The following is a 576,716-nucleotide window of genomic DNA, read 5'->3' as shown; positions in this document are numbered from 1 at the left end:
TTTGTCTTCTAAGTCTGATATTCTCTCTTCTACCTCACTGATTCTTTTTTTAAGGCTCTCAATGGCATTTTTTATTTAATCTATTGAATTCTTAATTTCATTTTGATTCCTCCTTAACGTTTCCATTTCATCAGAGAGATTTCCTTTCATGTCCTGCATGGATTTCAGTAGTTTGTGCATTTGCCTTTGATTACTTCTATGTAATCTTATGATCAGTTTTTTGAGTTCCATTTCTTGCATTTCTTCTATCTCATCATCTTCATAATCTAGTATTGAAGGGTCGTGTTTTTTGGGGAGCGTCATGTTGTCTTCTTTATTCTTGTTTCTTGGATTGTTGCGTTTGTTGTTCAGCATTTGTGGAGATACTCGTTGGTCCCCCCACCCCCCACCCCACCCCCGCCGCTGTGGCAGCTTTTATGGGACCGTCTGCTTTCAGTGACTCTCTAGAGGCTTGTAGTGGGTGTGGCCAGAGAGCTTTCTTAAGTTCTCCAGGGTTAAGGGTGTATCAGGTTTGCCATGGTAAATCTTTTCTCTCTCTTTTTTTAATCAAAAGGGAAGTATATTCTGCTCTGCTGAGCTCTTCTCCTCGATGGAGATCAGAGCCTAAATGCTAGCCCCAGTGGGTATAGTGTTCATCTGCTGTGTCACAAGCACCACCCAAAGGATCTGTGTAGTCCTCAGTGTAAGTGCAGATTCCCCAGCAATGTCTCTCACCAGGTAACCAGGAACCCCTGAGCTTGTGGCGTCTCACACTGAGATTACTCAAAGTCCCAGCCACACCATGAGTTCTCCCACACACCCTCAGTTTTTTTCACAGTCCTGGTTCAGAAGCTACACACAGTCACAGGCTCCAAGTCCCCAGTTATGTCTCCCCACTAGAGTCAAGAACCTCTGCTCGGCTGATTGCTGGATGCAGCATGAGCTGGCGCAGTTGTTGTGTATGTCCAAAATGGTGCCTGCTCTATTGGCTTGTTACAGGACACCATTGTAAAGTGATCGGAGAGAGAGAAGTGCGTCCATCCTGTCTTTTTTATTTTCCTCCTCTAGTTTGGGTGGTGCACTTTCTCCCACGGGCCTTCAAGTCTTTTTCCTTCTAGGCTCTTCCTGCCACTATTTGCCAGTGGCTTGGGCTACTGCGGTCTCATCTCACCTCACTTTCCAGGGCTGGTGTGTAGGCTGTTTCCCAAGACTCACACAGAACACTTGAACAAGGGGTGAACTTGAGCTTGATGGTGCCTTAGAAGCATACATGAAGTATAGTTCTTCTGTGAAGAACTACAGTCGTAGTTCTTCAAATTCATCTGCAGCTCTGCAGTTTCTGTGAACTTTTGGCTCATGGTGCTACTCTGCAACAGCTGGAAGAGTGTATGGACCTAAATTAATACTTTGTTTGCTCTTGTCATTCTCTTAAAGAGACATTTAATTTTTCTTAGTAGAATTAATTCATTTGCTGAATGAATACATAAATATTGAGGAGTATTGTTTTACTCTTAGCACTTCACATATGATTTTTTTTCTATTTGCTTGATTCTATTTTAGAAATTTCAATTCTGTGTCAGGAGGTCATTATATCTGCCTTAACTTTCTATCAAATGGCTTTATAATTATTATATTGTTATATGGTCTGAAATTTTAAAATGTGGTAGAGTTGAACCCCCATCTTATAGACATATATCTGCTTTTCTTTCTGTTTTTTTTTCTCTCCTCCCTCTCTCCCTTTTTCTCTCTCTCTGTATAATTTTTCTCAATTTCCTACCTTTTAGCATTCCTACCTCCTTAATCTTCTAGATGAATTTCTTCGGTAGACACTTTCTGCCTGTTCAGCAACCTTTTTAGTGAGCAAATCCTCCTTTGCCGTGCACATGCCACTCAGCTTGGGTGGCACTGCTTCCTACTGCCCTGGGGTTCGGAAGGGTGGGCATATGGCCCCAGCATGGCCAATTGCAGTATCTAGACTCCCGGGCCAAATTTGCTGGTTCAGGAATGGACACATGATCCCACTTGGGCCAGTCGGGGATATGTGTCCCTGACCACCCACTGTCAACTGGTTCCTAGTTGGGACAGACTCTTTTTGCTGTATTTGCTCAATTGCAGGCTGGGTTCAAGACCACCAGAAGTCATCTCACACACCTTCCCCACCCCCACATGGAGAGAGCTTGAGAAAAAAGAGATAGCAAATCCATAGATTTGAGAGCCAATGCCATGAGACCCTGGATCTAGCTTGGCTGAGGCTTTACTTTATATATAAATTCCCTTTTCTTTCTTTTCTTTTCTTTTTTTTTTTTTTTTTTGACAGGCAGAGTGGACAGTGAGAGAGACAGAGAGAAAGGTCTTCCTTTTGCTGTTGGTTCACCCTCCAATGGCCGCCGCGGCCGGCGCACCGCGCTGATCCGATGGCAGGAGCCAGGAGCCAGGTGCTTTTCCTGGTCTCCCATGGGGTGCAGGGCCCAAGCACCTGGGCCATCCTCCACTGCACTCCCTGGCCACAGCAGAGAGCTGGCCTGGAAGAGGGGCAACCGGGACAGAATCCGGCGCCCCGACCGGGACTAGAACCCGGTGTGCCGGCGCCGCAAGGTGGAGGATTAGTCTAGTGAGCCGCGGCACCGGCCCCCTTTTCTTCTTAAAATACATTCGAGTTCTGTTTCTGTCATTCACTACCAAAAGCAGCCTCAACTAATACAATTTCACTGTCTGTCAAGCTCTACATGTATTTCTTGGGGCCTTGAAATCTGGTCAAGCTGAAAACCACCCTGGAGGGATAGAAAGACTTTACAATGTAAGCTCAGTCAACCCACAGGAGCATGTTTGCTTCCATTTTGTTCTTGTAGCGTTTCATTCCTGTTCATGTTTTAATAGTTTTCTATGATTAAATCCTTTGTCCAGGGTAGGAATTCTAGAGACGTTTGTGCCCTTGGCCTCTAACACTGCTGTGGACTGTGCTGCAGTAAGAAAGCCCCCCCCCCGCCCCCCGCCACAGCAGGTGTATTTGTGCCTCATCTGTGTCCACTGCTGGCATGACAAGCATCCAGGACAGCTGTCCTCCCCGTGGGGACTTGCTGGCCAGGCTGCACTGATTTGGGGGCTCCTTTATGTTAACCCTGCACCTCTATGCTTGCTGCCAAGGGGAAAGGAGGGCCTTGAGGGCCCCTCAGCAGCTTCTCTGTGCTTCAGCCCAGAAGGGACTCTCATCACACCTGTGCTCCCATTGCAGGGAACCTGTCAAGGACCCTGCCCGAGGGCAAAGGGGTTTATAGTGGAGACTTCTCTCTGCCCAGGGAGAAGAGGACTGGGAGAAGGGAGGGCAAGGCAGCCTGAGGTGGGCCAGCCATGGGGCAGGGATGAATGCCAGATAATCTCAGGGCTGAGAGAAGTCAGTGAGTGGAAGAGGGCTTGGCAGGGCAGTCAATGAGAGCTGTGAGGGAAAGGGAAGGTGAGGGTCACTAACTTTCATGGGGTGCTTGCCAAACACTTTGTATCGGTTAACTCAGGTTGATCTCAGTGAGTGGGCCAGGTACTGTTGAACCCCACATTTGACAGAGGAGAGACTCAAGGTTGTTTAGTAACTCGCTCAGGGTCACCCAGCTTGGGGGCAGAGCTGGATCCTCCCACATCACCCTGGAATCTGCCATTCACCTGGCTCCGGAGCAGTGGACTCTTACTAGCCCTGCGGTGCCACCTGACAGGATGTCCTTAAAGAAGAGAGTGAGGGAGGGGGAATCTGCACCCTTGGAAACATGCCAGACCCTGGGCCAGGCGCTTTGTGACTGCTCTCTGAGGTCCTGGGACCTGCCAGGCACAAAGCAGGCGCTCAACACAATCCCCCTCCCCTGCTCCTTCCTGGGCCGAGGGCAGTGTGTGCATCTCTGTGTCCCGTTTGGTCACTGTCTTTTCTAAAAGCTGTGAGTAGGATGGGACTGGAATTCTGCTGCCGGGGGCCTGCTCTTGTCAGATTGCTGTGGGCTGGGGCCACCTGCTGACAGGGAAGAGGGAAGGAGGAAGGCCATGGGGCCTCTGGCGACAGATGGGAACGCTTGCATGTGGGTGCTTTGCAAAACAGCCTCCTGCGTCCCCCACCACGCAGTACTGCCAGGGCGAGCGAGTCAGATGGACTGTGGGTTCCGATAAAATGCGGGTAATGTCAGTGCTGGGTGGATTAAATAAGATAATTCAGATAAAGTGCTGAGCACAGGCCCTGGCAGGGATGCCAGATGTTCAATGACTGTGGCTGTCATTACTATTGTCACAGAGGTGGGAAATGGAGAAGGAAGTCCAGCAAGCTGCACGGGCTTGTGGCAAATAATAGGAGGCAGGGCCAGAGTCTGAGTCCAGGTTCAGAAGTCAGCCCTTGACCCCCCCATGCCCTGCAGGACCCCAGTGGAGCAGTTCCCCTGGGAGTCTAGCAACACAGGCTTACAAGAGAACGCTCCTGCCTTTTCCCTAAAAAAAGGCTGTTTTGAAAATTGCACGTTATGCAATTAATGTCTCCTCTTGGGTGCATCTGGGCTCCAGTTCCCCCTGGCATCTTGTATTGAAATGAAGTTTCTCTCTTCCGGAGAACTGGCATGATTGCTAATAACAGTGTAGGGAAGAAAATACTTTTTCTTCTTCCTCAGTCATCACCAGTTCTTCGCTAGGACAGAGCCCTGTAACAGCAGACAGATGAACAAGAGAGAAGCAGCTCATGTCACACGGGAGAAGCCTCAGTGGACAGTAATTCAGGGCAGTGGCTTAGAGCTCTGGCTTTTGTGGCATCGTCCAGGGACTGAGAACTGTGGGAGGAAGGTGTGGAGTGAGGTTAGTGTGCAGAGCTGCCTGGTGCTGCCTGGGACCCATAGGAGACTTGAGAGGTCTCCGCTAAAGGAGGCAGAACAGGGAGAGGAGGCAGACAGCACTTTTCCTCTCTGTGCTGTTTCTTTCTTTCTTTTGTTATTTGAAAGGCAGAGTTAGGGTTAGAGTTAGAGAGAGAGATTGGTCTTCCATTTGCTGGTTCATTCCCCATATGGCCACAGTAACAGAGATGGGCCAGGCCAAAGCCAGGAGCCAGGAACTTCCTCTAGGTCTCCCACATGGGTACAAGGGCCCAAGGACTTAGGTAATCCTCCACCGCTTTCCCAGGTACATTAACAGGGAGTGGGATTGGAAGTGGAGAAACCAGGACTTAAACCAGTGCCCATACAGGATGGCATTGCAGGACATGGCTTTAACCTACTGTACCATAGCACCAGCCCCTCCGTGCTGTTTATTAATCACCTTCAGCTCAAAAAAATTTTTATGTCAAAGAGGCATATTGTGAGGTGCCTGATTGTTTAACAGTTACTAGAACTTGAGTTTTTACTGTATGCCTATTTCAAACTGCTTTATAAACAAAATCTTGTTTACGACCCAGAACAGCCTCAGGAAGTAAGTGCTGTTTTGCAGACTGGGAAACAGAGGCACAGTTTTCCCTAAAATTATAGGTAGTAGGTGGTGCACCCAGGATTTCAAGTCAGGTTTTGGAAATTTCTTGATTTTTTTCCCCCCATGGGACCCTTGTTTAAATAGAAACGGACATAGAAACCAACAGGGAACTCTAATTAGAAATTCTAGGGAACTCTAATTAGAACAGAAAGGGAGTGATGGAGCCAGGAGATCATAAACATTACTGTTCCCCTCTCCTCCAGTCTCCTATGAAGCACAGTTAGATGAAGTGGTTAGATGCTGCCTGGGTCTCCTGCATCCCATGCTGGTGTGTTTAGATTTAAGTCCCACCTCTGCTCCCAATTTCAGCTTCCTGCTAATGCTTACCCTAGGAGGAGGCAGGCGATGACTCAAGTGCTCAGTCCCTGCCACCCACATGGGAGGTCAGGATTGAGTTCTAGGTTTCTGGCTTCAGCCTGGCCCAGCCCTGGCCACTGGGGGCATTTAAGGAGTGAATCAGTGAATGGAAGATTTCTCTGTCACTGCCTTTCACATACAATGCAGTACAATAAAATAGATATTGGAAATATAAAATATCTATAGTAAAATAGATATAGGAAAATGGAAAAAAGGAGTCACTGGATTGTCCCATTCTGCTTTCTGTGACTCTTTATATGTTTTAAGGTGAGGATTAAATCCTCTTTCAGCCTTGCCTTCAGGGTAGCTCAGAGCTTCCTTGTTATACTTAGTTGAGAAACTAGCTCAGGTTCTGGAATAATTGTGTCTTCCTCATCTCTCCATAACAAAGTCCTCCTTCAAAAATGAGAGAGAGAGGCTGACGCTGTGGCTCACTAGGCTAATCCTCCACCTGCGGTGCCGGCACCCTGGGTTTTAGTCTTGGTCGGTCGGGGCACAGGATTCTGTCCTGGTTGCTCCTCTTCCAATCCAGCTCTCTGCTGTGGCCCGGGAAGGCAGTGGAGGATGGCCCAAGTGCTTGTGCCCTGCACCCGCATAGGAGATCAGGAGAGGCACCTGGCTCCTGGCTTCGGATTGGTGCAGCGCGCTGGCTGCAACACACCAGCCTGTCAAAAAAAAAAAAAAATGATGGTCCTTTATTGTTGGCAGTGGAGAGTGGGCTCATGCCCTAAAGAACTCTTGACCCTGAAGCCCAAAGCAACAGGTTTATAAAGGCAAAAACCACAAAACTGGGAGGGGGATACATGGTTACCAGGGTCAAGCTAACCTAAAACCTATGCAAAACTAATATCTATTATAATGCTGACAACCAGCTACAATCTTAACAATTTCAATTATAATCTTGACAGCAATCCAGGTATTAGCTTAAATCATACGTAGGACATAGACAAATTACATTTTTATCATGAACCCAAGTGCAGCCTATCCGCTTCCAAGCTTGAGCAGTCATGCTAGGGCGTTTCTATGCTCTGCCAAGTGTGACACAGGTTGCCAAGTGTGATGTAGTGGACTGCTGTTGTCCGTGTGTTTTAGATCATAGTTTCAGACCAGAGTCTCATGGTGGAGGTGTGTTGGGGGGGTGCTTTCTCAAGATGGAGTCTCAGGTGCTCTAAAATGGAGTCCCTACTGTCAAGGTGTTACTTCAAGTGTAAAAGAGTAAAAGGGTGTGGTCCTTACATGGGATTAGCAGCAGAGGGAGCTTGCTCTTCCCATTCCTTCCTCTCTCTGAGGACACAGGAAGAAGGCTGCGAGGCGGAAAGAGAGCCCTTGCCAGAAGTCGACCATCCTGGCATGTTGATCTGGGAACTCCAGCCTCCACAGGTGTGAGAAAACAAATGTCCACTGTTTAAGCCGTCTCGTCTATGGTAATTTTTAATGGTAGCCTGAGCTGCTACCCACCCCCCCCCAAGCTACTGGGTTCTGAGGACTCTGCTGCTGCCTGCCCCCTCTCCTGGGTTTCATGCTGGTCTGCCATGGAAGAGGACATTCTCCAACCCCAAGCCAGGACCTGTGGTCTGGCGTGTGAGAGGGAATGCAGCCTCCGTGGGAACAGGGCTCGCTGGCCTGGCTCCCTGTTTAGGGTAAGCTCTGATGTCACAGCTACTGTGTAGCTCTGTCTTCCCCCAAGGTCTCCAGGACTGGGTGGTGGCCTGACTTTCAGCTGTTGGGGAGAGTCTGACTCTCTGGAAGCCTCTCCTGCAGGGGTCCTACAGGCGTGATGCCATCTGCAGGTGCAAAGCCATTCGGGCCCAGGTGTATTGATTGATGAAAGCCCAAGACAAGGGCTCCTGGGCCCTTCCTGGCTGAACCCTAGGGGGAGGCTGGGTGTGTTGTGGTGGGAGAAAGGGGAGGGGGTTTCTCATTCCTCTCTCCTTTTGACGTTTTATGGAGCACATTCTATGTGCGTTTTTATACTGCGGCTTCTGATTCCTGACTTTGGATTGGCCCGGCTCCAGCTGTTGCAGCCATTTGGGGAGTAAACCAGTGGATGGAAGACCTCTCTCTCCCTTTTCTATTTGTAACTCTACCTCTCAAATAAGTAAATAAAATCTTAAAAAAATTTTTCTCATCTTGGCTGGCTTATTTACATAAATGCAGCAAAAATAGTGAATGCCCCTACAGGCTCTTTTTTTTTTTTTTTTTTTTTTTTTTTTTTTTTTTGGACAGAGTTAGAGACAGAGAGAAAGGTCTTCCTTCCGTTGGTTCACCCCCCAAATGGCCACAACGGCCAGCGCACTGTGCCGATCTGAAGCCAGGAGCCAGGTGCTTCTTCCTGGTCTCCCAAGCGGGTTCAGGGCCCAAACACTTGGGCCATCCTCCACTGCCTTCCCGGGCCACAGCAGAGAGCTACACTAAAAGAGGAGCAACCAGGACAGAACCGGCGTCCCAACCAGGACTAGAACCCGGAGTACTGGTGCCGCAGGTGGAGGGTTAGCCTAGTGAGCCATGGCACTGGCCCCTACAGGCTCTTTTAAAGTTTTCTTTGCTGGAATCTTTGATAAGGAACCTCAGAACCTCAGATTACTCTCTCTAGCCGCCTCCTCTCGTCTCTCTTCTCTCTGTCTCTCTCTCTTACAGTCTCCTTCTCTCTTCTTCCCTCTTCACCCCTTCCCTCCGGTCTACTTAGTTTTCCCCCAATAAACCCTTTACCTTACTCAAAAAAAAAAAAAAAAAAAAAAAGAACCTCAGATTAGATCTTTCAAAGTGAGATAAGGATTTACCACTCGACTGCACCTGCAGACCTGGGTGAATTCCTCTCTTCTTGAGGTCCCCCAAATGTTTTGAAGTTCATGGACCTATCAGAAAGTGACATTATTGGGGCTGGCATTGTGGCACAGCAGGTTTTAAAGCTGCCGTCTGCGATGCTGGCTTCCCATATCAGAGCTCTGGTTCCAATCCTGGCTACTCTACTTCTGAGCTGGCTCCCTGCTACTGTGCCTGGGAAGCAGCAGATAATGACCGAAGGGCTTGAGCCCCTGCTACCCATGTGGGAGACACAGATGGAGTTCCAGGCTCCTGGCTTCAGCCTGGCTCAGACCTTGCTGTTGTAGCCATTTGGTGAGTGAATGGAAGCAGATGGAAGATTCTCTCTCTTCCTCCATCTCTCTGTCACTCTGCCTTTCAAAAATAAAATTAATCTTTTAAAAAATAATAAAATTACATTCTTTTACCTACCTTGTGACCAGGAACCCTGTAAGGAAATTGTGCAGTGTACCAGGCTATTTTTTTTTTTTTGGTGGGGGCAGTTATTGTCTTATTGTTATTTATTTCCATTTTATTTGAAAGGCAGAGTCAGAGATCTTTAATACGTTAGTTCACTACCCAAATGCCCACAATTGCTGGAGCTGGGCCAGGCTGAAAGCCAGGGGCTGGAAACTCATATGGGTCTCTTATTTGAGTGGCAGGGACCTAACTGATTGAGCCATTGCCACAGCCTCCCAGGTTGTGCAATAGCAGGAGGCTGGAACCAGAAGCCGAGCTGGGATTTAGATCTAGGTACCCTAATAGGATCATATGGGCATTCCAACCGGTGGCTTACCTGCTAGGCCAAAGGCCCCGTGGCTCAGGTCTAATAATTAAACACAAAGAGAAATTGTGTCAGGGTGTAACGGAATGGAAAACAAATCGGAGCAGAGGTCAGTTGTGGTAGACAAGGCTGTGCCAGCAGGAGCTGAGGTACAGGTGGCAGTTGGATTAGAGCCTAAAGGGGCGTTGCTGAAGCAGGTGCAGGTGCCGTGACAGCCATGACCCAAAGCTGGCCCTCAGACACAGACTTGCAAAGCCAAAGGCCTTTGTTGCCATGGCTGGTGAAGGCTGACGTTTGTGCACATGCTGCCTCGTCCAGTCACACGCCCACTGAGCCGAGGCAGTGTGATGGGCATTTCCTGGCACCGGTGAGCAAGCCAAGAGTAGGAGGACAGAAGTCCCCTATGCACAGGAGCCTCTTCTTAAGACAAACTTTGCTGAGGACTTGGCAGATTGGAGCTTCAGATCACACCTAACTCGAATCCCCAGCCCCTCGGTGACTGCCAGACAGAGTGCCACCAATGCCTGTCGCATGGCAGAGACCGCGAGGTCAGCTCCAGCTGCCCCCTTTACCCAGTTTCCCCTGGTACCCAAAACTCAAAACCTGTTGTTAGGGTTCCTCATTCTTTTCTTGAAAGCTCCCTCATCTTCAGCAACTGTTCTGATCCACCCTCCTTTTTTTTTTTTTTCTTTTTTTAAAGTTCCTGCTTTCTTAGGAGAGCTGCTTAGGACACAGTTGCCGTGGGATGGCCTGGTTCCAAGCCCCTCCAATGGGAACTTGCCTGCCACACTTATGCTCTCTCCCACCTAACCCATGAAGCTTTTCCCAGCCCCATGTGGGTGTAGGGGCAGATTTGAGTCTCATCTCCTGCCCCCTACTGCCAGTAAACACCGACGGCTACCATGAGCAGTGGGCAATGCACCTGCCTTCTCCTGCGGCAGCCAGAGTGGGTGGGCTAATGGGTTACCAAGCCAAACTCTCAGGACACAAAACAGGATGAGAAGGGAGCCCCATCTTGTTGTTTGTGTCAGGGGGCCATGGCCAAGTTTGTCTCAATAGACGCCAGTCTGTGGGACCCGCACACTCTGTAGGACAGGCTGTAAGGTCAGCGCCCTGAGCGCTTTCCTTAGGGTGGTTCCCCTTTGTCACAAATGGCACAGTGAGACAGGACAAAGGAATCAAAGGCTGTCTCCCTGAGGAGAAGGATCACCAAAGGCATCTACAGACAGGCAAGAACAAGAGCCTCATACGGTCACCTCCACGAGGTTGCATAGCAGGGAGCCTGGGCCCAACTGGCACAAACCCCACCTTCTCCAGCATTTGTTGGAGGTCTGGGCAGTGGGGGGTGGGATGGCTGCAGCAGCCTGGGGCCCCAGAGTCTGCAGGGGAGGGAGGGAGAGATCCCCTCCCACCCTCCCTCTAGTTCTTATGTGGGCTCTCAGTCTGGACCTAGGAACCGGTTTCATACCAGGCTGACCCACAAGGGACAAGCACGTGGGTTTTATGAGTTACACCTACCTGGGAAAGTCCCAAGACATGACCCAAGCATGGTGCTCTTATGCTTTTGAGATCAAGGACAACACACTGGCGAGGGGACCCCAGGGCAGCATGATCTCTGGGCTAGGGTGGCAGAGTCTAGGGATGGCACTAAGAGGGGTGTGGGGGCGGGCAAGCAGGGCAGGGCCAGGGCGACTGCCTTGGATTTGTTCCTGCAGGTGTATTGGAGCCCCGGAGAGCAGTGTCTGGGGAGGGAGGCGCTTCTTTGGCCCAGGCAGGGGAGGACACCCCTCCCCAGGGCAGGGAAGCTCAGGCCAAATGGCCCTTCCTGCTCCAGTGACTCCAGCTGCACACATTCAGCACACCTGATGGGCATCGTTCTGAGATGGCGTGTCTGTAACTCCCTCACCAGGAACTGTAGGTGAGATTTTAAGTGCGGGTGCCCATGGGGGCCTGAGTTAGAAGGAGCATGAAGAAAATATCGGGCCAGCATTGTGGCACAGTGGGTTATGCTGCTGGCTGTTACATTGGAATCCCATATGAGAGCCCCTGGCTTGAGTCCCAGCTACTCTGCTTCTGATCCATCTTCCTGCTGATGCACCTGGGAAAGCAGTGGTAGATGGCCCAAGTGCTTGAGTTCCTGCTACCATTATGGGAGACCCAAATGGAGTTCCAGACTCCTGGCTTCAGCCTGGACAGCCGTGTGGCTATATGGGGATTGAAACCAGTGGATGGAAGACCTTTCTCTTTCTGTCTCTACTCCTTTTTCGGTCACTCTACCTTTCAAATAAGTAAAATAAAAATTTTTTTATTATAAAGATGTATTTATTTAATTTAGAGGCAGAGTTACAGACAGAAAGGGAGAGACAGAGGGAGAGGTCTTCCATCCACTGGTTCAGTCCCCAAATGGCCAAAACTGCCAGAGCTGGGCCAATCTGAAGCCAGGAGCCAGGAGCTTCTTCTGGGTCTTCCATACAGATGCAGGGGCCCATGTACTTGGGACATCTTCCACTGCCTTCCCAGGCCATAAGCAGAAAGCTGGATCAGAAGAGGAGCAGCCGGGACACGAACCAGTGAGCATATGGGGTGCCTGTGGTGGCCCTTAAAGTAAATCTAAAAAAGATCTGAAGAGTGAGGGAATGGGCCATGTGGTTCTCTGGAGGAAATAGGCTCTTGGCTGAGGGGCTGACAGGTGCAAGGCACTGAAGTGGGGCGAGGAGGAGGCCAGACTAGCTGCAGCTGTGTGAGTAAGGGGCGGGCTGGGGGAGGAGGTCAGAAGTTAGGGAGCTGGGAACGTAGGACCTTCTAGATGCTGGAAGGGCTGCGCTGGGAGCCAGTGGAGGGCCCTGTGCAGAGCGGCAGGATCTGCAGCACCACCTTGGCTGCCACACTGGGTATGGGCTCTGGGGCAAGGGCAGCACAGGGAGACCAGCTGGGGGTGACCGACGCAGGGTCCAGGTGGTGGGCAGGCTCTGTTCTAAGTGACGCCCTGGGATGTAGCGGGCTTCCTTCTCAGAGCAAACACTCTCCAAGTGCTTGTTGAATGATGTGTGCATTAGTCAGGCCCAAGTGCCTGTGTCAGGCCAGAAGGAGAAGGTGTAGAAAGACAGACCTCTGTCCTACAGCCGGGCAATTCCAACCCAATAGGTTTCTGATGAGAACGAGATATCGGAATTTGTAGTGTGATCTTCCAGGTAATTCTGGGCAGACACGTCTGGCCTTCTGTGTCCATAGGGATGCTTTTGGTTACAGTTAACAGAGACTGACCAACGATGGCTTACAACAAAGAGTGATTTATTTTTATTTACAAGACCTCTGGAGGATAGCTGCTGGCACTGGCTTGGTCCAAGGACGATAGGGTTGATGTCTGCGATTCTCTTGGCTTTTTTTCCTCATGTGGTAAAATGTCTGCTGTGGCTCCAGGCGTCACTTCCTCAGTCAAGGCAGGAGGAAGGGAAAGGGAGGGAGGTGTTAGCCATGGCTCTTTCATCCGAAAAGCCTGAGTTTTCCCAGAAGCCCCTGTGGACTTCCTCTCCAGTTTCATTGGCCATACATGGTCACATGGTCACCTTCAGTGTCAAAAGAGGTGGAATAGTGAGAGTCTGGATTTACAGCGTCTAGCAGGCAGTAGCTAGGGAGATGGAGTTGGACTGCCCACTGGGGAGTGAACTGGGTGTCTGCCATGGCTCCCCTGGGGCTTGAGGTCCCTTCCACCTCTGGGACTTTCTCTCCATGACATGCTGCCTCCAAGGAGCACCCTGGTGGCCATCCATTGGAATTCCACGAGTTCCCTGGGAATGGCCTGCTTCCTCCCGGACGCCCAGTCTGGCTTCTCTCCACACGTCCGAACAACACACAGACCCCCAAGGGGGACTTCTGGGGCACAGGTGGCCTTTATTTAGGGATCGTGCATCTTCGGCATAAACCTCATCCGGCTGATGTTTACACAGCGGCACCGCACCCTCAGCGCGTCAGGTTCAGGAGCTTTTTGAGCTCGGTTGAACGTGAATATGAGCATGCACACACAGAGACAGAATGGCTACATCTACACCTCTGCGGGCACCGCTCACAGGAAGGAGACGCCACCCTTGGTCCCTGGCTGGTCACCCAGATAGGAGTGAGAAAGGGCATCTGGGTGGTGGGTGGCAGCTCTCTCTGGAGGTGCTGGGTGGGGGTGGGAGCACACGCTCTCCAAAGGCGAGAGGAAAAGGTGAAGTCTTCGCTGCTTTTGGCTGGAGTCGCATATTGGTGCAGTTGCACAGGTGAGAAACACAGATTGGCAATTACGTCTGTCCCTGGGGAAAACACTCATTACATCTGCGACACAGACGCTGGGCCAGAGAGCCACAGTCTTCCGTGGAGTGGGGTGGGGAAGCCCCAAGGCAGGGTCCACCCCGGGTGCTCCAGCTTCGGCCTTTCCTGGGAGCCCCCGGCCCACGTCCGCCAGATCAGGCGCCGTAACTGAACATGAGCCCCTGTGGCTCCTACGCACAAGCAGGTGTGTGAAACGCATCGTTAGGTGTGTTCACAAGGTCCGGACTGGGCGGGGGAGAGGAGGAGAGCAAAGCTTGGGTGTGGTGGGGGTGGGGGGCGTTGGCAAACCCTCAGTGCCCTTCGTGAGTGTCTACCTTGCTTGCTGCCACCATGGGCGCTGCACCCTGCCTCAGTGCCTTCCCTCACTGCCCTTGGTGGCTTTCAAAGCGGGTGTCCTGGAAGCTGAGCTCTGCTTAGCTGCTCTCACCTGGCCACAGGTGAAACCACAGGTGGGTGAGTTCTCTGAGACCAGGGAGCCGGGCTGCTTCCGGGCCTGACAGCCAGAGGGGCTCCGATACCCACTGTGCAGTTGTGCAGGGAGGGGCACCTTGGTGAGGGTTCACCTGGCAATGGCTTCCCTTTGGGGCAGGGGGGGAGTGTGCTCAGAAGGAAACGGCTGGGCGTTCAGGGGGCGCCAGCTTCCCAGGGCCAGGCTGTTCTACAGGAGCAGGTGTGCGTGGCACGGGGTGGGGGGCCCGGGCTGCCGGGCGCTGCAGCCGCTCTACAGGGCTCGCTCTTCGCTGGGCAGCGTGGCGATCCTCCGCAGGTTTTCCCTGACTTTCATAAACTCCGGCGCGTGCTCTTCCTCCTGCTCCGGGGGTTTTTCCAGCTGAAGGAGAGAGACACAGCGGTGTGAAGCGGATGGGGCTGCGAGAATTCATTCCTGGTCTCAGAACCGAGGGGTCTGGGTGTCCTCGGGAGGGAGACGGAACGGGCCTGGGTGGACAGAGCACCGCTGACTGCACCTGGGCCTCAGTCCCCCCCCCCCCAAGGTGGCAGTGCCACCTGGCTCACAGGGCAATGTGAGAGTGAAATCAGAACTGGCTTGTGGCACACTGGGGCAAGGACGAAGCTCAGGTCCAGAGAGGTGAAGCCATTCCTCCAAGTCACACAGCGCCGTGAGTGGCAGAGCGAGGGCTCAGGCTGCTGGCGGACTCCGGGTCCAGTGCTCCTCCTGCTGACGAGCTGCGGCCACACGAAGAGGCCCTCTCTGGGCCCAGAGGCGGCCCTGGAAGAGGCTGGGGCCGGCGCTGGGTTCTCCACCCACCTGGTTCAGCCTCTGCTGCCGTCTCAGCAGCTCCTGCTCGAAGGGGCACTGCAGCCGCTTGGCCTCCTGTTCCTCCTTCTTCTTCTTGATGAGCTGGTTCCGCCGCCGGTGCTCCAGCACGCGCTGCAGCTCGGGCTTGCTGTCCACGCCCAGGCCCCTGCGGGGGTGGGGTGGGGGCCGTCAGGAGACCCCTGCCCTCCCACCTCCCCCAGGCTCAGGGCTTCACCTTGGAGTGACGCCATGCCATCCTCCTGGCAGCCCCCGGAGTGGAAGCTTTACTGTCCCATTTTACAGAGAAGGGAACAGGGGCTGGTCAGCTGAGGACACTCCTCCGAGCCACAGCCATAAGGGGCCTGGGTGAGGATCTGAACCCGGGCCTGTCTGACTGCAGAGACCAGGTTTTATGTGATAGGCACAGAGAGTGAGTTTCCCTCTGCCGATTCACTCCCCACTTGTCTGCCATGCCAGGACTGGGTCTCGGCTGGCTGCAACTTGGACCCTGCCTCTTAGGTGGGTGGCAGGGACTCAAGTGCTTAAGCCATCAGTGGCCATCTCCCAGGGTTTTCGTTAGCAGGAAGCTGGAGTCAAGAGCCAGAGTTGTGGGCATCCCAACTTCTGAGCCGAACGCACGCTCCTGCTTAGGTTCTCTGGATGAGTTTCTAAAGGTGGTGTTCTTGCATCAGGTTCTTAGGGAAGATCTTGGATTCCTATTTCTGTCTGTCCCTTAGAAGCCTGTCCGCTCTGTCAACAGCGCACAAGAGCTTCTGCTTCTCCCCTCTGCCACCAGCCAATCTCTTTTACCTTTGCAAATCTGGTAGCTAAGAAATAATACCTGGGGTCCTGCATCGTGGCACAATGGGGTAGGCTGCCACTTGGAACAATGGTACCTCATATAGGCTGCTGGAGCGAGTCTTGGCTGCTCCACTTCTGGTGCAGCTTCCTGCTAATGTGCCTGAGAGAGCAGTGGAAGATGATCCAAGTTCTTGGATCCCTGCCACCCACCCTCCCCACTGGGAGATCCGGATGAAGTCTAGTCTCCTGGCTTTAGCCTGGCCCAGACCTGTTGCAGGCATTTGAGGAATAAACCAGCAGATGGAAGATCTTTTCTCCCTCTGTCTGCCTTTCAAATAGGTAAATGTCTGGTTTTCATTTGTGTCTTTACATAGAACAGGCTTTGATAAGTTTAGTAACTCCTTGCATTTCCTTTTGTGTGAATTAGTTGTATCTGCTTTCTGCTCATCTATCTTTGTTTTTTATTTTTTTAAAATTATTATTTGAGAGGTAGAGTTGGAGGGGGAGAGACAGAGGTATTCCATCCACTGAATCACTCCCCAAATGGCTGCAACAGCTGGAGTTGAGTCTATCTTAATCCAGGAGTCAGGGGGCTCTTCCAGGTCTCCAATGTGGCTGCAGGGGCCCAAGCCTTTGGGTCATCTTGTACTGCTTTCCCAGGCCATAAGCAGAGAGCTGGACCAGCAATGGAGCAGCCAGGACACGAACCGGCACCCGTATGTGATGCTGGTGCTGTAGGTGGAGGCTTAGCCTACTATGTCACAGCGCTGTGCCCCTTGCTCACTTATCTTTTCCTTGTGGATTTTTAAGAGATCAGAATTTATTAATTTTTTCTGCATATAAATTTTTTCCAATAAAATCTATTGCAAATATTGTAAAATATTGCACATATTTCCCCTGGTTCATCTTTAAGCTTCTGCTTTTCATTGTGGTGACATTTTTGATATTAAATGCGATGCCTCTGAAAGCCAATCAGAGAAAATGCTATTGTAATAACACCGAGTGAATAGAAAACCCCAAACTACCCAGGCACAAAAGGATGTTGGTCACTCCTGAAAACTGGAAGGGAAATCGCAACCGGCTCCAATACCAGAACCGGCCAGCAGAGGGAGCGACAAAGGCGGCGATGCCGCCTTCCTCCCGGTTCTGCTGCGCCCTGTCCACCCTCGCCTATCGGTTGTGGAGTTCCAGCCCAGCCACAGCCTGTTTGTCCCTGGAGCCCCTCTTCATCATACTGGGTTTTTGTGCTTCCTGCTTGCCGCCTCCAGTGTGGCGGGTCCGTTCCCCTACCTCAGCCAAAGCTGACCAGATGGTGTGCCTCCACTGCTTATGCCTTCGTCACTCTGCAGCTCTACTCCTGGCTGCCCCTCTCAGTCTCTGCCCCAGCCACACCCAGCTGCTTGTGTGGCTTCATTTGCACATGCTTCCCGCTCTGCCATGCAACGCCCACGTCCTAGCCTGGCTCACCCCGTCCCCACTTGAGCCTTAGCCGAGGCATCCACTCTTGCAGGCAGTCACCTTGGACCCCTCCCAGGTTCCTCCACTGGGCTTCCAGACCCACTTTGCGTGCAGTGATGAAGTCACTATTGAGGTTGCAGGCACCCCGTATGGGAGTGGCTGGGTTTTGAGTCCTGGCTCCCCTCCTGCTAATGTGCAGCCTGGAAGCTAGCCGGTGATAGCTTAAGTACTTGAGTCCATCACCCACGTGGGAGACCTGGATTGAATTCCTGGTTCCTGGTTTTGGCCTGGCTCAGCCCTGGATGTTGAGGGCATTTGGAGAGTGAATCAGTAGACAGACGATCCCCCTCTTTCTGCCTCTGGAATAAAATTTATGAAACACCATCCCTGCCTGCTTGTGCCTGCATCTGCTCTGCAAGTGTGGGAACTGGGTTCATTTCTGGTTGTGCTCCTGGTGGACGCCCCTGGGGTGCTGGCGTGAAGTGGATGGCTGGGTGTACAGGGCTTTGGGGACCCTCTGCAGACTGGATCTTGGCAGTGTCCGTGCTGACCACGGAGGGCACCCCCAGCCCTCCTCGGCCTCCAGGAGCCCAGGATGAGACCAGGGCTGCCTTCCCCGAGGGGCACCTGTTCCAGCCGGGCCAGGGCAGCCCAACTCCACCCGCACCTCCTGTGGTTCATGAGCAGCTCTCGGTGCAGCTCCTGGTGGCTCCGCGAGGCCTTCACTGGGTTCAACAGCTTCTTGGGCTTGATGAGCTCCGGGTTCCACTCTCTGTAATCTGGCCGGGCCATCAGGCCCCCAATGTCCGCCCGCTCCCGCTGGATCTCGGAGTACATGGAGGCTGTGGAGATGGGCACAGGGGTTAGAGCTGAGCCCCCAATCCCGCCTGTGCCCAGCAGGCACCGTTGAAGGGTGGGGGTTTCATGTCAGGGGGTCCTCGCTATCCTGATCTTGGCAGTGATTGGACCGATGCATGGGCTTGTAAGGATCGGTGATAGTGTTTGTGAGATACCTGGGGAAGGGAAGCAAGTGAGCCTGGGTTACAGCAAATGGGTTGGGACCTGCATATGTTTTCTGGCTTGATTGCAAAAAAAACAAAAAAAGTGTCTTCGACTAGAAAGGGAATTAGGTGTGAGTTTGTGTGTTTCAATGAACTTGAAAAACAGAAAAAGGAAAGATAGATAAAAAGTGATAGGTACTTGTTAAAGATGATTGGATACATGCAGGGGTGAAAATACTAACCCTAATTTCTCCATCTGTAGTTCCAAATGCTGTGGTGGGAATGTCTAGCTTTTCACTTTGTGTGGACCAAAGAGGAGGCTGTGCGAGGCAGGGGCTGTGCCACTCGTTACAAAGGGATGGCTGGCATCTTTGATGCAACCGGCTGGCTACTTGATGGCCTCACTTCTACCATGGCAGTTTGAAAGTGGTGAGTGTAGTTGAAATTCAGACCTAAGGGTTCCCTCTTCTACAAGCTGGTTCCTTAACCTTGGAATGTCCAAAAGCAAGAGAGAAGGTGGGAAGGAGAGGAAATGTTTTTGTAGAAATTAAAAAAAAAGTTGCCAACTCCCTCCCCAAGTGTCTGCAATATCTGGGGGGTGGGCGTTGTACAAAGCTGGGATCCAGGGACTCAGTCCAGCCCCCCACCGCCACCCCGGCCCGCCGCTGGTGGCAGGAATCCAGCTACTTGAGCATCACTGCCACCTCCCAGGGTCTGCTTTAGCAGGAAGCTGGAGTCAGGAGCCAAGGCTGGGGCTTGAACCCAGGCGCTCTGACGTGGGACGTGGGTATCCTGACCATTCAGTCAAACACCCACCCCAAGACTTCCTTCAAAGAGAAGTTTCAAGGGGCTGGACACTGCCTGAGCATGACCTGCTTCTAGCATTTGCAGAGAAAATTGAGACTTCAGCTCTGCCCCCTTCAGGAGCCCAGCTTTTCTGAGGTTGAGTGCCTGCTGTATGCCAGGCACTGACAGAGTCTGGTTGGACTTGAAAGCCTGTAGTCTTCACACAGCCTCCGAGGGAGCGGGTCCCCACCTTACTGGGTGCTGGGCTGTGGTGCCCTCCCCAGGCGCTCGCTACCTCCCAGCACGGGGAACAGGATGAAAGCTGCTCCCCGACTGGATGGGGCCCACTGGGCGAACAGGTGTTCTCCAGGTGAACTAGATGAGCGGAAACTTGGAAGCGGTTGCTGAGGACAGTGGATGCGGAGGCAGGGTCTGGTGGGGTGTAGGCTGAATGAGGCCAAGGTGAGTGTCGGCGAGCGGAGGCATCCGCAGCGAGGCTGTTTCCCATGCCACCTGCCAGGGGAGCCCGCAGAGAGACCGCATATGTACACTGGAAAAGGTGCTAATCGTTGTACAATATTTTGGATACAGCCAGACTGTGTCACAGCATAGAAACATAGCTGCTAGTATTTTTCTTGAACTCATATTGAATTCTAATTAACGTCCTGTCTTCTCACCTTTTCCATAAGGCTATCTGTTTTCAGTTTCTAGCTGTCCTAATTCTTTGGTCCTTAAAAATTGGCCATGATAGTGTTTGGTAGTTAATTTAAAATGGGCACTTGACAAAATAGACAGCTGGCTATATTCATGCGTCCTCCTTGTAAAAAAATAGTTAATCATTTAATTCGAGAGGCAGAGAGACAAATAGAGCTCCCATCTCTGGTTCATTGCTCAAATGCCTGCTTGAAGCCCTGAGCCAGGAACTCCATTCAGGTGTCCCATGTGGGTGGCAGGTGCGCCACCATTGAGCACCTGCTGCCCTCTAGGGCGTGCACTAGCAGGAAGCTGGAATGAGAAGCAGAGCAGGGACTTGAACCAAGGCACTGTGATAGGGAATGTGGGCATTTCACGTGGCATCTTAACCACTGCCCCAAACACAGCCCGTTTTTTTTTTTTCTTAAAAATGGACATTTTCTTGTCCTGGGGGAGCAAGCTACCTGGGAGCTAATGCATCAGACAACCCTGAATGACACTGGAATGGACCCCACCCCCCACTTGCTGCCTATTCCTGTTACCAAGTTCCACCAGCCCTTTAACTAAGGAATTCTTTGCTTCTGTGTCCTCAGTTCTCATTCTGTGCAGGTCATTGTCACCCCACACTGAGCTGCTCAGGCTGCCTGGCAATAAGGCCGGAAACAGAAATGATTTGTGCACATTTAGGAAAGGAGATGGCAGAATGAATGTTTTTAGCAGACTAACTATGTAGTCTGGATTCCCAAATGGGTTAGCAGAAATGCATTGGAACAAATGAGGGAATTCATTGTTAATGTGGCCAGATCCACAGTAGTTACAGAGGCTGGTGCCTGCCCTTGGTTTGAGTCCTGGCTGCTCAACTTCTGATCCAGTCCCCTGCTAATGCTCCTGGGAAAGCAGCAGAAGATGACCCGGCCCCTGCACCCATGTGGAAGACATAAATGAAGCTCATGTCTCCTGGATTTGCCTTGGCTCAGCCCTGACTGTTGTGGCCATCTGGGGAGTGAACCAGCAGCTGGAAGATTTCTCTCTCTCACTCTCTCTCTCCTTTTCTCTGTTACTCTGTCTTCCAAATAAATGAATAAATCTTTAGGAAAAAATTTAAAAGGCCAATTCAAAAGGGTCCCATGGAGGGTGTCTTTCTCTATCTCTCCTTCTCTGTGTGTCACATAAATACATCTTTAAAAAATTGAAGTCCATGAAACCAAGAGCTCCTGCCTGCCCGCAGTGACCACAATGAAGGCACAACTCAGGAAAAGCCGTGCATTCCCCAAATGTTCAAGTTCATTTGCAGGTACTGTGGTAGACCCGGGCCACATGGCGGTGACCCTGGCAGGCGAGGTCTGTGCTATTACAGCTCCTACACCTTATCAGGCTTTTCTGACCTTAGCCAACAGGCTGCTAAACCCAAGCACAAAGCAGTAAAAATGCACGATGAGAAATGGCGAGGGATATCACGAGTGGGACAGGCGGCTCTGATAGCGCTGAGGACCTACCTCCAGCTGGATCTGGGGGGAAGGGCCTTGCCATGATCTGACCATGGGGAGGGGACGGGGGCGCCACCAGGGCCTAAGGAATAGCCAGCGTGACTCATGCACCTTGAACAAGCAGCGTCTGTTCGGGGCACACAGAAGCACAGTGTGCTGCCCAGGCGTGAGCCAGCCGCTACGAGGGTGTCGGCAGCGCGGGTGGCCGGTGGGTTCCAGGCGGGGCAGAGAGTGCGTCCCTTTCAATGCAGGAAAGGTCACTCCTGCTGCTATGTAGGGTAAACGGTCAGCAAGTTTGGGGAATTTTTATGACTTTGGTTTCCTTCCCTTCCATCGGGCAGTCTCTGTCTCTCTCTGCCATTAAATTCCAGAAAAAAGACCCACTGGCCCTGGCTGACCTTCCTTCTGTGGGTCACCAGGCACAGCCACAGGGTTGCACACCCCAGGGTCAGGCCCCACCCTGGCCAGAGGACCCGGCCTGCCAGGCTCAGTAGAGGGGCCTGGTGTCGTTTGGACTTTCTGTTGCCATTGCCTTCAAATTCCTCACACATTGCAAACAAGGGACCCCACACTTTGATTTTGCTGTGGGTCCCTGCGTATTACGTAGCCAGTCCTGCACCACAGGGCCAGGCAGTGGCCAGCCCCGGGTGACGGTGTGGCTGCAGCAGGGATCCTGAAGGATCTGGGTTGATCTTCAGCACAGAAGCGTAGCTGGGAAAATTGCTGGACTCCAGCAAGCAACATGGGAGGTTGTGCACATGCCTGCGTTGGGGCAGTGCTGCTGGGAGCCCCTGGGGCATAGAGGACTGTGGAGCCAGCCTTCCTGTCCTTTAGCTACATTAATTCACTTTTATTTATTTGAGAGGTAGAGAGTGAGAGTGAGGGAGCTTTCAACTGCTAGTTGATTCTCCAAATGCCCACAAACGGTTGGGTCTGGGTCAGGCTGCAGCCAGGAGCCCTGAGCTCCATCCAGGTCTCCCTGTAGATGGCAGGGACCCAGATAGTTGAGCCGTCGCCTGCTGCCTCCAAGAGTGCCCACGGACAGGGAAGCGCGAATCAGGAGCCAGATCCAGGACTTGACCGCAGGCCCTCTGATATGGCGTTTGGGTGTCTTCACCACTGGGACAAATGCTCACCACCCTTTAATTTCATTAAATGACGCCTCCATGTGGGAAAGAGGGTCACACGGGTCCTGTCACCACAAAGTCTGCTCAGCAAAGCCCAGGCGCTGGGCCAGGGGAGTTGAGGCTGTCTGGGGACCTTCCCAGGACTGCTGGGGGTCCTGAGGGAACAGGCCCCCGGAGGGGAGGGAGTTAAGTGGCCGGCTAGTCCTTCAGAGCTATACGCAGCGCCACGGGAGGAAGTGGACGTGGAACCATTCCGACCTGGGCTTGCGTTTGGCTCTGTCCCTTCTCAGCCTAGCAAGTTAGCAGCTACCTTCTGGAGCTGGAGTCTGACAACTTGAGCCTTTGGACCCAATTCCACTGCCTCGCTGCCTTGGATCACAGCCACTCCCACTCGTCACTCTCAGTCTGTGGCTGCCTTCCCGCTCGGAGAGCAGGCTTGAGTAGGAGGCACAGCTGCTTTCGGTCTGCTGTTTGCTCTTCTGTAAAGCTGGCCTTTGAGTGGAGCCCCTTCTTCCTGAGGTGTTTTTCTAACAAATGAGGGGAGACTTGCAGGGCGTTTGGCAAATGCCTAGTACAGAGCTAGCAGGGCTGCCCCAGACAGCCAGGCACGTTGTGCACTGTGCAACTGTAAGCCTTCAATTCCTGTGGATTAAGCTGTGAATGGGATCCCTAATGTTGGTTTTAACAGTTGCTGTTAAGGAAGTCCCTTTCCTAGTCCTGGACTAAGCTTTCTTATCCTCCTCAAAAGCTACATTGGTTAAATCAGTGGATTTTTTTTTTTTTTTTTTGGACAGGTAGATTTAGAGAGACAGAGAGAAAGGTCTTCCTTTTTCCATTGGTTCACCCCCCAAATGGCCGGCGTGCTGCACCGATCCGAAGCCAGGAGCCAGGTGCCTCCTTCTGGTCTCCCATGCGGGTGCAGGGCCCAAGCACTTGGGCCATCTTCCACTGCACTCCAGGGCCACAGCAGAGAGCTGGACTAGAAGAGGAGCAACTGGGACAGAATCCGGCGCCCCAACTGGGACTAGAACCCAGTGCTGCAGGCAGAGGATTAGCCTGGTGAGCTGCGGTGCTGGCCAAGTCAGTGGATCTTAACCTTGATTTCCATTTTGTCATTGCTGTGGAAGCATCCTGACATCAGGGATTTTGATTTAGTTGTCTTGGGAGCAGCTTGGCCTCAGGAGGTAAAGTTCTCCAGGCAATTCCATTTCTCAGCCAACTCTGCAAACCATGGAGTGAAAAAACACTCAGCTTCTTGGCACTGGCCTAACCGGTTTCAGCTCACTGGGGTTGACTTGGCTATTGTGGGTAGGTGTGCCCAAGGTCACAGTTGGTAGCAGGTGTATGTCCTTGGGCAGGTCTTTGACCTCTGGGATCCTCTTGGCTGTAAAGACTGGACCAGCTAACGTTCTGGGAGGAGGGTAGAGGCGGTTTGTGTCTGACAGCTAAAGTGAGTGTCTCGTGTGACTACAGGATGGGCTCGTAATTCTCATTAATGTGCAGAGGAAGGGCAGAGCTCACCTCCTATGGGGTGGGGGTGGGGGGTCAGATGAGAGATTGGGAGCCCCTCACTTGGTTCCTTTCTGGTTCTGTTAGTGACCTAAGAGGTACCAGAGCTCCTCCCTGGAGGCCCCACAGGACACAGGCCCATGCCAGGCAGGGCTGAGCTCCCCAGGCTGTGGGAATGTGTGGCTGTTAGTGGGCAACTTCGAAACTACACACTGGTGCTGCCTGGCTGCAGGAGGCCACCAAGGACAGATGGGAGAGGAAGTCCCAGGTCCTAGTTTATCCTGAGAATGGCCATGTCAACCCCAGCTGACCAAGGCCTTAATGCCCCTGCATTGGCTTCTTCCTTGCCCTGGTGCTTCTGGATCTGCCTTTGATGGAGTCAATGACAACAGATGACAGGTGAGCCAGTAAGGCAAAGTGCTGAAAGCACTTTAGACAAGATGCTGGGTTTGTATCACGGTGGTGCCCCTTCCCAGCTCAGTGACCTTGGGCAAATAGCTTGACCTCTCTGAGCATCGTACAGTGGGGATAGGGACTCATGGGACCATGTGGAGGGTGAATGATAGGATGTGCATGGTGCACTCGGTCCAGGGCCTGGCACGGCGGTGCTCACTGAAGGCAAACCCTGTCTTCCTGGCCGGAAGGGACATTTGATCTGGATGTCAGAATCGCCCTGGGAGGCAGCCTGTGGTATCCCATCTGGTAGATGAGAAAACCAAGACTGAGCGAGGCCAAGCTCCTTGCCCCAAGATGCACAGACAGGAAATGACAGCCAGACTCCAAATTCAGTGCCCTTGGCCTTCCAGGTACAAAATGTCTTTCAGCTGGCCCAGCAGGCTCACATTCATTTTCTCTCTGGATGCTCAAGAAACCCCAGTAATGGGGCAGTGTGAGCCCATTTTAGAGATGAAAAAATTGAGGCCCAGTAACTGGAAGACTAAAATACAAACTGTCATTGGCAAGCCGCAGCCTGGCCTCAGCAGCTTTGGACTTAGACCAGAATCCACCAGTCTGGCTGCCAGCTGGAACTGTGGGGTCCCTTTCTCACTCCCTGTTGCTGTTCAAGCTGCAGGAAGCACCCTCTCGATTCACATTTATTTAATGGGTGGGCACAGAGGAAGAGAGGCTTTTGAATAACGACTGGCAAAGGAAAAAGCAGCATTGAGTAGAAGTGACAAGCGTGGCCGCTGGATTCCCCCACGCTTCTTGCCGACTTCCTCCCGCTGGGGAAAGTGCCTGTTTGTATCTCACGGGCCAGCCACCCAAGAGCTGTGTGTTTGGGGAGGGGGCCACTGCAGATCTCCCCTCAGCCCCCATCAGAGCTGCGTGCCCATCCGATGCAATGGCTCCAGACAAACTTCCCGAACCTCTGTCCCTAACAGCTTCCTTTGTGAGCAGCACGTTCAGGCGGCTGTGCTTTTGGGGTTGTGAATGCTTTCCGCAGGGCAGAGTCTGGGGCTAGCCACAGGGGTCCCTCAGCGAGGCTGCTGAAGTGTGTCCCGTGGTTGATCAGGGAAGAAGCATCGGCAGGCCAGATGTTCCTGCTGGCCCACCCCTGCCACCATGCTAGTCACTCCATCTGCAGACAACTGCAGGAGGGAGATTCCAGCAGGTGCACGCCACCAGCAGAGCTAAGAGAGCCACTCAGATTTAAGCAGTGCACAGACAGCTAGTACTGGGGCTGCCCTATAGCCAGAATCCACTTGGGGTTCCTAGCAGTTCCAGAAAGTGACACACCCTATCCTAGAGCCCCTGACTTCTGGCCCAATCCCAGACTTGCTGCATGTACCACAGGGAGCCAGAATCAAAGTTTACCTGAAAGACAGGTAACATGTAACCTGCGCTCGCTGTGGGTCATGCACCTGGCAGCCTGCGGGGGGTGAGGGGGGCATGGTCATTGCCCTCTTTCTACAGAAGAAGCAGGAAGGCTCAGAGGGTCCATCTGGTCCCCCCAGATCACACAGCCGTGGGAGGAAGGGGTAGCATCTGAGTTGAGCTCTATCTGAATGCAGAACCCGTGTTCTCCCAGTTGTGCCACCTGCTGCACTTTGGCCTTTTGTCTACCAGTTAGGAAGAGAACTCCCCGTTCTGTGGGACAACGGATTTAGGAGAGGCCATATCACGCATTAATTCCCATTCATGGGAAGACTTAAGAGAAAAAGATGAGCCACAATTCAGGGCTGATTTGTGGGGCTCATTTTGTCTCTCCTCCATTTCTCGAGCCCAGGGAGCCAGGAGGCATCCCTTGGGCGATGTCACAGATGCAGAGACCTAGCTCCGGCCCCTAAACTCAAAGAGCTCAGGGCCTGCCCGAGAGCCCGCTGCGGTGTCCAGCGGCTGCCCTCCTGCCTTTCCACCTCCTCCCAGGGCAGCACCCAGCTCAGCAGCAGGTGAAACAGAATAGAGAGATTCTTACTTGTTGGGCCGGGTCCTCCGTGAGGGAAGTCGGGAGCCGTGTTGCTGCGCTCCTCGCTCCACCGGGAAGTCCCAGGCGAGTGAGGAGGGCCGCCTCCAGGGGGCGGTGCTTAAACCCCTGGGGAACGGGAGGCCACTGAAATGTGCCAACAAGTGAGGCAGCTTTGCATTCCTGTTTATTCTGGTATCAATAAAAAGGAACTGTTGCTATAGTAACGGGTATTTCACTTGGTACACGGCCACTTCTGCGACGCAGAACACCGTGTCCAGGCCACCCGCTTATGAGGCACAAATAAATACTGATTTTGTCAGATGGCTGAGGACGCAAGCATGCCAAGCTTTGTCCCGAGCAAGGCGGTTTCACAGGAATTTCCCTTGTTTCAAATGGGAGGGTCAGGCGAGAATTCCGGCACTCCCCGAAGGGAGGGGAAGCCACACTTCCTGCTGCAGCCACGGAATCTTGGGGAGCAAATGGCTTTTGGGGTGCAAAGGGTGGGTAGTACAGGGAAGAGGAAGACTGCTCAGCCCTGAGCCATTCTGGGTCACCCTTGAATTGGTTGAAAACTGTATGCACGGTGTCTACCCAATAATCTGAACTTCTTCCGAACTTCACGGAGGAGTCAACGGAACACGGCCCAGGGAGAGTGTGGGAGACTGGGAGATGACCATGGCCGGCCCCAGACAGGTTCATGTGTCAGCCCTGGCTCTGGCCCCACCGCTGAGCCCTGGTTTCTGCGAATGTGGAAGAGTTTGGGAGAGAACATAGGTGAGGTGATGTAAGTGAAAACACACATGTTAGCAAACACAACCTCTCGTGCAGGGAGAAGTGGCTCCACGTGACCTCAGGGCACAGCCCCGGCATGCAGCCCATTCTAGAAATACTGGCTCAGTGAATGAACATGTGAGGGTCAAACCCAAGAATGTAGATCCTTAAGGCCAAAATGGCTGCTTGCATTCTCCTGATGTCAGAATCAGCTCTCACGTGAAGATGAGGAGACTTTTCCTGGCTTGTAGCAGGAGGCTTAGTGCCTCAGTTAGGAAGCTGGCCTCTTCCAGGGACACCAGCCCCAACCTTCATTTCTCATAGAGTCTCAGTTAGTGGGAAGGTGGTGATGAGGCCCAGGAGCACGCATCAAACATGACAGCAGCCGTTCTAAGCTGCAGCGTGTGGCCTCTTGGACCATTGATTAACATAATATGCATTCTTGAGTACCCACTCTGTTCCCAGCACTGCCCCAAGTGCTGAGGCCATGGTGTGAAAGTGACAAGACAAGGTGCTTGTCCTGGGGGAAACTGCATGTCCAGGGAGGTCTCTGACAGTAAACAAGGAGGCATCAGCCTGTGACGAGCCCGTGATGCCAGCAAGACAGGGCCAGGTCAAAGAGGGTGGTGGGGGCTTGGGAAGGGTGGCCCTGGAGAAGGTGATGTTTGAGGGAGGCCAAATCACATGGAGTCGGCCGTAAGGAGCGGTCATGTTGGGGGACGTCCCGGAGAGAGGCCCTGAGCTTGGGCACAAAGGCCAGCAGGGCTGCAGTGTTGGGAGGGATGGAGGGGCAGCGGCAGCCGGTGAAGTTCTAGGGAACCCTGGCCGAGGCCATCATGGGAGAGCTCCTTAGACTCGGGGTGGGGGGTCGCACCTTCTCGGCCATGAGACAATGTTCTAGAAATAAAGGGTGGTCCGTTTTATTTCTTCTTCCTGAATTCCGCTTCTCTGGAGATACTTCCAAGGCCTCTGCTGGCTTCCCGCCTTGCTGTGCCTTAACCTCGCTTAAACTCTTGGGGTAGGAGAGGATGCCAGATTCTTGTGCAACCCCTCTCCACTGCCCCTGGTTCCCTCCCACGTGCCGTCCTGCTCTGACATGAGTAATCTGGGCATTTCCCTGGCTGGGCTGAACCAAACTCAGTGCCTCCTGACAGCTGGGGGAGTAAGAGGGGTCCTGGGGGAGGGGGCTTGCAGCAGCCTTTACTGCGGCCTGCAGGTGTTTGGTGCAATGGCAAGGTGCCGCTGGGGACGCCTGCATTCCATATTGGATGCCTGGGTTTGGAGTCCTGGCTCCGCCCCATCCGGCTTCTGGTTGATGTGCACCCTGAGAGGCAGCAGGTGAGGGCTCGAGTAGTTGGGTCCCTGCCACCCACATGGGACACTTGGATTGAGCACCAGGAGTCTGGCTTCAGCCTGGCCCAACCCTGGTAGCTGCAGCATCTGGGGAGTGAACCAGTGAATGGAAGACCTCTGTCTGTCTGCCTTTCAAATAAAAACAAACAGAACACATATTCCCCTAATCTGTTCACTGCAAGCGAGGAGTCTGTGTGAAGCCCTGTGGCAGCAGCGGCCTCCAACCCTGCCACATGTCGGCTTCATTGTGATGAGTGCTATGAGGCCAGTAAGACAGGGTGAGTGAAAGGGGGTGATCAGGAGCTTGGGAAGACTGAGGCAAGCCCAGGGCAGCCAAGAGTTGAGGAGAGCTGGAAATTTTCCCTAGGCAGTTGGGGCTCACTGCAGTTCTTCCACTAAAGCTCTTCTCTGCCAAATCCGACTTGTGACAAACCCATCAGACTCTCCCCAGACTGCCGGCCCGAGGGCAGAGGCCTCACCTCAGCCCTCTTAGTACCCTTGTCCCAGGAATCAGGTGCTTAGTAACTAGTGTTGACCTACACGGTAACAGTCAACAGCTGCCATGTCCCAAGCCACATCCTATCAGTAAGGGATCGTGCTACTCCCTGTGATGGGAGGCGGGCAGGGAACATGTCTGCTTAGTGAGCCAAGAAAGACACCTCCTACACAGTAAGTGAAAAAAAAAAAAACTGCAAAATCATATGTAGTATAACCTGTATAACCCCTCCTTTGATTTTAAGATAAACAAGTCAGTGTAAGTGGTTCCTGATACACAGTGTTTGATTTAGGATTTCTGACTTTCCAGGGGTATGCAAGCGGCACACATACAGTGGAAACCCTACTTGTAATTTCCAAGTTGGCTGCTCCTGGGTTGGCGCTTTGTGTTCCCATCCTCTCCCCTGATGTTCCCAGTCATCCCTGTGGTCACAAGGGGAATGGCTGAACTCTACAGCGGCCTGTGTTGCTAAGCCTGGATGTGCAGTAGGTTGCGTGGATTGAAAGCATTCATGCCTTAAGATAGTTTCGATGTGTGACGGGTTCATTGGGATGGAATCCCACTGTAAGTCAGGCAGTGTCTGTATACACAGAGAACCAATTGGGGGGCAATACACTGTTTCGTTAGTAGAGCTCAGTTCTAGAGCCACCTAGCTCAAATGCATTTCAGCAGATGGGAGATCTCTCCAAGTCTCTTTCTCTGTTGCTTTGCCTTTCAAATAAATAAAAGTAAATAAACTTTTTTAGTTTTTAAAGAAAGGAGTGTTCAGGATGGAATTACTGGGGCACACTCTTGGACTGCTGTTTCAGAACTTGGGGGAGGGGCCTGGGAATCTGGATTTTAAGTATATGGATCCCTGGAGATTTGTTTACATTAAGAAGTTTAAGAGCCAGTGTTCTGCAGGATAACATTACAGGCACTTCTGTCATTACCCCTCTGGAATGTCTGTGGCTTAGAAAAACCACCCACACATATATGGCTATTGTTACTAGAAGAAATGCAACAAAGATTAACAATATGAGAAAGAGCAACCTCCTATAGCTAGCCATGTGTGGTTCACTTTTGTCCAGGTTTATTTTACACTAGTTATTTGAAAGGGACACACACACACAGACACACGTGAGAAAAAGAGAGATGCAGAGAGAGAGTCAGAGAGTTCTCATCTGCTGGTTCACTCTCCAAATGGTCACAACAGCCAGGGTTGGGCCAGGCTGGAGCTGGGACTTGGAAACTCAACCCAGATCTCCCTGTGAGTGGCAGGAACTCAACTGCTTGGGCCATCACCACTGCCTCCCAGGGTGGATTGGAAGCCAAAGAGCCGGGACTTGAACCCGGCACTCCGATCAGGGATGTGGGGGTCCCAAGTGGTGTTTAAACCACTTCACGAAATGCCTGCCTTGCACCCCATTTGACTGTGGGGAAACAGAGGCCTCTGAACAAGTGAGACCCCCAGGCGTTTGCTCCAGGTACCGGCTGAATTCTGGCACCACTTGCTGTGCTGCCTCCTTCTCTGAGTGCCTTCCCGTTTTCCCAAAAGGAAGGATTCTGGAATACAGGAGCCTGGGAATCAGAATTCTTGCCCACGGGTCTGATGCTGTGGCATGGCAGGTGGAGCTGCTGCCTGCAGTGCTGGCGTCCCAAAGGAGTACCAGTTTGAGTTCCAACTGTTCCACTTTCTATCCAGCTCTCTGATATAGCTTTGGAAGGCAGTGGAAGGTGGCCCAAATCCTTGGGCCCCTGTGCTAGCATGGGGGGCCCAGAGGAAGCTCTTGGCTTAGAATCGGCCCGGCTCTAGCCATTATGGTCATTTAGGGAGTGAACCCGTGGATGGAGGACATCGCTCTCACTCTTGCTCTCTCTGCCTCTGCCTCTCTGTAACTGCCTTTCAGATAAAAAAAAAAATTCTTGCCTAGCCCCATGGCAGGCAGAGAGGTTGAAGGGGACCCTAGAGGCTGAGCACACCCCTCCCTTACATCTCCCCTACTTCGCTTCCCCCACCACCCTGTACTTTTTAGGTCTGATATTTTGGAAACAAGAGGGGCCAAAGGGCAGGGGAATAGTGAAGACCCTGGGGAGGCAGTCAGGCATTGGAGATGGAGGCGGAGACATTTCCTGCATCTATGGTGGGCTGTGCTGTAGCTTGCAGGAAAAAAAAAAAAAAAAAAAGAACAAACCCAAACAGCTTTCTTTTTATTGTTGCCTCCTTTTCTCCAAGGCCATAGGCACCTGGGACGGATCATATGGGCCCCCCTCACACAGCAGACCAGAGGTTTCCATGGAAACCCAAAACTTCTCTGGGGCTTTGTTATTCAGTTCCAGTCTCCAAGGTCTCATTGAGAAACCAGAAACCGCCGGCCTAACAGCCCTGGGATGAAACGGTGGCTCCTGCCCCTTTGCCCTCCTGAAAGGTCTTGGAGTGGGGAGGGACAAGAAGCTGTATTGGCAGAGAAACATGTCTCTTGCTGCGTGGGGAGGTTATGAAAGGGACAAGAGTTACCTTTACCACAAGTGGGAGCGGGGGAGAATTGACTCAGCAGAGGGCTATCAAGCATGAAGGCAGCAGAGTGCCAGGGGGTGGCCAAGGACTGCAAGTTCCAGAAAGCTGGTCGTGAGCTCCCCGTGCAGCTGCAGTTAGGCCCGGCTCACTAGGCCTCTCAGTGGCAGGCAGACCCTGGGGTGCTCTCCACCCAGCGCGTTTCAGTTCCCTTGTAGCCAGCAAAAGGCCCATGGAGGTGTGAATGTGAGTGTGTGTGTGCGTGTGCATGTGCGTGTGTGTGTGCGTGTAAGGTCACAGACGAGAACCTGGGCACACTGTCACATCATAGCCTGTCAAGCACACTGCCACATCATAGCCTGTCAAGCACACTGTCACATCATAGCCTGTCAAGCCAAGCAAACTTCCAGCACTCCTGGTAGTGAGGTTTCCAGATGCAGCAAATGAAACTGTGGCATGTCCACTTTTCAATCTCAGTGAAGCAATGAATCCTCACGTAGCATTAAGTACTCATGCAGTGTTTGGGACACACAGAGAACTGTGGTTCGTTGTTCCTCTGAGATTCAAATGTAACTGGATACCCTGTGTTTCACCTGGCAACCCGAGCTGGCAGAGGCCGGGATGGAGGCCGTGCCTGGTCCTTGGGCTGCAGGGAGAAGCAGTAGCCAAGCTTGCATGAGAGATGCTGCAGAAAGATGCTCTCCTCCCTGCGGGAACCTGGCCTGAGCAACAGGTGGGGAGGCGGGTAGTGGACTGCGCAGCTCTTCAGCTGTGGCCAAGCAAGAGTTACTCCACAGAGCTGACGCTTCCAGCCCAGTGGGTCAGTCCTGGCTCCAGTGCTGGGCAAGGAGGTGACCCTTGATCCCGTGTCCTCTCTCAAATGGGGCAGGCATTGTTTTTGAGGATCAAAGGTATAGAAAGCCCTTTGCAGGGTGGGTACTACAGAGTCAGGGCCCCACAAAGGACAGCTAGGATCTTGATAAGCCATTAAGGGCTTTGGAGATTTTCATTCAAGTGAAAACAGTGGGATTGAAGAACAGAGTCAGTACCAGCTTGGCATACCACACACACATACACACACTGAGTACCTAGAAGGAGTCTCCCCCAGTGTTACAGCGGCGGCCTGTGGTTAGTAGGATTATGAATTAGGCTTCCCCCTCTGCATCCTATTCCCCCAAATAGCCATGGTAGGCATGTATTACTTAAACCTTAAGACATTATTTTGAATTAGTTTGGGGTGAACACTTTTCCAAAAATGTCCTATTACTTGGTGCCTCCGACTGCCAGCTTGGATTGGGTTCTGCCACCTCCTGCTCGGGGCTTCTGAAGGGAGGCAGTGCTTGCCCCTTCTCCAAATGAGGGCGTTGGCTTCCCACTCCCGCTCTCACTTCTTGCTGCCCCCCATGGGAGACAGCCAGCGTCGTGGTCCCAGAGGCCTCAGCACTACTCCTGCCTGGCCCTGTGGCCTTAGACAAGTCCTAGTGCCTTCCGCGCCCCGACTGCCTTATGTTGCCAGTGTGCGTCAGCATCACCTCCACCAGGAGAGGTGCCTGCTCTATTCATCAATACATCCCTATGCCTTGCACAGGGCCCAGTGCATAACACCGGTCTGTCAGTAGTAGTTGAGTGAACCGGTGACGACAGGGATACGGCATTTGGCAGGTGACTGACGGTCATTTGCCACTATCATTGCTGTTTTCAGAAGTGTGCAGACGCTGGCATAGAGGAGCCCTTTGTGGGGTAGAAAAGGTCCCCTAGCGGAGGCAGGCGCCTGCTCTGAGTCACTGTGCCCTGGTCTGTTGGAAGGAGGTGGTAATTGTCAGTGTATGGCAGAATTGTGAGGCTGAACAAGCCGGTGCTGTGCCTCAGGTGGGTAGCGCCCCCTCGGCGCAGCACTCCATCCCTCGGGCAGCCCCTGCCCCTGCTGGGCCTGCAGCAGTGCGAGGTGCTGCTGCGGGACTAGCATGTGGGCCCCCGAAACGGCTGTGATGCCTCTGCCACTCTGCATGGGTTGGGAAGGTACCAAGTGAAGCCCGCAGCTCCTGGTTAGAGGGAACCCACGGTGTTCAGGTCAGGGACCGCCCCTCTGCAACTCAACCAGCTTCCCGAAAAGGTAACCTCTGGCTGAGGACCCTTAGAGTGCTTTGTGGGGAAATGGACCCCGCGGCCCTTTGAAATGGGATTCCTGGGGTTGTAGAGCTCCACCCTGCTGCCTGCCCACCCCCCCTCCCCCAGCCTCCCCCAGGACGGCGCCACCAGTCCTGCAGTCTTGGCCAGTTCTTGCTTTGAGACTTAGAGATCTGTTGTTCCAATGTTCCGATCCAGGAACTGGGGGCGGGATCTCCCGGTGGGGGGAGCTGGGCGCGCTCGGGAGTCGGGGTGGCATCTGAATAAGAAAGGCGATCAGTGTCCGAGGGGAGCGAGTGGGAACCAGACCCCGGACCAGACCCGGAGCTACAATGGCACCGGAGCAGCGGCGTGCGCTCGCAGTGCGCTCTCTGCTCCAGGGTATGGTGGCGTGGATGGGTCCCTTGCCAGTTTCTGATTAGTGCCCCCTGACTAGCGGGGACCCGAATCTCACCTTCCTAAAAGGACCCTCTCCAAGCTCAGAATCCAGAGGGAAATGTCCCAAACACGACGGGGGAGGGGGGTCCCGCGTTTTTGCTCTTTTGTTCCGCACATCTCTGTGTTTTCCTATTTTCACTCTGACCCTGTACGATGTTTCTTCCATTTCTCTTCATTGAAAAGCCTCTTACTGCCCCGAATAGAAAAGCCATAGGTGCAGACTGTAAGCCAGCAAACAGAAAGACTGAAAAAACACCTGCCAGACAACTGCCAGCCGAAATTAAAGCCAGCAGTGTGTGCTCCCCCAGCCTGCGACACGCGCACCTGAAGGAAGGCGGTCCCTCGCCCGCCTGGCACTTGCTCGCTGCCGCCCCCTGGCCCAGCCGCTGCCGTCTAGGGCTCCTCGCGCCGTGCCCATTTTCCACTCTCCTGCCCCAAAACTTCCCCTGGCTGCGCATGCCCTCGCGCACCTGAGCGTCTCTGTCTAGGGGACCCGCCAGGAGGTGGACCTCGCAGGACTTCCGAAGGCCAGAAGAGAGAGCGAGAGCGAGAAAATGAATACAAGTGCGCGAGTGTGAGTGAATGAGTGTGAGTGCGTGTGTGCTCCAACACGGGAACAAAGCCATATATCCAAGTGTGGGTGCCCCAAAGGACGAATGTGGGACGCAAAGAGGGGCGAGAAGAAAAAGAGGGAAAAAAAGGAAAGAAGATGGGGAGAAAAAAAGTGGCTGAAAAGAATTTCGGAAGGGAAGGAGAGAAAGGAAAGGAAAGGAGGAAAACTCAGCCCTGAAAGACCCAGGCGTCCGCCGCCTGCGGGCCGACCCGGGACTGCGCGCTTTGCCTCCACCGTGCCCTCCTCGTGTTCTCCCCACGGTAGGGGTGGCGCCCCACTTACCCGACCTGAGCAGCACGGCCCGGTAGAGCCCGGTGGCCTCGTTAGGCCCCCGTGTCCACTCACCCAGCCTCTGAGCCATGCCTTGCTCGCCGCCGACTGCGGAGCGCACCGTGGGAGCCCGGTCCCGGACAAGCACCTCCGCCACAGTGACGCGACCCAGCCGCCCAAAGCCCGCCACGGATCTGGTTACCTCGGCGGCTGCCTGAGGGGCGGGCGCAGAGCCGATGCCGGGGAAGGAAGGGGGGCAGGAGCAAGGCCCTGAGTCTGCACCTGGGGGGCAGGCAAGGAGCCAGGAACGTCTGGAGTGAAGACGCCTAGCCCCAGGGTACCAGGGCCAAGGGGAGAACGCGGAGTCCTGACGCCCACAGTCTGTCTCCCGCCTACACTTTTCCATCCTTTGAAAGCTGCAGGTCGGCATGGCCACACCTGGGGTCAGATCCCAGCGCCACCAATGCATAGTCCGGTGACCCCATGCTTTTGGTTACCGCAGGACCTCAGTTTCCCCATCTGTAAAATGGGGGTGGCCACAGTATTTCTCTCACAGGAGTGTGAGGTTAAGTGGCTCAGTACATGCGTGTGTGAAGTACTTAGAACAGTGACAAGTGGAGCACAAATACCACAGACTCATCCTTAGAGTAGGAATGGCCCACCTAGACCATCTTGGTTGGCCTAGCAGTTAAGACACCCAGAGCCAGGCACCTGGGTCTCACTTCTGACTCTAGCTTCTTGGCACCCTAGGAAGCAGACGGGATGGTTCATTCAAATAATTGGCCCCTGCCATCCACCTGCAAGACCTGAATGGAGTTCCTGGCTCCAGCCTCTGCCTGGCCCCAGCTGTTGCAGACATCTGGGGGAGTGAGTCAGTGGATGGAAAATGTCTCCTTCTCAAAAAAAAAAAAAAAAAAAAAAAAAAAAAAAGGCTTCCCAGGGCAGAAGATGGCTGAGGGTCCAGGCCTGTGGGCCCATAAGACTGACTTTGACCGTCAGAGTTGGGAGGACCAATTGGAAGAGTCTAACAGTGGGTGGGGCAAAGTCAGCCCAGGTGGGTTGGGAGATGAGAGATTGACAGTTCTGGTTATGTTCTCTGTGTCTGATGCTGTGTGCGAGGTTTCTTCTGAAAAATCCTGATGTTTATTGAGTGCTTCAAATCTTGTTTAATCTTCATAACCCTGTGAAGTGGGGTCTACTGTCATTCGGTTGCACAAGTGAGAGTAAACTGAGGCCCAGAGAGGTTAAGCATCTGCTCTGAAGTCACACAGCGTAGAGCTGGGGTATGAATTCAGGTGGTCTGGCTCTAGACACTGACCACTGCACTCTACTGCCTCTCTGGTTTCTCACTTACTGGCCATATTGGCTCTGAAGGGTAGCGACCACCTCCAGTTTAAAGATGAGGTCACTGAGACTCAGGGAAGTGAGGTGGCTCCCCCATGGCTGCAGAGCTGACACCCACCCAGAGTGCACCCACAGAACTTGAGCCAACGCAAGAGACCCCTGAGCTGTGCAGTACCCTGGACAGCTATTTAAGCCTTTGCCTGGGTGGGCCAGAGAATCGGCTTGGCCATGTGGTACCACCTTCCTCTGCTTCTGCCTCCTGCCCAGCCTTGGTGCTTCCTAGGCCACCTGCTGGCCAAGCTCTCTCTGGTTGGCCTCTGGCCACTGCCCAGGCCCAGCTTTTGTTCTCACTCAGAGGTCTCTGTGTCCTGAGGATCCATCTTCTACAACTCCAACAGTTAGGGTGCCAGGTAACACTCTTTGAGGGCTTTGCTGGTTGGCCAGACTGACTGTGTCTCCCATCAACACCCAGCCGTCAGGAGTACCGGGCGTGATGCCAAGTGTCGGGCGCTCACTCTCTCAGATCTTTCTTCAGAGGATGACATCCTAACCAATGCATAGTTCATCTTATTTAATCCTCCCGGTAGATCTGTGATCAAGGTGTGGCTGTGCCCCTTTCAGGGATGAAGAAAATGAGGCTCAAGTGGCTTGCTCAAGCTCATGTAACTGGAATTTGAACCCAGAGGGTAGCAAATCTGGGTTCCAGGAGGGGCAGGGGCAAGCCAGCCAGCTGCAGAGCCCCATGAGAGGAAGGTTGTGGCGCAGGGCACTGTGCCTCTGTGGAACTGGCAGAAAGGATTAACTCGGGTTGCACCGACGCGGAAGTCTAGGTAGGCCTGACTTACCAGAGCCGAGTCGTCTCTGCTTCTCATTTTCTCTCTGGAGTCTGGCCTGCGGAGAGTATTCTCTCTGCCGACAGAAAGAAAGCAGGTGGTGGTGAGGACTGAGGGCTGTGCTGGGGGGTTGGGCTGATAGAATAGTCAGAATACCCCTGAGCCCATTGGCTGTGCAGGGGACTGGCGAGGGTCAAGTCCGCTCCAGGGAAACAAATCGTCATAGTCATTGGAGTCTGTGTGTGTGTGAGTGAGTGAGAGAGAGAGAGAGAGAGAGAGAGAATGTGTGATATGAGATCATATTCTTTTTAAAAATTTTTACAACAGTTTCAGGGGAGTTCCCTCATATTCCACACCCCATTTGCCCATGGCTGTGTCTCACAGGTGGCAAGATGTGCACCTACACAGCATGGCTTATTTGTTACAATCAGTGAACCAAGATTGATACATTTTTACTAACTGAAGTCCGTATTTTATTCAGGCTTCCTTCATTTTTTACCTAATGTCCCTTTTCTGTTGTTCTTGGCGTTCCAGGGTCCTGTGTGACATTGAGCTGTCCTGTCCCCTAAGGCCCTGCCCTCCCCCGCCGTTGGCTGTGTCAGTCACAGACTGCCTTTGTCTTAGATGACCCTCATCTGGGGAGACCCTTGTTCTTTCACGCTGAGCTCAAGCTCATGCTTTGCCTTGGATGCCCACTGCCTTCTTCCCATCTTCCTGGCGAACTGCTCATTCTTCAAGGGCCAGTGCTTAGTCTTCGGGGCTTGGTCCTCGGGGCCAGTTCTTGGATATCGTCTGTTCCCCTTGTACGCCCTGAGACCTTGGAAGCCAGCTCTAAGCCAGCATCACCAGTCCAGACTTTGCTTTTGAGAACTTTGACCTTGTCCAATCAAGCACCTGACACGTCCACATGAAAATCTAGCAGGCACTTGAAGCACACCATGGCCCAAACAGAATTCTTGTCCACCCCAGGCTCCAGCCCGTTTTTCTATGTCCCTCATCTAGGAGAGTGTCTCTTCTCTGAGCCCGGGAGTCTGCCTTGCCCCGTCTTCCTGCAACCCCACAGTCCTGACACCACCAAGGCATGGTAAGCCGATTGCTTAGCCGGCTCCTTCTCCCCATGCCACATGCCAAGGTGCCCCCATTAGGTCCCTGGATACCCACAGCAGCTACTCTCCTTCTAGCCATTCCGCACATAGACTCCTCACTTAAAAATGTGGTTCTGACCCTAACTCTGCCTTACGCGCCACCCTCACACCAGCAGTCCATTCCACTTGGGCTCCTTACAAGCTGAGCTTTCTTCTGCACGGGCTCTTTCCTTTGCCCCAGGACACCCCCTGGATTCCGCCTGGCTAACTCCTTCTCATCCTTGGGGTCTTGGCTGAAACCCCACCTCCTCAGGGAGGACCCCGCCATCCTGGGCTGCCACAGCACTGCAGACCGTCCGTGTGTTACCACTCCCTGTGAATGGTGATGGTTTCAGCTCGTGTCCTCTACTATGTTGTCCTCACCCTCATGGGGGGCTGGGTCCCGTTCACAGAGGTCTCCCCAGGGCCTTGTGCAGAGCGGGGCTTGGTGTGGATGCCCAGTAAGAGTTCACTGAAGGAATGAATAAAATGAATGATGAACAAACACATTCACACAAGGAGCTCTGGCTGCACAAGGAAAGTGGGTCATTCCAAAGAGTAGAGCCGGGGCCAGACTCAAGGGAAGCCCTGCCTGCTGCCTGCCCAGGGATTATCTGCGTGGACTGAGGGGCCTTGGGGGCTCCTGATGTTTCCCTGGGGGCTCCCCTTTTGAGCTCTGCCAGGGAAGAGGGCCTGGAAGAGGGAGGGCTTTTGGAGTTGTGCCAAGGCTCTTTTTTTTTTTTTTTTTTAACAAAAGGATTAAAGGGACAAGTAACCTCATCTGCGGAAGAAAATTCTAGGACGTAGGGAAAGGACCTACCCCAGGGGGCTCACAGGGCATCTGAGCTGCTTGTTTCTCCTGGCAGGGACTGGGCGGGTAGGGCTGGCTCTTAGGGCACCGTTAGCATTACAAAGCCAGAATGTGATCAGGTGAGGCTCCCAGACCTGGGGTTCAAAGAAACATCCCCTGTGCATCTGCCAAGCCCCTTTGCATGAAAGAGTTGTTGGAAAATCAGGCCACTGTGTGTCCAATGACACCTCAGTGACCAAGGCTGAGGCTTGTTCACTTTCAGGGACTGGGGTTTGGGGTGTGAAAAAAAAAAATGCCACTTGGACACCACCACTGGTTTGTAAAGCCACCTGGATCTTTGCTGGTTATTCCAGGGAGCTGATGGTCTTTTCCAAGGACTGTGCTGATACTCAGAGCCAGCTCTTGCTCATCACACCAATTAGGGTTGGAAAATGCTGCCTTAGTTACAATCTTAGTCAAAGTTAGCAAACGTCTTAGGCAGAGGAAATACAAGTTTACTTCAGAAAGTTCATGGAGAAATGAAATTAAAGTTTATTTCGGTGCAAAAAAAAAGTTGAAATCCATGCATAGTTTTTCGTACTTCACATTGTCATGAATGCTTTGAAGACCCCTTGTACTATCGTATGTCGTACGATAGACTCAAGGACAGTGGCGGAAACTCAACCTCGACTGGACTCAGAGATGCTCACATTCCTCTTGGCCTTCTGCCGCCCCCATCTGCTTCCTATTCGTGTCCTGATTGTTGAGAAAAACCTCTTGGGATCAGTCACTGGCTGCTGATAGACCAGAAGTCTCATCGTCCCTTGGGGCTGATGCCTCAGTCTGAAAGTGCCTGGGACACCAGACCCGACACATCCACCATCATCAGCCCCACACTCTGCGTCACACTCAGGGGACCTTGCTTTGCTTGTTTTTCAACATCTGCAAAGTTGAGATCTATCCTCAGACACACCAGTCTCAAATGTGCAGCTGAATGAAGTCCTACTCATGGGTCCACTCTCCGTGAGAGCAAGAAATAAGGTACTCCCTGCTTCCCAGCCCTTTCCCCACTCCCCCCAGGTCGGGCAGTAGTCCGGCTGCTGTCCCCACAGATCCGGGTCTCTGGTTCTGTAAGTTCACAGGAGTGGAATCCTGAAATTTGCTCTCTGGGGACTGGGATCCTTCACTCAGCAGCGTGTTTCAGATCCACCAACGTTACTACCCATAATCCACCCTTCTTTCTGCTGAGTACTTGGCCCCATTGTGGCTGTATCACTCTATCACTCTTGTGGTCTCCACTGTGAGTGGACGTTCCGGTGGTTTCCAGTTTGAGGCTGTTACTACTAAGCTGCTGGGAATGTCCTGTGAATTTGTGGGTAAACACGAGTACTGGCTTTGGTTGGGCTGGTACCCAGTGGTGGGGCTGAGGTAGGTGAGTATGTAGTTATAGTAGACACTGCCAACAGTGATTGTATTAATTTAGATGTTGTGCTTTTGATGTTTTCACAACCCAGAGTGTTTTTTTTTAAAGGTTTATTTCTTGGAAAGGCAAAGTTACAGAGAGGCACAGGCAGAGAGAGAGGTCTTCCATGTGCTGGTTCACTCTCCAGATGGCTGCAACGGCCAGAACTGGGCTGATCCAAAGCCAGGAGCCAGGAGCTTCTTCTGGGTCTCCCACGTAGGTGCCAGGGCCCAGGACTTGGGCCATCTGCTTTCCCGGGGCCGTAGCAGAGAGCTGGATCAGAGCTGGAGCAGCTGAGACCTGAACTGGCTCCCGTATGGATGCTGCAGTGCACGTGAGACTTTTACCCACTAGGACGTGGCACTGGCCCCTCAGAGTGTTTTTAACAAGTTGAGGCACGATGCTTTAGATTGTAAAATTGCATCTTATTTTTTTAATGTTTATTTTCTTCTACTTAAAAAGTAGAGTCACAACAAACAGAGGGTGAGGTGGGAGGTAGGGAGGGAGTGAGAGAGAGGGAGAGAGAGAGAGAGAGAAATATCTTCCATCCACTGGCTCACTCCTCAAATGCTCATAGCAGCCAGGGTTGGATCAGGCCAAAAGCCAGGATCCAGGACCTCCATCTGGGTCCCCCATGTGGGTCGCAGTTGAGTCACCATCTACTGTCTTCGCAGGTACATTAGCATGCAGCTGGATCAGAAACAGAGCAGCTGGGACTCGAATCTGGTGTTGTGATATGAGATGTGGGTGTCCTTCACTGCTAAACCACACGCCTGCCCTGAACTAATTCTTAGAGCTTGAATAGACATGTTTTCTATTGATCTGTTCTTTAACCAGAGAGTACATTGTCTTGATTCTGGCAGTGTTTATAGTAAGTCTTCTGTTGTCCAATTTTGTTTCCTTCAAGACGGTGTTTCTTTCGCCTCTCCACATAAACTTCAGAATCAGTTTGCCAATATCCACAGAATAAGTTGAGTTTTGATTGGGATTGCATTGAATCTAGAGATCAAGTTGGGTTGAACTGACATCTTGACAGTACCAACTCAAGATCCATTTGTTTAGATCTTTGATTTCTTTCATCACATTTTGTAGTTTTCCTCATTGAGACCTTGTACTAATTCTTTTTTAAGTTTAGGAATGAAAAGTTTATTGTTTTGAAATTAAAAAAAAATAAACCGACATATAAGAATCTTACATATTAATAAGGTACTACATGGTATTTTTAAAAGGATTTATTTATTTATTTGAAAGTCAGAGTTACACTGAGAGAGGAGAGGCAGAGAGAGAGAAAGAAGTCTTCCATCTGTTGGTTCACTCCCCAGATGGCCATAATGGCCAGAGCTATGCCAATACGAAGTCAGGAGCCAGGAGCTTCTTCCAGGTCTCCCACATGGGTGCAGGGGCCCAAGGACTTGGGCCATCTTCTACTGCTTTCCCAGGCCACAGCAGAGAGCTGGATCATAAGTGGAGTGGCCAGGTCTGGAACCAGTGCCCATATGGGATGCCAGCGCTTCAGGCCAGGACTTTAACTTGCTAAGCCACAGCACCAGTCCCTACATGGTGTTTTGATGTGTGCATACATTGCATGATGTTCCATTAGGGTAAACATATCCATCTCCTTCAAGGTTTGGGAGTTCTTAGGGTGAATATTTTTAAGGCAGACACCATTGTCCCTTCCCTTGAGCTCAGAGCCGCTTGTTGTCACAATGGCCACCCTGAGTCTGAGTCTGACTCTGTGGAAGCCACCCTGTTGTGTGAGGCGACACCTGCCACCTCTCTCCTCCCCAGGGATGGAGAGAATCTGACCGGGAAATCCTTCCTTTAACGTGCAGGCCACTGTCTGCAGTAGGTGCCGAACCCTGGGATTTGTTCCTTTCTAGGGGCCCACTTATATCACTCCGGTGTTGAGTTCTCAAAGAGCTGCCCACCAGGGTCTTCTCACCCCACCATTCATTCAGCCCCTCAGGCCTCAGAGGCCCAGAAAGCTGCTTCCTGGAACCCAAGCCGAGGCCTTGGGTGAGAAACCCCTACCCCAGGTGGGAGGCAGAGGGCAGTCTTCCTCTCCACATCTGGGCTTGGTGGGTTGGGGATTTGATTCACCTTCAAACCTTGCAAAGTGGTTCATACAGGAATAGATAAGTCCAGTTATGCTTTAAGCACTGAGAACCCCTGCTTGCACAGAGAATTTAAAAACTAACAACGCTGTACTTACTGTCCCAGCTGAGCCCTGATCCTATCCTCTATCCAGAGTCGTTGCTGTTTTTAATGCCGTATGTATGTTATGGTCATTTTTCTGCAGCCTTTTTTTTTTTTTTAAGATTTATTTATGTATTTAAAAGTCAGAATTAGGGAGGGAGGGAGAGAGCAAGCGAGTGAGCAAGAGAGCACGCGCTTCTGTCTGCTGGTTCACTCCCCAGATGGCTGCCAAGGCCAGGACTAATCCAGGCTGAAGCCAGAGGCCAGGAGCGTCACCCAGGTCTCCCATGTGGGTGGCAGGGGCCCAAACGGTTGGACCACCTTCTGTGCTTTCCCCAGGTTGGGGTGCTGGTATTGCAGGTGGCAGCTTGACCTGCTGCACCACAGCACTGGCCTGGCAGCTTGTTGTTTAAACTCTACAATATGTCTTAGAGATACTTCTGTGTCGGGACACATAGATCTACCTCACTGCCTGGATCTACTTAAAGTAGATAACAATATGATGCCTCATCGTGTTGCTTTTCTGAAACCAGTCTCCTTTAGCTGGACATTGAAGTTCCTTCCAGTTTTTCACCATTAAAATGATTCTGCTCTGAACATCCTTGTGCATCCAGGCAGACACGGTGAAGTGAAATCCACACTGAGAAGTACGTGTGTTTCATTCATTCACTTTTTCTAGCCTTTTTTTAAAAAAGTGTTATTTATTTGCTTGAAAGGCAGAGTGACAGGAGAGACAGAAATAGGGAGAGAGAGAGAGAGAGAGAACTTCCATCCACTGGTTTACTCCCCAAATGCCTATAACTGCTAGGGCTGGGCCAGACCAAAGCCTGGAGCCCAGAACTCAATCCATGTTTCCATGTGGGCAGCACAGATCGGAGTACTTGAGCCATGTGCTTGCTGCCTCCCAGGCTTGCAGTAGCAGAGACAGGACTCAAGCCCAGGTGTTCTGCTATGGAATGCGGGCATTCTAAGCAGTGTCTTAACAGTTGTGCCAAATGCCTGCCCCTGTGAGTTTTAAATGATAGCAAAATGCTGCCAGATTACCCTTATCTCCACTTCACATACTGGCCATCAGAGTCTGAGCTGCTTGGATTGTCTGCACCCTCACTGACGCTGGGTGCTCCAAGGCTAAGTTGGTCTACCGCAGACTGATGGAAGGCGTCAGCGGAGAAGAGTAGCTGCTGCTGGGGGCGGTGTTGGGTGGAAGCGCCAGGAGGCGGCCTCTGGGTGCTGTTGGTGCCCCGTTTCTGGAGCTGAGTGGTGGTCACACCGGGGTCTGCAGTTTCTCAAGATCTCTTCCGTGGTACGGTCATGACAGGGGTGTGCTTCCGTGTGTGCATGGGACTTCCTCAGTTTCAGAAAGTTCATGGAAAACATGGACCATGAAGGAACCATGCATACATTTCGAAAGGTATTTTTTTTTTTTTGGCACCAAAATAGGCTTGTGTTTTGATTGCATTTTCCATGCGCTTCCTGAGCTACCTGAGTGGCGTGTTCTTTAGGAAGGTGCTGGACTCTCCCTCCCCTGCAGTCCAGTGGGGGCCACAGCCCCGTGATGATCGTGTGTTGCAGGCCGAGCCCTCTTTTGCTGACCACCGGCCTTCTGGCTTTCTTTCCTCTCCCGAGTTTCCTCCAAGGCTTGTGAGAGCGCTGTGCCTGACACAGGAGACCGTTTCACAAAGCGGAGAGGGGCTCGGTCCCTAGGCTAAAGAACTGCTCCAACTGCGTTCCCGTAAGAGAACAGAAAGAGACGTGGGATTTTTAGATTGATTTCCGCAGGATTCTCCACTCCTCTCTGCACTCTTCCCTGGGGGATACCTCATGGATCTCAGCCCCCGAACCCATCAGAAGCAGAAGTTCTGTCGGGTGAGCCCCTGGCCGTCAGTGTCCTTGCTACGGAGGGAGGGCTGGATTCAGGCCTCGGCACCCAGCATGGCCTGGGAACCCTGTGGTAGGCCCTGGCCATGTGCTTGGGACCCGATTCTTTTCATCTTACCAAGGACAGGGTCTCACCTGGCTTGGAACTGAGGCTGCCGCACCTTGGCAGGCACTGGACACGAACTCCCAGGTCCCAGGTTGGCCCCAGTGGGGCTCTTGTGCCACAGGAGGGGGCCAACCCGGATTTCACCCCCGAACTCTGTGGGACAGAGGTGGGCCTGTCCTCAGACGTTTTGTGGGTGTGCACAGGTGTCAGTGCACACCTTAACCACGTCTTCTGTACAACCACTCCCTCCCAGGGCGTAAGTCCTAGTCAGAGGGAAGTCCTGGGTCAGTGGCTGGGGGGTTTTCAAGTGGCACAGGCTTTGGCATTTGTGCAATCTCATTTTAAACCTCTCAAGGGCACTGGGCTTTTCAGAGAATGTTCTGGTAAATCCTTCTGAAAAGATCCCTCAAGTCATGCTAATAATCACTCCTGGAATGTCCTTGCTGGGTGGGTTTGGAATTTTGGAGAAAACAGATTTTGTTTTTCTTTAAGCAGATCTGGTTTCTAAAGTTTCCGCAGTGTGGGGTGCAGAGGGGCCAAGGCTTGGCTGGGGGCCCCTGGAGTGCAAGGAACCAGATCCTCTCTAGTCCCGCTCAGGAGGGCGAAAACCCCGCCTTCCCGGGGAGCCGATTTTGCAGGAAGCAGAGATTGGAGAGCCTATGAAATAACACACCCAGAGCTCCTGGGCCTGGAGCTGGGGGCAGGGAAGGGGGACGAGGGGAGCCATCCCGAAGGGCTGGCCAACAACGGGACAAAGGCAGTTCTCAGTAGTCGAAATTCAAGCGGCCCACAAACGTAAGGCAATGCCTGGCCTCGCCCAAAACCAGAGAAAACGCTCACCCCAGCAACAATGGAGCACTGTGTTACCTTTCGCCTATCAGATCGGCAAAACTGAAAACACACTGAGAACCAGTGTTGGCGAGGGTGTGGGGAAACGGACTCTGTGGCGCGTTCCTGGGGTGGCCGAGCTGAGAGTACAGCCATGCTGCCACGAGACGTGGTCGGAAGCCCAAAGGCTGAGGCCCCCCTCGTCTGTGCTGTGCTGGGTGTGTATTCCGGAGTTTGAAGGAAGTGTTGGAATGTGCACACAGAGATGTGTAGTCAGGGATGTGCATTCGCCAGCACTGTCCTTATTAATAAAAATAGGAGTGATAGGTAGCTGTCCAGTAATGGGGGATTGGTAAAATACTGTGTTGTCTCCACACAGTGTAACAATGCGTGGCTAAAACAGAAGCTGTAGACCTAGGCTTATGGACATGGAAGATGTACGTTATCAACACTGTGAAAAACAAGTGGGAAAAAAGGTTACAGAATTATGTGTATATGGTATGACTCATGTAGTGTTATATATTTAGTGTCACATTTACATATAGTTATGTGTGGATATGTTTATAGTATTACATAAATCATATGTAGGAATGTTTATGTGTGTAGACAGGTGTATGTATGTGTATTTTTGTGTGTATTGTGTGAATTTATGTGAAAAATTTCTGGCAGGATAGTCAAAATGTCCTCAGTGGTTATACTCAAGTGGAAGGGAATTTCATTCATTCATTCATATTTGTAGTTCTCAGTATTTCTTGAATTTTTAAAATTTATTTTCATTTTATTTGAAAGGTAGGGAGAATGAGAGAGAGATTTCGAGATTGAGAGAGAGTTAGAATCTTTGACTAATTCATTCCCCAGCTGGTTGCCACCGTGGGCCAGGCTGAAGCCAGGAGTGAGAACACAGTCCATGTACGCGCAGGGACTGGAGGACTGAGCCATTGTCTGCTGCCTCCTGCGGTGCCCATCAGCAGGCAGTGACTCAGTAGCAGAGCAGCGGGGCCTCGGAACTGGGCGCTCTGAGGAGACGTGGGCGCTCCAGCTGCAACTTCATTGTTGTGCCAGCGTACCCACCCCTTCGTTAGGTTTTTAGTGTTTTTTTTTTTTTTTTCCCTGTGCACTTTATAATCAGAAAAATAACAAGAGTTCCAGGGAAAAGGAATCTGAGAACTCTGCCCCAGCTGCATTAGCCAGGCCGTTTGCAATGCTTCCCTCCTACCCACATCGTTCCTGGCTCCTGTGCACATTAGAAGCCCCCTTTTCCCCAGGTTTATCTTTAATGACCGTAACGAGAAGGAGACAGTGATGTCCAGTTAGTGAGTACCTACCGGGTCCAGGCCTTCGCTGAGTACCTGTGCGTTTTTTTTTTTTTTTTTTTTAAGATTCATTCATTCATTTGAGAGTTACAGAAAGAGAGAGACAGAAGGAGACGTTCCTTCTGATTCCCTATCCAAATGGCCCCCAAAGCGGGCATGAGGCCAGGCCAAATTCCAGCCTGTAATTTCATCCAGGTCTCCCATGTGGGTGACAGGGACCATCTTCCTCTGCCTTCCCTGGTACATTAGCAAGGAGTTGGATTGGAAGTGGAGCACCCAGGACTTGAACCAGTGCTCACAGAGGATGCTGGTGTCACAGGCAGAGGCTTAACCCATTGTGCTGCAGCGCCAGCCCTGTGCCACGGCCTGAGTGAGGTGTGGTCCTTGCCTTTGGATTTCTTAGAAGCAGAGTCTGAGCTGAGGACTTTGTGCAAGGGACCAACTGAGGGAGGGCTCTCAGGTGAATCTGAAAGGTGGGAGCCAGGGAGCAGGATATGGCAGGAGAGGAAGGCCAGGGCAGGCGCCCTCTGGCCTCAGCTGGGTCCCATGGGGAGTCTGGAGTTGACCTGGTGCCACAGCATCACCCCAGGTGGAGGCAAGGGGCTGGGCTTCGATTCCTCCCTGTCAGTTGGTCATTGGCTGTAGCACAATGGGAAGTGGGTAACCAGTCCCATGCTATTGTCCCGAAAAGGGTGCCGCTGGAAGAGCCGACATTCCTAGCAACCGGGGACTAGAGGTACCAGATCAGAAGGGTGTGGGTGGAGCACCAGCCTCCTGCCACTGACAGCTCCCTCTTACAGACGGGGGACTGCGCCAGAGAGGTTACGTAAGCTGCCCAAGCTCGTCCCACTAAATGAGACACGAGTTCTGAGCTCAGGTCTGAACCCCCTGAGCCCTGATGCTGGACCACCTGACAATTCACAGAAGGGAACGAGGGTGGGGCTGTGAGAAGAGGGCCTCCCAACGCCCCCTCCCCCCACCCAGAGCTCCACCTGCTCTCTGGCCGCACATTAGCACCTCTGCTAAAAAGCACTTTCTGCTTTTTTTTTTTTTTTAATTTTATTTATTTGAAAGAAAGACAGAGAGAGAGAGATGCAGAAACAAAGAGATCTTTCATCTGCTGGTTTACTCCTCAAATGGCCTCAACATGCAGCCAGAAGCCAGGAGCCAAGAACTCTACCTAGGTCTCCCCTGCAGGTGGCAGGGGCTCAGCCCTTGGACCATCGTCCACTGCCTTCACAGGTGCATTATCAGGGAGCTGGATTGGAAGTGGAGAAGCTGGGACTCGAAGCAGCCACAGCGCCGGCCCCATCAGCTTGGGGTTCTGAAGGAAGGAGGGAGCCACAAAAGGCCTTTGTCTTTGTGTAGAGGTCTCTGAAGGGTGTGATGTTGGTAGAGCTGGTTGCTAGGAGACATCACTCAAGAAAGGGTTCTTTGGAAAATGAGCTTAGACCCTGCTCACTTCCAACGTTATTGTACCCAAGAGAGTAATAAATGAAAATAGGGAATTATGAAAATAAATAGAAATTATGAAAATAAAAGGGTGCAGACGCAGGAGAATCAGTTAACGGACGGAAAGCACCTGGCATGGGCCTGGCACAGTGCGGGTGCCTGGTAAATCATCACAGCTGGAAGCCACCATGATTTTTAATTTTCTGCACTCTTTTTTCTTAAAGGTCAAGGATTGTGGGTTACTTTGGTGAACAGGAAATGAACTTGCTTAAATAATTAAGGGAGGAATTGACTTATCCAGGGCCGCACAGCGAAGCAGCCTCCGAGCCCCTTCCTTATCCTGGCATATCTCAGACTGGGTCCCCGCAAGTGTTTACAGCAGATCCTGTTCCTGCTCCAACGGCTTCTGCCAGGCCCCAGCTCAGAGAGTCTCCTGGGCTGAAGCAGTTCCTGTGCTGGGCAGCCAAACCCTGGGGAGGAAGGGCTCTTGGAGAAGAACTGCTGGCCTACCCATCATGTAAATAGGGAAACTGAGGCACAGAGAGTGGAGGGACTCACACGGTGAGGTAGAGGCAGAGTCGTGATCCATTTCTCTCGCTGCCGCACGTGCACACCTTCCTGACTTTCTGGGCTCAATGGTCACTCAGCAGGGACTCAGTATGGGAGGGCTCGGTGCACTTTGCTTTGTGAACCCTGGTGTCGCAAAGCCCTGGGCGATGCTCAGCCCGGAGGTAGGCAGGCAGCCGGCGTTCACTGGGCCTCTGTTATGCGCCAGATACAGGCTGGTCTGCCCACTCTGGCTTCTGTGCCCTCTCGGAGTCAGTTTACACTTCTTGACTGAGGGTCACGTTTTCCTGTTTGCTTTGTGAGAGTCTAGTAGGTTTTATTGCATACTGGATTGTGTGTGTGTGTGTGTGTGTGTGTGTGTGTGTGATATAGAGACTCTAGATGCTGTTATCTTCTAAAGAGTGTTAGTTTGTTAAAAAAAAATAGAATTACTTGCTGTTACCTTTGAAATCCCACAAGCTTGCTTTTATATTTTATCAGTCCAAGCTATTTCCAAGGTCTTTCTAACTTGGGAAGATCACCCCCCCTCCCCACCCCCACTGCACCCCAAGCTCTGTCTTCTTGGCGATCTGGAGGGGTTTGGTCTTTGGCTTTGTTAGGGCAGGTCTGCAGTAGCCCTGGCCGTAGTGTGTGCTCCTGACTCCTCAGGCGCCACCAGCAGTTGTCCAGGATACAGGCTCTCCAGTGTCTCCCAGCCTGGCCTGAGGTTGCTGTCTCAGTTCACACTCAACCCCACAACAGTGGCTCCCTAGCAAGTCTAAGATGGCCTCGCCCAATGCACACACACTCCTGCCTTGGGCAAGGACTTAGGGATCATGGGAGACTCCCATCCAGTGTTTGGGGGCCACCGGTCTTTGCAGCTCCCCTCTCTTCGGTACCCTGTCCCATAGACTGCCTCTCCTTCAGTTGTTCCAAACTCTGAGCTTGCCTCGGGCACTCAGCGGGACTCCTGTACTCTGTTTGGCCTCTGTCATCCTGTGCCCTGCTTGGGAAGTTGTCTCAGGGTGAGAGCCGGTGACCAGGGCTTACCTGGTGCATCTCCCTTCCCTCGGAGGTCACAGCATGCCGTCCACTGCCTGCTGGCCACTGTGCAACAGCAGGTGTCTCTTAGTTTGTCACATGTCATGCTGTTTTTGATGGATGGTAGGAGCAGTCTGGTACCACATTCTCTGACACAGCAGGAAGTGGGAGTCCAGCTCAAAGCTAGCCATCCCTTCTTTTTATTTCTAATCTTGCCGTGCTCACAAGAATCCCGAGGGAGCGGGCTTAATGTCCACGTTCACCAAGCACACCGGGGCTCAGCGGGGCCCGGGAGCTTGACTGAATGGCCCGCGCTAGAGCCAGCAGCCGAGTTCCCTGGGCTTCATGGCCCAAGCTTTGTCTTTGTGTTGCCGGGATTTTAGTAGAGAAGCTGAAGTCCAAACTAACAACACTGTCACCATCACCGACAGAGCTGTGTTTTCTGATCCCTTCCGTGACCACCTGCCACGGGCCCCTGGTCTGGGTGCTATTACGCGGTTGATCTCGTAGTTACCTCCTCTGCGACTTCCATTGTATTCTTCTCTGAACACGTTTTCTGTCTTACTCCCTTGCTGCACGGCCTTGGGTGCCCAGGACCCTGGCGACACTCCCCATGGCACAGCTTTGAGGGCAAGACCTTAGGGGATGCCCTGGCCCTGAGCCCACCCCCTGGAGAGTCACAGCTGGAAGTGGGAGCGCGTGGAGGTTCTGCAGGAAAGAAACTTGCCCAGCAGAGCTGAACGCAGGCTCTCGGACCTGCCGCTCTTGGCTCCGCTAACGCTTATTCAAGTCCCGAGGGGGCACGCTAGACGATGTCGGACCTCAGAGTCAAGGTCAAACTTCTCCATCTGCGTTCTGGTTCTTCTGTGTTTTGGGCCGTTCTTTCAAATTCTGTTTCCCACAACTCGTTGTCCATAAGCCAAGGCCACCCCCTGTGCACCCATTTGGCTGTCCAGCGTTCACTCTCCTGGCTGTCAAAAAGGTGTAACTTCGCAACTGTTGAGGGTTTCCACGATGGTGACTGGGGTAGGAATGGAAAGTGAAGCCACGAGGACGAGAGGGAGTAGGTCGCCCAGCCTTCATTTAACACCCTGGATCCAGCCTTGCCTGCAGACGTCATTTCTAATCACCGAGACACTAGAGTCAGAGAATGTTTGTTTCATTCCCCTTAGTCCAGGGCTGCTGCAACCCAAAGGGTGCACGTGGCTGGTGCGTTTCCCCCAACCTCCTGCTACGTCTTCTGTGACTGAGTGCTGTGTCCACTTCTCGCTCTGTTCTTGGCACAACGTATACTAATGGTTGGACGCCAGACTGACCCTTGACTGTCATGAGCCACTGTCTCACAGAGGCCACTTTCCTTGGCCCAGGTTGTGACTGGGTGCTTCTTATACAGAATGAACTTTGAGTTGGCAGCGGTGTTTCTCCCTGAGGGTGAGGTGAGGAGAGGGTCGGGCTGTGATAGGAGGAGCAGGGTGTGGTGGACAGGCACTGGCAGAACCTTTCCTGGCCCCTCCTGCTGTGGCTCACACCTTGGTGTGGTCCCTCCCCTCTGAGTGTGGGCAGGCCGTCTTCTGACAACACAGTGCGGCCGAGGTGGCGGCGTGGCATCCTTTGTACATTTGCACTCTCACCTGTGTAGGTCCATTTACATGCGTGTGTGTAACACACACTAGCCAGAGGGTCTCCTGGCAGGGTCGCTGAGCTAAGCAGCTATGCGGAGGGAGCCCCCAAGGCAAGGAACTTTGTGCAGCCCTGAAGGTCTTAGCACAGACTTCGGTGAACAGCCAGCAAACATCCGGGACCCTCAGTACTCTACCCACAAGGCAGTAAATTCTGCCAACAAGGGGACTGAGCTTGGAAGAGGAGCTTTCCACTGTCGAGCCTCCAGATGAGAATGCAGCCTGTCCTGGGTGTTGACTGCAGTCTTGGGAGACTGGGCAGCTTAGCCGGGCCTGGACTCCGACCCACGGAAGCAGTGCTAATTAGTGTTGCATTAAGCCCTTGACGTTGTGGGAGTGTGTTATGCAGCAATAACAAAGCAGCAAGGTGGGCTTGGGAAAGTGAAAGACCTTGGCTTTATTTCTGCCCCTCCCCCAGCCTCGAGACCGCACGTGGATCACAGCCCTCTGAGCCTCCTCTTCTCACCTGTAAATGGGTGCAGGGATGAGTGGCCCAGTGGTCAAGTCGATGCATTCTATAGCAGGGTGCCTGCTTCCAGTCCCTGCTACTCTGTTTCTGACCTAGCTCTCTGCTAACACACACCCTGGCACGCGGCCGGTGATGCCTCAAGTACTTGGGTCTCTGGCACTCTTGTGGGAGGCCTGGATGGAGTTCCTGTCTCCTACCTTCAGCCTGGCCCAGCCCTGGCTATTGTGAGCATTTTGGGGAGTGAACCAGCAAATGGAAGATCTGTCTCCATCTGCCTCTCTGCGCTTGCACGCGCGCTCGCTTGCTCTCTCTCTCTTTCTCTCTTTCTCTCTCTGCCTTCACAGTGAAATGAAAATAAAAGGGTGCACACTCAGGAGTGTGGGGAGCAACTTGGACTAGACTAAGTTACTGGAATTAAGACTTATTCTATGCAGCTGCTCTCCCACAATATGGCGCTGGGAGAGGAATAAACAACTTTTACACAGCTGCCTCCTGTTCGACCAGTAACCTGCAGGAGCTGATCCTGCTCCTGATTGGAGGAGAGCAGCGTACTCGGTGTGTGGGTAGCAGAGTTGGGATTGGTGGAAGAGGACTAGAAAGGAGGAGAGAGACAACATGCCCCAGGAACATCTAAGGGGAACATCCGGGTAACATCTGAGCAGCCCCCGAGAGAGCCGGCTCCCCCGCGGAAGTGGGGAAGTGGCAGGGGGCCCGCTCCTCCACAGAGGTGGAGGGACGGCAGCCAACCCGGGAAGGACCAGCAGCAAACCTGGGAAGGGCCGAGCAGATGAAAGAACAGCGCAGGGTCTAGTGTCATTCCTCCGCGAAGAGGGGGAGCGACAAGGAGAATCAGCGTTAACAGGCAGAAAGCACCTGGCATGGGGGCCTGGCACAGCACAGGTGCCCAGTAAATCATCGTAGCTGGAAGACACCATGATTTTTAATTTTCTGCATTCATTTTTCTAAGTTTTTAAGAATTGCGGCTTCCTTTGGTCAACAGGAAATGAATGAAGTGAAATAATGAAGGGAGGAATTGACGTATCCAGGGCCACATGGCGAGGCAGCCGAGGGCTGGAGCCGCCAAGTCCCTTCTTCATCCTTGCCCCGGCAGTGGCATCAGCATCAGCTGTTCATCTGCTGGCCAGGTGCCTCCTCCGTACCAAACTGCCCCATTTTACAGATGCAGAAACTGAGGCTCAGAGACCTTGAGTCACTTGCCCGTTGTCCACAGCTGGGATTTGCTTCATGCGGGTGGAGGGAACCACCTAGCTAACAACAGTCTTCATGCCTGGTCTTTGTTTCTGCCCCAGACCCCCTCAGAGGAGGCATGGGGGATCCTGGGGCTTTCTGGAGCGGGACAAAGGCAAGGAAATCGGCCGTGGAGCCTAACCCAGATCCCGTTACTCCGGATGCGATCACCTTTCCCTGTTCTGGCGCCATGAGCAGGGCAGAGGAGTGGGCAGGCGGCCACTTCCCTGGTTATTCAAGTAGAAAATTACAGGTGCCCAGAATAGCCTGGGCATTCTTTTATTAATGAATAAGCAGCGAGTCGGCGGAGCTGGAAAAGGAGGGCTTGGGCGTGACGGCGTCTCTTTCCACTGGTCACGTTCCCGGGATCGGCAGGACTGGATCAGGAGCTGGGGGTGGGCTAGGGGGTGCTGGCGGTGTTGAGGCGGGGGCATTTTCAGGGCTTGGTCATGGGAAGAGGGGAGAAGACAGCCCCATCGGGCAAGAGCTGGAAATGGCCCCTTGGCTGAGGGCCTGGCTGCCCAGCAGGTGCAGGTGGTGGGCGGCAGACGTGACCCCAGCTCAGCCTTTGTCTTCTCGCTCTGTGACGCTGGCCACCTGGCCGAACCCCTCTGGGCCTTCATTTCTTCTTCCATGAAACAGGGGCACGTCTTAAACTCACACAGAGAGGATTATTTTCCCCTGACTATAAAAATCACACTCTGTGGAGGCAATGCAGAAAATGCAAGGGTGTGTGTTGGGGGGGAAGGAGTACAGAAGTGGCCATTATATCTTGGCCCAGTTGCCCCTAATACCTGGGCCACTGCGCTCTAAAAATGCCACCATTACTTACAGTCAGCAAATATTAGTCACCACACAATTACCAAGCAGTGCCCTGGGCCCTTGGGTCTCCCCCAGTGCCTGCCGCAGGTGCCCTCTTCCTGTTTCTCCGGCTGAGAGTCTGTATCCAGCGCCCCCTAGGGGCCTGGAGAAGAAGGAAAGTCACTTAGAGGGTCCCAGACTGGGGAGTGGAGACCAAAGTCAGGGCCTCCTGTGACTCCTCGCTCCTGCAGGCCTAGGACAAGTGCGCTGGCAAGGCCATGGTGAGTGGACCCCTGTCTCCATCCCCTGCAGTGGGCAGGCAACACACACCTGCTGCCCAGTGACCGGCACGCCATTACTGTTGCCAGCTGAGGGCTCGACATGCCTTCCAGTGCTTGGGTTTGTAATGAACCTGAGCCGCTGGCAGGATTAAGGACCAGCAGCCCCGATGACAATGGCTTCCAGGCCTGCCTGTGCGGAATCCTTTGCCGCTTATGACCACCAAGCTAAATGGGTGTTTGGGGGTCGCCTTTTACAGGCAAGGAAACGGAGGCTCAGAGATGTTGAGTAACTCCCCCAAGACCACACAGCTGCCAAGTGGCAAGCCAGGTCTTGATCCGAGGTTTGTCTGCGGCAGGGTCCTTGTGCCCTTCGTGAAGCTCAGCCTGCTGGGGTGAGGAAGTCCTGCTCCCCGCCCGGGAGGGCTCCCTGCCTGGGTGGCAGAGCGCACGTGTTCTTTGTTGATCTGAGTCCCCTGTGCTTGCTGAGGGATAGAGGGAGACGCCTGTGGGCTCCAGGCTAAGGCTGGCTCGGAGCAGATCCCCTCCCTCTCTGACACCCCCTGGCTCTGTGAGCCCCTTAACTTCTCCAAGCCTCGGTTCCCCCATCTGTCAAATGGGGATAACGAGAGTGTTGCCAAGAAAATGAAGTGAGGTAACTGCGGCTGCTGGCACAGGAAGTGCTCGGTAAACCCAGCTGTGAACAGCTGTGGCATCAGTGACGTTATCTGCATGGGGCTGCTCCCCAAAACCCTGGCATTTGAAGCCGGCCACTTCCCGCTGGGTGCTGCTGCCCTGGTCTGGGCTGGTGCAGCTCCAGCCTCATCGCTTAGAGCTGATGTGCAGTGGGGAGATTGTCCACAGCTGCCCCACATTGGCTCCACCTCCTCTACTCTGTGCTGCCAGTCTGGAAGGAGCGGATTTTGGACAGTTGGCCTTGTCCCACCGGGGAGGGGTCCTTTTGCGTGAGTGGGGTGCAGCGAGCCCAGCGTCAGCCTGGCCTGGTCCCTGAACCGCCCCTGGCAGCACGCTGATTCTCAGGTTAGTCGGCAGCATCTGCTGGCGGGCAGGCCTCACTCGGAAACTCAGCCCCGGAGCCCTGGCTGAGGGCAGCTGGCCAACGTGGCTACAGCACTTGCTGCTTGGGCTGTAGGAGCCCCACCTGCCGGGCAGTGAAGCCTGGGCAAGTGGGTGGCTCAGGTCCGAGCTGCTGTGTGACCTTCACAAGGCGCCTAACCTCTCTGTGCTCAGTGTCCCATCCACACAGTGGGGACAGCAGCAGTACTGACTGCGAGCCTTGCTGGTTGTGTGCTGGGACAGGTGGTGCACTCAGAGGGAGGCCTGCACATCGTGACTGAATTCGGAGGGGAATCGGGATTTCCTGGAGGTGCACTTGACTCTCAGAAACCAAGGGTCTGCTAAGGCCACGTTCCCGCTCCTTGGAGAGTCTGCACATCGGCACATAGACACAGCAGTTCACCACCAAGCTCACAGAAACCCCGCCATGAACCTGCAAGGAGAATTTACTCCCAGGAAAGAATAAAGTATGTGACCAAAACATACCCACGAGAACGTCAAGGATTAGGATGCAACCTAAATACCCCCCACACCAGGGACTGCTCAAACAAATCGTGGCACGGCCACGTTAGTCGGATACTATGCACCTGTGAAAAATGCCTTGTTAGGGGAGGATGCCCAGGGTGTATGGCGAAGTGCAGACAGGAAGCCGCATCGCGGGACTAGCTCATGACGCAGCGAGCCAGGGGGAGGGGCAGAAGTCTGGAAACAGTCACAGTGGTGACACCTCCTTATTTTTTCTACAATACAAATGTATTATTTCTGTGCATAAGAGTAAGAATAAGAAATGATAGGAGCTACGTTCATGCTTTAGGATAATAAAATTGAAACATTGAGAACATGTTGGGAAATACCCATCAGGAGGAAAACACAAAATCACCTAGAATCTCCCTCTCCTGTGCCCATGACCTTGCCCTGTCACCACGGAGCCTTCCCCAGGCAGGGGGCAGAGAAAGCAAGCGTCAGCCCACAAAGCTGGCCCAAGCCCCACTGGCCACACCTGCCTCCTGCAGCCTCTGGCCCCTCTCCGTCTCCATCAGTCCTCAGGCCCTGCTGCCTGAGACGCGTGGGCAGGCAGGCGGGGGGCAGAGGTGCACCTGCGGGCTGGACTGGACCTGTGTGAAGTCAGCCTGGGGCATCTCCCTCTGTGCAGCGGTCACCTGGCCGAGGCTGGGCAGAGCAGCCCTGGAAAACCGGTCACTGGAATTTTCCGCTGACTCCAGCCAGCCTTTGGATGCAGAGGGGGGACAGCTCATAGCCATTTCAGTGCTGAGCAGGTCAGCTGCGCTGCCCAGACTGGACGCAGAGAGCAGGGAGCAGCCTCGTAGCACTCAGGCTAACCTCCAGGTCTCGGCTGTGAGATCTTGAAGCCTCGTCTAGGGGACTTGTTGGCGTCTATGTTCATGAGTTGTAATATATTTTCCTTCTGCTGTTCTTGTTCAGTATGGATATGAGATGTCAAAAGTGCTTTATCAGAATTAGCAAACCGAGATGGAAGGTGTTCCCTCATTTCCTATTGTCTACAAGACTTCATGTAAGCCAAGTTGATGGGTTCCTTCAAAGTTTAATAGAACTCACCTATAGAATTGATGGGCTGATGGTTCCTTATGGGCGAAGTATGTTAGAATTTGCTTTCTTTAAATGTAAACTAAGCTGATTTTCCTTAAGCTGATTTTGTTCAACAATACAAAGGGGCTTCAGAAAGTTCACAGAAAAATGGAATTAAAAGACAGGTTTATTTTGGTGTAAACCACTTTAATTTTTTCCAAGTATAGTTTTCTTACAATGTGAATTTTTCATGAAAATCTGAAGCATCCTTGTATGTTCTAGATGTTTCTAGGTTTAAACTATTATTGGCATAAAATTGGCCACATCGTTCTACTCTGTCTATATTAGAAAGGCAGAGTGACGGAATTTCCATAGGCTGCTTTACCTCCCAGACGTCCACAACAGCGTGGCTGGGCCGGGCTGAGGCCAGGAGTCTGGGACTCCATCTGGGTCTCCCATGTCAGTGGCAGGGGCTCAGGCACTTGAGCCAGCATTGGCTGCTTCCCAGGATGCATTAGCAGGAAGCTGCATAGGAAGTGGAATAGCTGGGATCGAACCCACGTTCTGATGTGGGATGTGCGCATCCCAGGCGGTGGCTTGCCCCTCTGTCACAACACCCACCCCCTCTGCTGTCAGCTTAAGGGAAGCAGCCTGTGGTCGCAGTGCTCCGCATGGTTGTGTTTGCACTTCCATGTCTTTAGTTTCTGTTCTTTTTATTTTCTCATTACTTCTGTTGCTTCTGTTCTTGTACCAACTTGTTTCTCAGTAACTCCCAGCCTTCTTTTGTGGATGCACATAAGGCTATAAACTCCCAAAGTGCTGCTTTAGGTGTAAGCCATCTAGTATTTCCATTATCACGTGGGTCTAAATGTTTTCTTGATTTTCTTTTGGTCAAGTAAGAAGTGTTTTATAGGGTGGGCGCTGTGGCACAGTGGTGCCTGCAGCACCGGCATCCCAAATGGGCACTGGTTCATGTCCTGGCTGCTCAGCTTCTGATCCAGCTGCCAGCTAATGGCCTGGGAAAGCAACGGAGGATGGCCCAAGTGAGAGACCTGGAAGAGGTTCCTGGTTTCAGCCTGGCCCAGACCTGGCCACTATGGCCATCTGGGGAGTGAACAAGCAGATGGAAGATAACTCTTTCTCCCTCTCTCCCTCCCTCCCTCCCTCCCTCTCCCTCCCTCCTTTTTTCTCCCTCTTTATCACTGTAACTCTGAATTTCAAATAAATAAATGAATAAACAAATCTTAAGAAGTGTTTTAGATTCCCCAAACATACTTTAGTTGTTTGTTATTGTCCTTTGTGCTGTATACACACCCTGTGGTCTCTATCATAGTTGGATTTGTTTTATTAGCTATAGTGTGGCCAACATTTGTAAATGTCCCATGGATACTTGAAAAATTCATAATTTCTAAATATATCTTTTAAAGTGAGCCCCTTGTAAAAATGTTGAAAAACTCATAGTGAGACATGAGTATAAATCCATCAGATTTGCAGAAATGAAAAAGCATGGAGTAGGTTTTTGGCCTAATGGTTAGGTCACTGGTTGGGATGCGTGCATCCTATAGCGGAGTGCCTGGTTTTGAATCCTGGCTCCACTCCTGGCTCCAGCTTCCTGCTGATGCACACCCAGGGAGGCAGCAGGAATGGCTCGGGTTCTTGGGTCCTTGCCACCCACACGGGAGACCTGGATTAACATCCTGGTTTCTGGCTTTGGTCTGGCCGTCACAGGCATTTGGGGAGTGAACCAACAGATGGGAGCTCTCTGTCTCTGTGCCTTACAACATTTTTTTTGAAGCTTGAAAGTTAAACATGGGTAAGGCTGTGGGGTTCGGGGGCAGTTAGATGCTGCCAGTGGTGCGGTGGTGGCTTTGCCCTCAGCAGTTTGGCATCATGGGGTGAAGGTGGCAGTGTGTGTGCCCTCAGCCTTGGAGGGACAACCCTGAGACGCCTCCTGGAAAGCCCGGAGCCACGTTTCTGAAATGGCACACGTTGTTCCGGGAACAGCTGACATGCCCATCAGGGGGTGTGGACGGATACACTGTGTGAGGTACAGGGGAAAAGGGAATTAAAAGATAAGTTTATCTTGATGCAAGAACATTGAAATGGGTGCAGTTCTGCCATAATGCACATTCCTCAGGCTCCGGTCAGGCGCTGTGTTCTAAGCAGCTGGGTGGGTAGACCCAGGGCTCTGTGCAGCTACTGCAGGATTAGAAAGCAAGATGGTGGTCCTTGAGCCAAAGGCACCACGCTGGCCTGTCTCTGAGCCGATGCTGGGGGAGTCGGGAAGACCCAGAGAGGAGTGCAGGTGGACGGGTAGCAGAGGCGAGGCTCTGAGTGGGGGAAGAGCGTGGCGTGGCAGGAGCAGTTGGTGAGAGGGCGGTGGAGCGAGATCCCGGAGGGTCTGTGGCTGTGGTTTCTTTGTGGCTGCTCTGCCAGAACAGAGCACCGGATCCCAAGGCAAAGCAGCTGGCTTGGCTGATTCCCCGGGAATGTGGGGCACAGGAGCTGAGGTCAGGAGGACAGGCCTGGGGAGCTCACTCCGCTCTGCTGGGTGGGAGTCTACTGCAGCTGCCTAGGAGCAGACTGGAGAGCAGCTGGCCAACGGGGGACGCGTCTCTGCGTGCAGAGGTGCAGGGGGTTGCGTGGCACACCTAGGGTTGAAGCGTCTCCCTCCCCAGCGGTACACGGAAGTGGATGGAACCTTATTTGGAGATAGGCCTCTTGTGGATGGGATCCCGTGAAGCTGAGCACACTGGGCAGGATCTGATCTCACTGGAGCCTTCATAAAGAACGAAGAGGCAGACACTGGGGCAAGTGCTTGGTGCAGCGGTTAGGATGCTGCTTGGGGCGCCCGTATCGCACGCCAGAGTGCCTCGTTTGCAGTCCGGCTCCGTTCTTGACTTCAGCTTCCTGTTAACGTGCATCCCTGGGAGGCAGCAGGTGATGGCTCAAGTGCTTGGGTCCCTGCCACCCATGTGGCAGATGCAGATTGAGTTCCTGGCTCCTGGCTTCAGTCTGGCCCAGCCCTGGCCATTGCAGGCATCTGGGGAGTGAACCAGCAGCCGGGAGAGCTCGCTCTGTGTCTTTCTGTCTCTGTCCTTTTAAAAAGGAAAGAGACTGACCTAGAGGGCGAAGGCTCTGTGATGATGGGGACAGGAATGCCAGGGATTGTGTTCAGGAGGGCACAGCCCCGTCGGCACTTGGATGTCAGCGTCTGGCTCCAGAACGCTGGGAGGACTTGTGCTGTTCCGAGGGCTGCCCCACGACATGAAGGTGCCCGTTTTCCCAGGCAGGCTGTGTTCCCAGAGTCACTGAGAGGCTCTCCAGGAGCACCTGTCCCCTCAGCCACCACCAAATGAAGCCACAGCATCCCCCAGGGCTCCGGAGGGTAGAGCAACACCACGGCAGAGTCCCTCCAGGGGTGAGCACAGCGCCCTCTAGGGGAGGCCTCAGGCCCCGCCACGGGGTTTCCTGGAGCAAGGATGTCAGTCACCAGAGCCAGCCCCGCTTCCCCGGGCAGCCTCCAGGGCTGGGCTCCGGCAAGCATCTTAGATTTTTCCATGACAAAAGCAAGCCCTGGCACCGGTTCCCCTGCACCCCAGGCCCTGAGATCTGATCTCCCTCTTAAACAAGCCCCTTGTTCAAGGCCCTCCAGGAGACACAGTGTTCCGAAAGCTGATCCCTCCTGGTGCAGGGAGCCGGCTGGGTTTTTGGGCTTCTGCCTGCTCTGAAGCCGAAAGCCGGCTTTTCATTTGCCCCCTCCTGCCCCACCTCCCAGCCTTTCAAGGCAGGAATTCTTCTGAACTCAAGGCAGCTCCCCAAGGGGGACCGGAGCCGTCAGCAGCCATTAGCTCTGCCCAGCAAGGCAAAGGTTCATTCTGGCCCGAGCCAAACAGCGTCAACCCCCTCTGCTTGAGAAGCGAGCCAATGAGAACACGGGCTGAGGAGCCCCCCGGGGATCTGGGTTCAGTTCCCGGCTCTGGTACTTGCCGGCTGTGTGATCCTGAGCAGCAAACTCAACCTCTGAGTCTCTCCGTGAAAAGGGGACGTGGCAACCTTTATGGCTGGGTCTGTGGTGACGATTCCATGGTAGTCCCATGACTCAAAGGCATTCTTGGTTTTATCATCAGCAGCTGCCCATTATACAGATGAGACCAATGGAGGCCCAGAATGGCGACTCCTTAGGCTTCTGAACCGCTATGCGGTGTTTTTAGTCCAGCTCAAGCAGGTAGGCAAGGCTGCGCTGTGCTGTGCAAGGTCTTGCAGAGGCCTTGGACTTGGGTACAGTGGGTGGAGCTTGGACAACTTGACCTCATCTGACCCCTTCATGGCCATGAAATGGGGAAAGTGTGCGTCCCTGGCTGCAGAGAGTGGCTAAGGACATCGTTGTCCTGAGCTCCTGACTTTGCACCTGGCGCTCTGTGGTCCTCAGGAGTGACATCCAATTCTCCCTCCCTCGCCCCGCCTCATTGCCCCCAGCTTGTGGGGAACACAGTGGCCACGCCTGCCTTGGAGCCCAGCAAAGGGAACCACACAGCCAGGGTGCTGCGTGCTCCATGTGCACGGGGAAGGCTGGATCGTGACGGGGCGGACGGACCTAGCAGGGGCCAGGGATTAAAGCCCGCTCCTTCCCTCTGCCGTCCCAGACACGAGGTGTGGCCCCGTGGCCCGCGTCCACGTTGGCCCCTTCTGCCTTTTCCCCTCGGTGTGTTAGGGCATCTGCCGTGAAAGGGGCCGGGGGCGCCCAGGAATGTGGGGCGCAGGAGCTGAGGTCAGGAGGACAGGCTTGGGGAGCTCACTCCGCTCTTGGGGGAATTTCTCTGTACCCCCTGTCTCTCTGAGAGAGACACTTGGTTCTTTTGGGGGAAGGGAGTGGTTGGTGGGGGTTGGGAGCTGAGGGGGTGCTCAGGCAGCCTCTGGCTGCCCCCAGAGCCCAGAGCCAGGAGCTGGGAGGCCTCCTTGACGTGCTGGGGCCTCTGCGCCCCCAGGCCTGGGCAGATGCTGCCTGTACCTGATGCATGCTTCTCCACCCTTCACTCTCTGCTTGGGTGTCTGGGGAGCCCACCCTGACTGCCCCCCATACCTCTGTCACTGCCGGGGGGCAGGTTTCTCCCCCTTCAGGGTGTGCACCCTGCAGGCAGGACCTGAGTCCTGTTTACTGCTGTGTCTCTTGTGCCTGGGACCCCCGGGCCCAAGGGGTGCCCAGTCAATGTTTGTTGAATGAATACTGAACAGGCAATGAGCGATTTTTGTGTTTGGCCAGGAAGCTGTGCAGGTGGATGTGTGTGTGTGTGTGTGTGTGTGTGTGGCAGGCAGGTGGAAGTGCAGTAGGGGGTGTGGGCATTAGGGGCAGAGCCTTGGGGCTATTGGACGGAGAGGAGGGGACCCAGGGGAGAAGTCCAGGGCCCTTCTCTACCCCACCCCAGCCCGAGGTTCCGCAGGGCTCCCCTCCGTGCGCTGCACCCCACCTCAGGGGAAATCAGCCTCCTCTCGCTTCCTTCCCCCACTCAGTTTCTTGAGCACCTGCTCTGTGCCAGGCGTCGGAGCCACACTGGAAAGTCAAAACTCAGACACAGTCTCCCTGAGCCCTGGATTAATCGCAGACCTGCAGTCAGCGTGTCGCATGGGCAGCGTGGCATTGGATGGTGTTCGTCTTGCCCTGGGCGGGGCCAGGGCTTATGGGGCCCTAGGGTCTCTCAGGAGCTGTCCCCTTCTACTCTCTCTGGCCCTTTGCCAGTAGCTACTGATAATCTACAAGTTCTGCAAAACCTGGGGGCCTTGTTAGGCAGAGGCACCTCTGAGACAGGCTTGCTCTCCCACTGCCCTTGGCTAAGTCTCTCCTTGGTGGACAGCTGGGATCCACTCAGGGAAGGCTTCCTGGAAGAGAGCTCAGCTGAGTTTGGGTCTTTCTTCCTTCCTCTCTCCTTGAATTTCTCCTGCCTCCCAGGCTGGGTTTGCACACTCCGGGTGGAGAGGAAGAGTGAGTCTTGCCATCGTGGACTCACAAAGCAGCAGTCCTTGCCCTGGGCAGAGGAGCGGGCACCTGGGCACAAGGCTGCCCTGCAGGGGACTGGCTGGATTTCTACCCCTACTCGCTCCACCCCTGGCTGCCTTTGTGCAGTCCCCAACCTGAACATCTGTTCAAGGCAGTCCTGGGCATTCAGTCCCTGAACCCAGCTTGAGGAAAGCCAAGGACACAGGAGGCCACGCTGGGAGGCCTCAGAGGACAGGAAAGCTGTGCACTCTCCCTGCCTCCCAGCATCGCTCGTGCTGCTCTGCCCATCCCCCCCCCGCCCCCCAGCCCCCAGCCCCAGCCTCTGTTACAGGGCTTTTTCCCAGGAAAGAAACTTCAATCCTAACTTCATCGAGGGCTTCAGTCCAGGCCATTCTGTGGGTGGGGGTGAGTGGGTGGGGACAGTTCTCAATGAGGGGCAGCAGCGAGTTTCCCAGTTCACTCTGGCCTGGGAGGACAACAGAGGGACATTCAAACCCAGAGGCTGAACAGATGGAGGCTCCGGACAGGGCCTGGAACAGATGGACCGGGACCAAGGTCTGGAAAATCCTGCTCCCGGCTCCGGCCTGTGTGCTTGTGCCTAACCCCAGCGCCCTCAGGACGCGGTCTGGCCCGCGTGGATGTGTCCTTGCTGGCACTGCGGCCGGCGGCCGGCTGTCTGGCGGTGGGGGAGGCCTGTGCACTTGCTGGGGGCTCTCGGCTCCGTTTAATGCGCTGCCCTTGCTGTGCTGAGGTTCTTAGCAATTTCTGAACACGGGGCCCCACATTTTCATTTTGCACTGGGTCCTGCGGAGGACGGAGTGGTGAGGTCAGCAGCTTGAACCCCGTCTCCAGAAGGCCCAGGAATCATGGAATCCGACGCTCTTGGTTCCCAGAGTGGGAAACTGAAGCCTAGAGGGGAGGGACAGGTCCAGGGCCCTCAGACCCTTTGTCGCCCTGGCCTCGTGCCACAGACGTCACAGTAGGCACTGGCATAGGGTCTGGCATGGTGGCTAAGCCGGCAGTGGGGACACGGCCTCCCATCTCGGAGTGCCTGCGTTTGAATTCCAGCTCTGCTTCTGATCCAGCTTCCTGCTGTGGTGCACCCTGGGAGGCAGCAGGTGTTAGCCTCAGTACCTGGGTCCCTGCCACCCAGATACTGAGATCCTGATGGAAATTTCCAGCTCCTGGCTTCAGCCTAGCCCAGTCCAGGGTGTGTGGGCATTTGGGGAGTGAACCAGCAGATGGAAGATCTTTTCTTCTCTCTGTGTGTGTCTCTGCAGTTCAAATACATAGGGAAATGAAAACTTCCCAAGAGGCAGGTACTGCTGTTATCCCCATTGGAAAGATGAGGAGACTGAGGCTTGGATATCACCCACTGAGTTGGTGCCAGAGCCTCTACTTTACCCCAGACCCCTCTCCCCCACCCAGGTACTTCTCAAATGTCTTGGACCCTAAAGCTTGAGCCTCGGTCTCATCTTCTGGGGTGGCAGGTGGTGGGGAGCACCTGAGATAAGGATGCGGTGGGCCTGGCCCGCCTGTGTGGGTGCCGCCTGGCCGGGCAGATCCCCCTGCTGCTATGGAGTGGGGACTCGACCAGGAGTCTGCGCATGGGGCCTAGGTGAGGGGCAACAGAGAGGCAGCAGACGGAGCCCCAGCTGGGTGTCAGGTGTGGCCAAAGCCTCAGCAGCTGCACTGAGGCCCAGACAAGCGAAGCCCGGAGCAGGCAGGAAGGGCAGCAGTGCTGAGCGGGTGCTGCTCACCCATGAGATGGGTCCAGCAGCCTGTCCCTCGCCGGCTGGGGGCGCTGGAGGGAAGGCAGGCCAAGGTGGAGCCACTGCGCCGTGACTGATCTCTCCCCCCTCCCCCTCTGCTTCTCTTTCATCACCCCCCCACCCCCAGTCCCCTGTGATCTCCTAGTGGGAACTCAGTGCACACGTGGTTGGAGACCTACAAGAGTGGGCGTGTGTATGTGGGGCCCTGGGCCCAGAGGGCAGTGGGTGTGGGAGAGTGGTCGTGAGCGCAGGGGCATTCTCTGCAGGCCACTGGACGAGCCATGCAGGTGGAGAAGTGGACTGATCCCACGTACCCAGGCTGGGTGAGGGGCTGCAGGCACAAGAGGGGCTCGGCTCTGCTGGGGGCCGGGGCCACTCTCTGTTCCCTCCCCTGGGCTCCTGCTGGAGGCCAGGACTCCCCACGGCACTGTGGAGTGGGGTGCAGACAGGAGATGCTGTGGGGGTCCTGGGGTTCTTGGTGAGGCGATCCTACGCTGCTAAGCTGGGCAGCCAGGAGCCGGAACCTTCCCTGTGTCCGGCTGGGCCCATCCATCATGAGTGGGGATAACTGGGCAGCCAGCAGGGCCCAGCCAGGTGCGTGCATCTGGGGGCTCCATCAGAAGCAAACCTCCCTTCAGGCTGCTCAGCAAATGCAGCCGTTTTACCCATGTCCCCCTCACCCCCCCGCCCCCCACGCTCTGTGTGTTTCAGTGGCCACAAATGCACAGCGATGAGTGTCTCGGTAAACCTGGCCGGGGTTGGCAGCTGGCACCCTTTGGGGATGTGAAGAACGGGATGGCGTGAGCCTCGGGAGATGTTGCAGAGAATGTACGTGACCCAGCCTTCGGAGGCTGACCCCGAGGGCTTGGAGACGGGGCCACCCCCGGCCCTGCGGCTGCTGCCCCTGAAGCCCCTACAGCAGCCATTGGCACCCACTGCCCCGAGCACCTGCTGTGAGCCAGGCACCTTGCTCGTCCTGCTGTGGGAGGCTCCGGGAGGCCAGGTGAGCTGCTGCAGGGGGTCCTGCGTGGCTTGGACCCTTGCTCACCTCAGGCTCCCAGCCGGTGCCCAGAGAACAGGGTCCTGTGGGTGGGTGGGGTGGAGGCGAGTGTAGATGCAGTGGACAGTTACGGACCAGGAGGGAGGGGATGAGCTGGGCACCTGGAAGTTTGGGGTTGGGGAGACTGGGGTCAAAAATCCCGCCCTCTGCGTACGTGGGCTCCGTGACCCTGGGTGAGAAATCGTTCTCAGGGTGGGAATTTGGAACGGGGTGAAGCTACCACTTGGGACATAGGCCGCCCCTGTCTGTCTTCTTAGTCTCTCTGCTGCCCAAATAAATAAATAAATAATAAAATTCACTTCTTTCCTCTGAGCCTGAGTTCCCTCATCCTTTTTAAAAATTATTTATTTGAGAGAGAGAGACTGAGAAAGAAAGGAGGGGGGGAGAGAAAGATTGATTGATTGAGAGTTCTCCCATCTGCTGGCCCAAATACCTACAATATAGCTGGGACTGGGCCAGGCAGAAGCCAGGAGCCTGGAGCTCCCTCCAGGTCTCCCACCTGTGACCTACCAGGGTGCGCATGAGCAGGAAGCTGCAATGGAGTGGAGCTGGGACTCGAACCCAGGCACTCTGATGTGGGATGCAGCTGTCCCGGGTGGTGATGTCATCACCACACTGACCGCCCGTCCCTGTGTCACCACATCCTTACTGCAGTAGGTCGTCTCGGGTGTGTGAGGGTCAGAGCCCCCTGTCCAGAAGGGTCCGCTGTGTGTCAGGCAGTGGGCTCAGCACTTCACAGGCACCTGCCAGCCCATTGTACAGACAGGGGCCCAGGGGCCAGAGCAGGTGCAGGTCCTGCCATGGTGGGTGGGCCCTGGCAGCCTGACCACCGGGCTGACCTGCAGGCCTGGGACCCTGTGGGCCGTGAGAGGGTGAATAAACACAGAGCCTCTCCCCAAGAGCCTTGGGTGCAAAAGGTGTGGGGGAGGACCTGGAGGAGGACTGATGAACTCCCACCGTGCTACACCCCGTAAATCAGCCGCACGGGCCACAAGGACAGCCCCCACACCCCCCATCAGAGAGCCTGTGAATCACAGCACCAGTAGCAGCCTGACGATCACAGAACGCATGCGTGCCCAGAGCCGCCACGCCCAGGTGCTGTCCTACACCCTCTGGTACTTGTTCGCGAGGAGCCTCCGGGGGCAGTGGCTGTGCACCGTGTGTATTTTACAGATGAGGAACTGAGGGACAAAAACTGAAGTCACCTGCCCATCCCCCACCGCCGACAGCAGCCGGTTGGCCGGCTTTATCATCGTCATGAATATTTTTTAATCTTTTTCCCTGTATCACCTGTGCTGGCCACTGCCCCTGGGCCATGGGGAGAGGGTGGCCAGGGATCTGTGTTCAGGGACATGGGATCTCAGGCTACCCCTAGGATGCCGGCTTTGCCCTGAGCCCCAACCAGCTTTCCAGATGCAAATCCTGGCTGGGAGCTGAGAGGCAGAGCTGGCTCCAAGGTGGGTGGGGGTCCCGTGTCTCTCCCTCCGCCCCCATCCCCCCTGCCATGTCCAGGTCCCTAGTAGGAGGGGAGGGGGCTCTTACCTTCTTCCCCTGGACCGCTCCCATGGCACGAAGCAGGCACCAGGCTTGGGTGGGCCGCAGGGGCCTGGCTGGGGTCTTCCCTGCTGGCGCTGATCTCAGGAGCCAGGGCCCGAGGGGCCCCGGGGGCCAGGGGCCCCCTTCCTCTTGAGCTTCATTCTCCCAGGCACAAGGACGGCTTTCACAGCGGCTCCTAAGCCTGCAGCGCCTCAGACAGGCTTAGGGAGATTGATCCTGACAGAGGGGCCAGTGTCCCCAGGCTGCCCCCATGCCCTCCACGTCCCCTTTGCAGCTCCTTCCCTCCCAGACCCCTGCGTCTCTCAGGAAGGGAAACTGAGGCCCCGAGAGCCCCGGGCGAGCAGCTGGCAGTGCTCTCGCTGTGGGTGGAGGGTGACCTCTGGCTGGCCCAGCGGGCAGGACTTGGCCTGCTTGCCTGGCTGGACAGGGCTCAGCAGACAGGGCCAGACGGTGGAGGCTGCTGGGGGCGGCCAGGGTGCAGGGCTCGGGGCGGGCTTGTGTGGCGCCATCCACCTCGGGCTGGGCAGCATCACTCATTACAGATCCTGGAGTCTGGGCTGACTCGTTCATTCAGCGGGAGGCGGGAGGCGGGTGGCGTGTCCCGCCTGCTCCGGCCAGGACGATGCCTGGAGCCCAGATTCCAGGCTCCAAACCACAGCGCCCAGGTGCACCCTCCTTTCCCTTGCCACCCCCCTCCCTCGCCTTGCCACACCCGTGTGGGGCAGAGATGAAGCTGCTGTCACTGTCACTGGGGCTTGGATCCTAGCTCCGTCCCCCACAGCTGTGTGCCCTGGGGATGGGATGGGATCTCCCTGAGCCTCTGTCTCTTGTTCCGAGTGGGGTAGGTCAGAGAGCCAGTCCTGCCGCCAGCGGCGGAAAGGGGGGTGGGGAGGGCGTGTGTGTGCTGCTGCAGCCGGCGGTTTGGTGTGTCCTGAACCAGATCATGTTGCTGCCCGTTTTACAATGTCATGCTTAACCAGAGGGGATGGCATCGACCCTGCCCCTCGGGGTGAGGGGTGCATCCAGGCAGTCACGGAGTGGTGTGTCTGCAGGGCTGTGAGCCTCCACTGAGTCAGGAGAGGTGTTGCCATGCTATTCCGCGTCACCCTGGGGAGTCCTGGACGACCAGTTTGATCCACACAGACACTGTCCCCAGAGGTGCATGGTCAGCCTCCCTCTTCTAACAGTAGGTACCCACAGTACAGCCATAGATGGTGTATGGACTGGCAGTGGGTGGGGGAGGGTCAAGGATCCGGCTGTGCTGATGGGCCACATGGTCTGGTCTGACAGGGCTTGCTGGCCTGGGCTAGAACCTCATTGCCACTCCCCGCTCTCCCCGAAACTCATTCCCTGCTACCCCAGGACCTTTGCACCTGCTCTTCTCTGCCTGAATGTTTCCTTCTGCTCCCTACTCCTCATTTCTGATCTTTGCCTGAAGTTTTCCTCCTTTTTGCCTTCAGGCTCAACTATCACCTCCTCTAGGCGGCTTCTCTGACCTTGTGTGGAAAGAGCCCCATAAGCTGTTTTTATTATCACTAATATTATTGGTGCCTGTTCAGCAGCTGAACTGGTACTATTTCTGTGTTCACCATCTGAGTCCCCTGCCTGGGTGGCAGCCCCGAGAAGGCTGGGCCTCAGCAGTCTCGTTCCTCCCTTGATCCCCTGAGTGTAGAACAGCATTCGCCTGTGTTAGTTGTTAAACTGGTAGCAGCAGAGGAATGAGCATTAGCGGAGTGAATGACGTCACGGCCGACTGCAGGGCGCTCAGCACAGCCCTGGCTTACCGCACGGCAGCTGCTAACCCCGGGGGCGTCGTTACTGCGTTCTCTGCAGGACCCATGACCGTGACCGCTTCATCCAGGAGCATGCCTGGCGTCTTCCTCATCCCGGGCCCACCCCCACTTCTCCCTTCCCGCGGCAAGGAGAGAGTGAACCTGCTGCACCCCAAGCTCCCTTAGCAGCCAGCGGGGGTCGGCCCCTGCCATGGTGCTCGGCGGGGTGGGAGCAGAGCCGGGGATTTCACACACTGAGTGACGTCCCTTCTGCTCCGAGTCCTGCCGAGGGAGGACCCACGAGCCCGGGAAGCCCAGCGCCAGGCTGCGTAAGTGTCCACAAGGCCACTTTCAGAGCACACGGCCAGGGTGGCGGGGGTCCCCAGGGCCCAGTGTCAGATGATTTACAGAATGACAGGCCGGGGTGCAGGCCAAGTGCTGGGTGCCCTGCATCCCTCTTTGCCCTATCTCACCCTGCAGTGCGGGTCCAGCTCTTAGCAGTCAGGTGCTACCCTCAGGCCCCTGGTGGTCCCGGGGTCCACCCACTGCCCACCGGGCAGCACCGGAGCCCTTGGCTTCCTTGCGGTCCGCCCCCTGCCCTTGCCTGTCTGGGGCGGGCACGGGGAACTTGGCTGCCGTCCCTCTCTGTGCTGGGCTGCCACCTGCTGGCCAGGACCGGGATTACAGCACTGGAAAGCCGGGCTGCGGGAGCAGAACCCTGCCCCTCCCGTGGGCTCCTGGCTGCTGTCGTGGCGTCTGAGGCACGCTGGCAGGGAGCGGGGAGAGTTAAGTGCAAACCCCAAATTCAGAGGCCCGGATGAGCTTGCAGAGGTTCAGCGAGAAAACTGGTTCCGCATCTTTGTCATTGTGCTTCCTGAAAACCCCTGGGATGGGCCCCCTTTTTACCGTGTCCCCGGGGCCCCCACCCTCTCCGTGGAGGACCAAGAAGTCCCCTCGATGGCATCGTGCCTCTACCACCTCCACACGGTGGACGTAGCCCCACCCCCCAAAGTGCAGATCAGATCGTGTCACTGCCCAGCTTAAATCCTTCCGTGTGGCCCGGTGTCCTTCTGCACTGAGTGGCAAGGCCCCCAGGGCCGCCCCTGCCCCTCTGCCCTGTTGCCCACCTTGGACCCCTCTCAGGTCTCTGTAGCTTCCAGGTCTGTTCATGCTGTCCCCCCCCCCCCCCCCCTTCATGCCTGGCCAACTCCCATGCCGTCCCAGGGCTTCAGTGTGGATGCTGCCTGCTCCCGAGCCCCCAGGCCAGGGCAGGGCGCCTGCAGGCTTCCCCAGGGTGGCCCTCAGCAAGCCCCGCTGCCTGTGGATGCGCTGCGCTCACTCGCTGCAGTCGGGAGCGTGCCTGGCTTACTGTGCACTGCACCGGCCAGCCCCCGACGGGCAGCGGGCGAGGAAGCACTGGTGCGTGTGGACGCTCGCTCCATCAGTCTACAGACCCCACCCTCAGGGGTCCCTACAGGGCCACAGCGCCCGGAGGATCACGTTGAGAGTCTGCAGGTCTTCAGCACCCCTGGGCCCAGCTCCAGCCAGCACCCTCCTCAGTGGCTTATCTCCCAAAGGGGTGCAGCTGAGGGTCCTCGCGCGCGGGGGGGGCGGGCAGCAGGAGGCTGGCGGCTGGGGGCTGTGGGCTCCACTTCCTTCCCCAGCGAGGAGCCGCACCTGCGCCCTGCCAGACTCCAGTGCTAGCAACGCGTGCAGCTCCTGCCCCTGCCCCTGGAGCTTTTCCTCTTGCAGAACTCGCTGCTTTCCTGACAAGAGCTGTGGACCAGGAGGCCGCGTCTCTCGGGCCAGCCCTGCCTCCCGCGTGGATCTTACTGGCCCTCTTCCCATGGAGGCCCAGCTGCCAACTTTGGACGAGGAGTTGCGGGCAGGCGATTTGGTAAGGATTGGGCCCTAAGGGGCCACTGGTGATGGGTGGAGGAGCAGGGTGGGGAAGGGGCATGCAGGCAGGGGCTCAGCCGGGCCCCTTGGTGTAACCACACCTGGTGCTTGTGCAGCCCCGGGACAATGAGCTGGGCTGTAAATGCAGTTTTTGAAAAATGTTAATTTTCTTAGAAAGGCAGGGAGAGGGAGACACATCTTCCACAGCTTGGTTTACTTTGCGAAGGCGCACAACCCCATCTGGGTCTGCCATGTGGGCTGCAGGGACCCAACTACTTGACCATCACCTGCTCCCTCCCGGGGCGCGCAGCAGCAGGAAGCTGGAGTTGGGAGTGGAGCCCGGACTCCAGCCACGCATGCCAGTGTGGGATGAGGGCATTCCGAGGAGCATGCTCACCACGGCCTGGCCTTCACGTTCTCACACAGGTCATTAGCTAAGGACTGCCCTGGAGTGACGCGACCTCCAGGTCTCCTGCTTTTGCACTTGGGGCAAAGGTTCAGACGGGTGGTCAGAAGTCAGAGCTGGGCAGCCTGCTCTGCGGGGCAGCGTTTCCCGGCTCTCTGAGCCAGCTGGTGCATGCTCAATCTTCCTTAAAATGTTCAGTGCGGCCTGTGGGTAAGCCCGTGTCTTCACTGGGGCTGGCGGGGTGGTGCCACCGGCATCCCTTGTGAGCTCTGGTGCAAGTCCCACTTTTGACCCAGCTCCCTGCTCATGTTCCTGGGAAAGCAGCAGAACATGGCCCAAGTGTTGGGGCCCCTGACACCCATGTAAGAGACCCAGATGGAGCTCCTGGTTTGGGCCTGGCACAGTCTCAGCTGTTGGAGTCGTCTAGGGAGTGAGGCAGTGGATGGAAGATCTCTGTCACTCTCTCCATCAAGTCAATTAATCAGTCTTCAAAAAGAGCAGTCTTTATTGGTTCTTTCTAAACTGTAGGTGGTGTTCCTGCCTGCAGTAGAGAACAACTTCTGAGCGTACAGAGGTGTCTGTGGGAATAATGGAACATTCGGCCAGCGTCATTCCCAGAGTGGGGTCCTGGCCATGTTTGCCCCAGCAGTGTATCAGTGTGGGTGCCTGGATCAGTGCTGTGTTGTCTGCAAACCCCCCTTTAGTCTGAGGGTGATCCTGTGTGCAGGGATGGGTGGGGTGGCTGCCTTCCTCTCACCGCCTGTGTCCCAGCCCACTGTGCCCCTGGCTGAGGGGTCCCACGCTCTGACCTCCTCTCGACCCCAGCCTCTTGGCACGTTTGGAGCTCTCCCTGTCTCCCTGATCTTGGGGAATTGGGAGCCTCCTGGCGCTGGTGGGCATTTGCACTCTGCTGGCTGCAGGAAGCCGGGCCCTGTGCTCCCTCCTCGAGGCCTCCCCGGGGGCAGCTGGGCCCCACTGGAGGTGCTTGGAACTTGTCATCACCAGCAGGCCTCCACAGGTGGCTGACGGGAGTTGGTGAGTGAATACCCCAGCTTCCTGGTCCCTGAGAGGAGGCTGGCACGGGCTCCTAGTGGTTCCTGCTGGAACTTCGCCTCAGCACCCACCGGGGCGGGGGGCAGGGTGACGATGCACCCTTCATTGCTCTCCCTGCCTCACTACTCCCTTCCTCTGCTGGTGATGCCTGGAGTCACCTCCCAATGAAGCACCTGCCCCAGGCTGTGGGTGGAAGCGGCCCTTGTCCGGCTACTCCATCCTGTGACGACCCTGGCCTGGGGCCTGGCCACCCTGGGAAAGAAGGGTTCTTTGACACCTTCACGAAATCCCCCGTGCTGCCAAGAGTGGGCCCTGACCTGAGTCTAGGCCACTTCCACCCCAGGGAGGCACCTCTGGAGTGCGGGGAAGGCGCATTCCGAATCAGTAACAACACCTTTAATTCTGCTCAGGTGTGGGCGGTCAGTCCTTCTCCAGGGTGGGCCGGCAGCAGGCCCTGGAGGCAGCACGCCGGTGCGCGCCCTTGCATGGCGGCTGCCAGAAGCCGAAGCCCTGCCGTTCCCAGGCAGGAGTTCTCAGGGTGCTGGGTGGGTTTGGTTTCCGACGAAGGGCAGCGAGGCACGTTGTGTGCGGCCCCTCGGCGCTCCCCGTACCTGTGCTGCCGCCGCCTCGGCCCTGCTGGGCCTCTGCCCCCCGAGTCTGGCAGGAGCTTCCCAGAGCCCCGGGCCTGGACGAGCCGCAGCCGTCCTAGAACACCTTCTTGGGCACACAGCCTTCCAGCTCCAGCAGCTCCGGCCAGCCCTCATATTTGTTTGTGTCTGGGTTGTTCTTCAGGTACTGGAGAGTGAAGATAGAGTTACTGTCAACAGGGAAGCTGTGTAGGAACCCTATGTGCATTTGCCACTTGTGGCACAGCGGGTTAAGCCACCTGCCTCCCTTATGAGCACTGGTTCAAGTCCCAGCCGCTCCGCTTCCAATCCAGCTTGCTGCTCATGTGCCTGGGGAGGCATTGGAGCATGGCTGAAGTCCTTGGGCCCCTGCACCCACGTAGAAGACCTGGAGGAAGTTCTGGGCTTCAGCTAGGTCCAGCCTTGGCCGTTAAAGCCATTTGGGGAGTGAACTGGAAGATGGAAGACTTCCCTGTCTCTCTGCAACCCTGCTTTTCATAGAGCAATACTCAAGAATTCTTTTTATTGAACCTGTTATGATTGTTACTAGGGGTGTCTAGAGCAGCTGATACAGAATGGAGGGGAGGGGCTAAGGCTCTCTAAGCTCTGCCCCCCTGGCATGATAGAAGCAAAAAGACTCAGTTACCGCCTATTTGAAAGGCAGAGTTACAGAGACAGAGAAGCACAGAGAAACAGAAGTCCTCCCTGTGCTGGTTCACTCCCCAGACGGCTCCAATGGCCAGGGCTGGGGCAGGCTGAAGCCAGGAGCTTCTTTCAGGTCTGCCATGGGAGCAGCAGGGGCCCAAGCACTCAGGCCATCATCTGATGTCTCCCAGGTGCAGTAGCAGGGGGCTGGGCTGGAAGCAGAGGTGAGATGCAGGCCTAGGCCCCCTGATACAGCGTGAGGATTTTCCAAGGGGTGGCTTCGCCTGCCTTGCTGCATTGCTACTCTCAAAAACCCTGACCCTGTGCAAGACAAGGCAGACACCAAATTCCACGTGGGGTGGGGCCCCCCGTGAGGAAATGTCCAGAACAGGCCCATCCCCAGAGACAGGAAGTAGGGGAGGGGGACTGGGGCGGTCTTCCACTGCTTTCCCGCTCACATTAACAGAAAGCTGAATCAGAAGTGGAGCAGCCAGGACTTGAACGGGCACCCATAGGGAATGCTGGCACTTTACCGGTTATGCCACAGTGCCGGCCTGTGGATGTTATAAATTAGTCACATAGCCCTGAGCAGCAAAAAATGTCCAGTGCATTCTCCTGCACACACTTAGAAAAACACCAATGTCTCTGGCCAAGCCCACTGTGGCCCTTCCCTGCCCCCACAGCCCCTTTCCCACCAGCTGCTGGCCTTCTGCCTCCTATGGCACTCTCCAGGCCCAGCCCGGGAAGCCCCCAGGCAAGCGCTGTGGCAGCAGGCACCTCCTCACTGAGACCTAGGTCAGTAGGCGTGAGCCTCACCAAGGACCCAGCTTTGCTTCTGTGAGACAGACAGCTGCACCTGCTTTGTTCCAAGTGCTAAGGAAGATCCCGCAGCTGGCTGCACGCATTTCTCTCACTGTGACCCCGGGCACAGCCTCCAGGGCTCCCCAGTGCCATCAGGTCAGTCTGTGCCAGCAGCATTGACCTGTAGCTCTTGGGATCTGGCCAGAGCTGGATGCTCTCACCACAGGGGCTGGGAAAAGCCTTGTAGTTCTCCCAGTAGATGGGGAGAAGGCCCAACCCTTCCTCTGCCCTCTGGCGGCTCCCGGGAGCACCCCTCACACTCCACACTCGCTGGCTCAGGGCGCACCTAGGCCGTGACTGTTGAGCCCTGTGTGAGGATGCGCCTGCTGGCCTCCATGTGCCAGGGGCTCTCGCTGGGCCAAGTTGGCTCTCACACAGGGCCAAAGCAGCTTCTCCCTGGGTGTTGGCCAATAGGGCCAGCCTGACCTTGGGGTGAGTGACAACCTGCTAGCCCCACGTGGAGACCTCTCCCTCACACCGTCCCGCAGCACCCGCGACCAGGACCTACCTCCTCAAACGGGCTTTTGCTCTTGAGTTCTCGGGCCCCCAGGAACACCCAGCTGTCGCGGAAGCCCAGCTCCTTGGCGTAGGAGCTGCCGAGGTCGGAGAGGAGCTTCCTGATGTCGTCATTCATCCTGCAGAGGGCCAGAGAGGACAGCTGACACAGGGGATGGGCGGAGGGGCACCTGGTGGCAGGAAGGGTGCACTGTGGGGCTCTCAGACCCACCCCACCCTCTGCCCCTTACTCAGCGGGACAGGAGAAGGGGCCATGACTGCCGCAGGGGTGGGGAACTTCCGGCCCGTGGGCCAGACAAGGCGTGCAGATCGGGCCCTTCATTTCCAGGCTGACTTTTTAGTGGACAATTTTGTATGGCCCAGGAATGATGTTAGAGAAATCCACACGGCCCTTGGCAGAAAAAGGATTGCCCCCCCCCGATGGGGGTGCCAGAATTAAGTAACTGAAAAATCATCCCCCTTCCCCGAGACTAAACGTTTTGGCAGAATCGTGCATCTCATAACCGCAGAGATTCCGAGCAGCGCGGGCAACATGAGGAGGTTTCCTTATTGACCTATGTTCCAGGTGCACTTAGCAGAATAAGGGTGCTATGGTAACATTAGGGTATACAAGGTGACGGGAGCCCACGGTGTCATGGGATTGGACACAGACCACAGTGTCACCCCGTGTCCTTTTCTTTTTTAAACAATTAATTATAAGGCAGGAGAGAAATATCAGAGAGAGATGCCCCTCTGCTGGTTCACTCTCCCACTGGCCACGCTTGGGCCAGGTCAACGCTGGGTGTCCCACAGGGGTGGCAGGGACTCGCCTCCCACACTGTGTGTCAGCAGGAGGAACCTGCACTTGATCCAGGGCACCTGATGTGCGACTTGGGTGTCCCAAGTGCGGTCCTGACCGCTGTGCCAAATGCCAGCCCCTTTTACACATTGTCCACGCCATCATCTTGGATGCAGGATACTGTTCTTTAAGTGCATGTAATAACAATTGGGGGGGCGGTCTTCAAAAAGGTCACAGAAAATGCTTACTGTGGAGAACAAGAAAACTATGCAGGGATTTCTAATGGTTCTGCACCACAGTAGTATTATCTTGGAATTCCACTTTCCAAGAACTTTCGGGAATGCCCTCCCCTGTCACCAAACATCACCATTTCTGTGACCAGTCGGTAATGACTGGACAGGGAGGGTTTCCGCTTGGTCACAGGTCAAGGAGCCTGTGGGAAACCTCCAGGGACATCTCTCTCTGCGTTTCCCCAGTGACCTCCTGAGAGGAGCTGCCTGAAGCTGGCGCTGGCATGCAAGGCACAGAAGGATCCGATGTGTGTCACCACGTGGTGCTGTGGCCCAGCAGGCAGAGTTTCCCACTTACTTGGTCCCTGGGTCATCGTAAGAGGCCACCAGCACCAACGTGCCCATTGGAACTTCTTTAAGGAATTGCAACACACTCTTGGGGTCTGAGGGAGGAAGGGATAACGAGGCGCTGATTACATAGGGAAGTGACCACTGTCACTCTCACTCGCTTCTGCTGCCTTGGGGCAGGCTCCCCCTGAGCTGGGATGCCCCCCAGGAGGCCTCTGTTCCAGGGAAGGGTAGAGGGAGCAGAGGGAGGGGGATCGGGGGTTAGCTTTGGTCGCTGGAACTTCAAAGTTCCCCAGCTGACCGGGAGGGGCACTGGGTGGCAACCACCAGTCAGGCAGCCCCTGTGGGTCTACCCTCGAGGTCCCTGAGCACCATCGGCTCCAGGAGCTCTGGGCTCTGTGCACACCTCACCCCCTCTGCACTGGCTCACACCCTGATGACCTCTGCTGATTTCAGTGGTACTCCACACGGCCTCAGACAGCTTTGATCTGACAGAGAACGCGGGTCTCCTACCTTGCTCCTGCTTCGTCGAGGGGCAGGGCTCTGCTTATGTCTTTAACCCTTCCCTAAACTTGCGAACCTTTTCATTGCACAGAGAGCAGGCACGAGCTTGCTGGAAGGATGCTGATTTGTTTCCTTTGGATTTTTACATTCCCTGTCCCAGCAGAATAAGCAAGAATGGCATCTACTTAAGACAGTGATGTCCCTTTAAAATCTATTTTCATAAAAAATGAGCTGATTAATAGGAAAATGTGAATACTGCAGATTTTACTCCCGTATTCTCTCTGCAAGTTGCAGAATAATTGCAATGTGAGAAGAGGGCTCTGGAATGCTGAGGCTTAGGAAGGAGTCCCCTAGTGGTTAAAGCGGGGACTGCACCTGTCAAATGAGGGTGAGTAATAGCCCTGCTGAGAGCAAGTGCACTCCGATGGAACTACAACCTATGAGCGCAATCAGCTACATAACCTGTGGGGTCCAGTGCCAGATGAGAATGTGGGGCTGATTACTGGAACATGCAGGCCAAGACTGGGATAGCGGGGTTGTACACGAGGCACGAGGTTTGCCTAAGCATCGCCCTGTTTGCTTTGTTCACAGGCTGCACTTCCACAAAGCTGGCCACCCTCGGGTAGAATCGACTGCCCCATGCCAGCCCGCAGAAGGCCCTGTTGGTCATCCCAGTGCCTGTTCTAATGAAAGGATCCTGGAACTTCAAAGATAAAAATTTGCTTGTGGCATGAGCAGGTGCTGGGATCTAGCGCCTGTTTGCGATGGACATGGCTGTCGGAGAAGGTGAGGGGGCCCTGGGTTCCCATTGCCTCACTTTAAAACTCTGCTTTCTTTTGTCTCTTGGGGGAAAAGGCTGCGTGCTCTCAAAATGCCTCTATTCCTGTACCCCGTCAGCCCACGTTGTACTTAAGTCCGCAGTAACGAGGTAAAAGGTTAGCTTCATCTGCTTAATTTTTTTGCCTGTTTATTTCTGACCTCCTTGCTTCTGAGTCACTGGGCTGGACTGAGGGAGCAGGGGAGAGAGGACACCAAGGTCACCTCCCTGGATCCCCTCTGCCACCCAAGCCAGGCAGCCCCTCCCCACTTATTTCACCCACTCTTACAGCGTGGGTGCTATGGAACACATGCGGAAACTGAGGGTCAGGGGTGCCACCTGCCTCTGGTCATGCGGCCCGAAGTCTCCGACCCAGAGGCTGTGCCATCCTCAGGACCCTGCAGGGTGCTGGCCAGAGAACAAGCGGAGGCCTCTCTTCTTGCTCTCGCCCCCAGCTCTGTCGGGAAGCAGCAGGGGCCTTGCATGCCTACATGTGGACAGGGACGGTGCAGACAGCACGTCCAAGCTCTGCCCACCTCTCAGTCCTAGAAGCAAGTCTGCCAGCTTGGTTGAGGCCTGTGTGGGCCTCGATGCTGACTGCAAGGTGCATCTCCCCTGGCCCTGTGGACTCCTCACCCACGAGCTGGGACCAAGAAAGCCAGGTGGGGCCGCCTGCAGCCCTGGGCTCAGGGCCATCCCGCTTGTCCATAAGGCAGGCACCACACCCCTCCTTGCAAAGGCCTCCACATCCCAGGGCAGCCCCTTCCTCCAGCAATTATAGGAGGCCTCCCAGTCCAGACTCCACTTGCAGCCCAGGGCCAGGGGCTCCCGCACCCCTCTGGGCTGTCTCTCTGTATTAGCAATACTTCTGTACACACTCAGGATGGGCCTCCCTCCTTGTGCTGTCTCGTGTCCCCAGTCCCCCTGAGCCTGCCTCCCCAGTAAACCCTCACACTTGTCTCATGATCTGCACCTGGGCTAGGCCTACCGAGAGAGCTGGCATGCCAAAGGCAGCAGGTGGCCCTGAGCCCAGCTCTGTCATCTCCCATGAAAACCATCGCCTGCCAGGGTGGGGTGTGTGTGTGTGCGTGTGTGTGTGCGTGCGCACATCCGCCTGCGCCCAGACGGGCCTACCTCCAGAGTACATGTCGAAGGAGTTGTGTCTCAGCACCAGTCCTGTGGTTCCTGGGGGTTGAGAGAGCACAGTGATTACTTCCCGCATCAGGGGTCATTCCGCTCACCATTTTGCCACAGTGGCAACAGAATAATCTGAGGTCCAAGAAATGGAACAAGGATGGAATGAAATCAGATCTGGCCCAAACCGTGCAGGATAGCTGCAGGAGCCCAGTACCCATTAGGCTCATCCGAGGGCACGGGCTGGACGGCTCTGGACTCAGCGAATGGGACCCATCCGAGTTTGTGTTCTATGCTGCCCCTCCCTAGCGCCCGAGCCAGCATTCGGATCTGCCTTAGCACCCGGACCGTGGGTTGTGGGAGCTGAACAGGATGTGTTTCAAACACGTAGTAAGAACACAGGACAAGTGTTCGCCGCACAGTAGCAACCAGAGGAGTAGCAGATTCCAAGATGGTGAATGCGGACAGGCACACTGCTCTAGGCTAAGGGCCGATAGTAAACAACACAACAACAAATGTGCATTCTCAGGGGAGAGTTGGAGGGAAAACTGCAGTGGAGACTGCGTGGAAGGCAAAGTCACGCCGCAGATGTGTGTGCAAGGGGCAGACGTGCAGCACCGAGCACAGACACCACAAACGACCCCGCGGCCCTGAGTGGAGAAAGCGCCAACTTTGACAAGGTGAGACGAGACTGCAGGAGCCTGTGCCGCTGGTCCTACAGCTGGAGGGAGAGCCTAGCAGACCACACTGTCTGAGTCCGGCCCAGAGCCCTGAGTGGAATGGGGCGCCTGCTCACCCAGAGGAAAAAAAGGGGGGCATGTTCCTCTCCCCGCATGCCCCCCAGCAATGGTGCCTGGCAGCGGGCTGAGAGGGTGGGCGCCGTTTTGGACATAGTAGGTAGCAGCTGCGGCAGCTCTTGTGCACACACAGCAACTGGCGGGGATGCACACCATCTTGTCAGCAGAGGCAGCCGCAGCAGCTCCGGCGGGAGGAGAGGCCACTCCGACATTACTACTGGCTGCCGAGACTGGTCTGTGCACGGCAACCGGCAGGCAGAAGGCACGATTGGGAAGCAGGTAGGGCGCCGGCCAGCGGGCATTGTGCACCTGTGTGATCCAGGGATTTTACTAGAGAGAAAAATCCACATTCCCCACTTGGAGTCTGGCTGGGAAGACTGACAGTGGGCTGGGCACCCACATGCGACGGTGGGGCACCCCTAACCTCTCAACCTATCACAGGCTTTGTGTCTCAAACCGCCTAGGAGGAGCACCCACAGGCAGTTGGCTCGGGGAACGTCTCAGCCTCTCTGTGGATGGGACAGGCTGGTGGGGTGCAGTGGATCCCCTGCACCCTGTGACTGTGGGAGCTTTGTGGGCTGAGACTGCGGGAACTCTGACTGCGTGAGAGCACACAGGGTGTAGCTGAGTGTCTGGGCAGTCCCTGGGTGGGGCTCCACACGCTCAGCGCTCCCTGACTGCTGGGGGTGGGTCCCTGCAGTGGGATGCAGGCCCACACTAAGGACTGCACAGGTCCTTTTGTGAGTTCATGTGGGAGCAAGGGTGACTACTACACACACTCAGGGCTAATGCCGGGCAAAGAGGAGGGAAGGGTGTGACTACACTTGCAGAGTCATCTTGTGCTAACGAGAGGCGATCTACTGCACCCAACTCGGGTGTCGCCCTGACCAGAGCTCTGTGGCCACACCCAACACACACCTCTGGCTATTCACCCAGAGAGCAGACATTCCACTGAGTCACAGAGGCATAGTTCAAAGATGAAGGCCACCAAAAGAAAAAAAAATCAAAAAGTACCTCCACAAATGCCTAAAAATAAACGCAGAAATTCAAGAAACAATAGGGAAGACAATGTGATCAACACACCCTTCCCCAAAGGAACATAGCAACACTTCAACAATAGAATGCACAGAGGATGAACTGATGCAACGCTGGACATGGAATTCAAAAGAAAATCATGGGCTAACTCAGAAGCAAAGAGAAGCAAATCCATCAATTAAAGAAATCCAAACATGACATGAATGAAAAATTTTCCGATGAAATGGAGATTTTAAAGAGAAATAATAAAGTATTAGAAATGAGGAATTCAATAGGCCAAATACAACAATAGATTAGTGAGGCAGAAGAAAGAATATCTGACCTATAAGACAAATCTTTGGAAATTTTTCAGTCAGAACAACAAAAAGAATAAAGGAAAAAGAAGGAATTTGAAATATTAAAACCAGTGTTGGAGATTTATGGGATACTGTCAAAGGATCCAACATATGGTTTTCAGGAGTTCCTGAAGGCATGCAAACAGAGAATACATTAGAAGGCTTTTTTAGTGAAATAATTACAGATAACTTCCCCAATTTCGAGGAACAAAGAGATGTCCAAGTATGGGAAGCACACAGAACTCCTAATAGACATGATCAGAAAAGATCCTCGCCACGGCACGTTGTAATCAAACTCTCCACAGTAAAACAAAGAAAAGAGTCTAAAATGCACATGACAGAAATGCCAGATTATTTTCAGAGAATTCCAATTAGATTCACAGCTCAGTTCTCATCAGAGACCCTACAGGCTAGGAGAGAATGGCAAGATATAGTCCAAGTCTTATGAGAAAAAAACTGTCAACTTCACCTTCATTCACAAATGAAAGCTTTGCAGTATTGTGGGTTAAGAGCTTCCATAATAATTTGTCACCACTTGTCCAGCCTGATAAAAGACGCTTAAGGATGTGCTACACACAGAAACACAGAAGGATAGCCATCATTATGAAAGAATGTGAAGGCAGAAAATCTCCCAGTTAGGGGCTGGCACTGTGGTGCAGCGGGTTAAAGCCCTGGCCTGAGTGCTGGCATCCCATATGGATACCAGTTCTAGTCCCGGCTGCTCTTCAGATCCAGCTCTCTGCTAAGGCCTGGGATAGCAGTAGAAGACAGCCCAACTCCTTGGGCCCCTGCACCCACATGGGAGAGCCGGAAGAAGTGCCTGGCTCCTGGCTTCGGATTGGCACAGCTCCAGCCATTGTGGCCATTTGTGGAGTGAACCAGAGGATGGAAGACCTCTCTCTGTCTCTACCTCTCTCTGTAACTCTGTCTTTCAAATAAATAAAATAAACCTTTAAAAAAAAAAAAAAGAAAAAATCTGTCAGTTAAAGTACAAAGGAAATCCAAAGTAAACAACAGGAACATTTATGGAAAAAATGGCAGGGCCAAGTAGTTACTTAAAAATAGCAAACATGAATGTAAATGGCCTCAGTTCTCCAGTTAAAAGATACAGACTGGCTGAATGGATAAAAAACAAGACCTGTCTATTTTCTGCCTACAACGAACACATTTCACCAACAAAGATACATGCAGACTGAAAATGAAAGGATGGAAAAAGATATTCCATGCTAATGGAAAGCAAAAAAGGGAATGTGTAGCTATTCCAATACCAGACAAAAAAGACTTAACACAAAAACTGTTGAAAGAGACAAAGAAGGGCACTATGTAATGGTGAAGGAATCAATTCAACAGGAAGATGTGACTATAACAAATATATATGCACTCAATCTCAGGGCAACTGGCAATTTAAAAGAAGTGTTAACAAATCTAACTGGAGACTTGGACGATGGTAATGGGGAACTTCAACACCCTACTTTCATCAATGGACAGATCAACTAGACAGAAAACAAAAAAACAACAGAGCTAAACAACACTATGGATCAAATGGACCTAACATATCTACAGAATTTTTCATACTACAGTGGCAGATTACACATTCTTTTCACAGTGCATGGAACTTTCTCTAGTATGGACAATATGCTAGGGCATAAAGCAAGTCTCAGAAAATTCCAAAAAACTGAAATCATACCACGCATCTTCTCTGATCACAGTGGGATGAAGCTGGAAATGAACAATTTAAGAATCTCTAGAACATATGTAAACATATGGAGACTGAACAACATGCTCCTGAAAGAACAGATAGAACAAACCAAAAGGGATATAAAAACGTATCTGGGGCCAGCGCCGCGGCTCAATAGGCTAATCCTCCACCTAGTGGCGCTGGCACACAGGGTTCTAGTCCCAGTCGGGGCGCCGGATTCTGTCCCGGTTGCCCCTCTTCCAGGCCAGCTCTCTGCTGTAGCCCGGGAAGGCAGTGGAGGATGGCCCAAGTGCTTGGGCCCTGCACCCCATGGGAGACCAGGAGAAGCACCTGGCTCCTGCCTTCGGATCAGCGCGGTGCGCCGGCCACAGCGCGCCAGCTGTGGCGGCCATTGGAGGGTGAACCAACGGCAAAAGGAAGACCTTTCTCTCTGTCTCTCTCACTATCCACTCTGCCTGTCAAAAACAAAACAAAACAAAACAAAAAAACAAAAAACAAAAACAAACAAAAAAAACAAAAAAACAAAACTTGTATCTGGAAACGAATGAACATGACAATACAACATATCCAAACTTACAGGCAGAATGGCACCATAGCTTAGTAGACTTAGCCTCCACCTCTGGCACCACCATCCCACATGTGTGCTAGCTCAAGTATCGGCTGCCTCGTTTCTGATCCAGCTCTCTGCTAATGGCCTAGGAAACTAGTGGACGATGGCCCAAGTGCTTGGGCCCCTGTACCTGCATGGGAGACCCAGAAGAAGCTTCTGGTTCCTGGCTTCAGACTGGCCCAGCTCTAGCCACTGTGGCCATTTGGAGAGTCAAACAGCAGATGAGATGATCTTTCTTTCTCTCCCTTCCCCTGTCTGTAACCTTAACTCTCAAATAAGTAAAAATCTTTAAAAAAAAAAAAAAAAAACAACCTTATGGGAAAAGCAAAAGCAGTGTTAAGAGGGAAGTTTATGGCAATTTGTGCCTACATCAAGAAATTGGAAATGTACCAAATAAATTATTTATAAATTCATCTCAAGGATCTAGAAAAACAACAAACCAAATCCAAAATAAGTAGGAGGAAAGAAACAATTAAAATTAGAGAAAAAATAAACAAATCGAAACTACAAAAGATTAGTGATATGAAGAGCTAATTTTTTGAAAAAAGAAAATTGACAACATTAGCCCAACTTACCAAAAAAAAGGGGGGGTTGAAAAGACCCAAATTAATAAAATCAGAGATGAAAAGGGATATCTAACAGACACCACAGAAAACAATCATCAGGAATTACTACAAAGAGTTGTATGCCAACAAATTGGGAAATCTAGAAGACATGGATAGATCCTGGACACATACAATCTACCAAAATTGAGCCATGATGACATAGAAAACCTAAACAGACAAATAACACAGATGGAAATTGAATCACTAATAAAGACCCTCCCAACAAAGAAAATCCCAGGACCAGATGCCTTCACTGCTGAATTCCACCAGACATTTAAAGAACTAATTTCAATTCTTTTCAAGCTATTCAAAACAATCAAAAGGAAGGAAATCCTTTCAAACTCCTTCTATGAGGCCAGCATCACCTTAATTCCTAAACCAGAAAAAAATACTTCAGAGAAAGGGAACTATATAGACCAATATCCCTGATGAACACAGATGCAAAAATCCTCAACAAAATATTGGCTAATTGAATCTAACAACATATCAGAAAGATCATTCATGTGGGCCAAGTGGAATTTATCCCTGGTATGCTGGGGTGCTTCAACATTCATAAGTCAATAAAAGTAATACACTACATTAATCATCTGAAGAACAAAAAACCATATTATTATCTTAATAGATTCAGAGAAAGCATTTGATGAAATACAACATCCTTTCATGATCAAAGCCTTAGGCAAATTGAGTACAGAAGGAATATTCCTCAACACAATCAAGGCAATATATGACAAATCCATGGCCTGCATCCTACTGAATGGGCAATAGCTGGAAGCATTCCCCCTAAGATCTGGAACCAGACAAGGATGCCCACTCTCACCATAGCTACTCAGTGTAAATAATAGTCCTGAAAGTTTTAGCAAAAGCAATTAAGCAAGAAAAAAAAATCAAAGGGATACAAATTGGAAAGGAGGAATTCAAACTATCCCTATTTGAAAATGACATGATCCTGCATATAAGGGATCCAAAGACTCCACTGACAGACTATTAGAACTCATTAAAGAGTTTGGAAAAGTGGCAGGATATAAAATCAACACAGAAAAACCAATAGCTTTTGTATACATAGACAATGCCTTGGCTGAAAAGGAAGAACTCAGTCCCATTCACAATAGCTACAAAAATAATAAAATACCTTGTAATAAATTTTACCAAGGATATCAAAATTTGATATGATGAAAATTACAAAACATTAAATAAAGAAATAGGAGACACACAAAAGTGGAAAAATCTTTCACGGTGATGGATTAGAACAATCAATATCATCAAAATGTCCATACTACAAAAAGCAATTTATAGATTAAATGCTGTTCCAATCAAAACACCAAGGACATTCTTCTCAGATCTAAAAAAAATACTAAAATTCATATAGAAACACAAGAGAACTCTGAATATAGCTAAATCAATCTTGGACAACAAAAACAAAGCTAAAGACATTAGAATACCAGATCTCAAGACATACTATAGGACAATTATAATCAAAACATCCTGGTAATGGCACAAAATTAAATATGTAGACCAATGGAACAGAATATAAACTCCAGAAATCAATCCATACAGTCACAACTAATTTATCTTTAACAAAGAAGCTAAAAAAAGTATCTGGAGCAAGGACAGTCTCTTCAACAATGGTGCTGGGAAAACTGCATCTTTGCATGTAGAAATATGAACTAGAAGACACATCTTTGGAAATCTGACAGAAAAAGAAGAAAATAGGGAACATAAAAACTGTTAGAGATCTATGGGATACTATCAAATGACCCAACATATGGGTCTTAGGAGTGCCTGAAGGTGTGGAAAGACAGAATGGATTAATTACCGAAAACTTCCCCAATTTCTAGAAAGAAAAGGGACATCCAAGTGGTGGAAGTATATATAACTCCTAACGGACATGACCAGAAAAGATCTTTGCCATGACTCGATGTAGCCACTTTCCACAGTAAAACCTAAGAAAATATTCTAAAATGTGCATGAGAGAAAAGAAAGATTACTTTCAGAGGATCTCCAATTAGACTCACAGGTGACTTCTCATCAGAATCCCTACAGGCGAGATATAGACCAAATCTTAAAAGAAAAATCTGTCAACCCAGAATACTGTACCCTGCAAATCTCTCATTTATGAATGAAGGTGAAATAAAGACTTTCCATAACAGAAATTGAAAGAATTTTCCAACACTTATCCAGCCTTACAAAAGATGCTTAAAGATGCGCTACACACAGAAACACAGAAAGATAGCCATCATTATGAAAGAATGAGAAGACAGAAACTATCCCCCATGACTGTAAAAGTACAAAAGAAATCCAAAGTAAACAACAGGGATATTTATATAAAAATGGCAGGGCCAAGTTGTTATTTATCAATAGTAAAAATGAACGTAAATGGCCTCAGTTCTCCAGTTAAAAGATACAGACTGGCAGAATGGATTTAAAAACAAGACCCGTCTATTTGCTGCTTACAAGAAACACATCTCACTAACAAAGATATATGCACACCGAATGTGAAAAGACAGAAAAAGATATTCCATGCTATATATATAGCCATTCTAGTATCAGACAAAATAGACTTCAACACAAAAACTGTTAATAGACAAAGAAGGGCACTACTATGTAATGATGAAGGGGTCAATTCAACAGGAAGATTTGACTATAATAAACATATGCACCCAACTACAGGGCACCTGGCTATTTAAAACAAATGTTAATGGGCCTAAAGGGAGACATAGACTCCAATACAATAGTAATTGGAGACTTCAGTACCCTATTCTAAACAATGGATAGATCAATCAGACAGAAAATCAGCAAGGAAACAACAGAGTTAATTGACACTATAGACCAAATGGACCTAACGGGTATGTACAGAAGCTTTCACCCCACATGGCAGAATACACATTTTTTTCCATCAGTGCATGGAACATTCTCTAGGATAGTTCATATACTAGGCCACAAAGCAAGTCTCAGCAAATTCAAAACAATTGAATTCATACCCTGCATCTTCTCTCACCACAATGGAATAAAGCTGGAAATCAACAACTCAAAAACATCTTGAGAGAACATATGTAAACACATGGAGACTGAACAACATGTTCCTAAATGAACAGTGGGTAATAGAAGAAATCAAAAGAGAAATAAAAACATTTTTGGAAACAAATGAAGACAATAATACATCATATCAAAACTTAAGGGATACAGCAAAAGCAGTGTTAAGAGAGAAGTTTACAGCAATCAGTGCCTACATGAAGAAACTGGAAAGGTACCAAAAAATGAGTTATCAATGCATCTCAAGGACCCAGAAAAGCAACAGCAAACCAAACCCAAAACTAAAAGGAGTAAAGAAATAATTAAAATTAGAGAATAAACAAAATTCAAACAAAAATATAAAAAATTAGTGAAATGAAGAGCTGTTTTTTTGAAAAAAAGAAACAAAATTGATACACCATTGGTGTGACTAACCAAAAAAAGGAAGGAAAAAAACTCAAATCACTAAAATCATAGATGGAAAAGGAACTGTAACAACAGACACCACAGAAATAAAAAGAATCATCAGAAACAATTACAAAGAGCTGTATGCCAACAAATTAGGAAACCTAAAAGAAATGGATAGATTCCTAGAAACATACAAACTACCAAAATTGAGTCACAAAGAAATAGAAAGCCCGAACAGACCAATAACAAAGACAGAAACTAAATCAGTAATAAAGGCCCTCTTAATAAAGAAAAGCCCGGGACCAGACAGCTTCACTGTTGAATTCTACCAGACATTTAAAGAAGAACTAATTCCAATTCTTCTCAATCTATTCAAAACAACTGAAAAGAGGGAATCCTCGCAACTGTTTCTATGAAGCCTGCATCACCTTAATTTCTAAACTTGGAAAAGATGCAACAGAGAAAGAGAACTATAGACTAAAATCCTGATGAACACAGATTCAAAAACCCTCAACAAAATACTAGCTGATCAAATCCAACAGCACATCAGAAAGATCATTCACCCAGACCAAGTGGGATTTATCCCTGGTATGTAGGGATGATTCAACATTCACAAATCAATTAGAATGATACATCACATGAACAACTTAAGAACAAAAACCATATGATTATCTCAATAGGTACAGGGAATGCATTTGACAAAATACAACTTCCCTTCATGATGAAAACCCTAAACAAAATGGGTATAGAAGGAACATTTGTCAACACAATCAAGGCAGCGTATGACAAATCCACAGCCAGCACCCTGTTGAATGAGGAAAAGCTGGAAGCATTCTCCCTATGATCTGGAACCAGACAAGGATGCCCACTATCACCATTACTACTCAATATAGTCCTGCAAGTTTTAGCGAGAGCCATTAGGCAAGAAAAAGAAATCAAAGGGATATAAATTGGACAGGAGGAAATCAAACTACCCCTATTTGCAGATGACATGGTCCTACATATAGGAGATCCAAAAGACTCCAGTGAGCTCAAAAAAGAGTTTGGAAAAGTGGCAAGACATGAAATCAACACAGATAAACCAATAGCATTTGTATACACAGAAAATGTCATGGCTGAGAAAGAACTTCTAAGTCAGGTCCCATTCACAATAGATAGAAAAATAAAAAAATACTTTGAATAAATTTAACCAAGGATGTCAAAGATCTCTATGATGACAATTACAAAACATTAAAAGAAACAAATATTAGAAGATACAAAAAAGTGGAACTATCTTCTAAGTTTATGGACTGGAAGAATCAATATCAAAATGTCCATACTATCAAAAGCAATTGATAGTTTCAATGCGATACCAATCTAAATACCAAGGACATTCTTCTCAGATGTAGAAAAAACGATGCTTTTCCAAGATGGCAGAGTAGGGAGGGAGCTTATTGCTCTAGCCCAGGAGAAGACAGTTTTCAAAAAGTGGAGACAGTGTAGTCTCAGAGAAGAGTTGGGGAGAAAATGGCATAAGAAACTACTGAAATTAGAGGGACATGGTGGACCTAGGTAGAGGGCGAGGGCACCCGTGGCTCATGACTCCAGCAGCTGAGAGCCTACAAACTAGCATTGGAAACTGAGGTGAGACCAGACTGCAGCAGCCTAAATCACTGGCGAAAAAGCTGCAGGAAGAGACTAGAGAGAACATGGCTTGGAGCCCTATGGGCAGGACAGACACGTTTCTTTCTCCCTGACCACCTGGCAATGTGTCCTATAACAAGCTGATAAAGTGGGTGCCATTTTGGACATATGAAACAGCTGTGGCAGCTCGTGTCTGTGTCCAACGAACAGCCAAGCAGAGACTCCTGAATCTGGAGGGGAGAACTAAAAGGGGGCTTGGAGCTTGTGACTGTGTGATGCTTCTGTACCAGGGCCCTGAATAAAACTGAGGGTGTGTGGGAGGACTCATGGTGTGGCAGGGACTTTGAACAGTCAGAGGGAGACTCAATATGCTGAGTTACCTGGTTACCTGGTAAGAGACACTGCTTGGGAAACTGAACTACACTGAGGATTGCACAGATCAAATGTGTTGTCCTTGGGACACAGCAGATGAATATTATACCCACTGGGCTAGCGCTCAGGCACTGGCCCCCTTTGAGGATAGGATCTCAGCTGAGCAGAATAAATTTCCCTTCTGATTAAAAAAAAAAAAAAAGAAAAGAAAAGATTTACCACACCAACCCTGGGTCTGTCAACATAGGCACACCCTTAAACCTGGAGAACTGAACAGAGCTCTGTGGCCACATCCACTACAAGCCTCTAGATACTCATGGAAATTAGACACTCCACTTATCTACAGATTAATAGTACAAAGATAAAGTCACCACAACAAAAAGAAAAAAAAAGAAGAAAACAATGAGTATCTCCACAAATGCCGAAGAACACACCAATTCAAGAAACAAGAATAAGGAAAACTTGACACCTACAAAAGAACACAACACTTTAATAGTAGATTGTGAAGATGATGAAGTGGAAGAAATGCCAGAAACGGAATTCAAATAATTGCACATAAGATTACATAGACGGGCTGGTGCAGCGGCTCAATAGGCTAATCCTCGGCCTGTGGTGCCGGCACACTGGGTTCCAGTCCTGGTCGGGGCGCTGGATTCTGTCCCAGTTGCTCCTCTTCCAGTCCAGCTCTCTGCTATAGCCTGAGTGTGCAGTGGAGGATGGCCCAAGTGCTTGGGCCCTGCACCTATGTGGGAGACCAGGAGGAAGCACCTGGCTCCTGGCTTCAGATTGGCGCAGCGCCAGCCGTGGCAGCCATTTGGGGGTGAACCAATGGAAGGAGGACCTTTGTCTCTGTCTCTCTCTCACTGTCTAACTCTGCCTGTCAAATAAAAAAGAAAGATTACATAGATGTAATCAGAAGCACATGTACAAATTACTAAAATCCATACAGGACACAAAAGAAAATTTCTCCCATAAAATTGAGATCTTAAAGAGAAATCAAAATGAAATAAAGTATTCAAAAAACAAATAAAAAATGCAATGGACAGCCTTAACAACAGAATTGGTGAAGCAGAAGAAAGAATACATGACTTAGAAGACAAAGCACAGCAAAGTATACAGTCAAACCAAAGACAAGAAGAAATTAGAAAACTGCAAAAACACTGTTGTAAATCTACAAGATAATATAAAAAGACCCAATATACACGTTCTAGGAGTTCATGAAGGCAGGGAGAGAGATAAAGGATTAGAAGGCCTTTTTAGTGAAATAGAAACAGAAAACTTCTGTAGTTTGGAGAAAGAAAGACTTCCAAATACAGGAAGCATGTAGAATTCCTAACAGACACTACCATAAAAGATCCTTGCCACGATACACTATAATCAAATTCACCACAGTAAAACATAAAGATTCTAAAATGTGCATGAGAGAAACACCAGATGACTTTCAGAGGAACTCCAATTAGACTCAAAGCAGACCTCTCATCAGAAACCCTATAGGCCAGGAGAGAACAATGAGATACAGTCTAAGTCTTAAGAGAAAAAAACTGTCATGCCAGAATATTATACTCTGAAAAGCTCTTTTATGAATGAAGGTAAAATAAAGACTTTTCATAACAAACAGAAATTCAAAGAATTTTTCACCACTGTCCAGCCCTACAAAAAATGCTTAGGGATGTATTGTATACAGAAATAGAAACAGAAATGTGGTCATTACTATAAAAGAAAGTAAAGGAAGAAAATCTCTCGGTAAAAGTTCAAAGAAAATTCAAAGTAAAAAATAGGAACATTTTTGGAAAATTGGCAGGGCAAAGTCATTACTTACCAATAGTCACCTTGAATGTAAGTGGCCTCAACTCCCCAGTTAAAAGATTCAGACTGGCTGAATGGATTAAAAAAAACCATCTATTTTCTACCTACAAGAAACAAATCTCTTTAGCAAAGATGCATGCAGACTAAAAGTGAAAGGATGGAAAAAGATATTTCATGCCAACAGAAACCAAGAAAGAATTGGTGTAGCCATCTTAATATCAAAAATAGACTTTAACACAAAAACTGTTAAAAGAGGCAAAGAAGGGCAGTATATAATGATTAAGGGATCAATTCAACAGGATGATGTAACTATTATAAAAGCATATACACCGAATTATATGGCACTGGGTTATTTAAAAGATATGTTAAGGAACTTAAAGGGGAGAGTTAGACTCAAATACAACAGTATTGGGAGACTTCAATACTCCACTTTCAACAATGGACAGATCAACCAGACAGAAAATCAACAAGGAAACAGCAGATTTAATCGACACTTTAGACTAAATAGATTTAACAGATACCTATAGAACTTTTCATCCTACAGGGGCAGAATACACATTCTTCTCAGCAGTGCATGGAACTTTCTCTAGGACTGACCACATACTAGGCCATAAAACAAGTCTCAACAAATTCAAAAAAATAGAAATCATACCATGCATCTTCTCAGACCACAATGGAATGAAGCTGGAAATTAGCAACTCAGGAATCTCTAGAGTATATGCAAACACATGGAGATTGAACAACATGCTCATGAATGAACAGTGGGTCATAGAAGAACTCAAAAGAGAAATAAAAAAAGGTCTGGAAACAAATGAAGATGACAATATACTATATCAAAACTTAAGGGATACAGCACAAAAAGTGTTAAGAGGAAAGTTTACAGCAATAGGTGCCTACATCAAGAAATTGGAAAAGCACAAAATAAATGGGCTATCACTACATCTCAAGGATCTACAAAAACAGCAGCAAACTAAACCCAAAACTAATAGGGGAAAAGAAATAATTAAAATTAGAGAAGAAATCAACAAAACTGAAACCAATACAAAAGATCAGCAAAATGAAGAGCTGATATATTTATTTTTATTTTTATTTTTGGACAGGCAAAGTGGACAGTGAGAGAGAGAGACAGAGATAAAGGTCTTCCTTTTGCCGTTGGTTCACCCTCCAATGGCTGAAGCAGCAGGATCACCGCGCTGATCCGAAGCCAGGAGCCAGGTGCTTCTGGTCTCCCATGCAGGTGCAGGGCCCAAGGACTTGGGCCATCTTCCACTGCACTCCCAGCCATAGCAGAGAGCTGGCCTGGAAGAGGGGCAACTGGGACAGAATCTGGCACCCCTACTGGGACTAGAACTCGGTGTGCCGGTGCTGCAGGCGGAGGATTAGCCTATTAAGCTGCAGCGCTGGCCGAAGAGTTGATATTTTGAAAAAAAAAAAAAAAAATAAACAAAATTGACACACCACTGGCCCTACTAACCAAATGAAGGATAGATAAGATCCAAATCAATAAAATTAGAGATGAAAAAGGCAATGTAACAACAGACACCACAGAAATAAAAGACTTATCAGCTATTACTACAATGAGCTATATGGCAACAAACTGGGAAATCTTGAAGACATGGATAGACTCCTGGACACATACAACCTACCTACATTGAGCCATGAAGACATAGAAAAGTCTCTTCAACAAATGGTGCTGGGAAAACTGGATCACCACATGCAGTAGCATGAAGACCCCTAACTTGTACCTTTCACTAAAATCTACCCAAAAATAGACTAAAGACCTAAATCTATGACCTGACACCATGAGATTATTAGAGAACATTAGGGAAGCCCTAGAAGACATCTTTACAGACAAAGATTTCTTGGAAAAGACCCCAGAGGCTTAGGCAATCAAAGCCAAAATTGACAAATGGGATTATATCAAATCGAGAAGCTTCTGCACTGCAAAAGAAACCACCAGCAAATTAAAGAGGCAACCAACAGAATGGGAGAAAATAATAGCAAACTGTACAACTGATAAAGGATTAATAATCAGAAAATACATCAAGAAATTCAACAACAAAACAAACAACCTGGTTAAGAAGTGGGCAAAGGACTTAAACAGACATTTGTCAAAAGAGGAAATCCAAATGGCCAACAGACACAGGAAAAATTCTCAGGATCCCTAGCCATCAGAGAAATGCAAATCAAAACCACGGTGAGGTTTCACTTCATCCCCCTTTCAATGGCTTTCATACAGAAATCAACAAACAACAAATGCTGGCAAGGATGGGGAGGAAAAGTTACCCTAATTCACTGTTGGTGGCAAACAAAGTATGCAGATACCTCAGAAGTCTAAATATAGACCTACCATATGACCCAGGCATCCCACTCCTGGGAATCTACCCAAGGGAAAAGAAATCAGCATATGAAAGAGTTATCTATACCTCCATGCTTATCACAGTTCAATTCACAATAGCAAAGACATGGAATCAACCCAAATTACGGGATATGCACACCATGGAATACAACACAGCAGTTAAAAAAATGTAATCTGGTCATTTGCAACAAAATGGATTAAACTGGAAAACATCATCATACTTAGTGAAATAAGCCAGTCCCAAAGGGACAATTCTATATGTTCTCCCTGACTTGAGATGACTAATACAGCACCTAAAAGACAACATACAGAAATGAAAACAACAATTTGAGAAGCAACAATTTGGGACAGCCCTTCTCTTGATTATTGAGGAATAACTTTTTATTCTATATTTTTGTTTATCTTTTCCCTTATAATATTTTCCTTACCTTTCTTTCATAAGATTCATTGAACACTATACTTAACATAGAGTTGATCATATAATCATGGATTGGATAATCACCATAATCAATTTCCGCACTACCAAAAGCAATTTAGATTCAATAAAGCCCTAATCAAAATATCAAAAACATTCTTTTCAGATCTAGAGAAAACTATGCTGAAATTCGTATGGAAACACAAGAGACCCCAAATGGGTTAAACAATCTTATATGACAAAAACAAAGCAGGAAGCATCACAATATCTGATTTCAAGACATATTAAGGGAAGTCATAATCCAAACAGCCTGGTACTGGGACAAAAACAGACTTTTAGACCAATGGAACAGCACAGAAATGTCCGAAATCAAACAATGCATCTACAGCCAACTTACCTTTGGTAAAAGAGCTAAAATCAACCCATGGAGCAAGGACAGTCTCTTCAACAGTGCTGGGGAACCTGGATCTCCATGTGCAGAAGAGTGAAGCAAGACCCCTACCTTACACCTTACACAAAAACCCACTCAACATGGATCAAAGACCTAAATCTACAACCCAATACTATCAAATCATTACAGAACATGTGAGAAACTACAAGACATTGGCATAGGCAAGGACTTCTTGGAAGAGACCCCAGAAGCCCAGGCAAAGCCAATATTAACAAATGGGACTACATCACGCTGAGGAGTTTCTGTACTGCAAAAGAAATACTCAGCAAGTGAAGAGCAACCGACAGAATGGGAGGAAATATTTGCTAGCTATGCAACTGTTAAAAGGTTAACATCCAGAATATATAAAGAGCTCCAGAAACTCAACAACAACAAACAATCCAGTGAAGAAGTGGGCACAGGACTTAAACAGGCACTTTTTCAAGAAAGGTCAACACACACTGTGAAAATGCTCAGGATCACTAGCCATCAGGGAAATGCGAATCAAAATCACAATGACCTTTCACCTCACTCCAGTTAGAAAGGCTCACATACAGAAATCAACAAATGACAAATGCTGGCGAGAACATGGGGAATCCACCGCAGGATCCACTGCTGTTGGGAAGTAAACAGGTGCACCCACTGAGGAAGACAGTAAGGAGGTGCTTCAGCAATCTGAATATAGACCTACCGTGTGATCCGGCCATCCCACTCCTGGGAAGTCAGCATATGAAAGAATTATCTGTACCCCCATGTTCATAGCAGCATAATTTACAGTAGCTAAGATATGGACTCAACCCAGATGCCCATCAATTGCTGAGTGGATTACGAAACTACAGTACATATACACACCATGGAGTACTACTCAGCTGTAATAAAAAATGATATCCTCTCTTGCAACCAGGTGGATGCAACTGGAAACCATTATACTTAGTGAAATAAGCCAGTCCCCAAAGGACAGATATCCTATGTTTTCCCTGATCCGACATAATAGAATACCCGAGAAGTAATGTATTACAGTGAGATAGACATTTTGAGAACAGATGATTGTTTATAGCCCTGGTCGCCTCCACTGAGGAACAGGTTCTGTTTTGTTTTGTTCTCTTTCTCTTCATACTATTCATTGAACTCCTTTATTGCAAGTAGGGTTAACTATATGATCACTAAATATCCTGAAAATACATCATTGCAAAAATAAAGAATGGTAATCTGAGAGGGAGGAAGAGTCAGACTGTGGGTGGGAGGAAAGGTGGGGGGAAGTCCCACTATGCTCCTAAATCTATATATATGAAATAAATTAAACTTGGATAACTTAAAAATAAAAAAGAAACAGTAGCAAAGAAAAACACACACACACACACACACACACTAAAAAAAAGGAGCAACCCAAAAATCATTCTGACTTCAAAGCTCTTGAATTCTGCAATATAGTATTTGGTTTTGAAAAACATAGCAACAAGAATGATGACCATCATTATTCACACTTAAGTGGAAAATTTGCAGCTCCTGAAGGCAAAGGGACCTGCAGTGAGCTGAGTGGCGCTCAGATGCCATGAGGACAGGAGCCCGAATTTGCCTTGGTGGGTTGTGTGGCACAAGGAGGCAGGAGTCCTGGTGCCCCACTCTCCCCACGCACCTCAGACCTGGTGTTTTGGAGGTAAGTTGCAGTTCTCACCGTCTGCCACTAGATGGAGATGTTGCAGAAGGGATGCCAGCTCTGTATGTGACTTGACTCAAGTTGAGTAAGGACAGGGGCCGGGGGGCAGGACAACACAGCGACTTCCCCTGGGCGCTAGGGAGGGAATCTACAAAACCTAAAACTGCTTTTGTGATTGTGTGGGCTTAAGTTTTTCCGGAATTGGAGAGCAAGGGTGGGGGTGTAGAAGGCCAGCGTTTGAACAGTTGCTCAAAGGAACATATGCCTCATCGAGGACTAAGAGTTGCCTGACAGCTACCTGTCCCTTCTGACATGTGGCTCTGAGGCCCAGATGTCACTTGTAGCATTTTCCCTGGCTGGCATGCAGTAGGCATTGCATATATGCTTGGAGACATTTCTAGTCAAGGTAGGTGGTTCAGTGCAAAGATGACAACCTGGAATCAGCCAGATCTGGTTTCAGATCTATTTGATTCCATTGGCTGTGTGACCCTGGGAAAGTTGCTTAACCTCTCAGCCCTTCTATTTCTCACCTAGAAAATGGGGGTACTGGGCAAAGTTACATCCTGGCCTGAGACTGAACGAGACAACCAGCACACAGGGCATGCTCTCTGAACACTAGCCCTACTGTCACTGGTGCCCATGTTGTGAGAGGCAGCAAGGGAGGCCCCTGGACTTGGAGTTCGTGGCTGACCCGAGAGCCAAGTGTAGGGCCTGGCCCACGGGAGCTGCTGCCGTGATTGCTGAATGAATGAATGAACGTGTGCACCCAGATCGTGACCTCACACTGGTCGTCTCCTACGGCTTCCTGTGTGTGGGTTCAGTTGCGGTGGTTTGAGGACGGCTCACATTCCCACGGAGAAGTGGGAGGAGTGGAGAGCGCCAGGCCAGGAGTGCAGGTAGAAGCAGGTCCTTGAGACCTTGGGCGCCCCCCTCCGCCCACCACCAGCCACTCCTCCCCTCCTGAGCGCCACGAGGTGACGCCAGTGCATGCTGGGAGCGCCCCTGACCACTCACCGTTCACCAGGGCGATGTTCAGGCCTCTGCCCACGTTGTTTTTCACTGGACTCATGATACTAAAAGGACGAGGAAGGAAAACAAAACACAACTGTGGGTCCCATGAGAGGAACCACCCCCTTGCTTCTGTGGCTGGGGACCCCTGAGGAGAGCCGTCTGCCTCTGCTCTCAGGCCCAGTGGTTCCTGGGACTGGCCCCTTGTGCTCTCTGGCCTGGACAAGAAGAGCATGCTGGGCCCCTGGCCACAGCGACTGGGCCAGGCATAGCCCTGGACGCAGCCCACTCACTGAGACCCATCCTGGGACGGGGGCAGCGGGGAGCTAGGCTAGGTTGATGTGTCAGACCAGCTGGGGTCCTCTCTTCCTGACTGCACAGAAAAGTCCATTTTCCACAGAGAAAACTGAAGCTAATGGACAGGTGACAGCAGAGGTGAAGTCGGTGGGACAGGGAGCCCTGGCGATGTGGGGGTGAGCCCCTGGATCCAGCTGGTCCTGACGTCCACCACCTCTGGCCTTTTAAGTGAATGAACCAATCAGCCATGGTTTTGCCTAAGCAAACAGGGGTTAGGTTCTGAGTCCTGACCTGGTCTCCCATCTCTGTCTTCTGTCAGAGGGTGGACCTGGCGTCCCGGGGCCTTTACTGTCTAGCTTGGATAACAGGCACAGACTTTCTCTCGCACCCAGGTGGAAGCCCTGCTGCCTGCTACCTGTGGGCTTCAATGCCTTGGCCTGGGTCGTGAACCCTCCCCACAGCACAGGCATCCCCTTAGTAGGAAGCCCAGCAGCTCAGCTGTCAGTCCGAAGTTCAGACCCTGGCTCCGCTGCAGGCTTGGCAGGCGACCCTGACAGCCCCCCTTCCCCAATCTCTTCCAGGGTAGAGGTGGGGGTGGGGACAAGATGGGGGTGCAGCAGGTGCGGCAGACATGGCCCACACACCTGCAGCAGGACACCTGAGCCCATCTCCCAAGCCCACCCCTTGCAGCCTCAGAATCTTCCCGTGAGTGAAAATTAATGAATGAGTGAACGAATGCATGACAGGAGAGGGACGCGGTGCCCCTCAGGCACTTACATGTGGTTCTCAAAGCACATGGAGGGGCCCACGACGTTGGCAGCCCCGCTGGAGATCTTAAACGCAAAGAAGTTGGCCGGGCAGGGCTTGCTGAGGCCACACTTGGTCTTCGCCACCTCTGGGGAGGAAGCGGGGAGAGATCAGCCCCTGGTGAGCAGCAGCCTGAGAAACAGCAGTGGAGCAGGGAGGGGCAGGGCCGGGGAGTGGGCTCAGGGCCCAGCCACACACACGACACCGCCCCACCCCAGGACCCCACCAAGCCCTTCGGGCGCAGGCAGGACTGTATGCCCGCCCAGCACAGAAGTAGCTTGGGGGCTTCCCTGCAGGCCCATGCCCTAGTGAGCAAGTGGAGGAATAAGTGGACCACCAGTGTCGCCACAAGGAAGGGACTCTCTGGAGGGCCTCCTGGGACCCTCGCCTGTTGGGTGAGAGCACCTCTCTCTAGCTAGGTTCTCCCGGCAAGTCAGCAACCTCCTCATGCCTCGGCTTCCTCATCTGTCAAATGGGTTAACAGCGGTGCCTTCCCCACTGGGTTAGACGAGGACTCCGTGAGCAGAGCTCAATGCCAAGTACGTTCATTTACCTGCGGCTCATTTGCTGAGCACCTGCTAAGAGCCAGACCCTGGGATGCCACAGGGAACAGGCAGGCGGCTCTGGCTGTCCCACTCAATTCTCAGGGCAGAGTCTGGGGCCCACTGGGCAGCCACTGTGTGCATCTCCGATGACCGTGGGTTTGCTAAGATCCTCACAGGGCAGATCCAGGAAGTCAAGACTGATGGGAGACGTGCATGAGACCCTGAGATGCAGCAAGGCCCTTTGTGGGCTGGGACGACACCCGTGCCCTCAGCCTGGCAGTTCTGAATTCACGCACATACATATTTTTCAGCACCTGGCGGTTGGGCAGGCCGTGCTGGGCCAGAACTGGTCCATGTGGAATTAGAAAAGGGGACGGCGAGGTTGAGCCGCTTTCTGTCCCCAGCCCCTGTGCCAGGGGTCAGGCACAGCCCGGCCAGGGCGCGCTCTGCTGCTGCCCTCAGGTTTCCTAAGAGAAGCCGCCCAGCCGCGGGCTTGCTGCATGCCAGACACCCAGCAGGTGCTTTGTATGTAGTATCTCATCCAACTGCCCCAGGACCTCCCACACCAGCACTTAGTAGGCACTCAAGGAATCTTGCTGAGATGGACACACACTGGGATAGCACTGGGCCAGGCTGAGCCTGAGACGGAGCGGGGAGGGGGGCGGGGCACACCACGTACTGCTGCAGGTATGGCGAGCGTGGGGCACCCTTGAGCGGGTAGAGGCGCCCCGGTTAGGAGCGAATGCAGCCCCCATGGAGCATGCTGCTGGATTCGGCTTCCCTGGGCAGAGCCCTGGGAAGATACCCAGCCTGGCCCCCCTCTGTGGCCTCAGTACACCTGCCTCCTGGCTGTCCCCCAGCAAGGGAGGCCCTGGCAGCGCAGGCAGACAGCGGGGTGCAGACCCCAGGAAGAGCTGTTCAGGAGAGAGCGAGCTGGCCACGGACTGGACCTGCCGCTTTCACTCCCTGTGGCATCTCCAGGAGGGACCCAGGCTTGATGTGGAGTGGGCCGCCCAGCGGTCCTCAGCCAGTGCCTGGCTCCTCCGCTGTCCTGAGCCCTGGGCACCCATCACCCTCCCCTTCCAGGAGAGGCCATGTTACTCCTGTGAGCAGAGGGGCTGGCCCGAGCTGGCCGGGGCCCACCCCGCAATCTGCCCAGGGCCTCACGGGCTGCAGCTAAGCCCGGTCCCGCTGCCGTCAGCAGCGCGGCTTAAACAGGCTTTTCCGGAATTGATTTTCTGACCACGGGTTCTTCACGCTCAAGCTCTGGCTGAAGGCAGAGGGCACCTGGGCGGGCGGGGTGGGCGGAGCGTCTCGGCCCCTGGGAGGCAGCTGCTCTGCTGCCTGGGTTCTGGCTTTGGGTTGCTCCTCTCCAGCTGCCTGAAACCTTGAGGTCCAAAGCCACCAGGGACCCCGGCACTGCTGCTCACAGCAGGACACCACGTGCTGTCAAGGACATGAAGGGGAGGGGGTGGCCAGGAGGCTAATCTGCGGTGCCACCTGCCAGACATCTCTCCCGTTATCTTTGCTGGCTGGGAAAGCAGGGAGGCGGTGGAGATCAGAGTTGTCAACTTGGTAGGTTTCAGCTTAAATGCCAATTTAAGACTTGCTGTTAGAGGCTTAATACAAAAGCTCTTGAGGCTGACTATGGACAAAGAGTGCTGGGATCGACTGGCGATGTCTGCCCCGGGCGACAGGTGGCACTGGGGCTTGAATCTGCCACCCCACCAGCGGGTGCTGTCCATGTGTTTCTTCAGCACCAGGCTGCTGGGCCAGGCTGCGTCTGCTTCAGAACGGGACAGCAGAGGCTTCAGGGAGAGGGGGTTGAGGGTGTGGGGGGTTCCTCTGCTCTTTGTAACAGCACCGCGCACTGGGCTCCCACGGGTAGAATCCTCCTACTCCTGGAGCAGCAGCCCTCTGTGGAGTCCCCACTGCGTCTAAGTCAGAGATGGAGGGGCCTGGAGGGGCTGCCTCCTGCGGAGAGCTGTTGAGGGGGGAGGGCCCTGGGTTAGCTGGTGGGGGGTGTCGACTCCCGCCACCACTTAGAGCAGCGTGCCCTCGGGCAGGAGACCCAGCCTCTCCTATGCTCTGCACTGTCCCAGCCCGGGGGCTGTGTGGACGACCACACGAGATGTCTCTGAGGTCTGAATACAGTGTCTGGCACAGGGTACACACTCCATCATGGTTCCCATCGTCAGCATCGGGCTCTCCCTCCCTTCACCTCCTCTGCCCCTCGGGAACGGGTCCTTGCTCAAGCCCTGACAACCACCACAGCGGCTGGCATCGGAGGCCTCAGCACCCCCGCCCCCCAGGCACTGCCCCTGCTGCCCCTGTCCCTGACTCTCTAGCCGAGGTCTGCACAGGAGCCCCACGTGTGCCTGCCTCTACACCTTTGCCTAGGCTGTTCCTTCCTCCCAGAGGTATCATTGAAAGGCCACCTCCTCCTGGAAACCTCCCCTGATGCCTCCCATTGGAAGAGGGGTATTCTTCCTCAAACCCAGAACACTGGCTCCGCCTTTCTTGGCTCATCTTGCATTTCTACCCCGACAAGCAGTAACCCCTTTCTGTTTGTCTCTTGGAGCTCCTAAAGTGCCCAACATGGCACACCCCTCCCCCCACCCCCCTGAAGCTGGCACCTGGAGCAGGAGCCCTGAGCCGGCCTGGGGTCCCTGTTATGTCACTAAGGAGAACAGCCCCTGGCTCGGGCTCCTAGCTGGTTAGGGTGTCAGAGGGGGAGGCAGTGGCTGGGCGTGGTCGAGGCTGCAGGGGTGGCCCTGGGACAGGAGGACGGCTGAGTCTTGTTCCCTCCACCCTGCATGGGTCAAAGACCACCCCCCTACAGGGCTTAGGCACTTCAGAAGGCACCACTGGCGTGGGTGCTGGCAGCTGGGCAGCTGCTGGGACTCGCAGGGCTGGGTTAGAGGCCCTGGGACATCAGGACAACTGGCCCTGGGGCATGGGTGGGGGCTGGGGGATACTCACGGTTCTCCTTGGTGACCAAGCCTGTTGGAGAGAAGACAGTTCATTAGAGAGAGTTATGGAGAGTTAGAGAGAGAGAGAGAGAGAGAGAGAACGAACCCTGGCCTCTTCAGAATGGAAGTGGGAAGAAGGGACTTAAAATGGCACCTCTGAAACAAAGCCAAAGCTGCACTGCACCCTGAGTCCTCTCTCACTTTCCCTAGTCACCCCTTCACACATGTGCACACACACAACGCACACATCCACACAGTACAGTGTACACACATGCACATACCCATCCACACCTACAAGTTCACACACATGTATGCTCCCCATGCATGTGCACACACACCTTCACACACACGACTCTGTGTGGTGACGAAGAAGCCGGGCTCTGTTAGGAGACCCACTGGAGTCCGAGCCCTCACCCCACTTTGTGACTGTGTGCAGTTTGAGACTGCCTGTGACACTGGCCCTCTCTCAGCCTTGGTTTCCTGGCTGCACACAGATACCAGCATAGCCCTCACTGGTCTGTGGGGAAGATCTGGTGACATCCCTTTGTCAGGGGCTTAACCCTGGGGCTGGCCCTGGGCCCCAAGAAGGGGCCGTCATGTGTGGTGCTGGTTGGGCTGTGTTGGGGGGGATCCTCCTGATCGCCCACAGCACAGACTGCCTGTTCTGGCCTTTAGGGTGCCAGACACTTCCCGCCGTCTTGTCTTAGGCTGTGTCCTACTTGGTACCTACGTGGTTCTACTTCGGGTCTCCCCTCATACTGGCACCAAGTCCTGGAGGACAAGACTCTCCCCGCTCCTCCCGCATACAACTCACGACACAGAAATGCAGAGAAAGGAGCTCGTTTTTGGAGAGACCCACACACTCTGGCACATCTTCCATTTGGCCCTGGGGGCACTGTCCGTCCTGGAGTACCCCCCTACCCCTGCCTCCAAGGCCCCAGCTGGGCCCATCATAGTATGACAGCTGAGACACAGTCCTGCCCTGGCTTGGGATGTGTCTCTTGGGGAGAGAGAGAAGTGCTGTTTTAACTAAGCTAGAAGCTGTGGCCTTGGAAGAGCTGGCAGCGGCCGCGCCTGCCCTGGAGAGAAAGCTGCCCATTGAAGTAGGTTTGGGCCTGTTGGGCTAGGCAGCCTCAAGCAGAGCCCAAGGATGTGGAGAGACAGGCTCTGCAGGCTTTGTGGGAGCCCCTGGATCCAGCCACACCTGCAGGCAGATCCCCATGGACATCCCCATTAGGTGACTCAAGAACCCTGTACTGTCGAAACCACATAGAGTTTCTCTCTCCCACCTGAACAAGTGCTGCCCGATTTGCCAGGTAAGCCAGGAGTTCGTTGCCACACTATTTCTATGCCATGGATCCCTAGGTTGCTTTGGAAAACCCCCTCAGGACAAATTAATTCTCCCTTCCTTTCAGACACTTGGCACTCCCTACTCTGGCAGAATTTAAGTTATTAAATACATCATAAATAAAATGGGTTGAGTTGCAAAGGAAACCAATTATTTCTCAATACAATAATACAAAATAAAAAAGCGTGCTGCAGTAATATATGTGCTTCAATATGAATGCCTGGAATAAAAAGGGGGTGTGCAGCCAGGATAGGAAACTGAAGGGAATCGGAGTAGGATAGGAAAGTGGACGTGAGCTGTCACGTCAGGCCGTCGTGCCCGCGCTGTGCTTTTCCTAGCACTGGCAGTGTTTCTGTAGACTCTGAGGCTGTTAACCCACTTTCACGTTTGTATGCATTGGAATCCAATCAGACGTCCATCTGTCCATCCACCCACCCACCCACTTTCCGATCCTCCCACCCGTCCGCTGATGCAGCCATAGAACTCATCAACTGTTCCCTACGCATCTGCTCTGTGCCGGGTGCGAGAGAGACGGATGTACACAAGATAAAGGCTTCACTTTCAGGAAGGGTGCCCACTCCAGAGGGTGCCCACAGGCCACAGCCACGGAACAACGTACTGCTGAGTGATGACAGTGCTCTGGAGAAAACAGGCTGAGCTGAGAGGAGTAGGGGGCACACTGGCAGCTGGGGGCACCAGGAAGGCCCAGGAGGTGACATAGGAGTGGAGACCTGAAGGCTCAGAAGGGGCTGGGCAGGGTGGGCTCTGCACGGAGGGGCTGCAGACAGAGGGCACAGGAAGCACAGGTGAAGTCATGCGACACACAGCTCTTTCCTTCTCTCTACTCTTCCTGCTTGGCTGCTTCCCTCAGTCCTCCCCTCCTGGGAGTCCTTCTCCAAAGCAGCCCTTGGCACAGACAGAGGTGTGGCCCAGAGTCTCTGGAGCCTTCCTGACAGCCCATGGGTGCCTCTGTCCCATCCTGCCCTCCTCGTCGACGGCAGGCGCACACCTCGCCGCGACCGGCTGTCTCCGAGGTCTCCCGGGGACGGAGGGAGGACTATGTCCGCAGCCCCCAGCAGGAGGCCCCGCACTCACCCATCCAGCGCGGCAGACGGACTGTCTGCATGTTGAAGCTGATGTAGCTGCGCACGAAGAACAGCGTGGTGACCAGGACAAAAGTGAACACCAGGAGGCGGAGCAGACCTAGGGAGAAAGGGGAGGCTGCCAGAAGACCACAGCACCCGACTGCGTTGCCAGAGCTGGTGTCTTGAGACCCCACGTCGGCGGCACAGGCTGCACGCACGCTGTGGAGCAGGCCGTGGCGCTGTGCGGCGGGACCACATACCAATCCATGCCATATCAAATGCTAAGATCCTGCTGCCTGGTTACGCAGCAATGTTCCTGAAAGCCAGTGCCCTGGGAGACCAAGGCAAGGGCGCACCTGCTGGGACTCAGTCCCCTGGAGATCTCCAGGCATGAGGCCTGGAAACCTGCCCTTTGTACCCCGAGGTGAGCCCTGGGCATCAGGGCAGGGGAGCTGGCGACTGACGCCGGGGTTGAGCCTGGGAAGGAGCTCAGCCTCTCCGTGCTGGAGTCTTTCAGCCACAGAGCAGACACAGCAAGGCCCTTGAGACTGAGCAGCGGCAGCAGCCACCAGGGCAGCCTGACAGCAGGCACGGCTGGCCCTCCACATGTCCAATGAGCTCCCAGCAAAGCCACCACCACCAACTACTGCCTCAAGTTGCTGTGCCCACCCCAGACTGCTCCCTGCCCCCGACATGGCCCAGGGGCCAACCCTGAAGGCAGACTGCACCCCCAGAGCTCCCTGCCCCCCTCGCTTGCCTTCTGAGGACCAGAAACTGAGGTCCCTTTCACCTGCCCCCTGCGTCCTGGGCCAAAGCAGGCTGCTTTCCTGTGACCTCCAGGGCTCAGGCCCAGCCCTGGGGGCTCCCTCTCGCTCCTTGCCCCGGAGCTCAGCTCCGTGGCTCTGCGCTGGACTCAGGCTTCTTTGGGTAGAGGTTGGGGGAGAAGGACCCATGGCTGCGGGCTGGGGAATGCATGGCCCTGGGCGCCAGCTGACATCTGGGCCAGAGCCGACTGATCGCCCCATTTTACAGATGAGGAAACTGAGGCTTGCCATCCTCTCCCTGTGCTTACAGAGGCAGGGTTTGAACCCAGAGATGCAAGCTGACTCCAAAACGAGTGCTCCTGGCTCCTCATAACTGGAAATGAAACTGAAGCATAGGGCCGGCGCTGTGGCGCAGTGGGTTAATGCCCTGGCCTGAAGTGCCGGCATCCCATATGAGTGCTGGTTTGAGACCCGGCTAATCCACTTCCTATCCAGCTCTCTGCTATGGCCTAGGAAAGCAGTAGAAGATGGCCCAAGTCCTTGGCCCTCGCACCCGCGTGCGAGACCCGGGAGGAGCTCCTGGCTTCGGATCGTCACAGCTCTAGCCATTGCGGCTAACTGGGGAATGAACCACCGGATAGAAGACCTCTCTCTCTCTCTCTCTGCCTCTCCTCTGTGTAACTCTGACTTTCAAATAAATAAAAAGGAAACTGAGGCATGTGCCTTTCAGTTGGGGTGCAACTGAGAAGGCTTTTGTCTTCCTTGTGCCGTTTGTTTTGAAGATTCTAGACTAGCCTCCCTCCCACATTGAGGTCAATATTTTGTCCCTAATTTCCAACCAGAGCCAGGTGTTTCCAGGATGAGGCCAACCCCTAGGACCCTAGCCAGGAGGAGCTGCTGTGCCCAAGTCTTTCTACCCCTCAGCCGTGAGGCAGGCAGTCCCCCAGGGCTCCCCTGGATTGGCTTCTCCGGGGCCCCGGTCCAACTCTGAGGATGGGTACACCAAACCCCCGACTGTGCATGCAGTAGACATTGCCAACAGGAGAGTGACTCCCCCTTCAGCCCCAACCTTGAACGCCCCCAGAACCCGGTCCTACCTGAGACTCTCATCCTGTGCAAGTGAGGAGCAGCTTCGGGTCAGCAGTGACCTATGGAGAGGAGAGAAGCAAGTTGGAAATGATGGAGACTGAAGAGGACCGGCAGGTGCCCCACTGAGGAGCTCCCGCCTCGCCGTGGTTCCTTCCTCACCACCTGGGGGCTGAACCGGCTGCTTTCCTCCTGCCCTCCCTGCCTCTGCTTCTCACTCACTCTCACCCCTGGAGGTCGATGTCCCATTTACCATGTCTTCTTTTAGGCGCAGAGGTTTCTCATCTAAGCAAAGGCAGGTGCCGTCTCATGGCCCCTGTTGCTTGGAGGACTGGGTTTACTCACTCACCTGTTCATCTACCCTGCTTAAGCTCGAGTGATCCTTGCTGATGGATCATAAGGAAGAGTAATCAGGCTCACAGGTTACAGGTGCGCTGGGTACTGCATTTTTGGGGATGAGTAAGCAGGACTCACCATGGTTCAGCCCAAGATTACTAAGCTTGCAAAGGTAAGAGCCAAGGGCGCCGGTTCAAGTCCCGGCTGCTCCTCTTGCGATCCAGCTCTCTGCTATGGCCTGGGAAGGCAGTGGAAGATGGCCCAAGCACGTGGGCTCCTGCACCCGCAGGGGAGACCAGGAAGAAGCTCCTGGCTCCTGGCTTCGGATCACCTCAGCTCTGGCTGTTGCGGCCATTTGGGAAGTGAGCCAGCAGATGGAAGACCTTTCTCTCTGTCTCTCTCTCTGTTTGTAACTCTACCTCTCAAATAAATAACAAAATATTAAAAGAAAAAAAAAGACGAGAGCCAAAATTTGGCTGTGAATCTCTAGGGGCGGAATCCCTAACCCAACCCTCCTCCTCCCATGCCAAGTCCATGGCCAACACTTTTGGTGCCAGAGGAAAGTTTTGAAATCAATGTTTGTTTCCTTCTGGAGTTCCGGGCAGGGGGAGGGGCACTTTCTTCCCTCCTCTCCCTGCGGCTGGGCCGCCCACAGATGCTGGACAGTTAGGGTGATTCAGCAGCTTCGAAAGCCCCCAGGAGGTCCGTGGAGAGGGGAGGCAAGGCCAGGGGAGAACAGGTGATTGCCTGGGCCCCCTGTCACCAGCCTGAGGGCTTTCTCTGTCCCCCTCCCCTCCCACCACTCCTGCCACTCTTCCTGCCCCTCCCAGCCCAGAATCTCCTTTGTTCTAGAATGCATGTTCAAAGCCCAGCTGCGAGGACTGAGGCCTGATAGGGGAGACCGGGCCTTAACCCCTGGCCTTTGTTGATGCCCTCTTTGACCCTGGCTGCATCATGGGCCTCCCCATCGCTCCACTGAGGCACCTGGGCCCATCCGCCCTTCCTAGGTAATCACGGGCAGCAGCAGCTACTCCGGCTAATTATGCAAATCCTCCCACCTGCCCTGACCCTGCTCCTCCAGAGCCTTCCCGGTCAGAAATTTGAGCCCTCGACTGGCGCTGCCCCTGCAGATTTTTAGGACTTTAACTTCCTGAAATTCAAATCACCAACTTTTCTTTCAGATGCGAAAGTACATTAACATTATGACTGTGCCGGGTGGGGCCCACCCCTCTGGATGAGACCCCGACATTCAGTGTATGGAGGAGCCAGGAGAGCTTGAGGCCAGACAGAACGGAAGCACAGAGAGATATAGGGCCAGGGGCCAGAGCTACGGCGTAGCAGCTAAAAGCTGCAGCCTGCGATTTCGGCATTCCTTATGGGCTCTGGTTTGTGCCCCGGCTGCCCCACTTCTGATGCAGCTCCCTGCGCACCCGTAACCTGGGAGCCTGGGAAAAGTAGTAGAAGATGGCCCAAGTGCTTGGGCCCCTGCACCCATGCGGGAGAGTCAGATTAAGCTCCTGGGTTCCACCTGGCCCAACCCCCGTCATTGTGGACATCTGGGGAATAAACCAGCTGATGGGAAGATCTGTCTGTCCCTGTCTCTGTAACTCTGCCTTTCAAATAAATAAGTGTTTTTTATTTTTTTATTTTTTGACAGAGTGGACAGTGAGAGAGAGAGACAGAGAGAAAGGTCTTCCTTTGCCGTTGGTTCACCCTCCAATGGCTGCCGGGCTGGCGCACCGCGCTGATCCGATGGCAGGAGCCAGGTGCTTCTCTTGGTCTCCCATGGGGTGCAGGGCCCAAGGACCTGGGCCATCCTCCACTGCACTCCCTGGCCACAGCAGAGAGCTGGACTGGAAGAGGGGCAACCGGGGCAGAATCCGGCGCCCTGACCTGGACTAGAACCCGGTGTGCCGGCGCCGCAGGCAGAGTATTAGCCTAGTGAGCCGCGGCACCGGCCAATAAAGTTTTTTTTTTTTTTTTTTTTTTTTAATAAAAAGGAGAAACATAGGGCCAAGGCCAGGCAGATGGGGATACTCATGGAGGGCAGAGACAGAGCCCATCCAGGGACAGTGCTGGGGGGGACTGGGGAGGGAGGGACGGAAGAGACGGAGGCAGACAGACATAGGGTACAAGCACTCTTGCCATGCCTCGCCACAGACAGAAGAGAGAGCTGGAGACAGAGTGGAAGTGGGGGTGGGGGGACACATACCTGGCAGGAGGCTAGCCTTGGGCTGTCATGTCCATGCTCAGCAGGGGTTCTGGAGGGGCAGGGGTTGGTCCCGGCTGAGCTGGGTGGACCCTGCCAGCTTGATGTCCCTCCTGGCAGAGGCCTTGCCTGCCCACCCTGCACCTGCAGGGCTCCGTGGTCTCCCGAGTCCCCAGCCTGCTCTCCTGGCAGTCCGTGGGTGCTCTGGAGCTGGAGGCCAGGACTGGCCTGCTGGGGCAGGGAGGGGAAGACACCTGGGGCAGGGACGCAGGGTGGGGCAAGAATTCCCTCCCGAAGTCACTTAGACCCAAAACAGTCTCTTTCCTCCTTGTTCCTGCCAGAGATGATCACAACCTGTTATTCAGGTTGTGGAGCTGCGGGGGAAAGGCCCTACTGCCCTTGATGCTGGCTGGGGTGGCTGATAAGGGGGCCCCAGGGTGTGTGTGTGTGTTCACATGCCTAGGTGGGATGGGGTGAGGGGTGGAAGGGTAGGTGGGACCGGGTGAGGGGTGGGAGGATAGGTGGGATGGGATGAGGGGTGGGAGGGTGCCTGGAGCTTTGGCTGCCCCACTCTTCCCTGACCTGTCCTGCCCCTCCCCATGGTAGGGACTGCATCTGGCTGCAAGTCAGCCATGGGCATACATCCGGTGTGCTTTTACTGAGCATTGAGGAAGTGTTTGACGGATACTTGGAGGCTCAATGAACTGCATTCATGCATAGTCCTGGGGGGAGGGTTAGGATGATTCAACGCCCAGCTAGATAAAGAAGCAGAAGTTCAGCGAGAGCAAGCAGCTTGTCTAAGGTCACACAGCCAGTCTTGAATTTTATTCCGCAAGCGTTCTCCCAGCACCTGTGGGAAGCAGGCTGTGCTCCAGGCCTGGGGGACACGGCTGTAAGAGGCGTGCTCTGCAGCCTCCCTGGGCGGTTGCACTTGCCAGTCCCTTGTCTGGACACTGTCCCGCTGCCTCCCTCTTTCCTGCGCCCCTCATCCTCATCCTTCAGGTCCATCTGGGAAGCTTTCCCTGACCCTGCAAGACAAGATCGCACGCCTACCCATGGTGCCGGGTGGGGGCACATCATCCCGGCGCCCCGCCCCTTCACAAGGGCCGGGCCAATTGGAGCTTTGTGATTTCCTTGTGGTTGGGTTGGGAGTGGGCTTGTGACCCAAGCATGGTCAATCAGAGTTGGTTTTTTTTTTTTTTTTTTTTTTTTTTTTCTGGGCTGGATCTATGGCAACTGAGAAGAGAGAAGCTGTCTTCTCCCTGGAGAAGCTAAGTGGGGTGTGTGTAGGTCCCTTTCTCGGCCCCTCTGCTATGCCGCCTCCTCTGGAGACGAGCCTGCTGGAGAAGTGGCTGGGCAGCTGGGGCAGAGCTTGTGGTCTTGGCCTTTAAGATCAGGCAGAGAAAAGCCTGTGATGTTGGGAAAGAGCATGCATTTGGGGATCAGAACTTTTACAAACCTGTGCAATGAGGGTGGTGCTAACCACGCTCTGCCCCCGGCCCAGGAAGGGGTGTCGGGCAGTGAGCCTGCTGTCTGGAAGGGGCTTGCTGGCCCCCAGCATCTGCCCCAGCTCCTGCCAGTCGGCTGGTGCCATCCGCCCCTGCGGCCTCCTGCCAGTGTAGCTCCACGGCAGGATCCCTACACGGATGTTTGTCCTTTCCTCCTCAGAGCCATCATGGCATCTCCCAGGCTGTTTGTGACATTTTTAATGGGCTAGCAGGAGCCAGCACGTCAGCTTCTTCCTGTTTCCTGAGCCCTCTGTACACACGTGCCTTTCAGCTCGGCTGGGACCTGTCCCGACGCCAAGATGACAAAGGGCTGTTGACGCTCCAGGCTCGAGCAGCGCATTCTGGTGCAGAAATGTGTGGATGCCTTCCCGGCTTACTCCTGCCTCCAGGCCCTTCTCTGACATTGCAAGAATCCCTCCAGGAGGCACTTTTTCCTGCAGCGCAGCGTGGTCAGCCCTGAATCCCCTTCCAGGCCGCAGCTCCCCGTGGCTGTCCTCACCTGGGCCCTAGTGCCGGTGCCAGGAAACTGGGCAGGTGTGCAGTCAGTGATGCTCCAAGGAAGGAGGTGGCTTTCTGTTTGGGAAAGCAAGTCAGGTGCCTCCATTGGAACGGCTCTTCCTTTTCACCCCGTGCCTCACATTTTCCTGTGTGCTTGAACTCTGCCCAGAGGTAACACCCAGATTTCAGAAGCGAACTGGTGTCTTCTGGGACTCTTGCTGCCGTCATGTTCCCCATCTCCGGAAGCCCAGCAGCTGTGCGCAGCCGCCGAGGCCTGGGCGGGCTGTGTTCTGCCGTTCTGCATGGCTTCTTTCCGGTCCCTCCAGGTCTGCTGGCCACCCTGCCTGGGGGAGGGATTCAAGGTCTGCCAGGAATGCGTGGAATTCCGCAGGGGTATGATGGAGAAGGACTCGGGAGAGAGACAGGACCCACACTGGAGACTCCAGGCTCCCGGCTTTAGCTGTCATGGGCTTCTGGGGAGTGAAGCAAGGGATGGAAGATCTGTCTCTGTCTTTTAAGTAATAATAATAAAAAGGCCTGCAGTGGGTAGGAGCACACACACGCCAGCTCCAGCATTGTTAAGGGTCCTGCCTTGACCCCGTAGTGTGTGTGCGCACCCCTGCTGAGGCCAGATTGCCCCCTGCCCTGAGCGTCCAGTTATCCCTGGAAGCCATCCCAATCACCCATGATGGTGGCCCAGGCCTCTGTGGAGCAATTAGAGTAACCAGCGGCCACCTTTCGTCACTAGATGGTCCTTCTTGTAAACCCCCGGTTTTTATAGGCAATTATTGATCATATCATCAATACACCGAGAGATAAACAGTAAATAAATCTATTAGCAATAAGGCTGGTGGCTCGGACAACCTGTTCCTGTGGCATTGACTTGGGAAGGAAGCAAGTCCATTATTTCCATTATGCACTGGTTTTCCCCAGCTCTGGCTGCTGGTAGGATTCCTGGGCCTTGCAAAGCTTCGTTGGAGGAAATGTGAGAGGCTCGGAACAGGGGCAGGGTTCTGTAGGGGTCCTGCTCATTCCCGGCAGGAGATGTACCAGGGCCTGCTCAGAGACCCCTGCCCTCCTTTAAACCAATTTAGTCCTCCAGTAGCTCCACAAGGAAGCCGGGGCAACTGAGGCACGGAGAGATCAGGCCGCACAGCTGGCAGGAGTCTCCACTGCTTTTGAGCAAGGAGTGGCGTTTTCTGTAAAGGATCGTGTAGTTAGGGTTGTGGGCTTTGTGGGCCATTGTTCTCAGTCGTGACTTCTGGACTCTGTTCTTTCAGTGGGAAGGCAGCCGTGGAGACTGTGTGAATGAATGAATGAATGAATGAGCGTGGCCACGTTCCAATCAAACTTTATCTATGAAAGCAGGTGACCGACTGGCTGCCTCGGGCCTGCGGGCTGTTTGCCAGCGTCTGCTCCAGCGCAGCCCCTTGTGGTTCAGGTGCACACGGGCCCCAGGGCTGCCTGGGCTGGGCTCTGCCAAGGTGACAGAGAAGAGACTCTAGTGGGATAGCAGAGTCTGTGATTCCATTCTCCCATCCCCAGCCAGTCCCAGGTGTCCCCAAGGGGGCGACTCCAGGCCTCCTGCTCATTTCGCCTCCTCTCACAAGCTGTCAGGGGGACTTTGCCGGGAGTGTGCTGGCTGAGGTCATCTCCCAAAGATGCCTTGCTCAGGGCCAGCCCCCAGGGTCCCTCTGTCAATGTCACAGCCTTTAGCTTCCAGAGGAAGCGGGAGTCTACAAAGAGGAGAGGGTTGAGAGTGAGGCTTTGGAGCCCAGTCTGCCTTCTGTCATGGGACTGTGCACATGGTCCTTGCTCGGCCTCAGTTTCCCTGTCTGGATGTGGCCATCCCAATTCCCTATTTAGTGGAGATGAAGTGCCAGGAAGCACCCAAACCGTAGTGCCAGGCACAGAGCAAATGCTCTGGAAGCAACTGGTTGTTGCTCTACAGCCCCTAGGCCCTCTAAGCTTCAAGAGGCAAATCAGCTCTGGTGCTCTGAGTAGGTAACGGGCTCCTCCGAGTCGCAACGGAGCGTGGGGACAGGTGGAAGCCGGGTGGCCACATGTGCAGTGCTTTCCCGTCCCCCACAGCATCTGATGGGATGGGCGACCTCTCTGGTGCTGGGCATCTTCAGCTCCAGCAGCCCCGGAGGCCGGTTTGCGCTGCCAAGATCTCTCTTTGCTGGGCGCCTGGCTGGGCGTCATCGGGCAGGACTCAGCGGATGGAGGTGGGGCCGTCAGGGTTCATTCCCTGGGCGCGGCCAGCCCGTTGGAATCTTTCCAGCAGGTTAGGCATGAAGTTCACCTTGGCCTCATGAGTAACTCTATTCCTGCTCATCAGAGGCCACTGGGTCTCAGGCCCTTTGATTAACCAAGGTGGCGGCCTCCCTATGCAGTCAGCGGGGTCTTGTGAAAGCCTTGGGAGTTAAGTCTCATTCAGGAAGACATGGATCCAGGGATCTCTTTGCAGAAACAGTAACCATCACGATCATGATCCTCCTAAGTAGCATGCTGCCGATTTTGAGGGTATGTCCTTTCCTTTCCTTTTCCCAACAATCTGGCCAGGTAGATTCTTTTAGTAACTCCATTCCACAGGCGAGGAAGCAGATACTTAGAGAAATCTAGCAACTTGCCCAGGGTCATATCAGTAGAATGCCTTATGCCGTACCGCCATCCATTCCTTCAGTAACTGTAGCCAAATCAAGTAGCGTGGTAGGAGCAAGGGGGTGGTAGATGTCCCCTGGTCCTCAGCCTGGCACCTGTTCCTCCTCTGGTGACTCCGCCTTCCACCACAGATAGTCCTCTGGGAATCCATGCCCCCCCCCCCCAAGCGGTGGGTAGAGTTGAGCCCATTCTCTGGTTCCAGAGGTGGCCTCTCCATTGAGTGTGCTCCATCCCTTGGTTATAGAGACGGGATCAGACATGGGCAGGCAAGGCCAGCCAAGAGGAGCAGAGCCCCTCCAGGGCGTTCGATGACCTCACCAGGTTGCTGCTGGGTTGCTGAGTCGAGACTCAGAACTGCAGATGCGATGGCCGTCTCCGCCACCTGTGAGGTCAGCCTGCCCGAGAACGAACAAACTGGGAAAAGGCTCCCCGAGCTAGAGACGAGGGTCCTGGGGGTGTCCTTTCAGCCCTCAGCCTCAGTCTTGTTTGAGGGCAGATTTCCCCGGGCTTCTCTGTCCTGTGTGCCAGGACAGGTGCCTTACCTGTTGGGCTGGTTTGAGTTGGCTGCTGTCATTTTCATCTAGAAGAGTCCCAGTCCCAACCCCCAACACACCAGGATGTTCATGTTTCAAGTCACAGTGACATCAGTAAGAAATCTCAACTCGCAGTCCACCCCTTACTCACGAGGTCTCAGTACTCCAGTCCCTGTGAGGCCCACGGCTCAGGCCAGCTCGTGGCCTCATCTCGGTCTTTAGCCACAGTTACTCCCGACATTCTCGCCAGCAGAGGATTCTCCAGCCACGGAACCAGTGGTGCCTGCAGAGGGGTCCAGGTCCTTGGCGCTGAGCCTGGGTTTCCGCCTGTTGCTCTCCCTGCTGCCTGACTCCAGCCTCTCACCCCCACACTCATGCAACCTGGGCTTTCCGCAGGAATTCCCGACCGTGGAGAGTACGGCCTCCTTTTGAAGGTCTTCCTGGAGCTACCCCAGCCAGCCACATGGCCTCTCTCTGCCACGCATAGTCCTGTGCTGTGGATTGGACCCAGAGATCCAGGGGTTAAGGGCTTGGTCCCTTGAGTGGCACTGGAGGGAGGTGATGGAAACTTCAGGAGGTGGGAGCCAGTGGGAGGCCCTTAGGTGTTTGGGGGCGTGCCCTGGGAAGGTAGTTCATGCAAGGGGAGTGGCTATCAAAGCCTGGATTGGGCTTCCAGGCTTCCCACATGGCCCTCCCTCTGTATGTGCGGCGCCACTGCCACCCACCACCTTCCCCAGACACCAAGCCAGTACACCACCTGATCTCAGACCGGACCTCCCAGAACCGTGAGCTATGCCAGCCTTTTCCCTCTATATAGTTAGCTCCCTCAGGTATTTGGTGGTAACACAAAGCTGCTAATACACCCTGCTGCCGTGGGCAAGTTACTTCACTTCCTTAGGCCTCAGTCGTTCATCTGTAAAGTGGGGATAAGGAGATCTACCTCTCAAAATTGTGGTGATATTGAAGCAAACTAATCCAGGGACAGTACTCAGCCCCACTGCAGATGGTCAGCTCTCCATGTGCACCGCCCATGACGGTGGCTGCTCTGTGTACTGAGCACACAGAACTTGGACAGTATCTCCCATACACCATCTGCCTGACTCCCTTTACCCTCGGTCGGTGATCTGACTCCTTCATCCAACAAACTGTGAGCTTCCTGATAAAGCGCCTCATCACTTCTAAATGTTTAGTGTCTACCTGCCCTGCCGAGTGCCCGGTGCAGGGCAGGTGCTCAGCTGTGACAACAGCACCATCCCATAGTCTACACCTACTGTGTACCAGGCATCATGGGAGGTGTTTTGCACATGTCTGTCTCTTTCAAAATTCACATCAGGCAAAACTCTCAAGAATCTATTAGTACCCCCATCCTTTTGAGACCAGGAGGCTCAGATGAACCCACTGATAAGGGTTTGCTGCAGCTGATGTTGCCAGGACGAAAGGCAGAGCTGGGATCCAAGTGCCAAAGACAGGAGCTGCTCTCCCCACAACGTCTGCATCTTTTTCTCTGTAGGCTGCCCCTCCTGGGAAGCCAACCTCGGAGCTCCCACCCAGCTCTGCAGAGCCTCCCAAAGCCAGCGATTGGTACCCATCTTAGCAAGTGTCCGCCCCCTCTTCCGGGAACTCCAGACTGGGCAAAGGCTGCCAGCCCTCCATACAGACTGTCCGCTGCCATCCAGGCCTGCCAGGGTTAGGCTGGTCTCAACCAGGGAGGATCAGCTGCCCCAGCCTGAGGAATGCTGCCACACCCCACCTCCCAGCCCAGGGAGGTGCCACTGAGCAGTCAGGCCTCCCAGCTCTGAAGGCTTCAAAATTCCTACTGGAACAGAGGCCCTGGGGGTGGCTGTGGAATTGAGCTCAGAAGGAGCTGATACGGAGGCTGTGCACAGCCCCTGAACCTCCAGATGCCTCACAGCAGACAGACTGTCTGGTGGAGCCGGCTTCTCCCCACAGCCAGCCTTGACCTTGGCTGCCTAGCCTTGACCTTGGCTGCCTAATAGGCCTCTTTTTAACTTCTGCTCCCACTGGCCCTTCCCTCAGCTGCCCCGGCGCTCCTCCCTTGTCCTCTCCCCCTCCCCCACCAAGAGTCCCAGCAGTTCTTGACAAAGCCCATCTCCTTGGAGGAGTCTGCCCCGCTTCCAAAGCTATCTGCATGGCAAATGTCAACACTGTTTCCAAAATGACTCTATGCACGCTGTCTCTCACTGTCTGGTTAGCAGTGAGGGTGCAGTTTGTGTTTGCTACCCTGCCTTGCTAATCACAGTGTCTCTTTATGCCTGGCACACAGGAAGTGCTCAGTTAATGCTCACCGACTGAAGCCTCTGGAAGGGCCACTTGCTTCCAGCCCTGGGTTTAGAATCAGCTGAGTCATGGAGCCAGGGTCGCTTAGCAATCAGGGGCACAAACTTTGCTGTGGGAACGTCTTGTGACCCATTGTGCAGCGGGAACGAAAAAGGACGTTCCTCATGGCAGTGAGGTGAACGCTGAATGTGGAAGCACACAGGGAGCGCTTGGCACGGCAGCTGCTATTTTATGTGGCTCAATGGTTACCACAGGTACCTCCCCAATGAGAACTTCGAGAAAGGAGAGGGGATGGATATTCACATGATCACTCCCTCTTTACAGATGAGAACATTGAGTCACAGTGGCAGGAAGGGAGTAGCCCAACATCACACAGCAAGAAAAATCTCTCAAGACCTGGCACCTTTGTCTTAACTTCTCAGGCCATTATTTTCAGAGCAGAATGAGATCTGGGGCCAGGGAACGACATCTTTCTTTCTTTATTCATTCTTCAGATCTGTGGGGCTCACAGGGCATGCTCAGATGTGTTTTATTTACTTTTTGTTGAACAGATGAGAGAAAGACGACTAAATGTCAAGGGTCCCTGTGGTTAAGGAAAAAACCTTGCAGCACAGCTTAGCCAATCCCCGGCTTGCCTACTCCACGTTTCCTTCTCGTGCCCAGGACAGACATAACTAATTCATCACAGCATGCCTTTGCACTAAGCCTGACCCCAGCCTCAGAATCCTTCTCACTGTCAGCTATCAGCCCCTGGGAGAATCTCTGTGCCTTTCCTCCCTCTGGTCTGGGAAGTCGACTTGATGAGGCATTTTTGTTCCTTATGCCCCTGCTCGCTCCCTAGCACCATTTTCCTTCCCCTCCATAAAGCAGAGGGGAGGCTCAGCCCGTCCCCTCCTGCTGGAGACTTACCTGAGGGCTCAGGGCTCCCGGCCCTGCTTCGGCGGAGACGGCCAGATGGTCCAGCTGGGGCCCACGTCCTGGCCCCGCCAACGGTCACCTTGACCAGCTGCTAAGAGTCCCGACTCCTGCGCAGGGGCCCTGGAGGGAGCGTCAGGGTGGCCCATGGGCCCCTGCAGCAGGCCAGCTGCTCCAGGCCCTGCCCAGGCTCTGCCTCCCTTCAAGGAGGTTTGCCATAAACGCTCCCTGCCCTGTTAAACAATCTCACCAGGAAGGAGGAAGTTTAATTTGCATGCTCACTCGGGAGAAAATGAGGCTAAAGTCTTACCTGCAGCCTGCTCAGGGCACAGGAAGAAGTGCTGTGGTTCTCCTCCCCACAGCTCTCCCGGCCTGACAAGGGACTTAAGCCACTTCACCAGGAGCGAAATCTCAGAATCTGCCTAAAATAACCTTAATTACCCCCTCGCCCCACCCCCACACTGCCAACACCCATCCCCAAGCTGCCAGTGGCCCCAGTGGGGGCAGCAAGGGAGGAGGGTCAAGGGCTACTTAGAGAGACCGGATCCTGGAGGGTGGAGGATGGAGTATGGAGCATGGAGCACTGCCAGTCCATGAGAGTGGGGATGATGAGGAGAGAAACTGGCTTGCGGGGAGGTTCTGGGTTTGGGTTGGGGAATGTTGAATTAGAGGGTAAACCTGGAGAGGGGGAAGGGGCCAGTCAGAGCTTTAGTGGAAGAGTGGGCTTCAGTGGCAGAATAAGCCCAGTGTTTCTCTCCCCAGCTTCAATCCAGGACCACCACACACCGGGGGAGGGGTAGCTTGGTCCCCCACCCCCATGCCAGCACCCCCAGATCACGGTTCTCAACCCACAGCCCTTTCTCTCAGGACAAGTTCTCACCCAGGAACCACGTGGTCCTCGCTACACAGGTGCCTGAGACAGACCTTCCTCCCTTGTTTGCTGACCCTGCCTGCTTCCCAGAAGGATGTGTGTGGGGGTGCAGCCCTGGGACAGGCAGTGCTGTGCTGGTCCTGAAAGGTTTTAGGCCTGGCTTTGCTGTTCCCTTCTCTGCCCAGACAGTTCTGCCCTTGCCTCTGCCTTCTAAGCCTTCGAGAGTGCCCTTCTGCTGGCCCTTACAGATGCGAACAAGGAAACAAGCCAATGACTTCAAATGACGCTGAGCTCTAGGAAGAGGCCTGCAGAAAGCAAGAGGAGAACTTCCCCTTGCAGGTGGTCAGGGAGGGTCTCTCCGTGGAGGGGCTCTTTGAGCTGCTGGGCTAGTGAGGGCTGCTCTCATTAAACACGGCCAGCTGGCGGCTGAGAACAACTGCATGTGCTGTCTCGCAGTGCTGGAGGCCAGAAGTCTAGCACGGGTCTCAGAGGCTAAGACCACGGCATCGGTAGCGCTGGGTCCCCTTTCTGGACACTCCTGGGGAAAAGCCACTCCTTGCTAATCACAGGTGTGATCCCGTTGTAGTTCACTGCTAGCACTTACAACAGCCTGAAATGATATTCTCCCACTCATGTAGGGTAGAAGAAGGGGTGTTCTCTTCCCTACCCGTCATAAAGGGTCATGGCCAATTCCCCTATAACAAGAGACAGGCTAATAAGAGAAAAGCGAATGTATTAAAATGTCCACCTACACTGGAGCCATACAAAATATGGGAAGACAAAGAAGGGGCCAGATAGTTGAAGCTTAAATCTTCTCTTCCTACGGAGAGGGAGGTAAGAGGGTAGAGAGAGGTTATGGAAAGGGGAGAGGCAGAAGTGCACTGAGGACCAAGGGCGCCCTGCTGTGAGGGTCCAGTCTCCCAGGAGATCTTTGGGAGCAGCTCTCAGAGAAGCACAGGAAAAGCCTGTCTGGGAGCTGTGATAACGTGGAGTCCCCTCTCTCTTCCGGGGTTAATCTCACCTGGTTGTTTGATGAGATTCCAGTTTGAGACAATTGCATTTCTTTAGGAAGAAGTTTTCTCAGTCACATAAGGGAAGTTGGGAGAGAGAGAGAGAGAGAGAGAGAGAGAGAGAGAGGCCCTCCCCACACTTGGAGAGAAACAGGGTGAGGTCAGAGAAACCTGGATTCCGCTGAGACTTTTCTTCAGCTCAGTAGGTCAAAGCGCTACGGCGCTCGGGGATGTTGCTTTCTGAGTCACCACACTCCTGTTTGCCTGGGGCCGCCGCGCTCCACTGGAAGGTGGATCCCATGAGAGCAGAGTCCTCCCCAGTGCTGTTCACTGGGCCAGTGTCTGGGTCGCAGCAGGTGCTCGATAAAGGTTTGCTGAAGGAATGGACGAGCACTGGCTGCTTTCTGCATCCAAGTCGACACAGACGGCACTGGCCCGGGAGCCAGCAGCTGTGGCCCCTACCCTACCCTGTGGAGTTTGGTAACCTGGGGCCTCCTTCCCCCTCTTGGGGTCAAAGGTATTCTCACAAGAGCCCTGAACACCATCCCCTGGGGATTTCTGTGAGGGTCCTGGCCTCCCTCCTGGGTGCATCTGGTTCCCATCCTTCTCCTTCCCTTTCCCCACATCATGGGAAAGCTTGGAGATGAAGCACACCTGGTTTCTTCATGACTGCACACGATAGCATGTCAGCAGCACCATCTTCAGTTACCTCCCACAGCTACCATGCGTTCAGTTTCCGTGTGCGTGTGCGTGTGTGTGTTTACGGACAGGCTGCAGTGAATCTTTGCAGGCGTATCTTTGACCTTTGTGCTTCTTTATTTACTCCTGTTTTTTAATAGCCCAATGACTCCAGCCTTCCCAGCCCATAAGGTTTTATGAGGCTCAAAGGAGGAAATAGGTCTCAAGAGAAAGCCAAACGGAAGGACAGATTTTGAGCACCACCTCTTCAAGGTGTGTGTGTGTGTGTGTGTGTGTGCATGTGCGTGCAGGTGTGTGTTCCTCACCATTTGGGAGACTAAGGGATGTGGAGGTAGGCATAGCAGCCATGGCAGTATTCAGCATTTATGGAACACTGGATATCTGCTGCATGCTCGATTGAAAGGCAGAGAGAGCGAGCGAGAGAGTGAGTGAGCATCCGTCTGTGCTGGTTCACTCTCCAAATGTTGCAACAGCCAGGACTAGGCCAGACTGAAGCCCAGAGCTTGGAACTCAATCCTGGCCAGGATCCAGGTAGTTGAGCCATCATTTGCTGCCTCCCAGGGTGCACGTTAGTAGGAAGCTTAATGGGAAGCAAAGGTGGGATTCAAACCCAGGGATTGCAGGTATGGGTGTGGGCATCCCAAACAAGGTCTTACTACTGCATCAAACGTCCAGCCCTGCTGCATGCTGTATGAATTTATCCTGACAACATCCCTCCAAGGAAAGTATTATCATTACCTACAACTTCCATACAGAGACACTGAGGCATGGAATGATAACGTAATTTGTCCAGGGTGACACAGCTCTCGGCGGGGAAGCTGAAGAGGAGCACACACACACACACACACACACACACTCCTCTGAGGGCTCCAGGTACATGGCACCCGCAGCTCTCCCTGGCCTTCAGAGCACCTAATATCTGCAGTGTATCCTGAACTGAGCTGCTTCTGTATTTATGGATCACAGTCTGGTGTTTCTGGCGGGCAGACACATGGTCTAAAGATGATTTCCCCAGAAAGCGTCAATCAGACGGAAAAGCCCAGAGGAGTAAAACTCACCCCCCAAATGTCTGACACCAAAGGGCAGAGCACAGCCACCTCGGTGAGTGTGATGTTCACAGCACATGCACGTGTGTGTGTACATGGGTGTATGTGGGGGCATGCACAGGCATGCATGTGCACACACAGGGGTACACAATGTTATGTTTCTCTGGGCTCTATTTGACCTTCTGAGTTCCCAAAGACTGAGGGTTGGCCCATCAATGAAATAAATGTCCACTGCACTGATTTTTCTATTTTTCCTTTTAAAGAAAGTTATATCTTTATTCTTATTTGTTTGAAAGGCAGAGAGAAACAGAGCGACAGAAAGATCTCCCATATGCTGGTTCATTCCCCAAAAGCCCACAGTGGCCAGGGTTGGACCAGGTCAAAGCTGGGGACCAGCAACTCAGTCCCACACGGGTGTCAGGGACTCAACTCCTGTGCCACTGCCAACTGCCTCCCAGAGTGTGCATTAGCAGGAAGCTGGAGTTGGAGTAGAACCTGGACTGGAATCCAGGTACTCGCTTGTGGGATGTAAATACCCCAGTGGTATCTTGACCACTAGGCCAAATGCTTCCCTCTCTAGTTCAGATCTTTGAGAAGAAACTGGACCAGGCCCTGGACAGGGATTTCTTTGTGTTCCCTTCAGCATTACATCAGTGGCATTTTTCAAAGCAACCCTGGGCCTTGATAACGAAAGGAAGCCAGGTGGGCTCTGAGGCCAAGGCAGAAAGGCACAAAACATGACCATGCCAAGTGGTGCCATCAATAAGCTATCACGATTTACACTTTTCCTCATCATCACTAATTGGCCAAATCCAATGTGGCCACGTGTGCCTTGTGCCCTGATCTGTTTATAATAAAATCAGGGCTTGGCATGAGAGACAGAATTAACAACAGAATTCTAATGGAGTTAGAATTGCAAGCATTAATAATTCATTCCTTCATTTCTTTGAGAGCAACTGCCGGTTGTTTGAACAACATCAAGAGCAAACAGTGGGGATGGGAGCCTTTCGACCAATGCCATGCATGGAGTAGGCAGTGGGGGCAGACCCTCCTGGTTGTGGTCTACAGTGTGATTTTCGTTTTCAGGGCGGAATCAGATCTCAAGTCCGACTCACTGAGCTGAAATTACTGGGGAGCATGGCTGCGTTCTCTCTTTAGAGGCTTCAGGGAAAACCTATGTCTCACCTTTTCTGGTTTCTAGGGGCTCCCACTCTCCTTGGCTAGCAGTCTATGCCTTCATCATCATTGCTAGTGATATGCCTCCCTGTGGTCCTTCTCCCATCATTGTGTCTCTCTGTTTTTCCCTTCTGCTTCCCTCCCTACCACTTTTTTTTTAAAGAGTTATTTATTTATTTGAGAGACAGAGTTACAGAGACAGAAGGAGAGAGAATCTTCCATCTGTTGGTTCACTCCCCAAATGGCAGCAGTGGACGAAACTGGGCTGAACCAAAGTTAGGAGCTGGGAGCTTCTGCCAGGTTTTCCATGTGGGTGCAGGGGCCCAAGGACTGGACTGTGTTCTATTGCTTTCTCAGGCCATAGCAGAGAGCTGGATTGGAAGTAGAGTGGCCGGGACTCAAACCGGTGTCCACATGGGATGTTGGTACTGCAGGAGAAGACTTAACCTATTACACCACAGTGTTGCCCCTACCCTCTTCCCCTTTTAAGGGCCCTGGTGACAACATTAGGCCCATCTGGGTAAGCCTGTATCTTCTCCCTATTTTGAGTTCAGTTGATTTAGCAACCTTAACTCCACCTGCATTCTTAACTCTAACCGCAACCTTTAATTACCCATGTACCATATAACCTAACATATTCATAATATTTGAAGTGGACAAATCACTCCAAGGATTTTAGAAATAAAACATTAGTTCATATAGTAATAATAAAACATGTTTTGATATCAAATATTAAAATAATGCTTATTCATGATAAAATATAGAGAACAGGGCAGAACTATATGAAATAACTATTTAAATGCCAATCTTTACTCACTCTCCAAGATGGAACCATTGTTCACAATTTCTAAGTATCTGTCTGGAATTTTTGATGCACATGCAAGCATATATGAGAGTACTTCAAAAAGTCTGTGGAAACTGGAATTTAAAGATGTTTATTTTGGTGCAAAAATTTTGAAATCTAGAAACACAAGGAATCTTCAAAAAGTTCTTGGAAAATGAGAAAGCTTCATGGTTCTCAACATTTTTTTGTCTGCCAAAATAAACTTACTTGAAAATTCTGTTTTCCACAAACGCTTTGGAGTCACGTCATGTGTGTGTGTGTCAGGTGCTGCTGTGTTTTCTTTTCCTTTTTCCATTCCTCTCTGTTTCTTTGCCATCCGTTCATCACCCATTCATCCAGTTGGCAATAACCTTCCTCTATAGCACAGGAAAAGTCGTATTTCTTTATTCTTTATTTTTTTAAAAAAAGTTTTGCTTATTTGAAAGGAAGAGTTACAGATAAGCCGGGGGTGGGGGGAGGGTAGAGAGGGAGAGAGAGAGAATCTTCCACCTGCTGGTTCACTCCCCAAAAGGCCACATTAGCAGGGTCTGGGCCAGGCCAAAGCCAGGAGCCTGGAGCTCCATCTAGGTCTCCAATGTGAGTAGCAGGGGCCTAAATACTTGGGCCATCATCTGTTCCTTTCCCAGGTGCATTAGAAAGGAGCTGGATAGGAAGTGGAGCAGACTGGATTCAAGCAAACATTCATTTGGGACGTTGGCGTCTCAGGCAGTGGCTTAACCCATTGTATCACAATGTTGGCCCCAAATAGACAGGTTTTCTAAATCTAGCTCTGTTTCATCTACCCTAATTTAACTTCAGTGCAACTGTAAATCCTGGAACTCTCATCATCCTTTCTGAGATTGCCAAAAAAATGAGGACGGGAAGGGGCCTGGTGATCTTGGGGAAACAGGACTTGGCTTCTTCCTTTCTTCCCACATAGTCACAGATTGCTAAATGGGATCTGTGAATGGTTCTGATTAAAACTATATGGAGAAACCAAATACAGAGCCAAGACTGCAAGCAGTTGAGCCAAGTGCCAATAATGGCTGTGCCTTGTTCTATAGATTTGGACAATGGTGATTTAAATTTTCTTCGTGACACTTAGCTCTCTCATTTGCTACAGCTGACAGATAGACTTTATAGTCACCATAATAAAGTTTATTATGGGGCTGGCGCTGTGGCTCAATAGGCTAATCCTCCGCCTTGCGGCACCGGCACACTGGGTTCTAGTCCCGGTTGGGGCGCCGGATTCTGTCCCGGTTGCCCCTCTTCCAGGCCAGCTCTCTGCTGTGGCCAGGGAGTGCAGTGGAGGATGGCCCAAGTGCTTGTGCCCTGCACCCCATGGGAGACCAGGAAAAGTACCTGGCTCCTGCCATCGGATCAGCGCGGTGCACCGGCCGCAGCGCGCCAGCCGCAGGCTGGCCGTGGCGGCCATTGGAGGGTGAACCAATGGCAAAGGAAGACCTTTCTCTCTGTCTCTCTCTCTCACTGTCCACTCTGCCTGTCAAAAAAAAATAATAAAGTTTATTATGAATGCTTCAGGTGGCTTCTGAACCTGCCATCCTTTCCAGCTGAGTGTTTGCCCAGTGCTCTGTGGCCAAACCCTCCTGGGCGTGGGCCCAGGTTTGGCACCATAGAGAAATTCCTGGAATGTGAACCGGCTTTGTCACCAGGCTTTCCTAGGCTTTGGGGAGGATGTGGGTGGAGCAGGAGTAGAGCTCTGACGGCCTGGGGGAGAAGCAGCCAGCCCTTATGGCTTGGTCATTTTTTTTTTTTTTTTTTCAACTGGGGTTTACACTTATGGTCCTTTCACTCCTCCCAGCTTCTACAGCTGGGATGGCTCTGCATCTGCCCTCCTACACTGAGGTCTGGCTTCGCCACGGACTTTAGCTGGTGACCTGGAACTTCCCATCCAGACACTGGGCTCTGAGTGGATGGGTCAGTCAGGGCTGTGGACTGCTGGGTCCTCTTCCAGGAGCGGCCCAGAGAAAGCAGGTGCTGAGCACATTTGGGAGTTGCCTCCTCCTGGTTGTCCTTAGCCACCTTCAGAGTAAGGACGGGGAGGCCAGTATTCGGGTCTGAGCAGCCTTTTCAGCATTCATCTGTCCAATTGTTCATCAGCAAATATTTAATGAACCCTTCTCTGGGTCGGGAACCAGTCATGGGCCTCTGAAAGCAAACAAAGAACCACAAAGACCACTTCCTGATACCTCCCGGGGCAGGTGCAATCCGAGGGGCCCTGCCGGATGCTTTCTCCTGCTTGTCTTGTTTGTGCTGTGCCTTCCGTGCCTAGAATATACAGTAGTTCTCCCTTATCCGCAGTCTCACTTCCCAAAGTTTCAGTTACCTGTAGTCAACTACAGTCCAAAGAAAAGAATGGAAGCAGATACTTACATAGAGAGAGCATTCACAGAATGTCCTGCAGTACATGGGGACACTTCACGGGCTTATGGAGAACAGATTTAACAGATGGGTTGATTTTGGCACAAACATTTTGAAATCTATGAATCTGAGAGATCTTCAAAAGCTCAGGAGCACAGCGATTAAGATGCTGCTTGGAACGTTTGCATCTCAAGGATGAGTGCCAGGGTTCGAGTCCTGGTCCTCCCAATTCCAGATTTCCAGCTAACGCACACCCTGGGAGGTAGCAGGTGATAGCTCAGGTATTTGGGTCCCATGTAGGAGACGTGGATTGAATTCTAGGCTCTTGGCTTTAGCCTGGCCTGGCTTGGGCTGTTGTGGGAAGTTGGAGAGTGAACCAATGGAAGACTTCTCTCTTTCTGTCTGTTTCTGTCTCTCTGACTTTCAAGTATTAAAAATAAACAGGGGCCTGGCATTGTTTCACAGTGTGTTAAGCTGCTTCCTAGAATGCCAGCATGCCAGAGTGCTGGTTCACGTTCTGGTTGCTCTGTGTCTGATCTAGCTCCCTGCTCATGCATCTGAGAAGAAAGTGGATGATGGTTCAAGTGCTTGGGCCCCTGCCACCCATGTGGGAGACCCAGATGGAGTTCTGGTCTTCTCTCTGTCTTTCCCTCTCTCTCTGTAACTATGCCTTTCAAATGGAGTAAAATCAGTCTTAAACACATTTAAAAAACACATGGGAAACGTGTATTATGAAAAACTATGTATGGATTTAAAGATACTTTTTTAAAAAAGACTTATTTATTTATTTGAAAGTCACAGTTACACAGAGAGAGGAGAGGCAGACAGAGAGAGAGAGAGAGAGAGAGAGAGAGTTAAAGATACTTTGCACTGAAATTTATCTTTTTTTTTTTTTTTTGACAGGCAGAGTGGACAGTGAGAGAGAGAGACAGAGAGAAAGGTCTGCCTTTTGCTGTTGGTTCACCCTCCAATGGCCGCTGAGCCGGCGCGCTGCGGCCAGCACATTGCGTTGATCCGAAGCCAGAAGCCAGGTGCTTCTCCTGGTCTCCTATGGGGTGCAGGGCCCAAGCACTTGGGCCATCCTCCACTGCACTCCCGGGCCACAGCAGAGAGCTGGTCTGGAAGAGGGGCAACCGGGACAGAATCCAGCTCCCCGACCGGGACTAGAACCCGGTGTGCCAACTCCGCAGGCGGATGATTAGCCTATTGAGCCATGGTGCCGGCCAGAAATTTATCTTTTCATTTCATTTTCCAAAAACTCTTTGAAATACCCATTTATTATTATAGTTGCTCCATTTTATTCTTTATTATTGTTGTTAATCATTTATTGTACCTAAATAACCAATTAAACTTTCTCCAGGTATGAATGTATGGGAAAAAACAGGCCACATAGGTTGAGTACTGTCTAGAGTTTCAGACATCTACTCGGGATCTTAGAACACATTCCCTGAAAATGGGGGGAATGCTGTAATAGGAACACAATAAACATTTGTTAAAAGAACGAGAACTGCACCCTATAGAAATCTCCAAGTCGAATGAAATGGAAGGATCTCGTTTCTGATTCTCATAGATGCATCATTGTCATTGTCATCGGCACTGTCACATCATCAACCTTTACAGGTTCGGACGAAACTTTACATGTTCTCTATGCAGAGTCTCTCTCTCTCTCTCTCTCTCTCTCTCTCTCTCTCTCTCTCTCTCTTTCTCACACACACACACACACACACACACACATAGAATTTTCATCTGTTGGTTCCCCAAATGGCCACAATGGCTCATCCATGGATCAGGCCAAAGCCAGGAGCCAGGAACTTTATCTGGGTTCCCCCATGGGTGCAGGAGCCAAGTGCTTGACCCAGCATCCACTGCCTTCCCAGGAGCATCAGCAGAGAGCTGGGTCAGAAGTGGAACAATTGGGACTTGAAAGGTGCTGATACGGGATGCCGGCATCGCAGTCAGTGGCCTACCCCTCCGCACCACAGTGCCCGCCCTGATGTCCACGTGTCATTTACATTAAGATGCCCCAGAAAAACTCAGACTCACCCATCGCCGTGGTGTTCACCTGGCCCTGCTACCTGGCTTCAAATCCTGGCTCCAGCACTGAGCAGCAGCGTGAGCTCCTTTGGCCAAGTCTTCTGAGCTCGTTTCTTCTGGACAATGCGGGTGATGTGAGCGATGCCCCCTTAGGGTTGCCCTGAGGACCCAATGTGACAAGGCAAGTAGTCGTGAGTACTCCATGCAATGACACAGGGAAAGCAGGTGCCCAGAGGCTTCCCTTTCTCTGTGAGCCCCTGGAGTCCACTTTACAATAGACCTACCCATGCTGAGGGCCTGCTGCCTCAGGGGTGCAGCCCCATCTCCAAGGCACTGGGGGATGCTGCAAGCAGGGCTCACGGAGCAGAGAACTCGGGGGACTAGTGCTGCTCCCTGGGTGCCTCTTTGCTTAGCTGGCTGGCAGGAGGCCCAGCGTCGGGCCAGCTGGGGACCCGGCTGGGGAGAGGGTGAAATGGCAGAACTGGCATCTTACCACCCTCTCCCAATCTCGCTGACAGAAGCATCCTGGCACTTTTTCCTCTCTCCCTGTCACAATCCAGGTCAGACATCACCCTCAGCCCCCTCCGTGAGAGGGAAAGAAACTGTGTCCCCTTCTCCCTTCGGTTGTTGGATGCACCCTGAGGCTTGTCTTACACATGAGCGTTTTTCTGTGGCTGCCCCCACTGGTGATGCACAGAACACGTCCCACACATCACACTCTCCAGAAAAATATGTGCCCCTCTGTGCACCCACCCATGTGTTTTGTTATACTGGGTTAAAGGGTATCTATTTAAATAATAACAATGAAATATACAGCCAACTTGATTGTACATTACATATAGCCAATTGACTCTCACAGCATGCCTTCCCGCATTTGTGGCAACTTCTTGCATTAACCAATCCGTGCTTGCAGTTCAACTGCGATTTGATAATATTAGACTGTGAATACCAACAAGAGTACTTCAAACAGTTCACAGACAATGCAGGCTGTGGAAAACTACACGTGGATTTCAAAGTCTTTTGCAGCAAAGTAAACTTCCCTTTTAATTCCAATTTCTATGATCTTTTTGAAGTACCTTGTACTTGATGAGTTTCTGATTCAGCAAAGAAGTCTGCAGGTGATCGAATGAATGTTCTTCTGTCATGAATGCTGGCTGATACTTTCCTATATGTTAATGAGAAAGAGGAAAGTGAAACAAGCGAGACATATGTCACAACCTCACTTTGTTGTTGGTGACAGGTGTGACTTCTGTGCTGAATGAGAGCAGTGTGGAATCCTGGAGGACTATTTGCTCAATTTCTTTGTTCTATTTACAAAGTAGTGGCTGCAGACACACCACACTTTTAAAATATTTTTTCATTTATTTGAAAGGCAGAGAGAGAAAGAGAGAGAGAGAGAGAGAGAGAGAGACAGTGAGAGTGAGAGCAAGAGAGAGAGAGAGAGAAAGAGAGAATCTTCCATCTGCTGGTTCACTCTCTAAATGGCTACAATGGCTGGGGTTGGGCCAGGCCAAAGCCAGGAGCCTGGAACTCCATCCAGGTCCCCCATGTGGGTGGCAGGGGCCCAAGTACTTGGGCCATCTTCCACTGCTTCACCAAGTGTATTAGCAGGGAGCCGGATCAGAAATGGAGCAGTTGAGACTTGAATAAGTGCCCTCATATGGGATGCCAGTGTCACAAGGTGGTGGCTTAGCCTGCTGCACCATGGCACTTGCCCCCATGCCAGATTTTTTGGGTTCATCTGTATTGTAAACATTTTCTCCATCACTTTCTTTTCTTTTCTTTTTTTTTTTTAGCTTCATTTTCTTTATTTGATAGAGAAAGAGAGACAGAGAGACAGAGACAGAGAAAAATCTTCCATTCATTCCCTAAATGGCCACAATGACCACGGCTGGGCCATACTGAAGCCAGGAGCCTGGAGCTTCCTCCAGGTCTCCTACATGGGTGCAGAGTCCCCAGGGGTTCGGCCATCCTCTGCTGCTTTCCCAGGCACATTAGCAGAGATCTGGATTGGAAGTAGAGCAGCCAGGACTTGAGTAAATGCTCATATGGTATGCCGGCGTTGCAGGCAGAGGCCTTACCCACTGTGCCATAATGCCGGCCCCTGTGTTACTTTCTTAAGTGTAAGATGCAGGCAACCAACAAAGCAACAAATCAAGCTAAGATTGTAGTGCTTGCCCATTTCGATTTCTGGGGTGTAAATGCACACGAGGGCTGATTTCAAGCTCCCTTTGCAAAATCACTAGAAGTTCAGTTGGGAAGACAGGCAAGGTGGTATGGATGCACTGCACAGAGGTAGGTTCAGGAGCCTGGGTAATGGTACAGTCATTGGGAACTGGTAGGTTTTGAGTATTTATTATGCTTGCTTTTAATGTAATTTGTTTACATGTAAGTCTGAATAATTTAACTTTTAGTTATGGCTATATTTGACAACTATATCACAAAAATTCCTGAAAATAGGGCTTTTATGAGCCAGTATGAGCTGGCTCCAGCACTGACTGATGCCACAAGTGGAGCAGATCTCCATCCTGCTTTGGTCACAGTGCCTAGCACAATGCCTGCCTCATGGCAGCCTTCTGCAATCACATGCTACTGAGTGACTTGCATTGTCTGGGTGCTTCTGTCCCCCCAAGTCTGTAAGTTCCTTGGAAGAAAAACCATCTCAGAGCGATGTTGGAGTCCATAGTAATCATCACTGCCTGGCATATATGAATGATTAAGTTTACATGCTAGGAAGTGTACCCCACAAGTGCTACAAGTAGGACATTAAAATACATGGGTGTTCTATTTTACTAACTTTTTTGATTTAAGGAATTTCGATGCTATTCCAACTAAGAAGGCTACAAAGTTAAGACATTTTCCCAAAGTCTAATAGTAATTTTTGATTCCTCAAAGCAATGGGCACAGCCTTTTGAAGTCTGGATAGTTTTCCAGCTGAGCACAGCAGCCTTATGGGGTGGAGGGTGGACCAGTCTCCTTGATGAGGCCCTGTGCTCCAACTCCACAGAGGAGACATGTTCTGTTACAGGACAGACTGAAAGTTCAGATGCACATCTGTGTCCTGTGGCTCAGGGCTCCTGGCCTGAAGGAATGAGCAGGGGAAACACACAAATAATCTGAAAGCAGGAGAAAAACCCAGAGCAAGCCCAATTCTCACCAAAAAATATGGAAACTTGACTCATGGGTAGCAGAAAGCAAGGATGGACGTTTTCTCTGGGCATCAATCGGATGTCGAGAGCCGTGTCATCAGCCACATGGGGTGCAGATGAATCTCTTGTCTACTATTTCTTTCCCACTGCTTCCCTGCGGTCAGCTCATGTCGCTGGCTGCATAATGAATTACCACACTCGCTATGGTTTCAGACAGCACACGTTCACTGCAGCACAGTTTGCATGGGCCAGGGGTCTGCGTCCAGCTTCATGGGGTCCTCTGCTTGGTGTCAGGCATTTGTTAGGTTGCGTTCTCATCTGGAGGCTCAACTGGGGAAAAGTTTTTCTCCAAGTTCATTCTTGTCATGCTGTGACTGTCATTGTCACACATTTCCTTGCGGAGGTGTGGCAGCCCCCGTGGGAGGCGTGGATAACAGAGTAGGAAAGCTTGCCCTCAGAGCGTTCCCTAGCGGTAGGAAGCCCGTAAAGGAAGTAATAAAGAATCAAAACAACACGTTAACTACAAGGTGTGACATGTGCTTTGAAGAAGAAGGGGGAAAATAACACAGGGGTGCAACTCAACTTTCGATGGCACAGAGTGGGGAGGCCTTCAGAAAGCAGTGATGTTGAGGCCTGAAACGTGAGAAGACCCACCAATCTCCATGCAGGAGCTAGAAAGAATATTCTTTTTTTTTTCTCCCAGAAACCTTTTATTTAAGGTATACAAACTTCATGCATTTCACAAATACAAATTTAGGAACATTGTGATCCTTCCCACTGTACCCATCCTCCCACCTGCATTCCCACCCTTCTTCCTCCTCCCTCTCCTATTCCCATTCTTATTTTCCTACTAAGATCTATTTTCTATTAACTTTATATACATAAGATTAACCCTATACTAAGTAAAGAGCTCAAAAAATCGTATAAAAATCCCCTTTCTTTAATGGTCAAGACAAGGGCTGTTCAAAGTTATCGCATCTCAAAGTGTCAATTTCACTTCTACAGATTGCCTTTTAGGTGCTCTATTAGTTATCACAGATCAGGGAGAACATATGGTACTTTTCCTTTTGGGACTGGTTTATTTCACTAAGTATAATGTTTTCCAGTTGCATCCATTTTGTTGCAAATGACAGGATTTAATTTTTTTTACTGCTGTGTAGTATTCCATGGTGTACATATCTCATAATTTCTTTATCCAGTCTTCAATTGGCAGACATTTGGGTTAATTCTATCTTAGCTATTGTAAATTGAGCTGTGATAAACATGGAGTACAGATAACTCTTTCATATGCTGGTTTCATTTCCCTTGTATACATTTCTAGGAGTGGGATGGCTGGGTCATGTGGTAGGTCTATATTCAGATTTCTGAGGTATCTCCACACTGTCTTCCATAGTGGCTTTACCAGTTTACATTCCCACCAGCAGTGGATTAGGGTGCCTTTTTCCCCACATCCTCTCCAGCATGTTGTTTGTTGATTTCTGTATGAGAGCCATAGGAAGAATATTCTAAGAGGAGGGACCAGGTATGCAAGGTCTCAGCCTGGCAAAGTGCTTAGTGGGGGTTAGGGCACAGCGGGTGACAAGGACAGGGTGCTGGTGAGAGGCGAGACGCCACTGTGAACTGGAACTGGAGGATGAGGCCAAGGAGGGTGTCACAGATGACTCAGGGACTCAGGAACCAGGATGGTGTGAACCCCAGGTGAGCTGGCAAACAGGTTCCCCTCCTCCCACAGAGGGCCTGGCTTCGTAGCAAGTGTTCCTTTCTGTGCTGTACATACTCTTGCTCTGGGCAACATCCAGCTGTCCACTAGCTTGCAAGGGATCTTGAATGGCTCAGTCTGATCTTGCTCCAGCAGGCAGAACCACCACGGCTCTCAACACAGGTCTCTCGGGAACAGCACACCACTTGGTGGCTTTGAGGTCTGAGCAGGGGACAGGCTTGGTGAGCGCCAGTGTTTGGTGCCACGTGGTTCTCACCTTCTGACCTGTTCTTCAGGTCTCCACGAGAAGTCTCTTCCTCTGGGAAGCCATTCCTGATTGCTCAGGACGGGGTTCCAGTTTCCACCTCAGTGTGCCCTTTCCACAGCACCCCCCTGAGGGTTTGGCTGGCTGCCGACGCTCTGCTCGGCTGAGCTCTGGGAAGGCAGGGGACAAAGTCTGGGCCCTCCTCGAGGCTGCTTTTCCTCAGAGCCATGCACGGTGCCTGCCTCGCAGCAGGGCTTGGTTCACCTTCCTGGAGTGGGGGCGCCACTCCTCACTTGGCACTCAGGGCTCTCTGAGCTGGACCGACTCCAGCACCTCTTCCTGTCCCTCTTCCCCCAGCCGCTCCAGATCAGAAGTGTTGGGGGTTTAGTGTGATGGACGTGACCTTGCAGGTTTCTTGGGCAGCTCTGAATCCGAGCGCCAGCTTCGGTGTTTAGTTGCCTTTACTCTGCAAATTACTTCATAGTTTTGACTCAGTTTCACTATCTGTCAAACAGATTTCATGAAGCCTTTTATAGAACAGGGTAAATGCCGTACTTTGTGGATTCACAGGTGCACATTTTCCCCCTCATCTCCTAACATCTGAAATTGGGACGTGTGTTATAGTTGCTGTTAAGAAAGCAGTGTGTCGTTGTTCACCTGGTAGCTTTTGCTTTTATTGGTGGTTCATTTACTAATGTGTGTCTTAGACTTTATTTTTTTTAACTTTTATTTAATGAATATAAATTTCCAAAGTACAGCTTATGGATTACAGTGGCTTCCCCCCCCATAACGTCCCTCCCACCCGCAACCCTCCCCTCTCCCACTCCCTCTCCCCTTCCATTCACATCAAGATTCATTTTCGATTCTCTTTATCTACAGAAGATCAGTTTAGCATACATTAAGTAAAGATTTCAACAGTTTGCTCCCACACAGAAACATAAAGTGAAAAATACTGTTTGAGTACTAGTTATAGCATTAAATCTCAATGTACAGCACACTAAGGACAAAGATCCTACATAAGGAGTAAGTGCACAGTGACTCCTGTTGTTGACTTAACAAATTGACACTCCTGTTTATGGCATCAGTAATCACCCTAGGCTCTTGTCATGAGCTGCCAAGGCTATGGAAGCTCTCTGAGTTCACTGACTCTGATCATATTTAGACAAGGCCATGGTCAAAGTGGAAGTTCTCTCCTCCCTTCAGAGAAAGGTACCTCCTTCTTTGATGACCCATTCTTTCCACTGGGATCTCACTCGTGGAGATCTTTCATTTAGGCTTTTTTTTTCCCCCCAGAGTGTCTTGGCTTTCCATGCCTGAAATACTCTCATGGGCATTTCAGCCAGATCCGCATGCCTTAAGGGCTGATTCTGAGGCCAGAGTGCTGTTAGGACATTTGCCATTCTATGGGTCTGCTGTGTATCTCACTTCCCATGTTGGATCATTCTCTCCCTTTTTATTCTATCAGCTAGTATTTGCAGACACTATTCTTGTTTATGTGATCCCTTTGGTTCTTAGTCCTATCATTACGATCAATTGTGAACAGAAATTGATCACTGGGACTAGTGAGATGGCATTGGTACATGCCACCTCGATGGGATTGAATTCGAATCCCCTGGTATGTTTCTAACTCCACCGTTTGAGGCAAGTCAGCTTGAGCATGTCCCGAATTGCACATCTCTTCCCTCTCTTATTCCCACTCTTATGTTTAACAGCGATCACTTTTCAGTTAAGTTTCAGCACTTAAGAAGAATTGTGTATTGATTACAGTATTCAACCAAAAGTATTAAGTAGAACAAACCAAAAAATACTAAGAGGGATAACATATTAAGCTGCTCATCAACAGTCAGGGTGAGGGCTGATCAAGTCACCGTTTCTCATAGTGTTCATTTCACTTTAACAGGTTTCCTTTTTGGAGCTCAGTTAGTTGTCACCTATCAAGGAGAACAAGTGCTATTTGTCCCTTTGGGATTGGCTTTTTTCACTCAACATAATGTTTTCCAAATTCCTAACAGGGATCACTTTTCAGTTAAAATTTAAACACCTAAGAACAATTGTGTGTCAATTACAGAGCTCAACCAATGGTACTAGAACAAAAAAAATTACTAAAATGGATAAAGTATTACATTGTACATGAACCGTCAGGACAAGAGCTGATCAAGTCACTGTTTCTTACAGTGTCCATTTCACTTCAACAAGTTTCCCCTTTGGTGCTCAGTTAGTTGTCTCCAATCAGGGAGAACATATATTTGTCACTTGGGACTGGCTTAATTCACTCAGCATGATGTTTTCCAAATTCCTCCATCTTGTTGCAAATGACTGGGTTTCGTTGTTTTTGACTGCTGTATAGTATTCTATAGAGTACATGTCCCATAATTTCTTAATCCAGTCTACTGTTGATGGGCATGTGGGTTGGTTCCAGGTCTTAGCTATTGTGAATTGTGCTGCAATAAACATTAGGGTGCAGACTGCTTTTTTGTTTGCCAATTTAATTTCCTTTGGGTAAATTCCAAGGAGTGGGATGGCTGGGTCGAACGGTAGGGTTATATTCAGGTTTCTGAGGAATCTCCAGACTGACTTCCATAGTGGCTTAACCAGTTTGCATTCCCACCAACAGTGGGTTAGTGTCCCTTTTTCCCCACATCCTCTCCAGCATCTATTGTTGGTAGATTTCTGAATGTGAGCCATTCTAACTGGGGTGAGGTGAAACCTCATTGTGGTTTTGATTTGCATTTCCCTGATTGCTAGTGATCTTGAACATTTTTTCATGTGTCTGTTGGCCATTTGGATTTCCTCTTTTGAAAAATGTCTATTGAGGTCCTTGGCCCATCTCTCTTTTTTTTTTTTTTTAACTTTTATTTAATGAATATAAATTTCCAAAGTACAGCTTATGGATTACAATGGCTTCCCCCCCATAACGTCCCTCCCACCCGCAACCCTCCCCTCTCCCACTCCCTCTCCCCTTCCATTCACGTCAAGATTCATTTTCGATTCTCTTTATCTACAGAAGATCAGTTTAGCATACATTAAGTAAAGATTTCAACAGTTTGCTCCCACACAGAAACATAAAGTGAAAAATAATAAAAATAATAGATGATTTTTCAAATGATGATGAAATCAGATCAGACCTATTGTCATGTTTAATCCCAGTGAGAGTCGAGAGTCAAGTTGGGAATTGATAATTTCTTCTTCTTTTTTTTTTTTTTTTTTTTTTTTTTACAGAAGATCAGTTTAGTATACATTAAGTAAAGCTTTCAACAGTTTGCACCCCCATAGAAACACAAAGTGAAATATACTGTTTGAGTACTCATTATAGCATTAAGTCTCAATGTACAGCACGCTAAGGACAGAGATCCTACATGAGGAGCGAGTGCACAGTGACTCCTGTTGTTGACTTTACAAATTGACACTCTTGTTTATGGCCTCAGTAATCTCCCCATGCTCCAGTCATGAGTTTCCAAGGCTATGGAAGCCCCTTGAGTTCTCCGACTCTTATCTTGTTTAGACAAGGTCATAGTCAAAGTGGAGGTTCTCTCCTCCCTTCAGAGAAAGGTACCTCCTTCTTTGAAGACCTGTTCTTTCCACTGGGATCTCACTCACAGAGATCTTTCATTTAGGTGTTTTTTTTTTTTTTTTTTTTTTTTTTTTTTTTTTTTGTCAGAGTGTCTTGGCTTTCCATGCCTGAAATACTCTCATGGGCTTTTCAGCCAGATCGGAATGCCTTTAGGGCTGATTCTGAGGCCAGAGTGCTGTTTAGGACATCTGCCATTATGAGTCTGCTGAGTATCTCGCTTCCCATGTTGGATCACTCTCCCCTTTATTTATTATATCGGTTAGTATTAGGAGGTACTAGACTTGTTTATGTGGTCCCTTTGACTCTTAGTCCTTTCATTATGATCAATTGTGAACTGAAAATTGATCACTTGGACTAGTGAGATGGCATTGGTACATGCCACCTTGATGGGATTGAATTGGAGTCCCCTGGTATGTTTCTAACTCTACCATTTGGGGCAAGTCAGCCCGAGCATGTCCCAAATTGTACATCTCTTCCCTCTCTTATTCCCACTCTTATGTTTAACAGGGATCACATTTCAGTTAAATTTTAACACTTAAGAATAACTGTGTACTAATTACAGAATTAAACCAGTCATATTAAGTAGAGCAGACAAAAAAACTACTAAGAGGAATAATCTATTAAGTTGTTCATTAACAGTCAGGGCTATGCTGATCAAGTCACCATTTCTCATAGTGTCCATTTCACTTCAACAGGTTTCCTTTTTGGTGTTCAGTCAGTTGTCACCAATCAGGGAGGACATATGGTATTTGTCCTTTGGGACTGGCTTATTTCACTCAGCAGGATGTGTTCCAGATTCCTCCATTTTGTTGCAAATGACTGGATTTCATTGTTTCTTACTGCGGTATAGTATTCTAAAGAGTACATATCCCATAATTTCTTTATCCAGTCTACCGTTGATGGGCATTTAGGTTGGTTCCAGGTCTTGGCTATTGTGAATTGTGCTGCAATAAACATTAGGGTGCAGACTGCTTTTTTGTTTGCCAATTTAAATTCCTTTGGGTAAATCCCAAGGAGTGGGATGGCTGGGTCGAACGGTAGGGTTATATTCAGGTTTCTGAGGAATCTCCAGACTGACTTCCATAGTGGCTTGACCAGTTTGCATTCCCACCAACAGTGGGTTAGTGTCCCTTTTTCCCCACATCCTCGCCAGCATCTGTTGTTGGTAGATTTCTGTATGTGAGCCATTCTAACTGGGGTGAGGTGAAACCTCATTGTGGTTTTGATTTGCATTTCCCTGATTGCTAGTGATCTTGAACATTTTTTCATGTGTCTGTTGGCCATTGGATTTCCTCTTTTGAAAAATGTCTATTGAGGTCCTTGGCCCATCTCTTAAGTGGGTTGTTGGTTTTGTTTTGGTGGAGTTTCTTGATCTCTTTGTAGATTCTGGTTATTAACCCTTTATCTGTTGCATAGTTTGCAAATATTTTTTCCCATTCTGTCGGTTGTCTCTTCACTCTCCTGACTGTTTCTTTTGCAGTACAGAAACTTCTCAATTTGATGCAATCCCAATAGTTGATTTTGGCTTTGATTGCCTGCGCCTCCAGCGTCTTTTCCAGAAATTCTTTGCAGGTGCCAATATCTTGAAGGGTTTCTCCAATGTTCTCTAATAACTTGATGGTGTCAGGTCGTAGATTTAGGTCTTTAATCCACGTTGAGTGGATTTTTGTGTAAGTTGTAAGGTAGGGGTCTTGCTTCATGCTTCTGCACATGGGAATCCAATTTTCCCAGCACCATTTATTGAATAGACTGTCCTTACTCAAGGGATTGGTTTTGGATCCTTGATCAAATATGAGTTGGCTGTAGATGTTTGAATTGATTTCTGGTGTTTCAATTCTGTTCCATTGGTCTATCCATCTGTTTCTGTACCAGTACCATGCTGTTTTGATTACAACTGCCCTGTAGTATGTCCTGAAATCTGGTATTGTGATGCCTCCAGCTTTTTGTTGTACAAGATTGCTTTAGCTATTCGAGGTCTCCTGTGTCTCCATATAAATTTCAGCACCATTTTTTCCAGATCTGAGAAGAAGGTCTTTGGTATCTTGATTGGTATTGCATTGAATCTATAAATTGCTTTTGGGAGAATGGACATTTTGATGATATTGATTCTTCTAATCCATGAGCATGGAAGATTTTTCCATTTCTTGGTATCCTCTTCTATTTCTTTCTTTAAGGTTTTGTAATTTTCATCGTAGAGATCTTTAACATCCTTGGTTAAGTTTATTCCAAGGTATTTGATTGTTTTTGTAGCCATTGTGAATGGGATTGATCTTAGCAGTTCTTTCTCAGCCATGGCATTGTCTGTGTATACAAAGGCTGTTGATTTTTGTGCATTGATTTTATACCCTGCTACTTTGCCAAACTCCTCTATGAGTTCCAATAGTCTCTTAGTAGAGTTCTTTGGGTCCCCTAAATAAAGAATCATGTCATCTGCAAAGAAGGATAGTTTGAGTTCTTCCTTCCCAATTTGTATCCCTTTAATTTCTTTTTCTTGCCTAATAGCTCTGGCTAGAACTTCCAGAACTATATTGAATAGCAGTGGTGAGAGTGGGCATCCCTGTCTGGTACCAGATCTCAGTGGAAATGCTTCCAACTTTTCCCCATTCAATAGGATGTTGACCGTGGGTTTTTCATAGATTGCTTTGATTGTATTGAGGAATGTTCCTTGCAAACCCAGTTTGCTTAGAGTTTTCATCATGAACGGGTGTTGTATTTTATCAAATGCTTTCTCGGTGTCTATTGAGATAATCATATGGTTTTTCTTCTGCAGTCTGTTAATGTGGTGTATCACATTGATTGTTTTGCGCACATTAAACCATCCCTGCATACCAGGGATAAATCCCACTTGGTCTGGGTGGATGATCTTTCTGATGTGCGAGAATTTTATTGAGGATTTTTGCATCTATGTTCATCAGGGATATTGGTCTGTAATTCTCTTTCAATGCTGCATCTTTTTCTGGCTTAGGAATTAAGGTGATGCTGGCTTCATAGAAAGAATTTGGGAGGACTCCCTCTTTTTCGATTGCTCTGAATAGTTTGAGAAGAATTGGAGTCAGTTCTTCTTTAAATGTCTGCTAGAATTCAGCAGTGAATCCATCTGGTCCTGGGCTTTTCTTTGTTGGGAGGGCCTTTATGACTGTTTTAATTTCTGTCTCAGTTATGGGTCTGTTTAGGTTTTCGATGTCTTCCTGGTTCAATTTAGGTAGGTTGCATGTGTCCAGGAATCTATCCATTTCTGATAGGTTTCCCTGTTTGCTGGCATACAAGTCCTTGTAGTAATTTCTGTGGTGTCTGTTGTTACGTTTCCTTTTTCATCTCTGATTTTATTGATTTGGGTCTTTTCTCTTCTTTTTTTAGTTAGTTGGGCCAATGGGGTGTCAATTTTGTTTATTTTTTCAAAAAACCAGCTCCTGGTTTGGCTGATTTTTTGTAATGTTTTTTTTTTTTTGGATTCAATCCTGTTGATTTCTTCTCTGATTTTAATTATTTCTCTTCTCCTACTAGATTTGGGTTTGGTTTGCTGTAGGTTTTCTAGATCCTTGAGATGCGTTGAAAGCTCATCTATTTGGTACCTTTACAGTTTCTTGATGTAGGCACCTATTGATATAAACTTTCCTCTTAACACTGCTTTTGCTGTGTCCCATAAGTTTTGGTATGTTGTGCTGTTATCCTCATTTACTTCCAGAAAATTTTTGATTTCTCTTTTAATTTCTTCTATGACCCATTGTTCATTCAGGAGCATGTTGTTCAATCTCCATGTGTTTGCGTATGCTCTAGGGATTCCTGAGTTGCTAATTTCCAACTTCATTCCTTTATGGTCTGAGAAGCCGCATGGTATGATTCTAATTCTTTTGAATTTGCTGAGACTTGCTTTATGGCCTAGTATGTGATCAATCCTAGAGAAGGTTCTATGTACTGCTGAGAAGAATGTAAAATCTTTAGCTGTAGGATTGAAAGTTCTGTATATATCTGTTAGATCCATTTGGGCTATAGTGTCATTTAAATCTACTGTATTCTTGTTGATCTTCTGTCCTGTTGATCTATTTCTGAGAGTGGAGTATTGAAGTCCCCCAGTACTATTGTATTGGGGTCTAAGTCTCCCTTTAAGTCCCTTAACAAATCTTTTAGATAAACCGGTGCCCTGTAGTTAGGTGCATATACATTGACAATTGTTATATCTTCTTGTTGTATTGATCCCTTAATCATTATATAGTGTCCCTCTTTGTCTCTCTTAACAGTTTTTGTGGTAAAGTTTATGTTGTCCGATATTAAGATGGCTACGCCCGCTCTTTTTTCATTTCTGTTGGCATGGTATATCTTTTTCCAGCCTTTCACTTTCAGTCTGTATGGATCTTTGTTGGAAAGATGTGTTTCTTCTAAGCAGCAAATAGATGGGTTTTGTTCCTTAACCCAATCAGCCAATCTGTGTCTTTTAACTGGACAGTTCAGGCCATTAACGTTCAATGTGACTAATGATAAGTGGTAACTTTGCCCTGCCATTTGCCAAAGATAAGTTCTAATATATGCTTTGAATTCCCTGTGATCTTTTGCTGTGAGGTTTCCTTCCTTTACCTTCTTTCATATTGATGACCGTGTTTCTGTGTTTCTGTGTGTAACACATCTTTAAGCATCTTTTGCAGGGCTGGACGAGTGGCAACAAATTCTTTCAATTTCTGTTTGCTATGAAAAGTCTTTATTTCACCTTCATTCACAAATGATAGCTTTGCAGGATATAATATTCTGGGCTGGCAGTTTTTCTCCCTTAGTACCTGGGCTATATCTCTCCATTCCCTCCTAGCTTGTAGGGTTTCTGATGAGAAATCAGCTGTGAGTCTGATTGGAGATCCTCTGAGAGTAATCTGACGTTTCTCTCTTGCACATTTTAGGATCTTTTCTTTATGTTTCACTGTGGAGAGTTTAATTACAATGTGTCGTGGTGAGGATCTCTTTTGGTCGTGTTTATTAGGGGTTCTGTGAGCTTCCTGTACTAGGATTTCTCTTTCTCCAAACCTGGGAAATTTTCTGCTAATATCTCACTAAAAAGGCCTTCTAATCCTTTCTCCCTCTCCATGCCTTCAAGAACTCCTAGAACCCGAATGTTGGGTTTTTTTAATAGTATCCTGAAGATTCCGGACAATATGTTTTAGATTTCTAATTTCCTCTTCTTTTCTTTGGTCTGACTGTATCCTTTCCTGTTCTCTGTCTCCTAAGTCCGATATTCTCTCTTCTGCTTCACCCATTCTGTTTGTAAGGCTCTCTATTGTGTTTTTTCATTTGATCTATTGAATTCTTCACTTCATTATGATTTGTCATCACTATCACAGTTTCCTGTTGTACTAGTTGTTTCGTTTCATTTTGATTCCTCCTTAATATTTCATTTTCACGAGAGAGATTTTCTATCTTGTCCATTAAGGATTTCTGTAGTTCAAGAATTTGTTTTTGAGAACTTCTTAATGTTCTTATCAATTTTTTGAGATCTGCTTCTTGCATTTCTTCTATGTCATCATCTTCATAATCTTGAATTGGGGTGTCTTTTTCATTTTGGGGCGTCATGGTGACTTCCTTGTTTTTATTACCTCGGTTTTTGCGTTTGTTATTTGGCATATTGGAGATATTTGGTTTCTTCACTGTGGTGCTTTTTCTTATTATACTATGACTCTAGATTAAGTGGACTGTCTGTTTTTGATGGAGCCTTAGAGGCTTGAGATGGGTGTGGCCTGAGAGCTCTGTTTGGTGTGCCAAAGGTGACACTCTCTCTTTCTTTCCTTTTTTTATTCAAAAGGGAAGTAATTCCGCACAGCTGAATGAAGTTGGAGGTAGTTAGCAGGCAAATGATATACCCACAGGAGCCAGAGATCGGAAGCTCTTTCCCAAGGACCCCACAGGGAATCTGTTCTGCCCTCAGAGTGGGCTCAAATTCTCCTTCAGTCTCCTACTGGGTTGCCAAAGTTACGGAACTGTAGTGTCTCTGGAGAGTACTCACGTGAATTCCGTGAGTTCTCTCCCCCACCGTCTCTTTTTTCACAGTCTCAGTTCAGTAGCACCACAATTTTACTAGGTCCTAATCTCCTGTTAATTCACCCCGCCCAGAGTCAGGTTTTTCTGCTAGGCTCAGGGCCGGTGCAGACCTGAGGTCGCTCTGCTTATGACGTATGTCCAAGATGGTGCCTGCTCTTTGTCTTGCTCGCCCTTGAGAGGTGAGCGGAGAGAGAGAAACCCATGTCCGTACCAGTCACTTTTTTTTTTTTTTTCTCTCTCTCTCTTCAAGTTAGCCTGGTGAACTTTTCCCCCCCGGGGTTCATTCCCTCTAGTCTCCTCTTTCCGCTTGCCTGCCGGTGTCTCTGGCTATTGAGGTTCAGCTCACCTCGCGTTCCAGTGCTGGTGTGTTGAGTCTGCTGCTGGTGTCCCGAACTGTGGGCTCCCACGCTCTCCACGCAGGTCCACTGTGAATCACGCGTTCCGGAAGAGTTTCTTCCCCTACTCTTCCTTGAACCTGCAGTATCTCCACTTTTATTAAACTGTCTCTCCCCGGACTATCAATGTGCTCCCTTCCTATTCCGCCATCTTGCCTCCTTAGACTTTATTTTTTTGAGATTTATTTTTATTTATTTGAATGGCAGAGTGATAGAGAGGCAGAGATAGAGAGAAAAAAGAGGTTTTTTTCATAAGCTGGTTTATTCCCCAAATGGCCATGATGGCCAAGGCTGGGCCATGCCGAAGCCAGCAGCCAGGAACTGTATCCAGGTCTCCCATGTGGGTAGCAGGGGCCCAAGTATTTGGGGAGATCATCTATCTTCCCAGGTGCATTAGCAGAGAGATGGATGGAAGTGGAGCAGCGGGACTCGAACTGGTGCTCCGAGCAGATATGGGATGCTGGTGTTACAAGTGGTGGCTTAACCCTCTGCACCACAACGCCAGCCCCGGCTTGGCTAATTTTTGAGTGCTGCCATGTGCTAGGCGCTATGCTATGCCCTCCATGTGTCCTGTCTTACTGACTTCCCACAATCTATGAGAACGGCACTATTTCTGAGAGGTTTGCTAATGAACAAAAGACAAGCCAGTGAACGGAGGAGCTAGGACTTCACTGAGTTCCCTCTGGTGGGAGACTGCACGGAACAGCCTGACGCCTGTGGGCTGGTTGTAGAACAGAAGTCGAGGACCTGTCCCCGCAGCTGCTGAAATCACCTTGCTTGCTGGTGAGTGGGAGAGGTGCTGTGGGCAGGTGCTTGGTTACTGCCAGTGACACTAGTGCTAAGGACCTGGTGAGATTCCTCTGACCTTGGGCCACAGAGAAGAGTCCTCACACTTTGTTTACAGCCTTGCCCTCTGCAGAGCTGTGCTGCTCCAGCGTCCCCATTGTTAGCCTCTGAAAAAGTCCTACCTGCAGATCCTACAGGATCACCTTAGATCTCGGCCGCTCCCGTTCTGCGAAGCCCATTCATCCGCCTCCGAGGCCTCTCCTTGACAGCAGCTGGCACCTCTGGATGGCTGCCCACAGTGCAATAAAAGGCAGCATACACTTAAGAGTTTCCGAAAACGCCGGAATGCTCCATTCATTTCCCGCCCCAGCATATGCCAGCGCTGCAGCTGCAAGTCGGATGATGCGGCCCCCGGTGCTGCTGCGAAGCGCGTAGTGGAATCTGTGACTTCTTGACAGGTGCCTGTGAGTGTGGAGAAGGAGCCCGTGGCTGTGAGGAAGAGAGGGTGCTCACAGGGCTGGGATGATGCTGCCAGATTCTTTCCTTAGGTGGCAAAGGGGCTGGGTAGCAGCCTTGGTGCCCTTCTTCAAATACAGCCTCCAATGCCAAGGGTCATGGCTTTGGCTATGCCCAGATGAGGTCTTGGGGGAAGAAGGCCAAGAGCGAGTGAGCATGCAAACATCCCTTTTTCTGTACTGCATGGCTCAGGAGTGGGAGGCTGTCGTGCTCGGGGGCGGGTCATACCGAGCGGGAGCCCTGGGTGGCCTCGTGCTCAAGCACATGGGAACTGGGCTCTGGGCTCAGGCAGAGGCAGCTGCAGCCACCGTCTGTCTCACTTCTCTTCCTTCCTTCCTTCTTGGTCTTGCCTCACTGTTTCTTCATGAGCTGTGTATAGAGCACAGGCAGCTATGGCGGTCCTGTCTTTTTGGAGCGGATTGTGGGTCTGGCTTTAGGCATGGCCCCCAGTGCACACGGAGCCTCATGCACCATTAGCAGTTTAGGATGCAAGAGGGAATGTGCCTTTCTAGGTCCCTTTACTCTGGGTGTCCTGAGCCCCAGAGGCATTCCTGTGGAAGCTGGGTAAGCTCTGGGTGAGATAGCACTTGTGCTGCTGGTGGGGGATGGGGAGGCAGTGCAGTGAGCCCTGGGTCCCTGCAAACTTGACCCTGTGTGTCTCCACCTGCCATGCATCTAGTCATGGATGGTTTTTCATCAACCTGCAGTGTAGATGAGCGTTCAAGAGCTGCGATTCTGAGAGTGATGTTTCCTTTCCCTGGCTTGCTGACATTCTCAACCCCATTGATTGAGCTGGGAGGAAGTCTTTGTCTCCTCTTCATCCCCTCTCAGGAAGTTGGGACTCTGGGCCAGTCCTAGGAACCAGTTGCAGCTTTGTTCTCTCTCTAGGAGGGGCCCTGTTCACCAGCTGAGTGGATGTTCTTTCCTCAAACACAAAGCTCATGGGACAGTTCCATCCTTCTGGGTTCATTTCTGGTCTGTGTCCAGCTCCGTCCTCACCCGTGGCTCCTCTCTTTACATACTTGATCACAAGAAAAGATGCTTGACATCTGTGGCAAAGGCTGACATGGGCCCAAATCCACAATGGGAGCTAGGTTACATTTCTTGCCTAGGGTCAATGTTGACAGTCTCTGTTAAAGGATAAAAGTGTGTTAGCTTAACTAAGCCCCTGGACCTTGAGAAATGTCCAAAGGAATGTCCTGTCCCTTTGAGAAGGCTTATGCATATGCAATTTGTTCACACTCATAAATCTTTCTTTTAGGGCAGCAAGAACGGCTGAGTCCTCATCAGGACCTAACTGAGTGGATGTGCGAATGAGCTCTTGCTCCACAGTCATCTCTGTCGTTTCCCTGTGGCTTCTGCTCATCTGTCACTTCTGGCTTACCTTTTATTCTTCTTGCATATCATAAACATGTGTGTTTTTACTAGTCTTCTTTGGGCTGTAATCTGTTAGAAGCTATGACCTTATTCCCTAAAATTCTCTTGACTATTAATAGTAATAGTAATGATAATAATAACAGCCACGAAGTGGGCATTTAGCCCAGTGGTTATGGCACCTGGGTTTGATTAAAGTGGTTAAAGTACCTGGGTTTGATTCCTGCCTCCAAATCCTGACTCCAACTTCCTGCTAATGCAGACTGTGGGAGGCAGCAGGTGATGGCTCAAATAATTTGGTTCCTGCCACGTACATGGGAGACCTGAATTATGTTCCTAGCCCAGCTCTGGCTCTGGCCCAGCCTTGGCTGTTGAGGTATATTTTAGGAGTGAATGAAGGGAGCTCTATATGTCTCTCAAATAACCTTGGTATATGATGATTGGTATATGGTTGACATAATCCTTTTATTTGCATTACTCAACTTGATCCCTATGAGGCAGCAGGAGGAAATAAAGTCTGGTGGTTAGGAGAACAAGTTTCAGGGTCAGAGACCTTGGACCAAATTCTGGCTTGAATATTGGTTACCCATGGGATCCAGGGTAAGCTATTTAACTATCTCATCAGCTCTTACAGTTGTGGGGATTAAGTAAAATGTTTAGTCTACTATGTGATTGATGATCAGTATACAAAAATTGGTTATCTAAGTTGTATATCAATAACCATTATTCGCACATAAGGTACAGAGAAGTTAAAGGAGTTGCCCAAAGGGAAGCACTCCAACTCTTGGGTTCTTTCCTCTGGGAAAGGCAGCCTGGCGTGTTTCCATGAGGATGGCACCAGGGTGTTCCCAAGGCCGGAAGTCTCACTTCCAGGGAAGAGGGCAGCACTCATCAGAGATTGGGGGACTAACCTTTTCCAGTTTCCCAAAGGGATGAAGTTCACTGCTGTGAGCTGTGTAGCGTTTGCCTCGTGTAATCTCTGGTAGTGCTTCCAGCATGTCCCCCATGTCCTGCCCAGCTGACCATGGTCAGCCAGGGTATGGTGGCAACCCTTCTATCTCAACCAGACCAAGTTCTCCTGTTCTGCTTCACACCCATAAAACGTAAATATTGAAAACAAGTGTTTTTGAGGATTCTTGTGCATAGAACTGGATGGTTTTAGGTTCTAGGGATCCATCTTTGCCAAGTACACTTCTGTCCTATTTCCTTATACCATACATGAGCTTTATTGCTGGGTGTACTTTCTTCACACACAATCTGCTTTTATAAGGATTAGACGTTATCCACATTTTCACAAGGGTTTAGCTTTCCGCCTTGGAGTGCCTATGTGTGCCTTTGTGCAGGGACTTGAAACAGAAGTAAGCAGGAGGGAACTGGAGGTGTCTGGACAAGGGCAGAGTTTCACAGAGACTTTTTAAAAAGGCTAGACTTCCTGAGGGATGGGAGGACTTGAAGGCCAGGCATTCTGACTGAAGGCAATGGGGGAAACTTGGAGGTCTTTATGCTGCCTGGTGAGGACAGCGCTAATGCACTTGGCTGGGCCTGTCTGCTTCCTTTCTCCCTCTACCCCTCACCATTTTGGAAACCCCACACTGGGTCCAAGATGCCTGAAATAAACTGATTTTATTGTGCGTTTTGGGACCTGACCACTAAAGATGCAAGGTGCAGGTTTGTGGCACAGTGAGTGTGGCCTCTGCTTGGGACGCCAGCATTCTATACTGGAGGCTGGTTTGAATCCTGGCTGCTCTGCTTCTGAACCAGCTCTCTGCTGATGCACCTTGGCAGCAGCAATGAATGTCTCAAATACTTGAGTCCCTGCCACCCACAGAGGAGAACACGACGGAGTTTCTGGCTCCTGGTTTTGATCCGGCATAGCCACGCTGTTACAGGAATTTGGGGAGAGAACCAAAGGATAGGAAATCTCTTTCTCTCTCTCACCATTCCGCTTTTCAAATAAATATATAAATAAAATTTTAAAATTTAAAGATGATGAAAAGCAGGTACCCAAAGTTGATAATACGCTGAGATCCCATCCTAGCATTTTCTGCACTTAGCTCAGCCCTTCTGGCAGGGTGTGTCTCGGGCTTGCTTCCCCCTTTCTCCTCAGTCTTGATGCATTAGTTATCGACTGACTGCTGTGTAATAAATTGCCCTAAAATGTAGCTTCAAAACATGATAAATATCCATTATCCCTCACAGTGTCTGTGGATCAGGAATTTAGCAACAGTTTAGCTGTATGATTTTAGCTTAGAGCCAAAAGCTCTCAAATGAAGTTGTAGTCAGAGTGTTGGGAGGGGCTATGGTCATCTGAAGATTTAGTTAGGGTTGGATGATGCTCTCCCAAAAGGCCTACTCACGTGCCTGGCTGCCCGGGGCTGGCTGCTGGCTGGTGGCCTCGGCTCCTCACTTTCCAGTTCTTTGGAGGGCTGCCTGGGTGTCTCTGTGAATTGGTACTTGGCTCCTGCAGAAACAATGACCCATACAAGACCAATGCAGAGGCCACAATGTCTCTCACGGCCCACCCTTGGAGGCCACACTCTACCTTGTCTGCACCACCCTGATGCAGATCAGGCTTCTTTAGTTTGTGAAGGGACCACACAGGCGTGTGAGTGCCAGAAGGTGAAAACCATGGAGGGCTGCCTGGCGGGCTTGCTACGGCACTGGCTCACCCTGCATAACAATAATTCTCTTCTGCAGCTTCTCACCGTTCTACTCAGGAGTCTTCCTGCATGAGCCTCCCCAGGGGAGAAGCCGTGGGAGGCGGGGGACTGTTGTGCCTGCTTGGAACACACATGCCTGTTATCTTCTGTCTGTCTGCGCTTCTCAGGAAAGGAATGTTGAAGTTAATGGAAATGAGCATCAAACACCAGACTTAGAAAAATTCAAAGGAGAACTTCTTAGGTGCTAGGCATTGTGGTAAAAAAGTTAGATGATTGTGTTAGTATGTACAGATGAGGCAGTGCTGTCATTAAGCGCTCTCTCTCTCTTTCTCTCTCTCTTTTTTTAATATAAAGGGAAAGAGGCAGAGAGAGAGGAAGCTCCACAGCTCAGGAGTGGTAGGGCCAGCCCTGAATACAGCCCGTCCAACCTGAAGGCCCAGTCGGGGCTGAGAGCTCTTGCTCAGCCCTGTCAGTTGGGTGTCCCATCTTAGCAAAAACACAGCAAACCTGGGGTCTTTGTGAGTGACCAATAGTATGTTTTATACTTTACAAATGGATTTCTGGAAACTATTTCCTTTAAGCCAGAATGCTTTAAAAATTATTATTATTTTTTTTTTCATTTTATTTGAAAGGCAGAGGTGGGAAGAGAGGGAAGGAAGCTGGAGGGAGGGGAGAGAGAGAGAGATAGAGATAGAGAGAGAGAGAGAGATATCTTCCACCTACTGGTTCACTCCCCAAATGCCAAGGTAGGGACAGGCTGAAGCAGGAAGCTAGGAACTCAGTCTGGGTCTCGCATGTGGGTGTCGGGGACCTAAGTACTTGAGTCATCACCTTCTTCCTCCCATGATGCACATTTCCAGAAAGCTGGAGTTGGGACTTGAACCAGGTACTCTGATATGTCATGTAGGCTTTAACTGCTTAAACCAATGAAAAACCTTAAATGCCTGCCCCTGTTTTAAAAGAAAATTATTTATTTATTTGGAAGGTGGGGGGAGAGTGCAAGAACGAGCAAGTGAGCTCTCGTCTACTGATTCACTCTCCAAATGCCTTCAATAGCTGGAGCTGGTCTGGGCTAACGCCTGTAGCTGGGAACTCAAAGCAGGGCTCCTGTGTGGGCTGCAGGAGCCAACATGGTTGCCTGCCTGCTCAGTGACACTTGGACATGTAAGATGTGAAACTCTCAGACTCACAGAAGAATATTTTGTGACCTAGGCTGAGGCAAAGTGATTTTAGGTGTGAAACCAAAAGCACAATCCATAAAAAAAAAAGCATTTGATAAATTGGACTTCATGAAAATAAACACTTTTGCTTTGTGAAAGACCCTGTTAAGGGATGAAACGACAGGCAAAGACTGGGAAAACATATGTGCAAGACAGACGACTTGCGTCTAAAATGTACAGAGCACTTTCTCAACTCAGGACTAAGAAAACAATCCTACTGGTATATGAACAAAAGACCTAGACATTTAACCAAAGGGGATGTAGATGGAATTGAACTCAAATGGAAGTTCGACATCATTAGCCATTGGTAAACTACAACTTAAAACCATCATGACACTGTTATTAGGACGGCTAAAATACAAAACACCAACAGTTTTCAAGTGCTTTCAAGGACACAGAGAAACAGGATCACTCGTCTATTCCTGGTGGGAATGGGAAGTGGCCACTATGGAGAAGTTTGGCAGTTTCTCATAAAGTTAAGGCTACATCTATCACACAGCCCAGTACATGCCCTTGGAGGTTTTTATCCCAGGGAAATACAAATGTTTGTTTACACAAAACCCAACCCGACTGCTCATATCAGTTTTCTTTTTAAGCACCGCAAATCAGAAAGAGCTCACATATCCTTCAACAGGAGGACGGTTAAACTGTGTAAAATCTATACAACTGTATACTTCTCAGCTGTATAAGGAAAGAAACTGTAAAACATGAAGCAATTTGGATGGACTTCAAGAACATTATGCTGGGTGAAAAAAAAGCAGTCTAAGAGATGACACTCACTCATATAAGAGTCCAGTGATGGAGAGCTGACATGTGACTGGCAGGCGTTAGTTGCCTGGGGCCATGTGACTGTGGAGGAGCAGGACGAAGGAGGTTGTTTGTGGTGATGGAATCTTTCTGGATCTAGATTATGGTGATCATTGCACAGATCTAGACTTGTGATAAGATTTCATAAAGCTGTATACAAAAAATCCACATAAAGGCTGGTGGAATCTGAAGAATGGCAGAAGAGTGCTGTGCCATTGTCAAATTTTTGATACTGTGCGGTGGTTGTGCCAGATGTTATCACTGGAGAAAGCTATGTGGAGGCTACGTGGGGACTCTTCACTGTATTCACAATTTCTTGTGAGTACTAAAATTTTTTTCAAAATAAAAATAACCAACAAACAGAACTTCCAGATAAGACCAGACAGAAGCCCTTGTGTCTTCTCATTTCATACTTGGAGCTCTGACTACTTGGCAGTGACAGCCCTCACATGGTCCTTCATTGCTTGCCTTTGTTGTAAAAGCAGAACTAAGATGGAGAGGAATGCAACGTCTTTGCTAAAACAGTGTTTCCCAAAGTGTGTCTGCTGGACACGCATTCAGCAAGATTTAAGAATAAATGTTCTGTGTCCAAGTACCATTAGAAAATCTGGCTTAAGCACACTTCCTTACTGACAGACGTCATGATAGGATGTGAACGTTATGCTGTGGGCCTCCAAGAAAAGGCGAATGAATATGACAGTTCCTTAACTTCTGTAAGTATCCCGAGGGACTAAGGATCTATGTGTTTGGAACACTGAGCTAAAACTTTCACTGGAGAAGGGAAGCATGAGAAGCCATTGAATTCCTTTCATTTTGGGACTTTATGTTTGGCTTGAGCCCAGAGTCTGTCCGGGTTTTTGTAATGTACTTAGTACTGTGAATTAGAGGAGACATGCTGGGGAAAAAGTAATTCAACAGTCATTGTGCAAGTTCATGGGAGAATGGAATGAAAAGTATGGGCTTGTTTTGGTGCAGAAATTTTTTGGGGTGCAACATTTTTTCATGGTTTGTAGAAAATTTATATATTAAAATTCAATACTTGTTTTGCACTAAAATAAACTCACCTTTAATTCCATTTTCTGAAGACTCCTTGCACGAGAAGTCTTATTTGTTCTCTCTGGATGCTCTCCATTGAACAGAGGATTTAAGAATCCTTCCTCCTCCTCTCATTCATTCTGGCTTCTCCCAGAGCAAGTGATCCAAGAGACAGCAAGGTGGAAGGGGCAGTGTCTTCTACGATGTAGAAGCCTCACTTCATGATTTCGGCAATGTCCTATTGGTTACTGAGACCAGCCCTATTTATCCCAATTCAGTGCAGGAGAGACTATGCAATGACACAGATTCCAAGATGAAAGAATCACTGGGGACCATCCTGAAAGTTGGCTTCTAAAACTACCGTATAAAAGGAAGATTTGATTGAATGATCCTCCTTAAATGAGCAGGTGTGTATTCTCAAGAGGCTAAAAGCACAAGCATTTTCTAAAGACTGTGTTGCCATCCTTTTCACAAGAAGGAATACAATACTAGGATCACAATTTGCTCATTCTTTATTTAAAAAAATATTTATTTATATTTGTTTTTATGCAAGATGGGGTGCATGGAGACAGACAAAGAGACACCCCCCCCATCTACTTATTTACTCCCCAAATGCCACAAAGAGGCCCAGGTCAAGGCCAAAGCTGTGAGCCAAGAACCCAATCCACATCTCCCATGTGGGTGGCAGGGACTGAACTGCTTGAATCACCACCTGCTGCCTCTCAGGGTGTGCATGAGCAGGAAGCTGGGATCGAGAGCAGAGCTGGACTCAAACCCAGGCACTCAGTGTGGGATGTGGGCATCCTAACTGCCTGCTCCTGTCCTTTCAATATTCATTGAGCACCTACAATGTCCCATCAGGTTGCTTAGGACCTTTGCAGCAAGTGCCCTGTGAGAGACCCAAATTCCAGGATGCAGTAGGAAATCAGACAGATAAAGACCAGGAAAAACTGTCTTGATTTATACCCAGACCCGAACACTTGTCACTCATCCTAATAATCCTCTTCAGTAGGGACCGTAAGTAATCACCCTGGCCCAAACAGCACTTGTGCCCTTTGTTTGGTGGGTAATGACTTCATTTCATGTGCTCTGCTACATGGACAGACTGCCCTGTCTTGCCCCTCTCTCTGGTCATAATTCTTTCTGTTCCCATTTCAGCTGAGACAGGTGCCCTCCAAACCACACTCCTTATATTTATCAAAGCTAAATAGCTTCCTGTTGTCTTCCTCCATTTTTCTAAGAGCCAGCTCCTCTTATCTTACTCAGAGAGCCTAACTGGAATGGGAAACTTGATTAATACACAATTGATCTCCTCCTTCAGGTTATTTATATCTCAGTCAAAATTCTTGGTTGCTTGCAAGAAATGGATACTGGCCATCCCAAGTGAAAGGATGCTTAAGCTTGAGGAATTCATTGAAGTGGAGTGGGGATTCTCAGGAAGGCTTGAGGAGTGGGTGAGAACCCAGGGCTCTCTCTTTACAGGGATCAGCGTGCTGTTGCTTCTTCAGTCCCTGACTAACACCTTTCAGATTCAAAGGCCTGGGGCCGGCACCATGGCTCATTTGGTTAATCACCCACCTGTGGCGCCGGCATCCCATATGGACGCCAGTTCTAGTCCTGGTTGAGCTCTCTGCTGTGACCTGGGAGGGCAGTGGAGGATGGCCCAATGGCTTGGGTCCCTGCACCTGCATGGGAGACCTGGAGGAAGCACATGGCTCCTGGCTTTGGATTGGTGTAGCTCCACTGTAGCGACCATTTGGGGGTTGAGCCAATGGAAGGAAGACCTTTCTCTCTGTCTCTCTCTCACACTGTCTAACTCTATCTGTCAAATAAAATAAAATAAAGATTCAAAGTCCTGGGAAATGACATCCAATAGTCTTGTCCAAAGTCAAGTTCAGACTGCACGGGTCAAGTCCGCAAGAGACTCCTTTTGTAAAAAAAAAAAAAAAAAAAAAAAGGCAAATATTTCTACATGTACCCTAATTCCCTAAATGGCTCTTGTTGATTTGTCACCATGTCATTTAAACAGAATCTTTTCATTACTCAGCGAGGAGTCAATTACTCTACAGTTTTTAGGACCCACCTGTGCCTCGTATTTTCCATAAACAACCCCCTAAGTTGGCAAACCCATGCCAGAAGTGTTTCAATTGGATATTCTGTTAATTTACCAATAATCAACTTGGAATGCCATTTACTAGAGAAAATTAGATGAATTTGGCATGAGCAGAAAAGTATTGATTTCTGCCCTATACATTTTTATTATGAATATTTGATTTCTAAATTAACCCATATCATTAATTAGAGCAGTGAGACAGACACTCAAAGCAAGCTGTGGTGCTGCGGATTTCTGGGTCTTTCTCATTAACAATTTTAGGTAACAATGGTTCATTATCTGAATTTCTTTTCTGGACCAGACTTAGTGTCTTACTGCAGCAAGCAGCCTCCTGCTTGCTGGGTTATGGTCACCTTTTAATTGTCCTTCCCTCTGTCCTTCGTTATCAATAAATCACTTGGCTGGCTCATATTTTACCATTTTCTTTGGAATGGAAGCCTGATTGACCTGGATGCTGTGCCCAGGATCTTATAATCTTTCTCAGAAGAACACTGGATTCTAGTTGTCTCTAAGAATCTCTATAGTCCCTAAAACAGAACCTCAGCTTGGTAAGCAGCATGAGCTTAATTAATTACTTTTTGAATGATTAAAAGGATGAGAGAGTGAGTTGTGGTGTTTTAGTCTGTTTGGGCTGCTGTAATAATATACAATGGCAGAGTAGGTACTAGGCAACAGAATAGCATTGTTCACAGTTGGAAGCCTGGGAAGTCCAAGATGAAGACATTGGCAGATTTGGTCTGGTGCATGCGTGCTTTCTGGTTCAGGGATGGAGACTTCTCACTGTGTCCTCACATGGTGGAGGGATGAGGGGTCTCTCTTGGACCTCTCTGAATCCCATTCAATCTTCTTGCTATACTTTCAATCATTAGTTTGAATGTCCCTCAGAGTTCCATGTGTTAGGAGCCTGATCCCCAAAGTCTTTCACTGATGATCAACTGTTAATGGACTAAGGGCAGAGACTTGATCGTATACTTGCTGTTAGCCAGAAGGTGGAGAAGCAAGGAGACTTAATCCAGTTGGGAGGTGGGCCTAGTGGGAGGTCCTTAAGTCATTTGGGTTATGTCCTTGAAGGCAGTCCTCACAAGAGGGATGGTTATAAAGGTTGAGTTAGGCCTAGGCTCTGTTTCTGCTTCCTCTCCATGCATTCAGCAATCAGCTAACGGGGCTGTCTGATCATGGACTATGAGTCTCTAAAACTGTGAGCCAAAATAAGCCTTCTTCCTTCCTAAGCAGCTTATCTCACGCATGTTTGCTAGTGAGACAATGAGAGATTTAATGTGAAATCCATCAGTGGCAATCCTCAACACATGGTGGCTTTGGGATTGCTATCACAATTCCCATCACCATCAGCAGCTTGATCATTGTTACCATCACCAATGCCATCATTACCTTGATCCCTACCACCACCACTGCCAACGCCATTGGCTTTGTCATCACCAGCAGGACCACCATAATCATTACTACCACCACTACTGCCACAAACACCATCAGCAGCATCACTGATACCATAGTGCCCTATCATTATTGTTATTGTCATCATCACTACTATCATCCTCGTTGCCATCATCAGCATCTTTTATCCACTTTCTTAGGTTGGAGAACTATAAATGTTTTTTTTTTTTCCTTGCATTGTTGCAGACCAAATGACATTAGCTTTTAGCAACAAAGACATAGGCTTATATGGCTTAAAAATAAGGAATTTGTTTTCTCAGACAGCAAAAGTTCAGGCAGGGTTGTTCTCAAGGGCTCAGACATCCTAAAAGACTCTGATTCTTTTCTTCTTTCTGATCTGACATGCTCTTGAACCTAGTGTTGGCCAGGTTCACATGATGAAGCAGCAGTACCAACATCCACATACAGAAAAAAGGGGACAGTTTCTTGAGGTTTTTTGATAAATATAATTAAAATGTTTTACATGAATGTTGCCCCTTGCCCCACACCTTAGCAGCTCCTCCTGATGTCTGATTGGCCAGAATGCTGTCATGTGATCATGCCTAGAGTGGCAAAAGGCATGGTTTAGTCCAATCAGATTTACCCCCTAGGAATGCGGATTGAGTCTAATTCTTTTGAAGTTCACAGGTTGTGCAGGAAAGTGCATGTCTTCCAGTTGGGAAGAAGGGAGGGATTTGTGGCCCTTGGATAGAATTAGGTAGACAGTCAATCGAATCTGCTGTAGGAATTGTTGACTGAGCTCCTGTATCAGTGAGTTAGAACATGGTGGCTTCCTTTCGGATGACTGAGGTAGGTGGTGCTCACAGAGCAACACAGCCTGCGGGGAAAGTAACCTCACTGGAAGAATACTGGGATATGCTACAGAATCGCAGGGAGTTTAGGGACCAGGACAGATGTGGAGTTTCCCATCACTGTGTCTCAGCTCTCAGATATTTGGACCTTAAGGCACTGCATCTTCTCAACTTCTCTCTGTGTTTGTTTCAGTCTCCTCTTTGTGCTGACCCTCTCCGGTGTTTTCTGTTGCAACCTGCTCAAGCTGCACCAGCCCTGGCTTTCCATCCATGAATCCAGCAGAGCTGATTGTAGGCCCAGAGCAGAGATAATTTGATTGATCCACTTTGAACCACTGCAGCCCATTAGTGCCTATCCTGGCACCAGTTAACTGAAATTTGGAGGCTGGCTCATATTACTGCCTGGCCACCTTGCTCATTGCTCATGGGGAGAGTAAGAACTTGAAATGAGAAGGAGGTGGGGGAATTTCTCTGGGGATGTTCAGGCAGGAAGGAAATCTCTGTTGGAGGAAATGATGGGCCATTGTTAACAGTTAAACAAATACAATGGAGTCTGCTCACTCACACAGTAGCTGTTGGCACAGTGGAGACTCCGACATAGGTGAGATGCCTAAAAAGCCCAGAAAGGTGTTACAATTGAAAAAGCACAGCCCACACAATCAAAAGTGCTTTTGTAAATGACTCAGGCCCTTTACTTGTATTACTTTGACAGAGTCCCCACTGATAGCCTTGATGTCTTGTTTTCTAAATCTTCGCCTCCTGCTCTCAGGCCACATTGCTCTCCACACCTGCTTGCTCCCTATGCACACAAAACCAAAGCCTCCTTCAGATCTTGCTCTTGCTGCCTCAGATTACCCTGCTTCACCTACTTTTCCTCTCAATTATCCCATAACAAAATCCAAAAATCCAAAGAACCCACCTAGCTGAGCCAAGCCCTCTTTGGAGCAGAGTCAGGAAGTGGAGTCATGTCAATTGTGTGTATCCATTTCGCTGAGCCATGGTGCCTGAATGTTTCTGTAAATATTATTCTGTATGCTTCTAGGAAGGCATTTTTTGGATAAATTTTCATTAAAGTAGGCGGACTATTTTTTAAAAGATTTACTTATTTATTTGAAAGGCAGAGTTATAGAGAGAGGGGTAGACAGAGAGAGAGAGCTTCCATCTGCTGGTTCACTTTCCAGATGGCTGCAATGGCCCCAGGTGGGCCAGGCTGAAGGAGCCAGGAGCTTCTTCCACGTCTCCCATGTGAGTGCAGGGGCCCAAGCATTTGGGCCATCTTCTGCTAATTTTCCAGGCACATTTGAAGGGAGCTGGATAGGAAGTGGAGGAGCAGGGACAGGAACCAGTGCCCCTATGGGATGCTGGTTTTTGCAGGCTGTGGCTTAACCTGCTATGCCACAAGGCCGGCCCCAGATGGATGAACTTTTGAGTAAAGCAACTGTCCTCCATAATGTGGGTGGGCCTCATGCAACCATGTGAAGGCTTTAATAAACCAAATATTGGCCTCCATTGAGCCTGAAGGAACTCTGTCAGCAACAACTTGAACTGTAGCTCCTCCCTGGGTCTCCAGCCTGCCGCCCTGTCCTGCAACTTTTGGACTCACCAAGCTTCCAATTCCTTAAATTATTATCCCCCTATATATCCCAATCCCGTTGCTTGATTTTCTCTGGAGAACCCTTGCAAATGCATGGCCCAACTGTGAATCCTCTTCTGTGGGTAGAGGGTGAGGGAAGTCTGGGAATCCATTGACAGTGGATTTTAATGCATGACAAGTACAAAGATCCAGAAGCTGCCATTTTGTTTTCTGCAGCTACAGGTCAGACTTTCTGTCCTAGGCAGATTCTATCCCAGGCAGACACTGAGCACACTGTGAGCTGCATGGGATCCCAGAGACATCTTGTCCTTTCTAAGCCTCATTTTGATCCCAATGATAACCCCCAAAGGCCTGATCTGGGCCTTAGATCAGTGGTTCTTAATGGCAGTGACTTTGCCCCCTGGGAACATTTGGCAACATCTGGAGATGTGTTCGATGATCACTACTGGGAGGGGGTGGCATTAGTGGTATCAGCAGACACAGGCAGAAATGCAGTTATATATCCTATAATGCACAGCACAGTGCCCCTGCCACTGCTACGGAAGGATTAAATGGCTCCCAATGGCAATAGTGTCAAGGCTGAGAAACCCTAATCTAAGCAATTACAGTAACTGATAAGTAGAATAGGCCTTCCTTTCACTCTTAGCTTCCAAAAGATGCACATATTCGTCCTCTATCTCGCTCTCTCTTTTTCCCGAGAGAGAGAGGTATGGCAGAGACTGAAGAGAGAACATTTTATTTTACTATATCTGTTCTCTAACACTCAGTGCTCACAGTCTCGGGTCTCTTTTGCTCCAGCATAAAATTGGTGTGACTTGAAGACAAGCTATGAGATGCCTTATAAAATATATAGGATGTGACTTGTCAAGGTCCTTTCCCATTGCTGCCTTCTGCACAAGACATTCAGGCAGTAATTCAGTTTTGGGGCTTTTTCTCCTATTAAAATAAGCACAGGGGAGCCACTCTTCAGCCTAGCAGTTTAGACGGGTGCATCCCACATTGGAGTATCTGAGTGTGAGTCCTGGTTCCAACTTCCTGCTCTAATGCAGACCCTGGGAGGCAACAATGAGGACCCAAGTACTCAAGTTTCTGCTACACATGTGGGAGACCTGGGTGGAGTTCCTGGCGCCTAGCTTTAGCCTAGTCCAACCCCGGCTGCTGTAGGCGTTTGATGTGTGAACCAGCAAATGCCTCCATGTCTTTGTGTTGCTTTCTTCTGCCTCAAATAAAAAATAAAAACATGTAGGTGTTTGATTCTACCCAGGCCAGGGACTAAAGCACTTGGCATGTCCTTCTGGGGGATAACAGACTTTATTTTACCCAAAATGAGCATTTTGAGCTTCTGAAGAGAACCACCATATGAAATAATGATTTTGTTTGCTTCACAAAAAGTGAGATGTGGCTGCATAATGATAATAGTCATTAACTCTGGGTTTATTCTGGGGTTAATGGGTTGTTATACTGCTGGGAAATTGTTTCCCAGAAAGGGAAAGGAGATTGTCAGTCCATACGTTCCCAGGACTTATTCTGGGCCAGGTGCTGGGCTGAGTGTTTTGTGCCTGGGACTCCACGAATAGTCCCCTGCACTTCTTTAAGGTGGGCCCATTGTTATTTCCATTTTGCAGATGAGAAAAGTGAGGTCCAGCGAGGTTAAGTGAATTACTCAAGGTCACATGTCCTAGGTGCTTGCCGAAAGAATCATAAGAGCAAGACACTCTTTCCTGGTACATTTCTTTCTTTCTTTTTTTTTTTTTTTACATTTATTTATTTATCTTTAATTTGGCAGATAGAGTTAGACAGTGAGAGAGAGAGAGACAGAGAGAAAGGTCTTCCTTCCATTGGTTCACCCCCAAAATGGCCACTATGGCCGGCACGCTGCGCCCATCCGAAGCCAGGAGCCAGGTGCTTCCTCCTGGTCTCCCACGTGGGTGCAGAGGCCCAAGCACGTGGGCCATCCTCCACTGCCTTCCTGGGCCATAGCAGAGAGCTGGACTGGAAGAGGAGCAACTGGGACTAGAACCCGACGCCCACATGGGATGCTGGCGCCGCAGGCGGAGGATTAACCAAGTGAGCCACGGCGCCAGCCCCTTTCCTGGTGCATTTCAATCATGCACTTAGTTTAATCAGAGGGGCTGGCCTTTAAAAAGTGGCTTCATCAAAGCTGCCAGCCATCAGTGCCAGCCCCTCCCTCCTTGCATTAAGCAGGATGAGTCTTTCAGTGGCTGCTGCTGCTCACTTGCTGTCCTGTGAATGCTGACCACTGTTCTAAGGATAAAAGCAAGGTCTTCCTAACAAATTAAAGGGAAAGAAATTAAAGGTGAAAGGAAGGAGTTGAGAATGGAGCTTCCTTGTCAGGGCTCTGTGTGGAAGCAACATGGACACTGTGGGCAAAGATCCATGTTTGCAGATGGTGGCAGAAATGCACGGTGCCCTCCTTAGTGAGATCACGGAGCAGTGCAAGTATAGGGCCTACACCGATCAAGCCTTGCCCTCCTAGCTGTCAGGACACCTGTGACCTTGGGCCAGTACCTTTCGCTGTCCCTGTTCCTCTCCCTAGGCTCTTCTTTCTCTACTGTTGGACAAGATGGTCTGCAACCAGGGCAACTCAGTCTGGCCCTCTCTGGCCTGTTCCGTGGCTGACCATTTCTTCTACTGTTCATCTGACACAATCTGAGAGCACCTGGTGGAACACACGGTCTCCCAAGCATTTTAGGAAGCACTTATGTTTGTTTTTTGAAATTTTTGAGGCCATTGAGAATCTAATGAAAACTACAGATCCTCATCCCAGCGAAATCCATATAGGTCCAATATATTGGGCCCATGACTTTCAGAGATGCCTAGAATCTTTCCCCAGTGCCCATGCATCTTAGTTAAGACCTCTGGTGCTGACAGCAATATATACTGGTCCCTCGGTGTCTGCATGGGGTTGCTTTCAGGAGCCCACTTCCCCACACCAGAATCTGTGGGACACTCGAGTCTCATGAAACAGTGCAGTGCTTGAACATAACCTTTGCACACGCTTCAGCATACTTTCAATCATCCTTAAATTACTTCTAATACTGAATACAATGTAAATAGTTGTGATGCTGTATTTTTTACTTTTTTTTATTTTTATTTTTTGACAGGAAGAGTGGACAGTGAGAGAGAGAGAGACAGAGAGAAAGGTATTCCTTTGCCGTTGGTTCACCCTCCAATGGCCACCGCGGCCAGTGCGCTGCGGTGGGCGCACCGTGCTGATCCGATGGCAGGAGCCAGGTGCTTCTCCTGGTCTCCCATGGGGTGCAGGGCCCAAGTACTTGGGCCATCCTCCACTGCACTCCCTGGCCACAGCAGAGAGCTGGCCTGGAAGAGGGGCAACCGGGACAGAATCCGGTTCTCCAACCGGGACTAGAACCCGGTGTGCCGGTGCCGCAAAGCGGAGGATTAGCCTAGTGAGCCGCGGCGCTGGCCGATGCTGTATTGTTTAAAGAATGATGATTAGAAAAGAAATCTCTATGTTTTCAGTACAGACACATTTTTTTAAAAAAGATATTTTTGATCCATGACTGGTTGATTACATGGATGCAGAACCCATAGGTATGGAGAGATGAAATACTGGAAATTATAGATACAAACACAAGAAACTGGAAATGCAATGCACACATAAAGTTTGAGCAGTTTCACAGAACTACCTATTCGGGTGGACAGTTTCCGGGAAGGCCCCCAGGAAAGCTTACCTCTTTGTACCCATTCCCTTGTATAAACCCCTCCTCTGGACTGGAGCCAGTGGCTCGTCTCTATTGCATAGACTATGACAAACATGGAAGGAAGTCATTTTCAAGACTGGGTCCTGAAAAGACTCTGGCTTCCAGCCTCCAAGCCCCCTTTTTCCCTCTCACTTGCGCCCTGTAAACCAGCTGCCCTGTGGGGAGACCCACACAGTCACAAACCGAGAGAGGTCGCTGGCCAGTGGCGAGTGAGGCACTGAGGCCCTCTGTTCAGTGACCCATAAGGGACTAAATCCTGCTGACATTCACAACTAGGCTTGGAAGCAGATCCTCCCTTAGTTGTACATTCAGCTGAGAACACAGTTCCTGCTGACACCTTGACTGCAGCCCAGGAGAGATCTTAGGGTGGAAGGCCTTCTCCATGTGCCTTGAGAGCCAACCACACAGTGTTTATTGTTTTAAGTTACCAACTTTTGGGGCAACTGGTTCCATAGCAATACAAAATGGATACAGTCATAGTCTAACAGCTCCAGGTGCAAATACTGCACAAAAGCCCAGGGAGCAGCACCACCAGACCCCTGAAAGGATTACTTGGTGGATCCAATACTCAAGAGACATGAGCCGGCGCCACGGCTCACTAGGCTAATCCTCCACCTTGCGGCACCGGCACACCAGGTTCTAATCCTGGTCGGGGCGCCGGATTCTGTCCCGGTTACCCCTCTTCCAGGCCAGCTCTCTGCTGTGGCCAGGGAGTGCAGTGGAGGATGGCCCAAGTGCTTGGGCCCTGCACCCCATGGGAGACCAGGAGAAGTACTGGCTCCTGTCATCGGATCAGCGTGGTGCGCCGGCCACAGCGCACTGGCTGCGGCGGTCATTGGAGGGTGAACCAACGGCAAAGGAAGATCTTTCTCTCTGTCTCTCTCTCTCTCACTGTCCACTCTGCCTGTCAAAAAATAAAAAAAAAAAAAAAAAGAGAGAGAGAGACATGAAAGCTGTGTGCATTTCAGGACCCCAGGCTGGGGGTGGCACACTCCACAGGGGTCTCCTGCCACTCAGTTACTGCCAGGTGAGGCCTGTGGGGTGGGGGGTTCTGAGATCTTCTAGCTTCTCCACCTCAAGCTCTGACCCTCTTTATGGCCAAACATAATAGGAAAAGAAGGTGAATTGCTTCCACCACTACAGAGGACGATGTGATCAACACTTCGATCAACACTTCTCTCCTCAGGGCAGATGTTCTGGGACCACAGCGGAAGGGCGGTGCCTCTGCTCACCCCGTGGATGTAGCATATTATTTCTTTTGGCTCCTTGGTGAGCCTGTGGCAGTCATGTCACAAGGACCTGTAGCCTGGACAAATGGCTCTGGCATGCTGGCAGCTGTGATGAAGGGCAGGTCACACAGGCTGGGTACGCCAAGCTGGACAATCACCAGAGTGCAAATCATCCCAGTGGGAGGACATAGCACCAGCCATCAGCAAGCACCCAGCCTGGAAACTGCCAGTGTGGTCCCAGCTAGGGAGCCCTGCGTGGGCACGACAGCACAGGTGCAATAAAGGCGACTGTAGTTTTCAAATCTTTCAGGCCCCAGAGGACCACACACTCACAAGGAGGGAGCCATTTTCCACCTCATCCGCTGGATGTTGTCCTGTGAGTGGTCAGGGGGCCTGGGTGAAGGGGGGAATGAGAGGGAGGCAATGACCATGGGGACTTCTTCCTAATGTCTTCTGAGGATTTCTGTATCACAACACAGGACCCCTAGAGTTAGGGACAAAGAGTTGAGTCTTCCACCTGCAAATGTTGGCTGGGGGGTTCACTGCTCTGCAGAGAGAGGAGGTTCAGGCCTGAGCATTCTCAGCAAGGTGACAGCACTGGAAGTTGGGATCTTTTGACTCCTTCTTTGCTGCAAGGTTATTTGCTTCATCCCGCATTACAGAGACAAGATTGTGTTCCCAGGGAGCTGAGTTCTAGTTAAGTGAGGTCTTTCTGTGCTGTCAGCTCGAGGCACCAGCTTCCCTGTCACCTACGACCTGGCAAGTAGCAGATGCTTTCTAATATGAGCTCAATGAGTCAATGAATGGCACATGCAATGACTCTTGTTAGCCAACCGTTATTTTATGGGCTGCAGGCATTGAAAGGACTCTGGGAGAGAAATGTAAGGGACCCAACCTACCCTTGGAGTCTGGGGAGGTTTTCTTGGGGAGAGGAGATGTCTACCAAGTACCTCTCCCCACCCACCACCCACCACCCACCGCAAGTGCTCCATCCCAGCCAAGCATGTGGCATGCTGGTCTCAATGTCTTCCTTTCTTTTAGGAGCACATAACTGCTCCTTGGTGATTTACACATCTGCGAGTTGCAGGATAAATCAGTGTAAGCCAAGGAGAGAAAAATACAAGTGTAGTTCTTGTATCGTGTGCTCTGCTGAGTTTTGAGTGGTTTGTGAAGCGGCTCTCTCACCTTGCTGGGGCTGGGCTTGGAGAACCCGTTTCCACAGAACCACCGAAATGTCCTTATTGCCTTCCTGATTTGATATTTGATAGCCTGGGTCTCCCAAGAAGCTGGAGAGCACCTGCTTGGCTTTTCTCTTCTCGAAGAACCAGCTCTGCTTTCCCTGGGTTATTTCTTTTGGGTATGGGGTTGTGAAGCACAACTGTTAAGACCATGGAATCTGGAGCCAGAGAGAACCGGCAGGAATTTCAGTTTCTTTCTTTCCTTTTTTTTTTTTTTTGCACCACAAAACCTGTATCTTTGAATTCCATTTTCTGTACACTTTTTGAAGTGCCCTTGTACTTGCTGAATGAATGCAAGAAGGAATACAGTGCTGAAGCTCTTTGCTCCTCTGTTTCCTCATCTATCGAATGGCTACAAAAATACCTTTGAGGCTGTCATGGGGATTAACTGAGCTTGTGTGGGGGAACGATGGCCTTGATATAAGTTCTTGACACAAGATGATGATTTTAAAGACTTCTTTGGCCACCGACTGCTCCCTGGGCTCCAGGGGTCAGCAAAATAATTCTAGAATCCTAATAACTGCTCTGACTTTTAGCTGTGCTGGGTGGAAAGGCAGAAGAAATATCTGTGCAAACAAATGGCTGAAAGGACAGCACTGCCACTCGCCCATTCTTGTTGTTTCAAAGTAACCATCTACTCAGAGGCATGCCTCTGCGAGGCACTGCAGCTTGGACTATAATTTCACTATAAAAATGTCTTTCCTCTTTAAGCAGAGGGTCATTAAGTTTAACAGTGTCAAAGTGCTCTCTGTGTTACACACAACTTAATTAGCACACATGGTAATATTATACAGCCCATTCACACTGAGAACTACACTTGTATTTTTCTCTCCTTGGCTTACACTGATTTATCCTGCAACACACAGACGTGTAAATCACCAAGGAGCAGTTATGTGCTCCTAAAAGAAAGGAAGTCATTGAGACCAGCATGCCACATGCTTGGCTGGGATGGAGCACTTGGGGTGGGTGGTGGGTGGGGAGAGGTACTTGGTAGACATCTCCTCTCCCCAAGAAAACCTCCCCAGACTCCAAGGGTAGGTTGGGTCCCTTACATTTCTCTCCCAGAGTCCTTCTTTCATTGCCTGCAGCCCATAGGCTTATCTGTCCCCCATCTAGATGTGAGTTCTAAGATGGCGGAAGTAGGATTGCATCAGTCGCTGCTGTCTTCTCACACCTAACACAGAGGCCAGTGGATATGAGCTGCTCAGTAACCATTTAATGTAGTTAAATTCCTTCTCTGGACCAGAGATTCTGTAACTGTGGGTGCATGTGTGGGGAGGTTATAAAAAGCAATCAAAATCAAAATTATCAACCACATTACAGTGTCTTTTAAAAATCTTAACCATGATAAGGCACTTAGTGCTATAAATGTCTGAGACTTGACCTAATCAAGGAGATCAGGAAAGTTTACTACAAAGAAGTGATGTTTAGGCTGACATCTGACGGATACCAGGGCATTCACAAGCTGCAGTGGGGGAGCGAGAAGGCCAGCACAAAGGCCCTGGGGCAGAGGAGCCCAGGGGAAAGAGAACCCTAAAGATCAGTGTGGTGAGAGAGAGAGGGGTCATGTGGCCTGGATGAGTCTGGGAAGAGGGGAGAGGATTATATCACCTGGGAATTGAGTGGCTGGGACACCTGGCATCTAATTTATTGATTGGAAGAAAGAATGTTTTCAAAGATTTCTCCCCCTGACAGATCTATTCCTTTGTTGGCATTTCCCATTCAGAGAACCAGAGCAAGCATCCCAAGTGGAGACTACGATGCTCTGGTCATGTTGCAGCTGATGGCATTTTCCTAGGATTGCAGCAATAATAGCTCCCATCCCTCATGCTTCCTGGCCATGTGACCTTGCCACAAGGCCCCTTGAATCCGGGCTGGGCTGGACTAGAGCCGATGTGAAGCACCTCAAGGGAAGTGTGGCAGGGTGGCAGCAATAGGGATGCAGGAACAGGTGTTTGGAGGAGGCCTGAGAGAGCCAGCTGCAATCCCAGGGGGTCTCAGAGGCTCTGCTCCAGGGTCCCAAAGTCTCCCTCAAGAAGAGGTGGGAGACCTGAAACACGCCCTCTTCAACTCAACAGCTCGCCCAGTGCCATCTGAGTGAGAGGGACGGAGGGGACAGGCTCTCTTTCATGGAGAGTTTGGCCTTTACCTTGCCCCAGGTGTGAAAGTCACACTTGGGCTGTGATTTTCTGCCTAACTCTTATTTAATTGTTATTTGGGGATCAGTTGTTTTGGAAAGAGCCCCCAGCTGATATACACCGCTGGTATTTTGCCAAGAGAGATAAACAGACTCAGCTTGCACTGCAATTGAATTCAGTGTTAGCAAAACATAGCAGCTGCCTCCCAACAGAGCCGTCTGCCCTGGCAACACTTGGACGGTCTCATTCAAATTCACCTGTCTAATCTTTAGCTTGTCAATCTCGGGACCATGCGGCTGCCACTTTGGTGACCACGTAATCAGGTTTCTAAAGCCTCAGTTGAAATCCTTGAAATACACGTGGGTGAGAAAGCCTTTTGTTCACCTCTAATACCAATGAGCTGTCTTTTCCATCAAAATATGGAAACAAAACCTGATGCTAAGCAAATGTTCACTTTTGTGGTCTTTAATAAAAATGTTACGAACTGAATCAAAAATTGAAATTACTCAGCACAGTAATAAATGCTTACCAAGTGTTGTTATTTTGCACATCAGGTGGTAAACCCGTAACTGTGAATAAATTGCTTATAGTAGGATTTTTTTCTCCCTTTATGCTATGGCAGCAGATGGGCTAATAAATATGCAACACTTTGTAACGACATTTGCAATTTCAGAGGGGATAAGGCCTCCCCCGCCTCTTTCACAAAAACCAAAATGCACAATCATCCAATATTATACTTTTTTTAATGGAAAAACTTCAGTCATGACATGTAAATAGTGCTCTACTTTCAACAATTTTACTCATTTAGCAACAGTTAAAAAGCAAAAGACACAGAAGCTGGTATTTATGCTTTCTGTTTGCCACAACGTTTTCTTTCTTTCTTGAAAACTTCTCTGACTTTGAAAGTAAGGCGCATTCTTGCATCTTTAGTGAGGGTGAACAGCTTGTTGATAGGGAGCGCTTTACTACACAGTCCTGCTCCTCTAGCCACTTACAAGGCTGTGCGAGCGCGGTCAGGAGCAGGGTGTGGTGACAGGCAGGTCCCTTCACCAAGCTGCTGCCTTTGGGTAGGTCCATTCTCTCTCTGGACCCACCTCCCTTCAAGCATTTGCAAGGTGGAGTGTAAGCAGCACGCTGTGGTTTGGATATCAGTTTGGGTGTCCCCCAAGGCTGTGGTCTCTGAGGTCTTATGTTAATGACACCAACAGGGCAAAAAAATACTCTCATTAAACTTGTGTGCTCAAGGAGCCTTTTTTTGTTAGAAGTCACTAGCATATTTTTTAACTAGTTTTTTTTTTTTTTAAATGGTTCTTATTAAATCCTATCCCACTCATCCACCTTAATTATAATGAAAGAAAAAGGTCATGAGCACTACTGGGTGTCGGCTACCACCTGCATTATTCAATCCTTCCACCAGCTTTAGAGGGGGAAAGTCCCATGTGTTTATTCAGCTTTTGATATTACAGCAAATATGGGAGGCAAGCCGCTGTAGAAGGAAAGAGGTTTATTGTAACTCCCTGCTTGGAGGCTCACACTCTGAGACTGAGTGTCCACTGGTTCAGCCTCTGGTGATGGCTTTCTTGCTGGCAGGGTCCCAAGGTGGCACAGAGAATCATGCAGCCTCAGAGGGAGGGTCGCATAGTGAGGCAGGAAGCAGAGAGAGCAGCAGGGCCCAACTCAGTGGTCCTCACCAGTCCTCTCAGAACTCACTTCCGAGGGCTCCCCCCAGTGACAAGGATCTCCCGCCAGGCCCACCTCCTAAACTTGATGGTTGGGGAAAGTTTCACTTAGGTAGATTAATCACACTGATGGCAATAGTAGCTTCGTAGGCATCAGTACTTTCTAGAGTCCAAGGAATTGCTTTTGAGACTCTTCACTTTAAGATGAAAACACAGTTCTCTCTCTTCCTGTCATAGACACGCAGTGTCCTTTGTTCATAAGGAGGGCAGATCAGCATAAGATCCTGATCTGTTCTTAGTGTCACTGACATCCTTGCCTCCTTCTTCCCTGGGCCTTCACTGGACTGTTGCTAGTGGAGAGGTCTGGCTCTTGGGACTGAGATGTGGCGGGGTGATGTGAAGTGGTGCTTCCATGTTACAGGCTGTTGTGTCTGGCTTTGTCCAGCATCACTTCCTCCTGCATCTTCTGACAACAGATCATGTCCCTTCTCTCCATGTCCAAGGTGGACATGTGACAAGGCTGGGCCAATCAGAGCAGCATATCCCCCTTGGCCAAAACAAATGGGCTGTTTTGTGACTCCAGCTGAGTTGGGAAAGAGAAGCTTTCTTTCCTCCTGGCCACCATCTGGGAATGGTGGAACCTAGTGGTGCCTGTTAGAGGACACCTAATCCATTTCATCTAAGGCCTTGGGACTGGATCTGAGGATTTCAACACTGATTTTAGCACCAGGAAGCACTGAATTGGGCATGTGATAGAGAAGTATGATTGTGTGGAGTAAATAATTGAGGCTTCTCCAGAGCTGAGAATTTTAGTTCTCACAGTGAATTGGTGAGAGCTGGGCATGCTGTGGAGACACACATCTCTCAGATTTAAGCTGGATAGGAGGAGGGCTTATTTCTCACCCACACTGTGTCCACATCACAACTTAGGCAGCAGCGCTCTGCTTGCCATAGTTCCTTAAGGACCCAGGCTGGCAGAATAGTGCAGGCCTTGAAGCCTCGGAGACCCTGTTGCTGGAAAGTGAGAAAAATGCTCAGGAGGAAGGTAAGCATCACCACTCACTTCATCAGAAGAGGGGGCTTGGCACCACCTAGCTGCAGAGGGCCAGGAAGGGCAAGCCTGCCATGTTCTGGGAGGCAGAGGGCTAGAAATGTTGGTGAGTCACACTGATGACAACCATAGTCCACCTTCTGTTCACCCAAACCTGTCCCCTCCTTAAACAGGCAAAATACACTCATCCTCAAGTACCTGAGCAATTGCTTGCTGCCTCCAGGGTGCACAGCAGCAGGAAACTGCACTTGAACTCAGGCTGATATAACATGTAGGATCCCAAATGGGGTCTCAACTGCTCTGGCAAACTCTCTCCCTACTGCTTCTCTCTTGACTTGAACCTCCTGGACTCAGCAGAAAAGTTATGTTCTCAGTCTCTTTCCCAGGGTCTTTTTGTTCTCCTCACTCCAGGCCCTGGGCCGATGGGGAGGCCAGTAACTCACATTGAAATTGCCATACAGAGCAGAAAAAAACAAAAAACAAAAAACAAAAAACAAGTGCAAAGTGTGCCAGCTCTTAAATTCCCCAAGTGGGCACACATTACTTCCCTTCATTTTGCTGTCTACAGCAAAGCCTGTGACCGTTAGTGCATTTCCGGGGACAGAAGACTGCAGGTAGCACACTGCAGCAGAGTGTGGGGAGAACGAGAACATTTGTGAAAGGCACTAGCGACCACAACAAATGACTGTGCTATGAAGAGGACTGGGCCAGCGCTGTAGCACAGTAGGTTAATCTTCCGTCTGTGGCACCAGCATCCCATATGGGCGCTAGTTCTAGTCCCAGATGCTCCTATTCCTATCCAGCTCTCTGCTATGGCCTGGGAAAGCAATCGAAGATAGCCCTAGGGCTTCAACTCCTGCACCTGCATGGGAGACCAGGAAGAAGCACCTGGCTCCTGGCTTTGGATCAGCACAGCTCCAACCGTTTCAGCCATTTGGGGAGTGAATCAATGGGAGGAAGATCTTTCTCTGTCTCTCCCTTCTCACTGTCTGTAACTCTACCTCTCAAATAAATAAATAAAATCTTTAAAAAAAACCAAATTGATGGGACATGTACTCTATAGAATACTATACAGCAGAAATGAAACAATGAAATCCGGTCATTTGCAACAAGGTGGAGGAGTCTGGAAAACATTATGCTGAATGAATTAAGCCAGTCCCAAAGGGACGAATATCATATGTTCTCCCTGATTGGCGACAACTAACTGAGCACCAAAGGGGAAACCTGTTGAAGTGAAATGGACACTATGAGAAACAGTGAGGCCGGCGCCACGGCTCACTAGGCTAATCCTCCGCCTTGCGGCACTGGCACACGGGGTTCTAGTCCCGGTTGGGGTGCCGGATTCTGTCCCGGTTGCCCCTCTTCCAGGCCAGCTCTCTGCTGTGGCCAGGGAGTGCAGTGGAGGATGCCCCAAGTCCCTGGGCCCTGCACCCCATGGGAGACCAGGAGAAGTACCTGGCTCCTGTCATTGGATCAGCACGGTACGCTGGCCACAGCGTGCTGGCCGCGGCGGCCATTAGAGGGTGAACCAACGGCAAAGGAAGACCTTTCTCTCTGTCTCTCTCTCACTGTCCACTCTGCCTGTCCAAAATAAATAAATAAATAAATAAATAAAAGAGAAACAGTGACTTGATCAGCCCTTGTCCTGACTATTGATGTACGATGTAATACTTTATCCCTTTTAGTATTTTTTTTGTTGTTCTAGTACTATTGGTTGAACTCTGTGATTAACACACAATTATTCTTAGGTGTTTAAATTTAACTGAAAAGTGATCCTTGTTAAATATAAGAGTGGGAATAAGAGAGGGAGAAAATGTACAATTTGGGACATGCTCAATCGGACTTGCCCCACATGGTGGAGTTAGAAACGTGCCAGGGGATTCCAATTCAATCCCATCAAGATTGCATGTACCAATGCCATCTCACTAGTCCAAGTGATCAATTTCAGTTCACAATTGATCACACTGATAGGTCTAAGAGTCAAAGGGATCACACAAACAAAACTAGTGTCTGCTAATACTAACTGATAGAATCAAAAAGGGAGAGAATGATCCAACATGGGAAGCGGATACACAGCAGACTCATAGAATGGCAGATGTCCTAAATAGCACTCTGGCCTCAGAATCAGCCCTTAAGGCACACGGATCTGGCTGAAGACCCCATGAGAGTATTTTAGGCATGGAAAGCCAAGGCACCCTGGCAAAAACAAACAAACAAAAAACAAACAAACAAACCTAAATGAAAGATCGCTGTGAGTGAGATCCCAGTGGAAAGAATAGGGCCTTCAAAGAAGGAGGTACCTTTCTCTGAAGGGAGGAGAGAACTTCCACTTTGACTATGACCCTGTCGGAATAAGATCGAAGTCAGCGAACTCAAAAGGCTTCCATAGCCTTGGCAACTCATGACTAGAGCCTAGGGAGATTACTGATGCCATAAACAAGAGTGTCAATTTGTTAAGTCACAACAGGAGTCACTGTGCACTTACTCCCCATATAGGATTTCTTTCCTTAATGTGTTGTCCAATGTGAAGTAATGCTATAACTAGTACTGAAACAGTATTTTACACTTTGTGTTTCTGTGTGGGTGCAAACTGATGAAATCTTTACTTAATATATACTAAATCGATCTTCTGCATATAAAGATTATTGAAAATGAATCTTGATGTGAATGGAATGGGAGAGGGAGCGGGAGATGGGAGGGAGGCGAATGGGAGGGACGTTATGGGGGAGGGAAGCCATTGTAATTCATAAACTGTACTTTGGAAATTTATATTTACTAAATAAAAGTAAAAAAAAAAAAACAAATTGGAGAGGACTGATACATTTCTATAATATTGAGTTTCTCCATCCATGAGCTTGCATCCCTGTGTGGTCTCCATTCATAACACAACTGAGCATTAATTCAGGGCTCGGCTGTGTCACCAGTAGTGTATGGAAGATGATGCTGTATGACTTCTGAGGCTAGGTATTTTGGGTTATACCTTGGCTTCTTGGTTGATTTCTCTGGGTGAAGCCAACCACAGTGTTTCAAGAAAGTCTATCTTCCAGTCCAAGTAAAGCCTTTGGATGACTGTAGCCTGAGTCAAGAATCTCAAGTGGGAACTGCTCAGTTCAGTCACTCCTATATTTTTAACCTGTTTATTCTTTTAAGGAGTTAGGTTTAAGGGTAATTTGTTTTACAGCAATGAATAGGATAGGCTTTTAATTAATATCAGTAAAACTTTTTATGTTTTTTATGTAGAGCACTTGGACGTTTTTATGGATATTAGATTTTAAATTTAGAGTTATTCCTAAGTGTTTGATTTTTTCTTGGTGCTCCTATAAATGATAGTACAGACAGTTGCTGACTTAGAAGGGGTTTGATGTATGAGTTTCTACTTTATGAAGATGGGAAAGTGTACCTATCCACTTGTTCTATTTTTCACTCTCACAACAGTATTCAATACATTGTACAAGATAACTTATTTTAGCACCTTATTTAGATTATAAAGTAGGTTTTGTATTAGATGATTTTGTCCAACTATAGCCTCACATAAGTGTTCTGAGCACATTTAGGTAGGTTAGGCTATGATGTTTGGTTGTTTAGCTGTCAGTGTACCTATCAGACCTCTGGCACGTGCTTTCTCACGCCATTAGAAGCTGAAAACCAATCTGCTATCATTCATGCCATTTATTCATTCCTTAAAAAAACAAAACACTAATCTAGCTCTGTTAACTCAGCAATAGCCATATCTGAAAAGGTCTCTCCTTTCTTTCATTTCATACCAAGGTCATGTCCAATTTCCTCACTAACCCAAATAATATCTGATAGGACATCTTCTCTCCCATTCGCTTGAAGTTTTTTTAATCCACCAGGAAAGTCTGGCTACTACAAAGAAACATCATAATTCCTTCATGTTTGGCATAAATCTCAGAGAACAACAAATTTTCAAGAGTATTTCCATCTAGCCACCTGTTTCTTTGTCAAATACCCTTTTAACTACCTCCTCTATGGGAAAACCAAAGGTATTTCCTAATGCAAAACCTTCCAGGCAGGCGCCTGGCATACTGCACATTGTTTCATAAACATATTTCTTTGGTTTTCAGTGGCTTTTGTAGTCTGATCTTAATCTCTACTTTCAGGTCGTGCAGCTGCATACTCTTCATAGCACAGTCATGTGTTGTGGTCGCTAGTGCCTTTCACAAATGTTCTCGTTCTCTCCACACTCTGCTGCAGTGTGCTACCTGCAGTCTTCTGTCCCTGGAAATGCACTAATGGTCACGGGCTTTGCTGTAGACAGCAAAATGAAGGGAAGTAATGTGTGCCCACTTGGGGAATTTAAGAGCTGGCACACTTTGCACTGCTAATATTTCAATATTTCAACAGTAAGTGTGAGGCTTGGTTCAGGTCCTATTTTTTTTTTTTTTTAAGATTCCATCTATCAGATTATGGAAGTTCTTCTTTTCCTTGTTTCTAAGAATATTTATCCTGAAAAGATGTTGATCTTATAAAATTCTTTTTCTTTTGTGTCTATATGATCCTATGATTTTTCTCCTGTTAATTTATGAATTAAATCGGTTGATTTTTGAATGCTAAACCAAACTTGCATTCCTGAAGTAAACCTGACTTCATGGTGACGCTGGCTTTACTCCTTCCTATTTACAGATCACTGGATTTGGTTTCCTGCTTTGGTTAGACTTTCTCTACCTATGTCACGAGAAAGAACGCCATGCTGTTTTTATTTTAGTGCTCTCCTGAAGGCTTGGTATCAAGATGGTAGCAGCTATGAAAGTGTTCCCACTTTTTATTTCCCTAAAGAGAACGTATAAATTGTATTTTCCTATATATTTATCCATTTAATCTAATTTTTCACATATATTGTCATGAAGTTATATATAATCTATTTTTATTTTGGATTTCTCTGTAGCAATATACCCCTTTTTTCATTCTTTTTTAAAATTTTAATTAATTTATTTATTTTTGACAGTAAGCAATTTTTGCCCCCTCTATTGTTTTGTGTTATGATGATTTTTTTTTTTGACAGGCAGAGTAGACAGTGAGAGAGAGAGACAGAGAGAAAGGTCTTCCTTTGCCATTGGTTCACCCTCCAATGGCCGCCGCGGCCGGCGTGCTGCGGCCGGCGCACCGCACGGATCAGATGGCAGGAGCCAGGTACTTATCCTGGTCTCCCATGCAGGTGCAGGGCCCAAGCACTTGGGCCATCCTCCACTGCACTCCCTGGCCACAGCAGAGAGCTGGCCTGGAAGAGGGGCAACCGGGACAGAATCTGGCTCCCCGACCGGGACTAGAACTCGGTGTGCTGGCGCCGCAAGGTGGAGGATTAGCCTAGTGAGCCGCGGCACCTGCCATGATGATCTTTTAATGATCTGCATGAATTTCACAAATTTTGTTTTTATAATGAACTATAGTTTTTATTCTTCTTATTATATATTAATTTATGTTAACTTCTTTTTCTAGAGTGTACTTCTCATTAAACTTCTTATGTCATATAGTGTTTTGGATAAATTGAGTCACTGCTAAGAGAGCAGATTTTAAAAAAGATTTATTTGTTTGAAAGTCAGAGTTACAGAGAGAGAGAGAGAGAGAGGGAGGGAGAGAGAGAATCTTCCCCTTGCTGGTTCACTTCCTAGATGGCTACAGCGGCCAGCACTGGGCCAGGTATGAGACAGGAGCCAGGAGCTTCAACTGTGCCTCCCATGTGGGTGGCAGGGGCCCAAGCACTTGGGCCATTCTCTGCTGCCTTTCCTAGGCCATTAGAAGGGAGCTGGATCTGAACTGGAGCAGCCAGGACGTGAAACAATGCCCATATGGGATGCCAGGATTGCAGGTGGTGGCTTTACCCCCTACGTCACAACACCAGCACCCAGAGAGCAGATTTTAAATGTTTTTACTAGAAAAAAAAAATGGATAAGTATGTGAGGTGATGGAATAGCAGCTTCCTTTAATCACCCCATAACATATACATATGAGGATACTTAAAAAATTCATGGACAATGAAAATGAAAGTTCACTTGATGCAAAAATATTTTGAAATTGCATACATAAGGGGTTTTCAAAATGATCATGGGAAATGTATATTATGAAAAAATTATGCATGGATTTCAAAATTTTTTGTACCAACATAAAGTTACCTTTAAATTCCTTTTTCTATGAACTTTTTGAAGTATCTTTGTATTTCAAAACATCACATTGTATGCCATAAAGAGATACAACTATTATTTGCTGATTGGAAGTTGAAAAGAACAAAATAGGCCAGGGTTAGTGGTAGAAGCAGGTAGTTCAGTCTGTAGGCTCTGTAACGAGACAATGAGAGATGACAGTGGTCATGGTCCCGGATGAGAAAGGGGAAAGGTGGGGAGAAGCAGTGGGATTCTGGATATGTTGGGAGAAAAGCCAGCTGAGCCCCTGGTGGTCTGAAAGTGGGTTGTATAGGGTGGGATTAGTGCTTCCAAGTTCACTAATCTCAGCAGCCAGAGAATGGATTTGTCATCACAAGAGGGAGGGGTGGCTGAGGTGGGAGATTCTGAATGGAGCAGGTTTGGTGAATTTTGAATGTTTACTTTTTAATTTCCCCCAAATGACAAGTGCAGTGTAATGCAGGGTTGTTCTAATGATTACAGAATTAATTTTTTAAATAATGTAATTGATCATGCATGGCAGGCCATGGGGTTCAGCAGTAAGACTCAAGGTTGAAGGGGACAATGACCATTTCTTCACCGGGAGCTGCTGGGCTGCCTTGCAGGTGTGTATCTAACCCTATGAGGAGACAGCAGGAACAGCTGTGTGGTCAGGAGGCCCAGCTCCATGGGCCCCTTTGCCTCTGCCATGATAGGCCCTGAGGACTGGGTTTGATCATCTGCAGCCACGAAGAGAAGCCTTGTCATATTCCATTCAGCACGGGCCAGAGCTGCAGGCTTTTCAGGAGAAGAAAATAACGCTGACTTGAGGAGAGAGACATCTCCGAAACTTGCCTTTCTTCGTTGTGGCTGTCTCCTTGGCCAGCGGCAGCCGTGGCGCTGGGTGTGGTGGGAGAGGGCCGAGAGCATGGAGGGGCCTGGGTTGCCTCCCGAGACCCCAGAAACCAGCTCGGGTCTTCTCATTAGTGGTGAAAACTGAATGCTGCACCAGCACAGTTCTTGATATTTTCACTCTTCTGAGCACGTGAGTCTAACTCAAGAAACGCTTCGGGTCCTGTTAAGCTTGCATACTGTCTGTTGTGTTAGGAATCAGAGGGCGCATTTTAGAACAACATGGGCTTCAACACATGATCCCTGAGCACCAGCGCACAGGTGGCGGTGGGTTGCTATAGAAACGCCAGGGGCACAGGAAGGGGAGGAAAGCTGCCGTATGGAGAAGACGTAGATTTCTGAAATGACACCTGTGTGTCATGTTGAACGTTTTGCTTTTCATGAAATGTGTAGATAATAGGAAGGATTTATCTCACATGCACAGAACATCAAGACTTGAAATGAACAAATGCCTCCGGGGTGTCTGAAAATGCACCAAATCTATCTGAAGTTTCAGGTGCTGCAGTTAAGCAGGGAAACTTTTTTCAAGCTCCAGCGAGGGAGCTAACACTGAAGCAGGAAGCCAGCGGCTGTGAGGAGCATGTGCTGTATCCCCAAGCAGCGAGGGTTTGCGTGGTCCACAGCCCTGCCCGACAGCAAGCCGTGAGGGTGTGATGTTAGCCAGGTAAAGGTGCTTCATCACTCTGGGTGGATGAAATTGCAACTCTCCAAAAGCATTAGGTGGAATTTATAGTACACACTATTTTAGAGGCTGATGTGAACTTTTTTTTTTTTTTTTTTTAACAGCCTGGTACTGGAAATGGAAATGAAACCTGATGGTGCTGGCATTAGTAGGAGAGCAGAGATAGTTAGGTGAAAAGCCATTTCTCACCCTGATGAGCTTGTAACACCTAACATGGCATGAAAGCCGTGACAAAACAGCTCCCCTGGGTCAGCGTGGGGGTTTTGAGTCTCCCATCGCTCCCCAGTCGTCAAAGGCAGCAAACATCTCTGACGGGGATGTATGGGAAACCGCCGGCTTGAAGAAGGTGGCACCTCTGTGGTGATGTGTCCTGTGTCTGTCACTGGGGACTAAGTTCTGGATAGGAGTTTGGGAAGAAACTTGGGTAGGGGTTGGTTGACTGAATAACAGCAAATAAAGGCAAAGTTGCAAAGGAATATCTAAAACTTCTCAATATAATCTCACCCAATCACTAGAAAAAGCTCATTAATGTTATCCAAAGGGAAGGAGAGCTGGGCTGAAACTACAAAATTTGGTTTATAGACTAGATTTTAACAAACACCTTTTAATTATTTAAAATACTCCTCATATGTCTTAGGTAAAAGATGTAGTAACAGAAAAAAAATGAGATGATTCAAAACAACACTACACCATACCATGAAGCATAAAAATAAGAAAATGTTCATTTACATGAGTTGGTTGGTCTGGAATATGTCATTTCTGAAATCTTTGTTTTGAACAGCAGTTATTGATTTGGTCTTAGTCTTTTATTTTACTCAAGAGTAACACTCTAAAAATTCTATTTAGAGTCAATTATTTCAACTATACAGATCAAACTTGAATTATTAAAAATACTGTATAAAACACCTTCAAAGAATTTCTAGAGTATCTTTCTTTTGACCTCATGGCCCCAGGTGTTAAATATGTAATCATGATTGGCCTAATTACCCCCAGTTCCTAGGAAATTGTTAGTTTCCCTTAGGACTTTTTTCCTTGAACTTATGTCTCAATTTTGCAGAGTACTGACAAAACACTTTTTTAGCTTAGTCTTATAAGAAAACAAAAATGTAAAACTCTTATACACATAGTCGTGTGTCTGTGCTCATCCATGCTTCTAGGAATAAAGCTATAGCCATTGTACATCGCTGGAGGTTCAGAAGCCCACAAGGCCCAGGCAGAGATCAGAGGCACCATCATAACAGCAAACACTTATTGAGCACTCACTATGTGCTAAGTACTTCTTCATGGATAGTTCATTGATTGGCATCTTGTCCAACTTGCTAGTATCAAATTATGCTTTAAAATTTTAGAGAAACTGAAAATTCCACCCCCAAAATGGATATCACCTCATTTGCACTCTGCACAGATCCTGGGGCAGGCACCTATGGTCTTTCAAGTCTCTTTGGATTGGCTTTCCTGGTTTCTTGACCTTCACTCTTAATTTCCCCTTCTTGTTCTTGCTTTCTTTTCTGCACTGTCACCCCACTGCATATCAACTGTTTTGTTTCTTTTAAAAAAAACTTAAATTTTATTTGACAGGCAGACAGAGAGATAGAGAGAGAGAGAGAGAGAGACAATCTTCCATCTAGTGGTTCACTGTCCAAATGCTCACACCAGCCAGCGCTGTGCCAGGCTGCTGAAACCAAGAAACCTGGAACTCCATGAGTCTCCCACATGAGCGGCAGGAACCCAAGTACTTGAGCCATCACCTTCTTCCTTCCTGGGTGTGCAACAGCAGGAAGCTGGAGCCACAGTGGAGCAGGGAGTTTAACCTAGGCACTCTGACATGGGATGTGGGCATCGTAACCACTTTGCTACAACACCCACCTCTCTCTTAATTCTTTCACAGTTTAAAGAACTTCTCATTTAAAGCTGTGTACAAAATAGACTTCAGACTTTAAATGGTGACTTAAGCAACACATTTAATTCCTAGCGCCTCTCCCATGACCTCATATTCAGAAGAAACCTGTAAATATCGGGCCATTGAAGCCACAGGTTGACACTTGTGCTTGGATTGGAGTCAATGGAATTTTTGTGTGGAAGAAAAGTAGATATGACTCAAAGAGATACTATAAACAACCTCCTAATGGGATTTAACTTAATGATATTATGTCATGAATGTTCTTGTGAGCTGAAACATCCTAGGCATAAAATCCATACTCACACATACACTCTCTTATCTGTAGTAGGTTCCATTCTGTGGTTTCAGTTACATGTGGTCAAGTAAGGTCTGAGAAGATGTGAAAGACAGAGAGAGAGAGAGAGAGAGAGAGAGAGAGAGAGAGAGAGAAGCTAGAGGGCCTCAGGCTTGGCTGCACATTAGGATCACATGATTAGGGTCTTTATATGTGATGCTGCCCAGGTCACAACCCAAGCTAGAAGGGGTGCAAATATCCAGGGGTAAGATCCAGACAGCAAGGATTCCCAGATGATACAATATGCAGTCATGGTGGAAAACAACTGTATATTAGATTTAAAACAACAATTGGCAAAACAGGCAAAGGGATCTCAAAACTTAGCTCAAAAATTAGATGAGAAATGCAAACAGTAATGTTCTTTGTATTTAAAGGCTACAGGCATTATCAGTGATAACGTATTTGCTGATCAGAGCAGATTAAAACAGAAATCTCTGCACGTATTCTTTTTCTGTCAGTCTGGGCTTTGGAGCATCCATTGATTCTTATGCTTAGCTAAAGTCATTTTTTCCCTTGAGTTTCTTTTGATAATGGTGGATGTTCCTGAGAAGTACCTGACCTAAATAGATTAAAACCTTTTGAAATAAGTGAATTGAAAAGATATTATAGGTAGATTGTACAGACCTAGACACTTAGATGAATTTTAGAACTTTCTAGAAAGCCAAAGGAAAGACAAGTATTGGAGGAAAAAGAGATTCTGCTTACTAAGATTAATTCACAAAAAGATGCTATCAATTTCTTTGGCCAGCACAAAGGGTTTTAGGAGGAAAAAGGATGCTCTCTCTCTCCAAAAGAGTTGGCTTAAAGGTTTGTAAGTTTTGAGGGTTTAAAATGTCTGAACCTACTTTTGCAGGTGGTAGGAAAAACAAATGGTGAAATTTTGATGGATTTTCTTTAGCTAAGATACTCTGTGGTTTAGAAAGTCGTAAGGCAAAACTGGAGATGATGTTAATCCCATATGATTTACGTAAAGATTACTGAAACTACATCATCAATAGGAATTATATTTTAGGATGGCATATTATCAGAAATAAGTTAAGTGTAAGTTCACAATTTGAATCTCTTAAACAAAATATTCCCAAATAATTTTGCTTATCTCAGTTACTAAGGCCCCACGAGCTCCCCTCCCTTCCTGCCTTGGGAAGTATCCCCTAGAGCAAATTAGAGATAATTTTCCCTGTTCCACAGGTTAAAATATTGACAATACTTATTACTATTAGGAGCAAATTTATATGCTTAAATCTTGCCAGGTTCAGCATAAACATTGACAATGATAAGTTGGGCTGATGAAAACCAATCAATACCATTTCCCACACTTCACTTCTGTAATGCTTCATGGAATTACAGGTGATTAACTACAGAAGTGTATGTCAGCAGTAAAAATTAGTGTTATCTGTGGCCTATCTTTATTGGTAATTTAATTCTTATAAGTCAAATTATTTTGACTTAATGTGATGATAAATTATATTAAAACCATGCAAACCAGAACCAAAATATTCATTAAGATGTAAAGCTCCAATATTCATGATGAATGAACTTTCATTTAGATTTATCCTTTGTTATAAATTAACTGTATTACCTATTTATAATTTAAAATGTGAGAAAGAAAATTTCTGTGTCCTAGGTGGCCAAAGCCTCAGACATAGGGAGTGTTCAGGCTTCTGCATTCCTTATTTTAGATGAAAAGTGAATCTGAAGAATAGTTTCATCACAGCCTGGCCAAGGATCTGAAATATGCAGGCAAAGCCAAAAACAAAAAGCAAAACAATAAAAAAGGAAATAAACAAACCCAATTACCTCTCTCTGATCTCAAATAATATATATACACACACACACTCACACAACTCACCAACAAATCAACTAAGCAATCGATCAATCAATCAATCAGCTGAACAACCAACCAACCAAACTGGGGAAATGTGTTTCAATGGAGTCAGAGTGCTCAGGGCCTGGGGAAGTGACTTGCAGTAGCATTTCTCAAAGGAGGTACACGGGTGGCTAAGACTCTCGAAATGGGTTCTACAGACAAATACATTTGTGAAGTGTTGCATATTCTACTCCTCTCTTGGAAATTCTGTGTATGTTAGTCTGTTAAAGCCACTGAGGACTTTTTCAGTAAATACAATTCCAAGTCTCCAGTACTTTCCAATTTTCCTTGATCAGAGATCACTTCCCTATTCCCACTGCATTTATTAATATGTAATCAAAGTTCTGTTTCTTCAAACACACATGGGAAAACACTGATCCTTGAAGTATAAAGGCTGATTCCTGAGAAGAGGCAGACTATGCAGAGTAAAACAGAGAAAACACTGAGTGAGAACCAAATCCCAAACTCCTGGTAGGGTGCCATTTTCCGCTGGTGACTTCTGGGCAGGGATTGTGATGTCAGTCTAAATCTGTCTATTGATCCTTGTATTTATTCCTTCATGGTGGTGAAAGAACTAGCTCACACATGGGGAATCATGAATTCCATTCTCCCCTCCATACCCAAATGCCTTTGGACAACTAACTTTCCAATGTACATCTCATTATTCTCAATTGTAAAATCAGAAATGATCATGGTTTCCAGGCCTAGTTAGATGATTTTATTTCAACAATAATTGAGGGAAAAAAAGAGAAAATGGGATTTTTTGGGTGAGAATTCTTACAATTAACTTCTCTGGAATCCAAAATGAATGATATAGGAATAGAAATCCTACTACACAACCATATATGGATAGGTGCTTCTTAATTTTTATTATTCTGGGAATTTTGAAGATTGAGAGTCACAGGATATAACCTGGAAAAAACCAACTTTTGGCACTGTACTTGCTGCCGTTACACAGTTTTTTTTTTTTTTTTTTTTTTTTTTTTTTTTTTTTTTTTTTAAGGAACAGTTCAGAAACTTTGAGCAGCTAGATCTTTAATTAAAGCCAAAGGGCAATTTTAAATTAGGTTCCTTTAATTAATTGTCCTTTAGGTTGTACATTTTGTGATTGTACTATTCTCAGTTATTAAACACAGTTTGCAGTTCAAAAATCAAGATGGGTTGAAAGGACTGATTTAAGTGAAGTTAATCTAAAAATATAGAGAAATGCAATAGGGCAAAGTGTTTTGCAAAAGTGTCTACCTATTTTGCATATGTCAATATTTGCCTTTAATAGAAAATAAAATTAACTGGAGGGAGAAATAACTTATAATTGCCAGGGAACTAAATCACTGATGTGATCCAATGTATTGCTAAAGTTTATTTTTCCATAATTCTCACTAACCAGTCCTTGTAATTAAGTAACAATTCAGAGCTAGGTTAACTTAAAGTCACTTGTAAGTTGCACCCAGATTATATGAAGCAGGAAACTGAATAAGTGACCATACTGATATCAAATTATCTGAAGATTAATTTCCGCACTGAATCATTCAACCTATCCATCCACCCATCTATTTTAGGTGATTGTTGATAGTCAGTTCAGATATAAATGTTGGGTACACATCTGATTAGAAAAGTGGAAAACAAAGGACTTGAATATGGAAACTGGTAACACAGTCCCTTCCCCCCAGGTACACGTGCCATTAGGCAAAACTACTGCTCTCTCATGTCAGATCCAGACTACAGAAGTTCTCAACTTTGCATGTTAGAATTTCACATAAAAATTTCCAGTGCTCAGGCTGCACCTAAGATCTATCAAATCAGACTCCTTTGAATGCAGAAATAGGTGATGGTATTTTTACAACTTTCCAGGAGTTTCTAAAATGGAGCAAAATTTAACTAGTGATCAAGTTAATGATCACTGAATTTCCAAGCAAACTGGACACCTTATTTTGGTTTAAAATTGGCAGAATTCAGCACATATATTCCTATTTCCAACTCTTTTGTAGAAACATCCTCAAAAGAAATGAAGCTACTCCTTTAAAAAAGGCAAATAAAATGTAAAACATGGATAATAAGATTTGTGGTAGATACCTTTGGAGTTTTTGCTCAATTCACAAAGAACTCTCTACATCTTTCTTCTTCATCCACATTAGAGTTCTAGTGAGCCCTGGATCAAACTGGGCCAACTGGAATCCCCACTCTGGGATTTCTGGATTGAATCTGACGGTTAATACTTCTGTGAAGCTGGATGCATGGGCTATGGAGTGGCTGAGTTTCTGTCAGCAGGACTGAGAGTAGCTGACAGAGCTATGGGGTGAGGAGAGTGAGAGAGTGAGAGAGTGAGAGAGCAAGAGAGCAAGAGCTAGAGAGAGAGAGAGAGAAAGACAGAGACAGAGACAGACAGACAGACAGAGAGAGAATTTGACAAAATGAATCGGCAATAGCAGCAGAGAAAATGTTTCTGGACTGCCAGGATAGACACCTGCCTTCTCCACCTGCTTGACAGCCCTCCCTGTTTTGTAAAGAGTGCCCCTTTCTCCTTCATGGACTATCCCCTAAAGCTGCCTTGATCCCTGGGCCTCCTGGAGCCTGACTTTGAGCAAGTCTTTGGATTTTTGGATTAAGGGTGTCAGTTGCTTGCAATTCAGGAATCCCCTTCTCCCCCATTCTTTTTCCTCGGTCAGGTGCCAGCTCCATTCCACCTGGAGGTCTCGGTAGCATTCTTTTGAGGTTCACGAGGCATTCTCGTAATCCTTACTTTTTTTGTTCTTAATACAAGAAGGCTTTAAAAACTCCACAGAGGGGCTGGCATTGGTGGTGCAATGGGTCAAGCCACTGCTTGTGATGCCAGCATCCTGTATCAGAGCACTGGTTTGAGTCCCAGCTACTCTGCTTCTGATCCAGTTTCCTGCTGATGCACCTGGCATTAGATGGACTCTGTAATTCACATGGGATCTCCAGATGGAGCTCCCGGCTCCCAGCTTCAGCTTGGCCCAGACCTGGCCATTGTGGTCATTTGGGGAGTGAACCAGTGGATGAGACATCTCTTTGCCTCTGTCTCACCCTCTCTTTCTTGTCACTCTGCCTTTAAAATAAATAAAAATAAATCTAAAGGAAAAAGTCCATGGAAAAATTAAAAGCTATTTCCCATGAATGTCCTGAATTCCCCTTGGGTAGTTCATGATGTATTTTTGACATCTACAATTACAAGTCTTAGATAAACTTTTAATTGACTCCTTGTTTATGTGGATGGCTCTGAGGCAGGAACTAGGCTTTCCAAGCCCTACTCCAATCCTCAAGGTCGTAATCAAGATAATCCCACTCTTTCATCATTCCACATGCATTGTAAAGCCTCATTTGTTCATTTTAATTGTATAAATATGGAGATTTTGGGGAGAAATTCATAAGGAAAGCATACTTTGTGAACAACAGGATTAAAAGCTGATCAAACACAAACACAGTTCTAAATAATGCATGATCCTTTGAACAGGAGTCCAAACCTACTCTTGAAAAAAACACTTATTTCCTTTATCAAGCAACATTAAATGAAATTATAGTACTGCTATTAAATCCAACTGTACACACCAATAATTTTTCATTTCGAATGGTACTCTCCTTTATTAAAAATCTTTATTAAATAACAAAAATATGGTGGCTAATATAATAAGTACTTTCCTGAGCTCAATATTAATATACTTGGCATACAATCCAAGGCAGTCAGGAAGCACACGCTATTTTCCCTTGTGATGCAACAAGCAGAGCTGCACTGACAAAAAGACCAAGAAAACTTCCCAGATGTCTCCGGGTCCAAGTCACAGAAACGGTGAAATGTGTGGGGTGTTCAAGTGGGTGACTTCTCATTATACTTGGTTCCATGAAGCTAGATTTGGACCATATTATTAGAATGCAAAGATAATTAGTACAAGATTTTTGAAAGAGGAAAGTACAATGCTAAGCAGCTTAAGTGATTACAGTGTTGTGATCTTTGGCAAATTCCGGATGAGCTATAATGAAATGGAAATAGTGGGGCTGGTGCTAATAAATGTGATCATAAAGTCTGACCAGTTTATGTTTCCTTTTCTCAGAGTCTAAGGAAAATGAAATATTATCTAGGAATATTCTGGTAAAGAAAGTGAGGTGAATTTTAAAAAGCAGTGTAAAAGGTATTCTCCTGGAGCAGGCCTCTGGCACAGCAGTTCAGATGCCACTTGGGACGCACACATCCCATACCAGAGAGGTCCCAGCTCCAATTCTGATTCTGGCTTCCTGCCAGTGTGCATCCTGGGAGCAGCAGTGATAGCTTGAGTTGCTGGATCCCTGTCACCCATGTGGGAGACCTGGATTGAGTAACTGGCTCCCTGCTTTTGCTTGGCCCAGCCCTGGCTGTTGTGGACATTTGGGGAGTGAACCCAGGGGATGGGAGATCTGCCTGTCTATGTCTTTCAAATAACTCAAAATTAAAACAACAAAAGGTACTCTTCTGAAAATCATACTTTATTTTTAAGGCAACTATGCCATAAAATAAAAGGTGCCCAGACATCTTTTAAACAAGAATACATTTTCCATATATCAAACCATCATTTACAAAGTAACACTGTAAAAATCTGAATGAATAACTCTTAATTCATTTACATACAAATTTATGAAATAAACAAAATGAAATGTAAGCTGAGAATGAACAAATAAGAACCAATTCAAAGTTCTAAAATCTTGTGTCTGTATGAATTCCTCCACAGTTTCAAAATCCCCAAAATCTACAAAAAGGAAGGTAGGTATTCTTAACATTGAACATTATTTACAAAATGCATTCATTTCTCTCAGGCCCTTTTGATTCCATAGGCCTGCCCAACATCCCCAACATGGAGCCTCTTGAGACTGCATGGCCAATCCTGCTCTGACTGGGATGCTCATTTTCTCCCCCAGAAGAGGAGATTACACCAGCTCGTAGTACTTCCCAGTCTGAGGGTCAAAGTAACAGTTCAGACACGGGTCATACAGCAGCGTCAGCACTTCCTCGTCCTCTTCCACACTCAGGTCTTCTTCACCTGCAGGGGTGGGGAGCCACAGACATGTTAGCTGCCCAGCCTGGCCCATTGATCCTCAACAGCAGTGCAAGAAGGGCAACGAAGCAGGAATAATCACCTCTCTGGAGGTGGGGGTGGAGGTAGTGTTATTTTCTTCTCAGTATTTACTTATTTTCTTTTCATCCATAGGAAGGAAGAGTGCACAGACAGAAACAAAGAAGGGGAGGGTGGAAAGAGAGAGAGAGAGAGAGAGAGAGAGAGAGAGAGAGAATTTCCTCCACCCACTGGTTCACTCTCCAAATCCCTACAACAGGCATGCTGGGGCAGGCCAAAGCCAGGAGCAAGGAATTCAATCTGGGTCTCCCACCTAGGTGGTGGCAAAGACCCAAGCACATGGGCCATCATCTGCTGCCCTCCAGGAAGTATTAGCAGGAAGCTGGATCAGAAGTGGAGCAGCTGGCACTAGAACTTGCAGTCCAATACAGGATGCCGACTTTCCAAGCAGCAGTTTAATCAACAATGCTGGCCTTGAGAGATTTTCTTTATGCAGGTAGAACGTTTAGGCAGGCAGGAAGGAGTGCTGTGGAAGTGACGAGACACTACACATGCAGGGTAGGAGAGAAGGAACACCAGGGTTCCTAGGAGTCAGCTGTATGATAAAGGATAAAAAAACTGAGTGTGCAGAATTGGTAGAGAGGGGAAAGAAGAGAAGGAGGAGGTGAAGATTAGAGGGTTATGCTCTCTAGGATCAGGGAAACTTGGGCAGGACTCAGCATGTAACTGTCACACTTCTAAACTTCTGCATTGGCCAGAACTGTACAAAAGGCAAAAAGTGCAAATTAAACAACAAAACAGAGAACTCAGTCCGCATGTACACATCCTAAAAGGCTACAAAAGAGATATGAATTAAAAGAGCAGAACTTTACGGCACTTGAAGCAGAGAACACATAAAAAAAAAAAAAAAAACAACATATCCGGTGACCTGTGGTTTTGTTAGTGGTCAAGTTTGCAGGGGGATGAACAGAGCTTGATGTTTTCTCTTGTGACAGCCATTTGGACGATCTGGATATAGAGAACTTCCACTACCTAAGTTGGAATGGTTTCCAACAGTGGCATGAAATGGTAAACCAAAAAAAACTGTTTTGCAATGATGCTCTCTGAGCACTTTCTCAGTGTTGTAAGCACTTCGTTAGTGCTAGTAAGCACTTTCAGTGATAGTAAGCACTTAGATGAGATTGAGTCCTTGTGAGTGTTTCTTGAAGTCTGCAGTCATAGGAGTTCAGAGGCCAAAAGGTCAAGACCTCCCGAATCTGCAGAGGATCAGAGCAGGCTTAGAAAAAAGGAAGTGATTAGGATGACACGCCTCTTCCTTCATTAGCACAGGCTATAATTAAGTGCCAAAGTAAACTGGGCTTTGGGCGCTGAGCTCATCAGGGTCAGCTTGATGAAGGCTTGGATGGTGGGCATGGAACAGGGCTTGATATGTAACAGAGGCTCAAAGCACACTGCTTTTTTTTTTTTTTAAGAAATCTTTTTTTTTTTTTTTTTTTTGACAGGCAGAATGGACAGTGAGAGAGAGAGAGAGAGAGAGAGAGAGAAAGGTCTTCCTTTGCCGTTGGTTCACCTTCCAATGGCCGCCGCGGCCGGCGCACTGTGGCTGGCGCACCGCGCTGATCCGAAGGCAGGAGCCAGGAGCTTCTCCTGGTCTCCCATGGGGTGCAGGGCCCAAGCACTTGGGCCATCCTCCACTGTACTCCCTGGCCACAGCAGAGAGCTGGCCTGGAAGAGGGGCAACCGGGACAGAATCCAGCGCCCCGACCAGGACTAGAACCTGGTGTGCCGGCGCCGCTAGGCGGAGGATTAGCCTGTTGAGCCACAGCGCTGGCCTCACACTGGTTTTTGAAGGTGTGAATAAACGCCCATGATCCTAAATGTTACTGCCCAAGGTAAGGAACATGGTGATGGCAAAATCAGACCAAGCTGGCACATGGCCACAGCCAGGACACTGACAAACTACAGTGAAGTCTGAGGCAGTGATGGGCGGGGGTGGCTTGAAACCATACTATTGCCATTCCTCTGCTACCCTCCTCCAAATATTTAACCTGATCCTTTCCTGAGTCAGCCACTGAGCTAGGTGTTGGGGACTTAACAATTGTGAATAACGTGTCCTGTTATCCAGGAGGGCACAGGGAAGTGAGTGAAACGCACTATCAGCTGACCTGGGAGCTGAACGCAGCCGTTACAGAGGAGTCCAACAGAGGAGCAATAATTCTGCCCCGATTACTAACATCTCAGCTGGTAATGCCTCCATGGCTTCTCATGCAGTGCTCCTGGACTCATATGGTTCTGTGATCTGTGCAGGTATCATCACACCCATTCTACAGATAAGGAGCCAGAGTCTGCAGAGTTAAACAGTTCATCTGTTGCCTGCTGAGTTAGAGGCAGAGCAATACACAAATCCAGGTTTCAGGACTCTCGCTGATAAAATTAATTGGGAGGCCATTAGTCTGAGATGACTCCAGTGCCTTGGGATCTTATATAAGCAAACTGAAGCCCAACACAATGGAAACAAGAAAATGAAACTTGAGTTCAACCAATGAGAAGCTGCCAAGCTAACCTCCAAGAAGAGACTTTCCACTTTGGCCAATCACATGCTCCTAAAAGTTTCTGCCTCATTCCCCTTTCACTGAGCTGAAGGCCTGGCAGTCTGTCGCTGATGGATTCATGAATCATCATTTGCTCAAACAAGCTCTAAAATTTTAATGTGCCCGAGTTTGTCTCTTAACACTGTACTTGGTGTTTTTGTTAAGAGAGTGGTGTAACACATTTAATTGGGAGCTACTGCATTAAAGGAATTTAAACATGGGAAAGAGTAAAAAATGTATTCGACATTTTAAAATATCAGGTTTAGTAACAAAAGAAGTTTAATTTATTATTTTCCAAAAATATTTGGCAAATATAAGAGAGCCCATGTGAGAGGGCAGAGGTGAACAGTGGCAAATGGAGGCAAAATATGCCCTAATGAAATGGGCATACTAACCCTGAGAAAGAGAAAGGGTGATGAAGCTGACCACAGTCCTTCTAGCTTCCAGGAGATGAGGGGTGGCTTCTGAGAGAGGGGTTAGGAAGATTCTGTGGGGGTCCCAAGAGGAAGTCATATGAAGCCATATTTTGGCTCAGCACTAGGAAGAATTTTCTAGGCATTAGAACTGATGAGCAAATAGAACATTACTCTATGGAAGATGAAAAGGGGACCGGACAAACTGTTGGCGCTGGATTTTGTAGATGAACCTGTGCAGGATGGGCCCAGAGGCAGTGGTTCTTCCAGTGCCTTTGATGAGCTCCTGTGACTCTTGGTTACAGTGGCTTCACACACTTGAAAGATGACAGGACTGTGCTACCAACTATGTTAGATTCATATTGGCATGAAGGTACCTCAGCACCCTGTACAACTTCTAATTAAAAATAGGAAATAGGGAAGGAAGGCTGCCTTTTCTTTATTTTCTTCTGTTACTGTAAGAGCAGTCCCCAAGGCTCTGCCTCCACCCTTCTTCCCGTTAAGTAGGAGAAGCTGAGAATGCTTTTCACGTGGCCATTCCATATGGAAGATGACCCCTTTCAGGTCACTTCAACACATCAGAAGAGACTGTGCTCACTGTTTATTTTCAAATACTCAATCCATCATCCCTTTAACATTTGGGGAACTTCAGAGAACTGAATGAAATCAGTTTGTTATAAGTATGGTGTGCCGGGTATGTGACTGAGCTGGGCAGAGTCCAGTTGTGAAACGACACACATACACAAGAAACAAAGATTCCATTAAAGATGAACCAAGAGTTAAACTGGGTGTCACTACTGCAGAGGGGCTGACAGCACCCCTGTGCTCTAGCATCCAACACACCTAGCCATGGATGGTAGCCCTTGTTGCTTACTGTTCAAATAAAAGTCAGCAGCAGATTCTTTCACTTCCCTGACAATGGTTCCTTTGTTTCTAAAATGGGAATAATAATGCCCATTTCACAGAGTTTTGTGAAAGATTAAATTAGGCACTGGTAATATGCATAGTACTGTACATATAATAGTTGTTCCATAAATAGTAATTACTATTAAGGTTAATAATAATAAATTATGAACTAAAGGCCATAACATTCTTTTTAGAACTGAGCACAGAAATATAGATGCAGTCGTAGCATAAAGAAAAATCTTCATAGCGTCAGGTAGAATGACATTTACACAATGGAGTCAGATAGACCTGGGTCCAAATCCCATTTCTACCACAACGTAGTTGTGGGAAATACACAGTTGGGAAAATTCACTGCCTTGAGCCACAGTTCCCACCAATGTAAAGCAAGGATGGTAATTCCCATCCCAGTTCCTAGGAGGACACACATACACACACAGTGAGTACTCAATAAATGTTGTCATTATAAACATGGAAAATATACGATATCTGAGTTACACACAACAGGGGTGTGCTCTTATATTTTATTTCCTACACCAAAACTGTATCTGATTTTTTTTACTACCAAAAGGAAACAACAGTGAATTTGTATGAAACAAAAATCCCCCAATTAGTTTTATGTAGGTCATACTATTACGAGTTCATCTTTGAATAAGCATAGTTCTTATACCAAAAATCATGGATCTTTTAAAAGTAAAAGTGATATTCTCCACACGGTAGAATGTTAAGGTCACTTACAACTAAGGTAAAGGAGTATGAGTCCAACTCTGAGGGATCTGCCCTCTGATTTCTGTCTTCCTTCCATCATCACACATCAACAACAACAAGACTGTGACCTTGAGCACTTTAGAGCTTTAGGCTATACAATGGTTCTTCAAACAGTTCATGGAAAATGGGATTAAAAGATAAGTTTATTTGGGTGCAGAAATTTTAAAATCATACATACCAGAGATCTTCAAAAAGGTTATGAACATTTTTTCATGTGTCTGTTGGCCATTTGGATTTCCTCTTTTAAAAAAGTCTGTTTAAGTCATTTGCCCATTTCTTAACTGGGTTGTTTGTTTTGTTGTTCTGGAGTTTCTTGATCTCTTTGTATATTCTGGTTATTAACCCTTTATCAGTTGCATGGTTTGCAAATAATTTCTCCCATTCTGTTCATTGCCTCTTCACCTTCCTTAGTGTTTCTTTTGCAGTACAGAAACTTCTCAACTTGATGTAATCTCATTTGTTAATTTTGGCTTTGATTGCCTGTGCTTCTGGGGTCTTTTCCAAGAACGCTTTGCCTGTGCCAATGTCTTGCAGGGTTTCCCCAATGTTCTCTAATAATGTGATGGTGTCAGGTCATAGATTTAGATATTTAATCCATGTTGAGTAGATTTTTGTGTAAGGGGTCTTGCTTCATACTTATGCATGTGGAAACCCAGTTTTAACAGCACCACTTGTTGAAGAGACTGAGATAGTATGGCAATACCTCAGAAATCTGAATATAGACCTACCATATGACCCACCCATCCGACTCCTGGAAATTTACCCAGGGGAAATGAAATCAGTAAATAAAAGAGTTATCTGCAACCCCATGTTTTTTGCAGCTCAATTCACAATAGCTAAGACATGGAATCAACCTAAATGCCTGTCAAAAAAGACTGGATGAAGAAATTATGGGATAATTACATTATGGAATACTACACAGCAGTAAAAAAATGAAATCCAGTCATTTGTAACAAAATGGATAAATTGGCAAAAATGTCATGCTTAGTGAAATAAATCAGTCCCAAAGGGTCAAATACCATATGTTCTCCCTTATTTGTGAGAATGAATAGAGCACCTAAAAGGAAATCTGTAGAAGTGAAATTGACACTTCAAGAAGGGATGACTTGAGCCAGTCCTTGTCTTGACTGTTGAGGAACAGTTTTTTTCTTCATATTATTTGTTGAACTCTTTACTTAACACAAAGTTAATCATATATATATATATATATATATATATATATATATATATATATATAAAAAGTCAATAGAGGGTGGGTCTCATTAAAAAATAAGAGTGGGATTAAGAGAGGAAGGAGGAAGTTTATAACTGTAAAGCTGTACAGTTCTGTATAAATTCCTATAGACTTACTTTGAAGGGTACAGTTTAAATACTTGCCATGGTACCCCAAATCCCATTAAGCTAGGTGGTAAAAATGCCACCCATCGTAAGTGTTAAAGTGATCATATTAAGTGTTAAAGTGAACATATAGATAGGATTAAGTGTTAAAGTGATCATATAAGTAGGATCAAGTAATAATTATCAATTATCAAAATTATCAATTATCAAAAAATTATCAATAATAAAAGATAGAATTAAAAAGGAGAGAATGGCCAACATGGGAGGCAGGCCACACAGCAGACTCATAGAATGATAATCACTTTAAGTAGCACTCTGACCTCAGAATCAGCCCTTAAGGCATTATGGTCTGGCTGAAAAGCCCACGAGAACATTTCAGGCATGGAAAGCCAAGACACTGTGGCAAAAAAAAAAGTTGCCATTAAAGAAGGATGTACTTTTCTTTGAAGGGAGGAGAGAACTTCCACTTTGCTTATGGCCTTGTCTAAATACTGAAGGAGATTGTGGATTCAAAAGGCTTCCATAGCCTAGGCAGCTCATGTCAAGAGCCTCAGGTAGTCACTGATGTCATACATAAGAGTGTTGTTAAATTAACAACAGGAGTCACTGTGCACTAACTTCTCATGCAGGACCTCTGTCCTCAATGAGTTGTATTATGAGAGCTAACTGTAAAACTTGTTCTGTGTGTGTGTGTGTGTGTGTGTGTGTGCAAACTGTTGAAATCTCTACTTAGTATAGAGTTGGTCTTTTGTGTACAAATTTTATTGAAAATGAAATGTTAATGGAGAATGGGACTGGGAGGGGGAGAGGGAGAAGGAGGGGTGGGAGTGTAGGTGGGGGCAGCAGGTATGGTGGGAAGAGTAACTATATTCCTAAAGTTGTACTTATGAAATTTGTATTCATTAAATAAAAGGTTTCTTTGGAGAAAAAATAAATAAAAAGCAAAAAAATATTTTGAGATCTGCAAAAAAGGTTATGAAAATGTGTAGTATGAAAAAACTATGCATGGATTTCTGCACCAAATTAAACATCTTTTAACTGCATTTTCCATGAACTTTCTAAAGTATCCTCAGATAATTGTTTAGTGTATTCTGTTCCTGTACTTTCCAAACAGATAAAATTTTAAGCTGGTGCTATTAAATTAGAAAACCCAGCACGTTTTACAGCTGCCCAGGAATCTTTTAAGATGAAAACAACCATTGTAATGGGCTATGGGTCTTTATCCCCCTACTGCAAAGGAACTAGTGTGGATCCAATTCATTAGTACAGGTTTTGCTACATAATGCATACAAACTGGAGCAGTAACTGCTGTGTAAATGCATTTGTTCCAACACATATCACTACAGAAATGGAACCATATGCATCATAACCATGAGGACTAAGGTTTTGTGGTTTTTAGTACCAAAGCTTTAAATGGGTGAATTTTAAAACTACTGACAATGACATTTGTACAAAAATTGGGTGAGATTATGTGCAATTTTACATTGAAATAAGTGCCTTAAACTTACATAAAAGGTTTTGTTTTCATTGTAACTTAATTTTCAAAGCCTCCAACTTACATCATTTTCCCACTGTAATCTTTACGTAATGAAATTATAATATCATTAAGCAATTACTACTATGATGTCAAGCATTGGGAAATGTTTTGAAAGCTAATTATCCTGCATGGGTATGGGGTAATTTTCAATTATACTCTTGGATACTGCAGAGGTTGTTTTTCCTCAAAACGCTAAATTGCTCTATTTAAAGACTGGCTACAGAAACTCTAAAAGGACACATTAACAAATAAAACCATTTTCTGCTACCAGACTAAGAGTAGCTGGACAGGGGTCCAAATTACATTTTTAGTCTTCTTCACATAATAAAGCCATTTCTAGGGAAATAAAATTACCTTTCAGAGAATAATCTATTTACGAGCTTTCAACCCCACCCACGTTGAAACTGGCAAACAGCGATAGCAGATGAAAACCCCACGGAGCCCCACCAGAGCAGCATATTGACTACCCTCCCTCCGGTTACAGCAGCTGGGGTCCATAATTCTTCCAAGTTCACCTTTTGAAAGTCGATTAATATAAATATTTAATTATCTACATTTAATGCATTTTAGCTGGAGATAATAGAAAACCTGTATGCACAAGCTATGTCTTCAAGCTTGAAAATAAATGATGTGGCACCAGTTTATCAGATTTAAAATCTCTGAATTGAGACATTGGGCTTGGTTTTCGATTTTCTGATGCTGCCATCTAGGATTTTTTTTTAAAGTTAATGCACAGTTCTCCCCTATAGATCCTAGGAACTGATTAACTGTATTTTTATGTGCATACTAATACCCTATTGTTTAAACACAACAGTGAGGGATCACCATTTGGAGCAGTCAGCCTGCATATCAATGAAGATGACATTTGAGATAAGATTCTGCTGAGTACTAGGTTGCAAATTCTTCTACCAACATACCAAGCATCTTCAAAAAGTTCATGGAAAAATATGTATTATAAAAAACCTATGTAGGGATTTAAAAATCTTTTTGCAACAAAATAAAACACCTCTTAGTTCCATTTTCCCATGAACTTATTGAAGTACCCTTGAAACTCCTAACAGGGTAAAATTAACTTGTACAGCTATATGAGAACAAATGGCTCTCAGTCCCAAGGTTAAACAAAGAACACAAGACAACTAGTTGCCTGACAAGGGAAGGGGCAGGGCCTCTGGGTTCAAGACTGTCATAGATATTATGAAACATTCTGTAAGCTAAAAATTGAGGTGGGGGTGCTATGGGTCTAAGGAGAGTACTGGTTTGTCCAGACAGTTTCAAGGAAAGAGAATGTCCTAAATTTTAAATAACAGTGGTGCACATTTCAATGATGCAGTTCTTGGACTTAAATGGGAATTCTGTGGTCATTTTGCTGTGTGGGAGCTAAGGGAGCCACTGTGGTAAGGCAGGCCTAGGTCAGTGTCCTGCTCCACTGTCAGGAGGTCCATGAGCCATGCTGGCTTTGTCACCTGCCCTGTAAACTGAGGACGTATCATTACCTGATGTGGAACAGTATTGGTAAGAATCAGCATAAGGGAAGGCACAGAAAGAAACCACACACTGCCAGGCACACAGTGGTGCTTCATTAATGCTAACTCCCATTATTGTTATTACATCATCAACACTGATCCTTTGGAGGAGGGTCTGTTTTGCATTTTAAGTACATCTTCTAGGTATAAGGAAGACCCAAAGAATAGATCAAAACACCTTCATGTGCCCATAGTCTGAAGATTGAGTCATTCACGCATCAAATCGTGATTGAGTATTTCCTGTGACCTAAGCTTCACATTAGGCACCAGGGAAACCATAGTTGTTTGATGAAGTACAACTTTCAGACTCAGAGTATTAGGTGAACATCCAATCTTGTGAAAGAATTCCTCTGCTAGGGTAAAACAGGCAGCCAGACATCCCTCTCTTGGGTTATCTGGGGGAGCCAGGAGATTTCTGTAAATTCTTCACTTGTAGTTTTGGTGTTACATCTGTAAAATAAACATCTGCTACCTAATCATATTTCAGGAGAGATGAATCAATCTTTATAAAGAAAGAAGCCTTGTGGCTTTACCATAAAAAAGGTGTAAGAATGCTACCTTGATGAAACTCTGGCTACTCTGAAAACCCTTCTGAATGCCTTTCTTACTCAAAATCTATGCAAGATTTTGAGGAGAGGTCTATAGCCTGAACAGTAAGGTCACTATTACTGCATTTTGAAGCTGGTTAGCATGAATAATTGAAGGGTAATATCTGTAAAGGTACAAATATCAAAAACAAATTGACAACTATTCTTTAAGCAAAGCATGGTTCATTTTGAAAAGGTCAATTTGGTAGTTTCCTTGAATAAGTTCTGAAATCTTAACTCACACTTTTACATTTCACACCAGCTCCAGGAAAACACATTTTTTAGTAAGTGTTAAGGGCACCTGTGCTCTTAGTCCCAAGGTTAAACAAAGAACACAAGACAACTAATTGCCTGACAAGGGAAGGGGCAGGGCCTCTGGGTTCAAGACTGTCATAGATATTATGAATCATTTCTTAAGCTAAAAATTGAGGTGGGGGTGCTAAGGGTCTAAGGAAAGTACTGGTTTGTCCAGACAGTTTCAAGAAGAGAGAACGTGCCCGTGGCACTCGATAATCGGTGAGTACATGATAGCCCAGGAGGCTCTGAGAGGAGCTGACTGTTTCCCCATCCGGTCAGACGGCAGGGATCAGAGAGCACCGCTGTTCCTTGCCAGCTGGCTGAATTGCTGGAACCTGAGCTGTTCACTTGAAGGTGGCCTTTATCAACTTGAGGCATTCTGGCTGAGCAGAAACAGCAGCCATGACACAAATGCCTACTGAATAAAGCAGGCACAGGAACCTCTGACAGATATAACGCATGCACTTACTTTTGTATGGCCTGGAGCAAATTTTCTAGAATGATGTACTGGTCAGGCCATACAGTTATTCCTCCAGGCATCTTGGCCTTTCCCTGTCTGATGGAGGAGCTGCTTCACTGCTCTAAGTCCCAGTGTATCATGCATAAGTAGTAATAGTATCTGCACCTCAGTAGGCTACCATGAAAATTAAAACAGCACATGTGGGACCAGAATACAGGAAGATGAAATAAATACTATCTGTTATTTGACCTCAGACATCTAAAGATGAGCGATCCCTTTTCCCTGTGAACCAGTTGGCAGTGAAACGGTTCTGCAGAAAGGGCACTGATGTGCGGGAAGCCAGGCTCTAGGAGCCAGGAGCTCTGGGGTTGGCTCCGAGTGTGTATTTGACTTTGGACAAGTCATTTACTTGTAGGCAAATTTTGGGGGTCAGACCACACCAGTGACTTTACTAGTTCATCAGAACCCCAGGGAAGGATTCTGAGACCCTAACTGTCCCTGTAGCCAGAGCAGTTCTACCTTTATCTCTTCTTTTATTGAGATTTCACATAATTATGAGATTTACTTTGGAGGAAAAGTTTTCATTGCCACTGCAATAAGGCAATCTATAAATTTTTCTTTTCCTTTCTTTTTTTAAAGATTTACTTACTTATTTGAAAGAAAGAGGTAGAGAGAGAGAGAGCGAGCGAGCGAGCTCTCCCATTCACTGGTTCACTCCCCAAGTGGGCACAACAGCTGGAGCTGAGCCAATTCAAAGTCAGGAGCCATGAGCTTCTTCCATGTATCCCACATGAATGCAGGGCCCAAGAACTTGGGCCATCCTCTGCTGCTTTCCCAGGCACATTATCAGGGAGTTAGATCATAAGTGAAGCAGCTGGGACTCGACCCAGTGTCCATATGGGATACTGGTGCTGCAGGTTGGGACTTTAAACTGCTGTGCCACAGTGCCTGCCCCAATCTATAACTTTTTAATTGCTAAAATATATGGGTCTAAGTCCATTACTCTCATAGTTGAATTTTAGAAAAATAATACATATGCCAAAAATAAATAAAGGAGTTAGAGGAAAGAAAAACTGTGAAAGATTTCAATGAATTGCCCTATTTCCTCCTGCTTCCCCACCCCATCCCAAGGTTGTTTGAAGAAATGACCAGTTGAAGAACACTGCCCATCCTCCTTCCCCTCCTTCCTCCTTCCTCCCTTCTTGTCTTCTTTCTAATAAGAATTTAGAGAGTTTAATTTTATAGGTTTTTAGTGTCCAGGAAGGAGCAAACTGACAAAAGTCTGTTCTTGAAAACTCACAGGGTACTTGGAAGACAAACAATAAATAAGTAAACAAATCAAGATATGCAAAATGTGAAAAGATCCTGAAGACCATGTTAGGCAGTGATGTGGGAGAACATAGGGCTGGGAGACTAACCCACTTGGGTAAACCTGACTAGGAAGGCCTTCAGGAGGTAGGCCACATGCAAATACCCAGGCCTGGCAGGTCTAGGACTCAGTAATTCTGTCCTTCACTCATCTACTCTTTGGCTTGCCCTGGGTCTGGTCAACGATGGCTTCCTGTCATTTCTGACAAGCATGAGAGGGGAGGGGGGCTGATCCAGGTCACACAGGTGACCACAGTCTCCTTTTTTCCCAAAGAACTTAGGCACTTAGCCTTTGGAATGTTTTATTTTTCCTGTAGATACAGAACTCTCAACAAAAAAATAAATTTTCAGCTCTTAGTTTTATATGCACATATAAATTTTTTGAATGGCTACTTTATTTACATGATACAAAACTCAGAAAGTTTAAAAATATAGTAGTTGGGGTCTGGAGCCTGATTGCTTGGGTTCAAATACCGCTCTGCCAGTTAGGAGTTGTGTGACCTTGATAAGTTATTTAAGAACTTAGTGTCACAGTTCCCTCAGTTATAACACATGTACACACACATATAACTTCCTCATGGTGGTGATCTGAGGGTGAAATCTAATGACTTAGCACACTATCTGGCAAACAGCAAGGGCTATATGAGTGGTACTGTGTGACAGAAATCCGGGAAGAGCCCAATTGGTCATTCTTCCCCTTCTGATGACACAAACTGGAAACCTGAGCCCATTATTTTTCTTTGACAAACACTCTACGAGAATAGATGGAAACACTATCTCAGTATATTAGTAAGTATTGATTGTGCTGTGCTATTTCAATCTATGCCATTAATGCATAAAGATTAAGCAAACAGGAAACACTACTTTTTGATGGTATTAATTAACTGCAAACCACCCAAGCATATCAGTAAATGGGAAGGTAAGCAAACAGGAAATACAAGTTTGTGATGATATTTATGGACTGCAAACCACCCATGCACATGAGAAAAGGGGTAGGGTATAGTTGATAAAAAGCCAGGTGATAGGCCGAAGGGGTGCCCAAAGTGGTTAACACTGGCCAGCCTACTCCTCCAAATTTAATTTGTTATTTTGCCCTCAATGGAAGTTCTGTTTACCTTCAACATAATGGAGCTCCTGCTCTCAGAAAGGAGCTTGATGGGGCCAACACTGTGGTTTAGTGGGTTGGCACCCTGGCCTGAAGTGCCGGCATCCCATGTGGGCCAATGGTTCAAGACCGATCTTCTTCCGATCCAGCTCTGCTATGGCCTGGGATACCAGTGGAGGATGGTCCAAGTTCTTGGGCCCCTGCACCCATTTGGGAGATCCAGAAGAAGCTCCTGGCTCCTGGCTTCAGATTGGCGCAGCTCTGACCATTGCGGCCATCTGGGGAGTGGGCCAGTGGATGGAAGACCTCTCTCTCTCTATTTCTATCTCTCTCTGTAACTCTGTCTTTCAAATAAATAAAACAAATCTTAAAAAAAAAAAGGAGCTTGGCAATGGCGACTTCAAGACATCCTTTCAGCCACTTCTTACTAACATATATCTTGGATGCCTCTGCTCAAGGGCCACACGCTCAGTTCCTATGGCTTATTTAGAACACTTAACATAACATATTATTTGTTCCCTCACAGCAAGGTCTCCTCCTGACAGCCAAGATCCTATTTTTCTGTCGTAAGTACTTATGAATGTACACCTCTAAAAAGATGCCCTATATAGGGGCATCTTCCATCTCAGAGAGTATATCACAGAGACGTCTCCATCCCAAAACATACAGCTCGTGTGTCTGACCTCTTGCTCTGATTTCTCTGTACCTGAAGAAAAATGGGATGCTCTACTTTCTCCCTGGGGCAGTTTTAAGGGGGAAAAACATCTGGCAGTTCTGCTGGGGCAATTTATATTGGTTTCACTTGGAGTCTTCAGATACAGCACTTCTAATCTTCAAAATTCAACTTAGAAAACCATCTCACAGTCCCACTCTGAGGTTATTTGTCAGTCCAACTATGCACTTGAGACTACATGTCTCCACATTTCTACACCACAAATACCTACCGTAGCTCTGTAGCTATGCAACAACCCTTGCTTTAATGCAAAACATGTACTGTATCTCAGTGATGTCAGAGTCTTGGTCTGCTTTATGAAAAATACCAACAGACAGCACTTCGTGAGGCACTATTTTAAGTATGTCACATACGCTACCTCATAGAATCACCACAAGAAAGCTATCAGGTGGGCACTATCTATTATCAGTATTAATTAATACTCATAAGGGTCACACTCTGGGAACTGGTACAGCTGGAAGTCAAAGGTCAATTCCACACCAAAGCCATGTTCTGATGCCTTCAACTGTATTTACCCCTGGGATTAACCTTCGGAAGAGCAGGGAACTCTCTAGTGTGTTTCTTTGTAAAGAACCCATCATCCTACCAAATGAGACACAGGTTACCTCATTTTGTGTGTGAAGGCCTTAATGATCAACATTTAAAGAAAACAGTGGCATCCCAAAGTGATTGACTTTCTCTATTCACAGTACATTAGTTTTATTTTTGAATTCATAGCAATTTTCATGCTCCCACCTTGAGCACTCAGACTTCCAGAGGAATCCAGATGCTGTCCGGCTGACTGTTGACTGGGAGGAACTATTGGTGGGCTCAACATGTTTAACCAGTCTCTGGAAAGAAAAAAAAGTGAATGAACAACATGTCTCTAATTCCATATACACATTTCCTGTTTCCTCTGGATGTTCACTTCCCTGGGACTTCCACAAAGAAACATTTTCCACTTCAATGTTTTAGAAAGACAAGATGTCCAGATACTAACACTCAGCTTTGGTAACTGGTTAAATGGACTCAATCATTTAATTAGCTAATTGTTTCATAAATTCATCAATGAAATGATGACTATGTGTCTCAAAAATTTATTGTTGCCATTAAATTGTAGTACACTTTTTTCTCACAAAAGAAAATTATTTCAATGTCTCACAAGAAATGCAGCAGATATGAAGGTCCTGCTCTTCAGCTAAGAAAGTCTGATAACCACCTATCATCTGCCCCAGATGACAATATTTTACACGTGACCCCAACAGAAGTGAGTCTTGGAGCTGTGAGAGAACCACCACAATAGTGGGAGTCAGTGTGCACAAACACAGGCTTCAGAGCAGCAGAAGGCACGAGCAGGGAGAGGCCAGGGGGTCCTCGAGTGACTCGTTACTACAGCTCTCCTGTTAAGGATGGGAAGGAGGGCATTTGGCTCAGTGGTTAGAGGCTGGATGGGATGCCTGCATTCTGTATAATACCTGAGTTTGAGTACTGGCTCTGGCTGCTGACTCCAGCTTCCTGGTAACGTGCACCCTGGGAGGCAGCAGCTTCAGGTAGTTGAGCTCTGCCAGCCACATGGGAGACCTGGACTGTGCTTTACTTCAAGCCCTTCTCACCTCTAAACTTGTTCTTGAGCTTCTTGGGTGGAAAGAGGGGGCAGTGGAAGGTTAAAGATGTGCAAATGTACTGGACATTCTATTTCATGTATTGTTATTAGCCCTTGTATCCTTTGCCTTATTCTCTACATCAGGAACATGTCCTCATGACTACACATTTTCTAAATTTCTATAATTCCTACTGTACAATTTTTTTTTGACAGGCAAAAAGATGGAGTGTTTCCATTTGCTAGTTTATTCCCCAAATGCCTACAATGGCCAGGAACTCAATCCTGGTCTACCATGTAGGTGGCAGGAACCCAATCACTTGAGTCATCACTGATGTCTTCTAGGGCCTGCATTAGCAGGAAGCTGACTCAGAAACCAGGCACTCTGATGGAGGATGTGGGCATCTTAACAGCTAGGCTAAATGCCTACTCCCTACTGTCTTTATCTACAATGGAAGATAGTCCAAGCCAATAGCCAATTTCAGCTCCATGTTTCCTAAAGTAAGTTGCTTAATATCACTTAGCCTCTTCTATAAAAAAATGGCATAATAATTGCACTTTAGAGTTTGTTTGTCAGGATTAAACTGAAAAAATGTATGAAAAACATCTGGCATGGATCTGAGCACAGAGTTAACATTCAATAAATTTCAGCTATGACCACCACTGTCTTCATTAGCAATTAGGGATGGTAGAATGATTACTAGTCTACACAATAGAGCTGCACCTTGCAAGCTATTCACTCTTCTGGTATCAAAAGTATCTTAAGTGTAAAAATTACCTGGTTCCTATGTGCAATATTTTAAGATTTTTTTTCACTCATTGCTCACCATAGCTATCACTAGATTATGATTGGTGAAAGAAGCAAGATAAGCATACTGTGTAATCGAATTTCATAACAACAGATTAAGGACATCAGAAAGCATTTGTCATTAACTTCCAAGTTAATGGGGCATTTTCTGATAAGCACCTTTTATTTAGTCATTTAATTAGAGCACATCAAAAAATTTCTACATTGTAGAAAATTACATGGTCACATACAAATTACCACCCTATGACCTCATCATTCACTCTTGAGTGACAGAGAATGAGGATGGACAGGAAAAAACAATGCTGGCACATGAGGACCCCTTAGCTGCAAAGCGGGTACTCTCCACAATGGCCCACGGAATAGGGTAAATGGAGGTGGTAGTTGGTCTACAAATATTGTGAAAAGCAAGAAATTCACTTCTTAGGCTGATGCTTTGATTAATGTTATTTCTTCTCAGTATTAGCTAAGGATGGTATGGGATTCTTTTTTTTTTTTTTTAAAGTCAGATATCCAAAGCAATCAAAACCAGAGTTCAAAGAAGTCCTGTATATCCTTCATCTAGACATCTGAATTTTAACAGTTTCCCATATTTACTATGCAATCAATCTACCTGCAGAGGTCACAAATATAGTGGGAGTCAGTGTGCACAAACACAGGCTTCAGAGCGGCAGAAGGCACGAGCAGGGAGAGGCCAGGGGGTCCTCAAGTGACTCGTTACTGCAACTCTCCCGTTAAGGATGGGAAGGAGGGCATTTGGCTCAGTGGTTAGAGGCTGGATGGGTTACATGGTTAACAGTCTGATCCACTGCCCACTTTTGCATAGTCTGCAAACTAATAATTTTTAAAATATTACTGAATTGTTAAAACATAATTAAAATAATGCTTCATACTACATAAAATATATGAAACTCACAGTGTCCACAACACTGCTATGTACATGTTTATGGCTGCTTTTGTGCTATTTTTATAGAAAATACTTTTATAGAATATATAATTTATAGAAAATATTATTATAGAAAATAGTTGACAGTCCCTGATGTATAATCATGTGCTCATACTGGATCTTCCAATACTAATCTAGCATTGCAGGTTCACTCTCATCTTTACTCTTTCCATATTTGTAACTCATTTCTGACAGTGGGGAACCTGGCTCCCATTATCCTCAACATATTTGTGTATTTTCTGAATTACAGAACACATCAAAAGTAATGTTAGAATTGCTAAGCAAAGCAAACCAAAACCCAAGAAAACAAAACAAATAAAAACTAATGAAACAACAACAAAACCCCACCTCAAACCCATTTTTAAAAGATAGTGGCAATTTTTAAAAAAATTATTTATTTGAAAGGCAAGAGTGACACACACAGATGATGAAATACAGAGAGAAAGAGAGAGAGAGAGACAGAGAGAGAGAGAGAGAGAGAAAGAAAGAAGGGAAAAGGGGAGGCTAGAGGAGAAGAGAGGAGAGGAGAGAAGAGAAGAAGGGAAGGGAGGGAAGGGGAAGGGAGGAGTGAGGAGGGGAGAGGGAGTGTGAGAGACACAGAGAGAGATCTTCCATTCACTGGTTCACTACCCAAATGGCTGTAATGGCTGGGACTGGGCCATGTGAAAGTTAGGAGCCCAGAATGCCATCCAAGTCTCCCTTGTAAGTGGCAGCGGCTCAAGTTCTTGGGCTTTAATCATTGCCTTCCCAGGCACATTATTAGGGATCTGGATTGGAAGTGCAGCAGCTAGGACTAGAACTGGCACTCTAATATGGGATGCTAGTGTGGCAAATGGTAGCTTAACACACAATGCCGACCCCTCAAACCTACTCTTTAGATTTCTGTATTTGTGTAAAGTTCTTTTTTTTGGTTAGTCAAAAAAAAAAAAAAAAAAAAAGGTTCCAAATTTACTTGTGCTACCTATTGTCCCCATTCAATGTGATTACACTGTTCATTTGAAACAGTTACATGCTTCTCTTTGTGTTACCTTAGTTTTTTTCTCCATTCTTGTTGACTTTTATTACTTTTTTGTTGTTGAGTACATAAACAATTTAAATGTCAAAACTACACAGAAGCCAGCGCTGCGGCTCACTAGGCTAATCCTCTGCCTTGCGGCGCTGGCACACCGGATTCTAGTCCCGGTCGGGGCGCTGGATTCTGTCCCGGTTGCCCCTCTTCCAGGCCAGCTCTCTGCTGTGGCCAGGAATGCAGTGGAGGATGGCCCAAGTACTTGGGCCCTGCACCCACATGGGAGACCAGGATAAGTACCTGGCTCCTGCCATCGGATCAGTGCGGTGCTCTGGCCACAGCGTGCCGGCTGCGGCGGCCATTGGAGGGTGAACCAATGGCAAAAGGAAGACCTTTCTCTCTGTCTCTCTCTCACTGTCCACTCTGCCTGTCAAAAAAAAAAAAAAAAAAAAACACTACACAGAAAGGCATAATCAGTTAAGTTACATCCTCCCATTTCTTCCAGTCTGGTTCCACCCTCACCTCCTATAGGTAATATATTCTGGTATTGCTGTTCTGTACTTCATTTTGTAAACATAAACAGATACATGTCAATTTTTATTCTCTTTCTTTGTTATGCAAAGGTAGCATGTTATAGCTACTCCTTTGCACTTCCATTTTTTTTTTTTTAATTTGATAGGTAGAGTTATAGACAGTGAGAGAGAGACACAGAGAGAAAAGTCTTCCCTCCATTGGTTCACTCCCCAAATGGCTGCCATGGCCAGCGCTGCGCCGATCTGAAGCCAGGAGCCAGGTGCACTTGGGCCATCCTCCACTGCCCTCCAGGGCCACAGCAGAGAGCTGGACTTGAAAAGAAGCAACCGGGACTAGAACCCGGCACCCACATGGGATGCCGGTGCTGCAGGTGGAGGATTAACCCAGTGAGCCATGGCACCGGCCCCTGTACTTCCATTTTTTTTAAAAACCTTTTATTTAATAAATATAAATTTCAAAAGTACAACTTTTAGATTATAGCAGTTCCCCCCACCCCATAACCACCTTCCCACCTGCAAACCATCCTATTTTGTACTCCCTCTCCCATCCCATTCTTCATTAAGATTCATTTTTAATTATCTTTATATACAGAAGATTAACTTAGTATATACTAACTAAAGATTTCAACAGTTTGCACCCACAGAGATAAACAAAGTATAAAGTACTGTTTGAAGACTAGTTTTACTGTTAATTCTCACAGTACACCACATTAAGGACAGAGATCCTATATGGGGAGTAAGTGCACAGTGACTCCTGTTGTTGATTTAACAATTTACACTCTTATTTATGTCGTTACCTGAGGCTCTTGTCATGAGCTGCCAAGGCTATGGAAGCCTCTTGAGTTCACAGGCTCTGACCTTATTTAGACAAGGCCATAATCAAAGTGGAAGTTTTCTCCTCCCTTTAGAGAAAGGTATCTCCTTCTTTGATGGCCCATTCTTTCCACTGGGATCTCACTCACAGAAATCTTTTATTTAGGTCATTTTTTGCCACAGTGTCTTGCCTTTCCATGCCTGAGAAACTCTCATGGGTTATTTAGCAAGATCAAAATGCCTTAAGGGCTGATTCTGAGGCCAGAGTGCTGTTTAGAGCATCTGCCATTCTGTGAGTCTGCTGTGTATCCTGCTTCCCATGTTGGATAGTTCTCTCCCTTTTTTATTCTATCAGTTATTTTAGAAGACACTGGTCTTATGTGATCCCTTTGACACTTAATCCTATCATTATGATCAATTATGAACTTAAACTGATCACTTTAATTAGTAAGATGGCTTTGATACCTGCCAACTTAATGGGATTTGGAGTCTCATGGCACATTTCTAGCTTTACCATTGGGGTAAGTCTGAGTGAGTGTGTGCTGAACTTGTACTTCCATTTTCTAAGTCTGTCATATATTCTGGAAATCACCCCTTATCAGTCCATAGAGAGCTCCCTAATTCTTTTTTACAACTACATAATATACTACCATGTGGATATACTAACATTTATTTTACTTTTCTCCTATGTTTGGGTATGTTTTCAATATTTTGCAAATCATTGCAATTAACAAAGCAATGAATAACTCTGGGCATATATTTTTGTTACTTGGGGGTATATCTTTAAGGTAAATTCTTCAAGGTGGAACAAAAAGTAAATGTATAACTGATTTTATTCTTGATAAATTCACCCCACAAAGGTTGGACCCATCTGCATTTTCACCAGCCAGGTATGAGTGTGATGATTTCTGTACAGCAACGTCACAAGAATGTCTTATCAAGTCTTTACTTATTTAAAACAACTCTACTAATTTATTTGTGTGTGTGTGTGGGGCGGTTGGGGTGGGGGGTGGATCCTGCCCAAATGGCCAGAGGTGGGCAAATCAAAGCCAGGTCGTGGGAACTCAACATCTAGGTCTTCCATGTGAGCAATCACATTGAGCTATCACCACTGCCTCCCAGGGTCCATCATAGCAGGAAGTTAGAGTCAGAAGTCAGAGTAAAGTATTGAACTCAGGTAATCTAATATGGGACATGGAATCTGAACCCTCATCTTAACCATTAGTCTAAATGCGTGTCCCCTGCCAAGTTTTTCAATGCTTCTGAATGTGAGGTATGAGAATTGTTATCTTATATTTTGGAATTGACCTATGCATATATGTTTTAGAGCATTTATGTTATACATATGAATATGCTTACATATATGTATGAAGGGGCCTTAACAAATCAATGGGAAAAAAAGTCCATGGAAAATGCATTGTTTTAAAGTTCCATTTCCATGAATATTTAAAGCACCTCAATATGCATATGATGGATAAGTTTGTATATATCTTTGTCTCTACTTCTTTTAGAATTTTCATCTCTTTCCCTTTCTTTGTCATTTGTCTTTGCTTATGGCACTTTTTGCTTTTATTGCTTCTGTAACTGAGTCACAATTACAAAGCCTTTCCCACAACCTGATTCACCTATGTTTTATTCTAGTTACTTGTTAGTAAGCAGAAATGTGTACCTGTATCTTACATGACTATATTTTTATGTGTGATATTTAATGCTAAATCACTGGACTCTTGACAGATTCCTTTAAAGCTTCATACCTTTCCTTACATAAGCAGCAGATTTCCAACAAATGGGGAGTTCTCCCTGAGGCTTACTCACAACACGGGTCCTAGTTTAGGTCTGAACTCTTTCCTTGGCCTGTGCTCCAGAGAGTGATCTTGTCCTTGTCCTTTGGACTTGATGCCCTGGCTGGTTTCCTCAGCTCTGCCTTTCAGCCTTTATCCCAAGGAGTGCTACCCCGTGTTAAGGAAGTCCCCCAGCTCCTTCAGTAGATAAGCACCCTCCTCATCCAAGCTGCTCTGAGCAAGCGCAGAGGCTTCCTCCTCTCTTTGTTCTGGAGGCCTCAGGCAGATCCTCCTGCTTCACCTCTTTTCCTCTTGACACTGCAGAGAGGCTTCCCAGGCAAACCTGCACCTGTTGAGTACTGCCTCCAGAAGAGTTGTTTGGATATTCAAGAGTCAAGATACGGATTTGCATTACACACCGTGTATAAAGACACAGAGCAGATGAATGATAAATACTGTCTTATGGATTCTCACGATGGCCAGATTGATTTAATAGTAAAATCTTCGAATAATACTACATTGTTTTCATTCAACCTGCATGATAGATAATGTTCGTTACCTGAGTAGAGCTGAATCAGATAGTTTTTGAACTTTAGTTCCTTAAAAACATGATTTTGTTTATAAGACAATTTTACATACATTTACTTCATGAATATGTTTCCTACAAATATATTATGTGTGTGTACACATACCTGTGTGTACACAAAATGCTGTGTGGAAGCAAGTCAGCTTAATCATGTCTGCATGTACAGCAGCCATTTCCTGAGCTCCTTGGTGCCAGGCTCTGGGAGCTGCAGGATAGCTTGTTCTTGGTTCCTGCTCTCAAAGAGCCACGGTCAGAGTCACGGTCTGCTGGCAGAAGCATGCTGGTCAACAGAAAACAATAGCAGGATACACGCTTGTCCACACAGACTGCTGCAACCAGCTCATCCGTGTGCTCCCTGGAAGGAATTCCCTTTCAATAAAGCTATCTAATCTTTCACACATTTAAATATTTATTTGGGGGAGTAATTACTTGAGAGACCTAAAACATGGCAATAGTTGTTACAGGGCTTGCATTTCTAGCACTGAGTACCTGCTAGCATAAAGCCAGCACTGATGAACACTTATCACAGGGGGATCTCCTACCAGGAATTTAGCAATTTGCAGCAATGTCTCTAATACGTTAAGATATTCACTAGGTACCAGTGCATGTTCCTTATTCATTGAAAGAGGTTTCAATTTTAAAACTGTTCCATGGCTAGGGAACGGACTGTGGTGGAGGGCACGGAGAACTGAAAATACCTTCTGTTTGGAAGGAATTCGTAGATTGTTTTTTTTTAAAGTTAGCAAAAATGGTTTCCTAGAATAATGTCCATAAACACTAGATTTTACTTCCAAATTTAGGTCAAGGTTATCTGAAGCCCATTCTGGACCCCAAATATTCATATAGCTTTTTTTTTTTTTTTTTTTTGACAGGCAGAGTGGACAGTGAGAGAGAGAGAGAGAGAGAGAAAGGTCTTCCTTTGCCGTTGGTTCACCCTCCAATGGCCGCCGCTGCAGCCGGCGCACCGCACTGATCCGATGGCAGGAGCCAGGAGCCAGGTGCTTTTCCTGGTCTCCCATGGGGTGCAGGGCCCAAGCACCTGGGCCATCCTCCACTGCACTCCCTGGCCATAGCAGAGAGCTGGCCTGGAAGAGGGGCAACCGGGACAGAATCCGGCGCCCCGACCGGGACTAGAACCCGGTGTGCCGGCGCCGCAAGGTGGAGGATTAGCCTAGTGAGCCACGGCGCCGGCTCATATAGCTTTGATTATTAGAGTTCTGTTTGGGAAAAATTTGCTCTTTTCATTTCCATCTGTTTCTCTTATCTTTCTTCCTTGGGAATAAGAAACCAATCTATTCTCTCTTCAAGACATAGAGCTAAGGGACTGTCTGTCCAGAACCCCTTTTGCCCCTTTCTCCTTGGAACAGCACACAGCTTTCTGGGAGTTACCATGTTCCTATATGAACCTATCAGGTGATTGGTTCAGAGGTGGCACCTGACCCAAACTGGGGCAATCACTATGCTTCCCTGAAACTTTCTAAGCTATGTATGAAAAGAGGAGGCAATTCTGCAGTGAGATGAAAGCCAAAAAAAGCAAAATCCAGATGCTTGGTGGTCACTTTTCCTGTCACAGGGAGGAGTCTAGTCAGAAGAGAGAATGAGGAAGCCTGAAGCCTGGGTTTTGGGGCAATGAAACCACATTGGTTGGCTGGTGCCGCGGCTCAATAGGCTAATCCTCCACCTGCGGCGCTGGCACACCGGGTTCTAGTCCCGACTGGGGCGCTGGATTCTGTCCTGGTTGCTCCTCTTCCAGTCCAGGTCTCTGCTGTGGCCCGGGAGTGCAGTGGAGGATGGCCCAAGTCCTTGGGCCCTGCACCCACATGGGAGACTAGGATAAGCACCTGGCTCCTGGCTTCGGATCAGCACGGTGCGCAGGCTGAAGTGGCCATTGCGGGGAGGGGGGTAAACCAATGGAAAAGGAAGACCTTTCTCTCTGTCTCTCTCTCACTGTCCACTCTGCCTGTCAAAAAAAAAAAAAAAAAAAAAGAAAGAAAAAAGAAAAAAAAGAAACCACATTGGTGTCTGATGAGTTGGGAAACTGAGGAGGAGAAAACAGCGTGGGATGACACAGGAGTATGGGTTAGCACAAGGAGAATTGGAGGTCTTGCTGGTTTTCTCCATGGGAAGATGTGCTAGAAGTGTTCAGATCCATCACTAAGTACTGTCCTTAGTTAATATGCTGACGCATCTCCAAGCCCATTGCTACCATCTTACTCTATGTTTCCAGCACCTCTCCTCTCTTCTTGCCCCAGCCAGTCTGGACCCTCTCTAATGCAACCTAGATAGAGGTTTTTCAAGATTTGCTCTTAGGGTAAAATTCCAAATCACTACATTGGCTTAGAGCCTTGAGTGGCCTGGTCCTTACTATTATCACAGTATATTTTTGTAGCTTTCTCTCACCATCATCATTATAATACCTCAGGCTTCAGAGGGAGAACTACTATACTCTTAGTCTCTTTTCTCACAATGGCCTCATTTAATCTCTTTATCCTTCAGCTTTTGGCTCAAACGTTCTCTGGAGTTCTATGTCTACCCCAAGTTCTTTCTCAATCAACATGGCAGCAGGAAACACATGGAACATTCAAATAAAGATGATGTGAGAAGAGTATAACAAAGGGCTCAATAGAAAGGTGAAGCAGGTTTAGGGCACCACAAGGTACAGTACAGAATTTTCAGGGCTTTTTGCCACCCCTAAGCTTTTGGGGATTAGGAAAGAGTAGTGACAAGATGCAGGCAGCAAAAGCTATGGAGACAGTGCCTCCTTGAGAGGAGCTATGACTTTGGGTCAAGTTTGCAGTACGCTTGAGTTGGTGCTAGGGAGAGGTTGCTGAACAGCGATGTTGAATTTCCTCTCTGCCTCTCCAACTTCCATTGGCTGAACCCCATCAGAAGCCAGAGGGTAAGGGAGTCCAGTGACGTAGTTCATATCTATCAGCCTTTCTGGGGACAGAAAGCAGAATAGAGGAAGGGGGTGAATACAGAGGGGCTGAGAGAAGATGCCCAGACAGATTACACTGTAACTTTAGAACAGTCATCTTTATGTGTAATTATGTACCCAATTGTGAATTGTGTCATATTTGTCTTTGCTCTGATTAGCTCCAAAGAGCAGGCCATTCATGGCTACTTTCTTCACTAGTTGAATTCTCAACAAATATTTGATGAATGAATGAATGAATATTTGTAGGAAGGCAAAGGATGTAGGAGAAAGACAAAAACAAAGACTGGAAAGCAGAGATGGGTGCTTAGCCTAATGGTTAAGATGCCTGTGTCCCAGAGAAGAGTACCTTGGCACAATACCTGGCTCCAGGCCGGCGCCGCGGCTCACTAGGCTAATCCTCCGCCTTGTGGCTCTGGTACACCGGGTTCTAGTCCCAGTCGGGGTGCCGGATTCTGTCCCAGTTGCCCCTTTTCCAGGCCAGCTCTCTGCTGTGGCCAGGGAGTGCAGTGGAGGATGGCCCAAGTCCTTGGGCCCTGCACTGTGGGGAGCAACTCGGACTAGACTAAGTTACTGGAATTAAGACTTATTCTATGCATCTGCTATCCCACAATATGGCGCTGAGAGAAAGAGACCAAACAACTTTTACACAGCTGCCTCCAGTTCGACCAATAACCTGCAGGAGCTGATCCTGCTCCTGATTGGAGGAGAGCAGTGTTCTTGGCGTGTGGGTAGCAGAGTTGGGATTGGTGGAAGAGGACTATAAAGGAGGAGAGAGACAACATGCACCAGGAACATCTGGATAACATCTGAGCAGCCCCCGAGAGAGCCAGCCGGCGGTGTGCCGCTCCCCCGCGGAAGTGGGGGAAGTGGCAGGGGGAACCGCCCCTCCACGGAGGTGGAGGGGTCGGCAGCCAACCCGGGAAGGACCAGCAGCAAACCCGGGAAGGGCCGAGCAGACGAAAGAACAGTGCAGGGTCCTGTGTCGTTCCTCCGTGAAGAGGGGGAGCGACACTGCACCCCATGGGAGACCAGGATAAGTACCTGGCTCCTGCCATTGGATCAGCAAGGTGTGCCGGCTGCAGCGTGCCGGCTGCGGTGGCCATTGGAGGGTGAACCAATGGTAAAGGAAGACCTTTCTCTCTGTCTCTCTCACTGTCCACTCTGCCTATCAAAACAAACAAACAAACAAAACAAAACAACACAACAACTTGGCTCCAGCTGTTGACTCCAGCTTCCTGTTAATGGTAGATCCTGAAAGACAGCAGTGATAGATAAAGTAACTGGGTCCCTGCCACCCATGTTGGGGAACTGGACTGAGGTCCCTACTCCTGGCTTGGACCTTGTCCAGCCTTGGCTGTTGTTGATTTTTGGGCAATAAATGGGATCACATGTGCTCTTTCTCTCTCTCTGCCTCTCAAATCAATCAATCCATCAATCAATAATAAAAAAAGATAAGAAGAAGCTGAGTCTCTGGAAGACTCTGGATGAAGAAGGACAGGGGAACATGCTCTGTGAGGAGTGTGTGTGTAGGGGAATAACAGGAATCTGAAAAGGCAGATGTTGGAGACTGACATGAGAATTATACCTGCCAGACAGTGCTCCCTTCCCACAAATGCCCTCAGGGCCTGTTTACGTCATGATGACATCTGGAACAGGATCAAATCTTGTCCACAGCAGAAGTTGGGATACACATTCATGAACCAACACTGTGCTTTCATCTGAGAAAATCCAGGTATACTTGGAGCTATATGACAAACACTCACAAATATGGTGAATCACTCTTTTTTTAACTTGGCCTCTGCAAAATCACCTCTCCTGCCCATGTCTTTGTCAGAAAATCCATAGAACAGAGGATCCAGCTCCCTACAAGTGTTCAGTGATCAAAGAAATCACAAAAAGGATTAACTTCTTTATACTCTATTAAATATACTTTATATATTCCCTTAAAACAGAATATCTTTCCTGTTTGGCAGAAATTTCCCTCGGGTTAATAAAATATGAATGGCATAGCATCTTGTGACCATTTTCTAGACCCCAATCAGAAACAGCAGATGATTCAACTCCACAGGCACAAATCCAGGCATAAGACATCAAATTCAACTATAACACATGAACAGTAATATCCTATCTACTTGCAACAACACGGAAGAAGGCTGAGCTGTGCCTTTCCTTTATACAGTCATCAACAGAGATGCTTGATATTTTTACACTTAATATGATGTTTCCTAAACTCTTACAGTGTGACACACTTTATTTTGGGTACTGAGGTATAATATATTGTTCCTGCCCTTGAAGAATTTGGTCTATGAGGAACAGATCACTAGATTAGTATTTGTAATAGTAAAGTAAGTTTTGTCACATAGAGGTAACCACAGGGAACCTCTTACAGTTAGAACTGCTCAGGGAGGGCTTTCTAGCAAAAGTCACGAAAGAGTTTTTTTTTTTTTTCTTCCCCTGAAGGATGGCAATGAGGCAATAAGCTAGCAGAGAGATGAGAGAACATTCTAGAAGGAATAGCAAGCACTATTGTAGAAGGTGTAAGAGAGCTTGGGGGTACTCGTGGCAGTGTGAAACGATGAGCATTGTGCACACATATGTGTTGAGTGGGGATACTGTAGTCGGTTGCTGAAGTAAGTAGGATGCTTGGGTACCAAACTAAGGCATACCTACTTTATGCTGAAGGGAATTTTGAAGGAGTTTTGTGGAGAATCAGGTGACGAGGAATAAGAGAGGGGCCATGAAGATCAGTAAGGAGCTTATTGCTGTATAACACAGGTAAGAAATAACAGTATTATTTTGGAAATTTAGTACATAGGTGTGTGAAAGTAAATGAGATACATAGAAACTCTCTCTTCACAATATCCACTTCTCATTGTATCAAAATAAGGTTGTAACTGAGGAGGACCAGAACTTGCCACCCCCAAATATACCTAAAGTGGTTACTGATTACTTTGAGCTGAAGGCAAGTAAGTAACAGTAGATGTAGGAAGAGCTCTCTGACCTCCTATTTTCAGCATAACAACAGGGCATAAATTTCCCTGAGAAAGATGCTTCTTTATACTGGGGAGAAGAACATTCATATCACCAGTGGTTTGGGATAAATGAGATAAGCCTAGAAAAATAAACCTAACTAAAATAACCCTAGCTTGCATTAATTTCCCCTATACATTTCCTAATCACTTTCCCACAGTTTACTGTCCCTAGTCCAAACCCTTTTTTCCTTTGTCCTGTCATATCATTACAATTTATCTCTTTTTGTTAAAATGGTATATAAGCTTCTGGGTCTAACCTGTCTTTAAGTCTTCATTTCTTTCTTATGAAGGCCTCATGCACATGTAAAAACTAAAAGGTTAACATCAAATAAAACTTGCATGCTTTTCTCTTGTTAATCCATCTTTTGTCAGTTTGATTAACAGGTCCTACTTACAGTACCCAACAGGGTAGAAGAAGTCCTTCCTCCCCTATGTCATGTGCAGAAATCTCTTAAGATGCCCTGTTTTTGTTAAAGAAATTTAGTGATGGCAGTTTGCCTGAACCTTACAACTCTAAGTAACAGGGAATGTTTTAGATTCTTTTTGTGTGTCCTGTGTACTAAGTTAAATTTAAATACTTATTGAGAATCTACGTCCCCAACATTGCTTTGCAATCATAAGGATACTGAATAAATCAAGGCATGGCTCCTGAAAAATAGGCACAGATACAGATAAGTATGTCAGAAGAAAAGAAATATAAACATCTGTCAAATTATGGAAAAATGCTTAACCTTGTATATAACTACAGAAACATAAAAAAAATAATGATAAACTATTGACACATGTCAGATTGGAAAAAAGTTCTAAAGTCTGCTGAAACACAAGGAGATGGGACACTGGCATACACTGCTAGTGGGAATGCAAACTGGTTAAAAAGTTGGCAACATTCATCAAAAGTGATTTTGATCACCTAATTTCACTGTTAGAAATGTATTATAAACCCTTTACTTGCTAAACCTCATAAAGACATACAGATACGGATGTTTATTACTTCACTGTCCACAGTAAAAGCAAGTTGGAAACCACCTAAATGTTCAATACCAGGTCAGTGAGTTATGATTCATCCAAAAAATGAAATAATATCCAGTAGCTAATGAAATGTGTGGCTAATTTATATGTGCGAATTCAGAAAGACATTTATGATTTACTCAGTAAAAATTGAAGAAGCAAGCTGTAGAACGGTATAGTCTATCACCCTATTTGTCGAATAAACATACATGTTTTCTAATGTATGCACAGAACATTTCTAAAGATTGCTCAAGAGAGTAATAACCATCATCACATCTAGCAGTAGAAATGTGGAGTTCAGGATAGGAATGGGATGTTTGGAGTTAACACCTGTATTTTAATTTTTACTCTGATTTGTAAAATTTTTTTTAATTTATATAAGGTAAAATTTCATGTATTTCATATATACAGATTTAAGTGCATTTTAATACTGCCTACCCTACTTTCCCTTCTGCCTAAGCTCCTACCCTCCATCTTCCTTCCTTTTAATTTTTACAATTACATACTTTCAGTTTATTTTATAATCACAAACTTAACTCTCCACCAAATAAAGAATTCAGAAAGTAGTAAGGGAAAAACCACTGTTCTTCAAGAGAATAGACAACGGCTTTAAATAATGATCAAATCTGAAAATGTCAATTTTGCTCATATACATTATATTTTTTGTGCTCTGGATATTAATTACCACAAGGGAAAACATATGGTATTTGTCTTTTTGGGACTGGCTTATTTTATGCAGCGTAATGGTTTCCAGTTGCATCCATTTTATTGCAAAAGACAGGATTTCGTTCTTTTTTACCAATGAGTATTCCATAGTGTATATATACACCATATTTTTTCTTTATCCAGTTATCAGTTGATGGATATCTGTGTTGATTACTTATCTTAGCTATTGTGGGTATTTAAATTGAGCTGCAATAAACATGGGGGTACGAGTCACTCTTTCATATGCTGATTTCATTTTGTTTGGGTAAATTCCCAGGAGTGTGATGCCTGGATCATATGGTAAATCTATTTTCCGATTTCTAAGGAATCTCCATACTGTCTTCCATAATGGTTGTACTAGTTTATAATCCCACGAACATTGTATCAGGATATCTTTCTCCCCACATCCTCAACAGCATTTATTTATTTAATTATTTTGATTTTTGAATGACAGTCATTCTAACTGGGGTGAGGTAAAATCTCATTTTTTTTAACTTTTATTTAATGAATATAAATTTCCAAAGTACAGCTTATGGATTACAATAGCTTTTCCCCCCATAACTTCCCTCCCACCCGCAACCCTCCCCTTTCCCTCTCCCTCCCCCCTTCCATTCACATCAAGATTAATTTTCCATTCTCTTTATATACAGATCAGTTTAGCATATATTAAGTAAAGATTTCAACAGTTTGCACCCACATAGTAAGATAAAGTGAAAAATACTGTTTGAGTACTAGTTATAGCATTAAATCACAATGCACAGCACATTAAGGACAGAGATCCTACATGCGGAGTAAGTGCACAGTGACTCCTGTTGTTGACTTAACAAATTGGCACTCTTGTTTATGGCCTCAGTAATCACCCTAGGCTCTTGTCATGAGTTGCCAAGACTATGGAAGCCTTCTGAGTTCACCGACTCTGATCATATTTAGACAAGGTCGTAGTCAAAGTGGAAGTTCTCTCCTCCCTTCAGAGAAAGGTACCTCCTTCTTTGATGACCTGTTCTTTCCACTGGGATCTCACTCGTGGAGATCTTTCATTTAGTGTTTTTTTTTTTTCGCCAGAGTGTTTTGGCTTTCCATGCCTGTAATACTCTCATGGGCTTTTCAGCCAGATCCATGTGCCTTAAGGGCTGATTCTGAGGCCAGAGTGCTGTTTAGGACATCTGCCATTCTATGGGTCTGCTGTGTATCTCGCTTCCCATGTTGGATCGTTCTCTCCCTTTTTTATTCTATCAGCTAGTATTTGCAGACACTAGTCTTGTTTATGTGCTCCCTTTGGCTCTTAGTCCTATCATTATGATCAACTGTGAACAGAAATTGATCACCGGGACTAGTGAGATGGCATTGGTACATGCCACCTCGATGGGATTGAATTGGAATCTCCTGGTATGTTTCTTTTCTTTCTTTCTTTTTTTTTTTTGACAGGCAGAGTGGACAGTGAGAGAGAGACAGAGAGAAAGGTCTTCCTTTTGCCGTTGGTTCACCCTCCAATGGCTGCCACGGCTGGCGCACCGCGCTGATCCGATGGCAGGAGCCAGGAGCCAGGTGCTTTTTTCCTGGTCTCCCATGGGGTGCAGGGCCCAAGCACTTGGGCCATCCTCCACTGCACTCCCTGGCCACAGCAAAGGGCTGGCCTGGAAGAGGGGCAACCAGGACAGAATCCGGCACCCCGACCGGGACTAGAACCCGGTGTGCCGGTGCCGCAAGGCGGAGGATTAGCCTAGTGAGCCGCGGCGCCAGCCCCCTGGTATGTTTCTAACTCTACTGTTTGAGGTAAGTCAGCTTGAGCATGTCCCGAATTGCACATCTCTTCCCTCTCTTATTCCCACTCTTATATTTAACAGCGATCACTTTTCAGTTAAGTTTCAACACTTAAGAATAACTGTGTATTGATTACAGTATTCAACCAAAAGTATTAAGTAGAACAAACAAAAAAATACTAAGAGGGATAACGTATTAAGTTGTTCATCAACAGTCAGGGCAAGGGCTGATCAAGTCACCGTTTCTCATAGTGTTCATTTCACTTTAACAGGTTTCCTTTTTGGTGCTCAGTTAGTTGTCACCTATCAGGGAGAACATATGGTATTTGTCCCTTTGGGACTGGCTTATTTCACTCAGCATAATGCTTTCCAAATTCCTAACAGGGTCACTTTTCAGTTAAAATCTAAACACCTAAGAATAATTGTGTGTTAATTACTGGGGTGAGGTAAAACCTTATTTTGTTTTTTATTTGCATTTCCCAGATGGCTAGTGATCCAGAGCTGTTTTCATGTGTCAGTTGGCAATTTGAATTTCATCCTTTGAAAAATGTCTGCTCATCATTTGCCCACTTCTTGAATAAACTGTTTTGTTGCTGTTGAGTCTGTTGAGCTCTTTAAAGATTCTGGATATTAACCCTTTATCAGTTTCATAGCTTGCAAATATCTTTTCCCATTCTGCTGGCTGCCTCTTCACCGTGTTGAGTGTTTCCTTTGCAGTGCAGAAGCTTAGCTTGATGTAATTCCATTCATCTATTTTTGCTTTTATTGTCTGTGCTTCTGGTGTCTTTTCCAAGAAGTATTATATCTATGCCGTTGTCTTGCAGTTTCCTCTAGTAATTTGATGGTATCAGGTCACAGATTTAAATTCTTGATTCATTTACAGTTGATTTTTGTATAAGTTAGGAGTCTTAAATCATATTGCTGTACATGAAGATCCAATTTTCCCAGCACCCTTTGTTGACAAGACTGTCCTTTCTCCAGGGATTGATTTTAGCTCATTTGTCAAAGATTAGCCAGTTGTAGATGCATAGATTAAGTTCTAGGGCTTCTATTCCATTCCAATGGTCTACACATCTGTTTTTGTGCTATTACCACACTGTTTTGATCATAACTGACCTGTAGTATGTCTTGTAATCTGGTACTGTGATGCCGTGGGGCTTTGTTCTTGTTGTTTAACATTGCTTTAGTTATTTGGCGTCTCTTGTGTATACATATGAATTTTAACATCATTTTTTCCTGATCTGAGAATGAGAAGAATGTCATTGGCATTCTGATTGGGATTGCTTTGACCCTACAGACTGATTGGGTAGTATAGATATTTTGATGATATTAACTCTTCCAACACATATACATATACATATATATATATGGACGATTTTTCCATTTTTTGTGTCTTCTATTTCTTTCTTTAATGTTTTATAATTTTCAATGTAGAGATTTTTCTCATCCTTGGTTAAATTAATTACAAGGTATTTAAAGTCTTTTGTAGCTACTGTGAATGGGATTGATCTTAGAAATTCTTTGTTAGCGAAGGCACTGTCTGTGTATACAAAGGCTACTGATAATGTGTGTTGATTTTATTACCTGCAACTTTACCAAACTCTCTCAGATCCAAAAGTCTCTTAGTGGAGTATTTTGGTTTCATATATATACGATATCATCTGCAAAGAGGGATAATTTTATTTCTTCCTTTCCAGTTTATAACCCTTTAATTTCTTTTTCTTGCCTAACAACTCTGGCTAAAACTTCTAGAACTTTATTGAATAGTGATATTGGTTGTGGGCATCCTTATTTGATTCTAGATCTTAGTGGAAATACTTCCAACTTTTGCCAATTCAAGATGATGCTGGCTGAGGGTTTGTCATATATTGCCTTGCTTGTATTAAGTAATGTTCCTTATATACCCAATTTGCTTAATAAGGTTTTATATCATCAAAGGATGCTGTATTTTATCAAATTATTTCTCTGCATCTATTGAGATAACCACATGGTTTTTATTCTCCAATTTGTTAATGTGATGTAGCACATTTACTTATTTGTATATGTTGAATCATCCTTGCATACCAGGGATTAATCCCATTTGGTCCAGGTGAATGATAATTCTGATGTGTTGTTGGATTCTATTACGTTCATCAGGAATATTAGTGTATAGTTTTCTTTCTTTGTTGTGTCTTTTTCTGTTTTTAGAATTAAGGTGATGTTGGCCTCATAGAACGAGTTTGGGAGGATTCTTTCTCTTTTAATTGTTTTGAATAGTTTCAGAAGGACTGGAATTAGTTCTTTAAAAGTTTGGTAGGATCCAGCAGTGAAGCCATATGGTCCTGGACTTTTCTTTGTTGGGAGGGTCTTTATTACTGACTCATTCTCTGTCTCAGTTACTGGTTTATTTAGGTTTTCTATGTCTTAATGACTCAATTTTATGTGTCCAGAAATGTATCCACTTCTTCAAAATTTTCCACTTTGTTGGCATTTGGCTGTTTATAGTAACAACTGATGAATCTGTTTATTTCTGTGGTATCCATTGTAACACCTCATTTTTCATCTCTGATTTTATTAATTTTAGTGTTCTCCATTTTATTTTTTTGGTTGGTTGGGCCAATGGTGTATCAATTTTATTTTTTCAAAAAATCAGCTCTTCATATCGTGATTTTTTTTGTTTCACTTTTGTATATTTCTCCTCTAATTTTAATTATTTCATCCTCCTACTAATTTTGAGTTTGGCTTTTTCTTGTTTTTCTAGGTCTTTGAGATGCACTGTTGGATCGTTTATTTAATGTCTTCCCAATTTCTTGATGTAGGTACTAATTGCTATAAATGTCCCTCTGAACACTACTTTTGGTGTATCCTGTAAGTTTTAATATGTGGATTTCCATTTGGATTTTTTCTGTGACTGACTGTTTTTTCAGGAGTGTGTTATTGAGTCTCCATGTGTTTGCATATTTTCTAGATTTTCTTATGTTGTTAATTTCCAGCTTCATTCCATTGTGGTCAGAAAAGATACATGGTATGATTTCAATTTTTTAAAATTTGTTAAGACTTGCTTTATGGTCTAGCAATGATCCATCTTAGAGAAAGTTCCATGTACTGATGAAAATAATGTGTATTCTGCCACTGTGGAATGAAATGTTCTCAAGATATCAATTAAGTTCATTTGGTCTATGGTGTGGATTAATGCTGCTAACCTTCCAGTCCAGACTCCAAGTCAGTAGGGGCTACAGATTTATTCCTCAGATAAAATCCTCTACTTGCATGGGCATGAGCCACAGCTGCCTGCACTTCCTTTATCAAGATAGCACTTCCTCCCTGCTTGTTGCTGAGAGCTCTTGTGGGAAATGGAAGCAGGCAACATGACCTCCCTTCACAGGAGGGCACCCTGCCCCTGCTAAGTGCTCCAGGCTAGACTCAAATCAGTGTGGTCCGCAAGGTTCTGCCTAAGGCAATATCCTTTTTCTTCCTTCTCCTTCTCCTTTCTCCTTTCTCCTTTCTCCCTTCTCCTTCTCCTTCTTCTTCTTCTTCTTTTTTTTTTTTTTTAAGATTTATTCACTTTATCTGAAAGACAGAGTTGCAAGGTAGAAGCAGGGGGAGGGGGGTTGTCTTCCATGCACTGGTTCACTCCTCAAATGGTCGCAATAGGTGGAGATACGCCAATCCGAAGCCAGGAGCTTCTTCCGGGTCCCCCAGGTGGGTGTAGGGGCCCAAGGACTTTGGCCATCCTTTACTGCTTTCCCAGGCCATGAGAGAGAGCCGGATAGGAAGTAGAGCAGGTGGAACTCAAACTGGTGCCCAAATGGGATGCCAGTGCTATAGGTGTTGGCTTTACTTGCTGTGCCACAGTGCTGGCCCCTCCTTTCACTTCTAAGAAGATGGTGTCTCCTCCTGACTGTCTGACTTTTCACTAGTGCTTTGTGGGAGTCGGGGGAGGGGATGGAAGCAAGTGGCTTCCCTGCTCCAAGCTGAGCAGTTGCTCACATCTAAGTCAGCTCTCCAGGATGAAATAAAAGTGGGTGACTGGAATTCCTTCCCAGCTAAACTCCGAGAGACAGGGCATGCAGTAATTTCTTCCTGCACTGAATTGGTAAGTGGTGCTCTGTCTTCTTTCCTTTTTGGAGTCTTCGTTGTTTTTTCATTTCTTCAGTGAAAATTTCTATCAGTCAAATCTCTGAAAATATGGTCTTTCCTTTGTTCTTTTCATATGTCGGAGCAGCTTAAGTTCGTGTGGCTACATCCCCTATTTAGCCATCTTGGAAGCCTCCTGACTTTTTATTTTTTAACTGTTGTCTTTTTTAAAAGGCAGAGTCTCTCTCTTTAGGAGTTTTTAATTTGATGGCATCTACAAGGAAGTCCATTTAAAACACAGATTCAAAGTATCTTAAAAACTATCATAAGTGACAAGTGTCTACTGGACTTGTGTATCTATCCACTGACCAATGGAAAAGGAGGAAAACGGCTTCCCAAAGCCAACTTACAATGTCTGAGCTGATCCTAGCAGTGATTCCTACTGGAATTAAGAACTCCAACAATGAAAGCAAAAAATTTGAGGTCTTTAAAAATATTGATAATATTCTTGGAAATTGTCAAATTTTCATTTGCCTAAACAACAGCTGCTTTATCCATTGGTATAGATATGACTAAATAAGAAAAAGACAGTCGCTTGCAAAAAAAAAAAATCCACCATATTATTCATGAACCTGGTGATTAAAATGCTTCCTGGGTTGAAATCTCCAATGTCAGCTCTGACAATTTAATGATACAACTTGAAAAAGAATGGTCACAGTGGGGAATTTCGAAGATGCTCCACAAAGAGGGGAAGTCAGGCCAAAGGCTCAAAGGGAACTCAGACTACTGTCGCTGGGGCAGATGTGATGTGTTCATGAGTATGTGAAAAGAAGCTTGGTGTTATGTTTCAACTGGATTTTCAAAGTCAGTCTCTCCATCCTCCCCTCCCTCTCTCTCACTAGTTGCTGGAGATAAAAGGTCCCAGTCTCATGGAAAACTAGGCAGTGGTCACTTACCCTTTGCCTCTCACTGGAGGGGAGTAGGGGAATTGTTTAGGGGTGAAAATTCTCAAGGAAGTCAGTTTATCTCCTCTGAACAGAAAAAACTAATCAAGCATTGTCTGATTAATTAGAGACACTTGAAAAAAAAATGCTATCAAGGCCCACAGCTGTAATCAATGTAATCAACATGCATGGAGCCAATCCACGATTTTCTTGATTAACAAAGCTGAATGTTAAACAGAGAAGTGTGACATTGTAGTGCCATTAGATGAAGCTACAAATTGAGCATTTTCCCTAAATATTCAAAGTCAAGCCAGGATAAAGTGAAAACTCTTTTTTAGTCAATTTCTTATGGGGACCATGAGAATGAACATTTCAATTCTTCCTCTTGGTATTTCCATGCAGGAAAAGTAAGTTTTAGTTAAGGCATCAAAAATGGGTAGTGGCTTCTGAATGTTTCAGTGCAGACACACAGGAAAAATCAACTACCTGGAATGATCACACAATAAAACAGAAGTGTAAAAAAGTGATATGAGATTTTTCAGTTTACTGTCATCTAAGTTGGATATGGAATTCATCAGGAAAATATGCCACACTAAAGAGATGAAATGTCCTTATTACATGTTTAAGATGCGAAAGTGAAATGCATCTACACATTGTTTGATGAGTAAATCATGAAATTCAATGTGCTTATTTTATTTGCATGAAGTCAATTTAAATGTCAAGATGTCTAATGCAAGATTGGCTTATTAAAGGTTTGTTACTCTTTAGAATTAGTTTTAACTATGAAGTGATGATTCTACTTTGTGTAGTCAATATTTGCAATACAGTTTGTTAAAATAGCAACTCTCAAGCATTTGAGGGTAAAAATTCTTTGTTTTTGACCTTAGAATTTAGGAAGATTGGCCGGCGCCGTGGCTCACTTGGCTAATCCCCTACCTGCAGTGCTGGCACTCTGGGTTCTAGTCCCAGTTGGGGTGCTGGGTACTAGTCCCGGTTACTCCTCTTCCAGTCCATCTCTCTGCTGTGGCCCAGAAGGGCAGTGGAGGATGGCCCAAGTGCTTGGGTCCCTGCACCCGTATGGGAGACCGGGAGGAAGTACCCGGCTCCTGGCTTCAGATTGGCGCAGTGCCGGCCGTGGCGGCCACTGGGGGAGTGAACCAAGCAAGGAAGATCTATCTCTCTGTTTCTCTCTCTCACTGCCTAACTCTGCCTGGCAAAAAATAAAAAAAAGAATTTAGGAAGATCACAATTAAATAGTTGCTAGCATGTTGCAGTGAGGTTATATATGTTGCATGGAATACTACCAAAAACCAGTTTCACTAATGGAATCTATAAACAATCACCTAAAAATAAATGGAAAAGAATTCAAGGAAACCTCAATACCATTTGTATTCAGATGGTATATGTGTGTACATGTGTGTGTGTGTGTGTGTGTGTTTGTGTATTTTAATTTGGTGAGGGGGAAGGGGGAGAGAGAGCAAGAAAGCGAGCGAGCAAGAGATATTTTCCATCTACTATTCACTTCCTAAATGCCTGCAACAGAGGCTAGGTCAGGACAAAACTATATACCACATGGCCAGTATGGACCCTACAGCATGAGCCATCACCTGCTGTCTCCTAGGGTTTGCATTAGCAAGAGGCTGGAATTGGGAGCAGAGCCAGTATGCAAACCTATGCACTCCGATGTGGTATGTGGGTGTCTAAGGTAACATTTTCACTGCAATACCAAATGCCTGCCCCCAAATATGTTTTCTTGAAGGGAAATGGAAGGGAATTAGGGAGGAAAGAACAGGTACAGCACGCATGTAATAGTCATTGAACAAATACTTACGAAGTGAGCTGCTGTAGACTTGGAGCCTACTCATGAATAATATATTACAGTAACTTTGATTCTGGCTGGCTTAACACTCTTTATCTTGCCTTCTTCAAAGAACTTAGCTCTTCCTTCCTATGTGTAATCCATTTCATGTAGTTTGGACAGTGAGTAGGGTAAGCCTCTCTTCACTCCCAATATGGGGGCGGGTATGAGACTAAAGCCAGGCAAGAGTTCATTCTTGGACTTCTGCTGGATTCATGAGCAGTTAAGCGTAACACTATGAAAGACCAGGATGTGCTACTCCCAAATATGCTTTTGGTGTAAGAACTGTAGTGCCAAAGGCAACTGAGAAGCTGCAGCAGATGCCAGAAAGCTCTCTGCTCCCTTCTATTTGCTTAAAAGAACAGGATAGATTTACAAAGACAAAAGGTAGTCTTCCCCTAAGCACCCATTCAAGCAGGGGAGACAAAGGTGGAGCCCTTTGGGGCCTGGAGATGGCATCAAGTAATTTTCATGAACAAACCTAAGTAGCCTTTATCTATCACTATTTGCTTTCCCATAAACTGCTGCTCCTATATACTCAGTTATTTTCTTTTGTATTGCCATTTATCCAAAAATTCAATGTTTTTTTTTTTGTTGAAGATGCTGTACAGGCTTGAATTCAGAGGCACTTCATTCCCCTTGTGTCTCCCATGAATATATGAAAATGCACATAAAGAAAAGTTGTTTATTTTTCTCTTGTTTGTGTTTATGGAGGAAAACTCCATTTAGGATGCTATGGTCTGAGTATGCCCTAGATGTTCACATGCTGGAGGCTTGATCCCAAGTGTGGTGGTGTTGAGGTGCCAGAACCTTTAAGAAGTGGGATTCATTTGAAGGTGGTTGTGTCACTAGCAGTGCTATTCTCCCAAGGGATTTATGTTGGTCTTGAGGGAATTTGATAGGTTCCAGATAGAGAGCAAGCTGTTATAAAAAAAGTAAGCCTGGCTCCTGAATCTCTCTGGCTTCCTGTCTGGCCATGTGCACACACCCTCACCATGATACTGTGAGACATTAGAAGGGTTAATACACAGTTAAGAAGGGCCCCTGTGGGAATAAGGAACCAGATATTCCTTACTGATGGTGAACCCTGCCATCTGCTGATGAGACAAGACACTGCCCCAAGAAAATGAAAAGATTGATAGGGAATACAATGGGTCCATACTCACAGAACCATATGAGAAATTAGGCTCTGGAATCATACCAAAACACACCACAAAGCAGCCTGTCTCAAGTGCTTAGCAACTGATCAGGTAGGCACAACCTGCCTTAAATGGTCAGGTCAACAGTATTTCTCAACTGTCACATCTCTCAGGCAGTCAACATGGTGACATTTGTTAACTGGTCAGGAACCATGACTGAGACATAGAAAAACATAGAAAAAAAACGAAACAAACTCATGAGTATGACAACTACGTAGAAGAATAGATCAACTGATAAGCACTTGGCTAAGCACTCATGGGGAGGCAACTGGGAATCAAAGAGAAAAATTCCATGACTTTAGGTTGACTACTTCAGTTTCTAACATGGATTTCCTAAATCCAACAAGCCTTGGTTGATCACAAAATAAGACATTAATATAGTCCCATGCTGCACGCCTGGCTAAACAAGTCGCTAGGGCAGGATTATAGCAACAGCAATGACTACCACCACAACAGAAATATACATACATACATACATAAATAATATATAGACACATATTTGAGAGAAATATATATTATATATGAATACAGAAAATATAAATAAATACTGATATGAGAGAAAAAATATATACACTTATTTGAGAGTAAGGGAGATAGGGAGATATATAGAGAATTTCCATCTGCTGGCCTACTCCCTAAATGCTTGCAATGACCAGGACTGAGCCAGGCCAATGCCAGGTAGTGGAAACCCAGGCGAGGTGTCCTATGTGGGTGGCAGGAATCCAATGGCTTGAGCCATCACTGCTGCTCCCCAGGGTCTGCATCAGCAGGAAGCTGGATCTAGGTTTCAAACTAAGGTACTCTGTTGTCGGGCACGGATGTCTTAACTGGTATCTTAACTGCTAGGCTAAACGCCCACTCCAGCTTGCACAGTTTTTGATCTCATTTTAAATTTCCTTTTAGTCTTGCAAACTTTGGGCTGAACTCTGCTCCTCTGTTTCTTCATCTGGTTTATGGAAATGATAGAATTGACCACATAGGACTATAGCTGGGATTAAGTAAAGTAATAGAACACATATGCAATCTCTCCACACACAGTACCATACAGCAACATCACCATACAGTGATAGTGTTAGCAGTTATTATTACTCGGAACTGAAGGAAAAGATTCACTTTCAAGTAACTTTAGATAACACATTTCAAAGAGTTATAAATATGTATATTTTAAGTACTTTGCAACTAATTCATGAACAAATCCAGAGCAGAAAACTTTACAGCTTTTTCTAACTTTAGACAATAACTACCTTAAAATTAGAATATAAAATGAAATCATTTAAACCTTTCTGAGGAATGATGGCACTTAATGGTGCAGAAAGAGTAGGTGGGGTTTAATTTAATGCTTTAATTTAGCTCTCTGAGCTTTTGTAAAGAGTAACTACAGGGTATCATTTTCATCATTAAGTGTGTCACATTATCAGATACCATATGTGTGTACTGATTTCCATTTTCTTTTCAAAGTTTGGTTAAACCTTTATGCTCAGTAGTCAAATAAAACAATGATATGCTAAAAAGAAGGCTCTGTGGGGGTGAATGACAATTTAATTTTCCCCCAGTGTTGGCTGGTTGCACAAGAAAATAAAGAACTGGAGAAATCTGACAGGATATTTAGTTGACTAGATTCATTCCCTAGCAGTTGCAGGGTGTGTTAATTGTAACATTTCAGTTAATGAAAAATATTGTGATAGAATTGCTGATGTGGGTGATCAACGGACTTTTGAATAGATACGACCGCTAAACACTATTTTTAAAAAATGGGGAGGAAATAATCAAAACTCTTTTGTTGCATAGGAGGTTCTTGTGAGTAAACTGGGCTTGCCAGAGAGGGCAATAATTCTTTCAAGTCGCCAAGCTACCACCATTTTGATAATTACTCATGCTGTGCTCCAACTGCTATTCAACTTAAATATGGCCCTCATTCTACAGAAAGCTTACAAGCTCAGTGGTAAAAACACAGAGAGCACCATAAACATCAAAATGCCAGAAAAAGTGAGCTGACTATATTAGACTAAGAATTACACTAATGATTCTTATAGATATGCTCTTATCAACGGATGCCATACACAGAAATAAGTACAGCTTAATGAATGGTCCCAAAGTAAACTGGGACCACAACCCAGTTCAAGAGATAGCTACTTCCTTCCTCCTTCTCCTGGTCACACTATACATCCTTCTCTCCAGAGATGACCCAGATTGGTGACTAGCAACACTACACACCAATTTGTCTGTTTTTACATGAATGGAATTAAACAACAGTTATTTCTCACTTGTCTACCTTTTCTCCATCCCTATTACATTTGTAAAATACATCTGTGTTTTTAAGTGTAAAATACACTTGAATTTGTGTTTGAATACCACACAATTTACTTATTCTCTATAATCCCAAAGGAGAATAGGGTGGTTCCAGTTTTAAGCTGTCATGGAGTATGTTCATGTGGGGAAGAAAAGCTTTTTCCTCATCTAACTTAGGTCTGGTGGTTAGGGGTTTGCAAGTCAACTGACAATACAAAAAGTGACAGGAGAAAAGACAGTAATCAGTAACGCACTGAACAGCTAGACATAAAGGTTTATATACCAGCTTAACTAAGGTTGGGAGTGGGTGGGGAGGGTAATTAAGGTCTTCAGTAGGAAAGTATGGAAAGTTCCATTGGGCTTTTTAAGATGCCAATGACAATGGGGTAGTCTGTCTCCATGGTAGTTGAATTTATAGGAAATTCCCTTCAAGGAGAGTTAATGGCAGGTGTATTTTGGAAGGCTCTATTTTAATCAGATAAAGGAAGTTTGGATCAGATGTCCGTCTCTATCTTCTGTAGCTCATATGCTTTCACTTTAATCTGTGTCAATTCTGGGGATTGGAATGGATTATCAGTTTATGTATGACTTTGGATGCACATATGTACATCCTACTGCTTGTATATATAGGAAGGGAATTGTTAAGGAGAAAAGATACGGTATGTTTAGTTGTGGAGATGCCAGCTAAACAGTTTCTCAAAGTAGCTGTATCATTTATTCTTCCACCAGCACAGTGTGAGTGTTCTTGTTGCTTCACAGTGTATGTGTACTTGCCATTTCTCTGATGTTTCAGGGGTTGGTGCACACAAGGGTATTTCAAAGAGTTCATGGAAAGTATATATTATTATTTTTTCTTTTTCTTTTCTTTTTTTTATTTTAACTTTTATTTAGTAAATATAAATTTCCAAAGTACAGTTTATGGATTACAATGGCTTTCCCTCTGCCCCATAACTTCCCTCCAACTCGCACCCCTCCCATCTCCCGCTCCCTCTCCCATTCCTTTCACATCAAGATTCATTTTCAATTATCTTTGTATACAGAAGACCAATTTAGTATATATTAAGTAAAGATTTCATCAGTTTGCACCCACAAAGAACATAAAGTGTAAAATACTGTTTCAGTACTAGTTATAGCATTAATTCACACTGGACAACACATTAAGGACAGAGATCCTACATGAGGAGTAAGTGCACAGTGACTCCTGTTGTTGACTTAACAATTTGACATTCTTGTTTCTGGCGTCAGTAATCTCCCTAGGCTCTAATCATGAGTTGCCAAGGCTATGGAAGCCTTTTGAGTTCACTGACTTAGATCTTATTCAGACAAGGTCATAGTCAAAGTGGAAATTCTCTCCTCCCTTCAGAGAAAGGTACCTCCTTCTTTGATGGCCCTGCTCTTTCTACTGGGAAGGTATATATTATAACTGCATAGATTTAAAATAAATTTATACTAAAATAAACTTATCTTTTAATTCCATTTTTTCTCCTCAAACTTTTCGAAGTACCATTATATTTCCATATATTTACTGACCATTTGGCCATTTGGATATTTTGTGAAATACCTGTTCAAGTCTCTTGGCAATTTTTACTCTCTTTTGGGATGCCTCCTTTTTCTCACTGGTTTGTTGTTTCTTATATATTCTGGATGAGCCTTTCTTGTGTTGCAAATTTCTCTTTCCAATCTGTGTTGTGCCTTTTTGCCTTCTTAGTGGTTTCCTTTAATAGTTTCTACTTTAACAGTTCAATTTACTACTACTTTCCTTTATGGTTAGTGATATTTTAGACCTGTTTCAGAAATCTGTTCCTACCCCAAGGTCATGAAGCTATTCTTCAATGTTATCTTCTAGAACTGCATTGTCCAATATGGTAAGTCACTAGCCACAGGAGCTACTGAGCACTTGAAATGGGGGTAGTCTGAATTGAGATGGGCTGCGAGTTTAGAACATACCCTGGATTCAAAGGACTTAATATGAAAGAAAGAATGTTAAATATCTCATTAACAATGTTTTATGTTGTTATGAAAGGACCAACAAAGCACTAAAACAGCAGACTATTTTAAATTGAAAGCATGTAGACAGATAACAGATGCAGAGAAAAACCTTATCTGAATTTCCTATATCTTGCCTAAAGCAGCATCTTCTGAGAGTTAGCCACTGTCCCCTCAGCATTTCCCTGTCTACTTACCCCTCCCCCCAACAAGTTCTCAGTTAGGGAGGCAACTAGAGGCAGCTTTAGCACCCATACATTCCAAGAAACTGGGTAAACAATCCTTACCAGAGGCTTCCATCCTTTCCCACTGAAGCCCTACTCCCACCTCCATCCCCGTATTAAACCGATGTATCAACCCTTACTCTGGCTGACAGGAGAACCACTCCTTAAAAATGCCCTTACATGCATGTGTAATAAACCATCTCTTCTGTTAACCTATTCAATTAAGCTGCAGACCCTGATCACTCAAACCTAACTTGGTAGAGGAAGAGCTTTTTCTTTCAACAACTGCATGCTACTATTACATGATGCTATTACGGGTAAAATAAAATAAATTATTAAGACTAATTTTATCACCGGTGCCGCGGCTCAATAGGCTAATCCTCCACCTAGCGGCGCCGGCACACCGGGTTCTAGTCCCAGTTGGGGCGCCAGATTCTGTCCCGGTTGCCCCTCTTCCAGGCCAGCTCTCTGCTATGGCCCGGGAGTCCAGTGGAGGATGGCCCAAGTCCTTGGCCCCTGCACCCCATGGGAGACCAGGAGAAGCACCTGGCTCCTGCCTTCGGATCAGCGCGGTGGGCCGGCTGCAGCGCGCCGGCCGCGCCGGCCATTGGAGGGTGAACCAACGGCAAAAGGAAGACCTTTCTCTCTGTCTCTCTCTCTCACTGTCCACTCTGCCTGCCAAAAAAAAAAAAAAAAAAAAAAAAAAAAAGACTAATTTTATCAGTGCTTCACTTTTTTTTTTTTTTTAAAAGATTTATTTATTTATTTGAAAATTAGAGTTACACAGAGAGAGGAGAGGGAGAGAGAGAGAGAGGTCTTCCATCCGATGGTTCACTCTCCAACTGGCCGCAACCGCCGGAGCTGTGCCAATCTGAAGCCAGGAGCCAGGAGCTTCTTCCCGGTCTCCAATGTGGGTGCAGGGGCCCAAGGACTTGGGCCATCTTCTACTGCTTTCCCAGGCCATGGCAGAGAGCTGGATGGGAAGTGGAGCAGCCGGGTCTCGAACCGGCACCCATATGGGATGCTGGCGCTTCAGGAGGGCGCGTTAACCCGCTGTGCCACAGTGCTGGCCCCATTAGTGCTTCACTTTTTAAAGGTGGCTGCTAGAAAATTAAAAATTACATAAGTGGCTTATTCTCCTCCACGTGGGATTTCTTTGCTTCCAGCAGGCCATGTGGGTCGGGTAAGAGTGTCCTAATCTAAGCAATTTGGAAGACTCAAGATGTGTCTTCAGGGGCCGGGGCTGTGGCATAGCAAGTGAAGCTGCCACCTGCAAGGCTGGCATTCCATACAGGTCTAGTTTGTTGCTAAGTCTAGTGATTGCTCCACTCCCCATCCAGCTCCCTGCTAATGGCCTGGAAAAAGCAGTGGAGGATAGCTCAAGTTACCCATGTGCGAGACCTGGAAGAAATTCTTGGCTTCTGCCTGGCCCAGAGCTGACTGGCAGCCATCTAGGAAGTGAACCAGCCGATGGAAAATCTCTCTCTTCCTCTCTCTAATTCTGACTTTCAAAATAAGTAAATACATCATTTTTTTTAAAGATGTGAATTCAAGGATGGGAGTTTGGTGCAGCAATTAAGATGCCAGTTGGGACACCCCCACCCCACCCCACATTACTGTGCCTGGGTGGAGTCTGAGCTGAGCTTCTGATTCCAGCTTCCTGCTAATGTGCATCATGGGAGGCAGCAGGTGATGACTCAAGAACCTGGTGACACATGAGAAACCCAGATTGAGTTCTGGGCTCCTGGCTGAGGCCTAGTCCAGACTGGCTGGGATGATAATTTGGAGAGTGATCCAGCAAACTGAAGACCTCTTTCTGTTTTTCTTTTAAATAAGTGCAAATTAAATATAAAAATTAAAAAAATGTGTCTTTAATCCTCCAGAGAGCCAGTCTATTTCTGGTTTGCTCTTTTACTCAAGGTGTAGCATTTTGGAACTTACAATGGCCCCATTTCATCGGCCTTACTTCCAATTTTTGTCTGCCAAGCTCATAAGGCACTGAAGGCTGTGATCAGCAGCTCAGTCCCTCAGCTGTGCTCTCAAACTGGCTTTTCTCTTGAAAGAAGTCGCACAGTGTGCCTGGCTGCCTCTCCTTGATGGAGGCCCCATAAATCTTCATTGCTTTGGAAGCTCTCCAAAGACATCACTCAGATGATTTTCACATTTTGTTTAGCTTTTCTGGTTGTTCTCAGAGGGAAAGTTAGTGTGAAACAACCAAGTCTGCCATTGCTAGAGGCAGAAATCATATTAATTAACTTAATAATATATCATGCTTGTCACTTAATGTTGTAAGATTTTGATCACAGGGAATGGGAAAAACTGAGGTAGACAGGGTGAGGGAGGAGCAGACCAAGTTTCTTGTTGGTGCTGCAGAGGGCAGATGACTTTTAGAGTAGATGTAAGTAAAATGTTAACTCCAAGACTAGGGATTGTCATGTAGGTCTAGGAATAGATTTCATTTGAAAACCTGGTTCATTAAATAAATAATGGAAATTCTAGCTCAAAGAATACAAATAGCATATAAATCTGTATTGGTCAGCTTTTCAAAAGCACTATAACTAAAGTACCTGAAAGGTATCCTGAAAAGAGCTACTTAGAAAAGGAAGAAGGTTTGTTTTGGCTCCCAGTTTTGGAGGTTCACAGTCCAAGATGAAGTGGCCCTCTGGTTTAAGCATCTGGTTAGGTTATGAGGATTGTGGAGGGATGGTCACACAGTGAACAGAGAAAGCAAAGGAGAGCGAGTGAGTGAGCGAGCGAGCGATGCAAGCTAGGCCCAACCTGGCCTTAATAATCAACTCTCTAACAAGAACTAGCTTCTGAGGATATGTCCCCAGTGACCTGAAGACCTTCCATTGGGGTCCACCTCCTACACACCTACTATATCAACTCTCTATCTTCAAACCATTGGCTGTGAACATTAATTCATCAATGATGAACATAAGACTTTGGGGACCAAGCCTTCAATTCATGGGCCTATCGGGGACATTCAGATTATTATCTAACCATAACAAAATCACATGGTAATTCTGATAGGGAATATTGCATGGATTATATTACCAAGAAGGACTAAATTTAGATTGGTCCTATGTAGGCAAAAGGACTGTGATCCATCAGCAATGTTGGCCACAGACAAAGGACAGGGGATAGCTAGCTGTACATAGCTAGCTAGCTAATATAATCTTAACATTCCATGAGTAATACATGAGTGACCAAATTATCATTCATAAAACATAAAAGAGGTTTTCAAAGAGTTCTTAGAGAATGAACATCATGAAAAAAATATATGGATCTCAAAACATTTTGTACCAAAATCAACTTACCTTTTTTTTTTTTTGGACAGGCAGAGTGGACAGTGAGAGAGAGAGACAGAGAGAAAGGTCTTCCTTTGCCGTTGGTTCACCCTCCAATGGCCGGCGCACCGTGCTGATCCGAAGGCAGGAGCCAGGTACTTCTCCTGGTCTCCCATGGGGTGCAGGGCCCAAGCACTTGGGCCATCCTCCACTGCACTCCCTGGCCACAGCAGAGAGCTGGCCTGGAAGAGGGGCAACCGGGAAAGAATCCGGCACCCCGACCGGGACTAGAACCTGGTGTGCCGGTGCCGCAAGGCGGAGGATTAGCCTAGTGAGCCGCGGTGCCGGCCTCAACTTACCTTTTAATTTTACTTTTCCATGAACTTTTTGAGATGCCCCATGTGAAAGCATTGGATTGTTTGTTAACTAAAATAATTTAGATTCATCATATTACTAAACATTGGCTGTTGATCAGTACAAACCATGTATTTATGCCAACAAACTGTATACTGAGCTCAAAGTTCTAAGCAATTTCTAACCTTAAGTATGAAAATAGATGCAATGCTATACTTTCAGTGACAGAACCACAGTACCACAGTAAGTAACTATGTCAGTATGAATGTGGGGAGCAACTCGGACTAGACTAAGTTACTGGAATTAAGACTTATTCTATGCATCTGCTCTCCCACAATATGGCGCTGAGAAGGGAGAAACAGCTTCTACACAGCTGCCTCCAGTTCAACCAATAAACTGTAGGACCTGCTCCTGATTGGAGGAGAGCAGCGTACTTAGCGTGTGGGTAGCAGAGTTGGGATTGGTGGAAGAGGACTATAAAGGAGGAGAGAGACAACATGCACCAGGAACATCTATCTGAAGGAACACCTGTGCAGCCCCAGAGAGAGCCGGCCGGCAGTGTGCCGCTCCCCCGCGGAAGTGGGGAAAGCGGCAGGGGGAACCGCCCTTCCACGGAGGTGGAAGGGACGGTAGCCAACCCGGGAAGAACCAGCAGCAAACCCGGGAAGGGCCGAGCAGACAAAAGAACAGCGCAGGGTCCTGTGTCATTCCTCCACGAAGACGGGGAGCGACATAATGGTGCCGTGACTCGGATATGAAGCCTAGGCAGGGTTCAGTGTCGCTCCTCCATGAAGACGGGGAGCGACATATGAAAAAGCATGGGCTATGCTTGTTAACAAATAACCCCTGAAATCTCAGTGCTCAAAAACAACAAAAGTTCATTTTTTGTTCATGGTAAGTGTCCGTTAACAGATCAGCAGGGGACTCAATTAATCACTGACCTTCAGTGACCAGGATGGCAGAATCACGACCATCCTGAATGTTTCTTGTCCCAGCGTCAGAGGAAAAGAATATTTGGAGAGTTTCATACCAGTTTTACTTAATCCAGCCACATAACAATACTGGCCATTTTGTTCCTAATTCATTGGCTAGAACCAGGTGAGATAGTTGGCTTCAGCCAAACCTGAAAGTGAAATCCAACCATGAGCTTGGAATCTGGAGAGGTGGAGATATTTGGCCACTGGTGTTAGTAACTATGGCAGACAATAAATATTCAAGGATTCCAGAAAACATGCATACAACCTTTGCTATATACATGTCAGGGTTCCTACCAAGAATACTGACTACTTTTTTATAGTAGTTTTTTATCCCAGGTTGAGAGTATTACTATTACAAGAGAAGAAATGTGAAACATGCTAAATTTTGGTAAAAGTCTTCACTGTATACATAAAACCATAATTTGAACCATAATCATGTCTGAAATTCAAGCCCCGGATATGCTATATTAGTGTAATTATTGGCACTTGGGGGAGACACAAGTGTTTAGACAGCATACATCATATTTCACTCTGTAACAAGTTTCATCGTACCTAATTATGTAAAGCATGATGATGAGCTGAGAGCAGATAGTATGGAATGAGAGAAGATAATATGAAACAACTCAAATCTTACATTAGGTTTTGAATGTTAAGATGCTAAATAAAAACTATTTAAGTGCATCACAGAAATCTATTCTGAAAATTCACGGTAATGCAAGTCTATCATTGTCAAATTAACAAAGTGTGCATTGCTATTCAAATTTCAGTTTTATTTATATGGAAATATAAACCTTTTAAAATGTTTTGCTTTCAAGTAGATATTTGAAATACTACAAAATAAAACAAGCAATTCATCTTATCTCTTGCTATGACTGAGTACTCAAGATTTGAATTGCTTTTAAACACTATCTGTGTGAAAACACAGTAGCTTTTTTCATAAATACTCCATGATCTCAACTACAAGACTAAAAACTGATACTGAAAACCTGGAGACAAACCAGTGGCCTCTTGGAAGCATTTCACTGGAAATGGCTGTTGAAAGACAACCATTTCTTGTGATAAGTGATTTACATGCTTGAAGAAAATGTACAAGTGGTATCAGTATGCTTAAAACATGATTAAAATTTGTACTATAAACGCCAGTTTAGGAAAGAACTGGTTTTAAACGCCAGCGACACTTCCTGTATCAGCTTTGCTGCAGTATTTAAGATGGTACCTTTTTCTAATTTGAAAGCTACATATTTTAATAGAGAATGGCCCAAAATGTTTTTAAGGTCACACTAGAAATATGTTGATGATTTAAAAATGCAAGCCAAGTGCTTTATTATATTATACTACCGGAGTGTTATTGTAGTTTAAAAATATCATTAAATCAGCACAAACCCGCACTTATCATTTCCTGCACATTTTTCACACCAAGCTGCCTTCTGACTATGAGTAATCTGTTAATCTGCTCTTCGCCTCACAATCCGTCAAAATGACAGATTCATTCCTTCCCTAATACATAATATCTTCATTTACTGTATGCCTTGCTGCAACTTTCTTTTTTGCTAGCACTGAAATTTAGAAATTCACAAGCAAATTTAAAGGATGTTGCTTGGGTGGGTGTTTTTGTTTCTCATTTCTTCCATTATTTTTTAAAAAATTATTTATTTTATTTATTTGAAAGAGTTATAGAGAGAGGTAAGAGAGAGATGCCTTCTATCTGCTGGTTCACCCCCTAAATAGATGAAACAGCTGCAGCTGAGCTGATCTGAAGCCAGGCGCTTCTTTCACTGTTTTCTGAGACGAATTAGTGGGGGGTGGGGGAGAGTGAGGGCTGGATCGGAAGTGCAGCATCTGGGACTTGAACTGTTGCCCAAATGGGAAGCCGGTGCTGCAGGCCAGGGCTTTAACACACTGTACCACAGCATCGGCCCCCACTTATTTTTCCATTATTCCTGCAGAGAAACAAAACCTTTTCTGGACTTCTCATGTGAATTAATAGTGTTTCCAAAATGAAGTAAATTTCAGGTTTCAGTAAGTGTTAAAGAGACCAGAAGAAGGCATATGGTGAAAGACAAAGTAAGTGCATCCTTCATCAGGTCAAAGCACTGAACAGAATGGAATTTTTTTTCAATGACTGTGGCTAATGAATGGATTCTCATTCCCCACCCTCAAGCCCCACTTAGGTGTAAAGAAAAAGATAATTTAAAACAAACTCTTCTTTTCTCACAAGAAGCTTCATTAACATAAATATCACTGCTAAACTAAAAGCAATGCTGTGATTTTTAAAAAATATTTATTTTTATTTATTTGAAAGGCAGAACCAGAGAGAGAGACAGGTAGAGAGAAAGAAGAGACAGGTAGAGAGAGAGAGAGAGAAACTCTTCTATCTGCTAAGAGCACTCCCAAAACAGCTGGGGCTGGGCCAGCCTGAAGTCAAGAGCCAGGAGCTTCACCCGGGTCTCCCACAAGGGTGGCAGGGGCCCAAGGAGTTGGGCCATCCTCTGCTGCTTTCCCAGGCACATCATCATGGAGCTGGATCAGAAGTGAAGCAGCTGGGACTCCAACTGGTGCCCATATGGGATGCTGGCATTGTAGGTGGCAGCCCAATCCATTATGTTACAATGCTGGCCCCAACACTGTGATTTTATTTAAGCTGAAACTTTCAGTTTTTAAAAACATTTATTTATTTTTATTTATTTGAAAGGCACAGAGACAGGCAAAGAGATTTTGCATCTGAGGGTTCATTCCTCAAATGCCTGTACAGCTGGGGCTGTGCCAGGATGAAGCCATGAGCCAGGCACTCAGTCTGGATCTGCTATGTGGGTGGCAGGGACTGAAGCAATGGGCCCATTATCTGCTGCCTCCCAGGATGCACATTTGCAGGAAGCTGAAATTGGAAACAGAGCTGGGACTTGAACCTGGGCACTCCAGTCTAGTGAACCTGGGCACTCTAGTCTTAATTGCTGTGCCAAATGCCTGCCCCTGGATCTTTCCTTTTCATCATGATGTTAACTGACCTCAAACTAGGCCAGATCTTAGGTCTCTTTTTACGATTATTTTGATAAACAGTGGTTCTATTATTTAAAAGCTCTTCACTACTAACTCAACAGAAAATCTTTTCCTTTCTTACTTTGATACATTTTGTTTATTAGTCTATTCTACAAGTAAAGAGAATTCAGGCTTAAAAATATGAGTTATGTAAAATGCTAGCTTGCTTACTTTTCATCTTAAATCAGAGACAATGACATAGATCATCTACAAATCACCATCTGGCATGGCCACTACAGTCCAAGTGTCCACACAATTCAAAAGTTATTGTTGTTCACCTCTAAAGTCAAATGCAAAGGAGCTGTTTACAACAAAATATGAGAAACTGACTTCTAACTCTCCTGTTTCAGAACACAGGACACTTTTTTCCCCATGCAAACACCCACTACTCAACCGGAATTTTCGAGCACCAGATTGCATCTGATTTGTCTTAATGGATGGCCAGGGAGCTAAAGGCTTTTAAAAATCAATGGACAAGAAAGAGTCAATAGAACAATAATGTGAGTGTTAATTCAATCAAACCAGTTAAAAGTTGTTTGCCTTTTCACCTTGAAGTCATTTTGAACAGGCTGGACATTTGACTTGTAAGGAATTTATTATACTAAGTGGGTTTTTATGCAGTAATGAACAGCATAATATGAAGCTGTAAACGCTGGTAAACATAACATATTGCTAGAGTGAAAAATTACATGTTTTAACTTTAATCAATTTCAAAATGTAATGGTTTTCATTAACAGGAGAAACAAACACAAGCACAGGGAAAAAGTAACCACTGCCAAGAGAAGCAGAGTCTGTGCGTGGGCCCAGGGCTGTGAAGGCTGTGCTTTCTCCTGTGCAAGGCTGAGTTCACACCCCGATTGCAGGTATTTCCAAAGTACTCACTGAGTGCTGCTCAAGGTATGAGCTGCAACATTTCATGCAGCAGTGGGTTCCTTGGCTAAACAACAGGGAAGCTCATCTGCACTGGATTGCAAAATTGAGCATGAGACAGTGAGCATGAGGATGCATCTAGCTGTGGCCACGTAACAGCAGCTGTTAAGTGTCTTCCACTTTTCAGGGCCATGCCCTTCCCCTGGGCCTCAGGCTGCACTTTCTCTGGCCCTGTACCCTTTCTCCCCCAGAAAGAACAGAGGCAAACATTCTAAATTAGTAATTAATTAACAGAATAAATATTTTCATTTCCCATTGTGTCTTGGTGGGGGTACTGTTACTACCTCCTTCCATTTCTTACTTGGTCAAAAGCTAATTGGACTTCTACCCTTGCCAGGCAGGTGCTGAACTATGAGGAGGTTGGGAGAGGAAGGAGAGGAAGAGGGAGAGGTATGGGGGAGGAGAGGGTGGTAGAGGGAGGGAGAGAGAGAGGGAGAGAGAGAGGGAGAGATAGGGAGAGAGAGAGGGAGAGGGGGAGAGAGAGAGGAGAGAGAGGGAGAGGGGGAGAGAGAGAGAGAGAGAGAGAGAGAGAGAGAGAGAGAGAAAGAGAGGGGCCACACTGCCCTTGGGAACTTGGAGAACAGCGGGAGGGGTCTTCAATCAAAGAGCTTTGATCCAGAACCACGGATTGTGAATATGAACAATCAGGGCCTTCAAGCCAGCAGGTGGAAACTGGTGAGAATGGGATCATGAGTTGAAAGGTATTGGTATTCCTTCCTGGTTAGAGCTAGCAAGAGAAACGAGAAAAACAAAAACCAATGCCTCCAGTGTTATAAACAAATCATTAAGATCTAATGCAAAAATCCAAATAGCAGGAAACAACAAAACACTACATTTAGGGAAACAAAACACCTGCTTAGTTAATTGGGAAATCTGCACGTCTTGATCTGAAGGAAGAATATTTGTGAAAAATTCCCCTTGTTTTAGAAAGATCCAAACGGAATTGGTTGAAGAGGGACATCAAATGCAAGTTCTGCATTTAATTTTACTGTTTTCATTCTTTTGTGTTGGGGATAAAAAAAAAAACACAAAAAACCAGCTGAAGTTACAGAAGAGAATCTCATCAGGTTGAGTCCTGATTGGAGAAAAAAGACAAACGACGGTGCTGTGACGGGTCCAGAGTGGTGCGTGTGGGTTAGAAGGCCAGGCCAATCACAGGCCAGCCTGCCTCAGGCGGGCCGGCTGCGCCAGTGAGAATCACGGGCAGTGGTTATTCATCATTTGTCAAAGTCTGTGGGGCTTTATCAGATAATTACAGCTCTAAGTATGTTTGTATCACACACATGTGGCAAGGCTACAAAGGATTCAAGCCCTAACACAATCAGCAATGACATTTAACAAAACTACAGATAAGCGATACATCAGAAAGCACACACTTGAGAAAACCATATCATTCATTACTGCTCGGCCGCTCTGGGCTTATTTTCTATATGACTTATTTCCATAAACACAGATCCATAGGAAGCCTTTGCCTATATTCTCTTCTCTCCCTAATTATCCAGTAAGTTGTAAAAATAGCAAGGATCATCATCCTTTGAAATGAAAGCGTGCTTATCGACTTCATCCGTATGACAATCACAACATAATTACAGCTTATTTCATAAAACCCATTTCCAAGCAAAAATGTCTTGCTCTGTCCTGAAGAATCTACATAAACATATAAACAGATGTGCCCAAGGGGCAGTGCTGCACCCTGCAAACCAATGGATGGCATTTTAAAATAAATGACTTGAGGCTGCACATTGCATGCATTTTGCTCTGTTTGGCAGCCGGCAAGTTTACATGCTCAGAAACATTTCTCAACATGAATGAACTGTGAAATTGTTTCTTCTTACCCCATACGCCTCTAAATTGTATTAGATTATGTTAGCCATTTCCGTACCTTGTCATAAAGGCTGTCAGAGCCCGGGGAGGCAGTGTTGGTAGATGCAGAGGCAAGAGCCCTAGCATCTTAAATGTTGCCTAAGCATCAGTCAGTGTGTTGGGAAAAAATAATGGGCAGTATTACTCCATGCCTAACAATACATGGGGATGTAGCTTTACTGCAAATCTAGACACGCCAGGGAATATGATGAGATGAACCATACATGTTTCAGTTCCTAAATAGTACTCTTTTCAGGAAAACGGTTACCCTTGCATCCCACCTCGATCTATGACCCTGTGAGTGGAAGTGAATAATTTTACTGTGAAAAAAATATATAATAGCATATGCCGAATTTTAGCTATTTTCATTCGGGTGCCAACTCTTCAAAACCTAGATTTGCCTGCTACGACTAAACACTATCTTTATTTTAAATTCTGCACACACACAACTAAGAAAGTAATTAAACTGTAGAAGTGAAAGCCTTTCCAGACTACAATGTAAATGAAAGACTCTGGGGATTCTGGTTGTTCTGCTACATTACTGATGCTAACTAAAAGCTGACTCTGTATGCATATGTGTGCAGGAGGATACATAACTTAAAAATCACAGGTAAAAAATAAGAATGAGAATAAGAAAGGGGGGAGGAGGAAGAAGGGTGGGAGTATGGGTGAGAAGAATCACTATGTTCCTAAATCTGTGTATATAAAATGTAAGAAGTATGTATTCCTTCAATAAAATTAAAAACAAAATCATAGGTTCCTGAGTCTCTGAGGCAGATGCAGGTATTTCAATGAAGCTCACATGGCTACTTCACTTCCCACGGGACAGCATGAGGCTCTCCTCATGGTGGATGCGCATGCCCGTACCATCTCATCTCTGCCATGTTGGCATTACTCTGATCACAACTACATTGAGTTCGGGAAATCAAGAAACAAACTCCTCATTATGTATTATTCAAAGTCTGTATATGCAGCACTTTCAATCCAGGATTCATGTTAGATACTTGCTTATCCAAGATGGTAGGCACTAGACACTTACAACTTCTCGTTTGTATTTGTTCATATTAATTATCAGTATCCTTTAATTTTAAAGGTTAATTTTAAAATTCTGTATTTTGAAGACAAAATCATGGCATGCATGTGTAAGAAATCTAGTAAATACCGATCTTAAGAAGAATCACAGCTTTCAATTTTATGTTAAATTATGTGTATTCCATGAGTCATTTTTTCCAGTTTCATATGATGATATATGCTGATTTCATAATTGTATCATCTGCTGTATTTATGGCTCAGTGATGCCTTCCTGTCAATTCTCCAGGCTGCTGGATTCATGAGCCAAGAGCCATACCATATAATATGCAGGTTTTCTGAACAGCTACATAATAATTTTCTAGAAAACTGGTGGAAAATCGGCTGGCAAGTGGGGTTTATGACATTTTTTTCTATTTAGAGTTTTGTCTTTTCATTTCTTTATGAAGAAATGTAAACTAATTTTCCCTAATGGTTGCATAAGATACATTCTTGTTCCATAAGTGAATTTTCTTATAATCCATCTTTTTGATATCCTAACTTTGGGAATCAACATACAAAATAAATATTTAAAGTCATCTGCTACCACATACACATATCTAGTCATCCATTCATCCATCCACACAATATTTATCAAGTACATTTTCTACACAGGACAGCAAAATAATTAGCATGACCCTTTCATGGTGCGACTGGTTTTTTGAGTCTCATAAAAGTCATAGATTCAAAAAGTTGGATGTGATCTCAGACAGCATGGAACTCAAACCCTTTCTTTTAATATGAAGGTGTTCATATTAGCAACTGGTCTGGCGAAGTCAAGAGGAATGTCCAAGACCACAGAGTAGGTTAGTAGCAAAATTGGGACAATTAGGTTCTTTTTCTTCTTTGACTGGAACAAAAGGCTCCACTTTTTAACACTTTTACTATCATTCTCATTTCTTCAGACCAAAAATTCTGGTTTTGTTAGAATTTGGATCAAAGTTGAATTTCCAATTACCTATTTGTTAGATAAATCAGGGAGAACTGCAAGAATGCAAGTGATAAGCTCTTTACTATCAAGAGACAACTGATTTTAAGAATGCAAAAACATTTTTTCATATATATTGAAATTCTAATTTCAATGGCAAAAAATAGAATTTATTTGAAAGAGAGAGAGAGAGAGAGAGAAATCCTCTAACAGCTGACTCACTCCTCAAATATCTGTAACAGTCAGGGCTGGGCCAAGCTGAAGCCAGGACCTAGGAACTCAATCCATCCCTTCCATGTGGCTGGCAGGGACCTAAGGACTTCAGCCGTCATCTACTGCTTCCTAGGTACACATCAGCAAGAAACTGTAATAGGAAATGGAGCTGGAACTCAAACCCAGGTATTATTATATGGGATGAAGGTGTCTCGAGTGGTATTTTAATTGCTGTGCCTAAAGCCCGCCTCTCCAATCTCAACTTTTAAAAACAACACCCCTTGGGGCTGGTGCTGTGGCATAGTGGGTAAAGCCGCCACCTGCAGTGCCAGCATCCCATATGCGCACCAGCTCTAGAGCCAGCTGCTCCACTTCTTATCCAGCTCTCTGCTATGGACTAGGAAAGCAGCAGAAAATGGCCCAAGGTCTTGGACCTCTGCACCCGCATGGGAGACCTGGAAGAAGCTCCTGGCTCCTGGCTTTGGATTGGCACAGCTCCAGCCATTGTGGCCATCTGGGGAGTGAACCAGTGGATGGAAGATATTTCTCTCTTTCTCTCTCTCTCTCCTCCTCTTATTTTTTCTCTCTCTCTCTTTTTTTTTTTTTTTTTTTTGACAGGCCAAGTGAATAGTGTGAGAGAGAGAGACAGAGAGAAAGGTCTTCCTTTTGCCGTTGGTTCACCCTCCAATGGCCGCACCGCGCTGATCCGAAGGCAGGAGCCAGGTGCTTCTCCTGGTCTCCCATGGGTTGCAGGGCCCAAGCACTTGGGCCATCCTCCACTGCACTCCTGGGTCATAGCAGAGAGCTGGCCTGGAAGAGGGGCAACCAGGACAGAATCCGGTGCCCCGACCGGGACTAGAACCCAGTGTGCCGGTGCTGCAAGGCAGAGCATTAGCCTATTGAGCCACGGCGCCGGCCTCCTTCTCTTATTTGTATAACTTTGACTTTCAAATAAATAAATAAATCTTTAAAAAACAAAACACCCTTAAATTTGAAAACAAGTGAGCGTGTGTGTGTGTTTGTGTGTGTGTGTGTAAATGAGAGAGAGAGAGAGAGAGAGAGAGAGAGACTTTCCACCTACTGGTTCATTCCCCAAAGCCAGGAGCCAGGAATCCCATCTGAGTCTCTCACGTGGGTGCCAGAGACCAAAGTTCTTGAGCCATCACCTGCTGCCTCCCAGGGTACACATTAGCAGGAAGATAGATCAGAAGTAGAGCAGCCAAGTCTATTACGAGGCACTCAAAAATGGGATACGGGTATCCCACTTGGTGCTTAGCCCACTGTGCCACAATGCTTGACCCAATCTCAATTTTGAACTCCTTATTAAAGTTATTATGAGAGGCACAATTCCCTCTACTAGGTAAAATAAAAGAATGAGCAGATCATGTGAATAGGCTAGGAACACTTTGAAGAGATCACTAATAAAGAACATCTATTCTTCTGTTGTGAATATTTTAGGTTAGGTAAACCACTTGGGTGGGCTCTTGAGAGTCATCAGTTTCAACAAGGCCTTGTGCACCGCTCATTCCTGCCTGGACCAGAAGCAGAGATGGATCCGAGTCAGGCCCATCACTCTCTCTTGGGAAGTAGAGACTGGGGATTCAGACATAATCTGTCAGCTTTGGCAAGTACTTTGAACTGTAATATGTAAACTCAAGAGCTGTCAGACAACCGTATGTGGTATGGGAAGCTGAGAAGGCTGGTGATTAGAGAGAAGAATGGAGCAGACAGGAGGAAGCAAGGAGAGATGGAGCAAGGACACTGTGTGGCTGCCTGCTGGATTTCGAGATCCTGGTTTCAGGCTGTTCCTGAGTCCTGGCTCTCTGTGGGTTCTGAGAGTATCTAAAAAGCTGGTAGAAAATGAAACTGAAAGGTAAGTTTATTTTGGTGTAAATATTGTGAAATCCATGCATAGGAGGTAGTCTTCAAACAGTTCATGGATAATGTGCATTATGAAAAAAACTGCATGGATTTCTAATTGTTTTGCACCAAAATTCCATTCTTCCACGAATGTTTTAAAGTACTGTTTAAGATATAGCCCTGTATTCTAATTTAACAAATATCATTTGCCTTTCTCTCTTCCTTTCTATTTCTCCTCATTTCATATTAGCCAAGTTTTTTGTTGCATGTAACTGGATTCTGATACTATGTAATAGATACCAATATCTAGAGTCACAATACAGTGCTATCAGTAGTTCTGGTCTATTCCATGGGATAATCCACGATACAGGTTAGATAGCTTGAGCTGCATCTTGAAAATGAGATGCATTTTAGTAATAGCCTTTGGGGCCGGAGCTCAAGAGAGACTGACTTTTCAATAAATTCCTAGTACAATAAAGTGATAGTAACTTACATGGATAAACTAGCTTTTATAGACATAAAATACAGCATATGTTTCCAAATTTAAATTCAGATTTGCTTGTTCCTAATAAGCTTAAAATATGATATTTTTCTGTATTGCTAAATGGCACATAAGCCAATGATATTTTTTGAAATAATGACATAATTTTGAGATTATTATTTTTTTTTTGACAGGCAGAGTGGACAGTGAGAGAGAGAGAGACAGAGAGAAAGGTCTTCCTTTGCTGTTGGTTCACCCTCCAATGGCCGCTGCGGCCGGTGCACTGCGGCTGGCGCACCGCGCTGATCCGATGGCAGGAGCCAGGTGCTTATCCTGGTCTCCCATGGGGTGCAGGGGCCAAGGACTTGGGCCATCCTCCACTGCACTCCCTGGCCACAGCAGAGAGCTGGCCTGGAAGAGGGGCAACCAGGACAGAATCCGGCGCCCTGACCGGGACTAGAACCTGGTGTGCCGGCGCCGCAAGGCAGAGGATTAGCCTAGTGAGCTGCGGCGCCGGTGGATATTATAATTTTTTGAAATTATGAACAAAGAGACTGCCTACTCGAACTCATGTAAGCTAACTTGATAAAGTGAAAGGCATCAAAGTATATAAAAAGATGTATGTCTGGGGCCAATATTATAGTGTAGCAGGTTAAGCTGTTGCCTGCAATGTCAACATCCCATATGGGTGCCAGTTTGAGTCCTGGCTGCTCTGCTTCTGATCCAGCTCCCTGCTAATGCCCCTAGGAAAGCACCAGAAGATGGTCCAAGTACTTGGGCCCCTGTTACCCATAGGGGAGACCTGGGTGGACTTTCAGACTCCTGACTTGGGTCTGGCTTAGCTCTGGCCATTGTAGTTATTTGGGGGAATGAACCAATGAATGGAAGATTTTTCTCTCTCTTTCTGGCTCTCCCACTCTCTGTGAGTCTGCCTTTCAAATAAATAAATCTTAAAGCACAGGTTTACACCTAAAATATATTAAATATCTTAATATGCACTAAAATGAAGTGTTTCTGCAAACAAAACAATAATGAGTAAATGAACACTTACAGAGAGTTGACCGTGTGCCAGGAATTCCACTAAGAATTTTTCATGGACTAGCTCATTTGAACCTCCCCAAAACACTATGAAGCAGTTATTATACCTCGATTACTTTGAGTTAAATGACTTGCTCTAAGCCCTGCAGTTGGTGAAAAGTGGAATTTAAATCTAGGGAGACTGTTGTTATTGCTCCACAGACTGAGTAAGAACACTGGATGAACTAAGACTTCAAAAGAAAAGAACTCTGGCGCAAAGCTGCCTGGAAGTTTTGGGAAATAACTTCATGGAACAAAGAAAAATGTATAATCTTCTAAATCACTTTTAAAAATTCATTTACAATATTAATGGTTCTTACCTGGGGTTAGAAGGAGAAGGCGGATTCATTTCTTTCTGATAGTGACGACCCTGGTTGACAGGCTGTGAAAGACAGAACATTTGTGAGGTCTTAATTAGCTCAGTGTTCCTCACAACCACTTCCACATGCACTCTCATTGCTGCAATAGTTTCCCAAGACATCATCAACTAGAAGGGGCTGGGTTACTTGACAGAACAAAGACTTATTGGGAGATCCAGCAGATGGCAGAGCGATAAGAATGGAAAAAAAAAAAAAAAAAAAAGGAAAAAAAAGAAAAACAGCACATTTCAACAGCCAGTCATTGGACTCAGTACCATTTATGATAGAGTTTATAGGTTCATGTGTTAGAGTCTTCCTCTTTGTGGGATTTTTGTGCTATTAGCATTGACTGATATTTTCAGATAAAGCAAAACAAAGTGAGGTATCTCATGGCACTAACGCTGCATTGCAATAACCCAGGGACTCAGAAATACAGCAGATATTTATGTCTCATTGTTAGTAAGCTTCCTAGGATAATTTCTATTATCATCTATGAAAATTACACATATGAATCCATGGTCATGGTGGTCATTTTCCCCAAATGTATAACATGACCATAAGCATTAATCCACGAACTGAAGTAATGTTAATAATACCAAAAATATTGTGAAATTTCAAATTTTCCCTCCATAGGAACCCTTTGAATTACTGCTTATTTTAAATATTTCCTATGTAGCCTTAAACACCTGTTTCCAACTGAACTTGATCTTTTCCTTTGTTCTTTAAAGGGGTAAAATTCTATTGTATCTAATATGAATCCTCTTTCCAAACATAAGCTCTAAGTATTTTTCTTATGCGGTTAACAATAATGTAATTTTAATATGAAAATCATTTTTAACATTCTCACTTCATTACAAGTTGGAAACTGGTATACATTCTTGAATGGCATTCACAGGGCTTTAGTTCTTTTTTCTTAAGATTTAATTATTTTATTTGAAAGGCAGAATTGCAGGGAGGCAGAGGGAGGGAGGGAGGGAGGGAGGGAGGGAGGGAGGGAGGGAGGAAGGAAGAGAGAGAGAGAGAGGTCTTCTATCCACTGGTTCACCCCCCAGATGGCCACAACGGCCAGAGCTGTGCTGATCTGAAGCCAAGAGCCAGGGGCTTCTTCCAAGTCTCCCACGGGGGTGCAGGGGTCCAGGGTCTTGGGCCATCCTGTACTGCTTTCCCAGGCCTTAGCAGAGAGCTGGATAGGAAGTGGAGCAGCCGGGACTCCAACTGGCACCCATACGGGATGCAGGCACTGCAGGTGGCAGCTTTACCCGGTATGCCATAGCACCGGCCCCTTTAGTTATTTCTTTACACAATGGTTGGTGTTAAGGCTTTCTCAACCATAATAATGTGGTCTCACAGTGCTGATCCAAAAAGAGGAGAGCAGTATGGCAGTGGTGCCTGTACACAGAAAGCCCATGTTCCATATTTTCCACATAGTCCTTATTTTTGTGGGCCCTAAAATATCAGTGATGTGGGCCTTGGGAATTCTTCAGAATATACCATGTTACTCTATAAATCATCTCTTGGAAGTGTTCCTTTAATTTAAATCAAACACCTCACCTGATAATCAAAGTCACTTAGTCTGACTACCTGTGATACACCATGAATTTAAATGTGTTCAAATACTTTGGTAATTGAACCAATATCAATGCATCACCATTTCAGTAATAAGAAACAACAGCTGGGAGAACAGTAGAAGGAAAAACATGTCATAAGACATATTTGATCTCACTAGAGAAATAAGGCTTTCAGCAATTTGCAAGTGAAATTTAGTTCTATGATTTAGGCTTTATTATTTCACAGCAAAAAGGAAATTAGCAAGCAAAGAGCCTAATGGGTTCTCTAGACCAACTCACAGTGGCATAGAAATATTCCCAATAATAGATTCATTGGTATTCGGCCAGTATTTCAGCTGTGTTCAGGCCCCTAGTGAATGGACTTCTGCCTATTTATTTCCATACTCCCTAAGCAACATAGTCCTTACATTCAGCCAAATTATTATTTCTTTATTTTATACCATTAATTCAATTTATACCTGTTTCCAAACTGCTATTCCAAATGACTTACTCTAGCCTTTGGAAAATAGAAATGATTACAAAATCCCATCTTTTTTATGATTCAGTCTCTCACTTTAAGGCTATATAGATTATACATATATGTATATATAAAAGCAGATCATTATATATATACGAGATTCAATGAAACAAGCAGCAAAATAGAACACAGTCAATAGATTTGTAGTGATTTAAGTGTTAGAAAACAGTAACAGGGGCTGGTACTGTGAGGCAGTAGGTTAAGCTGCATTCTGCAGTGCTGGCATCCCATATGGATAACAGTTCGAGTCCTGGTTGTTCCATTTTCAATCTAGCTCCTTGCAAATGCACCCTGAGAAAGCAGTGGAGAAGGGCCTAAGTGCTTGGGTCGCTGCACCCATGTGGGACCAGGACAGAGTTCCAAGCTCCCGGCTTTGGCCTGGCCCAGACCTGGCTGCTGCAGCTATTTGGGCAGTGAAGCAGCGGATGGAAAATCTCTCCCTCTTTGTCTCTCCTCTCTCTGTCTTTAACTCTGACTTCAAATAAATAAAACAGTAAATCTTAAAAAAATTATATAACCAGTGGAAACTTCACAAAGTAAAAGGAGCTTCTGACATGGGTAGACAGAAAGGTGAGTGGCTGGCTGGCTGAAGCTGGATGCTCCCACTCACACGTGGATACTGACAGAGTTCAGGACATACTACTCTGAAACACAGCATTTGGCATTTGAGGGAACGGTGGAAGCAGGAAGGTCACTAACACCTTCTCATTCCCTTCCTCCCGAAGTTGTTCATAAAATCTAGGGAGGATGTTCTGACTTGACCCTGAAGCAGGTTCTACAACCTCCTGTGAGAGGTGCCCTCCCAACACCCAGAAGGAAGCAACCTTATCTCTGGAGACACAGTCACAGAGGAGAATCTGAAAAGAAGGCCTTGCTAAATTTTCCCCAGCTTATTATTATTGAGTGACAGCCCCTCTGTCCAATCTTATTTCCCTATGACTTTTCACACTTCACCAAACTAAGCATAAAACACACAAGTTTAACCATTTCTTTGAGAGACAGAGAGACAGAGAGACACAGAGAGAGGGCTCATTTACTAGTTTACTCACCAAATGCCTGCAAGGGCTCCTAGATAAGCTGAAGTGGGAAGCCAGGAACTCAAAGTCTCCCACATCCACAGCAGAAATTGAATTATTTGAGCCTACTGTAGTCTTTCAGGGTCTTAGCAGGAAACTGGAGTCAAGAGATGGGGATTCAAACCCAGCTACTCTGATGGGCGATATGGGTGTCTTAACCAGCGCCTTAACTGCTCTGCTAAGCCCAGGCTCCAATTAACTCATATTTATTGATCATTTGCTCTGTGCTAATTCTTGTGAGAAATTATCTCATTTGATCCTCACAGCAATTTTATGAGACAGACAGAACTAACAGCACCATATAACAGAAGAGGAAATTCAGGTTGGCTAGGAAACAGCAGAGGTGGAATTTGAGCCTAGGCAGTCTCTTAGCCACCAGTTTTCCATGCTTAATCAGCCTGGGAGTTCACCTAGAGTGGTGATTACGTGCGTTTCTGATGAACAAATACGGCAAAATTAGTTTATGGCAGGAAAAAAAAAAGTGGTCCTAAACATTTATCTGATAATAGTGAGTGTATGAGAATACTTCCTTCCTGTAATTTAACTCATTGGATTTCACTCTCATGACATACGACTGTATAGCTAATAGTAAAGAAGGTAAGTTTTGCCAAACTGCTAAATTTGGAACATGAGATACAACAGTTCTCTGAGAACAAGGAATGTTTATTTCATGGAGGTGACTTTCATATTCACTAAACACAGAACAACTTGTACATCCCAGTATTTTATTCTGACAGCACAGATAAGACACTGATCCGAACATCAGTTTTTGTGCATCATTTCTATAGTTTATGTAAGTACATTTGTTCTCTCCACAGCCTTTTTCCAACTATTTACTTTCAGTTCAGGATAAAATGAAAACTTATTACATCCAAAGGAAGCTGAGAAGTTAATGAATTTGTAGATTAGAAAAAATGAAGACTTATTAATTATAGAGTCTGAAATGCCAATATGTTATGTTTTGGATACACAGCAGCCAGGAATGATCATGTAAAACACTGAGGTGCTGTTCAGCAAAGAAATGGAATAGGTCTAGAAACTTGGGAACTTGTCCTCTTGGTGGCGCTGTTGCTATGCACTAGAGCCTGGAAAACAGCATTCCTATAACATTAACTACCTCTGAGCTTTGCTTGTCTGTGGTCACACTGCTAGAAATTTGGGAGTAAGGGAGAAAAGCCAAGGCTAAATAGAAGAAAAGGAGATAAGATAATCCTTATGTTAAAAGGTAAGCACAAAATTTTAATGCTGTTACATAAAACCTAGGAAAATGGCAATAATATTGCAAGGTTAACCAAGATTATAAATAACTTGTTGGAGAACCTCACCATATGCTTGTAATTCTGTTAAGTGCATTTTGCCTCATTTTTCTCCAAATATTATGCTCTGCAATGTGCCATGTTGATGGATGCATGCAATGAGGATTTTTTTTTTTTTTTGCAAGTTAAGGGGACATGGGTGCTAGCTGTGAGATGAAGAAAATTTGTATCCTGAAGCAATGATGGCTTTGGGGTATCTTCTCACAGGGTAGCATGCATATTAGATGGCTTTTCTTGAATCTAGATTCAAGGAAGGACTGGGAAATAATGAAATAGTGAAATAATTGGTTTATTTGTAAGGCTCTGCAGGAGTCCGTATGATTAAGTTCACATCATAACAGGCAAACAGAATCTCTGCCCATCCATACAGCCCTGGCAGTTATAAGAAAGGGAAGACTTACTAGAAATCTTTCAAGATGACTCAAGTGGCCCTTTGAGGAGAGAGCAACATCAGTTTGGCGCTACTGTGAGCTCATCCTGCTAAGCATAGGTGCATGCATTCCACTCAATTCACAAAACATCAACATGAGGAATCCCCTCAGGCCAGTAAGTGGTACGTCTGGGATTTGGGTCCACAGTGGCTGATGTGGAGCTTATATTCTTTTGATCACCACATGAAGCTGTGTCCATTAATAGCTATTTCTTTTCCTTAAAACACACACACGCGTGCGCACACACACACACACACACACACACCACCGGGTTTTATGCTACTGTCAATCAAAATCGTTCGCCAAGATAAAATTCACTTAAAAATTCATTATAACTAACTCCTGGCTGCCTCCATAAGGCTGCCTAGAGCCCAGTGTTTGAGTAAGTCTCATGAGGGCCGCTCCTAACTGAAACCCTCCAAAATTGATTACTCGAAGCCTGATTTCCACAGAAGTTGTAAAGTCTTGTTTTAATTGAATTTGGTTCTAAGTTAGAAACTTTGAAAAATTTGTCTGTCAAAGGCCAATGGATTTCTCAGTAGGCTTGATTTATGTAGCAAGAGATGCCTACAAAAGCCAATTTGCTACGAGAAATATGGTTACATTTAATTACACTTTTAAATGACTAATTTATTATATCTAAACACCTTTTAAACAGTACATGTTACTCTGAACTGTACAGATGCTGAGGAAAGCGTAGAAATCAAAGTGGCTGGTAACACAATAGGTTTGCTCAAGACTCTGACTCCGCATTGGCTCTCTGATTTCCGACTGCAAGTGTGTGTGAAGTCATCTGGTAAAGATACTCAACTGAATGTCACCTGACTGTATCTTTTTCTTACCATTGGTCACTGGGCCTTGATTGAAGGGAGATTTTTTTTTTTTCTTTTGGGTGTATATTTAGTTCTCATTTATAAAATCTCAAATATAAAACATTACCTGCCTCAATCTGGATTTATTTATGCAGAGCAAAGCTAACATTTATTTCAGGATTCTGATGGAAATTACCTTACTTTAGAGTAAAATGGGATTTTTTTTGAATTACTGATGGATTTACTTAACCTATAACTGACAACCAGCACTGACGCCGCATTCCAAGCCCTGCTTTCAGCATGGAAGATAGAAAAAGACAGAGGCACAGTTCTGCCTTCAAGGACTTCTAACTAGGCCTGGAAGATACTGATAACAATGGTTATTTGATGTCCTAATTGCTATAATTCAACCTGAAGATAATGGAAACCCAGAGAAAGAAGCAAATAATTTCATATCAGGTAAGCTGAGGTTTTCATGAAGCAGCGAGTCCTAAGTTGGATCTTTCAAAACAAGTAGAGGGGAGGGATGAATAGGTAGAGCAGAGAGCATCCTCAGAGAAGTGAAGCCTCTCTTCATAATACTGCAACGGTGGAGATCTATCATTCATTTGTCTCAATCCACAGAACATACAACACCAAGGGTAAACCCAATGAAGACTGGAATTCAAATGGCAATGATACGTCAATGCAGCTTCATCAGTTGCAATAAATAATGTTACAGTTTCTTTCCAATTTTGCTGTGAACCTAAAACTATTCTTAAAAAAATTTAAAATCTTGGGGCCATCATTGTGACATAGCTGGTAAAGCTGCCACCTATGATTCCGACATCCCATATGGGTTGGTTTGTGTCCCAGCTACTCCACTTCTGATCCAGTTCTCTGTTAAGGCACCTGGGAAAGCAGTGGAAGACAGCCCAAGTGCTTGGGCCCCTGCACTCACATGGGAGACCCAGATGAAGCTCCTGGCTCTTGGCTTTGGCATGGCACAGCCCTTGCTGTTGCGGCCATCTGGGGAGTGAATCAGCAGATGTAACATCTCTGTCTCTCTCTCTCTTGGTCTCGAGCTCCCACTCTGGCACTCTGACTTTAAAATAAACATATAAACCTCAAAAAAGTAAAGTCTTCACTAAAAAAATAAGCCAACAAACAAAAGCCAAAAGTTAAGTGGCCATGTTCTAGACAGGGAAGAGGGATGGAGGAGCTTTCCAGGCACAGCATGAGCAGTGGCGTGACCTGAGCAAAGGGCATGGTTCACTAGTGATGGGCAAGTCACTCAGTGTAGCTACAGAAGAGTTGTCTGGTGTGTATGCTGGTTGGGGGATGACAGACAAGCAAATCTCATGTCAAGTCCTATTCAAGATGATAGAGAAACAATGGCACAGAGAGGAGCTTATCTTGTCACTCTCACCTCCACAGAATAAATTCTGCTCCTTTTCAGAACTTGGGATTCTCTTCCTTCTGTTATCTACATAGTGAACTTGAAGTCAACCTTGAACTTTGTCTTATATGTTGTCTTTTCTGTGAAAGCATCTCTGAAAACCAGAGGTGGAATTAATTGCTCTCTCCCACATGTTCACCATAACTCTTCAAGCTATCATTCACTGCTATGACTTATGGTAAGCTGTTTTTCTCTCTGCTTCTCTTAAAAACTTTGACCATTTCAGGACTGGGTAAAGCCTTATCAGTATTGCTAGTACCTTACCTAGTCCACAGCATATTGGACTACTCAGAAATATAAAGGGTAGAAGACAGATAAGCAGGCTTGTGGTGAGGAGTTACCATGGAGACAGTCCTGGCCCTAGTGGTGGAAAAGAAGGAATGTCTTTCACAGGAAGGCCTGGAGAAGGGCTACACAAGGCTTTGGAGCGAAGTCTTGAGGAATGATCAGATACAGCGTACAGGGCACATGCAGAGAGCATGTAGGGAATTACAGCTGGGAGTAAAGCATGGCATGTAAGATGGAAAGCAGTCAGAGCTCAGGCTGGACAAAAAGGCTCCTATCTGCCAAACCGGAAAGGTGACGGGGAGTCACTGAAGGTTCTTACAAAGGGAGAGGATCAGATCAGATGTGGACTTCAGGAAGATCACTAAGTGCATAATAATGGTAGTGACAATTCACCTTTACTACACACTTATTAAGACCTAGATAACATGCCAAGTGCTTCATGAGGTCACAGCTTGGATGCAAATTCTGACACTTGGACCTCAGAGCAGATGCTGCCAACCACCAGGCCATGGTGTTTGGACCAAAAGCCCAGAGATGTTAGAGGACTACAGAAGGAACTGAATTCATATGAGAACTAAAGTGTCAAGGTTATGGTATTAGGCAGAGAGAATTAAGTGGTAAAAAGGAAACAGAATTCTCAGGACTTGGAAATCAATTAGATATAGGTGATGAAGGAGTAGAAGTAGAGAAGTCTTCCAAATGTCTGGCTTAAGAGCCAGCGTGGATGGAGTTGCCACTCATTGAGATAGAAGAAGAGTAGGATATCATTATTATAAAGTTAGCAGCCTTTTTGTTTCTTCTTTTTCACTGTCTCTGTATACCTTCCAAATAGAAAGGCCAAACTTCTCAGAAAAACCATAATAATGTTTGTAAATTGCTCTATTTAAACTCCATATGAGCAGCAAGATGCAGAGTTCATTAAGGAATGCAATTTCCCATTTGTCGATAGTTCTAATACTGGAATAGACTGAATTTGAGGCAATCATAAACCTATCTTATGAATACCAAAGGTAAGCTTTTCAATATTCTCTCTGTCTAAAAAACAGACTGTTTTCAATTTCTCACTTGGTCAAATAGAGATTATTAAGTTCATTACCAATAGTGCTATTTTTGGCTATATACAGAGTAGTTGTCATGCAGGAGACTTCAGTCTTTGCCAGAACAGGGCAGGGATGAGAACACGGTATCCAGGGCAACCAAGAGTTCAGCCTTTTCAGTCCATAAATAATCATTCCTTAGCTTGCCCTTTGTAATGCTGGTCTCCGAGCTACCACATGACAGAATGAGCTCAATCAGGAGGCCACTGTTCTCTGCCTTGCTTGCAGTTTAAATGACTGCTAAGGAATATTAAAACAAAGGCAACATTTCAATTCCATAGCAAATTCCACAAAATCTCAAATCCACAAAAACCCACATTTGACTCTTATGATCTTAACTCTGGTTACAAAAAAAATCTTTGTAACCAGAGTAATCAGAATATATGTATTTTTTGGGGTGTGTAGATATTCTTTGGCACAAAGATTGTCTGAGGTGTTATACATGCTTAATAGTGTTTGTTTTAAGAAATTCATTTATTTTTTATCTATTTTTTTTGAGTGGGAGAGGGAGAGGGAGAAACAGTGTGAAGAGGAGAGGGAGGGGGGAGGGGGAGAGAGAGAGCAGAGAGGGAGAGGGGAGAGAGGAGAGGGGAGAAAGAACTAGCTCTCATTGCTGGTTCATTCTCCAAATGCTGCAAAAGCTGGGGCTAGCCCAGGCTGAATCTGGAAGTTAGGTACTCAATCTGGGTCCCCCACGTGGGTGGCAGGGACGCAACCATTTGAACCATCACCTCCTGCATCCCACAGTGAGCATTAGAGGAAGGTGGAATGGGGAATGGAGCTGAGACTTGAACCCATCTAGCATACCAAATGGGATGCAGGCATCTCAACTAGGATCTCAACTGGTATGCCAGATGCCCACTACCCCATAGTTGCTTTTAATGAAAGCACAATTAAGGCAAGAAAAATCTGGAGGGTGGGAAAGGAGGAGATAATGAACACTAATCAAAGATTGACATCATTCCCCATTTCCTTGGAGCCAGCCTGAACTCCTCCTCCAGGAAGACTTGTGGTAAATTCTCTCCAGAGCACAGAAATTTCACCATCCACTGGCTATCAGTAGCACTCCTGTAATGACTACATCATAGATTAAGAACTTACCATATCATGGGGTTTAGGAACCTGGACTTGGGCATCAGGCCAACCTACAGCTGAATCACTTTTCTCTAGTCTAGAGTGTCAGTATTCCCATTTGGAAATGAGAACTCTAATAGTGCTTATCACACAGGGCAGGTATAAGGAGGACATTAGGTGATAGGGTCCCTGAGAGTTCTAAGATCTACAAAGATGTTGGATATCTGGAAAAAAATAGCTTTAAGGTACAAAAAGTTACAAAATTAATAATTATTTAATTAAATACTAAAAACATATTACCTACTGTCAATTGTCTTTCAATCTTTATATAGTTGTATATAAACATGAATCAGAGTGGCATGACCTTACAGCTCCTTTCAAAAATTGTATAGCAGAAACATTATATTTACTGTTAGATGAAAGTAGTTTCTACTCCCTCCCTTCCGCCCGCTTGCCCTTCAACCTTCTACCATGGAATGACACAACAAGAAGGCCCTCATCAAGTACAAGGCCTTGACGTTGGACTTCTCAGTCCCTAGTTGTGATGGACAGTACATGCCATTCTGGTGAGGTCTCAGATGGAAACAAACACGGTGTTAGAAACTGAAGTAAAGGTATCATTGTTACACAGTTGGAAAGAACCACATGCGAGTGCAGCTGTGTCTTGGGATGTGGTGGAAGGCACAGTTTAACCTGGATGAACTAGGACACTTGGCAGAAGAAGCATCTAAGCAGTGAAATGTTCAAGGTGCTGCATGCTTCTTTTGGCTGCTTACAGTAAATGAGAGGGATGAGAATTGATTTAAAGATGCAATTTATAACTAAAAGGGCAGCCGAACAGAGACTTGGAACACTCTCAGCCTGGCCATGTAAAGAATAAAAAAAGCAGGATGGGCAGAAAATACTAAGGATGTGGCCAAGTGACCATTTGATAAAGAATTAATAAAGATAGAACAAAGCTAGGTTCTATCCAAGTCAATGAAGAGTAACCTCAAAGGCATTCCAGAGATCCTGTAGGCAAGTTAGGACCTTGAGGGTAAGGTTTCCAGACAGGCGCCTATGGGATCTTAGCATTCACTGCCCTGTGCCACCAAAGGATCTGCTCCGTGCAGTGCCCCTCAACCACCACAGCTATGGCTCAAGCAGGTCCACATACAACTTGGGCTGCTACTTCAGGGGCTGTGAAATGCGGGCCTTGGTGGCTTCCACACAGATTTCATTGGAGGCATCAAACAGCTTGGGAACACAGGGAGAAATACGTCACAGGGGCACGGCTACCTCCGCGAGCCTCCAGTAGAGTAGTGCCTGGTGGAGCTATAAGACCAGGACCACAACTGAGGCCCAAAACTGTAGAGCTGCCAGCATGCAATGCTAGCTTGGGAGAACTGCAGCACAAGACCTTAACCCCAAAGAGCTGAAGTGGGAGCTGCCCAAAGCCTTAGAGGCTCAACTCCCACCCTTGTGTATCCAGAAGGTGATCCCTATAGTAAAAGTTTATTCTAAAAAAAAAAGATTGTTCTAGAGTCGTAAGAGATTATTCTTTACCTTTAAGACTTTGTGTTGGGACCAGCGTTCTGGCCAGCAGATTAGGCTGCTTCCTGCAATGCTGGCATCACATATGAAGGCCAGCATGAGTTCTGGATGCTCCACTTCAGCTCTCTGCTAATGCGCTTGGGAATGCAGCATAAGATGGCGTGGGTCCTGGCCACCCATGGGGGAGACATGGGTGGAGGTCCTGGCTCCTGGTTTTGGCCTGGCTTTGCCCCATTCATTGAGGCCATCTGGGGAGTGAACCAGCAGAAAGAAGATCTCTGGTTCTATCTCTGGTTCTCCCTCTCTCTCTCTGTAATTCTAAGTTTCAAATAAGTAAATATATCCCTTGTCTAAACAAGATAAGAGTCGGAGAACTCAAGGGGCTTCCATAGCCTTGGAAACTCATGACTGGAGCATAGGGAGATTACTGATGCCATAAACAGGAGTGTCAATTTGTTAAGTCAACAACAGGAGTCACTGTGCACTTACTCCTCATGTAGGATCTCTGTCCTTAATGTGCTGTACATTGAGACTTAATGCTATAACGAGTACTCAAACAGTATATTTCACTTTGTGTTTCTATGGGGGTGCAAGCTGTTGAAATCTTTACTTAATGTATACTAAACTGATCTTCTGTAAAAAAAAAAAAAAAGAAGAAATTATCAATTCCCAACTTGACTCTCACTGGGATTAAACATGACAATAGGTCTGATCTGATTTCATCATCATTTAAAAAATCATCTATTATTTTTCACTTTATGTTTCTGTGTGGGAGCAAACTGTTGAAATCTTTACTTAATGTATGCTAAACTGATCTTCTGTATATAAAGAGAATCGAAAATGAATCCTCATGTGAATGGAAGGGGAGAGGGAGTGGGAAAGGGGAGGGATGCGGGTGGGAGGGACGTTATGGGGGGGAAGCCATTGTAATCCATAAGCTGTACTTTGGAAATTTATATTCATTAAATAAAAGTTAAAAAAAAAACATATTGAATGAATAAATGGATAAGTGAAGGAAAAAAAAAAAGGACTTAATGTTATTTTCCTGGTTGTGTTATGGATTTTTGAGTACTTGAGACAAATTTCCCCTTCCTTTTTGCCTATTTCTTCCTTTGGGAATCAGAATATGTATCTTAAGCATGTCTCATTATTGTATTTTGGAAGTAGGTAACTTTTGTTTTTATTTCACTGGCTCACGGTCACAGGAGATTCGTCTTAGGATGAACCATGTCTAGAGTCTCACCCATATTGATTCTGATGAGACTCTAGACTTTGGACTTCTGAGAAGGAGCTGAAGCGAGTTAAGTCTTTGGGGCTACTGGGATGGAATGAATATATTCTGCATGTGAGAAGGATATGAGTTTTGGAGGTCAGGGGTGGAATAATATGGTTTGAAAGTGCTCCCCGTGATTCCTGTGTTGGAATCTTAATTTATGATGCAGTGGTGTTAAAGAAGCAGGACCTTTAAGAGAGGATTAGATCAGGAGGGCGTAGATTTCATGTAATGATTTACGCTGTTACTGCAGAAGTGGGCTAGCTTCTGCAGCAGCGGGCTCCTAATAAAAGGACAAATTCATCCCCTTCTCTCCCATGTGCACTCTTGCCATTCTACCTTCCACCATGGGGTGAGGTAGCAAGATGGTCCTAATCTGATGTGGACCCTGTCATCTCTGACTGCCCAGCCTCCCAAATTGTAAGAAATACATCCCTTATTCAGTAGAGTCTCACGTATTCAACTATAGTAGCACACAACAGACTAAGACAACTATCACATGTATATAATTTTGAAGGTAAATAAGGCAGTTTGAGGATAAACAATATCATCTCCGAATTTTTGCCCCTAGCCCTAAAAAACAATTTCAGAGTGGGTTCTGAATATTCATTGCAGGGCATGTTTTCATGCTGGCCCACTTTTTCCAGGTGAGGCTGTTCTTTGTTAGAAAGATTGTTGTTGTTGTTGTTGTTGCTAAGGCAATAACTAAGATGCAGGGCTGGGGACTTACTGGTGGCAGGCAGGAGTTCCAGGTGGTTGTGTCATCACTGCTGGTGCTTATGCTGACATTACAGTTGTCAACCTGGGATGCACTCAGGCCATGGGAAGCACCAGCATCCTCCAGCTCTTCATTCTGTTGCCGCCGTAGGCTTGCCAGCATCTGCAACTCGGATTCACTCATCTGGCTGGGCTGATAATTTCTCCAGTCATATTCCTTAAAAAGAGGGAAGAACATGACAGAGCAAAGGGTTACTTGGTTTTTCTCAATCACATGGGTTACCATCCAATGGTCTTTCACAGATGTAATCCCTGAAAAGGCTCCTCATGACAGAGGCTCAAACCTTAATATGCTGTATTAGTGTATTTTTTGTTACTACAACAAAATATCAAGAGGAAACTATCTTTTAAAAGAGAAAAGGTTTATTCAGCTCACAGTTCGGAAGGTTCAGGTCCAAGAGTGGACAGCCCCATTGGTTTGGCCTCTGTGAGGACAACGGATAGAAATGGGGAAGTGCATAAGGAGGATGGATCACATGGCAAGCCAGGAAGTAGAGAAAAAGTAACCAACTCTCTTGTAAGAGCTACCTTCTGAGGGCACACCCCCAACAATCTAAGGACCTCCCACTAGACCAACCTCTAAACATCACAATTGGATTAAGTTTCCGCTATCCAAATACCCTTGAGTTTAGGCTTAGAGTTCTGTATGATTTCAGTAGTGAAAGCATCTTCAAGCCACAGCACATGCCTTCATGCTTTGGCTCATTTATTCCTTTGCTCCTGACATGCCAGCCATACCACTAAGGTTCTAGGAGCATCAAACTTGTGCCAGGCTGCCTTCTTTACTGTGCTTGCACACATGCTAGTCACCTCTGCCCCACGTTCTGGCTAACTCCTAGGCAATCTTCAGGGTCCCAATTATGCATCACTTCTGCATAGAAGCCTTTTCTTTCTTTTCTGTTTTTAAGATTTATTTTATTTTTTTTTGAAAGGTAGAGTTACAGAGAGAGGTAGAGACAGAGAGAGAGAGAGAGAGGTCTTCCACCTGCTCCCAAGTGGCCTCAATGACTGGGGCTGGGCCAGGCCAAAGCCAGGAGCTTCTCCAGGGTCTCCCATATGGGTGCAGGGGCTCAAGGACTTGGGCCATCTTCCACTGCTTTCCCAGGTGCATTAGCAGGGAGCAAGGTCAGAAGTGGGACCACCGGGATTTGAACCAGTACCCATATGGGATGATGGCACTGCAGGCCTGGGCTTTAACCTGCTGCGCCACAGTGCCAGTCTCCAGGGAAGCCTTTTTTGACAACCACCTACTGGGTCAGCTGCTTTATTATGTACTCTCAATGAATTTTAACATTTTGACTTTTATTATTTATCATAATTGCAGTTGTATAATGGTTTTTTGGACTGCACTGGTTGACTATGAACTCTACAAAGGTGTTTACCACAACTGTTTTAATCCTATTGTATTTCCCATATCTGGTGCTTAATAAGTGTTCAAACAGTACTCGCGGACTGGCCACATAAAAAAATCAAAGCAGTTCTTCTTTAAAAGAAAAATTACTTTATATAAAGAAGTTCAGTTTATAAGGGAGTTAATGAATTTCAGCATTGTGAACACTACAATCAAATATATTCAACTGAGAGTAAGACTGAGAACGACTATTTCTGTTAAAAGCCATCAAACAAAATAGAATGTTAAGATGGGAACATGGAAGATCTCACAGCCAGAAAACCCTCACAGCTACAATAAACATCTATACTGACATGGAGCACACTATATTTGCAGTCTGTCACACATATTTTTTAAAGAAAACTACTATAAATTTTTAGAGGCTAATACAGTATTATTTCAATGCACAGGACAGAAACAAGCACATGGAATTTTCAAAACTTTCTTTTTGGCTTAAACCACATTTGATAGCTTATGTCAATTTTAACATTGCTAATATACTAGGAGCCCATAGTTACCAGTGCAATTTACATCCAGAACTGTCATGGAACATGAAAACAATTTTGAAATTTTCTTGTACAACTGGAAATATAGGTTATACTCAGAAAGATTTTTTCCAAGATATACTAGGATTTTTAGACATTCAAATCACTATACTTAATATCCTGGTCAATGTTTTGAGACGGACACTGTCTTTTCTTGCTTCTTTTCTGCCTCATAGGGATGTAAAACACTGAGAAAATATTGTGAATAGAATTTTTGGTGTTCTTCTTAATAAAGCATTATCATCATCATAATTTGGGGTTTGTATAAGCTTATTATCTAATCATGTAATGTGGGAAATTTCTGGAAAGTTGCCTGTGGAAATTCAGTTAAATCCTTACAGTTCATAGCTCCAGCAGCATGGCACCATGAGAGGCCATGTAGTCATTAATAAGAGATTTCCTAAGTATTTAATATGCTTTGAGAATTCTTGGGGGGGCAAAACAGATATTACAAGAAGAATAAAATCCATAATCCAATGAAAAACAAATAAAAAAGGAAACAGAAATAACTCAAATTCAAAAGAGGAAGTTGAGGGGGACAATAAACACATGAAAAGATGCTCAAGATCACTACTATTAGAGACATACAAATCAAAGCCACAATAAGATACTCTTTACATCCACAAGGATGACTAAAATACAAAAGACAGACAATGAGTACTTGGGAGGATGTGGAGAAATTGGAATACTTATACATTAGTGGTGGGGCTACAAAATAGTGCAGCCACTTAGGAAAACAGTTTAGTAGTTTCTCAAAATGTGAAACATAGAGTTACCATGTGACCCAGCAACTCACTTGTTGGTAGATACCAAGAGAACAGAAAACATGTTTACACAAAACCTGGTATACAAATGCTTATAGCAGCATTATTCATAATAGTGAAATAGTGGAAACAACCAAATGTCATCAATTGATAAATGGATTTTTGTTAACCATATAATAGAATAAACTACAGTGCATGGTAGATGCTTGGCTTAGCGGTTAAAATGCTTCTCAGGACACCATGTCCCATTTAGGAGTGCCCGAGTTTGAGAACTGTCTCCACTTTCAACTCCTGCTTCCCATTAATGTGCACCTTGGGAAGCAGCAGGTGATGGCTCAAGTACTTGGGTCCCTGTCACCCACGTAGAAGACCAAGATTAAGTTCTGGACCTCTGGCTTCGGCCTGGCCCAGCTCAGTGTTTACAAGAATTTGGGAAGTGAACCAGTGGATGGATCGAAGATTTCTGTTTGTCTCTTTATTTTTCTACATTTCAAATAAAACGAAAATTAAAAAAAAAATGTCCAACAGAAAAAAAGTAGTCAAAAATTTAAAAGCTTAAAAAACTCATGGAAAACTGGTATGATAAAACTGTGTATGGAATTGAAAATTATCTGGCATCAAAAATAAACTGACCTGGGGCCAGTGCTGTGGTGCAGCAGGTTAAAGCCCTGGCCATAAGGGCGCTGGTTCTAGTCCTGGCTGCTCCTCTTCTAATCCAGTTCTCTGCTGTGGCCTGGAATAGCAATAGAAGATGGCCTAAACCCCTGGGCCCCTGCACCCACATGGGAGACCTGGAAGAAGCTCCTGGATCCTGGCTTTGGGTTAGCACAGCTCCGGCCTTTGTAGCCATCTGGGGAATGAACCAGCGGATGGAAGACCTCTCTCTCTGTCACTATCTCTCTCTGTAACTCTGTCTTTCAAATAAATAAAAAATAAATCTTTAAAAAAAAAAACCTGACCTTTCAATTACATTTTCCATGAACTTTTTAAAAAAGGATTTATTTATTTGAAAGGCAGAGTTACAGAAAGAGAGTGAGAGACACAGATAGAGAGACCTTCCATCTGCTGGTTCACTTTCCAGATGGCCACAACAGCCAGTGATGGATCAGGCTAAAGCCAGGAGCCAAGAGCTTCATCTGGATCTCCTGACACGTGGGCATCAGGCAGGTGGAACAGCTGGGACAGGACGTGGTACCCATACAGGTTGCTGGTGTTGCAGGCAGCAACTTTACCTGTTACCCTACAATGCCAGCCCCTATTTTTCATGAATTTTTTGAAGCATTCTCACAATTCAGCAGAAAAGAATAATGAAGTACTGATACACATTACAATTTAGGTGAACCAAAAAGCCAGGCACGAAAGGCAACAAGCCATGTGATTCCATTTATATGAAATGTCCAGGATGGGCAAACACATAGATACAAAGTAGACTCAGTAAAATTATGGGTGCTAGTGGCTGGGAAAAGGGAAATGGACAGTGACTCCTAGGAGGGGTGAAGTTTCTTTGGAGTGATGAAAGCTTCCTGAAATAAAGTCATCTTGATGGCTACAGAATTTGGTGAATGCACTAAAAACTCCTAAACCGTACACTTTTCAAGACTGAATTTTGGCCGGCGCCGAGGCTCAATAGGCTAATCCTCCACCTAGCGGTGCCGGCACACCAGGTTCTAGTCCCAGTCAGGGCGCTGGATTCTTTCCCGGTTGCCCCTCTTCCAGGTCGGCTCTCTGCTGTGGCCCAGGAAGGCAGTGGAGGATGGCCCAAGTGCTTGGGCCCTGCACCCCATGGGAGACCAGGAGAAGCACCTGGCTCCTGCCTTCGGATCAGCGCGGTGCGCCAGCCGCAGCGTGCCGGCCGTGGCAGCCATTGGAGGGTGGACCAACGGCAAAAAGGAAGACCTTTCTCTCTGTCTCTCTCTCTCACTGTCCACTCTGCCTGTAAAAAAAAAAAAAAAAAAAAAAAAGAAAAAGAAAAAGAAGAAAAAAAAAGACTGAATTAGTTGGTTATGAATTAAATTTCAATAAAAAGTAGTTGGGTAATCAGATATAAAAATGAGAATAACAGCCTCCTGACATTGGGTGCAACAGTGAACAAACAACTAAGTGACTTAGTGTCCTTTTTCAGTTTTCTGTCAAGAAAATAGGGATGAAACATTCCAATGTGTCTATGGGTATGTGACTTGGCATTCCATTGCCAATGCATGTTTGTACAATTAAAGATGATATTTTAATTTTTACCACTTTTCTTTAGAAGAAGGCTTAATGTGTACTTTGTATGATTGACTCATCCTTCCAATTCATTGATTTAATGCTCAGCCCTGTATTGTGCCTGAACACTCTGGATGCTGAGACAGAAAAATAAGAGATGATATGGTAGTGGTTAAGCTGGGCAGATCTAAAGCTGCACACCAACCTCACCACTTAGCAGTTATATGTGATTGGGAATATCACCCACCCTTTCTACACCTCAAGCGTCTTCATCTCTAAAAAGGGGAGCATCATGTATACTTCATGGAATTTTTGGTGGGCTAAAAGAAATAATCCATACTAAATGCACAGCATAGTACCTGGCTAACAACTTATACTAGGGATATAACTTACGGTTTTCCCTTTAACAGAAAATGTTCGAGTATGTACCTTCCAAGCATATGTACCACTGTATTAAAATAATATGTATAATAAAAATACAGGGATTAAAATGGTTGAGATAAAAAAAATGAATGGACATCATTTAAAAATGTTCCTCTGCAACCAAGGTGAGTTATTTTTGGCCCACATATTCTGGTGGATATACATTCCACTTGAGGGGGCACTGAGTTGCCCATCAATACATGGACACCCTGTGATTATTACTGGTTCCTCTCATTTTATCTGTTTCCATTCTTCCTTTATGTATGATGTCGGGAGCTGGGGGTACAAAGAAAACAAGACCCACCCCTGCCCTTATGGAGCTCAGTCCGTAGAGACCTAACAGGTATTATATAACAGGAATTATAATCAAAACTACAATACAATATCAATCAATACTGTGATCAATAATATAACAAAGATATGACTAAGATGCTGGAGGAATGCAGCACACAAATGACTAAATGCCCAGGAGAATTACAGAAAGCCTCACAGGAGTCGAAAGTGGCTTTCAATAGGAATTAAACTTGTTGACAAATGGAATAAGTGGCCCTGGGAGCACTGAAGCGGGGGCTGGAGGAAGGCTGGCAGGGATACTGCAGTCACTAGAAGTGGTGGAAATGGATTGACTCATTAACTTATTCCATAAACACTTACAGAGGCCCTATTATCTACCAGGCACTATTGGAGTTGTTTGCTTAGAACTCTCTACTTCCATGATTTTATTTCACACAGTGGTAAAATGTATTCTGATAAAACCCTGGAAGCAGCAACCAAAAATGAACAGAGAAAAGAAACAAAATTCTTCCAGGGTCACAACTGGCAGCAGAGACAGGTAATTAACTTAGTTCCTCGAGACATTTCTGATTTCCAATCTCTTAAACCATTTAAAAAGCACCAGAAAGGCTAAATCATTTATTAATTTTTTTAAAAAAGAAGCCTTGCAATAAAGTCTTCACATTAAAGTGGACAAGATGTCATCTAACTAAATTGTACAACCGCTGAGAGGCAAAGTATCTTATGTAATTTTAACTCTGAAAGGCTCAAAATGTTATGTATATAACTCAATTTCATCTCAAAATATCCTTGTAGGAAAAGAGGGAGAAGTTATCCACCAGATTCATTTTAGGAAGAAGACAACGGGCTGGAGGCTTTAGAGTTCAGCTGCGCTCAGGCTCCCAGGTAAGTCCTTTGCTCACTAAACCATTCAAGTCATTCATTTTCATTGATCTTTCTTCAGATGTTATTGGCAGCTCAAGCTGGTGAAATTACAAAGACAATTAAGATATGACTCCTGTATTCATGGGCCTTCCATCCAGTAGGGCAACTGAGATCCATAAAGAAATAATCATAAATAAGCAGAATGTGTTAAAGTATAGCATTCACAATGACACTGAGCCTTGATAATGATGAAAAGGAAATCAGTTAAGTCCAGAAGAAAGATAAAACACAACAAACAAAAACAACCTTTCAACTTTATGACTTTTGCCCAATCTCTGGTCTCGAGATTTTAAGACAGAATGGCTTAATCAATCAAATATCTGCCTATAGAATTTTGTGAACCTCAGATAAAATCAAGTTCACTGAACTGTGTGTAACACAACTAAATTTACAGTGTGGTATGGAGAAAAATGAGCCATGGCCATGGGATAAGATCAGACCAGGAAGTACATTCTGTTCCTTATAGAAGGGAGGGGTAGAGAAGTGGGAGAAAATTGGGATGTTATTCTCATTTTGGAGCCTACTGAAATCTTCAAAATGGCCTTTAAGAATCAAGTTTGCATTGTGTAAGTATATGACACCCACAGCACAGCAGACATCATACTACAATAACTCTTAATAAAAGATGTATCGAATAATCCCTGTCTGGGGCAGTTGTTTAGCCTAGCAGTTAAGACCCTAGTTAAGATGCCTGTATCCCACATCAGAGTATTAACTCAAGTTTCCTGCTAATGTTGACCTGGGGAGGCAGTGGTGATGCCTCAAGTGACTGAGTTCTTGCCATCATTGTGGGAGAACGGGCTTGAGTTCCTGACTCCTGGCTTTAGCCCTGGAGTTGCAGCTCCAGGTGTTGCAGGCATTTGAGAAAGTCAACCAGTTGATGGGAGCTCTCTCTTTTTCAGTCTCTCAAATAAATTTTTAAAATGAGTTACAAAAAAGGCCGGCGCCACGGCTCACTAGGCTAATCTTCCACCTGTGGCGCTGGTACTCCGGGTTCTAGTCCCAGTTGGGGTGCCGGTTCTGTCCCGGTTACTCCTCTTCCGGTCCAGCTCTCTGCTGTGGCCCGGGAAGGCAGTAGAGGATGGCCCAAGTGCTTGGGCCCTGCACCCCCATGGGAGACCAGGATGAAGCAGCTGGCTCCTGGCTTCGGATCGACGCAGCGTGCCGGCCGTAGCAGCCATTTGGGGGGTGAACCAATGGAAGAAAGACCTTTCTCTCTCTAACTCTGCCTGTCCCCCCACCCCAAATGAGTTACAAGAATTCATATATCTTTCTAACTTTAAAGAAGTATCACTTATTACAAAGGGGGTGGTAGCTGCTAGAATAGAATACAAAAGGCAATACAAGAGAAGGGAGACAGACAAAATGCTTTGGCCTTTCAGAAAAGAGAGGCTGGGGCCGGTGGTGCAGCCCAGTTAAGCTGCCATCTGCAACACTGTCATCCTTTATCAGTGCTTATTCAAGTCTTGGCTGTGCCACTTCCAATCCAGCTTCTGGCTGAAGTGCCTGGGAAGGCAGCAGAGGATTGCCGAGGTACTTGGATCACTGACACTCATGTGGGAGACCAGAATGGGGTTCCTGGCTCCTAGCATTAGCCTGGCCCAGCTCCAGCTGTTGTGACCATTTGGGTGGTTGGCCAGTGGATGGAAGACCTCTCTCCCTCTCTCTCCTTCTGTTACTCTGCCTAAACAAATAAATCTTAAAAAAAAAAAAAAAAAGAGAAGTCATTTTGCACAGGATCAGTTACAGCTTCCTGGAAGAGAGGCTCTTAGCTGGGCCTTGAAGAACAAGAAGGGTAGCACAGCAGCACATTCCAACCAGCAGGCAAGAAAACGTGGGGCAACCGAGAAGCATGGAACTTATACATATAGAAAAATCAATAAACAAACTAGAAAATAAAACCCAAACATTAGTGTTTTGGAAATGAGACAAGCAACACTGTTCTAAAGCAACAACGATAGAAACACCCACAATTTAATGAAGCCTTTGGAAGACGAAATGGGTTTCCCTGCCCAAGTCAAAGAGTTTACCAAAAGACATATTTTGACAGTCTATCAAAAGATGCAAATGCCCCTCAGAATAGAATAGAGAACTAAACGGTATAAAATTTGCACAGTGCAACACTATACAGCAATAAAATGAGAGCAATATGGAATTTCATGAACAAAATGCTAAGTGAGAGAAGCCACACTAGATGCTGGACAAGTTAATCTTGGGAAGTCAGTTGTGAGGGGCAAGCGACAGGAAGGGAGCATATCAGGCCTACTCGGGTGCTGGCACTGTTTTTTCTTGATGCAGGTGTTAAAAAGGTTTGTTCAGTTTGTGAATATTCATCAGAGCATGCGCTTGTGGCATGCACACTGCCCCATGTTCAACAACAAAAGGAATTTTAAGGCTCAAAAAAGATTTCCCAGAAAGTGATTATTTGTTAATTATTGGCAAGTCACTCTGTATAATTCTAGTGGGAAAAAAGCATGTTGTAAATGCAGCTGAGAGGTCAGAACCTACTGACGGTTTAAAATTTACATTTACTATTTAAGAATTTAATAGCTGCATTCAGAAAATTCTGGAAGTTTTTTTTTGGACTCCTACACAGAAAGAAAAGTACTAGAAAATTCCATTTTCCAAAGGTAATTTTAAACTTTAACTGCCATTTTTATTTGAGGGTTAATCTCCTAGCCATTACTGTTTACTGACAGTATTTAATCTCTACACTGATCGTTTATATAATGGCTGATGGCACATTAGTATCCCAGGGCATCTCTTCCCCAACTAGCACTCCTGAGGCACCTGTCTCCTCATGGGTTTGTCCTGATTTTCCAAAGAAAACAAAAACATTAGAGAAGATAAATTTCTTCAATAAAAATTTGATAAGTAGGATGCTAACCTTAGCATTAGAATATTGGGGGAAAGGAAATGTTCTATAGATGCCCCTCAACTTACAATGGGGTTATGTCCTGATAAACCCATTTCACCGTAAATTAAACTATGATTAGGTTAGAAGTGCACCTACTATAGCTAAACCACAGAACATCCCAAGTTGGCAACACAGTGCAATGTAAAGTCTTGGCTGTTTTTTCTTGTGACTGTGAGGCTGACAGGGAGCTGCCCTCCCTGCTGCTGCCCAGTGTCAGAGTCAGTATTGTACTGCTTACTGCTAGCCCAGAAAAAGTCAAAATTTAAAATGTCAAGTATGGATTCTACTGAATGAGTATGCCTTTCTCATCACGAAAAGTCAAAAAATTTTGAGTTGAATCATGGGTAAGTCAAACCCATCTATAGTGGCTTTGGCTGAACAGTCAATGCATTTTCATGGATTCAAACTTCTGAAAGTCGCTTAATTCCTGTCAAGTTTTTCTACCTGTAATTTCTGAAGCTTTAACTTGCTCTTCTTTATTAGAGTACATGGCACATTATTTGCATGCGGGGATGTTCAGAAATGGAGAGTATCAAAATGTCCTAATGACTTCTGTAATTCTATATTATCATCCAAATTTTAGATAATTCCATTTTTAATCATTGTAACATACTTCTATTCAAGGTCATTTTGCCTTTGCAAATAATGAAACACTTGATGGAATGAAAGGGAAAGAATAATGAGCAACAGAGGAGTTTGTACTGAAAAATATTCACAGAGAAGGCAGAGGGCTACAAGCAAGTTCCACTCAGAAAATTTTTATACCAAATTCTTTTGCTGGCAGCACAAATGTTATATAATCATCAAATTTTGTAGTTTCAGCATATTTTCAGAAACTGATCACGACTCTTGTTTTTTTAGAGACAAGGAAATAATGCAATTTAGACAAAACATCAAATGTTAGACCGTTTTCCAAAAGCTATTAGTAAGCAGTGTCCAATTTGATAAGTGAAACATTCTTCCCGTTGTTAGCACTATGGTTGATGAAATGCTACTAGTTTTTCCCCGGTTCAGTTCAATCTATCAGCCATGAAACTATGCATCTGCAAGTTAGCTTCTGAACAAGGTAAGCACACACAGGGTGGTCTCTGGGGAATGACCACACAGATTCCATTTCTTGCTTCTAAATGCTTTTTTCTCTTCAGGGCATCCCTGCAAAAACACCCACATGTTAACTGGCAGAAGGCACACATTAATTCATTCAGTGCAGCACTTGATTCAACCATAAACACAGAGCAAGAAGCACACAATCATAATCGCTCTCACATATTGAACGGTATCTGTAAACTAACTTCTGGAATCTTATGTATGTACAATGATTTTATTTGCTACAGAATGTCAGGCATACAGGTCTACATTTCTAACTCTCAGCACTAGGAAAATACCCAGCAGGATAACGGGCTTGGTGTTCTACAATGCTCCATTCTCATTTCATGTTCATAATAAGCATTATTCTCCTCAAGTCTATAGATGATGTAATTGAGGCTTAGAAAGATCAAGAAGTATGTCCAAGATCACAAACGTAAGAGGGAGCAAAGCCAGGACTCTGGCTAGTGTTCTGAGCCACGGTGCCATGGATCTTGACTTCCCAGTTTTGAAGAATAAAACAATAGAAAGACTGGACAGAGAGCTCTGTCTGGGGAAGGCTGTTGTTAACAAGTGGTCCAGAGCAGCCTGAGACCAGCGGGTATGAGGAAGACTCTGTAAAGGAGGAAGAGGGGCACCTCTAAGTGTCCCTGCAAAGTTGAGCCACAGCAATGAACATGTGGGCAACACGTGGGCCAATCCGCCGCAGAAAAAGCTGTTTTGAAACAATGCAATATTGTTGTAGCCAAAGCAAGTAAGGGGTCAGAAACACATTTATGAATCCTTCAAACAATGGGGCATTGTTGGAAAAACAGCTGTAAATGCATTCTTGAGTAGCAAATACAAACAGAGACAGATGGTCTCCCTTTGAACAAACAGTATTATATACCCTAGAATGTGCAGAATTTTAAATGATCGAATGTTTTTAAAATTCTATAATTTCATTCTTAGTTTGTAGAACACATATTGCATAGATTTTTATTACTTTTCAAAAATATATGGTAGATTCCCTACTCCAATACTGAGCTCACAAGCATCAAGGAGGAAGGTGATGAAACAAATCCTTTTCACATTATCCAAAGGAAATTGTTTCACAATTAGAAGAAAAAAATTTGCTCACATTGCATTGCACTATAGCTTAAAATATCTTTAAAAATGTCCTTCCATAATTCAGTTTTGATACTCAGAAATGGATTTATGAAAGTTAAAATCAAATTTTACATGATTCATTTTACCATTCTTTTACTATAAAAACATGTTTTTATTTTTCCTAAAAAGAACATTGAGGTTTTTAATTTGTAGGATATTTTCTTATGAAAAAAACCTTTCTTCAAGGATCTCAAACTTTTTCTGGAGCCACAAAGCCTGTATCTAAGTCTGTTTGTTTGTTTAAAGATGCACATAATGGCACTTTCAAGTTTAAAATGGTGCATTCAAAATCGTTTGAATACAGTTATATGTGCGGAAAAGTTTAATTACTAGCTATCTACATGGTTGCAATACTACCCGGAGGGCTGTACTTCTTTCTTAATTAAAAATATTTAAACTTAATAATAGAGAACTCTATTAAAATATGAATAAAACATTACAAGGAAGAAGTTTACCAAGTCATTAACAAATCAATCCCAGTAAGCATTTCCTAAGAGTAATTAATACTCTTCCATATCAGGGGGTTAGAAAGACAGTTCCCCATGTACCCAGTTTTCTAAGAGCCTGTAATTTTCCTTTGCCACAAAGTCGCTTCACTTGGGCACTTTGGGGAGCACAGATTTTCAATGGGATGCTCCTTGCAATTCTTGATTGCAAAATCTTGATGGCTAAGTTCCTCCTACAATCTTTCACAGCCCAGTAAATATGATTATCAACTGCCGAGTTGTTTAAGTTCCAACTTAGGAGGGAACCTTTATATCGCCTGTTTCCTCTTCTCCATATCCTGTTAGTTCTACCTCTCAAACATTCCAGTTGTCTACCAGTTCCCTTCATGTCTACTCTAAATTCTCAGTTTAAGCCCTTAATTGCTTTCTCTGCCTCCATTCCTGTCCTGTTGCATCCATTCTTGACAGATAGAAGAATGCTTCTGAATGTTTATCAGACAACATGGCTGTCTTGCTTAAAATCCTTTCAAGTTTGCTGCTGCAGTTGGAACAAAGATCACTCTAGTCACCAAAGCCCTCCTGGCCTTATATGACCTGAGCCCTGTTCACCCTCCCACCTCATCCTCTTCTACTTGCTCCTTGATTACATGTCTCAATGACATGGATTCTCTCTTCTTCCTCAAAGATGCATATTTCAGGAGATTTCTATCTAGCTGTTCCTAATCCCTAAAACACTATTTCCAGGTTCTTTGCCTGGCTGAATTCTCCCTAGACTTCAGCTCTTAGCTCAAAAGTCAGTTATTCAGATATCACATAAAGGCATCTACCATTCCGTCCAACCTTGCTGCGCTATTCCATCGTCCTATTTCTTCTCACACCCTTATCATAGTTGGTACTTATTTGCTTGTTGTCTATTGCCCAATAGATTTAAGCTCCTGAGGAGAGAGGCCTTATCTTAGTCATGTTGTACTTCCAGAACCTGGGAGGGTGTTTGACCTAGTAGGCACTAAAGAGAAGAGATACGACTATGTACCCAGAGCCAACATATTTGTATTATATCATCCTGAGGCCCTTTGTTTTTAGAGACATAGCTTAGGGGGTGGAAATCCCCAAGATGCACATATTCTAAATATATGGACTAGCTGCATTTATATTAGTATTAGAAGGATTTCTAGATCCAGGATAATTCTCAAAATTTTCATATGTCATCAAGTATTTTTCCTAAGTCATACTAATAGCATCATTCTAGGCTCCTTGAACTCACTACATATGTGTGAAGAATTGAATAGAGCACAAAAGTCAAAATCAAAAAATCTTAACTATTTTGTAATAACGAAAAAATTTCCATTCAAATGAAATTCATTTGTGGAGGCAATTAGAAAAGAAAAAGGAATAAGAAGAATCCAGATTGGCAAAGAAGCAGCAAAATTTAACTTGCATCTGTTTCCCATAACATGATCTTGTTTATAGGAAATTACAAAGTAAAAACAAAACCAAAAAACTCACATTCAAAAACTACTAGAAGTAACAAAAGAGACTCACCAAGGTTGTAAGATAAAAAAAATATGAAAAATCAACTATATCTCTAAACACTGGAAATGAACAAAGAAAAATGAGATTAAGAAAATAATTTCACTTCCAGTCCAGCTCTCTGCTGTAGCCCAGGAAGGCAGTGGAGGATGGCCCAAGTGCTTGGGCCCTGCACCGGCATGGGAGACCAGGAGGAAGCACCTGGCTTCTGGCTTCAGATTGGCGCAGCACGTCGGCCACAGCAGCCATTTGGGGGGTGAACCAATGGAAGGAAGACCTTTCTCTCTGTCTCTCTTACTGTCTAACTGCTTGTCAAAAAAAAAAAAAAGAAAAAAAAAAAGAAAAAAAAGAAAAGAATTTCATTCACAATAGTATCAAAATTAATAAAATTCTTAGAAATGAATTTAATATAAGCAGCACAAGATTTATATGGTGAAAACTACAAACATTTATGAAAGAAATTAAAGAACATTTAAAAAGATATAAAGACATATGATAGGCTGGTTAAGTTTATTACCATGAAGATAGTACTAATATTCCTCAAATCCCTACCAAAACCCATTGGCCATTTTTGCAGAAACTGACAACCTGATCCTCACATTTATATGGAAGTGCAAGGACCCCATTAAGAAAAAGCAGAGAAAAGTTGAAGAATCCATACTTCCTGACTTCAGAGGTTACTACTGAGCTATGTTGATCAAGATGATGTGGTACCAGCATGGGGATAGATACAAAGTTCAGTGGAATGGAATCACAACACCACAAACAGCACTTGAAGTATGGTCAACTCATTGCAGGAAAGAACTGTCTTCAAAAAATGGTACCTGAACAATTAGAAATCCATGTGAAACATGTAGGTAGGCCTTACCTCACACCACACACAAAAGTGAAGTCAAAATGGATCACAGAAGTAGATTCAAGGGTTAAAATAATAAAACTCTTAGATAAAGAAATAGAATAACGCTTTTGTGGGTTGGGGCTAGGCACTGGCTTCTGAGATATAACAACAAATGCACAAGCAACAGAAGAAAAAACAGATAAACTAGACTTCATCAAATGAAAGCTTCTGTGCTCAGAGGACACAATAAAGAAATGAAAAGACAATCCACAGAATGGAAGAAAATGTCTGCAAATCATATAGTTGATAAGGGACTTTCACCCAAAATATACTAAGAATTCTTAAAAATGAACTATAACAATTTAAATACAGGTAAAGGATCTGAATAGGAATTTTCCCAAAAGAGATGTACAGTTAATAAGTACATGTGGGTGAAGCTGCCTCCTGCACTGCCAGCATCTCTGGTGGGTACCCGTCAGCATCCTGGCTGCTCCATTTCTGATCCAGTTCCCTGCTGATGGCCTGGGAAAGCAGCAGAGGATGGCCCAAGTGCTGGGCCCCTGCGATGCACATGAGAGTCCTGGATGAGGCTCCTGGCTTCTGGCTTCGGTTTGGCTCAGTCCTGGTTGTCACAGCCACTTGGGGAGTGAACCAGTGGATTAAAGATCTCTCTTCCTCTGTCTTTCTGTCTCTGTAACTTTTTTTCATAAGCTAGAAAGTTTTATTTAAGGTATACAAACTTCATGCATAAACACAAATTTAGGAACATATCTCTGTATAACTTCGGCTTTCAATTAAATAAATGAAAAAAAATTTTTTTACAGATAATATCTGGCCAGGCATTTGACCTGGAAGTTCCGCCACTGCTGGAATATGGGATGCCTGAATCCCATATCAGAGTACTTGGGTTTGATGCCTGCCTCTTGCTCCTGAGACTAGCTTCCTGGAGGGAGGCAGTGGTGATGGCTCAAGTAGTTGAGTTCCTGCCACATATTTGGGAGACTTGGATTGAGTTCTTGGTGCCTGGCTTTGCCACCCCTACTTCCCCCATTGATATGGTCATCTGGGAAGTGAACCAGTGAATAGGATCTCCCTTCCTCTTTCTCTCTCTCTGCTCCTCAAATGAATAATAACACAAAAAGATAACATCATTAGTCACTGAGAAATGCAAATCAGAATCATAGTGGAAAGCCACTTCCTATCCATTAAGATGGCTTATATGCAAAAGGCAGACATGAAGAAATGCTGACTAGGATGCAGAAAAACTGGAATCCTCATTCACTGCAGGTGGGAATGCAAAATGGTGTTACCCCTTTGGAAAAGTTTTGCAGTTCCTCAAAAATTAATCACAGAGTTCCACACGACTTAGCAATTCCATTCCTAGGTTTATACACTGGATTATTAAAAATATATGTCCATATGAAAACTTGTACACAAATGTTTCACAGTAGCAACATTCATAACAGCCAAAAAAAAAAAAAAAAAAGAAACAATCCAATCAAAATGCCCATCAACTGATGAACAAATATCGACGATCCATACAATGGATTCAGGCATAAAAAGGAATGAAGTATTATGATATGGCTGGGCCTTGAAAAACTACTAAGTGAAAGAAATCAGACACAAAAGGCCATGCATTGTATGATTTCATTGATAAGAAATATCCAAATTAGGCAAAATCACAAAGACACAGAGTAGATTAATAGCTCCAAGGGGCTTTGGGGCAGAGGTAATAGAGTGGCTGCTAGCGGGTACTGGATTTCTTTTGGGGAGATGAAAATGATTTAAAATTAAATAGTGGCAAGAGTTGCACAGTTCTGTGAATATGCTGAAAACCAACGGGGTAGGCAGTTGGCACAGTGATTGAGATGCTGCAAGGGACATCTGCATCTTACCTCAGTGACTGGGTCCAGGCCCTGCCTCTAATCCTGACTCCAGCTTTCTGCTAATGTGCATCTTGGGAAGCAGCAGGTGACGGTTCAAGTATTTGGGTCCCTTCTACTCACATGAAAGACTGGCTTTGGCCTAATCCAGCCTCGGCTGCTGCAGGCATTTAGGGAGTAAACTATCAGATGGGAGATCTACGTGTATCTCTGTCTTTCAATTAAATAAATAAATAGCAGATTGAACTGTGTACTTTGAAAGGATAAAGCCTTTTTGTCTGAAATCAATTTCAATGAAATATTTATTTACAAACACGTCATTCCTATGGGTCTCCAGGATCTGGGGAAAAATCCCTTTGTGGAGCAAGTAGGTGTACAATGACCTTCAGGGTGACTCACTTTCAGATTTTTAGCTGTAAACACCAAGTGAAGAAGACACTGGTTACTAGCACCTGTTCACTGTGGGAATGAACAGAGAGGGAAAGGGGGAGAGAGAGAGAGAGAGAGAGAGAGAGAGAGAGAGAGAGAGAGATTTTCCATCTGCTGATTTACTCCACAGATTGTCACAATGGCCAGAGGTGAGCCAGACCAAAGTGAGGAGCTCCATCCTGGTTTCCCACATGGGGTGCAGCAGCCCAAACACTTGGGCCATCTTCCACTGCTTTCCCCAGACCATTAGTGGGGAGGTGGATTGGAAGTAGAGCAGCCAGAACACAAACCAGTACCTATGTGGGATACTGGTGTTGCTGGCAGTGGCTTTAGCTGCTATGTCACAATGCTGGCCCCATGAACTTCTTTTTTAAAGGTGGCTCTGGAAGAAGACTTCATTTTTATTACAAATTCACTTTGAAATGAAGCAAGAATGCCTATGTCTTCAACAATTTTATATCATATTAAAAGATGATCAGATTTGCAAATGTGAGCTGCAGATTGCAGTGATCATGCAGGTTGTTATGAGATAAAATTGTGTTAGGGTGAATTCTGACATTGAGGTTCAAACTCCTTTGCACAAGGGGGAAGCAATGTCTTTGCACCTTCAACCAAAAATAAAGCTTCTTGCTCCTGTTCATCCCTTTGAAGCTACTGCTCCAAGTTTCTTTAGCTGTAAACTGGAATAGTAGTTTCTTATAGGGATCTTGTGGGGAAGAAGAGACATGTCTACCTCTAAGGAGTATTAAAATATCTGCAGTGAGCAGTACTAAAAAAAGTCTTTTGAAAAAATTCAACTGGTTTCTGGGTCTTATCCTAAAAGCCTCTAAAATGAAGATAATGGGTGACAGCAAATGTCTTGCTCTTCTTTACAACACTGGTCTCTTAACTTCTTTTATTATTCCCTAGTAGTAAAAAGTACTCCTTTTTTTTGGCAATGTGTTCTGCTGTGTGGCGAGGTACTTCAAGTTCATGTGTGTCTGAAGTTTCCAAGCTTAATTTTGTAGTCTGCTTTAATTTGTAGAGAAAAATGGAGAGACTAAAAATAAGCAGTTTTTTGGATGCCAGATTCCACTTCCTAGAAGGTGGTGGCAAATACATTAGAGGGTGGTGCTGGCATTCTGGTGGACCTTGTGATGCAGACATCACACATCAGAGTGCCAACTGGAGTCCTGGCTATTCTACTTCCAAATTGGCTTACAGCTAATTCACCTTGGAAGGTTGTAGATAATGGTCCAAATACTTGGGTCCTAGTAGATTAGGATGGAGTACCTGACTTCTTGTTTTGGTCTGTCCGAGCTCTGGTTGTTGTGGTCATTTGGGGAGTGAACCAGTAGATGGAAGATTCTCTCTTTCTCGCTCTCTCTCAAGTAATTAATAAACCTTAAATCTTAAATAATAAATTAAAAAAAGAAATTAGGGGGGAAACTTAACGGGATGTTAGTTTGTTTCTCTTTCTGACAACCCAGTATTGGCTACAGTTGAGGGAAGTAGACTGGTAGAATAAACCTCTTATTAGCTACTTTCAAATTTGTTAGCACAGCCAAAGGGGAAAAAATATAAGGAAGAACCAGAACATTTGTTTTAAAAGTATTTCTACATGCAAAAATATTACTGACAATTTTCATCCTTAAATTACCATAAAACAAATCCATTCTCATTAGGTTAAGTGCTATACTATTTTCTCCTGTACACACACACATGCACATAAATGTGATATAAAAATTTCTACATTTTAGTTTTATTTCTGGCTATTTCTTGTAGAGAGGTTCTCACATTTCTCCAACTTAACACCTGTTCTGCAGCACAGCATAACAGTTTTGGGTAGTAGTTCCAGAATCAGAAAATCTAGGTTCAATTAACTAACCAGCTCACCTAACTAGCTGTTGCTCTTGAACAAACTGTGTAACCAATCTAAACTTCAGTTTCCTCTTCTGAAAATGAGGATGATGACAGCCGCTCTTGGTGTCTTGGTGAGGATTAAAGGAAATACTTTAAGGAAAAGGTCTTGGTACACTGACTGACTGACATATGGTAATTATTCAAGAAATATTAGCTCCTTCTGCTTTGTTGATGACAATGATGTGTATGTCCACCACCTGTGCTCGGTAGCAATGAATCCACTCCAAATTTCGTAGAATGTAATTGAACTGAAACTTCACTTTGTAACACATATGAGACACATAGGACATGACATATAAAGAAAACCTTTAACGTTAACAAATAGGAACATCCATGTCATTTGTTCCACACTTTTTCAGTTCAGCTTACAGAGAACTGAAGGAAGCAAAGCACTAACACACAGGGAGGAGGAAAAAATCAATCTGATGGACATGAATATAGCCACCCTACCAGCCTAGGGATTTATTTGATGACACTGCTTTCCTGTTAACCTTCACTCATATCATCTATTATTTGGGGAACTGCTGCAGAGAGACCAGAAAGTGAACAGAATAATGATGTTTTTATGGCTCCTAATGTAGACTGTTATTGAAAATCTGTCAATTTTACTGGCAAGCTTTTGGCACAAAAATAAGATCCTCATTTATAATTTGCATTCAGTGCTAACTAAAATTATGGGAAGTAACTGGAAAATAAAAAAAATAACCGTTACGATGAAAACCACATAATTATCTTTCTCATTAAAAACATAAGGCATTCTATTATCATTAGGATGTGCAATATACTCTTTAACTGCTGCTGTTACTGAACTAAAACACATCTGAATAGGAAAGAAAATACATTACTAATCACCCAAATGATGAAAAATAGATACTGCTAAAAGTGGGTGCAAAGTGGAACAGAACAGACACAACAGGAGGCACCACTTGCATATGTCAAGCACGGCAGAGGCACTTACAGACACTTCAGGGATTGGTTTCAACTTTTCAGCTGTGATTTCCTTCAGGGAGGTTTTGTTTAGTGAAGTTGGCACTTGACGGGCTGGTAGAGCCTCTGCTTTGATAAGGGGGTCTGGAGTTTTCTGAGAAGATCCACAGCTTCCTCTAGGGGGAGAAAGACAAGGTGCGGGCAACAGACTCCTTTGCAGGTCATTTCTATCTTCTTGCTTTGCCAAGGAACCCTGGCTTCCCAATGCTTCTGGACATTCTCTCCTTGTCCACCCTGCAGAGCTGCCCAGCGTGTTCTCTAATGTTAACTGAGTTAATCCTGAAGGACTAGTTGTGGAGCCTGGAGAACCCTGGAGACTGTTGTAACCCTACATTGGGGAACAAAGTGAAAATAACTGTGAGCAGAAATCTGTGGTATTAAATTATTGAACATAAGTTCTTAATGAGTTCATATAAAAGTCTATGAATAAAGACAACAATATAAATACGATTTTTTACTATAATCTTTACAGAAAAAAATCTCACTAAAAATAGCAAAGCACATAGGTCTATATCTTGTGCTAAGATGCTCTGTTGTGTGGTATTCAGTTTAGATAAGGTACTTTTTTAAACATTTAAGAAATAGTCACTTATTCCAAAGAATATCTGAAAAAGTATCCATAGGAAATTGTTTAAAACAACTAACAATTGTACACTTTGATTTCCTGGTAAGCTAACTCCATGGAAAAGAAATAACCAGAACTTACAGTATTCAGTCTATTTAAGCAAGAAAATGTTACTCTAAATACAAGTGGGTGTAGGACAGCATTTCTGCCTTACTGTAGGGTAGTTTTATTTTTTTCAAGAGTAAAAGATATTGGATCATGTATTATAAAGTATTTTTCTTACATGAAAATTTAAAGTATATAAACTATATTTTTCTTCAAAACAAGAGCTTTATTCAATATAATAGCTTGGGAAGCTGAAAGTCAAAGCTTGAAAAATTTTAAAGGGTTTAGTTCTACAATTACCCATAGAAAAGCCAAAGTTTAAATTTTCAAAATCTGAGAAAGGAAGAATTATTTACATAAAATTAGTGGTCATGCAAGTAAACAACGGCAATGAGAAGTACAGTGCTAATTCATCTGGTAGATTTTTTAATGCTATAAAATATACATTTAAAGAAATAACTGTGATAACAACATTTGTCCTTCAAGATTTTTCAATCTGACTTATTTATTTAAATATATAATAAATAAATGAGAACTAAGGAGGAACTCAGAACAGTGAATAAGAAAACTAATAAAAGCAGAGACTTTAAAGACATTATTTAGTGTTTTACATTTGGTAAGCTATTTCTCTCCTCCTCTGTTTATAAACACACAGAAGCAAACACGAAGTTATTTCCAAAGTTTGGCATTTCTGAACATTTAGGTGATCAACTGCACAGTTCAATTTCTTCTTGAATGTTTGGCCATGTTATACACTCAACATAAAGAAATTGGCTCTTCAGAAGACATGAAGTACAAGAGGTCATCAAAAAATTCATGAAAATGCATCTTATGAAAAAACTATGCATGGATTTCATATTTTTTTGCACTAAATCAAACATCTGTTGATTTTATTTTTCCACAAACTTTTAAAGCACCCTCATTGTCAAAGGTGAAAGAGTCTGCTCTAGATTGGGCATGGGACAGGAAAAGATTTGTCAGTTTTCAATTAAAAGCAATCTATCATTATTCTGCCTCTCTTCCTTCCTAAAGTTGTATTTATTTACTTATTTATTTGAAAGTCAGTCACACACACACACACACACACACAGAGAGAGAGAGAGAAAGAAAGAGAGAACCTTCCATCTCCTGGTTTATTCTTCAAATGCCCCAAACAGCTGGACTGGGTCAGGTTGAATCCAGGGGCCTGGATCTCCATCCAGGTCTCCAGCACGAGCAGCATGAACCCAAAGCCTTTTGAGTTCTCCAACTCTGATCTTATTTAGACAAGGTCATAGTCAAAGTAAAAAGTTTTGAAATCCATGTATATGGGAAGCAGTTTTCAAAAAGACCATGGAAAATACATATTATGAAAAAACTATGCATATATATGTTAAATCAATGAGGGAGAAACTTAATTATACAAAGTTCCCAGGCAAAAATAAAGAGAGTGAGGATATTTCTGCCCTTGCAAAAGTTCTTGCATGGGCTCAATGGTGGGCACTGGGCAACCCTTTCTGCTCGAAGCCACTCACTGCTCAGTCAGTGAGTCTGAACTTCCCCACTTCTGTGGGCACCCTCACAGTGTTCAGACAGTTGGGAACCCTGCCTTCAAGAAATAACTAGCAAGAGTGCCAAAAATACATGAAAAATGCATGGAGTTCTAAGTGACTATGGAATAGAGTGGTGATATTTCTTTTTTATCCCTGCAGAGATAAAAAAAAGAAAGAATCAGGATTTAGTCTTTTTAGAGAATGCAAACGAAAAATATAGCAAACATTTCCCAAGCCTTAGTTCTAGGAAAGTACTAGGGTAACTAGAATAGGTGTTTTCTTTTTTTTTGAAAGATTTTATTTACTTATTTGAGAGGTAGAGTTAGACATAGGGAGAGACAGAAAGAAAGGTCTTCCTTCCTTTGGTTCACTCCCCAAATGGCCGCAACGGCTGGAGCTATGCCAGTCCGAAGCCAGGAGCCAGGAGCTTCTTCTGGATCTCCCACATGAGTGCAGGGGCCCAAGTACTTGGGCCATCTTTTACTGCTTTCCCTAGCCACAGCAGAGAGCTGGACTGGAAGAGGAGCAGCGGGGACTAGAACCAGCACCCATATGGGATGACGGCGCTGGAGGCAGAGGATTAACCAAGTGAGCCACGGTACTGGCCTCTGAATAGGTGTTTTATAAGTTGGTCTGGCTGTTAAGACAGGTCTATCTCTATTTCAAGTTTAAAAAAAATTTTAGTTTCAATTCCTATAATTGTTACATACAATTGGCAGTGGGATTTCTGTGATCAAAGGATCCTCCACTCAGGATGGCCCAAGTCTTTGGGGCCCTGCACCTGCATGGGAGACCAGGAAGAAGCACCTGGCTTCTGGCTTCAGATCGGCACAGTACCAGCCATGGCAGCCATTTGGGGAGTGAACCAATGGAAGGAAGACCTTTCTCTCTGTCTCTCTCTCTCTCATGGTCTATAACTCTACCTGTCAAAAAAAAAAAAAAAAAAAGATCCTCCACTCATTAATTTTATTGTATTTTCATAATAGAAAAAAAAATGTGTGTGTTTATAGTACATTACCTAGGCAGAACTTAGGAGCCTTTGTCATCGACATTAGTTCAGTAAACATTTGTTAAACTCCTGCTGTGTCTAAAGCATTTTCTAGGCACTAGTGAAGACAAACAGGTAAGAGGACATTCAAAAGACATAAAATCTAATGGCAGAAGGAAGACAGTGTCAAAAGTAATACTATCATAATATAAAAGGTAGTGAAGACCACTTAAAAAGTTTCAGATGCATTATTATGGCAATTTAGAAGATTACGTGGAAAATCAGATGTTAACTACATCAATTAGAAAATACCATAAAGATCAACACATTCGGAAATAAGACGATTTTTCTAAGTCCAGGGTGGCAGGGTAGGATCAGAATGCAGCCTTTTCTTCCTTCTAGTAGTCTGCTCAGCTGTAAAACATCTGCTTGGCATGAGCAGTGATTATATATGTGGAAATATTCACAAGTACGTATAAGGGAACTCATTTCACATTTTTCTGAAGATATATCCTGGTTGGGAGATCAGCCAAGAAGTGAATGGATTTAGTTGGGTATCCTTGGTGAGTATTCTCCTAGTGGCACTGTATTTCCTTGATATTATGTTCCCATGCTCTTTTAAATACATGATGAGACAAATAACTGGAAAATCTGGACAGGGTACCAAAGGTGTGTTTACTGTGGCTATCCTAGGATCACCAATTCTGGTTTCTCAGAGGCTAAAAAGAGAACTGGCACAACTGAGAACACTACTACTAATTTTAACTAATATTTCTACTTGAGTTGGGTCAGTCCCTCATTTACAGAGAAAATAACGAGAATAAAAAACAGTGCAATATTTACTGAAGAGTGGTACACTGAAACAATCCTATTTTGTTTATAAACTTTTGCTTCAATGTAAAGTATAGATGATGTTTATTGATGTAACATATTTAATTAATTTGTTTAACACATTTTTGGACTAATTTTTTTTTATATAACATATACATTGTTACATACATGAGAAGGTAGCTTTCTCTGATTTGATTGGAAAATTACTTTTTCCCTTTGGTTTATCATTTAGCTACTGAAAATTTGTACAGCAATTGAATATAATTTGTCAGAATAGTAAAGAAGTTGTCATGCCATTTTCACATTCTAATCATTTGTTCTTCTGTTCCTTAGAATAACAAATACAAAATGCTTTTGATTTAACTTAATATATTTTTTAAAAAACCTCAGATCTTTTGAACTGTTTGTCTTCTGGGCTTGGAAACATTTGTTTGTTAAATATTCAATCGCACCCCAGTGCCAGGAACATCAATAGAGTTTGCCTGATTAACTGTAGCACAGCATATGTACACCGAAGATGAGAATGATTTCCCAAAGGAGCCAGCACTGCCTTTGTTGAACTACTTTTCTTAAAAGGAAATGCAGATGGGCATTTGGACAATAATTTCTGGATGCACAAAATGGACTGCTCTTGTTCAGTTGTGATTTTTTTTTCAATGAGTTGTGATTTTAAAAAGATAATTTTAATGACTCTTGAGGGCCACCTACTTGGAGCAGATGGGACCCAGGTTCTTTGTATCACAACATTAATGTTGAATGAGTTGGGATAGAATTCTATCTTAGCATTTGTAAAAGTGGATGATCATATTTATTTATATTTCAATTGAGTTTCTAATTCAGTTCACCATGAAAAAAGTCATCTGTAGCATTCTTAAAGCTCTGTAAGAAAACACATGTGCAATATTCCAAACACATTTCTGATGGCAGTTTTAAATGCATGGTTGAAACTGGTCAGTGTGAGTTTTTACTTTTGTCTAATGTTTTAGAGATCAAATGTGTGAACTCGTACATCTTTTAGTTGGACAACAGCTCTTGCAAACAGCAGAGAGACATCTCTGTTGTCAACTAAAGATCACAGTATAGCTAAAAACAGTCAGTGGATAGTAAACAACCAAAATGAAAGGACGATGCGGTGGTTTTAAACTAGCAACTATACTGTGGTAAGTCTGCCTTTTTTTTTTTTTTTTTTTTTTTGGACAGGCATAGTGGACAGTGAGAGAGAGAGAGAGAGAGAGAAAGGTCTTCCTTTGCCATTGGTTCACCCTCCAATGGCCGCCACGGCTGGCGTGCTGTGGCCGGTGCACTGCGCTGATCCGATGGCAGGAGCCAGGTACTTCTCCTGGTCTCCCACGGGGTGCAGAGCCCAAGTACTTGGGCCATCCTCCACTGCACTCCCTGGCCACAGCAGAGAGCTGGCCTAGAAGAGGGGCAACCGGGACAGAATCCAGTGCCCCGACTGGGACTAGAACCCAGTGTGCCGGCGCCACAAGTGGCCTAGTGAGCCGCGGCGCCGGCCTGTTAAGTCTGCTTTTAAAAAAGTGTTGAATTATTTTTGGAAACATTTTCACCTGTACCAATGACGCTTTACAGACAAATCACATAAGTTATAGGGACTGTATGGAATAATGAAAATTTGGAGAAAATGATGAGATACCTCTAATTATCCAAGACAAAAATATTCTTTTTTTTTTAAAGGTTTATTTATTTATTTGAAAGGCAGAGTTACAGAGAGGCAGAAGGAAAGAGAAAGAGGTCTTCCATTTGTTGGTTTACTCCACAGACTGTCACAACAACCAGAGCTGCGCTGATAGGCTTCTGTAGCCCTGGCAGCTAATGGCAAGAGCCTCGGATGGTCACTGATGTCATAAATAAGAGTGTTAATTTTTAAATTAACAACAGAAGTCACTGCGCACTTACTCCCCATGTAGGACCTCCGTCCTTAATGAGTTGTACTATCAGAATTAACTGCAAAACTTGTTCTCAAACAGTACTTTATACATCATGTGTGTCTGTGGGTACAAACTGTTGACATCTTAGTATAGAGTTGGTCTTCTGTATATAAAGTTAAATTAAAAATGAATCCTAATGAAGAATGGGATGGGAGAGGGAGTAGGAAGTGGGATGGGAGTAGGGGTGGGAGGGTGAGAACGGGGGAAAGAACCACTATATTCCTAAAGTTGTACCTATGAATTTTGCATTCATTAAATAAAAGCTTTTAAAAATAATATAAAAATTGCCTGATAGGTCTAGACAGTCTGTTATAATATAACTCAGAATATATAGGAACAAAAATGCAAGGCAATATATTCAAAATACAGTCCTTCCATTCTTTTTCCAATGCATAAATTGACATTTTAAAGTTCTTAAATGTTACGGAGAAATAAGCAGCAATACAAGGACTAAATATCCTTTCCTTTGTGTGTACAGCAGTATGCGTGAGAAACCAATTCCAAATCATTAGTCAGATATATAAGAGTGAATGGATTATCGTAATAGTATAATCATAAACATATGCCATTAGGAAAAGGTATAAAATGAAACAACTACTGACTGTTAAAAAATGCCCTGGGCTGTCGCCGTGGCTCACTAGGCTAATCCTCCGCCTTGTGGCGCCGGCACACTGGGTTCTAGTCCCGGTCGGGGCGCCGGATTCTGTCCCGGTTGCCCCTCTTCTAGGCCAGCTCTCTGCTGTGGCCAGGGAGTGCAGTGGAGGATGGCCCAAGTACTTGGGCCCTGCACCCCATGGGAGACCAGGAGAAGTACCTGGCTCCTGCCATCGGATCAGCACAGCGCGCCAGCCGCGGTGGCCATTGGAGGGTGAACCAACGGCAAAGGAAGACCTTTCTCTCTGTCTCCCTCTCTCACTGTCCACTCTGCCTGTCCAAAAAAAAAAAAAAAAAAAAAAAAAAAAAAAAAAATGCCCTGAAAGCAACAAGGCCAGGAAAGCTGGGAGGAAGGACAAAGTCAGAGCTTTTCCTTTGTTGTATGTATATTTGTCCTTTGTTGGGTTCCACAGAGTCTGAAGGGCAGGATATATGGAAGTTTTCTAGCTAATATGAACACAATGGGTCATCATGCCACATGACTGGAGTCCATATACGGATAACTTGGGAGGCCCACAATTCCAATTAGGACTGTTACACAAAAGGAATTACTTGACCCTACAAATATCTGCTTCAGTACATGATAAACAGAATTTCAGGAGAGAAAGACAATAGTTCTAGTTGAAAACTTAAATTAGGGGAATACTAAAATGTTAATACAAAAATATTTCAAACCGCAAACTAGGTAACCATACTAGAATCTATGCTGGGCACAATGACAGATAACATAAAATGGAGACAGTAATGGCAACATGCTTTTGTTTCTTCTTGATGCTTTATGAGTGTGAAAGGCACACTGTTTTAATAGCTTTCCTAAGATAATTTGTTTTACACAGTAGTCTTATTTTATAGCTCACTGTGAGTTATATTTCTAGAGTGTGCTTTTCAAATAACAAGTACAACTGCAAAATTAATTGAATACTAGAAATGTTTATATATATGGCTGCCTAGGAAATAAAATATACAGTGAAGAGTACCACAAACGCATTTGCAAAAAATTCATTCTTTTGAAGCTCTTACACTAAGATCTCAAATGTGAATTAATTATGAACAGCTTAAATCACAAAGACAATATATCACTGAATGCTCATTTTAATTAGCTTTTACTACTGTATCTGTACTTTTCTTCTATCATAATAACATGATTTGATTTTGCCTAGTTTATATGCTACTGAATTCATCTAATTTCCCTTTAAAAATACCCAATGGTCTAACATCAAATAAAGTCTTTTAATTACAAGCTGTATGCTTCAAATATAGTAAGTAATAGAATTATTACTAATTTGTTCGCCATTATTTGTAACATGATATTATACTTTGCTTAAGTATAATCATGTTTCTCTGAGGATATAACATCCTCAAATAATGCAACCAATAGTAAGGATCCCGCAATTAACTAACCTGACTTTTCTTCTAAGATTGTATATAGACACTGTAAATATGTAACCTGGTTTCCCATTAATTCATACAATTAATAAATGGGTGAAATTATCCTACAGGAAAAGATATCATCAAAAAGAAGAGGAGGAAGGGAATGAGAAGGTGGAGGAGGAAGAGAATCACAAATTTGGTAAAGATGAGATCATTATAAACTCTAGAACTTGTTTCAATAGAGCTCATATCTTAAATCTCTTGGTCTATATATTGTTAAGTCTCTCTAATAGCAAACTCCGTAAAACTTGATAATATGGCAAAGCTTTTGCCCCTTGTCTGGCTGCCATGTCTCAAAGTCTCCAACTAAAGGTAGACCAGGGCAGGTGTTAGCAACAAGATGGTCCCATCATTGGTCCTAGCTATGAGCTGCTGGTCATACTGATGGGCATGGTAGAGGGGTGACCAGACAACCATGCCAGTGGGAACTTGGGTAATACATGCAAATTTTTTTTAAAGATTTATTTATTTTACTTGAAAGTCATATTTACACAATGAGAGAAGGGGGGGGGAGAGAGAGAGAGAGAGAGAGGTGTTTTCCATCCGCTGGTTCATTCCCCAAATGGCTGCAAAAGCCAGAACTGTGCCGATCCGAAGCCAGGAGCCAGGAGGCTCCTCCAGGTCTCCCATGCGGGTGTAGGGGCCCAAAGACCTGAGCCATCCTCTACTGCTATCCCAGGCCATAGCAGAGAGCTGAATTGGAAGTGGAGCAGCCAGGCCTCGAACCGGCACCCATATGGGATGCCGGCACTGCAGGTGACAGCCTTACCTGCTACGCCACAGTGCCGGCCCACAAAATTTGTTATTAATTTCATGTAGTTGTTAATAAATAACATCTGCATAATAAACACTTTGGGATGGTAGTAGAGTAGCTAGTAGCAAAAGAAAGCATATAAAGTGACATGAACTAAAATATTTAGAGCTGGTATTAATTTTTCCATAAATCTCTACTGTTTCTTCTCAAGGCTTTCCTGTCTACAGATGGAAGAGGTAAGCTTCTTGTATGGTATTACTGAATGCCAGTTCCCCATAATGCTTCCTTATAGTTTTCCAGAGAACCATCGTTTCCTACTGGCCATGAAAATGCCACTCTTGGAGCTATCCTTTGGGTTAGGTCAGGAAGTATGGTACTGTGCATATAGGAAGGGGCCACACCTATCCCTTTAATTTGCTATGAATTAATCAGTTCATTTCACTTGTATCATGAAAGAACTGACAGCTGGGATGGGGCCACAACTAGGTGCTGAAGACAAATGACCATTTTACAGTTTCTGCAGCTTAATGTTACCAGGATGACAGGGGCAAATGTATGCAAAAGCAACATTTCAAATCCTGGCATCAGATGGACTACTTATATGAGAAAGGGGTTGCAGTGGGCTTAGGTTGGTATGAATAACTGTTTCATTAGGCTCAGAGGCAAGGATGAACATACTGTGAATAAAGGATCCTCCATGCACTTTGCTGAAAAACTCATTAAAAGTTGCAAAAAAACCATAATTACTACCTAAATAATCCTACCATAATCTCAACTCTCTTTAAAGGTAGGCGATATGGACTTAATCTACATTCTACTGTCCAAAGAGAGATTCTCGGTTACAGTTATTACAGAAAAAACTTGTAAGTATACATAAAAAGTTTTACTAATTATTTCTATAAAGAAATAATTTATATATTTTTACTAATTCTGGCTTTTGAATATTTTCTCTGGAAAATATGAATGGTCATCATTAAGATACACTAAAGAAACTTTCCATATACATTTCTTTTGGGGGAAAGTTACCATGTGCTAGGTTTTCAATAATTTTTTTCCAAACAGTATTCAGTTTCATTTTTAACAAGTTTCTAAGAAAACTTTTTATGATTTTACTATTTCATAAAATATATTTATATTCTAAAAAATTCCAAACAGAAAACCTCCTGTAAAGCAACTCCCAGCACTAATTCATGATTCATTATCTAAACTTTAATTGGCATAACTCTTGAAATACAGGGACCATATGGAAAATAATGAGTCCTAATAGGTCTAAGGTGAAAAGATGGCAAGGAAATAAGGAAGCCAGAAAACTGTCAACTCAGAATGCTTAGCAACTGCAACACAATTTCCCCAGAGATCTAGAATGATGTATTCTCAGTATTTTATTGGTCTTGCTGACATATAACTAAACTATCTATCATGCCTCATTTAGTGAGACAAAGATTAAAATGAAAAACAGAAACCAAAGAAACCCCCAAACTGACTTCCATAATTAAAAATGGAATTGGCTGTTAACAAAAAAGGCAGCAATTTGGAGTTACCATAACAACCTGATGCAAGTATTGACTGACAGGGCAATCTGCTATATTTTTATAAATAGAAGCTGCTTTCCCCTCTTACATTTCAACTGGTTTTAGTGGTTATAGAAGCTAATAGAACAACTGTGCTTTAAATCTGCCTTACTTATTAAATAGTGTACCTCTTCGCTGCTGTCCATGCTATAAAAATCATCCTCCAATCGGGTGTCTCTGCTTGTCACACTGTTGTCCTCTTTTGGATCCAAAATAAATGGGCCCCCCTCTGGGGACATATCTGGAGTCTTTCCATGAGGTGCTGACCGTGGTCTTGATGAGAAGGTAAAAATGTCTTCTTGAATGATCTGGGTTCCCTCTACCTCTCGGTCATGATCACTTTCATTGCTGGCTTGCAGCCACAGGTGTGATGTGTTGCAGGAGTCATCATACAGAAGTGGGGACTGTTTGCTGGACGTCAAATGGGGAACGAGATTATCACATTCAGGAAATATCCACTCATCTAACATTTGGAAAAGATGACAAAAATTAGAGCAGCGTTCCATAAAAGTGTTACTTTAGGCAAGGAGTAGGTGACAATTTCTTCTTGAAACAGATTTATCAAATGATGTAAAGGCCAAGGAAGGCTAATTTATCCACCATCTTGTAATCTGCTAAACGTTGAACTCATAGATCAGTGTTGATAGCTACAGGCAACTCATTTGCACTTCCTCTCCATCTGAGGTGAAACACTGGCCAGGAAATTTGTAAATCTGTAGTAATTATCACCTGTCTTGCAGCAAGTTCTTTATAGCACAATCTCATTAATCTGACATTCCAGAGGGGGAAAAAATCTTACAAATTTCAAAGGGTTTCAGTTTCTAATGTCTCCTTTAAACTGAAGGAGGACAGAGTAGTGTGCTTAACAAGTTTCTTTAAACAAAATATCTGGTCATTGTTCAGATTACAAATCATAGTGGGGGTGGGGGAAAGTAAGAAAAGGCTGACAATCTTTCCTTCCCCATTCTCCTGCCAGCAACAGGGCAACTCACAGACTCAAGTGAGTAGACTGTGCAAGTAACAGTAAATTCACAGAATTATTTGTTAATCTAAGTGGTGGATCCTGCTGGGTGAAAATGACTTTTATGTTTAATTTTAGTAGATAATGTTTTGACATGAAAATCTTTTTGCACATTGTTTTCTTTAAAAATACTGCATACCACCACTGAGATATATTTTTATAAAACCTTAAAAAACTAATCTTTCATATCCCACTGAGATGGACTGACTCTGTGATCCAGGCAAATTGGAAAGAGAAATCTTTATAAGGAACATCATTAAAAGCATCCTTACTTTATTCTTTACAATGACAGCAGGAAAGAGTTGAGTATTTTCTAAACTTACTTTTCAGTTTTTTTTAAATTTACTTTTTTTTGTTGTATTATTTCAATGGTAAAAATCTTGCAGGAATCTGTTCTACAGAACTATAATGTGGACACAATAATTTACATCTGACTCTTGAATCCTGTCATATTTATGCTCAATGAAAATAACAAAGAACGATATAAGATTTGTCAATTCTAAAGCTTACACTGCAAAAGCAAAGCAAAACAAACAAATAAATCCTCAAACCTTTAATAAAAATTGATGGCAAATAAACTGTTGCACAATTGTATTCATTTATTAATCTAAAGCTGCTATTATATAACATGAGGTGAAAAATGTGTACTTTTCTTCTTTTTTTAAAGATTTATTTATTTATTTGAAAGGCAGAGTTACAGACAGAGGGAGAAACACACACACACACACACACAAACACAGACACATATATATAGAGACAGAGAGAGAGACAGACAGACAGACACACACACAAACACACACACACGGTATTTCCATCTGCTGGTTCACTCAAAAAAATGGCTGCAATGGCCAGGTGGAAGCCAAGAGCCAGGAGCTTCAACTGGGTCTTTTCTGTCCTACATGATTGGCAAGGGCCCAAGTTCTTGGGCCATCTGCTGCTGCTTTCCCAGATGCATTAGCAGGGAGCTGAATTGGAAGTGGAGCAGTTGTGATGTGAACCAGCATGCCAAGTGGTGGCTTAACCTGCTATTTAGCATAGCCAGCTCCAAATATATATTTCTTAGAGAAAATCAATGAAGGACAAGGGTTCCATATTTTTCAGTGACTGAATCTGTACGGTTATTGCCACTGGCAGGCAGAATGTATTTCTTTTTCTTTTCTTTCTTTCTTTTTTTTTTTGACAGGCAGAGTGGACAGTGAGAGAGGGAGACAGAGAGAAAGGTCTTCCTTTGCCATTGGTTCACCCTCCAATGGCCGCCGCGGCCGGCCGGCGCACCGCGCTGATCCGATGGCAGGAGCCAGGTACTTATCCTGGTCTCCCATGGGGTGTAGGGCCCAAGTACTTGGGCCATCCTCCACTGCACTCCCTGGCCACAGCAGAGAGCTGGCCTGGAAGAGGGGCAACTGGGACAGAATCCGGTGCCCCCACCGGGACTAGAACCCGGTGTGTCGGCGCCACAAGGCAGAGGATTAGCCTAGTGAGCCTCAGCGCCAGCTCAGAATGTATTTCATCTGCTCACCTTGACAAGGAGTGCAGACGGTTCTGAGTCAGCATAGCTAGGAACAAATAAAATGAACAGATTGACTAGATTATTCTATGCTGGACTACAAACCCTTTTGCATGGTGCTAGGCATACAGTAGGTGCTTTGCAAACAAAGCAGGTGCTTTGTAAATGCTGACAAAGTTTTCAGAAACCAGTGTGTTACACTAAATACATGAGTATGTGAAGCAAATTGAAGGAAAAGGCATCTTCATTATGCAGTTAAACAAATTGTATGACCTATTGCCAAACGTATTATTAACTGTCAAAAAGTCAAAGTAAAAAGAGTGTTTTACACCAAAGTTACTCTAATTATCTCAGGACCACATGCTTTTTGGGGATTCGTAGGTTTAACTCAAGTATTTCCATATCAATTGTAATGAATAATTTGGTATGTTTTCTTAGAAAAATATGTAAATTACTGTGTAATCACAATATTGCAGCAAACAAGATAAATGCAAGAATGATCACCTAAACATCTAATTAGTTTTTCTACACAGTGAGATTTATGCTAGAGACACTAATTGCGCCTAACATTTTAATGAAGGTTTCAACATTGCATAAATAAGACTGACAAACTACAAACAATTTTCATTTATTTTCCTTTTTTTCTTGCTCAAAACCAATTTGCCTTTGTAAAAGTAGCACACACCTGCTAGGCAAGATATGTTGATGGGCTCAAAGCTCTCAGCTCCCACCATCTCCATTATAAAGAGAGCTGGAGAAACATAATACATCATCTTTGGGTAGGGTAAGAGTGTCAAGGGAACACTTGAAAGTTTCAAACTTTCATGTAGAACAGGACAACCAGTGTCCTAACACTTGAAAATACTCTTTCATTCATTAAAGTCTGACAGAAAATTAAGGTTAACAAAAAGAGATTTATAAAAAAATTAAAATGTTAGCAAGTGGCTACATCACCACTTTTAGAAAGAATTGGGTTTGAAATACTAGGTGTATTTCTGAATTATGATCAAATATGGTGTAAGGATGCCCACCTGCTTGATCAGAAGACTGGGGCCCTGGAGTGCTGGAGTTCACCACCTCTGTGTCTTCCTGGGCCACAGCAGCCAGGACGGTTGTTGCTTCATCTTCTTCATTCTTGTGGTTTCCTGAAGAAATCCCTGGATGGTAATATATATTTTCTACTCTATTATTTTTTTATTTATATTTATAAAAAGTGATTTTTGAAAATTATATTAATTTTCTTACCTTTCTGTTTGATTCTTTAAAAGCAAATTAGAAGTAAGAATATAGATTATATGCCATTGCTTTTTTTTTTCCCAGTAGTGAGTGCTTAAAGAAGAACTCAGTTGCATTTTTGTAGACAGTCACCTTAAAATTCTTTGATAGTTGCACAGGGACATTTTAGCCTCAAGTTTTATAATGTGTGATAAAAGGAATTCAAAAACCCATATAATTTTTAAATGGTCTTATTTTTTTTCCTTGGGTCTTACATAAAATAGATTCTGTTTTCTTTAAATTATAATTCTTACTAAACATGAATCATGTAGACCAAGGTCTTTCCCTCAACACCTTAAGAAAATGATGCAGATGTTACAGAATTAATTTTCCTATCTACTCTTTTATAAAATTAATGTGAACTGAGCAAGTTGAATTTTAGCCCAAGAATCTTATATTTTTGAGAAGTTATATATATACATATATATGTACGAATGTATGTATGTGTGAGATACATTCTGGGCTGGATTCAGGATAGTCTAATACATGTATATACAAATCTACACATATATACCTCAATTCCAGTATTCAAAAGAATAACTGTTAACGGCCACCTATATTTCCCTAATACTTTACTGGCTGCAAAGAGTTAAAAATGTTTTTTTAAAGATTTATTTGAAAGGCAGAGAGACAGAGAGAAGGAGTATTTCATCTGCTGGTTCACTCCTCAAATGTCTAGAATAGTCAAGGTTAGGCAAGGAACTCCATCTAGGCGTCCCACATAGCTGACAGTAACCCATGTATTTGAGCCATCACCCCCTGTCTCCAGGTGCATTAGCAGGAAGTTGAACTGGAAGCACAACGTAACTGAGACTCAAATCTAATATGGATGTCCAAATGGGTAGCTTAACCTGCTGTGCCATAACTGAGAGCCCCAAGAGTTAATTTTTTAATCTATATCATATCACATACTGAAGAATCCAGAGGCAGAGGCAGCAAATGTATAAAACCAATCTGAACAGAGTTCAATTTAAAAGAAAAGACACAAATGAAATATGAAAAATTACAATAAAGTTCAATTTTGGTAAAGTCAGCAGGCAGGAACCTCCTCTTTCACATCTGGGCCATTTTGAAAAAACAATAATGTAAGCTTATTCAGCCTTTGAGAGTAAAATTAGGAAGTCCTTTATTTCTGTGGTACTGTCTATTTAATCCAGGAAATCTGCTAGGGCTCTACAGCAATTCTTTTGTAGAAAACTTTATTTCCATAATCCCTGTAGAACAGACATTTATATTTTAAATGAATTGGTTCATAATCCTTTGAAATTTACAACCTGCAGAGATAGATTCCATTGCCCTGAATAATGCATAGATCTAAGATAGTATTGAAATGGTACCATACCGCTGGGTGTGTCTGTCCTTTCTCTGCTGGTGCCTTTTAACCGGAATCTTCTTCTGTTATTATTCTTATCTGCTGATGGTTCTTGAGGGGGATGTGGGTGCATAATGGGTAGACTGGCTGGTCCATTTTCATATCAAAGAACAAAAGACAGAAGCGAAAGGACTATATAGCTTAAAATAACTCAGTAAATATAATTATCACTATAATGAGAACATTAATATATCATTTTGACACAACTTAAAGTTGTACCAAAAATCATAGCTTATTTCTTCATAGGAGATAGGTGTTTATTCTGATTCCAATATTAGAATCATATCAAGTTTTCAAAGTTACTTATGTATTTTATTCCCCTAATACCTTAATAGACAGCTACAAGTAATTTGATTAAGTATTCAAAAATAAAATTCAAACTGACAGCCAGCACAGAAAAATTACTTCCTTTAAAAAAGAGCATAGGAGTTTTCAAGATGGCAGAATAGGGAGGGCACTTACTGCTCTAGTCTACGGAATTATAGTTTCAAAAAAAGTGGAGAGAGAGCAATCTCAGGGAAGACTTAGGGAGAAAAAAGCAGAGGAAACTCTACACAAATTAGAGGGACACTGTAGACCTATGTGGAGGGTGTGGATGTGCACAACTCAGGACCCCAGCAGCTGAGAGCCTCAGCACCAACTTTAGAGTAAGGTGAGACCAGACTGCAGCAGCCTAAGCACTGGTGATAAAGCTGGGGGAAAAGCCTGGCATGAGTCTGGCTTGGAGCCCAGTGGGAGACAATGTGCCTGCCAATCTAGGGGGAAAACAAAGGGTGCACATTTCTCTCTCCCTGACCACCTGGCACCAGCGTCCTGTAACCACTGAGAGAGGCTGGGCACCATTCTGGACATACGTAACAGCTGCGCCTGCTTGTGTCTGTGCTCCCAGAAACCACCTTATAGGAGACGCCTGAGTCTGGTTGAGAGAATTGACAGGTGGCTGGGAGCCTTGTGTGCTGGGACTATGAAAACACTATGCCTGCATAGGAGGGCACAGAGTGTGGCTGGGACTTTGGGCAGTCACTGTGGGGGGCTCTACACGCTCAGGGCTCCCTGCTTTCCTGGTAAGGGTCACTGTTGCAAGATACATGTACACACTGAGGACTGCACAGATTGTTTGTGTGGTTCTTGTGGCAGTGCGGATGAAAACTGTACTCACTGCAGCTAGCACCCAGGCACTGGTCTCCTTTGAGGAGAGGAAGTAAATGTGAGAATATGCCAACAGAGCAGAATAAACCTCCTCTCCGATATAAAAAAAAAAAAGAGGAGATTTATCACACTCAACTTGGGTATCATTTTGGACACTCCCCTCACCATGGAGAACAGAACACGGCTTTCTGACCATATCCAGCATACACCTCTGGGTATTCACTGAAATATCAGACACACCACTAAGTCACAAAGGCATAGGTCAAAGATAAAAGCCATTACAGGTCAAAAAACAAACAAACAAGTATCACCAAAAATGCCTAATAATAAATGCAGCAATTCAAGAAACAAGAATAAGGAAAACAACATGATAGCCCCAGAAGAACACAATAGCCCCAGAAGAACACATCATGTCAGTACTAGAATGTGAAGATAAAGATATTGACCGAAATGCCAGCAACGGAATTCAAAAAATTGATCATAGGGTTATTTAGAAGGAATCAGAAGCAAATTCATGAACTAAAGAAATTCGTACATGACATAAATGAAATTTTTTCCCAGGAAATTGAGATTTTAAAGAGAAATCAAAATGAAATGTTGGAAATGAAGAATTCAAAGGAACAAATAAAACATACGGTGGATAGCCTTAAGAATAGACTCAGTGAGGCAGAAGAAAGAATATCTGAGATAGAAGATAAATCTTTGGAAATTTTACAATCATTCCATAAAAAAAAATTAGAAAACTTTTAGTTTGGAGATTTATGGGATACTATCAAACAACCCAACATACGGGTTTTAGGAGTTCCTGAAGGTGTGGAAAGACAGAATAGATTAGAAGACCTTTTTAATGAAATAATTACAGAAAACTTCCATAATTTGGGGAAAGAAAGGGATGTCAAAGTACAGGAAGCCCACAGAACTCCTAATAGCCATGACCATAAAAGATCTTCACCATGACACACTGTAGTCACATTCTCCCCAGTAACACATAAAGATTCTAAAATGTGCATGAGAGAAATGCCAGATTACTTTCAGATGATCTCCAATTAGACTCACAGTAGTCCTGTCATCAGAAACCCTATAGGCTAGGAGAGAACGGCAAGATTTATTCCAAATCTTAAGAGAAAAAAACTATCAACTCAAAATATTATACCACACAAAGTTTTCATTTCTGAATGAAGGTGAAATAAAGACCTTTCATAACAAAGAGAAATTTAAAGAATTTCTCACCACCCATCCAGTCTTACAAAAGATGCTTAAGGATATGCTACACATAGAATCATAGTCATCACTATGAAAGAAAGTGAAGACAGAAAATCTCCCAGTAAAAGTACAAAGGGAATCCAAATAAAACAATAGAATATTTTTGGAAAATGGCAGGGCCAAAGTCATTACTCATCAATACTCACCTTGAATGTAAATGGCCTCAGCTCCCGCGTTAAAAGACACAGACTGGCAGAATGGATTAAAAAACAAAATCCATCTATTGTCTGCCTCAAGAAACACATCTCACCAACAAAGTTACATGTGGACTGAAAGTGAAAGGATGGAAAAAGATATTCCATGCTAACAGAAACCAAAAAGAGCTGATATAGCCATTCTAGTATCAGACAAAATAGACTTTAACACAAAAACTGTCAAAAGAGACAAAGGGTGACACTATGCAATGATTAAGGGGTCAATTCAACAGAAGATATAACTATTATAAATGTATATGCACCTACTTACAGGGCACCTGGCCAATTAAAAGAAACATTAAGGGATCTAAAGGGAAATATAGACTCAAATACAATAACAATGGGGGAATTCAATACTCCACTTACAGTAATGGACAGATCAACCAGACAGAAAATCAGCAAGGAAACAACAGAGTTAATCGACACTATACACCAAATGTACCTAAGGGATATCTACAGATACCCTACAGATGCAGAATATACATTCTTCCCACTAGTGCTAGGAACTTTCTCTAGGAATGACCACATGCAAGGCCATAAAGCAAGACTCAGCAAATTCAAATAATATCATCCATCTACCCTGACTACAATGGAATGAAACTGGAAATTAACAACTCAAGAATCTCTAGAACATATGAAAACACATGGAGACTGAAAAACAAGCTCCTGAATGAACATGTCAAAGGAGATAGCAAAAAAATTTCTGGAAACAAATGAAAATGACAATACAACATATCAAAACATTTGGAATACAGCACAAGAAGTGTTAAGACGAAAGTTTATAGCAACTGGTGCCTGCATCAAGAAATTGGAAAGGAACCATATTAATGAGCTAACAATGCATCTCAAAGACCTAGAATAGCAAACCAAATCCAAAACTAGTAAGAGGAAAGAAATAAGTAAAATTAGAGAAGAAAAAACAAAATTAAAACAAAACAAAAAAATACAAAATATCATTGTAACAAAAAGCTGTTTTTTTGGAAAAAATAAACAAAATTGACACACCTTGGCCCAATTAACCAAAAAAAGAGGGAGAAGACCTAAATCAATAAAATTAAGGTGAAAAAGGAAATATAACAACAGATACCACAGAAATAAAAAGAATCATCATGAATTACTACAAAAAGCTGTATGCCAACAAATCGGGAAACACAGAAGAAATGGATAGATTAATGGACACATACAACCTACCTAAATTGAGCCATGAAGACACAGAGACCTAAACAGACAATAACCAAGACAGAAATTTACTTAGTAATAAACACTCAGCAAAGAAAAGCCCAGGACCAGCTGGCTTCACTGCTGAAATCTACCAGACATTTAAAGAAGAACTAACTCCAATTCTTCTCAAGCTACTCAAAGCAACTGAAAGGGAGAAAGTTTTCCCAAATTCCTTCTATGAAGACAGCATCACCTTAATTCCTAAACCTGAAAAAAAGATACAACAGAGAAAGAGAACCACAGGCCAATTTCTCAACAAAATAGTAGCCAATTGAATCCAACAACACATCAGAAAGATCATTCAACTTGACCAAGTGTGATTTATCCCAGGTATGCAGGGATGGTTCACCATTCACAAATCAATCAATGTGATACATTAACATTAACATAGTTAAGAACAAAAACCATATGATTACCTCAATAAATGCACAGAAAGCATTTGATAAAATACACCACCCTTCATGGTGAAAACTTTAAGCAAATTGGGTATAAAAGGAACATTCCTCAACAAAATCAACACAATCAAGGTAAGTTATGACAAACCCACAGCCAATGTCCTATTAAATGGGGAAAAGTTGGAAGCATTCCTACTGAAATCTGGAACCAGACAAGGATGCCCACTCTCACCATTATTATTAAATATAGTTCTCGAAGTTTTAGTCATTGCCATTAAGCAAGAAAAAGAAATCAAGGGGATACAAATTGGGAAGGAGGAAGTCAAACTATCCCTATTTTTAGATGACATGATCCTATAAATAGGGAATCCAAAAGACTATACTAAGATACTACTGGGATTCATAGAAGAGTCTGGTAAAGTAGCAGGATATAAAATCAAGATGCAAAAATCAACAGCCTTTGTATCCACAGACAATGCCATGGCTGAGAAAGAACTTCTAAGATCTATCCCATTCACGATCCAACATGGGAAGCAGGATACACAGCAGACTCATAGAAGGGCAGATGTCCTAAACAGCACTCTGGCCTCAGAATCAGCCCTTAAGGCATTTGGATCTGGCTGAAAAGCCCATGAAAATTTCAGGCATGGAAAGCCAAGACACTGTGGGGAAAAAAAAAAACCTAAATGAAAGATCTCTGTGAGTGAGAGCCCAGTGGAAAGAACAGGTCATCAAAGAAGGAGGTACCTTTCTCTGAAGGGAGGAGAGAATTTCTACTTTGACTATGACCTTGTCTAAATATGATCAAGAGTCGGCGAACTCAAAAGGCCTCCATAGCCTTGGCAACTCATGACAAGAGCCTAGGGTGATTACTGACGCCAGAAACAAGAGTGTCAATTTGTTAAGTCAACAACAGGAGTCACTGTGCACTTACTCCTCATGTAGGATCTCTGTCCTTAATGTGCTGTACATTGTGATTTAATGCTATAACTAGTGCTCAAACAGTATTTTTCACTTTGTGTTTCTGTGTGGGTGCAAACTATTGAAAGCTTTACTTAATATATGCTAAACTGATCTTCTGTATATAAAGAGAATTGAAAATGAATCTTGATGTGAATGGAAGGGGAGAGGGAGCAGGAGAGGGGAGGGTTTCGGTGGGGAGGGAAGTTATGGGGGAGGGAGGAAAGCCACTGTAATCCATAAGCTGTACTTTGGAATTTTATATTCATTAAATAAAAGTTAAAAAAAAGATCTATCCCATTCACAACAGCTACCAAAAAAAAAAAAAAAAGTCAAATACTTTGGAATAAATTTAACCAATGATGTCAAAGATCTCTATGATGAGATTCACAAAGCATTAATGAAAGAAATAGAAGATACAAAAAAATGGAAAAATCTTCCATGTTCATGGACTGGAAGAATCAATATCATCAAAATGACCATACTACCAAAAGCAATTTAAAGATTCAATGTGATACCAATCAAAATAACAAGGACATTCTTCTTAGATATAGAAAAACAATGCTGACATTTGTAGGGAAACAAAGGAGAAGCTGAATAGCTAAAACAATCTTGTATAACAAAAACAAAGCAGAGGATTCACAATACCAGATTTCAAGACATACTACAGGGCAGTTAAATCAAAACAGCCTGGTACTGGTACAAAAGTAGATGGATAGACCAATGGAACAGAACAGAAATGCCAGAAATCAATCCAAACATCTATAACCAACTTATATCTGACCATGGAGCTAAAACCAATTCCTGGAGCAAGGACAGTCTCTTCAACAAATGGTGCTGGGAAAACTGGATTTTCATATGCAGAAGTATGAAGCAAGACCCCTACATTACACCTTATATAGAAATACACTCAAAATGGATTAAAGACCCAAATCCATGACATGATATCATCAAATTATTAGACAGCACTGGGGAAATCCTGCAAGACATTGGCATAGGCAAGGAGTTCTTGGAAAAGACTCCAGGGGCACAAGAAATCTAAGTAAAAATTCACAATTTGGAAAATGTCATACCTAGTGAAATAAGCCAGTCCAAAAAGGACAAATACCATAATGTTCTCTCTTATCTGTGATAACTAACAGAGCACCTAAAAGGTAATTTACAGAAGTGAAATTAACACTTCGAGATGCAATGACTTTGAACAGTCCTCATCTTGACTGTTGAGGAACAGTTTTTTTCCCCCATACAATTTGTTGGACTCTTTACTTAGTATAGAGTTACTAATATGTGTATATAGTTCATTGAAAATAGATCTTAGCAAAAAATAAGAAAGGGAATAGGAGAGGGAGGAGAAAGGGGGTGGGAGTGGGTGTGGGAGGGTGGGTACGGTGGGAAGAATCACTATATTCCTAAAGTTGTATTTATGAAATGCATTAAGTGTACGAGTCTTAAATAAAAGGTTTCTGGGGAAAAATAGTGTGGGTAAGTTTATTTTTAATAAGAGTTTAGTGTACCAGTAGAACACTGGAGAACTGAGGACAAACCTGGAGAATTATTTATAAAACTTAATCATGCAATACTAATATTCATAGCAGCACTTAATATTGACTGACCACATCATTCTTGGCAAAATATGATTCACCAATTGGTTTTTCTCACAGAACCATCACAATGACCCCTTGATGCAGCTGTTAGCTATTACTATTACCACTACCAGTGGTAATGGTATCTCCATTTTACAGGGGACAAAACTGTTTAAGAGACTTGATCAAGGCTTCACAGAGAGTTCAGAGTTGTTACTGGATGCCTTTGTTATATTTTCTGATGTAAGTTTATACTCCATGCAGAATACTATCTTTAACAGTGAGAGTTAATTTCTTTATGTATATTTTAAATTTATTTCAAGAGCAGAATTATAGAGAGGCAGGCAGAGAGAGAAGAAGAAGAAGAAAGAAGAAAGAAGAAAGAAGAAGAAGAAGAAGGAGAGAGAGAGAGAGAGAGAGAGAGAGAGAGAGAGAGTCAGTCTTCCATCCGCTGGTTCACTCCCCAGATGGCCACAAAAGCCGGAGCTGAGCTGATTTGAAGCCAGGAGCCAGGAGTTCTTCCAGGTTTCCCATGTTGGTGCAGGGGTCCAAGGACTTGGGCCACCTTCTACTGCTTCCCCAGGCCATAGAAAAGAGCTGGATTGGAAGTGGAGCAGCCGGGACTTGAACCGGCACCCTTATGTGATGCCGGCACTGCAGGTGGCAGCTTTACCAACTATGCCACAGTGCCAGCCCCAAGAATTAATTTCTAAATCAAATAAAATGAACTGAAATGACCTCCTTTTCATTTAAGTCAGACCAGAAAGGGTAAAAAATTGACAGTGAATTCTAAGTCTTGGGTTCCTTCTCAATTATTTCTGGTTTCTAATTCTTTTTTTTTTTTTTTTTTTTTTTTTTTTTTTTTTATTATTATTATTTTTGACAGGCAGAGTGGATAGTGAGAGAGAGACAGAGAGAAAGGTCTTCCTTTGCCGTTGGTTCACCCTCCAATGGCAGCCGCTGCAGCCGGCGCACCGCGCTGATCCGATGGCAGGAGCCAGGATCCAGGTGCTTTTCCTGGTCTCCCATGGGGTGCAGGGCCCAAGCACCTGGGCCATCCTCCACTGCACTCCCTGGCCATAGCAGAGAGCTGGCCTGGAAGAGGGGCAACCGGGACAGAATCCGGCGCCCTGACCGGGACTAGAACCCGGTGTGCCGGCGCCACAAGGTGGAGGATTAGCCTATTGAGCCACGGCGCCGGCCTCTGGTTTCTAATTCTTTGAAGCTGCAAATCACTTTTCTCTGTTAGCCTTGAATTCTCAGTTGGTAAAAGGGACAAAAGACCTTTCCACATTCACAGTGTGGTTTTTGTATCAGTGAGAGAAAATAAAGAACATTTCACAAATTAAAGACATTAATTAAAAGATGAAATTAAGCTAAGAAAACTTAAAATGTAAATGGAATTGCCGAAATTTAGCAATAATGGGATTTACTTCTACATCAGTTATCATAAAGTAAAAATGCAAATATGGTAGCAATTTGAAATAACAGAGTATATAGGATGAGAATTTCTAGAATTCTAAATATATTTAAATACCCACTACTCATGTCATTATTAAATGGTAATTTTCTGAACTTAGGATCTAGTCATGAATATAACTTCTTCACTTTATAAGAAAATGTCTATTTTCACCAGCTATTAATCTTCATGCATGATTCTTCCTTACCATGAAGAGGCACAGGATGCCTTATTTGGCAAATATTTTCTTTATCTCCTTGCTCCACACAGTCAGGTATCAGCAAGGGTGACTTCTCTGAATTGGTAACACATTTATCAACAGTGGACCGCTGGTATGATCGGTGACTTTTGGGTCCAACAGATCTTACCGTCTACAAGGAAAGGAAGTTATCTGTACATTTAAATACATAGGAATTAAATGTATTTCCTATAGAATATATACAAGAAAATGAATATTTAGACAAATAAAGAGAAAAAACTAGAAGAAATGAGGTCAGAAAGTGATGGAAAGGGAAATTACTATTGCAAATTATAAATAGAGAAAAATAAGGTGAGATAAAATGGAAGACAATCAGGTCCCATAGAAGCAAAAATTAAAGTATGCTCATTTGCTGCACTCCATCTTCAGTAGGAAGGAGCTGAATTTAAAATTGCCATATATGGCAGAAATTGAGCAGAAATTCAAAGCAAACATAGCATTTGTGAATCTGTTCCCTGCAAGGCATCTGGTGATGATCCAGCTCCTTTGGAGGAGACAGCAAAATGAGCCCACTTCTACTTGCCTGTAAGTTTTGTGAATGTTTAATGAAAGGAATGATTAGAAATGTTAATTATATTGACAAAGTTAAAAGAGAACAGTTTGAAGTGTTTTAGGATCTAGAATTTCTGTTCTAAATGCATTCAAGCCTCTGCTTTGGCATGCTGTCTCTCCCTCCTACCTGGGGAAGATCTTCCCTTCCCACGCCACCATGCTTAGATAAGCTGTCCCAGTCTCGTTCCTACCTCACTGGATACCCTCACGTTATTCCTTCTGCCAGACAGTGGAGGTGGTCCAAGAACTCTGGATCCAAAGGCAATATGACAAATATCTTGATTTCTGCTGTTCCGCAAGCTACCCGTTCCTCTGTGGATTAACGAATCTGTTTTGTTAAAAAAAAGGTAAAACAGTCCATTAATAGGCGTGATGGCATATACCATGTTGAGATATTTCTGAAAGTTAAGGTCCAGATGTCACACAGCTGAATCACCCCTCTACCGTCAGCACTTACTGAAAATGCAGACATTTGACTTCCACTAGCTCTATTAGAGCTACAGATTTAGAATATTGAGAGAGGGACCAAAATACTTTGAACAAGTTCCCTCAAGTAATTGGCACACTCAGCTTCATTTAAAACATGTTTTATTTATTATTACATATTTGAAAGGGAGAGCAACAGAGAGAAAGAGATCTTCCATCTGTGGGTTCACTCTCCAGATGCTTGTAGCAGCTGGGATTGGGACAGACTCAAGCCAGAAACCCAGAACTCTGTGTACTCTGCATGGGTGGCAGGGACTCAAGTATTGGAGTCATCATCTCCTGCCTCCCAGAGTGTGCACAGCAGGAAGCTGGAATTTGGAGCACTGCTAGGACTTGAACCCAGGCGCTGATAGGTGATGTGAGCATATTAATTACTGAGCCAAATGTCCACATCAGTCATCATCATTTGACAACTATCACTAATAATTTTCTTCAAAAAAAAAAAAAAGAAGAAAGAAAGAAAAAAATGTATCAAAAACATAACTTATTTTCTCTTTAAGGAAATAAATAAAATTACCAACTAAAGAAATATTTAACCAAGTACTCTCTCAGGACTCCCTAGAGGCTGTCATTGACACCAAGAGGATAAGACATATTGCATGAGGGAGGTTCAAAGATGGCAGAATAGGGAGGGAGCTCACTGGTAGTCCAGGAAAAGACAGTTTAATAAAAGTGGAGATAGTGTAGTCTCAGGGAAGAGTTAGGGGAAAAAACTGCAGAGGAAATTCTTCTGGAATTAGAGGGACATGGTGGATCTACGTGTAGGGCATGGGTGCCCATGGCTCGGGACCCCAGCTGCCGAGAGTCTCCTCCACACCAGTGCTGGAAAGAGAGGTAAGGCAAAACTGCAGTAGCCCGAGACAGTGGCAGAAAAGCAGCAGGAAGAGCCTAGAGGAAAAAAGGCTTGGGGAAAGTACACCAGCCTAACTAAAGGAGAGAAAAAATAAAAGGGACGGTATGGACATGATTCTCTCTCCACACTCACCTTACAAAGACATGTGAGACAATAGAGCAGGCACCATTTTGGACATATGTAACAGTTGCACCAGCTCGGGGCTACGCCCGCCCCCAACTGAACATAAAAACCTTACACTGGTGGGGAGTAATAACAGGAGACTGAGACCTAGTGAATGTGTGGAGCTTATGAACTGGGACTGTGAAAAAAAAAAAAAAAACAAAAAACAAAAAACTGAGGGTGTGTGGAAGAACTCATGGTGTGGCTGGGACGTGAGTAGTTTCGGTGGGAGATGCCACAAGCTCAGGTGGCCTTGGCTACCCAGTGAGAGATACTGCAGGGGAATCTGAGCTTATACTGAGGACTGCATAGATCCTTTGTGTGGTCTTTGGGACAGAGCGGACAAATATTATACCCACTGGGGCTAGCGCTCAGGCACTGATTAACATCTAGGAGAAGAGCTCAGCTGAGCAGAATTACTTCCCTTCTGAAAAAGAGAGAGAGAGAGAGAGAGAGAGAGAGAGAGATGTACCATGCCAAACCTGGGTGTGTCACCTTTGGCACACCCTTAACCCTGAAGAACTAAACAAGAGCTCTCTGGCCACACCCACAACAAGCCTCTAGAGATTCACCAAAAGCAGACATTCCACTTTAGATTAAGAGTCATAGTATAATGAGAAAAGCCATCACAGCGAGAAAAAAAAAAAGGAAACCAAAGACTATCTCCATATGACAAACAACAAACACAGAAATCGAGGAAACAAGAACAAGGAAGCCATTATGACGCCCCCAAATGAACATGACACTCCAATACAAGATTATGGAGACTGAACAACATGCTCCTGAATGAACAGTGGATCATAGAAGAAATCAAAAGAGAAATCGAAAACTTTCTGGAACCAATGAAGATAATACAACATATCAAAACTCATGGGATACAGCACAAGCAGTGTTAAGAGGAAAGCTTATAGCAATAGGTGCCTATATCAAGAAACTGGAAAGGCACCAAACAAAGGAGCTATCAATGCATCTCAAGGATCTAGAAAAGCTGGAGCAAACCAGACCCAAAACTAGTAGGAGAAGAGAAATAATTAAAATTAGAGAAGAAATCAACAGAATTGAATCCAAAAAACATTATAAATGATCAGCAAAAGGAAGAGCAGGTTTTTTGAAAAAATAAACAAAACTGACACACTTTGGCCCAATTAACTAAAAAAGGAGAGAAATGACCCAAATTAATAAAATCAGAGATGAAAAAGGGAACAATTACTTGATCAGCCGTTGTCCTGTCAAGGAACTACTTAATACTTTATCCCTTTTAGTATTTTTTTGTTCTACTTAATATTATTAGTTGAACTCTTTAATTAACACACAATTATTCTTAAGTGTTTAAAATCAACTGAAAAGTGATCCCTGTTAAATATAAGAGTGGGTATAGGAGAGGGAGGAGATGTACAGTTCGGCACATGCTCACTCAGACTTACCCCTAATGGTAGAGCTAGAAACATGCCATTCCAACTCAATCCCACCAAGGTAGCATGTACCAATGCCATATTACTAATGAAAGTGATCAGTTTAAGTTCATAACTGATCATAATGATAGGATTAAGTGTCAAAGGTATCACATAAACAAGACTAGTATCTGCTAATAATAACTGAAAGAATTAAAAATGAGAGAACGATTCAACATGGGAAGTGGGAGACACAGAAGACTCATAGAATGGCAGATGTCCTAAACAGCATTCTGGCCTCAGAATCAGCCCTTAAGGCATTCAGATCTGGCTAAAAAGCCCATGAGAATTTCTCAGGCATGGAAAGCCAAGACACTGTGGCAAAAAAAGGCCTAAATGAAAGATCTCTGTGAGTGAGATCCCAGCATAAAGAACTGGCCATCAAAGAAGGAGGTACCCTTCTCTGAAGGGAGGAGAGAACTACCACTTTGACTATGGTCTTGTCTAAATAAGGTCGGAGTTTGTGAACTCAGGAGGCTTCCATAGCCTTGGCAGCTCATGATAAGAGCCTCAAGTGGTTATTGACATCATAAATAAGAGTGTCAATTGTTAAATCAACAACAGGAGTTACTGTGCACCTACTCCCCATGTAGGATCTTTGTCCTTCATGTGTTGTATTATGAAAATTAACGGTAAAACTACTACTCAAACGGTGCTCTATACTTTGTGTGCCTGTGTGGGTACAGTCTGTTGAAATCTTAGTATATACTAAGTTGATCTTCTGTATATAAAGATAATTGAAAATGAATCTTGATGAAGAATGGGATGGGAGAGGGAGTGGGAAATGGGATGATTGCAGGTGGGAGGGAGGTTATGGTGGGAAAAGCCACTATAATCCAAAAGTTGCACTTTGGAAATTTATATTTATTAAATAAAAGTTGAAAAAGAAGACATATTGCAAGCCTTTGGGGAGTCTGTAGGGAGGCGAGAAGACAATTGGACAGGTCACTAACACAAGGCAAAGCAGTGGCAATGCGGAATGCATGATCTCTTAAACGGATTTTGAATAACTGATCTGATTTTTTTTTCAGTTTTTTTTTAAAGCTATATTTATTTGGAAGGAAGAGAGAAAGAGAGAGAGAGAGAGAGAGAGAGACAGACAGACAGACAGAATGAATGAAGCTTCTATTCAGTGGTTCACTCCCCAGATGGTTGCAATGGCTGGAGCTGAGCCAATCTGAAACCAGGAACCAGGAGATGCTTCTGGGTTTCCTATGTGAGTGCAGAGGCCCAAGGACTTGGGACATCTTCTACTGCTTTCCCAAGCCATAGGAGAGACCTGGATTGGTAGTGGGGCTTCCAGGTATTGAACTGGTGCCCCTATGAGAAGCTGGCATTACAGGCAGTGGCTTTCCCTGCTACACCACAGCACTGGTCCCTTGATCTGATTTTAAGAATAAGAAATGTATGGTGCCCAAGTAAGGGCATTTAACATGGGAAAGGTTGGGTATACTTTGGGAGTAATGAATGAAATGATCAGTTTGGCTGGAAGGATAGGCTTGGATCATACCAAAAGAGCCATAAAGTGTGAAGAGCATTCTAAATTTGGTAGGCAATGGGGAAGGTTTTGGAGAGAAAGAGAGCAAACAGGTACCACCTCTCAGATACGGCAGAAGCGCTCCTCAGTTCCTGCTGTCTCTCCTTCTGGGCCCACAGCTAAATTAGATTTCTGAGCTTTTAGCCCTCCGAAACTTTTTGCATAATTCCCCCATGTGCCCTCTTCCCTCAACTCTCGACAAGATGAAGATCCTGTGGAGGACACTAAGGCCCCAGGGGAGCCATTGGGTAAAAGAAGCTGAGGTCTCTGAGTGGTAGCCCTCTCTGACTAACAGGGCTGGTGAGGGTAACAGCCCTTGTCTTAAAACACTGCCCACTGCCTGCTACACTTTCTGCTGTGCCCCACTTGCAAGACCTGATTACTATGATGATGATCCTGAGGAAGACCACATTGCCTTCCAGGCTTGGACATACAAGGGCTACTGCCTACTTCTGATCTGACAACTTCCCTAAAAAGATACCTATAGCTAGCCAATTGGTCTCATTAGCTTGAGGTATAATTTTTATATGTGGTGAGATTAAATCCCCTCCCACTTTACAGCATAATGCATACAGGGTTCTGAAACAGGCCATTCATCCTCAGGAAACTCCACATATGTAGATCTGAGACGAAGTAATGTGTGTGGATGCATGGGTGTTTTTGGGCCTGTTTTGGGGTTTGTAATAGATGAAGTTGAAGGGATGGGCAGAGGCTAGATTAGTGAATTGAATATTCCCACTGAGACTCAATGGGATTCATTTTTCTAATGTTTATGTACATTTTTGAGTAGCAGACAGAGAGAGAGAGAGTCCACTTGTCTAAATGGCAGAATCAGAACTTTACTTCAAGAAACTTTTAGTTCAACATGAGAAACATCTTTCTATAAAGTATGCCCAAATGTACTGAAGGGCTGTATCTGATATGGCATGGGTCTAGATGTGAATTCTGTAGAGTGTGGGAACCTCTCCTCCCCTTTCAATCCTGGGAACCATTCAACTATAAGCCTTGCTTTCTGTTCAAATATCTGTCCATGAAAATTTTCTTGATGTTCTTCATTTTTTTTAAACTTGTTTATTTAAATGGCAGAGTTACACAGAAAAGGCAAAGAGAGAGAGAGAGAGAGAGAGAGAGAGAGAGAGAGAGAGAGAGAAAGAGAGATTGATTGATTTTCCATTTGCTGGTTCACTCTCCAAATGGCTGCAATGGCCAGGGCTGGGCCAGGAGCCAGGAACTTCTTTTGGGTCTCCCACATGGGTTGCAGGGCCCAAGCACTGGGGCCACCCTCTGCTGCTTTTCTCAAATGCATTAGCAAGGAGGTGGATTGAAAGTGGAGCAGCCAGGATTCGAACCAATGCCCACATGGGATACCAGCTTCACAGGCAGCAGAATATGATACACCACAATGTTGGTCCCTCAATGTGTATTTAAATTTTTTTTTTTTTTTAATTTTTGACAGGCAGAGTGGACAGTGAGAGAGAGAGACAGAGAGAGAAAGGTCTTCCTTTTGCCGTTGGTTCACCCTCCAATGGCCGCCGCTGCAGCCGGCGCACCGCGCTGATCCGAAGGCAGGAGCCAGGATCCAGGTGCTTTTCCTGGTCTCCCATGGGGTGCAGGGCCCAAGCACCTGGGCCATCCTCCACTGCACTCCCTGGCCATAGCAGAGAGCTGGCCTGGAAGAGGGGCAACCGGGACAGAATCCGGCGCCCCAACCGGGACTAGAACCCGGTGTGCCGGCGCCACAAGGTGGAGGATTAGCCTATTGAGCCACGGCGCCGGCTGTGTATTTAAATTTAAAATTAAAAAATTTTTACACATTTTGGTACATTTTTTTCCACAAAGTATGTATATCAGTGTACGAATACTATTTAATAAGTCTTTAATAAGCAGACCTCTTAAAGTTTGTTATTACAATTAACATACCAATTTTTAAAAGCCTGTTTCACTTTAATGCTTCTGTTTATAATCATATTATCATAGTTGTTTCTATAAACATGTATAATGCTACGTATCTTATTATAACAGGGTCCTAATTAAAACCTACAGGGAAAAGTACTTTAAGTCTTTGGTTTCTAAAATAAAAAGTAGAAGGGACAGAGTTTCTCTAATGAGGAATATCTTAAGAAAACTACAAGCAGAAACACATGCCTTTTGAATTCTGAAAGGGGCCCTTTTAAGAGCTGATATCAATATGCATAATATAAGGTTAAAAAATCAAGATTAGATTAAAGTCATGCTCTAGGCATTTCATTTTCTTGTGTTTGTAGAAAATGAACTTGGTGTAGGTCAGAAATGTTACCATTAATTATTCTGCTGTTTTACTGAGGGGTACACACCTTTGTAGTTATACTGTAAAACCTGAGGGCCTACTCTAATTGTCTTTTAGAAAAATAAACATTCATTTTTGTCTCAGGATACAATGTTCTAATTATTATAGCCATTTAAGTTTACAGGGTTTTTAAAGTTTAACCAGAAAAACCTGCTGAATTTTCAGCTCTAAACACTGAGGGGTCATGTTCAAGACTTACATCTATTATCTACCAATCAAATCAGAGTTAAATCTGGCTCCAAAACCCAGACTTTGAACTAGATTTTTATTTTAGTGTATGTGGGTGGTTATAAAGAATGTAAAAAATCCAAAATAGCCTGACATGGTGTAGCCATATTATTTTAAATAAGGTACTGAACCTTTCTAAGTCTCACCTTCTTCAGCCTAAGACTGGGATAATACTGATACCAAGTCAAGGCATTTTTGGGTTACCTTAGATGAAACAAGGTATATAACATGTTAGGTGTTAGGCCTCCTGGGGAGTAAATGATTCATAAATAAGTTATTACTTCCTTCCATGTTGAACTGTATTTAACAGTTTACAATATCTGCTCACAGTCACTCACATCTTCCTTTGTCTAGTCTTTCAGTAGTGACTGGGCATGAATTCTGGGCAGGTCCAGGTTGAGGCACCGAGTAAGACAGGGAGTAAGGTGGACAGCCACCTTCTTCAAGGAGCCCTCAGCCTCATGGGGGAGATGGATGTTAAAGCAGATCGTAAATAGTCTAGCACAACTGTGGTAAGAGTTGTACTTATGAGACCTATGAAGGAACAGTCAAAAGGCATGGAAGTGCGGTGCGGTGTATAAATGGTATGTAGTATTTGGGGTCAGAGAAATGACACTCAACTTTGAGACCAAAAGGTTGATAAGGATTTGATCTCCATGCAGTTTTTCTATCTCCACAGGCAAGACACTGAAGCTCACAAGGTTTAGAGATCTGTCCACACTTAGAGCAGGGGCTCAGAACCCGTGACCCAACACCTGTGTGTGCCTTTTTACCTTACGTGATGCTGACATCAGTGAGCCAGGAGGGCACCCAAGGGGCTTCTTCCCATATTCACTATTCATCTTCTCTGCAATTCTGTAAACTGAACTAACTAAAAACTTCAGTTATCCTATCTGAAAAACAGGTCTATTTAATGACTTTATTGGCAAATACACAGACTTCGTGAACATGACAACTCAATGCATTTGATGAGGGCTTATGGAGGACAGAACATCAGACTATAACACCTATTTTTGGAGGGATGAAAGCTGAATAGGGGGAGCACAAATGGCCTCAGTACTGGGCAGGTAACATGTTCATGACAAGCAGGATCATGTAGAATGCAGAGAAATGTGGCTAAACTGAGAATGTATGTGCAGTGCAAGCTATTTTAATTAAAATAATTTTTGAGACATGTTGGAGAGCTTCAGTCTCTAGACCCTGGAAGCATGAAGAGAAAAACAGACAGGTAAATGGCCAACGCATGAAAGACCTTGCGATTAAAATCAGTCTTCAGTTTCTGCAAATAATTAAAACCAGTATCTTATCTCATTAATAAAAAGTTTAAGGATTTTTGAAAGGCAATAAAATAATATTAAAAACTAAAATTAGAACATCTCTCTTCTGGAGTTGGGCCTTAGATAATGTAAAAACATCTTTGTGGGTAGAGTTAAGATATGTTAACAAGATAAAAAGTAATAAAACACAGGATATTACTTTTCTTCACAAATTTAATTTATTAAAATGTCAGAATTAGCCTAATTTTTGTTCTTTACTCTTAATGAGCAAAGAAATTTTTCTTTTTTTATGAAAACTTTTTATTCATAAAGAATTATACATTTACTTCTATTTGGCATAATAACCACACAGCCTAGAGGGTATGAGCTTCATTGTACAGAAGAGTGGAAACATTGTTCCCATATTTATTTACTTATTTTTATAAAAGATGTGACAGAGGGGGAAGAGATGAAATACCCTGAAATTCCAAGCAAAATTTTTGGTATGTATGTTTGCCCGGTGAAGGGATCCTTCCTTTCTCAAATTCTGAGCTAAGAAAAGGACTATGCCAGCTGCAGGCTAGAACAGAAAAGTCATTAGAAACAATGAGAGCCAGCCAAGTCACAGTGCCTGCAGAGTTGTCACTGAGAAGCTGGAACATGGATCCACAGCAGACACAACCGAGCAATTGTTTTTGGTGCTCCATTTCATAACTGTATTTCAAGTCTTTTCAAAATAAGACCCTGGTAGCCCCTAAGCTGAGGTATGCCTGTGGGCTTGGTCCATGGCTACAAGTCCTGGGAAATCTTGTACACATGCTCTGGCCAGTCATTCACCAAAGTCAAACCCCAGGGTGGAAGCTGTGACAAAGGAAGACTCCTTCCTCAATGGTCTCTGCTGATTCCAAAGGAGGCAGCACCCAAGAATGGAAAACAACGGAACTTCTCCTTGGGACTGGGTAGGGATGAGGTGCCTGCTGTGATAATAACTATCTTTTCCTTGATCCTTCCTTTCCAATTTCTGGGGATATGGCCGAAAACAATCTTCTCTGAAAATACTTGATAATAATTCCAAAAAAAAAAAAAAAACACAACCTGTTTTCATTGTGCTTTCAGATATTCTGGGTCTAGTTCAGTTGGTGGATGAGCTGATTGATGCATTCACCCCGATAGCCATGTGAGCCCAACTCCTTAGGAAGCTCACCCTCTTCTTCTAGCATGATGGGCCACTGATGGTTGGAAAAGGTGCAGGAACCCCAGATATCCTGGAAATACCTCCCCAGGGAGGCGATTTCATGAAGGAGGTCTTCCAAGCAGATGACACTTAATCTCCCCAGGTGTTCCTCAATCTGTGTTGTCTGTCAAAGGATGGTCTTACTGTTGACCCTTGCTTGTCACATTTTAAGATGAGTTCCCCGAGAGACTGCAGATTTGGAAATCCCCAGGTCACGTAAGGTTCCACTGTCGGCAACACTTTTAGGTTTGGGGGGGTGACTTTCACAAAGACGCCACTGAAGTTTCTTCAAGCGAGGTCTTGCAATGGTCCTGTCCACCAGTGAACTCACCCTGTTAATCCTTTAGAGACACACAACAAAGGCCAAGGAATGCTTCTCTGGCATTTCCAGGGAATGAGGTTTCACTTCCAGTTGTCTGAGCTATACCACATCACGTCACTGTCACCAGGAATAATGTACAAAGCATTCCAATCGCTTAACCCTGCATTCTTTTCCTTTCCTCTCCTTCTTGGCCAAAAGTACCTGCTTTGCCTGTGTGGCTTTGAGGGCTTGATAAGCTTTTCTCTTTTTCAGATTCTCTGGAACAAATGGAATCCTTTTTCTTTGCTCTTCCTCTACCATCTTTCTCCTGTGGCAGCTCAAGAAACCTTTTCTTAGGGAAATAATTATCTCAAGAAAATGATGCATTTAGAAGAAGAAGGACACCTTATTTATAGGCCTTGTTGGATAATTTCCATCATTGGAGCTTGAAAAGACAGTCGTTTTCTGTAATGTGGGAAGGCTTCCCAGGAAGATGAGACTTGAACTAGTAGTCAGACATTCAGACATTATTGAAAGGTAGTCAGTTGGTAGACAAGAATATACCTCTGAAAACAGATCACCCAGTCATATCTCAGCTCTATTGCTCACCAATTCCTTGCTCTTTGCCAACCTCCATCTAATCTACCAAATAGTGATTATGATGCTACCTACACAGAGGAATGTTAAGGAAGGATTAGATGAGGTAGGCTTTGTATTAGGTTTACTGCTTGGAACACAGTAAGAACTCACTAAACATTAGCTGATGATGAAGATGATGATTTGTCCAAAATACCTTCATCTGCTCAAATCATGTAGCTAGGCATTTTATTCATTTATTTGATTACTCAATCAACAAATATTTATTGAGCCCTAGCAAGTGATAAGCAATGAGTTACTAGAGAAACAACAATAAATAGGATCCCTGCAGTACTAAAGCTCACATTCAAGAGGTGAAGACAGCAAAAAGCACTCAAGTAAATAAAAAAGTACCAGGCATGATAATTCTTGTGCTGAAAGTTAAAACAAGAGATGTGACAGAAAGAGTGTCTTGGGGGTTACTGGAAGTCACTGTATTGTAGCCCCAAGTTCCTACTAGTAAAAGTATAACTGAAAATTCATACTTCAATTAAAAAATTTCAAAATTCATGCTAACATAGTGTAAATATGCATTTCCCTATTATACCACAAATAAAACAGTTGTTTACTATTTAACTACATATTTATAATTTTGCTCATAAATTTGGATGCTCTTCCCATTATATATTTTGCATGAAAGTACTGATAATTAAATAAAAAGATATATTTTAATTTTATACCAATTCTTTGGGTCTTTTGAAATACAGAAAAGTATAAAGAAGAGGAAACAAGAAATGTCCTATTATTGCTATTATTGCTCTAATATCATAGTATCTCCATTATATAAATCATGAATAGTCAGAAAATTTAAATTCTCTAGTAGAAAAGAATATATGATATCAGAAGTATCTTGATAGTCTGTCTACACTAGTCCCTGTTCCTAAAGGTAGTTACTGAGTTTCTTGTGTTTGCTTAAAATATTAAGCACATATCATACCTTGGTGACTATCTTTTTATTGACAACAGTGGGATCATACTGAAACAGCACTTTGTTTATTTTTTTCACTGACACTGCTTTGAGACATTCCTAGACCATCACTGAGGGAACAGGTCATTTTTATATACAGCTGCATAATATCATATTGTCTGGCCACTGAATCGATTCCCTACTATATACAAGTAGTTTATCTCCACGTTTTTGTTATTACAAGCAATACTGTCAAAAGCATCTAAAAGAAAAATGGAAACGTTGGCATGAAGCAACCCTACAAAAGTTAACATAATATCAAGCTGATTAAATGTATTTTTCATATTTAATATTAAATTTTGTATTATTAATGTTTTTTAAATATTTGGCAGAAATTTCACAGAAAAACTAAAACTCACTCTATAAATATTTGGTGACATCTTTGCTACAATGGATTTCACAGATACAGATCAATGCTCATACTAAATTCCTTTCACACTTAAAACAATTTTAAATGAAGGAATGTGATCAGCTATGATTCATTTTTATTGAAGACAGGCAAAGAGGATATGTAATTCAAATGTTAGAGATTACTAAATTCATTTCGAATTATTACCAGACATTGGAATTTTTTTTTGACAGGCAGAGTTACACAGTGAGAGAGAGAGAGACAGAGAAAGGTCTTCCTTCTGTTGGTTCACCCCCAAAATGGTCTCTATGGCCGGCGTACTGCACTGATCTGAAGCCAGGAGCCAGGTGCTTCCTCCTGGTCTCCCATGCGGGTGCAGGGCCCAAGCACTTGGGCCAACCTCTTCTGCCTTCCCAGGCCACAGCAGAGAGCTGGACTGGAAGAGGAGCAACCGGGCCAGAATCCGGTGCCCCAACTGGGACTAGAACCCGGAGTGCTAGTGCTGCAGGCGGAGGATTAGCCTAGCGAGCCATGGCGCTGGCCACACATTGGAATTTAAAATTGCATGATCTCCTTCACCAATAATCAATCCTAAGACAAGGCTAACCAAAGATCTGCGTTTAGAAAACAGGAAATTAAAGAATATCTTGTTGTATTCTGAAGTCCAAATCTGTTTCCTTTGAGATTCCTTTACTTCACAATATATCTTGTTACTTGATTTGAATCTTTATTTCATAATGTGGAACCCAAAGAAGCAATTTAATTCATCAATGCCAGAGATAGATGATTATTTCATGGTTTTTGCTGTATGCATTAATTCATCCATTTCAATTGTGCTAGGAGCTGGTGCTGTCTCATCTTATTTAAAAAGAAATCAAAACCCAGTAAGACTGCTCCTGTGGAAAGTAGGGCCCTTTGGGAAATTGCCTCCTAATTTTTAAGTAAATTACTCGTTTTGATTTGTACTTAGTAGGCTACTGCTTCTTATCGTTAGTAGCTGCATGCTCATCTTCAAAAACCAGACTTCATTCTCTGGTTCAATTAAACTGGGGTCCCATTAATGAAAATAAGATCATCAGATTCCAGTCCTCTGCAGACTAGCAGTCATTAGCTAATGTGTACTGGGAATTGACAAAGTGAACAGTGAGCATGCATGGCTTTTGGGCAATACTCCTTTTTCTGAGGAAACACAGCAGCCCATTCCTCTTATTAATCCCCCAGGAATCTTACCCAAGCATTTTTCTGCTTCCTTGTCTTTGTTCCAAGTATTTTGCCCCATCTTACACTTCCATAATGATCTTCTTTGTTTATTTATTATAAATACTTATATGAGTATATATTGAATACTTTCAAAATCTGCTTTCTTCATAAATGACCTTAATTACAAACTTCATCTTGCCTCCCTCAAGATTGCTTCAGTGTTTCCATCATCAGAACCACATAGCCATAAAAGGAGTTAAGTGACCCAGTGGTCTCAACATTACAATCACTAGGGGAGTTTTTACAAATGTCATCACAGTCAATTAAATCAGCCTTTGAAGAGCACAGACATCAGATAAAAAAAATTCGTTTTTGCCTCAAGCATTCATAAAACGTCCCAGACGTTCCTCACATATAGTGAGTTAAGAACTGTATGGTGTCTTACTCAGGGAACTTCAAAAAGTTCAAGGAAAATTGAATTACAATATAAATTTATTTTGTAGCAAAATAACTTTGAAATCCATGCAGTTTCTTTGTAATAAGACATTTTTGCATGAGATTGTTGAAAACCCCTCAAAGGCATAGATTTCAATTTTTTTGTACCAAAGCAAACTTATTTTTTAATTTCTTTTCCAAAAAACTTTTTGAAGTTTCTACCCCTTGCATAGAGATAGAAAACTGGTAGCTTTGACATGTTTGGCCCATATAGGGTTTTCAAAAAATTTTAAGATGTGTTTTAAAATTGGGAGATTTATAGTAAACAACATGGGGGCTGGCACTGCAGCATAGCAGGTAAAACAGAGCTGGCATCCAAAATGGGTACTGGTTCGTGTCCCAGCTGCTCCACTTCCGATCCATTCTCTGCTATGGCCTGGGAAAGCAGTGGAAGATGGCCCAAGTCCTCGGGCGCCTGCACCCATGTGGGAGAACCACAGGAGGCTCCTGGCTCCGAATTGGCGCAGCTCCGGATGTTGTGGCTATCTGGGGAGTGAACCAGCATTCTGTAACTCTGCCTTTCAAATAAATAAATAAATCTTTCAAAAATATAAACAAAATGGATGATCTGGTATGAGTGGGCCCACATTCTTAAAAGAAAACACTGGCTAAAAGTCAACCAACCACAGTTACCCTTGCTAGCCTAGGTGTGAGCTTACAGCTGGCTGCACTTGTCACCAATCCCTCAAAGGAGTTCAATGTGAACTGTCATTTATTGTATCAGTTATTGTATTATTGCTGTTAAAATTACTGTTTTAGTAGTAGCAGAACCATTTCTCTGAAGCACCTCATTCCTTCCCCACTCCTCACTGTTGAATTTGAAAATGTTTCTGTATGACAGAACTGCATGTTCCCTCTCATATATACAAGTTTTTTAAAAAGATTTTTGTTTTGAAAGACTTGATTTGAACTTTGGATAGTGACTGCTACAGACTGGGAAGGGTGGGAAGAGAGGGCTAGAGGGAGGTTGGATGATAGGTTCTAGTTACATAGGACTAATAGATTCCACCTTTCTACAGCAAAGCAGGATGACTCTAGTTCACAGTAATATAAACTATATGGTTCTGGACATGGAAAAGGGTGAAAAAATAGAAATTTTTGGGCTGGTGTTGTAGCATAGCAGGTTAAGCATCCACCTGCAGAGCCACCATCCCACATAGGCGCCAGTTTGTGTCCTGACTGCTCCATTTCTGATCCAGCTCACTGCTAATGGCCTGGGAAAGCAGTGGAAGATGATCCAGCTACTTATGCACCTTCTACCCACAAGGGAAATCTGGATGAAGCTCCTGAATCCTGACTGTTACATATATAAATACATCCTAAAAAAAATAGAAATGTTATATGGTTGGATCAGTTGTATCTTTTTTTAAATTTTTATTTATTTATTTATTTATTTTGACAGGCAGAGTGGACAGTGAGAGAGAGAGACAGAGAGAAAGGTCTTCCCCTGCCGTTGGTTCACCCTCCAATGGCCGCTGCGCTGTGGCCGGCATACTGCGCTGATCCGATGGCAGGAGCCAGGTACTTATCCTGGTCTCCCATGGGGTGCAGGGCCCAAATACTTGGGCCATCCTCCACTGCACTCCCTGGCCACAGCAGAGAGCTGGCCTGGAAGAGGGGCAACCTGGACAGAATCCGGCGCCCCGACCGGGACTAGAACCCGGTGTGCCGGTGCTGCAAGGTGGAGGATTAGCCTAGTGAGCCGCGACGCCGGCCATGATCAGCTGTATCTTACAGGCTTGTCTTGAAGTGCTGCACTGTGCCCTAAAAGATGCTAATCATAAATTAGAGACATAGATTATAAAAAATGTTAAAAGATGTTTACATGAAAGAAAAAAAAAGTTCCATGAGAAACAGTGACTTGACCAGCCCTTGTCCTGACTGTTGATGTACAATGGAATACTTTATCCCTTTTAGTATTTTTTTGTTGTTGTTCTAGTACTATTGGTTGAACTCTGTAATTAATACACAATTATTCTTAGGTGTTTAAATTTAACTGAAAAACGATCCCTGTTAAATATAAGAGTGGGAATAAGAGAGGGAGGAGATGTACAATTTGGGACATGCTCAATCGGACTTGCCCCAAATGGTGGAGTTAGAAATGTGCCAGGGGATCCCAATACAATCCCATCAAGGTGGCATGTACCAATGCCATCTCACTAGCCCAAGTGATCAATTTCAGTTCACAATTGATCACACTGATAGGTCTAAGAGTCAAAGGGATCACACAAACAAGACTAGTGTCTGTTAATACTCACTGATAGAATAAAAAAGGGAGAGAATGATCCAACATGGGAAGCGGGATACACAGCAGACTCATAGAATGGCAGATGTCCTAAATAGCACTCTGGCCTCAGAATCAGCCCTTAAGGCATTCGGATCTGGCTGAAGAGGCCATGAGAGTATTTTAGGCATGGAAAGCCAAGACACTGTGGCAAAAAAAAAACCCAAAAAACAAAAAACAAAACAAAACAAAAACAAAAACAACTAAATGAAAAATCTCTGCGAGTGAGATCCCAGTGGAAAGAACGGGGCCATCAAAGAAGGAGGCACCTTCCTCTTTGACTATGGCGCTGTCGGAAGAAGATCGAAGTTGGCAAACTCAAAAGGCTTCCATAGCCTTGGCAACTTATAACTAGAGCCTAGGGAGATTACTGACGCCATAAACAAGAGTGTCCAATTGTTAAGTCAACAACAGGAGTCACTGTGTACTTACTTCTCATGTGGGATCTGTCCTTAATGTGTTGTCCAATGTGAAGTAATCCTAGAACTAGTACTGAAACAGTATTTCACACTTTGTGTTTCTGTGTGGGTGTAAACTGATGAAATCTTTAGTTAATATATACTGAATAGATCTTCTGTATATAAAGATAATTGAAAATGAATCTTGATGTGAATGGAATGGGAGAGGGAGTGGGAGATGGGAGGGGTGCGAGTGGGAGGGAAGTTATGGGGGGGGGGAAGCCTTTGTAATCCATAAACTGTACTTTGGAAATTTATACTTACTAAATAAAAGTTTAAAAAAAAATAAAAAAAAAAGTTCTTATGTGTCAAATACCCAGGTAACCAGCCCGCTTTATTCATTCACATTATGCTCCTGGCCTCAGCAGTGACCTGCTTTTAGCTCCTGGTGTGATGGGTATACGGCCAGGACTGGATAAGTGCTAAGGGTACAGAGAGTGAAGGACAGTGTCCTCTTTTTTTTTTTTTTTAATTTTTGACAGGCAGAGTGGACAGTGAGAGAGACAGAGAGAAAGGTCTTCCTTTTGCCGTTGGTTCACCCTCCAATGGCTGCCGTGGCCAGCGCACTGCGGCCGGCGCATTGCGCTGATTTGAAGCCAGGAGCCAGGTGCTTTTTCTGGTCTCCCATGCAGGTGCAGGGGCCAAGGACTTGGGCCATCCTCCACTGCACTCCCGGGCCATAGCAGAGAGCTGGCTTGGAAGAGGGGCAACTGGGACAGAATCCGGCGCCCCAACCGGGACTAGAACCCGGTGTGCCGGCGCCGCAAGGCGGAGGATTAGCCTATCGAGCCACGGCGCCGGCCAGGACAGTGTCCTCTTTTAAAGGATGCAGGCATATTTCGCTTAAAATTTGCTTGTCTGAGTACATACCTGTCTCTGCTGAACTCAGAGGATGACCTCCAAATTTCATTTCCGTTTGGCGGAGTTTGGTCATATTCAGCAGCTGTGTGACATGGGGAACATCTCGTGTTAGCTGGCAGCTTCGGGGAATAATGTCAGTAGGTTCATCTGTCGGAAACGGGGCACCATATACAGCTGGAAATAAAGACAAGCATTCATTCTCTAAATGTAAACCAGTGCCGGCATCCCATGTGGGCACCGATTCGAGTTCCAGCTGCTCTACCTTCGACCCAGCTCTCTGCTACAACCTGAGAAAGCAGTAGAAGATGGCCCAAGTCCTTGGGCCCCTGCATCAGCATGGGAGACCTGGAGGAAGCTCCTGGTTCCTGGCTTTGGATTGGCACAGCTCCGGCTGTTGTGGCCAATTGGGGAGTGAACCAGCATAGGGAAGACCTCTCTCTCTCTCTCTCTCTGTTTCTCTCTGCCTCTCCTTCACTCTCTATATATCTCTTTCAAATAAATAAATCTTACATTAAAAAAAAAACATAACAAATGGAGAAGATTGAGAGGGCTGTACACAGTAAGAGCACTCAGTGGAAATATTTTACATCTGTTTTTCAATAGTAGTAGTGTGACCATCAGAGAACTAGTTAAATATACTATTTAAGATTCTGAGGGGGCTGGAGCTGTGTCTCACTAGGTTAATCCTCCACCTGTGGTGCCGGCATCCGATATGGGTGCCGGGTTCTAGTTCTGGTTGCTCCTCTTCCAGTCCAGCTCTCTGCTGTGGCCTGGGAACGCAGTGGAGGAAGGCCCAGGTGCTTGGGCCCCTGCACCTGCATGGGAGACCGGGAAGAGGCACCTGGCTCCTGGCTTCGGATCGGCGAGCTCTGACTCTTGCGGCCATTTGGGGAGTGAACCAATGGAAGGAAGACCTTTCTCTCTGTCTCTGTCTCACTGTCTGTAATTCTACTTGTTAAATTAAAAAAAAAAGATTTCTGGAAGTACATCTACTCATTTATATGAGATCAATAAGTATAATGACCATCTAAGCACTCACAGGCACTTAAAGGAGTAAATAATTTTTAACTTTCTATTTTTGAAATAAACTTAGACTTCTAAAAAGCTAAAAAAAATTCAAGGTTTCCCTTCATAATATTTTCTCAGTTTTTCCTAATGTTAACATATTTTACCTTTGAATACTTGCAAAGAAAAAAAGTTTATTATATTTAAAATATTATTTTAAAATCAAATATATTTATTCAAATATTTTAATTTTCTTGTGAGTAAATTTTCTGTTTAAGTTCTTAAGCTTTTGTACTATTAGTGTACTTTTCTCTACTAATTTATATGAATGCTCTTATGGGAAATGTATTATTTTTTGTCATTTGTATTAAGTGGGAGTATAGATTGGTAGTCCTATTCTAAAAGCAATTTTACTTTGTGTATCAAAACCCTCAAAATTGCTCATACCATTTTACTAATTTTATTTTATGAATCTAAGTAAAGAAAATTTGAAACTCAAAGATCTTTGTAAATAGTTATTTGTCATTTCTGAAAAATAAACCCTTAAATTTCTAGCACTTGAAGAGTACTGAAGTTTTTCAAGGTATGGGACAGTGAAGAATCCTTATGAACATGTCCAAAATATATGGGCAAGGCTCAAGACAACTTAAATGAAAATAATGGGTACAGCATTCTTACCTGCAGAAAAACATATATAAAATGAACAACTGACAAAAAGTTGGGAAGGAAATTTACCAAAATGTAAAACTATTTTGGGTGATTAGTTTGAGTACAGTTTTTCAACCTCACAATCATATATATATATACACATATATATAAAAATTTATACACAAATATATATATACATATATACATTTGATTTTTAAGAAAGTGATTCATTTATTTATTAGAAGGTAGAGACACAGAGAGAGGGAGACAGAGAGGGAAGGAAGGAGTGAGGGAGGGAAGAAGAAAGAGATATCTTTCATTGCTGGTTGACTCCCCAAATGTCTTCAATAGTACAGGTTTAAGCCAGGAGCCAGGGACTCCATCTGGTTTTCCCAAGTGAGTGGCAGGGATCCAAGTACTTGGGACCATCACTACTACGTCCTGGTATATTAAGCAGGAAGCTAGATCAGAAGTGGAGTAGCCAGGACTTGAACAGGGCACTCTAACAGCAGATGCAAACATCCTAAGAGGGGAACTTAATGTACTGAGCCCCAACACTCATGCATATATGTCTGATTTTTACAAAGCCTCCATTTTTAGAAATTAGAGGAAAAAATTGTGTATGTATATGTAAATGTAAGTAGTAAGGAAAATCCAACCAATCCTCACTCAAACAACACCCTTATGTAAGTGTAAATTTTTACCACATTTACAAAAGCAAATGGTGGTAGAAAAGATTTCTGTGCACCTGAGCCAAGGTATTTTTCTAATTATATCCTAATGTCCTAATCTGGAAAAAGAAAATGAATCACTTAACTAAAAAGTTCAGTACTTATTGGCAATATAATAATAGTACCTTAGTATCTCGATGCTCCAGACATTTAAAATGTACTATATTTATACATTTTAGTTTCTAAATATTCTATGTCCATCCATTCTTTGTCACTGACAGTTAGAAAATCAAATAAAATAATTGCATAAATGAGCTTAAAACAAAGAAAGCATCTGGAAAAATAACTAAACCGACTGAGATACCTATTTAGCACAGCATATCTAACTCCTCTGAGGCTGAAAGTGATGTGACTTCCACATCAGTGCCAACATTGACAATTCACGATTTTATATTAAAAGATGGGAATTCTGAAGAACATGAATCTGAAATAAAATGCTATATTTGAGAAAGGCATATTTAAGCTGCCTCGGAAATGCTAAGTAGGCAGTGGCCTCTTGAAATGAGGTGGTGGCCATCATTCACATGAAGAAAACCCAACAACGGAAGGCTGTGAAGGCAGAAGGACTCCACTTCACCTTGGAGCTGAAGAGGGAAAGAGTTCTACCAAAGCATTGAGGGGGCAAACCCCAAGGATCTATTTTGTACAACACCTGCTTCTAAGGGGATGCTTGGTAACCACCCATGGACAAATCCCTGTCATAACAGCTTGAATTACATTACATTCAGCTCTCACATCTCTCATTTTTTCTTCTTTGGCTGTTATTTGCTTAGTTACATCCTGAGAAGTACTCTAGGCACATTTTATTTGGATACCACAATTTTTCCCCCAGGTAGCAAATAATAAATCAGGCCAGTAATCAGATCTAAAGGATTAGGGATTTGTTTCAGTCAAATTCTATCTTCTCGTAGGGTCTGTGTATGGAAACACACAGACTGCCTGATCAAGCGTCTGGATAATGACATAGTGAAACCTAAACCACTTTCTCCAAAAAAACTAAAGGCACATAATGCTGGCTGGAATGGTCACTTCAGAATGGTGAAACAGCACATGAAGGAGAAGGCTCTCAGAAGGCTGACAGGTTTGTTCCTGTAGCCACCAAACAATTAGATGTTGGGAATTTTGGTATCTGCTTCTGGTATGAGTTAGTGTATTATTATAGTGTTTGAGAGTCTTTGCAATCCCATTTGCTTTGCTTTGGCCATTAAGCCATCACAAAATGAACCATTCTGTAAGTGTTTAATATCTTTGATGATCTTACCTAGCTTTAAAAATTAAATCATCATTTTAATACATATATAAAATACTTTATTCATTAAAAATCATCATCCTCATTTCATAGGGGACATGCCCAGTAAGCTTGTGACATTTATAGGTCTGCCTTGCTTTATGACTCTACCTAATTCAGACATTTTAAACAAGGGACTAAACTCATGACATCCATCTTATTTATCTGGAAACAGCCAGTAGCGCCTAGCACAGTGCCTTATTTATATCAAACTTCACCTTCGTAAAAGACCAGTTGAGAGCCAAGTACAAAATACAAAGTCTCTGCCAAAATAGTGCAATAAAGTCTGCTTATTCATTCATTTGCTTTATAACTATCAGGTTTTCTCTGAATCCAGCATGGATTCAAATCCTTGCCCTTAGGAGTTTATCACATAATCCAAAAAATCTTAAGAAGCAATATATTACTGTAGTTAAGAGCATAGGCTCTGGAGCAAGGCATCTTGGGTTCATATCCTGCTCCACAACATACTTATTAGTTAAGTGACCCTTAAATAATCACATTACCTTGCTGTATCCTGTTTTCATCTACAAAGTTGGATATAAAAAATTACATTCTATATTGGGCTACTGTGATGATTAAATAAGGTTTAAATAATGATTAATGTATATGGGCAGTTGATAATACTGCCAGGTACATGCCAAGTATTTCATAACTGCTTTCTATTAATAACATAAATACAAAGTCAATAGAAAAATGAAATTAAGACATAAATTTAATCTGCCAGAGAAAATTACTGAAATCTATACATACTTTTCTTCACAGTACATATTTTCCATGAACTTTTTGAAGACCTCTTGTACTCTGCAGATTATCTAACTATGGTGATGACAAAACCACTACTTTTTAAAATGTGTTTTTCAGTCAGAAAAAGTTTTGATGTCTGAAGGGGCAAATAAACTTAGGCTACACCAAAAACTTGGCTTTCCTGAATGAACTATGTCCTTATAGCTTTTAAAAACAATTTGAAGAGAAATTCACATCAATATAAAATCAACCATTTCAAAGTGAACTACTCAGTGGCACTCAGTACACTCACAATGGTGCATTACAATCCTGACTATCTGCTTTCAAAACCCTTCCATCACTCCACTGTAAACACCTTACCCATTAAGAAGTTTCTACCCATCCTCTTAAGTCCTCAGTGCCAGGAACACACAAATCTGTGCTCTGTCCCTATAGGTTTGTCTATTCTGGATATTTCACACAAATAGAATCATACATTATGTGACTTTTGAGTCTGGTTTCTCTCACTTAGCATTGCATTTAATACTAATACATTTATCATGTATTAGTATTTTATTTCCTTTTAGGAGTAGGTATTATTCTATTGTAGTATATATGATATGATTTTGTTTGTCCCTTCAACTACTGATGACATTTGGGCTGTTTCCATATTTTGGTTATTGTGATAGTGCTGTTATGAACATGTGAGTACATGTATTTGTTCGAGTACCTCTTTTCCATTCTTTTGGGTATATATACAGGAGTGGAATTGCATCATCAAAAGATAATTCTACGCTTAAATATCTGATGAACTGACACAACGTTTTTTCATAGTGGGTGAAACATTTTGTTTTCCTACCAGTAAAATCTAGGTTCCAATTTCTTCACATCTTTGCCAATATTGTTATTTACATTAAAAAACACAGCCATTCTGTGGGTATGAAGTGGCACCTCACTGTGGCTTTAATTTGTACTTTTCTAATAAATGATGATGTTGAATATCTTTTCATGTATCTGCCTGCCATTTATATAGTTTCTTTGGACAAATGCCTATTCAGTACATTGATTTTTTTTTTAATTTAGTAGACTGTCTTTTTTTTTTTTTTTTTGGACATGCAGAGTTACACAATGAGAGAGAGAGAGACAGAGAGAAAGGTCTTCCTTCCGTTGGTTCACCCCCCAAATGGCCACTGCAGCCGGTGTGCTGCGCTGATCTGAAACCAGGAGCCAGGTGCTTCTTCCCGGTCTCCCATGCGGGTGGCAGGGCCCAAACACTTGGGCCATCCTCCACTGCCCTCCCTGGCCACAGCAGAGGGCTGAACTAGAAGAGGGGCAACCGGGACAGAATCCAGTGCCCCAACTGGGACTAGAACCCGGAGTGCTGGCACGGCAGCTGGAGGATTAGCCTAGTGAGCCATGGCGCCGGCCCAACAATATTGTCTTTCAGTTCATAAATATGGTCTTTTCATTTATTTAGGTCTTCTTTATCTTTTTTTTTTAAATTTTGTTTTGAAGTATTTGAAAAGCAGAGTTACAGAGAGAGGAGGAGAGAAAGAGAAAGAGAAAGAGAAAGAGAAAGAGAAAGAGAGAGAGAGAGAGAGAGAGAGAGAGATTCATTTAGAGAGAGAGAGAGAGAGAGAGAGAGAGAGAGAGAGAGAAAGATCCATTTCCCATTTGCTGGTTCACTTCCCAAATGGCCGCAACAGCCAGGGCTGGGCCAAGTCGAAGTTGAGAGCCAGGAGCTTCTTCCAGGTCTCCCACATGGGTGCAGGGACCCAAGGACTCAAGCACTTCAGTCACCTTCCGCTGCTTTTCCCAGGCCATCAGCAGGGAGCTGGATGAAAAATGGAGCAGCCAGGACTCAAAAAGGAGCACATATGCAACGCGGTTGTCACAGAGGTTTCACCTGCTAATAAGCCACAATGCTGGTCCCTACTTAGGTCTTTCATCAAATTTTTTTTAACATAACTGAGATTTTATGGGCTGTGTTGAAGATTGCGATACAGACATTTCCATTTGTACATAATTCTTAATATATGTGCTGGAAATAAAAAAAAAGCCACTTACCACATTCTTTTTAAAATGGTTATTCCAGCAACTTTTTAGCTTCAAATTTGGATGCGAACTTTCTTAAGATGATATCAAGAACCAACCCTTTCAGATGTTGATAAGTTGTCACATAAGTCCCATCAACTCACAATTTAATATCATATATACTACATAAATTTTTAATCTTTTACAGCACATTAAAAATTGGTATATATGAAATATGTGAAAATTTCCCACCTTATATAAATTTAAAAAATTTTAAAAATTATTGGAAAAAACTAGCCTCCATGACTAAATACACTGCAGAGTGCACAAATCTGACAGACCAACAATTAAGGAGTGGTTTTCTTTTGGAAATCATTCTACTAAAAACATGGGACTAGAAGTGATTTAAAATGTTCAAGACATATTAAATGCATGGTTATGACTCCAAATTATAATTTAATACGTTTTGTATTGCAGGATATAAAAACTAGTCCTTTCCCACCTATAGGAATGGTAAACTGACGTAAGACATTCAAAATCTTGCATAATTCAACATCCCACTATTTTCTTGTTTTTATTTTTTATTTTTATTTTTTTAACCTTTATTTAATGAATATAAATTTCCAAAGTACAGCTTATGGATTACAATGGCTTCCCACCCCAATGATTTCCCTCCCACCCGCAACCCTCCCCTTTCCCGCTCTCTCTCCCCTTCCATTCATATCAAGATTCATTTTCAATTCTCTTTATATACAGAAGATCAGTTTAGTATACATTAAGTAAAGATTTCAACAGTTTGCACCTACATAGAAACACAAAGTGAAAAATACTGTTTGAGTACTCATTATAGCATTAAGTCTCAATGTACAGCACATTAAGGACAGAGATCCTACATGAGGAGTAAGTGCACAGTTACGCCTGTTGTTGACTTTACAAATTGGCAGTCTTGTTTATGGCATCAGTAATCTCCCTATGCTCCAGTCATGAGTTTCCAAGGCTATGGAAGCCTTTCGAGTTCACCAACTCTTATCATATTTAGACAAGGTCATAGTCAAAGTGGAAGTTCTCTCCTCCCTTCAGAGAAAGGTACCTCCTTCTTTGATGACCTGTTCTTTCCACTGAGATCTCACTCATAGAGATCTTTCATTTAGGTCATTTTTTTTTTTTTTTTTGCCAGAGTGTCTTGGCTTTCCATGCCTGAAATACTCTCATGGGCTTTTCAGCTGGATCCGAATGCCTTTAGGGCTGACTTTGAGGCCAGAGTGCTGTTTAGGACATCCGCCATTCTATGAGTCTGCTGTGTATCTCGCTTCCCATGTTGGATCGTTCTCTCCCTTTTTGATTCTATCAGATATATTAGCAGACACTAGTCTTGTTTATGGGATCCCTTTGACTCTTAGTCCTATCATTGTGATCAATTGTGAACTGAAATTGATCACTTGGACTAGTGAGATGGCATTGGTACATGCCACCTTGATGGGATTGTATTGGAATCCCCTGGCACGTTTCTAACTCCACCATTTGGGGCAAGTCCGATTGAGCATGTCCCAAATTGTACATCTCCTCCCTCTCTTATTCCCACTCTTATACTTAACAAGGATCACTTTTCAGTTAAATTTCAACACTTAAGAATAACTGTGTATTAATTACAGAATTAAACCAATAGTATTAAGTAGAACAGACAAAAAAATACTAAGAGGGATAACGTATTAAGTTGTTCATCACCAGTCAGGGCTATGGCTGATCAAGTCACCGTTTCTTATAGTGTCCATTTTACTTCAACAGGTTTCCTTTCTGGTGTTCAGTCAGTTGTCACCCATCAGGGAGAACATATGATATTTGTACCTTTTGGACTGGCTTATTTCACTCAGCATGATGTGTTCCAGATTCCTCCATTTTGTTGCAAATGACCGGATTTCATTGTTTTTTTACTGCTGTATAGTATTCTAAAGAGTACATATCCCATAATTTCTTTATCCAGTCTACTGTTGATGGGCATTTAGGTTGGTTCCAGGTCTTAGCTATTGTGAATTGAGCTGCAATAAACATTAGGGTGCAGACCGCTTTTTTGTTTGCCAATTTAATTTCCTTTGGGTAAATTCCAAGGAGTGGGATGGCTGGGTTGAATGGTAGGGTTATATTCAGGTTTCTGAGGAATCTCCAGACTGACTTCCATAGTGGCTTGACCAGTTTGCATTCCCACCAAAAGTGGGTTAGTGTCCCATTTCCCCCACATCCTCACCAGCATCTATTTTTGGTAGATTTCTGAATGTGAGCCATTCTAACCGGGGTGAGGTGAAACCTCATTGTGGTTTTGATTTGCATTTCCCTGATTGCTAGTGACCTTGAACATTTTTTCATGTGCCTGTTGGCCATTTGGATTTCCTCTTTTGAAAAATGTCTATTGAGGTCCTTGGCCCATCTCTTAAGTGGGTTTTTTGGTTTGATGTTGTGGAGTTTCTTGATCTCTTTGTAGATTCTGGTTATTAACCCTTTATCTGTTGCATAGTTTGCAAATATTTTTTCCCATTCTGTCGGTTGCCTCTTCACTCTCCTGTTTCTTTTGCAGTACAGAAACGTCTCAATTTGATGCAATCCTAATAGCTAATTTTGGCTTTGACTGCCTGTGCCTCCAGGATCTTTTCCAGGAAGTCTTTGCTGGTGCCAATATCTTGAAGGGTTTCTCCAATGTTCTCTAATAACTTGATGGTGTCAGGTCATAGATTTAGGTCTTTAATCCATGTTGAGTGGATTTTTGTGTAAGGTGTAAGGTAGGGGTCTTGCTTCCTGCTTCTGCATGTGGAAATCCAGTTTTCCCAGCACCATTTATTGAATAGACTGTCCTTACTCCAGGAATTGGTTTTAGATCCTGATCAAATATAAGTTGGCTGTAGATGTTTGGGTTGATTTCTGGTGTTTCTATTCTGTTCCATTGGTCTATCCATCTGTTTCTGAACCAGTACCATGCTGTTTTGATTACAACTGCCCTGCAGTATGTCCTGAAATCTGGTATTGTGATGCCTCTGGCTTTGTTTTTGTTGTACAAGATTGCTTTAGATATTCGAGGTCTCTTGTGCCTCCATATGAATTTCAGCATCATTTTTTTCTAGATCAGAGAAGAATGTCTTTGGTATCTTGATTGGCATTGCATTGAATCTATAAATTGCTTTTGGGAGAATAGACATTTTAATGATGTTGATTCTTCCAATCCATGAGCATGAAAGATTTTTCCATTTTTTGGTATCCTCTTCTATTTCTTTCTTTAAGGTTTTGTAATTCTCATCGTAGACATCTTTAACATCCTTGGTTAAGTTTATTCCAAGGTATTTGATTGTTTTTGTAGCTATTGTGAATGGGATTGATCTTAGCAGTTCTTTCTCAGCCATGGCATTGCTTGTGTATACAAAGGCTGTTGATTTTTGTGCACTGATTTTATATCCTGCCACTTTGCCAAACTCTTCTATGAGTTCCAATAGTCTCTTAGTAGAGCTCTTTGGATCCCCTAAGTAAAGAATCATATCGGCTGCAAAGAGGGATAGTTTGACTTCTTCCTTCTCAATTTGTATTCCTTCAATTTCTTTTTCTTGCCTGATGGCTAAGGCTAAAACTTCCAGAACTATGTTAAATAGCAGTGGTGAGAGTGGGCATCCCTGTCTGGTACCAGATCTCAGTGGAAATGTTTCCAACTTTTCCCCATTCAATAGGATGCTGCCTGTGGGTTTTTCATAGATTGCTTTGATTGTATTGAGGAATGTTCCTTCCAAACCCAGTTTGCTTAGCGTTTTCATCATGAAAGGGTGTTGAATTTTATCGAATGCTTTCTCTGCATCTATTGAGATAATCATATGGTTTTTCTTCTGCAGTCTGTTAATGTAGTGTATCACACTGCTTGATTTGCGAATGTTGAACCATCCCTGCATACCTGGGATAAATCCAACTTGGTCTGGGTGGATGATTTTTCTGATGTGTTGTTGTATTCTATTGGTGAGAATTTTTTTGAGGATTTTTGCGTCTATGTTCATCAGGGATATTGGTCTGTAATTCTCTTTCAGTGCTGCATCTTTCTCTGGCTTAGGGATTAAGGTGATGCTGGCTTCATAGAAAGAATTTGGGAGGATTCCGTCTTTTTCAATTGTTCTGAATAGTTTGAGAAGAAATGGAATTAGTTTTTATTTAAATGTCTGGTAGAATTCAGCAGTGAATCCATCTGGTCCTGGGCTTTTCTTTATTGGGAGGGCCTTTATTACTGTTTCAATTTCTGTCTCAGTTATGGGTCTATTTAGGTTTTCTATGTCTTCATGGTTCAATTTAGGTAGATTGCATGTGTCCAGGAATCTATCCATTTCTGATAGATTTTCCTGTTTGCTGGCATACAACTCTTTGTAGTAGTTTCTGATGATTCTTTTAATTTCTGTGGTGTCTCTTGTTACGTGTCCTTTTTCATCTCTGATTTTATTGATTTGGGTCTTTTCTCTTCTTTTTTCAGTTAGTTGGGCCAATGGGGTGTCAATTTTGTTTATTTTTTTCAAAAAACCAGCTCTTCGCTTGGCTGATTTTTTGTAATTTTTTTTTGATTCAATCCTGTTAATTTCTTCTCTGATTTTTTTTTTTTTTTTTTGACAGGCAGAGTGGACAGTGAGAGAGAGAGACAGAGAGAGAAAGGTCTTCCTTTGCCGCTGGTTCACCCTCCAATGGCCGCCGCTGCAGCCGGCGCACCGCGCTGATCCTGGCAGGAGCCAGGAGCCAGGTGCTTTTCCTGGTCTCCCATGGGGTGCAGGGCCCAAGCACCTGGGCCATCCTCCACTGCACTCCCTGGCCATAGCAGAGAGCTGGCCTGGAAGAGGGGCAACCGGGACAGAATCCGGCGCCCCAACCGGGACTAGAACCCGGTGTGCCGGCGCCGCAAGGTGGAGGATTAGCCTATTGAGCCACGGCGCCGGCTTCTTCTCTGATTTTAATTATTTCTCTTCTCCTACTAGATTTAGGTCTGGTTTGCTGCAGTTTTTCTAGGTCCTTGAGACACGCTGAAAGCTCATTTATTTGGTACCTTTCCAATTTCTTGATATAGGCACCTATTGCTATAAACTTGCCTCTCAATACTGCTTTTGCCGTATCCCATAAGTTTTGATATGTTGTGTTGTTATCCTCATTTACTTCCAGAAAGTTTTTGATTTCTCTTTTGATTTCTTGAATGACCCAGTGTTCATTCAGGAGCATGTTGTTCAGTCTCCATGTGTTTGCATACTTTCTGGGGTTTCCTGAGTTGCTAATTTCCAGCTTCATCCCGCTGTGGTCTGAGAAGCTGCATGGTATGATTCTAATTCTTTTAAATTTGCTGAGACTTGCTTTATGGCCTAGTATTGATCAATCCTAGAGAAGGTTCCATGCACTGCTGAGAAGAATGTAAAGTCTTTAGATGTAGGATTGAAAGTTCTGTAGATATCTGTTAGATCCATTTGGGCTATAGTGTTGATTAAATCTGCTGTTTCCTTGTTGTTCTTCTGTCCAAATGATCTGTTTCTGAGAGTGGAGTTTGAAGTCCCCCAGGACTATTGTATTGGAATCTAAGTCTCCCTTTAAGTCTCTTAACATACCTTTTAAATAGACCGGTGTCCTGTAATTAGGTGCATATACATTTATAACAGTCACATCTTCCTGTTGAATTGAACCCTTAATCATTATATAGTGCCCCGCTTTGTCTCTCTTAACAGTTTTTGCATTAAAGTTTATTTTGTCTGATATTAATATGGCTACACCTGCTTTTTTTTTGGTTTCTGTTGGCATGGAATATCTTTTTCCAGCCTTTCGCTTTCAGTCTGCATGCATCTTTGTTAGAAAGATGTGTTTCTTGTAGGCAGCAAATAGTCGGGTTTTGTTCCTTAATCCATTCAGCCAGTCTGTAGCTTTTGACTGGAGAGTTAAGTCCATTAACGTTTAATGTGACTATTGATAAGTGATGACTTTGCCCTGCCATTTTCCCGGAAATATTTTCTAGTATATGCTTTGAGCTTCCCATGCTCTTTTACTGGTAGGTTTTCTTCCTTTACCTTCTTTCATATTGGTGGCTGTGTTTCTGTGTTTCTGAGTGTAGCACATCTTTAAGTATCTTTTGCAGGGCCGGACGAGTGGCGGCGGCAAACTCTTTCAATTTCTGTTTGCTATGAAAGGTCTTTATTTCACCTTCATTCACAAATGAGAGCTTGGCAGGATATAATATTCTGGGCTGGAAATTTTTCTCTCTTAGCACCTGTGCTATGTCTCGCCATTTCTTCCTAGCCTGTAGTGTTTCTGATGAGAAGTTTGCTGTGAGTCTAACTGGAGATCCTCTGAGAGTAATCCGACGTTTCATTCTTGCACATTTTAGGATCTTTTCTTTATGCTTCACTGTGGTGAGTTTAATTACAATGTGTCGTGGTGAGGATCTCTTTTGGTCATGTTTACTAGGGGTTCTATGAGCTTCCTGTACTAGGATGTCTCTGTCCTTCTCCAAATCCGGAAAGTTCTTTGCTAGTATCTCACTAAAAAGGCCTTCTAATCCTTTCTCTCTCTCCATGCTTTCAGGAACTCCTAGAACTCGAATGTTGGTTTTTTAAATAGTATCCTGTAGATCCCCAACAATATTTTTTAGATTTCTAATTTCCTCTTGTTTTCTTTGGTTTGATTGTATGTTTTCCTGTGCTCTGTCTTCTAAGTCCGATATTCTCTCTTTTGTTTCACTGACTCTGTTTTTTAGACTCTCTAATGTGTTTGTCATTTGATCTATTGAGTTCTTCATTTCATTTTGATTTCTCTTCACTATCACACTTTCCTGTTCTACTAGTTTCTGCATTTCATTTTGATTCTTCCTTAAAATTTCATTTTCACGGGAGAGATTTCCTATCCTGTCCAATAAGGATTTCTGTAGTTCAAGAATTTGCTTTTGAAAACTTCTAAATGTTCTTATCATAAATTTTTTGAAATCCGTATCTTGCATTTCTTCTATCTCATCATCTTCATAATCTTGGCTTGGGATGTTTTGTTTATTTGAAGGTGTCATAGTGTCTTCGTTGATCTTGTTCCCTCAGTTTTTTTGTTTGTTGCTTGGCATTGTGAATTCTTCTTCCCTCACTGTGAGTTTTATTTATTTATTTTTTTATTTTATACTATGCCTGTGTTAAGTGGACTGTCTGCTGTTGGAGGAGCCTTGGAGGCTTGAGATGGGTGTGGCCAGAGAGCTCTGCTTGGTTCTTCAAGGTTAAGGGTGTGCCAAAGGTGACATCCTCAGGTTCAGCGTGGTAAATCTCTATTTATTTTTTTATTTTATTTTATTTTATTTATTTTTTTATTCAGGAGGGAAGTAATACTGCATAGCTGAGCAGAATTGATGGTATTTAGCTTCCAATCTCTGGCTTCTATGTGTATATCATTCGTCTGCTTTTTCCAACAGACCACCCAAAGAATCTGTGTGGGCTCAGTTTCTCCTGCGGTCTCCCACCGGGTTGCCTACGTTATTGAACTGTAGCATCTCTGGAGAGTACTCACGTGACCTCCGTGAGTTCTTTCACCCACTGTCTCTTCCCCTCCCCTCCGCGCTTCAGTTCATTAGCTCTACCCTTTTGTTATGTATATCCAGAATGGTGCCTGCTCTTTGTCTCTTGCTGGCCTTTGCAAGGTAGGCGGAGAGAGAAACTCGCCCATACCAGTACCCCCACACTTTTTTCTTTTCTTCTCTCCTGTAGTCAGTCTGGTGAACTTTCCTTCCTCAAGCCCGCTTCCCTCTAGACTCTGTCCGCTGTTTCCCCGCCAATGCCTCGGGTTACTGAGCTCACCTCCCCTTCCAGCGCTGATGTGTGGACTCGGAGCCGTGGGCGTCCCTGCTCTCCCCGCTGGTTGTCTGTGTCACATCCACTAGATCCGGAAGGGTTTCCTCTGCATTTTTTCCCCCCCGAGACTTTCCCTGTGATTATTCTAATTCCTCTTTTATCAACCTATCTTTTCCCGGACTATCAGTGCGTGTCCTCACTATTCTGCCATCTTCCACTATTTTCTGACTATACCAAAAGTTATCAGCAGATGATTTCACCTCTTAAAAAGATAATTTATAATTAAAACATTTCCTTCCTAAAAATGTTTCTAGAGATACTAAAAAACTTGCATTTACAGAATAGTGGATCAAAATATTTCTCTGGATTATCCAAAAAGGGAGATAGTGACCACTGCTGAGAAACTGTGAAGGACAGGAATGAGACTTGACTTCTTTCTCTTCTATTTCATCAGAGACTGGACGTTCCTCATTTTTAGTTCATCCATTTTCATCAGGTAAATCTGTAAGCTTCCAGGTTAGTCACCTTGGCCTGTTTCCCCTTTGCTCTCCTTTTCCCTTTTGTTTTCACTCTTTTGGCTGGGATTTATCCTTTCCTACTGCTTTTATGGTCTTCCTTTTCCATTTCTGCAGGAGCAAGTCTAGCTGACAACCTCTCCAATATTCTCTTGGGCTCTTTCTTTACTGCTCCATGAGATCAGCTGCCCTTCCTGTGGGGCATCTTGGCAGCGGGGGAGGGAGGGGGCCTGTGCCAGGTGCCTGTGGGCTGCAGTGCACCATGATGCTATGTCAAGCTGGGCACATGGCACTGCTGCTCCTCATGTCACCAGAGCTGCTAGGACCTCCTAGGACCCATGGTGGGGTGGTGGGTTCTGATTATTCTGTAGTTTTCAGTGTGTAAGTATTTTACCTCATTGGTTAAATTTATTCCCCAGCTTAATTATTTTTGATGCTACCACAGATAGATTTGTTCTTGGAGTATTTGAGAGATGAGGTTCTAGTATAAATAATATTTTGTAATACTTAGAGGGGCTGGCACTGTGGTGTAGCCGTTAAAGCCACTGCCTGCAGTACCGGAATCCCATATGGGCATAGGTTTGAGTCTTGGCTGCTCCAGTTCTGATCTAGCTCTCTCCTATGGCCTGGGAAAGCAGTGGAAGATGGCCCAAGTCCTTAGGCTATGACTTGAGAAAGCAGTGGAAGACAGCCCAAGTCCTTGGGCCCCTGCATCCACATGGGTGACCTGAAAGAAGCTCCTAGCTCCTGGCTTTGCATTGGCACAGCTCCAGCTGTTGTGGCCATTTGGGGAGTGAATGAGTGGATAGAAGATTCTCTCTCTCTCTGCCTCTGCCTCTGCCTCTCTGTAACTCTGCCTTTCAAATAAAATAAAAAAACTTAAAAAGATAATACTTAGAAAACAGCAGATACTTTCCTCCACATTATGAGTACTGCTATATAGATAGTCATACCTCAATTTTGTGGGATCTACCAGTGGTTCCTGAGCACTTCTGCTATGTTGAAGCCACATCCCTTTTCTATTTCTGAGGTTCAACTACACCAGGGGAAGGAGGGAGAATGCAACCTTAAATTGATGAGATTTGGGTACAATGTACACTCACCTGGTTTGAATGGTGGGGGGTATTCAGCAGAATAATAATAAATATTAACAATACTTCTAATAAGTATTAAAAACACCAAACCATTGTGGTTACTAAAGAAGGCAAACTGTACTGTTAAGAAAAAAAAACATCAGAAGCTTGGCCTTAAGCTCCACCTCCTGTGATTTCAGCACCGTTTGCCTCATTTTGTGGGCCTCGTTTTCCTTATCTACATCACTGAGACAGTGCATTAGAGGACCTCTATGGTCCTTCCCTGCTCGAAGAGTATGCTAAGGCAAGATGTGGATATTGCTAGTTTTTCCTGTGGCCCCTGGATAATTTCTGCCATACTACTTGACATTCAAAAAGGGTTTGAGGAGATAGTGAATGAATGAGTAATTAAAAAAAACCCAGCCTTTATCTGTTGCATAGTTTGCAAATATTTTTTCCCATTCTGTCGGTTGCCTCTTCACTCTCCTGTTTCTTTTGCAGTACAGAAACTTCTCAATTTGATGCAATCCCAATAGTTAATTTTGGCTTTGACTATCTGCGCCTCCAGGGTCTTTTCCAAGAAGTCTTTGCTGGTGCCAATATCTTGCAGGGTTTATCCAATGTTCTCTAATAACTTGATTGTGTCAGGTAGTAGATTTAGGTCTTTAATCCATGTTGAGTGGATTTTTGTGTAAGGTGTAAGGTAGGGGTCTTGCTTCATGCTTCTGCATGTGGAAATCCAGTTTTCGCAGCACCATTTATTGAATAGACTGTCCTTACTCCAGGAATTGGTTTTAGATCGTTGATCAAATATAAGTTGGCTGTAGATGTTTGGGTTGATTTCTGGTGTTTCTACTCTGTTCCACTGGTCTATCCATTTGTTTCTGTACAGTTTGGAACATGCTCATTTGGACTTGCCCCAACAGTAGAGTTAGAAACGTGCCAGGGGTTTCCAATTCAATCCCATCAAGGTGGCATGTACCAGTGCCATCTCACTAGTCCAAGTGATCAATTTCAGTTCACAATTGATCACAATGATAGGATTAAGAGTCAAAGGGATCACATAAACAAGACTAGTGTCTGCTAATATATCTGATAGAATTAAAAAGGGAGAGAACGATCCAACATGGGAAGCGGGATACACAGCAGACTCATAGAATGGCGGATGTCCTAAACAGCACTCTGGCCTCAGCATTAGCCCTTAAGGCATTCGGATCTGGCTGAAGAGCCCATGAGAGTATTTTAGGCATGGAAAGCCAAGACACTCTGGCCAAAAAAAAAAAAAAAAAAAAAAAATGACCTAAATGAAAGATCTCTGTGAGTGAGATGCCAGTGGAAAGAATGGGCCATCAAAGAAGGAGGTAGCTCTCTCTGAAGGGAGGAGAGAACTTCCACTTTGACTGTAGCCTTGTCTAAATAAGATCGGAGTTGGTGAACTGAAAAGGCTTCCATAGCCTTGGCAACTCATGACAAGAGCCTAGGGTGATTACTGACGCAAAAAACAAGAGTGTCAATTTGTTAAATCAACAACAGGAGTCACTGTGTACTTACTCTCCATGTAGGATCTCTGTCCTTAATGTGGTGTACTATGTGAATCAATGGTATAACTAGTACTCAAACAGTACTTTACACTTAGTGTTTCTGTGTGGGTGCAAACTGTTGAAATCTTTACTTAATATATACTAAATTGATCTTCTGTATATAAAGATAATTGAAAATGAATCTTGATGTGAAAGGAATGGGAGAGGGAGCGGGAGAGGGGAGGGTTGCAGGTGGGAGGGAAGTTGGGGGTGGGTGGAAAGCCATTGTAATTCACAAGCTGTACTTCGGATTTATATTTATTAAATAAAAGTTAAAAAAAATAAAGAGAAGAAAACAAAAAAAATAGCCAACTCTTAAAACGTCAAACAGTGATGACAGGTTACCAATACCAGGTCATGCACTAGAGATAAAAATGTACAGAGAACTGTTCTATGCCTGCAAGGAGCTCTCAGTCTGAAATTATATCATTACTTCTTCTCTTACATTTAGGAACACAGAACGCAAATACTCTAGTACTTAGATTTTAGGAAGAATATCGAACTGGGTAGTCAGACCTGTGAAATCATCACTGGCATAGCATTAGGACTCTACTCAGTGGATCACTGCTTGTTCTTTCTTCTCTCTTTTTTTGTTTCTCCTCTTTCTCTTATGTATCTACACATAAATTCTGGTATTTACTTTAAACACAGAATGATATAAATTTTCCTGTAATTCAGTCATGCAAATGCTTAAAACATCAGTCCACATCTCATCAGGAGCCATCAAAGTAATAAAGTAAATGGGATCAGCACATATTACTACTTGTCTAGGATAAGTCATTTCTCTGGGTATGGAAAAGGTGGTTAATTGCTTGTTTCAAGGTTCCAGTAATTCACCTTCTATTATATCCTACCATGTAAACAGATAATAGCAAAGGAATCAGGGCAAATCTCTTGGCTTGGCAAAGCTTTCGAAGTTCTACAGTGAAATGGTAACAGTTTAAATAAACCAAGGCCAATAAAGTACTGAGTTCAAGTAAGGAAGCACTAAAGTATTTTCAAATAAAATCCCAATATGGAATCTAACAAGTAAAAAAGGCTTCCTTTGATGAATTTCTCAACACTGAGACTAATTTGTCTTTGCAGAAGAAAGTGATCTCTCCCTCAGTAAGAAAGTCAAAAGGGACACCATTATCAAATACATTACAGACACCCTCAACACAGCCAGTTACCAAATCATGACACTCTTACAGTAACATCCCCATCATTGAGTTGTTAGGACGATTAAGCAAATTCATGTCAGTAAGGTGCTCAGGACAGTGTCTAGCTCAAGAAGTAATGCTGCAATCACTGTCACAATCATTATCATTATCAGCTTTCTGTATCTTCTATGGCCAATCTCTTGGATCAAGAACATTCAATTTTCCCTGTATTATGTAATTTTAAAAAAAGATTTAGTTATTTATTTAAAAGGCATAGTTACAGAGAAAGAGAAGCAGAGACAGAGAGATTTCCATTCACTGGTTTACTCCCCAAACGAGAGCAACAGCCAGGGCTGGGCCAGGCCAAAACCAGGAGCCAGGAGCGTCCTCTGGGTCTACTGCATGAGTGCAGGGGCCCAAGCACTTGGGCCATCTTTTGCTTCTTTCCAAGGAGCATTATCAGGGAGCTGGATGGGAAGTGGAGCAGCTAAGACTGGAATCGGCACCTATATGGGATGCCAGCACTGCAGGCTGTGGCTTAACTTGTGCCACAGTGCTGTCCCATTTACTATGTAATTCTTTGTCCTCTTTTATATAATTGTCTTCATAACACATCCTTGTTGTGTTAATTTTTCTAGTTTAGTAACTACACACACACTCTGAGAATAAAAACTGTACTGTGTATCTTTATGTCATCTACAGTATGCAGTCTGGTGCGGTATTATATTCTACCTCCCACCCTGCCAGAAATCATCCTGAAAACCCTGTCCTTATATACACACGGTGAAGTGACACCTTTATACATTTAAGCGCTTTCTTCTGTCTGAAATGCTTTGTCTTCTCATTGTTCTATTTTCTGTTTTTACTGCTTGAAAAATTACTACTTTTCCTTCAAGATGCCTTTTGGAAAGTTAATTTCCTGGGTCAGTATATACTAACAAGGGTCTATGGACAGACACTGAGCCATAAAGTCATTGCCACAGGTCTATGAAAAATGTCAGCCTTTACTCTGCAATTCCTCCTGCTTTGTGCTTGTGTGCGCGTTAGTGTTCTTCACTTGATTAAAAATATCAAAATGTCTCTTGTTTGTTTGCTTTCATTCTCTGATTTGGTAATCTTGTGGGAATCACCCAGTTTTTTTTAACTTCTTGAGGCTGTGAAATTTTTTTTAACTTTTATTTAATAAATATAAATTTCCAAAGTATAGCTTGTGGATTACAATGGCTTTCCACCCACCCCCAACTTCCCTCCCACCCGCAACCCTCCCCTCTCCCGCTCCCTCTCCCATTCCTTTCACATCAAGATTCATTTTCAATTATCTTTATATACAGAAGATCAATTTAGTATATATTAAGTAAAGATTTCAACAGTTTGCACCCACACAGAAACACTAAGTGTAAAGTACTGTTTGAGTACTAGTTATACCATTGATTCACATAGTACACCACATTAAGGACAGAGATCCTACATGGAGAGTAAGTACACAGTGACTCCTGTTGTTGATTTAACAAATTGACACTCTTGTTTATTGCGTCAGTAATCACCCTAGGCTCTTGTCATGAGTTGCCAAGGCTATGGAAGCCTTTTCAGTTCACCAACTCCGATCTTATTTAGACAAGGCTACAGTCAAAGTGGAAGTTCTCTCCTCCCTTCAGAGAGAGCTACCTCCTTCTTTGATGGCCCATTCTTTCCACTGGCATCTCACAGAGATCTTTCATTTAGGTCATTTTTTTTTTTTTTTTTGGCCAGAGTGTCTTGGCTTTTCATGCCTAAAATACTCTCATGGGCTCTTCAGCCAGATCCGAATGCCTTAAGGGCTAATGCTGAGGCCAGAGTGCTGTTTAGGACATCCGCCATTCTATGAGTCTGCTGTGTATCCCGCTTCCCATGTTGGATCGTTCTCTCCCTTTTTAATTCTATCAGATATATTAGCAGACACTAGTCTTGTTTATGTGATCCCTTTGACTCTTAATCCTATCATTGTGATCAATTGTGAACTGAAATTGATCACTTGGACTAGTGAGATGGCACTGGTACATGCCACCTTGATGGGATTGAATTGGAAACCCCTGGCACGTTTCTAACTCTACTGTTGGGGCAAGTCCGAATGAGCATGTTCCAAACTGTACATCTCTTTCCTCTCTTATTCCCACTCTTATATTTAAAAGGGATCACTTTTCAGTTAAATTTAAACACCTAAGAGAGCCGGCGCCGTGGCTCACTAGGATAATCCTCCGCCTTGCGGCACCGGCACACTGGGTTCTAGTCCCGGTTGGGGTGCCGGATTCTGTCCCGGTTGCCCCTCTTCCAGGCCAGCTCTCTGCTGTAGCCCGGGAGTGCAGTGGAGGATGGTCCAAGTCCTTGGCCCCTGCACCCCATGGGAGACCAGGAGAAGTACCTGGCTCCTGCCATCGGATCAGCGCGGTGCGCCAGCTGCAGCGCGCCAGCCGCGGCGGCCATTGGAGGGTGAACCAACGGCAAAAGGAAGACCTTTCTCTCTGTCTCTCTCTCTCACTGTCCACTCTGCCTGTCAAAAAATAAAAATAAAAAAAAATAAACACCTAAGAATAATTGTGTGTTAATTAAAGAGTTCAACCAATAGTATTAAGTAGAACAAAAAAATACTAAAAGGTATAAAGTATTAAGTTGTTCCTTGACAGGTCAAGGGCTGATCAAGTCATTGTATCTCATAGTGTCCATTTCACTTCAACAGGGGCTGTAAAATTTAAATGCCTCACCAAATGGCTTTTAAATAAATGGCTTTAACAAAATATTTACTGAAGTAATGCAAGAAAAAATATTCTTATTTTATAGAAGCAATATCTCTTCTTAGTTCTGAGAAAATACAGATATTCCTTACCACATCTATTTCCTTGCTCTTGTTAGTTTTGACAGCTGTCTATAATGCGCCTGATACACTTCAGTTCAGAAGCTCTCTGGGTCAGTTTCTCCAGAAAAAAAAAAAAACCCCTGCTGCTTGGTTATATGGAGTTAGGGAGGGAATCTGGGTCCTACAGCAACCTGTACACGATTTTAATCCATCTATTTTTCAGCTAAACCCTTTTCCCTGTGGCTTGCTAATACCCAAGACTGCCAATTCTTGAGTTTCTCTCAAACTCATCAACAAACCTCTCTGAAAGTCCAAAGGTTTCAGCCTTTTATGTCACTCCTTCTATTTACGAAATTTATGAATAATCTTTGTTTGTTGTTGTCTCCTCTCCTGTAGTCCTAATGCTAGTGGCTTTATACCTTTTTAATTCTTATATCACAGTTTTAGTGGGTTTAAGAATGGATTAGAGATTAAAACATGCATTGAATTTGCCATGTTTGATCCATTTTTTCCTTCATATTCTAAAACATTAATCCAATTATGATTTACCTCCTGTGATCCAATGTGGAGTGCATGGATACTTTCGTAAATGTTGAGGCTTCTTATTAGCTGGCTTGTATTCTTTGAAAATGAAACCCTTTACTTTGTCATATAGCCTTACGTGGGACATAAGGTGAACAGCTGCCCTTGTTGCCTTGTGGTCTCTTTGGGCAGTTGTTAACGCACTGCTGTCTTTCATTGTCATAGGAAATTTATAGGCACAGTGTCCTGAATAACAGAACAAGCCATATAAGGGTTTTTCAGATACTCATCCAGATGGAGTACAAGTCTAAGTACTACACAGAAACTTCTAAGGAAGCACCTTTGACATCTACATACAGTACTGCTTCCTAGGCTGCCAGAATTGATTTTTAAAAAAATAATCCCAGATGAAAATCAAAAGGAAGCTTCAATATTCCTTTAATACTTTTGGTTGTTCATAATCCTCTTAGCAGATGGTATGCCTTTTGAATTCTAGATGTCTCAGTTACCTGCAGAGTATATTTATTAATCAAACTATGAATAATTAATGTATATATTTGTAGTCTCTCCAAAAACAATATAAGGAAGACTTCAAGTATCACTCATCTTAACATGATCATCAGATAATTATGATGATTTCAATCTCAAATGACTTTGTAAAGTGCACACAGAATTGTAAGACAGTTTAGTGGACAACTGTAGAACTTTTTGGATGCCCAACATCATTTGCACATTCTTCCTAATTTTGTAACTTTTCCATATATAAGTTCTGCCTCCCAAGTCAGGAATCAGACATCTGCTTTGCTGGACTCCCTTGTTAATTTGGAGCCTAGACTCCACAAATAAGAAACAGCCATATGAGACTTTAATCAGAAGAGCGAAATGCAAAGAAAAAGAAAGTTACTTCTGGTGAGGGTGGCTAGGAGGAAGACATCTTGCTTTCAGGGCCTGCTATAATAAAAATGCTAGAATCCTGAGCTTAGCATTGTGCTGTGTTGTCTAGAGTTTCTGTGCAGCTGTAGTAGTTTTAGAGGGTCATCCCTCGAGCAGTCTTGTGGTCAGAGGAGTTGGATTTATTCTTGGCTACAGGCTCTAAATCTGACTTTCTAGATATCCTTGATTACCTCTAAATTTGCTAATTTCCTTAAAATAAATTCTTTTACTGTTTCAATCATCTAAAGAGGATTTTATTATTTATAACTAAGAATCCCAATTCAAAAAGCAAGAGTTATTGCAATGAAAAAGGAAAACAACTGCCAGAAAAAAAACAATACATTTTTGTGACATTCAGCTATAGTAAAAATAAACATCTGATCTACAATAATGAAATCAACATGATTGAGGAGGAATTTACTTTAGCAGACATAAAATCAAACTGCTATCATGCATTCATACTATCCCAAAGGCATGGTTAATTTCAAAAGTCAGTCAGAGAATTTAAAAATCTTGATAGCCACTTAAACATACCATCTTTATCAGCTGTGTCTTGAGGCTTGGATTTTAAAGTGAAGATCTTCCGCAGCTTACAGTTGGCTGAGACAATAATTCCATCCAATGACTGGAAGACTGCTCCCTTGAATATTTCACTGGTGAATGCTACCAAGTCAATGCACAGATTGCACCACTAAAACAGAAGCAAAGAAGAGTCAGTACTTTCCATCATCACATAAATGAACAATCATCTATATGTAAAAATTCCAGGGAATTCAGGTACTTATCTAGATCAACCAGCCCCAAATCCATTTTCTCTTTTAGACAAAGCTCTCAGTTCTGGCTTAAATTTTCTTAAACTTTCCTGATTGTCCCAAAAAATCACCATAATCTAACATTCATCTAACTTTCCAATGGTCATCTGACCACTGAGTTTCCATCACGAGACAAGGATGTGGAAACTTAGGGAAATAATTCCCTAGCTGTGGGCAGCAGGCTACTGGAAGCTAACTGCAGGTACATTAGAGCACTTAAATCTTGAAAATCAGGGATAAGTAGCCAACTGTTCATTCAAGAGGACCAATTTCACCACAAATAGTCACTTATATTTGTTTAAAAAAAGGCATGGAAGAAAGTAGAAGCTGAGTTTAAATTGTAATCAATGCTATCGACTTATAATCAATTAACCTACTGTACAGAAATAGATTCCTCTAAAATTTATAATTATGCTTGGTATTTTCCAGTTTTTAAAGTACTCTTGCAAGGATTAATTTCTACCCATTAAACAATTAGATCCCTCAATACTTCAGCAAATGAATTCTCTGAATGGTCTCACTGAATAAATAAAGACAAGGAAAAATTATTTCATGAGAAACTGAGACATATTTGAGTCTGCAGGACAAAAGTGGTATAAAAGAAGGTTTGAAATCAAAAGAAAATTAATATTAAAATTGTATATACTCCCTTAAAAATGTCAAGGCTCTTTTACTGTTAGTTTAGAAAAACAGTTTACGTAAGGTCCACTATGAATTTTTTTGTAAGATTTATTTATTTATTCAAAACTTAGAGTTACAGAGAGGAGAGGCAGAGAGAGAGAGAGAGAGAGAGAGAGGTCTTCCATCTGATGGTTCACTCCCCAGATGGCCTCAATGGCCAGAGCTATGCCGATCTGAAGCCAGGAGCTAGGAGCTTCTTCTAGGTCTTTTCTGGGTCTGCATGGGTGCAGGGGCCCAAGGACTTGGGCCATCTTTTACTGCTTTCCCAGGCCATAGCAGAGAGCTGGATTGGAAGTGGAGCAGCTGGGTTTCGAACCAGCGCCTATATGGATGCCGGCACTTCAGGCCAGGGCATTAACCCACTGCACCACAGCGTCGGCCTCAGTATGAAGTTTTTTTTTTGTTTGTTTGTTTGTTTTTGTTTTGTTTTGTTTTGTTTTTTGACAGGCAGAGTTAGACAGTGAGAGAGGGAGAGACAGAGAGAAAGGTCTTCCTTCCGTTGCTTCACCCCCAAAATGGCCGCTGTGGCCGGCGTACTGTGCTGATCCAAAGCCAAGAACCAGGTGCTTCTTCCTGGCCTCCCATGTGGGTGCAGGGCCCAAGCACTTGGACCATCCTCCACTGCCTTCCCGGGCCACAGCAGAGAGCTGGACTGGAAGAGGAGCAACCGGGAAAGAATCTGGTGCCCCAACTAGGACTAGAACCTGGGGTGCCGGCACCGCAGGTGGAGGATTAGCCTAGTGAGCTGCGGTGCCGGCTGCCAGTATGAAGTTTTTTAAAAGGAAGACCTTTTCTATGTGGAAATACTGATTTTAATCTAGAGGTGAACTTGAGATTACTTATACAATATAAAAGTAAAAGAAACTACAGTAAATTGTTGTTGATTACATGTATGAAGATTATTTTCTTTGTAGAATTTTATTTCTAGACCTTGGGATGCTCTAGTTTACTGAGGTGCAAGGTGCCTGCAGAAAGGAAAGGAAGAAGTTAGGACTGGGTGTAATGAGATTGGGTTGACCAATAAGATGGTGAGCACTGGGAGGGGGCCAAAGTATTGTGGGATTGGGCCACTGATGCCATGTTCTGAAAGCTTAAGAGAATCAGGAAGAGGATCCTGGATTCCAGAGGTAATGTATCGTTGTGGTTCTTGAAAAAAGAATATGCAGGGGGCCAGCACTGAGTCATACCATGATAAGCCTCTGCTTGCAGTGCCAGCCTCCCATATGGACACTGGTTCAAGTCCCAGCTGCTCTACTTCTGATCCAGTTCCCTGCTAATGTGCCTGGGGAAGCAGTGGAGAATGGCTCAAGTGCTTGGGTTCCTGCACCCATATGGGAGACCTGGAGGAAGCCCCCAGCTCCTGGTTTCAGCTTGATCCAGCCCTTGCAGTTGCAGCCATTTGGGGAGTAAACCAGGGGATGGAAGGCCTGTCACTCTCTCTCTGTAACTCTGCTGTTCACATAAATCTTCAAACCAAAAAAAAAGAAAGAAAATAAAAATAAGCAGAGCAGAGTATCAGTACATTTCGATGCAGCAACGTTCTGGGGATGGTAATAGTGGGGAAGAGGAGATGATGCAGAACAGCGAATAGATGAAGCACAAAAGCGATAGTTCAGTCCCCATCTACCACCTAAGCTGAAAGTGACGAAGCCCAGTTAGAAGGTGTTGCAGCAAGTGGAATGTAAGAGACAAATCCAGTAGATAGGACGAAGAGTGAAACATCATGCCTTGGTGAAATCTGGGCTATAAGTGATGGAGATGCTGGCATTTTCTGTTCTCCAACAGTATTGAACATTATTCAATTAGCATTATTATTGTTGCATAAATATAGTTCCTATCCTAAAAGATTTAATATGCCCGTTCACCCCATCAGTAATCTTATTCACTCATTCTTCCTCATACAAGCTAAGCATTTACCAGGTATTAGACACTGAGCTTGGCTCTGTGGATACAGATGAAAATAACAGTGCACTTTCCAAGTGAAGGAATGGAGGCAGACACACAGCAGCTACTACAGTAACTACAATAGGGAATTTACAGAGGGGTGAGGAGGAGAAAGGGTGGGAAAGCTTTATAAAAATGGAATTTTTTATCATATTATTGTATGCAAATAGAAGCAAAATAATGCCAAAAATTTTATACTAATCACAGAATGGTCCTTTGTCATCTCATCTCTTTTTTAAAATGTATTTATTTTTTTGAAAGGCAGAGTTACAGAGAGGCAGAGGTAGGTAGGTAGTGAGTTAGAGAGAGAGAGAGAGAGAGAGAGAGAGAGAGAGAGAGAGAAAGAGAGAGAGATGGAGGTCTTCCATCTGTTAGCTCACTCCCCAGATGATTGAAATGGCCAGCTGGCACTGCAGGGGGTGGCTTCACCTGCTATGCCACAGTGGGCCCCTACCCTCATCTAACCATCCTGTCAACTCATTTCACTGTTTCTTCTTTGTATTTTTAAATAATATCCCTTGATTCATCCATTTTAGATACTACATATAGACTTTGTGGTATGGTAGATAAGATTTTTTGCTGACTTACACTTCATCCTCCCTGGATAATTAGCTCTCATCTGCTCTCTCTTTCCCCTAAAATTCACAATATGTGTTTGCCTTCTTGTGACTATATAAATATTGTACTGAGCCAAGCTGTGCTCTACGAATGCCTTTCCCTTACACAATTAAAAAAGTTTTTGAGTTAATAACGGTGTTTTCAAATTACCTGCTTTATTATCTTTGAAGCTAAGTCTTCGTATATCTAGGAAAGGCTTGCAGGTGTTACTTGAATATGGTTTGGAACAACAAATAAGTTTTTCAGGCCCAGGGAGGTGTGAATAGGCTGGTCATCTCACCTCAGGCCCTGCCCCTTTATTCTCTGCTTGGATGAACTCTACAGCTGGCACCTTCTTCAAAAACTCAACTCCTAGGTAACCAAGCCTTTACCTATGACACACTTTTCTTATCATGCTGCATTTACTCTTTCTGTCTGGACTCAGGCATCATGGAAAGTATTCAACATAGTTCAAAATTCACGTGCATGCATGTGATTGGATGAATATATGAAGACAAACATATATATATATATATATCTACACACATACATTCAATCTTTTATTTTACTACCATTCAACAAATAAATGTCTGTGAACTAACAGGCTTATTTAATGAATCCATTTCCTAGGAGTTCAAATGGGGCTTTTTCCTGAAAAAGATGGGAATCACATTCACAAACTGTATTTGGCTAAAGGAAATGAAAATTATTTTCTGGCTTAGCTGATATTTATAAAGGTCCCAATTTTATAAGCTTCAGTAAATAACTCATTATTCATCTAAATGCTATGATATATTTTATGAAGTTTTGGAAAAGAGTACGAACTCTCTGACAGATGGATTTTCTGAATTATATTTGATTTTTACAAAATATTATTTTCATTATTCCCGATAATATCATCTACTCCTAACATCTTCATTTTTTTCTTTTGACATTTTTCTTGATCTCTAATCACTGTATCCTTTCATGGAACTGTAGTCCAGCAGAAAAGAACTCTTGACCTACAATGTTCATAATTAAGGGTTCTTACGAAGTATACATCACAAAGACATTAATCTGACAGTTTCATTTGTTTCTTGGGTTAATTAGAGCATTTATAATATTTGTCTCCAACATGGAAATTTACATGGAGGAACTGACGGTCGAAGGATGACAGAATTGTTTCAAAGCATGAATTTCCAGTTACCAACCCATCTATTGTCAATTTGGCTTCATTATGCTGTTAAAAGGACTGACAACATATTCTGTGCAAACACACACACACACACACACACACATACAAATTCAAATATATGAAATAACAAGTTCTTATTCATCCCAGTACCTTTTTGGTCCCTCTTGCCTCTTTTTTCTACCATTACTGTAGAAAAGGTCTCAAGATAATTGGTTTCTTTTTGCCAGTGTAAAAAGAGGTAGAGTTGCACAGCACTGTCTAGTATGTCTTTCTAAAAGGAAATGACATACAAGAAATCACAATTCTGCAACTTGGCAATTCTAAATCTGTTCACCACTTTCTACAATGATGCACAAATAAGGTTTTGAGGTGTTTCAGGTTGTGCCTTTAATTTTTCACATTAGTTTTATTTTCTCAATGGAAGATTAACTTAGTAGAAGTATGTTGCTTTATTTCCAAGTACTTGGGCATTATCCAATTAACTTTTTATTATTGATATCTAATTTAATTCCCTTGTGGTCAAACAACATACTCTGCATGATTTCAATCTTTGAAAACACGTTCAGTAATACGGCCTAATATTTTGTATATCCTGTGAATGTTCAATCTGCATTTGAAACAAATGTGTATTCTGTAGTTGTTAAATGAACTTTTCTACGAATGTCAGATAGGTCAAATTTATAGTGCCTTTCAAGTTCATATCCTTAGTGACTTTCTGTCAATTTTTGAGGGAGTGGTCTTGAAACTTCCAACCATACTTACATATCTACCTTTCACTCTTCAGTTCTGTTAGTTTTTGCTTTGTGCATTTTGAAGTTTTCTTATTATATTTGTAGACATCTAGGATTGTTATACCTTCTTCATGATTCAGCCCCCTTATTACTGTGAAATAGCTCCCTTTACATAATACTCCATGTCCTGAAGTCTATTTTCTTGGCATTCTATCTTTACTTTCGATTAATATTTCCATGCCATGTATTTCTTCCATGCTTTTATTTGTAACCCATCTGTGTGTCTTTAGAATTAATGTGTACTTCTTATAAATAGTATATAAGTATGTCTTGCTTTTTATTTAATCTAATAATTCCTGTCTTCTAATTGGAAGGTTTAATTCACTTTCAGTTAATGAAGTGTTTTGATGTTTTCATTTAAGGCTACCTACCAATTTGCTTTGTCTTCAATTTGTCCCATATCTTCTTTGGTCAGTTTTTGAGTCCTATAATCTTTTGGACTAGTGTGTATGTGTGTGTGTGTGTGTGTGTGTGTATATAAATATACTAATATGTATAATACATATATTTATTTATAGCTTCTCATTAGGAGATACCTTTAAAATTTTTTAAAAAATTTATTTGAAAGAGAGGAGGGAGAAGAAGGAGAGAGAGAGAGTGAGAAAAAGAGAGAGAGAGAGCAAGAGAGAGACACACAGAGAGAGAGAGAAATTTTCTATACGCTAGCTCACTCCTCAAATGCCTACAATAGCCAAGGCTGGGCCAAGCCAAAGTCAGGAGCTAGGAGCACTGAATTGAAATTTCTTCAGTTATTCTTTCATTATGCTCCTATTATCCTTTAAATCCTTGAATATATTTATAATAGTTGTTTTAAAGCTCTAGGCTTCTCATCTCATAATCTTTGTCATGTCTGGGTCTGTTTCTATTCACTGATTTTTTTCCTTCTCGTTTGCTTCCTGTTTTCCAACTTTGCATATCCAGATTTTATTTTTACTGTGTGCTGAACATTGTGACTACTATTGTATCAGTTCCCTTTTCATTACTGAAACAAATATTAGAGAATGAGCCAGTTATGAAATAAAGAGAAGTTTATTTTGGCTCATGGTTCTAGAGTTTCAAAGTGAAAACAGCTTGACCCTGGCTTTGGCTCTGGGGTGGGGGGGGTCTGTGGTAGATGCTGGGCCATAAACAAAGGAAGAATCATCTGCTGAGCGAGATACGCAGGGAAAGACAGATATTTACAAACAGGGATTTCAAAATCATATTCATATGAAATGAAAATAGTTAAAAGCCTCTCCCCAAAGAGTACCATAAATGTAATAGTGGATTCTAATCAGAATTATTATTTAATTCACAGGCATTCTCTAATTTTATCTTGTTTATATCTCTAAATGATCTCTTTTTATCAGAGTAATTCCACTTCCTCCATTCCCTTCTCATTCAATGACACTTAAGAAATGAAATATTGTTAAAATCCTCAAACTTTCAAATCATTGTCTCAGAAAAATTATCTTTGGGGATAGGGAGAAGTAGAGTCTAAAAAAGTTTCTCTAGTTTTAAAAACAGACCCCTAGTTTGTTAAAAAAAAAAGCTATAAAATATTCTATCAGTGTTTTGGTTCAAGAACATACAGCTTCTACAGAGTAGAAATGACAAATACTTGGTGTTTGAGTGGTTCAGGTTACTAAGATTTTGGCATGGTAATTTATCACATTATTCTGTTATATCTCTATGAATGATTTATTTCAAATGATATCTAATAATTGCGCTTTTTATTCAAATGGAATTAAATTTACTGTACATTTATATATACCTTGGTAGTAAGACACTGATGTTCATCTGACACTATCACTAGCCAAATGAAGTAATATAAAAAAGAAGATGGATTTCAGTGAGTCTTGACTAAATGGTTACTTCCATTTTTAATCTGATAGTTATTAATTTGTAAAATTGTTCTTGCTATTGAACACACAAGTTAAAAATATAAATTGCTATAAATTAACTATTAAGAGCAATCTTCATAGTAAAGAATAACATGAAAAATAAGTTTTATTTGGATGCTTAAGTGTTTAAAGTTAATTAGAACTGAAAGTGGCTTACATACAAATATAAGAATATTACTTTTATTTGCTACCTCTGGCTACCAAAATGCTTTGGTAAAGAACCAGGGCAAAGTGGGTCATCTGACAATTGTCCTTTAACTCATGTCTTGCTAGCAAACACAGGGAGTGCAAGGGGCAGATAACTGGAGACACAGAAAGGGTCTGAGTGCACCTGCACACCTTATGAATAGAGAGGATTCAACCTCACAGGAGAGACACAGTTCCCTTAGAAGTGTGCACTCACCACGCAGCTCCTGCTTACTGTGCAAGAAAGAAGGCTCACTGTTCACAAATTTTCAGTTTTGTTTTTCACATGATGTGAGAAATCAGGAATTTTATGTGAGATTTCCTGACTAATAAATGTTTGCAGAGATGCTTTTACAACGGTGCATTGAGGTTTTCCATCAAAGTACTTATCAGTTGCTCAAGCACAGAAAGACACAAAGACACAGACAGCACCATAGCAATAGCAGGGAGAACCCTGGAGATAGCATCTTGAATGGGTGATGTGCTCTCAGCCACTCTGCTGTTTCTGTAGAAATTTTACCTCCAACATGACTCAACTTTATTTAACTCTACAAGAGCTCACTGACAACACTGTGCTACTGGAAAAGGCAAAATAAGACAGTGCTGCCAAGCACCTGTTGGATTGGGAGGAAACAGGAGAACTGACAGCAAATCCTGGAACTGGATTTTAAACAGCGGAATATTTCCATTTGTGTAATAATGAAGCACTTAGAAAGGTTATATTATCCAGCCATCATATACTCATTACATTTCCTTCCACACTGGGATGCACATTGAAATTTGCCTATTTGTTCAACACATGCTTATTAAGCACTTACTTCTCTTGCTTTGTACATATAGGGGTGAACGATAAAAGCCAAATAAAGTATGCTTGCAGACAGGTAAACAGGCGATTAAAGGGCAGCATGCATTGGTGTTAAGAAAGTTAAGAAATTATAAATTGCAGTGATGAGCTTTTCTCCAAATATCTAACCCACAGAGAAGAAATCACAGAAGGCTTCCTAGAAGAAGCAGCACCTAAAGTGCAAATAGGAGCTATAATCTTTATCCGGGGCTTATTTAATGCCAGAAATTGTTATAAAATAATTTATATAAACCCCACAATCTTAAAGGTATGTTCACCTCCTGTATCTACATTTCATACATAAGGAGAATGAACACAGGAATTTGCAGAGAAGAATTTGGATTTTACGTTCTCAACCACTACATATTATTGACATGTTATATATTTAACAAAATATGGAATAAGTTTCAGAATCCAGATTCTATGTTCTAGTAAGTGTCAAAATCCACACAGTATGTGATACATTATATAGGAAAAGTTCTGTTTATGTTTATCTTAGCTCATCTAAGTTTCTGATTACTGATTTTGCCCATTCCTCTGCTGCAAACACCCTGGTCATCATTAACTATAATCTGAATTATTGGAAATGCTCCCTTTACTTTCATTGCCTCCCCCCTGAAATATCACTACCAGATTCATCTTCCCAATCTGCAGGGCTGACTGTGCTCCCTCCACAGTCTAAGAACTTCAATGGCTTCCTTTTCCCTATCATAGTGGTTCCCTAAGAGTGGAACATACATTGTTATGGGGCCAGAGTTGTGGCATAGTGGGTAAAGCTGCCTCTTGCGATGCCAGTGCTCCTGCTGCTCCACCTCCAATGCGGCTCCCGGCTAATGGCCTGGGAAAAGCAGTAGAAGATGTAGAAGATGGCCCAAGTGTTTGGGCCCCTGCCACCCACATGACAGAACCAGATGAAGCTCCTGGAGTTGGAGCTGGGCCGATCTGAAGTCAGGAGCCAGGAGCTTCTTCTGGGTCTCCCATGTGGGTGCAGGAGCTCAAAGTCTTGAAACATCTTCTGCTGATTTCCCAGGCACATTAGCAGGGAGCTGGACTGGAAGCAGAACAGTCAGGACTCCAACCAGCATCCTTATGGGATGGCAGCACCGCAGACGGCAGCTTTACTGGGATAAGAGAAAGCACCGCCCTCTCTATATTTTTCTTTTCAAATTTAAACAAACAAAAAAAGTGAGTGATTTTAAGGGAAAGTATTAAGTACCCATCAGAAAGGCTAGTATACAAACTCAGTAGTGAGGGTAGTAGTGAAATGACTGTATTCTGAGAAAGACTGAGCAGTCAAGTCAGACTCCTCACAGGTTACACAAAAAGAACACTATTTCCCACGTTGCATCAGGGGGTTGTACGGTAGGACTAATGCTCCATTAGGGCTGTTTCTAAATCTGGCAACAATGATTAATCCTTTTCTGTTCTCCAAAAGGCACCACACTTTCCAGCCTCCAAGCTTTTGAGCATGCTGTTCCTTCCACGTGGGATGCTTGGTTCCCCTCCTGTCCCTATTGACACCTGCCAGTTCCTTCTAAGTCAAGGCTCATTACTAGCTCCCTCCTGGTGCCTTTCTTCCCGAAGTCAGATGGATTCTTTTCTCTTCCACAGAACAAAGAGCACCCTCTCCACTGTGATTCCCCCATCAGGTGCGAGTTTTATTCATGTTTTATACCACCACAACATATAACAAAGTACCTCTTATTTATAGGAGGTCTAGAATTAAAATTTGTTAAATTGAATTTAATATTTTAGGCAAAATTCATGCAACACTTACAATTTTGCGCTTGATCATGAAGAGTGGGATTTTTGCATGAAGAGGAGTGGAGGACAGTTCCTTGTGGACTGTCGATAAATACAATCTTCTTTTGATGTTCCCTAAATCAGTAATTCTGAAGAAGGAGGAGAAAGAAGAGAAAGATTCACTTCAATGTAATAACCGCTTCTTTGGATGATCATCAAAACGGCTGAATTTATCATATAGACCCTTTCCAATAGGGAGATCAAATAGAGAATTTCAGAATTGCCATTTTCTTTCAAGAAGTAATAAAATTTCTCCCTTAAATTCAAAGTGCTCACAAGCCTGAATGTATAAATCCACTTAATATGCTAATTTATTTCACAATCCTACACTAGATTTCCATAGTCCTCCAGCCTATGAAAAAATTCAATTTGTATGAAGTGAGAAACTGCTAGCCTTTAATAACTGCTTGTTCCAGCCCCTTAAGCCTGTGTTATCTTGGGACACACTGTCACCTACTAAATAGGAAAACATTATGGGTTTCTTTCCCTAAAAATGCACCTGTCATTTTATATAGGCTCTTCGTCTGCTTAGAGACAGACACAAAACACTGACTGTCGCTTTCACTTCCTAAGCACATATCTTCCAACTAGAATTATAACACACAAGTTTATTGCTCACTATTCAGGTCAACTCACAGTGATACCAAGGACAGTGAATCTGAACATCTTTAATAGATTTAGACCACAGCCATGATCACAAAGATTAGGTTTGCTTCAAATTGATAGAGGCTCATTTTTATGTTCTGCTTCCTTTGGGTCTCAGAGGTAACACAGCAGGCTTAAAATCACCAACCCTGTCTTAGGCTGCTATATTGTACAATTGATGTGTCCTTAAAAACTGCATTTTTACTTGAGAATCAATGTTTTTTCTCCCTTTTTAGCAACTTTGTCTAGATGCACTACGCTAATATTTTACAATTAGCAGTCTCCTAAAAAGACAAAATTTCATTTGAGTAGACTATTGTCAATATTTATAGTACAATTGGCTTTTTTTTACATCAACATAGCATTTTTATGTCTCTTCCATGACTCTTTCTGCTTTTTCATTTTTATAGATGTATTTATTTGAAAGGGAGGAAGAGAGAGAGAGAGAGATCTTAGATTCTCTGATTCACTCCTCCAAATGGCCACAGCAGGTGGGTGATTTGGGGCAGGCCAAAGCCAAGAACCAGGAACTCTGTCCTGTTATCCTACATGGGTGGCAGGGGTCTAAGAACTTATCTTGCACTGCCTTCCCAGGTGCATTAGTAGAAAGTGGAGGAGCTGGGACTTGAACTGTCACTTCGATATGGTATGCTGGCATCAAAAGTAGTAGCTTAACTCACTGGGTCACAATGCCAGACCCTCTTCCCCATTTTGATTATATTTTATATTTTATTAATTATATATCATTATTGCCTCCCTCTAAAATAGCTTACATATTTTGCTGTAGAAAAACTGTCAACAGACAACACTAAGTATAAATATGAGGGCTCTTCACAAAGTTCATGGAAAGTGTATATTATAAAAAATATAAACAGATTTTAAAGGTGGTTTTGTATAAAAACAGACTCATACTAATTTCTTGTAGTTTGAACTGGATCTAGTTTGAGGTGTTAAGAAGGAAAAAAAATAAGATTAGAAAGAGTTCCTGTCAGAGCAATATGAATTCTGCTAAAATTGTAGAAAGAACAAACATAAAATGCATAGTTAATGGTGGGTGGAAGAATGGCAAAATCACTAATGCTTTACAAAACATTTTGGGGACAATGCCTTTAAAATCCCCCATCAGTTTACATATCTATAACTAGTTTTAAAAAAGGGACAAGATAATGTCGAAGATGAAGTCCAAAGTGGCAGACCATTCACATCAATTTGCTGGGAAATGATTAATCTTGCTTATCCCCTAATGGAAGAGGACTGACAATTAAAAGCAGAAGCAACAGGCAACACCACAAACATTTCAACTGGTTCAGTTAGAGATACTCTTTCATTCATTGGCACATCCAACAAATACTGAGTTAGGCATAAAGGATACAATGATGAAAAAGACAAATCTGCCCAGAGCTTCTATTTTAACGGTAAAGACAGGTTGAAAAAAAACCGTATAAAGAGACAAAATAAATGAGTTTTCCAAATGCAGTAAGGAAATGAATAAAAAATATATAAATATCAAGAAATGATCTACTTCAGAAAGCAGAGCCAGCAAGGCTAGGACCTATTAGGTAAGGGAGGAAAAAGAAGTAGAAGGGATAGGTAACAGACAAATCATGCACAGATATTATGACAGACTAAGGACTTAGTAAGTTTATAGTCCACAAAGGGAGGCTTTAATAAGAGGGTCTACATTCTACCCTACATGAAAAATGTGTATTATAAAAATAGCTATGGTCTCATTTCTTCATTTCAGAAATATTTGTCTTTGAAATGCAAATTTTAGTATATAATCTCAAGTATTTTGATAAATGTATATTCCTGGGTAATTATCATTCTGTTCAAAACACAGCATATGAAAGTTCCCTCCTGACTCCATCTAGGCAACGTTTACCCTATGGGTAATCACTGTTCATATTTTTATCATCATAAATAACTTGTCTGTTCTTGAATTTCTCAGAGTTCTATAGAAATATACTCTTTTGTGATTGGCTTCTTTCACTTAACATGACATTTCTGAAAGTTAACCATGTTGTAGCATGCAGCAATAGTTCTTTTGATTTTAATTGCTAAGTCTCATAGGGGTATAAAACAGTTTATTTATTCACTTTCCTGATGACAGACATTTGAACTGCTTCTAGTTTTGGTTTCTTAGGAATGTTCTGTAATGTTTTCTTGTGAACATGTATTTTCATTCTCTTAATAAATAAAACCATGAATGGAATTACTGAGTCACTGGGGAATATACTTACACAACTTTAAAGAAACAGTTCTCCAAAGTGGTGTTAGCAGATTTTAAATGTAAAGACAATTTTAGTATGTATAAAGTGGATGCCAATATGACTTTGTCTTTTCCTTATGATTACATGACATTGAGCATTTTTACTTATGTTTACTGGTATATCTTCTTTTGTGAGGCACCTGTTAAGATTTTCATTCAGTTTTTATTAGATTACTTTCTTATAATTGTATAAGTGCTTTATATATTTTGTATACATGTTGTTTCTCAGATATATGTATTGTTAATATTTTCTTCCCTGTTCTCTTAATGCTATCTTTTAAAAACATTTTATTTGGAAATAGTTTCCAACTGGAGACAAGTATGAAGAATAGTACAAAAAAAAAAAACAAAACCCTCATATGCCCTTTATAGAGTTTTTCTGATATGTGGATAGTTTTTCATTAGTAGAAGTTCTAATTTTCATGAAATCCAGTCTATTATTATTTATAGTAGTGCTTCTTGTACCTTAGAAAAAAGGCTTGCCAAGCCCCAAATTACAAAAACATTTTACTATGTTTCATTTTGACATTTAGTCTTGATCTATCCAAAATCAGTTTCCATATCATTAGTGAGGCAGGAGTGTTCTTTTTCTGTATGTTCATTCAGTTGTCTCAGCACCATTTAATAAAGATTCTCCCTTCCTCACTAAAAAATCTTGAAACTTTCTTGACAAACCAATTGATCATAAATACAAAAGATCTTCAGAAGGTTCATGGAAAATATGTATTCTTTTTTTAAAATTTTTTAAAATTTTGACAGGCAGAGAGAGAGAGAGAGGTCTTCCTTCTGTTGGTTCACCCCCCAAATGGCTGCTAGGGCTGGTGCGCTGCAGCCGGCAGGCTGCACCGATCTGAAGCCAGGGGCCAGGTGCTTCTTCCTCGTCTCCCATGGGGGTGCAGGGTCCAAGCACTTGAGCCATCCTCCACTGTCCTCCCAGGCCACAGCAGAGAGCTGGACTGGAAGAGGAGCAACCGGGACAGAATCTGGTGCTCCGACTGGGATGAGAACCTGGGGTGCCAGCGCCACAGGTGGAGGATTAGCCTAGTGAGCTGTGGCGCCAGCCGGAAAATACATATTCTCTTTTTACTCCCATGAACTTTTAAAATTTGTGTGCAGAAATTTAATTAACTCTAAGAAAAAATGGACATAAATGATAAGTGTATTTTGGTGCAAAAATTTGGAAGTCCACTAGTAATTTTTTCATATTATATATTTTCCATGAACTTTTTGATGACTCGCTGTATATGTATGTGTAAGAATCTATTTCACTGATTCATTTGTTCATTCTTAAACCAATAACATGCAATCATGGTCTTGATTGCTACATATTTACAGTAAGTCTTAAAACCAGTAAAAGAAGCTCTCTAACTTTGGTTTTGTTTAAGGTTTGCTCGTCCTTTGCTTTTCTATACACATTTTAGGATCCATTTCTCATTTTCTATTAAGAAAAAGTTGAGAGTTTAACTCGGATCATGTTGAACTTAAAGATCAATTTCAAAAGAACAATACTGAGTCTTACACATGATATACAACTCCATTTATTTATGCCTTGTCTAATTTCATTCATAAAGTTTTATAGTTTTCATTTTAGAACTTTTTTTTTTATTGATTTCTGGCATTTCCATTCTGTTCCATTGGTCTATCCATCTGTTTTTGTACCAGAACTTTTATACATTTTTGTTATATTATTCCTGAGTATTTTAGGTTTCCATACAATTAAAAATAAACTTTATATTCCAGTGATCATTTGTTACTAGTCTACAGAAATACCATTGATTTTTTTATGTAGACAATGTTTTTAGTGACCTTGCTTAATTCATAAAAGTTTTAGTACTTGTTTTGTAGATTCCTGGGGATGTTTTATACATGCTCTAATAATTTCCTCATTGAATAAACTCTGATTTCCTTTTAAATTCAATATACCTTTCATTTTCTTTCTCTTGCATTATAGCACTGGGCATATAGCATAGACTAAATAGAAGTGATAGAAGCTGAAATCTCTTATTTATTCCTGATCCCAAAGTGGTTATTAAGTCCTTTTTTTTTTTTTTTTTTTTTTTGTACAGGCAGAGTTAGACAGTGAGAAAGAGACAGAGAGAAAGGTCTGCCTTTTTCCATTGGTTCACCCCTCAAGTGGCCGATATGGCTAGTGCATTGTGGCCGGCGCGCTGTGCAGATCCAAAGCCAGGGGCCAGGTGCTTCCTCCTGGTCTCCCATGTGGGTGCAGGGTCCAAGGACCTGGGCCATCCTCCACTGCCTTCCCGGGCCACAGCAGAGAGCTGGACTGGAAGAGGAGCAACCGGGACAGAATCCTGCGACCCGACCAGGACTAAAACCCGGGGTGCTGATGATTAGCTTAGTGAGCCGTGGCACCGGCCTACTAAGTCCCTTTTAAGTAATATATTTGATGAAGGTTTCTCTAATCAGATTGATGATGTTGTCTTCTATGCCTAGATTTTTTGTAAAAAAAAAAAAAAATCTTCATTTATGGGGAGGGAGATGGCATGTGGCCGGCATCTCATACGGGAGCCGGTTCAGTTCCCAATTGCTGTACTTCTGATCCAGCTCCCTGTTAATGCACCTGAGAAACCAGTGGAGGATAGCCCAAGTACTTGGGGCCCTGCAACCATGTAGGAGATCCAGAGGAAGCTCCAAGCTCCTGGCTCCTGGCTTTAGCCTGACCCAGCTCTGGCCATGAGAACCACATGGGGAGTGAACCAGCAGTCGGAAGATCACTCTCTCTCTCCCCTTTTTTCTGCAACTCTGACTTATAAATACATGAATAAATATTTAAAAGAAAAGAGTTTATGGTGTGGTAAGGACCACAGCCCAACACTTTCAATTCAATACTTGTTTACCTGATGAAAACTATCTCCCCTTTCAATTCTGCCTCTTTCTGACATCTTGACATTCTCTTTCTGCTCTGTTCTGGATTCTTTCTAGATCCAGTCTTTGAATATGTCACAATTTTGTGCCTTCCAACCATACACAGGTAAAGCCTCCTGAAGGAAAGATCTCTGAGCTAGTAAGTCTGGAGTGTAATCTGTTGGAAATGTGGTAATTCTTCTTAGAAGAAACATCCATCAAATACCAGAAGGCTGTGTACTTTGCAAATAATTAGAATAGCTAGGTTAAGACTTCAATTCCTATTTTATATACTTCACAGAAAAAGGTATTATTGTAATTATCTTTTAATTACGAAATATTTTGTATATACAACGCTGTTCTAAGACTTCTACATACATTATCTCATTTAATTCTTAGATAAACCCTTTTTCTACTATTATTATTGTCATTTCTATTTTGCAAATGAGGAAACTAAAGCTCAGTAAGATTAGCCAACTTCCCCAAAGTCACACACCTAGCAGAGTCCAGATTTAAACTGATATCTAATGAATATCAGTACTCACATCCTGAATCACATGCTGACTTCGTTTTCTATAGTAGGTGGTACACATAAACACATAAGACAGTACAATGATTTTTGCTCCTGGGAATAAACTATTTAGTATCTGATGTCTAGGACTCCTACTGTACATTGTGTTTGGATGAACATAGCCCATGTTTGCTTTTTGTGTCTATTCTATGCACTTACAATTTCTTTTTATTGAGATATATATTTTATTTTTATTAGTCAGAGACTAATCTTATTTTCCTCATATCCAAGTTTTTGTGGGGCCACCTCACACCTCACTACAGAGGTTGTTAGGGTGGACTCCGGAGAATCACTGGCTGCTTTACCAATCCAATTAGCTCTCAAAACCACTTTCCCTGTGGTTTCTTTTTTATTTTACTTTTTTTATTTAATAAATGTGAATTTACGAAGTGCAACTTTTGTATTGTTGTGGCTTTCCCACCCCAACCTCCCTCCCTCCCGCGGCAATCCCCTCTCCCACTCCCTCTCTCACCCTGCCCTTCATCGAGTTTCATTTTCAATTACCTTCATATACTGAAGATCAACTTAGTATATACTAAGCAAGGATTTCAACAGGCTGCACTCACACAACCGCACAAGGTATAGGGTATTGTTTGACTGGTAGTGTTGTTTTTAAGTTTCATAGTAAAACACATTAAGGAGAGAGATCCTACGTGGGGAGCATGTACCCAGTGACTCTCGTTGTTGATTTAACAATTGGCACTCTTATTTATGACGTCAGCAATCACCCGAGGCTCCTGCCATGAGCTGTCTAGGCTATGGAAGCCGCTTGAGTTCACCAACTCTGAACTTGTTTAGTCAAGGCCATATCACAGTGGAGGTTCCTTCCTCCCTTCAGAGAAAGGCACCTCTCTCCTTGATGGCCTGTTCCTTCTGCTGGGGTCTTGTTCACTAGGATCTTTCATTTAGGTTGTTTTTGCCACCACTTCATGGCTTTCCATGCCTGTGAGACTCTCATGGGTCTTTTGGTCAGATCCGAATGCCCCAAGGGTTGATTCTGATTTTATGGATTTGTGCCTTCTCTCTCCTTTTTTTGGTTAGTTGGCCCAATGGTGTGTTGATTTTGTTTATTTTTTCAAAGAACCAGCTCCTGGTTTTGTTGATCGTTTGTATTTTTTTTGTTTGTTTCAATTCTGTTTATTTCTTCTCTAATCTTTAGTATTTCTTTCTTCCTGCTGGATTTGGGCTTGATTTGCTGCTGTTTTTCTAAATCCTTGCGGTGCATGGAGAGTTCATTTGTTTGGTTCCTTTCCAGCTTCTTGATGTAGGCACCAATTGCTATAAACTTTCCTCTTAGCACTCCTTTTGCTGTGTCCCACAGGTTTTGATAGGTTGTGTTATCATTTTCATTTGTTTCTAGAAATCTTTTGATTTCTCTTTTGATTTCTTCGATGACCCATTGTTCATTCAGGATCATGTTGTCTATTCTCCATATGTTTGCATATGGTGTGGAGATTCTTGGGTTGTTGATTTCGAGTTTCACTGCACTATGGTCTGAGAAGCTGCATGGTATAGTTTCAATTTTTTTGAATTTGTTTATGGCCTAGCATATGGTCAATCCTAGAGAACGTTCCATGTACTGGGGAGAAATAGGTGAACTCTGTGGCTGTGGCGTAGAAGGTTCTGAAGATATATACTAGGTCTATTTGGTCTATAGCGTCAATTAGCTCTGTTGTTTCCTTATTGAATTTCTGTCTGGTTGATCTGTCCATTGGTGAGAGTGGGGTGTTGTCCCCTGTTGCTAATGTATTTGAATCTATATCTCCCTTTAAATCCTTTAGTAATTCTTTCCAGTAGCCAGGTGCCCTGTAATTAGGTGTGTATACATTTATAATAGTAATGTCTTCATGTTGAACAGATCCTTTAATCATTATATAGTACCCTTCTCTGTCTCTTTTAATAGTTTTTATGTTAAAGTCTATTTTGTCTGATATTAGGATGGCCACACCAGCTCTTTTTCGATTTCTGTTAGCTTGGAGTATCTTTTTCCATCCTTTCACTTTCAGTCTGCGTGCATCTTTGCTGATAAGGTGTGTCTCCTGAAGGCAGCATATAGATGGATTCTCTTTCTTGATCCAATCAGCTAGTCTGTGTCTCTTGGTAATAGAATTAAGACCATTCACATTCAGTGTGATTACTGTTAAGTACTGTCTTTTCCCATTCATGTTTCCTGAAACGAGCTGTTTATGTATTTTGAAATTTGTTTGTAGCTTACTCTACATTTGCTTTTTTTTTGTAGTGAAGTTCTTGTTTTTGTATTTCTGTGTGCAGCACATCTTTGAGCAAGTGTTGTAGGGTTGGACGCGTGGATACAAATTCTTTCAGTTTCTGTTTGTCTTGGATGATGTTTATTTCCCCTTCATTCATAAATGATAGCTTTGCAGGGTATAGTATTCTAGGTTGGCATTGTTTGTCTTTTAAAACTTGAAATATATCATGCCATTGTCTCCTTGCCTGTAGTGTTGCGTTGAGAAGTCTGGGGTGAGTCTGATTAACTTACCCCTGAATGTGATTTGTTGTTTCTCTCTGGCACATTTTAGGATTTGTTCTTTGTGTGTCACTGAGCTGAGCGTTGCCACAAGGTGTCGCGGTGAATTTTTCTTCTGGTCTAACCTGTTGGGGCTTCTGGCTATTTTTTGAATTTTCTTGTTATTATCCATTTGCCTTTGTTTGAAGTTTTCTGATATTATTTAATTGAAAACACCTTCCAATCCATTCTCTCTTTCTACCCCCTCAGGGACTCCTGTTATCCAAACATTACACTGCTTGATTGAATCTTGTAGGTCTCTGACCGTATTTTTAAATTTCTTCTTCCTGCGTTTGAACTGACTGTATTATTTGTGGAAGTTTGTCTTTGAATTCTGATATTCGCTCTTCTATTTCATCTGTTCAATTTCCGAGGGATTCCATGGTGTTTTTTATATGGTCAACTGAGTTTTTCATTTCCAGTATTTCCTTCTGGCTTCTCTTTAGGATCTCTAATCCTTGGGCTTGTTTTTCGTTCAGCTCTTGAAACTGTTTCTCATTATTTCTAAATAATCTGATTATTAATTTTCTGAATTCTTTTTCTGGCATGGTTTCAAATTCTTCTTCTTCTTCAGCCTCTGTTATGGTTGGTTTAGCCTGCTCCATTGGCATGTTTGTATGTTCTTCTATATTCTTATTATGGGTTTTTCCTTTGTTTTTCGGCATTCTGTCTGCCTTGTTTTTCAGGTTGATTTCCTTCTGCTATAGGCTGCTGTTGGTCTGTACCAATATCCAATGTAAGCAGGCTGATCTACCTTCTAGAGTTTATTATTTATTTATTTATTTATTTGTAACTTGAGTGGACTGGTGTCAGGGCTTTGAGGTGCCAATCTCCGCTCCTTGGGGGCCGGTTTCCGTGTTCCTTTGTTCGCCCTTACGTGTCTGTGCCTGGGGTTCGTTGGTCAGCTGCTCTCCCTCACTGCGCCTCCTGTGCGAGGAGTACTGAGTAGCTCCAGACCACCTATGGACTCCGCCCCTGCTGCATCCTCCTTTGGAGCAGAGGCCAGCCTCCTTTACGCCTGAATGTAACCAAACTGGATGGCTGCTCTCTGCCCGCTGCAGCTCTGATTGTGGGGAGGGCAGAGGCTCCGAAGGATCCTGGCGTTTTAAATCCCTCAATTCGTCCCCATGGATCATGCTCTCTTCCCCCGGCTGGTATTCAATTTTTTTTTTTTTTCTGGTAACTTGAGTAGGCTGGTGTCAGGGCTTTGAGGTGCCAAGCTCCACCTCTTGGGGCCAGTTTCCCTATCCTTTGTTAGGCCTGAGTCGTTGGTCAGCTGCCCTCCCTCGCTGTGCCCCCTGCACAAGGAGTGTCGAGTCGCTCCACTCCAGCTTTGGACTCGGCCTCTGAAGGTTCGTCCTTCTTCGTAGTGTGGAGGCAGAGGCAGAGGCAGTTCACCTTTAAGCCCGAATGTAAACAAACAAGATGGCTGCTTTCCGCCCGCTGCAACTCTGATTTGGGGGAGGGCGGAGGCACCAAGGGATCCTGGCGTGTTCTGTCCCTCAATTCATCCCCCTGGATCGTGCACTCCTTCCCTAGGCACTACTCACTCTGTTCTTTTTTCGATTTCCTCCCCCACTCAGTCGTGCGTGTCTCACTGCCCGTCTCAGGGTGGGTTGGGGGAGGGGCGGCTGCTGCTGCAGTAGTGCAGGGCGCCCTGTCTCACCTCTGCTTCCAGTGCTGGTGCCCTGCACTTCAGGTGTTCGCGTCCTCCTCACAGGTCCACCCTGTCTCCCCAGTTTCGGAAGAGTTTCCTCTGCAGTATATTCTCTCTGCCCTTTCCCTGAAATTACAAATTCTCACCCCTCCTTGAACCTTCCCTTCCCGGACCATCGGTGTGCTCCCTCCCTACTCCACCACCTTGCCCCCATACCTCCTGTAGTTTGATATCTGGTCCTTTCTTTGGTTTTTCTATAGTCACAATGCTCATGCAGACATTTGATGCTTGAAATACCTTCCCTTTACTGATCTCCCTACTATCAATCTTCTATCTCTTAGTCTACTTTTCCTGTGGACCAGCCACAGAGAATGAATATCACCTTTGGCATCCTATATTCATGGAATAAAGTCCAAGAGTTTTGTTACTTCAGGACCTTCAAATTCTGAACCCTATCTCCTACTCCAGTATCACTTTTCACTACATTCCTCTACACATCATCTGCTCACATCAGAACTTATCAAACAAACACTGCAGGACAGATTCCAGAGAGTTAGCACAATAGGGTCCAGGAAAGAACATCAGAACTGGTGTGACAGAAGCAAGTGTAGAATAAAGTCATGATTGATTGGTGGGAATCTGAACAGAAGATCTCAGGAAGACCTCAGAGGGCTATAATTAAAAACAGAACAGGATGGAAAATCAAAGAACAACATTTAAATCCCTACCACATGCCAGAACCTGCACACCATTTCACCAAATTTCACCAACATTATCTCATTTATTCTTTTTTTAAAAGATTTATGTATTTATTTGAAAGTAGAGTTATACACACACACACATACACACACACACTCACACACAGAGAGACAGAGAGACAGAGAGAGAGAGGTCGTCCATCTGCTGATTCACTCCTCAATTGGCCACAACAGCCAGAGCTGTGCCGATCTGAAGCCAGGAGCCAGGAGCTTTCTCTGGGTCTTCCCACATGGGTGCAGGGGCCCAAGCACCTGAGCCATCTTACACTGCTCTCCCAGACCACAGCAGAGAGCTGGATCGGAAGTGGAGCAGCCAAGACTTGAACTGGCGCCTATATGGGATGTTGGCACTGCAGGTGGCGTCTTTACCCACTACACCACAGCGCCGGCCCCCTCATTTATTCTTTATTAATTAATTAATTAATTAATTTTTATTTATTTATTTTTTGACAGGCAGAGTTAGACAGTGAGAGAGAGAGGTGGAGAGAAAGCTCTTCCTTTTTCCGTTGGTTCACCCCCCAAGTGGCCGCTATGGCCAGTGTGTTGTGGCCGGCGCGTTGCGCCAATCCGAAGCCAGGAGGCAGATGCTTCCTCCTGGTCTCCCATGCGGGTGCAGGGCCCAAGCACTTGGACCATCCTCCACTGCACTCCTGGGCCACAACAGAGAGCTGGACTGGAAGAGGGGCAAACGGGACAGAACCAGCGCCCCAACCGGGACTAGAACCCGGGGTGCCGGCGCCACAGGCGGAGGATTAGCCTAGTGAGCCACAGCGCTGGCCCCCTCATTTATTCTTTATAGCAACCACTTGAAATAGATATCAGTATTGACATCACACAAATGTCTTGAGAGGCCTGGACATATTAAGACACTTGTTCATGGTCTCATAGCTGCTAAGGTGGCAGAGCCAGGAAATCTATTAAAACCTACAAAGATAAGGAAAAAAAGAACAATGGTAAATTATTTACAGGTCAGTCTGACAATTACAGTAGATGGTAACTGCCTGGCTCAGTGATTCTTAAAGGCTGCATGCTTACTCAGAAGTAAAGAGAGTACCAGACTGGTAGTCATTCACTTTACTAAAAGGCATTCCAGAAAAGAAAGATGCCAGCCAAAATTTCCTTGTAAACATGACTGACCTCCTGGAGAACACACAAAAGGTATTTATTATAGAGTAAGTTCTTGGTGGAATGCTTTCTGCAGGATGTACCTGATCTGTCTAGGACTGCTGATGGTTAACAAACCTGGAATCCATAGGCTTATGAGGGCATGGCTCCCTGAGGAATACCACATAGGCTATAAAGGTACAAAATGGCTGAAACAGCTCTTTGGATAAGTGATATTCTATCAGGTATTGCTTGGAGAACTCATCTGTTAAATCTGAACTTAAGTACATTTTAGAAAGGACTGGAGAACTGCAAGGGCACTCTTGGATCTCCTTCTGCTTCATTACTTGTATTCCTGAAATTAATTAAACTCAATATTCGCTAAGGTCTCTGATTCTTGAGTCTGTTTGCAGTCCAATCCTTCGAGCTATCTCATATACCTGGTTGTGTTGTGTAGTCTCTTTAGGAAGTGCATCCCCAAAAAGTAGTCTAAGGTAAGGTTGGAGGTACCAGTAGTTTGGAAGGTACTCCCATGAAACAAGAGTGAAGACACATGGATGTAAATAAATGGAAAAACCAACACAAGGGTGAACTCTCAGTAACAGTGCTCTAGGCCACAGGGACTATGTGCCAACAGGACCTCTGCAGCCACGTGCAGAACACCTCACGGAACTCACACCTGAAGATTGGGAGGTGGGAGCATATACTCACTGACTCCCAACCATCAACAGTCCCCTGCAGGGACCTTAACCCCCTATTATTTCCAGGCTGTTCTTATCTATGGGCTCTTGCAGCATAAAAAAGTCCTTTGGGTGGATCTGAGCAAGATTTTACCAAAAGGCCCACCACAGGGCTGGCACTGTGGTGCAGTGGGTTAACACCCTGGCCTGAGGTGCTGGCATCCCATATGGGTGCCGGTTTGAGGCCCAGCTGCTCCACTTCCGATCCAGCTCTCTGTTGTGGCCTGGGAGGGCAGTGGAGGATGGCCTAGGTCCTTGGGACCCTGCACCTGCGTGGGAGATCTGGCGGAAGCTCCTGGCTTCGGATTGGTGCAGCTCTGGCCACTGCGGCCAGTTGGGGAGTGAACCATCTGATAAAGGTCCTCTCTCTCTCTGCCTCTCCTCTTTCTGTGTAACTCTGACTTTCAAATAAATAAATAAATCTTAAAAAAAAAAAAAGGTCCACCGTATCTGCAGCTGTTGACAGCACAGGTGGACCAGAGGTCTTGACATGAATACTAGACTGGGCTACCACAACGATACCAGCATGCTTGCTGCTTCTTGCACAACTCCATTCTTTTTATTTTCATGCTTTTGTTGCTTACACATTTCCCTCAGAAAGCTCCTTCTCTCCTTTTTATGCCAAGTGAAATTACATCCATCCATCACAGTTTGAGTTGAAATGGCAACTCCTTGAAAACACCTTGTATCCCCAGATTAGAAATAATCACATGTTTCTTCCACTTACCACAGGTTGTATTTTGACCTCTGTTGCTTAACTTTTTCCACTTCCTCCCTTGTGTGCTAGTGCACTGACTGAACTCCATGCTATGGGCCATAAGCTGATACAAAACTTTCCCTTTGTTTTCTTTGATAAATAACATGCAGTCTTGTATATTTTGGTTTTACCACATGGTAGAACATTCTACTTGAGTTGAAAAGGGTTACTGGGGTAGACATTGTGGTGTAGAGGTTAAGGTCACTGTCTCAGATGCAGGCATCTCATATGAGTGCAAGTTTGAGTCTTGGCTGTTCCACCTTCAATCCAGCTCCCTGTTAATGGCCTGAAAAAAGCAGTGGAAGATGGCCCAAGTGTTTGGATCCCTGCCACCCACATGGGAGACTTGAATGGAGCACCTGGCTCCTGGCTTCAGCTTGGCCTAGTCCTAGCTGTTGGGTCATCTGGGAATGAACCAGTGGATGGAAGATCTCTTTCTCTCTCTGTCTTAACCTCTCTCTTTGTAACTCTTACTTTCAAATAAAAAATAAAAAAAAAAAAGAAACAAAAAAACAAGTCTTGGCTTGACATGCAAAAATATTTTCTTGAAAAAAAGTTTATTATCATTTGGTATTCCAAAACTCACTCTAGAGTTTAGAGATGTGTCTCACTCTATCTTCCACAAAGAAATGTGAATGTCCTGAAATCCTTTGTAATTTGCAAAGTTCCTAGTGCACACATGTATATGCAGAAGTCTCGAGGCGGGGTGGGGGGGAGGGGAATGTCTGCAACCGGAGTGAAGAAAAATTTATTACAAGTCCATCCTCAGTGTGGTTTGTATATTTCAAACAGCGCTATTCTTAGTTTCCAGGGATAAACTGTTATTATTTCGGACCAACCATTATCCACAGGAACAGAACATGCCACAATGTCTAAGAGTAATGATTTTTTAAAAGCATATTTATTTTACTTATTTGAAAGGCAGAGAGAGATGCAGACAGCAAGTGCTTCCATCAGCTAATTCACAGCCCAAATGCCCACAACAGCCAGTTCTGGGCCAGGAGCCAGTAACACCATTTGGGACTCCTGTGATGGTGGCTGGGACCCAAGAAACTGAACCATCACCTGTGGCCTAGGGTGCACGTTAGCATGAAGCTGGATTGCAAGTAGAGACAGGACTTTATCCCAGGCACTCCAATATGGGATATGGGAATCCTACAGGATGGTTTAACCTGTAACGTCTCAATGCCCATCCCAAGAGCAATAAGTTTGAAGTTAGATGTGAATTTCCTAGGTGTGAATCCTAGTTTCACCATTTACAACCTGTGTGATACTGGGTAAATTACTGAACCTCTGGTTCCTCTGTTTCTGTATTTATAAAATATAGAAAATAATAGTACCCATAAGATTGTTATGAGGACTGCATTAATGACTATATGAAAACTGTGTAGATCAGGACCTAACACAAAGAAATCTACCTAAGTCTTGACCATTATCAAGTTAGGTGGCTGTGGATTGTTTAGGGAACTCTGTGGAGTTTTAAGCTTTTAATTTTCAAGAATGTGAGTGGTGCATATGTGTCCCACAATCCTCTATCAGAGTCTCAACCTCCTCATTGGAAGGCGGGTTTGATATCTTTCATCTTGGGCCAGTGAGTCTTGGTGAAAAAGAGTATGAGGTATGGGTGTCATCATAGACTCTTACTCATAACCTCCTCTTCTATCAGCCTTAAGCTACTTGAGGCCTGAGACTGAATCTTGGCTCTCAGAGTACTTCCACAGTGCTAGGTTTAGAGGCTTGTCATTCGGAGATATTTGCTAAGCTGCCTCTTTGGTCATCATACCAGACCTATGTATTTGCTCACCTATTTACTGAGCTCTGACTTGGTGCCAAGCATGGTAACAGATACCAGGGATACTGCAGTGAATAAAATAAAGTCCCCACAACTCATGAAGCATATTTTTCAGGAGGATTACAGTGGTATTTCAAAAAGTTCATGAGAAATAGATTTAAAATTAAAGTAGATTTTGGTGCAAAAATTTTTTAAATCCATGCGTAGGAAAGGTCTTCCAAATGCTCATAGAAAATGAGTAGTATAAAAAAAAAAACTATGCATTGATCTTAGACATTTGTGTACCAACATAAAAGGTACCTTTAAAATCTACTTTTCCATGAACTTTTTTGAGGTTCCTTCATATAGTAAGTAATAAACAAGTACATATATGGTATGTCAGCTCCCAAATAGGCATATGAAGGAAAACAAAGCACAGCCAGAATCATAGAGGGTAGAAAGTATTATTTCAGAAAAGTTGCTAGAGAAGGCCTCTCACAGGAGACACCATGTAGTCCAGGCATTAAATGAAGCGAAGGCAGGAATCCTACACGCTTGCAAAGAAAGCACTCTAGACGTAAAGTGATAGCTTCAAAAGACAGTGCGAAAACTCAAAGATCTGTTCCTCTACAATAGTGGATCTTCCAATTTAATCCAACACATTTACTATGAGATGGGGTCCCCTGAGCTGGAAAGCTCAACAGGAACCACACAATAGATGCACACGAGTGTTCTCCTCATGCAGGTCATGTGTTGGCTTGCACAAGACAGTTCTCTGTTAAACTGAGCCATTATGGCTCTGATGTCTGGAAGCAGTTCTAAATGATTATGTGCTCAGCTCAGGACAGAGGTATTAGGCCTAAGTCTTCCATATGCTGGTAAGGGCTTATTCTACTGTCTTTGCAAAAATAAATATGCAAACCTTCCCTACCTCATAATCAAGAATAGTTGGTTTTAGGGGGAAAACAAAATCATGTGCTAAGCTTAAATGGTTTTTAAGCAAGTTGAATTGCTACTTTAAAAAATTAAAATTAGTCATTCATGAGAGAGAGAATATAAATGCATATGTGTGCCTACTTAAAAGCTTCATTACGCATATGTGCTTTTTTGGGGACAATTTAGCTGCTGTAAGGAAGGGTGCTTGTAAAACAGCTCTTCACTTGTAATACAGGCTTGATTTTTCACCATTTAAAACCTTCTGTGACCTTACAAAAAAAGCAAAAGACAAGCAACACTGGCATTATTGTATTTAAAGATGCATTTTTTCAAAACCCACATATAAGTTAATACATTGTTATATCCGTAAGTGAGCATTCATAGCTAAGGGTCAGCAATATGATAGAAAAAGTAATGAGACCATGTTGAGAAAAAATAGGGTAGTCAACAGGAAAATCAGCCTCATTTATAATAATATTCTAGTGATCAGCAGGTGTATAACTCTTCCAGCTATGGTCATTAACAGCATTCATTTCAAACTTAACATCTAAATTTGCAAACCACTTGAAAGTAAAATTACTTTTCAATTCAATTTCCAATCCAATTTTATATCTTCATCTTTGATTGACAATTTTTCCCCCCAGAATGGCAACCTCAGTGAGAATTTGAGTAAATGGTAGCAACCATCCAGGGGTGCAAATTTATCTGTTCAGATTACCTATTCACTTTTCTTCTGCAGGTATAATAATTTACAACAATTTGTGAATGTTCACTTCAGGTTAGAAGCAACTTGCAAAACTGATGTCAGACTTCTCATGATTCATGTCATTTATTAGATTCACTTCTTACTAAGTCCAAAATTTGTTATTTTTCCTTATCTGAACTAAATTACCAAATTAGAACGCATATTTTCAGTGATACTATCAAATAATTCTAGGTATAATCACAATGAAAGAGTGCAACTGGGAAATGACATCTTCAAATGCATGCAATGATATTTGGGTATACAGGTAACATAGCCATGGGGTGAAGCTCAGAGGCCAACAAAAGGCGGTTCCATGGCTGTCCCTACACATTCATCTCAGTGCTCTGCAATCAATTAGCACAGAGAACTTTATTCTAGTAGATTTCCCTGAGTCTTCCCTGCTGAAGTTTAAATTCATTGAGGATTTTTTTTTGTGGCTGTTCTTAATGGAGAAGAGTAGCAATTCTGTACCTAGGATGCTTTCACTTGTTTGTTAAAACACAATGCAGGAGCCAGCACTGTGGTGAAGCAGGTAAAGCCGCCGCCTGCAGTGCCAGCATTCCATATGGGTGCCGGTTCGAGTTCCGTCTGCTCCACTTCCAATCCAGCTCTCTGCTATGGCCTGGGAAAGCAGCAGAAGATAGCCCAAGTCCTTGGGCCCCTGCACCCGCGTGGGAGACCTAGAAGAAGCTCCTGGCTCCTGGCTTTGGATTGGTGCAGCTCTGGCCATTGTGCTCATCTGGAAAGTGAACCACTGAATGGAAGACCTCTCTCTCTCTCTCTGCCTCTGCTCCTACCTCTCTGTAACTCTGCCTTTCAAATAAATAAATAAACAAACAAATATTTAAATAAAAACACAATGCAGCCCTTCATTCTATATAAATGCTTATTTTACACATACGATTTTAAATTAATATCTAGTACTCTTGGAAATCTTTCCTGAATACCATTTGATCTCCTTATAAAAAACAGTCTGAGGTATTATTTACATGGCAAAAAATTCACCATTTTTACTGCGCAATTACCAACTTTTCAGCATTTGACAGAAATTAGGTAACTGTCACCAAAATCTGATCATAGGGCATTCTTATGATCCCCAAAAGATCTCTTACACCTTTCTGCAGACAAATCCCCCTCAACCTCCCTTCTTCCCTGCCCCAAGCAACCATTACTCTGGTTTTGTTCTCTAAATTTTTTTTATATTTCATATAAGTGAAATAAAAAATATAAAATATTATGATTTGGCACAAATCTTTTAAAAATATATAAAATATTAGTATTTCTTGTTGGGCTTCTTTTACTTAGTATAATGCTATTGAGATTCATTCATATTGTAACATGTACTATTAGCATTTTTTTTTGAAGAAGTATTTATTTGAAAGGCAGAGTAACAGAGAGGGAGAGACAGACGGACAATCTTTCATCCACTGGTTAACTCTCCAAATGGCTGCAACAGTTAGGACTGAGCCAGGCTGAAGCCAGGAACCTGGAACCCCATACAGCTCCCCACTGTGGATGGCAGGGGCCCAACTACTTGGGCCATCTTCAGGTGCTTTCCCAGACCATAGCAGAGAGCTGGATTGGAAGTGGAGCAGACGGGACTCAAACAGGCATTCAGATGGGATGCAGGCAGTGGCTTCTCCTGCTGCACCACAAGGCTGGCACTATCTCATTAATTTTTATTGCAGAATAGTATTCCTATATGTAGATGTACCACAGCATGTTTAGCCATTCAGCAGCTAAGTTCATGTATCTGTAGCCTGTTTCCAGGTTTGGCCATTCTGGGTAATGCTACTATGAATGTTGTGTGACTGTTTTTGTTTACTCTGGGTACCTACCTAGGAAAAAAGACTGAGCTGCTTTACATTCACCAGCAAAGTATAACAGTGTGTTTTTCCACATCTTCACCAGCACTTGGTATTGTCTTTCCGATTCTAGCTATTAAAGAGAGTATGTGGTGATATCTCCTTGTTGCTTTAATTTGTAATTCCCTAATGACACATGATGTTGAAAATATTACCACATAATTTTTAGTCATCTACTGTTTTTTGTGAAATGTCTATTCAAATTGGTTACAAGGAGTTTTAAACTGAGTGATATGTCTTTTTATTATTGAGTTGTAAGAGTTGTTTTTAATATTCTGGATGTAAGAACTTGAATCATATATATGACATGCAAATATTTTCACCAGTTTGCAGTTTGTCTTCATTTACTTAATTATATCTTTTGAAGTATAAAATTTTTAAATGTTGTTAAAGTCCAATCTATTTTCTTTTACTGATAGACTGTGTATTATATCTACAAACTCTTTCTCTAACACAGGAAAATGAGGTATTCCTCTAAAAGTTTTATACTTTCAATCTTACATTTAGGTGTAAATTCATTTGAGTTAATTTTTCATAAGTAAGGGTCTAAGTTAATTTTTTTATGCATGTGGATGGGTCAATAACCTAAACAGACATTTTTCAAAAGAGGAAATCCAAATGGCCAACAGACACATAAAAAATGTTCAGATCACTAACCATCAGGGAAATGCAAATCAAAACCACAATGAGGTTTCACCTCACCCCATTTGTAATGGCTTACATACAGAAAACAACTAATAAGAGATGCTGGTGACGATGTGGGGAAAAGGGCACACTAATCCACTGTTGGTGGGAATGCAAACTAGAAAGGCTCTTTGAAACAAAGTTTGGAGATTCCTCAGAGACCTGAATATAATCCTACCACATGACACAGCCATCCCACTCCTTGGAATTTACCAAAGAGAAATTAAATTGGCAAATAAAAGAGCTATCTGCACCTTAATGTTTATTGCAGTTCAATTCACAATAGCTAAGACATGGAATCAACCTAAATGCCCATCAACAGAAGACTGGACAAAGAAAGTATGGGATATGTATGCTATGGGATACTACACAGCAGTAAAAAAAATTAAATTTGGTCATTTGCAACAAAATGGAGGAATCTGGAAAACATCATGCTGAGTAAAATCAGTCCCAAAGGGACAAATATCATATGTTCTCCCTTGTCTGTGACAACTAACTGAGCACCTAAAAGAAAACCTATAGAAGTGAAACTGACACTATGAGAAACAATGACTTGATCAGCCCTTGTCCTGACTGTCAAGGAACAGCTTACTATTTTATTCTTTTTAGTATTCTTTTGTTCTACTTAATACCATTGGTTGAACTCTTTAATTAACACAGAATTATTTCTAGGTGTATAGTTCCAACTGAAAATTGATCCCTGTTAAAAATAAGAGCTGGAATAAGAGATGGAGGTGATGTAGAGTTAGGCACATGTTCCCCCAGACTTACCCCTAAGGATAAAGCTAAAAACTTGCCATGGGACTCCAAATCCCATTAAGTTAGCAGGTAGCAATGCCAACTTAATAGCTAAACTGAATAGATTAAGTTCATAACTGAACATAAAGATATGATTAAGTGTCAAATGGATCACATAAATAAGGCCAGTATCTGCTAATAATAATTGATAGAATTAAAAGGAGAGAACGATCCAACATGGGAAATGGATGCACAACAGACTCATAGAATGACAAATGCCCTAAACAGCACTCTGGCCTCAGAATCAACCCTTAAGGCATTCAGATCTGGCTAAAAAAGCCCATGAGAGTTTCACAGGCATGGAAAGCCAAGACACTGTGGCAAAAAATGACCTACATGAAAGATCTCTGTGAGTGAGATTCCACTGGAAAAAAGGAGCCATCAAAGAAGGCGGTACCTTGCTCTGTAGGGAGGAGAGAACTTCCACTTTCATTATGGCTTTGTCTAAATAAGGTTGGAGTTTTTGAACTCAGGAGGCTTCCATAGCCTTGGCAGCTCATGATAAGAGCCTCGGGTGATTACTGACATCATAAATAAGAGTGTCAACTGTTAAATCAACAACAGAAGCACTGTGCACTTGCTTCCTATGTAGGACCCCTGTCCTTAATGTGTTGTACTATGGAGAATTAGTGGTAAAACTAGTCTTCAAGCAATATTTTATACTTTGTGTGTCTGTGTGGTTGCAAACGGTTGAAATCATTACTTAGTATAGAGTTGATTTTCTGTATATAGATAATTAAAAATGACTCTTAATGAAGAATGGGATGGGCGAAGGAGTAGGAGATGGGATGGTTTGTGGATGGGAGGGTGGTTATGCGGGGAAGAACCGCTATAACCCAAAAGTTGTACTTTTGAAATTTATATTTATTAAACAAAAGTTTTCTATTAAAAATTTTTTATGCATGTGGATATCTGAACACCTGAGCAACCTTTGTTGAAAAAAGTTTTTGTGGCCTGGGCTGTGCCATAGCGGGTAAAGCCGCCACCTGCGGTTCCGGCAACTCATGTGGGCACTAGTTTAAGTCGTGGCTGCTCCTCTTCTAATCCAGCTCTCTGCTATGACCTGGGAAGGCAGTGGAGGATGGCACAAGTCCTTGGGGCCCTGCACCAACATGAAAGACCTGGAAGAGGCTCCTGGCTCCTGGCTTCAGATCAGTGCAGTTCCAGCTGTTGCGGCCAATTGGGGAGTGAACCAGAGGATGGAAGACCTCTCTCTCTCTCTGCCTCTCCTTCTCTTTCTATGTAACCCTGACTTTCAAATAAGTAAATAAATCTTTAAGAATAAGTATTCTTCTGCCTTTCAGTGGCCTTAGCATTTCTGTCAAAAATCAAATGGCCATAAATACATGGATTTATTTCTTATCTGTCCATGCTGTTCCAATGATTTATATAAGTACATGCAAGCACCCCACCACCTTACTTGCTTTATAATAAATTCTGAAGTCAGTAATTTAAAGTCTTCCACTTTTGTTCTTCTCTTACAAAATTGTTTTACTGTACCTTTGAATTTCCATATCAATTTTAGGATCAGTTCATCAGTTTCTGTAAGTGCCATTGATTGTTCCTACAGAAAAAGCATGGTGAATTTGGAGAGAATTGTCATCTTAACAATACTGAAGCTTCCAATGAAATGTCTCTCCATTGTTCTAGATTTTCAATTTCTCTCAGTAGTGTTTTATAATTTTCAACATACAAATCTTGAATCATGGTGTTAAATTTATTCCTAAGCATTGTATTCCTTTTGATATTACTGTATTGTGATGGGAATTGTTTTCTTAATTTCACTTTTGGATTGCTCTTTCTTAATAGAAATGCACTTCATTTTTGTGTATATTGATTTTCACATTTTGCAACCTTGCTGAACTCATTTATTCTTTTCAGTAGTTTTTTTTTTTTTTTTTTTTTTTTTTTGGTGGATTCCATTAGACATCCTATAGTCATACTGTGTTTGAAAAAAAAAAAGGCAGCTTTGCTTTTTTCTTTCAAATAAGGATGTCGTATTTATTTCTTTTCCTTGTCTTATCACATTGACTAGAACCTCCAGTACAATGGTAAATAAAAATGGTGAGAGAAGTCAGCCTTATCTAGTTTCTGTGCTCTTAGCAGGGAAGCAAGTGTGATAAGCTAGATTGTTCCTAGATTCCCTTCATATCCTATAAAAATATTACAAACTTTTGACCTCAAAGGACACTGCTATGGTTTGCAACTCACACACTGTTTAACTTTTAGAATCATAAGTTGATGGTACTAAGAGAGTGGAGACTTAACTGTACCATGGTATTCAGAAGGTAGACCTGGTGGGATGTCCTCAGGTCACTGGGCATACACAATAGAAGGTAATTCCCATAAGAAGGTTGGCTATCAAAGCTAAGTTGGGCCCTGCCACTTCATGCTCCCTGGATCACCATGCGATCCTTCCTTCTGTCCATCCTCCATGTTCCTTCTTGTCACAGGATGCTCTATGCCATCTTGGGACTCTGCCAGCAAGAATACTGTGACCAGATGTAGAGTCATCCAATCTTGGGCTCAAACCTTCAAAATCATGAACCAAAATAAACTGTCTTCCTTCAGACGTAGCTAATTTTAGGGATTTCACTGCAGTAACAAAAAGCAAATTAATACAGACTCTATCAAGAAAGTAAGAAGAAAACTCATACAGAATGGTAGAAAAATTTTGGAAATTATCTATTTGATAAGAGTTCAATATATAATATATATAAAGAACAAAGACAAATAATCTAACTTAAAAATGGACAGAGAATTAGCACAGGCATTTCTCTATGTCAAGAATTCCCAAAAAGCAAACAGAAAGATGCTCAACAGCATCTTGAGCCAACAGAGAAATGTAAATTAAAAACATGAGATACTATTTTATATACATTAGGATGGGTAAAATAAAAAATACTAACAAAAACAAGTATTGTCAAGAAGGTAGAGAAATTGGAACCCTCATACATTGCTGATAGGAATATAAAATGCTACAGCCACATTGAAAAATTTTTCAAATATGTACTTCACATGACCATTCCTAGTAATACAAGGATTCTCCAAAATGTTTATGGAGAATGCAGGTGTGAATTTTAAAAGTATTTTGCACACAAAATAAACAAACAAATTATGTCTGATCTAGTTTGAGGCACTAAGAAGAATTAGACATAAGTTTGAAAAGGGTACCTATCACTGCATCATGAATTTTGCTAAAATTAAAGACAGAACAAACATAAAATGTATACTGAAGCTTGGGTGGAAGAATGACGGAAACACTGATGCAGTACAAAACATTTATGGGGATGCTGCCCCAAGGAAATTAGCAGTTTACAAGGAGGAACTCATTTTAAGAAGAAATGAAACAATGCTGAAGATTAAGCTTGTAGCACTGGACCATTGGTATCTATTTCCCAGAAAAAAAAATAAACTGTTTGTGTCCTAATTGAAAAGGGCCAATGGTTAACAGCGCAAACATCAGTCAATACATAGATGTTTCAACTGGTTCATCTTACACAATTCTGCCTGAAAAATTAAAAGTTGTACAAACTTGCTGTTTAATGTATACCAAAGCTGTTGCACCACTTTTAAACAAGTGGGATCAAGATCCCAAAGCATTTCTTTGAGCAATTTCAATAGCAGTGGAAATGTGGCTTTACCAGCATGATTCTGGAGAAAATGCACAACCGAAGTAATGACTATTGGGGCCAGCGCCATGGCACAGTAGGTTAATCCTCTGCCTTCTGCGCCGTAATCCCATATGGATGCTGATTCTAGTTCCTTCCAATTCAGCTCTCTGCTGTGGTACTGGAAAGCAACAGAAGATGGCCTAAGTGCTTGGGCCCCTGAACCGGCATGGGAGACTGGGAAGAAGCACCTGGCTCCTGGCTTCCAATCAGTGTGGCTCTGGCCATTTGGGGATTTCTCTGTCTCTCCCTCACACTGACTGTAACTCTACCTCTCAAATAAATAACTAAAATCTTAAAAAAAAAGTAATGACTATTAAGAGGTAGAAATTATCTAATTAAAGCAAAAGATCAAGAGTAAAGGTCATGGGAACAGTTTTTTGGGGGGATGCTCAAGGCAATTTGCTCATTGCCTTTCTAGAGGGCCAAAGAATTAGAACATCTGTTTATTAGGACAGTGCTTTGAGAAAGTGAGCTAAAGCTTTAGCAGAAAAACATCTGAAAAACCTTCACCAGAGAGTCCTTCCCCATCACAATCATGCTGCTGCTCACTTCTCTCATCAAATTAAGACACTGTTGCAAGAGTTTTATCAATAGGCATCCACCTTATTCTAATTTGGCTCTTTCTGACTTCTTTTTCTTTCCTAATCTTAAAAAAACCCTTTAATGGGTACCCATTTTCCAGTAGCTAATAATGTAAGACTGCAATGCATGGTTAAATGGCCAACACCTTCACTTTTAAAGAGAGACTAAACATCCAATACCAACACTTACAAAAGTTCTTTGAACTTGATGGTGTTTATGTTGATAAATAAAATTCATAATTTAAATTTTTCTTTTAACTCCATCTCCCCATAAACTTTTGAAGTACACTTAAGAGGATTAAAGACATATGTATACAAAACAACTTGCAAATGAATGTTTATATCAGTTTTATAAATAGTCAAAATGGAAGGAACCCAAACATCTATCAATTGATAAGTAAATTAAGAAAGCATGGAATATTCACACAATGGAATAGTATTCAGCCCTAAAAATAATGAATAACTATTAAATGCCACAACACAGATGAATCTCAAAAACATGCAGGGTGAAAGCCAGACACAGAAGATCACACATTGTAGGGTTCTAATTATATGACATGTTCACAATAGGCAAATCCATAGATAAAGAAAAACGGCTTGATGTATCAAGGAGGAGGGAGTAATTGTTAAAGTGTGCAGGGACTCTTGTTGATGATGCAATATCTTCCAGTTACTAAGTAGTGATCCCTGCACAACTCTGGGTTATATTTAAAACCACTGAACGGGGCGGAGCCAAGATGGCGGAATAGTGAGGGCGCGCACCGATAGTCTGGGAAAATTTAGTTTAATAAAAGGGGAGTTACAGTAGCCGCAGAAAATAGAACCAAAAAAAAAAAAAATTGCAGAGGAAACCCTTCTGGATGCAGCAGCCGTGAATCGGAGGACCTACTGGGAGAACAAGGTCGCCCACCGCGCGGAAGCCAAGTCGCGGGACCGAGCCGCAGAAGCCCCAGGGTCAGCGCGCCAGTGCTCCAAGGGGAGTGCATGCCACACAGACAACAGCGGGGAGACTTGGGACGCTCAGGGCTCCGAGTCCACACATCGGCGCTGGAAGGGGAGGTGAGCTCAATAACCCAAGACATTGGTGGGGAAACGGGGGTCAGAATCTAGAGGGGGGCCGGAAAGTGCAGCAAACTCACTACCGGAAAGAAGGAAAAAAAAAAGCTTCGGGGTTTCTCTTCCCCCTAACCTTGCAAAGGTTACAAGGCTGCAAGGCTTGAAGAATTCCCAAGAGACAAAGAGCAGGCCTCCTCTCTGGATTTACATATCAATGGGGGAGAGTTAAGGAACTGAGTCACTACAATTCAGTAGCCTAGGCAACCCAGTGGGAGTCCAGAGGAGCCAAAGACTGGAAGCTAAATACCATCAATTCTGCACAGCCCTGCCCTGCGGTGTTACTTACCCCCTGAATAAATAAAATAAATAAATAAATAAAAAGAGAGAGATTTACCACGCATAACCTGAGGGTGTCACCTTTGGCACACCCTTAACCAGGAAGAACCAGGCAGAGCTCTCAGGCCGCACCCATCTCAAGCCTCCAAGGCTCCTCCAACAGCAGGCAGTCCACTTAACACGGACACAGTATAAAAAAAAAACAAAACAAAACAAAAAACAAAAAACAAACAAACAAACAAACAAACAAAAAAACGCACAGTGACGCAAGAAGAATTAACTATGCCGAGTAACAAACACAGAAATAGAGGGAGCAAGATCAACGATGACACTATGATGCCTCCAAATAAGCAAAACACCCCAAGCCAAGAGTATGAAGATGATGAGATAGAAGAAATGCAAGATACGGATTTCAAAACATTTATGATAAGAACATTTAGAAGTTTTCAAAAGCAAATCCTTGAACTACAGAAATCCTTAATGGACAAGATTGAAAATCTCACTCGTGAAAATGAAATTTTAAGGAAGAGTCAAAATGAAACTCAGAAACTAGTAGAACAGGAAAGTGTAATAGTGAAGAGAAATCAAAATGAAATGAAGAGCTCAATAGATCAAATGACAAACACATTAGAAAGCCTTAAAAACAGAATGGGTGAAGCAGAAGAGAGAATATTGGACTTAGAAGATAGAGCACAGGAAAACATACAGTCAAACCAAAGAAAAGAAGAGGAAATTAGAAACCTAAAAAATATTGTTGGGAATCTACAGGATACTATTAAAAAAAACAACACTCGAGTTCTAGGAGTTCCTGAAGGCATGGAGAGAGAGAAAGGATTGGAAGGCCTTTTTAGTGAGATACTAGCAGAGAACTTTCCAGGTTTGGAGAAGGACAGAGATATCCTAGTACAGGAAGCTCATAGAACCCCCAATAAACATGACCAAAAGAGATCCTCACCACGACACGTGGTAATTAAACTTACCACAGTGAAACATAAAGAAAAGATCCTAAAATGTGCAAGAGAGAAACGTCAGATTACTCTCAGAGGATCTCCAATCAGACTCACAGCTGACTTCTCATCAGAAACCCTACAAGCTAGGAGGGAATGGCGAGACATAGCACAGGTGCTAAGAGAGAAAAATTGCCAGCCCAGAATATTATATCCTGCCAAGCTCTCATTTGTGAATGAAGGTGAAATAAAGACCTTTCATAGCAAACAGAAATTGAAAGACTTTGTGGCCACTCGTCCGGCCCTGCAAAAGATACTTAAAGATGTGCTACACTCAGAAACACAGAAACACGGCCATCAATATGAAAGAAGGGAAAGGAAGAACACCTACCAGTAAAAGAGCATGGGAAGCTCAAAGCATATACTAGAAAATATTTCCGGGAAAATGGCAGGGCAAAGTCACTACATATCAATAGTCACATTGAACATTAATGGTCTGAATTCTTCAGTTAAAAGACACCGTTTGGCTGACTGGCTCACAGAACACAACCCAACTATTTGTTGCCTACAAGAAACACATCTCTCTAACAAAGAGGCATGCAGACTGAAAGTGAAAGGTTGGAAAAAGATATTCCATGCCAACAGAAACCAAAAAAAAAGCAGGTGTAGCCATATTAATATCAGACAAAATAAACTTTAATACAAAAACTGTTAAGAGAGACAAAGAGGGACACTATATAATGATTAAGGGTTCAATTCAACAGGAAGATGTAACTATTATAAATGTATATGCACCTAATTACAGGGCACCGGTCTATTTAAAAGATATGTTAAGGGACTTAAAGGGAGATTTAGATTCCAATACAATAGTACTGGGGGACTTCAAAACTCCACTCTCAGAAATAGACAGATCATCCGGACAGAAGATCAACAAGGAAACAGCAGATTTAATTGACACTATTGCCCAAATGGATCTAACAGATATCTACAGAACTTTCAACCCTACATCTACAGACTTCACATTCTTCTCAGCAGCGCATGGAACCTTCTCTAGGATTGATCACATACTAGGCCATAAAGCAAGTCTCAGCAAATTTAAAAGAATTAGAATCATACCATGCAGCTTCTCAGACCACAGCGGGATGAAGCTGGAAATTAGCAACTCAGGAAACCCCAGAAAGTATGCAAACACATGGAGACTGAACAACATGCTCCTGAATGAACACTGGGTCATTCAAGAAATCAAAAGAGAAATCAAAAACTTTCTGGAAGTAAATGAAGACAACAACACAAAATATCAAAACTTATGGGATACAGCAAAAGCAGTATTGAGAGGCAAATTTATAGCAATAGGTGCCTATATCAAGAAATTGGAAAGGTACCAAATAAATGAGCTTTCAGCGCACCTCAAGGACCTAGAAAAACTGCAGCAAACCAAACCCAAATCTAGTAGGAGAAGAGAAATAATTAAAACCAGAGAAGAAATTAACAGGATTGAATCCAAAAAAACATTACAAAAAATCAGCCAAGCGAGAAGCTGGTTTTTTGAAAAAATAAACAAAATTGACACCCCATTGGCCCAACTAACTAAAAAAAGAAGAGAAAAGACCCAAATCAATAAAATCAGAGATGAAAAAGGACACGTAACAAGAGACACCACAGAAATTAAAAGAATCATCAGAAACTACTACAAGGACCTGTATGCCAGCAAACAGGAAAACCTATCAGAAATGGATAGATTCCTGGACACATGCAATCTACCTAAATTGAACCATGAAGACATAGAAAACCTAAATAGACCCATAACTGAAACAGAAATTGAAACAGTAATAAAGGCCCTCCCAACAAAGAAAAGCCCAGGACCAGATGGATTCACTGCTGAATTCTACCAGACATTTAAAGAAGAACTAAGCCCATTTCTTCTCAAACTATTCAGAACAATCGAAAAAGAGGGAATCCTCCCAAATTCTTTCTATGAAGCCAGCATCACCTTAATCCCTAAGCCAGAGAAAGATGCAGCACTGAAAGAAAATTACAGACCAATATCCCTGATGAACATAGATGCAAAAATCCTCAATAAAATTCTGACCAATAGAATACAACAACACATCAGGAAAATCATCCACCCAGACCAAGTGGGATTCATCCCTGGTATGCAGGGATGGTTCAACATTCGCAAATCAATCAATGTGATTCACCACATTAACAGACTGCAGAAGAAAAACCATATGGTTATCTCAATTGATGCAGAGAAAGCATTTGATAAAATTCAACACCCTTTCATGATGAAAACGCTAAGCAAATTGGGTATAGAAGGAACATTCCTCAATATAATCAAAGCAATTTATAAAAAACCCACAGCCAGCATCCTATTGAATGGGGAAAAGTTGGAAGCATTTCCACTGAAATCTGGCACCAGGCAGGGATGCCCACTCTCACCACTGCTATTTAACATAGTTCTGGAAGTTTTAGCCAGAGCCATCAGACAAGAAAAAGAAATCAAAGGAATACAAATCAAGAAGGAAGAAGTCAAACTATCCCTCTTTGCAGACGATATGATTCTGTACTTAGAGGATCCAAAGAACTCTACTAAGAGACTATTGGAACTCATAGAGGAGTTTGGCAAAGTGGCAGGATATAAAATCAATGCACAAAAATCAACAGCCTTTGTATACACAAGCAATGCCATGACTGAGAAAGAACCAAAAAACCCACTTAAGAGATGGGCCAAGGACCTCAATAGACATTTTTCAAAAGAGGAAATCCAAATGGCCAACAGGCACATGAAAAAATGTTCAAGGTCACTAGCAATCAGGGAAATGCAAATCAAAACCACAATGAGGTTTCACCTCACCCCGGTTAGAATGGCTCACATACAGAAATCTACCAACAACAGATGCTGGCGAGGATGTGGGGAAAAAGGGACACTAACCCACTGTTGGTGGGAATGCAAACTGATCAAGCCACTATGGAAATCAGTCTGGAGATTCCTCAGAAACCTGAATATAACCCTACCGTTCGACCCAGCCATCCCACTCCTTGGAATTTACCCAAAGGAGTTTAAATTGATAAACAAAAAAGCGGTCTGCACCCTAATGTTTATTGCAGCACAATTCACAATAGCCAAGACCTGGAACCAACCTAAATGCCCATCAACGGTAGACTGGATAAAGAAATTATGGGATATGTATTCTTTAGAATACAATACCGCAGTAAGAAACAACGAAATCCAGTCATTTGCAACAAAATGGAGGAATCTGGAACACATCATGCTGAGTGAAGTAAGCCAGTCCCTAAGGGACAAATACCATATGTTCTCCCTGATCAGTGACAACTGACTGAACACCAAAAAGGAAACCTCCTGAAGTGAAATGGACACTATGAGAAATGGTGACTTGATCAGCATAGCCCTGACTGCTAATGGACAACTTAATACATTATCCCTCATAGTATTTTTTTTTGTCTGTTCTACTTAATATGACTGGTTTAATTCTGTAATTATCACACAGTTATTCTTAAGTGTTGAAAATTAACTGAAATGTGATCCCTGTTAAACATAAGAGTGGGAATAAGAGAGGGAAGAGATGTATAATTTGGGGCATGCTCGGGCTGACTTGCCCCAATTGGTAGAGTTGGAAACATACCAGGGGATTCCAATTCAATCCCATCAAGGTGGCATGTGCCAATGCCATCTCACTATTCCAAGTGATCAATTTCAGTTCACAATTGATCATAATGAAAGGACTAAGAGTCAAAGGGAGCACATAAACAAGTCTAGTATCTGCTAACACTAACCAATAGAATAAATAAAGGGGAGAGTGATCCAACATGGGAAGTGAGATACTCAGCAGACTCATAGAATGGCGGATGTCCTAAATAGCACTCTGGCCTCAGAATCAGCCCTAAAGGCACTCGGATCTGGCTGAAAAGCCCATGAGAGTATTTCAGGCATGGAAAGCCAAGACACTCTGGCAAAAAGATCTCTGTGAGTGAGATCCCAGTGGAAAGAACAGGTCTTCAAAGAAGGAGGTACCTTTCTCTGAAGGGAGGAGAGAACCTCCACTTTGACTATGACCGTGTCTAAACAAGATAAGAGTTGGAGAACTCAAGGGGCTTCCATAGCCTTGGAAACTCATGACTGGTGCATAGGGAGATTACTGATGCCATAAACAGGAGTGTCAATTGGTAAAGTCAACAACAGGAGTCACTGTGCACTTACTCCTCATGTAGGATCTCTGTCCTTAATGTGCTGTACACTGAGGCTTAATGCTATAACGAGTACTCAAACAGTATATTTCACTTTGTGTTTCTATGGGGGTGCAAATGATTGAAATCTTTACTTAATGTACACTAAACTGATCTTCTGTAAAAAAAAAAAAAAAAAGAAATTATCAATTCCCAACTTGACTCTCACTGGGATTAAACATGACAAGAGGTCTGATCTGATTTCATCATCATTTAAAAAAAAATCATCTATTATTTTTCACTTTATGTTTCTGTGTGGGAGCAAACTGTTGAAATCCTTACTTAAGGTATACTAAGCTGATCTTCTGTATATTAAGATAATCGAAAATGAATCTTGATGTGAATGGAAGGGGAGAGGGAGTGGGAAAGGGGAGGGTTGTGGGTGGGAGGGACGGTATGGGGGGGGAAGCCATTGTAATCCATAAATCGTACTTTGGAAATTTATATTCATTAAATAAAAGATAAAAAAAATAAAATAAAACCAGTGAACCATACTTCAAAGGAGTGAATTCTATGATAAATGAATTATTAATTAAATGAAAAGGAATTTTCACTAGTTCAGTCAGTTATTGGTGATGAGACTTGGGCAAATGGAATTTTAAAAGGAAGACAAGAATAGGAAATGCTACTTCTGTCCCACTATCATGAAACACACAAATGTAATGGTGATACACTTGCTCTTCAAATGTTACTCATTGCTGTGGGTTGAAGCATATCCTTTGAAAAGATATGTTTCAGTCCTGACCCTGGAACCTGGAACCTGTGGATGTGAACTTGGTCAGAAATACAGTCTTTCTAGATGTGACATCATAGTGGATTAGGGAAATTTGGACAAAGCACAGCCAAGGAGAGGATGCCATGTGAAAAAAGCAGCAGAGACTAGGTTTACCAATCTACTAGCCAAGAACTGTCAAAGATTGATGGCAACCGCCAGAAACAAGGAGAGCAGCATGGTGCAGATTCTCCCTCAGTTCCTTCAGAAGGAATCCAGCTGACTTATAACAATAGCATATTACTGTTTCAAGTGTACACTTCTAATTGCCTTGTCAGCTCAAATTTAGTAGATTTTCTCTTTTCCTTCCTTTCTCTTTTTTTCTTTGAAAGGCAGAATTATAGATAGCGAGAGAGAGAGACAAAGAGAAAGGTCTTCCTTCCATTGGTCACTCCCCAAATGGCTGCTACGGATGGCGCTGTGCCGATCCGAAACCAGGAGCCAGGTGCTTTCTCCTGGTCTCCTATGTGGGTGCAGGGGCCCAAGCACCTGTGCCATCCTCCACTGCCCTCCCGGGCCACAGCAGAGAGCTGGACTGGAAGAGGAGCAACCGGGACTAGAACCCTGCGCCCATATGGGATGCCAGCGCCACAGGTGGAGGATTAAACTAAGTGAGCCATGGTGCTGGCGCCCTTCTTTTTCCTTCTGTAAGATCATCTATTTTCAAGTAACTCCCCTTCAATGGAGAAGCTACAGTTGAGGTATGGGCTGCCTACCTAAAAAGTAATCATCTCTAACATAAAAATAAGAACTCAAATTATAGAACTTTTAGAAGACTCATTCTCGAAACCTTCCAAACATAAATTCTGTCACAAATTGCCAATGAACTAACTTTTCATTTTAGGAAATATCTCAAGCACTATGACCTTTCATTTATACACAGAATTAGGACATTGCTTGTTTTAGTTAACTGACTACCCTGATTAGTGATCATTCTTCGAAGTTCTCTAAGCAAGATATTTGGCACTAAAAGCTACATTTTTCACAAACTGAGGATTCTCAATTGCCAATATGACATATTGTACAAACTGATTATTAAATATATCTATTTAGAGCCTTGAAATTTTTTTTAAAATTGCTGTAAATTTCTCATCAATGAAAATCTTACAGTACCCAACAAGAGGGGAAGCCTATCAAATATCCTTAAATATCTTCAACATTTATTCATTAGATTTTTCTATCCCTTCTTATTTTGGCTTTCCTGAATGTTTTAACTGTGGAAGATTTTGACTCCTTAGGTAACACACACATGCACATTTTCTTATTCTATTTTTACAAAAATCTCTCACAGATCTTTAAATGGAGGATATTTATCAAAAACACAAAGATATATACTTAGAAGTTCACTATATCACTGATTGCAGAATAAACCAAAGGAAAAGTCTGGGGCCCATTATAAGGGTCTAGAACAGATTATGCTATGTTCATATAATGCCGCAGCTATTAAAAGAATGAGGCATATTAACATGTCATAATATGGAAAGTTTCCCAAGATAGGTAAGTAGAAAAACCACTGTCACTACCAAATCAATTGCCAAAGAATATAAATGGTATAACTGTATCTGTGGAAAACAGATTATAATATCACTCCCATTAAATTTCTGGAGATTCACAAACATTTTCTTTGGAGAATGAGTCCACAATTCCTTTTTTTTTTTTTTTTTTAAATAGGCAGAGTTAGACAGTGGGAGAGAGAGACAGAGAGAAAGGTCTTCCTTCCATTGGTTCATCCCCCAAGTGGCCAATACGGCCGGTGTGCTGTGCTGATCTGAAGCTAGGAGCCAGGTGCTTCTCCTGGTCTCCCATGGGGTGCAGGGCCCAAGCACTTGGGCCATCCTCCACTGCCTTTCTGGGCCACAGCAGAGAGCTAGAATGGAAGAGGAGCCGCTGGGACAGAACTGGTACCCCAACCGGGACTAGAACCCGGGATGCCGGCACTGCAGGCAGAGGATTAGCCAAGTGATCCATGGCGCCAGCCCACAATTTCTTAATATAAACATGGCTTAATTTTATTATGTAATATAATTTAAAATGAAAGATTTTTTAGCTCACAGAATGCAGCAATGATTATCAGCCAACTATTTACTTAATATACTCCACAAAAGACAACATAGGATTTTAACAAAGAATATCTAAAAAAGATTCTATACTACCTGGGACCTCAAAGAAGACATCATGCAACATTTCACAAGTACCATGACGGAACTGCAGATAAGGTCGTTCTTTTAGTCCCACAGTCATGTGGGCAATCAATAGACTATCCTTCGAGGTAAGAGCACAACAATTTACTTATAGTGGTTTATCGAGTGCTCAGTTCAATACGAGTGGACATTTTGTCAATAACATTCTAATGGATGCTATAGATGACAGTTCAGTGCTATAATATATAAGTTGGAAAGCCATATAATAAAATCTCTATGTCCCTAGAGTCAAAGAGTGATCACTGGTACAAGACATAAAGAAAAATAGCAAGATATGTTGTATTGCAGTACCTAATGATTACTTTGGTTATTATGGATGGCATTAGTGGAAACACGTGGGTGCCATTCTTATACATTCTTTTATCTTATATTTTAGTAGCTGAATGGTGAAATTAGAAAGCTTTCTAATTTGAATTAGGCTGGAAGCTTATCAGTGTAAACACATTTCCCAATTAAGTTAGACAATATGCAGAACTCACCACCTGAGCATAATTCTGGGGATGAGGAGGTAAAATTAACTCATTCAGTTCAATTGTTAATTCCTGAGTTTCCAGAATAAAGCTAAAGAGTCTACATAAACTATCTTTGTGCTGATGCTCAAAGCTTAGTAATGCAGTGTTTCTATAAGGCAGTGAACTATTACCTTTTTAAAATATATGTTCAATTAGATAGCAAGCTAATTTTATGGGAGAAGTATAACACATAGTATTTTTGTGTTTGATTTCTGAAGGATGCCTCATTTTCATTTTCTTTGAAACTGGATTTACATATTCTTAAAACAGTATTTCGAGAGGAATTAAATAGCATTCCCATAGCTTCTAAGCACTTTTAAATGCTAAGAGCTCCTGAGTTCTCCTATCTTTTTTTTTCTAAATAAATTAAAAAAACACATTCTTTTCCTTAGGGACCCTGTCCACTCCCACCCTATTTTGGATGTTATCTATATACTGCTAGATTTCCTATTCTGACTCATTACTTTAACAGCAAACTGCTTACTTAAATCTTTTCCTGGATACTTCACAGACATTGTAAATAAAACCCATCAAAAAGAAAAGAAAAAAATCCTTAATTCCCTACCCTCACTGTAGCCCAGTGGCTCAAATCAGAAACTGGAGTCATTCTTGATTTGTATTTCCTCTCCAAAGCTCCCTGAGTTCCACGCTGAAACCACACATTTCTCCATCTTCCACATCAGCACTCTGGTCCACGTACCAAAGTTCCATGCCTATACAGCTTCATGGCTGCTTTCCCTGCTTCCATTTTTATTCCTCCTTCCTGTAATCAATACCCTCAAAAGTAGCCAGAGCGACCATCTTGAATAGGCATCAAATTACACCGTATAATTAATTGGTACACACTGTTCTGAGAAGGGAGTCTAAATTCCTAGTTCACAAGGCCTATAAATTGCCCTGACTCACTTATCAGGCCTCATTGTTGACAGTCAGGGGCCTGAAAGAAATCAGAATTCACTGCGCATGGTTCAAATGAAGAGGCTGTCATGAAATAACTCCTTGCAGAGGAATGGGCAGGGATGAGAAAACAGATAAGGGATGGTTAGGCAGGAAAAAAAAATCTTCATTCCCAGGTCTAGAAGGGCAGAGGAGGAAATGGAGCCAGGGCAATGGGGCCTTCCCAGGAAGGTCAGCAGCAGCAGATCCAAATTAGAAAAAGAGAGAGAAGAAATACTCTGGCCTCTCTTCTTTTGCCCTCTGGCTGGGAAACCAGAGGAAATGGGCAGCTGGATGTCAAAAGAGTTTGGGGGCACATAAGAGGTGGGAGGACACAGAGCTAGACAGAGAATGGCAGTGAGTAGATATGGCAAGGGGAAAAGAGGTATGTGTCGACATTCACACTAATCTCATTCATGTCCCTAGTCCTTACTGCATGCTGACTCCAGACTTAGTGTGTCCTTTTTTATTTTTTAGATTTATTTATTTGAAAGGCAGAGTTACAGAGAGGCAGAGGCAGAGGAGGAGAGAGAAGTCTTCCATCCGCTGGTTCACTCCCCAACTGGCTACAATGCCAGGGCATAACCAATCCAAAGCCAGAAGCCAGGAGCCTCCAACATGGATCACCCACACAGGTGCAGAGGCCCAAGGACTTGGGTCATCCTCCACTGCTTTTCCAGGCCATGGAAGAGAGCTGGATTGGAAGTGGAGCAGCTAGGACTTGAACTGGCACCCAAATGGGATGCCAACACTGCAGGTGGCGGCTTTGCCCGCTATGCCATAGCGCTAGCCCCTGGGTGTGTTCCTACACCAAGATTTTGTTTTCACCCTTCAAGTGGCTAATGACAGGTAGAGTTACAGACAGTGAGAAAGAGAAACAGAGAGAAAGGTCTTCCTTCTGTTGGTTCACTTCCCAAATGGCCAGTACGGCCGGGGCTGCGCCGATCCAAAGCCAGGAGCCAGGTGTTTCTTCCGGGTCTCCCGTGTGGGTGCTGGGGCCCAAGCACCTGGGCCATCCCTCACTACCCTCCCGGGCCACAGCAGAGAGCTGGACTGGAAGAGGAGCAACCGGGACTAGAACCCGGCGCCCATATGGGATACCAGTACCGTAGGTGGAGGATTAACCAAGTAAGGCACAGCGCCGGCCCCCCTCAGTATTCATTTAAAGATTCTTATCACCTTTTTTTTTTTTTTTTTTGGACAGGCAGATATAGACAGTGAGAGAGAAACAGAGAGAAAGGTCTTCCTTTCCGTTGGTTCACCCTCTAAATGGCTGCTATGGCCGGCACACTGCACCAATCCGAAGCCAGGAGCCAGGTGCTTCTCCTGGTCTCCCATGTGGCTGCAGGGCCCAAGGACCTGGGCCATCCTCCACTGCACTCCCGGGCCACAGCAGAGAGCTGGACTGGAAGAAGAGCAACCAGGACAGAATTCGGTACACCAACCGGGACTAGAACCTGGGGTGCCGGCGCCGCAGGTGGAGGATTAGCCAAGTAAGCCGTGGCGCTGGCCCTTATCACCTATCTAAGTAGGTTCCTCCTTTACTGGTCCTTTGCCTGCTGCCTTCAGAGCACTCACCACAATGTGTAACTATTTTATCCACTTGGTTTTCTCTCTCTTCTGGAAGATGAGAGCAGCAACAATCTCTTTAGCAAATTCCTGCCACATAATAGGTGCTCCAGAGAGATTAATTGAATGAATGTTGGCCAATTTCCACAGCAAAATCCTAAGACTGTGTCTAAACCATAGATTTACAGAAACATCTGCATAAATTCTAAACTGAGGCACAGTTTAAGGAAACCCATTTAGTCTTTACTTTTCTACTCAGCATGTATTTTGCTAAGAAAGATTCTTTATGTAAAGTAAAAATCTGCATTGATAGATGCCCCATTCCTTGTTTACTTAAGAGGAGAATGTCTATTATGGCACCAATGGTCTAAAACGGAATAATTGAATCATTTAAAAGCAAGGTTATGCTCATTTCTTTTACTGCTGTTTCTATAGCAATAGCATAACATCACCTATTTGGTCTGCAATATTCTTGGTACTAGAATATTAGTCATCCTGACATCATTTTTTTTAATTGAAGAAGGGGAACAAAAGAACGCAGAGTAGCTTTGCATGCAGGAACATTCGGCTGTAGACAGCATTTCTTTAGATGCAAGGAGATGGCACAATCTACAGTGTTGAAAAAACTCCTGCATGATTATATTTTAACCACCCAAATGCTTCTCTTACCTCGAGAGAGGAACGTCAGGTGATCTTACATCAGAGCATTTAAATTTCATTATAAATGGCAAGGGCCTATTGGCTTTTGTAGAAACACTCTCTAAGAAGTGAGCTTTGGTTTCACTGACACACCACGTTATTTTTAAAGGTAACTGCATTTATAATGGGCAGCTGGCATTTACTGTCCATTCAGCAACATGTACCTCAACCTCGATATGATTAACAAATGAAAATCAATTTTGTGCACAGGCAGGAAAGGAATGCCAAAAGATCCCCTAATCCTGGAAGGAAGCAAAGGTGGAAGCAAAGGCAGATGGGGATCCAGCAGAGAAGGATCCAGGAAAAATGGAGGATCAAAGAGTAGAGGGGAATCGAGTGCTGCCAAGACGCTGGATTGCTGCTAACAGGCCTGATAGCATCACTATTTTTGCTGAAGGAAAAGAACAGCAGCCAGCAGCCCTGGCAAGTTCTTTCCACTTAATAAAGCCATGTATGCTTTTTTTTTTTTTTTTTTTTTTTTTTTTTTTTTTTGACAGGCAGAGTGGATAGTGAGAGAGAGAGACAAAGGTCTTCCTTTTTGCCGTTGGTTCACCCTCCAATGGCCGCCATGGCCGGCGCGCTGCGGCCGGCGCACCGTGCTGATCCAAAGGCAGGAGCCAGGTGCTTCTCCTGGTCTCCCATGGGGTGCAGGGCCCAAGCACTTGGGCCATCCTCCACTGCCTTCCCGAGCCACAGCAGAGAGCTGGCCTGGAAGATGGGCAACCGGGAAAGAATCCGGCGCCCTGACCAGGACTAGAACCCAGAGTACCGGCGCCGCTAGGTGGAAGATTAGCCTAGTGAGCCGCAGCGCCGGCCCATGTATGCTGTTTTAACAGTCACTGTCATCACCTGGTGCCCTGGAAGAGCAACCAGAGTGAGCACACACCACGAAAGCAGGTGCACTTGGCTTTAGATCCTGGTCCTGCTACTATCTGTGAAGCTTAAGCAAGTGATTAATTACCACGTCATCTGTAAAATGGGGCTAACACCTAACTTGGCAGGTTATTGTGAAGACAGGGAGGCTAGCCTCTTTAATATGTGTTCCTGTGCCCAACCAATGCTCATGCTGCATTAACTCTATTTGCTATTTTAATTGCACTAAAAAATACTTGAAAGATTAGTCTTAGCTGAAAACTCACAGATGAAGGTGTACATTTGGAACTGAAGGACTTAGAATGAACAGTTGGGGCAAGTGTTCCTTATTCCAGGGGAGCTAGGGAGGGTTTACCAGATACCTCAACCCTAGTGCTAAAGCTAAGTTACTACTCAACCATGTCTAAGGATCGAAAGGCTTTTATCTTTGGAGCAAGGGTCAGGATTAGACGACAAGAGCGAGTTCAGACAAACAAGGAGAATTGAACAACCTGTCCTGCAATGGAAAAAGAAAGGAAAGTGTGAACGTCTATAGGGAGCAGGTTTTGCAGTCAGGATACTTGGGTATAAATGGTGGCTCTCCCACTCATTAGCTCTAGTAGTTTGGGCAAATTAATCTCCTTCTTTTCAGTGTTCTTATCATTGAGCTACAAATTAATGTAGGCTCTACCTTATAATTGCTAAAAAGACTGAATGTAGGTAAAGTACTTAGCAGTCTAAGCTATTTATGTGTATTATGTTTTAGCTGTTAATATGGACTAATTTTGTTCATATTCCAAAACTCCAAAGTACAAAAAGATATTTATCTAACTTCTTGAACATATTGAAAGCTCGTTGTTAGCCCATGTTTGCAGAAAAAGAGGATGACTCTCAGTCTAACAGGAATGAAATTCAAGTTCTTAACTTCTAGAAAAGAATACCAACTCTGCTTCCAGTCCGGTATCTCAAGTATAGTGTATTGATTCTCCCTTAAGCAACAGCACCAAGTTTCAGCACTTGAGGCACTTGTCAAAAAAATTCAGCTATGAAGTGACTCGCCAAAAGCTTGCTTGAGATGTCTGACATTGTGAACCATATTATATTTGCTCCCTTAAAAAAATGCCTTCATGAAGCTGAGATTTAATGTTTTGTCCTCACTTTTTTTTTTTTTATAGAGAATCAATATAAGAAAAATCCATTTGAAGAAAACTTTATGTCTTTGGTAAAAATCATATCCTGGACAGCAAATAGGTTTCATCTTAAGTTCCAACATTAAATGACTGGTAGTGCCTGTCTGGAGCACTCTGTTAAGAAGGACTGTGAGGTCGCCATGATCGATGGGCATTGTTTGCCATGGATATCACTGTGGAAGTGTGGTGCCTTGGTGATATAGTTATCTATCCTACCATTACCAGAGTTCAAAGCATGACATACTGTGCAATGTACTGTGCCTTATGTAAGGGCATGCTAAATGTACACACAGCCCTTCTTCAATTCAGTGCCATCAGCCCCTCACTACAAGGCCTGGGACATGTTAATTCCTCTGCTTGAAGTGTCTTCTTCCCATTCTCAAGTAACCCTAAGAACCTAGAGACCAGGTTATCTACAAGTTAATAAAATAAACCCACAAAGCATGAGGCTGGAAGACAGAATGTTGTTTGAATCCAAGTAAAAAGAGGAGTGCAAGGAAATTTAGTATGGGCTAGATAATATGAATGAAACTTCAGCCTGATTAATGTTAATTAATTATCAAGTACATGTGAATGAGAGAAGAGGGTCTGAACAGAAAAAGGAGAGCCCAAGTAGGGGGAAAACACTGCAAGAACAATATTCTGACCATGGGCCATTAGGATAATCATTGCACTTGAGACAGCTCAGAATGATCAATCCTTTGAGTGTGTTTGAAAGAATGCTTAGCCAGAACCATTGTAGTGACATGAAATTGTTCAAGTGGCCATCTGTGGAACAGTGCAGCAACTGGATGGGTTTTATGGACCAGTCTGGTACATCTACTAAAACAGCTCCACCTGTTACACGGAAACTGTTTGTAAGCTCCTTTGCCAATAGTAAATCTTGTTAATCCCAACTTATTGTCATTTTAATTCTACAGATTACTTAAACCAGATGGAATGTGCTGCACTAAACTGTTTCCAAGTTCACAGAGAAAATACATTTTTTAAAAAGTTCCAAACCACAACTTATTTAGATAGCAGTTTCAAAATTTTATTCACTTCTACATCTTTCGTATTTGAAAGATTTATAAGATAAAATCAGAGCAAGACACCTTCATGGGTAAGAGGGATCATTCAAGTTTAGTAACAATCATAATTCACTAAAATAGAAGTTACTACCTATAAATATCAATAATAATATAACAACAAACACATATAGACTTTACTCTGTTCCAGGTACTGTTCTGCTTTACTGATACTAATATTCAAAGAACCCCCATGAGAAGTAGTCTCTTCTTTTTTCCATTTTACGGATAAGAGAGAGGACAATAAACAATCTGTCTAGGATCATATGACATGTAAGTGTCAGAACCAGGATTCAAACTCAGGCAGTGTGGCTCTAGGATCTCCTCTAATCCACTTTGATATATCCTTTCTTTCTCCTTGACCAGAAATTCTAGTTTTATCTATGTGTGAGGCTTGATTTTAAGGGTTGGCTTGGGTTTTTCTGAACTTGGTAATTTCATCTCAGGGATCTTGTGGCTCATTATTAGTGTCTAAATGTAAAAGGAAATGGATGCTTGTGAGTTTGGTTGGGAGGGAAGAATTCAGTGGGCAAGAAAGGTTGGTGGGTGTTCCACTCTGGTTACTATAATCGTATCTCTACTTAAATAAATCCTCCTTTTGAAATGTCCTAAAGAAGTTATTCTGCAATAAGCCATCAATAATTCTTTCTGGCTTTGTCTTTAGAATATGGTGATACCGCATTTGTCCAAACATTTCTGGATAGTCACTGTTTTTGAGCAGTGAACCAGATTAGTAATGAGGCAGGCTTCAGCTTCTGAATTAGTTTCTGATAACTTTCACCAGAGAGTTTGAGAATAATTATACTTAGTCCCATGGCCCCACCCAACCACACACTGACAGACTCCAAAAATGCAGTGAGCAGAATCATCATCCTGCAAAGAAAGATGTAGCCTAATGACATGGAAAGAGATGCCAAATCATTTTCAACTTTAGAGGGGCTGGCCTTGCATGATTTAATTAGCTTACAGTTGAGAAGAAATTTGAAGCTTCAAATTATAGTTATTTAGAGACTCGAATTGCTCATCATTTCACTTTATAAAACTACAATGTGAGGCAGAATTCCATAAAAAATGATTAGAATTAAAAAAAAATTCTCCTACTGAAAGGCAACAAAATCAGTGGAAAGAAATCAGCTTAAGAGTGAGACAGCCCTGGGAGACAGTGTCACGGGTGTGATGCTGGGCTATTAGTAACTTCTCTGAGCCTGGTTTCTCCAATACAAATCATATCGTATGGAGCTGTGAGAGATAAGGGCATCTGTGAAAGTACCTGGCATAGTGTCCTTACCCAACAAATTTTGGTTTCTTTAACATTTTTCCTCTTCTATATTTATACTAACTCCAAAAAACTTCTCTCAAAGTCCCCATTTCTGCAAACTAATCCTTCCTCTTCTATATTTCTCAAAACCCATCATCACCAGATTGACTATAAAAGCCTCCTAACCATATTCAACTGTTTCTCGTTCTTCTTTCAGATGCTACCACCCTAATTTCCAAAATGACTCCCCTGCCTACAGAATAAAATCCAAAAACCTGTGCCTATTTCTCCAGATTCATCTGCCAGCACTTCACCATTCCCACCTTATTCTTCAGCCAAAACATCACAGTAGTAGTGTGTTCTTGACAGATGTTTTCCCCCATCCTAAATGCTTTCAGTAAATTTTTTGAGTTTTTACTTGTTTTATGAGACTCTTTAGAAAATTCCCTGTCCTATCAATATATCCCAAACCAAAGGAAAAGAACTACAATGATTTCACAGCATCATACATAATTCTATTAGTAATTTTTTCTCACTGCATTGTACTGTCCTGCATAATTCTCTATAAACTCCTTAATGAAAGGAATCATCTTACTCATTTTTGGATTCCTGGGGTCCAGAACAGCGTCTGTCAGTCACTCTACATAGAACATTCTGAACAGATAATAAGAAGATGTCCAGGCAGTTTTCGCTAATTAGTCCACTCTCATCCTGATTCAGCTTTTCAGCCACAGGCTATTACATTTCTACACTTTGGTTAACCATTAATTTTCCTTTATCAGAAACTAACAGATTCCATCAACAAAGACTTAGCTAATGAATAGTCTGCTTATTACAAACATGGTCTGGAAAAATGTTTAAAAACATTAAGTTTAAATATACAAATGAATTTGAAAGATAGAAAAGCTGTTTTAGTGTCAGAATGAACAAACAAAAGCCAGGACTGGTCAGCTATCAGTAGGGTGTATGTTTGTTAGGGAAGGGCAGACATCTGGTTTAAATATCTATAGGAATGAGATCCTAAGGTGTGTGTATAAACTATAAGACAGTACCCTGAGGATTGTAACACCTATGTGGGGATTATAGATATGGCCTTGGGCTTACATAGTATTAAGAGTTAGAACTGAGCATTCTGCCTAAAGGTACACAAAGCTATACTTTGGAAATTTATATTTATTAAATAAAAGTGAAAAAAAAGGTACACATTACAATGACTGCCCACTCTGTGGAAGGAGTTCTAGAAACTACTGCAACTGGTCCAAGAAAGAAGCTATCAAAGCAAAATTGCTTGTCTCTGCCCAGATTATGGGCTAATAAAAAAGTCTATTATGAGAAACGAAAACCTTAAGTTCAACACATGGATGTGACTTAAGTCTAACTAAACTATCCTTATGGCGAGAGTATGCCAAGCTGAAAAAGACAGTTAGCAAGTGATTCCCTATCAGTAAAAGCCTTGAGATACCCAGCAGAAGAAAATGCCAAGTCTGGAGGAACACATCAGCGACCTGTACTACAGTTCCTCTCAGAGAAACAACACCCCTCAATGAAGGCAAACTTACATTTCATTTCAGAGTTACTATTCAAAGAAATGATATACCATGAAGGGCAGTCAGCAGATACAATGGGAAAATTAGTGTCTTTAGAACTTGAGTCACAAATAACCTGAAAGTCACCATAAGACTTTACAAACCATAATAAAGGAATGATGCCATAAAAAATATTTCTTAAAAAGAACCAAATAGGATTCCAGAATTTTTTTTTTTTCAAAAAAAATGAAGAGGCAAAACAATATACTAGATACTACCAGGGATTTAGTAATCTGGGGACATTACCCAAGGAAGAAGCAATGAAATTGGTGGGGTACAACTTGCAACTAAAGCTTTCTCAGGTAGCTGTTTTGTAAGGGAATGAGTTATAATTTTCCACTTTGTTAAGTCAAATATAAACATCTAAAATTTAAGAGTAACTACTGAAGGAATAAGAAAGGGAACATATAACTTACATATGACTTCACTAGTCAAAGCTTTTTAAAAAATCATATTCTAATATAAAAACTTGAGATGCATGTTCATGTACAGCTATCAACTGCCTATTCAAAAAGTAAAATTAAGCTTTCTGGATTAAATATTCAACTCAAAAGGCTTAAATCATTGTATACAGTTGGCCCTTGAACACTAAAGGGATTAGGACACCAACCTTCCACATTCTAAATTCCATGTATAACTTTTGACTTCCTTCCATAGTGAGGAAGGGTTATAGTAGTAAAGTATGTACTCACAACAAATCATTTTAGGCAGTTAAGATTTGATCCGTACATTTGTTTACATTTCTCTCAAGTGCAAGTGGTGCCATGTATGGTCTGTAAATTGGTAAATTTTCATAAATTTGTGCTTTTTATAATATACTTTTTTTTTTGACAGGCAGAGTGGACAGTAAGAGAGAGAGAGAGAGAGAGAGAGAGAGAGAAAGGTCTTCCTTTGCCGTTCGTTCAACCTCCAATGGCCGCCGCGGCTGGTGCGCTGCGGCCAGCGCACTGCGCTGATCCAAAGCCAGGAGCCAGGTGCTTCTTCTGGTCTCCCATGGGGTGCAGGGCCCAAGCACTTGGGCCATCCTCCACTGCGCTCCCTGGCCATAGCAGAGAGCTGGCCTGGAAGAGGGGCAACTGGGACAGAATCCGGCGCCCCGACCGGGACTAGAACCCGGTGTGCCGGCGCCCCAAGGCGGAGGATTAGCCTAGTGAGCTGCAGCACCGGCCGTATAATATACTTCTATATTTTATGGTAGTAAATAAGAGTATTATCTACATATATTTTGTGTACTTATGACATATTTTTCTTATTAGTTTTGATATTACTTGGCTACATGGTCTCTCTGTGGTGTTTTTTTCAAATTGCTGCTGATGTCAACAAGAAATCTGCATGTAAGTGGACCTATGCATTCAAACTCATGTTGCTCACAGGTCAACTGTACTCACAAAAGTAAAAATTAGGAGAATAACTGAAATAGAAACATTACAGTCTCATCTAAAGAAAATCCAATTCTTAGAAAAGACTAATGAAATAAAAAACTTCTGGAAACATTAAGAAAAATACACAACCCTAGGACTAATTGTCACAGCTTATACACAATAAAGAACAAAAACCTATAAGTATATATAGCTCTCTATATAATATATAATATTTATACATAAAACTCATAATTCCTACAATGCTAGGGTCTTAAATTTAAAACAATGTGATATTTCTCTAGAAAATGTAAATGTTAAAATTGATTCAAGATAAAAACGGAAGACCTAAAAATACTTATGTGATCATTAAAAAAATTATATCAGGGCTTAAAAGCATATGCACTAAAAAGTACCAGGTCAAGACATTTTTTTTTTTTTTTTTTTTGACAGGCAGAGTGGACAGTGAGAGAGAGAGACAGAGAGAAAGGTCTTCCTTTGCCGTTCGTTCACCCTCCAATGGCCGCCACTGCAGCCGGCGCACCGCGCTGATCCGATGGCAGGAGCCAGGGTCCAGGTGCTTTTTTCCTGGTCTCCCATGGGGTGCAGGGCCCAAGCACCTGGGCCATCCTCCACTGCACTCCCTGGCCATAGCAGAGAGCTGGCCTGGAAGAGGGGCAACCAGGTCAAGACATTTTAAAAATAAGTTCTAAGTAACCAAGTATACATTGAATAAGAAAAAGAGTTAAAAAGCCCCAATTTAATGGTTATATATAACCTTCTAATGAAACCAAGTAACAATGGGAAAAAAAAAACTTATAAATAAACCGAATTAAATAATATGTGTATCCTGAAGTCCTAAACACAGAAAATTAACCTAGCAATGTATAAAAATACCACATATGAAGAGCAATAGGGCTTATCTCAAGAATGGAAGGATGTTTAAATAGGAAAATATCCGTAATGTAATCAGGAAAGTATCCAAAATGCAATTTAAACAGATTAAAATGGAAAAAAAAAAAAAGGGCCGGCGCTGTGGCTCACTTGGTTAATTTTCTGCCTGCAGCGCCGGCATCCCATATGGGCGCCAGGTTCTAGTGCCGGTTGCTCCTCTTCCAGTCCAGCTCTCTGCTGTGGCCAGGGAGGGCAGTGGAGGATGGCCCAAGTCTTGGGCCCCTGCATGGGAAACCAGGAAGAAGCACCTGGCTCCTGGCTTTGGATCGGCGCAGCGCTGGCTATAGTGGCCATTTGGGGAGTGAACCAATGGAAGGAAGACCTTTCTCTCTGTCTCTCTCTCTCACCGTCTATAACTCTACCTGTCAAAAAAAACAAACAAACAAAAAAAAACAAAAAAAAAACAACAAAAAAAAAAACATGGAAAAACAAGATCAACTCAACAGATGCAGAAAAAAAATTCAATACCCATGAATCACAACAAGCCTTAGACAACTAGAAAATTAAATACTTTAATCTATGAGTTAATTGTATTTTTAGACCTGTTATCAGTCAAGACACCAATTTTCTGTCCAATAATAAACAATCCCCAAATCTCAGAAGTTTAACATAACATGAAAAGATTATTTTTGTTCACACTCCATGTGCAATGGGAGAAGCAGGAAGTTCTGTTTATTGTTTCAGTCAGGACCCAGCCTGGTACCTTTGGTTATAATCATCAGAGCAATGAGACAGGAATACAAAGACTAGTATTTAAAGTTTCCTCCTAAGGCAACATATGTCACTTGTGCTCGTCCTCACTGGCTAATCAAAGTCCTTTAGCCATCTTTTCCTCTTAACTGTAAGATAAACATTTCTTTGCTTATATGCTACTTAGTTATAGCATTTTGCTATAGCAGCCTAAATGGACTAAGACAGTATTTCTCTACTTTCATTTGGTCCTAACAGAAATATAAATGTAAAATATTTAGCCGTAATTCCAGATTTTATTCAAACTAATATTTTTTCTAAATCACTGTCATTTAAAAATACTTCCCATTTTATTAAGACTTTTATTATTAATCTGCAAATGAAAGACTGAAGAAAAAGTAGGTTGCTAAGAAAACATTAATATCCATGGTTCCAAATGTTAGGATGTCTTCTGCCAGCAGTTGTAAAAAACTCTTCAGGTGGGAATCACTCCTAAAATATTTACATTCTGTGTTTTGTTTACAAACACAGAAAGACAGGGATCTCCTATCCACTGGTTCACTGCCCAAGAGCTCACAACAGCCAGGGCTGGGCCAGGGCTAAGCTAGGAGCCAAGACTCAACCCAGGTCTCTCACGTGGGTATAAGGGGCTTGAGTCATTATCTGCTGTTCCCTAGGTTGTGCATTAACAGGAAGCTGGAATCAAGAGTACAGACAGGACTCAAATCTGGGAACTCCAGTATGGAATGTGGACATCCCAAGTGACAGCTTAACTATTGTACCAAACATGTGCCCCCATTCTGTACTATCTAAAAAGTCATATTTGCTAACTCACATAATAGAAGATGAAAAATTGAATGTAAAATTAATGATAAACTATATAGGTTTAAGGTCAATGAACATTTAAAAGTCCCATCACTCAAATCAATCAAAAACTGGTATTTATACTATGTTTTTTCCTTTAATAGATTTACTATTACTAAAATGAGGACTAGCTGAAAAAATCTAATGCCTGATGTTTAAGACACAGAATCTAGGTCATTCGATCATAACTGGCTCTGGCTCTGCAAGCAAATAGACGTCTTATGTAAAGAAAGCAAACATAGAATTAAGATGGCAAAGAAGCCAGGGTACTGAGTAAGAACATGCTGTTTTTAGAATTTTTGCTAATGATGATTACATTTTAAATTCTTCCTAGAGTTTCACTAGCTACAGCATTACTCATATCCTATCTTTAAGAAGTATTCAGTATTACTCAAGTATAAGAAGAGGACACTGCAAGTAGTTTATGACCAAAGCTTTCAGGATTCATTAACAAACTTTTCTAAATATTTCCAATCTATCCCAGGGACATAAAATTTGTAATATAATCTATGAAAATCAACTTGTAAGTAAAAAGGAGTGATTTTCATACTACTTTCAATAAAATAAACCAGAACATAGTTTACATGTCACAAAAGATTACCTTTCAGTATTGGAAATAAATTAATTTTCAGTTAATGTGAAATCTGAAAATAGCAGCAGCATTTTCTGATCAAACTTTTTTTTGGAAAACTTTTATTTAATAAATATAGATTTCGAAAGTACAACTTTTGGATTATAGTGGTTTTTCCCCCCATAACCACCCTCCCACCTGCAAACCATCCCATCTCCTACTCCCTCTCCCATCCCATTCTTCATTAAGATTCACTTTTAATTATCTTTATATACAGAAGATCAACTTAGTATATACTAAGTAAATATTTCAACAGATTGCACACACACATACAATATAAAGTACTGTTTTAATACTATGTAAAACTAGTATTAATTTGCACACTACAACACATTAAGGACAGAGATCCTACATGGGGAGTAAGTGCACAGTGACTCCCGTTGTTGATTTAACAATTGACACTCTTATTTAATGAGATGTCAGTAATCACCTGAGGCTCTTGTCATGAGCTGCCAAGGCTATGGAAGCCTCTTGAGTTCAATGAGACATTTTTTTAAATTAATGTTTATCATCTATGGCTTCATCTGGATTAAAGTAAGGAATCAGCCATTTACTGATCTATTATTAGCAAAACATAAGACAAAGCACGAAACAGAGCAGGAATGGACAGAATAGCAGTGGTGGTCAAGAGTTACAAAACTACTTAATCCTTAGGATAAAGTATAAAAATTACAATAAAGGTACTTTGTATGAGACAAACTCCCAGTGGAATCAAGTTCTTGAGAGGTGTCTGCAGTGTACTGACTGGTAGCACATAATGCACACAGGAGCACAAGCAGTGCATTTTGTACTCTGACACAAAACGATGGAATCTCTGAACTGCAGTTCTGATGAAACCTCAGAATGGTTCTGAGAGCGCACGGTAGTTAATGAAGAAATTAACAACCCCAAAGAGAAATACTGGCATAGTAAATTAAAGCAGAAATGCCTGCAGATAGTCTCTGCTTCAGAGAGGGTACAGCCTCTGCTATGAGGGAGGATGTGACACACAGCTGGCACTCTGGCTGTTGACTTATTCCCAAGAGTCATTAACAGGCCCTGGTTGGCTTTGTATGTGTGTATACAAAACATCCTGTGTTTGTCTTCTCCATCACAGTTACAAATAGCTGGAGAAAAGACACTGCATCTTCTACTACTGTGAATTCTTGGATATGCCTGGTACGAGGTTATGGCCAGAGTAAACAACAGCTTTTGCACCTGCCTGGAAGGCTCTCCCCAGCTCTTTTACATGGCTTGCTCCAAACTTGGGGGCTCAGTTCAGATGTTCCTTGCTTAAAAGTGCTCATCCTGACCATTCTTCCTAAAGCAGACCTTTCTCTGTACTTTCTTGTTACCCTGTGCACTTACTTCTTAACACCTTGCTTTTAAAAAATATACTCCCTGCCCCCTGCCCGCCCCTTTACTAGACTGTAAACTCTAAGAGGACAGGGATTTTACCTGCCTTGATCACTGAAAATATTCTCAGCATCTGTACTGGGCACATAGTGGGCACTCATAAGTAGGTATCAAATGAGTTAATTTACAAAGTATTTTTAAAAACACTAAAATGTTTTCTAGGTATACAATCCCAAACAAATAATTGAACAAATGAATGGTTTTGTTCCAAAGAAACACATTTATATTATTTTCTTTATGGTCTACACTGTATAAAGCCCAATAGTGGCCCACATCCTCAACAGTCTATAGCCACTTCTCTAAAAACCAAATACACATCAATCACTCTACCCAGAAGAAATAAGTATAGTTATCTACTAAAGAAGAGAACTTACTATCAGCACCAAGATATCACTAAAGCAGAACTATTAAAGGTATCTCATTATGGATAACTAGGACTAGCATGTACTTCAATTAACACAGCACCAAGCATACCAACCTGAATGCTTTGGATGCTGGGTATAACAGTTTAAGCTAAAGAACTGATAGTAACTTGTTTGTGTCCAGGAGAACACTGCACTTGGCAGACCATGTAAGAGAAGAATCCACAGGTCCATGGTGCTGCGGATAGCAGTGGTAGGGAGAGCTTGGTGAACTGCTTTTGAAGTTCCATGGGAGCCCCCTGGGACAGCAGAGATGGGAAAAGGAAAAAAATAAATAAATAAACAAAGGAGGTGGCATACCTCTCTCCTTTTCCTCTTCCCCGGTACAGCAGAGACCTGCAGCCACCTGTGAGAGCGGTCACACCAATTTTTTTTTTTTTTTTTTTTTTTAGATGCGGGCAGTTGATTGCCTCCCCCACCGCCCTAGCCCATGACCAGCAATAGTGGTGATCACCTCACCCCAATCCAAATAGTGAGGGCCATGACAATTCAGAAGAATTCTTTGCCCCTCTGTGCATGCTGTACTGTGTCAGGTGCCAGGCAATAAGAGGGGAGGGGAAGCCTTACCTATAATAAACTCCTACCTGCCCACCACCATCAAGAAGTGAGCAGAGCTCCAGTAGGTGGGGGCTCTGTGCAGTGGTTAAACACAGACCTAACCAGAGAAAAAAATCTCACCCTGGGAACTGAGTCTGAAAAAACAGGAGACAAAGGGTGGCTAGGCCCTGGACAACCACAGAGTCGCTGAGCTCCTCAGTCACCTACAGGAGTTCATAACAGAGGGAACCTTGCTCACAGGAAAGACTCCACGGATCAAATATGCAGTTCATTAAGCAGTGTGGAATGAGTGCTAAGCACACCAAGGACTAACACCAGGGCACCACACAGCTGTGAAGAGAAGGGCGAGTCACATAAACAGAGGTGACCATTCTCCCCCCATCCATACAAGAGGAGAGCTACCAAACCCATTGGGGGTCTTACCTTGGATATTTGCTCCACCTTGGAATATTGAACAGAGCATCCTGGCTACACACAGCACACACCTTTTGGTAGTCACTGAAGGTACAGACGTCCCACAGAGACACAGAACAAAGATAAAAGCCACTAGACAATAACGAAAAAAAAACACTACACAAATGCTAAAAAAACAAAGAAAATAAATTAAATAAGAATAAGGAAGACACTATGAACCCCCAAAGGAACACTACAACATTTCAATATTAGAAGGTCAATATGGGGGCCGGCACTGTGGCGTAGCGGGTAAAGCCTCCACCTTTAGTGCCAGAGTCCCATATGGGTGCCAGTTCAAGTCCTGACTACTCTACTTCTGATCCAACTCTCTGCTATGGCCTGGGAAAGCAGTAGAAGATGGCCCGAGTTCTTGAGCCCCTACACCCATGTGGGAGACTGGAAGACGTTCCTGGCTCTTGGCTTTGGATCAGCACACTACAGCTGTTGTAGCCAACTGGGGAGTGAACCAGCAAATGGAAGACCTTTCTCTCTCTCTGCCTCTCTTTCTCTCTCTGTGTAACTCTTTTTTTTTTTTTTTTAATTTTTTTTTTTTTTGACAGGCAGAGTGGACAGTGAGAGAGAGGGACAGAGAGAAAGGTCTTCCTTTGCCGTTGGTTCACCCTCCAATGGCCGCTGTGGCCGGCGCACTGCAGCCGGCGCACTGCAGCCAGCGCACTGCGCTGATCCGAAGCCAGGAGCCAGGTGCTTATCCTGGTCTCCCATACAGGTGCAGGGCCCAAAGACTTGGGCCATCCTCCACTGCACTCCCTGGCCACAGCAGAGAGCTGGCCTGGAAGAGGGGCAACCGAGACAGAATCCGGCGCCCCAACTGGGACTAGAACCTGGTGTACCGGCCCGCAAGGTGGAGGATTAGCCTAGTGAGCCGCGGTGCTGGCCTTCTGTGTAACTCTTGAATTTCAAGTAAATAAATAAATTTTTTTAAAGAAATAAAAAGTAAATATGAAGAGACTGAAGAAATGCCAGAAATGAAATTCAGAAAACTAATCATCAGATTACTTAAAAGCAATCAAATTCATGAACTAAAAAAAAAAAAAACTATGCATGCTATGAATGAAAAATTTTCCCATGAAATTGAGATATTAAAGAGAAATCAGAATGAAATACTAGAAGTAAATAATTCAATAGGTCAAATAAGAATGCAATGGAAAGTTTTAAAAACAGAATAGATTAATAAGCAGGAGAAAGAATATCCAAACTAGAAGAAAAATCTCTGGAAATTTTACAGTCAGACCAAAAACAAGAAGAAATTAGAAAACTAAAAAGCACTGCTGGAAACCTACAAGACACTATCAAATGACCCAACATACAGGTCCTAGGAGTTCTTGAAGGCATGGAAAGAAAGAAAGGATTAGAAAGCCTTCTCAATGAAATAGTAACAGAAAACTTTCCCAATTTGGAGAAAGAAAGGGACATCCAAGTACAGAAAGCACATAGGAATCCCAATAGACATGACCAGAAAATAACTTCACCATGACACACTGTAGTGAAACTCTTTACAGTAAATAATAAAGAAAAGATTCTAAAGTGTGCATGAGAGAAATGCCAGATTACATTTCAAGGAACCCCCATTAGACTCACAGCGGACTTCTCATCAGAAACCCTACAGGTTAGGAGAGAATGGCGAGATACAATCCAAGTCTTAAGAGAAAAAAAATGTTAACCCAGTATATTGTACCCTAAATGCTCTCATTTATGAAAGAAGGTGAAATAAAGACCTTCCATAACAAACAGAAATTGAAAGAATTTGTCACTGCTTGCCCAGCCAAACAAAAGATGCTCAAGGATGTGCTACATACAGAAACATAAAAATAAGGACATCACTATGAAAGGTGAAGGCCGAGAATGTTCCAGTAAAAGTACAAAGGAAACCCAAAGTAAAAAAAATAGGACTATTAATGGAAAGATGGCAAGGAAAAGTCACCACTTAACAATAGTCACCCTGAATGTAAATGGCCTCAATTTTCCAGTTAACACTCACAGATTGGCTGAATGGATTAAAAAAGAAAACCCATCTATTTTCTGCTTACAAGAAACCATCTCACCAAAACGAAACTTGCAGAATGAAAGTGAAAGGGTGGAAAAAGATAATCCAAGCTAACAGAAACCAAAAAAAGAGCTGGTATAGCCATCCTACTATCAGACAAAATTTACTTCAACAACAACAACAAAAAACTGTTGAGAGAGATAAAGAAGGGAACTACATAATAATTAAGGCATCAATTCAACAGGAAGATGTGACTATTATAAATGTATATGCACCTAATTACAGGGCACTTGGTGATTTAAAATAAATGTTAATGGATTTAAAAGGAGTCATAGACTCAAATACAACAGTAATGAGGGACTTCAATATCCCACTTTCAGCAATGCACACAACAACCAGACAGAAAATCAGCAAAGAAAAAAAAGAGTTAATTAACACTACAGACCATATGGATGTAACAGGTATATACAGAACTTTCCATCCTACAGCTGCAGAATAAATATTCTTCTCACCAGTGCATGGGACTTTCTCCAGGATTGATCACATGCTAGGCCATAAAGCAAGCCTCAGCAAATACAAAATAATCAAAATCATAACACGTATCTTCTTGGGCCACAATGGAATGAAGCTGCAAATCAACAATTCAGGAATTCCCAGAACATATGAAAACACATGAATACTAAACAATATGTCCTTTACGAATAGTGGGTCACTGAATAAATCAACAGGGAAATTAAAAATTTCTGGAAACAAATGAAGACAATACAACATATCAAAACTTATGGGATACAGCAATCAAAAGCGAGGGAATCATCCCGAATTCTATGAAGCCAGCAACACCTAAATTCCTAAACCTGAAAAAGATACAATAGAGAAAGAGAACTACAGACCAATCTCCCTTATGAACATAGACACAAAAATCCTCAACAAAATGCAAGCCAATAAAATCCAACAAGACATGAGAAAGAACCAAGTGGGATTTGATCCCTGGTATGCAGGGATGGTTCAACATTCACAAATCAATCAATGTTACACAGCACATTAACAAAATGAAGTACAAAATCCATATGATTATCTCAATAGATGCAGAGAAAAATTTGACAAAACACAACACCCTTTCATGATGAAAACTAAGTAAATTGGGTATTGAAGGAACATTTCTCAACACAATCAAGGCAATTTATGATAAACCCACACCAGCATCCTATTGAATGGGGAAAAGCTGGAAGCATTCCCACTGAGATCCAGAACCAGATAAGGATACCCGCTGTCACCTTTGCTTTCCAATATAATTCTGGAAGTTTTCGCCAGAGCCACTGGACAAGAAATCAAAGGGATACAAATCAAGGAGGAAGTCAAACTATCCTTGTTTGCAGATGACATGATATTTTATATATAAGGGATCCAAAAGATTCCACTAAGAGACTACTGAACTCAAAGAAGAGTTTGGAAATATAGCAGGCTATGAAATCAACACACAAAAAAATTGCCTTTATATACAAAGAGCCATTAAAATTAATCCCAATCACAACAGCTACCAAAAACAAAAAGATACCTTGGAATAAATTTAACCAAGGATGTCAAAGATTCCTACAATGAGAGTTACAAGACATTAAAGAAAAAAATAGAACATACAAAAAAATAGAAAAATCTCCCATGTTTATGGATTGTAAGAATCAGTATCATTAAAATGTCCATACTAATGAAAGCAATTTATTCATTCTATGGAATACACACATTTTTTCTCTGAGAAAAGATGATGTTGAAATTCATATGGAAACACAGGAGACCCCAAATAGCTAAAGCAATCTTATACAACAAAAAAAAAGGCTGGGGTCATTACAATAGCAGATTTCAAGACATACTACGGGGAAGTTATAATCAAAACAGCCTGGTACTGGTACAGAAACAGATGGGTAAACCAATGGAACAGAATAGAAACACCAGAAATCCAAGCATCTACAATCAACATATCTTTGACAAAGGAGCTAAAATCAGTCCCTGGAGCAAGGACAATCTCTTCAACCAATGGTGCTTGGAAAACTGGATCACTACATGTAGAAGCATGAAGCAAGACTTCTACCTTACACCTTTCACGAAAATCCACTCAAAATGGACTAAAGACCTAAACCTATGACCCAACACTATCAAATTATTAGCGAACATTGTGGTAACCCTACAAGACTTTGGTATAGACAGGCTCTTGGAAAAGACCCCAGAGGCACAGGCATTCAAAGCCAAAACTGACAAATGGGATTACATCAAACTGAGAAGCTACTGCACTGCAAAAGAAATAGTCAGCAAAGTGAAAAGGCAACTGAGAAAATGGGAGAAAATATTTGCAAACTATACAACTGATAAGGGATTGATAACCAGAATATATAAAGAGATAAAAAAAACTCACCAAAAACAAAACAAACAATCTGGTTAAGAAATGGGTAAAGGACTTAAAACGGACAGTTCTCAAAAGAGGAAATCCAAATGGCCAACAGACACATGAAAAAACACTCAGGATCGCTAGTGTTCAGGGAAATGCAAATCAAAACCACAATGGAGTTTCACCTCACCCCAGATAGAATGGCTTTCCTACAGAAATCAAACACAAATGCTGGCGAGGATGTGGGGAAAAAGGCATCCTAATCCACTGTTGGTGGGAATGTAAACTGGTAAAGCCACTATGGAAGACAGTATGGAGATACCTCAGAATTCTGAATATAGACCTACCGTATGACCCAGCCATCCCAGTCCTGGCAATTTACTCATGGGAAATGAAGTCAGTAAACAAAAGAGTTATCTGCACCCCCATGTTCACTGCAGTTCAATTCACAACAGCAAAGATATGGTATCAACCCAAATTCTTGTGATAACTAATAGAGAACCTAAAAGGCAACCTGTAGAAATGAAACTGACACTTTGAGAAGCAATGACTTTGGTTTTTTTTACCTTTTATTTAATAAATATAAATTTCAAAAGTACAGCTTTTGGATTACAGTGGATCCCCCCCCCCCATAACTTCCCTCCCACCTGCAACCCTCCCATCTCCCGCTCCCTCTCCCATCCCATTCTTCATCAATTCATTTTAAATTATCTTTATATACAGAAGATCAATTTAGTGTATATTAAGTAAAGATTTCAATAGTTTGCACCCACAGAGAAACACTAAGTGTAAAGTACTGTTTGAGTACTAGTTATAGCATTAATTCACATTGGACAACACATTAAGGACAGAGATCCTACATGAGGAGTAAGTGCACAGTGACTACTGTTGTTGACCTAACAAATTGACACTCTTGTTTATGGCGTCAGTAATCACCCTAGGCTCTTGTCATGAGTTGCCAAGGCTATGGAAGCCTTTTCAGTTCGCCAACTCCGATCTTATTTAGACAAGGTCATAGTCAAAGTGGAAGTTCTCTCCTCCCTTCAGAGAAAGGTACCTCCTTCTTTGATGGCCCGTTCTTTCCACTGGGATCTCACTCGCAGAGATCTTTCATTTAGGTTTTTGGTTTTTTTGCCAGAGTGTCTTGGCTTTCCATGCCTAAAATACTCTCATGGGCTCTTCAGCCAGATCCGAATGCCTTAAGGGCTGGAGAAGCAATGACTTTGAACAGCTCTTCTCTTCACTGTTCAGGAACAGCTTTTTATTTTTGTTTTTCCTTTCTTTTCCTTTATCTTATCCTTTCTTCCTTCATACTAATCATCGAACTCTTAACACAGAGTTAACCATATATGTATAAAGTTTACTGAAAACAGATCTTTGTAAACACTAAGAATGAGATTAAGAAAGTGAATATGACAGTGGTGGAAATGTGGGTGGGAGGGCAGGCACGGTGGGAGGAATTACTAAGATCCTAAAGTTATAACTGTGAAATTTATGAAGCTTGTAACTGCAAAGCAATATAGTTCTGCACACATTGCTATGGACTTACTTCCAAGGGTACAATTTAAAAACTTGTCATGGGACCCCAAATTTCCTTAAGTTGGCTGGTAAAAATACCAGTTTAAGTGTTACAGAGATCAGTGGATAGGATTAAGTGTTAAAGTGACCATATAGATAGAATCAAGTGTTAAAATGATAATATAAATAGGACTAAGTGTTTGGAAATATTAATAGAATTAAAAAGGAGTGAATACTCCAACATGGGAAGCAGTTCATACAGCAGACTCATAGAATGACAATCGCTTTAAGTAGCACTGTTGACCTCAGAATCAGCTCTTAAGGCATTCTTGTCTAGCTGAAAAGCCCAGGGGAGCATTTCAGGCATGGAAAGCCAAGTGTGGTAAAAACTGTTCTATATAATGACCTCTGTGGGTGAGATCCCAGTGGAAAGAAGCAGCCACCAAAGAAGGATGGACTTTTCTCTTAAGAGAGGAGAGAACTTCTACTTTACTTATGGCCTTGTAGAACTAGTGGATCCCAAAGGCTTCCATAGCCTAGGTAGCTCATGTCAAGAGCCTCAGAAGATCACTGATGTCATACCTAAGAGTGTTAATTGTTAAATAAATAAGAGTCACTGTGCACTAACTTCTCATGCAGGACCTCTGTCCCCAAAGAGTTGTATCATGAGAATTAATAGTAAAACTTGTTCTCAAGAACCACTTCCTTTTAGTGTTTTAAGTGGATGATATTCTTATGTCTCATAAGTTATGCAAAAGATGCAAAAGAGCTTGCAAAAGATGTATCATTCTTGAGATAATTAAGTTTCTAAAAGCAAAGAAGGAGGAGAAAGGAAGGGAAAAGAGGAAGAAAAAAAACCAGCGAAATCACATTCGAGATGCAATAACTCTGAACTGCCCTTGTCTAGACTGTTGAGGAACAGTTTTTTTTTTGTTGTTGTTGTTGTTGTTGCTGTTGCTTTCTTTTCCTTTTTATTTCTCAGTCTAGATGTTTAACTCTTTATCTAGAACAGAGTTAATCCTCTGTATATAAAGTTAAATGAAAAACAGGACAGAGAACAGGAGAGGGAAGAGCAAGAGTGGTGGAAGAATGGGTGGGAAGGTGGGTACGGTGGGAAGAATTACTATGTTCCTAATGTTGTGTTTATGAGATGCAAGCAAATAAATAAATAGATGAGTAAAATAAACCATATCCCTTTCCAGCCAGACTTCTGGACTTCTGAAGCTCGGTGACAAAACTGCTCACCTGCTATGAACCTAATGATGTCCTTTGAAGGATGAATTGATAAGGTATGTTCAATAAACATGTGCTGAATACTGAATATTCTTCAATGTTCGAGCTTTTCAGTCATGGTAAATGAATGAATCATATTCCTTGCAAATAGTTTTCTTGACTTACATTCTGTATGCCTTAAAAGTAAACTAGCTTTCAAAACAATTATTCTATGTAAGTCAGAATATGTAAATTCCAAGTAGCTTCTAAATGTCTTTAATTTGGTTAACACTATTACTGCCACTCAACACATAGCATGCAAACTGCCAAATTACTAAATTCTTTTTTTAAAAAAAGATTTATTTATTTGAGTCTCAGAGTTACAGAGAGGGAAAGACAAAGAGAGAGAGAGATCTTCCATTGTTGGTTCACTCCCCAAAAGGCAGCAACAGCCGGGACTGGGCCAGGCTGAAGCCAGGAGCCTGGAGCTTCTTCCAGGTGTCCCATTCCAAGGATTTGAGCCATGCTCTGGTGCTTTCCCAGACACATTAACAGGGAAATGGATCATAAGTGGAGCAGCCAGGGCTCAAATCAGTGCCCATATGGGATGTAGGCACTGCTGGCAGTGGCTTAACCTGCTATGCCACAACGCTGGCCCTAAATTACTAAATTCTAGGGTTCCGAGTTTTTGTATATGTGATGCTTGTGGCTACCCTCTGCGATAGGTAAGTATTTCGCCAGTAAGGGACCTAAGGCATGGAGACATTAAACAATGGCCGGGATTCTCAATGCTAGCAAATGACAAAGCTGAGACTGGAAACCTGGCATTCTGGTTCTGAGATATATGCTGTCAATCACTAATCTATCCAGTGTTATTCCAAGATGTCTGCATACAACTATATTGTTACAGGCACAAAATCAGATAAGTTCCAACTTGAGAGTAGGTATTTAGCTTGTATATCAATTTGACATTGCCACAGCATTCAAGTATGTGACCATCAGACTCATTTGTTAGACATAGTACAGTAAGTAGCATGTGACCCTAACTATATCCTGGTACTATGTAGTCAGCTAAATGACATAGTAATCTAAGAAAAATAGAAAATTAAAAGAAAAAATAAAAAAGTCCCTCTCAGGTCTTCAATGGTCTGTTAACTTCTCATCTCCACTAACCTCATCCTCGTTTGAATTCTCCTAAGATTTTCCCATCTCAGATGGTAAAGCACATGAAAGTGTCACTTTCTGCATACCCCATCAGACAGTAAATACAGAGAGAATTATGAAATTTGCTCAGATTTATATTTATAAATGTAATACCTATTTTAAGGAAAAGTTCATATAAAAGTATTTCAACATGAAATATATAAATAATTTGTTAGTCTTACTACATGAAAACATGCTTCATCATCTAGAGTACATAAAAAATACTCACATAAACATCCACCCAGAACTGGAAGTTTTCAGTTGTGTCCAAAAAGAGAATCTTTTAAAAAGTTTATTTATTTTCATCTATTTAAAAGGCAAAGGATCATAGAGGGAGGGAGGGAGGGGGTAAAGGAGGAAGAGAGAGAACTTAGCATCCCTTTGCTATTTCACGCCCCAAATGCCCACAACAACCAGTTCTAAATCAGGCTTACAAGTCCATTGTGCTTTCCCCCAGGGGTGGCTGGGCCATCATCCAGTGCCTTCCAAGATGCTGAATTAGAAGTAGAGTGACTGGGACTTGAACCAGCACTCCAATATGGAATATGGGTGTCATGAGCAGTGGCTTAACACACTGTGCCACCACACCCACTCCCAAAAGTCGTTTTCCAAAAGACTAAATACAATGAAAAATATTTAATTTAAATATTCAAAGTCTGTCAGACACCTCCTACCCCATTCCCATCCCTCTGATTCAATTTTTAATTGATTCTAACTCCTTGATTTATGTAATATGACTTGAGAACTGATTTAAATCAGATTAGGAAGTGTAAAGGAAGAAAATCTGGGACATCACTAGTCCATTTGACTGAAGAAATCAAAATATGAGAGTACTTCAAAAAGTTCGTGGAAGATAAAAGATAATTTTATTCTGGTGCTAATAGTCATCAAAAAGGTTGATATCAGAATTGATTCTTTAAAATTATATCGAAATGTGGCTCCTTAGAGTTCCCCAGAAGTCCCATCCAGGGTGCCACATTTGTTATCAGAATTTGGGGTGCCATACGATATCACCATATGCTTATTAATAAATCCTCAATATTAATAAGCCCAAGTGGGTTCTTGCCTAATATTTAGAGAAGAATTCTGAATACCGCATGAATGAACGAGACAGCATGGTACATTTTAAGCTTTTATTTAGTGTAAAAGATGTATAGGAGAGTGAGAGCTTTATCTAGGAACCAGCCACATGGAAAACCATCTAGGCCCAGGAGTGGCAAGAAGCCAAGGGGAGGGAAATGGAGAAAACCCTGTTCCAGGCTTTTAATCCACTCTCACAGGGGAGTGGCTAATTAACCTGATTGGCTGGTGGGCACTCAGGTAGGGGCATGAGGTCACACAGGGGCGTGGTGAAGGCGTGGTGTGGTCTTTCAGCTCACAAACCTAATTAATTTTAACCTGTATGCCTGCCTACTTCAAGGTGACTCAAAACACATAATATGTCCGCATGCAGAAGCATGAAATGATAAATAAAAACTATGTATGGTTTTCAAAATTTTGAGGCACCAAAAGTATTATGTTTTAATTCTATTTCCATGAACTGTTTTGAAGTAATCTCTAATGTCTAACATATTAATAATATTGAATGTATTCACTATCACAGAGAAAAAAATGTCTCTTTCTGTACTGATTTTTAATGTAATACTTCCTAAAATGCAACCATACTTCTTTGTAAATGTAATACAAACTTATTTATAAAAAGAGCCATCTGAGCTCTCTGCTGTGGCCCGGGAGTGCAGTCGAGGATGGCCCAGGTGCTTGGGCCCTGCACCCCATGGGAGACCAGGAAAAGCACCTGGCTCCTGCCATCGGATCAGCGTGGTGCGCCGGCCGCAGCGCACCGGCCGCTGCGGCCATCGGAGAGTTAACCAACGGCAAAGGAAGACCTTTCTCTCTCTCTCTCTCACTGTCCACTCTGCCTGTCAAAAAAAAAAAAAAAAAAAAAAAAGAGCCATCTGGCCATGACCCAAGAAACTTTTGCTAAGCCCTGTTAGAAAGCTGTTTACCCAAGTTCTGCCCTCAGAACCGTGCTGGACTTCTGGGCTCTCTTTTCCAGTTATCTTCCTGATGAATTTCTAAGAAGGCACTTCCACCTACCTCCATCATCCTTTCCCTTTCCTGTGCTTCCATTTTTAAAAATCTGTCTTCCTAGGTAACAACAGAGAGAGAAGCATTACAGAGGGAAGAAAAACTCATGCAGGCACTTCAGGCTTGCACATATATGCATATGCACATGGAAATCATCAAGCTTAACAGACACACAATTTCAACTCAATGGACTTGGCCTGTCCTTAAAGCATGTAGTGTTCTCCAGGCCTTTTCTCTCTGCTCCTGAGACACATGACAGATGAGTGAGGCTGGAAGTAGGATGGCTGGACAAGTGGGGGCATTATTTGATCTACTTTCATTCTGATAAGAATTCTGTGAGGCAAAGAAAGGCATACTAAGCCATTATCCTAATTTTTTTAAAAGCAGAAACTGTAGTTCACAAAGAAAGTAACTTGCCCAAGGCACCAGGCAAATTCCTGTCAGAGGATTCAAGCCTTTAAACCACTGCTCTTCTATTCACCAGATAACAATGCTGCATTCTCCCTTCAACACCTATTTTATCCAAGTACAATATATATCTATCTTACACTTTATGTGTATGCTTTTCCAGGCACCTAAACCAAATCATCAAATTATAATTTTCTATTATGTTTTCTTTGAAATGCCAGCATTTGAAATGATACCCATAAATCTCTCAAACATGTAACTAGCAGGAAGAGCAGAGAAAGGATGATTTGAAGCAAAAAATAGGATCAGTTTCAATTACTTTGCTTGAATAAAGAACCAAAATATTAAAAACAAAACAGTCCTGGAGAGGGGAAGAAGGTTCTTTTAGAGGGGCAGTGTTCTGCCTCTTTGCCTGTTTATGCAGTAGGTGGAGCTATGGTACTATTAGTTAGGGTTCAAGGAACTCTGTAAATCTGAAAAAATAATCCAATTTGTTCCTAAGATACCCATTTTCTTTTGTATCTTCAAATGGTCCTTTTCTGGTTTTGACACATATTTTCTCCATGCCCCAAGAATCTTAAGGCTGCACCTTGTACATCCCTTTTCTCTGGATGACACACAGTTACTACCTTCCCTGTCCATCCTTATCATGCCATTTTGAGGTGGGTATTAGTTACACAAAACAGCTTACCTTCCTCTGCCTTGTCATTCAAAAGGTTTCTCCATAATCTATCAAATCTAGTTTTTTTTTTTTTAGCCCCAAAGAGATTCTCATGCAACTGAGAATGTTCCAGAGCAACCACTGACACATCTCTTAAGTTTGCAATTGTAATGCAGCAGAAATGTCTGTCAATAATTTCTCATAAAAATAAAAATATGCCGCTCACAGGGTAAAATAAATTTTATTTAAAAATATTTTAAGCGTAGGCTAAGTAATTGATTTTGAGTGGGAAAATAAATCCATTCTTAATTATCACGGAAGTTCACCTTTACATTGGGAGAACTATGTCCAGTACTACTGTGATGGTCAATTTTTTGTGTCAACATGACTGGGCCAGAGGGTATCAAGAGATTATTTTAAACATTTTGGTTGTATTTGGCAAGGTGTTTTTGTTTCCTTATTTATGATTTATATATTTCAAGGCAGAGAGACAAAGATGGAGAGACAGAAGGAAAAAGAGAGAGAGAGGCAAACAATTTTCTGTCTGCTGGTTCATTCCCCAAATACAGCATAGGCTGTACCAGGCTGAAGCCAGGAGTCGGGAGCTCAATCTGAGTCTCCTAAGTGGGTGGCAGGACACCAAATACTCAGGCCATTATCAGCCACCTCCTAGGGTGCACATTACCAGGAATCTGGAATCCAGAGCAGTCTGGACTCAAATCCAGGCATTTCAATTAGGGGATGTGGGTGTTCCAGGTGGCATCTTAAATCCTGTGCCAAACACCTGCCCTAAGGTGAAAGTGTTTGGGGATGAAATTACATTTGAATGGAAGAGCAGATTCCTTCCCAAATGTGGTGGGCTTCATCTAGTCCATTGGAGCCCTGACAAAATCTTCTGGCTTCAGACCTAGACCTAGCCTCACACTGCAGCAGGGGTATCCCTGGTTCTCAGGCTGTCAGGCTCAGACTACAGCTATCTCTCAATTCTACTGCCTCTTCAGCTTCCCTAGTACAGTCTGTGGGAAATTTCTTAGATTCTATGACCACCTGAGCCAATTCTATATAATAAATTCCCATAAAATGTATACACACACACACACACACACACACACACATTTGGGCCCTGTGTTGTGGCACAGCAGTTTAAGCTGCTACTTATGATGTTGGCATCCCTTATGAGAGGGCCAGTTTGAGTCCCAGCTGCTTTGCTTCTGATTCAGCTTTGTGCTCCTGTGCTGAGAAGGCAGCAGATGATGGCTCAAGATGATGGCTATGGGGCTGGAGCTGTGGTGTAGTGGATAAAGCTGCTGCCTGCAGTGCTGGCATCCCTATGAGTGCCAGTTCAAGTCCCAGCTGCTCCACTTTCCATCCAGCTCTCTGCTATGGCCTGGGAAAGCAGTAGAAGATGGCCCAAGCCCTTGGGCCCCTGTACCCACATGGAGACCTAGAAGTTCCTGGCTCTTGGCTTTGGATTGGCGCAGCTCCAGCCATTGTGGGCAACTGAGGAGTGAACCAGCAGAGGGAAGACCTCTCTCTCTGCTCAACTCTGATTTTCAAGTAAAATAAATAAAACTTTCAAAAAAAAAAAAAAAAAAAAAAGATGGCCATATAGGAGACCTGGATGGAGCTCCTGGCTCCTGGCTTTAGCCTGGCCCACACCTGGCTATTGTGGCCATTTGGGGAGTAAACCAGCATATGAAAGTTTTCTCTGTTACTCATAAATGAATGAATGAATAAAAATATTTTTTAAAAGTTTTATTAAAATAAATGAATAAAATAATAAATGAATAATAGTTTATTTTGTTGAAAAAAATTTTTGAAATTGTATTCCCATATGGGAATCTTTTGAGAGTTCACGAAAAACTGTGCATGATTGCAATTTTTTTTGCACCACTATAAACTTATCTTTTAATTCCATTTTTCTATAAACTTTTTGAAATTCCTGTGGATATTACTTGTTCGATTTCTCTGGAGAACCCAGACTAACATAATTGCTATTAAATTACTTTCATATAAATGAAACAAAAATTGTATTTACTTATACCATTAATACCTTTCTAGATGACAACAAACTTGAATTTTCTAGTAAACAACAACACAGGTTACAAATTTACATATCTAAGTAATTCTCACTGTAAAACTGTACTTGATGTTTTATATTTGACATTGTAAAAAAAAAAAAAACCAGAAAAACTATCATCATGATGGCACAAGAAATTGAGGCTATCACCTATCCTACTCTGGGGAAGCCATTTCTGACTTTACAATAGACAACGTAACCCATATGGCCGCCTTCTCCATTCTACTAGAAAAACATTCACAATTTAAATATGTATAAACATTCAGAGTGTGTGTGTGCCATGGTTTACCCTACTTGTAACTCTGAAGATATAAAAAATGACTAGTAAGTATAATATAGATTTATATAATATGTGACATACACAGAACTTCAAATTCTCAAAATTCATTGCATAGGACATTTAGAAATAGAAAGTTGTTTAAGGCTAGAGCATAAAAATGAAGTACTGATGGCCTATTATGTCCCAGGCCAGGAAAACAAAAAGTGCGTGCACTGTTATTACAAAAACGAGTAGCTAAGAGACAGAACATAAATCAGCTTTATCACCCAGCACATATTTTTCCCTAGAAGAATATTTTCAAAGAAAGAAGAAGAGCGTTAATTTACATTGTGGCCCAAGTTTCTTATCTCAAGTGCAATGCCCCCTCTAAGTGGTAGGGTTTGAGGTCACCCTAGGTGCTCTCATCTGTATTGTTATTTAAAATAGCTAATGGTTATTGATTTCTAGTATGTGCCCAGCAGTTGGACTAACTTACATAATCCTCACAAAAGCCTTCTGGAATAAGTACCCTTATTATCTCCACCCTATAGATCAGAAAATTGAAGCCCAGGTTTACAAAGATAGTAAGTATTGAGCTAGGACATTAATGCAGTAGCGTGTTTCTAGAGCATGCTCTTACCTCTTCACAAACCAACTTTCTTAAAATCGGAATTCTCATAACAACGCAGTGAAGGGGATCTTCCTGGTTCCTTTTCAGATCTGAGACAATGCTCCTAAACTCTGAGCTTGTAAGTGACAGGGGCTGTATCTATTGTCTCTGCTTGTTCTCTCTGGCAGCCTCTCATCAAGTCCCCAAGCTCATAGGCATCGTGGAGAAATGCAGACTCATCAGGAAATATGGTTTCTATACTCATGAAACCCATATCCTTGGAAGAAATAATAAAAACTGGACGATGTACAAGGTGGAAAGCTACCCTGCCCTTGCTTCATAGAGTAAATGTGACAACCAACATTTTCTTTTAAAGACATACCATAAATGCTAAACAACACCAATAACAACAACAACAACAAAAACTGGGCAGGGCTGGTATCAAAGCTTTGTAAATGCTCATAAGCCTTACTCTATCATTTATGTACTTGTGAGATACAAGAAAAAGATCAAATAGTAACTCTTTCAATAACAATGTTCAGAAAGACATTCTGGTCTGGCTTCTGATGTGCAGAGAGGGTGTAGGGAGGCCTGTGAGGAGTAAGACAAGCAAGACCTCATAGGAGGCAAGGCAGTATTGCCTGTGAATTCTGCTCCTCAACCATGGGATAGACAAATGCCAGCTACTCAGTTGGTCTCCCATAGAGTTGGCCTCTATATAATTTGAATAAAGTGACCAAAGCACTAACCTAAATTTGAAGGTCATTATAACAAAGGTCTTGGGACTTGGGAAGCTATGTTTCTTCGAGTGGGTGACTGCCTAATGGCAACTCTTTCAAGGTCAAGACTGAGTCTGCAGGTGGTACATACTGCTATGGCAGCAGAGAAATAGGCTTATAAAATAGGAGGAGCATTCCCAAAATATGTTTTCTTCCATTGTCAAAGGTTAGGGGCAAAGATTCTAAAGTCTCATATGCCTTGCAAATAATGTGACCATTGAGAACTGAGCAATCTTCTGTTAGTTTTAGTATACTCACTAGTAAAAGGGGGATAACAATATGAATCTCAAAGAGGTCTCTTGAGGATTAAACTCTATGACATATGCAAAGGGCTTAGTACATCATCTGCACAAGACTTAACAATAAAAACAACTGATAAGCTCTGAGCCATTACTCTTTGAAGCTCTCATATTTATTAATTCATTTACACTTCACAATAACCATAGGAGGCTGCATGATGAACTACATTACTATTCACAAATGGTCTCTGTTTCTTCCTCTGTGTGAGAAGAGTGCATCCTCATCCTATGACTCTAGGGCTGGCCATGTGATGAACTTTAGCCAATGGAACTAGACCAGCAGGTGCTCTAAAAAGCTCCACAAACATTACATCACAATAATGATCCTACTGATAGCTGTCTCAGCAATGGGGGCTTCTCCTTCGGCATGCATCCCAGAATGAAAAAGGTAGAGTACACCTTTAGTGTACCCAAAGCTCACTTGTACCATGATCAAGAAATTAATGCTTGCTTTCATGAACCATGGACATTTGGGGATCTTTCGTTATTATTATTAACCTTGTTTTCAGCTGAGGAAATCAAGGCACAAGTGGTTAAGTCATCAGTCATATACCTGGTGGGCTTTTCCTCTGTTGATAGTTGTTACCACCAACACTGATGTGGACTCAAACATGGACGGAAAGTGTATTAGCAACCAGACTTGACAGGGAGCCTAAAATCGGCCAGGGGCAGAGAAGATGGCAGGGCAGGAGTGCTCATGTTTGAATGGTGGAGGTTCTGCAGATCTGTAAATGTGGGAAAAGTGGATGCTGGTGTGAACACAGATTAGGGTGGATTTGAACAAGATCAACTTAGGCTTTATGCCATGGAAAATCAGAACCACTAGAATATGGGAGGCAGGGAAGAAGTTGTAAGACTGTACAGGCAGCCAAACGGCCATGGAAAATATGCAGCACAGAGAGCAGCAGGGAGGTTATTTCAGGCTTGAGAAAGGGACCTAGAAAAGAGTGAGAACAGTGGCACTGTTGACAGAAGTGACAAGAAAGAAAACATTTAGTACAAGAGTCACATACATCTACTTAGGCTAAGTGGAAGAAAGGAAAGACTGATGGGCAATGAGATTTTGAAGAGGCAAGCCTGGAGAAAACAACAATAAGGAAGACACCAAAGTCTGGGAGATGCAGATCTTGCACATTTAAATGTACCCTTGGCACTCTCATTGGGCTGTTATAGTTAATCATCAGAGGTAACTCAGAAAAATTCTCAACAGATCTTAACGGGACTCCAGGGTTGGTACCTGATGATGAAACACTAGAAAATCCAGTTTTAACTCTAGAAATTTAGTACAGAAATATTATATCTGAATTTTGCCTTTACTCTATTGTACCATACACTACTTATCACTGCAATACTCTATTTGCCTGAGTTCACTGAGATGGCCAGGAATGGGGAACAGATTAAGTTTGTATTAGAGGTTTGGGAGTAAGAGGAGATGTTTTAGCTTCAACACACGAGACAAAATTTCCTGCTGTCTACTCTGCCTGCAGTCAGAGAAACCAAGCTGAGATAATAGTAGGGACACCAGAGCTGTGTTAATATTTTAAATAGAGAAAGCAATTACCTGATGATAAGTTCTGGGGGCTGTGAGGCCTAATGGGAAGGTACTGGGGGATACCGAAGAAGCTCCTCCAACTTGGAATCACAGAAAACTGGGAATGTTTCAGAGTCTGTCAAGTCATGAGGGAAAATACAGGACTATGTGAGGGGCTGGGGAATTCAGACTGGCAGAAACCAAGGCAAAAGAGTGGGTGGTAAATTGGGGGTGGGGGTACATAGGCATGAAGAACACTGGGATTTTTGTTCCCAGGAGCAGAATGTGTCCTGCTCTCCCATAAGTAAATCCCCTTTGGAGAGATTAAGCGAAGAGTTCATAAGGTTCTGAGTTGGACTTAAGTAATTAATATTTGGAAAAATGTCACAGGTTTGAGCTAAAATTGAAAGCAATGATTTGAAACTCAACCATAAAAGAACAGTACTCATTGAGAGAGTTACCTGGGGTGAATAAAACCTTATGGGTAAAAAATAAAGAAAATTAATTTAAATTAAAAGATGAAAATAATTCACCTGTTAATTCAAGTGGCTTAAAAAAACACTTAAATGTTAATAAAACTAAGATGCACATTGGAATTAAATAAAAGAGCTAGAAAAAAAGTGTCAATTCAAGGCAGTGAAACCCGCCAGATGGGAACAGAGGAAAAAAAGAGACTCGGGAGACTTAAATCAATGCTAAAATAATTAACATACACTGTAAATGATAATTTATGTACTTAATCTCTGCATTATATCCTCCAAGAGTCTTTGATACATCACTGTGAAAACACAGGGCTCAACATCTGGCCTCTATAGCACAGGACGGAGCCCCAAGGAGACAGGAAAAGGGGTGGTTACTTTGAGGCCTACTTAGGGGTTTGGCCTTTGAAGGAGGAAGTCCTTTCTTAATCTCTCAAAAGCAGAGGGTCAGGCAGGCAATACTTCTGGTTAACAATAGCCTTAGGGAAGAAGGAGAACAGTGGATATTACTAACAGAGTCAGGTCTTCCCAGGCCCTCTGCCAATCATCATGGCTGGGAGAAACGACAGAAAGGTGACCTGTGGCAAAGAACGGACTCCAAAAATGACAACATTCTCAACTAAAAAAGTTAACTACTAAACAGAATAAATAAAACATTTCTTAATACCCAAAGGATACTACAATGGAATCTGGTTGGCTATCACCTTAATCATCTGCCTGTCAGAGTCTGACAACTGACTTGGGGTCTCAGGAAAATTACTCACAGAACCTCATTTTCATCTGTAAAAGGGAACTAATAAATACTGTTACTTTCCAGCGGTTAACTAACATGTATGTCGAGCATACACACGAACTGAATACATATTAGCTCCTTTCCTAACGGAAATGTAGACCCACCCTAGTGGTCATATCACCAATTTCTAAATAAAAGTCACTGGGAAAATGTAATGCTTCTAAATGGCATACTTAAAATGGCTTTAAGCAAGAGAAGCTGGTGGGAAATTTTGAATGTGAAATTATTCATTTAATAAATTTCATTAAGCACTATCATGTGCTTGGCACTATATTCTGTTAGTTAAAATTTCATTCAAAATTCAACAGTCTAAAAAGCCATCTATTTAGTAACTTATGTATCAAGAATTATCACTGATGATACAACTACAGTTTTGATTTTAAGAAATACTGATGTACATACTAGTCATTGCAATGAAACACGACACAAGTTGCTCTCAAATTAACACCATAGAGGGTACTGAATTTCATGCTCCATTTCTACTCTCAGCCACAAATACGAAATGTGTGGTATAATCTCCAAGCACAGTGAAAGAGCCAAATCAATGTTTTGGGGCTTAAAATTGAGATTGGCTCTGTTCAAGGGGCTACTACTTAGGGTTTATATGAAAAAGAGAGCATCCTGGGGCCAGCACTGTGGCACTGTGGGTAAAGCTGCACCTGCAGTGCTGGCATCCCATATGGGCTCCAGTTCAAGTCCTAGCCTTTCCACTTCCCATCCAGCACCCTGCTAATGCACCTGGGAAAGCAGTGTAGGACGGCCCAAGTGCTTGGGCCACTGCACCCACTTGGGAGACCTGGAAGAAGCTCCTGGATCCTGGCTTCGGATTGGCCCAGCTACAGCCACTGAAGCCATTTGGACAGTGAACCAGAAGATGGATGATCTCGATCTCTGTCTCTGTCTCTCTCACTCTCGCTCTCTCTCTTGCTCTCTCTGTTGCTCTGGCTTTTAAACAAATAAATCTTTAAAAAGACAGAGAGAGCATCACTGACCTTCTTTGAGCAAGAACTGTATTTACCCAGCTTAAAAGGCATATTCTTTTTCATCATCAAACTTGATCTCCATTACACAGAGGCAATTTCTTCTTTTACATATAAAGAATCTGAGGTTCCAGAAAAATTTTTTAATTTATTTATTTGAAAGTCAGAACTACACACAGAGAGAAGGAGAGGCAGAGAGAGAGAGAGACCTTCCATCTGCTGGTTCACTCCCCAGATGACTGCAATGGCTGTAGCTACACTGATTTGAAGTCAGGAGCCAGGAGATTCCTCGGGGTCTCCCACGTGGGTGCAGGGGCCCAAGGACTTGGGCCATCTTCCACTGCTTTCCTAGGCCACAGCAGAGAGCCAGATCGGAAGTGGAGCAGCCAGGATTCGAACCAACACCCAAATGGGATGCCAGCACTGCAGGTAGCAACTTTACCTGCTACACCACAGTGCTGGCACCAAGGTTCTAGAAAATTAAGTCACTTGCTCAAGGTCTCTGTTAATGACAGACCTATAATCCATCTAGGATTTCTCACTAGAAATCCTATGTTCTTTCTTATGGTTATATGTATGATGAAGTAAAAGACCCACATATTTGGGGTGAGCATTAGGAATATAAGATAGGACATCACTTGGGAACGCCATATTGCATACTGAAGTGTATGGGTTGCAGTCCCAGCTCCACTACTGATTCCAGGTACCTGTTAATACACAACCTGGAAGGCACAGGTGATGTCTCAAGTACTTGGGTCCTTGCCACCCATGTGAGAGACCCAGATTGAGTTCATGGCTCTCAGCTTCTGCCTGTCACAGCCTGAGCTGGTGGAGACATTTGGGTAATGAACCAGCAAATAGGAGATTTCTGTGTCTGTCCGCCTGCCTGCCTTTCAAAAAGAGTTAAAAAAAAAAAAAAAAAAAAGCCAACAATACTTTATAAGAACATCAAGTGTTACCAGAAAGGGAGAAATATAGTGATTAATCACATGAAAAATGCAGGAGGGGAAAAAATGGACAGACTTTTAAGAGTTATGAGACACTGCAGATATGACTCTCAGTCATCTGGAAGTAAACATTTTATGTATTTTTTTTTTTTTTTGACAGGCAGAGTGGACAGTGAGAGAGAGAGACAGAGAGAAAGGTCTTCCTTTGCCGTTGGTTCACCCTCCAATGGCCGCCGCGGCCGGCGCGCTGCGGCCGGCGCACCGCGCTGATCCGATGGCAGGAGCCAGGAGCCAGGTGCTTTTCCTGGTCTCCCATGGGGTGCAGGGCCCAAGCACTTGGGCCATCCTCCACTGCACTCCCGGGCCACAGCAGAGAGCTGGCCTGGAAGAGGGGCAACCGGGACAGAATCCGGCGCCCTGACCGGGACTAGAACCCAGTGTGCCGGCGCCGCTAGGCGGAGGATTAGCCTAGTGAGCCACGGCGCCGGCTTCATTTTATGCATTTTTAACAACCTAGTTTCTATTTCTCTCTCCTCTCTCAGTACAAGACAACAACTATAATGGATACATGTACAGCAAGCAGGTGTCACAGTTCCACAGCAGCTCTGAATGAGGACAGAAAGAAATGAACACTTGCTGCACATATCTATTAGCCTCATCTATTGCTGGAATTATAGGTGTTATTTAATCTAACCTAAGAGATCTGAGCACAGAGCTAATATTTGCTAAGGTAGATATGTTGCTGAATCGCAAGTTCCCAGCTTCTATAGGCTGCTTGTACAGCTGGAGGATATCTATAGCACTATTCTTTACCATTCTAAACCAATAGCCATATACATGCCAAAGCAATACAGAGGTAAACGCATAAAACATCTCATTTAAGAATATCAGAGACATAGGGTTGATGGCAGTTATAAGTCTGGATGCAGACAGATGTGAAATCTCAACTTAATGGGGGCAAAAAGTATGAAGCCATTTCTTAGCTGTTTTACAGACACGATATGAAAACAGAGAACCAATGACTCTAGGTAATAAACTATGCCTGATGATGGTAAAAACAAGCCAATCCTCATTTCACTACTGTACAACATTTAAGGAGTGGTACAAAACTAACTTGTAGGCAGAAAACAGATGAACTTGTGATAAAATAGAACACAGTACATGCAATAGGATTAAGGCTTTCTAATTTCACTTACACTTCCCCCAATTGCTAAGGGCTAGTCTCAAAACTGCTTTTGTTTAACTAAACACAAAAGCAGCTCACTTTGCAGATGTACTAGATTAACTGACACCTTTGAGCAGTATCTACTTTGGGTGCCTTTGGCTGTTCATAGCTCATAAAGGTTCCAATATAGCTGCATGACAGGGCTCCTATGGTCAACACTATCAAATAGAGGAAACCTAAGAAGGAGAGGCTGACCCAGTTCTAGAACAAGGAGCACAAGCTACAAAGAGAAACAACAAAAACCCAGTGAAAGCAGAGATCTTTGTTGACGGATATACCTTAATAACCTGGATCAGTTCCAGCTGGTAGCAGGTGTTCAATAAATCTATGGTGAGCAAGCAAGCAAAAGCCTGTTTGCAGTACCCAAACAAGCACCTGAAGAACAGGAAGACGGCTTCTCCTGCTTCAACCCTAAACGCTTCCTGGAGGCATGAAAAACACCTACGTGCGTACCACAACTGAATGAGAGAATCAAAGTGTTTTATAAAATATATAGTTTCATACTAATTTAAGAAGTTACCTTCAGGAGAGACAGAGAGATAGAGAGAGACAGCCATATCAGCAGAGAAAGATCTTCCACCTGCTCATCCATTTCCCAAATGTCCATAACAGGGCTGGGCCAAGCAGAAGTAGTCTCTCACATGGTGGGCAGGAACACATTTACTCAAGCCATCACCGCTGCCTTCCCAGGATCCACATTAGCAGGAAACTGGAATCAGGAGCAGAGATGGGAATCAAACCCAGGTATTCCAATGTGGGATGCAGGTAACCTATCCATTGTCGTAACTGCCAGCCCAACACATGTGCCATAAGGATTTGTTAATATTAATTATTATGGTAAGGTTTATAATGTCCCCTAGTCTCTAGAGAAATGGCCGTTGTAACAGAAAATGTTTCAGAAGTCTAAGCAATCCCTGATTTTGCCTGCATTGCAAACTAGAGCTCCACATTCCACATCTGCCTCATAGATTTTGACAAGTCACTTACATTTTAAAAAATTACTTGTTGGGGCCAGTGCTAAGCTGTAGTGGTTAAGCTGCTGCCTGCAATGCTGGCATCCCATATGGGCACCAGGTCAAGTCTCGGCTGCCTCACTTCTGATCCAGCTCCATGCTAATGTGCTTGGGGGAGCAGTGGAAGATGGTCTAAGCACTTGGGCCCCGTCACCCACATGGGAGACCCAGATAAAGCTCTTGGCTTCTGATTTTGGCCTGGTCCAGCCCTGGCCATTGTGCCCACTTGGGGAGTGAACCAGCAGATGGAAATTTGCAAATTTGCCTTCCAAGTAAATAAATAAATAAATATTTTTAAAAATTACTTGTCAACCTTTTAAAATTGGGATATGTTATTTAAGAATATGAATTTCTTGATTCTCAAGAAAAAAAAAAAATGGGAGACAGAGCAAGCATTGGGCCTGCTTTCCTATTTGGCAATAGTGAGCTGAAATGAAGTAGTGTCCCAGTCTTCTCTAACCAAAGCATGAGCTCTCCAGTAAGGATGATCCCCACAGCCCCACTATGCTCATTTTTATTACCTGCCTACCTCTGTGTCCTTGTAGACTTTCTGTGCATTAGTGAATACTAATGTACTACTTTAACAGAAGCTTGCCTCCAACATCCAGTTAGAAGCATTACTAGAGAAACCGCTTCATAATGGGTTCTTAGATACCTACATAACCAATTCCCTCTGGATAGAATAGATTGGTCCCAGTTCTTCACCCACCCCTTATTCTATCCATACCCTTTGCCATGAGACTTTGTAATGCTCTCCCATTTGGGAAGTGTATTATTTCCCATTTCTTGACTTTAGGCATGGCCATGAACTTGCTTGGACCAAAAGAATGAAACAGAATGGACAGTATGTTCCAAGTCTGTATCTTAAACAGCCTTATGTATCTCTGCTTACTCAGTTGTGTCTCTGCCACTGCCACAGGAAAGGCCTTGATAGCTTTCATTTCCTTGGCTTGGGCCCTAAATAGAATACATATATATGGAAGAGACCTTAGACCCAACTTCAATGAGGAGCCAAACCCAGCAATGTCCAAGGTTCAAATGTAGCCACCCAACCAAGATAAACAAGATCAACCAACTCCAAGCTGCCTCACAGATGCATGAGAAAAACACATAATGCCCTTAAACTTCTGAATCTTAGAGCATGTTGTCACAGAAAACACCAGCTGCCACAGAAAAGTTTCAGACAAGCCACCTACATAACACAACAGGGTGTTCTGTGATAAACATCATTCTATTCAAAGGCTATATCCTGCTTAAATTATTCCATGTATAAATTCTGTCGTCATACAATTTTTATGAGTTAAACTTCCTGTTCATACTCATTTTCTATTACTTTAGATAAATTTAATTGATATGAAATAATACTGGTAATACCTTGCTTAATATTCCACCACTATAATTTCCAGATAGACAATAATTGTCGTAGAAGTTAGCTTTTATTATCATAAAACTTTCAATACATTAATGTAATTAAATGTCTTCATCATTTGCCTCTTAATCTCCTTTGGTGATCAATAGACTACATTATTTGTGAACTAATGAAATTTAAGTATTGATTACAATTATTTCTAGATTTGATGAGGCCTAAAATACAATGTGAACTAATAAATCCTCATTTGTGAAATATCCTAGATACATAAGAGCAGATGAAAACAAATGCAGTTTTCAGTGACAAAAATTTCTTATTTCTTTGGGAAAACTGAAAACTACTTACTTCTATAGATATAATACACACAAGTACTTCTTGGCAATTTGGGGATACAGAGCAGGGGAAAACATCCACAATATAGTCATGAATCAGTGAAAAGTATTCTTAAAATCCCTACTTTGTTAGGTGTTCATATATTTGTAATATAGAGTATGTGTGTATATATATGGATAGAAAGACAGACAGATCATGGGTGGATGGATGGGGAGAAAGAGAGTGGTAAGTTAGAACGCAGAAAGTAGTAGAAGACTGCTACTGTCATCCCAGCTACCAAGACAAGCCTAATAAACAACAAAATCATAATCAAAAAACTCATCAAAGAATCAATTACAAAAAGATCTAAATGAACTAAATTCTAGCAATGAATGAGCCCTTTGTAGGTAAAGAGAGATCTATGGCTATTCTTATTTTTAGAAGGGCAGAAGGAAGACAAGAAATTAGTTATGGATGGGGTAACAAGAAAGCAGCCTAACTTTTAATGGCTGCCAATAGGCTGGAGTGACAAACTGGAATTCTGAAAACCATCACTACGAGGCAAGCCTAAATCTGCCTGCCAACTTTTTCACATGGGCCTTCAAGTTCTGGAGGCAGAAACTGAATGTAGACAGTGGAACAGGAAAACAGAGAAATTCATCTGAGGTACTCTTGGATCTCAGCTATCTGAAGGTGGAGGTAATCAGGAAGAATGAGAAGAGACCTCTTCAAGGAACTCCAGGCCTTCACAGAGTATGGGGAAGCCCCAGAAGGCTCCACCAGGGGAAGAAAAGATTTCTCAAGGCATAGAAATGAAGGTACAAGATTCAGAACAAACAGAACTTCCTAGTGGCTCAAAGATCTGGCATCTGGGCTATATAGCAGAGAAAGATCCCCCTTCATCTGTAAATGCACTATGTTTTGCCTGTAGTCAGAGCTGTAGTCAGAGCTCAAGCCCTTGCTGAAGGAAAAGATCCGATCTTGTCCTCAGAGGATTTGGAGCCAGTAAAGCACTGAATCAAACAGAAGCTAACAACAGTGCCCAGATTCAGCCTAACCACAGACTGACACAGCCACCATGTCCACCAGCCTAAATGCAGAAGGACATACTCTTTTCTAGAAGTGTTATTTACTGCAGCCTTTACTTTGCTTTATACAGTCAGCCCCTGTCTCTGGGGTTCCACGTTCCTGGACTCAACCAACTGTACATTGAAACTATTCAAGAAAAAAAAACTAACTGTACCAAACATGTGCAGACTGCTTTTCTTTTCATTATTTCCTGGACAGCACAGCAGAACAACCATTTGCAGAACACTAACACTGTATTAGGTAAGGTAAGTAATTTGGAGATGACTTAAAGTACATGGAACAGCTGCCCTGAGCACTTGTGACTTTTGGATCCGTAGGAGGTCCAGGAACCACTCCCTTGCACACACAGAGGAACTGCTGTACACAATGTGTGCCATGGAATCTAAAAACAAAGAGTACAAATAAGCAAGAAAACCACAACCATGTGTCAATAGAAGCAGTACAGAGATGACCCACATGGACAATTGCTTGTTAGGTAACTGATGAATATTGCTTAATTAGCAGTAGCAATGCCTTCACAGGGATATATTTAACAGATAAATAATCCTACTAACCAAAGAGAGGTGCGGAGTTAAAGCTTTTTTCTTGTTTTCAACACATACAAAAATGCTGATACTTACCCCTTTCCAGACACTGACTAATACGCTAGAGCTACAAAATGAAGCACAGTTCATCTCTTCATGGAGTTCAGTCTACTGGGAAAGACAGATCTGTAAATCACAACAAACCCACCAAATAAATGCTATCCAAAAAGCACAAAAGTAACTTATTGAAAGCACAGAAGATGATGTAATCACTAATTCAACCTGGAAGGGTCAGGGAAAGCTACAGAGAGAAAGACATTTTAATTTGGTTTTGAAGAATGAGTGGGATTTCAGAGATGGAAGGGAAGAAAGAACACAGAAGTAACAGGATAAGCAAGCTTCTGAAGTTTCAGGATCCCCCCAAGTCCAGTGGTCATGGACAGCAACAGGCTGAGGGGATGTGAGGACGCTCGGAGAAGGGAAAGGAAGGGGGCAGGAGACAAGACTGACCAGAAAAACTGAAGCCAAAATGGAAAGGTCTTAAACAACATCTGGGACTTGAACCAGCATCCACATGGGATGCTGACACTGCAGGCAGGGGTTTTACCAGCTAAGCCACAGTGCTGGCCCTAAAAGCTTATTTTTACAATTCAAAAAACACTGCAAAATTTCTTGAAAATGTTAATTCAGAAAGATGTTAATACACAGACAAGATGTTAATTCAGGGCTGGCGCCGCGGCTCAATAGGCTAATCCTCCACCTAGCGGTGTCGGCACACCGGGTTCTAGTCCCGGTCAGGGCGCCAGATTCTGTCCCAGTTGCCCCCCTTCCAGGCCAGCTCTCTGCTATGGCCCGGGAATGCAGTGGAGGATGGCCCAAGTGCTTGGGCCCTGCACCCCATGGGAGACCAGGAGAAGCACCAGGCTCCTGGCTCCTGCCTTCGGATAGGCGCGGTGCACCGGCCGCAGCACGCCGGCCACAGCGGCCATTGGAGGGTGAACCAACGGCAAAAAGGAAGACCTTTCTGTCTCTCTCTCTCACTGTCCACTCTGCCTGTCCAAAAAAAAAAAAAAAAAAAAAAAAAAAAGATGTTAATTCAGAAAGACAAGTGGATTAGTTAGGAATGTCTTAAGCTGCAAGGACCCCTGATAATCACTGGCTTAAATGAGAATGAGTTTCATTTACTCATTTAAGTCCAGGGGCAGACAGTTCTGAGCAACTCAGTAGACCAATAATGTCAGAAGGGACACCCGGATTTCTTATTCCATCTTTCTGAGATGCTATCCTTGGTTTCTGTATTTGTATTATCAAGGAAGATTGCTGCACTTCCATGCATTGTATTCATAACAAGCCAAACAGAGCAAAGTGCCAAAGGACATAGGGCTAACTAGGCAAGCTACTGAGTCTGTCCCTGGAGAATTCCACTTATATTTTACTGGCCAGGGCTGGGTTATGTGGCCATCTACAGCTACAAGAAGGGAGTTGAGGAAGGTGAAGCCATGAGGGAATTTCAAAAAGTACATGGAAAATGGAATCAAAAGAAGTTGACTTTGGCACACACAGAAGTTTTATAATTGTTCCAGCTTTTTCATAACATATATTACTTATGAACCTGCTGAAGACTCTCTCACCAAATGCATAGATTTCAAGATTTTTTGCATTAAAATAATATGACCTCTTCATTCTACTTTCCATGACATTTTGGAAGTACTCTCACGTTTAGCTGAGTTCACTGCTATCCTTACCAAAATTCTGTTTAAGGAAGAAGAGGAAAATGGATATAGGCAAACAATGAGTAGTATTTGACATCTAAAATACAAAAAATCTTGCCCAAATTTTCTGTTCGGTAGCAATTCAACTACTAAGAGACACATTGCTACTGAATAGGCTGCATGACTACAAAGGGAGACAAATAATTCTCTCTGGTAAGCAGTTCATTTATGCTGTTAATGTAAGCTTAGACAAATGTCTTCTACTTGAAAGGATGTTCCCAGCATAATATAATTCAGAGAATAAATTTAAAACACAGATAGTTTTGGAAGCTTACCTAAATTCATCATGTGAAAAAAAAAAAAGGCTTCTAGGAGTCACTACAAATGGTTGGCATACTCATATATCAATACCAATGAAAGTATGCATACTTGCTACAACTCCAAGTAGCAGAAGTACCAACACCTGCATATATTCAATATTCTAGATGCTTACCACGAATGGTTGGATCAACCAGCTGCTATTTTTCTTCCTGCCCAAATATTTTCCAAATATTAAGCTATTTTTGTTATTGCAAAGAGGTAACAAAATTTACAGAAATAAGCACTTAACAATTGGCTACTGTATTTATGACAGATGGCTGCACTTATTATTACTAGTAGTGTTCCTACTGTTTAACTATAAAAAAATAAAAATGCTACATAAATTACATGCTCAGTTGCATTTCTTTTAATTTAACTTAAGGGAACAAGAATTAATTGATTTCACTATTTTAAATATTTGCCAACAGGATAATTCAGTGACGTATGGGAGGGTAATACTGAATTCACTGTTTTCTATTGCTTCCTACTAAACAATATATCAGTTTGCTTTTCTACTGAAATTGCATAAAACAGATAGGACAGCTAATTTAAACAGTTGTTTGCACATTCAATATTTATAACCCGAATCTTGCATGACTGACTGGAAGCAGTGAGTTAGAAGGTTTAGCTCAGCTGCTGCCTGGAGTGATGGATGGCCTCGAAGAATTTCTTGTTCACTGACCAGATCAATCACATAACAAAATGAGAGGGAAAAAAATAAGATTGGCCTTAAACTAGATTCCCAACATTTCTATCTGTATGCAAAATTGTTGCAAGAAGAAATGTATCATAAAACATGATGTGAAACTACTTAAAAATAATAAAAACTCACCAGAGATGATGTAGCATGCAAATAAAAAAGATAAGGGGACTGGATGATAGTCAACTTTTTAACTGAATATTAACTAAAGTTTTATGGTATCTATAACCACAAATGTTGTCAATTCATAGTGATATTTTGATTGAGTCCAGACCCAAATGTAAAAAGGGGGAAACACTTTACAAATCATTCAAAGACCTGCTATTTTTTGAGACAGTACTTCCAGTTGGATTTTATTTAATAAAACTAAAAGGTAGTGTTGTGGTAATTGTTACATACTGCTGCTTTAAATTATTTCCATGGCTATCCTAAAAGATTAATCTGTTAAGGAGTAAACAGACATTTGATGTTTCTAACTGCATTAATTCACTTATTAATGGCTCACTCTGCAAAAGCATGCATTAAGGGTGGGCTGAGAACTACTCCCCATGGCCAGTGCCAGTTGGGGCCCTCCTTAGTCATTTGCTAGAACAGGTTTGACTAATTTGTGAGACTCCATTGTGAGCATATCAAGGCTCTTCAGTGCTCTACTTCCATCCCAGAGCCAAGTGTTAAAACATTTTCCAGCACACACCAGTATATGCTCAGGTTAGGATATGGGTGGTCTAGTGAGGCAAAGGGAAGTGAAAGCTGAGGAGTGTCAGATAGAAGTCTTATTGAACAGGGGCAGGAAGGGGCAAGTGCAGACCCCTGATGATCCTGAAGGTGCCTTGGGTGCCTGAAGATGCCTGCAGTGAGCAGCCAGGGTGACAGAAATGGCATTGGCCACTTTCTTTAGCTCTCAGGCAGCCCTTTGTCTTCTTGAGGAAGGGATTCCACCAGTAGTAGAGTAGAATAAGAGGAAGAACAGAAGCAGGTAGAGAATTAAGACAATGAGAAGGCAGAGGAAGAAGTAAAAGAAAAATGAGAAAGAAAAAGGAAAAAGATGGCAAAGGACCAAAGTAAAGAAATACGGAGAGGAAGAAAAAATAGGGAAAGAGGAGGAAGACAAAGGCAGAGAATCAGCAAACAAAAAATGGAGCGACAGAGAAGAAAAGAGAAGGAAGAAGAGGCTGTAGACTCCTAGAAACAGCCCATCAAATCCTAAGTAACAGATACATGTTTACCTCACTTCAGAAATCAGTCATGTTCCTGAATAGCTTTGCGTAAAGGTACAAATCCAGTCTTACAGTAAGGGAGCTAGAAGAGGCTTCAGAGCCACACAGACTTCTGTCCATGGGAAGGAAAATGTCTCAAAGACAGGACACGTGGTAGTCTGTTCTTGGGGTTAAACCAAAGAGCTGGGACAGCAACCTTTCTGCTGTTGAAGTCTGTTTTATTCCTTCCAGAAGCCAGAGGTTAGAGATCTCTTTTGAAGCCACAGGTGAGGAATAACTTGAAATATGTTTCTATACTCAATCAGTAGCAATATGTGCAGGTTATTGGCAAGATAGATTCTGGGTTCTGGCCACTTGTGGGTTTTCAGGGATTTCCTATGGCAGTGGTCCTCAAACTTCAAGAGCACAGGCATCACTTGGAAGGCCTTAAAAAACATGGATTGCTCCCCCATCTCACGTCTGTCTTCATTCACTGACCAGCTCAGTTAATATAGTCAAGACTGGGAGTCAGCGGGGCAAGGAAATGCATAAGCTCTCCTCCATGAAGGGGGATGGATACTTGGGAACAGTGGCAAGCTACTGTAAAGACACATGATTTTATTCAGTCATCACAATTTTTAATGTAATTGTTATCACCACTGTACAGTTAACATGACATTGTCTTTGTATTCAAAGGCTGTTGATTTTTAGGTATTGACTTTATATCCTGCTACTTTACCAAACTCTTCTATGAGTTCCAGCAGTCTCTTACTGGAGTCTTTTAGATCCCCTATATATAGAATCATGTCATCTGCAAATAAGATAGTTTGACTTCTTCCTTCCCAGTTTGCATCCCTTTGATTTCTTTTTTTTTTTTTTTTTTACAGGCAGAGTGGACAGTGAGAGAGAGAGACAGAGAGAAAGGTCTTCCTTTGCCGTTGGTTCACCCTCCAATGGCCGCCGCGGCTGGCGCGCTACGGCCGGCGCACCGCGCTGATCCGATGGCAGGAGCCAGGAGCCAGGTGCTTTTCCTGGTCTCCCATGGGGTGCAGGGCCCAAGCACCTGGGCCATCCTCCACTGCACTCCCTGGCCACAGCAGAGGGCTGGCCTGGAAGAGGGGCAACCGGGACAGAATCCGGCGCCCTGACCGGGACTAGAACCCGGTGTGCCGGCGCCGCTAGGCGGAGGATTAGCCTAGTGAGCCGCGGCGCTGGCCGCATCCCTTTGATTTCTTCTTCTTGCCTAATGGCTCTGGCTAAAACTTCCAGGACTATACTGAATAGCAATGGTGAGAGTGGGCATCTTTGTCTGGTACCAGATCTCAGTGGGAATGCTTCCAGCTTTTCAATAGGATGCTGGCATTGGATTTGTCATAACTTGCCTTGTGTTGAGAAATGTTCCTTCTATACCCAAAGTTCCTTCTATACCCAGATAGCAGAATAGGAGAAAGAGAAGTTGGTGATTAGTGGGTACAAATTTGCAGTTAGTTAAGAGGAGTAAGTTCTAATGATCTCTTACACTATAGGATGATTAGTTACTAATATACTATATTTTTCAAAATAGTTAGAGAATAGTGGATTTTTAATAGGGTAAATGTTGGAGGTGATGGATCTGCTCTGTCCCTAATTTGATCACTGTGCAATATATACATGTATCCTATCCTGACACTATATCCCATAAATTTGTTCAAGTATGTGTCAAATGGAAAAATATTTTTTTTTTTACTTTTTATTTTATTTGACAGGTAGAGTTACAGAGAGAGAGAGAGGGAGAGAGAGAGAGAGAAAGGTCTTCCTTCCATTGGTTCACTCCCCAAAGGGCCGCCATGGCCGGCGCTTCACAGATCCGAAGCCAGGAGCCAGGTGCTTCCTCCTGGTCTCCCACGTGGGTGCAGGGGCCCAAGCACCTGGGACATCTTCCACTGCCCTCCCGGGCCACAGCAAAGAGTTGGACTGGAAGAGAAGGAACCAGAACTAGAACCCTGTGCCCATATGGACTGGAGGATTAACCAAATGAGCAACAGCGCTGGCCCCGAAAAATAAATTTAAAAATAATTTTTTAAAATTAGGACACAGGCTGACGCCGCGGCTCACTAGGCTAATCCTCTGCCTAGCAGCGCCAGCACACCGGGTTCTAGCCCCGGTCGGGGCGCCAGATTCTGTCCCGGTTGCTCCTCTTCCAGGCCTGCTCTCTGCTATGGCCTGGGAGTGCAGTGGAGGATGGCCCAAGTGCTTGGGCCCTGCACCCCATGGGAGACCAGGAGAAGCACCTGGCTCCTGCCATCGGATCAGCTCGATGTGCCAGCTGCAGTGCGCTGGCCGTGGTGGCCACTGGAGACTGAACGAACGGCAAAGGAAGACCTTTCTCTCTGTCTCTCTCTCTCACTGTCCACTCTGCCTGTCCAAAAAAAAAAAAAATCAGATGCAGTTCACATACAAAAATTTTAAAAAAGAAAGAAATTGACTCATTGATGACTGTTTCAGGCTGCTGAATCAATCCTAAAGTCTGTCTTGCTTATGTGATATCCAATTTTGTGAGTTAAAACATTCTTTTAAGTGAGCTAGGTTGATTTGGTTTTTCTGGGAATTTTGAATGTAAAGAGCCCTAACTCTTTCTCTCAGTAACAAGTAAATCCTAATAGCTGTTTTATTTCATATTTAAAAATGGCCAGAAGGGTGTATGAAAGTTATTCAACAGCCAACAAAAAGAAATAAGTATAGGGTATTTTGTTTCCTCACCAGCTTGGTGATGCAACCATGGCTTTGGCTACTAAGGAGGGTATAGTATCAGAATCAACAGTGTATAGTTTGTGTGTTAAAGGGCACATGAGTTTTTTTCTTTTTAATTTTATTTATTTGAGAGGCAGAGTTATAGACTGAGAGAGGGAAAGACAGAAAGGTCTTCCAACTGCTAGTTCACTCCTCAAATGGCAGCAATGGCTGAAGCTGAACCTGTCCAAAGCCAGGAGCCATGAGCTTCTTCTGGGTCTCCCTGAGTTGCAGAAGAAGAAGAAAAGAATAGACACATGGTCGACCCACAGTTAAAGCAGAGTGGTAGCCCATCTGTGAGACAGATATATATGAAATTATTGTGAGCCACTTTAGCATACTCAGCAGATGCAATATAAAACAATCCCAGCATGTTGTAGCTGGTCAAAAAAACCTAACCATTCTAGTGTAATTATTTAGGTAGGTGAGCATTGAAGAACGCAGCTTTGTCCTTGAACAACTGATTCCAAAGCGAAGAGCCTATTGTAATTAACTAACACAGTTTAAACAGTACCATTGAGACAAAATTAGAATTCCAGATAAATAAGTATGTGACCTCAGCAGATGTGGCATCAAAGTAGATATGGATCTGTCAAAAAATGTTAGCAACGATTTACCCCTGAATGCCACTAGAGAGGCTTACAAAGACCTCTAGAAGTCACTGGCAGATAGCTGAGAAAGAAAGTTTGAAGGTGATCTTCAAGTTTCGATAATCAAGAAGATATAGTGTGGCTATATGAGTCCATCTGCCTGCCTGTTCCTAACACCCAAGGAATTTGCTCCAGCTTACAATGATCTGATACTAGAAAAACCAAAGATGAAGCAGTTAACTCAAAGCCAAGGGCTGGCCAAGCACCAATTCTGCTAATTCTTTCACATCTTTGAACCAGAAGATGTACAGACTGAACCTGATCAGACAGTGATGGAAACTAAAGTTAAAGGGTCACAGAAAGTTGTACTGGGCACCATCACTGTCCACTTGCACAGCGAAAAGTAATCAGAGAGAGGCAAATATTTGGTACAGGGGTTAAGATGCCACTTGGGATGCTTGTAAATCATATAGCAGTGCCTGAGTTCAAGTCCCAGATCTGTTCTGCATTCTACGTTCTTGCTAACGTGTACCCTGGGAGGCAGCAGGTGATGGCCTCAGGCACTAGGGTCCTTGCCATCCACATGAGAGCCCTGGATTGAATTCTAGGCTTCTGATTTTGGGCTAGCCTAGCCCTGGGTGTTACAGCCATTTGGGGTAGAAAACCAGCAGATGAGAGATCTGTCTGTCTCTATATGTATATCTCTGCCTTTAAGCAAAATAAATATTTCAAAAAATAGGGACTCTTTTAAAAAAGAGTTAAAGGTAATCAAAGAAAGCTGGTCTGCAGGGTCAAACAAATGAAATGAGAAGACTTGCAAAAAGAATGAGAAGTGAGAGAGCAGCTGCCAGAGAGACAGAGAGTGACAAGTTATTGACAACTATCACTTCCCATGATGCCTGTATCAGCTTTTGTCACTGGGTTTCTTAATCCATGTTCTGCCAATACAAATCTTTTTTACTTAATATAAATAGACTTATTTCCCTAACCACCAAATAATCCTTAAAGTAAGTTGTCCTGTTAACCTTGCTAACAAAAAAATTAAACTAGTGAACTAATTTCTGGTGAGTTTCAGAGGAAAGGAGTGGGGTAGTAGAGACCTGGATCACAGTAACAGAATTAACCTTCTGCAACTCAGAGTCCAAAAATATGAAGAAGCAAATTCACTTTTCAAAAGTGCCAGAAACAATTATTTAAATTATACTGTGTCTTCAACTTTTTGTAACTCAAGCACTAAAACACAGCAAATATATTAAGAAAAGGGGCTAGAAAATTGTCAGGAGTCCAGGCTTTTAGTCTTTTTGCTTTTGCCACCAAGAAACTGGAAGAATGTCACAGCTTTCTTCTGGGTCTCAGGGTTCTTCTATAAAAAATAGGGAACTGAATAAAGTTTGTGAATTCCCTACAATAACGGAGAATTGAGTTGCTAAAGCTTTGGACAAGTTTATGCCAAAACATCAGTATTTGAAATAGAGTGAATTTGTACATTTAGTTCAAATCATTACTTATGGCACAGCAATAATCACAAATGGTTTTAAATAAAGGCTAGAGACACTTTATTTTCCAAGTTATAAGTAAATGGTATATGACAAAAGAGAATGGTAATACCTATGTGTCTGAAATAGAACAGCTGTTCCTATTTACTGTTAACAAATGTAACCAACTTCAGGCTATACTGAGAATTTCATATCACTGTCATTGTTTTCAGCAGTTTATTGTAATAGCATTTTAAGTGTCAAATAGATATAAAATGTAAGATCACTAATGTGTTCCAATAAGAAGGACTGACTACGTGGTTTTAATTAAAGTTACCTTTGGGGAGTGTTATTATGGGCTTAGAAAAAGAATTCTCATCAAAGAGCCAAGTGTGGTGTTCCATAGCTTTAGTACAGCCTTGAGAATATTTATTCACATATCCTTCTTGCCACATGACTGTTCAGAGAAAAGTCAGTGACACATACTAAATCTTAACTAAATTTCCCACCTTTCTTCATTGATAGTGACCAGACTGCCAGCAGAGATGTGGCTAAGAGAAATGTACTTTATACACAGGAGGGAAAAGCAAAGGTTATGTTAAGACTAAGACACTAGCTTTCCATGAACAAAGGAGTGAGAAAAGGAGAAATGGACACTTTCCCAACCGTGTTTACCTGATTTCTTACTCTATTTTTTTCTTTAATGAAGGAACCACTCCAAGAGTATGTCAACACATTTCAGTACAATACAATAAACACTATTTTTAAAGATTTTTTATTTATTTGAAAGGCAGAGTTACAGAACAGTAGAGGCAGAGAAAGACATATCTTCCATCCACTGGTTCACTCCTCAAATGGCTGCGGCTGGGCTGATCCAAGCCAGGAGCTTCTTTTGGGTTTTCCATGTGGATGCAGGGGCCCAAGGGCTTGGACCATCCTCCACACTTCCCCAGGTCCATTAGCAGGGAGGTGGATTGGAAGTGGAGCAGCCAGGACTCCAACTGGCACTCATATGGGATGCCAGCACTGCAGGCAGCAGCTTTATCCACTATGCCACAGCACCAGCCCCTAAACACTCTTTTTTAAAAAGATTTATTTGTTTATTTGAAAGGCACATCAAAAGAGAGAGAGAAGAAAAGACAAGGAGACGTAGAGATCTTTCAACTACTGGTTCACTCCCCAAATGGCTACAACAGCCAGGTATAGGCCAGGCTGAAGCCTACAACTAAGAAATCCATTCTGATCTCCCACATGAGTGGCAGGGGCCCAGGTATTTGGGTCATCTTCTGTTCCCTTCATAGGCGCATTATCAGGAAGCTGGACTGGAAGCAGAGTAGCTGGGACTTGAACCAGCACTCCCAATACAGGATGCTAGCATTGCAAGCAGCAGCTTAACTAAATGTGCCGCAAGGCTGGCCCCATAACTAGCACTACTGAGGACCTGGACTACACACACAATTCTTCTAAGTGCTGTGGGATTCAATGATGAATAAGATGTTCTCTCTGCCCTCAAAGTAATCATGAACACACTTACGTAACACCAAGGAAGCAGAGAGTAAGTGTAACTGGAAGATTTGAGGAGTATTCATGAAGGATATGCATTTGAATTTTACTTTAAAGAAATGATCAAGGTCTCAAAAGGCAAAGAGAAGGGATGGGATTAGGTTGGATTAAAACTTGAGTCAAAGGAATGAAAGCTTCTGGGGTGTTCAGTCACCAAGGTGGTTACGGTAACGAGGAAAGGTGGGATGAGTTATGTAGGGAAAGGTACCTGAGACCAAACCCAGAAAAACCTAGGGCACACAGTGACTACCAACTTTCTCTGGGGCATCTGGGTGAAGAAGTTTGGGGCTGCAGGAATTCCTAATGATTTCTTCCCACTGGACATAAGCTGTATATGACCCAAATCTAAAAATTAAAATCCAAATATGTACTGCTCATTCAAAAAGAAAAAACAGCTATTAGAGGATGTTGCAACACAGAATTTCAGTGTGGCTCAAACTTGCCACATTAGCTTTATTTACTAGTTTTACAAAGAGAAGGTTGAACCATATCAGTGTTTTTAACATCTTAAGAAAGCAATGACATCCTCTATTCACATAAAACATATAAACATGTTTGTCCCCAGATGGATACAGACTGCTCAGTTTGAAGTGACAGGGACTTATAATTGTTTAAAAAGCAATGGATTAAATAATTTAAGTGTGCTTTCCAGTTAGCTTCAAAACTTCATTTTTTTTTTTTTTTTAACAGGCAGAGTGGACAGTGAGAGAGAGAGACAGAGAGAAAGGTCTTCCTTTGCCGTTGGTTCACCCTCCAATGGCTGCCGCGGCCTGCACCCATGGGGTGCAGGGCCCATGCTCTTGGGCCATCCTCCACTGCACTCCCTGGCCACAGCAGAGGGCTGGCCTGGAAGAGGGGCAACCGGGACAGAATCCGGCGCCCCGACCGGGACAAGAACCTGGTGTGCCGGTGCCGCTAGGCGGAGGATTAGCCTAGTGAGCCGTGGCGCCGGCCCAAAACTTAATTTGTATGAACAGGAATTCTAAGTGTGAGTATTATATCCTCACTAATTTTAAACCATCACATCTTTTCTCCCCAAAAGAAGTATACCACACAACAAACTAAAACTGATTTACAGCAGTCTAATAATGCAAGGAATTAGAAACTGCTGAAAGAAGGAAATTAACACTATCAAGTACTATGTTAAGCAGCATGTTAGGCCTCTGTAACTAACCTCAAATTTGATCAACTCTGCTACCAGCTATTGTTAACATTTGGGCAATGTCTTTTACGAATGGGGCTTAGAAATTCAAAGGTTAATGACAGCCTAGTGGGATCCAATGCCTTAGCCCTTGAAGATCTCATGATCTAGGTGGAGGTGGAAAGTTGGTTGTGGAGACACATCATTAGACCATTTTGTGATAGATGCCATAACATACCCATCTAAATGCCACGGTAAGATGCATTTATGATTTACTACTATATACATTTCACTCCATCAAAGTAATTTCTATGAATTCAAACAAAGAATCTAAGTTATTTTTACACCCAAATAAGAAACTCCATAATTTATGGGGGAAAATTATAAAAATCATGAATTCTAGGATTTTTCTTGTATCTGTCACTGACCAACTTGATCAAACCTCAATGACTGCATAAGGTTCCATGATACACTTTAATTGCTAACAAGAAATCCTTTGGCTCCATAATATAATGGTTCTGGAATGCCCCATTAATAAAAATGTCCTAAACTATTATAAATTTTATAATAGGGACTATATAGGTTATATAATCTACATGTTATTTTCAACTTCCTTTTGTTTTAATTTTATTTAAAGTAATTAATTACTAGAGTAAAAATAAAATATAGTCAGAGGGAAGAAGAATCTGTAATTCCCTACATACCAACTCTGATGCCAGGAGTTCCTGAAAGTGGTCTTTTAAATCATTCCCAAGCATCAACACCCAAACAATGCCAAGTCACTTCTCCTTTTCATGTTTACCCTGATAATTTCTTTCTGTGTAAGTTAACAGTCCAGCAGGCTGTTTAGAAAAGGCTGCTTTTCCATCTCTCTGTAGGGACAAGGACCATGGAAATTTCACAAAGAATGCAGACAGCCCACCTGATCTCAAAATGTTTCAGAAGAGCAATTTATACTTTTTGGGGTGAAAATTAGAATTTTTATTCTGATTGAGATTTTTAATACATAAGAAGAAACTCTTCTTCTGGTTAAATTCATCTGTATCTAAGCATCTAGAACATGCTCAAGGTGTCATCAAGGAAGCAGAGAAGGATAATCTGACCAAAAGTATGTGAAAACATTGATGGAAGAGAAATAAAGCAGTTTCCTGCTTGTACCTCATCAAGTTCAAACTGATCAATAAACCACTTGTGCTACATTTTCATCTTTTGTTACATAGTGAGAGGGTTTTCTCTTGATATAGGAATTCAAAGGGAGAGAAGCACCAATTTTTCACAAATTATATGAGCTAACAACTACTTCCTGTAACCTCATACTAGAAAACTATAGCTGGTGATTGTTGGCATTTGATTCTGTTCTTGAAGGATTGAGAGATTTTGAAATGGTTAAGAGAAAGATGAAGCCTTTCAAGATGCAGGCAATAATCTGAGTAGAACCATGGAGATGGTGTAGAGATAGCTTTAGGCCAAGAATAATGGCCTAGTTTGAATGGAGTCTTAGCTTTATGAAGAACTACTACCAGTGTCAAAACCAAAAATACAATGTAGAGTCCACATATGGCACATTTAAATCAAATCTTGACAATCTGGATTATGTTCTTTAGATAAAACAACAGAGGATTTTTGAATGGCAGAATTTAGGATCCTACCTGCTTTTTAGAAAAATAATTCTGGCAGCACAGTATACTGTCCAGAATAATTGGAGTAGAAACAGAATGCCTTTAGCTTGGTCACAAAGTGAATGTGGGGGCTGGCATTATGATACAGTGGGTTAAGGCCCCACCTGCAACACTTCATCCCATACCTGAGCAATGGTTTGAGTCCTACCTACTCTGCTTCCAATCTAGCTCCTTGCTATTTCTCCTGGGACAGCAGCAGAGGCTAGTCCAAGTACTTGGGGTCCCTGCCAACCATGCAGCAGACCTAGACAGAGTTCCTGGCTTCTTTCCGGCTTTGGCCTGTTCCACCCCCAGCAGTTGAGGCCATTTGGGGAATGAGCCAGTAGATTGCTTTCTCTTTCTGTCACTATACTTTTCAAATAAATAATTTTTGAGTGTAATCTAGAAATGGAAAAACTGAGATCAACTTTGGAGACATGTTAGAAGTCATAGGATTGATCTTGGCTACTGCAAGAGCAATTTAATAACTAAATATCAGTGTACTCTTACCTATATTTAGAGATGCACACATTATAAATGAATATTTACTGTGCAGTTTATATTTGGCATTATCCAATTTAATCCTCATAACTATCCAATTAATAGATATAAATACCATCCCCTTTATACAGATGAGGCTGCACACACAGCGGGCTCAGCAACCATGCTGACAAATGACAGAAACAATGCTTTCTAAGCCTGTAATCTGACTCAGCACAGGACCCCAACTTGCCCTGGTAATTGATTTGGCAATCATTTAACTGCATTTAAAGTGCTTTAACTGGTGTAAGGCCTTAACCGATGATTTTAGAGTAAGAAATATTTACATATATGCAATTTTTCTTTAGCTGGTATTTTATTTTAGCTTTGATTATTCATCTATGTTACCTAAACAGTATTTAAAAGTACTTTAGAAAAGTAAAACAAGGGGCTAGCATTGTAGTGTAGCAGGTAAATGCACCACCTTCAATACCAGCATCCCATATGGGTACTGGTTCTACTTTTATGGCTGTTCTACTTCTGATCCAGCTCTCTGTTAACCACCTGGGAAAAGCAGATTAAGATAGCACAAGTGCTTGGGCCCCCACCACCCATGTGGGAGACCCACATGAAGCTCCTGGCTTTAGCCTGGCTCAGTCCTGGCCATTGTAAACACTCGGGGAGTGAATCAACAAATAGAAGATATCTATTCCTCTCCCTCTCTCCCTCATCCCCTTTCAAATAAATAAATAAAATTTTTTTAAAAAAGAAAAGTAAAACAAACCAGACACTATACAAATACTTTTCTACAAATTATTTTGTGGATGTAGTCTATGGTATCTGATTTATATACCTGCCATATGTGTTGTCTAAAGCTTTGACATAAACCTATTTTAAGGCATGCAAATGTAATACATTTAAAAAGTCAGTATGCAAAGCATCTTAAAGTGCTCTCTTTACTAATGCATGTAAAATAATATACTGATTATGCAAGTACATTTAATTGGATTTAATTAAAATAATGAGACTTAAAATACTGATGATTATAAAAAGAAAAAATAGAAGGTAGAATTAGCCATGAGATGCATTCAAAATATTAATGAAACTAACAATATCATTACTACTCCAGAATACATATGAATATTTTGAATTTATTATTTATCATTACTAGGTAGTTATTTTAGAGAGAGAGAGAGAGAGAGAGATCCAAATGCCCCTAACAACTGGAACTAGGCCAGGCCCAGGATCAAAGCCAGGAAAAGGAATGTGATAGAGGTTTCCTATATGGGTGGTAGGAACCCAATTACTTAGCCATAACTTGCTGCCTACCATAGTTTACATAAGCAAGAAACTGGAATCAGGAGCCTGAGCCAGGATTTGAACCCACATACTCCAATGTGAGATGCAAGCATTTCAACAACTAGGCTAATCATTTCTGTCCAATACTTTTGGGAGATAAGAGCTACTGCTGGCCATTTTTGTCCAGTTCTAAACACAGAGTTTAGTGATGTATTCTTGGTAACACAAAAGATTGGTGACATAAAAGATTTCAATGGAGGCCAGCACTGTGGCATAGCAGGTTAAGCCGCTGCCTGCAGTGCTGGCAACCCATATAGGCACCAGTTCAAGTCCTGGCTGCTCCACTTCCAATCCAGTTCTCTGCTACAGTCTGGGAAAGCAGTAGAAGGTGCCCCAAGTCCTTGGGCCCCTGCACCCACGTGGGAGACCCAGAGGAAGCTCCTGGTTCCTGGCTTAGGATCGGCACAGCTCCAGCCGTTGCGGTCGGATGGGGAGTGACCCAGCGGATGGAAGATTTCTCTCTCTGCCTCTCCTTCTTTCTCTCTGTAACTCTTTCTTTTTTCTTTCTTTTTCTTGCCTTTTTTTTTTTTTTTTTTGACAGGCAGAGTTAGTGAGAGAGAGATAGACAGAGAGAAATGTCTTCCTTTTTCTGTTGGTTCACCCCCAAAGTGGCTGCTACAGCCTGCGAGTAGCAGTCAGCATACTGCGCAGTCAGGAGCCAGGTGCTTCTCCTGGTCTCCCATGTGGGTGCAGGGCCCAAGGACCTGGGCCATCCTCCACTGCACTCCCGGGCCACAGCAGAGAGCTGGACTGGAAAAGGAGCAACTGGGACAGAATCCGGCGCCCCGACTGGGACTAGAACTTGGGGTGCCGGCGCCGCAGGCAGAGGATTAGCCTAGTGAGCCGCGGCGCCGGCCAACTCTTTCAAATACATAAATAAATCTTAAAAAAAAAAAAAAGATTCCAATGGATAATATATTTTGTACCTGGATAACATTTCTTTTTACATATAACTTCAGAGCTAGATAGCAACCATTACTTTCTTGAAATTAAGGCATCAAAATGACCAAAAAGATAATGAAGCAAATTTTCCAGAGTTGTGCTTGGCTAAATGCATGCAACTTCAAAAGCCCTCACAAATGTTATTCTGATCCAAAGATAGCAATAACCACATTTAAGGATTCTCCTTGGTGGCTTTACAGAGGCTGCAGAGGATCCATGACACTTGAAAAGAACAGGCCTGCACCTGTTAGGCCACACCCACTTCAGCTGGTTTAAAGTTCCAAGGAGCCTATGGACTTTGAAGTCAGTGGAGAAGGAAATGCAGTGGCAAAACTCAACAGCACAGAAAGGCCTGAACATTCTATTAAATTTCTTTACTGACATTTTTTTTTAGCTTACTACTAACAGTACAGAAAAGGTGACAAAAGGGTGGTTTTGATTAAATTAGCTTGATTCGAAAGCTTTATTTGGTAGCATGATACAATGTTCCATATTACAGAGATGGAAAAGGAAGCTTTAAAGTCTACATGGACCTAAACGTCCTAAAATTTATTAAAGAGAAATAAAAACCACTGTCTTTATTTAACTCTGGCAATTCAATGAGTTCACATGACCATTTACTGAGGAGAAAACTTAAGCACAATGTCCAGTCCAAAGCATTTAACTAGTGTGTACAGCACAAAGAAAAGATGAAAACTCTGGAATGAGCCTAAATCCTAGACTGAATTCCAGGTTACAATCATTAAACTCTGTATTATTTAGTTCTTCATTACTATAACAAAATACCTACAGTAGACTAACTTTATAAAGAGAAGATCTGGGGCTGGCACTGTGGCTTAGCAGGTAAAGCCGTCACCTATAGCGCCAGTATAGCATATAGGTGCTGGTTCGAGTCCTGGCTGCTCCACTTCTGATCCAGCTCTCTGCTGTGGCCTGGGAAAGCAGTAGAAGATGACCCAACTTCTTGGGCCCCCTACAGCCATGGGGGAGACACAGAAAAAGCTCTTGGCTCCTGGCCTTGGATCAGCCCAGCTCCAGCTATTGTGGCCATTTGGGGAGTGAATCAGCTGATGGAAGACCTCTTTCTCTTTCCCTCTGCCTCCCTGTAACTTTGCCTTTCAAATAAGTAAACTTAAAATCCTCATATAAATAAAAGATGTTTGGCTCACAGTTTTAGAGGTTCAAGGGCATGACACTGACTCTGCTTAGATCTAGTAAGGATTCTCTTGGCTGTATTTCATTATGGTGCATGGCAGTGGTAGTAACGTGTGTGGGAAGAAGGAAAATATTTTAAACCAGAAGACACAGAGGAACTTGAGGGTCAAACTCAGGTTTTATAACAACTTGGGAGAATTCACTCTAGAAGACCAGTATTCCCTTCTGAGGAAAGTGTACCCAATCATGTAAGGACCTCCCACTGGGTCCCACCTCTTTAAAGTCCAAATACTACCATGCTGGGAACCAAGTCTCCAACACAAGAACCTTTTGTGGGGAGGGGCCAGTCAAACTATTCAGATAAAATTTCAAATTCAGACTACTGCAACACAGAGATTACAAAGTATCTATTAAAATGTGTACAGATTAGGGACACTTTCAGGGACCTCTCTCTTTCAAAGAATTTAGCATACTTCCTATCTTTATCTGATTCCAAGTACAAGCAGTCCTCCAAACAGCTAAGGGCTCAACATGTGAAACCTAGTAATAATTTTCCCTAGGACCCTCAGGCTAAGAATCTCAACCTCTCCAAATAGCACACAATGCTCACCACAGGCTTTCACAGTGTTTTCAACCCATATATCGAAAAAGCACTCTTTGAGCTGAGTGAAAATGAGAAAAATAATTTCAATTCACTAGAGGCATAACAGTACAAAATGTCTCTCGGCATTCATCAAGATAATGACAAAATCAGGATGTAGAAAAGAACTAATGCATCTCAACAATATTCAGCAAAATGAATGCAATTCTTGAAAAATAAAAAAAGGGTAACATTCCAAAATCACTTAGTGTGATTGGCAGCATCAAATACAGAAAAATGAATTTCTATTTCAAGATGCAGTTGGTTCTTTTCCAAGAGCTCAGGTTCATGGTGTTCCTCCCATGCACCAGATGTCTGCCCCCAGGCTCTGAAACACCTGACAAATGCACACAGGGCGCCTTGGCCTCCCACTGCCTTGATAATGCAGTACAGAAGATAAGACAAAATGAAAGAATCTTTAAAAACCTGGTATTTATTCAATCCTTTATCTTCAATTCAAATAATTAGACAGCTTTCCACTAAAATACTTTGGAAAAGATACTAGACCTACTACCATGAGATAATCAAGTATAAATGACTTTAGCAAAAAGTACAGGGTCTTCAGTTGATTGATACCTCAGCACTCACAGGGAAATACAAGAGAATTCCATCACTCCACTGCTAAATACTATTATATTATGGATTAGTACTGTAAACACTCCCTTTATTCCACATTCAAAACATAATGCATTTGGATAACTGTGGGTCAGGCTCTGAAGTACTACAGTCACTTCTTATCCACAGATGCAAAATCATGACAAATACAATTTTTAGATCTTGGAAAAAAAAAAACAAAAGAAGGTCTACATACCGACCAAAATAGAGATCAATAAAGAAGTTGCTTCTTAGTTTTCATTAAAAAAAAAAAAAAAAAAAAAAAAACTAGGGGCAGGCCTTGGGTGCAATAGTTAAATTTGCTGCTTGGGATGCTGGCATCCCACATCAGAGCATATGGTTCAAGCCTGGCTCCTCTGTTTCTATTATAGCTTCCTGCTTATATGCATTCTGGGAGGCAGGAAATGATGGCTCAAATATTTGAGTCCTTGCCATCCACATGGGAGACCTGGGCTTGAACTGAATTCTGGGCTCCTGGCTTCCACCTGGCCCAGACTTGGCTGTTGTGGGTATCTAGGGAATGAACTAGCAGGTGGAATATCATTCTCTCTCTGCTTTTCAAATAGAATGAAAATAAATAAATAAAAATTTAAGCTTAATATGAACATTATCACATTTGAGATGCGACACAAAAAGATGTGAATAAATTCTTCCTTTAGCCCCAGGTACTTCCTTCTCAAAAGGGTAGACAGAAACACTCAACATGAAAGACCTTGCTTCCTAGACTCTAATGATAAAGTTGTATATGAGAATCCCCTAGAGAAAATATGGAAGGTTAAGCACTTTGATCTTGTACTAAGAGTGAAATAAGGGCCGGCGCCGCAGCTCACTAGGCTAATCCTCCGCCTTGCGGAGCCAGCACACCGGGTTCTAGTCCCGGTCGGGGTGCTGGATTCTGTCCCGGTCGCCCCTCTTCCAGGCCAGCTCTCTGCTGTGGCCAGGAAGTGCAGTGGAGGATGGCCCAAGTGCTTGGGCCCTGCACCCCATGGGAGACCAGGAGAAGCACCTGGCTCCCGGCTTCGGATCAGCGCGGTGCGCCGGCTGCAGCGCGCCGGCTGTGGCAGCCATTGGAGGGTGAACCAACGGCAAAGGAAGACCTTTCTCTCTGTCTCTCTCTCTCTCACTGTCCACTCTGCCTGTCAAAAAAAAAAAAAAAAAAAAAAAAAAAAGAGTGAAATAAAGCATTTACCACATAGCTACTGCTTATGGGTAGATCTAGTCATATTTCCAAGCAAGGTGGCACAGAGATACAGAGCAGATGTTTTACACTGAGACTACATCTTTGACTCCTGGCTATAGAGTTAGTAGGTCTATAAGTTCTGGCAAATTCTTCAAAGATAAAACTCAGGTAATAATTAGGGCTCCCATACAGGCTTATTCTGAAAATTAACTGAGCTAAAACAATTAAAAAGCTTAGAACAATACCCTGTACAGCATAAGTGTTTCATAAACGTTAGCCGTTGTTATTACTTTGTTAATTTTCTCACTTAATGGTTGTGATACACCTGTGATGTAAGTGTTATTACTTTTAACCCACAGATGAAGACACGTAAGTAATCTGTCCCAAGTCTCGGAGAAAGTAAAGCAGAATTTGACTAGAGTTCAGTCCAGGTCCAAGCCTGTGCTCTTATTTCTATCTAACACTTGACATGTTCTTGACATAGGTTGCTCTTTTTTTAAATGAAAAAGCAATTTTATATCATATATATAGATATTAGAAATAAACCAATAAAATATGCTAAACATTACAGAATTATAAAGTAAATGAATTTGCTCTTATGCCATCATAACATCTAGTAAAATATTATTAGATTGACTTTTTTTTTTTTTTTGACAGGCAGAGTTAGACAGTGAGAGAGAGATAGACAGAGAGAAATGTCTTCCTTTTTCCCTTGGTTCACCCCCCAAATGGCCACTATGGCTGGCGCGCTGCGCCGATCTGAAACCAGGAGCCAGGTGCTTCCTCCCGGTCTCCCATGCTGGTGCAGGGCCCAAGCACTTGGGCCATCCTCCACTGCCTTCCTAGGCCACAGCAGAGAGCTAGACTGGAAGAGGAGCAACTGGGACAGAATCCGATGCCCCAACTGGGACTAGAACTCGGGGTGCAAGCGCCGCAGGCAGAGGATTAGACTAGTGAGCTGCGGCGCTGGCCCATTAGATTGACTTTTAACCGATCTTTCACCCTCAGTGTAAACTATCTGAGAACAGAGCTTGTATCCTGCTTTTTCTTTGATTCATCTGCCCACCATCCTCCTGTCCACTCATCCACACTTCAGTATCTGTTGGGTGCTAGGTACTGTGTTAGATTCTGGGATACCATGGTGAGTAGGACATACAGGGTCTCTGTCCTCATGGAATTCAAAGTCTACCCAGAAAGATAAGTAAGTAGTGAGAAACTGCTGGAGTTGCTGTAAAGGAAAAGAACAGGATGCTAGAGAGAAGCCTAAGAGATGAGCCTTATTTAGTCGTGGGGATCGAAAGAGGCTTGAAAGAAGGGAAACAAACAGATGAGACCAAGGAGGAGTAAGCCAGGGAAAGAGATGGGGACATAAACCATTTGGCACTAGACCCTGGGAAACAGCCCATGTGGGTGGCAAATCATGAGCTCAAAATAGAGTTACAGGAGATGAGAAGGGGGAAAGGGAGACCAGAGCATACAGGAGTGCTAAGGATTTGGGAGCTTATCAACAGTTCTGTGGGAAGTCCAGGTGTTTTTCACAAAGATACTCGGCCGTAATATGGAGAGCAATTTGGCCTAAAAGAAGACAAAAGTGGAGGTTGGGAAGCTGAGTGGGAATCTCCAACAGTGCATCAGGGGCACTGTGATGGAGATTTGGGACTAGGCAGGTAGCAGTAAGGGTGGGGAGAAGTGTACAGACTCAAAGGAGAGGAAATCCTCCATGCCCAACAACAACAGGAATTCAAGAATGAGTTTGATTGAATGAGTAAGTGATCTGAAGGCATCCACTCACCCACATGTGTAATTTCCTCTTGAGCAGTATAACCATTCATTGGGCAGAGAAAACACAGAAAGACACTAAGGAAATGATTTTTAAATTCATAAACTGGCTGGCAAGACTCCACTTATAAAAACTTGTTGATGTATAAAATGGAGCTTTATGAAACAAAATGCCTCGTCTGCTCTGACAATGAATAATTTTAGAAGCCAGGTATCTTTCTGGTAGGTGACTTTCCAAGCTTGTTAGAGAAATGTATTATTCAAAATAGCCTAGAGGGATGCTTCTGGACACACAGTAAAACACTAAGGATGCAGGAGGAAAGGCCTTTCATTGAAGGTGGGAAAAAAAGCTATGGCTAGAAATAGAATATATACTGGTTATGCTATCTTCTTTCTTTCATAAACATGGCCTCTGTCATTACTTCTTAAAACAGCAAACTATTTTCACTATCTACTCTAAATAAATTCAATTTTGATATAAATAAATTCAAATTTGATTATCTGCTATAAATAAATTCAAACAGAGTTAACACATTTTCTTATAGTCTGATAAATTCAGGTCAGGACAAAGACTGTCTTTCCCATGTTATTTAATAACTCTGACCTTTTTATTCATAAGACATTTATTTTGCTAAAAATAGAAAACCAAAACCAACTGGAAAATCCAAATGTCTGTCCATGTGGATATGAGAACAAGGAAATCTAGACTAAAGTCAACTGATTTCAAAATTTCATCATTAACCCCAGCACCCTTCATAATGTTTGTTCATCCTAAAACTGGCCAAGAACATTAGAAACAGGAGAACAAAAACATAGGTTTACTTGATAACTATTGCTCTCCTGCTAGAACTAAGTAAAACTTAAGACACAAGTTGACTTCTCAGTAATTAAAGCTTTAATTGTTATGAAATGATCTAAAACAGAATATTACCTAGGACATGGTAATAAACTCAAGTGTTGGGGGCAGAAAAGAAGCTTAATTTTGCACAGAAAAAGAAGGCTCCTTGGCAAAAGATTTTGTTCCAAGGTTGAGTCAGGTGTCTTGCACAGCTTTGATCAGTGCCAGAACCCCCACCACTGCTTCTGAAGAATCTCCAAGTCCAGGTGGTAGAGAGAACAGAATAATAAGGGCAGCTGGACTGGATTTTGATGTAAGGAGCTTGAAAAGCTAAAAAATATAATTTGCCCTCTTCTACTGAAAATAAAGCTGTATATGGTCTTTTCTCTATCTTTAGAATGTCTTTGGGGTCTTAAATGTACTTTTCCTGCAGAATCAGAAAGTGGTACATGATGCTTCAATACTGTCACTCAGAACTATTTTAAAGGATCTTGGTGACCATGCCAGAGAATAAAGAAGTTCTTAATAAGAAGTTTACCAAGGCTTGAGGTTGAATAAAACAAAGGTATAAACTATGCCCTCTATCCTTCATCACCTCAGAAAACAATATTATATAGTAATAGCTAAAATTCAGATTAAAAAAAATACTGTTTGAGTACTAGTTATAGCATTAAATCACAATGTACAGCACATTAAGGAAAAAGATCCTACATGAGGAGTAAGTGCACAGTGACTCCTGTTGTTGACTTAACAAATTGACGTTCTTGTTTATGGCGTCAGTAATCACCCCAGGCTCTTGTCATGAGTCGCCAAGGCTATGGAGGCCTTTTGAGTTTGCCGACTCTGATCATATTTAGACAAGGTCATAGTCAAAGTGGAAGTTCTCTCCTCCCTTCAGAGAAACGTACCTCCTTCTTTGATGACCTGTTCTTTCCACAGGGATCTCACTCGAAGAGATCTTTCATTTAGGTCATTTTTTTTTTTTTTTTTTGACAGAGTGTCTTGGCTTTAGATGCCTGAAATACTCTCATGGGCTTTTCAGCCGGATCCGCATGCCTTAAGGGCTGATTCTGAGGCTAGAGTGGACAGCTATTAATTATTAAAAAAAGAAAAAATAGCAAGCCTCAAATGCAATGGTTTCTTTAAAGCACACAAATTCATTAATGAAATCTTAAGACAATATTCAATTCTATGTGAGCTACAAATCAAATATTATATTCTGTCTCAGTATCATTTCTTACAACAGACAGCTCAACTGAATAAAAGATGAACATTTTCTTTTTTCCTAAATATTCTAGCAAGGCTATTTAAAACATATATATATTCCAAGATGTCATTATGTAAGCTGGAGAGATCAATATTTCTAAATGAAAGTAACTGTCATTAAAATCAGTTTTTCAATCAATTTTAAATCAGTGACAGCTTTGAAAAGCAGAAAGCACAAAACATCATAGGACCTTTCATTTGAACCAAAATCTTAAACTTTTGGATCATGCTTTTCTTCAAATTAGAGGCCATATGTTATCAAAAGTACAATACTTTGTTACTTTTTAAAACAGCCCAAATTTGCTTTCTTTCCCTAGGGAAATGTCAGACTACAGTGACATCTAAGAAATACGATTAAATTAGTTTAATTACTTCATGTCGACTTGATAAGTCACTGCTCTTTAATGCAAAAACTGCCACTTGCAATTAATGACTGTTGCTACTACTTCAATTGATCAAATGTCCAAAACCCATAAAACATTCAAAGAAGTTCTGTATATCTTACAGCAATTCCGTAGAGAAGTCCTGTCCCAGGGGTACATAAATCTGAAGCACAAGAAACCTCTGGATCAGTCCAACTAGAATGAGAGGGAGAAACACACATCCAAATGTTCAAACCATTTTTATGTACACATAAACAAACAAAATCACAGGCCGTCAACAAGCTGAAGTCTTCAGCATTTCAGTAATACACAGAACTGCAATAGCACTACTTCTGAGTCACAACCTCACCATGAAAGCAAAAAACTGATGAAAATTAACTGTAATTCTAACAACAAATGTTGTCTTTTGAAAAACAGTCCCAACTACGGCCTTGGTGAAATTTTTATGAAAATTTCAAAAAATAATAATTTTTATTTACTATTTTATTGGGTTATGATAGAATATACACACAAGCCTACTTTCAACAGACATATAAAACTGAACCAAAGAGTCCCATCAAGGCAGCCATAAAAGCATGTGGCAATTATTTTTATTCACTGACAGTTTTAATCACACTAAACAACTTAATAAAAACAATCAATCAAGTAAAATAACTCTAATTATGACAACTGTAACTGAAAATTTGATGAGCTATATCTAGTTCATATGGCTTTATGTGTCCACAATGAGACGGATAGAGGAACATATTTTCATTTATAATACCTTTTGTTAATTTAACATATTGTTAATTAACTTAATGCTCACTACTAAAAACTGCTAGCTTTTTTCACTATCACAGGCTTCATCTAGATTAAAAAACTTGAGAGAAAAACCAATTCCAAGGGCACTTTTGATAGCTAAAGTCTAAAACTGCTTAAAAAAAAATCAATTGATCTTTATATTACCTCTCCAGATCGGTTCATTTAATGCCCTACCTTTTAGGTTTTGAACTTTTGCTTGATCTCTGAATTATGATTATCTTAACAGATATTTTGGAACCACACCTTATAAAATATTTAATTTAGGAACTTTTTTCCCTGTGGGATTTTAGGTATGGAATGAAGATGTCTTGATTTACCTGTAAACTTTTTTTTTTTTTATTTGACAGGTAGAGTTAGACAGTGAGAGAGAGAGAGAGAGAGAGAGAAAGGTCTTCCTTCCATTGGCTCACTCCCCAAATGGCTGCTGTGGCCAACGTGCTGTGCCGATCTGAAGCCAGAAGCCAGGTGCTCCCTCCTGGTCTCCCATGTGGGTGCAGGGCCCAAGCACTTGGGCCATCCTCCACTGCCTTCCCAGGCCACAGCAGAGAGCTGGACTGGAAGCGGAGCAACCGGGACAGAACTGGCGCCCCAACCGGGACTAGAACCCAGAGAGCTGGCGCTGCAGGCAGAGGATTAGCCTAGTGAGCCGTGGTGCGGGCCTCGAACCAGCACTCTTATGGGATGCCAGCACCGCAGGTAGCCGGCTTTACCCGCTATACCACAGCGCTGGTCCCAGGAAACGGGCTTTGTACCTAAAACTTCTAAGACTCTGATTATACCATACTAATGGGAAAAACCAGTGAGGAAACCAGAGTTCTGATCTACAAAAGGCAAGTGAGATACCAAAATGAGGCAAAATTAAATAAGTCATCAGCAATCAATCTTTCTTGCACTGAATGTCCCAAGATTGTACCATGGGTTGCACAGAGATGAGAAAACACTGAAACAAATAAAATCAGTCTTTAAAAATGTTCCTAATTTATGTCCCAAAGCTCACTGAATCACCACTATTCACCTCAAACAACAAAGAGCCATGCATACAGGACATTTTCATATGAGCATTTTCAGATATTAAAGATCTCTACCCTCTACAACAGAGGGCTTTGTAATTCAACTTTCCCACATTTAGAAGCCCTAGTTTCCATAAGACTTCACTTCTAAGATTAAAAGAGGTATGACAATACCGTATGGTGATGATCCAACAAAGAAAAAAGTACTCTAATAACCTCTGACACACACTGAGTCTGTATGTCAGAAACGCCAAATAAACGTTATAGTAATTTTTTTCCAGTGGCCTAGTGAATTTAAACCTACTGGTAAATTTAAACTGACTCTTCATGTCTACATTATCTTTAAAATCACTCTAAGTAATGCTGAATGTAGAATTCCTGTTAGTCAAAATAAGTCTACCATGTATGTAAAATGCATAGAAAGTTTTCCTTTTTATCAACATACACAGGTTTCTGCAGTTTTTTAAGATACTGTCTGCCTGAGAAAAACTACCTATTTCTTAAGCAGTCAGCCCTTTTTCCTTTCACATTTTCTAAAACACATTTAACCAGTAAAATGACATTAGATTTTTAAACAGTGGTTTATTGTTGTTTCATTATAGCAAATGATGGACTATACACCTCAAATACATTTCAGAAGTGCTACACCATCCAAAGAGCTGGGATGAGATCACAATACAATCATCCTTTTCCTTTACAAGTGCCATGGTAAATCATGACTGAAGTTTTTCCATGGTTCCTCTTATACCCCTGGCACAAAGAATCTAGAAAGGTAAACCTCTCCCACTTAAGGACACAGAAATTGGTTAAGCTTTCATTATGGGCTACTCCATGTCCCTTGGGCAAATCTGAAAACCCATCTGGGCCCTTTTAACTGGCATTGGGAAAACTAGGTTAATAATTTAGATTTATATTCACAGGATTATTTGGATAAATTAAAACTAGCTCTATCATCCAACCAAGATCTACTGAACATCTACTATGTGTCAGACTCAATGCTGAAGTTTTTGTAGTAAGACAGATGTGGTCTATGCCCTTGCAGAACTGATGTTCTAGTAAAATAAAGGACAAGGTCAAAGTGCTACAAAAGCATCTAATGGTGGCGGCTTAAGAGTAAGAAGAAGTGAAGGGTTTTTTTGTTTTTGTTTTTTTTTTTTTTTTTTTTTTTTTTTTTTTGGAGGAAATAACAATGCTACTGAGCTAGAAATACAAAGAGGAATTGACCGGCAGGAGAGATAGGAGTAGGAGAGAGAACAGGCAGAGGGAACACTCCATTTTGTGATAGAAAAAGACACAGTAGATTGGGTGAACTATAAAAAGGCTTAATGGGCTACTAAAACAGGAGAGGAAGAGTAGCAGGAGAAAAGTGTGGCAGTGTTGCCAGGAACCCATTCATGTGGGGTACTGAAGGCCATCTGAAGATACAGGTCATCCTAAAACCACAGACACATTCAGTCATTCATTCAACACAGATCTGCTTGAATGCCTACTAGGTCCTAGGCATTATTCTTCATCAACAAAACAGACTAAATTCTCTCTACCCAAGGGCTTATTTTCTAGTGATGGGGATAAAAAAAACAATAAACCAACAGAACAAATGCATAGCAGTTGGTACATACAAGAGGGAAAGTAGAGCCGGGTAAAAGAGATCAAACATGGGGAAGGGATACAAAACAGTGACTGTAACTTAAGCACAGGTCAGGGAAGGGGCTTACTGAGCAGGTGATATTTTTATTTAAAGCAAGGAGAAAGGGATAGGATGAGTCACGTAGCTTTTGGAGGAAGAAAGCTTTAGGTAAAGAGTACCATCTGTGCTAGAGTGACACAGCACCAGGCTGTGTTTCAAAACAGCCATGGGCCCATATGGCAGGTGCAGAATGAACAAGGGGAAGAGTAACACAGGTTGAGCATCCCTAATCTGACATGATGGAGACCATAAGTGTTTCACATTTTGGAATTTTTTTTGGATTTTGCAATATTGGTATAGACTTTCCAGGTGAATATCCTTAATCCTAAAATCTAAAATCCGAAACTTTATGAGCAACAGTTGACACTCAAAAAGTTTTAGATTTCAGAGCATTCAAGATTTCAGATTCTCAGATGAAGTATGCTGAAGCTATAGGAGATACAATCAGAGAGTTAATTACTTACTTTTTTTTTTTTTTTTTGACAGGCAGAGTGGATAGCGAGAGAGAGAGAGAGAGAGAGAGAGAGAGAAAGTCTTCCTTTGCCGTTGGTTCACCCTCCAATGGCCACCGCGGCCAGCGTGCTGTGCTGATCCGAAGGCAGGAGCCAGGTGCTTCTCCTGGTCTCCCATGGGATGCAGGGCCCAAGCACTTGGGCCATCCTCCACTGCACTCCTGGGCCACAGCAGAGAGCTGGCCTGGAAGAGGGGCAACCGGGAAAGAATCCGGCACCCCGACCGGGACTAGAACCCGGTGTACCAGTGCCGCTAGGTGGAGGATTAGCCTATTGAGCCGTGGCGCCAGCCAATTACTTACTATTTAAAAGTATTGTTTCGGCTGCTAATTTGAGAACAAACTGTAGTAAGGGCACAGCAGAAACAGGGAAGCCAGAGAGAGGTGTTTGGCACAGCAGTTAAACTGCTCCTTGGGACAGCTGCATCCCAAATCAGTGTGCCTGGGATCACAACCCAGTTCCGTTCTCCCTTCCAGCTTCTAACTAATGTGCATCCTTGGAAGCACTCAATCCCTGCCACCTATGTGGGAGATGGGGATTAAGTTCCCAGCTCCTGGCTTTGGCTTGGCTCAGCTCCGGCTGTTGACAGCATTTGGGGAGTGAATTAGCAAATGGGAGCTCTCCCTCTCTCTGTATTTCAAGAAATAAAATTGGGCTGGCGCCGCAGCTCACTAGGCTAATCCTCCGCCTTGCGGCGCCGGCACACCGGGTTCTAGTCCCGGTCGGGGTGCCAGATTCTGTCCCGGTTGCCCCTCTTCCAGGCCAGCTCTCTGCTGTGGCCAGGGAGTGCAGTGGAGGATGGCCCAAGTGCTTGGGCCCTGCACCCCATGGGACACCAGGATAAGTACCTGGCTCGTGCCATCGGATCAGCACAGTGCGCTGGCCGCGGCAGCCACTGGAGGGTGAACCAATGGCAAAGGAAGACCTTTCTCTCTGTCTCTCTCTCTCACTGTCCACTCTGCCTGTCAAGAAAAAAAAAAGAAGAAAATTTATTTTTTTAAAGATTTATTTATTTGAAAGAATTAATGTGACAGAGGGAGAGATACACAGAGAGATCTTCTATCTGCTGGTTCACTCCCCCAGATGGCCACAATGGTCACAGCAGGGCCAAGCCAAAGCCAGGAGACAGGAGTTTCTTCCAGGTATCCATGTTGGGAGGGGCCCAGGTACTTGGGCCATCTTTTGCTGCTTTTCCCAGACCATTAGCAAGGAACTGGATGGGAAGAGGGCAGCCTGCACCACAAAACCAAGTCCATCAAATAAATAAAAATTAAAAATGAGAGAGAGAGATCGAGCAAGCGAGCAATTAGGACACTATTGCAATATCTGAGATAGGAGAAAATGACCGGGGTCATAGCACAGGGAGTGGCAAACAGTTGTCAGACTCTCAATCTATTTTAAAATATTGTCAACAAGATCTTCACGAGCGACTGAATCTAGAGAAAGAAAAATCAATGCTGATTTAAGATTGTTTGGTATGAGCAATTGAAAAGACAAGTTGCTAACAACTGATGGAGCCATCCTGTGGGAAGCGGAGTTTCTAGGTGTAGAGAGAGGAGTTAGATTTGAATGAACCACCCAATGGACTTTGAAAGAAGAGCAGTGAGGTAGGAAGAAAACCAGCAATGGGGGCATCCTGGAAGAAGGGCAAAGAAAGTATACCAAAGAGGTGTTAGCTTTCTCAAATGCTGCTGATACGTGAAGTAAGATGAGGGTGACAAACAGGCCACTGGATTCAGGGATCAATAGTGACTCAACAAGAGTGATAAGGTCCAACCCATTGATGGGTTTTAAAAAGAGGAGGTCATGATGAGATTTAGTCTGTGGGGGCATGAGGAGACTTGAGGAACCTCATAAAGAGGACCTCACCCTTAAGAGTAACTGAAAGTTAAGATCAACACAAGGCTTTGGAGAGGACACACCTATGATTTGGATACCACAGCAGAGAAACTGAGCCTCGGACAGAAAGTCTTGGAGAAGACCCCGTAAATGACAGACATTTACATGTGACACAGCTGCTTCTCACAGGGGCAACTCCATGTAACAAGCTCCAGAGAGGAGAAGCAGAGAATGATGTGTTTAACTGGTCAGTGATACAGTCAATGATCATTATCAAGTCCAGCTGATTACAATTAAAAATTATAACTCAAATCCTCATAGTTTCATAATTGGGCAAATTTACCAAGCTTACTGAACACCCATGACACACCAGAAACTAAGGCAGGTGTACAAAGAGGATGATTCAAGATCTTTGCTCTGGAGAAGTCTATAGTATGATCATCAATATCACACTTGTTTTATGTGATAGGTGCTCAATGAATAAAACTTTGATTTTATTTAGAAGCTCTCAAATATAATTCAGAAATACTACTATTCAAAATGAAAAGTTAAACATTGAATTTCATTATTAAATGTTCTTCCTAAAGCGCCTAATGGAGCTGAAAACACTTAAGAGGAATCTAATGTCAAGTTTGCATAAATAAAGTGTATATTTACTCTTAAAATAGGAACAAATAATGGTAATTGAACTTAATTTAGAAATGTTAATTGAAAGTTAATTGTTTACTCAAGCCAAGCCATTTAATTTAAATTTAACCATACCAATTTCACACAGGTCATTTTATACAAGTAAAAATTAATTAATTATAAATTTTTTATCAAAAATTCCAAATAACTAATCTTGAAGGCATTAGTGCAACATAGTCAATATGTAAAATTTCATCATTATAGTGCTGTATGTGCTACAGAAAAGCCAGATTAATTTTTAATTACATGATATTGTAGAAGAAATACATTAAAAGACTTCTGTTTCTTCAAATTAAAACCATCATCTTTCCACTTAGCAAGGTAATTAAAACACATTAGACCTGGTTTGTTTCTAAAAAAAAGAATAAAATAAAATCCTTATTTGGGATGAGGGGCTTGTATGTAGTCACCTAGCCTTCAGTGGAAGAGGAAACATTCTCAGAGCCAAACAGAAAGGTCACTGGATGGGACTGACTTTTATTAATAACTAGATCATGTACACAGATGCTGAGGGCATTAAATGAGTATACAGGTGAGCATTATATGCCCAAGAAAAGAAGAAAGCAAAAGAACTGACAGTGGCTTAGAACAAAGTCATGTTCCTAAAAACCAAATGTACCTGTCTCACAAAATCAGCGTCCTTGGGGCCGGCATCCTGGCTCATTAGGTTAATCCTCTGCCTCGGCACCAGCATCCCATATGGGTGCCAAGTTCTAGTCCCGGCTGCTCCTCTTCCACTCCAGCTCTCTGCTGTGGCCTGGGAAGGCAGTAGAGGATGGCCCAAGTTCCTGGGCCCCTGTACCCGCATGGGAGACCAGGAGGAAGCACCTGGCTCCTGGCTTTGGATTGGCGCCACGCGCTGGCGGCAACACACCAGCCATAGCAGCCATTTGGGGGTGAACCAACTGAAAAAGGAAGACCTTTCTCTCTGTCTCTCTCTATGTCTAACTCTATCTGTAAAAAAAAAAAAAAAAAAGGGAAATAAAATCAGTATCCTTAAAAACACAGACTGTACATCTTGTAAAAAGAACAAACTACAATTTCAGACTAGTTTCCCTGGTTCATCTTAGTTCACCTCATTTATAATTATGCATTTATGTGGAAATACAAAGAGATCTACTATTATTCACACACACACACACACACACAATTAGGAACCATGATTTTAAAATGGTAATTAATAAAAATCCCTTTAACAATGATGGTCTTTTCTCTTTGAGGTTCTATTATTTTGTTTTAGAAAGAAACACTGGCAAAACACTTTAAAATCCTTCATTTTCCATCTATAACTTCTATGGCTTGGTTTATTTCTTAGAAACCTAAAATATTCATAAAGCAGTTTGTAATGCTACATAAAACACAGAGCCTATGTAAGTTTAGAACACTGAATTAAAATTAGAAGAGCAGGGAGCTGGTGTAGTGGTGCAGTGCCTCCTGCAAGTGCCAGCTCAAATCCCAGCTACTCCACTTCCAATCCACCTCTCTGCTAATTTGTCTGGGAAAGCAGTGGATGACAGTTCAAATACTTGGTGCCCTGCCACCGATGTGGGAGACCAGATGAAGTTCCAGGATATTGGCTCTTACAGCCATTTGTGGAGTGAACCAGTGGATGGAGGATTGGGATCTCTCTCTCTCTCTCCCTCTCTCTGTCTCTCTGTGTCACTCTCCCTTTCAAATAAATTAATAAATATTAAAAAGGAATTAGAGGCTCAAGCACTAACACTGGTCTTTTCACAGGGTCTGGTATACAGCAGAAGAGTCCATAAGCGTTCGCAACAAATGAAATAAAAAGAAGTAAATGAAGATTGGAAAAAGGCAGTATTTCTGTGTATTTGCTAAATCACCTGAAATCTATATTTAAAACACAGGACACAGCTGACAGAAAACCTACCTAATCATTCTGACAAATTATATTTCTTCAGTCACATAAGTTTAATCAAGGTTTAATCTGGTGGAAGAGCCTTGAATTTTAACCCCAACTCTGCCAATAACTGGGTTTCTGATCACACATTTTAGATTATCTCTCAGGTTTTTTCTCTTTCAAAATGCTTATCCTAAATTCCAAAGCAATTAAGAAATGAAATCTCTTTGGACTTCTGTCAAATCATACATTCTTATCTACAATTATTAAATATTAATGTTACTAAAGTTATATGAGTTATTCCATGACCAAACAATGCCTTTTGTAACATTTTCTGATAAATTTAAAAAAAATTTATTTATTTGTAAGACACAAATAGAGAGAGAGAGAGTCTTCCATCCACTAGTTCATTCCTCAAATGGCTGCAAAGGCCGGAGATGGGCTGATCCAAAGCCAGGAGCCAGAAGCTTCTTTCAGGTCTCCCATGGAGGTGCAGGGGCCCAAGGACTTGGGCCATCTTCCACTGCCTTCCCAGGCACATTAGCAGGGAGCTGGATTGAAAGTGGAGCAGCTGGGGACTCAAACTGGTGCCCACATGGTATGCCAGCACTGCAGGCCAGGGCTTTAAACTGTGGTGCCACAGCACCAGCCTCATGATAAATGCTTCTATCACAAATTATTTTGCTATACTTTGGGCATTCCTAAGTCTATTTCAAAAATTTGCCTTAACTTCTTGATCTCTTGATGATGAATCAACATTAGTCTGTTCATCCTTTAAAAGGGCAATTATAAAGAAGAAATAAGTTAAATGCAAAAATCCTCACAAAGTCCCTAGCACACAGCTAATATTCAATAAATACATTATGATTAAGTCATTAAATAATTTTATGAATCATAAAAATACTTCTATATGTCTATTAGACAGTGAGTCAGAATATATTTTTTTAAAAAGCCTAACAGAGTGCTCAGTAAACAGTTACTTTCTAAATTAAAAAAATATGTATCAGGTAGCTTTTTACCAACAATTGCCAGTAGAAGTCATACTAAGAAGGCTGTTTATGAGACACAAAAACATAACTTTAATGCTGAGGTTTGATATTAAGAATGCTACTTACGGATTTGTTTATTCTCCTTTGGTAATTGAATTCTGTTTGTTTGGCTGCTGCCTTCCAGAACAAACACAAAACTTTTAACTTCTTTATCAAATTCCTATAGAGCAAAATGAAAACAGTGGTAATTGAAACAAATCCCATTTCGCTTTTACTACTAAATCAGTACTGCAAACCTATAGGAAAAAAGTACCATGTTCCAAAGACTTAATAGTAGGCCTACAGCTTGATGATACTCTTAACCTGAGACTTGGCATGAATCAAAACACAGAAGCCTCACCAAGGCTTTGACAGATGCTCAGACACTTTTCATCCATGTGATAAAAAGTTTACCAACTTCAGAGTGTTTCCCAAATTACTAATCTGAGGGCCGTAGAGTTTACTTAGAGTTCCTATTCTTATTTATATGCATTTCTGTCTAACAGCACAAGGTTCTACATCACTCTCTGTCATAGTAAAAAAAAAACAAAAAACATCTAACCTACAGTATAACAGTCTAGAAGGCCCTTTGTTTCAGGTTCTGGCTGGTATACAATTAATCATTGCATTACTTGACCCCTGCTTTAACTATGAAATTCTATATAACATTTAGATAAAATCAGTTAAGAAATGTTATAATCAATGATACCTAAAAAATAAAGCAGGAGTAGAAGAAAACAAAACAAAACAAACCTAGAAATAAAAAACTAGCTATATATAAGTCCAATTTCCAACAGTCAAAGTGCTAATGTGAATGGTTCTTTTTTAATCCTGGAGCACATTCCCAATTTCTGAGCATATTATCACATTAAAATTTTTCACAAAGCCTCCCACTCTTCAATGTACACTTGCATTCTTTTTACGCAATGTTCAGAAATGCACGGTAACTAATTAAGGAACACTTAAGCAAATTTCTGTTATGTCCACCACAAGAGCATCTCCACGTATTTGAAATGAACACATATGCAGCAACTATAGCATTTATTACATTGATGCACAAGGTAGGTAGACACTCAAAACCTTTCAGTAATGTACCAAAATTTCCACATGGTCCTATACCCTTGCTTTACGGTCCACATCCATGATATGGTCCCTATCCAGTTTTATAAACCTCACATCCTATCTTGCATTTTCCCTCACTCTCTGCATCTTGGCTTCAACTGCCTCCTTTCAGTTTCTTGAAAATTCTAAGTTGTCTCTTGACACAAGAACTTTGTACATGCTTTTCCCCTTGCATTCAACACACTCCTCTCCAATAGCCCTTCTGTGTCTCTTAAGCTCTCAGAACTCATTTCTCAGAGGAAACCTTTCCTGATTCACTGGCTGTATCCTCTCATGGTACCATTTTTCTCTTTCACAGACACAATCACTGCAAATTTGGGTTTACCTTCATGCATTTGTTCTCACATCAATAATATGGCTAAACAATTACCTATCTCTTAAGGTTACTGTTAAGATTACACAGCATATGTAAAGTGCTTACTGCCAGGCTTGGCAAACAGTAAGCAATTAATGATTGCTTCAAAAGGTATCAACACAGGTATCTTTTTTTTTTTTTTTTTTTTTTTAACAGGCAGAGTGGACAGTGAGAGAGAGAGAGACAGAGAGAAAGGTCTTCCTTTGCCATTGGTTCACCCTCCAATGGCCGCCGCAGCCGGCGCACTGCAGCCGGTGCACCGCGCTGATCTGAAGGCAGGAGCCAGGTGCTTCTCCTGGTCTCCCATGGGGTGCAGGGCCCAAGCACTTGGGCCATCCTCCACTGCACTCTCTGGCCACAGCAGAGAGCTGGCCTGGAAGAGGGGCAACCGGGACAGAATCCGGTGCCCCGACTGGAACTAGAACCTGGTGTGCCGGCGCCGCAAAGTGGAGGATTAGCATATTGAGCTGCCGCACCGGCAGGTATCTCTTGATTATAAGAGAAGAGAAACACAAAATGATAGGGATGGATAGAAGTTTTTAGACCTAGTGGCAGCAAGCCACTAGTTGATACCAGATGGTTAGTTGATACCAGATGGCTCCTGTTTTCCCTGTGAAATAGGAATGACATTGTTTAGACAGTAAAGTGGGTTTGTCCTAGTAGTGGGTTGTGGCTGGGGTAGGGATTTTGGTAGTTGATAACCTGAAGATAATGGAGAAATTATGGCTGAGAGATGACCGCAGGAGAATTTCCTGGGCCACTTATATTGGATTATGATATTGTCATTATGAAACATGGCAGACACGTTCTTCAAATGTACTGAGGAAAACAGATGCAGGCTGGGCTTTTCTTCAGTTGGAATTTGTTAGGTGGGCATGATGAAAGGACAAGGAACAAAGGCATACAAAGGTCTTAATCAGAAAGTGACTGGAACTATGGACTTGGGATACTAGGCTGGAAAGAAAAGGAAGTAAAGAGGGGCTGGCACTGTGGTGCAGCGGGTTAAGCGCTGGCCTGAGGCACCGGCATTCCATATGGGTGCCGGTTCTAGGCCCGGCTGCCCCTCTTCCAATCCAGCTCTCTGCTATGGCCTGGGAAAGCACTAGAAGATGGCCCTAGTCTTTGGGCCCCTGCACCGCGTGGGAGACCCAGAGGAGGCTCCTGGCTCCTGGCTTTGGATCGGCGCAGCTCCAGCCATTGAGGCCATCTGGGGAGTGAACCAGCGGATGGAAGACCTCTCACTCTGACTTTACCTCTCTCTGTAACTCTGTCTTTCAAAAAAATAAAATAAATCTTAAAAAAAGAAAACATTATAAGAAAAAGTAAAGGAAGTAGAGAAAGAGAAAATAAATAAATGAATGAAAGAAAATTCAAGAGGAAAACCAGAATGGCCAATGGGCTAAGGGTCCCAAAAAATCAAAGAACAAACACAGTGGGAATAACTGAGCAAGTAACCTTAAGAATCAAAGATTGAGGTCAGAGAGGGATGTCTCAGTGTCTCACTTAGTATTTCAGAGGTCCTGCAACTGGTGGTGATAAGGTCCAGAGTGTGACAGTAGGACCTGAAGCAGAGTGAAAGAGGTCATTAAAGAAAAAAAAAATCAAGAAACCGAGAAGTCCAGGGCTGGAAGAGATATCATCACAGATCCAAAAGTCCTCTAAAAATAAGAAGCAGGACAGGGAGTACAGAGAAAGGTAACGAGTTGTGAGTCAAAGTCTTAAAGTGAGGAATGGTGTCCGGAAGCACAGCAGCCAACAATGTCATCTAAGGGTTTTGGAATGACAGAACAGGAAAAAAACAGTTCTGAAATCAGATCAAGGCCTTTTTTTTCCCCTAAAACCTTCACTCATATTCATTTCCAGGATTAATGTGTCTCTAATTTCTAACACTTACTTTCCAAATCACAGATGGACTGCCAAGGATCTTCCATTTAGCTCCAGGATTTTTGCCCTGTGCACTAAAGATTTCAACAAATGCACCTCCCTAGAAAAGAAACACAAAATATTTAAAGCAGTGAAAGACAATGCTAAGGGAGAAAGGGTATGCACCACATATTCACAACCAATGTTCCAGGCATCTGTCAGTTAGGCAGATCTGGGAGGAAACATTATCCCTGTTATTATTCCTACTTTATACCTTGATTGTATCTAAGCTGCAACCATTATGATTTGAGTCACCTTGGATTAATGGTTCAAGGAAGTTATCTTTCAAGTATGATAAACATTTAAGGTGTCAGACAAACTTTACGTGTGGAATTCACTTACTTAACATGTGTAGATTATCCTGACATGAGACCTAGAATAAAAGTTTTTAAACTCAGCCGGCGCCGTGGCTCAATAGGCTAATCCTCCACCTTGCGGCGCCGGCACACCGGGTTCTAGTCCCGGTTGGGGCGCCGGATTCTGTCCCGGTTGCCCCTCTTCCAGGCCAGCTCTCTGCTATGGCCAGGGAGTGCAGTGGAGGATGGCCCAGGTGCTTGGGCCCTGCACCCCATGGGAGACCAGGAAAAGCACCTGGCTCCTGGCTCCTGCCAGGATCAGCGCGGTGCGCCGGCTGCAGCGGCGGCCATTGGAGGGTGAACCAACGGTAAAGGAAGACCTTTCTCTCTCTGTCTCTCTCTCTCACTGTCCACTCTGCCTGTCAAAAAAAAAAAAAAAAAAAAAAAAAAAAAAGTTTTTAAACTCAATTCTCAAAACCAGGCAAAAAAATTCTGATAATTATTTCTGAATACAAGATTTCTAGTTGGACTGACCAGAGCTCCAACACTGACATTTTAAATATCTGATCTTGGAGTTACTGAACTTTTTGATTCCTCATCTGAAAAAATGGATTTTCTTGCACCGCAAAAGGCAATGAACAAAACACATTCAGCACAATACTTGGCAAACAGCCAAGGGTTCAATTGTGTTAGCAAAGATTATTCCAAATAATAGGAAACAGTTTACAACCAGACAATAAAAAGGCCTGGGAAGATGTTGGGGCATTCTTACGTTGAACATTCCTACAAGATTTTTATATATTTAGTACAAGTTAACTATAAAAATCTGCACAAGAAAAATACAATCTGTAGAAAGGCAGACTACTTGTTCCCATAATAAACCTGAAAACATGAAGGCACATATAAAAACATTATAATATTACTGAATTATTAAGCTTTAAGGAATTTATAAAAAAGTGAAGTTAAACAAGGCGATTATCACTGAGGCAAAGGACTTATTGCAACAACTGAGGACCTAAAACGAAGACTAAATATGGTTTGACTTGTAGGCAGCACATGAGAAAATCTGTCTAATTTTCACAAAGAATTTCCAGCTTTTAATTCTTCTCAGTAACAGAAAGATATTTTTGCTCCTGGGTTTCAACACATAATCACGTGAAGTTAAAACACCTACTTTGTTCTTCCTTAGGCAGTATTATATTCAAACTGTACAAAGGATAGAATTACTACAGCTTCTCAGGGCAGGTCATATTGCACTATACATCTTAAATTTGAAGCAGCTTTTTTTTTTTAGAGAGAAAATTTGTACATTTGGTAAAACAGCAAACTCTTTCCACTTCTTTTTGCCTTCCAATGTTTCCAAGTTTCCTGCAATGGGCACAGGCTTTTTTAATAACAGACTTCCCATACCTGAATTGAGAACAACTCCCTAAAACTGTTGTATCCCATTTCATGGTATCTCAAGTGGGGCAGAAGAAAGAGAATGGCAGAATACACTGAGGACAAGAGGAGTTTGGCCACAGGGGTAAAAGCAACAAAGAGATGGAGACCAGGGGAGGGCTCTTCAGGCAGAGGGGGCAAAGTGCATCCTCAAAGCAGGCAGAGCCGGGATGGTAAACAGGGCAGGGGTGACTTCAGGGACAGTGAGGTGGGGAGGAAGGAAGACAAAGGCTAATGGAGATACCCAGCGGAGGGAGGAAAGCAGACCATGCGTTCAGACACATTCAGATACTCAGGGTGACTGATCCTCAGAGAGGAAGGTTTTTTCTTGATGGATGATCAAACAGCCTTATACTACATGCATCAGAATCACTTGGGGGGAATATGTTACAAAGATAAATAAACTAACCCCTCTACAGAGCCCCTCATTCACTAGGAATGGGGTAAAGGGGAACTCTAGCATTTTACAAGTACCCCAGTGTCGCAGATGTACCCCAGTATCTGACAGTCACTGACCCCCTCCTGCCAGTTTTAGAAAAAGAAAACAGCAGGTAGGCTAAGTGTTTGTGTTCTTGGTTTAACCCATTCATGAACACACTCATTCACTCTTCTAAATGGCTTCTGAGTCCAGTGTGCATCAAGGAGCACCACAGGCTTTGGTTCAGGGCCCCGCACTCCAGGTTCTGACTCAGGCCTGGGTGGAGTTTGTCTGAATTTTAATCAGAATCGGACAATTCACACAGCTTGAGATGCACTGAGCTGGAGAGGGAACAAAAGCCAAACCACTTGCTTAGGCATTGGGTCTTGGATTCTTTTTTTTTCCTTTCATTTTTTGAGTCAAGGCCACTCACCCACCAACTCTTGACCCTGAAAAAGGACTTGTGAATCGGGGAGAGTGGGCCTGAGGAGCGGGTATCACCAACTAACCTCACCCAGGAGGAGAAAGGCGAAAGCTACAGACAGGTCGGAGAGCCGTTTTGGATTACCTGATACTCATTTTTGAACATTCCTGTAGGGGGCCTGGGACTTGGGGGGGACACAGAGTTCAGGGCTTCCAGAGACTGGCGTGACCCTGACCGCCTGAAATTGGACGGCGGCGGGAACCCAGCAACCCGATGGGCGGGAAGGCCTTCGTGCTCGGCCCGGCCTCCGTCAGGTTCTTCTCAGCCTCTCTGGCTTCTGGTCAGCTCCAAATAGGGCGCCCGACCCGCATCATCTCGGCCCCCGCTTCGGTGTCCAGACGTCTGAAGAGGGCGCAGCCGCCTGCGCGGGGTCTGGGCCGTCCCTGCGGCGTGAGTGTGCGCAACCTACGTGACGGAGCTCCCGGCGCCGAGCCGCGGAAAACCGCCCCCTCGCCACCACCAGGCCTCGGAGTCCAATCGGAGGAGGGCGGGGCCGAGCGGCGCCTACATTCCGGCCGCGCCCATTCGCTTCCAGGATGCGCCTGCGCGTTGCGCTGTCTGGGCTTCTCGCTGACGGGCGCGCCTTGACGTAGCGTTGCCCAGGCAACCGAGAGACGCTTCGAGAAATGCCGGAGCGCTTTCGCGGCGACCTGCGCTCTTGTTGGCGAACTGTGTCTGACTAAAAAGTCTCACCTTAGCGTTCATTTAAGAACTACCGGGGAGCTAGACTCTTCTTGAGTACCTGGCACGTCGGCTTGACCTTCCCTTAGGTAAATCTGATAACAGGCTGCTGAAGGATATAGTCATGGAATTGTGAACCCTCGTGCGGGCTTTGGTTCAAAGGTTGGCAAACTTGGGTTCATTAAGGACATAGTAGGGTCCACTGAATCCTAGTTTCAGAAGGCTCTAGGAGGTGTGAGCATTTACTCAAGATCACGGCACACTTTCAGAAGCCAAGGTTTTTTTGTGAAAGTAATATTTACTTCATTCCATTTTTAGGTCAGAACCGTTCTCACATAGAAAATATTGGCCAAGCAACTGTGGCTCAGAAAGGTTAAGTAACTTACCCAAGGTCTTATGGCTAATAAGTAGTGGCACTGGTTGGGGAACTCTTGTCTGATGCTATTCTCGTGGCTGCTTTAGGGCAGGAGGGTTAATAATCAGACTTCACTCATGGAGTGTCTGCTCAAGGCCAAGTGATAAATAGGTTCACAACCCAGTGAGGGAAGTTTTAGTCTTGATTTGGAATATACTGCATGGTAACGCTGGTTTCCATTATGCCTGAGTCTAAAGCTTATTAGATTCCACTTCACCCAAATGCTCCAGAGATTTTTTTTTTTGTCCGCACCATAAGCCAAACTGTGGATTATGTAAGGGGTGTGGAAATGAATGGTACTTGGACCTGCTCCTTATGAGAGCCAAGAAAAGCGGATAAGTACAAACTCACATAAATACGTTAATTTTTAATAATAGATAAAAGCAAGGCCATTGCCTTACAATGTGTAAATTCTATACTGTCTGATTTCCAGAACTGAAACCTAGTTCAACAATTTTTGTTTTTTTGCAGGACTCTGTGGGGATTAGAACCAAAAGGCATGGGCTTTGCCTTGTAAGATTTGTTTTTTTTAATCTATGGAAGACATTTACCCATTCACTCATTTGACCAATAGTTTGTACAGACACACTATGTTTCAGATACTATGCTAAGAGGCTGAGTGTACAGTGAATAATTCCACCTTCATGGAGCCTCGATATTAATGCAATGACAAAAAAAAAATGAACAAGCATATAATTACAGCCTTTGATAAGTGCTTTGATTACAATGATAAGAAATCACATTGCAAGAGTATGTTAGTTTCCCATGGCTGCTGTAGTAGATTCCCACAATCTGAGAGGCTTAAAACAACAGAACTTTAAGTCTTTCCTATTTTGGGGGGCCAGAGGTCCAATATCAAGGATCAGTAGGACTGAATTCACCCTGGAAGCATTAGAGGAGAAGCTATTGTTTGGCTTTTAGAGCTTTTATTGGCTGTTGGCGTTGCTTGACTTGTGACTGCATCTCTCCTATCTCTACCCTCATGGTCACACTGCCTCATCCTATTTACTGTGTGTCTTCTCTGTGTGTATCTGATTAGGAGACTTGTGATGGCATGTAAGGCCCACTTGCGCAAAAGTAACTGTTTTATTTCAAGATCCTGGATTCAGTATCTTTAAAGACCCTTTGTCCAAATAAGTAAACATATTTACATGTTCCAGGAAATAGATGTGGATGTCTTGTGGCTTATCCCAACAGTTCATTTACATCATAATACAAAAGCAGATTTTGATAAATGCTGCAAGGGAGGCACATGCTTATCTTAATTAATAATTATCATCTATTTTCCAACTATTAAAAGGTAAATTCCATGAGGGCAAGGATGTTTCTGTGTTCCTCATTATATCCCATCCCACAAAACACACCAAACACCGGAGAAAGGGATATTTATTTTCGGGTGGCAGAAACCCGACATCCTGCCTCCCTAGGCACGGGAGAACAACAGCCTGTATCAGGAGAAAAGTTCTTAGCTAGCTTTGCAGAGGTAAGGAAGTGAGAGCAGCAAATCCTGTTAGGGTGAGGGTGGAGCTGACACTTGTGATTGGGCCATTTGGTTATCTGACTCTAGTAAGCCAGGCGGGGCTTAGGAAGCTGGTACCATTTTACTAACAGTAGGTGTTTTATAAATGCATATTTGCTCATTGGACAAAAGACATTCTTTCAAACTCACCATGCCCAATACAAAGGCTCATCTCCAAACCTGGATCGTATACATCTTTCTTGCTCTCATTGATGGATGTCACAAAACTGCCTGTTCCCATGTTCCCTGTGGTAGGCAGCCTCTAAAATGGTCTTCATGATCTCCATGTACTGATTTGTGTGCTCTTTTGTGTAATATTCTCTGCCTCTGTGTGTCGACTGCACCCAGTAACTCATCTCTAATGAATAATATGACAAAACTGTGGTACATTTCCAAGATTAGATTACAAAAGACTGTGATTTCCTTCTTATTTTCTCTCTCTCTCTCTCTCCTCTGCCAGCCCCAACCCCTATCGTAATGCCCCTTGTCTTTTCCTTTCTCTCTCAGCCTTTACTCTGAGGGAAGTTAACTGCTTTCCTGTGAATATCTCCATTAAAAGGCCCAGTTGGCCCAGAACTGATGTCTGCAGCTGGTAGTTGGTTGAGGACATAAAGCCTGCCAGGAGCCACATGAGTTGGCTTGGGAGTAAATCTTTCTCGAGTCAAGCCTTGAGGTGAATATATCCCTGGTCAGCACCTTATTTTTACAACCTTCTAACATAGAATTGACTCATAGTCAATCTAAAGTGTGCCCTGATTCCTGACCCCACAGGTATTATTTGATAAATACTTAGTGTTAACCATAAAGTTTGAGAGTAATTTTTTACATAGCAATAGATAACTAGTGCACTTTCTATATTCAATCTATCACCCAATTTTTTTCATCTTATGTAAATACTTCTAAAATCTTATCTACCTTCTCTCTACTGATTTACCTATTGGTTATCTCTTTCTTGAACTACTAAAATAGCCTCCTAATTCACACAGCCCTGACCTCCTTTAAAATGCAAAGCCAATCATATCAGCACATTGCTTCCAACCCTTTCATGGCTTCCCAGCCTACAGAACTCTGTAAGATGAAGCCCTCACCTTCTCCAGTTTTGTTCTACATTATGCAGTCTCTTTCAGTTCAGACATACGCAGGATTGTTTTTCTGTTTTTAGTTCTTCATGTTTAACATGTTCCCTTCCACCAGAAGGCATTTGCATTTTTCTCTTGTGTGGGTTACTCTTGCTCCTTTCTTTCTTTGGTTAAGGACTGCTTATCTGTAAGCATGGAGATTAGGGGTTCCTTTCTCAGAGAAAACTTCAGTAATTTCTCTGACTTGATAAGATCCTCAATACAGGTTTTCATAGTATCTTGGCACTTAACATTAATGAAGTCATTATTTAAATATTATATGTGTGATGTTGGCAATCTCTAGTAGCTGTAGATTTTAAGATTTCTTGTCTGTTTTGTTCACTGTTAAATCAATATACTAGTTAAACCTTGTGCCTGATATGATAAATAGTAATTGAGTGAGGGAGGTGGTAAGAGGTGCAAGATCAATAGATTATTAAGAGACAACCATAGGCTATAGGGTTAAAAAAATAAAAAGAAACGATAGAAAATACACTAAGTATTGGGCTTTAAATACAGTGCTCATGTCCCACATCATTATACCTGAGTTTGGGTCTTGGCTCTGGCTCCTAATTCCAGTTTCCTGCTAATGCAGACCCTGGGAAGCAGTGGTGATCGCTCAAGTGATTGGATTCCTGTGACTCACATGGGAGACCTGGATTGCATCCCTGACTCCAGCACTGGCCCAACACCAGATTTTATAGGCATTTGAGAGCAAGTATAAGCTTTCTTTCTTTCTTTGTGGCTCATAAATGAAAAATTGAACAAATAAATGTCACTGAACTTAAAAAGAAAATACATGAAATTCAAATGGTGAATTAATAATTTCAATTTATTGATGGAAAAAGTAGTTACATAGTTTAAAATGATTACTCATATTATGTCAGCAGATCGTATTACTTGTGTTTTTCTTGTTCATTATCTGTCCATTCACTTTAAGATTGGAAGGACATTGTATCTTTTATTTTTTTTTTATTTTTTTTTATTTTTATTTTTTATTTTTTTGACAGGCAGAGTGGACAGTGAGAGAGAGAGAGACAGAGAGAAAGGTCTTCCTTTGCCGTTGGTTCACCCTCCAATGGCCGCCGCGGCCGGCGCGCTGCGGCCGGCGCACCGCGCTGATCCGATGGCAGGAGCCAGGAGCCAGGTGCTTTTCCTGGTCTCCCATGGGGTGCAGGGCCCAAGCACCTGGGCCATCCTCCACTGCACTCCCTGGCCACAGCAGAGGGCTGGCCTGGAAGAGGGGCAACCGGGACAGAATCCGGCGCCCCGACCGGGACTAGAACCCGGTGTTCCGGCGCCGCAAGGCGGAGGATTAGCCTAGTGAGCCGCGGCACCGGCCAGGACATTGTATCTTTAATGTCCTCCCTTCCTAGGCAGAAAGTAATAGTCTAAGACCAACTATCATCTCCTTACCTTCCTAACAAGTTTGGAAGATTGATACCATGACTAGATTTTTCACTTAAAAGTGTATTATAGGGCTTATCCAGACAGTAGGCAAATCTGAAAGCTGCCCAGCTCAGATCAATGTAATTTTGCCTATAGTGAGTACTGTGCTAAACACTGACAGTGGTATAAAGAATCTATAGTTCCTTATCAACGTGAACTCAAAATCACAGCTAGGAAGAGATCCAATTAAATAATAGCAAATGCTATTGTTCAATTTGGATAAATGGAAACTATAAACAAAAACTTTGATTTAACTTTAACATCAAGAATGTCTACAAGAATTCTGGAAAAAAAATGCCAGCCTGACCAAACAATTTGCTTAAACCAAGTTATTTATGTACATTGTAAATGACAGTAAAACAGTTTCTTTAATTGCACAATTTTTTAAGAAGTCGGTACATTTAGTAATTGCATAAAATTGCTTAACTTAATTTGACAACATTAAGAATTAGTCACTTTATAAGCTTTAAAGTGCTTGTCTTTGTTCCACAAAGAAAGTAATTTGGTGATATATTAATTTTATTAAAGCCTATTGTGTGATATTTAAAATGGAAGAGACTAGAAACAATTTTTAAAGGGTGTCAGGGTCTTTTTGTGCCAATGTAGTCATTCAAGTTAGATAGATATGATTATCAGCTTGACAAGAAATAGTATTCTTTCAAAATAAGAATTTACTGCATGTACCACAATGTAGTTTGTATTTTGTATTTTGATTGCTGTTCACAATAAAATTATTTGACTAATGGAGAAGACAAAAAGACATTGATTTGATGACCAGAATTTGCTCTACTGCATAATAACCTAGAAATGTTTGGTACGTGAGGGGTGATTTTAGTTTTTCCACAATTTCATATAACTTTTTAAATGATAACAATACAATAATTGGTAGAATAATTTTGAGGCTGTGCATATTTTATAGTTTTAAGCAAGTTATTATTGAGAAAAGTTGGGGATATGTAAGTCATCCACCGATTGTTGATGTGAGAATAGTAATGTCTTCTTTTCTCAAGAAGATATGGCATGTGGAAAGTCTTTAAGGTTTTACTTTTTATATGTTCTCCTCAAATGAATTTTTTGCCCCACCTGGTTCTCTGACATTCTGTCATGACCATTTTGTGGTTATAATTTTAATTTTCTTTTTTGTTTGGTGGGAAGTTGGGGGAGGGAAGAGAGAGAGAAAGCAAGGGAAAGAAAATAGGCAGAGCTCCCATCCTATGGTTCACTTCCCAAATGCCCACAACAGCTGGAGCCAGATCTGAGAGCTGGGCACTTAATCTGTGTCTCCTATAAGGGTGACAAGGACCCAATTACTTGAGCCATCATTTGCTGCCTCCCAGGAATCCAGAATTATGAACCAGAATCAAAACCCAGGCATTCTGATGTGGGATGTTGATGGCTTAAGTGGCATCCTAACCACGAGTTCAAATAGACCTGACTTTGCTTCCCATAGTTTTAGATGATGAAATACTTCAAAAGTCATACATAAACTTGACATTTCCAATACCAGCTGAATGTAGAACAAAACACTGCTTCCCTAAACCATCCTCATAATAAGCTCACATGAACCTACATCCTACAATATGTGTTAATAACCTCTTATTGAGATACTGGTGGCTTCCCAATGTTATATTTCTTCCTTGTTGCGAAGAGTAATGGCTTCAGCTTCTTCAGCTGTTAGTATATTCCTAATGTTCTTTGGCTGCCTGGCATTAACACTGGAAAATCTGGAACTCTGTGCTTTTACTCTTGGGAAGCAAACTGAATGCTCTTGGAACATTTCACTCAACTGTGAGGATTAGAGGAAGGAGAGTCTTCCTGTTTAGTGGGTAACAATACAACTTCTTCAGTTAAATGCCTAGATTTCAAAAGTATTTTGTGCAACCCTTATTTTTTTTCTATTTTTCTGTGAACTTTTTGAAGTACCCTCATATTTGAGAGCTGCTAGATAGATGTAAGACACTGTGTTAGGTATGGAATATGGTCAACAGTGTGGCTTAAAGCAGGCATTTGGTGCATTGGTTACAATGCTGCTTGAGGGGCCAGCACAGTGGAGTATAGGCTAAGCCTTCACTTGCAGCACTGGCATCCTATGTGGGCGCCGGTTCGTGTCCCAACTGCTCCTCTTCCAATCCAGCTCTCTGCTTGTGGCCTGTGAAATCAGTCGAAGATAACCTAAGTGCTTAGGCCCTTGCAGTCGCATGGGAGACCTGGAAGAAGCTCTTGGCTCCTGGCTTCGGATTGGCCCAGCTCTGGCCCTTGCAGCCATTTGGGGAGTGAACCAGTGGATGGAAGATCTTTCTGTTTCTCTCTCTGTCTGTAACTCTGCCTCTCAAAGAAATTCATGAAATCTTAAAAAAAAAAAAAAAAGATACCATTTGGGACACTTGGTTCAAGTTCCAGCTTCACCTCGAATGCAGCTTCTGGATAAGGCACTCCCTGGGAGGCAGCAGTAATAGCTCAAGTACTTGGGTTCCTACTAATCTCTAGGGAGACCTTAGCTCCTGACTTTCACCTGGCCTAACCCTGGCTGTTGTAGACATTTGAGGACTGACCGAGGGAATTGAAGACCCCTCTCTGTCTCTCTCAGGGGCCAGCATTATGGCACAGTGGGCTAAGCTGCCACTTGCTGCCACTAGCATGCTGGCATCACATATGAGCACTGGTTCCAATCCCAGCTGCTCCACTACTACTACTACTACTACTACTACTACTATTACTACTACTACTTCTCCTTCCTCTTCTTCAGATTTATTTATTTATTTGAAAGGCAGAGTTACAGAGAGGCAGAGGCAGAGGCAGAGAGAGAAGTATTTCATCCATGGTTCACTCCCCAAATGGCTGTAATGACCAGAGCTAAGCTGATGTGAAGCCAGGAGCCAGAAGCTTTTGTTGGGTCTCCCACGTGAGCCATCTTATATTGCTTTCCCAGGCTGTAGCAGAGAGCTGGATTAGAAGTGCAGCAGCTGGGACTCGAGCCGGCGCCCATAGGGGCACTGAAGGCTGTGGATTTATCCACTGTGCCGCAGTGCCAGCCTCTGCTCCGCTTCTGATTCAACTCCTTACTGATGCACATAGGAAGGCAGTGGAAGATGGCCCAAGTGTGTAGGCTCCTGCCATGCATGTAGAAGACTCTGATGGAGTTCCAGGCTCCTGGCTTTGGCCTGGTCCAATTTAGGGAGTGAAGTAGTAGATGGAAGATTCTCTCTCTCTTTCTCTCTCTCTCCCTCTCTCTCTCTCCCTCTCTCTCTCTCTCTAACCCCCTTTCTCTATCCTTCTCTTTCTGTAATGCTGCCTTTCAAATAAATAAATAAGTCCTAAACATTTTAAAAAGAAAGCACACATTTTAAAAACTGCAAGTTGTCCTTTGTTTTCTCTGTAATTAAAAGAACTAAAATTCACTGAGGGCTGGCGCCACGGCTCACTAGGCTAATCCTCCGCCTTGCGGCGCCAGCGCACTGGGTTCTAGTCCCGGTCAGGGCTCCAGATTCTGTCCCGGTTGCCCCTCTTCCAGGCCAGCTGTGGCCAGGGAGTGCAGTGGAGGATGGCTCAAGTGCTTGGGCCCTGCACTCCATAGGAGACCAGGATAAGCACCTGGCTCCTGCCTTCGGATCAGCGCGGTGCGCTGGCCACAGCACGCCAGCCGCGGCGGCCATTGGAGGGTGAACCAACGGCAAAGGAAGACCTTTCTCTCTGTCTCTCTCTCTCTCTCACCGTCCACTCTGCCTGTCAAAAAAAAAAAAAAAATTCTTAGAAAAAAAATTAAAAAAAAATTTCACTGAGAATATGTCAAGTCCAAAACTAACTTTATTCTGTTCATTCATTCTTATAATTCTCACAATCATGCTAAGAGTAGGTTTTAGTTTAATCCCTGTCTCACAGATAAGCATAGTAGAGCCTAGAGAGAATAGGCAGCTTGCTCAAAGTCATACAGTGAATGGTAAGCCCCATTAACGTGCCTATACTGCTATTCCGAAAAATGCCTTGAGAATTAGAAGTTAGGTTATCTTGGAGATGACATATGTAGAAAAGATGAAATTTATACATGTGGCTATGACCATAGGGATGAGAGTGCAGAGTTAAAGATGTACCATTGGCACATAGGATGCCAGGTATTTGCTTAAAAGTCATTTGTCTTTTTCACTACTACTGTAATCAACTACATTTAAATATCTGGAGGACCAAATAGGATTATTTAAAAGTATTTATAATTCGGAACTGAGGAAGTTCAAATGAGTGCAGTTTTGCTGCATTTGCTGAGGCATGTGATTGGAAATACACAGGCGTGGGCACTGTCCTCTGCTGCTACCTTCATCCCTTTGTAGTCCTACTCTTCTGTTGTTGGTCTGATAGTTACAGAAGCAAAGGCAGAAGAGTACAGATCATCTTTGACATGGATAATCATGAGTAATGCGTTTAGCTGACTTAAAATTATTTGTAACTATATTTAGGTAATAAAATTATTCTGTTGGAAACAGGGCTCAGACTTCTATAGAACAAAAATTTAATCTTCATGTAACACTGTTTAGGGAATCTGCTACTCTCTTGAAATGCATTACAGTTGTATTGTTAGTATTTATTGTTTTAGTGTTTTCCGTTTCTCTTACTACTTTGTCCCAATTGTTCATTTCATTCCTTAGTTTTGGATTTTTTTCAATTACTGTATTTTTATAATAACACTTCTAATTCCTTCAGGGTAAAATATAAACACAAAAAAGAAAAATGGAAATCTGCAAATGGACTTTGTTTTTTGTTTATTTGCTTGTTTAGGAAATGGTCCTTTAGTTTTATCATTTAGCAATTTTAAATATTTTGCCAGATTTACTTCATATGTAGATATTATATGAATATGCATATATACTATTTTTTCTTGAAAACAGGGGTATTGATATTACAAAATGTGGGAACATGACAGTGATCATAAAATGGGGAAAGAAGGACATAATGTCATGTCGATGATATGATTCAGTAAAGCAATATTTATAACCCTATACCAAATAATATGACTTAAAATTATAGGTAATCCCAGGTAAACTTTTCAATATTTGAGGGTTACGTAGGGAGATAGAAGTTAGCCTGTGTGTGTGAAGGGGGCCTAAGGGAAACAACCTGCCTGTGGAGAGGGATGTGGCTACCTCAAAGCATACCTCTGAAGCAGCCCAGAATTTTACATAGCCAAGTCCAGCAACTTTATACGTGGTCCCAGCTTCCCCCGCCAAGAAAACCACCCTAGGAAAATCCTCTTTGCGAGGCGCCAGGTGAGTTACCCAGTTTGATAACACAAGGTAACAAAACCTTGGGAAGAATTTCACCTGTTTCACACACAGGAAACCTTTTGTCCAGGAGAAGGGGAGATGGACCAGAAGAGAAATGGTGGGAAGATTGGACTCCCAAACTTTCATAAGCCCCAGTTGGAATGCAAACTGGGCATTCTGTTCTTGCTTAGATGCCTGCCCAGCCTGTCAGTGTATTCTCCTTAAACCTTGCTACCTTGCTTTCCACTACTCTCTATCTCACGGCTGCAATGCTTTTCTTATGGGAAGACAAGAACCTGTACTTAAGCCATCTCCACTAATGTAAGGATATCTAGATATTGCCATAAATTATGTTAATCTAAAAATATTAAATTTGCACGTTTTACTTTTCTGTTTAGGCTGGAATATACAGATAAATGTGCCATGAGTGTTTTAACATTCATTTCCTTTTGTTGCCACATTCAAAAAATGCAGATTGTTATAGATAACCTGCCTCCTCTTTTGCTTCAAATAGCTGTCCTTAGTTGCAACATGCTGAGAATGGAATGAATTTAGTTTAGAAGATTCTTTGCTGTCTAAAAAGTGTTTAATGTGTGATATTAAAAACCATTTACATAAAAGAAACCCAAAGAATGCATTTTTGCCTTTTTTTTTGTTGATAACAAATTGTTTTAATTTGGGAACATATGCAAATGTAAATAAGTATGCTGTACAGGGCTTGTGTGTTATAGTGTGAATTTAAACTGTTTGCATATATTAGAAACTGCAAGTTTTCTAGTTGAATATTGGGATAATCACAGCATTATTCAGATATTAGAGCCTAACATATTTAAGTAAGAAGAATGATACTGATTTATATAGATTTAGATGGGCAGATAGGAATTGTACTGGGCCTTTTCCTGAAAGAAGTCTTTTTCTAATTTTTTGGACTTTAGAATTGTATCGAATTAAAGAAACAAATGTTCCTTTGTATATTATGGGCTCCTTAGAGGTATTCAAAGAATCAAAATATAAGAAATAATTATAATCATTATTTTTGTCAGCTGAGAATACTTCTGCTGCAATAACAAAATAGTCCCCAATTGTAGGAAGCTGAAAACAATGAAGATTTGTTGCTTGGGTTTTGTAGTGTTGTTTCCCTTGGTTAACTGCAGGTGTATTTGATGTTGTCTTTATTCTGGGATTTATGATCAGGGAGCATCTACTACTCGGAACCGTCTCAGTAAAGAAAAATGTAGTAGAACCATGTGATAGCTCTTAAAGTTCTTACTTGAAACTGGCTTCTCATATTTTAGTGGCCAAAAGGAATTACATGACAGAGACTGATGTCAGTAGTCAAGGATGTATAATCTTCCTCCAGAGAGAAGCAGCAAATATTTTAAATAATACAAGGTAATCTCCATAGGACCCTCTCATCACAATTATTCATTTCCTTTTCTTTTATATGCAAAAGATGCTCATTCCTACCTAAAGAAGACAATATCCCATACAACCCTAGCATCAGGCTCCAAGTCCCAGATACCTTGGTAATCTGTTCGACATAGCTATGGTTATTCTGAATCAGAGACATGTGAATTTAAAAACGTAAGTTCTTTACTCTCTATATATTCCATATCCAAAGGTGGAATTAGAACAGGGATAGGCAGTTTCAGTAAAATGCAGAAAATGCTTCCATTCCTATAAGGGGAAGAATGGGAGGCATAAGGCAATCAATAGGCCATATGTATTCCTACATATGAAATCCTACATAATTCACAAGGACTTCTTAACTCTAGAGGGTGGAATGTCCCTTGATGGATCACTGTTATTCCTCCCTAAGAATAGCTCCCTATGGAACATTATTATTATTATTATTTAGCTTTACCTCTCATATTCTTTTCCGCCCCAAAGAAATCTTTTATTTAATGACTATTAATTTCATAAGTACAACTTTAGGAATATAGTGATTCTTCCCACCATACCAGAGCCCCCACCCCTACACCTACCCCACCTCCCATTCCCAGTCACATTCTCCATTAAGAAAAAAAAAAATTGTTCCTCTACAGTCAAGACAAACACTGTTCAAGTCATTGCTTCTCAAAATGTCAGTTTCACTTCAGATTTCCTTTTAGGTGCTGTATTAGTTGTCACAGATCAACATTTTTAATGCATGACTCTTTGTTCACCCTTTTTTCTTTTTTTTTTTTCTTTCTTTTTCTTTTATTTTGACAGGCAGAGTTAGACAGTGTGAGAGAGAGAGACAGAAAGAAAGGTCTTCCTTTCTGTTGGTTCACCCCCAAATGGCTGCTATGGCCGGCGCGCTGCCCCGATCCAAAGCCAGGAACCAGGTGCTTCCTCCTGGTCTCCCATGTGGGTGCAGGGCCCAAGCACTTGGGCCATCCTCCACTACCCTCCCGGGCCACAGCAGAGAGCTGGCCCGGAAGAGAAGCAACTGTGACAGAATCTGGTGCCCCCACTGGGACTAGAACCCAGGGTGCCTGCGCTGCAGGTGGAGGATTAGCCAAATGAGCCTTGGTGCCGGCCTGTTCCCCCTTTTTCCGTTTACTTTCTGGGCTATTTCTGAAAAGGAGAAAATGTCTTCTTTGTGGGCTGCACAGCTTGCTCATTTTCCTTTCCACCCCAGGGGATATGGGATCCAAGAGTATTTAAGTCTCAAAGAATCGCCATCTTTTAGTGCAGTTTATGGCTCTTTTGACAGTACAAGTTTCTTAATAGTTTATTCTGGTCAACTCCACAAACTAATAGCTATATCCACAGTTCTTTTCCTCTGTCTGATGATGTGCCACTATCTCAAGATAATTCATTATATGTATAATAAATTGGCTTTTATGGAGAATTGCAGCTTTCCTTCTTTCTAAATCTATTTTTTTTAACTAAAAGGATTTACTGAATGCCACCTTAATTATTAAGAGATCTATTGAATGCAGTCAGCATTAAGTATTGGACTCAAAGATGCTTCAGTTTGGGATTTAGATTAAAACTTAGTGGTAAAAAAAAAATAAAACTTAGTGGTTAGATTTGAGAGTTGGTTACAATTCTGCAACTCTGAAAACTCATGCAACTCTCAGAAATTCTGATAATCTCATTCACTTCTGCTTGGAAACTGGCCAATTCTTTTCTTGATTTTTCATTTCTTTTGTTTTGCTTGATAAATGCAGGCAATAGCATTAAGATATGCTAACATTTGTTATCTCAGCTTATTTTTGTTTGCCTGAAGCCACAAGTTTATTGGGTGCATTATCTGACTTTTAGGTTGTTGGGTATCAATTTTCTTCCAGTATTTTTCTGCTGCAGAACACATGTCATTTTTTTTCTACCTGCCACCCTTCCCCTCCCCCCTCTTTTTTACTGCCCTATCCAGAGCTAGTACCATTTGAGGTTGTTTAAGCAGCATCCTACTTCTGGTACCAATTTCTAAATCAAACAATTTATATCACATTATGTTGTTGTAGCAAACACTTCTCACATCTCACTAATTCATAATAATGAAGATTTATTTCTCATTTTGCGTATCTTCAAGAACTAGCTGTAGCTGTTCCTCATACCTTCATTCCCAAACTCAGGCTAAAGGAGGAGCAACTAATTCGAGACATTGTGTGTGTGTGGTGTGTGTGTGTGTGTGTGTGTGTATGCACGCACGTGTGTCTCAAGGAAAAAATAGAATAGAAGCTGTTATTCTTGCAGATATATGTGGAAGAGAAATGTGTAAGTGGCCAAGTTAAATCACTTAACCAAGTATAGCATCAAGGATATGAGATATGTAATCGTCCAATAAGGGCAGTAAATGTTTTGACTAATAACCATCTACTGCAACTATTCTCTTTTCTTTTGGTAGATTAAAATCAGATGAAAAGGGATTTCTTTCTGTCTTAAATGTCCTGTCTTCTTCTTCTTCATCTAACTGAATATGCAAAGTGTTAATACACAGAGAGTTTATACTGGAAGTAATGTTCTTTTTTTTTTCAGGAAATTATTGCATTTCAATATGTTGCTGGAATATTAAAAAGTCTTTCTAACATTCTGATGATAAGGCCAACATTGCAGAGGGAAAATATGGTAGAAAGGAGAAACCTTTTCCTTCTTGATAGCATCAGGTCACTAACTCAACTGACTCAAGAGCCTGCCCTGTTTTTGGACTTCTTTTTATGTGAGACAATAAATTTCATGTTTGTTTAGGCAACATGACTGAAATTTCTCTTACATACAGGAAAAGACACTCTCGTTTATAAAAGTCTAGTATCAAATTTTTCTGTGTTATAATACAAAATTGCATCAGACTGATGATTAAGAATGTTTAAAATGGAAACTGCCTCTGAAATTCTTTTCCTGTATTTATCTAAATATAAGAAGTTTATTTAATATATTTAAGTTATAAGGAAAAATGATATATTACCATTATAACTTGATAATTTAATATTTTATTGTTTAAGATATATTAGTTGCAATGATGCCAAGATAATTTAAGAGAAATCTTTAAAAAAATGCTGCAGGGACAACAATATCCATATGCAGTAGAATGTACCTATATCTTACATCATTTGCAGATGCTCCTCAACTTATGATGGAATTACATGCAAATAAATACTTCATAAGTTTAAAATATCATATATTGAAAATACTCTTAATATATATCCTCTACTGAACATCATAGCTTAGCAACCTGGTACACTGTAGACTGTTGTTTACTGTTATATATCACAAGGCTGACTGGGCTGCAGTTCACTGCTACTGTTCAATATCATGTGAGTAGTATACTCCTTCTCAGTAGTCCAGGAGAAGAAAAATTCAAAATACTGAATGTGTATCACTTGCAGAATTAAAAAATTTAAGCTTCAATCATTGTATTTAAGAAACTGTGTATATAAAAATTAACTTAAAATGGATCAAAGGTCTACATGCAATAGGTAAAATTATAGAATTCTGACAAATCATAGGTATAAATTACCATGATATTTGATTAAGCAATGGCTTTTTAAGTATGACACAAAAAGCTTAAACAACAAAAACAATCAAAACAAAAAAATTGTATTTCAAAGATCATAAGAAAGTGAAAAGACCATGAAAGAGTGGGGGAAATATTTTTTAAAGATTTGTTTATTTATTTGAAAGTCAGAGTTACACAGAAAGAAGGAGAGGTAGAGAGAAAGAGAAATCTTCCATCCGCTGGTTCACTCCCCAGTTGGCCACAACGGTCAGAGCTGTGCCGATCTAAAGCCAGGAGCCAGGAGCTTCTTCCAGGTCTCCTATGTAAGTTCAGGGGCCCAAGGATTTGGGCCATCTTCTACTGCTTTCCCAGGCCGTAGCAGAGAGCTGGATCAGAAGTGGAGCTGCCGGGACACAAACCGGCACCCATATGAGATGCCGGCACTGCAGACTGCGGCTTTACTGGCTACGCCACAGCATTGGCCCTGGGAAATATTTTCAAACCATACACCTGGTAAGGGATAAAAAGGTACCTTGATTTGAAAATGAGTGAAACATCTGATTAGAAATGTCTCCAAATAAAATATACAAATGGCAAAGAAGCATGTGGAAAGATATCCTTAGCCACCAGAAAAATACAAGTCAAACCTACAGTGAGACATCACTTTATTCCAAGATGGCTATAATAAACTCTCATAAGTAAAAATGGTATAAATGCTTTGGAATACAGTTTGGAAATTCCTATAAAGATGATCTAGCAATTCTCCTACATATGTACTCAAGATAAATGAAAATGTGTCCACACAAAAATTTGCATGAATGTTTACAGTAGCGTTTGTCATAATAGGCAAGAATTGGAAGCAAATCAAATATCCAATAAATCATTAATGGCTAATAAAAGATAAACCTATATTATGGAATGCTTTCAAGCCATAAAAAAGAATGACCTATTGATACATGCTACAACTGTGATAAACCTCGAAAACATTATGATCAGTAAAAGAAGTCAGGCACAAAAGGCCACATATGATTCCATTTGTACAAAATTCCTTGAATAGACAAATATATAGAGACAAAAATTAGAGTAGTGGTTGTGAAAGTTGGGATAGAGGAGCATGAGGAATGACTACTAATGAGAACACAATTTCGTTTGGACTGATGAAAGTGTTCTGGGACTAGTGGTGATGGCTATAGAACTGAAGTTACTAAAAGCCACTGTATGGTTTACCCATGTAAAATGTGGATTAAATAGTATATTAATTATATATCAACATAAAACAAAAAATGAAAACGTGCAAACTGAAAAAATTATACTCATTTTATGCAACAATAAATAATAGACAATGTTTTTCCATTAAAAACAGCATCAAGAAGGATAAAATTTAAATACTTTTGGAATAAGACTAATAAAAGAAATGCAAAATTTATTATACTGAAAATTATAAAACTTAGCTGTGATAGCAGTTAGAGATCTAAGTAAATTGAGGGTGTTCCATTTTTGTGGATTAGAAGATTCAAGATTGTTCAGATGGTAATTTTCACTAACTGAACCATGGATTCAGTGGAAATTTCTATCATAATTCTGATTGTCTTTTTCTCACATAAATTGACATGTAAATCCTAAAATGTATACGGAAGTACAAAACTCCTAGAATAGCCAAAACAATTTTGAAAAAGAAAGACAAAGTTGAAGATTTTCACTGCTCGATTTCAAAATCTACTATAGGTTCGACACTGTTGCATGAAAGGCTAAGCTTCCACCTGCAGTGTCAGCATCCCATATGGGTACCAATTTGAGTCCTGCCTGCTGCACTGCTGACCCATCTCCCTGCTAATGCACCTGGAAAAGCAGCATAGGGTGGCCCAAGTCCACCCTCTCCACCCTTGTGGGAGACCTAAAAGAAGCTCAAAGCTCCTGGCTTCAGCCTGGCCCAGTCATGGCCATTTAGAGAGTGAACCAGTGGGTGGAAGATCTCTCTCTCTCTCTCTCACTCACTCTTCTTCTTTCTCTCTGTCTCTGCCTTTCAAATAGATAAATACATAAATAAATATATTTTTAAAAAAGACTTCCTATGAATATACAGTTATAAAGACAGTGTGATACTGGTAAAAGGATAGATCAATGGAACACAGCTGAGAATCCAGAAATAAAATTATTATTTTTTTGATAGGCGGAGTGGACAGTGAGAGAAACAGAGACAGAGAGAGAGAAAGGTCTTCCTTTCTGTTGGTTCACCCCCCAATGGCTGCTGCGGCCAGCGCACTGCGCTGATCCGAAGTCAGGTGCTTCTCCTGGTCTCCCATGTGGGTGCAGGGCCCAAGCACTTGGGCCATCCTCCACTACCTTCCCGGGCCACAGCAGAGAGCTGAACTGGAAGAGGAGCAACCAGGACAGAACCGGCGCCCCAACCGGGACTAGAACCCAGAGTACCGGCGCCACAAGTGGAGGATTTGCCAAGTGAGCCGCGGCGCTGGCCTACAAAGAACTCTTAAAACTCAGTAAGGTGAACTGCCCAATCAAAATTGGACTTACTGTAGGAACAGAATTTTACCAAAGAAGATACAAGCATGCCTGCTGGGCATATAAAAAGATACTTAACAATAGTCATTTGAAAAAAACCTACAATACCACCAGGAGACACCATTTCATGCCACTGGAATGACTGACAGTAACAGATGTTTGTGAGAATATAGAACAGTGGGAGCACCCATACGTGGCTGATGGGAATATAAAATGCCTGGCCATTTTAAAAAACAGTTTGGAAGTTTCTCAAAAAGTTAAACATAGGGGCAGACATTTGGCCTAGTGCTAAAGATGCGGCTTGGGATGCAGACATCCCATATTGTAGTGCCTAGTTTTGAGTTCCTGCTGTTCTCCTAATTTCAGCTTCCTGCTAATATATACTGGGGATTCAAAAGGTCATGGCTGAAGTACCTGTGTCCCTGCCGCCCATGAAGGAGATCTGCATTGAGTTCCATGTTCCTGACTCCTGGGTTCGGCCTGGCCGAGTCACTGCTGTTGTGGTTATTTAGGGAGTGAACCAGTGGATGAGAGATCAGTCTCTGTCTCTCAGCTTTTCAAAAAAAAAAAAAAAAAGTTAAATATAAGATAACCAGACAAGCTATCAAATTCATTCCTAAGTACCTATCCAAGAGAAATGAAAACAAGTCCACATAGAGACTTGTATTTTCTGTTTACAGTATTATTTTTGATAGTCAAAAACTGGAATCAACCAAAATCTCCATCTACTACTTGATAGACAAAATGTGGTATAAACATATAATTGAATATTATTCAGAAATGAAAATAATGAACTACTTACACATTCTTTATCATGGATGAACTTCAAAAACATTGCACTAGTTGGAAAAAGTAATAGTGATATGACAATTAACACATACTGTTTATTTGATGATATGCCCAGCCAAGACAAATTATAGATAGAAAGTAGATTAGTGGTTGCCTACATTTGGGGGTGGGAACCCAGATTTATTGCAAATGGGCATGAAGAGTCTTTTGGAGGGCATGAAAACCTAAAACTGAGTTACAGTCATATTTGCACTACCTAAGATAAATTAGCTAAAATTCACTTACATTGTACCCTTGTAGTGGTGGATTTTATGATACATTTTACATATATCATTAAAACTAGTTTTAGCAGTTATACATAATGCTGTCTCAAAAAACACAGCAAGAAGATGAGGACAGAACAACCAAGAATTGCTGCCAACTTAAAAGAATCGTAACAATGAAATGACCAAATCTATAAAATATAACTTCTCTTTGGATGCTTTTATTTCCTTGTATGGTTTCCAGGTCCTGTGGTGACCTGAGAGCCTCTGTCATTTAGGGAACATAAATGTGGACAGAAATGGATGCTATCTAAAGATATTAAAAAATGAAAGTCACAGAAAATAGTGCTACAAAGGCATCTCTTTCAAAGTTTCACCAACCATACAGCTTTCTGAATCTCTGTAGGTCTTAGTTTGGTCAGGGACTTTATAATTCATGTAGTTTCATGTGGTGATTGTTGACTAAATTTTCTTTAAGGTCATTTTCCAGGACCCAGATACGTTTTCCGTTTGGTTTCAGAGATGACCTCCAGGTGCGATTGTGCCTGGAGTGTTTCTGAGGACAAAGGAGCCAGTGTTGTTGGAATGTCATGTTATATGGTTTGTGGGTCATAACAAGAGGTGTGGATTTTAGTCCAATTGCAATGGAAAGCTCTATAGGCAGGAGGGTATAACATAACTGACTTTGAGAGATCGGTTTGGTGGTTAAATGGAAAATAGAATGAGGCAGGGAATGAAGTATAAACACAGAAAGACTAGTTGACAGCCTTTTGAGACAGGAAGAGAGCTGTTTCTTGGAGCATGGTGGTAGTAGTAATGTGGATGGAAGAAAATGAAGCCATTTCAGATTTTTTATAAAACTTGAGACATTAATACTTTTTTACTGGTTTAAAGGTGGGGTATGAGATTAGATAAATCAGAGAGGAATTTTAGTGTTCCATCTCAAGAACTGGGAGGATGGTGATATCAGTTACTGAGGTGGGAAAGATTGCAGGAGAAACATGTTTAGGAAGAAAAACCCAAAACTTCTTCTATTCTGAATAGGCCAAATTTGCAAACCTACCTCCTATCCTAGTAGAACATCAAGTAGCAAGTCTTTAAATCTAGAGCTCAGAAGAAAGTTAGGAATGTTTGAGGGTTACTGACATAAAGATGGCCAATTAAATCCATAATCTCAATCTTTGGATGAGATTACCTGGGAAGAGAAAAAGGATCAGCTCTGAATTCTGGGGCTCATTGACATTTCAAAGAACAGCAAAGGAGGCCACACGATTGAAGCAAGTTAGGAGGAGACCATGCTGCCTGGAATGTACATCTCTTTGCAAGAGCTCTACTGTTACTTAGGCACTCACTCTCCAGGAGATTGGTATCTGAGACCATATAGGGTTTCTGACTGCGAGCTGAATGATTTAGAGGTGTGAAGATCTTCAGCCTAAATTGTTTGTAAAACAACATAACTTTGAAATAAACAGCTGAAGTTCAAGGTGAAAAGAAATGGAGTCTCTAAAAATATTTGTATGTTCAATTTTAACCCGGAAAGATAACTGAGTTTGGCTTTAACCAAGCATAAAATGTAGCTGTTCACCAATCTCTTCCAATCTGAGTGCAACTACTCAAGTTTACCAGTTGTGGGGTACATACAATGATTGTCTCATTAGTTTAAAGTGGAATTTATAGTAATCCACAAGGTAGCTTTTTCCTACTCCCTTAGGCAATTAATTTTAAGCTACAGCTAATACATGCAATCCAGATGTATATTAATTTTTTTTTTTTTGACAGGCAGAGTGGATAGTGAGAGAGAAAGAGACAGAGAGAAAGGTCTTCCTTTTGCCATTGGTTCACCCTCCAATGGCCGCCGCGGCTGGCGCGCTGCGGCCAGCGCACCACGCTGATCCGAAGGCAGGAGCCAGGTACTTATCCTGGTCTCCCATGGGGTGCAGGGCCCAAGCACTTGGGCCATCCTCCACTGCACTCCCTGGCCATAGCAGAGAGCTGGCCTGGAAGAGGGGCAACTGGGACAGAATCCGGCGCCCCAACTGGGACTAGAACCTGGTGTGCCGGCGCCGCAAGGTGGAGAATTAGCCTAGTGAGCCACGGCGCCGGCCCAGATGTATATTAATTTAAGGCTGGGTTACTTGTCACATTCAATTCAAATCTTTAGTTCATAGGGCCAAAAGACCCCCCAAACCATTTTTCCAATGCGAGACTTTGTGTTTTAATGTGTATTATACATTGAAATAATATGTAGAGGGAGTGGTTTTATGACACTGACATCCCATTTAAGAGTGCCAGTTGAAGTCCTAGATGCTCTATTTGTGATCCAGGTTCATGAATGTGTCTTGGGATGCAGCAGAAGATGACCTAAGCATTTGAGCCCCTGACATCCATGTAGGAGACCAGAGTGGAGTTCCTGGACACCAAATTTGCCCTAGCCAAGCTCCAGCTGTTGTAGCCATTTGGGGAATGAATCACTGGGTGGAAGATTTCTTTCTTTCTGTCACCCTCTGTGTCTCTCTGTCTCTCTCTCTGTGTCACTCTTTTCAGATAAAAAAGAAAAAGAAAAATGTAGAATCTCCTTACATACATTAGGGTGCTAGAATTAGGATTCAGTTCCATATTACTATTCAATACATATTCTTGAATGAATAAAATTCATGTTGTGATTTCAAAATAAAAAAAATGACCTTTCTCTGGCAAAGAAGTATGGGAATATTGGAATATGTTTCCATTTCGTTAAAATTAGGCTCAAATTAAAAATAGAGGTAGATAAAACAGAGCTCTTTTTTATTTACCATATATAACTTGAGTTTTCTCTGAGCATGTGGTCCTTATTATGCACCCTGATTTTCATAATAATACATTGATTTTGGGCATTAAAAACAGCATCAGTATTACGATTTTATTGTTGAGAGAGTAAACCATCGTTACATGAAATGTTACATATAGCTTTAATTAATGCCTACTTTTTTTTCTCATATGAATGAATACTACAAATAGAAAATGGCAGGGAAATGAGAAACAAAGCCTTCCTGTTCCTCAGGGGGGATATTAGATGGAGAGAAACATGGCTAGATTTTTTTGTTTAAAAAAAAAAGTATTATAATAATTGTAGATATTTATGGGTTAAAGTGTGACATTTCAATGTATGCATACAATGTGTACTGATCAAATCAGTGTAATCAACATTTTCTCTTCTTTGACATTACTTGATGATTGGAAACTTGGAGTTCTTTATTCTATTTATTCATGTAATATATACTAGGTTATTGTGAACTGTAGTCATTCAACTATGCAGTGTTGCAGTGGGAACTTACTCTTTTGATCTTATTCTGATTTGGTTCCTATTATCCAAACTCCCTCTATCCCCACCTCTAGCCTCTGGTAATCACCATTTTAATATCCTGAATATATCAGGAGCTCAGCTAGAGCTTAAAAAGGAAAAAGCCTCGGTAGATATGGGGGGAGGGATGTAGTGGGAATGGTAACTAGTGTCATTGTTCCTCGATGATCCCCACTTCAGTGAACATATGCTCAGGCAGTCTCTTCCTACATCATACCAAAGTTACTCTGTGTTACCAACGGAAAAAGACAGATGTGACAGTGTGTCACTTCTGAGATGAGGTTATAAAACTTGGTCCACTTGCACTTCCTTCTCCCTCTTTCTGAGATCACTCGCTGGGAAATGCCAACTTTCATACTATGAGGACACTCAGGAAGCCCTGCAGAGATGCCTGTGTGTTGAGTAACGGGATTCCAAGTTACAGCCAGCAAAGAACTGAGAAGTCCAGCCCACAGCCGTGAGCATGAGCTTGGATGTGGTTCCTCCAGCTTCAGTTTTCGAATTCCTGGGTTTCTAGTCTTCAGGCTATTAGGTAATAAATGTTTATTGTTTTAATGCACAAATCTGGAGGCTAGGTTGTTATGCAGCAACTGATAAATAGTTGAGTCCTGCCTTTCTGAGAGAAATTTGTAAAACTCAAATTCCAACCTCCTGTGCAGTTAAGATGTAGTCAAGTACACTGTACTCCATCAAGTAACTCTCCCATGCTGGACTTCAATTCAGATATGAGTAATCTGAAGAATGAGACTCTGCATGAAATCTTTTTAGCTGTTGAAGGTAGTGTCCAAGAGTGTTTGGCTTTTGTAAATGTTAGTGGTTGCACTGTCCAGTTACTACAACTGAATGCTCTTGGTATTGTAGAAGCAGCAGTGGTAGTTTTTCATCCTGTTAAGTTTGGGGTGGGATGGGGGTTCTAGTTCTTTATCCTGGCATCTTTTGTTTAGTTTTGTTTTATTTTTAAAGATTTACTTCTTATTTGAAATCCAGAGTTACAGTGAGAGAGAAGGAGAGACAGAGATCTTCTATCTGCTGGTTCACTTCCCACATGACAGCAACAGCCCAGGCTGGGCCGGCTGAAGCCAGGAGCCAGGAGCTTCCTCTGGGTCTCCCGTGTGGGTGCAGGGGCCTGCAGATTTGGACCATCTATTGCTGCTTTCCCAGATGCACCAACAGGGAGCTGGATCAGAAGTGGAGCAGCTGGGACACGAACTGGAGCCCATATCAGATGTTGGCACTGCAAGCCACAGCTCAACCTGCTGCATCACAGTGCCAGTCCCTATATCCTGTAATCTTACTTTAATGCTAGTTCTCACAGTTGTAGTTGCTACTCTGCCTAGCAATTTTGAGCCTTCCAATGTCCATTTAATGAAATACTCCTGAATAATTGGCTAAATGTAGTTTGTTGCTTGTAACTAGTAGCCCTAATACGTGTACAAAGAATTGCTTGTACAAGGGGATGTCCTTTCTATAGAGAATATATATATATATATATACACACACACACACACACACATTTGGCAGGCAGAGTTAGACAGTGAGAGAGAGAGAGACAGAGAGAAAGGTCTTCCTTCTGTTGGTTCAACCCCCAAAAGGCTGCTCTGGCCGGCACGCTGTGCTGATCCGAAGCCAGGAGCCAGGTGCATCCTTCTGGTCTCCCATGCGGGTGCAGGGCCCAAGCACTTGGGCCATCCTCCACTGTCCTCCCGGGCCACAGCAGACAGCTGGACTGGAAGAGGAACAACCGGGACAGAATCTGGCGCCCCAACTGGGACTAGAACCCCAGGTGCCAGTGCCGCAGGTGGAAGATTAGCCTAGTGAGCCACGGCACCGGCTGAGAGAATATATTTGCACTGAACCTGAGGAAAGTATACCCAAGAAGTAATTCAGGATAAAGAGTTTGGGAATAATTGGGAAATAATAAATGTTTTGCCTCAAGCTTTCTAAAAGGAAAAGAGCCCACGCTGGAGTGTGGCAGTCAAGTCCATCAACCCTGTTGTAGATGAAAACCTACAGTAGGTAGGGAAGGTGATTTTTATTCATGTCACTAGTATCATTAAGTGTTCTGTAATGATCCGTCAATAACCTCTAAATTATATTCATCTCTTTGCTATGATAGTGAAGTTCTGTAGCACCTTAGACAGATTAAAACAGATTTTAGTAAGGAATGGTTAAAGATAAAAAGGCTCACTCTATCAAGTGCTTGTAAAAAGCTGTTTGTAAAATTCACTTGTATGGTAGAACTCATTCCTGGACCATGCCAGAGAAATCTGTGGTTGCTCAAGTGGTTACTGGATATCAGATTTATTCATTTCCATTTAAATTCAGTGGTGAATTTTTGCTAGCAGTCCCATATAAGCTTTTTATGCATGATTCACTTATCTAATAGAGAAGAAATTCTGATTCCTGACTTCATTTTGACCTTTTTATTTCCCTTAGATATAAAGATACAATTAAGGAACACATTTGACAAAAAAAAAAAAAACAAAACACAACAACAACAACAAAAAACACTGTAAAAATGACTATAATTGATGTAACTTAATTTTCTTAAAGTATTTTTTTTTTATTTTTTATAGGTAGAGTTTCAAAATGTTTATGTTTTGAAGCAGCCACTAAAATGTTAATGTGTAAAGCAAGGCTTCAAAGATTGGAAAAATCTGCAAATTCACGTAATTCCTTTCTTGCCTTGGCTACTGTGACAGCTTCTGACGACTCTCTCTGCTTTCACCCTTGCCTTCCTCCAAGCCATTCTCTAAAAAAATCAGCTACAGTGAGCGTGCCGGCCGCGGCGGCCATTGGAAGGTGAACCAACGGCAAAGGAAGACCTTTCTCTCTGTCTCTCTCTCTCACTGTCCACTCTGCCTGTCAAAAAAAAAAAAAAAAAACAAAAAACAAAACTTCTGAAATTTTCAATCATGTATCATTGCTTTCCTTAAAAATCCTTGTGTGGTTTCTCTCTGCCCATAGTATGAAATCCTAGTTCCATAATAGGACCCCCAAAGCTACTAGGTCCTCACATGTTCCTAAATCTACACTTCATCACCACCCCTAGTCTCTCTCTTTTTCTATATATATCTTTTTATTTCAGCAATACTGAGTTGTCATTCTTATACCACGCAGTTTACTTATTTAAATTGTATAATTCACTGGTTTTTACTGTATCCAAAGGTTTGTGCAACCAGCACCACAATCAATTCTAGAACATTTTCATTACCTCAACAGGAATCCCTGTGTCCTTTGGCCATCATCCTCAATTTCCCAACATTCCCAGACCTCGAAAACCACTTAAGTTTCTATCTGCACAGTTCTGTCTATTCTGGATCTTCAGCGTAAAATGGCATTTTGCAATACGTAAGTTTTTTAGCTGGCTTCTTTCACTGTTTTCAAGGTTCATCACATTGTAGCATGTGCTAATACTTCATTTGTGTTTACTGTTGAGTAAATGTTGAATTGTGTGTATGTGCCACATATTATGTATCCTTTCACCAGTCGATAGATATTTGAGGTTTTTTCCATTTTGACTATTATGAATATTGCTGCTATGTGGATATACATTATCACTTTACTTGGGTATACACGTAGCTGTAGAATTGTTCAGTTATATAATGACTCTACATTTAATCTTTTCCAAAAAGATTTTATTGGCTGGCACCGCAGCTCATTTGGCTAATCCTGTGCTTGCGGCGCTGGCACACTGGATTCTAGTCCCAGTTGGGACGCCGGATTTTGTCCCGGTTGCTCCTCTTCCAGTCCAGCTGTCTGCTGTGGCCCGGGAAGGCAGTGGAGGATGGCCCAAGTGCTTGGGCCCCTGCACCCGCATGGGAGACCAGGAGGAAGCAGCTGGCTCCTGGCTTTGGATTGGTGCAGCAACAGCTGTAGTGGCCATTTAGGGGGTGAACCAACTGAAAAAGGAAGACCTTTTTCTCTGTCTTCACTAACTCTGCCTGTCAAAAAAAAAAAAAAAAGATTTTTATTTATTTGAGAGGTCGAGAGAAAAGTCTTCCATCTACCACTTTACTCTCCAAATGGCCACAATGGCTGGAGCTGAGCCAATCCAAAGCCAGGAGCCAAGAGCTTCTTCTGGGTCTCCCACAAGGGTGCAGGGTCTCCCACAAGGGTGGGCCATCTTCCACTGTTTTCCCAGGCCATAAGCAGAGAGGTGCATGGGAAGAGGAGCAGCCAGGACTAGAACGGGTGCCCATATGGGATGCCTGTGCCTCAGAGACTTAGCCTACCAAGTACGGCGCCAGTCTCTACATTTAATCTTAAGTGGAGCTGCCAAACTCTTTTCCAAAGCAGATGCACTGTTGTATATTGCCACCAGCCATGTATCGAGGTTCCAGTTTCTCCATCCTTGTCAGCACTTGTCATTACCTGTCTTTTATTACAGTCTATCTTAGTGAGTTCTATTTCTATTTCTCTGATGACTAAGGATGTTGAATATATTTTCATGAACACATTGGCCAGTTGTTTTCACATAACTTCTTAGGAGAAGTATTATTTCAAATCCTTTGCTCTTTTAAAAAATTTGAATATTTATCTTGTTATTAATGAGCTTTAAGAATTCTTTGTATATTCTTGATAACAAGTCCTTTATCAGACAACTAATTTGTAGTTTATTCCCATTCTGGAATTTATTTTCCTTTCTTTTTCTTTTTTTAAAATTTATTTGACAGATAGAGTTAGTGAGACAGAGAGAGAGAGAGAGAGAGAGAGAGAGAGAGTTGTCTTCCTTCCATAGGTTCATCCCCCAAATGGCCAGTATGGCCGGAACTATGCTGATCCGAAGCCAGGAGCCAGGTGCTTCCTCCTGGTCTCCCATGCAGGTGCAGGGGCCCAAGCACTTGGGCCATCCTCCATTGCCCTCCTGGGCCACAACAGAGAGCTGGACTGGAAGAGGAGCTACCAGGACTAGAACCTGGCACCCATATGGGATGCCGGCGCCATAGTTGGAGGATTAACCAAGTGAGCCACGGTGCCAGCCCCTTTATTTTCCTTTCTTGATAACATCCTTTGAGAAACGAACATTTATAATTTTGATGAAGATTAATTTGTCTCTATCTTCTTTAATGCTTTTGGTGTTGTATCCAAGAAACTATTGCCTAATGCAAGCTTGTGAAGATTCAGATTTTTGTTTTATTCTGCTTTACGGTTTTACCTTTTACATTGAGGTTTTTGATCTGTTTTGAATTAGCTTTTACCTCTCCTCTCCTTTGATGAAGAAATCCAACTATATTCTTCTGCATGTGGATATCTGCTTGTCCCATTTATTGAAAATAATATTCTTTCACCATTCAGTGGTGTCAGCACCTGGTGAAAATTAGTTGAACACAGCCTTTGGGTTATTTCTGGACTCAAATGTTTCCCATTAATTTACCAGACCACTAAAGATGGTTCATGGAAAAATGGAATTGAAATACAAGTATATTTTTTTGCAAAAATATTTGAAATCCATGAATAGTTTCTTCATAATAATAATTTTCCAGTAACTCTTTGAAGGCCTCTCCTATCTGTTCTTAAGTGAGTATAACACTTTCTTGATCACTATGACTTCAATGTAAGTTTTGGAATCAGTCAATGTGAGTCCTCCCTTTTGGTCTTCTTTTTTCAGATTGTTGTGGCAATTCTAGTACCTTTGAATTTCTAGATGAGTTGGAAGATTAGCTTGTAAATTCCTGCAAAAGAAAAAAGATGGTTAAGATTTTGTTAAGGACTTCCCTGTATCTGGCAATGAAGTCAGCGAGTAATGCCATTTTTTAAAACTTTTATTTAGTGAATATAAATTTCCAAAGTACAGCTTATGGATTACAGTGGCTTCCCCCCCCCCATAACTTCCCTCCCACCCACAACCCTCCCCTTTCCCACTCCCTCTCCCCTTCCATTCACATCAAGATTCATTTTCAATTCTCTTTATATACAGATCAGTTTAGCATATATTAAGTAAAGATTTCAACAGTTTGCACCCACATAGAAACACAAAGTGTAAAATACTGTTTGAGTACTAGTTATAGTATTAAATCACAATGTACAACACATTAAGGACAGAGATCCTATATGAGGAGTAAGTGCACAGTGACTCCTGTTGTTGACTTAACAAATTGACACTCTTGTTTATGGCATCAGTAATCACCCTAGGCTCTTGTCATGAGTTGCCAAGGCTGTGGAAGCCTCTTGAGTTCGCCGACTCTGATCATATTTAGACAAGGTCATAGTCAAAGTGGAAGATCTCTCCTCCCTTCAGAGAAAGGTACCTCCTTCTTTTATGACCTATTCTTTCCACTGGAATCTCAAAAAAAAAAAAAGGACCTATATGAGTAATGCCATTTTAATAATACTGTCTTCCAACTTGGGATGCCTTTTCACTTACTAGGTCCTTTTAAATTTATTTCAATAATGTTTTATAGTTTTCAACCTACAATTTTTGTACTTCTTTGTTAAATTTACTCCTAAACTTTTATTTCTTTGATGCTATTGTAAATGAATGTTTTAATTTCATTTTAAGAATATTTATTGCCAATGTATAGGAATACAATTGATCTTTGTATATCAGTCTTATGCCCAGCAACTATCTTGTAGTCAGTCATTGGCTCTTTTTTGTGATTACCTCATAATTTTCTATGTATAAGATAATGTCATCTGCAAACATAGTTTTAGTTCTTCCTTTGCAATTTGTATACCTTTCATTGCTTTTCTTGCCTTAGAATTTGGTAAATAAAAATGATTAGAGTAGACATCCTTGTCTTGTTCGTGATCTTAAGAAGAAAATTTTCAGTGTTTCATCATTAAGAGTGATGTTAGCTATGGATTAAAAAATATATTTTTAAAAACATTCTTGAGATGGAGATAAAAACACAGCCACACACACACACACACACACACAGAGCAAGCAAGTGTGGGGAGCAACTGGGAGCAACTCGGACTAGACTAAGTTACTGGAATTAAGACTTATTCTATGCATCTGCTCTCCCACAATATGGCGCTGAGAAGGGAGAAACAGCTTCTACACAGCTGCCTCCAGTTCAACCAATAAACAGCAGGACCTGCTCCTGATTGGAGGAGAGCAGCGTACTCGGCGTGTGGGTAGCAGAGTTGGGATTGGTGGAAGAGGACTATAAAGGAGGAGAGAGACAACATGCACCAGGAACATCTAAGGAGAACATCTATCTGAAGGAACACCTGTGCAGCCCCCGAGAGAGCCGGCCGGTGGTGTGCCGCTCCCCCGCGGAAGTGGGGAAAGTGGCAGGGGGAACCGCCCTTCCACAGAGGTGGAAGGGTCGGTAGCCAACCCGGGAAGAACCAGCAGCAAACCCGGGGAGGGCCGAGCAGACAAAAGAACAGCACAGGGTCCTGTGTCGTTCCTCCACGAAGACGGGGAGCGACAAGCAAGCGAGTTTCTTTCAACTGCTTCACTCCTTCCAGTGCCTGTATTGACCAGTGCTGGGCTGAAGCTGAAGTTGAGTGCCAGGAAATCAATCTAGGTCTTCCACATGGGTGGTAGGAACCCAATTACTTGAGCTATCACTGTTGCTTCCCAGGGTTTGTATTAGTAGGAAGCAGCCAGAGGCAAATATGAGACCCAAGCACTTAGATACGGTTCCCTGGAATCTTAACTGGAGGCCAAACACTCACTGCACACTATCGATTTTTCCCCTTAGTTTCTAATGCATCAGCAGTTTTTGGAACTGGTCAAGCTTTCCGACCTCAGAACCTTTGCACTTGAGCTTAGCCAAAAGGCAGAGAAGCGATCTCAGAACCTTTGCAAGCCTGGTGTTCTGATTCGTCCAATTTCAGAAAATCTTCTTTCTCAACTAAAATATTTTGCCTACTTTAACAGCAGTTATCTCAATCTGTAATTGTTTAGTGTACTTTTCGTTCTTTTTTTTTTTTTTTAAGTCTTTCTATGTATATTGAGAACAGGGACTATTTCCATCTTGATTGTTATTATATCTCCACTGCCCAGAACGATAAACACTTTGTACATTCTGTAGAATGAATGAGTGAATAATAAGCACTCCCCATATATCTGTTTGTATTTGAAGTGATATGATGGGTTTTTTTAAAAGATTTATTTACTTCTTAAAAAATCAGTTACAGAGAGAGAAGGAGAGGCAGAGAGAGAGGGGGTCTTCCATCTGATGGTTCACTCCCCAGTTGGCCTATAAGGCTGGAGCTGGGCCAGTCTAAAGGCAGGAGCCAGGAGCTTCCTCTGGGTCTCTCACGTGGGTGCAGGGGCCCAAGGACTTGGGCCATCTTCTATTGCTTTCCCAGGCCATAGTAGAGAGCTGGATCGGAAGTGGAGCAGCTGGGACTTGAACTGACACCCTTATGGGATGCCGACACTTTAGGCGGCAGCTTTACCTGCTACACCACAGTGCCAGCCCCATGTAAAACAAACATAATTAGCCCATTCAGTTAATGACCATCTCCTAGCTAGAGCAGCCACTTCAGAAACTGCCCAATTGTTTCACGATGCTACCAGTTTTCAAAATGTTTCAAGAATGTAATTGACTTCATAGCTTGTGATATTTTGTTTACTTCAAATCAATTCTTAAAGGAAGATATGAGTGATGTAAAGTGAAATTTGAATGTATATTTTAAGAGATATAGATATTGGCAAATGACACAGCGGTGACTTTGGCAGTGACATTTTACATACTTCAAGTCTATAAAGAGCCACCCTTGGCATGCTCATTATGAGGGCAGCCATGTTTCTTTATTTTTTTTAAAGATTTTTTTTTATGTATTTGAAAGTCAGAGTTATACAGAGAAAGAATGAGAGGCAGAGAGAGAGAGAGAGAGAGAGAGAGAGAGAGAAAGAAAGAGAGAGAGGTCTTCCATCTGCTGGTTCACTCCCCAATTGGTCACAATGGCTGGAGCTGAGCCGATCTGAAGCCAGGATCCAGGAGCCTCCAGGTTTCCCACATAGGTGCAGAGGCCCAAGGACTTGGGCCATCTTCTACTGCTTTCTCAGGCCACAGCAGAAGGCTGGATCGGAAGTGGAGCAGCTGGGGCTCGAACCGGCACTCATATGGGACACTGGCACTGCGGACCGGGGCTTTAACCCATTGCGCCACAGCACCAGCTCCAGTCATGTTCTTTCTAATTAATATTTAGCTTGAAAACTCAGTGTATTCTTCTGGAGTTAACACAGGTATGTGCAAATGAAAACCTACAAGTAGCTCTGTAGTCTGATTCATGGCAGAGATTGCTTTTCAATGAATGTGTAAATATGCAAGGAGCAATCCAAGATTGAGTTTTGAGACCTGACTCAATACTGCCTCTGATGACTAGAGCTCTGAGAGCTTGGTAGGGTTTTGCTTGCTTGCTTTTTAATTTTGACTTAATTTAATTTGAAAAGCATATGTGTGCAAACACACACACACACACACACACACACACACAGAGAGACACCTTCCATCTTTCCCCAGTTGCCTGCACAAGCTTCCTGGACTGAGCTGATCAAAGCCAGGAGCCAGAAACTTCAGTTATGTCTGAGCCATCACCTGCTATTTCCCCAAGTGCTTATTATTACAAAGATGGAAGGGAGACTTGAACTGGGACTTGAACCCTGGCCCTCCAATATGGGATGTGGACATTCTAAGCTGGAACCACTGTGCCAAATGCCTGTCCCTGCTAGGTTTTTGATCTGGCCAAGCTTCATCTTCTCTTCTGTACAGTTAGCTTGCTTTCACTGTATTTCTTGGAGTTAGGTAAGATAATGTAATTGCAAGTGTTCATCCAGAGCTGGTTGCATAGGCAGCTGCAAATAAATGGCAGTACTATTATTAGTATGTTAATATAACCCCATCTTACAGCTAAGGAAACTGAGAGATTGGGTGATTTGCCAAGAATAAGGACAACTATTACAAAGCTGAAATTCAAAGCTGAATCTACTGGTTCACAGTCTACGTCTTTCCATTTCAACACACAGAACAAGCCTTGGCTTGCAGGGTCTAACAGCTGGGAGGAGCAAGCTCATTTCATGGGTATAAGCTAGTCAGAAAAGAATGTGGCGTGGATACTTTCCTAATGAAAAGTAAACAGAAAGACCTTTCTAGTCCTTTGGCCGCAAATCAGAATCCTTTTGTGTAAATTGAATTCATTTCATTATTGCTTCAGGATGAAATAGATTCCATTACCATTCTCTGTTACTGTTTCTCCATTCTCCTTGCTCTGAGTGTATTCCGTCTCTTAGAATTAGAATAGGGGGCTTCAGTTGCTTACAATAGCCATTGGGAAGCTATAGGGGAAAGAAAGAAAAATAACCTTCATTGATGCAAAAGAAGAAGTAAAAAATAATCTTCAGAGTAGCAGTAACATTTTAATTTGAATAATTTCCCTAAGATTAGACTGGAGAGACTTTGTGGCCATATATAAATTGTCTGTGTTTCACCTGGTCTTCAGGAAAAGCACTGATAAGAAAGAATAGGTTGAAAAACAATTTGAGGGAAATTCACATTTTAAACGTTTAAATAAATGCATTCTATTTTTCTGTCTTTTAGTAATAGAATCTGTCCCAAAGGAAATGACTCCACAAACCAAAATAGCAAGAAATTTCTGATTTTTACTCCGTTATTATTCTGGTTTCTTGTTTGGATGCACCGGGGTTACTGCTGGGGTGGAAATCCAGCCCCGTTCCTCACTATCTATATCCCCATTTCTTCCAGCAAATGAGGCACCTTTAATCTTTATATAGAGGCTGTAGCTTTGCACCAAATAAAATGTCCTGGGCACTGAGTCCGTTCTTAAAGAACATATTTTCTGTCTTGTCTGAAGGCCCTGTAGGGACTGAGATGACTCTGGTATAGGTATTATATAGCCATGCAAAATAATAGCATGGCAACACAGCCTAAATGTCGCTTACAGAGCACAAAGACATTTTGCAAGAATGAGTAAACACTCCAACTTTTGTGCTCACAAAAGTGTTTATGATAGAAAGTTAATCCTGTGTGAAAGCATCCAATGTTCAATCGCTAGTTAATTCACTTCATTCATTCATGTAGGCATCTGTTCATTCAATACATATAATAAGGGAATAATACCAGTGCAGGTCTAATAGGAAGGAATTTCAGAGGATGTTCCTGAAACAGTGAAGGAAATTTAACCCTTTGCTGTTGTACACTATCACTCTTTGACTCCATGCTTATTATTGCGATTAGCCATTAATTTATAACACTGTATATTCAGTGTAGAGTAATGAAAGCCTGTGTAGAATTTTCTGAATAGATTTCAAGAAAAAGCTCAAGTTTTCCACAACTGTATGATTAGCCCTTGGCCCCACTGTTTTCTGTTTACCTGTTGAAGAAAACTCAGGCTGAGTGTTTGCCTTTTGAACAATTGTTAGGTTCTCTAGATGAGTCCTTTTGGGTAGCTGCCTCCATACCCTACTCCAGCACCAACATTAGCAGGGTGGTTATTTTAATATAGGCAATACTACTGGATGTACTGCACTATGATACTTTTCTTGGGTCTTTACCTCTGTATGGGTTCTTTTTCTTTCTCTTTATGCTCACAAAGCATGTTAGAGCTTTTCAGTGAACAACCAAATCTTTGTGAGATTACTGCTCTGACTTCTGGGGATGCCCTTTTTGAAATCATAGAGGTTAATGTTTTTGGTATTAATTATGTTAGTCCAGGTCTTACTTCACAAGTTAATCAATATATTAGGTGAAAACATTCCAAACAAATCAAGATTCCTTTTCTTCCTGTTACTTAGAGATTTTTTTTAAGTGCTAAGAAACACTCCCACCCTCAGTGAGAAGATTATAATACCAACATAGGACTCATTTTTGTCTGTAAATCTTTGCAGATTAACCAGGTTTCTTACTCATAAAGCCTGACAAGGTTACTGGTGGCAGTTAATGCTGTACAGTGAAAATGCTTTTTCTTTACTACCTATTTTGCCTTCTCTTGATAACTATGTCCCCATTCCCCTTGTCCAGGAGAGCATTATCTCAATGCTGAGCTCAGGAATTAATGATGAGCCTGTTAGAAAGTCAACAACACACTTTCTGGTAAGAGTGATTTGTTCAGAGAAAAATACGTGAACAGATTGGAGCCAATGAAACACAATGCATCCTTGGTTGTTTGGAAATGTTGGGGCAAGAGCTCTGAGGAAATACCTTCAGGGAGCATCCTAAGACAACTATGGGCAAGCCTGCCATTGGTGCATATGCCAAGATGGAGAGACAGGAGCTAGATTAAGATAGTTTTGTTTGGCTGGCGCTGCGTCTCACTAGGCTAATCCTCCGCCTTGCAGCGCCGGCACACCGGGTTCTAGTCCCGGTCGGGGCGCCGGATTCTGTCCCAGTTGCCCCTCTTCCAGGCCAGCTCTCTTCTGTGGCCAGGGAGTGCAGTGGAGGATGGCCCAAGTGCTTGGGCCCTACACCCCATGGGAGACCAGGATAAGTACCTGGCTCCTGCCATCAGATCAGCGTGGTGCGCCGGCCACGGCGCGCCATCCTCAGCGGCCATTGGAGGGTGAACCAACGGCAAAAGAAGACCTTTCTCTCTTTCTCTCACTGTCCACTCTGCCTGTCAAAAAAAAAAAAAAAAAAACCCAAAACAAAACAAAAAGATAGTTTTGTTTGAGTCCTTGGGTTATATAAGCAATGAATGCTCATTTTGCTTCATCCAGTTAGGGTTGGAACAAACAACCAATACAGCATATGAGTGTGACAAAATATGTGCCAAGGATTGGGATGGAGGCATCACTGAAATAGTTTGGAATTCTTCTTGGTTCCCCTGCAACCCAAGACCTCATCTCTTTGAGAAGACTTAAAAAATTTCAGAAGGTATACTTAATTTGATTTCCAGTCTGGTGACCCTAGACTCAAGATTGTCTAATGCTATCACATAAGGAACATGCATAGAATCTCAGAATCAGATCATCATTCCTCCATAGTTTTTCTTTCCAAACTGAACCCCATCTATATAATTGGGGTTATCATAGTGATTTTTTTTTTTTGACAGACCGAGAGGACAGTGAGAAAGAGAGAGACAGAGAGAAAGGTATTCCTTTTTCCGTTGGGTCATCCCCCAATGGCCACTGCGGCTGTCGCGCTGTGGCTGGTGCACTGCACTGATCCGAAGCCAGGAGCCAGGTGCTTCTCCTGGTCTCCCATGCGGGTGCAGGGCCCAAACACTTGGGCCATCCTCCACTACACTCCTGGGCCACAGCAGAGAGCTGGACAGGAAGAGGAGCAACCGGGACAGGATCCGGTGCCCCGACTGGGACCAGTACCTGGTGTGCTGGCGCCACAGACAGAGGATTAGCCTATTGAGCCGCGGCACCGGCACATAGTGTCTTCTTAATAGTAAGGACAGGAGGCCGGCACCGTGGCTCAATAGGCTAATCCTCCACCTTGCGGCGCCGGAACACCGGGTTCTAGTCCCGGTCGGGGCACCGGATTCTGTCCCGGTTGCCCCTCTTCCAGGCCAGCTCTCTGCTGTGGCCAGGGAGTGCAGTGGAGGATGACCCAGGTGCTTGGGCCCTGCACCCCATGGGAGACCAGGAAAAGCACCTGGCTCCTGGCTCCTGCCATCGGATCAGCGCGGTGCGCCGGCTGCAGCGGCGGCCATTGGAGGGTGAACCAACTTCAAAGGAAGACCTTTCTCTCTCTGTCTCTCTCTCACTGTCCACTCTGCCTGTCAAAAAAAAAAAAAAAATAGTAAGGACAGGGACTTGTAATAAAGCTGACTCAACTCCTTTGTAAATTAGCAAGAGTCAATCTGATATGAGTATTAGGTCAGGGATCTAGTGAAGTAACATGAAGAATATGCTCAGTGTTAAATTCATGGATTACAGATACATTTATTTTCTTATAAAAATGGGATTGGTGAGGGCCAGCACTGCAGTGTAGTAGGCTAAGCCTCTACCTGTGGTTCCGGCATCCCATGTGCGTGTCAGTTCATGTCCTGGCTGCTCCTCTTCCTATCCAGCTTCCTGCTTATGGCCTGGGAAAGCAGTAGAAGATGGCTCAAGTGCTTGGACTCCTGCACCCATTTGGGAAACGCAGAAGAAGATCTTGGCACCTTACTTCGGATTGGCCCAGCTCTGGCCCTTGTGGCTATTTGGAAAGTGAGCTAGCAGATGGAAGACCTCTCTCTCAGTCCCTCTCTTTCTGTGGTTCTGCCTCTCAGATAAATATAATCTTAAAAAATTGGGATAGGTGAAAGAAGAAATTCAGAGAAAATAAAAATGATTACATAATTCCAAAGAATAAAAAACACCAGCAAGTATTTTTCATAATATTTACACTGTCTACAGTCAAACCAAGAAGAAGAGAAAATTAAAAATTTAAAAAATATTTTTGGGAATCTACAGGATACTATTAAAAAACCCAACATTCGGGTTCTAGGAGTTCCTGAAGGCATGGAGAGAGAGAAGGAGTAGAAGGACTTTTTAGTGAGATACTTGCAGAGAAGTTCCCAGGTTTGGAGAAGGACAGAGACATCCTAGAACAGGAAGCTCATAGAACCCCTAGTAAACATGACCAAAAGAGATCCTCACATGACACGTTGTAATCAAACTCACCACAGTGAAGCACAAAGAAAAGATTCTAGGCCGGCGCTGTGGCTCAATAGGCTAATCCTCTGCCTGCGGCACCCGCACCCCGGGTTCTAGTCCCGGTCAGGGCACTGGATTCTGTCGCAGTTGCCCCTCTTCTAGGCCAGCTCTCTGCTATGGCCTGGGAGAGCAGTGGAGGATGGCCCAAGTCCTTGGGCCCTACACCCGCATGGGAGACCAGGAGGAAGCAGCAGGCTCCTGGCTTCGGATCAGCATGATGCACCAGCCTCAGCACAGTGGCATTTGGAGGGTGAACCAACGGCAAAAGGAATACCTTTCTCTCTCTCTCTCTCTCTCACTGTCCACTATGTCAAAAAAAAAAAGTGTAAGAGAGACACGTCAGATTACTCTCAGAGGATCTCCAATTAGACTCACAGCAGACTTCTCATCAGAAACCGTACAGCCTAGAAGGGAATGGCGAGATATAGCCCAGGTACTAAGAGAGAAAAACTGCCAGCCCAGAATATTATATCCTGCAAAGCTCTCATTTGCAAATGAAGGTGAAATAAAGATCTTTCATAGCAAGCAGAAATTGAAGGAATTTGTCGCCACTCGTCCAGCCCTGCAAAAGATGCTTAAAGATGTGTTACACACAGAAACACAGAAACACAGTCATCAATATGAAAGAAGGTAAAGGAAGGAAACCTCACAGCAAAAAATCACAGGAAGTTCAAAACATATATCAGAAAATATCTTTGGCAAATGGCAGGGCAAAGTTACTAGTTATCAATAGTCACATTGAACATTAATGGCCTCAGCTGTCCAGTTAAAAGACACCGATTGGCTGATTGGGTTAAGGAACAAAACCCATCTATTTGCTGCTTACAAGAAACACATCTTTCCAACAAAGATCCATACAGACTGAAAGTGAAAGGCTGGAAAAAGATATACCATGCCAACAGAAATGAAAAAAGAGCGGGCGTAGCCATCTTAATATCAGACAACATAAACTTTAACACAAAAACCATTAAGAGAAACAAAGAGGGGCACTATATAATGATTAAGGGATCAATTCAACAGGAATATATGACAATTATCAATGAATATGTACCTAATTACAGGGCACTGGTTTATTTAAAAGATATGTTAAGGGACTTAAAGGGAGACTTAGACTCCAATACAGTAGTTCTGGGGGACTTCAATACTCCACTCTCAGAAATAGACAGATCAACGGGACAGAAGATCAACAAGGAGACAGTAGATTTAAATGACACTATAGCCCAAATGGATCTAACAGATATCTACAGAACTTTTTATCCTACACATAAAGAATTTACATTCTTCTCAGCAGTACATGGAACATAATCTAGGATTGACCACATACTAGGCCATAAAGCAAGTCTCAGCAAATTCAAAAGAATTAGAATCATACGATGCAGCTTCTCAGACCATAGAGGAATGAAGTTGGAAATTAGCAACTGAGGAATCCCTAGAGCATATGCAAACACATGGATGTTGAACAATATGCTCCTGAATGAACACTGGGTCATAGAAGAAATCAAAGGAGAAATCAAAGACTTTCTGGAAGTAAATGAGGATAACAGGACAACATACCAAAACTTATGGGACGCAGCAAAAGCAGTGTTAAGAGGAAAGTTTATATCAATAGGTGCCTACATCAAGAAATTGGAAAGGCATCAAATAAATGAGCTTTCAGTTCATTTCAAGGATCTAGAAAATCTGCAGCAGACCAGACACAAATCTAGTAGGAGAATAGAAATAATTAAAATCAGAGAAGAAATCAACAGGATTGAATAAAAAAAATTACAAAAAATTCAGCCAAACGAGGAGCTGTTTTTTTGAAAAAATAATCAAAATTGACACCCCATTGGCCCAACTAACTAAAAGAAGAAAAGACCCAAATCAATAAAATCAGAGATGAAAAAGGACACGTAACAACAGACACCACAGAAATAAAAAGAATCATCAGAAATTACTACAAGGACTTGTATGCCAGCAAACAGGGAAATCTATTAGAAATGGATAGATTCCTGGACACATGCAACCTACCTAAATTGAACCATGAAGATATAGAGAACCTAAACAGACCCATAACTGAGACAGAAATTGAAACAGTCATAAAGGCCCTCCCAACAAAGAAAAGCCCAGGACCAGATGGATTCACTGCTGAATTCTACCAGACATTTAAAGAAGTAACTCCAATTATTCTCAAACTATTCAGAACAATTGAAAAAGAGAGAATCCTCCCAAATTCTTTCTATGAAGCCAGCATCACCTTAACCCCTAAGCCAGAGAAAGATGCAGCATTGAAAGAGAATTACAGACCAATATCCCTGATGAACATAGATGCAAAAATCCTCAATAAAATTCTCGCCAATAGGATACAACAACACATCAGGAAGATCATCCACCCAGACCAAGTGGGATTTATCCCTGGTATGCAGGGATGGTTCAGTGTTTGCAAAACAATCAATGTGATATACCACATTAACAGACTGCAGAAGAAAAACCATATGATTATCTCAATAGACGCCGAGAAAGCATTTGATAAAATACAACACCCGTTCATGATGAAAACTCTAAGCAAACTGGGTTTGGAAGGAACATTCCTCAATATAATCAAAGCAATTTATGAAAAATCCATGGCCAACATCCTATTGAATGGGGAAAAGTTGGAAGCATTTCCACTGAGATCTGGTACCAGACAGGGATGCCCACTCTCACCATTGCTATTCAATATAGTTCTGGAAGTTCTAGCTAGAGCTATTAGGCAAGAAAAAGAAATTAAAGGGATACAAATTGGGAAGGAAGAACTCAAACTATCCCTCTTTGCAGATGATATGATTCTTTATTTAGGGGATCCAAAGAACTCTACTAAGAGACTATTGGAACTCATAGAAGATTTTGGCAAAGCAGCAGGGTATAAAATCAATGCACAAAAATCAACAGCCTTTGTATACACAGACAATGCCATGGCTGAGGAAGAACTCCTAAGATCAATCCCATTCACAATAGCTACAAAAACAATCAAATACCTTGGAATAAACTTAACCAAGGACGTTCAAGATCTCTACGATGAAAATTACAAAACCTTAAAGAAAGAAATAGAAGAGGATACCAAAAAATGGAGAAAACTTCCATGCTCATGGATTGGAAAATTCAATATCATCAAAATGTCCATTCTCCCAAAAAGCAATTTATAGATTCAATGTGATACCAATCAAAATATGAAAGACATTCTCAGATCTGGAAAAAGTGATGCTGAAAATCATATGGAGACACAGGAGACCTCGAATAGCTGAAGCAATCTTGTACAACAAAAACAAAGCCGGTGGCATCACACTACCAGATTTCAGGACATACTACAGGGCAGTTGTTATCAAAATATCATGGTACTGGTACAGAAACAGATGGAACAGAATAGAAACACCAGAAATCAATCCAAACATATACAGCCAACGTATATTTGATCAAGGATCCTAAACCAATCCCTGGAGTAAGGACAGTCTATTCAATAAATGGTGCTTGGAAAACTGGATTTGCACGTGCAGAAGCATGAAGCATGACCCCTACCTTTCACCTTACACAAAAATCCACAACATGAATTAAAGATTAAATATACAACCCAACACCATTAAATTATTAGAGAACATTGGAGTAAACCTGCAAGATATAGGTACCATCAAAGACTTCTTGGAAAAGACCCGGAGGCACAGGCAGTCAAAGCCAAAATTAACAATTGGGATTGCATCAAATTGAGAAGTATCCATACTGCAAAAGTAACAGGAAAGTGAAGAGGCAACCGACAGAATGGGAAAAAGTATTTGCAAACTATGCAACAGATAAAGGGTTGATAACCAGAATCTACAAAGAGATCAAGAAACTCCACAACATCAAAACAACCCACTTAAGAGATGGGCCAAGGACCTCAATAGACATTTTTCAAAAGAGGAAATCTAAATGGCCAACAGACATATGAAAAAATGTTCAAGATCACTAGCAATCAGGGAAATGCAAATCAAAACCACAATGAGGTTTCACCTCACCCTGGTTAGAATGGCTCAAATGCAGAAATCTACCAACAACAAATGCTGGCGAGGATGTGGGGAAAAAGGGACACTAACCCACTGTTGGTGGGAATACAAACTGGTTAAGCCACTATAGAAGTCAGTCTGGAGATTCCTCAGAAACCTGAATATAAACCTACCATACAACCCAGCCATCCCACTCCTTGGAATTTACCCAAAGGAAATGAAATTGGCAAACAAAAAAAGCTGTCTGCACCTTAATGTTTATTGCAGCTCAATTCACAGTAGCTAAGACCTGGAACCAACCCAAATGCCCATCAACAGTAGACTGGATAAAGAAATTATGGGACATGTACTCTATAGAATACTATATAGCAGTCAAAAACAATGAAATCCAGTCATTTGCAACAAGATGGAGGAATCTGGAAAACATTATGCTGAGTGAATTAAGCCAGTCCTAAAGGGACAAATATCATATATTCTCTCTGATCGGTGACAACTAACCAACCACAAAAAAGGAAACCTGTTGAAGTGAAAGGGACACTATGAGAAACAGTGACTTGATCAGCCCTTGTCCTGACTGTTGATGTACAATTTAATACTTTAGCCTTTTAGTATTTTTTCTTGTTCCAGTTAATACTATTGGTTGAACTCTGTAATTAACACACAATTATTCTTAGGTGTTTAAACTTAACTGAAAAGTGATCCCTGTTAAATATAAGAGTGGGAATAAGAGAGGGAGGAGATGTACAATTTGGGACATGCTCAATCGGACTTGCCCCAAATGGTGGAGTTAGAAATGTGCCAGGGGATTCCAATACAATCCCATCAAGGTGGCATGTACCAATGCCATCTCACTAGTCCAAGTGACCAATTTCAGTTCACAATTGATCACACTGATAGGTTTAAGAGACAAAGGGATCACACAAACAAGACTAGTGTCTGCTAATACTAACTGATAGAATCAAAAAGGGAGAGAACGATCCAACATGGGAAGCAGGATACACAGCAGACCCATAGAATGGCAGATGTCCTAAATAGCACTCTGGCCTCAGAATCAGCCGTTATGGCATTTGGATCTGGCGGAAGAGCCCATGAGAGTATTTTAGGCATGGAAAGGCAAGACACTCTGGCAAAAAAAAATGACCTAAATGAAAGATCTCTGCAAGTGCGATCCCAGTGGGAAGAACAGGTCATCAAAGAAGGAGGTGCCTTTCTCTGAAGGGAGGAGAGAACTTCCACTTTGACTATGACCTGGGAATTAGATCAAAGTCGGCGAACTCAAAAGGCTTCCATAGCCTTGGCAACTCATGACTAGAGCTTAGGGAGATTACTGATGCCATAAACAAGAGTGTCAAATTGTTAAGTCAACAACAGGAGTCCCTGTGTACTTACTCCTCATGTGGGATCTCTATCCTTAATGTGTTGTCCAATGTGAATTAATGCTATAACTAGTACTGAAACAGTATTTTACACTTTATGTTCTGTGTGGGTGCAAACTGATGAAATCTTTACTTAATGTATACTAAATTGATCTTCTGTATATAAAGATTATTGAAAATGAATCTTGATGTGAATGGAATGGTAGAGGGAGTGGGAGATTGGGAGGGTTGCGGGTGGGAGGGAAGTTATTGGGGGGGGGAAAGCCACTGTAATACATAAACTGTACTTTGGAAATTTATATTTACTAAATAAAAGTTTTAAAAAAAGGATAAATGTTTCCATATAGATATTTCTCAAAAATAAAACATACAAATGGCTACCAAAAAAACTATTTGCACTGTCATATGGAAGACTTAAGAGTTTGTTTCCAGAAGGTTGTACTGGTATTGTTTAAAGCATACTATTTCATCATATTTAATGGGTGATATTTTGTTGCCCTTTTTATTCAGTGTATGTGCACATATCTGTATGCATATCTCAATGCAAAGTGTTTATAAAATCCTGGGTTTTATTATGTCAACATTTAATAAAATATCTGCACACATTTAATGATTTAACTATAATATTTTTAAAATGTAGCTATTGTATATCTGTTTTCCTAGTAAATTACATCTTCCAATATATATATTGGATTTGGCTTAAATTTTGAGTTGTGTAAGAATGCGGTTTGCCTCATTCTGAGAGAATTACTAAGGAAATATACATGTGATAGTCATTAAAGTATCTGTTCAAGGACCATCTAATGTACATCTATGTGTATCTCATGTATTCAAATTTCTTCATCTTCTTTGGTGTCTAGTTTGTAATTTTTTATTACTTAAAAAACCTTAATGTCTCTTAGGACAGTCTCAGCATATGTGTCCAAGTTTTCACTGTAGGTCTTTTATACTACTCAAAATACTTTGGAAAAATGTGATTTGGCCCAGTCAATTTTTGCTATTTTTCCAAAAAAACTGATTAGTTTATGTATCCATGGCACTGAGTCCAACTTAATTCTCTGGGAGTGGAACCAACATTACATTTAAAGCAGTCTAAGCCTCTGTGAAGTCAAGCACTGGAAAAACCTGTTCTGTTGTTTTATGGCATTTGTTTTTCTATTATTTAAGCATTCAAGTATAGCCTTAGGGAAGTTATTTTCATTTTTTTAACCTGTTGGATATTACCAGCTGAAGTTTTGGATTTGGTCCCTAGAACATATGTATTCTCTTCCTTCCCCTCCATCTTTTATTATGCATCATCTCTTTATCATTTATCTTATCATCTCTCTTTTATGTGCCTATCATCATTACATTTTAGCTCTAGTTGTGTTTGTCAGATTGATCTATCAAGTCAAACCCTTATCAAAAATTGGAGTTTTTTTCTTTTTGGAACTTAGTAATGAGTATAAGTGAAGAGATGAATTGTTTCGCTGGTTGTAATGAACAATATTTGTACTATGTGCCTTTACTGGTCTCCCTATTGTATGGTTTTCTGATTTTAGTGATGACCTGCCATGGTTGTGAGCTGGCATTCAACCACAATAAATAAAACATGGGTTTAATGCCTAAAGCTATTGTGTAAGAATCCACCTGTCTGTGGTGCCCTGAAACATTTTCTTTCCTGTTCTTTTGACTCCCATTTTTCCCAAGTTTTCAGTTTTGCACCATAGTCATTATTAAGTATTCTAGTTAGTATGTTTTTGAGTACCATTTACAGGTACCTATAATTTCACAGGTTATTTTCCCCTTACACTTTTAAAATTATTCTTGGCTGAGATAATTTATGTGAAGGCATCAATTATTTGCATGCTTAACAACCATTCAAGTACTTCTAAATTTTGTGGAAAATGGAATGAAAATAGAAGTTTATTTTGGTGCAAAAAGTTTGAAATTCATATTGAGTTTTTGCATCATACACCTTTTTTTGAAAAAAGGATTTATTTATTTTGAAAGAGTTAGAGAGAGGGAGAGGGAGAGGCAGAGAGTGAACAATCTCCCATCTGCTTATTCACTCTCCTGATGGCTACAATGGCCAGTGCTGGGCTATCTCAAAGCCAGGAGTCAGGAGCTTTATCTGGGTCTTCCACAGGGTGGCAGGGAACCTAGTACTTGGACTTTCTTCTACTCCTATCTGTAAGCCATTAGCAGGTAGGTGGATCACAAGTTGAGCAGCAAGGACACAAACTGGTGCCTGTATGGGATGTTGACATGGCAGGCAGTGGCTCTACTCACAATGCCACCATGATGGCCCCATCATCATACCCTTTTCATTAACCTTTAAAAGATGTGTTCTGCTCATGAATGCTTAGTTTTTAATTTTTAAATACTTTTCCTTGTTGTTGTTGTTGTTGTTTTTTTTTTTTTTTGCTTGTTTGACTTAATGTTTAGAACACTTTGCAGAATAACTCTCCCTTGATAAGAAGCATTCAAAGGCATGAAAAGCTGTAAGTGTGAGTTAAGGACTTGATCATTTACTAGGTTCCAAACATGTCAGTCACTTTTATTACAAAAAAACTCAGGACTTGTGGCATTCCTCAGATCACCAATAAAGCTTGGTCCATGGAGGCTGCAAACTTGGCAGTGGATAATGGAAGGGAGCTGATTGATATTGACAGGTTTCATGGATGATGGCCCTTCCAATCAGGACCAGTGGACCACATAATACTTGGATCAGATAATTGCCAAATGCAGTGAATACTTTCAATTCTTATTTGATCTCCAGACATAGCAGCAGCATCAAGTCAAAGAAATGTTAGACTCCAAGGCTGAATTGATAGTCTGGCTTTTACCCCTCACCCCATAATGCTGTTGTAAGCCATTCCTTCACCTTTCTGTAAACCACCTACTCCACTGATCCCCCTGCAATCCACATCAATGCTCATTCCACCCTCCGTCTTTTACTGATAACCGGCTAGTCCTTTAGCTTCCCATTCATATTCATTAAATCTTCCTCTTATACTTTTTTATCTTGAAATAATTTATATTTCCAGAAGGCTAGTATATATAGAATGTAGATTTCCTATGTACTCTTCGGCCAGCTTTCCCTCATGCTAATCTCTTATCTAACCACTGCACATTGTCAAAACCAGGAAAGGGTGCACAATAGACTTCATTTGGACTTCACCAATATTTCTATTAATGTCCCTTTGTCCAGGAGCCAGTGCAGTACCACATAGCATTGAGTCTTAGTCTCCTCCAGTCTGTAGCTCTTTCCTTGTTTCTCAGCCTTGAGACTTTTGAAGATTATTGATCAAATATGTTTCAGAATGTTCCTCAGTTTGGATTTGGTTGATTTTTACTTATCGTTACATTGAGGTCATGGCTTTTAAGGAAGACTATACAGAAGGGAAATGCCATTCCCATCACATCATACCAACAGGCATGATGTCTTGAATCTTGTCATCACTTGGAGCTGCTTTACTTTTTTAATAATAAATTTGAACATCCAACACTTATAGGTCTTTCTGTTTCTTCCTCCAATATTTGTCACTTCTCATAGGTGCTTCTGGTTTCTCTCAGTCCATAAATCTTAGAGCTTACAAATATGGGCCAGCATTTCAACCATTTGCTGGGTGCTGTTGGCATAAATTGTACAGCTTCACTATGCTCTTTGCAGTGTTTGGCATGCATTACATCTCTGTACAATCAAGCTCTGTCTTGTCTTCTCTTCTCTGATTTGCTCAATGCAGTAGCTTTACATATTGTTAACTCCACCTCCCACAGCTAATGAACTCATCTCTTGCTGCACAGAGATTAAAAGAAGTCATCAGAAAGAACACCCCAACTTCAGCAGCCAACTAATTATCTTACTGTTCCACTCTGACAATTGTTCTTTTTCTCCTGTTCTTCCCACAAGGGACATAGTCCTCTTCCTTTGTAAGGTGAATTCCCTCTACCTGGGCTCTGCATCCTGCTCTTTCCCTTTATTCTAAACTTCTCTCTCTCCTGTGTCTGCAGTTTTTTCCCTTCTCTCACAGCCTCCTTTTCCTGAGTGTGTAAACCAAGCAAAATGAAACAGAAGCCCTGCTCAAGCCCATGATACATCTGTAGTGTACCCATAACCTTTATTTGTTCCTCACGGGCATGCATTTTGAGAATTGTGTGCTCATCTGTCTTCTATGTGGTCCACTACAATTCAGCTTCTGTCCTCTTGCACTAGCCCACTGTGTTGCTCTTACCAAAGTTGCCAATGGCCTCCATGTAACTAGACCCAGGGGATACTTACCAGTCCTCATCTTACTTGAGCATTCCCCTCAGTCACTCTCGCCTTCATGAAATCCTCCTTTTATCTTGCTTCAGTTACATCTTTTGTTCCTCTCCAGTCATTCTGGCCATTCCTCTTTCTTTAACTTTTCCTCAGGTTTCTGACCCAGGTCTGTTCTCATATCACATAACACTTCTAGGGAGGACTTGGTTCTCTTAAAAGTATCTAATTACTATCTAATTACTATTATTCTAATAGCCTAAAAATGCATGTTTTTAACCCAATACCATTCTTGAGTCTCAGCTACAGATAACCCCCTGCCTCTTGTACTCCACAACTTTAGTATTCCTAAAGTATCTCAGATTCTGACATCCAAAACTCAGGATGACATCTTCAAGTTAGACCTGCCCTTTGATCTATTTCTTGGTGAAGGCTACCACTATTTCCTAGGTGCTCAAACCAGAGACTGGTGAGGTGGTTGTCTTTCTTGACTCTTTTAATTCTCAAATAAGGAGCTTCATTGAGAATAGATGATTCTACTTTTTCAGTACCTCACAAGCCCTCCTGTTTATGTTCATCTTCTCTGAAACCCTTTATTTCTTGCCAGGATTGTGACAACAGCCTTCTGATTTTATTCTCTGCCTTTAATAATCTTGTCTCTTGCTGACATGTTCTCTACATGATATTTAGGGACAAATGCAAATGGGAAAAAATTCTTCCTTTCAGTTGATCCATTTGTCCTTAGAGTAAAACACAAAATCCTAATCTGGATTGACAAACCTTGCCTTGAGTCTCATTTCTTGTCCAGTTGCTCTCCTACACTTCTATTTTCTCTTGTGTCTACAGATATTTTTATTTCATAGAATTCTGTTGTCTGCCCATTACCTTCTTTTTCAGTTTTCTCAAGGCATTCTTTTTATGTCTTCCTTGACAACTTCTCCACTCTCTTCAAGAATGGTGAAATCTGAGCATTTAGTCTAGTAGTTAAGACACTGGATAAGATGTCCATATCCCACATGAGAGTGTGTGAGTTTGGTAACCAGCCACAACTCCTGACTCCAGCTTCTTGCTGATGTAGATCTTGCAAGGCAGTGGTGATGGCTCAGGTAATGGGTTCTTTTCACTATGTAGGAGACCTGAGTTAAATTTCTGGCAGGCTCCTGGCTTCTACTTAGGCCATGGCCTTGGCAGGCATTTGGGGAGTAAACAAGGTGATGGAGCTCTCTCTGCTCTCAAGTAAATAAAAAAATATAAATTTAAAAAAGATGGTAAGCTGCCTTCCTTTTGTTCCCATGGTACCCTAAATCCTGTTAAAGCACTTATCTCCTTGATACATAGTTACTAAATGCATGAATGCATAAATTCCTTGGATTTTTTAAAATTACCCATAACTACCCCTGCTACAGCTGTTCATTTTAATCTTTTTCTAGGCAAAATGTCAAAGTAGACTTCATTTTACAATTAAAGCAGATTTTATTTCATAAATTCATTTCTGAATCATTCCCTCTGCAAGCATTATTATAAATGGTAGTTGGGTTCTTTGATAATCCAATATCCTAATTAATTCAAAATATGGTTTACTTTATAATTCCTCTTGGAATTTTTCTATGTGTTATCATTGCCTTATGGAATCTCATTTCTCCTTCCTGCTCTTTCTCTAAATATGTCTCTCTTTTTCTCCTGTCATAGCATCTTAACTATATACTATGCTAAATAGGCTTTTGTGAGTTTGTATGGGACATCTTTACAACAGTGATTATTTGGCAAATGGCAAGTTGTAGCTCTTAACAAGAAGAGAAAGTGATAGTACCAGTAATGTTTGTGCCCCTCATTGAATCTACATGAGTTGCATATTCATTTCTTCATCGAAAAATAGTATGGCTAGAGATTGTGACTGCCACAATGACTATGATTCACTACCTGTACTGAAATGGGATACATATTATTCTAGACCACTTCTCAGGCAGTCTATGGTCCCGAGGAAAAAAGAAGTAATGACCTGGGTGTAGGCCAGGTGAGCCACTTACAGGTACAAATCTTGGTCATAAAACTTGTGGGAGTACATATACACACACACATAAACAAACCTTTTATGATTCATAACCATCTTGCACCTAGTATTGCTGCCTGGACTACCAGTGTGAAAGAAAAATCTGCTGTGATGTGGAATCTCTTTTGCCTTGAGTTTGTGACTCTGATGAGAATCATTGAGTTTAAATTCCCAAAACTGAATTTCCATTTTACTTATATTTAACTGATTAATGATCAGATTCCATTCAGATGTTGGATTTAGACCAAGAGCGGACTTGGACTGCCCCTTGATTAGCAAAAATTTCTAGAACTATGACCATTTGCTTTATTGTCTTTCACCTGTCTGGGCTGCCTAATGGTTTTTGTGAAACGAAACGACTTTCTTAGGCTGCTGGGAACCAAGGTTATCTGTTTCTTAGCATTGATTTCTGGCAATCAACAGACCTGCTGTTGCTTCTCACAGTGTCCTTATGCAGGAACAAGGGCTTGATTGTAGTTGGTCAAACATGAAGGTTGAACATATTAGTCCATCAGGTTCATACACCTACTTTGTTGCTCTACTGACCTAGACCCAATTGGCTAAGATCAATTTTTCATTACACACTCTTGGTGTGACTTTTCAAATATCTTTTTGTATATCTTATGGAGTTTACATTCAAAAGAAATCATTTGGCCTTCAAGATTTTTGATAGTAGCTTATCCTAAATTGTAGTTTACATTTTGAAGGTTTGAGAAATAATTTTACATATAAGCTTAGCCTATTGTCCTGGAAGTGGGATATGCTAAGAATAATTTCTGGTCAGGTCCTTCAACTGTATGGGAGAACAGTGTTTAGTTTAAGGTTTCTAGTTTGTGAGTCAGTTGTCTTACACTAAACATGTGAATTCTTAGAGCAGAGCCTTAGATATTATATAGGAGTTAAAGACTTTCTTTGATTTAGCCACTCAAAACACATACTCATGAAATGGTCCCAAATCAATAGCTGGGCAATGGTTCATTAAGTACGAGCCTATAAATTGAGTCTGTAGTAAGTGTTAAAGTGAGGCCAGGAGTGATCAGAGTGAGAAAAAGTTCATTTATTCAGGGCCTTCAAGAAAATATTTGAGTGCTTACTTGGTGCCAAGAACTGTGCTGGATTAGGTGCTAGGGGTAACATGAGAAGCCAATGTGTTCATTTGCCATAGGAGCTAAAGAGAGTGATAACCTGTGAAGATGACATAGGCATACTGCCTTAGGAATATAAGGAAAGCTCTAAATTGTGTGTGTTTTCGTGTTTGAAGCTTCTAGGAGCATGAAGAAAATTCATAAAACCCTGTGTCTACAGTCCTGAACATGTCTTCCATTTGCAGTGTTTGGTTTCCAGTTACTTTGAGTGGAAATGACTCATCACGCCAAACTTTCCCCCAAGACTTCAATCAATAAACTGACCATTTAGGACTCAGTAAAGTCAGAAAGCTGAACTTTGCAAACTTTTTGTTGGCCATGAGGTTACTGATTAAATAAAAGAATGATGAGGGACCTTGAAATTCAGTTTGTAAAGAGTGTTTGACCAAGAGGACAATATATTGTACAAATATTTGGATATGTGATAAAATAGCACTGGCATCGCCAAGTGAAGCTGGATGGTATTGGGAAAGAGAAATGCATTGCTAGCAAAAGATTCTTTATGCATTCTTGCAATATACAAACTCATCAATGGCTTGTTCCATTACATGCACCATGCTTAGCCTCTAGCAGTATTGACCTTTTCTTAGTCTGTTCCTACTGCTGTAACAAAATACTGTCAACAAGATTATTCATAAAATATATATTTATAAATATATATAGTTATATGTAAATATATATATATATATGCATTTCTTTGTCATAATTTTGGAGACTGGGAAGTCCAAATCAAGGTGCTGACAGATTCAGTGTTTGATAAGTACTCACTGTTTGCTTCCAAGATGGCACCTTATTGTGACATTCTCCAGAAGGGAAGAATATTGTGTCCTGATGTGGCAGAAATTATGGAAGGACAAAAAGCACCTAGCAGTGCTCACTTCGGCAGCACATACAGTAAAAAGCACCTAGCTAGTCCCTGTAGCTAGTTCCCTCCGGCGCCTTTATAAGGCACTAACCCCATTCATGAGAACGGAACCCTCATGGCCTGATCACCTTCTAAAGGCCCTAGCTCTTTTCTTACTACTGTTGCATTAGAGGTTAAGGTTTTGTTTTTTAACTTGAGAATGCATTTTTATTTTTTGACATTTTCTTCTTGTAGATTGTGGTGGTATCTATTTATGTTCTTATGAGGGTGCTTCATTTCTTCTCCAAAATTCCCATGCAGCGTCAAGCCATTTCCCCTCTCCCTTGGGGCTTTCAGAGTGGTTTCCTCTCCTCTTTCTGCCTAGCATGTACCTCCTACTCTGTTCTCTGCATTTTTTCTTACTAGCTTTGCATAGCATGCTGCCCCCTAATCTGCCATTTTTTTCCTCTTGGAGATTAAGTTTTGACATGAATTTTTGGGGGGGTACATAGACATTCAGACCATAGCAGTTATGAAATACCATAAACCATCAAGGTCTAATAGAAATATAACATCAGCCACAAATATTTTAAATTTTCTAGTAGTTACAATTAAAAAGTTGAAAGAAGTGAAATTGTTTACTAAAATATTTTAACTTGATGCATTCAAATATTACTTCACCATATAATAAATATAAAAGTCATTACTTTCTTTGTAGTCTTTGAAATCTATTGTACATTTTACCCTTTTGCACATCTCAATAAGGACTAGCTATCTTTTAAAGAGTTCTGCAACCATATGTGGCTGATGACTACCATATTGGACAGTACAGCTCTAGAGAGATAACAGATAGAACCTGTTTTTAAGTGTCTCTGTAGGGTATGATTCTTCATCTTTTTTTTCTGGAACCCTATTCTGATCATTGGTATTTTGAAAATGCTCTTAATTGAAGCCAGAATTTCATATGCCAACATTTGACAGCTTTATCCATGCTATTATCATGAAATAAATACTTAATGAATTTCTACTCTATACAGGGTTTTATGCTAGATGTTGGAAGATAATGGTGAGCAACAATGCTAAGCTTCCTGCTTTCAGGTCTAAAGTGTGATATAGAAGAGGAATATTAAGTGAATAAGCAAATTAAATCTGTAATTGTGATATGGATTGGGATAGAAAAGTGTAGAGAGCTGTAGGGATTTTAATAAGAAAGCGTTTCTTAGTCTAGAGGTACTGAGATGCTTCCCGAAAAAGTAACCTTGGACCTAAAATGAAAAAGATGCCAATGAGAGGACTCCAAGGCCAAAGGAGTTTGACATTTTCAGAGAATTAACAGAAGCATAGGGTAGCTTCAGGGGAACAAAACTAGGGCAAAAGTGATTCAAGGTGACATTGGGGAGTTAGGTGGAGGCCAAAACACACATGGCTGTTAGGTTACTTTAGGGACCATGAGCCTCATCCTAGGAGTAGAGAAATTGTTGCATGATTTTCAGGAACAGAGAGCATTACTGGATTTACATATTAGAGTATCCCTCTTGTACAGATCTAAAAGAAAAGGTGAATGTGGGGAAACTTTTCAGGAAGCTATTTTGTCATCCAAGTAAGAAGATTAGGGTCATGGCCACCTAAAACCCTAAACTGATGACACATTTAGTAGATAATTGATAGGCCTCTGTGACTGGACATTGTGGAGGGTGGTGCAAGGCATTTGGGGAAAGGGCTGCAGCTCATCTTTTTGACCTACTTAAATAAATGTATGTGGGTCCACTCAACTCTTCTCTGAAAAATTCAAGGTGAAATAGCCATCATCCAAGATAGAAAATATAGTGTTAATTTGCCTATAATTCTTTTTTGTTCTGCTTGAATCATAGATATGTAATTCTTTGGGGGTTAGTGGTAGGGTTACATAAAGAATAACATTATCAGTGAGCTCCTGTCCCTATCACACTACTGAATAATTACAGGGTAAGTAAATCACTTAACAGTCTTCTGTCTTGTACTTCATTATCTTTTTCTTTATAAGTGACAGGATCTTTGCATCGACTGATGTTATTTTTTGCCATAACTGTGTCAGCAGTACAGATTGAGGACAGTCTTCTCAGAAGCAGACTAAAGAGAAACAATAGAAGAAGTAACTTGTGTGATGGCAAAGTTTCCTAAAGCAGTTAAGAAATGACAAAAATCAAGGTTTTTTATTTGTTTGTTTGTTTGTTTTGACAAGCAGAGTTAGACAGTGAGAGAGAGAGAGACAAAGAGAAAGGTCTTCCTTCCGTTGCTTCACTCCCCAAATGGCCACTATGGCCAGCGCGTTGCGCTGATCTGAAGCCAGGAGCCAGATGCTTCCTCCTGGTCTCCCATGTGGGTGCAGGGCCCAAGCACTTGGGCCATCCTCCACTGCCTTCCTGGGCCACAGCAGAGAGCTAGACTGGAAGAGGAGCAACCGGCAAAGAACCGGTGCCCCAACTGGGAATAGAACCGGAGTGCCAGTGCCACAGGTGGATTAGCCTAGTGAGCCGTGGCGCCAGCCAAAAAATCAAGTTTTAAATTCTTACAGTTTGGTTATATAGATTTGTCATCATTCTAATTTGTAGTCACTCTTAATCCTTTGAGATTACATTTTGCTTTGGTGTCCCATTTAACATGATTTATTGAGTAGCTAATTTACTTCCTATTCAAAATGAAACAACATGAAAAATTCAAGCTACCAGATAATTCTAAATAGTTGAACATTGACACCACACATTCATTCATGTATTCATTCACTCATTCTTTCATAAGATAATTATTAAATGCCTCGATGCTTAGCAAGATAGATAACTCTCGAGGAGTTACCAATACAGTGGTGAATGCACAAGTGAACAAGCATGTAATCAAATGCATAATGCAGTGTTGACAGGAAGGAATAACAAACAACAGCAATCACCTTAGCTCCACTATGAGGGAAAACTTTCAGTACACGAATATTTGGGAATTGTCCTCCAAATGAAGTGAGAAAGTGAGGTGGACAAATATCTGGGTAGGGCCCTGAGAAAAAATTGCCCCTAAAAAGCCTATAAAGCAATTAAGAGAAACACCTGCTTAAACATGCCTGAGTAATTGATGGACAGAGCTATTAGTTTCATCCACCAGGTCAATTCAGCTTGGGCAATGTGCATAGGGGATCCATTTCATCTTAGCCATCTGGACAAATCTTGAGCAAGCCTTTGTTCTTGGTCTATGCATTCCTGATCTATTTCAATAAATGTCCTGCTTAAAAACTGGTTAAGCCACTATGGAAGTCAGTTGGAGATTCCTCAGAAACCTGAATATAACCCTACCATACAACCCAGCCATCCCACTCCTTGGAATTTACCCAAAGGAAATGAAATTGGCAAACAAAAAAAGCTGTCTGCACCTTAATGTTTATTGCAGCTCAATTCACAGTAGCTAAGACCTGGAACCAACCCAAATGCCCATCAACAGTAGACTGGATAAAGAAATTATGGGACATGTACTCTATAGAATACTATATAGCAGTCAAAAACAATGAAATCCAGTCATTTGCAACAAAATAGAGGAATCTGGAAAACATTATGCTGAGTGAATTAAGCCAGTCCCAAAGGGACAAATATCATATGTTCTCACTGATAGGTGACAACTAACCAAGCACCAAAAAGGAAACCTGTTGAAGTGAAAGGGACACTATGAGAAACAGTGACTTGATCAGCCCTTGTCCTGACTGTTGATGTACAATGTAATACTTTATCCCTTTTAGTTTTTTTTTTTTGTTGTTGTTCTAGTACTATTGGTTGAACTCTGTAATTAACACACAATTATTCTTAGGTGTTTAAACTTAACTGAAAAGTGATCCCTGTTAAATACAAGAGTGGGAATAAGAGAGGGAGGAGATGTACAATTTGGGACATGCTCAATCGGACTTGCCCCAAATGGTGGAGTTAGAAATGTGCCAGGGGATTCCAATACAATCCCATCAAGGTGGCATGTACCAATGCCATCTCACTAGTCCAAGTGACCAATTTCAGTTCACAATTGATCACACTGATAGGTTTAAGAGACAAAGGGATCACACAAACAAGACTAGTGTCTGCTAATACTAACTGATAGAATCAAAAAGGGAGAGAACGATCCAACATGGGAAGCAGGATACACAGCAGACCCATAGAATGGCAGATGTCCTAAATAGCACTCTGGCCTCAGAATCAGCCGTTATGGCATTTGGATCTGGCGGAAGAGCCCATGAGAGTATTTTAGGCATGGAAAGGCAAGACACTCTGGCAAAAAAAAATGACCTAAATGAAAGATCTCTGCAAGTGCGATCCCAGTGGGAAGAACAGGTCATCAAAGAAGGAGGTGCCTTTCTCTGAAGGGAGGAGAGAACTTCCACTTTGACTATGACCCTGTGGGAATTAGATCAAAGTCGGCGAACTCAAAAGGCTTCCATAGCCTTGGCAACTCATGACTAGAGCTTAGGGAGATTACTGATGCCATAAACAAGAGTGTCAAATTGTTAAGTCAACAACAGGAGTCCCTGTGTACTTACTCCTCATGTGGGATCTCTATCCTTAATGTGTTGTCCAATGTGAATTAATGCTATAACTAGTACTGAAACAGTATTTCACACTTTGTGTTTCTGTGTGGGTGCAAACTGACGGAATCTTTACTTAATATATACTGAATCAATCTTCTGTATATAAAGATAATTGAAAATGAATCTTGATGTGAATGGAATGGTAGAGGGAGCGGGAGATGGGAGGGGTGCGAGTGGGAGGGAAGTTATGAGGGGGGGAAGCCATTGTAATCCAAAAGCTGTACTTTGGAAATTTATATTTACTAAATAAAAGTTTAAAAAAAGAATTAAGAAAAAAGAAATGTCCTGCTTAAAATTCATCAGTAGCCATCTTTTCAGGAGCTTCTTCTCAGAGATAATGTTTGTAGACCAATAATTTGCAAAGAAAGTAATCGAACCTGCAAGAAATTCGCTTCTGCTTACTTTAGCTCACTTTTTTTCGGGCCAAGGAATTGTAAATTCACAGTGTAATTATCAATGAAAATGTATGGACATTGTATTCATAAATTCTGAACAGAATTTGAGCACTTTCATATTTATCTAAAGACTCATTTAAAGTCATTGCTCTTGTCTCTGGACCCAGACCATTCATGTTTGCCTGGAATATACCTTACATTAACTTTTTGCAGAACCTGTTTTATTTCCATCAAGAAGCCTTTCAGGCACAGGGAAATAAGCACAGAGTTTTCTGTATTGGGCGTGTGTGTCTATAATGAACAGCTAGGAAGCCATTGCTATTGACCCACAGTTAATATGGCAACAGTGGAGAAAATGGGATCAAAGAAGTGGTGAAGGCCATATTATGAGGATGTCTTATGTAAAATAAAGATTTGGGGTTTTATTATAAGTATGATGGGAGACCATTAGAGTGTTTTGAACAGAGGAAAGATTTGAGTTTTACATGTAGGGTATATGAGAAAGCGGATAACCAGGCATGATTCATAGGTTGTTGGTCTGAACAGTTGGAGGCATAGTGACCTCAACTTCTTGAGGTTGGAGGAATGAATTTAGAAGACAAATGGAAGTAGTTCAGTTGGAAATGTGATAAATTTTAAATGCCTATTAGATACCCAAGTAGAGAAACTGGATGGACCTATAGACAAATTTGTAATTCAGAGGCTAACTGAATGCTAAAGATATACACTTGAAACTAAAACCTAGAATTTAAAGTAGCTGTTGAATGTCTTACCCACGGATCTTGGGAGATTTATTCTGTATATACTGCCACTTTCACATTTTTCTACCCTTCTTTCCCCCTTTTTACCCCTTCCCTTGTCCTTGTAAGGGTCAGAGAAAGTTCTTGTTACAGGAGAATACTCATCTTTAGATGTTGATGACAGTGATAGCAACTGGGAAGAGTACTCTTGCATAAATATTCCCTGAAAGCTTACTATGTGCAAAGCCATCACATCTGAGCAAAAGCAAGAAGAGGTCCTGCTCTAACTGAGCTTAAAACTTGGTGAACCATAGAGCATAGGGGTTTAGATCAGATGTTAATCAAACAATCACAAAACAAATGTAACATTGTAATGTGACTGAGGGGCATGCTACCAAAATGCTTGTAATAGTAGGGTGATGTTTTGGAAAAGAGGTCACAGAAGGCTTTCTGCGATGATGTGATTGTATGTTGATATTTGAAAAGTGAGTAGGAGCTAACCAAGCAGAGTATGAGGCAGAGCAACCCAGAAAGGGGGAAGATGGTGTGTGTGTGTGTGTGTGTGTGTGTGGACCTGGTAAATAGGAGCATTGTAAAATGGTGTGACAGAAACCCAGAGGGGTGGAGGAGCATGTGCAAGATCAAAGTAGAAATATATGCAGGTAATAGATAATGCTTGTAGGCCTCATCATTTGAGAAAAACCATTGTCCATACAATGTGCAGAACAGATTGAACCTGAAGTGGAGGAGATTAAAGGAAAGGCCACAAAGAAAGGATTAGGAAAACCAGAGGCTCCATTGACAGGAAGCTTCTGGTGTATACAGGTGGGAGAGGAAAGCCACTTGGACAGGGTGGCAGAGAATGAGAGCAAATTCAGCTGACCACGGAAGCTGAGTAGGTGAAGAAGCCAAAGATAACTTGGTCTCAAAGATGGGCAACCACGTTAAGAACCAATGTGGCAGGGTGTGCAACACTGAGGACTTCTCCATGAAGCTTGGCTGAGTTTGAACAAAATGCTTGCCACCATAGTTGTGGGACCTTACACATGTTCCTTTGAATTGTGTATAATAGTATTTACATCACAAGTTATTGTAAAATGGAATCAGACTATGAATGCAAAATGCCTAGCGTGCATGACATAATGGCAGCATGATCTCTTTAGAATTTAACGAGCCCATTAAAAAAAAAACAACCCTGTTTTTCTTTGTCAGAGATCCTTAGGGAAAACAATCCACAAATACACACATTTACTGAGTACCCACTTTCTGCAATCACTGGCAGAAACAACATATCTTGATTACTGATTGTCATTTTGATTTTGAAATATGCATCACTGAAATTGGGTTCTTTATAAAGATATTTACATATATATGAAATTTGTGATCTTACCAGCTTTGATCAATGGTTTTGTCTATCTTTATCATATGTAATATTAAAAGCAAACAAAAACTTTAGGAAAGAGTCTCTATAGACAAAAATATATGCTATCTTTTCTAAGTTTCATTTTATTACTTATTACTAGACCCTATATGAGCTCATTAAGGTTCTGTGAATCACAAATCAATTATTTTACAATGAAGCATAAAAATAGCTTGAGAGATTCATTTATAGGCAGTGCATGGTGTGTTGGCTTTTGATCCACAGTGAATCAAATAAAATGTGTGACATAGATGACATGTTAGATGGTGAGTAACTACTGGTGCTTTACCATGAAAGCAAGAAATATTTGACTGGAATTCTAAAAAGTGGGGTTTTGTATTTTTTGCACTAAATTTGCAGTTGATTTCATAAACATAAAATTACTCTCTCAATGTGATTCAATTCAAGGACATCCCTATTTTGCACATATAAATGAATAAATGTATATTAAGTACCAAGTTCAGTGTCTGGCATCTGGCTTTATTATTTTTTAAGTTAATTGATTTCATTTGAAAGACAGAGTTAGAGAGAGGGGGGTATAGGAGGAGGGAGAGAGAGAAAGAGAGAGAGAGAGAGAGATGAAGTTGGGGGGAGTGGAGAGAGAAAGAGGTATCTTCCATTTGCTGGTTCAGTCCCCAAATGGTCGCAAGAGCTGGAGCTAGGCCAGACCAAAGCCAAGAGCCTGAAACCCCATCTGGGTCTCGCATGTGGGTGCAGGGGCCCAAGAACTTTGACCATTACTTGCTGCTTTCCTAGGCACATTAGCAGGGAGCTGGATCAGAAGTGAAGTAGCCAGGACTCAAACCAGTGCCCATATGGGCTGCTGGCAATACAGGAGCAGCTTAACCTGGACCCTGGAATTTTTAAAACAAATGTTCTTTCTCTCTCTTGCTCTAAGGTGTCTTCTGCAGCACATGAGCCTTTTTAAGTTACTTAATTGCAAATTCTTACAAAAAACATTTCTTTTTCTTTTCTTCTTATTCTTTTGTTTGTTTCTGAAATTATACATGTAATACATAGTCACTGCAGATAACTTGGAAAATAATGAAAATAGTAACAGAAAGATCACTTATTATCTCACCATAGAGAAGGCTACTTTAATATTCAGGTCCTTTTAACACATTTTTTTCTAGAGCATTCAATTTGGGATTCATAACCTTTGACCTAGCCAGCTACGGCCTATGTTGTTTTCAAAGAATAGATCAGACCATAACTGCCAAATTGCTACTCTATCAGTATATTTTATATTTGTTCCAACAAAGTTTTAAACTAAATTTTGTTTTCAAAAACAGTTTCCAATTTACAGGTAAAATGGCAAAGATCACACAAAGAATTTTCAAGTACTCTGAACGCACTTTTCTCTGTTACTAACGTCTTATACTAGTGTGTTGTGTTTATTACAGTTGCTGAGCTCATCTTGATATATTATTATTTAGGAAAGCCCACTCCTTATTCAGATTTTTGTAGTTTTTACGTAATGTCCTTCTGTTGTTCCTGGATTCCATCTAAGATGCCATGCCATTCAGTTGTCATGTCTCCCAAGACTTCTCTTGAGTATAACAGTTTCTTAGACTTTCCATATTTTTGGGGACATTGACAGTTTTAAAGAGTACTGGCCTTCTAGTTTGTAAAATGTTCTTCTCCTTGACTTAGATTCCAATACAATAGTACTGGGGGACTTCAATACTCCACTCTCAGAAATAGATAGATCACCCGTACAGAAGATTAACGAGGAGACAGCAGATTTAATCGACACTATTGCCCAAATGGATCTAACAGATATATACAGAACTTTCAATCCTACATCTAAAGACTTTACATTCTTCTCAGCAGTGCATGGAACCTTCTCTAGGATTGATCACATACTAGGCCATAAAGCAAGTCTCAGCAAATTTAAAAGAATTAGAATCATACCATGAAGCTTCTCAGACCATGGCAGAATGAAGCTGGAAATTAGCAACTCAGGAAACCCCAGAAAGTATGCAAACACATGGAGACTGAACAACATGCTCCTGAATGAACACTGGGTCATTCAAGAAATCAAAAGAGAAATCAGAAACTTTCTGGAAGTAAATGAGGATAACAACACAACATATCAAAACTTATGGGATACAGCAAAAGCAGTATTGAGAGGCAAGTTTATAGCAATAGGGGCCTATACCAAGAAATTGGAAAGACACCAAATAAATGAGCTTTCAGTGCATCGCAAGAACCTAGAAAAACTGCAGCAAACCAGACCCAAATCTAGTAGGAGAAGAGAAATAATTAAAATCAGAGAAGAAATTACCAGGATTGAATAAAAAAAAAATTACAAAAGATCAGCCAAACGAAGAGCTGGTTTTTTGAAAAAATAAACAAAATTGACACCCCATTGGCCCAACTAACTAAAAAAAAGAAGAGAAAAGACCCAAATCAATAAAATCAGAGATGAAAAAGGACACGTAACAACAGACACCACAGAAATAAAAAGAATCATCAGAAATTACTACAAGGACTTGTATGCCAGCAAACAGGGAAATCTATCAGAAATGGATAGATTCCTGGACACATGCAACCTACCTAAATTGAACCATGAAGACATAGAAAACCTAAACAGAACCATAACTGAGACAGAAATTGAAACAGTAATAAAGGCCCTCCCAACAAAGAAAAGCCCAGGACCAGATGGATTCACTGCTGAATTCTACCAGACATTTAAAGAAGAAGTAACTCCAATTCTTCTCAAACTATTCAGAACAATCGAAAAAGAGGGAGTCCTCCCAAATTCTTTCTATGAAGCCAGCATCACCTTAATCCCTAAGCCAGAGAAAGATGCAGCATTGAAAGAGAATTACAGACCAATATCCCTGATGAACATAGATGCAAAAATCCTCAATAAATTCTCACCAATAGAATACAACAACACATCAGGAAAATCATCCACCCAGACCAAGTGGGATTTATCCCTGGTATGCAGGGAAGTTTCAACATTCGCAAATCAATCAATGTGATTCACCACATTAACAGACTGCAGAAGAAAAACCATATGATTATCTCAATAGATGCAGAGAAAGCATTCGATAAGATTCAACACCCTTTCATGATGAAAACTCTAAGCAAATTGGGTATAGAAGGAACATTCCTCAATGTAATCAAAGCAATTTAAGAAAAACCCACAGCCAGCATCCTATTGAATGGGGAAAAGTTGGAAGCATTTCCACTGAGATCTGGCACCAGACAGGGATGCCCACTCTCACCACTGCTATTTAACATAGTTCTGGAAGTTCTAGCTAGAGCTATTAGGCAAGAAAAAGAAATTAAAGGAATACAAATTGAGAAGGAAGAAGTCAAACTATCCCTCTTTGCAGACGATATGATTCTTTACTTAGAGGATCCAAAGAACTCTACTAAGAGACTATTAGAACTCATAGAGGAGTTTGGCAAAGTGGCAGGATATAAAATCAATGCACAAAAATCAACAGCCTTTGTATACACAGACAATGCCATGACTGAGAAAGAACTGCTAAGATCAATCCCATTCACAATAGCTACAAAAACAATCAAATACCTTGGAATAAACTTAACCAAGGACGTCAAAGATCTCTACGATGAAAATTACAAAACCTTAAAGAAAGAAATAGAAGAGGATACCAAGAAATGGAAAAATCTGCCATGCTCATGGATTGGAAGAATCAACATCATCAAAATGTCCATTCTCCCAAAAGCAATTTATAGATTCAATGCAATCCCAATCAAGATACCAAAGACATTCTTCTCAGATCTGGAAAAAAATGATGCTGAAATTCATATGGAGGCACAAGAGACCTCGAATAGCTAAAGCAATCTTGTACAACAAAAACAAAGTCAGAGGAGGAGGCAAGACGGCGGAATAGGAAGGGAGCACACTGATAGTCCGGGGAGAGACAGTTTAATAAAAGTGAAGATACTGCAGGTTCAAGGAAGAGTAGGGGAGGAAACAGCAGAAGAAACTCTTCCGGAACATGTGATTCACAGTGGACCTGCGTGGAGAGCGTGGGAGCCCACAGTTCGGGACACCAGCGGCAGACTCAACACACCAGCGCTGGAACGCGAGGTGAGCCAAACCTCAACAGCCCGAGACACCGGCAGGCAAGCGGAGAGAGGAGACTAGAGGGAATGACCCCCGGGGGGGAAAAGTTCACCAGGCTAACTGGAAGAGAGAGAGAGAAAAAAAAAGGTGACTGGTACGGACACGGGTTTCTCTCTCTCCACTCACCTCTCAAGGGCGAGCAAGACAAAGAGCAGGCGCCATCTTGAACATACGTCATAAGCAGAGCGACCTCAGGTCTGCACCGGCCCTGAGCCTAGCAGAAAAACCTGACTCTGGGTGGGGCGAATTAACAGGAGATTAGGACCTAATAAATTTGTGGTGCTACTGAACTGAGACTGTGAAAAAAGAGATGGTGGGGGAGAGAACTCACGGAATTCACATGAGTACTCTCCAGAGACACTACAATTCCGTAACTTTGGCAACCCAGTGGGAGACTGAAGGAGAATTTGAGCCCACTCTGAGGGCCGAACAGATTCCCTGTGGGGTCCTTGGGAAAGAGCTTCCGATCTCTGGCTCCTGTGGGTATATCATTTGCCTGCTAACTACCTCCAACTTCGTTCAGCTGTGCGGAATTACTTCCCTTTTGAATCAAGAAAGAAAGAGAGAGTGAGAGATCTACCACGCCTAACCTGGGAGTGTCACCTTTGGCATACCAAACAGAGCTCTCAGGCCACACCCATCTCAAGCCCTAAGGCTCCATCAAAAACAGACAGTCCACTTAATCTAGAGTCATAGTATAACAAGAAAAAGCACCACAGTGAAGAAACCAAATATCTCCAATATGCCAAATAACAAACGCAAAAACCGAGGTAATAAAAACAAGGAAGTCACCATGACGCCCCCAAATGCAAAAGACACCCCAATTCAAGATTATGAAGATGATGAGATAGAAGAAATGCAAGAAGCAGATCTCAAAAAATTGATAAGAACATTAAGAAGTTCTCAAAAACAAATTCTTGAACTACAGAAATCCTTAATGGACAAGATAGAAAATCTCTCTCGTGAAAATGAAATATTAAGGAGGAATCAAAATGAAACGAAGCAACTAGTAAAACAGGAAACTGTGATAGTGACGAGAAATCATAATGAAGTGAAGAATTCAATAGATCAAATGAAAAACACAATAGAGAGCCTTACAAACAGAATGGGTGAAGCGGAAGAGAGAATATCGGACTTAGAAGACAGAGAACAGGAAAGGATACAGTCAGACCAAAGAAAAGAAGAGGAAATTAGAAATCTAAAACATATTGTCAGGAATCTTCAGGATACTATTAAAAAACCCAACATTCGGGTTCTAGGAGTTCCTGAAGGCATGGAGAGGGAGAAAGGATTAGAAGGCCTTTTTAGTGAGATATTAGCAGAAAATTTCCCAGGTTTGGAGAAGCACAGAGAAATCCTAGTACAGGAGGCTCACAGAACCCCTAATAAACACGACCAAAAGAGATCCTCACCATGACACGTTGTAATTAAACTCTCCACAGTGAAACATAAAGAAAAGATCCTAAAATGTGAAGAGAGAAATGTCAGATTACTCTCAGAGGATCTCCAATCAGACTCACAGCTGACTTCTCATCAGAAACCCTACAAGCTAGGAGGGAATGGCGAGATATAGCCCAGGTACTAAGAGAGAAAAACTGCCAGCCCAGAATATTATATCCTGCCAAGCTCTCATTTGTGAATGAAGGTGAAATAAAGACTTTTGATAGCAAACAGAGATTGAAAGAATTTGTCGCCACTCGTCCAGCCCTGCGAAAGATGCTTAAAGATGTGTTACACACAGAAACACAGAAACACGGTCATCAATATGAAAGAAGGTAAAGGAAGGAAACCTCACAGCAAAAGATCACAGGGAATTCAAAGCATATATTAGAACTTATCTTTGGCAAATGGCAGGGCAAAGTTACCACTTTTCATTAGTCACATTGAACGTTAATGGCCTGAACTGTCCAGTTAAAAGACACCGATTGGCTGATTGGGTTAAGGAACAAAACCCATCTATTTGCTGTTTACAAGAAATACATCTTTCCAACAAAGATCCATACAGACTGAAAGTGAAAGGCTGGAAAAAGATATACCATGCCAACAGAAATGAAAAAAGAGCGGGTGTAGCCATCTTAATATCGGACAACATAAACTTTACCACAAAAACTGTTAAGTGAGACAAAGAGGGACACTATATAATGATTAAGGGATCAATACAACAAGAAGATATAACAATTATCAATGTATATGCACCTAACTACAGGGCACCAGTTTATCTAAAAGATTTGTTAAGGGACTTAAAGGGAGACTTAGACCCCAATACAGTAGTACTGGGGGACTTCAATACTCCACTCTCAGAAATAGACAGATCAACGGGACAGAAGATCAACAAGGATACAGTAGATTTAAATGACACTATAGCCCAAATGGATCTAACAGATATATACAGAACTTTCAATCCTACAGCTAAAGATTTTACATTCTTCTCAGCAGTACATGGAACCTTCTCTAAGATTGACCACATACTAGGCCATAAAGCAAGTCTCAGCAATTTTAAAAGAATTAGAATCATACCATGCAGCTTCTCAGACCATAAAGGAATGAAGTTGGAAATTAGCAACTCAGGAATCCCTAGAGCATACACAAACACATGGAGATTGAACAACATGCTCCTGAATGAACAATGGGTCATAGAAGAAATTAAAAGAATTATTAAAAATTTTCTGGAAGTAAATGAGGATTATAGCACAACATACCAAAACTTATGGGACGCAGCAAAAGCAGTGTTAAGAGGAAAGTTTATATCAATAGGTGCCTACATCAAGAAATTGGAAAGGCATCAAATAAATGAGCTTTCAGTTCATTTCAAGGATCTAGAAAATCTGCAGCAGACCAGACACAAATCTAGTAGGAGAAGAGAAATAATTAAAATCAGAGAAGAAATCAACAGGATTGAATAAAAAAAAAATTACAAAAAATCAGCCAAACGAGGAGCTGGTTTTTAGAAAAAATAAACAAAATTGACACCCCATTGGCCCAACTAACTAAAAAAAGAAGAGAAAATACCCAAATCAATAAAATCAGAGATGAAAAAGGACACGTAACAACAGACACCACAGAAATAAAAAGAATCATCAGAAATTACTACAAGGACTTGTATGCCAGCAAACAGGGAAATCTATCAGAAATGGATAGATTCCTGGACACATGCAACCTACCTAAATTGAACCATGAAGACATAGAAAACCTAAACAGAACCATAACTGAGACAGAAATTGAAACAGTAATAAAGGCCCTCCCAACAAAGAAAAGCCCAGGACCAGATGGATTCACTGCTGAATTCTACCAGACATTTAAAGAAGAACTGACTCCAATTCTTCTCAAACTATTCAGAACAATTGAAAAAGAGAGAATCCTCCCAAATTCTTTCTATGAAGCCAGCATCACCTTAATCCCTAAGCCAGAGAAAGATGCAGCATTGAAAGAGAATTACAGACCAATATCCCTGATGAACATAGATGCAAAAATCCTCAATAAAATTCTGGCCAATAGAATGCAACAACACATCAGAAAGATTATCCACCCAGACCAAGTGGGATTTATCCCTGGTATGCAGGGATGGTTTAATGTGCACAAGACAATCAATGTGATTCACCACATTAACAGACTGCAGAAGAAAAACCATATGATTATCTAAATAGACACCGAGAAAGCATTTGATAAAATTCAACACCCTTTCATGATGAAAACACTAAGCAAACTAGGTTTGGAAGGAACATTCCTCAATACAATCAAAGCAAACTATGAAAAACCCACAGCCAACATCCTATTGAATGGGGAAAAGTTGGAAGCATTTCCACTGAGATCTGGTACCAGACAGGGATGCCCACTCTCACCACTGCTATTCAATATAGTTCTGGAAGTTCTAGCTAGAGCTATTAGGCAAGAAAAAGAAATTAAAGGGATACAAATTGGGAAGGAAGAACTCAAACTATCCCTCTTTGCAGATGATATGATTCTTTATTTAGGGGACCCAAAGAACTCTACTAAGAGACTATTGGAACTCATAGAAGATTTTGGCAAAGTAGCAGGGTATAAAATCAATGCACAAAAATCAACAGCCTTTGTATACACAGACAATGCCATGGCTGAGGAAGAACTTCTAAGATCAATCCCATTCACAATAGCTACAAAAACAATCAAATACCTTGGAATAAACTTAACCAAGGACGTTCAAGATCTCTACGATGAAAATTACAAAACCTTAAAGAAAGAAATAGAAGAAGATACCAAGAAATGGAAAAATCTGCCATGCTCATGGATTGGAAGAATCAATATCATCAAAATGTCCATTCTCCCAAAAGCAATTTATACATTCAATGCAGTACCAATCAAGATACCGAAGACCTTCTTCTCAGATCTGGAAAAAATGGTGCTGAAATTTATATGGAGGCACAAGAGACCTCGAATAGCTAAAGCAATCTTGTACAACAAAAACAAAGCCGGAGGCATCACAATACCAGATTTCAGAACATACTACAGGGCAGTTGTAATCAAAACAGCATGGTACTGGTACAGAAACAGATGGATAGACCAATGGAACAGAATTGAAACACCAGAAATCAACCCAAACATCTACAGCCAACTTATATTTGATCAAGGATCTAAAACTAATTCCTGGAGCAAGGACAGTCTATTCAATAAATGGTACTGGGAAAATTGGATTTCCACGTGCAGAATCATGAAGCAAGACCCCTACCTTTCACCTTACACAAAAATCCACTCAACATGGATTAAAGACCTAAATCTACGACCTGACACCATCAAGTTATTAGATAACATTGGTGAAACCCTTCAAGATATTGGCACAGGCAAAGAATTTCTGGAAAAGACCTGGGAGGCACAGGCAGTCAAAGCTAAAATCAACTATTGGGATTGCATCAAATTGAGAAGTTTCTGTACTGCAAAAGAAACAGTCAGGAAAGTGAAGAGACAACTGACAGAATGGGAAAAAATATTTGCAAACTATGCAACAGATAAAGGGTTAATAACCAGAATCTACAAAGAGATCAAGAAACTCCACAACATCAAAACCAACAACCCACTTAAGAGATGGGCCATGGACCTCAATAGACATTTTTCAAAAGAGGAAATCCAAATGGCCAACAGGCACATGAAAAAATGTTCAAGGTCACTAGCAATCAGGGAAATGCAAATCAAAACCACAATGAGTTTTCACCTCACCCCAGTTAGAATGGCTCACATGCAGAAATCTACCAACAACAGATGCTGGCGAGGATGTGGGGAAAAAGGGACACTAACCCACTGTTGGTGGGAATGCAAACTGGTCAAGCCACTATGGAAGTAGTCTGGAGATTCCTCAGAAACCTGAATATAACCCTACCATTCAACCCAGCCATCCCACTCCTTGGAACTTACCCAAAGGAATTTAAATTGGCAAACAAAAAAGCTGTCTGCACCCTAATGTTTATTGCAGCACAATTCACAATAGCCAAGACCTGGAACCAACCTAAATGCCCATCAACGGTAGACTGGATAAAGAAATTATGGGATATGTACTCTTTAGAGTACTATACCGCAGTAAGAAACAACGAAATCCAGTCATTTGCAACAAAATGGAGGAATCTGGAACACATCATGCTGAGTGAAATAAGCCAGTCCCAAAGGGGCAAATATCATATGTTCTCCCTGATCGGTGACAACTGACTGAACACCAAAAAGGAAACCTGTTGAAGTGAAATGGACACTATGGGAAACGGTGACTTGATCAGCATAGCCCTGACTGTTAATGAACAACTTAATACATTATCCCTCTTAGTAGTTTTTTTTTTTGTCTGTTCTACTTAATATGACTGGTTTAATTCTGTAATTAATACACAGTTATTCTTAAGTGTTGAAATTTAACTGAAATGTGATCCCTGTTAAACATAAGAGTGGGAATAAGAGAGGGAAGAGATGTACAATTTGGGACATGCTCAAGCTGACTTGCCCCAAATGGTAGAGTTAGAAACATACCAGGGGACTCCAATTCAATCCCATCAAGGTGGCATGTACCAATGCCATCTCACTAGTCCAAGTGATCAATTTCAGTTCACAATTGATCATAATGAAAGGACTAAGAGTCAAAGGGAGCACATAAACAAGTCTAGTACCTGCTAATACTAACCGATAGAACAAATAAAGGGGAGAGTGATCCAACATGGGAAGCGAGATACTCAGCAGACTCAGAATGGCGGATGTCCTAAACAGCACTCTGGCCTCAGAATCAGCCCTAAAGGCATTTGGATCCGGCTGAAAAGCCCATGAGAGTATTTCAGGCATGGAAAGCCAAGACACTCTGGCAAAACAAACAAACAAACAAAAAAACAACAACAACAACAACAAAAATACACCTAAATGAAAGATCTCTGTGAGTGAGATCCCAGTGGAAAGAACAGGTCTTCAAAGAAGGAGGTACCTTTCTATGAAGGGAGGAGAGAACCTCCACTTTGACTATGACCTTGTCTAAACAAGATAAGAGTCGGAGAACTCAAGGGGCTTCCATAGCCTTGGAAACTGACTGGTGCATAGGGAGATTACTGATGCCATAAACAGCAGTGTCAATTTGTAAAGTCAACAACAGGAGTCACTGTGCACTTACTCCTCATGTAGGATCTCTGTCCTTAATGTGCTGTACATTGAGACTTAATGCTATAATGAGTACTCAAATAGTATATTTCACTTTGTGTTTCTATGGGGGTGCAAACTGTTGAAATCTTTACTTAATGTATACTAAACTGATCTTCTGTTAAAAAAAAAGTAGAAGAAATTATCAATTCCCAACTTGACTCTCACTGGGATTAAACATGACAATAGGTCTGATCTGATTTCATCATCATTTAAAAAATCATCTATTATTTTTCACTTTATGTTTCTGTGTGGGAGTAAACTGTTGAAATCTTTACTTAATGTATGTTAAACTGATCTTCTGTATATAAAGAGAATCGAAAATGAATCGTGATGTGATTGGAAGGGAGAGGGAGTGGAAAAGGGGAGGGTTGCGGGTGGGAGGCACATTATGGGGGGGAAGCCATTGTAATCCATAAGCCGTACTTCGGAAATTTATATTCATTAAATAAAAGTTAAAAAAAAAGAATGTTCTTCTCCTTGAATATTTTGAGATTTCTTCCTGATTATATTGGGATTTGGGGTTTTTGGGAGGAAGAAATCAGAGATCAAGTACTATTTTTATCACACATACTAAAGGTAAAAATTACCAACTAGACTTAACCACAGTTGATGTTTATCTTGGTCACCTGGTTGAGATAGTGTTTGCTAGACTTTTCAACCATAATGTTACTTTCCCCATTCCTTTTCCATACTCCTTGGAAGTATATAACCCTGTGTAGCTCACATTTAAGGAGGAAAGAGTTATGCTCCCCCTTCTGGAGGATGGGATAGCTACATAAACTATTTAGAATTCTGCTGTATTAGACATTTGTCATTTCACTTTATTAATTAATGTATTTATTTAATCATGTCTTTATATCAGTATGAACTCATTGAATACTTATTTTATACTTTGGGCTATATACTATTTTGTTCAAATTGTCACAGATTTGGGGGCTGGTATTGTGGCACAGTGGGTTAAGCCACTACTTGCAATGCCAGCATTTTATACCTGAGTGCCTGTTGAAGTTTCAGCTGCTCCACTTCCAATCCAGCTTCTTGCTAATGTGCCTGGGAAGGCAGTGGAAGATGGCCCAAGTATTTGGGCCCCTGCACAAAGGTGGGAGACCTGGATGAATTTCCTGATTCCTGGCTGCAGCCTGATCCTGAACCAGCTGCTGCAGGTATTTGAAGAGTAAACCAGAAGTTGGATGAAATATCTTTCTCTCCATCTCTGTTTCCATGCATTTTAGATGAATAAATAAATCTTTAAAAATGTGTTACAGCTTAAGCAGTTGTAAGCTCTTTCAGTTGGCTCTTTTGTCTCTTTGATATGTGCCCATTATTAGATTCTGTCCTACTCCATTTTGTCCTACTATTATGAAGTGTTTGAAACTGGGTAATTTATAAAGTACAAAAACTTATTTTCGCACAGTTATGGAGGCTGAGAAGTCTAAATCAAGACGCTTCTGCTTCTAAGATGGCTTTGCTACTTATTGCTGCATCCTCTGAATGAGAGGAATGCTGTGTCTTCACATGGTGGAATGTGGAAGTGCAGGCCAGCTGACCGAGGCCTGACGCCTCTTATTAGAGCCGTACTACTGCACAGGAAGGGGTCACCATTGTGACCTTCTCCCCTTTTTTTTTTTTTTTAAAGATTTTTATTTATTTATTTGACAGGTAGAGTTACAGAAAGTGAGAGTGAGAGACAGAGAGATAGGTCTTCCTTCCATTGGTTCACTCTCCAAATAGCCGCAACGGCCGGAGCTACACGACCTGAAGCCAGGAGTCAGGTGCCTCCTCCTGGTCACCCATGCGGGTGCAGGGGCCAAAGCACTTGGGCCATCCTCCACTGCCTTCCCAGGCCACAGCAGAGAAGTGGACTGGAAGAGGGGCAACTGGGACTAGAACTCGGTGCCCATATGGGATGCTGGTGCCGCAGGCAGAGTATTAACCTAGTGTGCCATGGCGTGGGCCCTACCTCATCCCTTCTTAAAGGCTGCACCTCCTAATGCCAATACATTGATGACACCTTACACATTCCAATAACAGGTTCCTATATTTTTTCTTTCTTGCACTAAAAGATGCTCCAAGTTCATTTTAGATACTCCCTGCTCTGGCCTCAATATATCCATATTTAAAATTAAAATAAACAGACTCCAGACTTGGACTGCTTTATTTCATGTACTAGCCTTCCCATCTGGTAGCTTTGTGATCTGGAGCTAGTTTTCTTGGGGAAGGGGAAGTGGATGGGGTCAAGTTCTGTCATCTATCTAAGCTTCATTAGAGCAGGGGCATTTTTTACTTTTGATCTCTACTGTATCAGCAGCGTCTAGAAGAGTGATCTGATACATAGTGCCATTAAATAAAGTAAAATCTGTTCAGTGAATACATGGAAAGTAGGTAGGGCTATTCGTCCATAAATTCAAATAAGCCAGAAATGCAGAATGGGCTTCTTATTATTTCTTAGAATAATTATCTGATTTATTATTTTATATTTAATTTCATTATTATTATAATTATGCATGCATATAGCTGAAATAGCTCTACAAAGCATTAAAGACTTCTAATTCATCCCCTGAAGCATCCACTTTCAACTTCTTTTTCTTTTTTTTTAATATTTATTTTATTTGAAAGTTAGAATTAACAGAGAGAGGTAGAGACACAGAGAGAGGTCTTCCATCTGCTGGTTCATTCCCCAGATGGCTGCAATGACCGGAACTGTGCTGATGCGAAGCCAGGAGTCAGGAGCCTCTTCCTGGTCTTCCACATGGGTGCAGGGGCCCAAGGACTTGGGCCATCTTCCACTGCTATTTCAGGCCATAGCAGAGAGCTGGATTGGAAGAGAAGCGGCCGTAACTAGAACTGGTGCCCATATGAGATGCCGGTGCTTCAGGCCAGGGTCTTAACCTGCTTTGTCACAGTGCTGGCCCCCACTTTCAACTTTTTTGATTGATTATTTGATATTTAGCTCCATATGCTTAAATAGTGTGTTTACCTTGTCACTTCTTAATAAATAGGCTTTATGTATTGTCTAATCACTTCTAACTATGGAAATTGAAGACCTAGAACCACATACTGTGTTCTTCTTTCCTGCATTTTCCTTTTGGTGTCTATCACTCAGAGAACTGCTCAACCGTAAAAAAGAATGAAATTCTGCCACTTGCAGCAAAATGGATGGAACTGGAGGACTTCATGTTGAGTGAAATAAGCCAGACACAGAAAGACAAATGCTGTATGTTGACCCTCATATGAGAGAACTAAAAAAAAAGTCATTCTTAACAAAGTACGATGCTTACTAGTGGCTGAGAGGGGTGGTGGTGGGGGAAGTAGAGGGAGTTCGGATGATGGGTACCAAATCAAGTTAGATCAAAGGAATAAGTGCCTAATGTTACACAGCATCATGAAGAGACTACAGTTCACAATAATGTAATATATATATTGTATGAACAATGGAAAAGAGAAGCTCTAAACTTCCAAAAATAATGTCCAATAAGAGGAAATATTGATTACTCTGTTTTGGTTAGTACATATAATATACCTACATTGAAGTATCACAATGTAGTTCATAAATGTCACTATTGTTAATACAAAATTAAAAAATAAAGCAAAACAAAAAATAAGCACCCTGAAATCAACAGCTGAATCTAGTACTTGCTTCAGGAAGTAAGACACTGCACAACAAAGGTGAACCTCAAGAGGAGGGAGTTAGTGAAGTGGTAGTAAAAATTTAGGGTAATTATAATAGGGATCCATATCAGTTTGAATTGCTAAATTAAGGAACTAATGGAACAATCAATGGTTTTATTTTTATATTTGCTCATTTATTTAGTTTTATTTCAGATTTTTTATTATTTTCATTTGAGAGATAGAGTTATAGACAGTGAGAGGGAGAGACAGAGAGAAAGGTTTACTCCCCAAATGCTGCAACAGCTGGAGCTGCGCCGATCTGAAACCAGGAGCCAGGTGCTTCTTCCTGGTCTCCCTCGTGGGTGCCAGAGCCCAAGGACTTGAGCCATCTTCTACTGCTTTCCCAGACCATAGAAGAGAGCTGGACTGGAAGTGGAGCAGCTGGGATTAGAGTTCAGCTCCCATATGGGATGCAGGCTCTGCAGGCAGAGGATTAACCTAGTGCACCATGGTGCCTGCCCCTCATTTATTTTATTTTAAAGGTGGGGGAGAGAGGTCTCTCATCCACAGATTCACTTCCCAAATGCCTACAACAGCCAGTACTGAGTTGGGCTGAAGCAGTCGGAAACTCAATGTGAGCCTCTGATAAGAGTATTAGGAAGCCAAATATTTGAGCCATCACCTACTGCCATTCAGGGTGTGCATTACCAGGAAGCTATCTAGAATCCAGAGCAGAGCTAGGACTCAAACCCAGGCTCTCTGATATCAGATATGAGCAACACAAGTGGTATCTTAACTGCTGTTCCAAATACCACCATAATGGTTTTATTTCTAGGAAACATGAGATTATGTGAAGTTACCTTTAAAGCAGTTATTTATGGTCTTATCAGGGTGAATGGGAGTTAAGCCTGAATCTCTGTAATGGATGTCATCCTTTGCTTTGGAACAGTTTTATGTGTCAGTGTACATTTTACAAGATGTGATTTCTGATTTGATTTTCAGTTCCTCCCTAACATCCTAGCTGCCAACAGGACTTCTTTTCAATTCATCACTTTTAGTATTGTTATAACTCTATGTCATAATGGAATAGTAATATAAATGTATTAAAGTTAAGATTCAATGCTTACATTTTTAAAGAAAGATTTATTTGAAAGAGATACAGAGAGAAGAAGAGAGAGAAAAGGGGGGAGAGAGAGAGATAGAGCAAGTAAGCTTCCATCTGCTGGTTCACTCCCCAGATGGCTGCAACAGCCCAGGCTGAGCCAAGCTAAAGCCAGAAGCCAAGAGCCAGGAGCTTCATTCAGGTCTCCCATGTGGATGCAGAGGCCCAAGCACTTGGGTCATCTTCTGCTGTTTTTCCTAGGCCATAAGCAGGGAGCTGGATTGGAAGTAGAGCAGCTGGGATACAAACCAGCACCCACATGGGATGCCTATGTTGCAGGCAGTGGCTTAACCTGCTACACCACAGCACCAGCCCCAGTGCTTACATTTCTACAACTAAGCAAATTCCATTGGGTACTTGAGCCTTGTAGTATACTCTTAATCCTTTTCATTTCTTTTGCTTTGTTTGACAAACATTATTAATGAAGTAGGCTCTATACAGTTCTTACAACCTTGGTCTGCAAATGGAAAAGCTACCTGAATAACAACTGTTTTCCTGAGAACTAATCTGTTCTCACAGAAACTAAGCCAGTCTTTCAAGTCATTAATCCCTCTTTGAGGCCCCACCTGCCTACAGTGCCACATTGGCAACAAGATTTTAACATGAATTTGAGTGGGGATAAACCACATCCAGGCCATAGTATTTTTAGAAAAAAATCCACCACACAACAGTGTTGTAAGCAGAGTAAATTTCCTGTACAAAAGCAAGACAAAGTTTGGAACATACTTAACCGAAAACGAGTTATTGCTTATCTGAAATTCAAATTTAATTGCGTATCTTGTATCTTTTCTGGCAACCACAAGCTCACTCTTATTGAGTAATGTATTAGACCATGCACTTAAACAAAAGCAATTAGAAGCAAAAGGATTTTATTTCTTAAAATATTTTATTGGTGATAATTACACATATTTATGGGGTATAGTTGATGTTTCTTTTTTATGTGCCACTAGAAGGATTTTTAAAATTTATTTTATGAATTTACAATCTTTAACATTTTGCCATATTCACCTCATATGACGATAATGTATACATATGGCTATATACCATATTTTCTTGAAAACAGGGATGTTAACATCACAAAATGTGGGATCCATAACAACGCTCACAAGATGAGGAAAGAAAAATATATTGTTATGTAGATTATATAATTCAGTGATGACAATATTTATAACTATCTATATACCAAATAATTTGACATTCATATAAGTTTTATATACTTTCTACATATATTAACTTCCACATATGAGAGAAAACGTGATATTTTTCCGTCTGTGTCTGGCCTATTTCACTTAGCATTAAAATCGCTAGTTTATCCATTTTCTTAAAAATGTCAGGATTTCATTCTTTTTATGGCTGAGAAGTATTCCATCATGTATAAATACCACATTTTCTTTATCGAATCATCAGTTGATGGACATATAGGTTTATTCCATATCTTTGCTCTTGTGGATTGAGAGATTATAAACATGGGAGTGCACCTATTTTTTTAATGTGCTGATTTTACTTACTTTGGATATATTCCTAGAAGTTGGATAGCTAGATTATATGATATATTTATTTTTAATTTTTTGATTAATCTCCATACTGTTTTTCATAATGGTTTTACTCACTTGTATTTCCACCAACAGTGAATTATGGTACCATTTTTCCACAACCTCTTCAGCATTTGCTATTTTTTGATTTTTATAATAGCTATTCTAACTGGAGTGAGGTAGTACCTCATTGTGTTTTTTATTTGCATTATCCTGATGGCTAGTGATTTTTAACAGTTCTTCATGTGTCTGTTGGCCATCTGTACTTCCTCCTTTGAAAAATGTCTATTCATATTTTCACCCAACTTTTAACTGGATTGTTTATTTGTTGTTGAGTTGCTTGAACTCCTTATATATTCTGAATATTAATCTTTTATCAGAGTCATAGTTTGCAAATAATTTCTTCCATTCTGCCCATTGTCTCTTTACTTTGTTAATTGTTTCATTTGCTGTGGAGAAGCTTCTTAGCTTGATGTAATTCTGTTTTTCCTATTTTTGCTTTTGTTGCCTATGCATTTGGAGTCTTACTCTGTCTGCCTAAACCTAGGCCTTGCAGTGTTTATCTGTTTTTCTGTAGAAGTTTTATAATTTTGGGGCATAAGTTTGGATCCTTAATCCATTTTGAATTGAGATTTGTTCATCAGTACATTTGTTGAATAACCTCCATTATACTCCCATGACTTACATGAAGAAATATTCTATTGATATTAATATCAATATGTATGTTGATATTTGTTGTACAGTGATCAGGTAATAAAATTAAAGAGCACATGACAAATTTCTTGCAAATATTGCACGCACTACATAAAAATCAAATGTATTGTTAAAAAACCTGATCAGTACATTATTATGAATCTGTAAAAGAGGATGAGGAATATCTTCTAAAGAAGATCTCCAGTAAAATGTAATATACATGAAAAAAAATCAAGATAAGGGAATGTATGCATTGTATATTCCTTTTATTAAAGAATGGGATAAGAATGAACACATATTTGTACATTATAATATATGTTATGCAATGTACATGTGATGGAAGGATGTATTAATCTGTTTTCCATTGCTAATAACACAGTATCACAGCCTGGCTAAGTTATAAAGAAATTTATTGTGGCTCACAGCTATGTAGTACAAGGTCAAAGAGCTGTATCTAGTGGCTAGCAGATTCCCAAGGCAGTCCAGCTATCCAGTGGCAAGATCCAGGAAGTAGGTGTTTACGTGTGTGTGTTTTTGAATCTCTCTCTCTCTGTCTCTCTGTCTCTCTCTCTTTTTCTTCTTATAAAGCCACCAAGATTTAATGTTCTACTTCCCAAGGCTCCATCTCTCAACACCATCATTGGGTTAAGTCACTACCCTCTCGTTACCTCACAGTGGGAATTAAATTTCAACACATGAAGTGTTGGGGGACATGTTCCAACCATATCTAAACCATACCAAAGGAGACACACACAAAAAATTTGTTATTATTTGGGAGAAAAAGGAAATATTGTGAAGGAGAAGGGAATAGAAACTAGACTTCCCTGAGTGTACTTTGATTTGTGGATTTGACTTTGTAATGATGTAAATAATTTATATAATTACGTAACTAAATTTATAAATGATCCTAAAAAGTCAGAAGTAAAACAAAGCAAATAAGGGAAATAAAACGGGAATTATTTAAAGTAAGTTTACATAATGGTTAATAAAACTGAATGGTTAATAAAACTGATTATATATTCCTGGTGGATTATGTTCAAAAGACCAAAGGAAGAGAAAACATAATTTTAAAGTATTTTTGATAGTCATGTTATTGGTAGTGATGTGCTGTTATGAGACTGAAGAGTATATAATGTGGGATAAAGTAAATAGGAGATAATATAATAAAGAGATGTTGGATACTGAAACATTTGGTGTAGGAGAAAGGAGATGCAAATAATAAGATTTATAAGGTTAATAAAAGCAAAAGTCTTGTAGTTCTAAGTTTGAATTGGAAGTAATCGTATAAGCACATACTCTATGCTATTGTATTGTAAAAAAAAAGTATTTTCTAGCCCTCTCCACTAAAATAAAGTGAAAAAGATCCCACAACGATGAATACCTCTACTGTCCCACTTGTAGTCTGTATATATTAATTCCCATTACATGAAACCAGAACTTCTCAAGTAAATGACAAGTTCCAATATCTGGGGTAGATATTTTATAAGCTGATCCTAGAACATCATATTACACCAGAAAATAAGCTAAACATCAGTGATAACTGGAGTTGTGATAAAAATGTACAGGAACCATCTTTAGCAGATTCTTTCCAAAAAAATAATGGAACACTTTGAACATTGGGAAAAGAATTTTAGAACATCAACTTATAAGCTTAAATTATAAGTTCATAATTATAGCAAATTTTAATTTCATAATTATAGCAAACAAATCATTGTCCATTTTTGGAAAGGTCTAGGTAGTCAATTCATTGTTATGAAAAAATGGCTAACACAGTATCAAATATTCAATTTTCCTGTTTAAATTATATCACTGGATAACTAAATATTTGATAAGGAATAATATCTATTTGTATCCCAGCAAATAAGTGAGGAAGATAGAATTATAGTATCACTATCTTATAGCAATGCTAATAAATTAATGTATCTCAGGAGTGATCATCAATGATTGCTGTCACCTCATCTAAAGACTGAATCAGGCATAGTGTGCCATCTGATGGAAGTACACATTACTCGTCACATAATATTGCCAAGAAATTAAAAAGCCTGTAGATCTAACAACCAATCTACAGAACCTACTAGAAGCACATATTTAATTACACCATGAGTATGCAAACAGAAAAACTAATTCTGTGGACTACTCCACAGGGGAATAAAAAGAACTTTATAAACATTTCCTACTCAAAGGAATCAAGTTTTTTGGGGGATGGTGATTGGTGGAATGGTTGACTCCAGGGAAAATACTAAGAAGTATGGTGCTAAAACCAAGAATATGTTCAAGGACTAATTGAGACATAACAAAAAGACACAGAAGCTGATTAGGGGAGCTTTCTTTGTCCAAATATGAGATAATTTGGACATGAAAAATTACAGAAGTGATGGATTATAGCTTTTTGAATAAGAGAAATGTCAGAGTCCTTTTAGACTTAAAATAAGAGAAGAGGCAGAGCAAGATCCTGGCTTAATAAGATACTTGGGCAAGCATCTTTCCCCAGGGACTCCAATTTGAATAGAAATTCACACAAGTCACTTTCTAGAGCTGTGGAAATGAGGGGAGGGACCATATGTCTGGGTTAATAGAATAATAAAAGATGCACTGGAGAAAGCAGGAAGAAGAATTTCCCACATCATCCTTTCCCTAACTCCAAGTAGCACAATGTGGAGAACAGGTAGGGACCTGAGCTTTGGTGGGACAGACTTTGGAGTGTATCACTGCCAGCCTGTCGAGGATCTGACATAAACTCTCTCTCTCCTTTTTTTTTTTTTTTTTTTTTTTTTGTTTGTTTTTGACGGGCAGAGTGGACAGTGAGAGAGAGAGACAGAGAGAAAGGTCTTCCTTTGCCGTTGGTTCACCCTCCAATGGCCGCCACAGCCGGTGCGCTGCAGCCTGCGCACCGGGCTGATCCGATGGCAGGAGCCAGGTACTCATCCTGGTCTTCCATGGGGTGCAGGGCCCAAGCACTTGGGCCATCCTCCACTGCACTCCCTGGCCACAGCAGAGAGCTGGCCTGGAAGAGGGGCAACTGGGACAGAATCCGGCGCCCCGACCGGGACTAGAACCCGGTGTGCCGGCGCCGCAAGGCGGAGGATTACCCTAGTGACCCGGGGCGGCCCTGACATAAACTCTTAAGATTGCACAGGACCAGCTGTGGACAAGACCCAGATGTGACCCAGCTTAGTTCCGGCCTAGGCAGCCAAGAGATTGCCTTTATTATCCCTCTCCCAACCTTAGACAGTCAGCTATGGCTATGTCTTGGGACTCAGTTCCAGTCTGATAAAACACAGCATTGGACAGACCCTATCAGTCCCTGTCCCCAGACAAGTGCTGGTTGGTGGAGGCTTTGGATCTACTACAATGCCAAGCAGCTCAGTTGATTGGACTTACTTTTCAGCAAGCATCACCTATGGTTAGTTTCAGTGGTCTTGAGATATATGTTGATCTTAGGAGCATATAGACCATAGGTGTGTGGCCTTTGGTGCTACTGGCCTTCTCTGTTGGTCTCAGCAGGCTGTGGGCTCCTGATGTGATATAGAATTGTGGTGATAGTGACCATGGGACTGAAGGTCTGGACCTGCTGTGGAATGAGGAGGAGGTCTATAGGATGGCGTATATTCATTTAGAGCAGTGTGTCTACTGTGGATTTGGAACAAATCTGAGCTCAGTGCTTGCTCTGGGACTGAGGCAGTGATGGAGTATTCTGAACAGACTTGGATCACATCTCAACATAGGGCACCATCTAATGCTCAAGTGATGGGAGTGGCCACAAGCTCAGAGAAAACAAGCAGACTAATTAGAATTTCTGGATTGTCAGACACAAAGTTTACAAAGAGTGGGAAATAACTAATCCTTCAATGTACGGACAGTGTGATACATCAACAAGCATCAAGAACTCCCAGCAAATTATGACCTCATTTAATGAGCAGAATAAGGTGCCAGAAAACAGTTGTATAGTATATGACATTTTCAAATGCTGAGATGAAGAATTTATAATAGCTGTTTTAAGGAAACTCAATTAACTTCAAGAGAACACAGAGAAATTATTTAATACTCTAACAGAAAGATTTGACAGAGAGATGGAAGTAATTTAGAGAAGTCAGAAAGGAATCCTTCAACTGAAAAGTACACAAAGTGAAATTAAAAACATATTAGAAGGTATCAGTAACAAAATACATCAACAGGGGAAAAAACTGGTGAGCTAGAAGACCAGCTACTTGAAAACACATAGTCAGGAACAAAGAGAAAAATGAAGACACCTTATAGGAACTTTATGGCACCATGAAAAAAAGAGCAAACACTTAAGAAATGTGGATTCAAGAAAGACTTGGGAATACCAAAGAGGGGTAAAAATCGTAGTCAAAGAGGTAATAAATGGGGCTGGCACTGTGATGCAGTAGGTTAAGCCTCTGCCTGTAGTGCCAGCCTCCCATGTGGGTGCCAGTTTGAATCTCATCTGCTCCACTTCCAATCCAGCATTCTGCTAATGGCCTGGGAAAGCAGCAAAGGATGGCCCAAGTTCTCGGGCCCCTGCACGCACATGGAAGATCCGGAAGAAGCTCCTGATTTCTGATTTGGGTCAGCCCAGCTTCAGCTGTTGTGGGCATTTAAAGAGGGAGCCAGGTGATTGAAGACCTCTCTCTCTGTCCCCCCTCCCCACCCTGAAACTCTACCTCATAAATAAATAAATGTTTAAGGAAAAAGATAACAAGAGAAAAATTCCCAAACTTTGAGAAAGATGCATCTATCTAGTACAAAAGGCACTAGTTAAATTCAACTCAATCAAATCTACCAAAGCTCTTCAAGGTTAGAGGTAAAGAGGATTCTGAAAGCTGTAAGTGAAAAGAAACAAATAATGGATAAAGGGATCCCGATTCATCTGACTGCAGATTTCTCAGTGGGAATCAGATAGTCCAGAAGTGAGTACTGAAGAAAAAGAACTCCGCTGAGAATACTGTACCCAGAAAAGCTGTTCTTCAGATATGAGGGAGTGATAAAGACGTTCCCAGACAAAAACTGAGAGAATTTATCACCACAAGACCTGTCTTAGACGAAATGCTAAAAGGAGTTATTCAAGCTGAAAGAGAGTAACAAATGACAGAAAAAAGAGAAAGAAAACAGACAGTTACAAGATCAAAAGATAGAAAGCTCACTGAGAAGAGTAATTATAATGACTAATTGAGAATGCTCTGGTATAATAAACATGGTTCATATATATTTTCATACACATTTAGTATGAAGAGTAAAAAATAAGGCTATTATAAATAATAATAAATAAATTAAAATATGGGTAGTATAGAAAGTAAAATGAGACATCAAAAATCCAAAGTGTGGGGAGGAAAGGAGTGCAAGTGAAGAGTTCTTATCCTCCCTTTATAATCAATGTCAAGTTTCATTTAAAATAGCTTGCTATAACCAAAAGATATTTTTGTAAGATTCGTAGTAACCACAAAGCAAAAATCTATAATAGACATCTCAAAAATAATAAGGCATTCAAAGCACACTACTAGAGAAAATCACTTAACCACAAAGGAAGATTCAGGAAGAAAGAAAAAAAAAGGTGAACTACAATGAAATGAGAAAGGAAGTGTCAAAATGGAAGTAATAAACCTTACCTATCAATAGCTACCTTAAATGTAAATAGATTGAATTATGGAATTTATTTATTTATTTTTATTTTTATTTGACAGGTGGAGTTAGACAGTGAGAGAGAGAGAGAGACAGAGAGAAAGGTCTTCCTTCTGTTGATTCACCCCCCAAATGGCCGCTATGGCCAGAGCTGTACCGATCCAGAGCCAGGTGCCTCTTCCTGGTCTCCCATGTGGGTGCAGGGGCCAAAGCACTTGGGCCATCCTCCACTGCCCTCCTGGGCCACAGCAGAGAGCTGGACTGGAAGAGGAGCAAGTGGGACTAGAACCTGGCACCTGTATGGGATGCCAGCGCCGCAGGTGGAGGATTAACCAAGTGAGCCAGGGCGCTGGCCCCGGATTATGGAATTTAAAGACACGGAGAGACAGAACGGATTTAAAAAAATCCAACTATGTACTGCTTACAGGAAGCTCTAAAGATAGAGACTGAAGTGAAAGGACAGAATAAGATAGTCTATGGGAATGGAAACCCGAAGAAAGCAGACATAGCTATGTTTATGTCAGATAAAATAGATTTTAAGTCAGAAGTAGTAGAAGGAGACAAAGAAAGTCATATATATGTGTATATATGATATCACTATGTAATATAATGATAAATGATTCAATTCAGCAAGAGTAATTAACATTTGCAAATATCTATGTATTCAATATCAGAGTTTTCAAGTACATAATGCAAATATTAACAGACCTAGAGAAATAGCAGAGTTAAATTGCACACTAGATCAAGTGGACCTGTCCAAAAGGACACCCGATCTCAATAGCACAAAGAACAATATCCAGGATAGATCATGTAATGGTTTACAATGCAAGTCTCAAGAAACACCAATGCAGAGCTACTTAGTATATAGAAGCGGCATCAGGGATAACTTTGCCGAGATGGTGTCATCTGAATCAACTCAGTCTTCAAGAATGCTTTAATATAGAAGGGATGAAAGGTTCATTACTTAATTATCTTACAAGGGCCTTGTGAAGAGCTATTGATAAAAGTACATTGAGGGGCCAGCACTGTGGCACAGTAGTGAGTTAAAGCCCTAGGCTGATGCACTAGCATCCCATATGGGTGCCAGTTCTAGTCCCCCTTGCTCCTCTTCCGATCCAGCTCTCTGCTGTGGCCTGGGAAAACAGTAGAAGATGGCCCAAGTCCTTGGACCCCTGCACCCGCATGGGAGACCCGGAAGAAGTTCCTGACTCCTGGCTTCGGATCAGCACAGCTCCGTCGTTGCAGCCATCTGGGGAGTGAACCAGCAGGTGGAAGATCTCTCTCTCTGTCTCTACCTCTATCTGTAACTCTGTCTTTCAAAAAATAAAATGAAAAGTATATTGAAAAGCATAAATGACAATATAAACATAGGCTAGTGTCTTTTCTTACATACATAATAGATTTCAGTTTTATCTCTTTTATAACAGGGATTCATGTATAAGAATATTGCAGATATACAATTTCCAGTTGCTTGTTTACCACATTTTTTATTTATGATACCTAATTATGAGTACAGTTATTTGAGTCCTGTTTATAAGACTGAAGTTAAAAATGAACTGGAGATTGAACAACATGCTCCTGAATGAACAATGGGTCATATAAGAAATTAAACAAGAAATCAAAAATTTTCTGGAAGTAAATGAGGATAACAGCACAACATACCAAAACTTATGGGACGCAGCAAAAGCAGTGTTAAGAGGAAAGTTTATATCAATAGGTGCCTACATCAAGAAATTGGAAAGGCATCAAATAGATGAGCTTTCAATTCACCTCAAGGATCTAGAAAATCTGCAGCAAACCAGACACAAATCTAGTAGGAGAAGAGAAATAATTAAAATCAGAGAAGAAATCAACAGGATTGAATCCAAAAAACATTACAAAAAATCAGCCAAACGAGGAGCTGGTTTTTTGAAAAAATAGACAAAATTGACACCCCATTGGCCCAACTAACCAAAAAAAGAAGAGAAAAGACCCAAATCAATAAAATCAGAGATGAAAAAGGAAATGTAACAACAGACACCACAGAAATAAAAAGAATCATCAGAAATTACTACAAGGACTTGTATGCCAGCAAACAGGGAAACCTATCAGAAATGGATAGATTCCTGGACACATGCAACCTACCTAAATTGAACCAGGAAGACATCGAAAACCTAAACAGAACCATAACTGAGACAGAAATTGAAACAGTCATAAAGGCCCTCCCAACAAAGAAAAGCCCAGGACCAGATGGATTCACTGCTGAATTCTACCAGATATTTAAAGAAGAACTAATCCCATTTCTTCTCAAACTATTCAGAACAATCGAAGAAGAGGGAATCCTCCCAAATTCTTTCTATGAAGCCAGCATCACCTTAATCCCTAAGCCGGAAAAAGATGCAGCATTGAAAGAGAATTACAGACCAATATCCCTGATGAACATAGACGCAAAAATCCTCAATAAAATTCTCGCCAATAGAATGCAACAACACATCAGGAAGATCATCCACCCAGACCAAGTGGGATTTATCCCTGGTATGCAGGGATGGTTTAATGTGCGCAAAACAATCAATGTGATATACCACATTAACAGACTGCAGAAGAAAAACCATATGATTATCTCAATAGACGCCGAGAAAGCATTTGATAAAATTCAACACCCTTTCATGATGAAAACTCTAAGCAAACTGGGTATGGAAGGAACATTCGTCAATATAATCAAAGCAAACTATGAAAAACCCACAGCCAACATCCTATTGAATGGGGAAAAGTTGGAAGCATTTCCACTGAGATCTGGTACCAGACAGGGATGCCCACTCTCACCACTGCTATTCAATATAGTTCTGGAAGTTCTAGCTAGAGCTATTAGGCAAGAAAAAGAAATTAAAGGGATACAAATTGGGAAGGAAGAACTCAAACTATCCCTCTTTGCAGATGATATGATTCTTTATTTAGGGGACCCAAAGAACTCTACTAAGAGACTATTGGAACTCATAGAAGATTTTGGCAAAGTAGCAGGGTATAAAATCAATGCACAAAAATCAACAGCCTTTGTATACACAGACAATGCCATGGCTGAGGAAGAACTTCTAAGATCAATCCCATTCACAATAGCTACAAAAACAATCAAATACCTTGGAATAAACTTAACCAAGGACGTTCAAGATCTCTACGATGAAAATTACAAAACCTTAAAGAAAGAAATAGAAGAAGATACCAAGAAATGGAAAAATCTGCCATGCTCATGGATTGGAAGAATCAATATCATCAAAATGTCCATTCTCCCAAAAGCAATTTATACATTCAATGCAGTACCAATCAAGATACCGAAGACCTTCTTCTCAGATCTGGAAAAAATTGTATTTATATGGAGGCACAAGAGACCTCGAATAGCTAAAGCAATCTTGTACAACAAAAACAAAGCCGGAGGCATCACAATACCAGATTTCAGAACATACTACAGGGCAGTTGTAATCAAAACAGCATGGTACTGGTACAGAAACAGATGGATAGACCAATGGAACAGAATTGAAACACCAGAAATCAACCCAAACATCTACAGCCAACTTATATTTGATCAAGGATCTAAAACTAATTCCTGGAGCAAGGACAGTCTATTCAATAAATGGTGCTGGGAAAATTGGATTTCCACGTGCAGAATCATGAAGCAAGACCCCTACCTTTCACCTTACACAAAAATCCACTCAACATGGATTAAAGACCTAAATCTACGACCTGACACCATCAAGTTATTAGATAACATTGGTGAAACCCTTCAAGATATTGGCACAGGCAAAGAATTTCTGGAAAAGACCTGGGAGGCACAGGCAGTCAAAGCTAAAATCAACTATTGGGATTGCATCAAATTGAGAAGTTTCTGTACTGCAAAAGAAACAGTCAGGAAAGTGAAGAGACAACTGACAGAATGGGAAAAAATATTTGCAAACTATGCAACAGATAAAGGGTTAATAACCAGAATCTACAAAGAGATCAAGAAACTCCACAACATCAAAACCAACAACCCACTTAAGAGATGGGCCATGGACCTCAATAGACATTTTTCAAAAGAGGAAATCCAAATGGCCAACAGGCACATGGAAAAATGTTCAAGGTCACTAGCAATCAGGGAAATGCAAATCAAAACCACAATGAGTTTTCACCTCACCCCAGTTAGAATGGCTCACATGCAGAAATCTACCAACAACAGATGCTGGAGAGGATGTGGGGAAAAAGGGACACTAACCCACTGTTGGTGGGAATGCAAACTGGTCAAGCCACTATGGAAGTAGTCTGGAGATTCCTCAGAAACCTGAATATAACCCTACCATTCAACCCAGCCATCCCACTCCTTGGAACTTACCCAAAGGAATTTAAATTGGCAAACAAAAAAGCGGTCTGCACCCTAATGTTTATTGCAGCACAATTCACAATAGCTAAGACCTGGAACCAACCCAAATGCCCATCAACAGTAGACTGGATTAAGAAATTATGGGACATGTACTCTATAGAATACTATACGGCAGTCAAAAACAACGAAACCCAGTCATTTGCAACAAGATGGAGGAATCTGGAAAACATCATGCTGAGTGAATTAAGCCAGTCTGAAAGGGGCAAATATCATATGTTCTCCCTGATCGGCAACAACTAACTGAGCACCAAAGGGGAAACTTGTTGAAATGAAATGGACACTATGAGAAACAGTGACTTGATCAGCTCTTGTCCTGACTATTGATGTGCAATGTAATACTTTATCCATTTTAGTATTTTTTTTGTTCTAGTACCATTGGTTGAACTCTGTAATTAACACACAATTATTCTTAGGTATTTACATTTTAACTGAAATGTGATCCCTGTTAGGAATTTGGAAAACATTATGCTGAGTGAAATAAGCCAATCCCAAAGGGACAAATACCACTTGTTCTTGATAGGTGACAACTAACTGAGCACCAAAAAGGAAACCTGTTAAAGTGAAATGAACACTATGAGAAACAGTGACTTGATCAGCCCTCACCCTGACTGTTGATGAGCAACTTGATATGTTATCCCTCTTAGTATTTTTTTTGTTTGTTCTACTTAATATTTTTGGTTGAATACTGTAATCAATACACAATTCTTCTTAAGTGCTGAAACTTAACTGAAAAGTGATCGCTGTTAAATATAAGAGTGGGAATAAGAGAGGGAAGAGATGTGCAATTCGGGACATGTTCAAGCTGACTTACCTCAAATGGTAGAGTTAGAAACATACCAGGGGATTCCAATTCAATCCCATCAAGGTGGCAGGTACCAATGCCATCTCACTAGTCCATGTGATCAATTTCTGTTCACAATTGATCATAATGATAGGACTAAGAAGCAAAGGGATCACATAAACAAGACTAGTGTCTGCAAATACTAGCTGATAGAATAAAAAAGGGAGAGAATGATCCAACATGGGAAGTGAGATACACAGCAGACCCATAGAATGGCAGATGTCCTAAACAGCACTCTGGCCTCAGAATCAGCTGTTATGGCATGGGGATCCGGCTGAAAAGCCCACGAGAGGATTTCAGGCATGGAAAGCCAAGAAACTCTGGAAAAAAAAAACCTAAATGAAAGATCTCCACGAGTGAGATCCCAGTGGAAAGAACGGGTCATCAAAGGAGGTACTTTTCTCTGAAGGGAGGAGAGAACTTCCACTTTGACCATGGCCTTGTCTAAAAATTATCAGAGTCAGTGAACTCAGGGGGCTTCCATAGCCTTGGCAGCTCATGACAAGAGCCTAGGTTGATTACTGATGCCATAAACAAGAGTGTCAATTTGTTAAGTCAACAACAGGAGTCACTGTGCACTTACTCCTCATGTAGGATCTCTGTCCTTAGTGTGCTGTACATTGAGATTTAATGCTATAACTAGTACTCAAACAGTGTTTTTCACTTTGTGTTTCTGTGTGGGAGCAAACTGTTGAAATCTTTACTTAATGTATGCTAAACTGATCTTCTGTATATAAAGAGAATCGAAAATGAATCTTGATGTGAATGGAAGGGGAGAGGGAGTGGAAAGGGGAGGGTTGCGGGTGGGAGGGACATTATGGGGGGGAAGCCATTGTAATCCATAAGCTGTACTTTGGAAATTTATATTCATTAAATAAAAGTTAAAAAAAAACTAAAAAAAGAAAGAAATAAAAATCTTACTCATTTTTTTTTGCTTTAATTAGCATGGACCAGATTCAAATGAAGAAAAAAGCTTCTTTAAATGCCTATTTTTTTTATAAATAATAATGATAGATTGAATAATTATTTTTAAAAAATAGAACTCCAAGCCCTCTCTGGCTTTATTTTCTATGCAGTTGTCAAGTATCGTGACTAACACTCGAATACATTTAAAAAATGTTTCAAGAGAATGCAAATGTTTTAGTGGTTTTTAGTATGTAAAATTATGAACATGTGGTATGAGTATTTTGTAATAATTAAATTATTTCTTAAAGTATATTATTTATTCTTAAACTGTATGTGTATTCTGGTAGAAGATCATCTACTAGGCCAAATAAGTATCAGCATATTTCTCTCCAGTAGAAGTGAATCATTCTCTTGTATTCAGATAGCTTTGTGATGATTTCGTTTAGTGATCTATTCAAAAAATATTTTGAGTACCTATAGGTAGGATGTCAAGCAAAATAAACTACAATATTAAGTAAGTACCATTATATCATTTTACAATGAAACATTTAAAAATGTAAAAGTAAATTGAATGTCAATTGCATATCCCATTCAATATTTCCATTCATATAAATGACCCATTTTTAACTTCTCCAAAGAGGGAAAATCCTTTGCTGTAGAGTAAGCAAATAGTTGGAGGATATGTTGATTTAGAATGACTATTGTGAATGACTTCCACTTTCACTATTGCTTTTATTAAAACTAAATGCCACACAGAAAAAAAAAAGTGTAAAACAGTAGACACTCATCCTGTGCACTTGAATGGTTATTGACAGACTGACACAAATCTTTACCCTTACAGCTCAGGTTCAGTTGCAAAGGCAAGAGTCCCTTTTTATCACCTCTTCCTTCATTTATGCTATTCTCATTGGCTGTTCTCCCAGCAGCCCTTTACTCCCCTACTTCTGACATTGTGCTGTGGGGAGGTTGATCTAGTCAGGAGTCTCCATGAGTCTTCTGTTCTCAGGCTTTCAGAAAATGTAAGCATGGCAGAGTAAATTTAGAAAAAATAAAAATGTATTTAAAAGTTAAAAAAAATAGAAATCTTATCGAGTATGTTTTCTAATGACAGTGCAGTAGAGCTACACATTGATCATAAGAAAAACTTTGAAGTATGTAAATACATGGCAATGAAACAACTTATTCCTCATTATGTGGGAAATGAACCAACCCAACAAAGGCTGGACTCGGAAACATGAAGGAAGCATTAAGCAGGGCTTTACTGACACCTGGTCTCAGCAGCAGAGACCTGCTGATGGAGGCAGGCCAGCCCTCGCAGGCACTCCGCTCCTTTGGTCCTTGCCATGCAGATGTCCCTTCCCCCAGTTCCTCATTGTCCCAGCAACATGAGGTGCAATCTACAATGTAGACCTGGAGGGCACCTAAGGTAGGGTAGAGTAACAGAGGAGTGAGCATACAGACCATTGGGCAGACAGGAGAAGAGGGAGTTGGCTGGGGTTAGGAGATAGCCCAACATAGGAAGAGGACTTAGGAAGCGAGTGATATCCGGGAGGGTGCTTTGAATGGCTGTGTAAATAGGGGCCCTTTGGTTACTGATTACAGACGTAGTTGGGGTGTTGGTTACACACAACACAAAGTACAAAACCTGAAAAGCAAGCTTCAACAGTTAACCTACTTTAGGTCACCCCCTCCCCACCCCACCCCTGCTAAATGAGCTCATTCATTGACCTGCTTAACTTCACTTCCTGTAGATGGGGGCCAAGCCCTGACACCATGGCTGTACTAAGGATAAGTTAAGTTCCTATGAAAATATGCTGCTGAGCCATTTCTAACAAGTGGCTGATGGATCAAGGAAAAAATTGAGAAAGAAATTAAAACATTTCTTTTTTTTATTTTTATTTTATTTTTTTATTTTTTATTTTTTGACAGGCAGAGTGGACAGTGAGAGAGAGAGACAGAGAGAAAGGTCTTCCTTTGCCGTTGGTTTACCCTCCAATGGCCACCGCGGCCGGCGCGCTGTGGCCAGCGCACCGCGCTGATCCGATGGCAGGATCCAGGAGCCAGGTGCTTTTCCTGGTCTCCCATGGGGTGCAGGGCCCAAGCACCTGGGCCATCCTCCACTGCACTCCCTGGCCACAGCAGAGAGCTGGCCTGGAAGAGGGGCAACCGGGACAGAATCCGGCGCCCCAACCGGGACTAGAACCCGGTGTGCCAGCGCCGCTAGGCGGAGGATTAGCCTAGTGAGCCGCAGTGCCGGCCATAAAACATTTCTTGAAATGAATGAAAACAGAAACACAACATACTGGAAACCGACGGGATATAGCAAAAGCTGTATTAAGGGGAAGTTTATGGCAATCAATGCTTACGTCAAAAAAGCAAAAAGTTCTCAAATAAACAACTTATCACTGTACCACAAGGAAATAGAAAAATAAGAACAAATCAGGGGCCAGCACTGTGGTGTGAGTAAAGCTGCCGCTTGCAGTGCTGTCATCCCACATCTGTGCTGGTTCGAGACTCAGCTGCTCTGCTTCTGATCCAACTCTCTGCTATGGACTGAGAAAGCAGCTGAAGATGGCCCAAGTGCTTGGGCCTCTGCACCTGCATAGGAGACCCAGAAGAAGCTTCTAGCTCCTGGTTTCAGATCAGCCCAGCTCCACCCATTGTGGCCATTTAGGGAGTGAACCAGCAGATGGAAGCAAGCTCGCTCTCTCCCTCTCTCTCTCTCTCTCTCTTTCTCTCTCTCTCTCCCTCTCTCTCTCTCTTTCTTCCTCTGCCTCTATGATTCTGCCTTTCAAATAAATAAATAAATATTTTTTAAAAAGAACAAATAAGGGTTGGTGCCTTGGCGCAATAGGTTAATCCTCCTCCTGCAGCACCGGCATCCCATATGGGTGCTGGTTCTAGTCCCAGCTGCTCCTCTTCCAATTCAGCTCTCTGCTGTGGCCTGGGAAAGCAGTGGAAGATAGCTGAAGTCCTTGGGACGCTGCACCCGTGTGGGAGACCGGGAGGAAGCACCTGGCTCCTGGCTTCAGATCAGCATAGCTCTGGCCATTGCAGCCATTTGATGAGTAAACCAATGGAAGGAAGACCTTTCTCTCTGTCTCTCCCTCTCACTGTAACTCTACTCTCAAATAAATAAATAATAAAATCTTAAAAAAGGAACAAATCAAAACTACAAATTAGTAGAAGGAAAGATATCATAAAACTCAGCATAGAGAATAGAAAAATAAAAAAAGTGAAATTTAGAGTTGTTTCTTTGAAGAGCTAAACAAAATTAAAAAACCTTTAGCTGGGCTAAGGAAAGGAGGGATCAAATACATAAAACCAGAAGTGAAAGGAGGGTGGGCATTACAATTGACTACAGAAATACAAATGTTTAATAGTGCTTGCTGTGAACAATTATATGAAACAGATTTGACAACCCATAGGAAATGGACCAATTCCTAGACACGCATATCTTACCAAAATTGAATCATGAACAAATAGAATCATGAATAGAACAATAGTGAGTGACAAGGTGAATCAGTAACTAAAAAGAAAACGAATTAACTCCAATTCTTCTTAAATTAATCCAAAAATTGAAGAAGTGAAAGGAATTCTTCTAAACCCATTTTATGAGGCTGGCTTTACCTTGATACCAAAACCAGACAAGAGCACAACAAAATGAGGTCAATATTATTGATGAACATACATGTAAAAAGCCTCCATAAAACACTCAGAAACTGAATCCAGCAGCACATCAGAAAAAATAATTCACCAAGATCAAGAGGGCTTTATTCCAGAGAGATAAAGTGATTCAACATTCCCAAATCAATAAATGTGATATATTATGTCAACATAAAAGGGCAAAAATCATACAATCATCTGAATGGATGAAGAAAAAGTACCTATAAAATGGAACATCCTTCAAAGTTTTTACTCTGAAGAAATTAGGTATAGAAAGAATGTGCCTCAACATAATAAAGGCTATCTATAATAAGGCAACAGCTAACATCATACTGAATGGGGAAAAGCTGAAGATTTTCTAAGATCTTGAACAAGACAAGAATGAACACTGTCATTACTTTTATGAAACATTGATACTGGCAGTCCTAACCAGAGCAATCAGGAAATAGAAGGAAAGGGCACCCAAAGTGATAAAGGAAGAAGCTAAATTCTTAATGTTTGCCAACCACATGACCTTATATAAAGAGAACTTCGTAGTCTCCACCTACAAACCATTAGATGAAGTAAGTAAATTCAGAAAAATTGTAGGATACAAAACCAATTTTTTAAAAAATCTGTAATGTGGGTCTGTATACCAATAGTAAATTATCCGAAAAAGAAACTGAGAAGTCCAATTTGCAATGGCTACCAATATATCTATGAATAAATTTAACCAAGGAGTTGAAAGATTTCTACAATGACAACCATAAAACACTGATGAAAGAAACTGAAGAGGGTACAAGGAAATGAAAAGACGAACATATTGTGTTCGTGCATTTGGAAGAATCAATATTGTTAAAATGTCCATACTACCCAAAGTGATTGTACAGATTAAATGCAATTTCTAGAAAGCTACCAATGACATTTTCCACAGAATTAACAAAAATATTACTACAGTTTTTGTGAAGCCACAAAGGACCTCTAAAAGCCAAAGCAATCTTGAACAAAAAGGATAAAGTAAGAACCATTACACTATCTGACTTTAAAATATATGACAAAACTACAGCAAGTAAGACAGCATGGCGTGGTGTTGGCTCAAAAACAGATACATAGACTAGAGAAATACAAAAAAGACCTGGAGGTAAACCCACAAATCTCCAGTCAACTGACTTTGACATAGGTGCTAAGAACATGAAGTGGTAAAAGGACAGTTTTGTCTATCTCTCTTTTTTGTTTTAAATATTTATTTATTTGAATGAGTAATGGAGAGAGAAGGGGACACACACACACACACACAGATTTAGAGAGAGAGAACAAAAGAGAGAGAGAGAGGTATCTTCCCTTCCACTGATTGACTTCCGATATCCACAACAGCTGGGCCTGTGCCAAGCTGAGACCAGGAGCCAGCAGCTTCTTCCAAGTCTCCCATGAGGTAGGGCCATCTGCTGCTGCTTTTCTCAGGCCATTAGCAGGGACCTGGATTGAAAGTAGAGCAGCTGGGACTTGAACTGGGATGCTGGCATCACAGATTATGGCTTAACCTGCTGTGCCACAATGCTGGTCCCAGATATTTTTAACTTTTTAAATGTGACCATGACATCATGATTATTTAGGAGAATATCTTAACTCTTAGGAGATGTTGCCTGGTGTATTTGGAGTTGAGTGCTGCAGCTTACATCCAAATGTTGCTTAAAACACAAACATGTATATATGTGTTTGTGTATGTATAAACTGTTTACTAGATTATCAATATATACTATTTTTCAATATTTTAATGTAGAGCCAAATGCTTTTCCTTGATAAAGCACTTGTTTTGAACTCTACATCTGTATTGCATAGATCACATTGTAATTTATAACAGCATCCATTTTCATTTACTATAAAATGAAGTAAAGCCACCTTAAAACAATGAGTATAGAGTTCTTCTAAACTTTATTTTTCTCCTTCAATGTTCTGCCTTCTCTCTCCTGAAATTCCCTTTCATTGAATATTTCTAAAACATTCAGGCTTGTTTTTATAAAACAAGCAACTCTTTCCTCTCCCATTTCCATTTCATTGGTTTACATGATATGTAATTTAATGTTATAATCAAAAAACATGCAACTGATATTAGCAAGTTTTGAGACAAATCATATTAGCAAATTTAGGGACCAATGTAGGTGACTCTTGATTTAAGTATAGATATCAACAGATGGGAATATAAAATGCACATGAATATATGAGAGAATGGCTGCCAGTTCCAAGTTTTGGTGTGCTGTTTTGACATGTCGGGTATTTTATAGGGAAACTGTAGGTAGTTGGTTAATCTTTTCAGTTGCTTGAATGGAGATTGGTTCAAGAGGCTTGCTTGTAGTGAAGTACTTCCCAGGCCTAGCCTGTGAAAGGGTTCAATATTGCTCGCACACGGTTAACTTCTGCCCATAGTTATCCTGGTTGAACTCTGTTCTCTGTTCTCTAGATTTCTGTTCTCTGTTCTCTAGATTCCTGCCAAAGCATTTCTCCCAATCAAGCTAAGTAAAATGGCTTCAGGCTTTATAGTATAAGTCATAAATGGGTGTTTAGGCTACTTTCTTTTTATTCTATTTTTCATCCTTATCTCCACTAATTTGAAGTTGTTCATTTTGAAGTTATGTCACTGAGGTACCCTTTGAGTATCTAGTGTAATACAGAAGCCTGAACCTGGGCACCATTCGTAGTAAAAGTGGACGGTTGATGAGGCAACTGCCATGAAACTGTGTGTCTGTTAAAAGCAGTGTTGAAAGTCAGTTCAATCTCCTGCTTTGGACTTCATGGGATGAGACGAGGCTCAATGTGCAGGGAATGTGGATTTTTCTGCTATTCCACCCCTTCCCAGCCAAGAAAGGTCGCCTGCTTCGTGAGCCCAGAGCATGCTGTCCTGAGGATGTTGGACGTCTCTTTCTTGTAAATGGTGTGCCAGACAGCTGCATTAGATTTCTGTCTCTGTTCATTGAACTCTCTGCTCAGCTCCCCAAGGAAGCGTGAAAACTATTGAGGGAGCCTTTTCGACAGCTTTGTAAGAGCCAGTGTTTTCCTGCTGTGCAGCATGTTGCACTTAAATGTCACTCTTCCCTTGGGGTCACCTTTCCAGGTTCTGGCTTTTTCAGAGAAAGCAACAGACCCTAATTATTTCACTTTCAATCAATTTTGAAACCTCAAAGACCAAAATTGTCTCTTCAGATCCACTCAGATGCCAAGGTGAGTTGTGGAAAAGAAATCACTGCACATCTCCCAGAGGCAGAGGCAGTAGAACTCCAAGCCCTCTTTGACAGGCAGAGTGGACAGTGAGAGAGAGAGAGAGAGAGAGAGAGAGAGACAGAGAGAAAGGTCTTCCTTTTGCCGTTGGTTCACCCTCCAATGGCCGCCGTGGCCAATGGCCCCCGCAGCTGGCACGCTGCGACTGGCGCTCCGTGCTGATCCGAAGGCAGGAGCCAGGTGCTTATCCTGGTGTCCCATGGGGTGCAGGGCCCAAGCACTTGGGCCATCCTCCACTGCACTCCCTGGCCACAGCAGAGAGCTGGCCTGGAAGAGGGGCAACCGGGACTAGAACCCGGTGTGCCGGCGCCGCAAGGCGGAGCATTAGCCTATTGAGCCACAGCACTGGCCCCATGGCTTTGGTTTTTGAGGCAGTGGTCAAATATTGTGGTTAGCACTCAAATATGTTTAAAAAATTTTTCAAGAAATACTTCGTAGAATGCAAATGATTTTGCATTGAAAAGCCACTTCAGTCATTGCAATAGTCTTTACTACTTTTCATGACCAGTTCACTTCTTACACAAAGGAGAATTATACTCCCTTTACCCTGAAAGTCAAATATTGTCGTGGAACTTGTATTTGGACGGTGTGATGTAGCAGACATATTTACTGCCCAATGTTTGAATTTCTCCCTCTTTCTCTCTCCTCCCTAGCCTGCTGAAAATGTTAGGCTTATGAAACCCTTGAAAATAAACCAAATTATCAGATCATTGTTTCATTTTCCTAACTTCATCCAAATTATTCCCAATTTATTCGTGTACCTCAATTATAATAAGGGCTTTTCAGAAAGAAAACTCACGTAAATGGAATATTTGTTTCCTGTGCCCAGAGGAAATCTTGATGAATTCTTTTGTACAGCAAATAAATTTGTAGGCACATTTCCACTTTTTTAATGTTGAGTTTGTCTAAACCAGTACACACCAGATCTTTTCTTCTCAGCATTGTTTTTCTAGAAGTTGGCTCTTTCACTCATCAAATAAATGTTTATTGAGCACCTGCCACATTTTTTAAACTTTACTTTAATAAATATAAATTTCCAAAGTACAACTTTTGGATTATATCAGCTTTTTCCCCCCATTATCTCCCTCCCACCCGCAACCATCCCATTTCCCACTCCCTCTCCCATCCCATTCTTCATCAGGATTCATTTTCAATTATCTTTATATACAGAAGATCACTGTAGTCTATACTAAGTAAAGATTTCAACAGTTTGCACCCACACAGAAACACAAAGTGTAAAGCACTGTTTGAGTACTAGTTATACTGTTAATTCACATAGTACAACACACTAAGGACAGAGATCCTACATGGGGAGGAAGTGACAATGACTCCTGTTGTTGATTTAACAATTGACACTCTTGTTTATGGCATCAGTAATCACCCTAGGCTTTTTTTTTTTTTTTTTTTTTTGCCACAGTGTCTTGGCTTTCCATGCTTGAGATACTCTCATGGGCTTTTCAGCCAGATCCACATGCCTTAAGGGCTGATTCTGAGGCCAGAGTGCTGTTTAGGACATCTGCCATTCTATGAGTCTGCTGTGTATCCTGCTTCCCATATTGGATCGTTTTCTCCTTTTTAATTCTATCAGTTAGTATTAGCAGACACTAGTCTTGTTTATGTGATCCCTTTGACTCTTAATCCTTTCACTATGATCAATTGTGAACTGAAACTGATCACTTTGGCTAGTGAGATGGCATTGGTACATGCCACCTTGATGGGATTGAATTGGAATCCCCTGGCACATTTCTAACTCTACCGTTTGGGGTAAGTCTAAGTGAGCATGTGCTGAACTGTACTACATCTCCTCCCTCTCTTACACAAAAATCCACTCAACATGGATTAAAGACCTAAATCTACGACCCGACACCATCAGATTATTAGAGTACATTGGAGAAACCCTGCAAGAAATAGGCACAGGCAAAGATTTCTTGGAAAAGACCCGGAGGCACAGGAAGTCGAAGCAAAAATTTAAGAAATGGGATTACATCAAATTGAGAAGTTTCTGTACTGTAAAAGAAACAGTCAGCAAAGTGAAGAGACAACCGACAGAATGGGAAAAAATATTTGTAAGCTATGCAAGTGATAAAGGATTAATAAGCAGAAACTACAAAGAAATCAACAAACTCTACAACAACAAAACAACCCACTTAAGAGATGGGCCACGGACCTCAATAGACATTTTTCTTTCTTTCTTTTTTTTTTTTTAAACAGGCAGAGTGGACAGTGAGAGAGAGAGACAGAGAGAAAGGTCTTCCTTTTGCCATTGGTTCACCCTCCAATGGCCGCCGCGGCTGGTGCGCTGTGGCCAGTGCACCGCGCTGATCCGAAGGCAGGAGCCCGGTGTTTATCCTGGTCTTCCATGGGGTGCAGGGCCCAAGGACTTGGGCCATCCTCCACTGCACTCCCTGGCCACAGCAGAGAACTGGCCTGGAAGAGGGGCAACCGGGACAGAATCCGACACCCTGACCGGGACTGGAACCCGGTGTGCTGGCGCTGCTAGGTGGAGGATTAGCCTATTGAACCGTGGCACCAGCCTCAATAGACATTTTTCAAAAGAGGAAATCAAATGGCCAACAGACACATGAAAAAATGTTCAAGGTCACTAGCAATCAGGGAAATGCAAATCAAAACTACAGTGAGCTTTCACCTCACCCCGGTTAGAATGGCTCACATGCAGAAATCTACCAACAACAGATGCTGGCCAGTGTGTGAGGAAAAAGGGACACTAACCCACTGTTGGTGGGAATGCAAACTGGTCAAGCCACTATGGAAGTCAGTTTGTAGATTCCTCAGAAACCTGAATATAACCCTACCATACAACCCAGTCATCCCACTCTTTGGAATTTATCCAAAGGAAATTAAATTGGAAAATAAAAGGGTTGTCTGCACCTCAATGTTTATTGCAGCTCACTGTAGTTTTGATTTCCATTTCCCTGATTGCTAGTGATACTGAACATTTTTTCTTGTGTCTGTTGGCCATTTGGATTTCCTCTTTTGAAAAATGTCTGTTTTAAGTTTTGCCCATCTCTCAATTTAGCAGTTTGTTTTGTTGTTGTGGTGTTTGTTGATTTCTTTGTAGTGTCTGGTTATTAATCCTTTATCGATTGCATAGTTTGCAAATATTTTTTCCCATTCTGTTGGTTGTCTCTTCACTTTGTTGACTGTTTCTTTTATAGTACAGAAACTTCTCAATTTGATGTAATTCCAATTGTTAATTTTGAGTACCTGCCACATTTAAAATACTGTGTCAAGTCCTGGGAGTGCATACTTAATGTTTAGTTCAAAAGTGTAGCTATACCAAAATATTGTGTGTGGTTTGCAGTTGTGGGCTTAACTGTGTCAGTCCAATAGTCACATGTTGAAGCTCCAACTACCAATGGAACTACATTTGAAGACAGAGCTCTTTGACTGTAATTAAGATTAAATGAGATCACAATCATAGGGTTTGCTACCTAATGGGAATGATAGCCTTAGAAGAGGAATATCCCCCCCCCCCTTTCCCTGTGCACACACTGAAGAAGGTATAAGTTCAATATAGAGAATTAACTAGACTAACACCCTGATCTTGAAATGTTAGCCTTTCATGTAACTGAAAACAAATGAAAAAACATTGAAAAAACAATCTGTTGTTTAAGGCATCCAGTCTACAGTAATGTGTTATGACAATCAGAGGTGACTAATACATTTGCCAAATCAAAAAATTTTCAACTAGAATCCCTATGAATACTGTAAGAAATAAGAGCAACAAAGGAACAGATTTATACTTTAAATGATTGTCAAGTCATGGAATTTATTATCTTAAGAGGTATTAATGGGGAAATAGTGTAACAAGTCAAGAGAAAAGACAAATTCATGGATGTCAGATTCAGGATCATATATTAGGGCAAACCAGAATGCCAAACTTTTAAAGATAAAATGGGAGAGAACAACAGGTCAACCAATGTAATGAGCTCATTTAGTTACTGATAAAGGTTCAGGATGATCCTCGGACTCTGCACCTCGCGGTATGTTCCAAGACTGCATGTGTCAGAATTCTGTAGTTTGCCTGCTAAATATCCACTGCAGTCAAAATAGGAAAAAGAATTTAAGTGATTGGACCTTCCAAATCCCTTGCCCCCTGGCAGGCAGTGGACAAGTATGCTGGCCTCTTGCTTCTCAGGAACAATAGGTTTATTCTTTAGAGGATCTGGGCTGGAGGAGGCGTGATGTCTGTGACATCACATAGGTGAGGACTGAAACACGGATTAAGTGAGTCCTTTTCCTGCACAACGGGGCCCTCAGCACCTGTCGCTCCCCCTCTTCGTGGAGGAGCAACACAGGACCCTGTGCTGTTCTTTCGTCTGCTCGGCCCTCCCCGGGTTTGCTGCTGGTTTTTCCCGGGTTGGCTACTATCCCTTCCACCTCCGTGGAAGGGCAGTTCCCCCTGGCCACATTCCCCACTTCCGCAGGGGAGCGGCACACCGCCGGCCGGCTTTCTCGGGGGCTGCACGGGTGTTCCTTCAGATAGATGTTCCCCTTAGATGTTACCCATAGATGTTCCTGGTGCATGCCGTCTCTCTCCTCCTTTATAGTCCTCCTCTGCCAATCCCAACTCGGCTGCCCACACGCCGAGTACGCTGCTCTCCAATCAGGAGCAGGTCCTACAGTTTATTGGTTGAACTGGAGGCAGCTGTGCGGAAGCTGTTTACTTCTCTCCCATCGCCATATTGTGGGAGAGCAGATGCATAGAATAAGTCTTAATTCCAGTAACTCAGTCTAGTCCGGTTTGCTCCCCACAAGCACCCTCTTTCCTTCCCACTCTCATCTCAGAAAGCTGACATTCCTGCAGACCATCTGTTTGCACCTTGAAGTCTAAATGGCATGGATTTGTCAAGTCAAAAATTGTTGCTAAAAAATACTACAGCAATGGGTTCAGAATTTAAAAGTATGCACTCAGGCAAATCATTAATCAAGTAGGAAAAAGGGTAGAATAAAGGTACTTTTCAGGTGTTCCAGTGTTCAAAACATTTGCTCTATTACAAAGAGACTGGAGGATGTCCCTTAGCTACAAGGAGAAATCTTGGGGGATAAACCAAGAATAAGAAGATATTGAATCCAGAAAGCAGGAATTTGGACATAGAATATTTACAAAAGGAAATTCAGGAGACAACTAGACAACCAGAGCACATCTAGGCTTACTTAGAGTGCAGCTGACAGAGAAGGCAATGGCGGGTTTACGGCAGGACCACTGAAGAGGAGAAAATTGGAACTCACAGATCCTCTGAGTTTTTGAGTCACTTATGCATTCAGCAGCCTACAAGGAATGTGCTAGTAGAATCCCATGTTCTTCTGATTTTTCTCTGCTCTGCAAAAAATAACTATCTTTATACATACTTGTTCTTCTCTGCTAATAGTTTCCATTTTTGATATAAGAAGTATGTTTTTCAGGGTGGGCATTTCATACTAAGATGCCCATGTCCCACATTAGAGAACCTGGGTTTGATGCCTGGCCCTGTCTCCTAACTCCAGCTGTTTGCTGATGCAGATCAGGGCGGGCAGCTGAGATAGCTCAAGGGATTGAGTTCCTGCCACACATGTGAAAGACTGGGATTGACTTCCTGTTTCCTGGCTCCTAGTTTTGGTCCTAGCCCAATCCCAGTCATTGCAGGCATTTGGAAGTTATCCAGTGTTTGAAGGAATTAGTTCATAGTTTTCATATTACCATTTGAGTCATTTCCTGTACTACATAACTAAAAGGTTAAAGAAAAAAAAAAGACTGCTAGCATTTATATGCAGAAAGCTGGGTGATTTTACATTACTTTTTATATATGGATGTTTTTGAAGTTTACTACATTATTCTCTAGATTGTTCATTAACTTAGCAAATTGGCAGGACTGATTTTTCTGTTTTTGCAGGAAAGAAACCCAATAACCACATTTACAAGGAAGAATTTGCACTAAGTAATGCCTTAAAATAATTTCAAAATGTATTTATTTACATCTCAACTATGACTTCTTTGAAAATGTTCAAAGTCTCATTTCCACAGCTGCAATTAAATGACTTTTAAGGATAATGTTCATTTGGCTGTATTATGTTAATAATCAGCTAGATGATGTGTATCTTTTCCATCTTTATGCACCCATGAATTATTCACAAGTGTTCTCTTGCAAATGAGTAGGAAAGGAATTCAGTTCTTTTTCCCCAAAAGGGTCAAACATACTTTAGTTAAGAAGGATAGGAGAGATGAGGAGGAAAGAAATTGAGAAAGTGAGACAGAAGATTTTCCTGTCTTTTAAAAAAATTTCTTAGAATTTATTAAAGTGAACACTTGGAAATTACGTAATTGTTCAATAATGAGAGTATGTTCAAGTAAATAATGATACATCTACCTGACAAAGTGGTGCAATTATCAGTGACTAATGATTGAAAAGACAAGATAGATAAATGAATACATATTTCTACCAAAAAAGCAAAAAAATGCAGGATATAAAATGCTTTGAGTATTCTAATTACAGTTGAAAAATACTTATAGCAAAAACAATCTAGAAGAAAATACAATAAAATAATAATGACAATCATGTTACTTCCTTAAGACTGTAGGTGACCTGTTTCCTCTCCATATTTTCTAAAATTTGATATTCTTTTTATAATGAAAGAAAACAAAACAAGTGAGCATGCCTTTGATGACTGACTGGGTTTTACTAGAAACTGTACTGTGTGCTGAGGATACAATGATGAAAAGCTATGATTAGTGGCTTGTAAGATACATCAAATTTTCCATGGTGATACCAAAATCACTGTTGTGTAAACAATATAAGTTAATTACCAGTGGGAAATTAATATAAATTCCATTGAGACCTTAAGTGTGGAGGTCATTAAATAAACAACTAGTATTTGCTTTTTACTTATACTTCATATGATTCACTCAACAATCATAGAAGATGTTAATTCTCTTTATATAACTAGGAAACTAAGTCTCTGAGAGACTGTGCAACTTGTTCATTGTGACAAAAGTAATAAAAACAATAATTGATCCTGGCCCGATTAGAAGTTCATACTCAGTCATCATAGCAGAATTTGTTAAGCACTGTTTCTTTTTTTTTTTTTTTTTTTTTTTTTGACAGGCAGAGTGGACAGTGAGAGAGAGAGACAGAGAGAAGGGTCTTCCTTTTGCCGTTGGTTTACCCTCCAATGGCCGCTGCGGCCGGCACACCGTGCTGATCCGATGGCAGGAGCCAGGAGCCAGGTGCTTTTCCTGGTCTCCCATGGGGTGCAGGGCCCAAGCACCTGGGCCATCCTCCACTGCACTCCCTGGCCACAGCAGAGAGCTGGCCTGGAAGAGGGGCAACTGGGACAGAATCCGGCGCCCCAACCGGGACTAGAACCTGGTGTGCCGGCGCCGCTAGGCGGAGGATTAGCCTAGTGAGCCGCGGCGCCGGACAGCACTGTTTCAAGAATGGTTCTACATTAGGAACACTGACATGAACAAAGCAAAGTCCTTACCCTCATGGAGTTTACAACCTAGTGCCAGGAGTCATGAGTGAAAATAAGTTCCAAATGGTATATTCTTTTTTCAAAAATTTATTTATTTGACAGGTAGAGTTATAGACAGTGAGAGAGAGAGAGAGAGAGAGAGAGAGAGAAAAGTCTTTCTTCCATTGGTTCACTCCCCAAATGGCCGCTACGGCTGGCGCTGCACCGATCTGAAGCCAGAAGCCAGGTGCTTCTTCCTGGTCTCCCATGCAGATGCAGGGGCCCAAGCACTTGGGCCATCCTCCACTGCCCTCCATGGCCACAGCAGAGAGCTGGACTGGAAGAGGAGCAAGTGGGACTAGAACCCGACGCCCATATGGGATGCTGACACCGCAGGTGGAGGATTAACCTAGTGAGCCACGGTGCTGGCCCCCTCAAATAGTATATTCTTAGATATTGAAAAGTGCTATGGAGAAAAGGCAAGTGGAGAGAGAGGCCAAATGCGAAGGGGCTACGATTCTGTAAAGGGTGCTGGGAAGGATTGCTGGGAAAGCAGTGCATGAGTAGAGGCCTGAAGGAGGTGAGGGAGAGCTCACACTCTAAGATAGACTTTTAGGCAGAGGGAACAGAAATAATAAAGTCCTTGAGATGGAGCTGCTAGAGGAACAGGAAGAACAGCATAGTGTGAGCTGATGGAAGGAGCCAGACACTTTGGGCTTTGTATGGCATCGTGAAGATGGGAGGGCATTGGAGGGCTTTAAGCAGAGGAACTGCTTTATTGATTTAGTGTCAGGGCGCCATTGTGGCTGTTACTTGCAGAAAAAAAAAACTGTAGGGGAACCAGGGTGGGGGCAGGAAACTAATGTAGTGAGATGTGGTGACCAATTGTGACAGAACAGGGGTGGAGGACCATCAACATCCGTGAGGACCTTAGATTTTTTTTTATCACAACAGTTGTTACAAAGACCATTGTTTTTTAAGATTTTATTAATTTATTTATTTGAGAGGTAGAGTTACAGACAGTGAGAGAGAGAGACAGAAAGGTCTTCCTTCCATTGGTTCACTCCCCAAATGGCCACAACGGCCGGAGCTACATGACCTGAAGCCAGGAGCCAGGTGCCTCCTCCTGGTCTCCCATGCAGGTGCAGGGCCCAAGCACTACTGCCTTCCCAGGCCACAGCAGAGAAGTGGACTGGAAGAGGGGCAACCAGGACTAGAACCCAGTGCCCATATGGGATGCCAGCACCACAGGCAGAATATTGACCTAGTGAGCCACAGCGCTGGCCCCACGACCTTAGATTTTACTCTACTGCTTGCAAGGTAGCACATTTGACTGGTATAGTTTCATGGATGCTGGAAGAAGATCATGAAACCTCTGGATTAGAGACAAAAAGACCTTATTTCTCAAAATATGGCAGACAACACTTCCTGATTACCTCATTCTCTTTGTCTCTTATGTCCCAAGAGAGTTGCAGAGCAGCCTAGGTGGACGCTATGTACAGTGAGTTCATATCACAGCTAAGGGATACCAAGCCTAGGGAACCCCAATATTTTATAATGGGCTGCAAGTGAACTTGCTTAACCTTTGCTTCCTTTTGCAGGGTGACATTATTTTTATTATACTGAGTGACAAACAAGCCTGACTTTTGTTCAAGAGGGGCACTCTATCTTCTAAGGCTATTTACTGTAAGGCAAATAGGTCAGAACAAAAGCTTTTAGTGCCTCCGATCATAAGATGGACAGAAATGCTAGAAACCCATGGGAAATTTGTTTTCCAACAATGTGGTGTGAAGTGGCTGAATTCTGGAAGCATTTTACAGGTAGAGTCCAGATTAGAGATGGAATGTCAAAGAAAGAGTCCACAATGACACTATGCTTTTTCCTATATACTATACAAAGTGCTTGGGGTAACAATGGCACATCAGGTATTCCAGACTCTGGTCACCATGTGGATGAGCTTTCAGTGGAGCAGGAAGGCCCTAAATAATTAAAATTTCCAGAAAAGTAACATGATTGCCAATTATTGCAAGTGACATACAGTAAACAATCAATGTACTGAAAGAGACCTACTTTATATATGAATATAGTTTATGGGGTTTTCAGCAGTTTAGAAATATCATTTTTGTAAATCCATGTAAAATTTCAACCAAGATATGAAGGATAAAAACAGACTAGATCACATAGATGAAGAAAGACATCCTTACTTCTGGAGTTAATTTCACCCGTGTCATCTTTTTTGAGATAGAATTTCCTTGGATTTATGCCTTCATGCAATTGTCTCATTTAGCATTTTTTTGAATCAGTAATCTAAACATGTTTAATTTAGAAAATACATTTAAAATATAAAAATTTTGTATTTTAGTAACAAAATTATATTATTTAATTGGCTTGTAGATATCTATTTGGAGGTTAAATGAATAAGCTGCTGTCCAAGATGGAAAAGAATCACCAGTTTTATTTCTTATTAGCTCACTGTCTATCTTTTTTTTTAACTTTTATTTAATGAATATAAATTTCCAAAGTACAGCTTATGGATTACAATGGCTTCCCCCCCATATCGTCTCTCCCACCCGCATCCCTCCCCTTTCCCACTCCCTCTCCCTTCCAATCACATGAGGATTCATTTTCGATTCTCTTTATATACAGAAGATCAGTTTAACATACATTAAGTAAAGATTTCAACAGTTTGCTCCCACACAAACATAAAGTGAAAAATAATAGATGATTTTTTAAATGATGATGAAATCAGATCAGACCTATTGTCATGTTTAATCCCAGTGAGAGTCAAGTTGGGAATTGATAATTTCTTCTTCTTTTTTTTTTTTTTACAGATCAGTTTAGTATACATTAAGTAAAGATTTCAACAGTTTGCACCCCCATAGAAACACAAAGTGAAATATACTGTTTGAGTACTCATTATAGCATTAAGTCTCAATGTACAGCACATTAAGGATAGAGATCCTACATGAGGAGTAAGTGCACAGTGACTCCTGTTGTTGACTTAACAAATTGACACTCCTGTTTATGGCATCAGTAATCTCCCTATGCACCAGTCATGAGTTTCCAAGGCTATGGAAGCCTTTTGAGTTCACCGACTCTTATCTTGTTTAGACAAGGTCATATTCAAAGTGGAGGTTCTCTCTCTTTACCAACTAAAATGATAGCTCAGTGGTGGAGGGGAATTTGTTTTATTTGATGATTCACTCTCAGTTCTTAGAACAGTTTCTGGTATAAAATAGGTGCTTAATAAGCAGCTTTGGAGGCCGGAATTTAAACTAGTGAATAAGATGCTACTTGGGACACCCACGTGCCTGGTTTTAAGTCTTGCATTCACTTCTGATTCCAACTTCCTTTAAATGCTACCTTTCAGAGGCATTACATGATGGCTCTAGCCCTTGGGTGTCTGCCAACTGTGTGGAAGACCTGGATGCAATTCCAGGCTCCCAACTTCAGCCTGGTTTAATCCCAGCTGCTATGGATATTCGAGGAACGAACTTGTGAATGGAAGATTTCTCTGTCCATCTGTGCCTTTCTGTCTCTCTCTGCCTTTCAAACAAAATGAACATGAATAAAAATAGGAAAAAAGTTAGTTCTTGAATGAGTGCATTATTTACATATTATTTACTGTTTTTCTTGGAGTAAGCAGGGTCCTTTTCCGAATACTCATTTTGTTTGATCCATCTTCTATGTTTGCTAACTTTCTTTTTTTTTTTTTTAAACTTTTATTTAATGCATATAATTTTCCAAAGTACGACTTATGGATTACAATGGCTTCCCCCCCATACCGTCCCTCCCACCCACAACCCTCCCCTTTCCCACTCCCTCTCCCCTTCCATTCACATCAAGATTCATTTTCGATTATCTTATTATACAGAAGATCAGCTTAGTATACATTAAGTATGGATTTCAACAGTTTGCTCCCACACAGAACTTTCTATCACTTTTTTGTACCACATCTATTCTTTAAATATTCAATTAGATGTTTTCAAATGTTTGGGATGAAAGTTCTGAAATAATGCTTTTCTGCATGTTGATTTTTTAATTTTCTTTTAATTATCTCAGTATAAATTTGCAGGAATAGACCAAAAGTATTAATATCATCATCATTCTTCCTTTGCAATATCATTTTCAAATGGGTAGGATGAACTTTGGAGGATGAGTAAAACTACTTCACCTCATACAACCTCAGTAGCATTAACTGTGAAGTTTTGCAAAAAAACCATTTTTCTATAGGATAGGTGGAAATGCAAGGATTGACTATGCTTTTATGGGCACTTATTTGATGTGTCTTGATGTTGTATGTATATTTCCATGACCGTTTATCATTTTTATTTCCACTGATGTGAGCCATTCATATGCTTTTCCCAGGAAAGTTGCCTTTTTTTTAAAAAAAAATTAATTGATTAATTTTTTAAAGAATACAAATTTCATATGTAAAACTTTAGGAATATAGTTATTCTTCACACCATAATTGCCCTCTTACTCACACTTCCACCCCTCCTCCTCCTCCCTCTCCCCTTTCCAGTGCCATTCTCCATTAAGATTCATTTTCAATTAACTTTATACACAGAAGACCAACTCTATACTAAGTAAAGATTTCAACAATTTGCACATACACACACACACACACACACACATACAAACAGAACAAGTATCACAGTTAACTCTCATGATACAACTCATTGAGGACAGAGCTCCTGTATGGGGAGTTAGTACACAGTGACTCCTGTTAATTTAATAATGAACACTCTTAGTATGACATCAGTGACCATCTGAGGCTCATGATATGAGCTGCCTAAGCTATGGAAGCCTTTTGAATCCACAAACTCTATCAATATTTAGATAAGGCCATAAGAAAAGTGGAAGTTCTCTCCTCCCTTTAGAGAAAAGTACATTCTTCTTTGATGGCTACTTCTTTCCATTGGGATCTCACTCACAGAGATCCTTTATGTAGACTATTTTTTGCCACAGTGTCTTGGCTTTCAATGTCAGAAATGCTGTCACAGGCTTTTCAGCCAGACTGGGAAGCATTAAGGGCTGATTCTGAGGTCAGACTGTTATTTAAAGCAATTGTCATTCTCTGAGTCTGATGTGTGGACTGTTTCCCATGTTGGAACATTCTCTCCTCTTTAATTCTGTCTATTATTACTACCAGACATTTAATCCTATTTATATGGTCACTTTAACACTTAATGTTATCTGTATGTTCACTTTAATTCTTAATATGATCACTTAAACACTTCAGATGACATTTTTACCACACAGCTTAATGGGATTTGGGGGTCCCATGAGAAGTTTTTAAACTTTACCCTTAGAAGTAAGTCCAGAGGAATGTATGCATACCTATACACAGTTACAGTTATAAACCTCCTCCTCCTTCTCTTATTTCCACTCTATTTCTTACTGAGATCCTTCTTCAATTCACTTTATACACATATAATTAACTCTATGTTAAGTAATGAGTTCAACAAATAGTATGATCAGAAAAAAATGAAAAATAAAAAAAACCCTCTTCATCAACAATTAAGACAAGGGCAGCCCCGGTCATTATTTCTTAAAGCGTCAATTTCACTTCTGTAGATTTCATTTTAGTTGCTCTATTTGTTTCAGATCAGGGAGAACATGTGGTATTTGCCCCTTTGGGACTGGCTTATTTCACTAAGTATGATGTTTTCCAGTTTCATCCATTTTGTTGCAAATGACTGGATTTCATTTTTTTACTGCTATGTAGTATTCCATAGTGTACATATCCCATAATTTCTTTATCCAGTCTTTGGTTGACGGGCATTTAGGTTGGTTACATGTCTTAGCTATTGTAAATTGAGCTGCAATAAACATGGGGGTATAGATAACTCTTTCATATGCTATTTGATTTCCCTTGGGTAAATTTCCATGAGTGGGATGGCTGGGCCATAATTGTAGGTCTATTTTTATAAAGATTTATTTATTTATTTGAAAGTTAGAGTTACACAAAGAGAGGAGAGGCAGAAAGAGAGAGAGATGTCTTCCATCCGATGGTTCACTCCCCAATTGGATGCAATAGCCGGAGCTGTGCCGATCTTAAGCCAGGAGCCAGGAGCTTCCTCTGGGTCTCCCACACAGGTGCAGGGGCCCAAGGACTTGAGCCATCTTCTACTGCTATCCCAGGCCATAGCAGAGAGCTGAATTGGAAGTGGAGCAGCTGGGTCTCGAACCAGCACC

At 43.1% G+C, this 576,716-nt stretch overlaps 3 protein-coding genes, 1 long non-coding RNA gene and 1 pseudogene across 26 annotated transcripts; 1 reads left to right on the top strand and 4 right to left on the bottom strand.

Moving 5' to 3' along the window:
• Window positions 1-12,674: 12,674 nt before the first annotated feature.
• Window positions 12,675-67,517, bottom strand: FAM107A (family with sequence similarity 107 member A). Of its 7 annotated transcripts, XM_070050665.1 has the most exons (6): window positions 26,248-26,405; window positions 19,266-19,528; window positions 18,472-18,717; window positions 17,896-18,070; window positions 14,979-15,135; window positions 12,675-14,540 (listed from the first exon to the last, which is right to left on the bottom strand). In XM_070050665.1, the coding sequence occupies exons 4-6, from the start codon at window positions 18,063-18,065 to the stop codon at window positions 14,433-14,435; spliced, it is 435 nt and encodes a 144-aa protein (XP_069906766.1). In that variant the 5' UTR covers window positions 18,066-18,070; window positions 18,472-18,717; window positions 19,266-19,528; window positions 26,248-26,405; the 3' UTR covers window positions 12,675-14,432. The 7 variants fall into 7 exon arrangements, with proteins under 7 accessions (XP_069906766.1, XP_008259076.1, XP_069906768.1 ...); XM_008260854.4 differs by lacking the exons at window positions 18,472-18,717; window positions 19,266-19,528; window positions 26,248-26,405 and adding exons at window positions 36,990-37,053; window positions 67,183-67,517; XM_070050667.1 differs by lacking the exons at window positions 18,472-18,717; window positions 19,266-19,528 and adding an exon at window positions 23,419-23,543.
• A 772-nt stretch (window positions 67,518-68,289) lies between these two features.
• Window positions 68,290-71,740, top strand: LOC138844086 (uncharacterized). The gene is made up of 2 exons (XR_011379499.1): window positions 68,290-69,298; window positions 70,722-71,740. It is a non-coding gene; the product is annotated as an uncharacterized lncRNA (long non-coding RNA).
• Window positions 71,741-72,701: 961 nt separating this feature from the next.
• FAM3D (FAM3 metabolism regulating signaling molecule D) lies at window positions 72,702-117,210 on the bottom strand. Of its 4 annotated transcripts, none has more exons than XM_070050670.1 (11): window positions 117,130-117,210; window positions 105,870-105,920; window positions 104,019-104,126; window positions 103,543-103,701; window positions 101,586-101,606; window positions 98,029-98,146; window positions 96,961-97,019; window positions 78,787-78,837; window positions 76,342-76,426; window positions 74,968-75,094; window positions 72,702-73,122 (listed from the first exon to the last, which is right to left on the bottom strand). In XM_070050670.1, exons 2-11 carry the CDS (start codon window positions 105,880-105,882, stop codon window positions 73,033-73,035), a joined length of 831 nt encoding a protein of 276 aa, XP_069906771.1. In that variant the 5' UTR covers window positions 105,883-105,920; window positions 117,130-117,210; the 3' UTR covers window positions 72,702-73,032. The 4 variants fall into 4 exon arrangements, with proteins under 4 accessions (XP_069906771.1, XP_069906769.1, XP_069906770.1 ...); XM_070050668.1 differs by lacking the exon at window positions 117,130-117,210 and adding an exon at window positions 116,814-117,048; XM_070050669.1 differs by lacking the exon at window positions 117,130-117,210 and adding an exon at window positions 108,407-108,645.
• Window positions 117,211-126,524: 9,314 nt separating this feature from the next.
• CFAP20DC (CFAP20 domain containing) lies at window positions 126,525-469,566 on the bottom strand. Of its 14 annotated transcripts, none has more exons than XM_051852249.2 (18): window positions 469,105-469,566; window positions 466,354-466,443; window positions 463,070-463,163; window positions 453,680-453,752; window positions 352,472-352,586; window positions 342,317-342,473; window positions 318,963-319,127; window positions 302,061-302,197; window positions 301,267-301,429; window positions 292,805-292,921; window positions 291,219-291,332; window positions 287,788-288,122; window positions 277,251-277,607; window positions 257,521-257,724; window positions 244,329-244,390; window positions 198,616-198,710; window positions 146,991-147,094; window positions 126,527-127,020 (listed from the first exon to the last, which is right to left on the bottom strand). In XM_051852249.2, the coding sequence occupies exons 1-18, from the start codon at window positions 469,123-469,125 to the stop codon at window positions 126,898-126,900; spliced, it is 2,526 nt and encodes an 841-aa protein (XP_051708209.2). In that variant the 5' UTR covers window positions 469,126-469,566; the 3' UTR covers window positions 126,527-126,897. The 14 variants fall into 14 exon arrangements, 12 of the variants coding, with proteins under 12 accessions (XP_051708213.2, XP_051708209.2, XP_051708210.2 ...); XM_051852248.2 differs by having other exon boundaries at window positions 126,528-127,020; window positions 291,219-291,344; XM_070050663.1 differs by lacking the exon at window positions 469,105-469,566 and adding an exon at window positions 469,046-469,086 and having other exon boundaries at window positions 126,528-127,020; window positions 291,219-291,344.
• LOC127492423 (ribosomal protein uL30-like) lies at window positions 308,257-317,556 on the bottom strand (annotated as a pseudogene).
• Window positions 469,567-576,716: the final 107,150 nt, after the last annotated feature.

Source organism: Oryctolagus cuniculus, chromosome 10, assembly GCF_964237555.1.
Source record: "Oryctolagus cuniculus chromosome 10, mOryCun1.1, whole genome shotgun sequence".
Classification (NCBI taxonomy): domain Eukaryota; kingdom Metazoa; phylum Chordata; class Mammalia; order Lagomorpha; family Leporidae; genus Oryctolagus; species Oryctolagus cuniculus.
This window is presented reverse-complemented; position numbering and strand designations above follow the sequence as displayed.

Bases quoted from the DNA above. Each gene is read 5' to 3' on its own strand.
- FAM107A (XM_008260854.4), bottom strand. From the start codon at position 67,206: ATGGGAGCGGTCCAGGGGAAGAAG. The intron at 15,136-17,895 runs GTGCGGGTGGAG...CCACCCCCGCAG, and splicing joins CTGCTCATGAACCACAGGAG to GGGCCTGGGCGTGGACAGCA. The intron at 14,541-14,978 runs GTGGGTGGAGAA...TCTCTCCTTCAG, and splicing joins GGCAGCAGAGGCTGAACCAG to CTGGAAAAACCCCCGGAGCA.
- FAM3D (XM_070050670.1), bottom strand. The intron at 101,607-103,542 runs GTACGTTGTTCC...TCTCTCCAACAG, and splicing joins AGCACTGTCATCACTCAGCA to GCTTGGTCACCAAGGAGAAC. The intron at 78,838-96,960 runs GTGAGTGGTCAG...CTCAACCCCCAG, and splicing joins GAACATCGCCCTGGTGAACG to GAACCACAGGACTGGTGCTG.
- CFAP20DC (XM_051852248.2), bottom strand. From the start codon at position 469,125: ATGTTCAAAAATGAGTATCAG. The intron at 257,725-277,250 runs GTAAGTGCCTCT...CCTCTTTTTAAG, and splicing joins AACCAATCCCTGAAGTGTCT to GAATATGACTGGAGAAATTA. The intron at 198,711-244,328 runs GTAAGAACCATT...TTTTCTTTCCAG, and splicing joins CCTTCTCCTTCTAACCCCAG to AGACTGGTTAAACATGTTGA.